Source organism: Colletotrichum aenigma (assembly GCF_013390185.1).
Source record: "Colletotrichum aenigma strain Cg56 chromosome Unknown KSG_Cg56_contig04, whole genome shotgun sequence".
NCBI lineage: Eukaryota > Fungi > Ascomycota > Sordariomycetes > Glomerellales > Glomerellaceae > Colletotrichum > Colletotrichum aenigma.
Window position 1 is genome coordinate 1,838,689 of NW_023500910.1, and position 534,609 is coordinate 2,373,297.

General features: G+C 53.1%; 147 protein-coding genes across 147 annotated transcripts, besides 3 other annotated features; 61 read left to right on the plus strand and 86 right to left on the minus strand.

Annotated features, from left to right (window-relative positions):
• Positions 1-226: 226 nt before the first annotated feature.
• Positions 227-3,309, minus strand: Man1b1-1 (Endoplasmic reticulum mannosyl-oligosaccharide 1,2-alpha-mannosidase; the record flags this gene model as incomplete). The annotated part of the gene is made up of 3 exons (XM_037321621.1): positions 227-521; positions 583-1,550; positions 1,600-3,309. 3 exons carry the CDS (start codon positions 3,307-3,309, stop codon positions 227-229), a joined length of 2,973 nt encoding a protein of 990 aa, XP_037180152.1.
• A 3,326-nt stretch (positions 3,310-6,635) lies between these two features.
• On the plus strand, positions 6,636-8,854 carry CGCA056_v006371 (uncharacterized protein; the record flags this gene model as incomplete). Its single annotated transcript, XM_037321622.1, has 4 exons — positions 6,636-6,823; positions 6,908-7,199; positions 7,254-7,952; positions 8,537-8,854. 4 exons carry the CDS (start codon positions 6,636-6,638, stop codon positions 8,852-8,854), a joined length of 1,497 nt encoding a protein of 498 aa, XP_037180151.1.
• A 2,346-nt stretch (positions 8,855-11,200) lies between these two features.
• mkh1 (MAP kinase kinase kinase mkh1) lies at positions 11,201-16,585 on the minus strand (the record flags this gene model as incomplete). The annotated part of the gene is made up of 3 exons (XM_037321623.1): positions 11,201-11,324; positions 11,376-15,133; positions 15,185-16,585. 3 exons carry the CDS (start codon positions 16,583-16,585, stop codon positions 11,201-11,203), a joined length of 5,283 nt encoding a protein of 1,760 aa, XP_037180150.1.
• Positions 16,586-21,471: 4,886 nt separating this feature from the next.
• CGCA056_v006373 (uncharacterized protein) lies at positions 21,472-23,337 on the plus strand (the record flags this gene model as incomplete). Its single annotated transcript, XM_037321624.1, has 3 exons — positions 21,472-21,474; positions 22,009-22,821; positions 22,879-23,337. 3 exons carry the CDS (start codon positions 21,472-21,474, stop codon positions 23,335-23,337), a joined length of 1,275 nt encoding a protein of 424 aa, XP_037180149.1.
• Positions 23,338-23,868: 531 nt separating this feature from the next.
• On the minus strand, positions 23,869-25,692 carry CGCA056_v006374 (uncharacterized protein; the record flags this gene model as incomplete). Its single annotated transcript, XM_037321625.1, has 3 exons — positions 23,869-23,871; positions 23,915-24,500; positions 24,548-25,692. The coding sequence occupies 3 exons, from the start codon at positions 25,690-25,692 to the stop codon at positions 23,869-23,871; spliced, it is 1,734 nt and encodes a 577-aa protein (XP_037180148.1).
• A 595-nt stretch (positions 25,693-26,287) lies between these two features.
• On the minus strand, positions 26,288-27,598 carry CGCA056_v006375 (uncharacterized protein; the record flags this gene model as incomplete). Its single annotated transcript, XM_037321626.1, has 1 exon — positions 26,288-27,598. The coding sequence occupies one exon, from the start codon at positions 27,596-27,598 to the stop codon at positions 26,288-26,290; it is 1,311 nt and encodes a 436-aa protein (XP_037180147.1).
• Positions 27,599-28,162: 564 nt separating this feature from the next.
• Positions 28,163-29,509, minus strand: CGCA056_v006376 (uncharacterized protein; the record flags this gene model as incomplete). Its single annotated transcript, XM_037321627.1, has 1 exon — positions 28,163-29,509. One exon carries the CDS (start codon positions 29,507-29,509, stop codon positions 28,163-28,165), a length of 1,347 nt encoding a protein of 448 aa, XP_037180146.1.
• A 3,625-nt stretch (positions 29,510-33,134) lies between these two features.
• On the plus strand, positions 33,135-34,155 carry CGCA056_v006377 (Protein NIF3-like protein; the record flags this gene model as incomplete). The annotated part of the gene is made up of 3 exons (XM_037321628.1): positions 33,135-33,202; positions 33,256-33,431; positions 33,482-34,155. 3 exons carry the CDS (start codon positions 33,135-33,137, stop codon positions 34,153-34,155), a joined length of 918 nt encoding a protein of 305 aa, XP_037180145.1.
• Positions 34,156-34,418: 263 nt separating this feature from the next.
• CGCA056_v006378 (Vacuolar protein sorting-associated protein 51-like protein) lies at positions 34,419-35,427 on the minus strand (the record flags this gene model as incomplete). Its single annotated transcript, XM_037321629.1, has 2 exons — positions 34,419-34,826; positions 34,915-35,427. 2 exons carry the CDS (start codon positions 35,425-35,427, stop codon positions 34,419-34,421), a joined length of 921 nt encoding a protein of 306 aa, XP_037180154.1.
• A 451-nt stretch (positions 35,428-35,878) lies between these two features.
• rmi1 (RecQ-mediated genome instability protein 1) lies at positions 35,879-36,607 on the plus strand (the record flags this gene model as incomplete). Its single annotated transcript, XM_037321630.1, has 1 exon — positions 35,879-36,607. One exon carries the CDS (start codon positions 35,879-35,881, stop codon positions 36,605-36,607), a length of 729 nt encoding a protein of 242 aa, XP_037180153.1.
• Positions 36,608-36,815: 208 nt separating this feature from the next.
• Positions 36,816-41,112, minus strand: ski3 (Superkiller protein 3; the record flags this gene model as incomplete). The annotated part of the gene is made up of 2 exons (XM_037321631.1): positions 36,816-40,932; positions 40,994-41,112. The coding sequence occupies 2 exons, from the start codon at positions 41,110-41,112 to the stop codon at positions 36,816-36,818; spliced, it is 4,236 nt and encodes a 1,411-aa protein (XP_037179211.1).
• A 469-nt stretch (positions 41,113-41,581) lies between these two features.
• psmD10 (26S proteasome non-ATPase regulatory subunit 10) lies at positions 41,582-43,974 on the minus strand (the record flags this gene model as incomplete). Its single annotated transcript, XM_037321632.1, has 2 exons — positions 41,582-43,487; positions 43,547-43,974. The coding sequence occupies 2 exons, from the start codon at positions 43,972-43,974 to the stop codon at positions 41,582-41,584; spliced, it is 2,334 nt and encodes a 777-aa protein (XP_037179212.1).
• A 1,881-nt stretch (positions 43,975-45,855) lies between these two features.
• PLT2-1 (putative polyol transporter 2) lies at positions 45,856-48,061 on the plus strand (the record flags this gene model as incomplete). The annotated part of the gene is made up of 4 exons (XM_037321633.1): positions 45,856-45,982; positions 46,038-46,316; positions 46,379-46,708; positions 46,764-48,061. The coding sequence occupies 4 exons, from the start codon at positions 45,856-45,858 to the stop codon at positions 48,059-48,061; spliced, it is 2,034 nt and encodes a 677-aa protein (XP_037179209.1).
• Positions 48,062-49,110: 1,049 nt separating this feature from the next.
• On the plus strand, positions 49,111-51,503 carry CGCA056_v006383 (putative glycosyl hydrolase; the record flags this gene model as incomplete). The annotated part of the gene is made up of 3 exons (XM_037321634.1): positions 49,111-49,494; positions 49,551-50,801; positions 50,853-51,503. 3 exons carry the CDS (start codon positions 49,111-49,113, stop codon positions 51,501-51,503), a joined length of 2,286 nt encoding a protein of 761 aa, XP_037179210.1.
• A 1,104-nt stretch (positions 51,504-52,607) lies between these two features.
• On the minus strand, positions 52,608-53,999 carry CGCA056_v006384 (uncharacterized protein; the record flags this gene model as incomplete). The annotated part of the gene is made up of 1 exon (XM_037321635.1): positions 52,608-53,999. One exon carries the CDS (start codon positions 53,997-53,999, stop codon positions 52,608-52,610), a length of 1,392 nt encoding a protein of 463 aa, XP_037179215.1.
• Positions 54,000-58,241: 4,242 nt separating this feature from the next.
• On the minus strand, positions 58,242-58,821 carry CGCA056_v006385 (uncharacterized protein; the record flags this gene model as incomplete). The annotated part of the gene is made up of 3 exons (XM_037321636.1): positions 58,242-58,400; positions 58,456-58,523; positions 58,632-58,821. 3 exons carry the CDS (start codon positions 58,819-58,821, stop codon positions 58,242-58,244), a joined length of 417 nt encoding a protein of 138 aa, XP_037179216.1.
• Positions 58,822-59,697: 876 nt separating this feature from the next.
• Positions 59,698-61,084, plus strand: CGCA056_v006386 (26S proteasome regulatory subunit 6B-like protein; the record flags this gene model as incomplete). Its single annotated transcript, XM_037321637.1, has 3 exons — positions 59,698-59,894; positions 59,951-60,049; positions 60,115-61,084. 3 exons carry the CDS (start codon positions 59,698-59,700, stop codon positions 61,082-61,084), a joined length of 1,266 nt encoding a protein of 421 aa, XP_037179213.1.
• A 1,555-nt stretch (positions 61,085-62,639) lies between these two features.
• On the minus strand, positions 62,640-64,124 carry CGCA056_v006387 (uncharacterized protein; the record flags this gene model as incomplete). Its single annotated transcript, XM_037321638.1, has 1 exon — positions 62,640-64,124. One exon carries the CDS (start codon positions 64,122-64,124, stop codon positions 62,640-62,642), a length of 1,485 nt encoding a protein of 494 aa, XP_037179214.1.
• Positions 64,125-74,267: 10,143 nt separating this feature from the next.
• PTPRO (Receptor-type tyrosine-protein phosphatase O) lies at positions 74,268-75,842 on the minus strand (the record flags this gene model as incomplete). Its single annotated transcript, XM_037321639.1, has 1 exon — positions 74,268-75,842. One exon carries the CDS (start codon positions 75,840-75,842, stop codon positions 74,268-74,270), a length of 1,575 nt encoding a protein of 524 aa, XP_037179207.1.
• Positions 75,843-79,869: 4,027 nt separating this feature from the next.
• On the minus strand, positions 79,870-81,726 carry CGCA056_v006389 (Protein FMP25; the record flags this gene model as incomplete). The annotated part of the gene is made up of 1 exon (XM_037321640.1): positions 79,870-81,726. The coding sequence occupies one exon, from the start codon at positions 81,724-81,726 to the stop codon at positions 79,870-79,872; it is 1,857 nt and encodes a 618-aa protein (XP_037179208.1).
• Positions 81,727-82,210: 484 nt separating this feature from the next.
• Positions 82,211-84,718, plus strand: Cog3 (Conserved oligomeric Golgi complex subunit 3; the record flags this gene model as incomplete). The annotated part of the gene is made up of 5 exons (XM_037321641.1): positions 82,211-82,321; positions 82,388-82,689; positions 82,738-83,077; positions 83,129-84,067; positions 84,122-84,718. 5 exons carry the CDS (start codon positions 82,211-82,213, stop codon positions 84,716-84,718), a joined length of 2,289 nt encoding a protein of 762 aa, XP_037180082.1.
• Positions 84,719-85,314: 596 nt separating this feature from the next.
• Positions 85,315-86,455, plus strand: CGCA056_v006391 (putative mitochondrial carrier; the record flags this gene model as incomplete). Its single annotated transcript, XM_037321642.1, has 2 exons — positions 85,315-85,420; positions 85,647-86,455. The coding sequence occupies 2 exons, from the start codon at positions 85,315-85,317 to the stop codon at positions 86,453-86,455; spliced, it is 915 nt and encodes a 304-aa protein (XP_037180081.1).
• Positions 86,456-88,429: 1,974 nt separating this feature from the next.
• CGCA056_v006392 (uncharacterized protein) lies at positions 88,430-89,104 on the minus strand (the record flags this gene model as incomplete). The annotated part of the gene is made up of 1 exon (XM_037321643.1): positions 88,430-89,104. The coding sequence occupies one exon, from the start codon at positions 89,102-89,104 to the stop codon at positions 88,430-88,432; it is 675 nt and encodes a 224-aa protein (XP_037180084.1).
• Positions 89,105-90,232: 1,128 nt separating this feature from the next.
• Positions 90,233-90,907, plus strand: CGCA056_v006393 (Protochlorophyllide reductase A; the record flags this gene model as incomplete). The annotated part of the gene is made up of 1 exon (XM_037321644.1): positions 90,233-90,907. The coding sequence occupies one exon, from the start codon at positions 90,233-90,235 to the stop codon at positions 90,905-90,907; it is 675 nt and encodes a 224-aa protein (XP_037180083.1).
• Positions 90,908-100,904: 9,997 nt separating this feature from the next.
• FRQ (Frequency clock protein) lies at positions 100,905-102,797 on the plus strand (the record flags this gene model as incomplete). The annotated part of the gene is made up of 1 exon (XM_037321645.1): positions 100,905-102,797. One exon carries the CDS (start codon positions 100,905-100,907, stop codon positions 102,795-102,797), a length of 1,893 nt encoding a protein of 630 aa, XP_037180078.1.
• A 3,489-nt stretch (positions 102,798-106,286) lies between these two features.
• On the plus strand, positions 106,287-106,994 carry URA6-1 (Uridylate kinase; the record flags this gene model as incomplete). Its single annotated transcript, XM_037321646.1, has 1 exon — positions 106,287-106,994. One exon carries the CDS (start codon positions 106,287-106,289, stop codon positions 106,992-106,994), a length of 708 nt encoding a protein of 235 aa, XP_037180077.1.
• Positions 106,995-107,258: 264 nt separating this feature from the next.
• Positions 107,259-109,633, minus strand: CAN1-0 (Arginine permease CAN1; the record flags this gene model as incomplete). The annotated part of the gene is made up of 10 exons (XM_037321647.1): positions 107,259-107,396; positions 107,448-107,661; positions 107,710-107,798; positions 107,858-108,518; positions 108,572-108,632; positions 108,683-108,712; positions 108,773-108,863; positions 108,912-109,065; positions 109,131-109,369; positions 109,427-109,633. 10 exons carry the CDS (start codon positions 109,631-109,633, stop codon positions 107,259-107,261), a joined length of 1,884 nt encoding a protein of 627 aa, XP_037180080.1.
• A 1,729-nt stretch (positions 109,634-111,362) lies between these two features.
• CGCA056_v006397 (uncharacterized protein) lies at positions 111,363-112,930 on the plus strand (the record flags this gene model as incomplete). The annotated part of the gene is made up of 5 exons (XM_037321648.1): positions 111,363-111,544; positions 111,595-111,782; positions 111,841-112,130; positions 112,198-112,620; positions 112,676-112,930. 5 exons carry the CDS (start codon positions 111,363-111,365, stop codon positions 112,928-112,930), a joined length of 1,338 nt encoding a protein of 445 aa, XP_037180079.1.
• Positions 112,931-113,061: 131 nt separating this feature from the next.
• On the minus strand, positions 113,062-113,617 carry CGCA056_v006398 (uncharacterized protein; the record flags this gene model as incomplete). The annotated part of the gene is made up of 3 exons (XM_037321649.1): positions 113,062-113,066; positions 113,152-113,410; positions 113,483-113,617. 3 exons carry the CDS (start codon positions 113,615-113,617, stop codon positions 113,062-113,064), a joined length of 399 nt encoding a protein of 132 aa, XP_037180076.1.
• A 784-nt stretch (positions 113,618-114,401) lies between these two features.
• cdk-9 (putative cyclin-dependent kinase 9) lies at positions 114,402-116,078 on the minus strand (the record flags this gene model as incomplete). Its single annotated transcript, XM_037321650.1, has 1 exon — positions 114,402-116,078. One exon carries the CDS (start codon positions 116,076-116,078, stop codon positions 114,402-114,404), a length of 1,677 nt encoding a protein of 558 aa, XP_037180075.1.
• A 1,225-nt stretch (positions 116,079-117,303) lies between these two features.
• apdF-16 (Aspyridones efflux protein apdF) lies at positions 117,304-118,712 on the plus strand (the record flags this gene model as incomplete). The annotated part of the gene is made up of 2 exons (XM_037321651.1): positions 117,304-118,137; positions 118,206-118,712. 2 exons carry the CDS (start codon positions 117,304-117,306, stop codon positions 118,710-118,712), a joined length of 1,341 nt encoding a protein of 446 aa, XP_037179688.1.
• A 123-nt stretch (positions 118,713-118,835) lies between these two features.
• Positions 118,836-119,487, minus strand: swnN-0 (Oxidoreductase swnN; the record flags this gene model as incomplete). The annotated part of the gene is made up of 2 exons (XM_037321652.1): positions 118,836-119,086; positions 119,148-119,487. 2 exons carry the CDS (start codon positions 119,485-119,487, stop codon positions 118,836-118,838), a joined length of 591 nt encoding a protein of 196 aa, XP_037178944.1.
• Positions 119,488-120,879: 1,392 nt separating this feature from the next.
• CGCA056_v006402 (uncharacterized protein) lies at positions 120,880-121,944 on the minus strand (the record flags this gene model as incomplete). The annotated part of the gene is made up of 1 exon (XM_037321653.1): positions 120,880-121,944. The coding sequence occupies one exon, from the start codon at positions 121,942-121,944 to the stop codon at positions 120,880-120,882; it is 1,065 nt and encodes a 354-aa protein (XP_037178946.1).
• Positions 121,945-123,844: 1,900 nt separating this feature from the next.
• CGCA056_v006403 (uncharacterized protein) lies at positions 123,845-124,708 on the minus strand (the record flags this gene model as incomplete). Its single annotated transcript, XM_037321654.1, has 3 exons — positions 123,845-124,039; positions 124,108-124,497; positions 124,556-124,708. 3 exons carry the CDS (start codon positions 124,706-124,708, stop codon positions 123,845-123,847), a joined length of 738 nt encoding a protein of 245 aa, XP_037179689.1.
• Positions 124,709-129,633: 4,925 nt separating this feature from the next.
• On the plus strand, positions 129,634-130,350 carry CGCA056_v006404 (uncharacterized protein; the record flags this gene model as incomplete). Its single annotated transcript, XM_037321655.1, has 5 exons — positions 129,634-129,661; positions 129,755-129,851; positions 129,905-130,040; positions 130,103-130,177; positions 130,243-130,350. 5 exons carry the CDS (start codon positions 129,634-129,636, stop codon positions 130,348-130,350), a joined length of 444 nt encoding a protein of 147 aa, XP_037178942.1.
• Positions 130,351-130,506: 156 nt separating this feature from the next.
• On the minus strand, positions 130,507-132,873 carry CGCA056_v006405 (uncharacterized protein; the record flags this gene model as incomplete). Its single annotated transcript, XM_037321656.1, has 1 exon — positions 130,507-132,873. One exon carries the CDS (start codon positions 132,871-132,873, stop codon positions 130,507-130,509), a length of 2,367 nt encoding a protein of 788 aa, XP_037178941.1.
• Positions 132,874-133,711: 838 nt separating this feature from the next.
• On the minus strand, positions 133,712-134,782 carry EPHX2-2 (Bifunctional epoxide hydrolase 2; the record flags this gene model as incomplete). Its single annotated transcript, XM_037321657.1, has 1 exon — positions 133,712-134,782. One exon carries the CDS (start codon positions 134,780-134,782, stop codon positions 133,712-133,714), a length of 1,071 nt encoding a protein of 356 aa, XP_037178943.1.
• Positions 134,783-135,692: 910 nt separating this feature from the next.
• CGCA056_v006407 (Secondary metabolism regulator LAE1) lies at positions 135,693-136,965 on the minus strand (the record flags this gene model as incomplete). Its single annotated transcript, XM_037321658.1, has 7 exons — positions 135,693-135,738; positions 135,798-136,217; positions 136,271-136,408; positions 136,467-136,504; positions 136,557-136,594; positions 136,650-136,779; positions 136,846-136,965. The coding sequence occupies 7 exons, from the start codon at positions 136,963-136,965 to the stop codon at positions 135,693-135,695; spliced, it is 930 nt and encodes a 309-aa protein (XP_037180341.1).
• A 1,494-nt stretch (positions 136,966-138,459) lies between these two features.
• CGCA056_v006408 (Secondary metabolism regulator LAE1) lies at positions 138,460-140,029 on the minus strand (the record flags this gene model as incomplete). Its single annotated transcript, XM_037321659.1, has 9 exons — positions 138,460-138,496; positions 138,558-138,980; positions 139,083-139,220; positions 139,274-139,311; positions 139,364-139,401; positions 139,468-139,620; positions 139,689-139,774; positions 139,832-139,863; positions 139,931-140,029. 9 exons carry the CDS (start codon positions 140,027-140,029, stop codon positions 138,460-138,462), a joined length of 1,044 nt encoding a protein of 347 aa, XP_037180041.1.
• An 834-nt stretch (positions 140,030-140,863) lies between these two features.
• CGCA056_v006409 (uncharacterized protein) lies at positions 140,864-143,018 on the plus strand (the record flags this gene model as incomplete). Its single annotated transcript, XM_037321660.1, has 2 exons — positions 140,864-141,308; positions 141,370-143,018. The coding sequence occupies 2 exons, from the start codon at positions 140,864-140,866 to the stop codon at positions 143,016-143,018; spliced, it is 2,094 nt and encodes a 697-aa protein (XP_037180040.1).
• Positions 143,019-143,545: 527 nt separating this feature from the next.
• On the plus strand, positions 143,546-145,837 carry phoD-2 (Alkaline phosphatase D; the record flags this gene model as incomplete). The annotated part of the gene is made up of 6 exons (XM_037321661.1): positions 143,546-143,989; positions 144,043-144,079; positions 144,130-144,255; positions 144,309-144,480; positions 144,539-144,768; positions 144,816-145,837. The coding sequence occupies 6 exons, from the start codon at positions 143,546-143,548 to the stop codon at positions 145,835-145,837; spliced, it is 2,031 nt and encodes a 676-aa protein (XP_037179798.1).
• Positions 145,838-148,610: 2,773 nt separating this feature from the next.
• Positions 148,611-150,572, minus strand: ipgm-1 (2,3-bisphosphoglycerate-independent phosphoglycerate mutase; the record flags this gene model as incomplete). The annotated part of the gene is made up of 3 exons (XM_037321662.1): positions 148,611-149,801; positions 149,873-150,181; positions 150,264-150,572. The coding sequence occupies 3 exons, from the start codon at positions 150,570-150,572 to the stop codon at positions 148,611-148,613; spliced, it is 1,809 nt and encodes a 602-aa protein (XP_037179799.1).
• Positions 150,573-151,318: 746 nt separating this feature from the next.
• On the plus strand, positions 151,319-151,759 carry CGCA056_v006412 (uncharacterized protein; the record flags this gene model as incomplete). The annotated part of the gene is made up of 1 exon (XM_037321663.1): positions 151,319-151,759. One exon carries the CDS (start codon positions 151,319-151,321, stop codon positions 151,757-151,759), a length of 441 nt encoding a protein of 146 aa, XP_037179796.1.
• Positions 151,760-152,022: 263 nt separating this feature from the next.
• Positions 152,023-153,386, minus strand: Tbcc (Tubulin-specific chaperone C; the record flags this gene model as incomplete). The annotated part of the gene is made up of 4 exons (XM_037321664.1): positions 152,023-152,223; positions 152,277-152,972; positions 153,065-153,192; positions 153,275-153,386. The coding sequence occupies 4 exons, from the start codon at positions 153,384-153,386 to the stop codon at positions 152,023-152,025; spliced, it is 1,137 nt and encodes a 378-aa protein (XP_037179797.1).
• A 1,857-nt stretch (positions 153,387-155,243) lies between these two features.
• CGCA056_v006414 (uncharacterized protein) lies at positions 155,244-155,948 on the minus strand (the record flags this gene model as incomplete). The annotated part of the gene is made up of 1 exon (XM_037321665.1): positions 155,244-155,948. The coding sequence occupies one exon, from the start codon at positions 155,946-155,948 to the stop codon at positions 155,244-155,246; it is 705 nt and encodes a 234-aa protein (XP_037179314.1).
• A 2,267-nt stretch (positions 155,949-158,215) lies between these two features.
• Positions 158,216-158,859, minus strand: CGCA056_v006415 (uncharacterized protein; the record flags this gene model as incomplete). The annotated part of the gene is made up of 3 exons (XM_037321666.1): positions 158,216-158,336; positions 158,390-158,504; positions 158,634-158,859. 3 exons carry the CDS (start codon positions 158,857-158,859, stop codon positions 158,216-158,218), a joined length of 462 nt encoding a protein of 153 aa, XP_037179316.1.
• Positions 158,860-165,164: 6,305 nt separating this feature from the next.
• CGCA056_v006416 (uncharacterized protein) lies at positions 165,165-166,697 on the minus strand (the record flags this gene model as incomplete). The annotated part of the gene is made up of 1 exon (XM_037321667.1): positions 165,165-166,697. One exon carries the CDS (start codon positions 166,695-166,697, stop codon positions 165,165-165,167), a length of 1,533 nt encoding a protein of 510 aa, XP_037179303.1.
• A 2,858-nt stretch (positions 166,698-169,555) lies between these two features.
• Nlrc3 lies at positions 169,556-171,643 on the plus strand (the record flags this gene model as incomplete). The annotated part of the gene is made up of 1 exon (XM_037321668.1): positions 169,556-171,643. The coding sequence occupies one exon, from the start codon at positions 169,556-169,558 to the stop codon at positions 171,641-171,643; it is 2,088 nt and encodes a 695-aa protein (XP_037179802.1).
• An 882-nt stretch (positions 171,644-172,525) lies between these two features.
• On the plus strand, positions 172,526-174,756 carry mof (Males-absent on the first protein; the record flags this gene model as incomplete). Its single annotated transcript, XM_037321669.1, has 2 exons — positions 172,526-173,884; positions 173,947-174,756. 2 exons carry the CDS (start codon positions 172,526-172,528, stop codon positions 174,754-174,756), a joined length of 2,169 nt encoding a protein of 722 aa, XP_037179851.1.
• An 826-nt stretch (positions 174,757-175,582) lies between these two features.
• Positions 175,583-176,791, plus strand: tdiB-1 (Indole prenyltransferase tdiB; the record flags this gene model as incomplete). The annotated part of the gene is made up of 1 exon (XM_037321670.1): positions 175,583-176,791. The coding sequence occupies one exon, from the start codon at positions 175,583-175,585 to the stop codon at positions 176,789-176,791; it is 1,209 nt and encodes a 402-aa protein (XP_037179164.1).
• Positions 176,792-185,967: 9,176 nt separating this feature from the next.
• On the minus strand, positions 185,968-186,689 carry CGCA056_v006420 (ATP synthase subunit 9; the record flags this gene model as incomplete). Its single annotated transcript, XM_037321671.1, has 3 exons — positions 185,968-185,973; positions 186,033-186,346; positions 186,584-186,689. The coding sequence occupies 3 exons, from the start codon at positions 186,687-186,689 to the stop codon at positions 185,968-185,970; spliced, it is 426 nt and encodes a 141-aa protein (XP_037179996.1).
• A 5,595-nt stretch (positions 186,690-192,284) lies between these two features.
• On the minus strand, positions 192,285-194,105 carry CGCA056_v006421 (Heterokaryon incompatibility protein 6, OR allele; the record flags this gene model as incomplete). The annotated part of the gene is made up of 1 exon (XM_037321672.1): positions 192,285-194,105. One exon carries the CDS (start codon positions 194,103-194,105, stop codon positions 192,285-192,287), a length of 1,821 nt encoding a protein of 606 aa, XP_037179995.1.
• A 1,097-nt stretch (positions 194,106-195,202) lies between these two features.
• Positions 195,203-195,722, minus strand: CGCA056_v006422 (uncharacterized protein; the record flags this gene model as incomplete). The annotated part of the gene is made up of 2 exons (XM_037321673.1): positions 195,203-195,320; positions 195,406-195,722. 2 exons carry the CDS (start codon positions 195,720-195,722, stop codon positions 195,203-195,205), a joined length of 435 nt encoding a protein of 144 aa, XP_037179994.1.
• A 1,554-nt stretch (positions 195,723-197,276) lies between these two features.
• On the minus strand, positions 197,277-198,530 carry hprA (Glycerate dehydrogenase; the record flags this gene model as incomplete). Its single annotated transcript, XM_037321674.1, has 3 exons — positions 197,277-198,005; positions 198,058-198,187; positions 198,274-198,530. The coding sequence occupies 3 exons, from the start codon at positions 198,528-198,530 to the stop codon at positions 197,277-197,279; spliced, it is 1,116 nt and encodes a 371-aa protein (XP_037179993.1).
• Positions 198,531-199,413: 883 nt separating this feature from the next.
• On the minus strand, positions 199,414-202,303 carry rrp6 (Exosome complex exonuclease rrp6; the record flags this gene model as incomplete). The annotated part of the gene is made up of 4 exons (XM_037321675.1): positions 199,414-200,944; positions 200,993-201,183; positions 201,230-201,889; positions 201,944-202,303. The coding sequence occupies 4 exons, from the start codon at positions 202,301-202,303 to the stop codon at positions 199,414-199,416; spliced, it is 2,742 nt and encodes a 913-aa protein (XP_037180000.1).
• Positions 202,304-204,757: 2,454 nt separating this feature from the next.
• Positions 204,758-205,189, plus strand: CGCA056_v006425 (uncharacterized protein; the record flags this gene model as incomplete). Its single annotated transcript, XM_037321676.1, has 3 exons — positions 204,758-204,877; positions 204,939-205,031; positions 205,124-205,189. 3 exons carry the CDS (start codon positions 204,758-204,760, stop codon positions 205,187-205,189), a joined length of 279 nt encoding a protein of 92 aa, XP_037179999.1.
• A 33-nt stretch (positions 205,190-205,222) lies between these two features.
• On the plus strand, positions 205,223-207,536 carry gpi1 (N-acetylglucosaminyl-phosphatidylinositol biosynthetic protein gpi1; the record flags this gene model as incomplete). Its single annotated transcript, XM_037321677.1, has 4 exons — positions 205,223-206,528; positions 206,574-207,035; positions 207,087-207,175; positions 207,228-207,536. 4 exons carry the CDS (start codon positions 205,223-205,225, stop codon positions 207,534-207,536), a joined length of 2,166 nt encoding a protein of 721 aa, XP_037179998.1.
• Positions 207,537-207,715: 179 nt separating this feature from the next.
• On the minus strand, positions 207,716-207,994 carry CGCA056_v006427 (uncharacterized protein; the record flags this gene model as incomplete). Its single annotated transcript, XM_037321678.1, has 1 exon — positions 207,716-207,994. The coding sequence occupies one exon, from the start codon at positions 207,992-207,994 to the stop codon at positions 207,716-207,718; it is 279 nt and encodes a 92-aa protein (XP_037179997.1).
• A 3,405-nt stretch (positions 207,995-211,399) lies between these two features.
• Positions 211,400-212,626, minus strand: CGCA056_v006428 (uncharacterized protein; the record flags this gene model as incomplete). Its single annotated transcript, XM_037321679.1, has 5 exons — positions 211,400-211,547; positions 211,594-211,756; positions 211,807-211,882; positions 211,932-212,449; positions 212,623-212,626. The coding sequence occupies 5 exons, from the start codon at positions 212,624-212,626 to the stop codon at positions 211,400-211,402; spliced, it is 909 nt and encodes a 302-aa protein (XP_037180002.1).
• Positions 212,627-213,050: 424 nt separating this feature from the next.
• On the plus strand, positions 213,051-213,980 carry Nmral1-1 (NmrA-like family domain-containing protein 1; the record flags this gene model as incomplete). The annotated part of the gene is made up of 1 exon (XM_037321680.1): positions 213,051-213,980. One exon carries the CDS (start codon positions 213,051-213,053, stop codon positions 213,978-213,980), a length of 930 nt encoding a protein of 309 aa, XP_037180001.1.
• A 1,671-nt stretch (positions 213,981-215,651) lies between these two features.
• Positions 215,652-216,847, plus strand: ALD2-4 (Aldehyde reductase 2; the record flags this gene model as incomplete). The annotated part of the gene is made up of 4 exons (XM_037321681.1): positions 215,652-215,904; positions 215,957-216,319; positions 216,371-216,496; positions 216,549-216,847. The coding sequence occupies 4 exons, from the start codon at positions 215,652-215,654 to the stop codon at positions 216,845-216,847; spliced, it is 1,041 nt and encodes a 346-aa protein (XP_037179090.1).
• A 713-nt stretch (positions 216,848-217,560) lies between these two features.
• CGCA056_v006431 (uncharacterized protein) lies at positions 217,561-217,884 on the minus strand (the record flags this gene model as incomplete). The annotated part of the gene is made up of 1 exon (XM_037321682.1): positions 217,561-217,884. One exon carries the CDS (start codon positions 217,882-217,884, stop codon positions 217,561-217,563), a length of 324 nt encoding a protein of 107 aa, XP_037179091.1.
• Positions 217,885-218,994: 1,110 nt separating this feature from the next.
• On the minus strand, positions 218,995-223,371 carry atnG-7 (ABC transporter atnG; the record flags this gene model as incomplete). The annotated part of the gene is made up of 11 exons (XM_037321683.1): positions 218,995-219,142; positions 219,200-219,592; positions 219,648-219,725; positions 219,782-220,418; positions 220,481-220,545; positions 220,613-220,660; positions 220,723-220,794; positions 220,853-220,979; positions 221,039-222,289; positions 222,345-222,892; positions 222,974-223,371. The coding sequence occupies 11 exons, from the start codon at positions 223,369-223,371 to the stop codon at positions 218,995-218,997; spliced, it is 3,765 nt and encodes a 1,254-aa protein (XP_037179092.1).
• A 1,163-nt stretch (positions 223,372-224,534) lies between these two features.
• On the minus strand, positions 224,535-225,829 carry CGCA056_v006433 (uncharacterized protein; the record flags this gene model as incomplete). Its single annotated transcript, XM_037321684.1, has 2 exons — positions 224,535-225,350; positions 225,404-225,829. The coding sequence occupies 2 exons, from the start codon at positions 225,827-225,829 to the stop codon at positions 224,535-224,537; spliced, it is 1,242 nt and encodes a 413-aa protein (XP_037179093.1).
• Positions 225,830-227,738: 1,909 nt separating this feature from the next.
• On the minus strand, positions 227,739-228,027 carry CGCA056_v006434 (uncharacterized protein; the record flags this gene model as incomplete). Its single annotated transcript, XM_037321685.1, has 2 exons — positions 227,739-227,784; positions 227,849-228,027. 2 exons carry the CDS (start codon positions 228,025-228,027, stop codon positions 227,739-227,741), a joined length of 225 nt encoding a protein of 74 aa, XP_037179094.1.
• Positions 228,028-231,480: 3,453 nt separating this feature from the next.
• Positions 231,481-233,231, plus strand: CGCA056_v006435 (uncharacterized protein; the record flags this gene model as incomplete). The annotated part of the gene is made up of 6 exons (XM_037321686.1): positions 231,481-231,626; positions 231,673-231,889; positions 232,315-232,616; positions 232,688-232,854; positions 232,905-233,053; positions 233,106-233,231. The coding sequence occupies 6 exons, from the start codon at positions 231,481-231,483 to the stop codon at positions 233,229-233,231; spliced, it is 1,107 nt and encodes a 368-aa protein (XP_037179095.1).
• Positions 233,232-233,483: 252 nt separating this feature from the next.
• CGCA056_v006436 (Vegetative incompatibility protein HET-E-1) lies at positions 233,484-235,313 on the minus strand (the record flags this gene model as incomplete). Its single annotated transcript, XM_037321687.1, has 1 exon — positions 233,484-235,313. One exon carries the CDS (start codon positions 235,311-235,313, stop codon positions 233,484-233,486), a length of 1,830 nt encoding a protein of 609 aa, XP_037179096.1.
• A 782-nt stretch (positions 235,314-236,095) lies between these two features.
• CGCA056_v006437 (uncharacterized protein) lies at positions 236,096-236,786 on the plus strand (the record flags this gene model as incomplete). The annotated part of the gene is made up of 3 exons (XM_037321688.1): positions 236,096-236,241; positions 236,310-236,492; positions 236,561-236,786. 3 exons carry the CDS (start codon positions 236,096-236,098, stop codon positions 236,784-236,786), a joined length of 555 nt encoding a protein of 184 aa, XP_037179097.1.
• A 954-nt stretch (positions 236,787-237,740) lies between these two features.
• Positions 237,741-238,434, plus strand: CGCA056_v006438 (uncharacterized protein; the record flags this gene model as incomplete). The annotated part of the gene is made up of 3 exons (XM_037321689.1): positions 237,741-237,901; positions 237,956-238,138; positions 238,191-238,434. The coding sequence occupies 3 exons, from the start codon at positions 237,741-237,743 to the stop codon at positions 238,432-238,434; spliced, it is 588 nt and encodes a 195-aa protein (XP_037179098.1).
• Positions 238,435-242,297: 3,863 nt separating this feature from the next.
• On the minus strand, positions 242,298-243,557 carry CGCA056_v006439 (uncharacterized protein; the record flags this gene model as incomplete). The annotated part of the gene is made up of 1 exon (XM_037321690.1): positions 242,298-243,557. The coding sequence occupies one exon, from the start codon at positions 243,555-243,557 to the stop codon at positions 242,298-242,300; it is 1,260 nt and encodes a 419-aa protein (XP_037179099.1).
• Positions 243,558-248,803: 5,246 nt separating this feature from the next.
• On the plus strand, positions 248,804-251,143 carry TAF12 (Transcription initiation factor TFIID subunit 12; the record flags this gene model as incomplete). Its single annotated transcript, XM_037321691.1, has 2 exons — positions 248,804-250,837; positions 250,889-251,143. The coding sequence occupies 2 exons, from the start codon at positions 248,804-248,806 to the stop codon at positions 251,141-251,143; spliced, it is 2,289 nt and encodes a 762-aa protein (XP_037179915.1).
• Positions 251,144-251,173: 30 nt separating this feature from the next.
• CGCA056_v006441 (uncharacterized protein) lies at positions 251,174-251,602 on the plus strand (the record flags this gene model as incomplete). Its single annotated transcript, XM_037321692.1, has 1 exon — positions 251,174-251,602. One exon carries the CDS (start codon positions 251,174-251,176, stop codon positions 251,600-251,602), a length of 429 nt encoding a protein of 142 aa, XP_037179914.1.
• Positions 251,603-252,962: 1,360 nt separating this feature from the next.
• Positions 252,963-254,818, plus strand: rpn3 (putative 26S proteasome regulatory subunit rpn3; the record flags this gene model as incomplete). The annotated part of the gene is made up of 3 exons (XM_037321693.1): positions 252,963-253,215; positions 253,294-254,621; positions 254,675-254,818. 3 exons carry the CDS (start codon positions 252,963-252,965, stop codon positions 254,816-254,818), a joined length of 1,725 nt encoding a protein of 574 aa, XP_037179916.1.
• A 3,505-nt stretch (positions 254,819-258,323) lies between these two features.
• Positions 258,324-258,410: a sequence feature (Short protein (CGCA056_v006443, KAF5522272.1) was converted to a misc_feature.).
• A 1,255-nt stretch (positions 258,411-259,665) lies between these two features.
• CGCA056_v006444 (Secondary metabolism regulator LAE1) lies at positions 259,666-260,974 on the minus strand (the record flags this gene model as incomplete). The annotated part of the gene is made up of 7 exons (XM_037321694.1): positions 259,666-259,673; positions 259,730-259,767; positions 259,826-260,245; positions 260,296-260,433; positions 260,480-260,672; positions 260,731-260,772; positions 260,830-260,974. 7 exons carry the CDS (start codon positions 260,972-260,974, stop codon positions 259,666-259,668), a joined length of 984 nt encoding a protein of 327 aa, XP_037179918.1.
• Positions 260,975-261,840: 866 nt separating this feature from the next.
• On the minus strand, positions 261,841-263,485 carry CGCA056_v006445 (Secondary metabolism regulator LAE1; the record flags this gene model as incomplete). Its single annotated transcript, XM_037321695.1, has 9 exons — positions 261,841-261,898; positions 261,959-262,375; positions 262,425-262,562; positions 262,624-262,661; positions 262,722-262,876; positions 262,942-262,983; positions 263,137-263,230; positions 263,292-263,318; positions 263,372-263,485. The coding sequence occupies 9 exons, from the start codon at positions 263,483-263,485 to the stop codon at positions 261,841-261,843; spliced, it is 1,083 nt and encodes a 360-aa protein (XP_037179917.1).
• Positions 263,486-264,335: 850 nt separating this feature from the next.
• On the minus strand, positions 264,336-265,238 carry tdiE-14 (putative methyltransferase tdiE; the record flags this gene model as incomplete). Its single annotated transcript, XM_037321696.1, has 5 exons — positions 264,336-264,384; positions 264,438-264,857; positions 264,925-265,062; positions 265,116-265,153; positions 265,206-265,238. 5 exons carry the CDS (start codon positions 265,236-265,238, stop codon positions 264,336-264,338), a joined length of 678 nt encoding a protein of 225 aa, XP_037179920.1.
• A 109-nt stretch (positions 265,239-265,347) lies between these two features.
• On the minus strand, positions 265,348-265,827 carry laeA-10 (Secondary metabolism regulator laeA; the record flags this gene model as incomplete). Its single annotated transcript, XM_037321697.1, has 5 exons — positions 265,348-265,352; positions 265,414-265,455; positions 265,515-265,608; positions 265,664-265,690; positions 265,750-265,827. 5 exons carry the CDS (start codon positions 265,825-265,827, stop codon positions 265,348-265,350), a joined length of 246 nt encoding a protein of 81 aa, XP_037179919.1.
• Positions 265,828-266,779: 952 nt separating this feature from the next.
• DIP5-0 (Dicarboxylic amino acid permease) lies at positions 266,780-268,574 on the minus strand (the record flags this gene model as incomplete). Its single annotated transcript, XM_037321698.1, has 3 exons — positions 266,780-267,219; positions 267,269-268,326; positions 268,390-268,574. 3 exons carry the CDS (start codon positions 268,572-268,574, stop codon positions 266,780-266,782), a joined length of 1,683 nt encoding a protein of 560 aa, XP_037179913.1.
• A 685-nt stretch (positions 268,575-269,259) lies between these two features.
• PUT3-8 (Proline utilization trans-activator) lies at positions 269,260-271,893 on the minus strand (the record flags this gene model as incomplete). Its single annotated transcript, XM_037321699.1, has 9 exons — positions 269,260-269,747; positions 269,804-269,981; positions 270,034-270,206; positions 270,259-270,532; positions 270,584-270,596; positions 270,657-271,131; positions 271,182-271,385; positions 271,437-271,561; positions 271,802-271,893. 9 exons carry the CDS (start codon positions 271,891-271,893, stop codon positions 269,260-269,262), a joined length of 2,022 nt encoding a protein of 673 aa, XP_037179912.1.
• Positions 271,894-272,836: 943 nt separating this feature from the next.
• yoaJ-1 (Expansin-YoaJ) lies at positions 272,837-273,610 on the minus strand (the record flags this gene model as incomplete). The annotated part of the gene is made up of 3 exons (XM_037321700.1): positions 272,837-273,080; positions 273,141-273,316; positions 273,368-273,610. The coding sequence occupies 3 exons, from the start codon at positions 273,608-273,610 to the stop codon at positions 272,837-272,839; spliced, it is 663 nt and encodes a 220-aa protein (XP_037179056.1).
• A 2,156-nt stretch (positions 273,611-275,766) lies between these two features.
• On the minus strand, positions 275,767-276,899 carry CGCA056_v006451 (uncharacterized protein; the record flags this gene model as incomplete). The annotated part of the gene is made up of 6 exons (XM_037321701.1): positions 275,767-275,774; positions 275,849-276,016; positions 276,075-276,184; positions 276,242-276,444; positions 276,521-276,759; positions 276,854-276,899. The coding sequence occupies 6 exons, from the start codon at positions 276,897-276,899 to the stop codon at positions 275,767-275,769; spliced, it is 774 nt and encodes a 257-aa protein (XP_037179057.1).
• A 2,700-nt stretch (positions 276,900-279,599) lies between these two features.
• CGCA056_v006452 (Aspartate aminotransferase) lies at positions 279,600-280,794 on the minus strand (the record flags this gene model as incomplete). The annotated part of the gene is made up of 5 exons (XM_037321702.1): positions 279,600-279,606; positions 279,673-280,313; positions 280,388-280,477; positions 280,529-280,567; positions 280,642-280,794. 5 exons carry the CDS (start codon positions 280,792-280,794, stop codon positions 279,600-279,602), a joined length of 930 nt encoding a protein of 309 aa, XP_037179054.1.
• A 399-nt stretch (positions 280,795-281,193) lies between these two features.
• Positions 281,194-282,099, plus strand: hpcH-3 (4-hydroxy-2-oxo-heptane-1,7-dioate aldolase; the record flags this gene model as incomplete). The annotated part of the gene is made up of 3 exons (XM_037321703.1): positions 281,194-281,253; positions 281,302-281,554; positions 281,612-282,099. The coding sequence occupies 3 exons, from the start codon at positions 281,194-281,196 to the stop codon at positions 282,097-282,099; spliced, it is 801 nt and encodes a 266-aa protein (XP_037179055.1).
• Positions 282,100-283,775: 1,676 nt separating this feature from the next.
• On the minus strand, positions 283,776-284,708 carry CGCA056_v006454 (Secondary metabolism regulator LAE1; the record flags this gene model as incomplete). The annotated part of the gene is made up of 6 exons (XM_037321704.1): positions 283,776-283,917; positions 283,969-284,006; positions 284,062-284,216; positions 284,271-284,312; positions 284,376-284,496; positions 284,547-284,708. The coding sequence occupies 6 exons, from the start codon at positions 284,706-284,708 to the stop codon at positions 283,776-283,778; spliced, it is 660 nt and encodes a 219-aa protein (XP_037179052.1).
• Positions 284,709-286,143: 1,435 nt separating this feature from the next.
• Positions 286,144-287,667, minus strand: hudA (UbiD-like decarboxylase; the record flags this gene model as incomplete). Its single annotated transcript, XM_037321705.1, has 1 exon — positions 286,144-287,667. The coding sequence occupies one exon, from the start codon at positions 287,665-287,667 to the stop codon at positions 286,144-286,146; it is 1,524 nt and encodes a 507-aa protein (XP_037179053.1).
• A 1,115-nt stretch (positions 287,668-288,782) lies between these two features.
• CGCA056_v006456 (Flavin prenyltransferase PAD1) lies at positions 288,783-289,400 on the plus strand (the record flags this gene model as incomplete). Its single annotated transcript, XM_037321706.1, has 1 exon — positions 288,783-289,400. One exon carries the CDS (start codon positions 288,783-288,785, stop codon positions 289,398-289,400), a length of 618 nt encoding a protein of 205 aa, XP_037179050.1.
• A 260-nt stretch (positions 289,401-289,660) lies between these two features.
• Positions 289,661-290,002, minus strand: CGCA056_v006457 (uncharacterized protein; the record flags this gene model as incomplete). Its single annotated transcript, XM_037321707.1, has 2 exons — positions 289,661-289,746; positions 289,828-290,002. 2 exons carry the CDS (start codon positions 290,000-290,002, stop codon positions 289,661-289,663), a joined length of 261 nt encoding a protein of 86 aa, XP_037179051.1.
• A 282-nt stretch (positions 290,003-290,284) lies between these two features.
• On the minus strand, positions 290,285-291,744 carry asaE-10 (MFS transporter asaE; the record flags this gene model as incomplete). The annotated part of the gene is made up of 3 exons (XM_037321708.1): positions 290,285-291,192; positions 291,406-291,636; positions 291,693-291,744. 3 exons carry the CDS (start codon positions 291,742-291,744, stop codon positions 290,285-290,287), a joined length of 1,191 nt encoding a protein of 396 aa, XP_037179058.1.
• A 933-nt stretch (positions 291,745-292,677) lies between these two features.
• On the plus strand, positions 292,678-293,791 carry kanJ-1 (Kanamycin B dioxygenase; the record flags this gene model as incomplete). Its single annotated transcript, XM_037321709.1, has 4 exons — positions 292,678-292,879; positions 292,960-293,050; positions 293,110-293,551; positions 293,615-293,791. 4 exons carry the CDS (start codon positions 292,678-292,680, stop codon positions 293,789-293,791), a joined length of 912 nt encoding a protein of 303 aa, XP_037179059.1.
• Positions 293,792-297,774: 3,983 nt separating this feature from the next.
• nlhH-3 (Carboxylesterase NlhH) lies at positions 297,775-298,815 on the minus strand (the record flags this gene model as incomplete). Its single annotated transcript, XM_037321710.1, has 1 exon — positions 297,775-298,815. One exon carries the CDS (start codon positions 298,813-298,815, stop codon positions 297,775-297,777), a length of 1,041 nt encoding a protein of 346 aa, XP_037179846.1.
• Positions 298,816-305,220: 6,405 nt separating this feature from the next.
• On the minus strand, positions 305,221-305,612 carry CGCA056_v006461 (uncharacterized protein; the record flags this gene model as incomplete). The annotated part of the gene is made up of 2 exons (XM_037321711.1): positions 305,221-305,397; positions 305,541-305,612. 2 exons carry the CDS (start codon positions 305,610-305,612, stop codon positions 305,221-305,223), a joined length of 249 nt encoding a protein of 82 aa, XP_037179845.1.
• A 2,421-nt stretch (positions 305,613-308,033) lies between these two features.
• On the plus strand, positions 308,034-309,364 carry CGCA056_v006462 (uncharacterized protein; the record flags this gene model as incomplete). The annotated part of the gene is made up of 2 exons (XM_037321712.1): positions 308,034-308,102; positions 308,303-309,364. 2 exons carry the CDS (start codon positions 308,034-308,036, stop codon positions 309,362-309,364), a joined length of 1,131 nt encoding a protein of 376 aa, XP_037179844.1.
• Positions 309,365-313,357: 3,993 nt separating this feature from the next.
• On the minus strand, positions 313,358-314,443 carry CGCA056_v006463 (uncharacterized protein; the record flags this gene model as incomplete). Its single annotated transcript, XM_037321713.1, has 1 exon — positions 313,358-314,443. The coding sequence occupies one exon, from the start codon at positions 314,441-314,443 to the stop codon at positions 313,358-313,360; it is 1,086 nt and encodes a 361-aa protein (XP_037179843.1).
• Positions 314,444-316,674: 2,231 nt separating this feature from the next.
• On the minus strand, positions 316,675-318,837 carry NOP9 (Nucleolar protein 9; the record flags this gene model as incomplete). The annotated part of the gene is made up of 1 exon (XM_037321714.1): positions 316,675-318,837. One exon carries the CDS (start codon positions 318,835-318,837, stop codon positions 316,675-316,677), a length of 2,163 nt encoding a protein of 720 aa, XP_037179842.1.
• Positions 318,838-319,340: 503 nt separating this feature from the next.
• Positions 319,341-321,029, minus strand: dtxS4 (L-aspartate decarboxylase dtxS4; the record flags this gene model as incomplete). The annotated part of the gene is made up of 4 exons (XM_037321715.1): positions 319,341-320,468; positions 320,516-320,560; positions 320,606-320,896; positions 320,964-321,029. 4 exons carry the CDS (start codon positions 321,027-321,029, stop codon positions 319,341-319,343), a joined length of 1,530 nt encoding a protein of 509 aa, XP_037179841.1.
• Positions 321,030-326,048: 5,019 nt separating this feature from the next.
• rap-1 (Ras-related protein Rap-1) lies at positions 326,049-326,846 on the plus strand (the record flags this gene model as incomplete). Its single annotated transcript, XM_037321716.1, has 1 exon — positions 326,049-326,846. One exon carries the CDS (start codon positions 326,049-326,051, stop codon positions 326,844-326,846), a length of 798 nt encoding a protein of 265 aa, XP_037179840.1.
• A 735-nt stretch (positions 326,847-327,581) lies between these two features.
• Positions 327,582-330,087, minus strand: CGCA056_v006467 (putative phosphoketolase; the record flags this gene model as incomplete). Its single annotated transcript, XM_037321717.1, has 2 exons — positions 327,582-328,522; positions 328,572-330,087. The coding sequence occupies 2 exons, from the start codon at positions 330,085-330,087 to the stop codon at positions 327,582-327,584; spliced, it is 2,457 nt and encodes an 818-aa protein (XP_037179839.1).
• A 4,291-nt stretch (positions 330,088-334,378) lies between these two features.
• On the plus strand, positions 334,379-334,574 carry CGCA056_v006468 (uncharacterized protein; the record flags this gene model as incomplete). Its single annotated transcript, XM_037321718.1, has 2 exons — positions 334,379-334,389; positions 334,457-334,574. The coding sequence occupies 2 exons, from the start codon at positions 334,379-334,381 to the stop codon at positions 334,572-334,574; spliced, it is 129 nt and encodes a 42-aa protein (XP_037179838.1).
• Positions 334,575-337,879: 3,305 nt separating this feature from the next.
• On the minus strand, positions 337,880-341,643 carry UBP2 (Ubiquitin carboxyl-terminal hydrolase 2; the record flags this gene model as incomplete). Its single annotated transcript, XM_037321719.1, has 4 exons — positions 337,880-339,501; positions 339,553-339,952; positions 340,011-341,467; positions 341,559-341,643. The coding sequence occupies 4 exons, from the start codon at positions 341,641-341,643 to the stop codon at positions 337,880-337,882; spliced, it is 3,564 nt and encodes a 1,187-aa protein (XP_037179837.1).
• Positions 341,644-343,285: 1,642 nt separating this feature from the next.
• Positions 343,286-344,080, plus strand: CGCA056_v006470 (NADH-ubiquinone oxidoreductase 21.3 kDa subunit; the record flags this gene model as incomplete). Its single annotated transcript, XM_037321720.1, has 4 exons — positions 343,286-343,466; positions 343,547-343,666; positions 343,738-343,935; positions 343,986-344,080. The coding sequence occupies 4 exons, from the start codon at positions 343,286-343,288 to the stop codon at positions 344,078-344,080; spliced, it is 594 nt and encodes a 197-aa protein (XP_037178991.1).
• Positions 344,081-346,698: 2,618 nt separating this feature from the next.
• msh-2 (DNA mismatch repair protein msh-2) lies at positions 346,699-349,568 on the minus strand (the record flags this gene model as incomplete). The annotated part of the gene is made up of 3 exons (XM_037321721.1): positions 346,699-349,314; positions 349,361-349,492; positions 349,545-349,568. The coding sequence occupies 3 exons, from the start codon at positions 349,566-349,568 to the stop codon at positions 346,699-346,701; spliced, it is 2,772 nt and encodes a 923-aa protein (XP_037178992.1).
• A 696-nt stretch (positions 349,569-350,264) lies between these two features.
• On the plus strand, positions 350,265-351,578 carry TRM10 (tRNA (guanine(9)-N1)-methyltransferase; the record flags this gene model as incomplete). Its single annotated transcript, XM_037321722.1, has 1 exon — positions 350,265-351,578. One exon carries the CDS (start codon positions 350,265-350,267, stop codon positions 351,576-351,578), a length of 1,314 nt encoding a protein of 437 aa, XP_037178993.1.
• Positions 351,579-351,693: 115 nt separating this feature from the next.
• Positions 351,694-353,363, minus strand: pri1 (DNA primase small subunit; the record flags this gene model as incomplete). The annotated part of the gene is made up of 4 exons (XM_037321723.1): positions 351,694-352,312; positions 352,366-352,812; positions 352,865-353,059; positions 353,110-353,363. 4 exons carry the CDS (start codon positions 353,361-353,363, stop codon positions 351,694-351,696), a joined length of 1,515 nt encoding a protein of 504 aa, XP_037178994.1.
• A 271-nt stretch (positions 353,364-353,634) lies between these two features.
• Positions 353,635-354,771, plus strand: HSD7 (11-beta-hydroxysteroid dehydrogenase-like 4B; the record flags this gene model as incomplete). Its single annotated transcript, XM_037321724.1, has 3 exons — positions 353,635-353,671; positions 353,778-354,289; positions 354,349-354,771. The coding sequence occupies 3 exons, from the start codon at positions 353,635-353,637 to the stop codon at positions 354,769-354,771; spliced, it is 972 nt and encodes a 323-aa protein (XP_037178987.1).
• Positions 354,772-355,187: 416 nt separating this feature from the next.
• Positions 355,188-355,847, minus strand: CGCA056_v006475 (uncharacterized protein; the record flags this gene model as incomplete). The annotated part of the gene is made up of 1 exon (XM_037321725.1): positions 355,188-355,847. One exon carries the CDS (start codon positions 355,845-355,847, stop codon positions 355,188-355,190), a length of 660 nt encoding a protein of 219 aa, XP_037178988.1.
• A 2,402-nt stretch (positions 355,848-358,249) lies between these two features.
• Positions 358,250-360,083, plus strand: vrtE (Cytochrome P450 monooxygenase vrtE; the record flags this gene model as incomplete). The annotated part of the gene is made up of 5 exons (XM_037321726.1): positions 358,250-358,430; positions 358,503-358,675; positions 358,736-358,979; positions 359,034-359,393; positions 359,452-360,083. The coding sequence occupies 5 exons, from the start codon at positions 358,250-358,252 to the stop codon at positions 360,081-360,083; spliced, it is 1,590 nt and encodes a 529-aa protein (XP_037178989.1).
• Positions 360,084-360,221: 138 nt separating this feature from the next.
• pgxC-1 (putative exopolygalacturonase C) lies at positions 360,222-361,636 on the minus strand (the record flags this gene model as incomplete). Its single annotated transcript, XM_037321727.1, has 3 exons — positions 360,222-360,443; positions 360,496-361,206; positions 361,274-361,636. 3 exons carry the CDS (start codon positions 361,634-361,636, stop codon positions 360,222-360,224), a joined length of 1,296 nt encoding a protein of 431 aa, XP_037178990.1.
• A 1,680-nt stretch (positions 361,637-363,316) lies between these two features.
• CGCA056_v006478 (Uncharacterized protein) lies at positions 363,317-365,171 on the plus strand (the record flags this gene model as incomplete). Its single annotated transcript, XM_037321728.1, has 2 exons — positions 363,317-363,470; positions 363,541-365,171. 2 exons carry the CDS (start codon positions 363,317-363,319, stop codon positions 365,169-365,171), a joined length of 1,785 nt encoding a protein of 594 aa, XP_037178985.1.
• A 511-nt stretch (positions 365,172-365,682) lies between these two features.
• On the minus strand, positions 365,683-367,999 carry tif225 (putative translation initiation factor eIF-2B subunit epsilon; the record flags this gene model as incomplete). The annotated part of the gene is made up of 3 exons (XM_037321729.1): positions 365,683-367,695; positions 367,759-367,815; positions 367,904-367,999. 3 exons carry the CDS (start codon positions 367,997-367,999, stop codon positions 365,683-365,685), a joined length of 2,166 nt encoding a protein of 721 aa, XP_037178986.1.
• Positions 368,000-368,584: 585 nt separating this feature from the next.
• MPPED1 (Metallophosphoesterase domain-containing protein 1) lies at positions 368,585-369,451 on the plus strand (the record flags this gene model as incomplete). Its single annotated transcript, XM_037321730.1, has 1 exon — positions 368,585-369,451. The coding sequence occupies one exon, from the start codon at positions 368,585-368,587 to the stop codon at positions 369,449-369,451; it is 867 nt and encodes a 288-aa protein (XP_037180306.1).
• A 341-nt stretch (positions 369,452-369,792) lies between these two features.
• On the minus strand, positions 369,793-370,180 carry CGCA056_v006481 (uncharacterized protein; the record flags this gene model as incomplete). The annotated part of the gene is made up of 3 exons (XM_037321731.1): positions 369,793-369,798; positions 369,853-369,991; positions 370,050-370,180. The coding sequence occupies 3 exons, from the start codon at positions 370,178-370,180 to the stop codon at positions 369,793-369,795; spliced, it is 276 nt and encodes a 91-aa protein (XP_037180305.1).
• A 304-nt stretch (positions 370,181-370,484) lies between these two features.
• On the plus strand, positions 370,485-371,421 carry CGCA056_v006482 (uncharacterized protein; the record flags this gene model as incomplete). Its single annotated transcript, XM_037321732.1, has 2 exons — positions 370,485-370,714; positions 370,785-371,421. 2 exons carry the CDS (start codon positions 370,485-370,487, stop codon positions 371,419-371,421), a joined length of 867 nt encoding a protein of 288 aa, XP_037180308.1.
• Positions 371,422-379,144: 7,723 nt separating this feature from the next.
• Positions 379,145-381,288, plus strand: SKN7 (Transcription factor SKN7; the record flags this gene model as incomplete). The annotated part of the gene is made up of 7 exons (XM_037321733.1): positions 379,145-379,201; positions 379,269-379,285; positions 379,343-379,415; positions 379,472-379,612; positions 379,663-380,529; positions 380,597-380,795; positions 380,846-381,288. The coding sequence occupies 7 exons, from the start codon at positions 379,145-379,147 to the stop codon at positions 381,286-381,288; spliced, it is 1,797 nt and encodes a 598-aa protein (XP_037180307.1).
• Positions 381,289-381,471: 183 nt separating this feature from the next.
• Positions 381,472-381,517: a sequence feature (Short protein (CGCA056_v006484, KAF5521766.1) was converted to a misc_feature.).
• A 65-nt stretch (positions 381,518-381,582) lies between these two features.
• Positions 381,583-381,602: a sequence feature (Short protein (CGCA056_v006484, KAF5521766.1) was converted to a misc_feature.).
• Positions 381,603-388,912: 7,310 nt separating this feature from the next.
• On the plus strand, positions 388,913-389,704 carry CGCA056_v006485 (uncharacterized protein; the record flags this gene model as incomplete). Its single annotated transcript, XM_037321734.1, has 1 exon — positions 388,913-389,704. One exon carries the CDS (start codon positions 388,913-388,915, stop codon positions 389,702-389,704), a length of 792 nt encoding a protein of 263 aa, XP_037179410.1.
• A 2,245-nt stretch (positions 389,705-391,949) lies between these two features.
• On the minus strand, positions 391,950-392,380 carry CGCA056_v006486 (UPF0235 protein C15orf40-like protein; the record flags this gene model as incomplete). The annotated part of the gene is made up of 2 exons (XM_037321735.1): positions 391,950-392,096; positions 392,177-392,380. The coding sequence occupies 2 exons, from the start codon at positions 392,378-392,380 to the stop codon at positions 391,950-391,952; spliced, it is 351 nt and encodes a 116-aa protein (XP_037180304.1).
• Positions 392,381-392,879: 499 nt separating this feature from the next.
• Positions 392,880-394,260, minus strand: efe (2-oxoglutarate-dependent ethylene/succinate-forming enzyme; the record flags this gene model as incomplete). Its single annotated transcript, XM_037321736.1, has 3 exons — positions 392,880-393,367; positions 393,424-393,530; positions 393,593-394,260. The coding sequence occupies 3 exons, from the start codon at positions 394,258-394,260 to the stop codon at positions 392,880-392,882; spliced, it is 1,263 nt and encodes a 420-aa protein (XP_037180303.1).
• Positions 394,261-403,063: 8,803 nt separating this feature from the next.
• On the plus strand, positions 403,064-404,604 carry CTS2-1 (Sporulation-specific chitinase 2; the record flags this gene model as incomplete). Its single annotated transcript, XM_037321737.1, has 5 exons — positions 403,064-403,167; positions 403,227-403,519; positions 403,581-403,810; positions 403,859-404,235; positions 404,289-404,604. 5 exons carry the CDS (start codon positions 403,064-403,066, stop codon positions 404,602-404,604), a joined length of 1,320 nt encoding a protein of 439 aa, XP_037179413.1.
• Positions 404,605-405,260: 656 nt separating this feature from the next.
• Positions 405,261-406,382, minus strand: vpl1-1 (Versatile peroxidase VPL1; the record flags this gene model as incomplete). The annotated part of the gene is made up of 2 exons (XM_037321738.1): positions 405,261-405,356; positions 405,417-406,382. The coding sequence occupies 2 exons, from the start codon at positions 406,380-406,382 to the stop codon at positions 405,261-405,263; spliced, it is 1,062 nt and encodes a 353-aa protein (XP_037179412.1).
• A 4,403-nt stretch (positions 406,383-410,785) lies between these two features.
• CGCA056_v006490 (Altered inheritance of mitochondria protein 6-like protein) lies at positions 410,786-412,166 on the plus strand (the record flags this gene model as incomplete). The annotated part of the gene is made up of 2 exons (XM_037321739.1): positions 410,786-411,018; positions 411,086-412,166. 2 exons carry the CDS (start codon positions 410,786-410,788, stop codon positions 412,164-412,166), a joined length of 1,314 nt encoding a protein of 437 aa, XP_037179600.1.
• Positions 412,167-412,675: 509 nt separating this feature from the next.
• On the plus strand, positions 412,676-413,256 carry CGCA056_v006491 (uncharacterized protein; the record flags this gene model as incomplete). The annotated part of the gene is made up of 2 exons (XM_037321740.1): positions 412,676-413,114; positions 413,168-413,256. 2 exons carry the CDS (start codon positions 412,676-412,678, stop codon positions 413,254-413,256), a joined length of 528 nt encoding a protein of 175 aa, XP_037179692.1.
• A 297-nt stretch (positions 413,257-413,553) lies between these two features.
• Positions 413,554-415,516, minus strand: mrr1-3 (Citrinin biosynthesis cluster MFS transporter mrr1; the record flags this gene model as incomplete). Its single annotated transcript, XM_037321741.1, has 3 exons — positions 413,554-414,337; positions 414,394-414,807; positions 414,867-415,516. The coding sequence occupies 3 exons, from the start codon at positions 415,514-415,516 to the stop codon at positions 413,554-413,556; spliced, it is 1,848 nt and encodes a 615-aa protein (XP_037179598.1).
• A 2,812-nt stretch (positions 415,517-418,328) lies between these two features.
• TNA1-1 (High-affinity nicotinic acid transporter) lies at positions 418,329-419,989 on the plus strand (the record flags this gene model as incomplete). The annotated part of the gene is made up of 5 exons (XM_037321742.1): positions 418,329-418,450; positions 418,502-418,900; positions 418,955-419,043; positions 419,127-419,609; positions 419,661-419,989. The coding sequence occupies 5 exons, from the start codon at positions 418,329-418,331 to the stop codon at positions 419,987-419,989; spliced, it is 1,422 nt and encodes a 473-aa protein (XP_037179599.1).
• A 270-nt stretch (positions 419,990-420,259) lies between these two features.
• Positions 420,260-421,495, plus strand: CGCA056_v006494 (uncharacterized protein; the record flags this gene model as incomplete). Its single annotated transcript, XM_037321743.1, has 1 exon — positions 420,260-421,495. The coding sequence occupies one exon, from the start codon at positions 420,260-420,262 to the stop codon at positions 421,493-421,495; it is 1,236 nt and encodes a 411-aa protein (XP_037179703.1).
• Positions 421,496-424,352: 2,857 nt separating this feature from the next.
• On the plus strand, positions 424,353-425,330 carry CGCA056_v006495 (uncharacterized protein; the record flags this gene model as incomplete). Its single annotated transcript, XM_037321744.1, has 1 exon — positions 424,353-425,330. The coding sequence occupies one exon, from the start codon at positions 424,353-424,355 to the stop codon at positions 425,328-425,330; it is 978 nt and encodes a 325-aa protein (XP_037179602.1).
• A 2,069-nt stretch (positions 425,331-427,399) lies between these two features.
• CGCA056_v006496 (uncharacterized protein) lies at positions 427,400-428,302 on the plus strand (the record flags this gene model as incomplete). Its single annotated transcript, XM_037321745.1, has 1 exon — positions 427,400-428,302. The coding sequence occupies one exon, from the start codon at positions 427,400-427,402 to the stop codon at positions 428,300-428,302; it is 903 nt and encodes a 300-aa protein (XP_037179601.1).
• A 479-nt stretch (positions 428,303-428,781) lies between these two features.
• Positions 428,782-429,102, minus strand: CGCA056_v006497 (uncharacterized protein; the record flags this gene model as incomplete). The annotated part of the gene is made up of 2 exons (XM_037321746.1): positions 428,782-428,847; positions 428,923-429,102. 2 exons carry the CDS (start codon positions 429,100-429,102, stop codon positions 428,782-428,784), a joined length of 246 nt encoding a protein of 81 aa, XP_037179227.1.
• A 1,254-nt stretch (positions 429,103-430,356) lies between these two features.
• Positions 430,357-431,280, minus strand: CGCA056_v006498 (uncharacterized protein; the record flags this gene model as incomplete). Its single annotated transcript, XM_037321747.1, has 1 exon — positions 430,357-431,280. The coding sequence occupies one exon, from the start codon at positions 431,278-431,280 to the stop codon at positions 430,357-430,359; it is 924 nt and encodes a 307-aa protein (XP_037179408.1).
• An 850-nt stretch (positions 431,281-432,130) lies between these two features.
• CGCA056_v006499 (uncharacterized protein) lies at positions 432,131-432,973 on the minus strand (the record flags this gene model as incomplete). The annotated part of the gene is made up of 1 exon (XM_037321748.1): positions 432,131-432,973. One exon carries the CDS (start codon positions 432,971-432,973, stop codon positions 432,131-432,133), a length of 843 nt encoding a protein of 280 aa, XP_037179409.1.
• A 588-nt stretch (positions 432,974-433,561) lies between these two features.
• Positions 433,562-434,401, plus strand: CGCA056_v006500 (uncharacterized protein; the record flags this gene model as incomplete). Its single annotated transcript, XM_037321749.1, has 1 exon — positions 433,562-434,401. The coding sequence occupies one exon, from the start codon at positions 433,562-433,564 to the stop codon at positions 434,399-434,401; it is 840 nt and encodes a 279-aa protein (XP_037180383.1).
• Positions 434,402-434,779: 378 nt separating this feature from the next.
• CGCA056_v006501 (uncharacterized protein) lies at positions 434,780-435,604 on the minus strand (the record flags this gene model as incomplete). The annotated part of the gene is made up of 1 exon (XM_037321750.1): positions 434,780-435,604. The coding sequence occupies one exon, from the start codon at positions 435,602-435,604 to the stop codon at positions 434,780-434,782; it is 825 nt and encodes a 274-aa protein (XP_037180384.1).
• A 1,999-nt stretch (positions 435,605-437,603) lies between these two features.
• CGCA056_v006502 (uncharacterized protein) lies at positions 437,604-438,350 on the plus strand (the record flags this gene model as incomplete). Its single annotated transcript, XM_037321751.1, has 1 exon — positions 437,604-438,350. The coding sequence occupies one exon, from the start codon at positions 437,604-437,606 to the stop codon at positions 438,348-438,350; it is 747 nt and encodes a 248-aa protein (XP_037180385.1).
• A 597-nt stretch (positions 438,351-438,947) lies between these two features.
• CGCA056_v006503 (uncharacterized protein) lies at positions 438,948-439,989 on the minus strand (the record flags this gene model as incomplete). The annotated part of the gene is made up of 2 exons (XM_037321752.1): positions 438,948-439,794; positions 439,922-439,989. 2 exons carry the CDS (start codon positions 439,987-439,989, stop codon positions 438,948-438,950), a joined length of 915 nt encoding a protein of 304 aa, XP_037180386.1.
• Positions 439,990-440,405: 416 nt separating this feature from the next.
• Positions 440,406-441,263, plus strand: CGCA056_v006504 (uncharacterized protein; the record flags this gene model as incomplete). The annotated part of the gene is made up of 1 exon (XM_037321753.1): positions 440,406-441,263. One exon carries the CDS (start codon positions 440,406-440,408, stop codon positions 441,261-441,263), a length of 858 nt encoding a protein of 285 aa, XP_037180379.1.
• Positions 441,264-442,524: 1,261 nt separating this feature from the next.
• Positions 442,525-443,301, plus strand: CGCA056_v006505 (uncharacterized protein; the record flags this gene model as incomplete). The annotated part of the gene is made up of 1 exon (XM_037321754.1): positions 442,525-443,301. One exon carries the CDS (start codon positions 442,525-442,527, stop codon positions 443,299-443,301), a length of 777 nt encoding a protein of 258 aa, XP_037180380.1.
• Positions 443,302-444,358: 1,057 nt separating this feature from the next.
• Positions 444,359-445,261, minus strand: CGCA056_v006506 (uncharacterized protein; the record flags this gene model as incomplete). The annotated part of the gene is made up of 1 exon (XM_037321755.1): positions 444,359-445,261. The coding sequence occupies one exon, from the start codon at positions 445,259-445,261 to the stop codon at positions 444,359-444,361; it is 903 nt and encodes a 300-aa protein (XP_037180381.1).
• A 4,689-nt stretch (positions 445,262-449,950) lies between these two features.
• Positions 449,951-450,265, minus strand: CGCA056_v006507 (uncharacterized protein; the record flags this gene model as incomplete). Its single annotated transcript, XM_037321756.1, has 2 exons — positions 449,951-450,158; positions 450,231-450,265. 2 exons carry the CDS (start codon positions 450,263-450,265, stop codon positions 449,951-449,953), a joined length of 243 nt encoding a protein of 80 aa, XP_037180382.1.
• A 2,496-nt stretch (positions 450,266-452,761) lies between these two features.
• Positions 452,762-455,567, minus strand: CGCA056_v006508 (Grainyhead-like protein 2-like protein; the record flags this gene model as incomplete). The annotated part of the gene is made up of 3 exons (XM_037321757.1): positions 452,762-454,976; positions 455,238-455,402; positions 455,554-455,567. The coding sequence occupies 3 exons, from the start codon at positions 455,565-455,567 to the stop codon at positions 452,762-452,764; spliced, it is 2,394 nt and encodes a 797-aa protein (XP_037180496.1).
• A 7,956-nt stretch (positions 455,568-463,523) lies between these two features.
• On the minus strand, positions 463,524-463,721 carry CGCA056_v006509 (uncharacterized protein; the record flags this gene model as incomplete). The annotated part of the gene is made up of 2 exons (XM_037321758.1): positions 463,524-463,607; positions 463,686-463,721. 2 exons carry the CDS (start codon positions 463,719-463,721, stop codon positions 463,524-463,526), a joined length of 120 nt encoding a protein of 39 aa, XP_037180497.1.
• Positions 463,722-472,134: 8,413 nt separating this feature from the next.
• On the plus strand, positions 472,135-473,887 carry obp1 (Oxysterol-binding protein-like protein 1; the record flags this gene model as incomplete). Its single annotated transcript, XM_037321759.1, has 4 exons — positions 472,135-472,220; positions 472,471-472,717; positions 472,796-473,470; positions 473,531-473,887. 4 exons carry the CDS (start codon positions 472,135-472,137, stop codon positions 473,885-473,887), a joined length of 1,365 nt encoding a protein of 454 aa, XP_037179504.1.
• Positions 473,888-478,494: 4,607 nt separating this feature from the next.
• PRB1 (Pathogenesis-related protein 1) lies at positions 478,495-479,265 on the minus strand (the record flags this gene model as incomplete). The annotated part of the gene is made up of 2 exons (XM_037321760.1): positions 478,495-478,516; positions 478,574-479,265. 2 exons carry the CDS (start codon positions 479,263-479,265, stop codon positions 478,495-478,497), a joined length of 714 nt encoding a protein of 237 aa, XP_037179503.1.
• Positions 479,266-487,347: 8,082 nt separating this feature from the next.
• On the minus strand, positions 487,348-488,488 carry radE-2 (Efflux pump radE; the record flags this gene model as incomplete). Its single annotated transcript, XM_037321761.1, has 3 exons — positions 487,348-487,410; positions 487,460-488,200; positions 488,267-488,488. 3 exons carry the CDS (start codon positions 488,486-488,488, stop codon positions 487,348-487,350), a joined length of 1,026 nt encoding a protein of 341 aa, XP_037179502.1.
• A 427-nt stretch (positions 488,489-488,915) lies between these two features.
• Positions 488,916-489,020, minus strand: CGCA056_v006513 (uncharacterized protein; the record flags this gene model as incomplete). The annotated part of the gene is made up of 1 exon (XM_037321762.1): positions 488,916-489,020. The coding sequence occupies one exon, from the start codon at positions 489,018-489,020 to the stop codon at positions 488,916-488,918; it is 105 nt and encodes a 34-aa protein (XP_037179501.1).
• Positions 489,021-492,517: 3,497 nt separating this feature from the next.
• ATR14 (Cytochrome P450 monooxygenase ATR14) lies at positions 492,518-493,000 on the plus strand (the record flags this gene model as incomplete). The annotated part of the gene is made up of 3 exons (XM_037321763.1): positions 492,518-492,703; positions 492,755-492,824; positions 492,891-493,000. The coding sequence occupies 3 exons, from the start codon at positions 492,518-492,520 to the stop codon at positions 492,998-493,000; spliced, it is 366 nt and encodes a 121-aa protein (XP_037179500.1).
• Positions 493,001-493,078: 78 nt separating this feature from the next.
• CGCA056_v006515 (uncharacterized protein) lies at positions 493,079-493,408 on the plus strand (the record flags this gene model as incomplete). Its single annotated transcript, XM_037321764.1, has 2 exons — positions 493,079-493,233; positions 493,285-493,408. 2 exons carry the CDS (start codon positions 493,079-493,081, stop codon positions 493,406-493,408), a joined length of 279 nt encoding a protein of 92 aa, XP_037179499.1.
• A 54-nt stretch (positions 493,409-493,462) lies between these two features.
• On the plus strand, positions 493,463-494,266 carry aclL-4 (Cytochrome P450 monooxygenase aclL; the record flags this gene model as incomplete). Its single annotated transcript, XM_037321765.1, has 3 exons — positions 493,463-493,581; positions 493,660-494,022; positions 494,095-494,266. The coding sequence occupies 3 exons, from the start codon at positions 493,463-493,465 to the stop codon at positions 494,264-494,266; spliced, it is 654 nt and encodes a 217-aa protein (XP_037179780.1).
• Positions 494,267-495,347: 1,081 nt separating this feature from the next.
• Positions 495,348-502,110, minus strand: KTXA-3 (Killer toxin subunits alpha/beta; the record flags this gene model as incomplete). The annotated part of the gene is made up of 19 exons (XM_037321766.1): positions 495,348-495,742; positions 496,649-496,737; positions 496,841-497,075; positions 497,204-497,288; positions 497,366-497,661; positions 497,714-498,374; positions 498,422-498,476; positions 498,525-498,554; positions 498,607-498,692; positions 498,747-499,307; positions 499,369-499,784; positions 499,839-499,887; positions 499,948-500,464; positions 500,514-500,610; positions 500,662-500,827; positions 500,884-501,170; positions 501,280-501,285; positions 501,340-501,981; positions 502,050-502,110. 19 exons carry the CDS (start codon positions 502,108-502,110, stop codon positions 495,348-495,350), a joined length of 4,734 nt encoding a protein of 1,577 aa, XP_037179778.1.
• A 3,338-nt stretch (positions 502,111-505,448) lies between these two features.
• CGCA056_v006518 (uncharacterized protein) lies at positions 505,449-507,101 on the minus strand (the record flags this gene model as incomplete). Its single annotated transcript, XM_037321767.1, has 1 exon — positions 505,449-507,101. The coding sequence occupies one exon, from the start codon at positions 507,099-507,101 to the stop codon at positions 505,449-505,451; it is 1,653 nt and encodes a 550-aa protein (XP_037179795.1).
• Positions 507,102-534,609: the final 27,508 nt, after the last annotated feature.

Below are 534,609 nucleotides of genomic sequence, written 5' to 3' on the forward strand. Positions count from 1 at the left end.
TCGACCAATACAACAAAAAACCCCGCAATTAGCACGCCCAAAACGCCATGTTTACCCAATTGCCTTGTCCCGCCGTGATATCTCATGCTTGACTGTTCCTCTCCCCCCCTCTTTCTTCTCTCTTCTCTCTCTACCATCTCTCTCTCTGTTTTTAAACGTAATCGTCTCCTTCTCGCTCCGCCATGCACGCAACGCAGCAACGCTTGCTGATGCACCAACGTGACATCTACACAGGCCTCTTGAACGGATGCGCCTCCGTGTTGAGGACGTAGTCGTCGAGGCTGATGAGGTCGGGTTCCGAGTACAGCAGGTAAAAGTACTTTAGCGTCTCGGCGACCCAGAAGCTCTCCATCTCGTCGACGGGCTCCGGGGAGCTGGAGAGGATGTTATCGACCGCGCTGGCGCCGTGCTCGGTGCGCGTCGCCTTGATGATGGCCTGCCACATGTTCCAACCCTTCTCCTGCCAGATCGGGTCGCCGGTGATGCGGTACATGTACCACACCGATTCGATGGCTTCGGGTCTGAGTGAAGTGTGAGTAAGCAGAGCAATGACAGAGTGAACGTGGTTTGGGGGAGACTTACCGGAGGATGTAGCGTCTAGAGTTGATGTTTACGAAGCCAGGCGGGATCTTCTCCTCGTCGAGCATAATCTTGACGTATTCCTTGTGGGACTTGGGCTTGGGGTCGGGGATTTCCTCCTCATATACGGGAATCGTGCCAACGATGCCTCCGCTGACGGGAGCATCGTTCGAGACGGTGCCCGAATCCGACGCGTCGCTGTTGATGTTGAGCTTGTCCTTGAGCGAGTTGCTGGCCTTCTCTTCGGACGTGCCCTTGCGGGGATCCTCTGAGGCGGGGGGAGCTCTCTTCTTCAAGAGGTGCTCATCCACGTTGGACGGCGACTTGTTGAGGCCGGGCTCGGGGGCGGGCCACTCGGTCTTCTTGACATCGTTGACCTTCTTCGGCTGGTCCTTGGGGACCTTGACATCGGCGAGGGGGTCAATCTTCTTCTCCTCCACAGGCGGGGGCGTGGCCTTATCGACAGAGAGTCTGTCAACCGCGGCTGCTCTCCTAAGCTCCTCGTTCTTCTTCTCCTTCTGTCGCTCCTCCCATTCCTTCACCTGCGCGTCGCGCCAGGCGGCGGAGGGGTCAAGGTGCTCCCACCAGAGAGTCTCGTTCCAAGGGCAGCTCTCGAGAGACGCGCAAGGGACGACGGAGGCACCCTCGGGCATGATACCGGAAGGCATGGATTCGTACGCCCAGACGCAGCCATCAGTCAGCTTCTTGGCGATTTCCAGGTCCTCGGGTCTGTCAAAGATCTTGCTTCCCAAACCGAACATGCCACCAATGAAGCAGGTAAGGTGGGTGACCTCATACTCGACTCGGGCGTCGTACTCGGGATCACCAGCCGTGGAGACCTTCGCGGAGAAGAGAATATCTCTCTCCTTGGGGACCATGGGCCTGTAGAGCAGCCACTTCTTGACGGCTGCAACTGTCTTCTCGTGCATAGTCTTGTACTTGGGCTCAAGGCCGCCAAGCATGAGATATTCCTACGAAATTAGCTCGAACTCTGGGGAAGCGCTCTGATGGAAAACCCACTTTGGGGAAGTATTCATAGGTCGAGTCCTGGCTTCCACCCATGCTGTACTGCTCGTATCCCCAACCGCCAGGGGCGAGTCCCTGAGGAATGCACTCCCATTCGGATTTCTCCTCGGGAGATGTGGGAGATGGTCTACGACCGCTGTTTCCGGGATACAAAGGCTGCTCATTCACAATTGGCTTTGGGAAAGCCTCCTCCTTGTCGACATTGGCGTTCTTCACCACAGACTCACCATCCTCAGTGACTCCTACAGCCCGCTTCGAGAGGCCTGTCTCACGAGGTGCCACGGGCTCGTCGCGCTTCTCGTCCACGGCAGGCTTGTGGCCTTCGGGCTCTTTCATGTGCGCAGCAACGGCCGCGGCACTGGCAGCCGCAGCCGCAGCCTGCTCCTCCTGGTAGCGAATGGCCTCCGCGGTCCTGTTGCAGCCTGAAGCGTCGAGTTGCTCGGGGAAGATGCCGTTCAAGGTGGTGCCGCGGTTCTGGAGATCCTCGAAAGCGTCGGTGATGCGCGCAATCGCATCGTAGTACTTGTTCTCTCCGGTCAACTGAGCGAGGCGCGTGAACTCCATAGTCATGGAACCCAGCTCAGCGACGCCGACGTTGCCAGCGCGGTGCGGCTGGGAGGCGTACTGGGGCTGCCAGTTATAGTATAGAATGGGCATGCGGTTGGGGGTATCGAAGACGCCCATCAGGATCTCGGCAAGCTCAACGGCCTTGTCCAGCAAAACATCGTAACCACCCTTCTTTCCTCCGCTCACGTCGTACGCCGCAAGCAACCCGCCCAGGTATCTTATAATGGTTTCGAAAACGGGAATATCGCGGCGCGTGGGGCTGAAGGTGAAGTCAATATCCTTGACGGCCTTGGCAGCCTCGTTGAACTCCTCCTTCATGCCCATAATCCAGAGGGTATCGAGACCGTCCACAAGCGTAGCAGCCCAGCCACAGAAGGGGTCACGGTAGCGAGCGCTGACGGGGGAGAGCTCGTCGTGCATCCAGGCGTACTTGCGGTACCCGCCCCAAGAACGAACCATCTCAGCCTTGATCTGCGCCAGGCGTCTCTCGCGCTTCTCCTTGACGGCAGTCGTCTCGGGCTCGAACTTGTACTGGATCCTGGGGATGTCCTTGGGCTTGCCGGTGGGGAGGGGAATGATCTTGTCGGTGGGAACGGGAAAGTGCTCCTTGACCTTGTGCCAATGGATCTGGGAGGTCGTCGTGGAGGCGCTGGACTCGGCGTTGTCGGCGTTGGGTCGGCCGGGAGGCTTCTTGGCGTGGAACTCGTCCTCGACGGGGATCTTGGCGGCTTTCGTGACCTCGGGCTCGTTGTCGGGGTTGTAGACGGGCATCGTGGGCGTGTTTGCGGACTTTGTGGGAATGCCCTTCTTGGGGGTTTCGGTCTTAAGCTGGGGGATCTTGACGACGGTCTGCTTGGCCGTCTGCCGCATGGGGTTCTGCTCGGGCTCATCCTCCTCCTGATCGTGAGGGTGTTCGCTGTCCGGGGGCGGGTTGTTGTTCAGAGGCTTGTTGGCGGGGGGTTCGTTGACGGGAGGCTGCTTCGCGGGCTCGGTCTTGCCCTTGGCAGGTTCATTGGGCTTGATGCTGCCGGTGTAGCTTGTCGCATCCCATTCAGGGTTCTTGAAGACTTGATACAGCATAAAAGCCATGACAAAGGCCACCAAGAGCACATAACGGCTCCTCCTGCGGGGCATCATGATTGCTTGCTTGCTCGCCGGGGCGAGTCTCTGGGGCGCAAACTTGGGGGAGTCGGGTGTAAGATCGGTCGCGTGCTACACTGCAGGTAGCGGTTCGACCGTCGATCGTGGACCCAGGGGTCCAGGGAAAAGAAGAGCGGCAAGGATGGCAGTGAGTTAACGCAGTGTCATTTCTCGGTATTTGGGTGATGGTCGGATTCGAAAGGGCCCTTGAGCAGGCGGGAAGAGTGATTCAGTGTAAGGAATGGAAGAAGGGAAGGAAGGAAAGCAATTGGAGTGTGATTGAGGCAAGGCAAGACGAGGAGCAGGAAGAAAAGATACGTGGAGAATTGGATGGGATGCACGACAGTTGAGGTAAGGTGCCTAGGTAGGTCAGCAAGCAGGTAGGTGGCATGTACAGATTGGCTTTCGGCTCCATTTAGGGGGGCACACGGAGCTGCCAGGATGGCCAAGATGAACTTAAGTGTTCTAGTGCAGCGCCTCTGAGGGGAACGCGCTACGGATACAGAGCACCTGCAGGGCCTAAGCCTTTAGGTAATATGGAGGTGGGATGTGGGTGTGTGGATGGCACAGATACAACGTTCAGCAGCGCCGACAACGTGGCACAGAAAGTATTTCGACATCAGACCAGCACTGCGCAGTTATGTACATACGCAGTAGGGCGAACAGGCCGCCCGCCACCTGTGCGCCGTGGGAGGTGGAAGCTGCCCGAGAGCAGCAGTCAGCGCACATGAGGCGAGAGAAGAGCAGACGGGCCGGGAGAGGCAAAAAAAAAAAAAAAAAAAAAAAAAAAAAAAAAAAAGGCACGACAGTTTACAGACGCCAAGACGCGAGATCTGAGCTTTCCCCGTGTCGGATTGAAGCATCTGGCTCCAGCAGGTCAGGGGTTCAAGACGTCTTTTCCCAGTGGTGCTGTGCAGAGGCCCGCACTCGTACACTGGTATCCGCCCTGTATGTATCCAACCTTTGCACGGCCGGGTTCTCCTTAACGATAGCTGTCACGGATTCGAGATTGCCCGTATGGATGTCTGAAGATCCTCTCTATCAAAGACGTTTCAACCCGTCTAGCCAACTCTGTCAACTTCTCATTGGTGCAAAGTTTCGCCCTCAGCCGCAGATACGCCCGCCACTTGTCTTGAAGTCAAATCATTCTCAGAGTGCAAGCCAGGTAGGGAGAGAAATTACAAGACACTTTTTTTTTTTTTTTTTTTTTCCCCTCTTGTGCAAAAATGTCTCTGTCCTTTCCCCCTTGCTTGCTCAACCGATTGCTACCCCAGACACACATGGGCAACTTACTGAACAGTACAGAGTAACACGCAAAGAATGGCGCATGGCAATTGGCTCCCGTGGCGGGTCACACCTTAAGTGATGAAAGGCCACGGCGGCCCTCCCAGCTCGCAGCCAATCCGATGGCAGGGGACCGGCGCACCTTAACAGCGGGGCGGAACGGATCCATATGGACCTTATTTTTCCAGGGAGTCGGTGGCCAGCTGCTCCTCCAAAAGTCGTATCCCAAGATGGATGATCCTCGCAGTAGATTGCACCAACCTTTGGGTACGAGGACACTGGAGTCCGAGGATGATTTTGGGCAAACTATTCGTCTCGACTATCCAATACTCTTAATAGGTAGGTACACAAAAGAGACAGAGGCGTGCCCATCAAGTCACCCGACCTCCTTTACTACTGTCTGTGAGTAGGTACCTAAGGAAGCCAAGCCGGATCCCCGCCGTCTCTTTAACCGTGCTATTGTCTTGGCACGAACAGCTGCCAGAGCTTCTGCTTCCGGCAACCCATTCAGCCCTCTCTCTGTCTCCTCTCAGGCTCTCTCTCTGAGACTCTCCACATCGAACCCCCTTGCGCCCCTTGGCAATCAAACGACGGACAGCCGAACAACAACCGGTCGTCAATCGCTTCTCCTCGGGCCAGAAAGAAAGCCTGTGCGACGATCGCAGTCTTGTAAGCGCCAGCCTCTGTTGACGTGCAGTGCAGTGACACGAGCAGCCGCAGCAAACACGCTGACCGACCGGCCTGCCGTGACACGGGGGGGCCCGCTGTTCAGAAACGCCGTCTTCAAGCCGAAACACTCGAGCCTCAAGACATGACTTCAGCGCTCCTGCACCGCATGAGGCGCGATTGACTGGAAAAGAAAGAGACGAGCCGATAAGCAGGTGCTGGACAGGTCTCCGCGGCATGCAGAGAGAAAGGGAAAACACGAGACGAAAAGGAAAAGAAAAGAAGGTTTCGGGTTCCTGTCTTTCATCACCGCCCCGAGCAGCAACATTTGCCGAGCATCTCCAGGGTCCCGCCCCGTCTCCACGAGATCTGCCTTATGAAGATGCGAAAAAAAAGAGACAGTCCGAGAAGTTTAAAGATTCCGTCATTCCGTTGCGCAGGTGCATTTTTTTCGTAGTCAGCACCGCCCGGAATGCAGAGGGCCCTGCATCATACCGCATTAAGAGACAGGTCGGTCGGCTGCCGGGCCTCCGATGCCACCCTCCCCAAATATGCGGGCGGAGCGCTGCAAGAATGGCGGAATAATTCCAACAACGGCAGGAACGTTATTTGGACTTTGGGGAGGGTGGTGTTCCCAGCCGGATATTTACCACACTGCGACGTGAATATGCTTAATTGATCAGATATAGCACGAAGTCCTCGGTTCGACGGTCCTCGGCGGCGATAGATCTCAACTCACGAGACAGCTCCTTCCCAGCTGCGACCTCCTGCGAGGCACCACATTATTGTGTTACGTTGTTTGAGAGCTTCTGTGAACGGTGTCATGGCTCCACCTGATTGAGGTTATCGTGAAACTCAAAGACAATGGGGGCTTCTAGACAGTAGATACCAAAATGGTTCATGGCAAGAGAAGGTCGCTAGGGTTGTGCAAGAGTGATGGCAGGTAGCGATGACATGAAAATGTACTTGAATGAGTCTCCTTAGGTATTCCATAGATGGGCAACTCTTCAGACTTTTGGAGATAAGCCTCGTCACGAACCCTGAGGGCTTTTCTAAAACGAGCACGGCATTTACATTCTGCTTCTACCTTGATGATTATCAAAAAAGAGTTCTACTAGTCGGGCAGTGTCCACATACGCGTGTTTCCTCTCACAACGACTATCGTCGTCGTCGTCGTCGTTATTATTACCACTACCCCTGATGCTTTCTCTACTGCTGTCGTCCTTGTAGAAGTATTGGGTGTGCTACGGTACTGCCGGGTAGCTAAATGACACTGCTTGGCTAGCAAAGCTCCTAAGCAAAGCCTTTCATTGAAATAACGCTTCTCAACTCCTGCTCGATTACCAGCGACTTAGCAACAATCAGTAGCCAATATGTACGACGACGAGTGGAACCGACTAACCCCCGAAGAACAGCACGAAAGGCGCAAGGAGCACGGAACATGGCCCGCCAGATTCCTCAAAGCCCTCCGGTTCAAATTACACAAGAAGCAGTCCCCGGAGCAGAGAATGGGTGCCACCGGCGAGCTCACCCGCCGCCGCCGTATCCAGCTTCACTTCCTGTAACTGTACTTTTCTCCGGCCATGGTCGCGAGGATACGACCGCACTTTCAACACTTTGCCGAGTACCAGCTGTCACTCTCTAGATATGTCCGGTACCGTTGTAAAGACATGCTGCCCCGTGAGTTTTGGAACTTGCCGGCCAACTCGCCGAGCAGAATGACGAAAGCCCGGCTTCTGCTTGTCATCAGCCTGGTCTTCCATCCGGATGTCAGCGCTCAGATTGCTTCCAACATTGAAGAATTCGATGAAATTGCAGGTATCGAGTGTACGGACGCGTTCATTGGCGAGACTAAGTTGCGGGATTGGTTGAAGTACCTGCTTGACTACACCCTGTCAGGGTTGGCTGGCGCAGGTTGTCCCTTTCTCAGATATGATGTAGGCTCCGGATAACGGCGCATCTTTGTTGCAAATGCTGGCGATTAATAATAGAAAGCAGCGTGGTCTAGTACTGACGATGAGGGCAATCCTAAGAACCTACACCCGGGACCTAATCCGGGCTTTCTCGAGTTTATCAGGCCAATCGATATTGAGCAGATAAACTTGAAAGGCAAAAACGTTCTTGAGGCATGGAGGAGTCATCCAGTCACACGATCTCTGAGCCGCCTCAAAGACGGGCAGGATGAGTTGCGACACGACCCGGCTAACTTGGGGCAAACATGGACGCCCGCAACACCAGGCACCAACTGCGTATACACCAGTACAAACGAGCATTTCCTACGCGAGACATTCCACCGACCTTTCATTCCCTTGAACAGAGAAATCGAAGAAAACCAGATGACGCCCAGATTCGTCGGCGGTGCTGTCACCAGATTCTGCCCTCTCCGAGAGTACCTCTGGACAGCTTTCCGAACGCACATGATATCTCTAAAACCACCAGTAGAAGAGCTCCCGCACCTCAGAGCCTCGTGGACCGCCCGAGATCGAAAACTCTACCGAGGGGTGCTGCTGACCCAGTACAACAGCATTCAGCCTGCGCCGGCGGAGCTGTCCCACTACTTTGTCCCCGAGGGCCAGGAGACAACCTGGGGGGACTTGTCGCTTAACCATTGGGTCGTAAATGCAAAGGCTTGGGATCATTATAACCAGATACACGGCCAAGGCCATCGCGAGTGGCCTCATGTGGTTCATGTAAAAGCATATCCTTCGCCATCACCCACAACACATCAAACTTGCACAAACATGTGGCGAACTGCTTGGAAAGATGGGTCTAACTCAGAGCACAGTCGTGACCAAAAGGCAATAATGTACTTGAGTTCGCAGTACAAAGCCACGTTTGCCGTTTCTGTTGAGAGGACAAAAACTGGTCCCCGAGCCAGCTGAAACCACGCGAGCTTACCAGGTTTCAGTGAAATAGTCGCAGGTGGGAATGAGATACAATTCAACGTGATACCGCAAAACGCAGTTCGGACATCAAACTACAACAGAGGCCCTAGAGCATGTCAGAGCATGTCTGCCGTTTGACTCAAACAAACTGCTTCGGCATGGCACGCTTCAACGACAGGTAAGTGTCTCGCGAGAATGACCCCAAACTATCGAAAATGGTATCAGTCCGTTCCATTTCCACAAGTTTAGAGCTAGAGCACCTGTGTATGCGGGGGTGTTCCAGCGGCATCGCTGTTGTTCATCTAGGCCGTCGGCCTTGGCCCTAGGACAATACGAAGCATCAGCAATGCTGGAACATATCTCGAACGGCCAAAAGGATTGCACTTAAGTTCCAAACAGTCCAAAAGCGCTTAGCCCGCGTCGTCATTACGGTCAAGATTGTGCCTGCTGCGAAGCAGGCCTCCTCTTCGAGAGGGGAGTCATCGATCAAGAAACCGCCCTATGAAGACGACGAAGACGACGATGGCGACCAACCCAGGGGCACCAAGAAGAATAAGTTCAAGACGCTGCGAGGCCTCAAGCAGGATGCTTCAGAATCCGAAATTCGACTTCGGCAAGAGGCCCAAGGCATGGTCCAACCAATCCACGGACTAATGACTTCGCTGCGGCTTTCCATACACAACTCGAGGGTATTCGGTCAGGTGTAAGAGTGTCTGTTCTTCTAATGAATGATACAAATAATCACCAAGGAACAGCCAAAGATAACGGAGGTCTTACCAACCAAGACCTCGCCCTATTGGCCGCGCACCTAAAGCCCCCTCCCCTGGCTCCATGGAGCCTGAGAGGGGATGGACTGCACGAGATCATGTAAGCTATCATACGCAAACGTGAGACCGAACCCCCGAATAACAGTGATGGATACAAACTACCTCCTGGCTAGTACCTTGAACAGCACGGGCAATTTTGCCCATGCCTTGAACGCAAAACCCGGCGCTGTCGATGATACCAAGCTCAAGGAGAGGCAACCTACACCAAATAAAAAAAGGACCTCCTGCTTCAAAGAGCACCGCTTCAAACCTCCTTTCTTCATTCTCCTCAAGGTATTGCCCCCATATCCCAGGGTATTCAGACTACAGCGCTCACAACCCGACCGGAAACCTCCAGAAAAGTTACAAGGCCCAAGTAGACCAGGCTGAAAGCACCGTAGCTCGCATATCTGTTCATAAACACACACAGGTGGAGAAAGGAATCATAGATTGGCTGTTGTGAAGCGTTCTTCGCCGGTTATCAAGTCGCGCCCCCTTTATATAGACACGTTCGCTCATCACTTCACACAATATCTATCCCCTGTTAGTTGGTTCCTTTCTCCAAGAGTATACAAAGCTATTCAAATTGCTGAAGTAATAAGATATTTCAATGCAAATGTCTATTTTCAGAGCCATGTCTTCCAAACAGCATTCGAGCGTTCTGATAGGTGAAGATGAACCATAGCGTGGAGTTTCCATTCACAAGTACGAACTAACCAGCTCCCAGACATCAAGAAAACAACCCCATTCCAGCCCGTCGCTTTCCTCCCTTTCTCTCTTCGTATTCTGCTACTTATCCACGTCCTTAAACCACCCGGAGCAATTCCGTATCGCTCAGGTATCTCGCACCTTGACATGAGCTTAGCTCGGTGGCTCAATCCAAGACAAAGCCTTGCACCAGCTCTTCATAGACATGCGATTCGTCTCTGTGCTGCTTGGAGGATGTACACCCCGCAAGGTCCTTAACTAGCCGGTCCGTAAATGCCATCAAGTAATCGCCCGTCCCGATCATCAATCCGTTTTCTCGGAGAAATCCCATCTATTACCAGTGACTTCCACCCCATCCATGTAAATTCACGCCTAAATCTCAATGGAAGACCCAACAAGAATTAAAGTATCGATAATAAGCGTGGTGGACTGTAATCTTCAACCTAAGCCTGACAAGTAACTTGGCAATAGCCATAACAAAAACCCAATCTACAACTTCCATATCCATGATACGCCCCACCCACCGCCCTCCCGTCCTTGCTTTCCTAGGTACGTTTATTTGACACCCTCTCTAAGCGCATTCAACAAAAAGTGGTAGGAAAGGTTGACATTTACCTGAGTAGCTATGAGCTTCTCAAGAATCTCAACCAACTTACACTACCACGCATGCAACCCAAACCCCTGACCGCAGGTCCTCAACTCCGAACCTTTTAACATCAGATTAACCAAGGAGCCCACTCCGAACGATATAAAAGCCCACACCATCTCCTTCTGCTCCCGAGAAACTTCAGCAAATCAGCTGGTTGTGGTCCATTTGTTCCTGTTCACCTAAATAATCCCACAAACCAGACACAAAATCGCCCTCTTCATAAAGACAGTCCATCAACCCCTGACGTCCCGACAACCCTTTCATCGTCCATCATTTCTCGCCAAGTATACCGTCCGAATCGCAGATCAACCACTGCAGACGAAACCCCCACTCACCCGCAACAAGAGAGCATGGAATCATGATGCGGACCTACGAGATCGCCCACCTAGACATTCGGAAGAAGAATACCGGCAGTTCTCGTGATTAACCCCCAGAAAGAATTGGTCAATTCCACCTTTTCATCACTCCTGCTTGGTAGAGAAGTCCATGTGGCGGACAGACTCAAGTGGCTTACGCGAGACATACATTCACAACACCATCACAAGGCACCTAATATGCGCCAACCAACTCCATCAATATATTACCCGCCTCGATATATACCTCCCTCCTTCCCCTTGCCTCGGCGCACATCCACCAACCTCTCCATCCCAAATACAACCAAGCAAAGCCCCAAAAAGCGCTCCGCAAAAACAACAAAAATCCCCAAGACCCTTCCCATGCGCCATCGCTGCAACAACGAGCGTCCAGTGTTTTGCATACAACGAGAACAAATGTTTCACCGCTACCTCGTGGCCCAAGCCACGTCTCCCCCTTCTTTTCAATGTCTCTTCTCCTCCTCTTACTTGTTTTCACCATTGGGTACTGAGTTCCCCTCGCGCTCTCCCCGTCAACTAGACATCTTTGCCGCGAATCTTGGTGTACAGTCCAGTATCGAAAAAGTTGTAGTTCGGATCCAGCTCGCAGAAGGGGTGCTGCGAGAGCAGCACGTCTGCGGTAGGCCGCTCCAGCGGGTTTCTATCGTTTGTTAGTCTGGCACGCCGACAGAAGAAGTCGCAAAACACTTACACAGTGAAACAGTCCAGCATAAAAGCAATCGCCAGCGGACTGATAGTTTCACGGACCTCATCTGGGATAGGCGGCGTCTCTCCGTTTGCAATCTTGTAGATGGCGCCAACGGCTTCCTCCTTGGACCAAGGTCGTCGACCGGCAAACATCTCCAGCACAACGCATCCCAAACTCCAGATATCGACCTTGGCGCTGTATCCCTTGCCCTCGGAGCGAATGACCTCAGGCGCCATCCAGAACACGGATCCCTGCATCGAGTTGGACTTGTCATTGCCGTAGATGTTGTCTGTCTTCTTGGAGATACCAAAGTCGGAGATCTTGCAGGTGCCATCGAGATCCAACAAGATGTTGTCGGCCTTGAGATCGCGATGCAAGATACCCTCTCTGTGGAGGTATGCAAGACCAGACAGCATCTGCCTGGTAAGCGACGAGACTACCGATTCCTCAAACTTGCCGTGCTTCCGCAGGCAGGATCCGATACTGCCACCGGAAATATACTCGAGGAAGATGCTGATAGATGTCTCCTTACGCTCGCAACCAAGGTACTGGACGATGTTGACGTGGTCGAGATGCTGCATCGTCTCGATTTCCTGGTCAAGGGCAGCCACCAACTCCCGCATCTTCGCCTTGTCGCCCTGCGCCGCCTTTGGGTTGACCTCGACTTCCTTGACGGCCAAGAACTCTCCAGTCGTAGCATTCATACCGAGGTAGACGCGACCGTAGGTACCCTTGCCGATAAGCTGACCCTTGAACCAACGGAACGTAGTCTGGCGCTTGGGCAATGTATCCTGGGGAATCTGGGGCATGACCATGCTGCCTCGTTGATCGGGCCGGATCTGCACAATGTTGGCGTTAAACATCTTTGTGCTCTTCCTCCTCATCAATGCCGATGTGTTCTGGCCATTTTGGCCCTGTTGCGTTGTTGTGGTAGTAAACCGCTTGTTGGCCTCGTGAGCACCACGAGCAACTTCACGGATGGACTTCATACGGCCGAGACCTCCAGAACGTCTCACGCTGCGTTGAGCGACTGAGGCCACAGAAGCTGGACGCTCAAGTGCCTTGAGAGTAGACTCATCCGAGCCCAGGGTATCGCTCTCGTTGTAGAATGACCGATTTGCCTGGCCCATAGCCACGCGCAAGCTTGGTGGAGGAGACTGCGGAAGCGCCGAGGGTCCAGGGGCAGCTTCCTTCTCCTCGGACTCGGCAATAGGAGACGGGGGCGAGGCATCCGCTCCTCCCTCTTCGAGTACCGGCTGGTCGAGATCCAAGTTCGGGAAGAAGTCGTCGAGGTTGTTGATAAGGGCGTCGGTGGTGGGACGGTTGGCCCAGACGTCCTTCTCCACAAACGACTTTCTTCGGCTAAGCTTGCTGTCTTCCGACTCCCATCCCTCTGAACCAGGTGTGTTGGGCGTCCTGCGTGAGCTCTTGCCGCTGCGAGCACTCATGAGAGCCTCGTCTTCTTCACCCTCCTTGCTCGAGCCGCCGAACGACTTGGGCGAGTTGAATGATACGGAAACCTTCTTCTTCGACTTGGCAGTGTTCACCGTCAGGGTCGGTCGTTTGTCGTTGGCCTCATCAGGCGAATCATCGCCATCGAAGATGCGCGTAATCTTGGTAGGCTTCTTTTGCTGGCTTGTCAGAGGAACGGCAAACAAGCCATCATCAGAATCGTCACCAGAGTCGTCATCACGCTGTGCAGGAGGCTTGTCAAAGCTGACTTCCGTATCGAGGAAATCAAAGTCTGGCCCATGTGATTTGCGGCGAGGGGGCTGGGGTTGTTCAGTCGGGGGGATTTGGGGCGGGTTGAGGGAACTGGGGCTTATTTCACGCGAATGTACCCGGTGTGCTGTTGATTTGATTTTAGCGACCGTACCATTTTGAGACCTCTTCCTTGACAGCGGAGTCCCGCCGGGAGAGTAGTCAGGCACGACGAAGGGCAGATTTCCACGGCTCCATGTGAGAGAGCCAGGTGAGCCAGACGCCGTGCGAGGACTACCTTGATCCGAGCAGGACTTGCCAAAGTCAACCGACGACATTGCTCCCTTACCTCGATCTGAGTAATCGCCGCTCATGTTAGAGTGCGACGACACTCGCTTGGGCGACTTGGACCTGCGGTTGTTCGAGTGGCCAACCGCTCCAAGGCCTCTGCCCATGCCCACGAGGGCTGCACCAATGCCACCGACAGGCTGGCTGTTTGTCTTCTTCTTTTTGTCCGGGTTTTGTCCGGGAAGCTCCATATCCTCAAACAAGGTGGATGGTCGTCGCGGTGCCGACGAAATGCTGCCGTCGGATGACCGCATGGCGTGTCCAGTCTTTCTGCTTAAAGAGTTTGCCTTGAGAAGAGTAGCAGAAGGGTCGCTTGGCGGTGCTGGTGGCTTCCGCACAGGGAACAGTACTTCCGGCTTCTTGTCCTCATATGGCGATTGCCGGGGCTGATCAAAGTCGACTGTGCGTCCGTGAATTCCGTATGGGGTGGACACGCCTTCCGGCGCGTTTCTTCCGTCCTTCATGGCTGCTTGTCTTCTCTTCTCGAGGTATTCGCGCTGCTTGCGTTCCATCTCGGCGCGGTATTCACTTGCTTCCTGTGCGAGCATCTTTTCATCGACTCTCTCACCGGTCAGTGTGTTTTGCCTTGATGTCGGCGGCGACGAGCTGGATCTCGTCCTCGATAAACCGTTCAAACGGTTGTACGCCTCCTCGTCGAGGGACGTGTGTGCCGGAGCGCCATTAGCCTGGCCCGAGCCTTGGGGCACGTAACCGGAAGGACGGATGAAGAACTTCAAAGACCCTGTAGCGTCAGCTCTGACCTTGCGTTGTGTCGTCAACTTTTGATCGTCGAGCGGCTGGTCGTGGTCAAATTTGCCAAGCTCGGTCAAATATATTTGAGAATTCAAAGCATCCATCAAACCAAGGCTACTGCAAACAATCTGTCGAAGATCTGTTGCCGATTCGGCTTCCGTAATGTCGCACATGCGGTAGTTGTAACCATCCATGGTAGCCAACACATACGTTCTGCCGGGGCCAGAACGTCTCGACTTGTCCTTCTCATGCAGGAGATCCAGCGATGTCTCACTGTTGTTGCCGAATCGAGAGCCGAATGAGTGAGACTTGAAGTTGAGAGCTGGTGATGTCGGTGACTCCACATCATCGGGGCTGGGAAAAGCACCGTCTTCCCTTTGCTTCTTCTTCCTGGATAAGAAGCTGAGAAAGCTCTTTCCGTCCTTTGCAGATGATGGGGGTTCGGTGCCAGCCGAGCGATCACCATTGGACTCCTGAGGCGATGGGCGCCCGCCATCCTGACCCAGTCGCCGACTCTCTGCATTACTGCGAGTGGCCTGGATCATGTCCGCGATGTTCATACCGCTGCGCAACATCTGGCTAGCCTCGGGAGGAATTCCGGAACCATAGATGGCAGCGTTAGAGGACAGGGAGTCGGTGCTGTTCCGTGACCGATGCCCAAATTTGGCTGAGTGTGGCGATGCTGAAAGGTTGCCTGCCGACGAGGGAAAGAGGGATGCGCTCTGCGGGTTTGGACTCCCATTGGGGCTGTCGGTTCGTAGAGGCGGCGGGCGGAAGCTGTCGCCGGGCTCGCTGGCGTTCGGGCTGTGACGCCGACTGCCGTCGATGTCGATTTGCTTCAGGATGTTCCTGTGGTTAGAGTCTGAGCTCATTGTGCTGTTGAGCGTGGGCATAGTAGTAGACCTGGTCTGCGAGAACCGTCGTCCGCCAAAACCAGGACCAGGAGCCTTGATCGGCGTCTGCCGGTCATCAGTCTTCGAGAGTTCACTCGGACGAACGATCATACTCACGTTGGGAGAGTCTGCGCCATCGGTCCCTGCGCTGGGCAGGTTGTTGCCGTGGTTCACAGACTCTTTCCTCCCGTGCGAAGATACTTTCGATGGGTCAGCCGGCAGACCCTTGACGATGTTGCGAATGAGCCGTCGCATTCTCTTTCCTTCCTCTCGCTCTCGTGGCTGGTCCCATCCCGTCCCGCTGTTGGTGCACTCGACTGCCAGTCTCGGGTACACCTGTTGGTGCATCATGCCAAAGTTCCCTCGTCCTCCTAGGCCGCTCCCGAGCTCGAGGAAGTGGGTTCCGTGGATGTTGAGGCCCTTGAACGTCTCCTGCCAGTCCTTTGAGAATTGATTGGATGCGAGAAACAGCAGCACCTTGTCCAGCGGCCACTGCGCAGCCAAATCCGGGTGAATACTCCAGGTGGTGGCGTTAGACTGTTGCGACAGCCCTCGAGTGTGCATAGCCTGGGCGTACATTCTGTCTCGTCCCGTAATGTCGTCCTGGGGTGTTGTCATGGTTGTGTCAGCGCTGGTCTGGCTGTTCGTGGGCCACGAGCTTTGCGACGTTGCAGAGAAGGTGGATGTCTCGTCAAAGCCGCCCAGGCCTGGTATTCCAACTCCTTCGCCATAGGTATCGCCTTGCGGTATGTAGGTCGCAGACATGCCGCTGCCATGGTCATTCGGGGGAGGCGGGGGCGGGATCGATAGTGTCGTGCCGGTCGCAACCTGGGCATGCAGCTTCGGATTGTAGGCCTGGTGTTGTCCTGGCGGGGGAGGGGGCACGTTGAAGCCGTTGCGGCCGTCGTACATTCGTCCAAAGGCGCCATGCCACGGCGCCTGGCCTGCCATCGCACTCCCCGGGGGCGGACCGGGAGGCGGCGGGAGCATCATGCCACCGCCGCCTGTGGCACCGGGAGCAGAGGGAAAGCGCGGCGGGGGAGGAGGTATGGACATCATGTTGCTCATCTGGCCCTGGACGGGTGGTGACATGGGCGGCGGCGGAGGAGGGACCTGGAAGGGCCTGGAGGAGTCGGCGGCGGAGACATGTCGTTGGTTGTTTTGATACATGGCTTGTGGTTTCGGAGGCGGGCCAGCTCGGGTAGCTGGCCTCGCGGCGTCGGGACCGAGGAGGAGAGGAGTGGTCGGGAGGCTCGTGGGGATTGAGCTCGCGGTGGCGGCTCTTGGGCGAGCACCGCCGGGGGAGAGGAAGCTGGAGTTGGAAGCCTTCGTGTGCAGGGAGGGCGGCGGGAGTTTGGGGGTGGAAGGCTGGTAGTTGGAGGGCAGGTTCGTGAAGACGAGGCCGTCGAGGTTGTGAACCTCGTCTCTGGATCGTGGGACGCTGGGAAAGGGACTCGAATTGCGGTCGTGGGTATCAGATCTGGTCGCAGAGCGCTGGCGCGAGCTACCACTACTCATGGTATGCCCAGGTAGGTACAGTGCCAATGTCGTGGTTCCAGTTCGGGTTACCAGCAGCAGATAGCGTTGCCGTTGGCAGGGCCAGTCCCGTCGTGGTAAGGTGTTGATGGATGGGTTGGGATGGGATGGGTACGCGGCACATGGCAGGGGTGGTGTGGGCTGCTGCAGTGGGCGGCGGTGGGCCTCAGACCGTGGTCATGTCGGTCGGGTTCAATCGACTCGTCCTTGTCGGCTGTGTCGTTTGCGGTCGCTTGTTCTTCGTCGGGCTGTCGTCGCGGGGGTATTGTTGTTGGTGGTGTGGTTGGTGTTTGGAGCAAATGCGGTTTTGGGGCGAGTAAGTAAACCAGCGACGGGATGGAGACTTTTTTTGGAGGGGAAACGCAGGAGGGGTGGGCAGCCAGTGGTATGCGCTCCAAGGTAAAGGTAAGGTCGCAGCCTGTCGGTCGGGTCGCCTTGTCTGTGTTCTGTCTCTGTTTCTTGTCTCTGAGAGCGAGGTGAGACGGGTTCCGCAGAGGACGAGAGACAGCAGTAGCGCGCTTAGAGCGATCGGGCCAAGGTGGTGTGGTGTGGTCTGGTATGGTCGTCTGGAGACTGGAGTGGGAGGTTGGGACTTGCGTCTAACAGGATACCTAACCAACGCACGGCACCTTAGCAGACGGGAGAGCCAGAGAGCGTACGCAGGTCTATCTGTCGAATCATGAGCGAGGTATCAGGTATCAAGCATCGTCTCAATTGCCCAGATGCAGCTTTAGCGGGGCGGATGTGTGCCGTGCAGGCGTCCCGGCCAATCAAGACAATGTGACAAGACGTGCAGGTCCTTCCAACTCGCTGATTACCTACTTGCCTACCTCCATACATAGGTACATACATAGTGCTCAGTACCTATTCAATAAACAAAACTGTTCTGATAGCACATCATCGATGCGACCGGGTACGAGAAGGCGAGGAGTCGATCGACAATTCAATTGTCGTGGAGTGCCTAAGTGATGTTGCACCTGTGCGAGCCACTCGTACAATCAATTCTACGTCTCGCAGAATCGAACGCCGACAGGAATTCAGTGTCACCACCCACTTCATTCTGAATAAAACCCCCAATCATCCTTCTCAAGCCACCTGCCTGCCTTCGCCGTTGCTGCGCCTGGCCCGCCCCGGTCGCTGCGACTCTTTGTCATTGAACCCGGCTTCGGCCGCGCCTCTCTCGGCGGTGGTTAGCCACCTCGGCGCCTCGTCTCTATGCCTTGCCATTTCCTGTCCTCTGTCTCTCCAACACATTTGGCTGCCATCCCAATTCGACCACATCCAGTCCAGCCTCAACTTTTAGTTCAACGCACCAACACAAGACGGAAGACACAGTATTCTTACCCAACGGGCCAGACCCGACCGCAATGCTCTCTCTGCGACCCGAGGCAGGACCCCGTCTGGTTTATTTCGCCTTGCATGGGGTCGGCTCAGGCGCGTCCCACCATACGCTCCTTGCCGCACACTAACACGAGCAACTCATCAAAGCCTGAATCCGCACTCACTCTGCGCAACCCATGGGCCTTCATTTAATTCCGCGTCCAAAAGAGACTTTATCGGTTTGGGAAAACCTCCTGACCTGAAGAGTTTTCCCTCACGCAGAGATGTTGACAGTTGTTCTCTTTCGAGTCTTGCTCCGTCGATAAGATATGGTCAGGAAGTTGACTCGTCGAGACTCCAGAGGCTAGACCGACAGATAGGGGTCAATCCCCATCTCAAAAGAAGAGAGCATGTTCGGATTGACAACTCAATTGTCTGAACGTGGCCTAGCGAGGGGGAAGAAAACTCTTTCAACTCAAGTCCTTCCTGCAAGAGACCCTTATCCGTACAGCGGCGCTAAACCCCAACCACCTCGCCCAACTCAAAAGGCACCAAATCGTGCCTGGGCCAAGACAAGCGGGGGAAACGCATCTCGCAGAATGCACCGCGAAAAATGCAAGCAGCCGCCCGTGCCTCGTCCTGATTCGCCAGAATCCGCATTTCCAGCAAATGGAAGCACACAATCAGCCCAGCTCAGCTCACACCGCTCTCGGTCTAGCGGTATCCCGCTTTGCTGCATCTCGCCCTCTCGATAGCCGAAGATCCCCCCAAGAATGCCCAAGTGTCCTGGGCTTCTTTCAACGGGCACTCGGTCTGTCTCGCCAATGCGCAGTAGCGTGTGGAGATCCCATTTTCAGCCTCAATCATCCTTTAACGTCGTCGTCAACATGGCCGTCGTTGTTGTGAGAACCGTGTAATTCGCATGGAGTCAAATACTTACCTACCTTAGGTATGCATACCTAGGTACGCGAGTACTGCACGTACCTATATCACGCTCAAATATACCAGGAGCAGCCTGTCACACCGGCAAACGGCGCCGCCAAACGACGTCATCCCCCACCGCTGAAACCCCCGTCCTCAAGCCGCCCATCCTTGATTCAAACGACTTGTGTGTACATCGTCGACCACATTTCCCAAACCCGCTCTTCTGTGACAGCTTCAGAGTACAGATGCAATGCCTACAATCCACACTGGGAAATCCGATCACCATGCGGATAACTTCCCCAGCAACCAACACTCGCCCGTTCACACAAAAACAACGTCGAAACTGAAAACAGTCCAATGTGGCCGTGCATGAACCACCCCTCCCGTCCCACGCACGTCACAACATGAGAAAACTCTAAATGCGCGCCGGCCGCCTCTCCCTCCGCACCGCATAACCAAGCAAGGCCACCGTTGTCATGGGCTGCACGCGGCTGCACCCTCGGCCCGGAGCTGTAAATTGCATGAACATCGGACGGGAGAGGTCGGCCGACGAGATGCCTAACCTCGAGAGACTGCTGTTGTCTCGTGCCTGGCAGGGACCAGGCTTCGAGCGTGGTTGTTTCGACGCCAAGACTATGACAATGAACAACTCCGTCCCCTTGTAGAAGCCGGGCAATGGATCTTCAGAAAGCCACATGGGGAAAGGTAACTTGAGACCCGTATGTATTGTCAATTCCTGTTGTACCTGGATCGTTTGTTTAGCTTTGATCATTTTGTCCGAACGAGCGGCGCACTCCGGCCCCGCAGCTTCGGAGACGGCGGCCAAGACCGGCCCTGTCAGTACGTAGGTAGGTACCTCGTCATGCGTCTCTGTCTCTGCCCTCACTCACCGTCTCCGCCCCCGGAGTAGTATTCGACACTGTCCATCTCGAATAAATCTTCGCCTCCAGAGTCTTTTGAAGAACCTCCTCATTATTCGGGGTGATGGTCGTTCATCAGGTTGATCGACTCTGCGAGTCTCCGAAGACGCCTTCCCAGTTTCACCGACTGCTTGTTCGGCATCACTGGCTCCTCGACCGGTCCTTGTCGTCTGCGTCGATGTCAGATTTAGGGTTTCTCAGGCCCAGCGCCAGCATCAGCGCATCAGTTTCCGCCGCGGCTTCCGTCTCTGCAGCAACGACCTTTTCTTTGGTCTTCTTCTTATCATCCCGAATCCGGTTGAGTGTCTCCCCGACGGAGTACTTTCCTTCCTCACGGGGACCCCACACCTTCAACATCCAAACCTCAAACTCGACTTCGTTCCTGCACAGAAACCGGCCATTCTCGTCCTTGACCAGATCACCGTTCGAATCCCTCGCATACTCCAGCTCCATCTCCTCGTCTTCGCTTTGGGCTTTGTGACAGAAAGACGACGGCCACCATCCAATCCAGTGGGTAAACCAGTCCGTGTCGAAGAGCTCGGAAGGATGTGTCGGGCTGGGAAGCTTCTGAAACTCGGTGATGGGGTGCCTTGGGTTAGTCTTGCCGGTTTTTGTCATGCACCAGACATGAGTGTGGGTGTAATCCAGGATCACGAGGCGCGGTTGGACCAGGTCATATTGGCCATGGCGCATGGTGATAAGGGCTTGGTCTGGGTCGACATCGCCAAATTCCATCCCCTGGTGCAACCAGTGTATTCCCTCTTCAACCAGTTGCCTCACAATTTCCTGCCTGGTCTCTTTGTGCAGCGAAAGCGAGATGCATTGGCCGTTTGTATTCTGATGGAAGACTTGAGTCGTATTGCGAGGAATCAGATCACGAGTCTCAGGATGGCGTCGACACAGTGATTCGACGGACAGACCATCGACGTACTCCATAAGGATAACCGAAGCACATCTATACACCCTTTGCTTTTTCCCTTCGAGGCCGAGGTCGAATACTGCCACATAGGAGCCGTAGAACTCCGGCGTGGTGTGCGGGAAACCGGTGAAGTTCTTGGCGTACAGGTGTCGATAGGCGCCATTCTCCCGACTGAGGGCTTTCTCGGCCGTCTTGTCTGCGCTGCAACCGGGAAAAGGTGGGAAGAAAACAGCGTCAAAGGACTTGCAAACGATCAATTCTGGCTAAATGCCGCCCTTACGGGGGCCGTGGACGCTAGAGTCGTGGCTGCGGAGATGCTGCAGTGTCTTGCAGACGGTAATCTGAGCCCTTTTTTTTTTTTTTACCGGCTGATAGCGGTCTGACGATCTCGAGGACAACATCGGGAGTTGGCGGCAAGTTGGTCGGGTCGAAGCCCCGAACCCAGCCAGGAGGAAGGTCAGCTGGGAGTGGATTTGGAATATAACCCTTGACGCCATAAGGATCGACCGGTTTATAGGAATAGAGGTTCAGACGCTGCGTCGGGTAGTAACGGGCGACTTCCAGTTCGATGCTGGACTTGAATTTCTCGGACATACTGGGCTACCGATGTCGGCGGTCCACGAGGAGTCTGAGGGCAGGTTGGCGATTTCGCAAGACGGGCTGGTTGTGGGATTAGACCGATGATGTCAGGAAGGAGTTGATAGCGATCGAATTCCCCCTCGATAGCTAGTTGAGTAGGGATTGGGAAGGGGTTTGGAAGGGGAAGGGGGGCGGACAGAACCGCGATGGTCTCTTGCTGCTTCTGAAAAAAATCCTCAAATTTAGTAATGGAAAGTGGTGAGATCAAACAGAGTCAAGGGAAGAGTAAGCGAGTTGGGTTTTGACGTACCTAAGCGGCCGCTCAAGGTTCGAGGTATGTGATCCAAAAGTCACAGAACCTTTGAGGAAAGATTCATGTACCTTGCGTAAAGGTTTCCAGGCTGAGCAACCTAGACAACGCTGTGCCCATGGTCGAAATCAGACTTTCCGCTCAATAGATTTTCTCTGTTTTCTCTTCGGCACTCCAGGTACTCCCAAACCGTAAAAACCGCTCTTGCGCAGCCGCATCTCTCCAATCTCTCTTCAAAATCCATGCAGCTCTCTCCAAAACCTTTCTAGGCATCCTGTGTTCTTCATCTTACCATCCTCTTTTCGCCTCCCAAACCACAATCGACCACGCAGCATAGCACTTCATCATGGAGGGGTTTCTTGAGCTTGCAACCTGGGATAAGCCTGAGGAGATGTAACCTGTTGGCAAAAAGCTGACCCTATTTCCATACGAGCCGGTACGCCCATATGGCACCCCCGCATACCATTCACCTCGAGGCGTGCGCAACTTCGACGCCAAGGCCGACATCGCCAAGACTCAAGCCAAGGTTCAAATCGAGGAAGTCATACGCGTTGGTCCCGATCGAGAGTCTCAAATCTTCAGCTGCAAGATACTGGAGGCACCGGTCGAAGAACGCCCAGCCTTCTACCAGTCACCTCTCAGCCTGATCCCCAAGAACAAGAACTCCCAAGCCCGCCGACCGCCCCTGACGAGGAAGCTCGTCGCCAAGGTCTACGACAGCACATGGCTTCCTAGCTGCTTTGTTAGCCCTAGCCCTGATACAGGTTACTTCAGCCGTGAGCATGCAGCCTACGCATACTATCGCTGGAATAAGAAGACGGGCTACCCGCATACTATGCCACAGTTCTACGGTGGCTGGGTGGCGAAAGTCAAGTATGGTACGAATATGACGGGTGAACCACAATTCAAGTACGTTGGTCTTATCCTTATTGAGTACATCGACGGCCGCTCTATTGAGGACCTGTGTTTTCGCGAAGATATCGAAGAAGGATATATTGGCGAGCTCTGCCCTTACGAATTTTCTTTTGGCATATCTGGCGAGGGCAACCAGATGAGGCGTGTTACCTTTGACGAGAAGAATCGACAGCTTGTTATCCAGATAATGCTCCACGGTATTTGCCAAGGTTTCCAGCTCGGGGTCGAGCATCACAATCTTTCCCCGGAGAATGTATTCGTCACGTTAAGGAACGGTACGCAGGACTTGGAAGAATTACGAGTCGTGTTTCTTGATCACGAAGATACTCAGGTATGGTTCGAGACAAAATATTCGGAACTCCCCGGGAATTTAAGCTACTGTTTACAGAAGCTCCCTTTTCCAACCCACCCTCGGGAAAGATGCAGCGTCAAGGGTTTGACGGAATTTCAAGGCTGGTGGCCTCCATCTGGACACGGTCGTCCTGCAGACGAGGTAGAAAAAGAGTTTAAGCAGTGGCTTCTAAGTGAAGAGGTCTTTGGTCCCCTGGATGAGGCGACGGACAAGAAAGACTTGGACAAGCCAGACGAGATGCGGCCGTACGCCAACAAAAGGTATTCTACCTTTGACACGTTGGACTTGATTGGGGAGAGACAGGACGCAATGCTAGACGTCATAATTCCTCAATTTCTCACCCTTCTACGCAAGCTTGAAGACAAAGATTCTTTGGGGCAGGATATGGAGAGGGCCATTCAGAGGGCATTGGAGAAGGTCACCTTGCATAACACCGTCACAGGCTCCCGCCACCCACCTTCCCACCACAAACTTCGGCGAATACGTCTCGATTAGGATTTTTCTGATTCTTGTATCGCATGGATATGCATAAAGGCTACTCGATAATAAACATCTACTGTTCGATGCATGGTATGATCTCACACGGGTGTAAGCCGGGATACAACTCTCACCCCAAACGTACCTGCATCCACTATTGTCACTTGCACTGAATCCTCCCGCCTCAGCCCTTCTCACACCTTATCCCAAGACGCACCGTCTCCTGCCAACACCACTCATAGTTTCATGCTGGCCGTCTTTGAGAATCATCGCCTCGCAGACTCAAACATGCATGGTGGACCTTTGAGTTTGGCTATCAAGTCTTTAATCAACTCAAGGAGCAACCCACCTTCGTCCTCCTGAGCGGACACTTTGCATTTTCCATGTGTTTTGCTTCAAAACCTTGCAAACTCGCTTTCTAGCAAAAGACTGGTCTTCTATTCTCTTTGAGTGGACCACGATGATGCTGCGGTGGGCGACGCAGGGGATCACGATGTCAATGAATGGAGTATCACGCTTCTCTATGCTGATCAAGTGTCACACTTCCCTTTACTGGTCTTTCTTCTTCGGCCTCCCGATGTCGTCGAGCCCGTACCACTTCCAGGGTGTCTCGAACCTGCTCAACGTCTGGAACGTCGTGTGAGCTCCCGGCCTCTTCAGCCCGCAGATTTCTCAGAGCGTCCTTGACGTCGCGAAGCTCTTGCGCTTTTTGAAATGCCACAGCCTCTCTAACCTCTCTATCCTCATGAGCCCCGAAGAACTGGGGGAAGTAGTCGATCTCATCCTCGTTGTCATTGTCGTCCTCGTCATAGTCATCATCATCGTCGTCGCCGGCGTCGTCGTCGTCGTTGTTATTATCATCGGCGGTGGCGTCGTCCGTGACATCAATGGCAACATCCTCGATCTGTCCACCCTTCTGCTCCTGCCTCTCTTTCTCCTCGTACCACGCAGCGTGCGCATATTTGAACGCTCTCTTGGACGCAGTAACCACTGCATCCATCGCCAGCTCCATCGACGTCTCCTTCACAGCGGCCCACTTTGCTGCCTCCTCGGCCTCCTTCGCGGGGTCCCTCAACCAGTCCCGTAACGCCTTCTCCACCGTGAATGCCTCCTTCGCCGCTGCCTCCCTCGCCCTCTCCTCCGCCTCTTGTATCAGGTACCAAGTCTTGTAGACGGAGTATCTCCCTCCTCAAACGGGCCGAAAGTCTCCACGAGCCATTCATCATACTCGACCTCGCACTTATGGCGGAGCCGACCGTTGTCGTCCCTGATGCGAATCCCTTCGGAGTCCCGGGCCCACTCGGCCTCTCTCGCCTCATCATCGTTCTTCGTCTCGTAGCAGTACGACGAAGGCCAAAATCCGATGGTACTGTGTAGCTCCTCGAAGTCAAAAATCTGCATAGGGTGGACGGGCTTCGGGAGCTTTTGTAGGTCGTAGAGACGATGTCTGTGGACAGTTTTGCCGACACGCGTCATACACCATACATCGCTCATGGTATAGTCTGAAACAACCGCTCGGGGCACCTCCAGGTCGTGTTGGCCACATTTGATGGTAATCATGATCTGGCGGGCCTCAATGGCCCCGAACTCCAGGCCCACGTGCAACATCTTGACCAAGCCATCGAGCACTTGTCTCATGATCTCCTTTCTGTTCTGCTTGTGAAGTTCAAGGGTGACCGGACTACCGTTGGCATCGTAGTGAAAGATGGGGAGCAGGTTGCGGGGGATGAGCTCATGCGTGGTGTCATGACGGGTGCATAGGTTCTCCATTGAGAAGCCTTCGACATGCTCCATGAGAATGACCGGAACGCACCTGTAGGCTTGATGCTTGTCCTCAAGTCCAAGGTCGATGAGGTTATCGTCTTCAAATCCAAGTTCAAACACTGCGACATATGTACCATAGAACTCGGGCGTTGGGTGAGGGAAGCCGGTCATGTTGTTTGAGTAGAGGTATCGATAGGCCCCAGCCTCTCTGCTGAGCGCCGCCTCCGCTGCCTTGTCCACACCACGACCCCCCAGGATTGGGTAGAAAGAGGGGTCAAACGCCTTGCAGACAACGAGGTCGGGCCACTGCTGACCCTCGCGAGGACCCTGGACATTGGGGTCATGGTGGTTCTCGAGACTCATCACAATCCTGCATGCGGTGATCTGATTGCACTTCTTGTTGCCACAGGACAGGCTCTCGAAGACTTCTAGGATAAGATCCGAAGTGGGAGGTAGATTGGTCGGATCAAAGCCTCGGACCCAACCAGGTGTGAGGTCATCCGGCAAGTTATTCGGCAAGTACTTTGTGGTTCCGTGGGGATCAACGGGGTTGTACGAATACAGGTTCAGCCGGCGGCCTGCCCTGTAGCGCCGAAACTTCTGAGACATGGTGAGTGCTGAGTACTGGGAGCTGGAAGTGGTGGTGTGCTGATGATGGAGGATTGTTGGTGATAAACTGTGTTGGTTGTGAGTGATGGCAGAGAGGTGTGACTTATCGAAGCCTGAGAAGCACGCGCATGAGCATGGCTAGTGTATGGAGTCGTCCTGTGGTCATGTGTGATGAAAGAAGTCAAATGGAGAAAATACCTTGCACGGCGACACCTTTCAAGGTTACCCACGGAGCGTGTTTTTGGAACCTGCTTGATTTTGAGCCACACGCGACTGAGTCCAGTGCTCGCTTTTCGATGGTGTTCGCAATAGGACCATCGTCGGCAGTGTTTTATTGCACAAGTCCTAAAGCCTCCTGGTGACCAGAACACAAGGCGGCATGTTGGGAGCCGCTTCGATGAACGTGGTTTCTACGACCCGCCGCCTGACTCTGATTCTCGATGACTTGGCTTGCGATTTTCGGAAGTGGGGAGCTCTTCAAACTCAGATTTTGCAGTCTTATTATGGTTTCCTCCAGGATGGACTCTTCGGTAGGAGTTTCCTTCACGTCTGAGACCTTGGAAGTCGTTGCCGCTGGGTCCTTGAAGGAACTGTCCTATCGTCCCTTTTGCATGTCCTCGGGGTTTTGTTGTTGCTCCGCAAGTTTTCTTTTCTCTTGTCGCTGTCGAAGAAGATCCTCTTTGACCGCATCAAGCGACTTGAAGAGCGAATATTTGCCATACGGGTATGGCCATTCAGCGCCGTCCTCCAAACCCTTCTCGACTTCCGCGGCCTCGACGAGCGGACCGAACACCTCTTCGCTAACAATCCAATCTTCGTACTCCTTCTTGCTGTCGAAAGTAGCTGGTTCATTGCCGTACCAGCCGTCCGGTGGCGACGGAAACCAGCCGACAAAGTCGTCAACAGCCCTGAAGCCGAATCGAAGCCGTGGGTGCGGCGGGTATGCCAGGTGTTCAAGAAGCTGTTTGAGCTCTAACGGCCCTTGTGCCTCCGTAGTCTTGGACCAGACCTGCGCTAGCATATGCCCAAGAAGGACAGCTCTTGGCTTTTCCAGGTCGAAATCCCCATCACGCATCGTGAGATAGATGTTCTTCGGTTCAAACATCTCGTGTTTGACGCCGACGTGAAGATGGCACACGATTCCGTGTAGAGCCTGCTTTAATATGTCTTGGCAAACTTCTTTCTCTAGTTCGAGACGAACCTGGCCCTCTTCCGCATCATCGGAATCGTGAAAGAAGACACAACCCTCGAAAGGGAGAAGCTGACCATATTCGTCCCTATGACAGAGAGCCTCGATTGAATGGCCGATTACATGCTCCCTCAGAACAACACCAACGAAGCGTTCAGTCACAGGGCCAGTAGATCTCTGTCGGGCTTGGATACGTGCAACCCAGCAGCCATAATACTGAGGCGCAAAGTGGGGATGACCTGTTAAGCCCTTGGTGAAGAGATGTCCGAGAGCTGCATCTGCGCAACTCAGATTTCCGTCAGCTTGCTCGTCATTGTCGTAGGGAGCACCTGTGCCACCAGGGTAAAATTCTGGATCGAAGATCTCTGCAACAATTTGCACCTTGACAGGCTTGCCGTCATTGGTCAACTGAGTGAGTTCTTCCGGTGATCGTTGATGCTTGGGGGCTTCGACCAGATTGCAGGCAAGGATTTGGGCAAGATGATTGTCACCGCCGTGAATCATCTCGTCAATCTCGATGACTGCGGCTTCCTCGGCTCTGTTGTTTAGAGTTGTTGGGTCAAAGTCTCTCATCCAACCTGGATGGAGGTCGCGGGGCAACGGATTGCGCGTGTACTGTGAGCGTCCGTGGGGTTCTGCGGGCTTGTACGGCCATAGTTCTAGTTTTGTTCCCGGATGATACTGCTTGGTGGGTGATATGTATCGGAATGTCGACATTTTGTTGTAATCATGCTCCGGAGGTTCTGCAAAGAAATCTGGATTGAGAACTACTTTTCGACTCTGGTACAGGTTGAGCTGGTTGATGGCTGCTGGTCGAGAAACGCAGGGTGAGATGAGGGTAGGGATGAAGGTGAGGGGGGTTGGGTCAGTTTGAGACGCAGTAGACACGGCGCACAAGATGAAGAGAAAATTAGGAGCCGCAGAGGTGGGCTTGGGATAGTTATGGGTGCCCTTGCTGGGATTCACAAATGGTCGATCTGGAGGAATTCAATATTCCCTCTGGATATCCAATGTCAGCATCAGGACGTAGAAAAGGGAGTCATGATTTGGGCATGCTTCTTGCAGGATTGGTATCGATCTTTAGACCAACCATGTTTGCTGTATTAGATCGACTGCTTTTCCTGTGTCTTTAACCTACCTTACCGTCGTTACCGTTACTGCTATCGTCGTCGTCGTCGTCGTCATCGCCGCTCACATCGTCTTCGATAAGGGCAATGAAGCACACAGGAAATAAAGCCGCGCAGACACAGGGAAGTTAGGCGGTCTCTTAATTTCTTTCCACTATTTGTAACCTTTCGTCTGCGCAGCGGACAAATTGATATCGGCAAGAGCCTGCACATTTGCGTCCCTATCCTTCTTGAGCTCCTCCTCCTCCTCTAGCTTCCTGCGTCTCTCCTCTCGTTCCTCCAGGAGTTTTGGCTTAATTGGGTCGAGCGTCTTGAATAGAGAGTACTTCTTGTACGGATGCAGCCATTCAACGCCCTCACCCAGCTCGGCCTCCATATCCGCAGCCTCAACAAGTGGCCCGAAAGCCTCGTCACTCACAAGCCACTCATTGAATTCAGCTTCGTTATCGAAGTCATCTGGCTCGTCGCCCTCCCAGCCCACTTCAGTGGAGGGCCACCATCCTATGAAGTTATCAAGTGCTGTGACGCTAAACCGCTGGAAAGGATGAGGTGGATGGGGAAGATGCTCAAGTAACTGCACGGGACCCTTGCGGCCCTTGGCCATTTTTGTCTTTGACCATACCTGTGTGTTCGTGAAGCCAAGCAGCACAGCCCTTGGCCAATCCAAACCCACCTTTCCGTTGCGCAAAGTGATGAATACCTTGCGCGGCTCGAAGACATTATGCTGAACGCCGATATGCATGTGTTCGACGAGACCATTGAGGGCCTGTTTCATGACTTCTTGGCACAGCTCCTTGGAAATTTCCAAGGTGTGGAATCCATCGTCAACATCTTCGGGCATGTGAAAAACGACGTCGCCATCAGGAGGAACAAGTTCGTCGTATTCATCGCGGTCGCAAATATGCTCAATCGAGTGGCCATTGATGTACTCCTCGAGGACAAGGCCGACGTATCTGAAAGCGTTCTTGTCGTTCGTATCAACACGGGTCGCCCAACAGCCGTAATTTTGGGGAACGACATGTGGGTGTCCGATCTTGTTCTTCGAGAAGAAATGCTTGAGTGCGGCGTCGGTGCGGCTGAGGTTGCCATCGGCCTGTTCTGCGTTGCTGTAAAATGTGTACTCGTCGCTGGGGTAGAACTCGGTGTCGTAGAGCAAGCCGACTACCTGCGTGCCATCTCCGGGAAGCCTGGCAGCATCGCCCCGATACGAAACTGGCGGTTGAATGACGTCGAATAGAATGACCTGAACCGTGTTGTTGTCGCCTCCGGAAATGACCTTGCTGACTTGAAGCACGGCTTGCTTGTCGACATCTTCCTTGCGTGTGCTGCGAGTCATCTCGAGATCGAAATCTCGAAGGTAATCAGGGGGAAGATCATCCGGTAGAGGATTCCGGGTGTACTCAGACAGGCCGTGGGGCTGCACTGGCTCATACTGCCACAGAGTCAACCGCGTCCCGGTCTTGTACTGCTCGGCCGCCGTGATGTGTGCAGATTCGGTCATCTTGTAGTTGACAGAGATTGCGTTGATGATTGAAGCAAGTTGGGCCGTCGCACGTGTCGAGGACGCTTGTAGAAGTGATGGCAAGCTTGGCAAGAACAAGACGTACGACAATGAATGCCAGCTTGGGAAAAGGAAGAGTTGCACTCGCCGGAGCAGGAAGAGATGGGGTAAAAATCTTCGGGAGGAAAAGGCGAGCGTGATGGGAAGGATCAACCACCTTGGGCATCTCTCCTTCCCCAAACCCCTGCCTGCCTCATGCTTCTGCAGACACACAACAGGCAAGTACCCACCGACCGCACCGCTACACCTGCAAGGTTCCTAGTGGCAGAAAACGGACATGGACTTATTGCTAGTCAATTTCGAAGCTAAACAAGCGGCCTCAAAATGGTGTACACGTCGCTCGGCTCTGGTCTGTAATAAGATTTCTCCCAAGGCTCCAACCAAATGATCCAGTCGACAACTTCTTCCCGAAGACTCGCATTTTCGACTAGCTGGCCGTTTCTGAATGTGTTGATGATGTTCTGCAGCGAGTTCGGGGTACTGCAGCGTGGGTGGAGGTTCCAGACCTTGCCAGTATCGAATGGTCGCCAGATTCCTGGGATCCCGCACGAACGTACCACGTTGGATGGATATCCTCCGAGTCGTCTCTGTTTCTTTGACCACGCTTTCTGCTTGCCGATGTGGGACATCTTGCTTCCGGATGTTTTCATAAGGTCTTCAAGCTCCGATTGTCCCTCTTGGTCTCTCAAGATGGCATTGATTCTGAATGTCTCAGCTTGAGCTTCTCTGGTCTTCTGCTCCTTTGCCTGTTGCAACGCCGCCCGCTTTTCCTGGATGAGCTGCTCGAACATTGCCGAGTTGGAGTAGACGGTGGTGGACTGTATTTCGCCAAACCCTTCCTCACTCACAAGCCATCGCTTGAACTCCGCGAGATGAGAATCCCAAATGGGGTCATCCGATAACCAGCCACAGAAGTCGGGGAGGACATCGGCGCTGTTGAACTCGGGCCACTCCCAAACACCGAAATGCTGCGCAGGATGAGGTGGTCGTGGGAGCTCTTGAACGACGTTCTTGCGGCGATAGGGAACAGTCCCCCGTTTCTTATGGCTCCAAACTGGACTGAGACTGTAATCGAGCATGACGACGCGCATCTCCTCTAGATCCTTCCCATTGGAGCGCAAGGTGATCAAGACATTCCGGCGCGGAATATCAATGCGGTCCACGCCCGCATGAATGTGTCGACTGATTCCATCGAGCAACTGCTTCATCACTTGCACGCGGTTGTCCCGGTGCAATTCAACCGTAGCAATGCTTGAATCTGACCGATGAAGTGCGACCGGCCCAGTCGGCGGTACCAGGTAATTATTATCCATGCGGGTACCACAAAGCTGTGAGATTGACAGACCCTCAATGTTACTCAGTAAGAATAACACCGACGCATCTGTAAATTTCAAATCCATTGTCATCCCGGCCGATGATGAACTTCGTGGCCCAGCTGCCATAATATTCAGGTGCAAGATGCGGGTGACCGGTTAACTTCTTTCTGAACAAGTGCTTCAGCGCCGCGTCCTCTTGACTAAAGATTCCATCAAAATCCTCATCGCTGATGCCCGGGATGAACATAGCATCGAAGAACTTTGCTGCAAGCCGCAGGCGGCGTCCCTTGCCGTTAAGTTCGATGTTGGCCAGAGACGCGTGAGACCTTCTGCGCCTCGGCGCATGCACGACTTCGCACTCGTGTATCTGGGAAATTCTTCCCTCGCCGAAACGGATGGGTCCGATAATCTCAATCTGGGCAGCGGTCTTGGTCGAAGTCTGAACCGTCGGGTCGAAGCCGCGAAGCCAACCAGACGGCAGGTCCTTTGGTAGGGGGTTGCTGAAGTACCTCGAATTTCTGTGAGGACGTCCGGGAGAATATCGATACAGGTTTATGATGCTTCGCGGGTCATAACGGCGACGTTCTATGTGCTGGACGGAGCTGAATGCTTCAGAAGCAGGAGCGCGGGACGGTTCAGGAAACGGTCTGACATCGCCGTTGCCGGGCTCCATATTGTCGCATGGAGCGCCGAGGGTCTCTCCGCAAGTCGGGCTTGATGTAATTGTTCGATGTGCGGAGACTCGAGCTCGGTGAATTATTCACTGAGGTGTCGACGATCCAAAGTACGTGAGGGTGATGCTGGAAACAGAAATCTTGAGCAATTCTGATTTCAGAAGAGACTAGTAAGCTCAGAGCGAATGTGTCACTTTCAGTCTCACAGACAAGTCATTTCCGATAGAAAAGAAGGGTTGCAGAGACTGATACTCATCAAGGTTGCCCACACATGGAATTGGAGGCTCAAACACATGAATAGGCCAACCTTGCCGTGGCATAAGTAGTTATTTTGAAAGGAACTAGCAAGTTGGGAGTCGCATTGTACTCTGAGAGAAGGCTTCGATTGTCTTCGCTTTGAAGACGTTGTGAAAGGCATGAATAGTCAATACGCCCCCTTCAACTCAACTCAACAGATGGCAGAGACGACAGCGACAGGGACGACAACGACAACGACAGGGACGACAACGACAGGGACGACAACAGCGGAAACGTATTGAGGAAGAAGCATCCCCTTTACTTCCTGGGCTATGGTTGTGTAATTTGGAAAAAAATAGTTTTGAATGGAGCAGTTCACCGTCAGTGGACTGTTTGTTTCCCCTTGGTCACACCAAATTTGCATAATGGAGAAACATGGCTATTCTCTGGCCGCTCCTTCTCAACCCACTTGGCGCGAAGAAAAAGCTGGTCAGTCTTTCGCTACGAAAGCGAATAGGCAGGCAGGCACCTGAGCTGTAAGAGCGTCAAAAATTCCAAATTGCCGAAGAAAAGCAAAATGATATATTCCGAAACCGAGAATCGAACTCGGGGCTATGCCTAACCTCGCATCAAGGATGAGAGGGCATCATGTTGGCCACTACACCATATCGGATGGATTCGTAATTGTTGAGGTAGGAAAACGGCAAAGCTCTCCATCAAGGAAGACGCCAAGGTGGGGCTTCTCTCTTCATTAACCAGGTTGGCAGGACAAGCACAAATTTCGCGCTAGATGATGCCTCGAGGTCGAACAACCACTTCAGACATCTCAAATGGTTGAAACTCGATGATAAAATGAGAGCAAGTCGATGAAGGTGATGAGCAGTGATGCAGGATATGAGATTGAAGAGCTGGCACGAGTGACGTGGAGGTGGATTGCAGTTCTCCGGGGCTTACGTCAGAGCTCCAATGACTAATCGCTGCTCGGTATCGATATGCATGTAACAGGGGCACAAACAACCTCTGAATTCGGCTTGGACGTCTCGTAGAAACAGCTTCATACGACCGCCACGACTTCGAAAAACTGTCAGGAACGTCAATTTCGTCTATTGGAAGAGTGTGTCCAGATACCCATATGCTTCTCATCACACTATGCTCACTAGCCTTGGCAGCACCATCCCTCACATGAGTACTAAGCTTCCAAGGGCATCAGCGCATATAAGTCGACGAGTTTGCGGGGCAACGTTCACACCTCGAATTCGTCTCCCTTCAACAACACACGTCCCTCGAGTTCACTTCACAACAAGTATCCGCCTGCGACAAGCACAAGACGTTCTCAAAATGACCGCCAGCAACAAGTACTCCTCCCCCAGCTTCACCAGCCTGGTCGTGGATGCTATGAGAAAGCAGTAAGACCCCGCACCCCCCTCATTCATACATCTCACACTCACAACCGCCACAGCTACCCCGAAGAGCTCGCAGACAGACGCTGGGATAACATTGGTCTTCTCCTCGGTAACATCGAGACTCCGGCTTCCCGCCAGCCCAAATCCCCCGTCGTCCTCCTCACAAACGACCTCACCTACGCCGTCGCGGAGGAAGCAATCCAGAAGAACGCCAGCGTCATCGTCAGCTACCGTACGTCTCACCACCCTGCCATCTACCACTAAATCTAACCATCCTCCCAGACCCCTTCATCTTCTCTGGCCTCAAGTCAATCACCACAAACGACCCGCAACAAGCAACCCTCCTCCTGCTCGCGGCCCACGGAATCGCAGTCTACTGCCCGCACACCGCCGTCGACGCCGCCCCCAACGGCCTCAACACCTGGCTCGGCGACATCGTCTCCGGCGGCCCCGCCAACTACTCCACCACCGCCGCGCCCTCCGAGCGCACCGTCGTCACTCCGCTCTCCTCCGCCCCCGCCGGCTTCGAGGGCTCCGGCTACGGCCTGCTCTGCACCTTCCGCCAGCCCGAGTCCCTCGCGGCCATCATCCGCCGCGTGGCCGAGCGCGTCGGCATGCGCCGCGTCATGGTCGCGAGCCCGGACCCGAAGCGGGTGACGACGGCACGCGTCGACGCCGTCGCCGTGTGTGCCGGCAGCGGATGGGACGTCGTCAAGGGCGCGCGCGCGGACGTCATCGTCACGGGAGAGATGAGCCACCACAACGCGCTCAAGGCCGTGCAGGAAGGCAAGACGGTCGTGACGGTGTTCCACAGCAACTCGGAGAGGGGATACCTGACGGAGGTGATGAAACCCCTGCTGGAGAGCGAGTTGAAGGGTAAGGAGGCGGGTGTGCAGGTGTTTGTGAGCGAGGCGGACCGGGATCCGTTTGACATTATTGACATTTCGGAGTTGTAAGAGGCGGGTTCAGGGATTCACATAAAGGAGAAGCAGGTCTAGAAAAAAGAGAAGAGATTATGAATTTTTGCGGGGAAACGATTCCTATAGCAATGCAAAGATATTCTACCACCGGATATGTGTGATGTGAGATGTGCAAAATCCCCTGCTGTATCGTCTAATTCTTCCGATTTAGTCTATATCAAGTATTTCAGCCCAGTAAGCAGTCAACTAACGCCACAACACCCTCGCTATGCCTTTAAACAACCGCACCTCGGCCTCCCTCAAGACCTTCCACTGTCCTTCGAAGTCCTCACGCTGCTCTCCCCTGTGCCCCTCAACGCCGCATCGCCCTCTTCAAGACACTCCACCACGTCCGTCCCACCGACGCCCTTCTCTTTCCAAACCTCGAGCAACCGCCTCGGCATTTCCCATAGGCTCCTCGCCTCCTCAACCTTGCCATCCTTCACCAGCTTCCGCAACTTCTCAGGCGTCCCCAGCACCTCCTTCGCAAGCTGCCTCGTCCTCCGCCGCCTCGCCGCGGCCTCCTCGTCGAAGCGCTCCTGCGACCCGGGCGGCGCCACCGTCTTGCGCAGCGCCTCACGGATCGAGCTCGCCTGGGCATATATCCCCGCAATAGCCGGGTCAAGTGTCGACGCCATGGGGTTCAGGGGGTCCATGTTCGCGCGCATCTAGAAGCTCAGCGTCAGAAAAAGACCACATCTTCAGTAGTTCACGGTACTCCAACGAGGAGCGGAGGAGAGGATAGAGCATGCTCACCTTTCGAATCGTCTCCGTGGCAGATATCAGCTTCGAGTAGTTGTCGTACACTAGCGCCTTCTTCTCCGCATCCAGCGCCCGGATCTCGCCCAGCACGCGCGTGTACACCCTCAGCAGGTCGTCCAGCGTGTTCTCCGCCAGCGCCTTGCGCACGTACGCCTCGGCGTCGAAGCTCGCGTTGTCGAGCTCGCTGGGCGGGACCTCGCTGTGTTCCGCGATACCGCCGCCGCGCTCCGAAGAGACGTCGTCTGCGTCGGTGACTTCGAGGGACGGGGTGGTCGTCCCCTTTTTCAGGTTGTAGTACTCGCGGAGGGCGGCGCGGTTGGCGCGTTTGGAGGGCGCTGCCGCGGTGCCGGGAGCGCCGAAGGTTGCTGAGGAGGACGGATTCGGGGAGGATGTCGCGGAGCGCGGGGCGTCGAGGGAGGGGCGGGTTGAGGATGTTGGGGTGTGTGGCTGCGCGGAGACGCGGCGGGTGAGGGCGGGCGGTTCGCGGGGGGAGGCGATTGAGGCCATTTTTGGTGCCGTTTTCTTTTTTTAGATTCGACTTTTGAGAGGTTGTTGGCGCATAAAGGAAGGACGGAGCCGATTGAGGCTGTGGTGATGTGATACGTAGGGATGCTGCTGTGAAGCTCGTGGTTAACGGTTGCGGCGCGAGGCTGCGTTGAAGGATGACGGGGATGCTGGCGATAGGTCGACAGAGCTCGTGTGGGGTAGCGGCCCCTTGGACTTCAGCTGTTCAGCGAGGCTGCGCTAGCGTGCACCTGCAGTGGCTCTAATTTTGGAGATCTATAGTGGGGCCGGGCCCGGGAAGTTGGGGGTACCTTAAGTGCTTGCCGGGCAGCTTTTTACCCCACTGAAGCTATTCTCAAGTTCTGTTCTGCCCACCAAGAACCTCTCTTCCTACACTGCAGACCCAACAACATCAAAATGTGAAATTTCCTACGAAAACAACGAGCAGGAAAAAATGGACGCAACCACACAAATCCGCAACGCGCTCCACTCCCAATCCTTCCCGACGCCCTCCGTCCCCTGGACCACGACCCTGACCTCACGCGTCCCGACCCCGCCGCTGCCCTCCCTAATCGCGACCGCCAAAGCGCGCCTCCTCGCCTCGGACCTCACGACGCCCAACCTGCTCGACCCCTCCTCGTCAGCGACCTTCCCGCCCGCGGCGACGGACCCGCAGACGCCGGAGACGACGCTGCCCCGCGACGTCCCCTGCCAGGTCCTCGACGTCGAGAACCTGGCCCTCTCGCGCTGGGAGCAAGTCGAGGAGCTTGAGGCCGTGGCGCGCGGCGAGATGACCACCGGCCGGCGCGTGGTGCGACTGGCTGCGGCCGAGGAGCAGGCCGAGTACGATAATGTCGACGAGGGTGCTCCGGGGCGGACGCAGGCGGCGGCGGCGGCGCCGCAGCAGAGGAAGAATGCGACGCACAGGCTTGTGCTGCAGGATTGCAAGGGGCAGAAGGTGTATGCGATGGAGCTGAGGCGGGTGGAGAGGATTGGGGTCGGTGTTACGAATGTCGGGGAGAAGGTCATGCTCAAGGCTGGGACGGTGGTGGCGAGGGGCACGGTGCTGCTTGAGCCGGAGAAGTGTGTGATGTTGGGAGGAAAGGTTGACGCATGGCAGAAGGCGTGGATGGAGGGGCGGATTGCGAGGTTGAAGGAGGCTGTCGGGGCTGATCGGCCGTAGAGGGAAAGAATGTGATGCATTAGTTGGAGTTCGGGTATACCCATTTGACTAGAGACACGGCATTTGCTTTGAACTTTTTTCGTTTTATTCGCCCGTCTGGATCTATTTGATGGACACGTCCTTCCCTATCATGAGAAACTTCATCTAGCCCTATTTGCCCATGACTTAATATCTAGCCTTCAGACAGATTCGGCCACGCTCGCCACATCTAGTTCCCGGAAACCGCCTCACGCAAAGAGTTCCAGCCGGCCACCGTCCACGGCGCCAAGAAAATGGCCGTCTGGGCATGCGCAGCAACACCCGTGCCGGCGTATGCCTTGGCCAGGTCCTCCGCCTCGAGCGTTCCCCGAGGCGGGACCCCCTTCTTGGCCACCGTCAACGCCATCTCGGCCGGGTACTCCTCGCCGCCAAATTCCGCCAGGTTCGACCACCCGTGCGGCAGATGTGGGTACAGCATGATGTCCGTCTGGATCTGGGTCAATACATCCTCATCGGTGCTGTTCTCGCCGAGCTTCGCCACGGCGCCGAGCACCTCGCCGATTTGGGACTGCTCTGCATCCGCAATCTTATCGCTCGTGCGGAGGCCCTCGAGCTCGGCGACGACGGCCTCGACGGACTCTCCGTCGTTGTCGAGTACCGCAATGACGCCGAGAAGGAGAACGGCTTGGACATGGTCGGGTTGTTTCTCAATCACTTCGAAAAGGGAGTTGCGAGCCTTCTCGCGGGACTCTTCTGAGCCGTTAGCCCAGAGCACCTGAGCAAGGAGGCAGACGGCATCGGCATTGCCATCGGATTCCTCCAAGGCCGACTCGAAGCAGAGAAGCGCCTCGTCGATGTCTTTGCTGTAGTATTGCGCCAGGCCGACGGTCAGGTGAGCCGATAGACGTGCCTTCTTGCGCTCCTCCTTTGTCAGCTCGTTGTCAGACTCGTCGCTGCTTAGCTGAAGCGCCATTTCACCGCACTCAACGGCTTGCTCGTACGAGCCGGAAGCCAAGTACGATCTGGCCAGGTCGGTCTTGGCGAGAGCGAATTGTGCGAGAGCTTGAGGCGACTCCGTAACCTCGAAGTCCGCTTCCAGGATGCCGCAGATCTTCTCAAGAATCTCGACGGCCTTGACGTTGTCGTGAGTGCGCTCTAAGAACATAGTCGACAGGTGTCCATAAGCCAAGTCCTGGGGCTTCAAGTTGTTGAGTTGGCCAAGCGCGAAGATGGGCTGGATGAGCGACGAGATGTTGGCGGACGTCGTGGTCAGGATGTAGTCAAACACGGAGACGGAGAACTGGCGCCTCGTAAGGACAGATGACGACTCCGCGATTTCCATGGCATGTGTAAATAGACCCCTCGCCTCTTTCGTCTTCCCGTAGAGCAGCGCAACGAAGCCCTGGCCGAGCCAAGCATGCGCGTAATCGGGATCTGTCGACTGCGCGCGGTTGAAGGCCTCGTTGGCAAGTTGCATGTCGTTCTGCAGCAGGGCCAATGTGCCCAGGTTCGTCCACGCCGCAGGGCTTCGCTCGTTGAGGTGCAGGCTTCTGACGAAAGAATGCTGGGACACCGCCGGGCTGATTTCGCTCGTCACAACACCCAGCGAGTTCCAGAAGTCAGAATTTCCTGCCTCGAGCTCGATGGCCCGCTTGAAGCACTTCATAGCGGTCTTGAGATACACACTAGACTTCTTGCGAATGCTTGATGGAAGACAGATGTGAGCTCGGTGCTCCGCCCAGCCTAGGTTGTAGTATGCGACGGCCTGCGCGTGCAAATCGTTGGCCGAGACATGGATTGCTCGCTTGTGGCAGAGGATCGTAGCGTGGATGCATCTCGTCAGGTCGACGCCTAGTCTCTCATCTTCAGAGAATAGACCCTTGGCAGAAATGACACCAGTGCCAACATTGTCTACATCGGCAAACATTTCATAGGCCTTCTTGTCGCCGCTGTCGATGAGAGCCATGATCGACTCGGCAGGGAATTCAATAGCCTTGCTTTGCACCGCAGAAAAGACGGAGCATGCGTCGGCAAGCGACTTCCAAAAGTTGAATGTCTCGACAACGGTCGCATCTGCCTTAGATGCAAAAGCAATAGTGTCCTTGGCAAGTTGAATTGACTTGCCAAAGAGGCCCTTCTCAACACAGTCAAGCGCGTTGTCAACCATGGTCTGCATAAGTGCGATGGCGACGCCATCTTCATTCGGCCGGCCATTGTTAACCTCCTGGTAGAGTGCAATGGCTTCGTCAAACTCGGCCAGTTCACGCTTGACGTTAGCAAGCATGTACTTGGTGAACCAAGTGTCGCCAAGAACTTCCTTGGAAGCAGTTTCTTCCAGCTTCTGCGCATTAAGAATAGCCTTAGTCGCGGCAATGTAGCGACCTGATGAGTAGTAACTTTCTCCTAAGCCCACCCATGAATGGTAGTCCTCCGGCGATATCCTCAGGGCTGACTGGAATGACACGATTGATTTGTGGAAATCCTGCTTGTTCAGCTCCGCAACACCAAGTGCTGCAAACGGCCAGCTGATGCCCTTCCTCTTCGAACCTGGCGGTGGCTTCACCTTGCCAGAGTCGACCACCCGCTGAGCGACCAACTCGACTCTGTCCCAATCACCTTCGTCAGCAAATGATTGAGCCAGGCGCTTAGCTGCCTCGACTTCTGAAGATGAAAGCTCGACAGCCTTTTGGAAGCACCGTCTAGCCCTCTTCTTGTCTTTGGCGTAGTCGGCATAGTAGATGCCGAGGCTTGTGTATGATGGTGCGAAGTTGAGGTTGTTTTTGAGAGAATCCAGGAAGTATGCGTAAGCACCTGTGCGACTCTTGCGAGCGGCCTTTGAAGAATCTAGGTTCCACAGACAGGACCCCAGGCGGTACTGTGTCTGTGCAAGAAGATCCTTCGACGGAGGCGTCATCTCCTCGATCAATGGGAGGGAGGCCTCCAGTTCCAGCTTGGCCTTCTCGTAGTCACCCTTGAGCGCCTGTACCCAGGCAGATTCAGTCTTGACACGGAGATTGCTAGGATCTCTCTTCAGCGCGCGCCCAAAGAAATCGATGGCATCATCAAAGTCCTCCTCTTCCTCGTAAATGAGACCGACACCGATCAGCGCCGGGGTAGATGATGGATCGTGTGTGAGAACCTCTTCAAACAGTCTCTTTGCTTCGCCGTGGTTTCTGGGAGACTGATAGAATACCAGAGCTGTGCCCAAGTACAGCGAGAAAGAATCGCTCGTGTTCTGGAATGTCATACCGGTCTTTGTCCTCTCCGACTTCAGGAGATCCATGGACTTTCTCATCTGTTCCACGGTGCTCTCGTATTCTTCTAGATGCTGGTAGTACTCTCCCATCAAACGATGAGCGAACAACGAGTCTGACGTCGTGATACCGTCCGTCATCATCAGGATTCTATCCTGTTCTGTTAGCGGCACCATGGACACACCGCCACCCTCGTCGTCTTCACTCTCGGTCTCCTCTGCCTCGAGTGCGGCGGGCGTCGGTTTGGGGAACGGAGAGATGCTGCTGGTCAAAAAGCCAGTGATGACCTTGTACAGGTCGGTCTCAGGGAAGAATGTGCAATAGTCCCTCAGCATATTGACGTCCCACTCCTTGATCTCCTTGGCGTCCTTCCAGTTGATGGCAATCTCCCATGCGAGCCTGTAAGGGTGCTTGATAATGACCATGTCCAGGGCCAGCTTCAGAACGGCTTGAAGAGCGAAGCCCTTTTCGGGGCCAAGCGGCGCAACCAGCAGGCGGTCGTAACACCACTGGAGGAGCTTCTCCTCATACCTCCGCCGGAGCTCGTCATCGTTTGTCCAGTTAATGAGCTGTTGGTAAATGTACTCGATCTTGCTCTGAGCAATGACTTCGCGCTTCACCTCGAGCGTGACCTCGTTCAAGCGCGCCCCTATCCTCGTCCTGCGCTCGCCGATGAGCGTGTTGATGCGCTTCTTCTCGTCGGTCTCAATGATCTGCGCCATGGTCTCGTAGGTCTTGGCGGGGTGCGGCACTCGGCCCTCAAGTGCAGGGTAGATGGGGCTTCCTGGGAGGATGACACTCAAGGCGTCGATGTACTGGGCAGTGTCGCCCTGTGATCTGGCAAAGTCGACAAACTTGTCGATGACATCCTGGCACTTGTACATGTCCTCGGCATCACGGTAGATTTCTGCCAAGCTCACCGCAGCCTGGTGGTGGGCCTCTATGCGCTTGCGGTCCTGTTTCTCGTAGAGCTTGATGAGGCCCTGCCACGCCGCGGGCTCTTTGGGCTTCTGAGCAGCGGCAGTCTTGTATGCCTTCTCAGCCTCATCGACGCGGTTTTTCTTGTCAAGAGCAAAAGCCAGCAAGATATTTCTGCGAATTGAATCAGCAGGCTTGCAAGGAAAAGTGTTGATCGAGGAGAGAAGATACGTACGCCTGATAGTGCTTGGGCTCGCGCTCGAGGAACTCAGTCGCCTTCTGAATGGCGTCGTCCCATTTTTGCTGTTTGACAGAGTCGCCAATGGCCTTCACGGCAGCCTTGGAGCTCGACATGGTGGCTGGCGACTGAGGGTATGAATCATGAAAGTGAGGTCTTCTTCCGATGGCGGGGCATCACCAGTGACCAGGGTGGTGAGAGCTCGTAGGAGGTACTGTTTGTGAGATGACAAGTCCAGGTGCAATGTGTGGTGAGCGCTACAAAGTGCAAGCCCCACCACAGCAGCTACGGCGCCTCCCTTATTACATCATGCCCCGCTTCGAGCATTTGTGACGACCCGATAAGATAAGACGCCCGCTAAGCTCCACATCGCGACCCGTCTAAGGTAAGGTACCTTAGGTACCTCGCCATAGACCTTAGTTTATCGCTGCTTGCTGTCAACGACACTTCGAAGATGGGAAAACACTGATTTAATCGACGGAAGCTAAAAGATCAACTCGATTCATTTTTCGCTCGCATACAAGGGTATCTATAAGTGCACAAATCATCGCATCCGCCACAATCACCTTTTCCAATCCCGTGCACCTACTCCCCCTCTGGGACCGAATCGACGCCAGAGTTGTTCGAGTCCGTCTTGGTCAGAAACCTCATCAGTCCCCGTCTCTGCCCCAGCGGACCATGAATAGCCTCGCTCGACGTGGAGGACCTCGTGAAGACGGTCGACGAAGAGGCATCGCTGGACTTGCGCGTCGGCATTTGTGCATGCTGCTGCAGAAGTCGCTTGATCTCCGACCCTGCCAACCCAGAATTGTTCGCGGCCTGGAAGGCGTTCCTCCCGTTCGCATCCGTGAGATACGGGTTCGCACCATGGGTCAGTAGCATCTCTATCACGGTGATCTTTCGGGCGCTTCTGGTCGCCACTACTTGGATTGCTGCAATCAACGGGGTGCAGATGTTGGGGCTCTCCGTGCCGGATGATGCAGACCCCCTCCTTGCCTGTTGGCAGATGTTTGGATCTGCCCCTCGAGTCAGGAGGACCTTCACCATTCCCTTATTACCCATCTCGCACGCCATGTACAGGGCCGTCTTTCCCGAGTTGTCGATGAGGTTCAGCAGGCCGGGCGTGTTGTCGAGGAGGAGCTGGGCAACGTTAACGCCGCCGGACTCGCTCTGGCACTTGTGAAGAGGGCTCTGTCCCGCGCTATCCCTGACATCGGCTCGAGCATTGTGCTTCAGAAGTAAGCCGACACTTTCGCGGTTTCTTGTCGAGGCGGCAAGCAGCAGCGGCGTTGGTAGACCGACGTTACCCCCGTTCTCCAGGCTGGTGACGTGTCCCATCATCAATTTCAAGATCTCGACGTTCTCGTCTTGGATCGCCTTGTGCAAAGGCGATGTGCTCGTCAAAAAATCGCAAGCATCAAAGTGGAAACCAGTCGGTGCGTCAATGTCGAATCCGTTCTTGCTACACCAAGCGTACACCAGCGACAGCTCTCCCATGGCCGACGGGCGTCGAGGACCGGGTGTTGTGTCTGAAGCGGGGGGCGAGGCTGGTCGACTGGTAAGCGGGATGACATCTGTGTCGACCCAGTTCTTTACCCCACGAGCTTCATCATAAGCCTCAGCAAGTTGCAAGGCCTTGATGTATAGGTTGGCAGTGTCCAACACCAAATCAACCGGCATTGGGGCTTGATTCTTTCTCCCCTCAAGAGCGCGGCTTAGGAACGTCTTTGCCTGCCTCAAGTTCCCCAGCTTGATGTAGAGGCTCCCGAGATCATGGTAAAGCCTGCTCCTACGCTCGTCATCTCGCTCGTTCTCGGGTTGCTTGACTTCCTCCTGCAGCAGTTTTTGGAGAATCACCTTTGCCTCGGCGGTCTCGTCCTCGGTCTCACAGTACAGCAGGATCTCGGCGAGGCGCTCCTTCATAGCCGCTTGTTCCGAAAACTTGAACGCGTCGTCGTATCCCGGTTTGCTGAGCTGCTCGCGGAGTTCGATGCCCCTTTTCTGGTACAGCGACGCCCGAAGAAAGATGCCGCATTTCACCAGCTGATTCACGATATCCTGGTTGGCCTCGTACTGATGCTTTAGGATTTCCTTGCTTGGACCGTCCTTACGCTCGGGTTCCGGGTCCCAGTCATCTGACTCGACATCGCTGAGAGACTCCCTTGAGCCAAGGTCCTTTGCAGTCGGCAGTTTGGTGAAGGAACCGCTGAAAGAATGCAGAGATGGGTCCCGGCCGATGTCGTGGCCAACATCGTGGAGCGTCACTGCCGCTGCGACCTCGTCTGCTGACATGCGCCAGGCTTGGATCTCCTTCGTCACCGACAGAGAATCCTCTACCCGGGTTCCATCGTCATCGTCCCATTCCATCGATGGTCGCCGATGGACGCTGGTCAACTTCGAAACGAGGTTGGCGGAACGAATGGCATCGGTCAGCTTTCTGATCTCAATGTGGACTTGGTCCTGCGACTTTTGCTGGTTCCAGACGGAGCCGCTGGTTACTGTTAGCAATGACATGGTCGGAGAACTCGGGGGGACTTCTGATCTACTTACAGAGACAGAGTTATCAGACTCAGTTGAAGAACCTGGGTATACGACGTGATGTGCGACACGAGATCTCGAATGACACTCTGCTTCAGCGTCGCGGTGAAACTGGCGCGCGCCCTCGCGATGGGGCCGGAGTTCTGGGCTAGCTCTGGCAGCGCCGATCTCAACCTCTCAAGCGCTCCGCTGCACGACTTCAAGATCCGGTAAATATCTTGGTGGTGTTCCCTTTCGAAAGGAAGCTGTGTCGGGTGTTGGTCCAGGATCCGGGCGACGTTCCGTAGCGCTGCATACAAATTTCGGATCGTCTCGTGGAAGTCGCGAATGCTGGAGTCAATCATTTTCGTCTCCTCCACGAACTTTGCGGTCCCCTCGACGATCTTGCCGGCCACGCCGACAAGCGTCATGGTGAAGGCCGAAATGCTGATGGGGTCCATCGTGTCTGTCTGCCTTCAAGCCTTGTGTTGAATATCGAGCTGTTGGTTGACGGATCAGTCGTTCGGGACGCAGCCGCGCCCCAGTGTCTCGCGGGAATCAGTTGACGCTGGCCTCGAGCGTTTGTTTAGGCACATGTTATGCAGCTTGTGAGAAAGTTCAAGTCTGACGTGGGGAACACGAGACGGGCCAAACGATGATGTGTCAGGACTTGCAGTCGATAACAGCGATGAAGGAGTTTTATTCCAGACCCTCCCCATCGATGCCGGACCCCCTGTCCTCCCCCGCGATCGACAGGTTATGACCCGTGTCTAGCCACCCCCCGAGACACACACACGGTGCACTCTTCCTTGGGAATAGGGGGGGCATGGCCACATCAGCGGCCATCACGAGCGCACAGCAGGCAACCGCTGCGGTGTGTAACAGTTGGTCGCCTTGGGATTTCCTCACCGAGTACAATGAAAACACCCACGCGAGCCCTGGCACTGGCCAGCTAACTGTCGGTGGCTCAGTTTCGAGTCCGAGATGCAATACTTCGAATCCGTTTGTCTGAGCTTCCTTTCTCGGGCACCATCCCATCTCCAGTCGGTGGGCATCCCCGCGGGGTATTTCATTGGAGACCGGGGTTAGCGCCGCCGTCTTTGCAGGGGGGTTGAAGTCTAACCTCCAGTTCATCCCGTCAATCCGTCCCCGACTCTGCCAAGTGGAAAGTTGGAGTCGGGGCCGCACCCGCGTGGCGCAGCGGAGACACGGGACGATTTGAGCACTCGGTTGGGTCTTGAATGTTTGCTCATCATGACAACAGCAGGCGTGTGTGATCTGCAGCCCTGCAAGACAACGACACATGCGAGCTGGACATGGCCATTGGCTCGCGGGGGCAAGCCACCCGCAAGTGCTGCCTGTTCGTGGTGCATTAGCCGTCTGGCTGACCTTTTTCTTCTTGCATCCATCGGTGTAGGAAATAACCACGGGAAGCCTTCCATCTCGAGAAAAGAGAGGCGTTTGTTTGTGCCCGAAACGAGGCTCCGATATGTATGAGCCATCTCGCTTGACATGGGAGAGACCTCCCACACCACGTCCGGTCAGGAACCCAGAGCCTTGTCTCCCCCAAATCCATTCTCGGTGTGGAGAGAAGTGGACGTGCCACTTCCCAGCGCAATGGAAAGCAATGTCACGGCATGGGCAGCTGAAGTCAGACATGCAGCTCTCGCACCCGAAAGAGGGTTCTTGGAGGGTGTGACAAGGGAGATTGGAAAGGATCGGCTTCGCCACCTATGGCGGCCCAGCCAGCCCTACATAGGAATTGCCAGGACTTTTTTTTAGGCAACCAGGACTCCAACCTCTCTCCCCGCTTCTTCCTCCCTTACGGTGCTCACTACTCCGCATGAGGAGTATGCGAGTTCATCGGTACTTGTCTTGTCGTTGGCCGAGCCCGGAAGGATTCTCTTGGGTGACGGCCTCATGCATGGTGCGCGCGACACATTGGAAGCGCGGTTCTTTCTGCTGCTGCACAGCCCGCCCACACACGGGGGAAGAGGAAAACGTTGGCCAAGCCAGGGTCTCATTTTCACTTTCCTAGACGCGGAAGTGTACTTTGCGTTCCCATTGGACTTTTCCCTCGCTCCCGCGGGGCGGCGGGATGTGCTGGGGGTCTTGGATTCTAGGACTATGGTTCGTGCCATTTTGCGAAGCCTTGTATGGCACGATGGGCGGGAGGGCCTTAAAATGATTGAACGTCCCGGTTCGCCCTTCAATTATGATCAGGGATTGGTGTTTGGCCTTCTGGGACACTTCAGCCCTACGTTTGAGGTCTTCTTTCCCACATGGTTCCTCTCTGAAGGAGATTCGCCGCACGCGAGCAGGGAAGTAGCCTGATCATCAAGATGGAATTGACATCGATGGACACGCTGGGGCACGCCGAGTCGTACTCGGGCCGTGAACGGCCGACGGCGCAAGCCCAGGCGAGGCGACGACAGATTAACGATCGTGCAGTGATTGAGAACCCACTTGGTCAGTTTGGATGCTGTCTCTTGGCCGTAATTGCGTGCTGACTGTGAGGGAAAAGCCCACTACACGGATGAACAGCTTGAAGCAGACGTAAAGTCGTTCGCTGAACGGCTGACGGTCGACACGACTGCCTTGCTTCGGGCTGCTCGCGTGGCCAAGGATATCAAGTTGTACGATGAAGTCGCGCGAAACACCTTCCCGGGCGCAGGCAAAGATCTGCCGGTCCAGTTGACGGTGGAGGAGAAACGTGCGCTGAGGCGAGAGCGTGATGTCCCGTTCAGCGAGAGGGGCATGTGGACTATCATCATCACCGTCTCTCTTGCGGCATTTCTCCAAGGTAAGACTGCTTTTTGGCAATCCCGCGATCATGAACCGGAGTGTAGGCTTATTGTATCGCAGGCCATGTTCAAGCATCTCTAAACGGCGCATCTCTATACGCCAACGAGTTCGGTCTGAACATGACACAACCTCTGGAGTCGAACGATGAGATTGTGAGCGGAAACAGATTCGACGTCCGGCCAGATGATTGGAAGCTAGGGGCTGCCAACTCGTCACCATTCCTATTCGCCGCAGTACTCGGCTGTCCGTTGGCACTGCCCGTAAATCACTATCTGGGTCGTAAAGGTGGAATGATTGTCGCCGCTATTTTGATATTTGCGAGCTCACTGGGTTCTGCATTTGCTCATACCTGGCAGGAGCTGTTTGCTATCCGTCTCGTCAACGGTATTGGTAAGTTCCCCGTTTGCTTCCGAGACACCTGCACTGGGGCTAATGGTTTTTCAAGGCATGGGACTGAAGGCAGTCAGTACCCCGATCCTCGCCAGTGAAACTGCCGTCGGTTTCTGGCGAGGTACGTCCATCCTCGCCTGGCAGCTGTGGGTGGCAGCAGGCAGCATGATCGGGCTCGCATTCAACCTGATATTCGATGTATCCGATAACAAGAGGCTCACGTTTCAACTCATGGTCGCCGCCCCTCTCGTACCTGCACTCGCACTCCTTCTCCTGGTCATTTTCTTCTGTGACGAGAGCCCGCGTTACCTGATGCGCGTGTCGAGTCCCCGCTACAACCCGCAACGGGCATACCAGATTCTCAGGAAGTTAAGGAATACGGAGTTGCAGGCCCTCCGAGACATTTACCTCGTGCACAAGTCAATCGAGCAAGAGGAAATGTCGAGCAAGACCGCCGAGCCGGGCATGATCCCTGGTTTTATCACGACCATGGCTGGCTTCTTACGCCAGTACAAGCAGCTTTTCCTCGAGAGACGCCTGCGGAACGCGCTGATCAGCAGCTCGACGGTCTCGCTAGCCCAGCAGCTGTGCGGTATCAACGTATTGGCCTTCTACAGCGGCACGCTGTTCAGCCGCGCCGGTCAGGACGACCGGGCTGCCATGTACTTCAGTCTCGGGTACGGGGCCGTGAACTTCGTCTTTGGGCTCCCCGCCATCCGGACGATCGACACTCTCGGACGCAGAAAGTGGCTCTTGCTCACGCTGCCAATAATGGCACTATTCATGCTCCTCGCGGGCGTGGCGTTCAACATCAAGGACGACACTGCTCAGATCGGCGTCGTGGCTCTCTTCCTCCTCCTCTTCGCGGCGGCTTACTCGCCTGGCCTCGGCCCGATCCCGTTCACCTACGCGTCGGAAAGTTTCCCCCTCTCACACCGCGAAGCCGGCGCTGCGTTCGCCATCGCGGTCAACCTCGGCTTTGCGGGCCTCTTGTCCATCTTCTTCCCGAGCATCAACTCAGGGCTGGACGATGACGGTGCGCTTTACCTGTTTGCGGGGCTCAATATAGTTGCGTTGGTTCTGGTGTTTCTGCTGTTGGAGGAGACCAAGCGACGAAGCCTTGAGGACTTGGACTTGGTGTTTGCGGTATCGAAGCACAAATTCATGCGGCACCAGGTCGCCGAGTACCTGCCGTGGTTCATCAAGCATTACTTCCTCAGGAGGCATGACATCAAGCCGAGCTTGTACACCGATCTGATATGGGGCTCTCCTGAGCCGAGTCCTGGGGGAGGGACGTTCGGGGTTGGGCAGAGGTATAGCAGTGATAGCGACAGAAGCAGTATTCATGCTTGAGATGGGAGCAGATAGTTTGACTGAATGTAAACAATTATTCACTGTAACCGTCTAATGTCCGGAATGGCCGGTGATTATGCGGCGATTTGAGTTTATCCTCCGGACCCAGAGTTCGTCCGCACTGCAATTGCGATTAAGCTTACGACGATGCTGTTTCACTGAGCAACGCCCCCCCGAGGATTAAGCGGCGCATTGAGGAAAGCGACTCAGCGGGTAATCTTCTAGGTAAACTTGTGGTTCACTCCACCAGGTTTCGGTGGCGTGGTGTCTCGTCACCGACTCACCGCTCCACGTCCATTGCGAAGTCCAAGCTCGACGGCGACGTGCTCCTAGCCCCGGGGCGAACGGCCGCTGTCTCCGCGATTTTGGCGGCGTCGACCCGGAGTTCAAGCGGGATTCGACGCTACGGGCCCCGCCATACCCGCTGAAAGCCTTGGGTGCCGACGCTAATTGGCTCCAGGGTCGGTTCTGGAACACGAAAACGAGCGAGTGTGGCCGGTGCAAGTCACGCTGGCCTTCTTCAGACAGTTGATGAGGTGTTGGAGCAGGTGTCGTGGCTGGCCGCGGTTGCTTTGTTAATGATTTCTAGAATTCGTGTTTATAAAAACTGTATTACTGTCCCAAACTCCAAGTTTTCATGACTGAAATATTTTATCTTGTTCCGTTACTCATCGATTAACGGTTACTTTCTTGGTCAAGAGCACTGGGTGCCAACGTCGTCAGAAGACCCTTCCCGTCCAAATTAGCGCTTGGCGGTCGCTAAAGCGTCGCACTGGCGTGATAAGGCACCCTGTCGCGGTCCACTAATCACGGCCCCCCCATCAGGACGTCATCGAACCGTCCCAATTTCAATCTCGGACCTTTAGCATCCCGTCCGCCGCGGCTCTGGACTCGACCTCGCACCTATCGTCCCTCGTGCTCTCCTATCTGGACCTCTTTTTCTGCCAAGCAGCAGACCGCACAAGCTCTCGACACCGCATTACCCGGGCGCTGTCAAGAGCCGATTATCACACTGCCCAACGAAACCATTTCGAAGAAAGCCCGTCGTCATGTCTTCGTTGCGATTGACCATCGAGGACGGTCAGTTCCGGGACGGCTACGGCAGACAGGTCGTCCTCCGGGGTCTCAACGTCGCCGCCGACGCCAAGCTGCCCAGCGAGCCAGACCAGCCCTCGCACATCGGCGAGGACTTCTTCGACGGCGACAACGTCAAGTTCCACAACAGGCCCTTCCCCAAGGAGGAGGCGCACGAGCACTTCTCCAGGATAAAGCGATACGGCTACAACACCATCCGTTATGTCTTCACATGGGAGGCCATCGAGGCCGCCGGCCCCGGACGCTACGACGAGGAATGGATCCAGCACACGATTGAGATTCTGAGGATAGCCAAAGAGTACGGTTTCTATGTCTTTATGGATCCCCACCAGGACGTGGTATGTCTCCTCTGCTCCCCGGCTACCCGCTCCCGCCGCATACTGACATCTTGAAGTGGTCCAGGTTCTGTGGAGGCTCCGGCGCGCCCATGTGGACGATCTACGCTTGCGGCCTCAACCCCCAAAGTTTCGCAGCGACCGAAGCGGCCATCGTACATAACACCTACCCGAAGCCAGACGAGTTCCCCAAGATGATCTGGTCGACGAACTACTGGCGCCTGGCCGCCGCCACTATTTTCACCATGTACTTTGGCGGCAGGGACTTTGCACCCAAGTGCATTATCAACGGTATCAACATTCAAGACTTCTTGCAGGGCCACTTTGTCGCTGCCTGTGCGCACCTCGCCAAGCGTATACACGAGGCCGGCGATCTCGAGAACGAGGTGGTCGTGGGTTGGGAGAGCATGAACGAACCTGGGTGTGGCCTGGTGGGCTACGCCGACGTCAGCGTCATTCCCAGCGCACAGAAACTGAAAAAGGGCTCGTGTCCGACCATTTGGCAGACTATTTTGACGGGCTCTGGTCGTGCCTGCGAAGTGGAAACTTGGGACATGGGTGGCATGGGCCCGTACAAGGTCGGCCGCTCGCTGATCGACCCCCACGGCGAGATTGCGTGGCTACCCGCGGACTACGACGACTCGAGGTACGGATGGAAGCGTGACGAGGGGTGGAAGTTGGGAGAGTGCATCTGGGCCCAGCATGGTATCTGGGACCCCAAGACGGACACACTACTCAAGAAGGATTACTTTGCGAAAAACCCGAACACCGGAAAGACGATCGACCACCCGGAGTTTACTAACACCTATTTCATGCACTCTTATCGTCTCTACAGAGACGCTATCCGCCCTATTCACAAGAACTGCATCATGCTAATGCAGTATCCTACACTGGAGTTGCCGCCACAGATCAAGGGCACCGAGGACGACGACCCGTTGATGGGCTTCGCGCCACATTGGTACGACGGTATTACCCTGATGACGAAGCGATGGAACAGAGTTTGGAACGTTGACGTCGTGGGCGTGCTACGCGGGAGGTACTGGCACGAGGCGCTATCGGTCAAGGTCGGAGAGACTGCTATTCGCAACTGCTTCAAGGACCAGCTAGCATCGCTGCGCCAGGAGGGAATTGACCGCATGGGCAAGCATCCTTGTGTTATGACTGAGTTCGGCATTCCTTACGATATGGGTGACAAAAAGGCATACAAGACGGGAGATTATACGGATCAATCACTAGCTTTGGACGCGAACTACTTTGGAGCCGAAGGGTCGGGCATGGAGGGCCACTGTTTGTGGGTCTACGTTGCAAAGGTACGCAGTTCACCTTTTTGACCCTGACGGCTCAACTAACTCTCATCCCAGAACACACATCAACACGGCGATTTATGGAACGGTGAAGACCTGTCAGTATTCTCATTAGACGACAAGACGCTGCCCATGTCGCCCCTCCCCCGAAGCCCGGACCCCAGACAGTCGGCAGACAACCCCCGTACCTCCATCAGCAGAGACGTGCCAGACGAGACAAAGGTCACTCCCGATAACCTCCAGAGGACAATCACAAACCCGTCCATCTCGACAGAGCCAACCAAAGACCCTACCATCACCAACGCGCCAGGCCTCCGCGCCGCCGAAGCCTTCGTCCGCCCCAGCCCCGTCGTGGTCTCAGGCGACGTGCTGCAGTACGGCTTCGACCTGCGCAGCTGCACCTTCAACCTCAAACTCAAGGCCGCCGCGCCACCCTCAGACCCCGCCCCGACGGTCGTCTTCCTCCCCGAGTTCCACTTCCCGCAAGACAACTGCCAAGTCGAGGTGTCGTCCGGCAAGTGGGCCATCAGCATGGACGACGACGAGGGCCCGCTCGTGCAGAAGCTGAAATGGTGGCACGGCGACGGCGAGCAGACGCTCAAAGTCAGCGGTCTGGTGAGACAGCACAACGTCGCGGAGGGGTCCGAGGAGGATATGGGCTACCTCGAGCAGTGCCAGAAGAACTACGCCAACTGCAGCGTGATGTAAACGAGATTCAAGACTGGGGGTTAGCAGGCATGTTTTAATGGGAAAGAGGGGGACTGCGGCTTTTTGTTTTTCTGTTGCATTATGACTTATCAGACGGCGCACCCACAACACCGACGTGTGCCGAGCTGGGTCCTCGAGGGGCTAACTACTCAACAATGCCTACATCTAATCCAACTTCCGTGACCACTGAAAACAATCTGTGTGTGTATGTGTCATCCATTACTAACATCTTCCGTCTCTGATCTCTCCTTTTGTTTGTACCTGTCCAAATCCATGTGCCAAACAGTATCTTCCTCTGAAACCTCCCCGGCTATGAGACGGCAGGGGAATAGACGTGGTCTAAATGAACTGTTAGTAATCAAAACCACGACCACAATAGATCCAACATCCATACCGACCAAAACGATGTATGCGCGTGCCTCGCTAGTTTGCCTCGGCGTTCAACGTCTTCTCGCCCAGGGAGGCGGAAGTTCATCCTCGGAACTTGTCTCATCGTCAGATGGTGGTAACTTGGGCGAGTTTTCCTGGCCCGCGGGCTGTGCGGATGAGGACACGGTACTCATCTGGCTTGGAGAAGCGAATCTCTGCCTAAGGGGCAGGGACGGGCTGGCGGGGGCCGGTCCACGTAGGAGGTGCATCTCTGAATACAAGGGGGACTGAGGAGCGCGTGAGGAGGTCGGGCGGTTCGTCACCGGAGCCAGAGACGAGCCTGAGGGGTCCGGGCGTTTCGTAATCGAAGCCAGCTGGGCCTGAGGGGAGCCTGAAGAGGTCGGGCGGCTAGTCGGGTCTGAAGGAGAAATACTGGCATCCATAGACAAGGGTCGATGCTGACGCCGGGTTGCTGGAGATCCTCCTGAACCTGGACAGTCCACGGCAGGTATGGGACGTTCAACTTGTTGCTCCTCAAGTCGAGAGAGATGGTCGAGGGGTTCCCGATCCATGTGTCTGCTATACACACGAGTCGGGGGGGGGACGATTCTCAATGCCGGCCGGCGTAGCACAACGAGTGGTGCTGGCACGGGACGGGTTGTGGTGGGAGGAATCGGCGCGAATGATAAAGGTCGATACCTGACGCTTGCGGGCTTTGGCTTCCTGACGCTTGCGCTATTTGGTTTCCCGACGCTCGCGGACTTTCCTTCGGAGCCACAGTTTGTGAATGCCCTCCGCGATGGCCTTCTCTCTCTCCTCCTGACGACCGTCCGAACTTACATCTCCGTTTTCGCGCACAAATCGAATGATGTTGGAAGCAGCGCCGGTCTGCACATCCTTCTCTATCTTCTCGATAAGGTCCAAGGTCGCGAAGGTAGAGTATTGCTTGTAGTCGCGTTTCCACGGCTTCCCCTGCCTGAACAAGGGCTCCAAGACGCTCTTCGCTTCAACGTGAGGCCCAAAAACATTCTCTTTGCACAGCCACTCGTCGAACTTCTCCTCGTTGAAACCCGGATGCTGGCGCTGAGTTGGAGGCCACCAGCCTTCGAGTGTGTCCAGAGCTTCGATGCTGCACCTCTCGATAGGGTGAGGAGGATAAGGAAGCTTCTGGAGACAGTGAGTGTCGCCTTCGGCTTCGGCGTACTTGGTCAGAGACCAGACTTCGGTGTAGCTATGGTCGAGAAGGACAACTCGAGGCTCCTCCAAGGTAACAAGGCCGTTTCGCATAGTAACGAAGAGGTTCCACGGCTCGCATTCAGTATGCTGCACACCTAAGTGCATGCCGACCACAACGCCGTGAAGCATCTCCTTCACGACATACTGTCGCTTCTCCACGTCGAACGTAACGTTTAACCAGGAGCCGTCGTGGTTAGGAAAGCCCACAGGCAGGGTACCGGGGTAGAGAGCGCTGCAATAGTCGCCGTCGCGGTCACGCAGACACAGATTCTCAACAGAATAGCCGTGGATGTATTCGATGAGAATGAGACCGACGTATCTGAACTTCGGCTGGTTGTTTTCATCGCTCCCGCTATGAATCTTGATGACCCAGCTGCCATAGAACTGCGGCATGATGTGTGGATACCCGGTTTTGCTGTTCCGACGATAGTAAGCATAGACAGCGTGCTCGCGACAGTGGTTTCCGTCAGCCTCCTCATCGTTGCCCCAGGGGCCTCCAAAGTCGCTTTCATAGTAGTCATAGTCGAAAACCTCGGCTGCAAGTTGCCCGGGCAGAACCTCTCCGTTCTCGTCTCTCGAGGGTGGAAGTGGCTTCTGGAGGGCAGCGGGCCGTTCTTCCTCTGGAGCCTTGATGACCGAGCAGCGGAAGATTTGGGATGTTCGATTGACACCTCGACGGATGATTTCCTGGATCTCGATCTCGACCTGGGTCTTTGTGAAGTCGCCCTTGGTGTTGAAGTCACGAATATGACCATATGGAAGGTCCCGAGGAAGAGGGTTCCGATGGTACTCTCCCGAACCATGCGGGCGGGTGGGCTCGTACGGATACAGGGTCATTGATTTACCCTCCCAGTATACCTTATCAGGCTTGGACCAGGTTGAAGTAAACATGGTGAGCGATGAGGTGCGATGGTTGGTTCCGCGGAAGTGTGATGAGATGAACGTGAGAGTGGAGGCAGGAGAGGCGATGGGTGTGGTTTGAAGGTCAAAGTACACCCGAGCCTCAGGAAGCCGAGGAGCGCAATGGTATCATTAAGACTGAGAAGAGATGTTTATCAGGGTGGTCTGTGGAAAGGGATAGAAAAGACCGGCAAGACCTTGGGAAGCTGCCCATTTGATGTGGTGGTGGAAGCGAGGTGGCAGGCGCGAGGACATGGCCACACACATCCAGACTCTTCGTGCAACCTGGCGTAAGGTGGGTAGGTAGGTTACACATAAAGGTGCTTGCCAGGATAGATCCATGGGGTAAGTAGGTTGATCGGATTGGATTGGCAGCCATCTAATAGCTTGCCAGTCGACGAACACCGCAAAGTCAATACCTACCCAATGCGCCATGGCCACTGTTTTTCACTCGCGTTTCGACTTGCCAAAGCCAACCACAGGCCATTCACTTTATGCTGACTGCCTGCAGGAAGGCAGACAAGACTGCTAGCTATCTCAATAGAAACCGCCTACTTTTCCTGTGTCTAGGCGGCTTCATTTCCTTTGCACTTGGTGACTTTTATGAGGACATGGAGGAGGAACGACGACGAGGATGAGAGATGACGACGGCGACGAGGGACGACGACGACGAGGGACGACGAGGAGGGATGATAGCGATGGACGACGACAACGACGATAAAGTAACAATAATATTATTAATAATAGTAACTAGTAACAATAGTAGAGAGCGTATAGGAAAAGTAGTCGCTCTAGTATAGGAAAATAGGGCATCTAATTGAGTAAAATTGATTCAACCAGGCATTATTTAGATAGAAGACACATCGCTCTGAACAAGCAATAGACGTAGGACTCTCTGGTCCATCATCTAAAGTTTTGATGAGGCCGAAAAGTGCCTTGCGTTACTGTGGGACGTGGTAACAATATCGGAACATGCTGGGGCATACCAGACACAGCAAAAAGCAAGCAGACGTGCTGTAGACATTGCAGCTTACGATGTTGAACTCGATTCACTTTCCCAGCATGCTCCTGCTTAAGCGCACTATGCCCCTCGACGTAGCAAACACTGCTCCCCTGTCTTTAGACCATCAAACAGACAATGGAAATACGACAGGCGGATGAGGTATCCACCTTTCAACGGCATCAGGAGCAGACCTCCCGTATACATCCGTATCATGTAGTGAAGACAGAGAACCCATATCAAAGTGCCTAGAACATGACAAGAGAATTACTTGTACGAAGACGTGAGTGGAAAATTGCCGGGCTAGGCAATCGTAGCTGCACAAGACAACGTGCAGCACGGAGCAACAGCTTAGCTTGTCCTGCCTTATTCAGGGCCACCTTTAGTTCAACTAATCCCCATCGCAAGATGTCAGCTCAGGAAAAGGACTTTGATAAAGTGCCCCTCGCACGGGCAGGATTGCGCCACCTCGTCAGGAAGGAAACTCCTTTGGATTTCGTTGCAGGCACGGGATAAGGGTACGCGGGGCAGGAACCACAACAAAGATAAGAGAGAGAGGGGGTGAGGGATACTAGAGGCGGCGACAAAGATGAGCAGAGTTAGGAGTGAGGGCTGAAGACGAGTGGTATCGAGGTGGTGGTGCGGGTGGTACAGTCTGTTTCAGTAATCATGAAAAATGGTGTTGTTTCGTTTATCGAGAATCAGACATTGTCCAGATTGCCTTTTCACCCTTCGTAAAAGTGAAATGTGATGCCACGGAGAACATCGCCACATCATTGTTTTAGGTATGCCCCCGGTAGAACATATCAAGTACAAACGAGAGGAGGAGACAAGACAAGAGAGGGCAGAGGGGATGGGTTTAGGAAGGTGCCGTAGAGTTGGCGGCAAAGTCCTCTCGTGTTGTCGTAAAATTGTAACTTCCACTTGCATCGGCGACCGAATATCAATTGGGTCCGCCATCGTAGGAGATGCAATGCCGCAAAGAGCGTTGCGATGGGTACGATCCCATGCCATGAGGGCGTACCGGCTCGGCGCGGAACCAGCATCAGCTCTTTACCGACAGAGCACGCGGCGGAGGACGAGACGGAGGTGGTGCTGGAAAAAGAGGAAGCGGGATCTGCGTCAGACACGATCATAATAACGACGAAGACGGCGACGAGGGTAAGGTAGAATGAGCATAAATCTACATGAGAAGTTGTCGCTCACACAGGGAGAATAGGGTAGGTAGGGTAGTCTCTTTACCCCACCCTTGCCAAGGTAACATGCGGAACCCATTATGTGCAGAGAGAATAACAAACCAGATCCCATTGTAAATGCTCCAAACCAAGTTGGATTGATTGATGGGTCGGAGGTGCAGCTGCCCAGTGGCCTTCAAGGCTATGAACGCAGGGGTTGTTTTGGTGATCAACAAGAGGAGTGAAGAACGACCAAAGCTGGGATACGATGCATAATGGGGGCTGATGACAGTTGAAGAGCAACAAATGGGCGAAAGTAAACATGACAACACATCGCGCTGAACAGCCCAACATTTGCATAATCAAGGAGTGTTGTATTGTTGTTGCTGTTGTTGTTGGCCCCATTACCCGAACACTGGCGTCAAACCCCCAATTTCCCGGCCGGCAACTGACAACCACGGTTCAATTCACCTGTCGTCGCCGTTGTCGTCGTCGTCGCCAGATCCGCCAGGGATGATGCCTCTCGGCGCTATGACATCCAAGAACCAGGACGGACCTGCATGGGGTGAGACCACAGCGTCGAATCACACAAGCGGGGGGATCAGGCCCAGCTCCACAAGGTGCAGTCCGTCCCGGCGGCCGTGAGGTAGGCGCGGGGCGGACGAAGGACCGTACATACAGCGGCTATCTCCAAGACACACAATGCGGGCTCTCGGTGTGCGGAACGAACTGTCGTCGTCGAGAGCCTTGGTGTGTGCAAAGAAAAGCTGGGGTCCGCAGCGGTGTTGAGCGGGTGGTTGGGGGCGCTAACTACGGCGCTGTGCTGCATGCTGCACCCAGCGGTAAGAAGGTACCATTTTCGGCTCGACGGGTCGGAGGGTCGGAGGGGTACCTAGTGCAGTGTGTGGTCTGGGACGTGGACTGGGACAAACTGAAGGTGGACCCTCTTTCTCAGCTCGACGCCATCTGGGACGGACATGGCGTTCCATCTACCGTACGGACTGTGCTAGTGCAGTAACAGGGCCGCCAGAGGGGACCGGTCGAGTCAGCCCGTTCGAAGGGATGCCCGTTTCATCACAGCTTTTTTTTTTTTTTTTTTTTTGGCAGTTGATCTCGACTCGACCTGGATGCACTTTTTTTTTTGGGGGGGGGGGGTTTCCTACTGTGCTGCAAAGGGCACGTTTGTGCATGCGGAAAGGGAAGGGTGCGAAAGCGTCACACCAACACACCCGGCAAGTCAGGCTGCGTACTTTGTATGTACAACTCGGAGGGGATCGGCAGCGACTGACCTCCGACGGAACCCGTGGGACCCCTTGTGCAGCCGATTCGTGCCACCTTTGCCTCCCGAACTCTCGTAATCCGGGAGGAAGGGATCATGCTTGATGGCCCGGTCTGCGTCCTATCTCATCGCAGGAGCACAAGTCCCGGATTGTGGGGCACAGTGGTGACGGAACCTAATGCCATGAATAGTGTCCTGGTGACTCTATTGTGACTATGTAAAGTTGGTGGGAATCAAGTAAAACAGGCCCGAGGAAACCGCAGTAAGCAAACGAGGAAAAAAGGGTACACGACCGAATGAGAGAAGAGGGTATGTGCTGTGAAAACCGAACGAAACGAACGCCGCAATCCAATCGAGAAAAAGAGTCCAAGATAAAGGCGGCAACAAACAAATAAGAAAGATTGCTCTCAATGAAACCCGTCTCGCCGCAGTATTCCCAACTCCTCCGATGACCCCCCTTAGCCCAGGTAGCATTGGAAAGGAAGAAAGGAAAGGGGGGAAAAGATGCGTGCCCCTCGTCCCTTCAGACCGACGGGTAAGAAATGCGAGATGTGCTGTTACTCCCACCCAGGCTCATGTCCTTGTGTTCGTCCCCAAGCCCCGACATGGCCTTATCCGCTGCCAAAGTGCGTAAATAATTGTCGAAAGGGTGTTAGGTCGTATCCGGACGCCGTAGTATAGAAACAAAAGGGGTTTCTTGTGAGAATTCATCGGTCTAAAAACACTCTGGACGTTGTTGTTCGTGTGGTCTCGTCATGGTGGACCCCGCAGGAGCACCGTTATTGGGGGAACATGTTGTTGATCTCCTCGTCGCTCAGAACAATCTCGTGTACCGGCTCCCGTCGGTTTTCGAGGGGGACGTAGTCGCAGTCGACGTAGGAAGGCAGGAAGATTTCCGGGTTCCATGCGAAGCCTTGGCTGGAGGAGAGGTAGGAGATCTGCGGAGTCATGTTAGTCGGTGCCCACATGTCCCAAAGGGCGGAGTGGTGTTACCAGGCGGGGAGTGCCGTTGGGCTCGCCAATATTGATGACGGTGCTTTCTTGCTTCGACAACGCCGTGCCTGGTTCTCGAAGTCAGTAAAGGTTCACGGGTGTAGTCCAGCCGCCCGGAGCAGAGCAAGCCGGCATGGCCCGGGCCTCGGAGCCCAACTCGTGGTGGGATGACATACTGAGCAGGCTGGGCCGACGCTGGTGGATCGACTTCTGCGCGGAAGCGGAAGGCGGGGAAGACGTCCGCGGGGAGCTGGAGTAGGTTGAAGAGGAAGAGCTGGTTGCACCCCGGCCTTGGGAGGACTGGTGGTGGTGGTGACCGTAGATGGCCGACGACGGGGTCATCGGGATCGCAATCGACGACGACATGGTGGTCGGGCGTTGAGGTATTGGAGGGGGAGAGTAGAGGACGCCAACGTGAGACGATAAACCCCAAGAATGATTGGAAGCGGTCTAAACGATAGAGAGACGAAAAGAAGCACACCGGACGGCTCGTTGGTGGAGGAAAACCAGCTTGTTTCGGCTGGGGAGTCGAGAAGTTGAAGAAGGCAAGGAGAATTAAAGGTACAAGACCGAAGAGAAGTGTGCCTGTGACTGCGTAGAGTGACTGATACAGTGTACAGTGCTAGGTTGACTGCTGGGACGAGGCAGGCCTAACGAGGCATCCGGTGAATCACGCCCACATCATCCCATACAGTTGACCTTGGGGTCTGATAAGAGATAGGTGCCGGCACTGGAGGGACTGCTAAGACGGGGTATGAGCTGCCGCGGGGACCTGCTAACAGTGGATAGCGGGAGAGACCCTCACATCATCATGGCAGGGATGCTGGCAGTCGCTCCCCACTGTACATGGGGGGAAGGCGGCCCCCACTCGCACCAATCGGAGGCCGTCGCTGCCTACAAGCTGGGTAACGTGCAGGCACTTCGCCCTGCTCCATGCCGTCCTCTCGACCAATCACCTGCTGGTGGGACTTTGAGGTCACGTGTCAGAGACCAAGCTTCGACGAGATTCCTGACTAAGCCGGGCTGAAAGGCTGCTGGCTGCATGCGTATCCATTGACGCCTACAAGCCAAGCTACCTAGAGCAAGCAAGCAGCACCACACCCAAGCTCTGTGAACAACAACTCTCCCATCACCAGCAGCACCTCGCCATCCTCAAGACCTCACTTTCGACACGCTCCGTCAAGGCATTCGAGTCTGCTCCTTCTCAAACCAACGCTCGTGAAACCCCTCCTCCCCGACAAAATGGGTGACGTTTTGGTGGAAAACCCGGCCAACCACTTCGTTTCTCAGAAGAAGACGGCGCCCTCAACAATCCCTAGTATTGAGAACTTCGAGGGCATCTCTTCGGAAGGAGGCGACGACTATGCCACACTCAAGAAGCTGCAGAGGCAACTGGAGTACATCCAGCTCCAGGAGGAATACATCAAGGATGAGCAAAGGTTCGAATTGCCGCTTCGTCACCACAGCTCGCCGGTTTGCTGACACGCCGCCACAGGAGTCTGAAGCGTGAGCTCGTCCGAGCTCAGGAGGAGATCAAGCGTATCCAAAGTGTGCCCCTCGTCATTGGGCAGTTTATGGAGGCTATCGACCAGAAGTAAGTTGACCCCGCGGCACAACTCAGCGCCGTCGAAGCTGCAGACACCTAACGACCGCCAACAGCACCGGAATCGTCCAATCATCGACCGGTTCGAACTACGTCGTCCGCATCCTCTCTACCCTCGACCGCGAGAAGCTCAAGCCCTCCTCCTCCGTCGCCCTCCACCGCCACTCCAATGCCCTCGTCGATATCCTCCCTCCCGAAGCCGACTCCTCCATTGCCATGCTGGGCGCGGACGAGAAGCCTGACGTGACATATGCCGATGTTGGTGGCCTGGATATGCAGAAGCAGGAGATTCGCGAGGCGGTTGAGCTGCCTCTGACGCACTTCGACCTGTACAAGCAGATCGGTATCGACCCCCCTCGTGGTGTCCTGCTGTACGGTCCTCCCGGAACCGGAAAGACCATGTTGGTCAAGGCCGTCGCCAACTCCACAACTGCCAACTTCATCCGTGTCGTCGGTTCAGAATTCGTGCAGAAGTACCTTGGTGAGGGTCCTCGTATGGTTCGTGACGTCTTCCGCATGGCTCGCGAGAACGCCCCGGCCATCATCTTCATCGACGAGATCGACGCCATTGCGACGAAGCGTTTCGACGCGCAGACCGGTGCCGATCGTGAGGTCCAGCGTATTCTCCTCGAATTGCTCAACCAGATGGACGGTTTCGACCAGACCGCCAACGTCAAGGTCATCATGGCCACCAACCGTGCCGACACCCTCGACCCCGCCCTGCTGCGTCCCGGTCGCCTCGACAGAAAGATCGAATTCCCCAGTCTCCGTGATCGCCGCGAGCGCCGACTCATCTTCTCCACCATTGCCAGCAAGATGTCTCTGGCCCCCGAGGTCGACCTCGACTCCTTGATCGTGCGCAACGACCCTCTGAGCGGTGCCGTTATCGCCGCCATCATGCAGGAGGCCGGTCTCCGCGCCGTGAGGAAGAACCGTTACAACATCATCCAGAGCGACTTGGAGGATGCCTACTCAAGCCAGGTCAAGGGCACGAGCGACGAGAACAAGTTCGATTTCTACAAATAAACGACGAGCTACGAACGGAAGGGCACGGACAAGTCGAAGGCGGAGGAGGGAGGGGTCGAAATACTCGCTGCAAGGTTGGCGATGTAATGGGACGGACATGGCCGGAAGGCAGCGGGCAGGGATAGACTTCCTTATTATCAACGGCTTCGGGGGAGCGAAGCCCGGCGTCGCGTTGTACAATATTCTTGATAAACAAGCTTCGTTGGTACCTGCTAGCCACGCGACGGTGTTGCCGAGTGATTACATACGTGACATGCCATTCATATCCTGGTCGAGCCCTCTCAAGTAAATCCGCATTTGAAGATGCAATACAATCCCATGACCAGGAATTTCCGACCGAGAAAGTAGCACCATCAATCCTTGACGTCCAAAAGTGTCGAGAATTGGGTTCACAAGCCGAGAATCAACCGCTTCTCAAAACCTGGCGTCGACGTCCCGGCCGAGTCCGGAACAAGCCGAGTTCGACCCTGGGTAAAGGCCTGAAACTCGGTTTCTTCCGATGGTTCAAGGTCCAAGTTCCCCCGATTCTTCTCTCTTTCATCAGTTGTCAAGTTTTTGGGGGGTGATCAAACAGGAGGGCGCTCGACGAAATTCCACCCTCCGAATTCCGTTACCATGCCGTTGGATCGGTCTCAAAGTGTTCTTCACATGTGCATTAGTGACAAAATGTTGCCAAAAAGTTCCAAGGGCACAATCATGTAATGTAATCTCCAAGTATTGTTTGCTCAGCACGAAAACGTTTTTTTCATTTTCAGGATCCGATCCCAGTGTCTAAAAGAAGAAGAAGAAAGAAGCTACTTTTTTTCTTTTCCCTGCCATCATCCGGTTGTCGTTTCCGCCGTTTCCCCTGATTTTGATTTTTTCCTCTCCTTTTTGTTTTCCGTACCGTGGCTCAAAGGCCGTGTTTGTGTATCTTGTCTCTCTGTGTCTTTTGTCTAACAACAAATAAAGACAACGCTGCCATGAAAGAAAAAAAACAAGCAAGAAAGGAAGCCGTGAATCGTAACGTGGATCCCTGTCGTCAATAAAAACCTGCCGCCGCCGCCCGTAATCTATCAAAAATGGAACCCTTCCCTGCCTGCTTTGACTCGTCGCAAAACGCTTCAAGAAGCTTCAACATGTAAAACAGACTCCACAGATGCTAAACCGTCGCTGATGCAAAAGCCGTGATGCAATACGGGGATGGGATGCGTCAACGCTGAGATGCCGCAATTCCTCATCGCCAAAGGTGGTTGGTTGTGTGGTTGGGTATATCCTTCTTCCCCGTGCAAAGTCTCTGTCTCTCCTCCTCCCCCGACTCCTCCTGTCCGTTCCGAGCAGTGGGCAGAGTGATTAGGTATTATCATTACCCATTACTGCTTTTCGTGTAATAGTACCCACGACCTGTTGCGTAGATGCAAAGGCCTTCTCTGGGATTTGCCTGTGTATGGACAGGTGAACGTGGCGGCATCTCTCTGCCTGGGTATCTCTTCTTCGATCGTCTCTCGGGTCCCTGAGATCATGGCTTGAGCCATGTCTGGTTTCGTAACGTATATTGCTGCCACTGTAGAGGCAACTAGGAGCTGAGGATAACGCCAAGCTCCAGCATCATCTTCACGAACTTGGCGTGCAGCTCGATAAAGAAGTCCGGCATGCCAACAAGCTCTGCCAGGCCTCTCGCTTTGAGGGAAACACCGCCGGGCCCGCCGCCCATGCGTCTGGTGAAGCCGCCACCTCCAGTCAGAAAGCTGCTGCCACCGCGGTCGGGTCCCTCCCTCTCGTGGATATTCATCATGGGATACGGGTTGTGGTGCTGAAGACCTCCAATGGGGCTGGACTCGGCTATCCTCTCGGCCTCCGCCTCAGCAAGCTTCTGGATCCATTCTGCCAGGCCTGCGAAAGCGGTTGCCATGAAGCCGAACGTCTTCATGGCGAGCCGCTCCTTATGCGTGCTGAGAGCCAGAAATGCGTAGACGCGCTTGTGACCGCGGGCATGCATGTCGGAAATGCGGAAGATGTACGCCGTCGTGTAGCCGTTGACTGGGTCACCAAAGAAGATTGGCCCGCCAGACGCGGCAGCTCCGGCACTTTGCGTGGTTACGAAGGGCGTGGAGCTCGACTGTGGCGAGGCGCTCGGCGTCGGGTTCGCGGGAGAACGGGGGAGGGTCTCGAGGGAGAGTGTCCGCAGGCAGGAGGATCGCACGATCGAGAATGACGTTGGTATTAACGGCTCATGGGTGGAGGTGTAGTCGAGGTAGTGGGTGTGACTGGCATGCCTTCCCGAAGACATGCTGGATCTTGTCGTTGTCGAACCAGTGGCTCTTCGGTGCATTCGCTCGGGACGTCCCTCACTGTCGGTGTCGCTGGCAGAGGACCCTTGTGAAGTCGGTGGCGACGCCTGGCCGTAGACTCTGGCGTACGGCGCGCGAGTGCGCAGTGTCGGGCCGCGCTCTGCTTTTAAATCATTCTTGTCCTTGCCACCTTGCCGCTGCGGTAGCGTGAGCGCGCAGTTTTCGCAAGGGCCGGCGCGCTTGGTAACGTTGTCGTCGTAGGTTCTGCGGAAACTCGAGTCTCGTCGCGGCTGCTGTTGCTCCGATATCCGGCGGGGGCTTTCGGGTGGGGTTTCGATGGCGGAGGGCGACAGAGGCGAGGCCGGGGAGGCGTTGGCGGATGCGCGCAGCAAGGCGGCGCGCTGGGTCTGGGCCTCGATTTCCGAGGCGGGTAATGACGAGCCGCGGGGGGCATTGAGGTGCATCTTGCGCAGAGCATCTGACATGGCGACGGTCTGGTTCAGCGAGGCGGCCGACGTTGGCGCGCTTGTCTGGGGTCGGATCTGGTCCTGATCGGCGTAGTTGGCGGCGCCGTCATCGAAGCATGTGGTGCACGGAACGGGCAGGCCCTCGGTGACCATTAGCGGGGTCGGGCCATGTTGGTCACAGTAGTGAGCGAGGCATAGCTGGATGCCGGTCATTAGCGACAACGAGTTCGGTTGTGGTTGATGCATCGTTTCAGCGTGTTCGCGAGGTGAAGCGAGTGTGTCCTCGAACGACGGGACACGCATCGTGAGGGATGCAGCGGCCTCGTGTTATGAAAATAGGGAGAAAGACGCTGCTAGCCAGAAAAGTCTGGCGGCTCGAAAGAGAGAGAGGGCAAGAAGGGGGAGCTCAAAGGACGAGGGCAGCCATGGTGAAGATGCTCGGAGCTATGAGGTTGTAGGCGCAGCTTATACAAGATTTAGTTCGGAGTAGGTACGGGGAAAGAGCACGATGCTGGGAGGGCGAGTGCGAGTCGTGGCATGCGACCGTGGGTAGAGTGATATGTGTAAGAGACAAGGTTCGACGAGAAGGCGGCAGGAGGCCATGGCGGCGCAGTCTCCCTTTCTTATGGGAAACTCTGAAAGGGGTCTGGGTGTGAAGGAGAAAAATGTGGGAGGACGAGAGGATGAGATGGGAAACACAAGAAAGTTGCGTCTGCGTAAGGCAAGAACAGAACCGCAGCCCAAGGGGGTGGGCTAATTAGGGGACGGGCATTTCGAACATGGGAGGGCATAGACAAGGACACCGGACAGGACAGGCATGGGAGCAGAGCAGAGCAGATAGGACGACTTCGATGAGGAAGTTGGGCAAGGTGAGGCCGGTTGCAACAGGCCGGGCCCCGGTCGTGGGGTGGGAGGGGGGATGGCTTCCTGATTGCCGGTGTCTCGTGTCTGGCTCTTGTCTGAGTGTCTGGGAGGACGGGGAAGACGGAGAGGATGGGGATGTGCACTGATATGCGGGAAGCGGTGAGGCGGTGAGCGAGCGGCTCTCGTCGTGTCTGCCACTTACACGACGGACGGGAGGCTTTGGTGACGGCCGGGGACAGCAGTGCTGCAATCGAGATTGGCTGCACGAGGCAAAGTAACTTGGAAGCTTGCAACTTTGCAGCCCGAGATGAGATGCAACGGCAGCGTGACGGCAGCAGGGCCAAGCAGAAGCAGGCCAGGCGCAATGCGGCGCGGTGCGGGTGCGGGTGCAGTGACAGCAGAGACAGCGACAGTGACAGACAAGACAACATAAGACAAGACAGACGGTTGAGGGAGGAATAAGCAAAGGTAGGTAGGTAGTAAACGGAAAACAAACATAATACTCACAATGAATGCCATGACGTATCACCCTCCCCAGCCGAATCCGGGTGTTGCTGGTGTTTGTTTCGCCAATGACGAGAAGAGCGCAATCAAGCCAGACACCTGAAGGGGGGGAAGAGAAAAGAAAGACTGGCTGTCTGTCTGTTTCTGGTGGTAGACAGCTGCAAGGGTGTGTTTGCGCCTGCAAGTTGTTTTTCTGCGACTCGGATTTGCGGGACGACAGCCCAAAGACGACGGAGGCGAAGTCGAAAAGGCGAAGGTCAGGTCGGAGGTGAGAAAACAAAATAGAAAAAAAAAGAGATTAAAGTGGTGATGGGTGAAGTGTATGGATGCGATGGCAATAATAAGAGCTCTCCTCCTTTCCGTCTCCGAGTGTGTGTGTGTGTGTGCGGTTTTTGGTGTGCGGGTGCGCGTGTGAGTGACGGCGAGAGTGGTAATTTGCGAGCGAGAAGGGTAAAAGAGTAAGAGAGTATCGGCAAGTTCGAGTAAGTGGGCGTGGACGAATAAGTGGGTGTGGTGCGGATGCAGTGCAGCAGTGCAGCAGCAGCAGCAGCAGCAGCAGCAACCAAGTCAAGTGCGATGCGAGGCCGCGGACGACGAACGAAGACGAGGACGAGGATGAGGATGATGATGGGTAGGGTAGGCAAGGCAAGGTAATGGGTGAGTGATGATGAGTGACGGCGGACGAGCGAGTTGGCTGCCGCGAACGCTAAGAAACCGCAGGCCGCACTAAGCAGCAACGATGGGCGGGGATCCCGGAAGGTGCAGGTTCGTGTCGTATGAGGAGCGTGGGAAGTCCCGGCCGCATGCGACGAGGCGATTCGATTCGATGCTGATGGACCGGCCGGCTTGGGATGGGATGGCTGGTCTGGTTGGTTGGCGGGTGAAGCTCGTAACTCGATGTGGTAAGAAGCAGCAACACTCACTTACTATCTGCGCCGGTGAAAAGAGTAGCACCAACGGCGGGAGGATCGAGTCGTCCAGTCTTCCTGTTGGTGTGTCTTGTCTTGTCTTGGAGAAGCAGGCCGACTCTCTCGGTTGCTTCTAGCACGGCAGGTTGACAGCGACAATGACACGGCCGCTAGTAATGACTCGACGCTGAGTGGCTGACTTGCAGAAAGTGATGAGGCCGCGAGAACCTCAACGGGCTCTCAGGAAAAGGAAACAGAGGGGTATCAGCGGTACGTGGTCGAAGGTTTGACCAAGGCAAGTGTAAGCTCGGCGGGGTTGGTCGGGGAAATACGCCCATAACACCTTTTTTATTTTTTATTTTCTCGGTCTGCTTTTCCCCTCTCTCAAATCTGGCCAGTACGTAGCCAGGAATTATCGTCGCCTCTCGAAAGCCAGGTCCGCCTTGAGTTGGAGTTTGAAAACACTGGGACTTGGAGACAAAGAACACCACCAGGGTGGTTCAACGGGATTGGGCGCGCAACTGGGGTCGCTGAGACCTGGGACGGGGATATGGAGTCCAAAGTCTGGGACTCGGGAATGGGAACAAGAGGGCAACAAATGGGAAAACACCAAGAATGAGTGATTACTGGCCGGATGGGGGCCGGGCTGTTGACTCGCTCTAGAACCGGCGACCCACCCCTGGCCGAATGAAGAAGACTGAAGGAAAGGACCACGTCCATGTCCCGTCCACGTCTGCAACCCACGACATTTCGTGGAGCTCACGATTTTCCTCCCAAAAGCCCCCCCTCTCGTGTCTTTTTTCGGCTTCGTCGTCGCGTGCCTGTGGGGGCCGCTTTTGAGCCGACGCCAGTCAAGTGCAGCGGTTTGATGGAGACGACGATATTTTGTATGTAATCGTAAACAGCTTCCTCTGTAGCGGCGCCACGGCACTAGCATCGAAAAAAGAGGCTCGCAGCGCAACGGAGCGGAGCAGGGCGTACGTAGCAGCGCCGATGCGAGTGGTCACTTCGTATGCCAATGGAGCATCCAGGCTCAAGAGTCAAACGGCACAGTATTGGAGGCTTGCAGACGGCCACAAAAGCTACTTCCTGCATAGGACCGCAATCAAAAAGCTTCTCAATTGCAAATACCATGGCGAAAACAATAATAAGCTGGCAGGACAAGGTTTCCAGGTCAGCAATGGACAGAAACACTACCGGTGTTAGATGGGACGGATCATGGAGCCGCGGTGGAGGGTTCGGAGGGCCGGTGGGTTCTGGCAGTGGGAGTGGGAGTGGGAGGGGGGGCGGTTCGAGGGGCCAAGTGGCGGAATCAATCTGCATTGGTGAATCGAACGTTGTTCGAGATTGAGTTGGAGGTGTCGATAATCATTTCAATAAAATAAAAATGGCCACGGCCGTCACTCCCCTCCGTAAAAGATGCCGCCGCCGTTGTTCTCCGTGGTACTCCGCTGGCGCTGCAGTCACTCGCTCCCAGAGTCCCAGTTGATGCAGGACCATGGAGGTGAAAAGAAAAGGGCCAGGATGCGGCATCTCGAGTTCCAAGCTGTTCCGAATAACGGCCCATGGTTGCGGTGCAGCTTTCCTTTTTTTTTTTTTTTTTTTTTTTTTTTTTTTTTTTAAAAAAAAAAAAAATCTTCTGTTTGTTGCCCGACTGACATGAGAACAAGGGTTTCCTCCTGCTCCTTCTCCCCTCCGACGCAACCGTCCCCCTGATCGGAAGAGCCAGTGACGAGAAAAAAAAAAGAGAAGTGGCCCCCTCCCCCCCTGTCGGAGGCAGGTGCAAGCAGAGACCCAGTTGGACGGCAAGTGCAGACACAGACAGGCCCCCGTTGGACAGTCAGGGGTGTGACGAGGAGAAAGGAAGGAACGGGGGCTTGGGTTGGCTGGGCCGTCCACACCTTCCAGAAGACTTCGAATTCCTCTAGTGGGGGCCAAGAACAGCGGTGCGGTGCCAGGAACAGAGGGGACCGGACAGCACGGTCCAGAGCGCGCACAGGGCAGGCAGGCACGGCAGGGCAGAAAACACCACGAATGCCAAAACCAATACCGAAGGTGCAGCTCGAGGTCGAGGTCGAGGTCGGGTGCAGGTACGGATACTTGGGAGTCCCACCCAAAGTCGGTATGCCCCTTCCGCTTTTCTCGACCGAGACGACGGGAACGGGTACTTTCCCACCACTTCTAGCGTAGGGAATACCTTCTCGCTGCCCGGGCCAAGGTGCCTTGGGGAGGGCTTGGCAAAACGTGAGCGGCATGTGAGGTATCGCTAATCGGCCCAGCATGAAAGGGGCTCGAAAGGAATGGATGGATCTCTTTTACCCGTACATTTGGCGGTGTCGAGTTGTCTACGTGGCCTAGGCTTCTTTCTATTCGTTCTGTTCGTGCCGTTGGTCAGTTATGCTGCTGCTATTCCAGGTTCAGGTGCATACGTAGACCCAACTCGACTCGCCTCGCATCGCCTCGACTCGGTCGGTCTATGTCGTGGACGGGACTGAATCAAGGCCCAGACCCAAACATCGTGAATAGCACGTGCATCGCGCTCCGTATGCTTGGCCAGAACGCAGCGAGTTCCCCTGACTGCATCTTAGCGCTGGCCTCGTGATGCCAGGTCTCATCTCAACACGCACCGCTCCTTCCCTCTCGAGTTCGTGCGTCGTCTGGGGTTGATTTTTGCGCGAGTGTCACTTGGGGAAGGAGGGGATGAGGTAATGCGGGGCTCTGCTCTTGCAGCCCACGCCTCAATGTTCCACGTCCCTTCCTCCCTTTACTTGCCTTTAGTACAGGCAGGCAGGAGAGCAGGCGCTCCCTTCGCAGCAGCTGATTCCTAACTGCAAGAAAAGCCCCCATGGCTGTGCTTGCCATTGGCCGCCTCTGCTTCGCTTCCACCGGTGCAGCTGCAGACGAGGCGAGGCGAGGCAGTGAGAGGGTGCATCTGCAGTGCAGTGCAGTGCGGCAGGGTCCCAAACGTCCGGCCACCGCCCGCGCTTTCCACGTCGGAGCGGAAAGCCAACTTCCTAATTACCAAATACCTTACCTACTAATGGAACTAACTCTTGGCCTGGCTGTCACTTTTCAAGAAAACCACATTTCCTCCCGTTGTCTAAGGTAATGTAGAGACCCTGAACTTGCAAACTTAGTCCGAGACAGCGACAGCCCTGCTTCGCCTTGCTGCAACATCGGAAACAGTACCGGCGGCAATATGTGTTAGCGCACCTTTCTTGACTCGCCGGCAGCAAAAGGACATGAGATCTTACGTATCAAAACACCAGACGAAAGAGGGACGAGAGCCTCCAACGGGGGCCGGTGCCTGCCTCAAACTCAATCCCTTCACTTTCTCTGCCTCTGTCCTTTTTTTTCTGCCTCGTCATCCTACCTCAAACCACGGGATGGCACCCAGAGCATGTGATTGTGTTGCTCGGTAGCCCGGATGGCTGGTTGACTGAGACCACTTCACATGGACCAACCTGGACCCGAGCTCGGGATGTCTACTATGCAGTACCTACGGAGCGACAGAAACATCGTCGCCTTCGGCATGGCAACGACACCGAGAGTAACGAAACAGGCAAAAGACAGATGGTTCTGTTGAAATTGCCCGCGACCGGACGTGTTCAACTGGGACCAGTTTCCTTCGCTTCCAGTATCCCTCCGCCCAAGGACCCGACTAATACTCCGGGCGGGTCTACCTGCCTGCCTCCCAACCACACAACATCATCGTTATTCTCATCATCGCCTCAGCCTGTCTTCTACACACCTCGCATCTCGCACCGACCTCTGACCACTTCCTGCTGCAAGCTTTCCACTTATCTCCGCCAGGTTCGAGCCTCAAATTTCACCCATGCGATAATGGTGCTTAGCAGCGCACACCGACCACTCCGCAATGGAGGCGGTCGGCGTCATGAGGCTGCGCCCAGACCTACCAGCGCCGTGCGCAGCTGTCAGTTCCTTGGAATTGCCTTTCCCCGGATCCAACTCCCTTCGCTGCCGGACAAGTCACATCTCGATGGCTTATCTCCCCTTCATGCTTTGTGCACTCCGCAAATCAAATTTCCGCAGCTATGACAACGATCTCCAACTCAACCTCATCCCAAGTCCAGTGCTTGACCCCCTACCTGCAATGAAGGAAGGCCTCACTTCTCTCCCTATGTCGTCTCACCGCCAGACTCGACATCAACGCCAGCAGTCCGAGACACCTCAAGGCTCCAACCCATCCATCCTCCCGGACTTGCGGTCTCTTCCCGTCTGAAGCCCGCCAGCAACCCTGCCGGATGGAGCCTCGCTCTCCTCCTATCCCAATCCAGCCTCGCTTCTCTTCTCAACTGCCGCCCGTTGGGCCAACTCATCTCTCACCCACACCACTTCTCAGCGCATCCACACACACACAAACAGACACACCAGGTTTGTGCTGTCATGTCGCACCCCAAAGCTTGCGCCGACCTTGGAGGTCGCTACTATTTTCTGGGGAAACCGCCTTGCTTTCTAGCGGTCGTTGTAAGAACTGACTCAACCCATGCGACACGAGAGATGCGCTTGTCCCGACTGAGCTCAAGCTCAATGAACCGTCGCTCGGGGAGGGCGTCATCTGGGATCCGGACGTCAGGAAAAGCCACAAAAGAGACTTTTGACAGGCATCGTCATTTACCAGGTCTCGCTGCATTGTGTACACCGCGCGCTCGGGATTACAACACCGCCCAAGAGGAAGCAGAGGCCTTTCGCGCCCGTTTGGCTCTCCGCAAGCTTGATGTTGGCCACACGCAATAATATCCAGGTACACCGGCATTTGCACTCGAACAAGTAAGTGCCACAGCATTTCAACCCCAGCAGCACAAGGCGCCACTTCGCATGGCAATGTCCGTGCTCCGGGATGCAGAGAGCGAAAGGTCAAGCTCGGCGGCGGGTGCCTCCAAATGAAAAGACTCCCTTAGGCTCTCACCGCAACCCTGCAGCCCTCGATGCGCCTCTACCATGTGTCAAGCCCACGCTTCGGTCAGCCAGCCGGCCGCTTGCTGCCAGTCATGATGGGCAGCGGAAAGAAACGCACAGACACGTCGGATACCACTCACACCATTTCGATGCATGCGAATCAACGTCAACTTACACCTGGGAGTCGCATCCACTACATCATCAAGCCCGGCACACCAACCTAAACAGCCGAGGGGAAACTCTGAAGCGGCAGAGCTTCGTCGACTGGCCGCCCGCCATCACCCAACGCGCGTGATGGCTAAATTGAGGGCGCCTGAAAGAAACCTCCGCTGCGCCTTAGAACCCCAACTCCAAACAACCACGCGCCGCACCCTGCCGTGCTGAGTCCGGGGTTGTCGACGGACCCCTCATTTGCCGGTTCATCTCGTCTCGTTCCCCAGCCTGTGGTGCTGAGTTGCGCTGCACCTCGCTTCAGCAACCCGACTTGCTCCGTGCTCTGCTGCCGTGTAACGACGGCACAAGATGTCACTGCAGTAGGCGTTCGCATCCTCGCAGCCTTCGCACACCACTCGAGGCGCTCTCGAGAAGATACCACGTACGTCTGCTGGTTGCACAAGCGTCATTCGAGTCACAGAGTAATCCGCGAAGTTTTGAACGACAGGTCGCACGGCTAACGACAGCATACCGCATTTCCCGAGAACGGCGGTAATAATGGAACCGTCGACCTCTCGAGCACGTCAAAGTCCGGGGAAAGCGGCCATTGACATGCCACTCCACACGAAGCCACGGGGACGGCAACTTGGAAACGGCACTTTGTTAATCGCCGGACTCGAAAGCGATGGGCAAAAACGGGGCCCGAGAATACCAAGACCAGCCGGCCCCAATTAGCCGCGCCGGTCCGAACTGCCTCCATCAGAATCGTCACATCAGATCATCCAAGACCCCTTCATCTCATCTTTTCCCCTTTCGCCCATCATACCGAACTAGAGATTTTCGCAAGTTGATAACCTTCGCTCCAGAGGTTTGGGTTGGAAATGTGGATTTTGCATTTTGCTTGAACGACGGACGGCCTCGGTCTCGGTTGGTGACCTTCCTCGGTGCATTCTACCGACGGATCCTTCAGGGGCATGGACTGGACTGGAAGGCACACTGGGCAATCACCATTGAACCAGGGACCTTTCCTGTAGTGGCCATGTGTTGTTCGTGGCCTTTGATTTATCCGCTAAACTTCAAGGATCTTCAGGTCTTCCCGCGCATCTTTACCGTTTCTCCGACTCTGTTGATCGAGTAGACGCGTACATCTTCTCATCTTGAAGCTTCCGCAAGAGGTTGCCCGATCTTACCGCCCGCGATCTGTCAGATGCAAGCCCTCGCAACATAGCCAATGACGCATCCTGCATCCTGGCCGTCTCGTCACCGTCACATGGTCAATAGGTACACATGCAAGGCAATCCGGAGTTTGATCGGAGAACTCATCTTTCTCACATCACAAGTCGCAGATGACAGAAAAGCGCGGATGTCTCATTCGACGGGCAAATCGAGGGACAGGCCCGTACCTCCCTCCCTCCCTCCCGAACCCCGGCTTACCACACGTGTGTGTACACCTCCACAAACCCCCGGTCAGCAATCTCACACCGAGTTGCGGGAGGCCCCGGGACCGGTCAAGAAGACGACTGCTGTTTCGTGCGTACTTGCCCCCATGTGACAATGACATTCCTCCTTCGCCGAGAGATGGCCCGGTGAGGTCGACAACATGCTCCCTCTCCCGAGGATGGATGCCGACCCTGGACGTTACCGGCTGAGGTGTCGTGCTGAATCGGACCGAGTCCGGTATCGCAGAACGCTCGTCACATCGCACGTCGAACGTTCAACCTCGGACCAACGGCCCCAAACCATGCTGCAATGCCGGCTCGTCAAAAGGACTGCGCATAGATTGACCGCAACTCTATGCATTGTCCAGATATCGACCTCCTCGTCCAGGAATTAGCGAGAGAGGCATGGGAGATTTGGACGTGCGCGTCCCTCGCAAGGTTGCGTGCGCCGTCACATCTCACCTTTCGGCAGCTTCCCTAAACCTTCGAGCCCAATTTTCTTCTTCCCCTTCTGAGATCTGGACCCGCGATGTACAACCGCCCAATCATTGCGTCCCCAAATTGTTCTTCAACAACTGATTGACAACCTGACGTGCTGAAGAAACGATACGTCATATTCTGCAATCATTTAGCCTTTGCGCCGGCGCCGGACTGATCCGCAATGTTGCGCTTATCAGGCGTTGAGGCTTTTTTATATGCCTGTCCCGCGGGCCTCAAACTTTTCTGCTTTTTTTTTTTTTTTTTTTTTTTTTTTTTTTTTTGCTATTGCCCTGGCGTGTGTTCTGGGACTACCCCCTGGAGGACACCGGACATTCGAGTGAATTTTCGGTGTTTTTGCCTCTGGTTTACACGATATAAATCGCGCGTGGCCGTCGGGTGTATCTGACTCTGTGTGCCGGACCTCGGACCTCGCTCCGAGACTAGGAACATATTTAGGGCGGGAAAGCTTCACAGCCCAGAAGGAATAGGGAACACCGAAAAAAGTCCAAACCCCAAAGCCCAAAAGTCAGCCCTATGGCTTGGACCCCCGTGGAATCCGCGGGCTGTCACATGAACCTCATTACTGCCTATCCTTTCCGTTGTAGGGGTTGTTTGCTATGAGGGATGGATGGCCACAAGATCAAGTCATGACATATAAATGAAAGCCTTCGTATAACACTTTGACGATGCCGCACATGAGTCACTTGCAAGACCAAGACACAGTTCTGAATGGTCAAAAAGACACTGGGGATAGGGTATCTGAAAACATATATTGGGTGCGCGCCGTCGCTCTGCGCGGCTTGCAATCCTCCCACTAAAACCTCTGTCTCCCGCCTCAAAATGTGTTTGTCCTGTTTCCAACATAGCCATGTTACGCGGGTATCAAAAAAGAGTCCAGCGTCCTGGTATCGTATTCCTACACGCCCTGTCGAGTGTGTATGTGTGTGTTCCGTTCATGCTCATGCTACTTCCCGCCCCTTGAGAAACGCCGCCGGTGATGCTTTCTTCTGCTGCTGCTGGTCGCTTTCCTGTGATTAAATAAAAAAAGAGAGGGAGAGAGAGATGGCTCGCATCTCCCATGCTGCCGCCGCTCTTGTGATTAGGTATGGTGTTCATTCGTCGTCGTCGTCGTCGTCTTCTGGTTCTCCCCTTCTCCTGGCCGTGACTTCAACCGGGCGTCAATCCATAGACGACAGGGACGACCGCTCGTCGACCTCGAGCCTCTTAGCCGCGGGCTCGCTGTCGCCGTCGCTGCTGTCCTCCACGTCGTACTTTTCCTGCCACAGCTTGCGCAGCACCTGGTACAGGAACAGGTACTGCGCCTCGGCCTGCACCATGCTCCGCCTCTGCTCGCGCAGCGCGTCGACGGTCGCGTAGATGAGGTCTTCGCCCGCACCGCCGGCCCCTGCGTCGTAGTCCAGCAGCGCGCCCTCGTCGAGCTCGCGCATCAGGTGCTCCAGCGTGATGAAGGTGCCGGTGCGGCCGACGCCGGCGCTACAGTGGATGATGCGCGGCTGCGTGTCCGGGGCGGGCGCGGCGGTGTTGTACTCGCGCGAGAGGCGCATGAGGGTGAAGAAGCTGCCGAGGTCGTCGACGGCGGGGACGCCGAAGTCGGGCCACTTGGTGTAGAGCATGTGCCAGACTATCCTGTCCTCGTCCTCGTCGCCGACGCGCAGCCGCAGCTTGCGCACCTCGATGGCGCCGTTCTCGAGCGTTTCGAGGGAGTCGAAGGAGAGCGTCGCGGTCCAGCCGTCGTTCCAGCCGTCCGTCTCGTTGAGGACCCAGCCGCCGCCGTCGGCCTCCTCGTCCATGGGCAGGTAGGGGAAGCACTTTGCCTGGTTGTTCTCGAACATGCTCGTGAGCTGGACGATGACGACGGGGGAGGAGAGCTGCTCGGCGACCATGCGCCAGACGAAGTCGAGGGACGCCTGGGTCGGGCCCTGCATCGCGATGTAGCGCAGCGGCTCGAGGTCCTTGTTCGAGGGAGACGTCAGGGTGATGGTGGAGGCGTTGACATAGTCGAGCTCGTCCTCGGGGACGCGCAGCTTTATGCGGTTGTGGTTCCAGGGCTTGATGTTGAAGTAGCGGTCCTGGACGCCGCGGCTCAGGTCGGTCTGCTTGAAGGAGCCCCATTTCGAGTTCTCGTCGGCGTCGGGGGCCATGCCGGCGGCGAGGCGGTTGCGTTCCTGCCAGACAAGCTCCTGGAACTTGTTCTCCAGGTCTGTGGGCAGCCGCGACATGTCATGGTCAGCGCCTAGTCCTCGTTTTCTGGAGGGCTTCCAACGAGAAGGGCTCCGCGAGGGGCTCCTACCTGGTGTGGAGAGATCCAGGAAGGCCGGGATCTTTGGCTTGGGGGTCGAGCTCGCCCGGCTCTCCCTGTCCGACGACGCCCTGGCGGCCGCATCGTCCCTGCCCTCCTTGTTTTTTGTGGACGCCGGGGAGGAGGTGATGCCGTCGTGGGAGACGATGGCGGGCGGAGGCGAGGAGGGTAGGGAGGCGGGCGGCGGGGAGCGGACGCGCTTGCCGGAGCTGCGCAGGTGCAAGCCGCGGAAGGCAGACTTGCGCAGGCCGGGCTTCGGGGACTGTCGGCCGCTGCTGGTGACGGTGACGGTCGTGGAGGGGTAGATTTGCTGGGGCGAGGGGTGCTCCTGCTCGACGATGCCGCTGCCGTTGCGGGACAGCGGGGGTTTGACGTCGGTGGTGGAAATGGTTGGGATCTTTGGTTTCCTGCGGAATTTCGGGAGGTGGTCCATCTTGTTCGCGCGGGGTGGTTGTGGTAAGGCTGAGGATGTCACGGTGGGTGCGCGGGGTGCGCTGAGGAGGCGTGAAGCTGTTGCGACGACGGTGGGGTTTCGGTGGCTCGTCGGGTGGGAGTCGGAGGATGACCGCGAAAGCGATGAAGCTGACGGAGGGAGCGACAAAGAAGTTGGCGAGATGGTGCGAAGCACCGCCCGGCGTGAAGGGTTGCTTAAGTAGGCCGTAATGTCGTCAGAGTTTTTGGGGGCCGTGGTGGTGGTGGCAGTCGGCGGCCTGCAGGAAGCTCCTTTCTTTTTTTTTTTTGGATATAGCGTGGCGGCCCGGCGAGACGGAGAGCTGCAGCGAGGGCCAAAGTTGGGGTAGAGCGAGTCGGGCGCTTGGTGCGGCGTAGCTTAACCGTGAAGCGGGCTCGGAGTTTTGTTGGTTTGTCGGCTTCCCTTGGTATGGCGAGGGGTGCTTGTTGCCTTTTGCGAAGGCGGAAGGGAGAAGAAGATGTTTGCGCCCCGGAGGGATGAGGCAGAGAAAGAGAGGATCAACGGAGAAAAAATATGTGTCGCCGTTGGCCAGGAGGCAGACAGGCAGGCAGTGTGATGTGTGTGAATCACAAGTTCAACGACAGGACAGGCGCGCGCGAGAGGGCGGACTCGACAGATGACGAGTGGCAGGGCACTAGCTGCGTTCCTGGCGATCGGGATGAGATACGCGCATGGATAGGCCCTCGGTGGTGCTCGCTGCTGCAGAGTCGGGGGGCGTGGACGTGGGCGTGGACGTGCGGTGCAGTGGACGAGAGGGCGTGCTGCGTCCTAGTTCGTGCGTCACGAGTCGGGTTTCTTTTTTGGTTTGTGTCACTCGGGAGGCACGTGCCGTCGGCCAGGAAGGGAGTCGGGTGGTGGGATGATGGGGGAAAGGTCGTTTGATATTAGGGGAGAGCAGAGGGAGACGAGTATTGGTTTTTCTTTCTTTGGAGGAAAGGAGAGAAGGAGGGAAAAGAGAGAGAGCGAGGAAACCCTGACAGTGGAAGAGAAGAGAGACAGCGTGTGAGCGGAGGCAGCAGAAGAAGAAAGCTGTGAAAAAAAAAAAAAACCGACAGCTTGAAGAGGGTTGGTTGGCCTTGCTTCGGAAGCGGAAATTGCCACGATTAGGACGACAATACGGAGTAGAAATTTGATTATAATAATCAAAAAAAGGCGGGTATCGCAAGCTCTCTCTTTTCGGTAAAAGCTTCCCGTCCTTTTTCCCCACGAACGGGAACGTGGGCAGGCAGGGCGAGCAACGTGGAGCCTGGCTGAGCAGTGGGAGGAGCTGTGAGGTTGACGGAGGGAGAGAGACTGAAGGAGAGGGTGAGGTCCAGAGGGAAGAGTAAGGAGAGCGGCGCAAGGGGAGGCTTCCGGATGTGTGGGCGGGTGTTATCGAGACATGATCGAAGTAGGTAGTAGGAGTTAAGGGGGAGAAGACGTGAGATGATGCCAGCAGCGAGAGAGTCCAGACGTTCAGCAGGTTGGTTGGGAAGTTCCCTGGATCCTGCTTCGTTGCACGTTCTGTTTCCGGCCGAGGGGCGGACTTTGGCGATTGGGCGAGACGGCCTGGACCCGATGGGATTCGATACAATCTAGCCGTCCCTTTGGCCCTGTTCCTGCAATCTGCAAATGCGACTTTACTTTGGCCAGGGGGCTCTATTTCTCTTCCCGGCTTCCGGGCAGCTCGTCAAACCCAGGCCAGGGCAGCATTTACTCGCAGTGTTTGCCTGTCTCTCTCTCTCTGCTGCCCTGTCCAGGTGTCTTTTTTGCCTTCCGCCCGCAGCGGCTGACAGGGGCCTTCAAGGCAGTGCACGGAGGTTTTGCTGGGTTTCTAGGGGGTTAGCACCGTAGCACCTGCTTGGGGGAGGGGGGGCTAATGGCGAGGTGGGGGTATTTTTGCTTCTGGGCGACACCAGTGACCATGGCGCCAGGGGGGGCCCAGGGCGTTGCAGCCCCACTGGCCTCCTCCGCCTTGCCGCCGCGTCCCGAGGAGCTGGAAGCCCACTTCCACGGGCTGATTGGGCTTCCATGCCTCACTCACTCCTCCCCGATGCTGTGCTGCTGGTGCTGGCGTTGGTGCTGGCTGCTGCAGGGCATCGCAGGGCAGGCAGGTTGGCACCTCAGTTAAACCACCTCCCTGCAGCTCACCGTACAGCGGGAACCGTATCCCGAAACGGGGGGACTGCCCGCCCATTTTCACTCCCGCACGGCATAATCCCCGCCGTCTCATTGGCCGTTTCCACTAACTTTTCGGAAAACTTCCAGCTGAACTGCGAGGTGCGCAACCTTCACCACAAGCCAAGATTGAGAGATTGATATCTGGCCGCTCGTATCTCGGCATCTTCCCTCTCCCCAATAATTCTACCTTCAGACTTTTTTCTGCGGAAGAAAGTCAAAGAAGTTTAAGTGAACATCCTATTCAACGTCTCTCCTCTCGAGTGCGACTGTCGGACAGGCTCGGTCCAGCGCTGCCGAGTGGGTTACCTCTTCGAGGAGGCTGTGGACGAAAATCAATGCCCATCGTAGGTTCTCTCTCGCTTCTCCCCCACGGGCACGACCAAAAGTCCCCCATTCGTCCGCAACCTCGTTCGTCTGTTTTGGCGGAACCGCCAGGTTCGACGAAACTTGCCGATCGCGCGAGCGCCACACTCCTATTTCAAGATTGGTGGCGGACGGGACGGGCCCGCCGTCGCCGCCGCCTTCTGTGACCTGTCACGGCCGAGTGTTCTGTCGAAGAAAGTAAACGGAAACTGCAAAAGCCCTTTTTGGCTGTCTTCCACTCACACGGATTTGTTCTCCATGGAACAGATCATCCGCAGTATTGCGTGCGTGTTTGTTTGCCTGCAGGTCATTCGGCCATTCGCCGCGTGTGCGTGTGTGTGTGTGTGCTAAGTTTAGATACCTTGCTGTAGATGATTACCCAACACGAGCGGAATGGGAAAGGCTTGGCAAGCCTACTTACTGGAGAGGGCGGAAAGCAAACATGATGGAAGGTGACTCGTCCGCAATGTCGATGTGTTGGCCTCACATCATCAGAGACAACTTTCTCGCAACAACACGCACACACGGGCAGATCCGTCAACACGAGACCGAGATACTACCTACCTTACACATTCATCGGTACTAATTTCCCTCTTTCCCCCGTTCCAGATGACAAGCTTCTGGAATAACTCTATCGGCTGCACAAGGCATCCAAACTAGCTAAGGTCTGTTACTACCAAGCCGGCCCGCCAAGCCCGGAAAGCCACGCCATTCGCTAACGTATCGTCGTCTTCGGCAAGTCGTTGCGTTAGGCGTACGACTCGAGATGCGATCGTTCCATGTAACATACATCACGTAATGCTTGCGACTCTCTCTCTCTCTCTCTCTCTCTGTGTCTGTCGGTCGTCACAAGTTGCCTACGTTGCTACTGATACCATCGTACAGCCCTTTTTTTTACCCAGACTTTCGCCGAGAAAGCCTTTTCGGAACGAAGCGACTTTGACCGCACACCACCCCTTTCCTTCGAAAACGACGCCAAGCACAGACCAGACTTCAGATGATTCACGTTCTGCAGCATCTCGCGGACGATCTACAAAGCCCCCCACCACCACTACCATCCCACACACAAGGATACACCAGGATTCTCGAGCGAGTAAGTGAAAAGAAGGTGAGTTGAAATTTGGCCAAGCGAAAAAAGGGGCAGGCCTATTGAGGCTGATGATCCCCTTTGATAATATCTCCGACTTGTCGACGACGTCCAGCCTGCTTTACACTACCTCCGCGTCGAGTATCCCTGCCAGAAACGCCCTCCCCCCATAGCTCGTCGACCTCAGGCCTTATAGCGCTCATGTTCTTGGTCTGCGTGTAAAATTACATGGTTATATCCTTACAGTGTTCCTTCCCAGCTCCTTTAGTCGCACAGCTCCTTCTTCCCAACATCGCAGTGACGTGCCCCCCTAAGTGGTGAAACGTGTAACAGTCGGTCCGCGTTGACGTTGCTGTCGCAGAAAGGCACAAAGGCCACTTACACGCCCGAGTACACAGCCGTCACGAACCGCCCACACTCCACCCGCTGCTCCAAGCTCACCTTCCTGCCCTTGCCGTCCTCGCCCAGGCGCACCGTCTGCCGGGGCGTCAGCTGGAACCGGTGCGTCTCGCCGCCGCGGCCCATGAGCGCGTCGCCCGCGCCGCCGTCCAGCGCGCCGATGTAGCCCGGCGCGTTGAGGTTGTTGCGCTTGCCCGTGCCGAGCTGGTAGTGCTCGTTGCCGCCCCAGAAGAGCACGTCGGCGCCCCAGTTGGTGTCGTTCTCGGAGCCGCGCGCCCCGGCGCCCACGCGCGTGACGTTGTCCATCGTCGCCGACACGTGCGTGCTGCCGACCGAGATGTCGTGCAGCCGGATCGGGCACATGCGGTTCGCCTGCTCGTCGAACTCGAAGAGCGAGGAGAGCGCCTTGACCTTGGCCGGGCCCGGCGTGACGTGCGTCCACTTGCCCGTGCCGAGGGAGCCGTACACGCCCTGGCCGCAGGCCCAGAGGTCGGCTGCGATGCGGGGCATGCGGCGCGCCGGGGCGAGGTCGCCGGTGGTGGCGGCGGTCTGGATGCCGCCTGATTCCGCGGCGTCGACGGTGAAGAAGGTGTTCATGCCGCCGGCGGCGACGGAGGTGATCTTGGGGATCAGGCCGCTGTTGGCGTAGAGCTTGGCGGTGGGCAGGAGGGAGGGCACGTCGATCCTCTGGTAGATGGCCTCTGCGGGCAGTCCGAGCTGGCCGTAGGTGTTGTCGCCAAAGGTGAAGAGCTTGCCGTCCTTGTCCAGGGCCGCGGAGTGGAGGTCGCCGGCGGCGATCTTGGCGATCTTGAACCCGGAGAGCCCGGTGATTTCGTGCGCCTGGTCGTAGGGGCCGGCGGGGCGGGATGTCCAGCTGAGGCCGGGGATGCCCATCTGGCCGTTGGACGGGAACTCGGAGGTGCTGGCGGCGGCGGAGAAGACACGTCCCTTGGACGTCAGTAGCAGGCAGTGCTGCAGACCGCTCTTGACGTCGATGACCTTTTCACCGCGGCTGAGCGACTTTGGCGTCAGGATTCTGAAGTTGACGGTCTCGGGGCCGCTGGAACTCCAGAAGGGGATCCAGGACGACGACTTTGACTGAGGCTCCAACTTGGCGCCGGACTCTTGGTCATTGCGGGCCGCCGGGAGTGAGTATACCGATCCGTTTGATGAGAGAGCGATGATGCGGTCGCTGGAAACTGTAATCTTGGAAATGTCCTTGCCCTTGAGCGTCTCGACAGGTGACGGGTCCGTCTTTGAAAAGCCCAATCCCCACTGCACAATGTCGCCCTTTTCCGTCACGGCAGCGCCGAAATCCTGCGTCAGCTTGAGATCCCTCAACAGCTTCCCGTCAAAGTAAGGAATCCTCCGCGGGAGCTTGACGACGCTCTCCTTGGCCTTGGGGTCGATGACCTTGCCCACGTTGGAGCCCCAGGCATAGACGCCGGGGTTCTCCCAGCTTTTCTTAACCTGCAAGTGCTGAGAGCTGATGAGGTCGCGGTTCTCCTCCTTGGACCCGGACTGAGACTGCTTCCTCGACTTCTCAAACTCGATCTCTGCTTGCTGGTACTTTGGCTTGCGGGCGTCGGCGTCCTTGCTCTCGCCACTGAGCAGCTGCTTGATGGGGCCGTTCATCGAGTCGTCCAGGTAGTAGAGACCACCACCGACTCCCGCCGTGAGAGCCAATGGGACGAGCTTCCCGAGTAGAGACTTCTGGCCCGGACGGCGAGGGCCTCCGCTGGCATGGCGACGCCATTGCTGGCGTGCGGCGGCGGAAGAGCATCTCTGCGCTGTAAGAGACGCGCGGGCGTGGGTGACGGTTCTGCAAGCCTTCATCGTGAGGCTCCCAGGATGAATCAGATTAAAAGATGGTGTAAGTAAGGGATCGGATTGTATCGCAATAGGTGCATTGAGACAGCCAGAGGAACACCGCAGAGTGAGGTGCGGCCGGGAGGTCGCTGACAGGTCGTGAGGTCATCCACGAAAACTAAAAGTTCGATTCGCCAGCACTAAATCTAGACCTTGGACCCCTGGCAGCCCGTGCAGGGACCGTGCGCCCCGCAGCGGATGGAACATGCGGGCCCCACCACGAAAAGCCATCGCAGCTGGGGCCAATGATTTTCCGCCCAGTTTATGGCAGGGACCTCCACTACGGGCACCTGAAGCTGAGGTGAGGTGAGCTGGCAGCAGCACCACACCGAACCGGACAGCTGTGCTGCAAAAGGTGGGAACGTCAACCGGCGCCAGACCGGACACGGACAGCTTGCCCCGATCACCACCCCCGAAGCTTCCCTCCACCGTCCCGAGCAGCCAGTCCACCATGTACGACGACTCCTGGTACAGCTTCGTGCCCGACGTGGCCAAGAAGGCTGCCTCTGCCGCGCAAGGGTCTGGCCACCGTCGCAAGGAGTCGCTCCTGCAGCAGCCCAACGTAAGCCCGCGATGCTTCCACCCCACCTCGCTCTGGACAGCTTTCTAACAGTAGCTTGGGTCGCAGGGCATCGCACAAGCGTCAGATACCCCCGAAGCTCTTGACGAGATCTTTGAAGAGATCGAAGACACAAACAAGCCCCCGGAGGCCACGGTTCTGCGCCGCGCCAAGTCGTATTCCGACTTCTACCATGTCGTTCGAGCTCAATTGGCCAAAGACGAGCAGAAGAAGAGGAGGAAGCGGAGGAAGGACAAGAATTGGGATGCCCTGGACGTCGCGGCGCAGGTCAATGACCCCAGTCTGAGTCGCAGGCCAGTGCTGGACCACTGTGACGAGCAGCTTCTCGAAGCCAGCCAGCAGGAATACTTGTGCGTTCGGCATCCTCACTCTTTGGGAAGGTCGTTAACAGAGAACAGGCTGTACAAAGACCAATTGACGCTGACCGAACGACACCTCGATGCTCTCATTGACGACACGAACGCTGCCCTAAAGCTGCTAACGACGCTCTCCAATTCGTTCCAGTCTGTGGAAGCCCAGACTTCGTCGTTCCAGTCCCAATGCGAGGAACTGCTGTCTGAGCAGCAGAGACTCGAGAAGCTTGCGGACGAGGTCGGCACCGATATCCACTTCTATCTGTATCTCGACAACGTCACAAGACGCCTCAACGCGCCTGGTGCGGGCCGTTTGGTAGATGACGACTCCTTTGGCGAGGTCCTGAGGAACTTGGATTCCTGCATAAACTTCATGTCTAAACATGTACGATCCCCTCGTGTCTCATCTACCACTGTGTCTAACCTTAGATATCAGACAACCTACCGTGATGCTGAATCTTACCTTGCGCGCTACGAGTCTCTGCTCACCAAGGCGCTGCATCTGCTCGAGGTCGGCTTCACGAACCGACTTGACAGCATCTCATCCGAGATCGCAGGTCAAATCGCAGCGACAAAGTCGGAAGCGACGCGGCATGCGATCGCCTACGGCCGCTTCCAAGACATGATTCTCGACTCGTACTCGTTGATCCCGAACATCCACAAAGTCGTCAACAGCGTGTACGACGAATACGGTCTTCCCATCGCTGGTGTCGCCAAGGAGATATACTCCAATACCGTCAGCAACCTCTTCCAGTCATATCTCGCCGTTCGCGATCGCGACTTGAAGCCCATGATGCAGCACGACGTGGACGAGTTTAAGAAGGAGATCAAGGACCTGTCTGTGGAGACAGCGTCGAGAAACTACATCAAGCAAACGTTCGAACGCGCCTTCAACGAGTCTAACCTATTTGCCAAAATCTTTGGCCTGGATCTCCAATGGAGCTCAGAACTCGAGTCTGCCTACATGGTTCTCAAGTCAAACAACAGGTCACTCGTTAACCCGGCCAACATCGTGCACCTGGCTACAAACCTGCAATCCGCCCTGCAATCCGCTGACCTTGACACGATCTGCAGTGTCGTCGGCTGGTTGACGAATGAGTACCTGGTTCTCGACTACGATGAAGAGGAGTCTCCTTTTGCTCGTCAGTGCCGAGAACTCAGTGCTAGGCTGTTGACGGAGCACCTGTGGGTCTTCACAGACAACTCTTTCGAGGCGGAGATTACCAAGACTGTTACCAAGGCCGTGGTGAAAGACGACGCACTCACGATCGGGCCCGTTATTAATGGCCTGTCTACGTCCAACGCGTACCCCACGGTGAAACAGGCATTGACGCTGCTGTCCATGTATGATCAAGCCATGCCGAAAGAACGAAGCGTAAGTCATACCGTCCCGATCCACTCGAACCACACAGACTAACACCGTCAACAGCAAAAGAACAGCCAAGTCGTCTTCAAAATTGTCCGCGAAACGATTCAAATTCTGCAACGCGCCGAAGCACGCATCAAGTCCATCAAAGCTGGCACCGACGCCGACCTGTTCATGGTCAAGAACCTCCTCATCATCAAGAACGAACTTGTGTCTCTCGAGATTGGTGACATCCGCAGCGACGCCGCCGCCATGCAGCACTTTGGCCATATTTGGGACCACCTAAGCCCTCAGAACTGGGTCGGTCTTGTCAGCAACATCATCAGCATCGGCTCGCTCTGGTCGCGCGGTGGCACGCAGCAGCCGTCGGTCACGGCGAAGACGTTGACGGTGGAGGATATGAGCGAGCAGCTTGACGAGCTGCTGAGGCAATCGATCGTCGCTTTCACTCAGCGTTGGGGCAAGCTGATGAATGATGCGAGAGAAAGAAAGGTGGGGGTGAAGCCCATTGGCAAGGTCGAGAAGGAGCTGGACGAGGTGCTGCAAAGGGCATTCAGTAACCAACCTGAGGTCATTGGGAAGCTCAAGGAGGCTATCCAGATTAATGCCCAGGCGCAGGAGGCGGCGAACGGGGAGAAGAAGGGCATCAGGCGGTACTAGATATTGGACATTTCAGCGGAAGCCAAACAGCATCGCGATTAATATTCCGACTATACTGGTGCATAGCTTAGCATGATATCAACGATACTTGTTTCTTATTGTTATATGTCTTTCACAGATGGCCCGCCTGTCTGAATTCGATGATAATCTGAATTGATAGATAGGAAGTTATTACACACGATCACATCTGACAACAAAATTTCAGTATACGTTGCGTCGACGAAACTCACTCTATTGTGCTCGCAACTGTCGGGAACGCAGCTGAGTCATCAAGTTGAGGACCACAATGAGCCAAACGGTAGCACGCCATTCGCGCCTTGGATGCATGCCCCACACCAGCTCTCTGGGGAACCGGCAGCTGATAAATAAATCTCACCTAAACCTGAAGCTACTCAAGCTCAGGGTCCTTCAACCAACAACCACCATTTCGCCTCTCGGTCAATTGAAGCCGCCGTGCTCTCGCTGCAGTTCTGCCAGCTAGTCTCGCATCCAGTCGCGAACACAAGACTTTTCATTAAGTCTCTGTCGCAAAAAGAGCCGAGGGAGGCCCCGATAAGCGATTGGGCGCGGGGTTAGATCCAGACCGAGAACACACAATGGCGGACGCGGCAGTCGACCCCGAGATCGCTGGCGGCGGAGCGCTGCAGACGGCCAAGGATCTCTTTGCCGGTGCAGCTGGTGGTATTGCGCAGGTCCTCCTGGGTGAGTTGCTCTGTATTAGGCTCATTTTGTGTCTTATCGTCGAGGCAATCCAAACGGAGAGAGCATGAGTTTGTGTTTCCCGAGTTGAAGCTTCGGCACGGGGCCGACTTCGGAAGAACATCCGAACTCTACGACATCTCACTCCCACCACCGATATTCTCATGATATCTCATCTCAATGAGCCCAATTGATCGGTACAATGAATTGGCATACTAACCGTACTCAGGCCAGCCCTTTGATATTGTCAAGGTCCGCCTCCAGACCTCCACAACCGCAACAACAGCCGTCGACGCCGCCACCCAGATCTACAAGAACGAAGGGCCCCTCGCCTTCTACAAGGGCACCCTCACGCCGCTCCTCGGCATCGGCGCCTGCGTCTCCATCCAGTTCGGTGCCTTCCACCAGGCGCGCCGCTACTTCGAGGCCGCCAACTCCGCCAAGGTCGGCAGTCCCGCGCTCTCGTACGGCCAGTACTACGCCGCGGGCGCCTTCGCGGGCGTCGCCAACTCGGTCATCTCGGGCCCTATCGAGCACGTACGCATCCGCCTGCAGACGCAGCCGCACGGCGCGGCGCGGCTGTACTCTGGCCCGCTCGACTGCGTGCGCAAGCTGTCGGCGCACGGCGGCGTGCTCAAGGGCCTGTACCGCGGCGAGGCGGTGACGATCTGGCGCGAGGCGCAGGCGTACGGCGTGTGGTTCCTCGCGTTCGAGTGGATGATGAACGCGGACGCGGCGCGTAACAAGGTCGACCGCAAGGAGATCCCCAGCTACAAGGTCGCGTGGTACGGAGGCCTCGCCGGCGAGGCGCTGTGGCTCGGCAGCTACCCGTTCGACGTCGTCAAGAGCAAGATGCAGACGGACGGCTTCGGCGCCGAGCAGAGGTACAAGACGATGCGCGACTGCTTCGCGCAGACGTACCGCGGCGAGGGGCTGAGGGGGTTCTGGAGGGGTATCGTGCCGACTCTGCTGAGGGCCATGCCTGTGAGCGCTGGTACCTTTGCGGTTGTCGAGATGACCATGAGAGCTATCAACTAGAGGGCCTGAGATGTGGGTTGTGTTCGGATGATAAGGTTTTGGAAAAGGCGGGCGACTGTCTAGGCGGAGCATATATCTGACAGGATCTTGGGTAGAGCAATATAGAGGATCTTCTGGATTACTGGCAACCTAACTTGAAACTTTCTCTGTCTGGTTAAGACGTCGGGATGACACGAACTGAAAGCTTCTCAATGTCTCATGGAGCCCGTCTTACTGTCGAAGCGCATCCAAGCCTCCAAGGAGTAACAAGGGAAACCATCGGTCAGAGAGCGGCGATGAAGCTTGGCTGAGTCATAGACAGCCCCGAATGGGATCATTTGTGCAGTTCCACGCCAAAGTCGATATGGAGCTGGTATAAATTGGGTCTACAGCTCATGTTATAGACGTTATTGGCAAGAATGGAACACGGGTGTATTTTCTGTAATGCGCAGACACTTTTTCTACAAGGTTACCGTGTCGTCGTAATCAGGGCAATCGAAAACCGAAAGCAAGTTGTGATAGTGGTAGCATGCGATGCAGGAGACTATTCCCCATTGTCCGCCAACTTCTTGACTTGATACACTTCGAATACTGGAGTTGCTGATACCAAAGGGGGCTTCAGAGAGCCTTTGCTTCGTGAAAAGGATTCGCGCTGGTGGCTGCCGCACCCACAGGGGAATGTGCACACAGCACTCCGGAATCAACCAGCGAATTCTCCAAGCGTATGACGCCCTAAATTTCCGCGTTGACTGTTACATTACGAATCATGTCCATTCAATTTATGCTGTACTGACTATCCGAAACACGTGTATTCTGCTCAGAAGAGGCAGCGGTGGGATTATAAAACTGAGCCCCATTTGTACACAACTTGCCAGCAAACCAATGGGCAAAGACTCCCGAGACCACTGGCATCTTGTCAGCAGAGGTGATTCTACCTTAGGACAAGAGGCCTTGGAGAGTCCCAAATACTCGCATTTATGTCTTTCAACTCTCAACTAAGCTTCCGACGCCTGTCATCCCTAGTTGTGCTGTATCCAGGCGTGAATCATTGAGACCTGGTGAGCAGAGATGTTGCCGTGGGAGGGAGTTCACACTTATAGTCAGATGGCAAATTTCATATGACAAAGTCTTAGTTGACAGATACCTTGTACACTGAGAGGTGACAACAAAAAAATGTTTCGTTCCGTCTGTTGGCTGAAAGTCTCGCGCCACATCCTGGGGAAATATAACTACTCACAAGACCGAGAACTCATGAAACCCCATGGTGGAACAGCTTACGAACGATTTGGCATCATCGGATCCAGGAAAATGTCTTAGAACAACCCTGATGCCGTAATTTATTGCTTTGCTTTAAAAGTCGAATAAGAGCCAATGGCAGAATGTGTGTTGTCATTACAGAGAGACAGAGAGAGAGAGATTTGCTACCTACGTGATAAGGCAGGCTTGTCAGACCTTTTGCTGAAACGATTGTTGGCTGAGTACTCTATGCGCAGTTCCCCGGATCCGTCCCGTGGGCCTGCTGCTCCTGCTGTATTCTGAACTTCGCCTGGCTAGGACAGACAGCAATGATTTCGTATAGGAGAGAAGTTTTAGGACTCTTGTCAGACTTTCTCGGCAAGAAGTGCATGAGAACAACATCCAGTTTTGACGGATTAATGCGTGTGGCGACATTCATGATTCACTTGCTTGTTCTTTCTAATCAGCCCTCCAGGCGTTTGAGGTGCAGCAGCAAAGCGTGATGTGTGAAACTATTCTCTGTCGTCCATCAATTCCATGAGATGGCTCCGCTGCCTACCTTGCCTCTGTATCCGCTAAAAAGCGCAAAGTCGCCATCGCCAACGTCGACAATGCCCCCGAGACGCCTTCCAAGAAGCCGAACAACGCGGCCGATATGTTCAACAGCCCCACCGCGTCTAACGCTTCTCAAGGCTCCAACACCCTTCAGACCGCGGTCCAGGGAAATTGACTGGCCAAATAGCGCTGTGACATTCGAAATTACTTAGTCCGTCCTCGCCGTTCTCTCCAGAACTTAGTTGCCTCTAGAACTTCAGGGCAGCCCTGCACCAGCCAACCCCATTTTCCTAAAAATGCAGTACTTATCTCCCAGCCCTTGACATCCCAAGCCTCTCCCCAGACAGCAAAAGGCGCCACCGCATCATCTGCATCCTCGACTCTCATCATATCGCCACATAACTCTTCCTTATTGATTATACCCGCTTCGATTCCTCGAAGAATATTATCTCTCATGACAGGAATTGGGAAAAGATCGATCCAGGGATGGTGCTGAATAGTTGTTTGCAGCGCAGTTGGGCGAAGCCCATCTGGCACGGATAACAACAAGGTGGCGGCGTCTTGGGGTCTCGGACCCTGTAAGTTGAATGGAGAAATGCATTCATCGTGATACATCTTCTCGAACGGAAAGTTCAGTTTCAGGGCGTTGATAGCCAACGCGTTGATGACATTGAGACGCGCGAGTATGGGTAGGTTACTGGGCCTCGGTCCGTTGATGCTACAGTTTACGATGACTGATCGCACAAACTCAGCTGCCTTCTCGTGGGATTTAGGACAGTGTAAGAGGATGTAGTTGAGTGGCCAATCGTGGCGGGCATTGCGCACATTAGAATGGCCACGCTTTGAGTCGTAGTCTCGTTCAGTGCGGCCATCAGACATTGTCCTGTCTTTGGCTATAAGCCAAGACTCGGGAATGTCGTTTGAGGCAGCGGCCGCACACCGCTCCAGATGTCTCTTTTTCCCTGCTCCTTATCAACATCTGGGCGTGGAAGGGGGACATGGTATAGGCGAAGACTAACGATGCGCCCTCTGATTCGAGCGATTTTGTCGCCTCCTTCTCTCAGTAGAACTGGCCACTACCGTCCAATTTTCTTTCCACTCACCCCCAGCTTCAGACAGATGAGCCATTGTCGCAGCAACCCTGGCGAAATGGTACTTCAACCGCAATGTAAAAGAGTCGAGAGTACTTGTAGCAAGTAGTGAAGGAGAAAAGAGAACGGGAGAGGGCCGCATAGAGAATATCAAACAGTAAGTATTCGTGATAGAGTTGCCATAACATCCGCACACGGGCGATACGGGGAGACGTGCCAAGCCGGGAAGCCGAAAATATTCCACTATGGTATACGGATAGTTCGCAAGTCCGTGCTGCAGGTTGATGACACCCCTGCTAGTCCGAACCCTCATCATATCTCGGAAGAGCTCCACTGTGTGGCATGGCACGTTGGGCTTACGCAAAATAGAGATCTGTTTCGGTACATTACTCACTCCTAGGCATCTCAAGAGCTTCTGCAACATGCTTGCTCCGCCGAGGCAAGACGTAGTCCGTAGTTGGGTGGGAAGACATCATGGTCAAGTATCTCCGTAATGTGGGATCCTGCTAGCGAGAGGACCACCGTCGTTTCCGACTTGGATAGTACGTAGAGCGTCTGAATATAAATTCCTCAAGCGTCCTTCACAGACCATCATGGCTCTCTATCATCAACACCCCTCAATCTCTTCGACAGTATGACGGAAACCAAGCGAACTGTCCTCATCACCGGGGGCACTTCTGGCCTTGGGTACCATGCCGCAACCAGCCTTGCCCGCCAACTCCCAGACGGCACCATCATAATTGCATCTCGAAGCGATTCGAACTCGTCAGCCGCTTCCATAAGGCAACTCACAGGGCACAAAGACGTTCATTTCCTCCCGCTCGACTTGGGCAATCTGCAGAGCATCAGATCCTTTGCCATCGCTCTCTCCGAGAGAGGCACGCCGCCAATCTCCATCTTATTGTTGAACGCCGCGATGCAGTTTCCCGGTGGTATCAAGTACACAAGTGACGGCTTGGAAGCAACATTTGGCAACCATGTTGGACACGCGGCCTTGTTCCACCTTCTCCGACCGTTTCTTGCAGAAGATGCCCGGGTCGTCGTAACGAGCAGCGCAACGCACGACCCAGCGCAAAAGACGGGTGTGCCCGATGCAGACTACACTTTTGCAGAAGAACTGGCACATCCAACTGGCGAGGCAGCCAAAAACAGCGGAATGCAGCGGTATGCAACAAGCAAGCTGTGCAACGTCCTGTGGTCGTACGCCTTGCATCGCCGGTTTGCTGGCACTCCGGGCAAGCAATGGACTGTCGTTGTGTTTGATCCAGGTATGATGCCTGGTACAGGCTTGGCGCGTGAAGCAGGACCTGTGTTCAGATTTTTCTGGCGCAGAGTGCTCCCCACACTCGTCCCATTGCTGCGTCGAGTCCTGTCTTTCAGTGTTTGGATGGCCCAGGAATCGGGGTCGAATTTGGCTTGGGTTGCATCAGAGACATCTACCAGCGGTGTGTATTATGATGCTAGAACCGAGATTAAGTCGAGTGTCAGCAGCTATGAGGTAAAGCAGGAGGATCTTTGGAAGTGGACAAGCGAGTATATTGCGAATATTTTGAACGAGGAGCAGGAGCTTGTAACGGACGAACTGTGCTAAACTATATATGTTGAGGAAGCCTCGAGGTTATAACCTATATGTAAGGATAATAGTTAGGCCTCTGGCCATTCACAGTGATTTTCACCTGCTTAGTGCAACATACCTGCTAAGTCCGCGCCTCCTGACAATACACACAACCTTCGGTCATATAACTGTATCCCACCAGCCCATTCAGCCAGAGCGCGCGTTCAAGTTTATGCGGTGGTATTCAGAGGGTTTGCTCACCAGTAGGAACGTATAGGGTTTCTAAAAGGACGACATTGCCCGGAAGCCCTGAGCTCTTGCCAGCCTAGGATAGATATAGTGTAGTGCTAGTAGAACGAAACACCGGTCACGAGTGCGAACGGACAATGTCGAGACAATGGCTGTGACTCTCCCCAACGGCCGTTCAAGGAGCCCATCCCGCACATTACCACGAAAGCTCCGGCACGCCTCCAAAGTGGCACGCATATATATTTAGCAACGGAAGTTGCCTTTGCAACACCTTGAGACCCAAGGCAGCAAATTCTTCCGGTCTGATCCAAGAGCACCAATTGGCTGTGTACTTCGAGCAACATAATGGCGGAGTCAAATTGCAATAACGCCAGGCAGACCGCGGACTCCCCAAAACATGTTTAAGATGTGGTTCAGTGTCACCGGCATCCTTAGGGTATACAAACACATAATCTGCAAGGATGATAGAGATAAAAGACGATCGCAGCCTCGAATTCCAACTCTTCTGGGAGACAGGTCTCTGACGAGGGTTCGGAGGTCTGCTGGACGAGCGAAGCGACGTGTTTGCCGCTGGGCTTCGAAGGACCACACCGCAACAATATAACGCGTCATTGTCCTGTCTTCCAGGGTATACACCTTGCTTTGAAGTGACATTATATACCTTCGGATTCCTCCGGATTTCCGTCAGACTGACGAACGCCCAGCTTTGAACGACACCCCTCGAGGTCCCGCTATGCATGCCTGTCAAAGTTTCATCAGACTATAACCTCAGTTTCGGGCTATATTATAGCCCGGCAGCCAGTCTGATGTTCATGAACACACGCAAAGATGTATGACGCCGTGGACGTTTTCAGTTGAGTAAGATATTGCTATCGAGTGCCAAGGCAGGGCCCCGTGGTGGCATCCCCTTTAACCAAGTCAAATTCTTGCGGTGTATTACTGTCTTACGTCCGTCCCCCTCGGCGTATTCAAGCTGAAGAAACCGACTACAACGACATGGCGAGCCCCCGGCAAGTCCCACGGTCACCCACTCTTCGCCAACCGGGACCTTGAATGACAACAACAACAAACACTTGTCGCACAAGGAGCCTCCTACTGAAGAAGATTCCAACTAAGAATCGATTGGTGTAACATTAATCGAATGCGAGAACACCCCCTTTACGCAACTGAGGGACCGGAGGACCCGTCAGTCCGCGACGCGGCTGAGTGAAACGCAGGCTTCTGGAGTTGAATGCCCAAACGTCAAGAGGCATGGGCATGATTGGAGACTGGGATATAAGAACCGCAAAATTGGCGATAGCTTGTGAGCAATGCCGCAGCCAGGGACTGTGTGGTGACTTCCGGATTCGGAACCCAGAGTGACACAACTCTCAAGACCATTTACCAAGTTTACTAACTATGCATTCATCGACAATCCCTCAGCGGCGTATGCCACCCGCATTCTCAGAATATTCCTTAAAATACACTTACGACGGCGACAGCGTGGAAGTGTATAGCACACTGATTGTACAACCTAACGGCTCTTCGTATACCTCAACCTGAAGGGCCCCAAGGGAGGTGTGTAACGGCGAATCTCACGGATCTCCATTCCTACAGGAGGGGCTAGAGCCCTGAAGATTTGCCCGATAACAGGAAGAGGTTCCCGAGAGGTACGGCTAAACAGTCCAAGGGTGGCCAGGCCCCAACGCCATCGGCTGAGCCTTCTTCTGATCGCAGTCGCACAAGGCACAGGATCACGACATAACTGGGAACTTCCACACGTGTCGGACGACATGCCTCACGACGTATGCATACTGACAAACGTCGCAACAACAAAAATGTCTCCAGAACACCAAAAAGAGACGGCTCAACGCCGTGAGATTGTGACAAGAGAGGGATTCGAACCCTCGCCTATTTCTAGACTAGCACCTGAAGCTAGCGCCTTAGACCGCTCGGCCATCTTGCCAAATGTTGTGGATGCCGAGTTGTGCGGACGTTCACGATCATTTGCCCTAGGTGGGGCGGGCGCGTGGTTGCACGGAGAGAGGTCCCGGGTGGGCCACGAAGTTGCAAAGGGTGGGTGCCATCTCTCAGCCCCTTGGATCTCGAAGATGGAAACTTTCAGGGTCTTCTTTGCGATCCACTCGCGGATGGGAAACAGAACAAAGGCATAGGAAAACAATGGGAAAAACGGGGGTAGGTAACAAGGGCTTTATGATGTTCCCGCAATGAAGCCGCGATGTTACACTGCCACCCGGCAGGCAACGCACGCCGGTCGAAAGTCTCCGGCCGCCCGCCCCATCGGTTTCCCCAGCCTCGGAGCTGTCTGTCCGCTTCCCACGCGTGCGCCAGGGGCTGACATCTTGGATCTCTCCGTGGCTGCCGATCAGGAACAGGAACGAGGAAGCTGTTCGGATGGAGAAAACAAGCAGGAGCTCAGGCAGTTTGCCACGTCGATCCTGCTCTATCAAACCAACGAACTTTGTTGGACTCACAACGTCTCTGGGAGTCGCAGAAATCTCCACCAGCGCTCGTTGGACAGGGATAAGTGCGCCCAGCGGTGTGGGCTGACGTTGGCGTACGACCGTTCCATTCGTGGCCGCTCGGGAAGGACCCTGACGGAGACCAGTGGACGTGTACCGGGCTCCTGTGGCCAATAAGGGGGTGCGGCCTGGACATGGCGCCGATAGCCCCTTCAGGGTTTTGGGCGGAGGGGAGAAACCTGCTATCGGAGTTTGCGAAGGCGAGTGCGAGCAGAAGATTCCCCCAATAGCCGACAGACTTCACCTGTGCAGCTCCAGAGATCGGCTCAGTCTCTTGTCAAGCTCGCCAGGGTTGTCTGACTGGCGTGCCGAATCGGCGGGCTTCCTGTTCGTCCATCACCCTCCACAAACTCCCTGACACTTCTGCAATAATACGGAAGCTTGTCGGCGCGAAACATGTTTGTAATCTTTGGGGGGTACTGCGTAAACGCACCTTGATGTCGGTGTGGTGGGATGGGGTGGGTGGCACACCGAGACTGCTCTGGACTTTTCGACAACCACTCAGGGGGTCGCGTAGGGAGCGGCGGGATTCGGGCACCACCTCGTTGCTGCCCGCAATCACAGATCCGCGGGAGCCCCGCAGATCAATGAGATCGGATAACGATCAGTCGCTAACCAGTTAACGAGATGTAACGGGAGGAATAAGCTTGTAAGCTTGTTCAGAGGAATCGCCCGGCATCCAGAGCTGTTGTTGCAGGGGCCTGGCGCTGCTGTCAGGCAGGGCGGCTGCTGCGGGTGGGCGAACAGTCAGCCAGCGGAACCCCTGACAGAGAGGCAACTTGCCATAGCCGCCGTAGTCAGTCCCAGCCCGCGACTCTTTGTCAGAAGGCAGACGAGCTGCCAGGGCCCATGAGTAACACCCTCACGTGGCCACGGAAGAGCTGCTGCGCGTGGCCAATCCAAGCGAGGACACCCAACGGCACTAGGGACGATGTGTGGCCGCGCGGAAGGAACACAAGGCAAGGCAGCACCGTGCCGCAGGAGATCTGCCCTTGTTCGTCCCTCTCGTCGCGTACCTGATGGCGTGCAGAATCGAAGTCACACTCCCCTCCATGTTGTGCGTGCCCGAGGCTCTGGATGGACTTTCTCCACATCGTTGGCCAGATGGCAAATGGAACGGTAGGACCAGACGTCTGGGGTGAAGGCGAGGTGGTAGGGGGCCAATTTCCCAGATCCGCATGGTTTTGAGATGCGGAAACGCGGCCGCGGCGATGGGAATCTGCTGAATTGCGCCGAACAGTCTGGATCGCGAATTTGTCACAACGGGTGGGCTAAGAGTGGTTGAGACGGCGATCGAGGCCAGCCGGGTATGGCGATGGACCACCGGGCGACGTGGATGCGGCGTCGCGAGCTGCACGAAGGGTCCCCCTATGCTCCCGATCCACGCTAACGCTGCGGCTCGTAGAGATCGAGGGGCGGAACCTTAATGAGAAGGTCAGAGGAGCCTCTGGCTGATTGGCTGATACCCGCTTAGCGCTGTTTCTCACACAGACATGGTCTAACACCCGGCTCCGGTGTTGAAAACCCGGGCGGAGTTGAGGGTCTGCCTGGGCCGTTCATTCTTTCTCTTCGGCAGCGTGCGGCCTTCCAACCGTGCCGCACATCTCCATCGCCGGCGATATCCACCCCGATGCTCCGAGTCGATGCGACCCGCACCTGAGGCATTTCAACGACCTGTCTCCGGGTACGGGTGCGGCGGTTGAAGAGACCCCTATTTCGTCATAATCGACCCTCAAGCCGAGACTTGGCCGAGTGTCGCAGAAGGACCTGGAATGTGACCAAGCTGCTGCACGTCTGCCTTGATTTTCGTCATAATCGTGCCTCGTAGAAATTGGTCGAATTTTCTTTCTGCCCGAGAGGACCCTGAAAAAAGAAAAAAAAAAAAAAAACCCAAAAAACCGCGGGGGATGACCAGGGGTTGTGCCTGAGTGACATATGCTAAAGTACCAAGGTACGTACTGGAAGAGGAGAAAGATGGTTGGAAAGGCTAGTACTGCGTGCTCTGGTCAGGCCAGTGAATGGCGTGGTGCAGTGGCAACGAATTGTGTCGCGCGCCATGACAGAGAGCCCCCTCCATTCTCGACGTATTGGCGCACTGCGTAGTCAGACGGTGACGTGCCATGGTGCAAGGGCTGGCCTGTCGATCAAGCTGCAATGATGGAAGAGGAGGACTGTGCAGCCAATCATCGGATCCGGAGGGGTGGCTGTTGATCACGGACGTCCCTCCGGAGGCGTTGACTGGTCGAGCGAAACGTCTCTGGGCCTGGCGGGAACAGCAGTGAAGAAGACTCTAGGGTCCTGGGGGTGCGCTGAGAAAGAACAGCGACATGAAGGTTGGCAGATCCCATGACAATTGATTGGCACTGCGACGACCCTTTCTGGAGGCTGCATCGGAGTCGCGGTGTAGAGTAGGATAATAAGCAGGGTGGCAGGCTGATGGTGGGAACACGTGCGTTCGTGGGCGTCGATGCCGATGTCGATAATCAGCAGATAAGAGAATCTGGCCCGGGCGGATTTTCTTCTGCGATTTGGCTGGTCGTAGACGGATGGTTGGGAGCGACGAGAGGGAGGGCGAGGGCGAGGGCGAGGGCGGCAGGCTCGTTGTCCTTGAGGAAAAGGCATCGGCGATGAGAGGCGGCATGAAATGAGACCGGGCGGGCTACGTGTGCGTGTGCGTGCTCAGCCGATAGTTATTTCAATAACAGCGAGGAAGGCCAACTAATGCTGTAAGTCGGAGCGGCGGCCGGGTGACCGAAGCCTCGATGACACGGCAAAAGCGAGATCGTGGGCTCACGGAATTGCGGACTGGCCCCTGAGGAGACGGGGCACCGTGTGGCCCGTGTCATTGGTGGAGGGCCGGGGATTGGCTGCAGCGACAGGCCCGGACTCGGGGATTCTCCGTTGACGAATGCACGGCCGGCTGACCTGACCTGACCTTCAGTGGGAACGGAACCTACTGCTTGCTAGGTACGGATACAAAGCTGCCTGTCGAGCCATGCCCTGCCATGCAACCCAGGACGCCGTGTCTGCCGCTGCGTCGCTGCGTGACAGGGCCGGTACCTAGGCTGCGGACGTGATTTAGGGCAGAAGAAGAAAGCATTGAGCAGGTTTTCCAAGTGCCGAAGTTCAGTCAGAGTTTGCCCAGATCATCGGGCTGGCTGGCCTGTCTTGCGAGTCGGTAGTGTACAGATGCAACGATACAGCCTGCCTGGGCTGATAGCATCCGCCCAGCGGCGTCCTGGTGCTGGACCACACTGTGACTGACTGCGCTGCACTGGTCTCGGCTGCACAGTTGCAGTGGGATTAGCGTGACGTAAGCGAGCACTAGTCATTGGGGTAGTCCTGGCCAAGAGTGAACGGTTTCGATGGCCCGCCAGTCTGTTGCACTCTGTCTTGGTTGCGGTAGGAATGTCCTACGCGGTAGCCGTCGAACTCATTCCACTATGCCGTCGACTGAGGTGTTCCAGGTGTCGCCTGTCGCCGGTACTCACGACGGGTCGGGTTGAGCGTCGGAGAGCTGTGGGTGTGGTGGTGTGGTGCTGTGCCCGGCGAGGGTGGTCTGGCGTGCATACGAGGAAACAAGCACAGCCTTAACCGCCGGGAACAAGTGAACTTCTTTTGGACTGCGCTGCGATGAAGCAGCGATCGGCTCCTGAATTCTTCAATCGCAGGCTGCGGTGATTGGACAAGCGGTCCTGAAGCCACTCAGAGTTCGGGGTCTGTTCGTGGGGCACATGGCTCTGGTGACGGATTGCTTCAGCTGGACGACTGATCCCTACGGCGGATTTCCTTGGACAAGGTGACAAGGCTGGGTAAGCTGAGCAACGACAACGGCGAAGGATGGTCAAGCCAGGGAAGCCGGCTTGGGGTCCACGCGGGCGACAGCAAACCTTGACCAACTTTCAAGGCCTGTAGAGTACATTCTGCGTAGAAGGACCTTGGGAACGGTAATAGCCGCGACGGAGGCTTCTACTGTTGTTGAAAAGTTGGCAGTTGCCACCGCAATCAGTCAGGTACACGTGACGTCCGCAGGCGCTCTTTCCTCGGTCGGGAGCTTCAGTGGACAAAGCTAGACGAGACCTACTGGAAAGGACTGGACACTACAACAGGTGGAAGGCATGAAAGAGGGCCTGGTGCTTCTTCTTCCATTCCATGCATCCATTCCATTTCTTCCACCTCGCTTGGTCGTTGCTGCTGGCTGCTTGCCGCTGATGCCCTGGAACGTACTCCGTGTCCGTGGTCCGCCCAGCGGATAGAGCAGCAACCAGACGGTGGACCAGACCAAGTGAACTAGAAAACAAAACACACGCCCCCTTCCTCGTTGCGCCACGCCCTCCTCAGTCGCCCCACCTTCCTCTTCGATTGACTCCGATCCCAAGACCCCTGCTTTTCCCTGGAGATCAGACCAAAGAGCATTCGAGCTGGTATGGGGCCGCACCTGCCACCTGCGCGTGGGGAACTGGCTAGACCTCTCGAAACGTTTCGCAACCTTGAACTCGACCTCGCTCACCTCTGCCAATTGCTCCCGTCTCCTGCCTTGCAGCAGCACGGCATCTCGACACTGAGCGAGCCAGCCAGCCCATCGCCAGCCCAAGAGGTAGGTGGTGGTGGTGCAGCTTGCTTGCTTGGTAGGGCATGGGCTGAGATCCCATTGCCGTGGTCCCCATCTTCGCAAGCCCTTGCTGGCCCTGGGCTGCCTATGCTCTGCAGTCTACACCCCTCCCCTACCCGGGACTAAACAAATCTAGGGTACTGGTGCTGCGTGGATGGATGGATGGATAGATTGCCAGGAAGGTAAGAGGTAGGGTAAGTGGTAACTCGTGAATAGCCCCCAACTCAAGGGTGTGCCGTTCGTGCCTCCTGCCGTCGCCCTCCCCAAGCTCCTGTTCCTTGTCTTTGACCCGACGTAGATTGGCCTTGTATTGTCCGATTTTGTTGTTCGCCGGAGAGGGGCGTGGGGTCCAAGTACCAACTTCTTCTCAAGATCACTTCCAGCTATACTCCTGCCCTCTCTCACCACTCTTGCCTCTCGCCATCAATATCTCCGACATTCAGCACTCAAGAAGCCCGAATTTGCAACAGCCTCATCTTCATATCCGTGTCGCTGTCAGGGACTGACCAACGACTACTTCGACGCATCCAGCTGCTTCCGCTTGTCGACCCGGCACCCACACGTCCACCACGCGACAATCACCGGTCCACTCGCCGGGAACCCGAACAATATTGCTTCGCTGTCACGAGAAAACGATCCAAACGGGCCAAACCTCTGAAGGTCCTTGTTTGAGCAGTGTATCTCGACTCAGCATCCGGATCTGTGTCCATCGCCTGTGGGAAAACCATCTGCAGTGACCTTTGCATGGCTCGAGAGACCAGGAAGCGACCCATCGCCACTTCTGAGTGATTCTTGGCTTCCCACACGGACGCGGAGACGAATTCTTTCGCACCGAACCCCACCGACATACCCACACGGCGCCTCGCAACTTGTCGACATCTTCGTTTTCCCGCGACCCTGGATTATTTATTCTAGTCCCTGACACCCACCAAAGGGCAAAAGCAAAGGCCAGTGGCCTCTGCGGCCTTATTAACGCCGACGACTGACTGATCGCTGTCGCGCCCACACCTGGCTGTCGGTTGCACGACATCGCCCGCGACAGTGAGATTTCGCCTGCGCCAGCAGCAGCTCGGTCAATTAACGCGGCTCAGCACTGGGACTTTTTAATAGTTTTAGCGGTCGTCTGAGGCGCAGGCTGTTGCCAATATTGTAGGTGTTACCCTCTCACAGTGTCGACTTCTGACGAAGGTTGTCGTCATACCTCGCTCTGAGCTTTCGATCGATCGATCGATGCTTCAGCCAATCACAGTCCACCATCACCCTCGACATATACAGCCTTCCACCTCGACAATACCAAACCGCCGTATTTACTTTGAATTTCTCAATACTGACAAACCGTCAATTCAACAGAAGCAACCGCTACCCTTACGACTATCTACACCTTTCTTCCACTTGGACAAGTGGAACCCACCGACACGACGGCTACCACTACGACAACCAACTCACCACCAAACCCATGCCGCAAACGTAGCGCGACTCATAGTACTTACAACAACCGAATACCACAACAGGCTATAGACCGACGACTCTATGCCGCCATCATGCCCGACGTTAAGCACATTTCAGGGGCTCAGCCCCCGACGTCGCCCAAAGGCCACCCGCTTCCGCGCCGCTCGTCACCCGAGAATTCAGTAACCCTCCAGCACCATCGCCTGGCTCGTCAGGCGAGCGAGACAGCAGCATCTTCGCGCGCCGCAGCCGCAGCCAGCTCTGGATCTTCTGCTTCGCCTCGGCGACAATCGTCGGGTGAATCACACAACACTGGACCTAGCGACCCGAAGAGATGGTTTGACCAGAACAATGAGAATCCCACCGCCGAATACTCCATCGCCATGGATGGTAAGTCATATGGGTTGAGAAGTGAGTATCTAAAGTCTATTATCTGACACGACCTGATTCAGTTGATCCTCCTTTCTTTCAGAAGGAGAGCGATTCCTCTAATGAAGACGTGGCGAAGGCACCCGGCAGTTATCCTCAACACCTGCTTAAGCCTCCTGTCACCGGTACCCTCAAGCCAAGTGCTACACATAGCAGCAGCGCCGACGACTATCGAAGCGTTATCGACGACTTGACTATTGAGATCAAGAAACTCAGGGATGAATTGAAGCGACACAAGCAGAGAGGCCCTGAAATGATGAAGAGGGACAAGCTGTTCGAGATTAAGGTTCACGGGCTGCCTAAGCGAAAGAAGAGAGAACTCGAGAGCACCCTCCGCGAGTTTGCGGCTGGTTTGGAGAGCAACACACCGAGCGCTGAGGCATCCTCAGCCCGCCAGAAGTCCAGACACACCACCCGGCTAGATTCCGGATCCGGATCTATGTCGAAACATGCATCGTCATCTTCCGGTTCCCAATCCCGGCCAGTTGACTCTGCCTACGCTTCCATGTCGACGGGCGCCCACTCATCCGGCACATCTCTTGCGCGGCCATCAATCAGCTCCAGGGCACGATCATCGGAGCAGAAGGTGCAGAATTACTTGAAGGACATACCCGAGGGATTGTATCCGCGACACATGGTTATGACGGATAAGGATAAGAAGAAGCTCATTGTGCGACGATTGGAGCAAATTTTCACGGGACGGATTACCGGTAGGAACTTCACCCGCCATCAGCCGAAGTCTGCGGCGAATATTGCCCAAATGGCGCCCATTATGGTAGAGCCTGCTACTGGTCATACAACTACCAATCATGGTCCGGCCAACGTCTTCACGGCTTTGAACGAGCCCTCTCGAGAAGCTCGCATTCTCGCGTCCGAGGAGAAGAAGGGTCAGCCCAAGGATAACACTTCAGCAACGAACTCGAACGACCAACCGGACTCCGGAGGTAACTCGGCCGTCACGCAGAATAGCACATCGCCGCCCGATGCTCCGCCCCCGGAGCAGCGACCCACCCGGCCGCGGGATTTGGATCCCGACCGGCTACAGAATCCAACTGAAAACATGGACTACATCCGGCATCTGGGCCTCGCACCTCCTCACTTGACGGGCCTCGCAACTTACGATGACGTCTCTCCTGACGCGGATGGCTGGGTTTACCTCAACCTGCTGTGCAATATGGCCCAGCTTCACATGCTCAACGTCGCTCCCGACTACATTCGCACCGCCGTCTCCGAGAGGAGCACAAAATTTCAGCTGTCGCCAGATGGCCGTAAGATCCGCTGGCGTGGAGGTATGGAGGGAACCAAGTTTAGCAGTGATAGTTCTGGAGACACGTCTCAGATGAGTCGCTCGGACGAATCCGAAGAGGCCGAGGCGGATGGCCAGCGGAAGAAGCGCAAAGTCACACAACAATCCAAGAGCGGTCACCTGTCCACTTCGTCGGGGAAGCATACGTCAGACTCCAAACTGGGTCACCAGATTTCTTCGGCCGACAGTTTCCACTACAAGCCTATGTTCCTGCATCAATCATCCTCTGCCGAGCAGACATCTCTGGATGACACCGGATCTTCATTCGGTGCCGGCGGTGAGGATAGCAACAACGGCGAATCGCGATGGGGAAACAGCGGATCTGGTTCAACCCGTCGAAAGAGGAAGCGTCTGGATGGAGCCATTATCTACTACAGCGGAGCGCCTTTCTGCACTGATTTGTCTGGAGATCCCGGCGATTCGTCTCCTTCATCTTACATTACTTCGACTGGTCAAGAGCAGCAGCAATCTACCGGTACCGGATTCCTCAGACCTGATGCGCCTCATCGCACCGACTCAGGCTCAGCACTTCCGTATCGACCACTCAGCGACGGAAGAAAAGTTCCTAGCGTTGCCGTAGGGACTGAGGAGACCGATTCTGACATTGATGTGGAACTCGAAGCCGAATTCCCTTGGTCGGATGCTCCTCAAAATACTCCGCAAATCATACTGGAAGCATGTGGACTCAGCGGCGTAATTCCCGATGACCATTTCACCGTCATTGCAACAACCAGGCGCGCGAAGAAAGATCCTGCTACGACTTCGTGCAAGCTACGGCCAGAGGATGTCCCGGATCTGGTGCATCGAATCACATCGCCCTTCAACTCGTCGTCCACCCAGGTATTGGGTCAGCCGCAAACCACGACGGCCTCGCCCCGCAGCAACATTCAGTACACAGCAAGAACCGTCAAGAAGTTGAACCCTGCGCCACTGCCTCCTCCGGGAATGTACTTCGCTTTTGATAGTGACTCGGATGAATCGGAATCATCCGACTTGGACACTGATCTGGACCCTGAGCCCAGGCCTTCGATCGGCACCCGTGCACTCCCGCATGTGTTCGAGAACACCTACCCTGAAGATGAAGAGATGACCAGCGGAGACGAGGAGGGAGAGGAGCCGGATGATGGGGATGAGCCGAGTGAAGAAGCAGGAGACGACAGCAGTGAGGAGATTAAGATTCCCACTCAACCAAGAGACGCTCGCCGCACCAGCAGCAGCAGTGCTGTGGCTGCCGCTGGTACTGTGCGAGGTCGAAGCAAAAGTTTGAGTGCTGAGCTCCCAGCTGCAACGGGCAGTTCTGTTGCCACAGCTGGCGGGGCTGAGAGCGGCTACAGCAGTGGTCGCGAGGAGAGTGGCTGAGAAGGGTGATTGACATCGGAGGAATATGATCTGGAGAAACATTCACCATTTATGGCTCAAACATCTTTGTTTAACTGTGGGGCATTGCGAGGAGTTACACCGGGCGAAAGCGTTCAATACGATACAAAGTTGCACAACACCTGTCGCATTTGTTTTTTCGCAGTTTGGATAGTTGCACGGAGGATGACTATCGCAAGCCTGCAGAAGACGAAAATATTCATCGCGAAAAGTGCTAGGGGTTGGCTATAGATGAGGAGTTTCGAGAGCGTTACTTACAACAACAACTGATACCCCTTTCAACAATTTGCCTGGGTTGCTCTGGATTGCTTGACGAGCTGAATTTGAACTTGTAATGTTGCAGATGTTGCTGAGCAGGTGTTCCGTCATCACGGCTAATTGATAATGCAAGCCTATGCGGCGGTAATAGTGAACTAGTAACGACGATGTGGGATGCATCGGATGCTTTTCTGTTTAAAAGGCCCATCCCGGCTCCCATAGACCACCAAACGCAGACAACCAGCAAAATCACATGAATGCCATCACGTGAGAGAGTCGTTGAAGGGTTAAGCAGAAGGATTGGCATTTAAGATTCACAACTCTGGGGGGCTGGTGGTGCTTGATGGTGTGGAAGATGCGGGAGTCTGGGGCTTCTATCGTCGTCGTCGTCGTCTTTGGTAGTGTATTTCGAATAGTTTACGGGCACTTTTCTGTGGATGGCGGTTCTTTAAGCACGGATGGCTTTTGAATCGGGGGATTGGTGGTGGCTGATGGCATTCCGAGGTCATTAGGCGAGAAGTGGTCCCTTGAAATTGGGGGGCACTGATGAATGGAACTATGCTGTCACTCTACCCGACATTTGTTCTGGCATGTTCAGTTGAATGGGATTGAGGTGTTGTGTTTTGCATACCATAGAGGTTTGGCAGGCGGCGGTTGTGGTATAAAAAGGGGCGATGCCATCCTGAACAGGGGTTAGTCCTTTGGCATTGTAATTACCGGGACCTTCTCCACAGTTCCGTTTTCACAGTTGGTCGGACGGACTGCATACTAATCTTGGATGCGAGTGATCTCTTCGTTTCTGGCCAGTGGCGTTTTTCAACGCGGTGTTCATGCTGAGAAGAGTTGCAGTGGATGGCTTACCAACACCAATATCTGGATATTACTTCTGTTGGGTGCTGTTGTCGTCGTATTGCCAGATGACGTTGAGGTATATTAGGGTTGCCTGGTCCTGGGTGACTCAAGGAAAGGTTTAGGAGGCATCAGACTAAGGTGGGTTGGTGGTCCGCAGCGCTGGTGACCATTAATCGAGGTTTTCAAAGGAAACTTCCATTACATAGACAAAGCGAATAAAACTATTTCCTGTGAAGTGCTTAATACTAACAAACCTGGTCTTGGAATATACATATACTCTGTGTTGCCGGCGCTGTGGGTAGTTTTGCGTGGCGAGAACTAGCAACTTGAGGGTCCATCTGCTTCTAGGACCAGTTTGCTGTCTGCAGTTGGTATAAAAGCATCTTTTGGTAGACAAACTAAGAGCCACCAAGGAAAATGAACAGCGCAACTCGTACTCCAATTCAAGTTAACCCTGGTATGATGTTCTCTGGCGGTGTTGGCTTCAGAACATGTGTGACGTGTCGCGACGAGGGGTTTCGCTTCTAGGCACTCCGCTGCTTCCCACTATTGTAGTAATGGTATTCGCAGCGTAATCTGCCCCTCTGATGATCAGGAATGTGTTACGATATGGTTGGTGAGAGCGCCGGGTGTCTTTACGAGAGACGAGTGTGCGGTGTTGCCGCTCAGAGTTCCCGCCGCATCCGCTCACCAACCCACGCATCCAAGCACGCTGAAATGCTGGTTCTGCGACAAAATTGTCTTTGGCGAGAAATTTCAAAGGCTTGACTGCCCGCTGAATTTACATCCATTTAAATCATAGCCTCTACCTAGAGCGCCGTGTCTCGGGGCGTATTTAATCACTCCTTCCCACGCGTAGATGCGATTTCAGCGGCAATGAACAGGCGCTACGTTCTTACTGAGCTTGCGGTTGGAACCCTCGCTTTCAAACTTTGAGATAATTTCCTTCCGCCACGGTTATGGTAGTCTCGAATTAATGAAGATTCTGGCATTTGATAGCGAACAACAAGGGCGTAGTCTGTTGTAGAAGTGAGTGTATACTCTCGCGACAGAAGAAACGATAGACGTCTGAGGTAATACAATGGGTCGTGGTTCGGTATCCATCGTTCTTCCTGTCCTCTCGACCACTAAACCCGGCGGGGACACTACCTTAAAACGCAACGAGTACTGCAGCATTTATAAAGGCACAGACCGGAGAAACTCCGAACATTGTTGGTTCGGTTTAGTCTGGTTGAAATGAAAGGGCACATGTTTATATGAGGCTTGTGTGAAACTTGTTTTTAATATAGAGTGTCTTTGAGAATCCATGAAAGTCAAGACATGATGAGGCGACGAGCTTTCTACTTAAGAGCTTTGGTCAACTTAGATTTTAACAACAGGTTTCTCCCGAAAGACATTCGTCACAATTCGGGCACATCGTTTGCATTTGGGTTGGAACTTGGACACAGGTATCGAACTTCAATCATCAATGTCGGAGGATATCTATATATTAACAGGCTAAAGCGAGTGTTTGTTCCGTTCGAATTGACATGAGACTGCCCTCCTGCGCTGGAATCTCCAGAGTATTCGCGTTCATACGGAGGGACAGCTGGCAAGACCTCGGGTCTAGCTGAACTCAGGCGCGTAAGAAATTGAATCATCTGGGCTCTAGGCTTAACTCATATCACCCAAACAAGATGAGACGCACACCAAACAACTTCGGATGACCGTACTGATTTCAAGACCATTCAAACAATGGCTGCGGTCGCAAAAACGACTCGGATGAATCAATTCCATACAACAATGAAATCATTGTCACCAACTCGACCAAGTCTCACATGCACATCAAATGCACGCAAGGTGTGGCTATAGCCGTAGAACGTGAGGTCCAACAGCTTCGACCTTCACGACCACCTCGGTAAAAGAAAAAAGTGTCGTTCTGTCACATATCTCGTGTGATATTAGATGGATAAGGGCGACAAAACTTCGGTACGATTCCACCATAGTTGTTATTTGATTTCATTGACTCTTCTGTAACAGACGTGATCGCATGGACCAGCACTTTGAACCCAACATTGCATTGTCGCAATAAGACGTACATAGATCAATGAGAAGGAGGCCGTATGACAGGACTAGAATTCTATGTCATATCAAATATGATAACTGTGATAGCTGTGCTAGTTGCGATAGATTGGACTTGAATCTTCTCGACGAAGGCGTAAGCTGCATATAAAACCATGGAAATTCGTTCTGACTTGAAGGGCCTTGTACATGACATTACAACACTCAAATCACATAACCTTCCTCTATTTACAACAGAACAGCAAACCGGGCTCCAGACCACTATCTTCAACTTTTAGAACCTACACGTCAGCAAGCAAAATGATTTCCCAAACTCTCGCGAAATTCCTGCCGTACTTGAGCTTCATGGTCGGTGCCTCCCTGTGGTCCAAATCCGGACGCAAGCCCACCGACGACGCACTCATCATCTTCATAATCGGTGCGCCCGGCGCAGGAAAAGGCACGCAGAGCACTTTCCTGGTCAAGCGCTTCGGCCTACAACACCTCTCGTACGGAGATCTGATGCGCGGTCTGCGTAAGAGCGGGGATCCGGGAGCATGCGGGCTGAAGACCAAGCCCAACACCGGAAATCCCAGCGTCCCCGACGATATGGGCGCCTGGTTGTTGTGGCGGGAGATTCGGAACGGAGGACTCGAAGGTAAGGAGTTCTGGCTCGTGGACGGCTTCCCTCGACGACCCGAGCAGATTGAGGAATGGCTTCATTTACTGCCACCCGCGGTCTTGACGGTATACCTGAAGTGTCCTCAGGATATCTCTAAACAGCGTGTAGCATCCCGGGGCGAGGAGGCTGGGCCGGAGGCGAGACCGGAGGATCTGGATCCTGAGACGGCGATGCGCCGGATTGATGAGTTCCATAACAATGTGGATTTCGTGGTGGCCAAGCTTAAAGAGAAGGGCATGACGGTCTTTGAGGTGGACACGAATCGTAGTCCAGAGGATGTCCAGAAAGAGCTGGAGAAGACCATGAAACCTTTGATCAAGTCGATTTCGTCGATTCAACGGTCTTAATCAGAGTCGTGGAGGGAAGTTAGCCATCTACACGTAAATTGAGAGCTTTAGACGTAGGAGTTGAAGAAGACATGGTAATATCCCATAATACAGCTTCGGCTGTCCTGCTCTTTTTTTAAAGTTGGTAAAGTTTCGATCCAGCCTGCTACCTTCTGCAGCTAGTACCATTTCTATACTAGGAAACTCTATGATTACAGAAACCACTAGGAACTCGTATTTCTTATCACAGTTGAGTCTCTTTCTAGATCTTCGAAACGCCTAGTTTCAAGTTGACCCCGCTCGCAGCTCATGCAGATGCCTGATTATTTTGATCACTCTCTCCCTGTCCGAAAGATCTTCAAAAGACCACTTGGCGCCTCTGAACAGCTTCAGACATGCCCATAAAGCCAAGAAGACGAAGATCTGCAGTCAGAGTTAGCGACAGAGAACCTCACGAGGTGGTTATCTCCTCACAGCGAGATACGCCGACAAGAACGGCAAGATGTTGAAACTTTTCCAAAGTGCTGCGCCATTCGAGACTAGTAAAAGAAATAGACAACTGATCAGGGCCATGTAGGCTAGAAATGGCTGTCCATGACTTCGATAGGGGTAGTCGCTTCTTTCGTAGTTCCAGCGCTGGACTTGGGCAATCTTTCGGCTCTCAAGGGCATGGCGATGTCTGTCAATGCTATAAAAGATTAGACAAGCATCTCCGTGTCAGAAAGAGTCTACATACCAATGGTAGTATCGAATGAAAGCCAGACATTGGCACGCCCAAACAATCACAACACCAGCAGAGCCCATCTGGGCCAGGATCTCTATGAACTACATCGGCGAGTTAGTTGACCGCTTTCATTAGATTTCCACATATAAAGGGCACGAACCATGCCGATAGGGGTGTTTGTGTCAGTGCCTCCTGAGATCTGGAGGAAAGGCACCCACCAGAACGAGATCGCCGAGAAGACCATCGCCCTCAATGGCACCTTGCGTCTGTTCGTCCTACCGAACCAGGCCAGTGTTCTCAATACCCAAGGTTGCCCGGCACCTCCATCCAAGCGACTTGTTAAGCCAAATAAGCTTCTTGAGGCCACGTAAAGGTTCGTGTTAGCGCACGTCAGGGCTGTGAAAACCAAGAAGAAGTTGAAGACATGGTCCAGAATCTGGGCGTTGGACCGGCCCGCGATGACCACAAAGGCGGAAGATGTCGCGTTTTTGTGGTGGGATCTGTCCTCATCAGAGTACCATCTACAGGAAGTGGTGTTCTTGACCCAGCTAAGATGCGGAAGGGCGCAGTCATCGGGCCTAATGTTCAAGGAGACGAGCATGCCACTGAGTGTATATGCTACGCCCACAAGCACTGAAATAAAGATCGCGGAGAACTTGACAGTGCGTCCGATGAGAGTTTCGGCATTTGATGGCCGGGATTCAGCAGCTAAATCTTCTTGGGACGGGCGATGACGAGGTTCTGGCCACTTCGCTTCCAGGGCTGACGCTGCGACTATCTCGACGCCAACATAGGCAAACGCTGCGATTGATAGAGACATGCTGGTAAGTCTAGTTAGCGGGAAGTTCAGAGAAAACTTCGATGGCAAGCCTACAGAAGAGCAACGCCCCAATGTGGTGCTGCGTCGGCATCATACTGGAAGGGATCCTTGAAAACTGGAGTTTTGATTAGACGTATGACCATAGCGTATGATAGACAAACTGACTAGGTACGGCCTCTCCGCCTGACGCAGAACCTGTTGGGGAGGTCATGAGTTAGTGCTGTTGAGTCGATCAATGCCGGAAATGAGATGTACCTTCTCCAGTGATAGCAATGAGAGCCACCACGATGACGATCAGAAAGGCGATCTTGATGCCTCCTGTGACCACTTCAACAAGCCCATATATCTAAAATGATGTGAGACGAGCATGACAAAACGATCAGTCACTACTTACTTTAATGCCGAATGCGTTTACAAACACCATCATGATGGGAATCAGAACATAGACAATTCCTACTGATAGACCTTGGTTGGACTGGTCTATCCAAAAGTTCATCAACGCAGAGCTGGTTGCAATGAGCGCAGAGAAGCTGACAGCGTACGTAAACCTCATGCGGGTTAGTATCATCAAAGTCAATCTTGAGGCGATCTTAGGTTGGATGGAGTCGCTTACCAATATGCAACACCAACAGCGATCCCAAGCTCGTGATCCACAAAGGTGCCAACGTAGACAGACAGCGCACCTGGTACAGGCCAGATGCATAAAAGCTCCGTGACGCACTGCATGACAGCCCAAGCTAGGAGACCAACGAGGACGAAAGAGAACAGGACAGCGAGAGGGCCGCCAATTTCGAGAATCTGACCACTTCTCCAGTAGAGGCCTGTTCCCAATGTTCCATTAATGGTGATCATCTCGATAAATGTTAGCAAACTACAACTAGATACGAGATGAACAACATTGTCACTTACGAACAGGTGTATCCCTTTCAACTTTCTCTTGACAGTGCGGTCCGGCTCCGGCTTCACCAGAACCTCAATCGGGGGTCGCTCGGTAAAGCCCTGGTTCCCATCGGAAGTTTCGGACGGCCCATAGTCACTAGCTTTTTGATGGATAAGAACGTTGGAGGAACTATCGGGAATTGCGCTCGGGGACAGAGGTGATACAACCGGCCCCATTTCCGTGGAACCGCGAGGTATCCAGTCCGGTATCCAGTCCGAAGTGGGGGTGGCCCCGTTCGGGTCCGTCGTCATCGGCATCACAGCAAATGAGAACTATAACTTTACATGTAATCGCAAAACGCCTGGTTTATTGCAACACAAATGGGATGAAAAAAGAAGACATGCGAATCAAAATCCAGCGTGGCCGAAATTCTCAGATGTTTTGACAACCTTTGGCGTTCTAGGAGGTAACCGTGAATTCGCAGCCTGTCGCTGCCTTCCCGCCGGGCGCAGGGCAAGCATCCATCAGCCAAACATGTCTTAGGTGTTTTTTCTTTCTACTTCTAGGACATTACAGAGGGCTGGAACATCAGCCACAGTTAGGCTTCCGCCCAGAGATCATCTTGGAAGGGTTGAGGCTGGGGCTGCGACCGCCTTATCTTGGGCGGTCTCGACCTCGGCCTGCTAAGAACTGACCTCATACATCTTCAATGAGCCCTAAACTCGTATTCTACAAGGGAACATTCCAGAATGAGGCTGCCAACTGTGTGTCTTATCCATCGTCACCTGCCTTCTCACCTTCCTTATCGGGTTACCTCCGGCGTGCTACATGATATGACGGCACATGTTTGGCTCCCGCCGCATTCCCGAGCACTCTCTCAGCACTGATGCACCATAAAATGGAGAACAATAACCCGAAATTGGAAGGCAAAACAGCCTGGATATCTTCTCGACCAGGAGTCTGATGGGTCTGAAGTGTTCTGGGCAAACATCTTATTGCGGCCGAAGAGGCGGAAAATGCTTGCCTGCAGGTGCCAGGAGGTGTGTTCAGCTCGGAGTCGAACCACCTGTTATTCGCCAAGGTCTGGTGTCACACACTCAATCTGCTGTCACAGGACTGGTTCGCGAACCGCGGAAGCAATCCTAGATACAGTCAGAGTAGCAGCCTGGGCCTTCGGTGACGTGTCGTTTGTCAGCGGCTTGCTACTGAACAAAAGTGTGCTCTTCTCCTGCCACTGCATTGCTACCAACAGCGACTGGCGACTTATTTGTATCGGCTGATTCTCTAGAATCGTGATTATCTCTGTGCACCACACTTCCCAAACACCCAATAGCCGAGGCGCATTTCAACATGGGCCAGGTTGAGCAAAACGTTGCTAATCGGTATCTCAAGAAGGCCAGCCTGCAGAGACTCCTTGAGAGGCTCTTCCCGGGGCAGACTGAGTTCAATATTGAAGTATGCCTTGCCGCCAAGCCCCTCCCTTACCCCCTTCTGGACCCCTGTCAGCTGAACCATAGCCTGCAGATGAGGGATGACGTATGGCACTTCAAGGCACCAAAAGAGGTCGATAGCGTATGTCAAACACGCCCATGGCTCAAAAGTATAAGATGAAATGGAATTTCACTGACTAGTGTCACCTGTAGGCTGAGATTGAGTAAAGAAATAGCCCGAGGTGGACTCGCGTGGTTCGACGATTGCTAATGAAAATTTTTGCAACCAGTGCCATCCGCGATCACTGAGGTGATTGAATCGAGAGGGCCTCCGGTCGGCCGTGCCGATCTAGCGGTGGCAGGGCATGTAAGCGCTGGAACATAGGTTGGGCGCATTACTTTCGGGGTACATAGACAGCCTGCTGAGGTCGGGAAGTACATATGGGCACCTACGTGTGCAGAGGATCACAGGACTGTATTTTCTGTTAGTTTTCCGTCGTAGAATTCTCAGTTACTGCCTAGCATTGCATCAATAATGACATCGCTACAACAATGTTTTGTCGACGAAGTCATCGAGCCGGTCAAACTGATTGAAGTCCCATCTTCCTCAGATGAGAATGATAAGAGCGACCTGAATATCCATGAGTTTTTGGACCCGCAGAGCCTGAGCTCATACATGGAAAATGGCCGAAACAGAGACTTCACCTATCGCTTCATGTACGCGATCGAGCTTCACCACCTTGTCAACTCACTCACATTGTTCCTAGATCGGTATGCCAACGCAACTCATGGAGACCGTTGCAGATCACAAGGTCGATGATGGAGCTACTCATAGACAGGTTCGAGTTAGGCGACTTGCTCTGGGAGTTGGCATCATGCTTTTACGTCCGCAACATGGACGTCGAAGAGGTCTTTTGCATGCCTTTCACGGAGCGAAGAACTGGGCCGATCGTCGGTAAGTCGAATTCAGAGACACGAAGAAGCCACATTATTAACACACAGCTTTCCACCAGAGGCTGCATACACCATTCGATACCCAGAATTTAAGTCGGAGGGCAACAAGTGGGTCATTAGACAGACCGGCGTCTACCATCGTACCAACTTCAAGACAAGCCAAAGCCTCTGCATATTGCTCAACCCAATGCCCGGTGCGAACGCAGACCAAAAGGCTCAAGACTGGCTGTTCGAAAATTCCAGAGATACCAAATTTGATCCCGTGTGGCTACACAGGGTTCTCCATGAAACCTACTTGCCGTCGTGGAGGTCTTACATCGCTTACTACGAGCGGCAGTTCTTACCCATGGTCAGAACCTCACAAAAAAAAAAAAAAAAAAGTGTCCTTGTCGAAGAAATATGCTGACTGAAATTAGGCGCTTACAGCATTCGCAACTTTCATAGAGGAGCCGTCAACTCAAAAGTCTAGTCACCTTACGACACTGGCCAGCCTAGAGAACCGCTTCCTTCAGATACCCGCTATCCTTGCCTCGTCAGAAGATGTTCTCAAAGAGCTGTCTGAGCTGTGCAAGTTCGGGCGAAACGACAAGACCCAAGGTGCGGCGAGCCTATCGTCTGTAGACTTTGAGAACTTCCGGCGCCAATGTGGTGCTTTCTCTCGAACGGCTTCCTACCTACATCAACGAGCCCAGACGACAGCCCAACTCCTCGCCAACACGTTGTCTTTCCGAGAACAGTTGGACACAAGAAAGCAGAACGAGAACATGCTAAACCTCAATAAGTCGGTGGTCTTTATTACTACTCTGACCTTGCTGTATCTACCGCCATCGTTCATCGCTGTAAGCCTTACTCCTAACTCCTATTACCAGTGGAACCATTTCCTAACGTCTATAGACCTTCTTTGGTATGAACTTCTTCGACCTGGACGACGAGAACAACAGGATTGTTAGCACATCGATGATCTGGATATACGTCGTTGCTTCGGTTATACTTACTGCTGCTACATTCATCATTTACCACATGCTCCTGGAGGGAGGTCCCTTTGGCAAGCGGAAGATGGTCTTGCCAAAAGCGGGAGAATGGAACCAGCTGAAGATATGGGTTCGGAAGAGAAGCACCTTTGCCGAAAAGAACGCCCTCGCTGTTTGATAGTCACCTTTTCTAGGAAGAGCGAAATGTTGATGAGGGCTGTAGGCCGGAAAGGATGATCTTGTGTATCGCATAACGGTTCCCCTCAACAAGCGAAGCCACCAAAACGTGACGATTGGCCTCCACGTCGACTAGCCTGACCGTGAACTCATCGTAGTCAGAAAGCCCGGGTAGTTGCACCAGTTCCTTTACGCCAACCGGATCTTTGGTGTTCGGCATACTGATCTCCAGTAGGATAATTCTGTGGCTCGCTCTCTTAGTTCCAAAAGCGAGGAGCTTGTCGTCCTTCTTGTTCACCATGATCTTCAGAATGCGATATTTGTCAATGATCTTGTGCAGCTGGCTTGGCCTGTTTCTGCCCAGACCATTGGGGAAATCAAGCTTGTACAGATGTCTTTCTCGGGAGACGACTACACAAGATATTTCGCTGCGAAGTTCGGAGAGGGCCGTGAATAGAGGAGCTGTGTTGCTGTCGAGCCCCTATGATTGTGTGATCAGCAACCTCCAGTATTAAGTAATAGAGCAAATTTGCCGCGTTGATTGAGTACTCACTTGCGGTATTAGATCGACTCTATCAATACTCTTAGTCTTGAAAGAGAAGTGGACGATGGACACTTTGTGTATGTCGTGCTTTGTTAGCTCGGGCCGTACCACCATGTATCCATCGGTTTGATTGCGGAGTGACATGCTGATGATATCTTCAGCCGGCCAGCTTAGTTTTAATGGCGGTTGAAAGTTCAGAGGCGTGTTGGTCCTGTTTGAATCCAAACCCGAACTTTCGGGTTCTACTTTCTGTCTTAACAAGAGTCAGTCATGGATGGCGTTCAGTAGAAGGAACCGCTCACCCAGAATCTACCAGATCTAAGATCCGTGCTTGAAACAGAGAACCCGGAAGCCTATCATTCTCCATGTTCTGAAATGTACAAATGATAACTTGATGATCTGCCGAAATAGCCAAGTTGTTGACTTCGGGATACGGCAGCGACACATGATAACATGTGTTCAAATCTGCATTGACAGACTCTCCTGCTTCGAGATCAAATATGTAACACTTGTAATAGGGTATTAGGATCATTTCTCTGCTTGAAAGAAATACATAGTCCATATAGTGACTTACATTAAATGTGCCGCCGGTAGTCGTGGCAATCAGGTACCTCTCAGTCAACGCTACCGCTTTCCAAAAGAAAGCGGACCCTTCAAGGGAAAATTTCCCCGCTGGCTTCAAAGTTTCCTCGCTCTCAGGTGGAGCAGAAAGAGAAGTAAAAAGTCTGAGTCTGTAATCACTCCAATAAACGAGCATAGTCCCATTCGGTGAGATCTTGCAGCTTTTCAATGTGTCGTCGGCATCCTGAGCTAGGCGCCACTGCTGAGTTGAACGATCGCCTGTAGGTTTCGCCTCTGGTGATTTGCTCCGGATTCTGAGGACGCATCAGCTGATCAACACTGATTATTGCAGAAAGGTTTGAATGTTTTACCTCTGGATTATTGAAAGTTTCCTGGGTTTCTTGGGCTCTTCAGCAACTGGAGAGCTTTCAAGATGACGATATGCATCCATCGCTTCTTTCAGAGCGTTCTCGACGTCTTTTGCCGTACACCTCTTATCCGGGTCTAGATTGAGAGCTTTGTGCTCAAGGAAGCTGAGGAGTGTATTAACCAACTTTTTCTCTCTAGAGCTTCGGGTGCCGGCGTTGTTGGCGAGCTGGTGGTGCCAGTCTAGGACTGCATGGTGGAGAGCAAATTTCCCAAACGACTTTTCCCAGAAGAAACCATCGAAACCATCGTCCGAACCTTTGCGATCTTTCAACCGTTCAATTGTGTACTGATTGACGCTGTCTGCACCGCCCTCAAGATAAGCAAAAAGAACGCTCAGTACGCAGCCAAGGGACCAGACATCGCTCTTGGTGTTCATAACTTTTCCAGTGAGGAAGGATTCTCGAGGTAAGTATGTCCCTTGTCCTCGCCTGTTTCGCGTTCCTGATGGAGCATCCTCATGCAGTTGCGGCCTTGGTCTGAACCATACGCTAAAGTCTCGCTCTTCGGGTTCAGCATGATTTCTCCGCCGGACTTTGACTCGTGACATGCCAAAATCGCTCAGCTTCCAGATTTGTCGATGCTCTCGATCTGCGGCTGGAAACACGAGAATATTACTAGGTTTTAAGTCCATGTGATAGCACACAACATCTTCGAGATCCGAGGTCTGTAATTCATGGTGGAGAAAGTTGAGGCCCGTAGCAAGCCCCATGGCGGAGCGAATCAGACTTGCCCTGACCTTTGGTGTCTTGATGGAAGTTGATATGTCTTTTTTCATGTAGGCGCCAAGGTCGCATATTGCCAGCGGCATGAACAGACTGTAGGTCGGGGGATGATCGGCTCCTAGGGGCGATTCGACTCGTAGAGAGCCAAGATTCTCCAGAATATTCTCACAGGTCTTTGAGGCGCTGAGAATCATCTTCATAACGTTGCCCTCATCTTGAGAACTCATGTCGCTGGGCGACTGAACGATGTAGTCCTTACGCGCCACACTTCGTGGCTTATTTGAAATCTCATCGGTATGGTGATCCTCAATATGACCTCGGGCGATCTTGACCATGTAGACCTTCCCGAATGATCCTGAACCTAGCAGCTTTTCCTCCAAGTAGGGAAGTCGCTGGGTCTCGGAGTCGTGAACGATGACTTCTTCTCTTTGACTGAGCACAACGGTGCAAAATATTGCTTGTGAACCAAAGAAGACATCTGCATCGTTTGAATCGCACCCCAAGAAGAATTCTCGTAGACTGTCGCGATCCGCTGGGAGAGAAGTAGCATCTTTGATATGCGGCTGCGATTGCTTGACAGACCAAATGTCTGCAGCAGCAAGCTTGGCCGTGAAAACTCTGGCAGCATCAATACTGCAACCGGCAAAAGCAATGATAGCTATAAAACTATGTAGGCGTCTTTTTTGAATATTCTGAATGAACTTATCTTCTGAGATTGAGAACTGGTCGTCGTTGATGCTTTGGAAAAACAGTCGAAGGTAGTGAGATTCCAGCACATTGGCTGCTGTATCCCGAGTGGCGAATCGAAACTTGTCCGAGTTCTTCCTCTCCAGATTGTCCAAGAGGCGGCGACGAATGTCGCGGCATAAGTCAGTGTACTCCTGGGAACTCATCGTTCGCGCGGGGATACCCAAGCCGTCGGAACGGCTTGCACATGGCCCCAGGCGATGATCGCACAAAGAGAATGGCGTGCTGGTTCGGAGTGAGATGGGAATGGTTCGCAGAAGTAAGCGTGAATGGGGTTCCTGAGACAGAAATGGACTGTTGGGGCGCAGTAGCCCGGCCCAATAGCAGCAGGGGTAAATCGTGATTGATTGGGTACGGGGCAGCGCCCGACAGGCCTCACTTTAGAGACATCTGCAGGCCGTTGATAGTTGCAGAGCAAGGCAGACATTGCTGCTGCGCCTCTGAGAGCCTTCCCAACCATCTGCCTGCTGTTGCATCGCGATCGACTGTTTGCTAAGACTGGAGCATGCTGCATCTAGGCCCTTCGAACCCTTGGCGGAGTGATCTTGGAATATTGAGTCTGGGAACCCCCCGGCCTCCAAGAGAGATTACTATGTCAGCAGGCCTAGCCCGCTGACATCTCCCAGGCCTTGGACGGCATTTTGCACATTCCGTGCAGTGGAGCACTCCACCGAGACGTCACCGGCCCCGTGCCCGTGTCCGACAAAGTGGGACCATGGCAGAATCGGCATCGGAGCGGCGCCGGTGAGCTTATGGCGGGTTCTGTTTTCCAGATTAAAACAAGATCTGGTCGGAGTCCCAAGAAGCAGAAGACGACAATGTAATAACAGACGTCCAATTTGTCTGTAAATCCTAAAGCAAGGGACTGCATCTAGCCGTCGGCGATCTGTGCTGCATGATATATGGGTTGACAATTGAATTGAAGGCTGCGTGCGTGAGCTCGTGCGATAGTAATTGAACTCGATGATGCTCACCGCGAGTTTTGGGGTCAATTGAGACAGGGGGCGGAAGACCGGCACCTCTCCCATTCATTTGTTGAACAAGCCAAGCTCTGGAAGATAGACTCTCGGATAAGCAACTCCTGCAATCGTTGGTTTGGTTTCTGTCCTGCGTGCGGCTTGTTTCCGAGTCAAGGATGGGGTTACATTCCCCTTTTGTTCTGCGATTTCAAGGGGATCGGTGCATGGTTTACATGAGTCACTTTCGCTTGATTGCCCAGTCATCGACGATATGAGAGATAAGGCGCGCCCATCGTTTGACATCGGACACTGCACGGAATCCTTTTCTGTGTTGTCATACAGCAAAGGTTGATTACTCCTACTTTCAATTGACGTTTATAACCGTGTTATGACTCACCAAACAACGCCGACAATGCCATTGAGCCCAGAGATCCAACGGTCAAGCTCCTCTGAGCAGCCGGTGGGATATCCTCGGCACGAGACTGCCGATCCCGAGAAGAAGACCGCGCTGAACGACCTACGAGACGATGAATCATTGCAATCTCCCCCAGAAATATTGACATTTCCTGATGGAGGCGCACGAGCTTGGTTGCAAGTCGTCGCTTGCAACATAACAAACCAAATTTCGTGGGGTTACCCCTCTTCATACGGCGCCTATCAAGCCTACTACACAACAACGCTGGGCCTGCCGTCAGCCCAAGTCTCTTGGGTAGGCTCGGTCCAAATATTCCTGGCTTTCGGGATCTGTGCTTTTTCGGGTCGATTGGTCGATGCTGGCTACGGAAGACATGCTGTCATCGGGGGCTCTTTCATGGCCGTGACGGGTACGCTTTTGACCAGCTTCTGCACCAAGTACTGGCAGATCTTCCTAGCACAAGGGTTGTACACCGGTATCGGCATGGGTATCATGTTCATGCCAGGAATTGCCATTGTGGGGTCGTACTTCAAGCAACGAAGAACATTAGCGCTGTCGATTGCGAATGTGGGCACTGGACTTGGATCGGTCACGTTTCCGACGCTTCTTAACTACACGATCCCTCACGTCGGATTCCCATGGGCGGTCCGATGCCAAGCGCTCATGATGCTGGTCCTCGCCGTCATCGCATGCACACTTCTCAAGCCTCGCCTTCCGCCGAGAAAGTCAGGACCAATCCTGGAATTGGAGGCATTCAAGGAAAGAACCTACTCCTTCTTTGCTGCGGGCTCTTTCTTCTTCTTCCTTGCACTTTACTTCAGCTTCTTCTACGTAAGTAAACCATGTCTACAAATGTCGATCTCTTGGAGATTAGGATCAGGTCAATTAACAGCCACCAGATCAACACCTTTGCTCAGGTCGCTATCGGACTGTCATATACGGACTCGGTGGCACTTCTTCTCATTCTCAATGCTTCTGGAATTCCCAGTCGTGCTCTGGCTGGCATCCTAGCAGGATACGTGGGCGCGATCAACACATTCATTTTCAGCAACGGTCTCGTGGGTGTGATGTACTTCGCGTGGATCGGAGTTCGTAACAGACCTAGTTTGTATGCTTTGTCTGTCATATTCGGAATCGCGAATGGCTTCGCACAAGGAATCTTCACCTCAGCGCTGGCGAGCTTGACGGAGGACCCCCAGAAAATGGGAGTCCGCTTCGGTATGGTGGCGACAATCGTCGGTGTGGCATCCTTTGCAGGCCCACCCATCGCTGGAGCGATCGTTGACGGAACCGGAAAGTACGTTTGGGCGCAGATTTGGGCTGGAGTGGTCACTTTTTTGGCATGTCTCTTCCTGGCTGCTGCTAGGATAGCTGCTGTTGGATCCGCATGGACGGCGAAGGTGTGAAAGCAGTGCGGGACCAAACATGGAGATTGCCATACAAACATGTTTCTATGAGATAGAGTTCAATACTTAATCTGTACTACTCCTTAAAGGACTACTGGAAGCGTTCGGGGGTTAGTTATAGCCTTAGTTCTTAGCCCAAGCCTTCGCAAGAAGCTCTTCAACTGTCGTCAGGCGCAGCTCAGGAAACATGTCGTTCAAGCGGCCCTCCTTAGGCAAGGCACAAACACCGCTGAAAACCATGAGACTGAATGCATCTGTCATCTGCTTCAAAAGCGCCACGGGGATACCGCTTGAATCATCGGTTATCGACACCAAAGTTGCATCCCCGCTCTTGAGCTTCTCTACATCGTCATAGATCACCTCGAACTTGGCGTCTGGGCTTGCGTCAGTCTGGCGATCTCAAAGCTCGCGCTATTTTACAGGCCCATTACTCACTATGATACTTTTCGAGAAGGGCTATTATCTCGTTGAAAGTAGCGTCTGTGCCGCTGATTGAGGCAGTCTTTGGCCAATTAGGTTCATCAAAAAGGCGAACAATAAAGCGGGCGAGGTCGATGGTGTATGTCATGCTCATGACATCGTTTCCTGTTCCCGGAACAACTGCCTTTTTGAGAGACATGTCGATGCCAGGGCTGAATGGCATCATGTAGGAATGGACGTTGGGCATGGCCCAGTAGTCCATGAACAATCCTGCATAGATGCGAATGTACTCCAGACCTGACTTCTCGATGGCGATCGTATTTGCAAGACGGTATTGCTCGCCAAAAAGACTCATTGAGATTACTACTTCAATTAGTTCCAGGTATCTCGACAAGACTTTCTAAGTGGCCTTACTTCTTATCAACAGGCGTGAAATACTCGCTGGGAACAAAGCGTTGAGTCGTCTTCGACTAATCAGCAGCCGCGATGAGGTTGATCTGAGCGTTGCTAGATTTCTCAGACTCCGGGTTCAGGGCGGAAATAACGGTGTCGATGTTGTGTTCTTCAAGGACTTTGACGAGAGCGTCGACATTTTCATAGTCTACCTCGAGAAAGGAAGGAGCACCCGGGAGGGCGGGGGATGGAGACTTGAAAGACATCATATCAGCTTGTATCCAGTGAATGTGGCAGATGAAAAGGCTGGTGTAATAGCCCCTATGAGTAGTATCAATCATCACAATGGGTGTAGTTACCTTGCGCCCCAGCACGAAGAACTGGCGCTTTTCGCTGAGTTGCAACTGCTCCACGATGGCTCTGCCAACTCCACCCGTGCCTCCAGCGACAGCAATATGGTCATTTTGGAACGAAGCTTAGATGGATAGAAAACACGGAAGTGGTGGCTACAGGACGGCAATTGTTGTGAATTACCAACTCTGCTTTCCAGTGGCTTCTAGTCGTAGGTAAACCATTTTTGTTTATATAACTTTCTGTGGTTGCTGGTAGCGGCTTTGAATCGACATGCAAGTCTGGATAGATCTTTCATCTCAACAATTCCGTGGAGCCGAGCGGAGCCTTGGGCCTCTCCGCACTTCATTCATCGGCGTTGGGAACGCGCGGAATCCGAACCCGAAGGCCCGTGACTAGCTCCCGAGATTTTCGACCGCCGGCCGGTCTCCGCACCGGGGTGATTGAGAACCCCGATGAATCAAGTATGACAACACAAGTTGCAAAGACTCATAGTCTGAATCGGGCTACTGCGGATGTGGTTGGTCCAGAACTCACTAGCTGGAACTCATCCTTGCCCGGATCTAATCCAAGTGTCAGCTTGCAGGACCCCAAACCGGCACCTTTCTTTTAACTCCGGCAATTCGATGACACTGGGTCTGTTCCCTTGTGTTCAGGTGACTGGAATGGCCGCACAGATCCGCAATGCCAAGAGCCCCATGCAGGCGTCGTATTCACTCAAGTTGCTGTTGGTTGCGTCTTTGCAACTCCATGTTAAATAAGTGGATGCTCAAACGGCAAGCCGGACAAATCGATAAAGAAACGAGCCAGGAAACGTGTGAAAATGGAGGAAGCAATTCGTATCTATTTAGTGTGCCAACCATCTATGTGCAAACGCCTTGCTATGCTACGTCCCCTGAGACCCGTCACCCCATCGCTGCTTAATGCTATGAACCAGCCCGAACACAAGGAGAAGAAATCAAAAAACGCCATGATATGCAATCTTCAAGTCCCCTTATAAGACTTAAGAAGTGTAGCCCGCAGCGGCGTCAGCAGCAGTAGCCTCGGCAAGCTTAGCAGTGCCGACGGAGACGGTGGGGATCCAACCCTGGGGGTTGACATCGGTACCGGTGGTGGCAATCTCCTCGCCAGTGGCGTTGACACCGATGGTGATGTAGCCGACCAGGCCATCCTCAATGCTGTCACCGAGAAGAGAGACGCTGATGAAGGGATTGTAGCCGTCCTCGCTGGCGCTGGACAGGACAGAGTCCTCGTCGTTGGTGGTGCGGTTCAGGGTCTCGAGGTGAGAAGAGTAGGGGCTGACAGCGTAGACTTGGGAAAGCAGGTCCTCCTCGAAGAAGAGCTGGCCGACGTGCTGAATGGCGCTCTGGCTGTAGGAAATACCGCTGGATGCGTTGGCCTGGACGGCGACGTGGATGTGGGTGGAACGGGAGACGTAGTAGCCGGGGAACTTGGTCAGGAACTCGATCATGCCGTTGGAGTCGGAGACCTGGACGCCGCGGAGGAAAGTCTCGTCGTCGGTGGTGCCGTCGGAGCGCTTCTCCCAGCCATCGAGGAGCTCCGAGGTGTCCGGGTCAATGCCGGTGAAGGAGGCATAGGATCCAGTGGCGTTGCAGTGCCAGATGGAAGCGGAGGCACCCTCCAAAGGCTCACAGGTGTTGATGTCCATGACGCCAATGTCGAAGTAGAAGTCGATGCCAGGCTGGGACTCGCGGAGGTCGTGGCGGTTCATCTCGCCGTCAACGCCGTAGGGGCCGAAGATGGTCTCAGGGGCCAAGAGGCAGGTGTTGTTCTGGATGGAGGTGTACTGGAGAGTGTTGCGCTTGGACATGCCATGGCTGCTGGGGACGATGTCGCCGTTGGCGACGCGGCGCTCGTAGAGACGCTGAGAGCGCTTGGCGATGATCTCGGCCTTGCGCTTCTCAATGGCGGCGGCACACTTGTTGGTAGAGCGACCAGCCAGGGCGGCCTCGCGTCTGATGTTCTCCTTGGTCAACTTCTCGGGGTGAGCGAAGACCTCGGTGGCCGCCAGGGAGAGGGCAGTAAGAGCGAAGGCAGTGAACTTCATTGTTGCGGTTGGCTGGAAAAGAAAAACCTCAGATGAAGTTGTTGAGACGGTTACTGGAGGAAGTGGTAAAAGTAAGAGTGGTTAAGAAGTGATTGGTAGAGGTAGTGAGTGAGTGAGCGAGTTGTGAATGTGAGTGTGATGAGGATGATGAGTTGAATGATTACTTTGTCGCGGAGAACCCTCCTTTACTTATACAAAATCCCTTCATCTTGAAGTCGTCATGGTCTATGAGCCTCGTTGCTAGCCTCTACAGTCCAGCCTCTCTGCCTTACGCCTCCTATCGCATGACGCCTAATCACGACCGTCCCCTGTACCGTCGGTGTTGTCCCGAGTGTTGTGGGTATTACTGCGGACGGTTAACTGGGGTGACGATTCGTAATTGATCAACGTCCCATTGGCCGACCAGCTGTATTCTCGACCTGTAGAGGCTCTCCGTGTGACCCAGAATAGAGTGTGGTAATAGCTTAGCATGAAATTCTACGGGCAGAATGGTAAGGGGCCGGTATAAGCCATCCGGAAGGTGGGAGGCCAAGCCGTCGGGAGGTGGGGTTCGGACCCGCTCCGCGGGACTCAACCCACCGGGGGCCGGGCCCATTCCCTACCGGAGCCGAAAATTTGGACGTCGGCGACCACGAAAAGTCTTCATCGCCATCATCCCACTGACGCGTTTCCCGGTCTTACGTGACTTCGAGGCGGAATTGGCGATCCTCCTTACTCTATCCAAAATAGACGCGCCCCTCATGCACCAAGCTTTTATATGAAAGGGGGGGCCTTATGGGACGAACTTTTCACAGCCAACAGGTGTAAACGTCTGATTTTTTTTTTTGCGTCTGATGGCGTACACTGTAAGGATCTGTTTGAAGCCCCGGCATCTTGCAAGCCCAATGGGTTCTCTGGGGTCATCGATGTGAATGGCACCTTGGCATAACGGCATTTCCGTCTGTGCTACCATAGGGCTGGTAGACAGACCCAAGAGCCCCTTCGACAATGATACGTTGATTTTTGTGATGTTGGAATCCTCCTGGAATGGAGTTGCGTAGATTGTAGCGTTGTCTTTTTGAGTCCAAGTAGGCAAGTTTCCAGAAAGGGGGTGCGGATGCTTGGCATCATGGCATAACAGCCGCATAGTCGCACAATTTTTCTCAGTCGGCCTCCAATTATTACAATTCCTCCGATGAACCCTCTGTCGACCGCTTCGAGGTATTCTATCCAGCTCCAGGGTTTGGTGATGCGTGTTGAACGATGCGTCGTCATAACATCCGGTGGGATGGACAGGCTGAGTAGCGTACGTAACTGTCACTAGGACCAACGACCACACAATCCCCAAATTGCCCTACGACGGAAGAAAAAAGCGTGGAAAGTGGCGGAGTAAGTGATAACGTCCAATTGCATTTCACTACATCAAGGTGACAGGATAGCTGCAGAGAACGGAAGCACCGTGATTGGCGGGTAGGTTCCTCCCACACCGGGTTCACCCTTGTGAGCAATCAAACCGAGGAGCACCGTTGTATTCGTACGTCTCCATCTCTGAGACGGAACACTCCGGCGATACATATAGGTCGAGGATAATGCGAAAGCCCAGTGCCAAGTTTAGAATGAGTCTAGAGCCCGGAAGCTGGCTGACTGCACTCAGAATTAAGTGAAACCTTGGGTTGAATAAGTGCCGATCGCAAACCAAAGCCTTGACAAAATCCAAGAGGCCCCCTCAAATCATGGTCAACCACACGAACACCAATAACTTTCTTTGAAGAAAAAAGAAAGTGAATTAGCAGAGCCGGACTAACTATCTACTACTAGAAGAAAAAGGTGTCTTCTGATGACAGGCGGCCATCCGATTAGCTGCCCACCAGGGGCCTTGAGCCAACAGAATCTCGAGATCAGTCCAAAGAAATCTGGTCGCTTAAGCCTCGAAGTCAGCCTCGCGCTTGGCGGCAGGAGCGGCGCCAGCAGCGCCAGCGGGAGGGATCTGGATGGCCACAATGCCGCCGAAGGGGCCGGCGCCGTTGTTGTTGGCGATCTTGACCAAGCAAACGTTCTGCATGTTGCCGGACGTACCCGTGCACTGGGTGCCGTCGGGGACGGAGAAGGCCATGGGCTGTGTAGAGTGAGACGTTAGCCGCTGAGCTTTGCCACATTGCGTGGAGACATGCAGGTGTTACTTACAAAGTCCTTGTTGACGTTGGCAGCACGCTTGTAGATGGCACGCTCAAACAGGTCACGGGCGTTCTTCCGGCCGGGGACCTGGCCGTTGGGCCTGATGTTTCCCCTGTTGCCGGGAACGTCCTGGGTGGTGGTGAGTTTGACGCCGTTGGAGAAGGAGCCGGTGCCGGTGGGATCGAGGACAGCTTCGATAGGGCCAGCACCGTCGGTGGTGACGACGTGGAAGGTTCCGGAGATGCTGCCGCCGGTGGAAGAGACCTGCGGAAGGGTGCCGCCGGACATGGCGTTGGCGGCATCGATGTCGGCAACCTGAACCCTGCCATTGCCGGTGGTGCGGCCGAGACCGTCGGTCATGATGTTCCTGCTCTTGAAGACAGTGGTGTCGACTTCAGTCTGTAATGCACTGATTAGACGCGCTTCTCGAAGTGACTGGTGTTGTGAAGAGACTAACCTTCCTGTTGGGGCCGGTGAGAGGGACAACACCGCCCTGGTTGGCCAGAGCAGTGCCGTTGCCGCCGAGGTTGCCGGTCAGGACGACAGGCTTGCCGTGGGCAGCGACCAAAGGGGCGGCAGCGAGGGCGAAGATGAGGGTCTTGGAAACCATCTTGATTGATCGAACGTTGGACGTTGAAAAAAGGATTTTTAGTTAATTAAAGATGGCGGGAATGCGATTAGACTGGTTTGAGAAAAATTGGAAGCGACGGAATGTCTGACGCACGAATCAATCGGCGAGATAGAAGATGAGAAGTTAGTAGAAGAGAAGAAAGAAGAAGACACTGCTGAAGAATAGAGAGCAACATGAGCTGAAAGGCGGACGATCTCGAGATCTTTATACTCGAGCTTCAAAGTGATGTCTACGGTCTTTACTGTTGGGGAGAAATGTTTGTATGCCAAGAGTCGCGCCCCAAGAGCTCACAGCTCCGCGGCTAGATATGCCGACCCATGAACCCTTCCCTTACCCTTCGTCCTCAATTCAGACAGTTCGGCGAGCCCTCTGAACCACACCTATCCCAACAGGATCAAGGACGAAAGCGACAGGTGCCCCCCATCGTATCTGAGGCACGTGAAACGTCGCGAGATCGTCAACGTCGCTAGCCCTGCGGCTGATGGTTGTGGGGGGAGGGGGGGGGGGGGGGGGTGCGCAGGGAGAGGCGATTGGTGTGAGTGAGCACATGTGTAGATCCATCTTAATATCGACAAGGCTCTCTTTCGGGCGACATCCGTGGCATTCAACGGCGCTGCAATGCCAGCGCGCTAAAGAGACTCAGGCAAAACCTGCCGTTGAAGGGGCCTACCTTACCGCAGATCCTTCAGCTGGGGGGACACACGCAGCGCATGCAGGCCAAACACACCCTATCTGCATGTCTTTAGAAGCCTGACGTGCCAACGGACGAATCACAGCTCTTTCCGATGTAGAATGAGGGAATGTCGAAGGCATGATGTTAAGATTCTCAATTGTCATATTTGACCCATGTCTTGTGCTCTTCCTTCCTTAGGCAAGTTAAAAGAAGTCTTAACTATGTTGCTGGAGTTGTTCAGAGTGACTATTACTGACAACTCCGCCCCGCGCGTGTGAACCTTGTCATTGATTTCATCTGAGGGGGGTTATATTAATTGGCGCCGAACTCGCATCAGCCGAAAAAGCTACAAGCCCCTCTCCAAAATCTCCTCGGTTTCTGAGCCGCGGCGCTCTGACCAAAACATTTCCCCGAGGAACTGTCTGCCACCGGCACTAGCATTGCTCGATGCGTGGTCTATTGCCGCTCTGGCTACCGTTCTCCACCATCGAAAAGGACGATCTTGAAACGTCTGCTGGGCCACGTTGGGAAATGGGAAACCATAGTCGGGGAGCGCGGGCTGCTAACCCCGGACGCACATTGTTTCACTTGCCAAGAGCACTGTCACCTTGGCGGGGCTCTTTCGACGACAACTTGCGGCTCAATTGGCCGTCAGATCTGGCACATTTCGCAGAGATGAGATGAAGCTGAAGGTCGCTGGGAGACGCAGAGAGACACAGAGAGAGGAGGGAAGACGAGATGCAACGCATGACGGCCAGAGGTATTGGACGACACTGACACGCGCATGTCACCTGTCGCCTGTCACCTGTCATCCATCATGCTTGAACCTGCTGCTCGCTGTATCTACCTCTGTCTGGCGTGTGGGCACTGCATGCCTTTGCTTTCGCCTTTTTCGCGCTGAACTCGCTGAGCCCGCGGGCTCCCTGCCCCCCCGTTCCCCTCGTCGCACCCCCCTTCGTCGGCGGTCGCCCACCCCAGTCTTCCCTCGCCTGTGTCTGAATAGATGCTAGGTCTGAACTGTTTGACCGAATGAACTCTGGCTGTGATGAGACTTTGCACAGACCAGATGACGCCGGCGGGAGCTGTCAAACTCGGGTGCTTTTGCCGTTGGCGTTCTCTTGGTAAGTCGCCAAGACACTTGACTTGCCAAGACACGCGGCGACGAACACATCGCTTCGTGCCGAGAGCTGGCTATAAGGCTGGAATAGGCAGCGCAAAGGAAAATTGCCAAAAGCTTGGTTGGGTGCTGCTGGTGAGGTACTGATCTTCTACAGCATTAGGAGATTTTCCCGTGTCTAGGTTGATCGACGCCGATCTGCCAACCTACCCAGAGAAACAACCCCTTCGCTCCTTTTTCGGTTGTACTGCCGAATCCAATGATTTTCCCACCTTGCAAATCCGGAGACGAGACAGCGAGGGAAGAAGAAAAAAATGGGCAACTTGAAGCATGCGGAAACCAGGCTAGCGCAGGTCGCATCCTCACTGGCGGTAAGCCGGCGTCACCCCTGTCGGTCCAGGGGCCCGACTCGAGGACATCAAGGATGCACGAGGTTTGTCAGAAAACCTCCCCCATCCACTTTCGTGTCTCAAAGCAGCCATACATCATGGGTTGAGGCCAGAGACCCAGTCGACCAGCAGCCCAACACCATGACGCCTCAAACGACAACGTCAGATCTCCCTGCCCACACGTGTGTCCCATAATATCCCTCGAATCAACGACATCACCGCCGTCTCCACCGCGATCCAAAACAGCAAAACTACCCTCTGCCAGAGGTCTGTAGACTCTGAGAACGAATCGCGCACCGTTTGTCGGGGGCTTCCAGAAAGCCATCGCTTACCAACCTGGCTTCCATATGGATGGGGGGATGGCCAGCCATGAAGGTCGCCATCGTTTGTCCCATGCCCCCTATCCATACTGAAATGCCCTGTTTCACATCGTCTGAAAAGTGGCACTCGCGATGGAATCAACCTGCCCCCCTTTCGAGGTGCGTGAAAGTCCGAACCGTTGACATTGACATTGCCAAGTCAGGATGATTACCCAGCTCCTGGCCCAAAGTCCAAAGTTGATGATCCCTACTTGGTCTCTCCCGCGGTCTCATGCGAAAATGCCGCATCAGAAGGGCCGCTTACAGAGACGAATCTGAGAGGACCTCCTGTGCGTGTCCCACACCACACTCTTGATGCTTCACTGCCACCACAATACAAGCTCATGGCCAACAAACAGATCGACAAAACTTACAGCATAATTCGTAGTCATCGACCGCCAAGCCGCGTCAAAGGTGCCGACCCGTCTCACTCGGCGGGGCTGGATGTTCAACTGCAACCCATCTGTTCCACGCCGGAGAAGGAGGAGATGCGCTTTTCAACATTGCCCACACCGAGACTCACTGCAGGAATGCAAGATCTCCGCTGGCTGCTAGGCTCGCTCCTGCCCTTTCTTCGTACGCAATGATGATCTCGTCTGGATCACACTGTTGTTTTGGTTCAACTATCATGAGGCCTGATTTTGTTTCGGTCATGGATACCATACTCTCTATTCTGCCAATCATCAGAGGTAGAGACTATACGCCCAAAAACATCACGCCGATCAAATGGCAATGGTGATCGATGCACAAGCAGAAAGTGTAATTCCTGTTTGACCTTCCTGCTCTGAGCAACATATGCTGTTCGCGAAGATAACCGTGTCATGCTGGCGAGCCTCAACTGTACTATCGAGAAGCTGAGTTAAGCTACATAATCTGCATTTTTGGGAATGCACAAGTGAAGATGAACGTCGAATTTCCTGCTCTACTTGAGACTACGCTTTGCATGCATGCAGACCTTTTGCAATAGACATACTGAGTAGAGTTATTTGCATGTCTAAATACGAGAACGTCGCACTTCAGATGACCCCGTGTATATATAAAGCAGAAAACTGGTGAAACAGGGGGTGATTGACCCCTGTGCTGCAGCATTCGTATTGAGTGCGACCCAACAGGCCTGTTAAAACCCTTCGTTCACTTTCATAGCCACTGGTATTTTTTGAGCCTAAGGCGGTATGCATCGACAGGTTTTGGCCGCCAATGAAATCAAGTTCTTTGGCCAACAGTGAAACTCGACGCTCTGTGGCGGTTTCTCCTCCGGAGAACCCCCAATGGGCTCGAAAGACACCCTTCTCTTCCCCCTTTGATTTGATTATGAGTAGCAAAGTTGAGAAAGATGACCACTGTGAATTCGAGGCAAATCGTGAGTTGGTGACCGCGGAATTGCGCAGCAGTAGTAGATGAAATGAAGCAACGATGGCGCATTCATTGTATTAAATACTAGACTGGCCGCTAGAGAGACGCATTTCTCAGTGCGCTTCGTCGGGCCTGCGTGAAACCATCAAGTGTCTGTCTACTTTCCTTACGATTGTCGGTAAGTACACTCGCCGGAAGACGGCGCGGTACAAAGATCACGGCCCCGACCCGTCCGGGCTTGCGCTAGCTCGGCACTGGCCGGTTCGGTCCGTCAACCGTCGCAAGCTCGGCGCAGTTCCCTCCACGCGGGCCTGGGCCCGACACGGCGTTTCTCGGCGTTCGGATCTGGAGAAGCTAGCTTCATGCAGGGGTCCAGCGGCAGTTATCATGCATCGCCCGCCTGCTGATCCAAAAGATAGCGAATGTTCATCTGTGGACATCAAGAAATTGCTTCCAACTACCCAACTATCGGAATTCGAAAAGAATGTTAGTTTGACGCACTTGAAAGTGATCATTGAAAGCTGTCTAGCTTGATGCTGAGGTCCAAATACCGCCAAGCCTAGGCACGACGCTAATGGAAGTTGCCAAGCCTGTGACAACCGCATGGACTCAGATCGGATGGCCAGGATGATGGTCACCGCCTCTCAAGAAAATCCACGATTATCATGTTAGGCGAATGGTGAAATTTAGAAGTCTGTTGAGTCTGATGAATTTACTAGGTAGCTTGAAGTGTATCAATAATGTCATTGGTAAGGGAAGACTTGCCCCGCTCGCCAGGCCCCACTACCCCGGCTCGCACGACATCAGATAGGCGGCGGATGATCTACCCGTACCTCAACCGGGACGGAGACACCGCCGGGTCGGCTCCCGATATCATCAACGGCAAACCCAACAACCCGAGAATGCTCCGAGTTGTCTCTCGGAACTGCAACCGACGACGACTATAAGTCGTGGTATAAGTAAGTAATTCTTAATCGGGACCAAGCAAGTTTATCGTGCGTTTAGTCAATTCTATGGAAGTTTTTGAGAGAATCATCAAAAGTAAGACCCCTCTTGTATCCGGCGTCTGCTTTTGGGCAGCAGAAGCATGCCACCAGGTCGTATGCATGTTTGCTTACTGTACGTTCATTAAAGTGTCGAGCCTCGTTCCTCTTACAATCATCAAGGGCGCGGGCCACGAGTTCATCCCCCTCCCCGAGGGCGAGAACGCCACCGTTGCCGACTTCCACTCGTATGCTGCTTCCAACCCACTAGCTCACATGACCAAGTCTGACATCCGAATAGGATCCGCACAAAGACCACTGACTCTCCCGCCCACTTCACGTCGGGCTTCTACAAGATCATCGCCGGTCCTTCCCGCCCCGCCCACTACACTTTTGAGGAGACCAAGTACGTTCTCAGCGGTCAGATCGATATCTTGGTAAGTCCCATCTCAATGAGCATACCATGAGACCTTGACACTAACAAGCACGTTCTTGATAGGACGAGGCAACTGGAATCACTCACCACCTTGTCCCCGGTGACTTCGCCTTCTTCCACGTCGGATCCAAAGTCCAGGTTCGTATCCTCTTCTTCCTTCATTATTATAGGTTAGATGGCTTACTTGCGTGTCTGCGTCTTAGTTCTCGACCAAGTCCGAGGGTCTGGCGTTCTACGCGGTAACTCGACCAGTACGAGTTCCCCACCCGAACCTGCAGGGCAGAGAGGAAGACGTCAAGTCCAAGCTGTAAAATAATTGGAAACAGGAAACTCTTACAAATGAGTCATGAAATTCACTTATGAACATTAATCCTGCAAATACTTGCCGTGCATGAGAACATCTAGTCACGTCACTTTCAACAACAAGGTGTACGTCGAAACCAGAAATACACATTATCATCTAAACATTATCTTCCCGCCGGCCTTCCGCGGAAATCATTACTTCCCAAGTTGCCAGACACCAGCCCCGAGTTCGCAGCCTCCGGGTCATGCCGTTTCGTACCCAGATCCAAGAAACCAGGGTCCGTTCCGCCGTGGAACCGCACCCACATCCGTCCCGACTCCTGCTGGATCCGGTCCAGCTCCGGCGCCGCGCGTCCATTTTCCCGGAAGAACGACATATTCCTCGCCAATCTCCCGCCGTCTCTCGGCTGGCCCGGTTCGCTCGTAGCGCTGGGGCCGATTCCTCCGCCAGCGGCCTGCGGACCCATTTTATCATGCAGACCGAAGAAGAGCAGCGGGAGCACGTTGCCCTTCCACACCGGCTGCTCCGGGTCGGTGTAGTTCTTGATGATGACCCAGCCAAGGAGGAAGGCGCAGCAGGCCACGAGGACGGCGGGTAGGGCGATGTACTTGCTGTCAAAGTAGGTGCACGTGCTGCTTGCCCATACTTCGCCAAGTGCCTGGGCGCCCCGGTTCTTGAGGGCGTCAACGCCTCGGTGAATATCCGGACCAAGACCCGTCATGCGGAACTTGTTGGTGACGGCCCATGCAAAGCTGTCCATGGCGCTCGTCAGACTGGCTACCGTTGCATTCTTCTCGGCCCACAACGGTGTCAGCCACCACGAGTCGTAGCAGTTGAGATGGCCGCTCTGCATGTTGTCGTATCTACAAGTGGCGCTGAAGAGGTCGACGCTGAGGAAACTTGATAACGCCGAAAAGAATGTGCCGTCCATCTTGTACAGACAGGCGTTAGGTACCAGGCGGATGTCATTGTCGGCGATAGTATAGTTCGTCCAGGTGCGTCCCGGGACGTCGAGGGCGTCGCTCTGGTTATTGAAGTCGTACCAGGTGCCGTCGTCAAGCACGCATGGGCTCCGGCGGGCTGTGTAGTTACCATATCCCGAGTAATAGTACGAGCCCTGAGATCCAAGCTCGGCCTTATTGGGCACCGCCGTCGTGGTGCGGACGAGCTTCTCTGTCAGAGTGTTGTTCTCGTACTGGGCGAAATACTCCTTCATGCAAGGATAAAGAACGCACGAGGCGGCGATGTAGTCTCCGAGATCACCATAGGAGTTCATATTTGTTTCGGTGACGCGATGCGGGCACTCGAGCTTGGGTATCCCCGTCGAGTTGTCCGACGTGCAAGGCGAGCTCGAGATCATGAGCATGCTGAAGTTCGCAAGCGAGACAGCCGACGCCGCCGCGAAATCCTCAGTAAAGAGACTGGTGTACGCGCTGAGGTTGCTGTACCCCATCCACATGTAATTACCAGACATGATGTTGATGAAAGCGCCTTGATCAGGCAGCGTGATGTTGCTCACGTTGTTGGGCCCGCTGACGAAGCTCGTCGTGTCGATGCACTTGCTGCACATGCCAATGCTCGCGTGCGTGACGCCTGTGCCGTAGTCCGGCCATGTGCAGTTGCCACTGGGGCAGCTGACTTGGACGTTACTGTACTGGCTGTTTGGGTCTGTGATGCCCTGGATCATGGTACTCTTCATGTCCACCTCGATCTCATATGAGCCCGCACCCACTCGGTAGTAAGCTGATGATCCGGGGACATAGTTAGCAGCCGGAATGGAAGAGTTGATATGGTCCTGTAACATGGGACAGGTGCTCGTTCGGACGGCTTGCTGTGTGACGGGGCCGACGGACAGACTGGCGATGGTTACCAACGCGGCCCCAATGGCAAGCAGGCCAGCAGATGTAAATCCCATGTTCCATATCAACACCGCCAAGAGTTTAATGGAGCCGAGGATAGACCGACTGGCCGCATCAAAGTCCTGGAGGTGGTGAAGTGGGCGCGTCTGCTCAGTGAACCAAGTCCACTTGATCTGGCCGATGATCTCCGCAACAGCGGCGACGATGGCCGCCCGGAGAAAGGTCGACAGAAAGGCGATGGCGGAGTTGAGGTTGATGTCGAACGGCCATTCTGGCATGTAGCGGCCATCGTAGTACGCGAGGAGGGCGATGATGGCAACGAGAAGACCCACCGCGACAAACACCGTGAGGAGCTCGAGGGCCCAGTAGCTAAGCACATGGCGAGTATGGCTTGGCCTCGGACTCGGACTGACTGAAGGTTGGCGTGGAAATGGCGGGCCAGCTGCGGGCGGCGGATGCAACGACGTGGGGGGCTGTTTCTTGGCTTCATCCTCGCCGTGGAAGGGCCACTGAGGAGGCTGCTTGTCGTCCTCTACCTCCTGGAAAGGCCACATATGTTCTGGCACGGCATTTTGTGCGGAGCCGTTCGCGGGCGCGTGTTGTTGTGGTTGTTGATGAAAGGTCGGCGAGGGCCGGTCTTCGAGCTCCCAGGCCTTTTGCGACGATGCCATGCTCAAACAGGTGCTTTCCGCCCAGAATTGTTGCGGTTAAGGTTGAAGCATGGAAATACTAAACCGAGGTGCTCTGAGCACATTCAGCCTTAAGCAAGAAGGACAACAGGTGCCCTTCATTGTTGGGATGGGCGGGCGCCCCTAAAGAGACGGAAAATATTCAAGCTTGTCACGAAGGTTGATCAAAAAGAACCGAAATTAGAGGCTCCATGGAAGCAGACCTACCCCGGCCATCAGGATGATTAACCTTAGACGCACAAACAACAACCTCACCTCCGAATCATCGACGACCACGCGTCAATTCTCGGATAAAAACATGGAAAATATGTCAAATTCAATTGAGTCGTCGGCACTGAAATGGTCCAATCCATTTGTGCAAAGCTCTCTTTTCTGCCCATGCTGCCTCATCCTCATTCAGGTCGTCCGTTAGGATGATCGGCCATCGTCCAGTTCCCCGGGCGCCCCGACGCATGGATAGGTCCAGCCTTAAACTCCACGAAGAGTTCGTGATCCAATGAGAAGCATCATGTCGATTGTTTCATATCCAGCAGTATCCACACAAGCAACAAGCGAGTTGGTCGGACCAGGGACCTGACTCGAGAAATTCTCCCATGACGATAGCTAACTGACGATCCATTTCGATCACCGCCTTACCCAAATAGCGATGCGCTTTCGCGGTGGCAAATTATCGTGTTCATAAACGTGCGCCGGCACATCTATCCGTTCGGACAACCATGGTCACAGGTGGCCGAAAGAGTATGGCAAACGCGTAGGCTAGAACTGCACTGAATTCATGTCGTCGTTTCTGGGTAAGATCATAAAGCTGCAGACTATCCTCTCACTTGCGCGACACGAACGGCGTCTTCCAGTAGCCGGGGAAGTGCGTGGGCAGCTTCTGAGCAATCCACCTCACGAGTGCCGCGTTGGTCTCCTCCGGCTTCTCCATCGCAACCCAGTGCCCCGCCTCGATGCTCACCTCGGTGAGGTCATCGCACAATTCCCGCATGGGCTCACTCAATCTCGAAATGGAAGTATCGCAGACGCTGTCCCATCGTGCCTCCACAAAGAGGACGGGGTACGACAGCCGACCCCCGTTCGGTGCCTTTAGGGTGTACGCCTTGTTGGCCGGGTGGTTGCGGTAGTAATCATTCGGGCCCTCGAAGCCGTTCTTCTCAAACTCTGCGACCATGCGATCAAACGCCGGCTTGTCGTCCTTGAACAGCGTCGACTCGAAGGGCGTGTCTGGCGCCTCTGGGAGGCCGCCGAACCAGCCCCCGGTCTTCCGAAGTGACGCGGTGAAAGCGGGCTTGCCGTAGGTCTGCGGACTTCCGCCTCGGTAGAGCAGCTTGACGGTGTTGGTGACGTTGGCCGCTAGCTGGCTGGCACTTGCTTCGGGCTGCTCGGTGTGGAAGGCCTGGTAGTCCCATTGAGCGAGCGGGTACTGATCCTCGGGGTACAGCTCGCGGTTGGAAAGGGCGACGAGACCCTCCAGGCCATTCGCGAGGACTTGGTACGGGACCGTCATGCAGCACACGCCGACGCACTTCTCCGGGTGCTGCGCGGCGAAGCCCCAGACGAGGCCGGCACCCCAGTCGTGTCCGATCCACACCGCCTTGTCACGGCCGAGGTGGGCGAGCAGGGCCAGCATGTCCGATACATGGTGCTCCAACGCGTAGGCGGAGGTTTCCTTGGGCACGCTGGATCGGCCGTAGCCGCGGGTGTCGGGCGCGATCGTGCGGAAGCCGAGCGCGGCGAGAGCGAGGAGCTGAGGCTTCCACGACTCGCCGTTGGCGGGCCAGCCGTGGATGAAGATGACCAGCGGACCCTGAGATGGGCCAGCAGACCAGTAGAAGGTGGTCTTGTCGCCGCTGTGGGTGAAGGTGTTCTCGGTGAGCGTTGTCGAGGCCATGGCGGGGTATGTCTGTTGGACCTCGGTGAAGATTGAGATCAGATGAAGATGGTGGACTTGATACTTTGCACAGGACCCAAGGACAATATTTATAATGATGGGTCGCGGTGAGGGGAATCCTGTTACACATACCCACTTCTCCCCTTTAGGCTCGCCGTATGTCGATTTCGTGTCGCCAATGCAAGTTTCTTACTCAGATGAACGCAAGTCCCTTATTCCACACCGTAACATCCCGTGCGAAAAGTGGAGTCATGCTCACATCTACGGATCTTGGCTTCAGTGTCAACTCTCTACTAGCGTTACCAAGAACCGAGGCAAATCTTATGGACTACAGATTGGAGAAAAATGTTTCACCCGCTAGCTACGGGAGATGGGCCAATTGTGATATCAAGCTGACCGATACGATGACCAACAGGCATCGGCGCCGTGGAGTTGAGCTGCTTATGAACATCTGATATCAGGCCATCCCATCCAATGAAAAGCAAGATGTTGCTGCATGAGACTTAGTAGTTCTCACCGGCGGGATGTCGCATTACAAATGGAAGCGGTCGCAATATCAGGTCTTGGCGGCAGATGCGGGTTTTGATCCAGGGAATCAGAACTCAGAAACTCTGCTGGAGACCCGGGTTCTCGGGGACTTGTCATGCCCGTCACTGGTCCAGTTGTCAACTTCGCGCAAGCTGGAAGCGGAAAAGGTTCCCACCAAGCCAAAGCACTTGAAGCTTCCGTTGATGTCTGGTTTCACACCACAATTCTCTCAAATATCCTCACGGAAATGTGCCATAACTTTGCAACTAAGCTCTGCTAGAGTGTAAAAAAAAGAAAAAAACAAATTGACAGGAGAACTTTGTCTGCGGTAAGGAATCGCCAGACCTCATACCTAAATTACTGGTTCCGACGAAAGACTGCATTACTCATTATCTTTGGTCTCGGGCTTTTGTGCGTAGACTACATGACTACGAGGTATAGTTCATCAGCAAACCAGTCGCACCAACTCTGTTGACGATATACTCACAGGTTGTAGTAGGCATGGAATGCCGGAGCCTTGAGCTCTTTGCGGACCAACATCAACAAGACTTGAACCTCTTCCTTTGTCCACCCGAGAACACTGCAGAACATTCGCAGTGTAAAACCCTCCAAGCCATCGAGGAGCATGATCATATTGGTCATTCCTACGTCCTTATAGTAGGGATCCTTTGGCCAAGGACCAATGGGCAACTTGAACACCTGATGTTTGATGTTAGTAAACCCAGCTTCTTCAGCCCAGCCCTCCAGTTTGGGACCCGGGCAAGGTTCTCGTCCAATTGATTTGAAGCCATCAAGGAAGTCCTTGGTCCACTTCGAAGTGTGATGATCGTCAGTCAGCGAGCCGTCGTCTGATCTGTACAAGAGATCGTAGTCTTGAAATTCTACCCATCCGCCAGGGTTTGTGTTTCTATAGTCCCGGTTTCTCAGCGTCCTGTCTGAATGCCTGTTCATGTAACTCACTCGTAGATTCTCGACATGAGCTTCGGCCAATCCGAGATAGATGCTGCCATGTACCGACAGAAGGTGAAGTCAAACTTCTCGTTGTGGACCCATTCGCTTTCCACGTCATCGACCTCAAATTTGACATTGGGCGGCACCCTATGGCATTGTCAGTCAAGAACACGGGAGATCACATCTCTCTGAGCGGTATCATTACCATTCGGGCTGGATAGCGCTCAAGTCATTGCCGATGACCTTCTCAACCTATTAGTTCAACCCGGAAAAACAGGTGACTTGTCAGATGTACCTCTGCGTTGGGGAACAAATCCGATGCCTCGATGGCCCCTGTTGTTTTCGTCAGACTTGATAGGTACGCGCGAATGTTACACGTCTCACGTACAGATACCTGTACCGGTTCCAATGTCAAGAATGCGATGGGTCTTCTCTTTCGGAACAGGGGCCAGGAAAAGCTTTTTTCCCAAGGTTTTGAGCACCAGCATATGATTGAAGTCAAGTCGGTCCATTTCGCTCTGTGCGTACACCGCAGGTTCTCATTAGCAAGTTAGAGGGGCGTGGTTCAACAGTCTCAAATATACCTCATCGTTGGGAGCAAAGTAGGCTCTCATCACGTCAGCATTCGGTATTGACAGCAGCAGCAGAGTCCGCAACTTCGCGTCACTTACAGCCAGCCCGGAAAGCATGATAACGTCGGCCATTCTCGGTCGGGTAATCAAGTACGCTTTCAGACAGAGATGCCGAATAGGTAGAACTAAGTCATCAGGATACTAGCTTGATATCAGACACTGAAGGCTCTCTCACATTCGGCTATCAATTGTTGAAGCAGTATCGGATTGCTGTACCACACGTCAACAAAGTCCATCATCACAAAGAGAAAGGTTAAAGGGTTCACGCACATGCTCCGCCTCATCTACATCAAGGGCGCCAGGCACGAGATTTCCCACGGCTTCCGGTGAATTTCCTGAAGCAGGTGATGCTGTCTGGGATTTCGGCGCCAAGTTTGGCCCGGTAGTGTACTTCTGCGCCTCTGCCATGCTGCCACTTTGGATTTCGTAAGAAGCGATCGTCACGGGAAAGAATGCTGTTTGCAAGCTTGATGAGAACGTGTGATTGAAGAAGAGGGGTAGTCTCGGAATTGCCGCTGTCGAAAACGGACAGACATTTGTACTTGCCGCATCACTGCTTTTGCTTGCGACTTCCAACATCTCGGCGCCCCAATTTTCTGTGCGAGGCAGCATGGGTGGTATGCAGCGAACGTTCCATTCTAGTGCCCCTGGAAACCTCTCAGCTAATCAAAAGTCTGCGAACATTCTCATGATGGGGCTGCCGTGCTTTTGCATCCAACATCTGTCGGTTCGACCCCAATCAGATTCAACCGCTTCGGATCCCCGGACCATTTGCATATGCAACCTGTGATCACCCAAATGCATCTTCCTCTTTCAGAGACAATAACAGTTCACCTGGATCCTCGCCGTATCTTTGCATACGCACGGAAAGGAATACACCCGAAGCAGTATATGGATTTGTGGATTCAGTCCATGTGCCGCGATTCAAATGCCTCAATGGTTCCACGAAGACATTCAGATGCAAGTTGTATCCATAGATGTGAATGCAAACATTCTAAATCTCCCCGAATATTTCAGCCTGAATTAAAAGCTTGCTACGGACTGAAGTCTTTCTACATTTGTTTCCCCCAAAGCTCAATCGGTTGCTTGCATCCCCCCCGGGCATTCGTTACTATGCTCCAGGACATTCTTGGGAAGAAATCTGGCCAGACCCAAAATTGAATAGCCTCGACCGTCTGCCTCGAATGAAGTGATCGGCCAGTGAGCCGAAATGATGCTGCTCAAGCTCAGATTCTTGCTTTCCCAGCTGACGATGCGCAGGTTTATGAACATTTCATAGATATTTACATGTATTTTGCTGTTTAAAGCTGACTCTTCTTCCTTTTGCGCGGCGACGGGACTATGACATCCCCCAACTTGTCAAACATGGGAATCTACCGTAATTGACAGGTAGTTGATGCCGGAAACCACACGTGAGCGATGGAGCGAAAAGCATTTGATACACCTTGGGAGTGAGAGAACCATCCTTTCCCCTTGAGTGGCTTTGTATTCTCACGTAACAATCCAAAAAGCTACCCTATTTGTAATGCATATATCGCATGCTGTACACGTTGCCCTCAAACACTATTATTCCACAGAGGGCTTCTGTGCATATACAATGTGACTAAAGCAGTGGTTAGAAAATATCCAAAAACATAATGCATTCGAATGGATGCATGACTTACATGTCGAACTGACAGTGAAAGGCGTTGCTCTTCAATTCCCTGCGCACATCTGACAATTGGTCCAAGACCTGTTGCTTCGTGCGCCCAAGAACGCCACAGAACATTCTGAGCGAGAAACCCTCAAGCCCGTCCAATGTCTGAATAAGGTTCAACATTCCCAGATCTTTGTAGGCCTTATCCTTGGGCCAGGGTCCCACTGGCGCCTTGAACTTCCGATGGGTGACGTTGGTAAAATTGCCCTGCTGTCGAATCCATCCCTCGAGCTGCGGGCCAGGAGCCGGATCGAGCTGCATGCTTCTCAGAGTCGTCACAAAGGTTTTACTCCAGTCTCTCGTGGCGTGTTGCTCAGTAAGAGTTCCGTCATCTGAGTAGAGTTCAATGTCCATGTCCTGGAACTCTGCCCACCCCCCAGGGTTGAGATTCCTTTCAAACGTCAGAAACAAGATACATCTTCACGGGGAAACCTGTGATATTGGAGGCGACCAGAAAACAACTGATGGGGTCAATGAAACAGTCGAAACATACTCGTAGACACTCTGCACCAACTTCGGCCAGTCTTTGATTGCAGCGGCCATATAGCGGCAGATGATGAAGTCAAATTTCTGATTGCCTACCCATGGACTTTCAACGTCGTCAATCTCAAAAGTGACGTTGGGCGGAATCCTTTCTCGACGGTGAGCTGCAGACAGGACGAATGTTTGGGTAGGTTCACATACCAAGTGGGCTGGATCGCGCTCAAATCATTCCCAATGACCTATTCCGTTGAGCATCGCCTTCTGCGCCGAAGGATGATTTGAATTGCTCACCTCAGCGTCTTCGAAGAGAATTCCCAGTGCAACGGCCACTTTGGGCGTAATGGTCAATACAGTTCATGTAGCAGCTTGATGTGGCTATGGAAGATGATTCTTACATTTGCCGGTACCGCTTCCGATGTCAAGAATCCGATGAACCTTGGGCCGTTCCAGAGGGGCTAGGAACAGACGGTTTCCCATGAGTCTGACAATCAGCTCATGGGTCATATCGAGGCGCTCTGATTCCGAATCATCATTGGGAAGAGGATATGCTAAGCCAGTGTGAGACAACGTGCGTGAGGTATCATGCGGTTGAGCTGCAGTCCAGCAGGAAACTAACCTCCCGGCCGAAAAGCATGATATCGGCGACCATACTCTTCGGGATAGTTCAGAACGCTAGGCGCCAACGAGGCAGTGTACTCCGAACTGGTTTGTTCGCAGGTCAGTTCATGATCCAGACATAGGAAATCGACGACTCATTACATTTGCTCATCGACGGAGGCTACGTCATCGGTCTTCAGTAGAATTAGTTGAGTTGCACAATAAACTTCGGCGCACAAAGCCGCTGGGATTTACACTGACCACAAGATCCTCGTCAAGCTCGAGAGGCGGCTCCTTATCATCGAAATCTAGGGGCGTAGGTCTACCCCCAGAGAGGACAGATCGAGTATTCGCAGCCATTTTGAGTGCAGAATACAGATAGCAACAGACCAGCGGCGATGGTTTGCCTCCTGAAAATGTGCGCAGACAGAGAATGACGGTGCGTACCAATATTCGCAGGCCTCATGAAGGGGAGAGAGAAGACACGCACCCGCTGAATTGTCAGATGATGAAAGGTGGAGGTGTTGCTTGGCCTGTTGGACGCGCGCGCAATCGGCTCCATCCATATGCAAGAACATGGAGACTGCAGGGATACAAATCCCTTAGAAGATGCATTATCAAGGTCTTAGTCAGAATTCCCAGTCTCTTTTTTGGTACGCACGTCACAAGGTTGTGGCAGAGAAAGTGCTGGATTGATGCATTGAGATATTGCCATCTGGGCATTCTGAATGCGCTATGCCATCTCCATAACTCCAAGAGTCCGGTTGCCTGAGCCATAAAAATCAATCTCGCTGAAGCATGATACTTGAGCTATGTTACGGGAATAGCAATGATGGGACTCCTAGTCGTCCTCGTAAAAACGATGCATTTCATCAAATGGTCAGCCTGCAATTTGTGGGTTACTATTGGCCAACATCGGGTGATAGACATACGCAAGTTCGCCGACGTTGGGTGAGAGAAAATCTCAAGATAATGTGAAGCTGTACCACTCTAGAATGAAGAGAAGACAGTGTGGCGTTCCGTGCCGCCAATCAAAGACAATCACACGCATCGCCAATCAGCTCGCTGGTAAGGTAGTTGGTTCCCATTGGCCTTGAACCGATTAACCCCGCACCGAATCTGTTCATCATGTCTTAAGTCTCTTCCGCTCATATTATCTACATCCTAGACAGCAAGAGGCTGAAGCTCTTCGTCATGCTCTGTGAAATTTGCATCGACGCACTTCATGACAGAAAGGGGTGGGTCAGTAGCGACCAGGCCGAATCCGAACCGACGATCTTACTAGCTCATCACGAGTCTATCGCCAGCCTCGAGGCATCCGCTCTGGAAGCCTGTGAGATATGCCACCCGTTCTGGTCGCAGATAGATGAGGATGAGAGGTCCAAGCTGAGAGACTTTGGTACACAATGGGCTAAACGCCAAGGCACTGGAGCGAAACTGAGAGTAAACGGCGAGAAGCTCGAGACCTTTGACGGATTGGTAACAATTTGTGCTATAATTAATCTCGGTGCGGAAGATGGCATGAAGGCCGCAGGCATGGACATTTTGCTGTCTATATCTCTTGAGTCAGACTTCCGTGATGAATGTCCGTTGAGGAGAAAGGATGTGACTGGGACATACATCGTCCAAAAAGGACCTGGTGAGTTATCTGATGCGAGCAGAACTTGAGTGTGGTGTCTTATGCGAATTGCGAGTCGTAGGCAAAAACTTGGGAAAGAAGACATCGTTTCTGTCCAACACCACTGCGTCTGAGGAGTCTTGGGCGAAAGCCACCACCTGGATCGAGACGTGCTGCTCAAACCACCAAGCGTGCAACGTCGAAGCTGCCACTGAGGCGTGGTACCCTACCCGACTGTTGGACTTGTCTGCCCCGGACCTAGACTTCGACACACTTCGTTTGATCGTTACATCCGATGAGGCGTTGGAGTGTAAGCAACGGTACACGACTTTGAGTCACTGCTGGGGCTCGGCGCAGTTCGTTCAGCTCAAGAAGTCCACTTACGGACAGTTTCGGAAAAGGATTCAGCTGTCCGATTTCCCCAAGACATTCCGCGAGGCCGTTGAAGTTACTCGGTGTCTCGGGATACGTTACCTCTGGATCGACTCTCTCTGCATTTTCCAAGACCGAGATGATCTCTCTGACTGGCTCGTCGAAGCAGCACTGATGCACAAGGTCTACTCCCACTCCTACTGCAACATCTCCGCTGCCGGTTCCCAAGATAGCTCCAAGGGATTGTTCTTCAAACGAGATTCACGATTGAGTCTTACTGCAGATGTGACAATCTGCGCCGAGGGGCTTGGCATTGGTGAAGATTATGTGGACTGTACCATCATTGACTTGGAATTCTGGAGCCACGCAATTGGCCAGTGTCCTCTCAATAAACGAGGTTGGGTCTTGCAAGAGCGCCTACTGTCCCCTCGTGTTCTCCATTTCGGCCGAGATCAGCTGTACTGGGAGTGCAGAGACCATGCAGCAGCAGAGTGTTATCCGGAAGGACTGCCCGAAACACTGCGCAATGGCGTTCCTGCGAAGTTCAAGAGACTAAACCTGGCAGTGCCCAGTTCCGGCGCTGATCCACAAGAAGCCGTTGATCCGTTCGCATGTCACCGAATCTGGAACTCGATCGTACGGTCATACTCCGATACTCATCTTACCAAGGCTTCCGACAAGCTGATCGCCTTGTCCGGAATCGCGAAGGACTTTCAAACAAAGATCAATGATACATACGTTGTGGGCATGTGGCATAGCACATTAGAATGTAGCCTACTCTGGCACGTAAGTCGCCAAAGCCAAATCGACGGCTCGCCGTCTGTGCGGCCTGAGCTGTATCGTGCGCCGACCTTCTCGTGGGCCTCGATAGATGGAAGGATAAACACCGCTGGTCCAAGTAAAGAAAACCTTCTCATCGAGGTTTTTGACCTCCACCTCGATCATGTTTCGCAAGACACGACCGGCCTTGTTACAGGAGGATATCTCGATCTCAAATGCCAGCCGGGATCTTTCCAAATGATGGTCAACTACATTGGGGAACTTCAGCAACTCTTCTTGAAAGTGGGTGGCACTATCGTTAAATCCAAGCACAAGAAAGATTGGGACAACGGTGTGTTGGTGCATTTGGATGTCGGCCAGAGGAGTTTCGACAACGAGAACACGGCCGGGTCTTTGTACTACGTGCCCTCACAGGAGCAGACTACAGCTGACGATCCCTTGTCGTATCTGCTGCTAGTAGCTGTGGACGAGACTCAGACCACGTTCCGTAGGATAGGAATCGCGGTGACGGCCGAGGCCGAAGAGATTGGTCTGCTGAGTACAGTCGATAAGGAAATCCGAACGATCCGGATTATCTGAAGCTCTATCTCAGAGACGGAAAAGCTGAAATGAATTGGGCGACTTGATAATCTCTTGATTCAAGCACCATAATCTGGTCAATATGGTAGAATGGGGCATGACATCTCATCATTAACATCTGTTCCGCGTCCTTTTCACCTTAGGTCCCACCAGGGAAATAGGAGTCAATAATACGCCCTACTGCGTCTACACGCCCTATCAAACACCGTTCGGGCGCTTGATTCGTGTCCTTTCGCCGCTTAAAAACCAATGATAGAGTTCGCAAAACATCAATTGAGTTCCGGTTAACTGGCTACTGTACCTTCATCTCCCCCACCCTACTGGTGGGATACCGACGAAAGTTTCTTACAAGCGCTTGGGCGTAGGCTCAAACAAATAACCTCATGCGTCCAATGAAAAACTATGCGTTTACAGTGGGTTGAACTGCACACCTGTCGCGGCCGATTCTGGCGACAATTATTGTTGTAGTCGCCGTTTATTTCAAGACATTTCTGAGCCCGGCGTCTTTCTCGATTGTCGTCGCTCCAATGCTGTTTCTCAAAGCCTTTTGCGGCGCAAGTCTAATCGCAGCGACCGCCGCTACCTACGCCGGCAACCTCAACTACGGTTCACCATCTCTGCATCATCCGTTCCTCGGGATATCTATCCGGAAGGTGGCAGGTCGATCTGAAGGCAGCACACCATGGACACCGGAGCAGCTCAACTTCACTCACGGCGTGGCTTCCGGCGACCCGTACGATGACAGCGTAATCCTCTGGACCCGTGTCGCCCCGACGATGGACAACGACCATAGCAACGTCACGGTTGAGGGAACAGCCCCTGTCTTCGCTCACGACAATGATGTGTTTGTCAAAGCGAGTAAGTCGCCGATCTGCGTCGATTGGAAAATTGGAACGTCGGAGACTATGGACGGGCACGTCGTCAGATCGGGTACCGCTTATACAAGTTCGGATGTAGACTTCACAGTCAAGGTTTGTTGACAGAGCCTGTTCTGAGCCTTGGCGCTTGTAGCTAAGTGGTGTAGGTGGAAGCCAAAGGGCTGAAGGCTTTTAGAACGTACTGTTCGTGCATTAGTCTCCCTACTTAGTGGACATGACCTGACTGGAGCCAGATTACCAGTTCAACGTATGCAACTCCGAAACCAAGTCGCCCATTGGTAGAACCCGGACCCTTCCAGAAGCCAACTCCAGAGTCAAGCGTCCTGTCAAGCTAGCTGTCTACAGTTGCGCAAATTACCGTGAGTATTGTCGCATACTTGCAGGCTTATTATACTAACACAAGCCGTGACAGCTTTCGGCTTCTTCAACGCCTACGGAAATCCAGAGCGAAAAGATTCTGTGGACTATGTAATCCATCTCGGCGACTACATCTATGAGTACGGCAACGGAGAGTACCCCGTCGGCGGTCTGGGTTGGGGCGGCTCAATCGGAAGAGTCCCGAAACCCAACCGCTCTTGTCTTACGTGTGTGATTCCGAACCTCAAGCTTCGGTCGCTCTAGTACTAAGTAGAGATGCGTTAGACTCTATGATTATCGTAGGCGCCTCGCCCAGTACCGGAGCGATCCCGACCTCCGCGCCAGCCACCAGAAGTTCCCTTGGATAACAGTCTGGGACGACCACGAAGTGATGGACAATCCGTACCGAGACGGTTCAGCTGCGATGAACAACACCGAACAGTCCTTCATCAAAGATGACGGCATCTCCGTCGACGCGCGGAAGATGAACGCCGTGCGTGCGTACTTTGAATGGAGTAAGTCCATCCCACGTCGTCTCTTCCTCTATCTAACATTTTCAAAGTGCCCCTAAGGCAGGTCGACATGGATGACAACCTCCGCATCTGGCGCAACTTCCAATTCGGCGACCTCTTCAACCTCATCATGCTCGACACCAGGAACTACGACCGCTCCATCACCGACTTATATTGGAACACAGGGTACATCCACGAAATCAGCGACGACACCAGCCGCTCGCTCATGGGGTCGCGTCAGGAGAACTGGTTCTATCGCCAGCTCAAAGATACACCAACCCTCTGGAGGATCGTGGGTAACCAGATAGTGTTCAGCAGGATGAACCAGAGCATCTCCAACGGGCCCAAGAATCCCTTCAACTACGACCAGTGGGACGGCTACGTCGCGAACAGGAACCGGACGTTGAAGACGCTGTATGATGATAAGATCGACAATACAGTCTTCCTGGCGGGTGATAGTCATGCATCGTGGGTCAGCGATCTCGTGTGGTTAGGTGAAAAGGATTACGGCCCTGAAACTGGTGCAGGGGCTATCGGCGTCGAGTTCGCCGGCACAGCGGTCTCGTCCCCCTCATCAGCAGGTCAGAACATCACGCAAGAGAAGGCTCTCAATAGGAGCTCGTGGATGACGGCGGCCAACCCGGAACTGCAGTGGCAGGAGTACTTCTATCGGGGATACTTCGAGCTCAGCGTGGGCTACGACGCGATGAATGCTACGTTTTTCGGTCTTCCAACGTACGCCACGAGGAACGGGTATGAGATTGCGCTGGCAAACTTCACTGTCAAGGCTGGAGAGAACAAGTTGCAGCGTCCGGTTGGGGGAGGTAGCGTCGAGTTCGGGAGCTTGAAGGGCGGAGTGACGAAGCAGACTAACATCACCCATGACACCGGCACTGGAAGCTGGTTTGTGTTTGGGGATGAGGTGCCCAGTGCTATGGACTTACTACAAGGTGCAACGAGTAGCTTCCAGAGCGGAAGAGCGGTGCATGTTGCGGCATATACTCTTTCCACAAAATGGTTGTTTGTGGTGGTTCTTGTCACTTTGGCTCTGCCATCTCTGTATTACTTATAACTGCCATACGTTCTTGACATTCAAACACAAGTGCTGTGAGACAAACCCGAGTGATTCGAACTCCACGATTGTTAAAATTGCCTGGTAATATGCGTGTGTATTGAGTCTGACTCCAGAAACGCGCACCAGACCGTGGTCGACATAAGATCGGTGTCAAATTCGTCGACGTCGCGACCCATCACGCAATAAACACCGGCACCTCGCTTCCATACAAGTCGCTCTTCGGGATTTGCACGTCCATCGGCTGGAAGTCGTGAAGCATCAGCCAGCAAATCGACCGAAATACCAGCGTGCACCATATATCTTCCGCCCTGGATGCGACCTGCATTTCCCTATCTGGAGACATGGTCTTCCGCACTTCAGCGACGACCTTGTGACGAACAAGATCAAAGTAGAGCCTTATGAGGGTGTGCTGTCTGATCTCTGGTGGCGCCGAGCGCACATCCCTCCAGAGAAAAGCTTCCTCCTCAGCCGCGAGAGGGTCAACGGCTTCGTCTTCGTACTTGGAGGCATCGCCGCCGTCCCAGTCGCCGCCTGGCTGTGTACCGGTAGCAGCCATGTGCTCGTTGAGGCCGGAAAGAACCCCCTGGATATGAACGGAAAGAACCAGCAGCACGAGGTCTCGGCGCGGCTCGTCTGAGTCCGCCGCCTTTCCTGCCGCGGGACGCGTCTGGTCGCCGAAACCGGGCGTCTTTGCCTTGATGATGCCGTACAGCTTCTCAATGACGTAGTGCAACCGGTCGAGAACGGCGACGGTCGACGACGGGGCTTTCTCGGAACGCGCCGGCGTCGACAGCTCCCGCAAATCGCTCGAGTACTGCGCCAACCTGCGCTGAACGACGCTTGAACTGCCGCCGGCGGACAACGACCCGATCTGCGAGGCAAAGGCGTCCAGCATCAAGGGTAGCGAAAACGCCCTGGTGTCCCATCTGTACGGCGTCGGGTTCGGCAGCCTCTTGAAACCGCTGTTCTGGATGTGGAAGCTCTGCGCCAGCATGCCCGTCACCTCGAAAACCACTGTCGTTCATTGTCAGCGATGCTCGGGTCAGCATTTCCCAAGTACGCAACCCCCATCGTCGGTGAACATCCTCGCGGCCGCGGCGTCTCATCCCAAAGCGACCAACGACCCTGCGACTTCGGCCTTGCTCGAAAAGTTCGGCAAGGGAAATCCCGCCGAACTGAGGCGGCACTCATCGTTAGCCGCGGCGTGGAAAATCGTGGGAACGAATCCGAAGCAAAGCTCCCTCAACCCGGCCACGGGCGCGACGCGGTTCTCTTCAAACCGGCTTCTCCCGTGGACCTGGAACGTAAACACCGTCCCCACGTCGGCGACCTCCGACCCGGCGATCGCGTAACCGTTGCCTTGCGCGCGGTAGCAGCCGCGGGTGCGGTCGATATCGGTCCAGTACATCCCGAGCCAGGCGGCCAGCGCGACCATGTGCCCCCACGTCGTGCTGGCCGCCGGCCTCTTGAAGTGCGAAGGCAGTGTACTCCACGTCCCGGGCTTCCGCTGCAGGGCCACGGCGAGGGTCGGCCCGCCGTGCGCCCCGTCGACGCGGGTTTCCGGGAGAATCTGCCGCTTCGCAACCTCTTTTCTGTCCCACGCTCGTCGGTATGGCATAGACTCGTCCAGGACAGGCTGGAATTCGAACGAGGTGGAGGATGGGCGTTGTTTGGCAGCGTTCAGGGGCGATTCTGGAGCCGGGCACACGCGATCGTGACTTTGCGTGACGGTTGAGCGGCAGGCTAGATCATGCGACAGACTATCTGGCAAAGCTTGGCCGCAGTGAGGCAAAAGCTTTGGCCCGATGCTTCCCAAGACACCGAACGAGTCTTCCAGTCTCTCCAGCCTGCGAAACATGTCCGCATTCTGTAAAAGGGTCACGACCCTGTTCGAGAGCGCATCCTGAGCCTTTGCAGCCTCACGATCAGAGTCACTGGCATCGTCAGTTCAGTAGCTTACGAATAGTTTCACGTTGAGTACCCGCCATTGAAGGATAGCGATCGAGCTTTCCAGCTCAGAAAATATAAGAACCCCGTTGGTGAACACAGCGACCCCAAGCGCAGGCGTATAAACGCGAATTGTGTTGAAATCGAGACGTTTTGTAACATATATACCCAAGGATACAGGTACATGAAATGGCAACCTGCTCGGCAGTCGAGAGTGAACGGTAGGATTCTCCCTGCATGGCGTAGCTTGAACTCCTCGTCCAACGCGAGACGGCGAGCAGCCGACTGAGACAACGCTGCCTACCATGGCCACTTGAGGGCCACAACCAGCAGCAGAATCGCACGTCGTCATCCGGAAACTAGGACGTCCCCCGAATGTTACAGCGTCAACTTCGAGTGGCTCACTTTTGCTGCGCCTCCCCCCAACCGAATCCTTCGCGTTGTAAAGTGCGTCAACAGCGACTTCCTTCGGATAACCGGTTACTACAAGAGAGGCAAAACATTGATATCAGAAGCCATTGCTGCGGAATACCTACAATGGGTTAATGACATAGAGACCTGGATTGCGATGAATAGTCCCAAGCTTTGACAAACGTGCTGGACCAATGCCGACTCACAAGTAACGTCCCTTTTGATCGATTAGCCAGGGAATTCACCTGGGGGATGAGATTGTCATCAAAGCGTGCTCTCATTCTCTATAGGTCTATTACTCGTCATAACCTAGGTGTTCAACTCACGCCACACGCTCAACTTTTCCCATAAACCCGCTCCCCTAAAACAGCACCCACAACTCCGCACCCTATTCACAACCAAACACGCAAGTTTATGCCTTGGTCAGCAAGTTCGCGCCAGTCATCTCCTCGGGCTGGGGCAGGCCCATGGCGGCGAGGACGGTAGGAGCGACGTCACCCAGGACACCGCCCTCCTTCTTGAGGCTCCAACCCTCGGGGGCGTTGGCCATGATGAAGGGAACCTTGTTGGTGGTGTGCGACGTCTTGGGCTTGCCGTCGGCGAACTTCATCTCCTCAGCGTTGCCGTGGTCGGCGGTGATGAAGAGGATGTAGCCCTCCTTCTTGCAGGCCTCGTAGATCTTGCCAATGGCCTTGTCGGTGGCCTCGACACCGACGATGGCGGCCTCGTACACGCCCGTGTGGCCGACCATGTCGGGGGGCGCGAAGTTGTTCATGACGAAAGGGAACTTCTGCTCGCCGAGACGCTTGGCGACCTGGTTGGCGACTCCGTCGGCGGACATCTCGGGGGCCTTGTCGTAGGTGGCGACGGACTTGTTAGAGGGCACGAGATCCTGCTTCTCGTCACGGGTCTCGAGGGCGAAGACCTTCTCGACACCACCGTTGAAGAAGAAGGTGACGTGGGCGTACTTCTCCGTCTCAGCGATGTGGACCTGCTCAACCTGCTGCTTGCCGAGCCACTCGGCGAGAACGTTGCCCATGCGCTGGGGCTCGAAAGCGATCTCGAAGGGGTAGTCGGTCTTGTACTGGGTCATGGTGACCAACTTGTTGATCTTGGGGTAGGGGAAGTCGGGGAGGACGGAGCGGTCGACGTCACCGAGGAGCTGGGTGATCTGGCGGACACGGTCGGAGCGGTAGTTGAAGAAGAAGACGGTGTCGTCGTCCTTGATGCGGCCTTCCTGGCCACCGACGATGATGGGAGTCAGGAACTCGTCCTTGTCCTTGTCACCGCCGCGGGCGTAGCGCTCCTTGACGGTCGCGACGGGGTCGGTGCTCTCCTCGCCCTCGCCGAGGATCATGCCCTTGAGGGCGAGCTCGACACGCTCCCATCTCTTGTCGCGGTCCATGGCGTAGTAGCGGCCAACAACGGTGGCGATCTTGCCGATGCCAATCTCCTTAGCGGTCTTGACAAGCTCCTCCATGTAGCCGGCGCCGGACTTGGGGTCGGTGTCGCGGCCGTCACCGAAGAAGTGGATGTAGACCTCGGGGACGCCATACTGCTTGGCGGCCTTGAGGAGGTTGTAGAGGTGCTCCTGCTTGGAGTGCTGTTTGGGAATTCAGGCGTCAGTACACTGTTATAGTGAGTGGGGTGATGTTGCTGTTCGGTGCGACTTACAACACCGCCGTGAGAGACGAGACCGCACAGGTGCAGTCTGCCGTTGCCGTTCTTGGCGCTCTCGAAGGTCTTCTTGATAACAGCGTTGTCGGGGAGCTCGCCGTTCTTGATGGTCTGGTCGATGCGGACGACGTCCTGCCAGACGACACGGCCGGCGCCAATGTTCAAGTGTCCGACCTCAGAGTTGCCCATCAGACCCTCGGGCAGACCGACGGCGAGGGAGGAGGCGTCGAGCTCGCAGTAGCCGGTGCTGCTCTTGGCGAAGTCGTCCATGACGGGGGTGTTTGCGTTGGTGATGGCGTCGCCATCCTTGGGGGAGTCGGCGCCGGGAACACCCCAGCCATCAATCACGACTGTAGGAGCGCAAGATCCACAAGATTAGCCAGCCGACCTCGAGGTACAGGACGATGTAGGCGAGGGTGAGGACGTAGTCGGGGGAATTGTGCTTGGGCTTGGGCTTGACAAGATTTGAGGGCTTGGGAGGAGGAGGGGGAGGTGCCTCTCCAGATTTCTGGTAGGCTTGGTTCTGGACTTGTCGACCAGCTTCGAGGCTCACACCACTGCCACCACCACCATCAACACCACCAACAACGCGACTGCCATCACCAGCACCACCGCGGGGTCGCAAGGAGGGGCACGGAGGGTTGGGAGGGAGATCTTTTGACGTACTCAGGCAGGCCTTCTGGTCGGTCTTGGCCATGGTGTATATGTATTCTATGCTTCGATGTCTTTACAGGATGGGTATGTAGGAGGAAAGGAAACAGAAAAGGTGCAGAGGGTTGCGTGATTTTTTATTTTTTTTTCTCGGCCGCGGTGGTGGTGAGGTTGAGGAGACAAGACTTGATTGAATCGGCCCAGCCAATGCACCTTGCACACAGTCAGTCGGGACCTGCCTGCCCAGCAGCTCCGGTCGGTCCAGTGTCTGCTGTTCTGTTTTATCGGTGTCAGTGTTTGGTGGGGGTTTATGTCATAGTATCGCCGATAATAGACCCGTGTCGGTGTGACTGTTATTGGCACTGTTCAAACATCCTTATCCAACAAAAACCACACAGTGCTGTCTCTGCCATAAACGGTGTGGGCTGATGGAAGCTGCCCCTCTGTTGACTTTCAACAATTTTTAGCTGCCAATCGGCGACGCGCTAAAACGCCCGTGGTAGCTCCCGCACCGCAACTGTCTCGGCGGAGCTTGCCCCTGCCACTCTCGACACTTTGCCCAGCCCGGAACTGCTCCCTCCTGCAACCGCGACTGCACCTGCACCTTCACCTGCAATTGACTTTGACGCCTCGTCAACCTCGACCAACGACACCACGGCAATTACGCACACGCCCCGAGGCTGAAGCTCCGACTCTCCTCCTACCTACCTCCACCAGCAAACAATCATAACCTCAACCTACCAACCTCCTACCTCCACACGCGCCTGCCTCCCGGGCACCCAAACCATCAAGATGCCTCCCCACCCGCTCGAGCTTCCGTCAACTCTCTCCCCCGACGCTCTCGACACCCTCACCGAGCTCACGGGCATCCTCACCCGCCTGCGCACCGCCATCCAGACCTCCGGCGCCGCGGGCGGCATCACGGGCGCGACCCCGGCCGCCTCCGGCCCCGGCGCGACGCCAAACACCCTCGGCGCCAGCCCGAACACGCCGCTCTCCCTCAAGGACGTGCCCGCCCAGACCGACGCCCTGAAGCACAAGCTGCAGCGCGCCCGCGTGCAGATGCGCGCGCTGCCCGACATGGAGCGTACCACCGCCGAGCAGGAGGACGAGATCAAGGAGCTCGAAGAGCGCATCAAGATGCAGCGGGAGGTGCTGGACCGGCTGAGGGAAGCGGGCGTCAAGTTTGGACACGATGAGGGCGGGGGCGGTGATAAGATGGAGACGGAGTAATCGATGGACATTGGTTGATGGCAGGAGGATTGGGGACGGCACAGGCACGACGCTTGAGCAGCTTCAAAACAGCGACGAGGCAGGATGCTGTGGCAGGGATTACGTTTGATTTTTTTTACCAGATTGCTCATATGATACCCGAAATGCGACTTGGACGATACTTGGACAATGGACAGAAGACGCTGTTCCTTGCGCCCGTGCAAAACCTCGCCCGCCAAACTCCTGTCCAAACCAAACCGATCGACTAGGAATATGCGAACAGCTCAATGCCTCGGCATACCAACAGCCTTTAGTATATCATGCAAATCCTTGCCTTTCTCTCCCGGCACCGTCTTCGTCCAAATCTCCTCAGCCAGTCGCTCTTCCTCCGGCAACACGCTCCAGTTCGGGCTCGGCTCCGACTTGAGCCACTTGAAGTCGTCAACCTGATCCCACTGGTTCTTGACCGGGTCTTCAGGGGTATCCTACAAAAACGTCAGCATGTCCCCTTCAACTCTCCTGAGCCCGCGAAACTCACAAAAGCCGCCGGCAGCGGTGCAAACCGCATATTCTCGCAATCCTCAATAATCGGATGACTCGAGCAGTGCAGATAGATATCCACGTTCCTGCACTCATGAATCCGCACCTGCCGCGCCGACACCACCACGATACTGTCCTTCACCCCGGTAATGTGCGCCGGCCCCGCCACGTTGCCCGCCACGACCAGACTGCCCTCGACATCCCGCAGCGCCAGGTTCGCAAACGACGTCGTGCCGGACAGCGCGAGCGACATGTCGACGATGCACCCGCGCAGGTCCGTCAGCCGGCCCGACGAGGTCGCCCGCGACGCCGACGACGGCAGGATGATGTGCAGCCCGTCCTGCCCGTAGATGGCGATATCCTTGGCAGTGGAGAAGCTCGGCTTGCGGACCTTGGTGGTGCTCGGGCGCGCCATCTCCTCGTTGTAGTTCTTGTGCGGGAAGGACGGCAGCTCGCCGAGGCCGTCGTCAGTCTCGGCGGCGGCGGCGCGTGACTCGGGGGCCATGACGGGCCCGCCGCGAGAGGCGGGGAGGGGATCGGCGAGGCTTGCGCCGACGACGAGGCGGGGGTCGTTCTTGGGCGCGGAGACGTCGCTGGTTGCGGCGGCCTTGCCGCGGGACTTGAATTGGAAGCGGGAGCGGGGGGCGAGTTTGGTGGTCGTTTCATTTAGCTTGTCCGTGAGAGCTTTGACGGCCTGGGAGGGTGTTAGAGTCTAGCTAAGGTCATGGTGCTGGATGGAAGTGGAGGACTAGCCTGGGCGTAGGACCGCTGGTCATACGAAGGCACGTAATCCGAGGCGTCGGCGACCTCGTGGGAGAGGGCGGATATGCCGGCGAGAATGTGGTCAATGGCATCCTGCCTCTCGCCGCCTACCTGGGAGACGGATCCGAGGCCGTCGATCTGGTCTTGCAAGCCTGTTACGTGTGGAGTCAGCTATGAAATCCCAGGGTAGATCAATGGCAGCATCGTCAGAACTCAGTGACATGACAAACGCACCGGCGACTTCATCCTGGAAATGGCGGTAGAACTTCTCCTTGGGGTCGATCTGCATCCTGGTTACTGGCAATCCTCCTCCGTAAGCGACAGGCTGAATCACTTCAGGCGCCATTGTATTTGACTGTGTCTCTTCTCAATAGACAAGGAATTATATTGCAATTATCTTGCTTTATGGACCTTTCTCTTATATACGGCCGAGAAGCACACAAACAAGGAAGCTTCTGAGCTCGTGTTTCAAGAATGAGGAAGAGGGGTGTGTGTGACAGATAACAAAGGGACGAAATCTTGCCGACGTTACCTGGGGTAAATAAAAGGTAAAATCGAGGCACGCGCGGGGGAGGTTCGCTTTCGACAACGGTCTGTGGGCTGGGGTGAGGATATCCCGGGGAAGTGGCGTGTTGGCGATCTTTCTTGGGTAGCTAGCCCGAGCTTCGGTTCGCTTTTGTGTCTTGAAAAACACGCGACTCTTTTTGGGTGTGACGTCGCTGCGTAGCGTAGGCAAATGGCGGGCGAGCAGTCCTGATGCTGTGTGAGGTCGGCCGTGTGCTGTGCTGCATGCAAAGGTCCGGAAGGATAGCAGCAGCTCGACGGGGAGAAAAGCAGCTCACCTGTCTCTCGGAGTGGGATGATGCGCTGCTGCAGGGTGAGGTGAGGAGGTGATGGGATCAATGCCTGCTGAACTCTCCCCCTCCATCAATGGAACCAACCCTGGCCTGTCGCAGACAGAGCTTGGAGGCGGCGAGCTGTGGTTCCAGCCGGCGGGGCTCGCCTGTCGCTGGGGCAGGGGTTCCTGGGCGCAGATTGGCGGCTCAGTCGGGTTTTCTTCAGTGGGGCGACCTTGGACTGCACCAGCGATTCCACATCTTCTTCTCTTCAACTCCAAACCTCGCTAATACTTAGCACCTACACTGACGTGCAGACGAGCCGTCGACACCACCAGCCGACGGATCGATGACCCGGTGCTGCAAGGATAGCAGCCACCACCACCACCACATCGTCTACGCTGCAGCAAACACGATGATGAGGGGCGGGGAAGACGAAGTGTCAGTGTGGAAGCGCTGACGGCACAGACCGCAGGCGCCATGCCTTCCCCGCAGTGCATCGGCGGCCTGTGTGTGCCAATTGGACCCTGGATCGGCCGTCTTCTGGTGTGTGTGTGTGTGAGCGAGAGGGCCGTCTGACGTCGTTCGCATGGAGACTTCATGTGCCGGACCGCCTGCGGGAGTTGGGATGAAGTAATGGGTGGTGGATAAAGTGTGGGGAATTCATGTGTCTTCCACGATATTGCGATGTTGCGCAGTGACGACCGTGGGTATGACGTTCTCTCTGACGACAGCTGAAGCCTCAGAATCCATCGTGACATTTCACCTGATGAATAGGTAGGCATGGAGACATACTTGGCGGCAATGGATTTGAGTTTTGGGGTGCGGAGAAGCCGTTTCTCGTGGTTCGTTTTTCGGCTTCTCATTTGGGAAAGACGTCTTTTATTTTAGGAAAGGTGTCATGCGACGGCGGCAACCTATTAGGAAGGAGCAGGGTTGGAAGTGCCAGAAGCTCTCTGAAGATGAAGAAACACTCACGGGTCAAAATCAACATCACAAACACAGATTACAAGATGCTAATGTGCAAACAGAAAATGACGGGGTATATTGGAGTCATTAGGTCATTATCATATTCTCATAAGATGTCCTGGACTCGATCCGATCCAAGACATCACATCACCCACGAACCTAGTGAAGCATCCCGCACCCCACCAACACGACCAAGCCAGCCTCACCAAACGCAGCACTCATGCAGCCCCGCGACATACTTCGAGGCCATGTAGTACTCCATGTCGAGGCGATCGAGCCTCTTCCACTCCTCCGCGAGCAGGCACTCGCCTCTCGCCATCCACTTGGCAGTAGGCCATGGGTCAACGTGCCCGCTCTGCATCTCGAGCCGGATCTTCTCAAGCACCTTCTGCCACTTCTCAATGGTGTCCCGCGACTTGGAGATCTCTGCGGCGATGTGCTCGCGGCGATGTGCTCGCGGCGATGTGCTCGCGGCGATGTGCTCGCGGCGATGTGCTCGCGGCGATGTGCTCGCGGCTGTTGGCCTCTCGAGGACGCAGTCGCTGAGACGCCTCAAGCTGGCGCAGGCCCGTGACGCGCCTCTTCCCCGCCAGGATCTTGAGCATGTTGTCCGAGTGATCCTCGTCGCAAAGCGAGCCCACGAGCCAGGCGTCGCTCATGTGGATCTCCGGGCTGGCGCAGGGGACATCGGACATGATGTCGGCCATGGCGTCGGAGACAATGTCCATGTCCATGTCGAACATGGTGCTGGAGACGTCGCTGGAGACGTCGCTCATGCTGACGTCGGGCGAGTTGTAGGAGGCATCGTCAATGTCCATGACGACGCCGGCGTTGGGGACGTCGTTGTTGTATCCCTGGGCCGGGGCGCACATGCCGGCCACGTAGTAGTTAGCACCGTTGGAGGGGTTACTCCCATCGGTGAATTGGCATGCCACGGCATTGTGGCTTTGTTGAATAGGAGAGGTTACGCCCTCCCAATTCCAATTGGCGACTGCCTGGAACGGGTCGGGAGCGGCGGCGGCGACGGCGGCAGTCCTCACCTTCTCCTGCTGCTTCTGGACGTACTTGGCCCTGATAGCGTTAAGACTCTTGAGGGCTGCCATTGTGTACGTAAGTTGCCTTGTGAGTAGTTGTGATAAGGAGTAGAATGAATGTGTAGGTAAGAGGCCTGTTGGAATCTATTCGTAGGATAGATGTGGTGGCAGGCGGCCTGCAATATGGGTATAGCTGTGAAGAAGTTTGTTTGCAGTGGATCGTCAAGTTAGTATATGCACTACTGGAATCTGTGTGAATTGCCAATTGTGATATCCTAAGATGGGATGGGGAGGTCGGAAGATGCAGAACACATCAGAGGAAAGTTGCTCTGCTTTGAAGCAGTCCCTGGATCACACCCCAATCATCCGGAGAAACGTCCTCGTTGTGAAAGGTCAACCTTTGAGGCTATCCTTCCTAATTGGATTTTGGACAGAGACATCTCCGAAGGGAGGAGTTTGGTTGATACGATGGGTTTGAGGACCTTGTGTGGTCGATTCCTCCAGGTAGTCAGATGAACCTGTGGTGATTCTACCTTGGTCGAGTCTGATATTTCGAGCCATTCCATGCACGTGACGCAGTGAGAGAGATAGATACCAGAAACCTTTGCGGCTCGGTAAGAATCTGCTTCCGTCGACCTTGACTGATACTCATCACACACGCCCTTCACAAAGGTGTCGACCACACAGGTCAAGTTCGAACAACACAGCTCGGTCACTTCCCGATGTGGCGACCCTGCTTTCGCGCTGGTTCTCATGGACAGTGACCAAACTTTTCAGGTTTCCGAGCTAAAAATTTCTGTACAATGGGCTGAGGTATGTTGGCAAACAATGTTGACACTGGTTTCTCCTAGCTTCCACCCAAGCTCTATCATCTCATAGCTTTCTCCGAAGTTGAAGACATCCGAATGCTTGGATCCCTTCGACCTTGACGGAAATTATCTCGTTCCATGAAATCTTGTCACGAACGCCAGAGCTGTAGGTAATTTCAACCGCACTGTACTTTGGGAGGCGTTTGCGGGCTCGGCGGTTCACGGCAGTATTGGTGTCAAAAAAAGGGGATTGGAGGTTACTGGTTGAATGCCGTGATAGGTCTAAGACCGAAATGAACCGATGCTACAACGAGGCACCTCCTTGGGTATTGCCGCCGCTTCTATCTAGAGCACGTAGGTAGATTTGAGAGCATCTGCGCAGGTGGTTTTCCTCAGCCACCCGGATGATCTGTGAGTCAACCCAAACTCAACCCAAGGGCAACTACGGGCACCTCGATGTTTCAAGACTATGAGTCAACTACATGGCACCGTAGGTATCCTTCATATGTTTGAACTAATGACTGGTTATTCAACAAACACGAAAAGGCCCTGTAGCTCAGTTTGGTCAGAGCATCGTCCTGATATCACGTCAGATACGGCGAAGGTCGCCAGTTCAAGCCTGGTCAGGACCATCATCCTCTTTCTCCTCTCTTTTACTTTTTTTTTTCTTTTTCTTTTCGTTTTTTCTCGTGCTCATGCTTCCTTCATCCCTTCCATCAATACGCCGATCTACCATTCCAGATTGAATGATGTTTTAATTGTTCTTTTCATATTATGACGTCATAACGTGGTCTTTCTGGGTTAGGACGCGTACTTACCGACGGCAAGGCTGATTTCAAGTCAGCACATCGTTGTGTTCAGCGATGCATACGCGCCTCTTAAGCCACAAACAGCGGCAAAGATGGACGAATAACAGGCAATATTGATTGCGCAGTGTCTCGCAGAGCATGATCGTGATGAACCTGGATTTGCATGAGGCGAACCGTGTAGCCATCACAGAAAACGATCACCAGAATGTTCAGACTGGGTGTTTGGCTGTTGAAAGCACACTCTATTGCGATTGTTGTCATGTATACCGCTGCTCATCGTTCAGGGGGCATATAGAAGCATTGGTCTCTCTACATAAGTTGAGTTGTGGTGACCTGAAAACAGCCCCCAGCCCCGCAACATTCAGACTGATTATGTCCTGAGCCTCTCCCAGAAGTCGTCACACAATCGGAAACTCAAACAATGGTGGGTGGCAATTGTGTGGTAGCTTGGCGACCGATAGCCTAATAGATGGATAGCCCTGCTCCGTGTATTCGTATTGCGATGAAATGAATGAACACGGGAAGAGGACCTCAGCAGTCGACGGGTTCACGGAAACAAACGTTTGTTCAACGGCGGTGACTGGATTTCATAGGCGTTGAGGATCCCATCACCACACTATGGTCGAAACCGAAGAGTAGAACATAGGCATTGTATGTATTGGAACTTTTGACAGGATATATCAGTTGACGCCTAAAAACGCTACATCGCTAAGACTTTCTACGAGGAAGTACACTTGACACCCTTGACGCCATCAACCGTGGTCTCTTCACACTTGATCGCCGTCGTGGAGGTGAAGGTCATGGTCACGGTGCCGTTGGTCGAAGCTTCGTAGTTCACGCTAGCTTCCTGTTAGCTATTACAAGTGATATTCTCGTTGCGACACAGGCTTACCTGGAGTTGAACTTGATAGGGTTGATGCCAATGCCAAGACCAATGTTCATGGTGTCCTTGGTAATGGTGAATCCGCCGCCGAGGCCGAAAGAATCCGAGCCGGATTGAAGGCCGCCTGACAAGCAATCTGTTTAGTATCATGCTCTAGAGGCTTTCCGGGAAGAAGTTCTGCGTCCTCCGGTTTCTTTCCCGAGCCCATCATCCGAGCCCGGGTCGCTCCGTCCCAGCCTGACCACTGACTTACCTCCAAAGGACTGGCCCTCGGCCCAGTTGATGCCACAGCCGACTCCAATACCTCCGAAGGGGGACAAAGTTCCCGCGGCGCTGACGGCGCCGGTTCCGGAAGTGGCCGTGACGTTCTTGGTCAGCGCCGTAATGTCAACAGCAGGCGTCGTGTTCTGGCGCGGCGAAAGGATGCCGGCGGACGCGAGGCCAGCGAAGGCGAAGAGCTTGACGAATGAGTTAACCATGTTGACTTCCTTCTTTGTAAGACGTTGCTATCGGACGGAATTCTGGATCTTAGTCGAATTGATCGGCGGATCGACGTTGGCGCGTGGGAACGAGTGACTGTGGTGAGTGAAACTTGCGATGAACGCATCTACCACCGCGCGCGTCACGCATGGGCGGGTTCGTCGGGCAGTTATATCTCACCGCGCAGCACCCACCACCGGGAAAGGGGGAGCAGCGTTGCCCCAACCTTTCATGACGAGTGTCGTGCGGTCCACCCGTCGAATGTCAATTTTTGGGGCTGATGTGACTGCGGGCTGCCCGGGGACTTGTCTCAAGAGCGGGCGCGCAATCTATTCAGAAAGTCTATTTTGAAACCCCGGTCCTGGGCAGTTGCATGCAAGTGCCGAGTGAGCCCCTATTTCCGGCGGACTGGTTCTCGGGAGAGGCTAGACTGCCCTATGAGGTTGTGGTAATAGCATTGTTTTAAAGGCTGCGGATCCTAGAATCGAGGTTGATGTAGAAAGGATTAGTTCTGGTCTTGGTGGTGTTCGTTTGAGAAGGTTCGACACTGACGCGAAAATACAAGGCCAGATGTCGGCGAGTCATGAGATGGGTGAAGTTCAGTCCAGGTAGACTATTCTTACTATTACTAAGGTTTTTGAATGAAAGACGTCCGAAGAGGAAAATTAATGAACAACGCACAAAAAGGCATTATATTTCTTGTCCAGAAAGACGCTTGGCGAGCACGGGTTGCGGTGACCGTCTGCATGCCATTTGCCTCTTCCACTTCCAGTCTCACTATCCCCTCAGCTACTTACCAGGCCTCAAAAGTTCCTCACGTGTCTTGATGATAGATGAAATGAATTGGAATTTTGCTCACTTTCTTCCTCCTGCTGTTGACTAAAGTGGCGAGGTAATTGTACCTCTCAGCACAAAGCCTGATGAAACGTCTTTCTTTACACAGCGCGAGTTCTTCTCATCCGACTTTTGCAGAGATCAACCGCCAGCGCGAAGGTCTTTTTGGTTTGCGAGAGATACAAAACCTTATGACATTTTCGTGTCTTCATGGCTTTCTCAGAAGCACCAATCTAGAAAGGAAGTATGTCACTCCGCTCTCGATCGATCGAAAGTATCCAAAGTAAGACTTCTAATCGATTCAAGATCGACTCGAATTACTGACAGCGCAGCGGACTTACGAACTATGCGAAGAGATGCCAGCTTCGAAACAATCAACCTAGTTAGAGTCTACGAAAATCAGTGCTCATGATTGAAGTCTGGGCCATATACCACAGGCGGTTCTCCTACACGAATTCCGCCTATGGAATGCGCAATGATGTCGTGAAAATGAAGGTAACGTAGGCACCACCGCCTTCTTCTCGTATCATCAGCGTAGAGGAGTGCAGTACGCATCTGTGCCCCAAGCACACTTGCATGCTGACCACCATTTTGGTAGTGGCTCGCCTTGGTCAGGCCATAACTGCACCTCCTCCAATTCTTCTCAGTGGCGATGCAACCACACTATGGTTGCCTCGTTTTAATATGATACTTTCATTTAGGTATAAAGATGCCTGAGTTGCCTGTGCATGCTTTCGCATGGACCAACTGCACTTTTGGACCCAATTTTGCAATACTCTTGATGAAAACACCATGAAGCTCGTTAACTGCAAACTCCTTCAGATCGAGGAATTCTATGGCACATCAATCCCCAAGTCATACGCCATCTTATCGCACAGATGGGAGCTCGAAGAAGTTACCTATCAAGACCTCCAAACCCCAGGCCTAGGCATGACGAAGGCCGGCTGGGCCAAGATCAACGACTTCTGCCGGATCGCACTCGACAATGGATACGAATATGGCTGGGTCGATACTTGCTGCATTGACAAGCGAAACCTCACGGAGCTGACTGAGGCCATCAACTCCATGTTCAAATGGTACGCCAATTCGTCAGTGTGCTACGCATATTTGTCCGATATTCTGTCCGGACAGCCTCTTGAAAGCTCGCTCTGGTTCACACGCGGATGGACGTTACAAGAATTGATCGCCCCTTCCAGGATGATGTTCTTCGATAAAAAGTGGGAGTTCATCGGAACGCGCGATTCTCTTGGCGATGCTATTCAACTACGTTCTCGCGTTGACAAAGAGATGCTTGAAGACACCGCGTTACCTCGAAACATAAGCAATATGCTGTCGATAATTCCCGTAGCGCGCAGAATGTCCTGGGCTTCGGAACGCACTACGACGCGTGAGGAAGACCGCGCTTACAGCCTCCTCGGAATTTTCGGTGTCAATATGCCGATGCTGTACGGCGAAGGCAGCCGTGCTTTCATGCGTCTTCAGGAAGAAATTGCAAAGGAGACCAACGACTTATCATTGTTTGCGTGGACTCGACAAGAGAATTCCTGCGCCAACCCGGCAAACCCATCCGAAGGGACCACCGGAGCGGAGTTACCCGAAGAAGAGGGCTCTAAGCCTTGTGGAATCCTCGCTACGTCGCCTGATGAGTTCCGGCTTTCGAGCGATCTTGTGCTAAAAAGAGATATCATGTATAATCCCGAGGTACGTCGTCACCGAGCTGTCTACGGTCTACCAACTCCCTAATTTGACGAACTAACATTTCCTCAAGTTTACAATCACCAACAAGGAATTGAAGATAACGATTCAGGCCACCACTTCAAAAGATAACATCTGGCGCATCTCTTTAGGTTGCAGGAGATCCGACGATAGCCCTGAAGATACTATCGGGATCTTACTAAAAGAGCTCGGTGGCGGCGAATTCGTCAGGTGGGATGCTCACCACCATATTCAATGGCAAGGCGATCATCAAGGACAAGAAACTACTTTTTACATCAAAAGATTTGCTGACGGAGTTCGTTCCAATCCGGTGAGAAATTGCACATTTCAGCTCCATGCAAACAGCAAGATGAGATTCGATAATGCAACACCGAAGGGCAACTGGAGTTCCCAAATGAACAAGTTCATTACAGAAGGTCTAGACGTCTTCGAAGGGGTTGTCTTTTGCCACCATCACGGCATCTACGATTCTTGGCAGATCAGCCCGTGGGTCGTTGTCTGCGGATTTGATCCTAGAAGTAAACAAACGTGGGCCTGTGTAGGCTCCGCCAAGGGACCAAATCAAGACCTTTTCGAAGCTGCGAAATCTGGAGATATGCACCAGGCAGGAAATATCGGGCGCGCTAGGTCCAAAATGTACGATAGCACATTGGCTTCAATAGGCAAGATGGGGAGTTATGGGAAAGCTCGAATGCGGACGGCACGCCGGTCGGATGGCGGCGAGGGCCTCGACATCTTTCTCGAAATCACAGGCATATTCGGAGTCCGTTTCCCGTAAGATACGTTAGGAGCTCTGTATGATCTACCTTACCAAGGACACAACTGCTCTATCAACGACACACTTTCTTTTCGAACGTACTTCGGCCAGCAGCTCGCGGTACTACGTAAACACTACAATATCTTTCTTCTGGCGGTCATCTTCTGTTTCTTCCATCGTCTCTCAAAGATTGATCTCTTATTCATGATGCTCACTTGTCCATGTTCTCATCCTTGAAATGCAAAGAGCATGGCTTCCCCTGGCCTCCATTCTGGCTCGCCTTATTCTTGAGATTAAGCCTTCGTAAGCGAATGAGTGAACCTGAACAAGGGATGAAGACTTCATCGTTTGCCGAGGATGATTAATGTACACGACCACCGAGTCGATCTTGGGAATATTTCAATGCGTCATGTGTTACTGCGACTTATGCAGATATATTGAGCTGCCTTCGACAGCTCAAACCATGGTCTTCAACCAAATCCATCCACCATGTTACAACGTACTCATGAAGCGAGACGTGTGATCTAAGGATCTATTTCAAGCAGTCCATAGTTGTTGGGCTCAAGACTGATCCGCAGGGCTTACCTGTCTTCATCCCTCCGCAACGCTACCTTTCCTGAAGTATCCCTCATGCATACGCTGGGAAAGATCAAGCAGACATCTTCTGAGATTAGGCCGCACAGAAATTGCTTGCTCTAGAGGTTTCAGATCAAGAGTCCTTCTAGCTCAGTCAATTCCAGACCATCAAGCTACAAGAATGATTCCACTGCAATCGTATCCTTCGCTTACTGAAATATCGTATAAGCCATTGTTTTCGAATAAATACTTCGTAACACAATCTGAAGCCCCCTACTTTCCCATTTCAGGCCATTCGAGCGTCGTGCAGACGATGACACGCCTATGCCCATGCCCGTTTGTCTATATATATAGTCGTCCAGCGTGCTTCTGGCAAGACACCAACCAGAATCGGGGGGTACTAGGTAATTTACGATTCGGAAGATGGCCTGCATCAACCCGCGAAGAAATTAATTCACCCCGATCAAGAATCAAAGCCACCAGCACAAGAAGCTCAATGTTCATAATTAGCTACTATCCCCCATCGTCCGTTGACTTCGCCCAGTCAATACAATCCGAATGAACTACCAACGCACTTCAGAAAACGACGTCTTTGGTTCGCGCTGCTAGCCACAACTTACAGCACGAAAAACCAAGTATTGATCCTTTGATTCTATGCTGTAGGCGAGAAAACCTCATACAACATTGTTTGTGCTGTCGAGGTTTCAGTCATCCACTCTTCTTAATATTTATACAAATCCCACAATGCGGCAGGTTAGTCACCTTCATTCTCAGTTCTCCCACACCCAAACATCCACATATGTAGCCTATTTAAATCGCCAAAATTCTTGCGCAAGTCAAAGATGCAGCCAACAATGGATGTACAACTCTTGCTAGCTGAAGTCGTGCGCAAATCATATTCACAAAACGTGATTGGCTACGTCTTTGCCTTGGATTTGCAAGTACGACTTCAACCACTGCTCGTCGAACACTTGCCATTGGCCTTTCCCAGCATCCTGCCTCGGAGATTTCCCTCGCATATTCGTAGACGATTCATTACAATGTCGTTTGGTGTCTTCTCGGGCTCTTCCATCCACAAGGGGTCACAGAGTCGCCACCACCCAACGTTCATTCTCAGCGAGCATGGTCCAGGTTGAAGTGAAAGCTCGCGATCGAGACCAGACCACTTGTAATCGTGCCATCGATCTCCAGACCCTCAATCACTTAGGAACACCAATAAATACTCTCCACCTCGCACAGGAACCAGGTCAGAAACCACGTCACTCCTCGACGCCGTGCCTTCATCACTGTTCAACACACACCCATCTAGCTGCACCAAAATCGCATCCAGCACGCCACCCACGTCTGCTTTAAAAGGAACCCCAAGTTCACATGGGCCAGAAACCTCCTAAACAGCAATCGTGCTCGTACTAATTCTTTGGCGTATCACACGACGCTGATTGCTTCTGTGGCTTCCAACGAGTCGCAGCAACTCGACGCGGCTCCGTCATCACGCCGAATGCTCAACCTCGGACCATTGTCATCCACATCCCCTACCTCTTTCGGTTCCTGCGTCCAGAATAATCACCCGAACATACCCTGGTCAAGTAGTCCGAGGGTACCAGGCCATGGTCCCAAGGACCCCGACAGCGATGAAGCATATGCGAGCCTCCAATGACGGACCACATCCAGTACTCTACCAATGGCCGCAGCCGATTCTGGTCATAAATCATACTCACACAACACCTTTCGGCCTTAAATACCCCCCGGCTCGAAACAAAAACGACCAGTCCGATCCTGCACGTCTAACTCCGAGCAACGCGCGTGCATCTCGCTCTACGTGAAACATCACGGCCAACAAACCAGACCCCGGACGCGGACGCCAAAGTGTCAGCCAGCACGCCGATAAGAGTCTACTCTCAAAGAGTGTTTACACAGCCCGGGCCTGCAGCAGGTCCGAGACCAAGTTACATCGAATACGAAATGCCTAGTGAAGCATGTTGTCATGATACATCAAAGTCCCTTTCTCATCCAGTGAATCGCCCAGCGAGACGCCGTTTTTGTCATGCACGTGTACATGAAGACCCTCCCCCCTAATCTTAATGCGCAGTACGGGGTAAGTCTGTGTTCAGACCCCGAAATCATGTCCTTTCATATCCCGTATCCTTTCTCATATCCCGTTGTCTCATAAACCGTTCACCATGTCTTCAAGAGAGAAAAAACAAGTAAAGCCAATGTCCGTCTAGATGTTTACCCCTGGACGCCCGCAGCATCATTGCCCTTCTCAGCGTACAAGCCGAGCAAGCCCCCCTGTCTACGCATCCCCGTTGCCAATGCAAAGTCCCCGAAAAAAAGAAAGGACACTCGAGAATAAGAAGAAAAAAATAAGAATGGCCAATGGGTGTGTCGCACCACACCGGATACGGATCACATGAGGATCCTTCACAGCACGATGGGATTGTGGGGGTTGGTCCCTTGGTCGGCCGTAAGCTCCAAGAACTTTGAGCACGGCGGAAGTCTCACACGCGATTGATGCGAGCTGGCAGGCCACGAGCGAATCGAGTCGTAAAAGACGAGTCGCGCGGGTGTTGATGCAGCGGCGAGACGTCGCAGGTTTTGCCGGCAGGGGTTGGACTTAAGCAGCGCGATGCGGGGCGGAGAAAGACTCAATCTCCGGACAGGCTCGGAGTTCTGGCGCCTGCGCCGGATGGGGCCGGCTGAAAATGACAGCGGCGACTTGCCCCGCTCCCGCATAAACTGAATGCGTGCGGGCGGGTGAGGATCCGTCGGTGTGCAGGGCGGCGGGGAGGCGGACGACACAGAGTTATGGTCTCCTACTGCCTCACGGTTGTCGGTCTCCGAAAGACGCAAAGAGACGGTGCGGCACTCGAGTGATTGGCTGTTCTGAAAGTGTCCCCGCGATCCGAGAGGCTCGTCCATATCTCTTCTGAACTGGGACGTAGCTGCTCTTGTCTGCATGCGCCGCCTTCGCCCACACTCGGAGTTGAGCGAGTTCATGAGCTTTTGAAGCACTGCCCATGGAAAAATGACGGTACCAGCCTCCCAGGCTCTGCCAGCGGAGAGCTCTGCGGCAAAAAAGCTTGTCCACGCGCGCGCGTTGGAGCAAGGGTGGCCGAGGACCATGCTCTCCGGGGTGTTGCGCATGCGAAGCATCAAGTCGGCCCGCTCCCGTCTTGAGAAAGGGACAAAGGGTTGAGATGGTGCGTTGACCATGTGTTGAAGAAGGGACAGGGCCTCGGATGCCTTGAAAAACTCGGCATACTGGCCGCCTAAGGGAAGGTATGTCTGGCGATAGCACGTAATAGAAGGTTCCATCCGGTTTGGGGAACCGCCGGACGTCAAGCAGAGAGTGACGGCTCTGTTGTCTCGCGTAAGATTGACAGTGTAGTTGTGATGCGGAGAGGCGGGTTCTTGAGAAGAGGCTCGGTGAAGGTTCTCTTCAGCCTGCGGCATCAGGGCAGCATGCGAGTGCCGCTTGTAGTCGCAGTCTGCCGTTTCCGAGCCGGCTCGATCGGAGCGAAAGCTCTGCAGGTTGCATCCGTCGGAGTACGACCGGAGGTGGGCAGGGCCGTGCCGTGCCGGCGTCAAAGGCTGCACATGCGGGTCAGACGTGAAGGACGGATCGAATTTGGTTGGCGGTGTCTCGGGTCCGAAAGACGACGTCCTTGTCCTCACCTCCGATGGCGTATCGTGGCGAAGTTCAGGCGTGCGGTCTGCGGACAGCTGGGTAATGTCTGGGGAGTATCCAGTCTCGTCAGGCGTGCCGTGTGTTGACTTGGCGTATCCCGTTGGAGGGCGGAAACCGAAGTACGAGTTGAGTTTACTGACTGTGTGGGCCGTTGATTCGTCTATGTCCCATGGAGATGCTGGAGAGCGAGCCACAGTGGGCCACTTGGCGAGGGAAACTTGTCCCTCGATATTCCTTCGCGGCATAGAGCGGTACATGGAGGACATGCTGAAGGACAAAAACAAAAACGTAAACAAGAAGAGTTTCGGAAGCAGAGAACCCGTGAGAAAAGAGCCAACATGGGCCGCACACTTGCCGGCGGACTGGTCATATATACGGAAAATGCTCTCCATCGAAGACCAGCCAAACGATCGGTCCAAAGGGGGAGCGGTCAGCCAACTGGAGCACCCCGAGACATGGTGTCTTGTGTCCTCCCCGCAGCAGCCAATCCCTCAGCAGCCAACATACCAAGGGCCTTATTTTTCTTCTTCTTTCGCATCCAACGCACGACACTTTGGAGGAGGAGTTGGTAGGGCTATCCTCGTCGATGGTATGCGCTGAGGTAAATGGCCCCCGCCTGACCGGGCACTTGGGAGACACAACACCATCTCGTGTGTTAGTGTGCGCAAGTGTCTTCCGCAGCCTCGATGGCCCTTGTCGCCTCCCTGCATGCCTCCCGAGAGATCGACCTTGTGCTTATGCAAAAAGCAAGGTGACGACCAATCAAGGAGCCCGGCAACCACTCCCGCGTGCTGCTGGCCGGTTCAGAGCCTCGTGTCAACCGGCCGAAATTGTGGCATTGCCGATTGACTGCATGCGTCGCTGCCCGAGGGAGGATGACGGCAAAAGCAAAGTTGGTCTCGAGGGCCTGTGAGTGGCCGGGTGTTGGCCCTCCTCCAGGCCCTTCACACCCCCATTAGCGGGCTGCAGGCGCGGAACTGCACGATATATCATATTTGGACCATGCGTGGCGGCACGAAACAAGCCAAGTCCATCCGAACAGGGAGAGCGGGGCAACAAGACCAAGATGCGATGATGCGTTGGGTGCATATGACGGCTGCGTTGTTCGTCTGACATTCGCCTGGAGATTTGTTCGCTTGCGCTGAATTCTCGGTTAGGGAGTCCCGAAAAGCGAGGAATGGAGTCTCGGGAGTCTGACGTTTGAAAAAATGAAAAAAGCGTCGGCGGCGGGATCCGTAGTCTGCTCACCGCTGGATGAGAGACGGGAACATGGCGTGAGCGTCTGGAAAGAAGCAAGGCGAGGAAAAGCAAAGATGGTCGTCCGAGCGCCAGGGTATGAGACCCTCAGAGACAGGACGAGACAATGGCATCGCGCGAATCAGAGATGTGCTAAATTAATAACCGCAGGGAGCGTGGTATATAGCAGTGGCCGTCTCTGCAGGCCAGTCACATTGGAGCTTTGAGTGTTTGGCGACGTGACGGGCGGCGTTTGTTGACGCGGTGGAGGGCGGGCTGCCATGTGTTACACAGATTGATTGCGGTGGATTCCTGGAAGCCGCGGTCAGCCGTGACAGAGTCAGACAGGTTGCCAAAGGGTGTTAAATGGCGACGAGACAGGAAATACAACGACAGGGGACGGGAGCAGGAGTGATAGGTTGCAGCGGAACAGCGGAGGGCAGCGGCCGGAGACGGGGACGGAGGGACGCAAAGTGCCGGCTGCGACAAGACGCAGTGCAACGCAAGGCGCGAAGAAGAAGCGACAGAGACAGGAGGGATGGTACGGATACTGCGTGGCAGAGGTGATGGCAGATGTGATGCGACCTGGAGGACCGTGGTTGTTTGCTTTTGAGTGAGTTGCGTTGCAGCTGAAAAGCTCCGAGATGATGTTTTGGTGTGGGAGGGCGAGAAGCAAGACCTGGGAATACTCCGTAGTGCGAGGGTGGGTGGTACGGTGGGAAGAGACCTGACGGGACCCGAGAGCTGTGAGTGTGTGTGGAGGACGCGGCAAGCGACGTGATGGAGGTGGTGGTGAGGCGGTCCAGGGGCAGCGTCGTGGTGCATGTGTTGGTGTGCCTGTCTGTCCCGTCGCTTGTCGTGTGTGCAGTGTGCAGCGTGATGGGAGGTGGAAGTGGAAGAAAAGAGTGGTTCACCTCGTGTGGCTGAATTGGCAGCAAGGTCGCAGCGTTTGCGAGAGCCCCGCCACAAATGTTTCTCTCGTACGGTTACAGAAGGCGCTAGCCACTTGCACCTGCAGCGTAACACTTGGACACCTTCCAGGAAGGACCAGGTGCATTCCTCCCATGAGGCACCTGCCCGTGAAGTCGCACTTTCCACTTTCCTCTCTCCAACTGGACCTCATGGTGGTTTCCCATCAGTTCATGGCAGGTGGGGGCCGGTGAGCAAAAGTCCCCGATGAACTCCACTTGCATTCGACCTACACTAGGTACACTGTACCTGCTGCTGCTGTTGCTGTTGCTGTTGCTGTTGCTGTCGTTGTCGTTGTTGCCGCTGCCAATGCTGACAGCTGTGACGGTGGGTTGCAACCACCTTCGCACCTTCCATCCGATGTCATTGGATCTTGCCCAAGGTTATGACTGGTCTCTTGTCAAAAAGTGGTCAACTGCGCCCTTGACATTGACATGAACGACATCGACGACATGAGCGACGGGGCCCTTTGCCCCCTGATGGAAGCCATGCGCCTTCCTCATTGGACAATCGAGCGGCTGCCTGGAAGTCAATCCTTGGTGTACCTGCCTAAGCCTTGCGAACCAACATCAGCCCAGAGAAACGCCTTGCCTGTGCGGAGAAGCACGTCGAGCATAACAGAACCTCCATCGTTTGACTCATTGCCGGCCAGACGTATGAGTATTACTCTCTGCACTTTGGCGAAATCATCGAACCAGCTTATAAGACTATCGACTCGCCTCGAGTGATCAACACCAACACCATTGGCATCGGCATAAACATAAGCATAAGCATAAGCATTGGCAAGGTCATCAGCTAATACTACAAATCCATTATCAAAAAAAGCACATTGAATCATCCACATTACACGCAACGTCGCAAAGAACATCGGAACCCGAGACTTCGCACCAGAACCCGAAGGACAGCAAAGACGACAATAATGGCCGCCGCTGCTACTGTCCAACTGACAACGCCGTCCATCATCGGTGCCAATCAGCCCTATGGCATGTCACCAGCCACCAGCATGGGTGACACGGACAATATCACCGTCGCCGACATGGAAGAGGCAATCCGGCTCGCTCCCCTCTGCCGCGAGGCATTAAACCTGCTAGACGCAGAGATGCCCCGCTTCAACCACTCATATGCCTTCACCGCAGACGAGATTCTGGCCCTTCCTCTTGACACAGTTCGCATCCCCGACGAGTTGCACGGCTTGCCCCGCCGGAAATCTACGCGATCTTCCCTCGCATCTGCCATTGCGACTCTGCTGTATCCCGCCACCCACGAGAAAGCTCTGGCTTCCGTGATCCGGTACGACGCTGCTCGTGTGAGACTGCGCGCGTGGGTCGCACTGCAGCGGAAGTACGACATATTTGCCGCCACCAAACGGAACGGCCACAGCTTCCGCGGCTTGACTGGCGGAGCGGCTCCCGGTGTGCATGCCCCATTCTGGTCATCCCGGATCCTTGCTCAGGGCCCGTGGGACCCGTCAAAACTTCCCGTCTCGACCGCTGGCCCTAGGGCCATTCCGATGCCCGTCGCCGTTGCTGACGCCGCCGACCTGGCACCCTTCTTCGACCACCTCGAGCTCGGCGGCACCCACGAGCTCGACGAAAACTCTGCTGGAGCTGACCTCGATAATGGCAAGGGAGAGCCATACTACGGCGTCAAGGGCGCCGAGTTCCGCAAAGGAGTCGTCTACGAGGATGGTCGCATGGACCTCTGCAAAATGGTTGTTGGCCCAGACCACATCGGCAGCCTGATGGACAGCTTACGGCCGAACCCCTTCGTCCGACATTTCCTGCTGGGGAACAACATCATTGGCCCGGTTGGCGCTCAGGAGATTGCCCGCTTCATCAAAGACTTGCCTGATCGCATGGACACTTGGTATCTCGCTGGCAATTGCATCGACGCCCCCAGCTTCAAGATCCTCGTCGATGCCATGGTCACGTCCGACGCCGTCACAAACATTTGGCTGAAACGCAACCCGCTGGGCGCTGCGGCCGCTGCAGATGTCTATCGACTCATCACCCAGACGAAAAACCTTCGCACGCTGGACCTTGACCAAACGGAACTCGGGGATGCCGGTCTCGCAGAGTTGTTCACTCGTCTGGCCATGTACTCCGATCCCTCCGGCCGTAAGCTGCCCCTGCGACATCTTTACTTGAACGGCACCGGTATGTCGACAACGGCTGCCGCAAGGCTTGCATCTTTCTTGGCCTCTCCAGCCTGCGGTGTCACCTCGCTTTACCTGTCCTGCAACCCACTCGGCGACGCAGGCGTGCAAGCACTGGCCGAGGGCGTTCGTCAGGCTCCTCAACTGACTCGCTTGTCACTTCAATCAACCGGTCTGCACACGGCGGGTGCCATTGCCATCTGCAATGTCGTCGCATCGCATCCTAGGATTCGCTTCCTTGACGTTGGTCAGGCATATGCGACCTTGGACCTCGGCCAAGCTTGGAACTACATCGAGGACGCTGTCGCACCCTCCATCATTGAGCTCTTGTCGACGAACCAGGTCATCGAATACCTGAACCTCGGCCATTGCCCGATCACACCGCCGGTCCTACGGGAGATCGATGCGGCTGTCTTGAAGTCTTTGCTGCTGTACTACGATGCCGAGTCTATCCTGCCAGACACGACGATCAAGGAGCCTAGATTCAATCCGTCAGCCGATCGGACAATGCCCAACCTGCACTCTTTGGGGGCACTTACCAAGGATCAAAAAGCCGTCGAGAAGGCAGTCGATGACCATCTCGAGGCCAATGTGAAAGCCAAGTATGGCAGCGATATGACTTACTCCCGCTTCATGGATGAGGAGAGGCGGTGGATCGTGAACGATAAAGCCGATGTGCGGAAAATTGACTCGGTGTACCGCAATCGCGATGCCGGTTACGCGCGCCGGCGGCTCAAGGCATTGGTGAAGGACTGGGACGAGAACGACGACACTCTGGACCGAGTGATGAACGCGCAGGGTCCATTTTGCACCCGTTGGAAAAATTCAATGGGGACCGTGGATGCTGCATAGCAAAAAGCCATTAGCGAGATGGTTGAGGAGAAGTTGTGATGCAGTCGGGCGACATGGGCCCGCCTCGGAAGCAAGGTCGCATTGACGGAATGACCTTGCGCACGGATGACGCTCGAATCATAGGTTGCGAAAAATGCCCTTCCTCCACCAACAACTCAATTGGTTCAGGTCTATTAGTCTAGTTGGTTAGGACGTCGGATTCTGATCGCATCAGTCTCTTCCGTAGGCCCAGGTTCGAATCCTGGATGGACCTAATACTTTTGCTGTTGGCGGTGTTTGAGCTCAGCGTGGCTCTTTTTTAGAAGTGAATTGACTTTTACTCTTCAAAGTCAGTTTTGACGGCTCGTGGAATGCATGTAACGAGGGCTTCGGAGAATTGCCTATCGGCGAGGAGGCTTGTAAGCAGACGAAACCCTGCACCTGACTTACATAAGCGCCAACGTCATCGCTTGGGACACGACCCTGAGAGACATCCGTCAACAATCAACAGATCGCCCAGAGAAGCACCAATCGCGCGTCGCAGGTCGTTCCAATTCCAGCGCCGGCCGCCTGTGACTCGATCGCATTCCAATTACCCAGTGAAACCACATTCTCAACCATCATTCCCTTTCTCACATTCTTCACACTGCGAGACCTGTCTCTGGCCATCGCCCACGCGCGTGCTCCGATACCACACCCACGTCGGGTCCCGAATACGCCGTTTCTCCATCACTCGCACCCCTGCAAGGTCACTCCCGCGCCCACGATACCGCAAAGTCTAATTGATCAACCACCCGGAATTTTTACCCATCTCACTCCATTACCGGGCCGATCGCTTTTTTTTATTGTGCCAAAAAAGAAACGAGGAAAAAAAAAAAAGGGTAAAGCACGCATGCCCCGAGCATGGCGCCGCTGAAGCGCAAGCGACCCCACGAAGACCCGGATCCTCCGCCCCCCACCTCCTCCACCACGACCACCGCAGCCGCCGCTCCCACTCCGACCGCTGCCGCCGTCGCCGGCGCAGCCGACTCGACGCGTCGCGCAACGCGTCAAACTCCGATCCTACCCCCTCCGATCCCGACCTCGCAGTCCCAGGCCGCCGCCGCCGAGGACAAACGCCGTCGCTCCTCAGCCTCGACGAACCCCAGGCCGCAGCTGCACAAGATCTCCGAGACGCCCATCCCGATCCCGGTGCCGCCCTCATCATCGTCGTCGACAGCGCAGTCTGCAGGCCAGAATCCTCCAGCTGCTGCAGCTGCCGCCGCCGCCGCACCCGAACCCCGCGCGAGCCGACGAAAAAGCGGCACGGCCGCTGATACCACCGCCGCGATGGGCGCCGCCGTCAAGGAGGCTAAGGAGAACGTCCGGCCAGTGACGCTCGTCGCGCCCAAGATCACGTACCAGGCCTCGCAGCCCACGCCGCACCGCACGGGGGGCAGCCTCGTGCGGCCCAGCCCGCCTACGAGCCAGCCGCCGATAACATCGCACTTTCGTCCCGTGGCCAGGCAGCCGTACCAGCATGGCATACCAGTGACGGTAACTCATGTTCCTGTGCCGGTGCCGCCGACTTCGACGCCGAAGCAGCAACAGCAGCAACAGCAGCAACAGCAGCAGCAGCAGCAGCAGCAAGCGCCGCCGCCGGAAAAGCATACGCCGGCCCCTCCGAAGCCTACACCTTCGAAACCACAACCGCAGACGCACACGCAAACGCATACGAAACCGCAAACGCAAACTACGCAGGCACAAACATCCACGCCCCGGGCGGTGGACAAATCCGCCCCCCGGACGGACCGCAACATCGACAAGGTCATCCTTGGCAACATCTGCTTCCGCGCGTGGTATCCCTCTTACTACGGCAAAGAGGTCCTCGGCGACGCCTCCGTCAGCGGCAAGTCCGGCGCCGCCACCGCCGGCACGACATCAGGGAAAAACCCGCCGGCCGCAGGAGCGGGGGACGGCGCGAAGAACCAGCACCGCAAGGGCGCCGACGCGCCCATCCTCGATAGGCTGTACGTGTGCCCCGTCTGCTTCAAGTACTCCAAGGAGCTCGTCGCGTGGTGGGGCCACGTGCGGATGTGCGAGCGGGCGGGGGCGGTGCCCGGCCGCAAGGTGTACACGCATCCGCGCGGGCGGCGGCTGGTGCGCAAGGAGATGCCGCGGCAGGGCGGGAAGAAGGGGAACGTGGCGGCGAGGTTTACGGAGGAGGTTGTCACGGACGAGGGGGAGTGGAGTGTGTGGGAGGTTGATGGGGAACAGGATGTTGTGAGTTCTATCCTTTTCGTTCCCCCTTACTGGAATGCCATGCTAACTTTGCTGGGAAACAGCTCTTTTGCCAGAACCTATCGCTATTCGCAAAGTTGTTCCTCGATAACAAGTCCGTCTTCTTTGACGTGCGCGGCTTCAACTACTTCCTACTCGTCTACACACCCTCTCCTCCTCCCAAACCCGACCCAGCCGCCGCCGCGGACCAGCAACAACAGCAACCCCCGCGCCCGCACATTGTCGGCTTTTTCTCCAAAGAGAAAATGTCATGGGACAACAACAACCTGGCCTGCATCCTCGTCTTCCCGCCGTGGCAGCGCAAAGGGCTCGGCGCGCTGCTGATGGGCGTCTCGTACGAGATCTCGCGGCGCGAGGGCGTGCTCGGCGGGCCGGAGAAGCCCATCTCGGAGCTCGGCCGGAAGGGGTACAAGCGCTTCTGGGGCGGGGAGATAGCCCGGTGGCTGCTCGGCTGCGGGACGAACGAGACCAACAACGGAGAAGTGGAGAGGGAGCTGCTGGTCGATGTCGAGGACTGCTGCAAGGCGACGTGGATTGCGCTGGAGGACTGCCTGGTCACGCTTAGGGAGATGGGGGTCGTTGTGGAGGGGGGCACGGGGCCGGGGAAGCCGCCTGCGAAGCGGAAGAGGCAGGGGCCGGACGGGGAGGAGGGCGAGGACGAGGATGTGGAGATGGAGGATGCCGGGGAGGAGGAGGCGGAGAAGCCTGATGTTCCGAGGGTGAGGGTTGACAAGGAGGCTGTCTGGGCGTGGGTGCAGGCGAATAAGATTAGTCTTGAAAAGGTATGCGATCCGGACGGGTTCGTGGAGGGGTATGCGATTAAGGAGGTTGAGGAGGATGACGATGAGGAGTAAAAGTTGGGTGGTGCTCTCTTGTTAGGTTTGGCGCTGTTATTTGAGTTATGATATCCCCGTGATTGCCGTCACCCGAGTTCTAAGGCCGTATTCGCATTCAGTAGCTGAGGGGTAATGATACTGCGTTACGGGGAATGGGGAACAACGCAAAAGCTGTCGCGGTCCAAATAACTGCGTGCAAATGCGTCGAGGTTTTGCGAGAGCTTCAGCTCTAAGGATGGCGACGATGACATCCAGCCTTCTCAATGTATCATCCATCTGAATCTGTTCTCTACGGATGGCCTCATCGTGAGGTTTGAGCCTTCAAATTGGTAACGTATGAGCGTCAACATTTGGGACCTAGCCCTGTCGGGGTTTGTCCGTACTGCATGAAATGTGTATTTCAGAGTTCCAGTCCAGACCTGTCAGGCCGGCTTGTTCGGATGGGACGAAGAACGGTAAGATGCTATTGTGTAGTTCCAGTTTCACATGTAGAGAAAAATAACCTTGTTCTTGTTGACTGGTTCGGCTTGTGCGCGCACCTGCACTCGGACCCGTAGCTAATTTCTAATCGCTCTGGAGAGAACTTTGCTTCTAAAGAGTTAAATTCATCTAAAAAGCCGTTTGGTCTCTGAAGTCTTTTTGTCATGGCCTACCTGAAGAGGCAACTGACTGCGAGCTTCGGCTGTGCCGGCATTTGACCCCCAAGCAACCGTCTAAAAAGGCCATGACCTCAGGTGAAGATATTAAATGTCCAATGAGTCAAGGCCACAACGGGAATTAAGCACCGAACGCACGAATGCCAAATATTCAGTAGGACTTCATTACGGACACCAACACCCTCAACATGACTGAAATCCACCACTCTACCGCTGTTCCAGGCGCCAATGGCACCACAAGGAACATCTCCAACGTCTACAGTAGAGTCGATCACTCCTCGACAAACAAAGGCCATTCTGAAGCAAAACCCCTCGTCTCCTCCTGGCTTCCCACCTTCCACGACACCCTCTCCCCGCTCATGCGCTGGACAGGCCACTACCCAGCCAAGCTGCAAGACTACTATCTCAACTTCGCGCGCGACTCCGTAGTCCCCCGCCTCAACCCGCCTCGCCCGGCCGACTGGCCCAAATACATCGGCACGCACGACCATGCGCCATACGAAATCAGCATCGCCTTTGCACCTCGCAAAAAGGCCAAAGTGCGGTTTTCGGTGCAGCCGCTGGTGGACAGCCCTCAGGATGATGACCCCCTCGGCCAGAACGAGCTGCGCAAGAAGCTCGATGATATGGCGATTGCATGCCACGCGGACCGGAAGCGCCAGGACGCATTTCTCGATGCAGTCTTCCTCACTGATGAGGAACAGGCCGGTCTGATTGAGAAGAGCGGCGCGGCGGGTGCGCTGCCGCAGCAAAACGTTTTTTGCGCGTTTGATCTCGAGCCCGCCGACGAGAACGGAAGCCCGACGATTCACATGAAGACGTATCTTTTCCCGCAGCTCAAAGCTCTCGCAACAGGCCGGGATCTCATGGACATCACAGAGTCAGTCCTGATACGTCTTGCTGACGGCGACAAGGCGCTGCTGGATGCCTGGGACATGCTCAAGACGTTCCTCACCACCGACGGCAAGGATAACCTCATCCACTTCTTCGCAATCGACGCCGTGGCGCCGCATATGAAGCCTCGCTTCAAGGTCTACACCCACACGCACGTTAACTCGCTCGCCTCAGCCCAGCACGTCATGACGATGGGCGGCCGCCTCCCTACCCCCAAGTTTCTGAACATTGTCTGGCCCCTGCTCATGGATATGGAAGACGTCCCCCTGGCTGAGAGGGACGGGCTGCAGAAGCCACTCGCCGAGCCGGATAGCAAGTACTGCGGGCTCAATCCCACCTTCGAGCTGGTGCCGGGCAGTGCGGTCCCGCAAGTGAAGATGTACGTGCCTATTTGGCAGTACGCGCGCGATGAGCCTGGGGTTGTGAGGCGGTACCAGCGCTTGCTGGAGACTCAGGGGCTGGGGGACTATGATATGGAAGCTGCTGTTCAATGCACATTGTGAGTATCCTCCCTGCTGCGGAAGGCACCTTCCAGAGGCTTAGATCCTCGTTGATAATAACTAACCGATCCACAAAACAGAGGTGACAAGAGAGACACAGGCATGCATAACATGGCATCAATTGTGCCTACTGGGGATGGAGACAGTGTTGCTTTTACGGCCTACCTTGGACCACGGTTTTGGGAGTAGGGTCTAACGGTCGACTGCCTGAGATTTAGTTATCTTGACAGTGCGACGCAGCCGTGAATGTTTTCAATGAATATAACCTTATGTAAATATAGTTATGTGTGTGCAAATGTGTGAAGTTGCCAACGAGAGATTTGGCCCCAAAAAGATCCTGTTCTACATTCGCAAGATAATTTGTTCCTATACAAGATTCTTACATGATTCAAGCCTTGAGTTGATCATGCATCAACGCAGACATCTCGTCTTGTCCGTCCTGTGCGTTCTTCGTCGTCTTATAAGTTTTCTGGCGTACTCATCAGAGGTCATTTACAGCTCAAAGTCGCAGTCAGCCCTGAAAGTCTCCTCCTCAACCTCACTTGTCTTAACTGAGACTCGTTGATGTGACTGCTCTCGCGCAAAACATTGCATTGGACGTGCTAGAGTGATTAGGGCAAAGGAGCTATTGAATGATATAGGTAGAGGACAGAGGTTTAGTCTTCCGCAGCTTCTGACTCATTACTACTGCCGCCTAGAGTGAGTGTACTGTGTAGTAAAAGGTTACATTCAATATCACTCGCTATCGTCCAAAAACTTCAAAAAGGCACTTGCAATCCCAAATGCGCAATGTTACTACTGCAAATTTGCATGCTTCTCCTTCCTATCTGACACAGGCTGAGGGATGTTCCCAAGAGCGGTGAGCTATGCTTCGTTCGCGCTGGGGAAGGTCAGCATACTTGTAATACTCACACGGTTTCTGATTGCGGACTTAGACATTACATGCGAAGAACAGTTAGCTGCCAGCGAGTCAACTTGAAGCAATATCATGTGTGAGAGAGTTCTTACGTGCAAGAACCAACACTTTGGAGCCGCAGGGATTTGATGCGTCAGGGCTGGGACGTCCAGTTCTCAATGATGCACGTCTGTTCTGAAGCTATCTAAAATAGGGCAGAAACTCATAAATATCCATGGATGAGCCGATCAATCTAAACTTTTCTTTCTACTGAGACGCGGAGGCTCTTTTAGAAACGGGACTGGACTATGCCGGGCACTCTGTCAGAAGCCTCGCCCATCTCAACGTTTGGTATCGAAGTAACCTTGTGCTTAGAGTGTCATTCATGTTCTTGATAATGAGTATGATTGGAGGGATGAGGTGGGGCAAGCGGCGTCAATGGCTGAAGGAATATGCAGGTAAGATGGTACGACCGTGGCAGCGCAGCCTGATTTTAGGAGCGCAAAGAACAAGATAAAACCCCGCACTCTTCTTGAGTAGTTTCCATTATTCTTGCTTCCAGACCTTTCAAGAGAAACTTCCTAAACCGTCTCTGTCATGTCGACTTACTACAGCGATGAAGAGGAGTTCCAGCCCCCTCCACGTAGGGTGACGATGCCCTTGGGTGACCTCAAGACACGGCCGTCGGCAATCCGCTTTTCGCGTCCTGTAAGCCCAGTCCTTTTTTCGAAGTCTTGGACGATGATAAAAGCTTCGATTACTGAGATTTTGCTGCCTTAGTACCCTGCTTCACCTGCATTCGTCCGCCGGGCAACCTCCCAACGGCAATCTGAGATGAACAAAGATGGAGCGAATGCAGCACCTCCTCAGCCCTTATATCTAGCTCCACGCGGATCTACGAATGATCGATTGAGATTGTATACCGAACATGAAGATGCTACAGAGAGCGATACGGAAGGGAATGATCTTTATCGTGCAGCTGATCATCGGCCTGGACCAGTCCGTTATGTCGACGCACGCTCCAGATCCCGCGATTACTACCACTCAACGGCCCGCGATCCTCCTCCTCCTCCAGCTTCCTACTACTCTGATGATGACTATTTGCATATTCATGTTACCCGGAATTCTTATTTTGACCGCTACCAATCATCCGACGACGATGATGATGAAAGTTATTACAACTACACACCATCATACATTTCGGCCTCCGGCGCTGCGGTTCAGAAAAGGGAGTCTTCCATCGGCTCAGCCACACCACCTCTGACACTACCTTCAGCTTCCGGATCAAAGGTAAAGATGATGCATGTATACGTATCTCAGTACACAGGGGATGCGTGCCTGGAAGGGCGTTATACATCAAACCTCACGTTACTTTACGAACCCAAGCAGCTCCAATATACTCTATTCAGGTGGGGGTACGTAGTCAGCGAAGAATTCTCTGCTTCCTTCCGTTTTTAGAATTCAGCTGAGCTATTGAAAAGACATTTAGAGCAACGCACCATGAGCTTCAAGGACTTCTCCGTGAGTCAACACAGTAGCATTCTATTCACTGACAGATACGCTGCACTCGTGAGCTGACAGGGAAACACCTAGGATGAGGTACTCAATATTCCCAGCCTAACGACGTCTGAGAAAAATGGCCTCGCAAAACTTTTACGGGACGTTAAGCGTAGGAGTTGCAAAACCAAGAAGACTGCTGCCGGGACACATCAGTACATCACACCTGGGACGATGGTGCGACCATTGGAGTCCGATGATCTGAACAAGTCACTCACGTCGCCTACCCGTTCTTTGCGTTGGATCAACATACCTTTTTTTCATTTAAAGAAGTATTCTTCTGAGATTCAATGTCCCACCTCTGCCCCAGCCGTCACACTCATGCAAGCCAACTTTTCACAACACCCGAGGGCAAGAGACATGCAGCAGGTAGTACGGGAACAAGGCGCTCCGGCGGATCACTGCTTCCATATTTCCCAGTTGTGGCCATTGTTGTGAATAGTTGTGAGTTTCTTATTGTTACCCCTATCGTCCGTACAGGGAATGGCGTTGGATTGCATGCAATACAGAATGCAGTTTCTCACATCTTGCACAGCTTTAGTCGTGTCTTGTAGCACCCTGTCGGAGAAAGTACTCTGCAAGGACATTATCGAGACGACGGATGCCCTTTTCAAACAACCCTCGAGCGACAATGACAAGGCACGTATCTTGGTATCGTATTATGGCAGTGTTCTTTGGGCGATTCCGCTTCGAGAGTGCCAAACATGGTTTGTAAGTCGCGTGTTTTGCATCATATTCGACAGGTTCAACACTGACACTGTGGAAGGCATTCATGGTTCACTTTTGGGAGTTCTGGCCAAAGAACATCAGGTTTTACAGGCACAGGAATCTTTTGACTGCGGATGATTGGCCAAATGTCGTTCGGTTGGTGCGAAGCTCGAGCAGCAAGGTCGTTATTGAAGCTGTCCTGAAGTAAAAGCCCGATCATTGAGATGCCCAATCATTGAGATATTTTAGTCTGACTGTTTCGATGTAGGTCATTACCAAGTGCCCCGACCACAGGTGTGTTGACGTCTGTTGACACAGAGAAACCCTCTGAGGCGACACAGGTGGATGAGACAACCCTGAACGACCCTACAGCGTCTGTGGCATCAAGAACAGACCAGAACACTTTCATAAACTCTATAGCACCGCCTCAGGAGTCAGGTGCCTTTAGCGTCTTCACGTGGTTGATTCCTGATCGAGGGGTTTCCAGAACCACGGCCGCGCAAACCGAGCTGGAACACCTGGACAAACTTCTCCGCCAATGTACGCGAAATAAGGACAAGCAACCTTACATTGAATGCACTGAAGCGACGCAGGATGAACTACAATCCACACTACTGAATCTTTCACAGATCAAGTCGATTGGTCAGGAGGGTGATCGTCCAACCCTACCAGAAGCGCTAGAAGACAGGATCGATATCTTCAATGCCGGGCTCATAATTTGCAAATTCATTTTGCCCGCACAGTTTTCTAGCCCTCTCCTAGGGAAATTCTGGGGAGCCTTGAAAGTTTTGATCGATGTAAGCGCTCTCTCATCTGTTCCCTTTCTACCCGCCAATACCTCGAGCTAATCTGGGTACGTTCCATCTCACAGTGCCCATGGCCCACTGAACATAGTCCCCCCATCCCAAAATTGACGGCACGGCAATCAATGATCAATCGCAATATTCCCCGCATACGACGGGAGTTTAGAGACCTCAGTCGCGAAATCCAGCTTTTTCAGCAAATCATGTCACACGCGCAAGCATCTGACAGGGCTCGTTTTGAAGTTCCTCCACAGCTACTTCAAGCGTGGATCTACGTCATCCTTGCCACAATTCAAGGTGCCCTGGATTACGACACTCATCGATCCCATATCAACAATGCTGCTAGCCTACTAGAGGACGGAATGCGGTCAATCTTGAAGACCTTTTCACCCTCGTCTCTGCTGGAATGGTCAACCCTACTACCAACCGAACTTCTGTCACAAATTAGCTTGAAGCTCATCAATGACGTGACAAAAGACCACTTGGACTTGATCACCGTCTACTCAGATTACATTCAGAACCTCGTAAGTCATGAATGGAGAGTTTGCCGAGCTTGGGAGGTCACTGATTGAACATGAACCAATAGACAAATCAGGTAGAAACAAAACCGGCGGTGTCTCATCAGGAAACCATCCAACGGCTTTCAACGGAGATCAATGTTGCTATCGATGTTTTGAAGCAGCAAAGGAACATCTTCCAAGAAATACAGGAGCATGCCACGCCGGGCTATCAGCACCACCCCCGAGAACGGTCTTTTAACCCATCCGCCGCTCAGCCGTCTTACCTGGTTCCTGAACGAACCATGATCTCGGCAAGGACAAGGACAAGGACAAGAACAAGGACAAGGACACGGAGCCGGAGCCCGGGTCATGGTGTTCATGAGCGCTCGCACACACGACGGCGCACACAATTAAATGCCCGAGACAGAATAGACCGTTATGGACAGCCCGATAATTACGATGTAGGGGATCACTCCGAAGACGAGAGCCCGAGAGACCAAGGCTATGGCACTAGATTATCCTCGACAGATCCCGGAGGTTTCCGAGCGCTTCTGGCCTGGCAGTGTGAAAACGTCATACTTCAGCGACTCGACGACTTTATGCACTTTAAAGATCAGACACGTGACCTTAGATTGGAGGTAGGCGAGTTTCATATAAGATTGCGTTGACTTCCATCCTGACGACTGATTAAATTGTATAGAACGAGTACAAAACCCAGACGAAAAAGGACACACAAGAACAAGCAATTTACGCTTTTACTATAGTGACGATCATATTTTTGCCCCTGAGCACCGTTGCTGGTATCTTTGGCATGAACACGACCGACATTCGCGACATCGAGTACAGGCAGTGGTTATACTGGGCAACGGCAATCCCGGTGACGGCCTCTGTAATTTTAGGCGGATTGTGGTGGATGGGCGAGCTGGGGAATGCCACTTTGTGGATTCTCAACCTACGACGGTCCTCGGGAAATTCTGGGCGCTTTGCGAGAAGAAATGAGTATCTCGAAGACGAGCCACTCATCTGGAATCCCGCACGTATGAATCCAAGAACACGGAGGCGGTAGATGTATAAAGCCTCGATGATCCACTCGGGCAGAGTGACTCTCCCTGGCATCGGGCTAGGTTTCCTATCGATTCAATACCTATCATGTTCTCGAGGGCATCTACAGAGGATCGAATTCTTTCTCATAAGCTTTTGTCTGTCGTTTTCGAAGTATCGCTGCGTCTCGACCATTTTTCTTGCCTTCTTTCAAAACCTGAGGAGCTCTCAGCTGAAGTAAACGTATAAATTGCTCTGTGATGATTCGAAAGAGTATGCAAGACGAGTAACAAAAGAAACTTGGGTTCAACGGTAGCATGCAGTCCTTCTTCAATCGGAACTGGGCATGTCGTTGTGTGTGGTTGATGAGATTGGTGTCCCATGTAATCGAAACAATATGCCCGCAAGCACAACAGCGCAGAGCCCAGAAAAACAGTGAAATGAACGAGGACTGAGGGTAAAACTTTCTTCATCTGACATGCACATGGCTAAGACCAAACTCATCATAAACTGTGAAGTAGGAATTGGTCAGATGAGGACCCACCGAAGTGCAAAAAGATGTCATTGTCTCCGTGTTCATTGTCGGTGGTGCACATTACAAAAGCGAGGTATAAGCTTTCTTGTGCTGGATTTGGGCCGCTCTTGACACACAGAAGCTAACAGCAATGCTAGTATTAAAAAGAAAGTATGCTCTGGGGCTGAAGCACTAGTGAAGGAAAAGTGAGCCAGCACCCTGCCAGCTCAACAGACGAAGCAAGTCCTTATCAGATGTCGTTATCTGAGTATTTGAGATAGCCTTCAAGCTTGACCTGGCCAAGCCACGTCAAGCGGAGCCGGGGGGTTATGAAGCACAAAAGACGGAGGATAGGAAGACAGGGGGAGGCAGCAGACCATACTATGTAGAATCTCCCATGACATCAGGCCCATCTCCTTAAACTTGTCACGAGAACCACACAGTCACCATTCCGAGTCATCTCGTGCTTCAATAGCTTGCTTTCTACGACATGCCCTTCCCCGGCAAAGCATCCACAATCACCTCACGAACTTGCGGGACTCTCTCCTTCCCCATGGGGGGCGGGGGCAAGCTTCAAAGTCTGGTGCCCCGTCTCTCCAGATTTTGAGGACGACAACCCTTCTCATAACGGTTTGCTGCGTGCCAACAAAGCCTCTTTACACCCAGTCAGGGCCGGTTACTGAGGCCCCCGGAAACGGCAGAAAGACGCGGCCGATGACTGTTACCCAACTCCTGACATCATCTCATTTCCGTCATACCTTGGCCCTCCTCCCCAGTGCCATCGTGACCAAACACCCGTCCCTCGCCATACCTAGCTCCGGAGCACTCATCCCGCTTCTGACTCGCGCCCCATAGGCCCCCTCCCTCCCTTGCAAAAGCCCATGAAAACGGTCTCTGGGGGTTATCTATCATATCAAACGCGATCCAAACCTCCCTCGAATCTCGCGATGTCTCTCCCAAAACCTCATAAACCCATCTCATATATCACACCACAACCCCCAAGAGCCGTCGTCAAAACAAAGACCCCCAAATTCTTCACGTTCAGAACAGGCATCGAAAAGTGGATCCCCATCATCTGCTGTACAGAAGCGAGCGACCGTTACACCGGCCCAAGCCCTCGGCTCTCGGTTGCGCTTCTCCTCACCAAAAAAAGAATTGGAGTAAACAGCGCAGACGAGCCACGCGCAGGGAAAAAAACAGCCCAGGTCTCAAAAAAATCGAACGACGTCTGCGTGAGGGGAAAGCTGTCAATTACCGTTCCCTTGGGACTATATCACATCTCCAATTCCCCAGCCCCCCCGGCTCTGAATTAAGTAATCCTCCCAACTACATCTCATTATTTCAACGACACATCGTGAGGCCCATTCGGTGCACTGCGCCGCAGCACAACACGCGCACTACGTAAAAACGGTGAGATGGACCCGACACACACGCAAACGGTGCCGCGGATGGGTACGTAGACCCGATTCCGACAAATGTCGTGATGGGAATTGTGTGGAGCACCCCTGGGTCGGGACCCGCTGGTCAGTTGGCCACCTTTTCCCAAGCGGCCCCGAGGACGACGATGATTGCGGATCCTACGATAAGAGCAGGATTTTTTGGCGTCTTTCACGAAACGGTACGGCGGGGTCGGTCGCTGGATCGTGGGACTGGGGCGAGGGGCAGGAGGGGGAGAGGGTTCTTTGGCGTCGGAGGAAAACAACAAGTACGTTCAATCAACGGGCGGGCGGCCGAGCTTGCTGTCGCTCGCTCTCTCAGCGATGGCCGTCATCGAGATCGGGCCAAAGGTTCGATCTTATCGCCATGGACGGGATTTCACATGTCTATCTTTCCCTCTTCTCAAAATTCCCAAAGTTGGGAGCATGGAAAAAAAGAGTTGAAGCATAAGTTCAATCTCAGAAAGCATGCTCCCTCAGTTTTCCTTGGAGTTTCAATTGAGTTTTCTTCATTGTTTGAAGGGGCGGACCAGCGGGCAAGCTGGGCGATGAGGCAATTTTTAGCGTTCGGACGCACGAGCACGACTCGGGGGTAAGGCCCCCCCTTCAGACTTGAGATCGCGAGAGATAAGGACATACGGTCCAATGGGCGGGCGGAGCCTCGGAGACCGAGCTTTATTTTTCGATTCTGGGTTCACTTCGACTGCACAGTGTGTGCTTGTGCTGCGGAGGGCCTGGCATGTCGGGAGCTCGAGTGAGATCGTCCTCTGGCGGTAGTGAGTGAGGGGGTGGGTGAGAGCGACACGTTCGCAGGAGGAGGATCGTGAAGGGCCGCCCCGTCGTTCATCAGCCAGGCCCCCAGGATTCAAAAGATGTTGGTTTGGTTCATGGGGGCAGCGGGAAGGGCACGAACGCAAAATCTAAACGGACGGGAGCAGCAGTCGAAAGGGACTGGAACCAGACCAAGCTTGTGCTTGCCTTGTGCGCGCTCCCCATGGGGTGTGATGCTTCCCTTGTCATCCGCTCACGCGTGGTGCCTGTGTGTGCCTGGCCCTCAGTAGCTTCCCTCCCGGCGAAGGAAGCTCTCACACGCCCCCTTCCCTTCGTCCCAATTCTCACCTCACATTGGCCAATTCACCTTGGGATCTCGAGCTGATCGAGGGGAGCTCCTTCTCCAGAGTGGAGATACCGTGGCCTTGAGATCTAGTGAGATATTCATGTCGAAAGCTCTCTCGAACGGGTAAAACGCCTCGGGCAAGTGCTCAGGCGAGATTTATGAAATGTTCAGCGTTTCCAAGTTCACAGCACATCACATTTCATCAATCGAGACAGATCGCAAGTGTTTTGACGTTGTAGTATTTTTACAGAAAAAATTTGTATCGGGGCCAGGAGCCACGGGGGATACGTGGGAAAATCCCAGGTGCAAGAGAAAAGTGTGGTACAAGCAAGACTTTTTCGCTGGATGAGTAGTGCGTTGCCCCAAGGCCTTCCTTTGCCAAACGGAATCTCCATCTATACAACACAACAGAGTGTGCGGTCTATGACCTCTATCTTCTAGGATGCCCACCATGCTGTCTAAGTTTTCCCGTCTATTACTCTCTCATCATACAGTTGGGGGTCAACCGTAGATGAAAAGGCGACCTGTCCCAGGGGAGTCTTGGGATAGACAGCTTGTCCAAAGCTGGCATCCTTCTCTCCCCAGCTCGCCAGTGCGAATAAAATCGCTTACGTCTGTGGGGTGAGTTAGCATCAATGACGAGTGATGGAATTGAGATGGAGTGATGACGTACGAACTTGGCCATGAGGGCAACCATGAGGTCGAAAAGACCGATGGCCTCGACGAAAGCGAAACCCAGAATGGCGTAGGAGAAGAGCTGGCCACGGAGGGCGGGGTTGCGGGCAACACCGTTGAGGAGGGCGGCGAAGACCAGACCGATACCGATACCAGCACCAGTCAGACCGATGGCGGCGGAACCCATACCCAGGTTCTTGGAGACCTCGACCATGGCCTGGGCGATCTCAGAGGAGTAGGCGCGCTTGGCCTGGACCTGGGTGAAAGCCTTCTGGGCGGTCTGCTTGCGGGCGACCTGGAGGGGGCTGAAGCCTGAAAATTTCGAGTCGGGTCAGAAACGGTGATCGGTGAGGAGTTTTTTTTCTGTGTCTCATGGTGTCGGGGGGACGGGAAGGAAGATCGATATCGACATCGAATTGGTGCCGGCGAGGCCAATTGGTCTCATCATCGGCGGGGTATGTGGAAGTTGTGGTCGTCGATGCCTTCTTTTCCTCCTCTTGCTTTCCTTCCCTCCTCGGATTCACCTCGAACGTGTCTTCAAAAACTTACCAGAGATGGTGCGCTTGGGCATGGCAGAGACACGCACCGCAGGGCGGGCGGCCTTGGTGGCCATCTGAGTGGCGAGTCTGGAGGCGAGGACGCGAGTGGAGGCCATTGTGACTGATGGAGGGGAGAGGTGGTGGTGATGGACTGGAAGGAAGAAGATAGGAAAACAAGAGACAGATTGGGGATGGAGAGGTAAGGTGGAAGGAGGAAAGGAGGAGAGAGAAAAAGCTTCGGAGACGGGAAAAGCTCTGCTCAGGTGATGGGCAAGCTCGGTAGAGCGAGAGGGCAGGGGCCCGGGCAACGGGACGGCGGAAGTTGATCCAGATGGCTCGGCCGTTGGGCCAAGGTCGGTTCCTCAGGTTCCACGGGTTGCTACTGTGTGAGGTGAAAGACGGTAGCAAAGAAGCCTGAGGTTGATACGGTGACTGGCAGTGCGGCAATACTGTAGCCATCCACCAGCATCCAACCATCGGATCAAACAGGAGAGACATTGGTGAATCCAGTCGCTCGGTGGGCCCGGCGCCGGGATGGATTTCGCAATGTGCGAGGCGTCCCAATCAGGTTAAGACTTTGACTACCTGTTGACATATCGTGGACCTCCCATCCACACAACGGACCCAACACACACGCCCTCGCACCGATCTCGGGCATTGTCGGGAGGCTGGGCGGCGAAGGGCATCCTTGATAGCGAGACGGCGCTGCAAAATGGTTGACCTTGGGCATAGCACTGCTGCGCAGGCGCCTCAGGCTTTGCTGCGCTGCTTAGAGGGATGAAAGGGCGAAAAGTCCCCTTGACCGGGAGCACGAATCATGAGAAGTGGGTTGGGTTGTGTCAAGGCTGCGAATCCGCAAGGTTGGGTCCGTTACGGCCGGCTAAGGTAGTGGGAATGGCAATGGATATCGAGTTTGGTTCCGTTGCGGAGATGCTATGCTGTTGGTTGGGCACACGATGGATTATTTTCACTGGAATTATCCAGCCGGTGCTGATGCTGGCTGATGAACGGATCGAAGGTGAACGATATCGATGACGGTGGATGTTGGGGGCTGCCAGCGCCTGCCAAATCCGATAGACGGGCATCCCACGGCGAGAAAATTTTCTCAAAAACCATTCCCTCAGGCACAGCGCGCTAGAGAAGAAGTCAGCTTTGATATCAAACCGGCCATGGCTTGTGGTGACCCCCACTCAACACCCTCAAAGGCCCCCACTTTGCGGCGGTCGGGTCCAATCAGCCGCAGGCCAGCACTCACACGTGGGTGGACCCGACAAAATAGCTCAAGCAAAAGCGACCCTAAGACGCCAGAAGAAAGTGGGCACGATGACCCAGCTTGGATCCGGTTCCAGAGATAAAAAGGGACGCGGTGAGACGGATCGCGGGTTGGTGGCCGTGGCGAGCGATGGTCCTCCGTTCTGTTTTCCCTCTTCACTTCTTCGCGCTGTCCCTCCCTCCCGTCCACCCTGTGTCGCCATTCTTTCCAACCGCCGCTTATCAGACTTTTCGCCGGGCCGCACCACGGGCGAGATGGGATGAAGTCAATCGAAGCACGCCGGGCGCATAGACCTAGCGCTGTCAGGGACGCTTGTCGGCGACTGCACCCGAACACTCACACCCCCTTCCAGACGTCGCCCCCTACCGCATAAACAGTAGACCAGTGTTACGTGAGATCCCGGCAGAAATCCAGAAACCTGGCTGGCGTGCGCTGGCAGAGAGGCAACAGTGAGGTGCTGGCAGCTGCCGGCTCGGAAAAACTGCCAATGGGAGATGCCATCGCTCCATTAAGCCGACGTCCGAGGCTCCAGTGTCTGAGATGGCCGAGATGGGTGCGACGCCGTCCAGCGTGGCCGTATTGCAGGGTCCACAAAAGCGCTATCTGCGAGATTGATTCAGCGTCAAACGCAAATCTAGCGTTGTGTCAATCCCAGTGCTTGGTACCACCAACGCAATGCAGCCCTTTCACAGGCTTGGCCTGCAGAACGTACACACCTCATCACTGCCGTCCGTAATGTGCCGGGTCAGTCCTGTCTCGGAGGTCCAGGTACCATTACGGTTCGAGGTACCTGAAATGCCCGGCGGAAGAAAATTTTGCGGCCAAGCCGTTCAATGCCAATGGGCCACTGATGGCTGCTCGTAACGCTGACAGCAGTGCCACGGGTACGCTGACGGTCGCTGAAGAAGAAATGCCGGCACAACGTTGGCGCTCCTGGGTGGGCGATCGCCGTTGTCTCTCTGTCCTCTGTCTCTCGGTGCGTGCCTGAGGCGTAAGAGCCTCAAAAAAATGACGCATTACTGGCGGACGTCTGCATCAGCCACTAGAATGCACCGCCAATCGTGTTGAGACCTGGACGCCAGCGGTTGAGTCGGAGCTTGCTTGTGCTTCCGAGTCGGTGTCTGACTTCTGCATTCTGATCGTATCTTAAATTGGGTGCAGCTGGTGTCGCAAGAGAAAAGCAACTGTGCTTGCTGACGCTATCGAGCCAATTGAACGGGAGATTCGACGACACCTGTTCAAGCCACAGTGGTCAGAATGTCAGACGGAATTGATTGAGGTGCCCATTGTGACGGTTGGGATGACGAGAACGACGGATGCCAGTCCGTCCGAGCTTATTGCGAAATTTTCTTCCCTTTGTTCGACCTTAGGTCCGAGCTCCTTGTCCCTTCCTTCCGTTGTGGTTGGGTTGGTTGGTTCCTTCCCGGCGGCGTCCCTTCCATTCCCGTCTCGACGAAAAAAAATCAGGGCCAGGCACGTTCAGCCTTGCAACCCAGGCAGGCGCCGCCAGACGGGACGTCGTTGCCTTAGGCTCGAGCTTAATTCCGGTGTGGCTGCATCGTCAACCGAAACACCCGATGACGCCCAGCCTTTTTGGACCTGCGCCAACGGGCAGGAACGGGACTGTGAGACGCCACGCCCAGATGGTGCATTCGCCAATTCGAATCCCAGCGTCCTTCCGGAATGATAAATGAGTCTCAACCAACGGGAATAGCAACCTTGCAAGCATCCAGGAAGCTGCAGGCCACCCTGTCAGAAAAGTTTTCTATTCCCAGGAAGATTTCAATTGGGAAAGCGTCCAGCAATCAACAATTGGAGAATATCTGCGAAATGTCATCTCCGTTGCCGCTGTTTGCAACCATTCGTAACTCTGCATGGCCCAAGCTCCTTTCCCTTTTCAGCTTCGTCTCTTACTCCCTTCCATCTTCTGGCGTCTTTTGCCTCCAAGACCTCCCGTTTGGTTGCATTATGTTCTTTCTTTCATGGGTGAGAGGACTTGAATGAAACTTGGCATCTCGAGCATGGTATGCCAAGAGAAGTTTTAGGGACTTATCTTGCAGACACAAACTCGAACCTACCCAGCTCAGGGTCGCGTGCCATCTCATGGTCTAACAGCCCGCGCAAGTAAATTCGAGTACAATCTCCCTTGCGATGTTCCGAACAGCAAACTGCGTATTTACTAAACCACCCCGTGGTCTCCCTGCCTTCGGTAGTCTTGTGAGTCCATTTTCTGAGGCCAAATCTAGAATCAGGCACCAACGCAGAAACGAAGCCTGGCTCGGTGAATTGAAACCCATCATCGCGTGGCTCTGGAACAAGATGGATCAAGTCTCTGAACCATCCATCAACGTCCAAGGTACCCTCAACACTCCAAGGGGTGCTGACCGAGTCCGGTGTTCCGGCCGTTTCATCGCTCCCAGGGGTGCGAGCCAAATCGGGTTCGTCATCCTTTCCAATATCCATCTCCTGTGCTTTTACGCTGTAATTCAGATGTATGTAATGACCATGGAAGCGTCTGGAACCTTTGAGCTCCATATCTGAACGTGAGAGAAAGCCAAGATAAGCTTCGCCTTTTACGTTCCAGGGATCACACACAAAGATTGAACTATTGTTCTGAACCCGGTGGCGTAGCACGCTATCAGCTGTTCCCAAGAGAAATGCAGGAAACTTGATTGCTTGGGTATCTCTGTCGCACACGGTAACAGGTAGCCTAGCTGTCAGCGGCTTCACTGGTGTTTCTTTGTAATTCAGCGAGCTTTTTCTAAGCGCAGAGTCTAACCGCTGTAGGTCGTCATATGACCAATTGGGTACCCATTGTGGCTCCTGGCATTCAGAAGGTGGTCTCTGTCGAAGAAGGCGAGTTCTACTGAGTAACGCCGGTAGGCCAAACTTTTGTGCAATCCAAAGTGCGATTGAAGTGTAAACCTCAGCTGTTGTCTTCGTATAATCAGCCACAAGTCCGTCGCTTTCGGGGCAAATCAACAAGCCTAAGAGAGCGAAGATTTTGTCTCGTGGATCTGATGCCTGGCTACCGCGAGTTCTCTCTAGCAGCCTAAGCAGCTCGCTGGGGTCTCTGTATGTCGGTGCGCGGAAGTCCAGAACAGGTGGCAGTCGATCCAGGCCGGGAAGCATCAGTTGGTAGACTGGCTGTTTTTGCCATTCCAACAGTCCTATACGACCCAATCTTATGATCCCCATCAATGACAATGGCATCGAATGTTTTCCACAGATCAACACAGCTCGCCTCGCTAAAGCAACTTCCTGGATCACCCAGACTCTAGAGAAGTATCGTCGGTTGAGAAGCCTACCAAGCACTTTCCGCAGTTGTCGAAGCAGATTGTGGTCCCTAACTACCAGAAACTTTTCCTCGGTGGAAAGAAACGAGAGGAGTTCATCCTCTTCTGGACTTGGTTCGCCAATATAAATGAGCACGTGGTCCGCACGAGTGTAAATCTGCTGCATTAAGCGTACTTGGTGGCCCCTCTCTTGGAAGTCCTCTTGATTAATACAAATAGCATCGATCCAGAGGTTCTTTGGACCAGATCGACTTCTGGCACGCCTCAAAGCTGCTTCGCAGTTCGGCGTCACTGGGAATCTCAGAGAGTTCAGCACAATGGACTTGTTTCGGTCCATACTTCCGTCTTCCCCTGCCCAGGCATAGGATATAGCATCGTATTCGACGAAGCTTGATGTGGTCGTCAACTGGAGACTTCCACGGACCGGATCGTCGTATCCACCGGGTTCCAAGGTGAGTAATCGAATATCTGTGGTGTTTTTGAAGGCCTGATAGATGCTGCAATAAATGTTCTTATTGTCGACCAACGACGCATTCGGTTCATGCTGGACGGAGCCGCAACTCAGGCAACTTGAAATGCCGCTGCTAGTGAACGCATCTAGCCTTTGGCAGGACAAGTCATGCCACTCGGACATGATCGACAGTTTTATAGATTCGGCGTGCTTTGGTGGGTCAAAGTTGTATGTGTTTAGTTTGGGTGTTGCGGCCCTTTTGCCGTCGGAATATCGAGGCTCGAGGCGGGGTCATGCGGGTGAGCTGGATGCCTAGCCAGGCTGATTGGAGGGCTTTTTAGCAAACCCTCCAATCGCAGTCCAACGAGTAATCTAGCTGTGTCACGGCCGATTCCAAGATGTTTAGGCAGGACCAACAGCTTGATTAGGCGCCAGCAGTCAGCACGCCACTTGTGCGCTGAAATATACCGTAAGTTTCCAAAACAACAGGTCGGGCACACGTGACTCTTGTCCGTCCTGGATTGCAATATAAGTCTTTCAGTTCCATCTCAAAATGCAGCTGAGATTATAAAGCCAAAACTATCTAAGTCGCTAATTCAATTACCAATGCCTTTGACTTTGAAATTTGTGGTCAAGGAAGCATCAAAGCATCCGGCGAGGATCCTCCAGCATTAATACACCTCATTATTTCCTACTTAGCACACACAAACGAAAACTCTCCCGTTTTCCAAACGCCATTCTGAGAAGCCCCATCCATGTACAAGAGTCCTCGCAGTTTCTCGGCCCCATCCGAACCATCGGCCGCGCAGATAACTGCGTACTTACTGAACCTACCCTTCGTCGTCCTTCCGTTCACGTTCTCGTGGAGCCATGTGAGTGACTTCCCGTCAGCAAAAACGGACACAGTTCCTGGATGGGTGAACTGGAACTTTCCATATTCATCCGGCTCCGGAAGGAGATAAATGCTGGACTGGTTCCATCGCGCGTAAGCACCCAGCGTCTTGAAAGTGACTGGAAATCCATTCTCGCACTGGGAGTATGCCTCGCTCGCCAGACCCGGAAATTCCCTGTCCTTTCTCAAAAAGACGAATGAGTACGTCTCGGTAGCTCTCCTTCCATCAACATAGTCGCCAAATATCGTAAACAACCATGGCGGGGGAGGACGATGCACATCCCTCGCTCGACCTATGACGTTTTCTGAGAACCACTGATAGGACTCTTCGTCATACTTCATAACTTCGTCAATAATGCGCCCGAGCCTGAACGCGGGAAATCGAATCGCGCTGGAGTCTCTCTGTGACGCCGTAATTGGCAACCCTGCCATCTTGGACACTGAGCGATACTCTCTCCTGAGTCGGGGAATCAACGAGTCCCGGCTCTGAAATGTGTCCTCCGTCCAGTTGGGTATCCATGCTGAATCCAACGCGACTGCCTCGCTCACAGGCGCACGCCGTACAACATCCACAGTCCTCGCAAGCAGAGCCGGCAGGCCGAACCTCTGGGCGATCCACAAAGCAGTCGACGTAAAGACCTCTTTGGGGGATTTGGTGTAGTCTGCGGAGAACCCTTCACTCTCAGGACAAGTGATCAGCCCAAAGACTGCAAAGACCTTATCGCGTGGGTCCGCTGCCCGACTGTTACGGGCTAAATCCAGCAGGCGGAGGAGGTCGCCGGTAGTCCTGAAGGCTGGCGCCTTGAACTGAATTGCTGGAGGCCACGCTTGCAACCCTGGTATGCTCCCGTCCTCTGCCGCCAAGGCTGATAAAAGACCACGGGCGGCTAAGTTGTTGACGTGAACCAAAGACCATGACAACGTGTGGCTTCCGCAAATGAGAGTTGCCTGTCTTGCAAGTGCAACTTCTTGGATAATCCACGCCCGCGAAAAGTACCGGCGACTGAGCAGCCTCGCCAAAGCTCCCTGGATCTCTTCTCGCTTGCCAGGCGTGGTGTTATGCTGAGCCCAGGTGAGATGTTTGAACAAGGCCGGTATATCACTAGTTGCCTCTCCCGCATAGATAATGACTTCTCGCGCGCGCGAGTAAATCTGTGGCATCAAGCTGACCTGCCTTCCTCGTTCGTGAAGGTCATCTTGGTTGACGCAGATAGCGTCAATCCACACTATCCTTGGTTCCCATTCTTGCCGAACCCGCCTTAGCACGGCCTCGCAGTTTGGAGTGACTGGGAAATCTTCCGAAGCGATAGAGACCCGGCCCGACTTGTCAATGATATCGTCGTCGCCTGCCCAGGTGTAAGAGATGGCATCGTACTCCTCATAACCCCGAGTCGTCGTCGTGACAGCAAGGCTGCAACGGACTGCATCGCCAAAAGACCCAGGCCAGACGGTGAGCAAGCGGATCTCGTCCTCTGCCAGGGGCTGGTAGAATATGTTTTCGCTGTCGACCCTATGGCATTCCTCAAGTGAGAATGGATCGAGTTCCAGAGAGCTTTTCAAGTCGTTGTCAGGATCGATGTCGAGCTCCGCCCAGAACTCGTCCCAATCCCCATCATCCATGATGGATCATGGAATTAGTTTGTCGGCAGTTCATTCACTAGATCGACACGATTATGTCGAATCATGCAGAAAAACGAATCAGGCTATCACGGGCGGGGTAATGCGGCGGAACTGTGTTGCACATTCGTGCTGATTGGGAATGGGTAGTAGTGCTGCTCCACACGTGCATGACATTGCCTCTTTTTAACTGGACGCAACATCATCTGTATGTTACATTCGTTCCCTGAGAGCAAATCCAGTAAGCTGCGCATTCCCGAGACTGAAGTCTGATGAGCAATATTAGCTTCATCGTGATTTCGTCCAAGTTCACATATGCAAGTTTGGGTTGGTATCAATAGCGTCATGCAAGTTCCGGGACCTACCTCATGATATCTCTTCCGGCAATGGCATCGTGTACGCGTAGCCTTTGTATCCTCCTGTTTGGCTTTGAAATCAGTCACTACGTCGTCAGTCTGCGAGTCTCTTGTCTCCAGCTGATTTTCCATTGCCTGATGGATTCCCACGTGACCGAAACCGCGGAAGCAGACAGAACCAAGAAGCAACCTGCAGCCAAACGTTATACCCATCGTTAGGGCTAGCTCTTGCAGTTGGCAACCACGATGGGCAGCCATATGTCGTGTGAGTTCCGGCATTCTTCGGCACCTGGTCGTCGAGATGTGTGTTGAAAATCCCGTCTCTCTCAAGCGTCGGTTGCCGAACTGAGCCTCGTCGTGGCGGATGACAGTCACAAGGGCAGCCGGCAAATTGCGCGCGATAGTTGCAGCAGGACTGCCCATGGTGGATGTGGTTTCTTTCGTTCAGCTATGTTCTAAACGTTCCTGGAGTGTGCTTTATTTACTTTTGGCATCTTGTTTGGGCCATTTCCTTGTGGCCAACTCCTTTGGTTTACCTCTCCTCCGGCACAACTTCACCACTACATATCAACAGCATGCACGCGAGAGACCATGATTGATATCCATCAAATGTAATTTGGTTTTATACAATGTTTCTATATGTACACGAACATATGTGTAACCCCTGAATCAGAGGACAGGCGACTCGTTCATCACGCCAGGCTAATCCTCCCCATCACCTGCAGAATCCTCTCGCAGATTCACTTAAACGCAGCTGTCGCTGCCAGGAACAAAGGTTCCATCAGAGTTCTCGCAGCCGCACTCGCCGGTGTTGGGGTCCTTGATGCATCCAGCGCCCTCGCCGGAAGAAGTTCCGTTACCGCTGTTACAAACCCTTCGTCAGCAATCACGCGTCTCTAACACAGTTTCCTTCATGTGCAACTCATGCGTTGAATGCAAAAACTCACCTCCAGAAGAAGGTCCAGCAGTCCTCATCCCTCGTCATCTGCGAGCTCGTGGGCGGGGTGCAGGTGTACGCGGAGCAGGTGCCGTAGGGGGCGCCGTTGTTGCCGTCGTACTGGTGGTCCGTCTCGAAGACGGCGAAGGTCTGCGTCTTGGAGGTGCGCGTGTTGTGCGAGCACTCGGCGGCCTGGATGGCCTTGGACACCTTGGTCGCGCTGCAGCTGTAGACGCTCGGGCAGGCGCCCTTGGTGTTGGAGGTGGCCGGGTCGAGGGTCGCGGCCACGAGGGCGGGAGCGGCGAGGAGGAAGTAGGCGAACTGCATTTTGATTGTTGGTTTGGTTGGATTGAAGCGAATGTCTTGTCAAAAGAGTGTGTTGTGTCTGTGCGGTCCGGCCTGTGGATTGTTGAAGTGGTGATGATGGTAATAGCAAGAGGCACATATTGGATCGAAGGAACTTTGACTTTTATATCATCTCCCCCCGTCCCATGGATCGTCTGCCCGTTCCCTCCATTGCCGCCAAACAGCTCCTTGGTTCCGAAGCTGCGTAGCGTCGACATGTAAATTAGCTCCCAGGACCCGCCGCGTTTCGAACAGATTTCCATCGGGCCATTACGAGCAATCGGGTCGCGGCTCCGGCATGTCCATCCCGCCCGGCCGGGAGACACCCCTGCCCTCCCACCGCGGTCCGGACCAAATTTACGTAGTTTGTTGTGTTTTCGTCCGCTTTGCCTGTTTATATTATGTTTTAACACGAGGTTGGCAATTGCTTGAATTTTTTTCTCCTGAGTTTTCTGGAAACATTGCTCCCCCACAGTCTTCGACTTCTCTTGGTGGAGCCAACAGCAGTGTCTCGACCAAAAGCTGTGTGACGCGCCACTCCATCCAAGTTAATAAAACAAAACCAAACAACGCTCATCTCCCGAGACAACACCACCACCACCACCAGCACTCATCCTCGAATAATTGCGGTTGTTTCTTCTAGACCACCACGGTAGTTTGAAAGAAGCACAAATGTCTCGGAAAACCTGTCACTTCCCGCCTTCACGTAAGGGTCAGTCGTGCGCCTCCCCCCAAACCCATTGTGGTTCATCCCAATTCCCCACACCACGTCGCCAGCCCTGCTCAGGGGGGATTGTTGCAGCCGCAGCGGGAGATTAAAGGCGATCAGTGGGGTTTCCCGCTCCCTCAATCAACAGTGCAGCTGGGGTTCAGCCACTGCCGGCAGGTTGAGTGGTTGCTGACGACGCGCTGCAGCTTTCAATTCGAAGGTGCAAGTCTGGATGAGGGCTATTTGTCTACGCTGGAAATGGTGGCTGAGGGAAGAAGAAAGTAGCTGGCGGCTGCGGGAACGGGTAATGGCAGGTAATGTTTCTATTCTTGAGCTTCCGAAGCTTTTGAGTTCCCCTTTTCTTCCCTTTTCTTGACATTCAGGGAAAATTGTCTGGAGCTTGCGAGAAGTATGAGTTGTAACGTTGCAGGACTTTCCCCCTCTGTCCATCGAGCTACGCGCTGTCCAAGCTCCTGAAAGATTCGTGTCGTGCAGTTGCATTCAATCGCGGACGATGTTGAGGGCGGCATGGCAAGGCAAAAACAAGCTAGCCCAGCTCACCGGTCGCCCTATCTTGGCATCGCAGCTGAACGGGCACACCACCGGGCAACGACCAGACCTAGGCCAATCGAATCAAGCAATGGCATCGGACATTTTCATGTCGCAAGGTGCGGGGTGTCGCACGCAGCGGAGCATTTCTCAGTAGCCTTCCTCTAGGATTCTCGGTGAGCCAAGACGCCCGTCTCGGTGATGAAGCTGCAACCCATCCCGCCGGCTCTCTCTACATCCTCTTAGACCCAGTCCATCTCCCTCCTCTATCGCCACCTCTACCTCATATCAAGAACCACATTCGGCCCCTTCTCCCCTCTCACAAACGCCCTCAAATTCTCCCCCACGACCCTCCTGATATTCACACGCGTCTGGTCCGCACACCACGCCAGATGCGGACTCAGCGTCAGATTCACCCCTCTCGCCTCCTCCCCAAGCAACACGCTATCCTCCCCGCTACCCGCCGGCTCGACCTCGTACACGTCCGTCGCGGCGCCGTACAGCCGCCCCTCCTTCAGCGCCTCCAGGAGCGCCCTCTCGTCCACCGTCCCGCCGCGGCCCACGTTGACGATGATCGCGTCCGGCTTCATCAACGTCAGCTCCGCCGCCCCGATGAGGTTCTTCGTCTCCGGCGTGAGCGGGACGACCATGAAGAGCGTCGTCGCGCGGCGGAGGACCTCCTCAAAGGGCGTCCTTTGCTGGGCGATATCGCCGTTGGTGGTGTTGGAGCCGTTCGTGGTAGCGGGGGTGGAAGAAGGCGAGTCCTTGCGCGCCGCCACGAGGACCTGCATCCCCAGCGCCCTGCACATCCCCGCGATGCGCTGCCCGATCGGCCCGTACCCGACCATGCCGACGACCTCGTTGCCGCACGTGTGCGGCGGGCGGCCCTCGGCGTCGAGGAGGAGCGAGGACATGCTGCCCTTTGTGCGCCACGGGTTCGCGTGCGCGGGGGAGTGGTCCATCATCGTGTTGTGCAGCGTCACGAGGCGGCGGCGGGTTGAGAAGTACTGTTTAAGTCAGCATTGGTGTCTTGATGATGAGAAAAGTGTGACGACTTACGAAGCCAAGCGCGTGCTCGGATACGGCTTCGACCGTCGCCTGCGGTGAGTACATGACCGTGACGCCGCGCCGCTTGCATTCTTCCAGGTCAATGTGATTTGTGCCCGTTGTTTCCGTGATGATGCATTTCCTGTGATGAACCAGTCAGCCTCACCCATCTCGTCCACCATGTTTCTAATCTCCTCGTCGAAAAAATTGCGGGAGAAGAACACTCACAAATAAGGCGCCTCCCCCAAGGTCTCCTTGCTAATCGGCACCGTCGTTGTGATCAGAATGCTCGCCGGCCACACCCGCGCCGCAGCGACCTGCGGCTCCGACGGGCGCGTGTACTCGTACCCGATGACCTCGTGCGTCAGTTCACCCGTGTCGACCTCCGGCAGCGCCACGTGGATCGTCTCGAGCTTGACGACGACGTGGTGCGTCGCCGAGGGCAGGCTCGCGGGGCGTTTTATCTCTGTTGCGGGGTCGGACATGGTGTTGCCCCCGTTTCGACTCCTCGTCGTCGTTTGGGATTCTTGAGATTGGCTAAAAGCCAGACGAAAAAGATTGAGCTGTTGGGAGTGTATGGCTCTAATGAGGAGTTGGGTTGACAATCTAGATGTGATGAAGTTGACGCAAGGAAGTTGGTGAGCTCTGGGAGCTTGGGCGCACAAGGTGGTGGGGGCGGGCCGTTATGCAAGATGGAGGTTACCACTTTCCCTGTCTGAAGATCAAGAAAGAAAGTCCTCCATAAAAAGAGGCATCCAATTGAGAAAGACAAAACATTGACTATATACCGCGACATGAGGGGAAAATGCCATGTAGGGTCCTCAACCCGACACCACAATATGTCTCCCGCTCCCTATCACACACGCTAGGCCCCGCGGATCCGACAACCGGCGGGCGGGGGGCACCAAGATCGGCCCTCCGCGCATGCAACCCGTCCACCGCAGGGCGCGGGCGGCACTTGATTCCTGACATCTTGACATTTCGCACGTCACGCCAGCAAGCACGCCTGCGGGAAGGATCCCAATCCCGGGGTCATTAGCGGCATCGATACGAAGACATCCGTTTACCCTATCTCGAAACGCCCGATCCGATCTTGACATCCCGCCCTTTTGTTGGTCTCGGCTGCGGCAGGGCGTCTGCGGGGAGGGAGGGAATTCCGCACCCCGCGGAAAACTTGCGATAAGACAATGTACCGTCCTGAAGATTTTACAATTTTGGGTTCCAAGCCACCCACAGGTATCAACTTTTTGATTTTGGCATCTCGAGGCATACCTGCCCGAGAGCAATGCTAATAATAATTTCTGCACTACCCCCCCCCCCCCCCCCCCCCCCCATTTGCAAATCCAAGCAACCACCATTACCCACCCCTCACCTCTTGAAGGTCGCGCTCTTTTCACCCCTCGGAGGCGGCGCCTTGCGGGCCCCCTTCGGCGCATCGTCTCCCGTCTTGGCGTACGGGTCGAACGCCGGCTTCGCGGCTTTCTTGACACCTCCCCCGTTCCGCTTCGCGTGAAGCACCGAAGCAGCCTGTCCGTAGTCGAAAGCCTCCTCCTCCTCGTCCTCATCACCCTCGCCTTCGCTCTTGCTCTTGGCGGCCTTCTTCGCAGCCTTCTTCGCCAGCTTCTCTGCCTCCTTCTGCTTCTTCCGCTCTGCCTTCTCCTGCTTCCGCGCCTTTGCCGCGGCCTTCTTCTCGGCCTTGGCCTTTCGGTTCGCGAGCGCGGTGACGTAGTTGTCCAGCTTCTGCTTCTTCTCCGAAGCGATGCCCTGCGCCTCCTCAAGCTGCACCGGGTATGCCCGATCCTCCGCGACGTCTTTCGTAAGGCGCTCGACCTCGGCTTGGGCACGCTGGTAATCCTCGGTGTATCTCGCAACCTTGTCGGCCCTCTTCTGCTCGACCTTCGCCTTGCGGTCACCCTCTGTAGTCTTGCCCCTCTTGCCGCTGGGCGTACCGTCTGCCCGCTCCAGCACGATGTCGACAGAGCTCTCTTCCGATCCAGATTCGTCGTCACTGCCATCTGACTCCTCTTGCGCCGGGGCCCTGCGCTTCGTGCCGGCCTTCAGGGTGAACTCCTCCTCGACCGGAGGCGCCTCAGGCTGGGCAGCAGCCTTGGCTTCGGCCTCGACTCCTCCCTCCATGGCGACATCCTCTTGAGCGGTCGCCTCAATTGTTGCTACGTTCTGCACGAACTTTTGCCAGGGCAGCATGACGAAGTCTCCGAGACCGTTAGCCGCAGACGGCGTCGCCTCCCACGCCGAACTCAAAGCCATGCTGCCGAAAAGCTGGGACTGAGCCAGTTGGCCCGGCTCCGCGGCAACATCAGCTGCATCATCCACCGCGGTCTCGACCAATAGCTTGACTGGGCGAGAAGGCAAATCCGACCGGAAGAAATGGTACAGGCTCGGCTCCTCCACACCGCGCTCCCTCGCTTCTTGGTACCGTGCCCAGATATCGCTAACATTTCGTCGGGCAATGTAGGAACTGGGGGGGATGAGGGCGTGCAGAGCCTTCGCATCAGGCGGCATGCGCTTGGCGATGTCGCCAATGATCGCGTTGGGGAGCACGTATGCGGTGCTTTCGTCTTCTCTCCGCGCCACCTCATCTCTCCAGGCCCAAACAGCCCTGTAGACGGCAAACTGCTGGCCTGAGAAGGGCGCTGGGTGCTTGAGCAAGAGGCCGTACCAGCCCTTGGGACCCTTTCCAGAGACCGGGTCAAAGTGTTCACCCTCGTATCGAGACAGAGATTGGCTCTTGGACTTCTGGAGAACAGTCTCGATGTAATCGGTTCCAGGGTTACCGCGGTCAGATTTCATCACCAACTCATTGCGGACCTTATCATAGACGTAAAGGAGGTAATGTGTGTCAGAGCGGGCGTAGTAAAGCATTTCCGGGGACAATGGGCTGTCGAGTGTTAGTGATGTGTGCGTCAACCCCTTAGACTCTACTAACCGCATGCGCCAGTCGGCCATTTGATATCTCTTATCAGCATCAAAGTTGGCAAACTTGCTCAACAGGAATGCTAAGCTCTTTTGGGGGTAGTGGAGGGCTTCGCAAGCATAGAATGTGTCGAAGAGGCCGTTCACATACAGCCCGAGGTCGCGCTGCAGCCAAATAATGTCCATGTAGGAGCCGTGGAAAACCTAGTCTCGTTAGCGCTGTGCATAGGCGAGTTGGAGGCAAGCCTACTTTGACGATGCTTGGATCGGCAAACACCTTGTTGAGAACCTGGAGCTGCTGTCTCCAAGGCTTCAGGGTATCGACAACCCAGTCTTTCTCGCGCGTGCTGATCTGCATCAGTGATGTGAGTCCTACATATGTCCTGAAGTCGTGATGTTCCAAGTCGACAGCGATCTCCTTGGCCTTCTTGAGCTCCTCCAACATCTCCAGCACGCCCTCGAAGGTATCGACCCATGTCGCCTCGGTTTTGTCGACGGGTTGCCAGGGAATCGGTTCGGCTTGTTGATAGACGCGGTCGGGGTATTTCGCTTCGAGGATCTCGGCTTCGTACGGGTGCTTGTACCTAATCTCTCCGTTACTACTCTGGATTGAACCTCTTGTCTTGTGGCGCTTGTTTATGCGAGATCTATTCTGCTTGGAGTGTGTGGATTCGTCCATGTGAAGTAAAGGCAAGAAAATGGTGTAGTCGTACGTAACAAAGCCGTCCGTCTCGTTGGATACCAAACTTTGCTCAAGCGGTACCTTGGCGTGGGGCTTCTCGGTGAGAATGGGCTTCCATGTCGCATTGTTGTCGACAGGGGGATCGAAGTTGAGCTGGGGTTTCGAGATGTTGGCATTGCGGATGACCTTATCAGTTCCGGTAGTCTTTGCCTTCTTCGCTTGGGAAGCCTGCGCAAGTCTTTAGCAATCGAAATTCTCCTTTCTCCGTCTTGATGCACTCACATCTGCGGTAGGCGCATCCTTCCTCTTGATAGCTCCCGTGTACTCGTCGATCGAGGTGTCGGCCTTCTCCAGCACCGAGTCCACTACGTCCACAACGCTCCGCCAGCGCATATCAATGTCGTCGGCATCTTCGAGGTTGGGCGCATTGAGGCCGCAGACGCTGGCGGCCGACTTGAGGAGGGTCGTGGAAAGCTCGAGGAGGCGCTCGGTTTTGGCGTCGAGGTCGTCGCCCACGCCAGGGTTCACGGCGCGCTGGAAAGCAAGGTCCTCGGCGGCGATGCGGTTCACCGAGCGGGTGGTGGCCACAAGCGCGGACTGCACCTTCTCCTGGAGAGACTTGAAGTCCTGGGGGGAGGTCATGGTGTCGGCGCGACGCTTGAGGTGTCGTGAGCGTTGGTCGCGGCTTTGGCTGCGAAGTTTGACGATCAAAAATTATGCCAATTGGGAGAGGTCCTTTGCCGATAAGATAGCATGCCCCACTCATCCGTCTTATCGATATCTGGGGATGAGGTAAGCAACGATTCAGCTGTCACTGACGTAGAAATGCATAGTTGTGTATGGTCAGCAGGAAGAGCCGGAGAATCAAGGTTCTTGAAATGATTGTGGCTATGAGAAATAGACAAAATACATGTATTTTACTTCATTGAGTAAATTTTGGCCTCAATCAAAGAGATGCGGCGGATAGGAAGTCGAGGGTAAGGTGCTGACATTCAGCCGAGCCTCAGACTTACAGCGGATGCAGCCGCTGTGACGCAGTTGAGTGCCTAAGGAAAAGCCGTGACGATTTTGCCTCGATTTCTCGCCGCCCTCCCTCAACTTCATCTCACGTTCTCCGTGACATCCGTAACACAACATCCACCATGTCTGCCTCGTTAGCACCCGAATGCAATGAAGTCAAGGAGTGAGTCGCCGGGTGAAATATTTGTAGAGCTCAAACTGACAACGGTCACAGACGCTACGACACATGCTTCCTGAAATGGTACAGCGAAAGTCAGTCTTGTTCCCATACCCCCCTCCCCTATGGCTGTTTGTGAGTTATATCTGACGTAGGTGTAGAGTACCTGAGGGGCACCGGCACGGACAACAATGAGTGCGCTGACTTGTTCAAGAACTACCAAAAGTGCCTGACGGTGAGTAGCATCTGTTGTTGCGTGTGGTGGTCTAGGCCAGGATGAGCTGAGTGGGCAACTTCGCAGGTGGCGTTGAAGGAACGCGGAATAGACAAGCTTCTGGACGAGGCACGGGAGGACAGCAAAGAGAGCGACGCGACGTACTTGGGCCGCAAATGTGAGTTATCCCAATTCCTACGTGATGGGAGGCCAATCTGACCACTCATGCAGGACGTGATCCAACTAGCAACATATCTCGCGGTCGGTTTGGCGTTTTCCAGGGTTGTATTTGTTGGGCACAAGGTGGCAGTGTAGGAACCGTAATTTCAAAATATGCCCCGTTCTTCCCCATGACGCGTCCAACCGCCGTGTCTCTCTGCATTTCATCATTCGTGAGCCGCCCAAGACTAAGTTATCCCTGGACAGATAACCTTAGCGTAAGCTTGAACTCCCCGAGATAATCCCCTGTGTGGACGGGGAAGCTTTAAACAGAGAAGAAAGTATGATGGCAGTGCATTTCGCAAGTGGCATCATCGTTATGCTGTTCCAAAGGTACACTGCAATGTACTTGGCAGCACTGCCAACGGCAAAGATTGAGATCAGCCAGGGTCTCCATCAACTTGATGCATGCTGTGAGGAGATCTGAAAATATTGAAACTGATGATCCGTCATATCAACCAACGAAAGCACCGCAGTCGGGAAGCGTCTTGTAGACTCCGAGGGCCCACGTGGTTGCACAATTTTCTTCCATTCTCGTCGCTCAACTGCGAGTCCGTCTCTGGGAGGAAAGAAACATTGTTCCCAGTCCCGGATTGCGTCAAATGTCAAAGCAGGGGCCAGAATTCGGCCAATCCAGAAGCAGCTCAGGGCGGGTTGTTCCAGGTTCCAGACCGCCCACACCCCAGTCAAGACAATGTGAAGCTTGCAACTGGCCCCCAATCCAGTGAATCCACTGAGGTTTGTGCCGTGTCCCCTTAGCGGCCCCCTGTGTCTATCGCCGTCACAGGCTTCTGCGGGAGTGTCAAGGAGGGGGAAGGAAGAAAAAAAAAAAAAAAAAGGCCACACACACCGCGCAGCAAACCGTGTCCAGTTCGGTGGGTCGCCCTCTGCTCGCCCAATACCGAGCGGCAGCGCAGCGCTTTAGCAGGTTCGACCCGCTAACGACAGCATTCGCTAGCGGCAGGACATCGCTGCAAAGACCGGGGGAACAGAAGGAAACAGGCGGTCCGCTGTCGCCAATAATTACATTGCCAATTCCCGTCCCGGGCCACACCACCCAGGCCCAATCCCCGATTTGCGAGCCTCCTCTCCACGCGCGAAGCTTGTCCCTTGCCCACCTCCCGACCCCGTCTCCGACATCCAAGGACCAACCCCCCCGTCCGCTCCAATTGTCCAGTCCCTCTCCTTCCCCAGACAACGCGCGATAAACACGGCTGTCCTGTACCACCAGCCTATCTCGAGTCGAGTCTTCCTCTGGTCACGTCGTCATATCTCGTCTTCGAAAGGCCTGGAAACCCCTCCAAGCTCGAATCCAGCTCGCGATCTCGCCCCCCTCGACCTTCGAAAGCTCCCCCTTCTTGGCTCCCCCGCAATCGCAAGCCCGCAGCCGCAAGACCGCCTCGAGTCCCTCCTCCGAACCCCAAGCGCACCGCAATCAGCTTGGCGACAAGCCTCGGCATGCACCACCCAAGGGAATAGCGATTCTATGCACCCCCTCTCCGTCCTCAGCCTTGGGATCTTCGTAGCAGGCTACATCACCGCCCGATGGGATCTGGTCACTCGCCTCTATGAGCTTGCCATCTTTGCTTGGAACTACGGAGTCGTGGTAGGGACCTCCCTGCGCCCTTCCCAACCTCATACTCCTCTGACCAGCTCTCTCTCGATAGACCCGCGCTGCCAAAGGCTTTGCGCTCCTGACCTTTGTATTCCTCCTCGTCTTCATTCCCGTGGAACGCTTGGCCACGAGGGAGTCGAACCTGGTACGACGAATTCCCCCGATACTCGCCCCTGAGACATGTGTGGTTGCGCCGGCGCAAAGAAGCTTCCAGCTGACAACAACCTCACCCTTTAGCATCCCAGATCCCCCGGAGCTGGCGTCTCGGCCAGGGAACAGTTGCGACGGCGAGGGTCCTTCTAAGTGTCGCCTCCCGCTGCTGCGTGCGTGGTTGACATGCCAGAGAATGATGGATTAATGAGGATATTCTGGCCGACGGACATCCAGCGCTCCGACCTGCCTGGCGTTGTCGTGGGATGGAGGAACTCGAGCCTAGACGTCTTCGTCGTAGCCATCCTTGACGATGTTGATGTCAGCACGCTCCAACACCTTGACCGACGAAATGGACACCAATTGACGAAGCAACAGGCCGGTCATGTCGAATTCGCCCTAAAGGCGGGAACCCTCTTTCGAAACTCCCCGCACCCTGTCAACAGCATCTACGAGCGATGCGGCCACGGAGCTATGCATGTCTTGGGCCTCACCAACCCGAGTGATGCGGTGGTCCTGGACCCATCCTTATTTGTTGCGACGACCCCAGCCAACGCGAAGGCACCTCGAATCACTTGCGCCAGAGCTCTAAGCATACAGATCATCCTCTACGACCGACCGCGCCCCAGCCGCATGCAATACATCTCGTTGAACCCCATCTCCCTTGCGCTGGGCAACAAGGAGGCACCGAGCCTACCCCCGACAGAACACATGGCGGAGGAGGAGAAACACGAGTTGAAGAAGAAGGAGCAAAAGAGGAAGTTGGTGGAAAAGCTTAAGCAACACACCATTGTCAAGCGGTCCCCGTCACCGAAGGAGAGAGCTCTGCCGAAAATCGTGAACCAGATCAACTGGTCCTGGGAGCTCGAACAGCTGTTGCAGAAGAACATTTCTCGAATCGGCACCAGGCCTAAGCGGACTCTGAGTGTCTCGGAACGAGTGGTGGAACAAGCGACAACGATGCGCAACTTTGTGTGGGATCTCTTCATCTTCTACCTCCTCCCGCTGATACAATGGGGCTTCGTCTACATGCTCATGGGCCACAGAGCGGTTGCCGAGTTTCTGCTTCAGATCTTGGAGTTCAGGTTGAAGGACAACTACTTGGCGTTGAAGGATATCTCGGCGACGGCGCAGCAGGTGGAAATTCGGTTGCAGCAATTCTGCTACTGGCCAATGCAGTACACGACGCTGCGACAGCGCAAAAACGACTGGGAAAGCGTCACGACAAGCCACCCGGACTACATAAGGTTCTACAACAGCCTGTGGCTCGTCGCCAACGACGTCATCATCGGCATCGCTCTGGGGTCTTACATTATCGATAATGCGGAATGGGTTGCCAATGCCATCAGCGAGCTCCTCAGCAAGTACACGGTTCAAGCGCTTCAACGCAGCATCTCGTGGTTGATGGGATGGCCTGCCGGATTGAAGCTGAACAGCGAGCTGGCTATGTTCCTCGGTGACCTCTTCCTTTGGGTCATTGACTATTGGTCCAGTGGGTTTCCCCGTATCAGATGAAAGCTCTGTACTAACGTCTCAGACTGCATCGTCACCCTCCAACCAGTGCTTCCCCACATCATCTGGTTCATCGGCTTCTCAAGCTTCGCCGGCGCCAGCATGCCCATCGCCATGTTTTCCGACCTCCTTTCCGCCCTAACCGTCCACATCTACTCGTTCTACCTCGCATCCGCCCGCATCTACCACTGGCAACTGACGATACTCATCTCGCTCTTTCACCTCTTCCGCGGCAAGAAGCACAATGTCCTCCGTAACCGTATCGACTCGTGCGACTACGACCTGGACCAGCTGCTTGTCGGCACCATCCTCTTCACCCTGCTCTTCTTCCTCCTGCCAACGGTGGTTGTGTTCTACCTGAACTTCGCCATCGCCCGCATGGTCATCATCTCCCTCAAAGCCGTCTTTGATACGCTTCTTTCTTGTTTAAACCACTTTCCCCTTTTCGCGCTGATGTTACGGGTCAAAGACCCTCGACGACTTCCAGGTGAGACCTAAACTGCATCTAACTGAGAAGCCATCCGACTAACATGAACAGGCGGCATTCGTTTTGAACTTCGAGATACCCATGATTATAGACTTAATAATACTTCCAACGAACCACCCACGTCCGTCATCTACCTCAAGGTAAGCAACCCCTGCCCACCCTCACAAATGCGCTCGCTAACAGATTACGCAGTCCATTCCCCTCACCTTCCGCGCAATGTTCCACCAGTACTTCCAAATGGGCAACCGCATCCGCAAGCACTACCTGTCCCCGCAGGTGCTACTCTGCCTCCTGACAGGCCGCTTTGTGCCCCCGCTCAACCGCAAGAACCTGTACAGCCTGCAGTACAGCATGCTGCCCGCGCGCAGGGCCGGCATCCGCCAGATGTGGGACGCCATCACGACCGTGCAGCCCTCGAGGAAGCCCGTCCCGTTCGCGATGAACGGGCGGCGGTACCCCTCGGGGCTCGGCGGCGGTGGCAGGACGAGGTATCATCATTAGATATGAATTACATGTGAACTTTCTCCAAACTCTGCCTTTTCCCTTTTTTGAGCTTCTATCCGTGTGAACGTGCATGGTGCCTAGTCTACTAATAATCCTCACACCGCCGAATCTCCGTCAACCCGCCACTAACCCACGAGTCCTCCGCGAACCCAAACATGTAACTCAGCCTCAAATCATCATCCACCCCGGTCTCCTGGTCCGCATGGCCAAGACACTCCCCGCCGACCCCTGGATCCCGCGTCGCAACCTCCGCCCGCAGACCCTCCGGCTCGGTGACGGTGTACGGGTGCCCGTTCCAGAGACCGAAGAGCAGGCCGTTGCAGGTCGCCACGCGGGCCTGCTCGGCGCGCAGGGTGATGGACTCGGGGCCGTAGAGGGCGGTGAAGACGTCGCTGATGGCGGCGAGGGCGGGTAGGCCTGGGCCCGGGAGAGTGGTTGTGGTGGAGGCGGTGCATGTCCAGTAGGATGGGACGGAGCGGATGGTCGGGGCGGAGTGGGTGGTGAGGGAGGGTGGGAGGAGGAGGTTTATGAGGGGGAGTTTCTGGGGGTGTTAGATGGGTGAGGTGAGGTAGGCGGAGGGGGGGGCTTACCATGGCTTGACGAGGTGGTGATTTACGAAGTTGGTTTGGTGGGTTCTGGTTGATTGGAAGTTAGGTTTCTATGGGGAAGAAGCAGGGTGCTGGCTTGGAGCAGGTTTTTCTACTGAGACGGTGAGTTTCTCGAAAGATTTGATTCAGGGGCTGGGCGCACAAAGGTGAGATCTCGGGGGATACAGACGGGTGGTACGTTGTGCGGACAACGGTCGAGTGTCAAGCGGTTTCAGTCTTGAGTGCCCTCGATGGTGATGAGATGGCTGCATACGGATGAGATTGAGAACAGAGTACGCGAGGGGTGAGCAACTTGGAAGCATGGAGTGGAGGGAATCTACATTTATGATCTAACTAGAATCTGAGTAGGTATGTGACTTGGGTAGGAGGGCTTGATGGCCTGGTATACGTGGTAGTCAGTGACATTGGGTGTAGCTCATTGCGTGTGGCCCATTGTGTTGGCTTGATTGAATTTGTATGTGGTAAAGTTTGACTCGATGCGGTCAGGCATGGCGGCGATGTCTGTTGTGCGCGATTTGGCTGACTACGTGATGTTCTGGTCGAGTGGTAGGGCATATTTTGTGTCATTCGGCTGAGCATTGTGGTACCAGGTGGTGCAGTAGCATGCTGACGGCGAGGAAGCCTGGCAAGAGCTTCGTGGGCTGTGTCAAATGCTTGATTTGCGGAGCATGAGAGGCGGAAGAGTGATGAATTTGGGTGCTCCTGAGCCAGAACGGTATTTGACCTGATTGAGAACTCTCGACGGGGTGATGTAAGGTACTGCTTTTGGCATACGGCACACACAGACTTTGTGATGTTTGGGACCCGTGAGGTCGACAACATGCTGCAGGTTTTGACTTCAGTTTGAAAAGTTGCAGTTCTTCCGTTGATGTCTGAGGAGAGTACACATAGTTTGCTGAAAGCCTTGGTACTGTATGACAAGTCTTTGTTTTGAAGAGGCTGTCTAAGAGAAAGTAGATGTTCGACTTCTTCGGCAATAGTTCAAAGGTTTGTGGCTTGAGATACAACGTTGCTATGATGACCGAAGCCTGTCAGCCATGTGTGAAGCAAAGATGTTTGTTTATCTTCCTTCTACTTAGGAAGTGAGTCCACCTATAAACTATGGGCGACGATGGACGACGATGACGGACGACGATGACGGACGACGATGACGGACGGCAATAGCGACAAAGGCAAGGACGATAGCGAAGACGCTCATTGATGAGAGCAAGACAGATGCTCATGTTAATGTAACTCGTTCTCAAATGCACTATAAACACTAGGGAAGAAAGAGCCAACCTTGATAGGAAGCTGAGCACTAGGCAGAAATCATATCGCGTCAAATCCACTTTCTGGCTATTGCAATGCTATGTTTTAGTTAGACTCCCCGGTCTTTTGTCGCTGTGATCATTCTCATTGGTGACGGAAAGGACCTTCCACTTCTTATTGTTGTTGGTGGTTTTGGAAATGGGAACGTCTCCGCCCTCGGCACACCCTTCGCTGGATGAGTTGAACCGGCCCGCGAAGTCATCAACTGAAGACACTCTATATTTTCAGGTGAAACGTCGGACATTTTGTCGTACGAGTGAACCGCAACGGCGGGAGAAGGAGCATAATGATGGCGCTGCCTGGACATTAACGAAAGTGTCCCCAAGTGTCATTCGCCGATGTAGGTGAGGACCTTGAGAGCAAACAAAGGGATAGGTAGGCGTCCTCAAGGATTTCGTACTGCCCCATCTCATATCCAATCGATCTTCAGATCGACTTCAACTTTTAATTTGACGTGTCTGTCCTTTTGCGGCGTATTTTCATAAGATCATGGAGCCAGAGTCCGATGATTTGATCTCTTTTTGTTCGGGCCCGGAAAGCTCCTTGGAAACGGACGTAAACAGCTGTCCGACTGAATCCGAAAAAGATGGCCCGACTTCGTTCGGAGAAGGGGTCATGGAACCCCTGCCGATACTTCACGAACTGAAAGATCCAAAGTTAGAAACCGACGAAAAGCAATTGGAACCTACAGCAGATTCTGAAACCAACGCAATCGACAGCTCAAGTCCGTTCATAGAAGGGAAGCCGTTACCTCCTCTTCATGAATGGGAAGATCTGGAGCTCGAGAAACTGAGCCAACTCTGTCTACCTACCGAGATGGGACAGCCGCAAGGTTTGGCGAACGGATTCTAGTGCCATTCGCCCTGAACGATTCGAGTACACAGCAATGCTGGGAAGACCACCAAGCCAGGCATGGAAGCGAGCCATGCAACAGCTTCATTCTGGATTCTGCCATGGCAGACAACTCGAGGAAACAATGCCATTCAGTCAGCCTTCCATAAGAAAACCATTCTTTGGTGCCGTATCCATTATAATCTATGACATTCAGTTGCAGAAAGGAAGCCAAGGAGACACTCATCCGAATGTGGAGCTACAAGGCCAGTATCACTCGAAAATGAGCACTTGGAGGGACTTGATGTGCTTAGTCGGAAAGTCAAACATAGACTTCGATCGTACCGCCCGCTCTATATTTCAGCATATGCTCCTCGTGGACTACGGCATGGCAGCCCACCCTGTGCGGGTAGAAAGGTTCTTCGATGACCAGGGGCGCCCTACAGGAGATGCATGGAAGCGTAACTGGCCCATTTGGCATACAATTTGTGCCGTGGTCAGTGAAATTGCCCAAAGCTGTGCCCAAGTAGAACCTGACAAGTTCATCATCCGGAGCGCCAGCAATTGGTTTTGGAGGTTGTCATTTGTCTCGCCTGCGAGGAGCTATATGGGAGCTCGTTCACACTATGAGTACGACCTTGCGCTAATGTTGCATCACTGCCACACTCGCCGTACATACCTCCAGCCTCAAGAATACTGGAAAGGTCAAACCGGATATCAAGGAATACTGCAGGAGCTCATTGAAGACGTGCCACGGGTCGGCACCGAAAGATTGATGAGGAAGCTTTCCGTTGATTTCAACGAGAATTTTGACAAGTTCGTTGCTGACCCCGCCAAGGGCATTGCAGCGAGATATGGGATCGAATTAGTCGCGCCAAAGACAAGAGGGTTAGGGACACCATTGATCGAGTTGTATTACAGGAATGGCGTGCTAAAGAAGGAGGAGAAGGAGGAGTACCCATGCAGTGTTCAGTGAGCTGAGCGATTCGGACCAACATACAAGTAATCTGGAAAATGGAGACTATTCTTAGCGTTGAATGCCTAAGCTCAAGATTCCAGTTCGTCTGCTTCTACCATGTAGGTCATCAACCAAGTGTCTTTCTTTGTCAGTTCCTACGCGGAAAACACTCCAGAAAGCTCCTCCAGCTTGTTTGCCTTCATGAAATCCTCCCACGCGACAGGACTGACATTTGGATACTCTTCATTCTGAATATCGGGTCCAACGAACGTCCGACCATTGACCCAGTAGTACATGTAGAACCTGATAATGGTTAGTGACTGTCATTACATGCGACTGGATGACCTACAAAGACATGTACTTCAAAATGTCGGACGGATTCTCCGCCTGGGCGCGGTGCATGGTGGACTTGAGATCGTCAATCGAGCCCAAGCGTTCCATATGCGGCTTAATACCGTAGACCCTTTCAAAAGAGGCCGCAATTTCTTTGATGATCTTTCTGTCTCCCAAGACTGAAAGTTACTAGAAAAAGCCCATATTAAAAGGGGACAGCTTGACTTACACCTTTGCACACCAACAGCGGAAGGATCGGTCGCGACCGCCGCCGTATACTCAGCGGCATTCTCGTAAGAGGTACCCTGCCAACCGCTCAGTGCCCTCACCCCAGTACTAGAACGTGTGCGTTACAGGGTCGATGACCGAGAAGAAGGGGCTCATGATGGCGTCAATGAAGCCCCCGATGAGAATGTGAACGCCCTTGACGGACTTCTTGGTTTCAAGGTACGCCTTCACGGGCTTCATGGGGTTCTTGGGGAAGAGCTCGCCGAGCTCGAGCTTGGTATAGTCCAGAGCCCAGTCGCTGGCGATGTACCTAGAAACTCCCTCAGACTCGCATGCATCGATGAGCATTTTCTGCCCCTCGACCATGAGCCTATCGTCACCAAGGTATGCGCAGATGACAACGTCGGAGCCCTTGACGAAGTTTCGGATCTTTTCCTCGTCGTAGGCTTCACCTTGGAAGAGTTCAACTTGTGGGGAAGATGCCAAGGGCGCGATGACCTTCTTGGGGTCACGGCAGTAGCCTCGGAGGGTAACATCGGGGTTTTGGATGAGTTTGGAAGCAAGCAGGCGGCGACGGTGAAAGTCATTTTGATGGGGTGATAAGTTGTTGGAGAAGTGATGATCGAAGAAGTTGTTTAATGAAACTAATGTCTTTGTCAGGAAGATGCTATTTGGTCTCTAAATATCTTTCTCTGATAAATGATAATCACTTGATCTCTCAAGTTGAACTAGCCCTCCACGAGACGCCGCATGTGTCATCAGTTGGTCCGTCAGAGCTCCGAAAAGCACCCGTTCGCACCAGGTCAATACCAATTACCCATCTATCTGATGACGCAGCGTCAAGGATCCTGCACTGAAACGGGACAACAAGACTACCGAAAATAGCGAGAGGTTGTGGGCAGATTGACCGGGCCGACGCCGGGTGGATCTCCCGCCGTCAGGAGCACCGGCCTCCGACCATGTCCGATGTGATTGCTGCCGTAATCACAAGTAGCCCGACCCGGTGTGGTAGACCATCCGACTTTGTCATCTCAGAGATTTTAATGGAAAAGTGTACTGAATCGTGCAAATGCTTTGAAGGGCTTTTCAGTGGATAATAAGTTATGAAATTTGTAGCAAGTGATCATTATTTGAAGGAACGGCCGTCCAAATTGTGCGACTTCTTCCATCTTCATCAAAATCCAACCATTTTCTCATCTTCCATTCACGTCTTCTAAATCTGTTCGGTACCATTGAACTGAAGACATGTCACGCGCACTTCTCATCACCGGCGCTACCGGCAAACAAGGCGGCGCCGTCATCAACGCCCTCCTTGCTCGCCAGCCGTCGGACTTTCTTCTCCTCGCAGTAACACGAAACGCCCAATCCGCCTCAGCCAAGAGTCTGGCCGCAAAATCCAAGAATATCAAACTCGTTGAAGGCGACCTCGACGCGACACCCGCACTCTTCGCCTCCGCCAAAGCCGCTGCCGGGGCTGTTCCTCTGTGGGGTGTTTTTTCCGTGCAAGCTCTTCAGACGAACAGCAAGAATGCAGACCACGAGACCAGGCAGGGGAAGGCTCTTGTAGATGAGTCGATCAAGGCCGGCGTGCAGCACTTTGTTTACAGCAGTGTGGAACGTGGCGGCGACGAGAGGTCATGGAGCAATCCCACTCCGGTACCGCATTTCATCACAAAACATCAGATTGAACATCATCTGCGCGACTCCACGGCGAACGGAAAAAGTCCCATGGGATGGACGATCATCCGCCCAGTAATTTTCATGGACAACCTTCTGCCGGGCTTCTTCGGCAAAGTCTTCTTCACCATGCTACGCGACACCATGAAGGATAAGCCTCTGCAGTGGATCGCGACGAAGGATATCGGCTTCTTCGCGGCGAAAGCTTTCCATCAGCCGGCTACGTGGAACAAGAAAGCTTTTGGAATCGCGGGAGACGAGTTGACCTACGCGCAGCTGAGCCAGACCTTCGAGAAGGTCACGGGCGCTCGCACTGGGACGACTTTCGGACTGCTTGGCAAGGCGCTGAAGCATGGAGTTTCGGAGATCGGTGTGATGGTGGATTGGTTCAAGAACGATGGCTACAAAGCTAAAATGGCGGAAGCTAAAAAGGTTCATCCCGGTGTGACTAGCATGGAAGATTGGCTGAGGGACAGTGCTTTTGTCAAGAAGCCATAGATGTGCGCGACTGAGACGGTGGCTTGTGAAAAGGGAACATCGGTTGCGAATAGTAATGTGTATCAGTAATAGACGGGCTGATTTTGATCGTCATCTCTTTTCTTGTTTGGTTTTGAAGGTACAGCAACCCGTACCCACGCGAATTTGACTGACGCTGATGTCTGCTCGATTCCGAGGTAGCTTGCCAGTTTCGTTTTGCCGAGAAGCTTGGCTGTTTTCAAGCCAAGACCCGTTTCTCCAAATCCCTTTTTTCAGAGTTCATTCCCGAATTCTTGTTGAGTTTGGTGACTGATTACTTTTGCTCTAAAAGACTCAACGAGCTCTCTGGTGGTAGGTTCATTGTAATCTGTCAATCTTGGACTGTCGTCTTCTAAAGTAAAATGGACACATACTTGGCATTTTAACAACCGTCGATGTGCCAATTATCGACGACTCTTATGCAGAGCTGCCGTCCCTTCAGTTCGTCCCAAGACTCGGTGTTAGTCAAGGATTCCTGGTGCTATGACACATCTGGGACCAGCTCACATGTCAATCAAGTCTCAGGAACCCGCGCCTAGACCGAGATAAGGCACATGGTTCCGCATCGAGACACTTCGGACTCCCAAGAGTCGAGCTGAAATGCAGCATGCCTTGTCTTGATCCAGATCCCGCCCGAGCTCATACCCCAGCCCTGCAAGAAGAGGGTCACGATTTCTTGTGTATGCGTCTTGGATCTCCGACAACCGCTACTGTCCAATTAGACTCAAACAACCACTTTTTCTGTCAACCAGGATTGGATGATCAACCTGAAGCCAATTTTGGATCTGCGCCACAGGTGCAAAATGTCGTGATTTCGACCCCGTTCCCCTCTCTGGAGGTTTGAAAGCCCATGGCACAGCAGCCAGGCGCTCCAATGGCGGCCTCCTTCTTGCGAGCGCTCAGACGCGAGCGAAGAGAGATTATCGTAACTGGCCAAGTGAAATGATCTGCCCAGGGGTTCATCACAGCGTCGTCATTCCTATCGATCGTCTTGCTGCGTTTCGCGTTTCTCATCCTGGCTAGCTTCCCGTCTTGGTGTCTCGACTTTCCCGGCCAACTGCCCAATTCGTGCACGGTCTAGGACCTGCGATTTCTAATTATTAATTCTTCCCCGATTTTTCGTTGCTACCGACGATCTGGATCGCGTGCATGGACAATTGTCAGGAAAACACCGCGGCTTATTGTGCCTGTTGGCAGGGTTTGACACGATGTCAGAATTCAAAGGTCGCCCACAGCCCCCCATCTTGGGGATTTTCAGGAGTCCCACTTGGCACTCAACGACAGCGGTTTCTGGGCGAGTTGCGTTTCAAGCCACTTGACAAATGTCACAAAAGTGTCAAAGACGAAACCCCCCCTCCACCCAAAATAAATAAAAATTTCTCGTGGCGGGGTAAAACGAAAAGAAACGAAAAGTAATCGCTTTGCAATGAATTTTCGAATTGAGGCGTTTTTTAACTGACATGCCACTGTTTCATTGCAGTTTCCTCTTGCCGTCTTCCCCGGGATGGCTCATGACACCCTAGACGGTCTTGACAGCCATGATCGACTTAAGATCTACAGCAACCGAGCAGCTTTCCTGCACCTCGAGACCTTTGACGTCTTCCACCGCGTCCTATCCGGCCCACACGATCACCAACCACCAATAACGTCAACATGCAGTCGGAAGGGAGCTTTGGCATTCCAGAGGGCTCTACCGTTCTTGTGACGGGTGTGAATGGCTTCATCGGTTCCCATGTCTGCAGTCAACTGCTGCAGCTTGGTTTCGATGTCCGCGGGACCGTCAGAGATCCGACAAAGTACGCTTGGGTCGAGGACTTGATGGAGAGGGACAACCCGAAAGGTTGCTTCACGCTGGCCTCTCTGCCGGACCTGGAGGACGGGGGGGCCTTTGATTCTCTTGTTGATGGTTGGTTTTTGGAGTAGAAGAGTCTGGTTTCTTTTTAATGACTTGTGCATAGGCGTTTCGGCTGTCATCCACGTGGCCTCGCCAGTGTCTTTGAGTCCCGACCCAGAGAGCGTCATTCCGAGCAGCATCAACGGCGCCATGAATGCCCTCAAAGCAGCCAACAGATCGCCAACTGTCAAGAGATTCGTCTTGACAAGCTCGTCGGTTGCAGCGGCTCTACCCAAGCCTGGTCAGAAAGGCGAAGAGGTGACAACAACAAGCTGGAACATTGAGTCAGTTGCGGTTGCGTGGGGGAAGCCTCATCCGCATCAAGCATGGCACGTGTATGCGGCAAGCAAGATTGAAGCGGAGAGGGCTGTCTGGAAATTCTACAACCAAGACAAAAGCTGCCGTCCAGACTTGGTCGTCAACACAGGTAGTTTCTCTGCCAGTCTTGTTAGCAAGTAGTTTGCTGATGATTTGAAAGTGCTCCCTAGCTGCAACTTCGGCAGGAGCCTCGACGTTATCAACCAAGGCCACCCTTCAACATCATCGTTCGTCGAAAGTCTGTGGTACGGAATTAACATGGACCAACTGGCGTGTAGTCCACCACGTACGTTCTATTTCGTATCGTCATCTGGCGACTTAGCTAATGACGAATCTAGAGCACTTTGTTGATGTTGAAGACACCGCGAGGCTTCATGTTGCCTGCGCTGTGTTGCCAGAGGTCCAAGGCGAACGAGTGTTTGCGTGGGCCGAGCCTTTCAACTTCGATGCCGTGCTTGACATTTTGCGCAGCGAGTTTTCCAACAAACATTTCGTGGAGAACTTCCACAACTACCGCGATCTCTCTACCGCAGAGAAAGCAAAGTCGCGAGCAGCCCAGTTATTGCGACGAATGGGGAGAGACGGTTTCACTTCATTGGAGGAGAGTGTTTTACTAAATGTTGATGATCTGCCTTGAGTTGCAGATCAATCTTTTGAATCATAGGAAGGACAGGATTCTGGTGTTTCGGGGAAGACACAACACAACCACAGGAGCAAGCCATGGAACTTGCACCCGAAGGAACGACACTTTCATTCATCCATACATATTCACCAACTACTTTACTTGGGATATGACATCTCCCAGCTTCAAGCATGAGTTGGCCATAGCGCCAAGCTGGCATGCAGGGTGCGGATGCAACCCGCCATTGAGGTTGAGGACCATGGCCAACTCTCCACTCCTTAGCCAAAGGCCAAGGCTTAAGGCCGCAATATACGTCATTTGAACAATGCAGGAAGGGTGCTACTGAATGCCATCTGATTTGCTGAAAGTTACTATGCATTTGCAGTCATTGATTGCGTCTGGTGGTCATGGATGCTTGCTAGCTTGCTAGCTTGCTATGGATGTAGTGACTCCCCGCAATTCAAGGTCGAGAACTCCCCAGATCCACACGTTTGCCATTACAGGCACCATCGCAGGAGTTCGAGAAAGCCTATTTCAAGGCCATCTATAAAGTCCCGCGCGTGATGGCTTACTGCAGTCGCGACAAGCACCACACCTGCTGGAAAGGAACCCGTGTGTCCGCCTACCACCAAGCTCTTGCCATTGAAACTAGCCCGATTGTAGCTCCACTGGATGTTTTGTCAGACGTTTGTAATGCAAAAAAAAGAAAGCTGGTAAAGTCGTACTATTTACTGAGACCACACCTGCAGGCCGAGGGTAGGGTTGTCGGTGGAGAGGCGGGACGTGGAGCAACTGTCGCCAGCGCCAAGAGGGACGCAGACGGATCCGTACACGCAGAACAAAAGCCACTTGTTGGAGGTGTTATTGACGGAAAGAGTCGTGTCGGTCATGGTCATGGAGCCATAGGAAGGAGAAGTCGCAGTGTACGTGCTGCCGCTCTGGGAGAAGCTGACGCTGTCGACGGTACCACAGCCGGGACATCCGCCATCGCGGACGCACTCAGCGGCGAAGGCGGCAGTGATGAGAGGGGTGAGGAAGGCGGCGAACTTCATTTTGAGAGCGAACGACTTGACGAATGTTGAGCTGCGGCTATTGGCAAGAATTGCAAGTAGTGGCCATAGGATCGAACGGAGATTCTTCTGAGGGTTTATACGTTCACACACCGGCCTCCCACCAGGTAGCATCGCGTTCTACGGACACTCAATCTTACGATGCCATCTATTGCCGCTCTCGTTTTCGTGATATTGCATACCTTGCGCCACTGTTGTGCATGAGAGTACATCACCGGTTGCCATCGGAATGCACGATCAACGCTCTCTATCTGAGTTCATCTCGGCTCGTAGGTTCCGAAGAGGCAGTTGAGCTTCCCGCGCGCTACCGTACGGTAGTATAGATGCGACACTATCCCCGCATACGGTCGCCATATTTAGTCAGGCCACTGACTCGATTTAGAAGTCTATGCCGATGGAACCCCAGCCCGGGGATTTGTAAAGTGTTTTAAACAAGGTCGCGATCGGCAAACGTAGCTTTCTAAAGAGCGATCAAACCGGTTTGTATACCTCGGTAGGGCCGGAATGGCTCAATTGACGTTGTAAGGTGGAACGGTTCATCTGTTGTTGCTTCTTGGCTAAGATGCCCCTCAACCGAGCTCTCACCAAGCTTATTCCCGACTGAAGTTGGCTGGACCGGGCATCTCTAGCGGGGAAGCCGAGTCGCAGCCGCAAGACAGACAAGTGCAAACGATCTCCATGCTGATCATCCCACAGCAAGGAAAGCCAAGACTTCTGTAATGCTGCTTAGAGGAAATTGTTTCCAGGGGCAACCGAAACGGTACCTCGGGAGCGAAATAGTTCCGAGTTAATTGCAAGCAACGTCAGGGGTAAGACCTTAGCCGACCAGACTTCAGTCAGGTCTGGTTTATCAATCACCCTAAAAGGCAGTTGTCTAAAGACACATGAAGGCGGGAAATGGATACGAATTATTACAATACTACTGTAGGCACTGACCGTCTTGGGGTATGTAATGATGATCTTTCATTGCTTAGGACTCCTGCTTGACTAGGACAATCATGCAGATATCTCTGGTATGATGACGTGGCTACTGTATGAGATCACCTTCCCACCGAGTGAAAGTGTTGGCTTGCCAACCGTGCTCCGAATACCTCACCACGCCATCTTCCCCTCGTCGACCCTCAGAACTTTGTCGAACATGTCCAGCCCCTCAGTGTGATGCGTCACAATAATCATTGTACTACTAGGATGGGTGCCGAGAATGTTATGGACCATGGCCTTATGCGTCATAGCATCCATGCTATTCAAAGTTGATGTTAATCACGGGCCTTGGAGAGGGACAGGACAGAACACCCACCCACTTGTAGGCTCGTCCATGACGTAGAGAGCGCTTCTTCTCAGCAACGCCCTTGCAATACCAAGGCGCTGTTGCCAACCAAACGAAGAGAATCTAGAAGATTCCCATGATTGATCGATGTCAACCATGGCTTCGGGTTGGCCACCGTCAGAAAAACCGACTGACACAAGTCTAATCATATCCACAACATCAGAGGGAGAGTGGTTGTCGCCCGGGTCCAGATTTTCCTTGACGCTAGCCTGTCCGTTGTAGAATGAGAATTGAGGTGCTCCGACAAGTCTCTGGCGAAGCAATTGAGGTGAAACCGTATCTAAGTCGACACCGTCTATGTGGACAGAGCCGCCGGTCTTTGTTATCAGTCCAAACAGAAGTTGAGCCAAAGAGCTTTTCCCGCTTCAAAGAGTCAGTCAATCCTTCCAGGTGAAATGAAAACGTTCTCGAAGCTTACCTCCCGGTTCTTCCCACTACGGCAATCTTTTCGCCGGCTTGGATATGAATTGATGCATTGGTGAAAACCGTATGATCACTGGAAAGATGTGATTATCGTGGGCTTCCTGTGAGTGATCGAGTCGGGAGACTTACCCGTACGCCGCCGAAACATCACGAAGCACTACCTCACCTCTAGAAGGCCAGTCGCCTGGTAGCTCTTCAACAAGCGGTGTAGCAGCGTTCACCGCTCGAAAGTTCTCGCTAGGGGTAGTCGCAATAAACTCCCTGATGCGTCGAACGACGCCCAATTGTGCTTCCAGAAGAGTCAACCAATTCATGAGCATTTTCAAGTCAGATCCCAGTGTAATTGTGTTCACCAGAGCAACGCCAGCCCAGCCAACGTTGACCTTAGACTTTAGCCCAACCAGCAGGGCTGCCAGCGTTCCAGCCACCCCACCTCCAAGAAGTCCAATGACAAGAAAAAGCCAAGATTGGAGGGATCGAAAGAGGTATGCTGACTTGCTGGCCTGATAGACCTGATTGACGAGAGTGCTGGATGCGCTGTCCTGTAAATTGAAGGCTCGAATGGTTGCACGTCCGTCACAGCTTGCTCGCAAAGTTCCGATTACAGGAGCTTGTGAAGCAATTTGTAGAGTTCGAAGTTGTGAAGAGGTGGCTAGGTAGCTGCGCTGGATGAAGTAGAGGACAAAAAGAGAGACTGCAAGGCTGATCAGAGTGTAGACAGAACCTGCAGCAAGTACCCCCATGGATGCTAGAACGGCGGCGATGGCTTTCAAAAAGGAGCACCATTATTAGTCAAAGTCCTTGAACAGTTAATGCGGTAGAGCTCACCCCATGTTGAGTTGAGAACAGCCAGAGGAAGGGCGAGGTCAAGGACGTTGACGTCGTTTGTGAACCTGAACGTCCCGTCAGCCGATGGAGCCGATGAAGAGGGGACTGCGCAAATTGTTGATTGTAACTGACCTGTTGAGAGTTTCTGCGCCATTCGTTCCGAGAAAGCCGGCGGAAGAGCTGCAGAACTGTGATATTAGGACCACATATGGACAACAGAGAGCCATGTTAAGACTGCTGACCTGACCAAGACATCGAGCATATCCCTATGGATTGAGACTGCAGACTGTGGTATCATGCGGAGGAAGAACACACTAAAAAACAAAGCTCGGTTAACTGCCGGTCTTGGAAAGACTCCTTGGACGAACTTACCCGCAGGCCACAAGGATACCGATGAACCCTGAACCAACAATGAGAGAATACATCCCAATGTAGAAGCCAGGGGGGCTCGAATAGTCGCCAGCTTGATATTTCCCTGTCCAATACGACAGAAAGAATGCTATCGCACAACAGCTCAACACGTTAGCCATGGGAAACCCGAGGAAACCAGGAACGTACGACTGGCTTTGTTTATGCCGGAAACAACACATGTTGCTGTTACGGAGACCGCAAGATTCCATACTCCGAACGACTTCATGTAATTCCCGAAGTCACGCATCAAGAACTGTTGTTTTTTGACTCGAGGCGACTGAGCGGCATCTGTAGCCGTTGGCGTGGTTTCTGTGGCGAGAGCTTTTGCCTTTTCGGTTTCCGGTAATAGACACATTTCTTCCACGTCCGCCTGCCGTCGAGAATTGGCCAATGAGTCGGCATTATCTTCGACAGTGGAGGGTCCCTCCAAGTCTATGATTGAAGGATGTTGGTCAGGTTCAATGGCTTCAGTCCGTTGAAGCATTCCTTCCACGATCGAGAGTGTTTCATGTGCGAAACTTGATGGTACCATTGTCGTTTCCAGAGGCATAGCAGCCAGGACAGCCATTTTCTGTCTTCTTTCGGTGAAAAAACCCCGCGGGCCAAATAGAGCTGTACTGATCTCTCTGGCAGTCTTGGCATCAAGCCCTGTGAAGACGTCATCGAGAACCAAAAGATCTGCTTCGTTATATAACGCTCGTGCGAGGGCCAACCGTTTCCTCTGGCCTCCACTGAGAGAGGTCCCTGCGCTGTCGACAACGATGGTCTCGTCACCGCTTGACCACCGAGAGATATCGGGCCCCAGGCAGCAGCAGCTGAGGACAGCTGAGTAAAGCGTGCCGTCGAAGGGGCGCTGTAAGATGATGTTTTGGCGAACAGTACGGCCGGCCAGGAAGTATGGAGACTGGTCGCAGAATGCAATCTTTTTTGTGCCCAACTGTATCGTGCCTGCAGAGATGCGAACCTCTCCCACAAGAGACTTCAAGATGGTCGACTTGCCGCAGCCTGAGCTGCCCGTGACTACAGTCATTGTTCCCTTTTTAATGGTGAGGGAGGCGTCATTAATGATTGCTTCAGTGCCCCACGCTAAAGATGCCTCGGAAAATCTTGCTAAGATAGATGCTTCCTTTTCGAAGTGAATGAGCCCGTTGGCAGCTGTAGCGTCGTTATGCCTTTCAGCCAACCTGACTTTGGGCTTCACATAGGCTATTATGCGACCCCAGCTGACGACACCTTCGTACAATGCCGGAAGCATCTGGATGAACGTCGGAAATGATCCGAGCATGATAGAAATAACCGACAGAGCTGTGAATAGAGTCGAGTAGTCCAAATTTGTGCCGTTGATGGCTGCGTAGACGCCAAAAGTTACTAGAAGTGAGAGACCGTTCACAGAGTCCGCTAGTACGGGTTAAGTCAGGGATGCCTGAAGCCTAGAGAAAAAGCATGAACTCACAGGCAAACACCACTCCGATCAGGAATTTTCGGTACAGAGACATTGTCTCTATTTCGATCTGGCGATTTTCAAGCACTTCCTTCTCAGCAATGGCCTGCATACCAGCCATGCGAATGCTCCGCGTCTTTTCTATGAGCTGGCCCACCGAACGTATCCGACGCTCGGTGGCCTCAAGAGCGTAGCGTTGACTTTTCGTCAATTTGTTACCGAGAGCTATCGGGACGCTGACACTCACGAGGGCCAATAGCAGAGGTCCGAGGAAGACCAAGGCGACGGCATTGTACAAGAGATATGCCCCAACCGCTACAATGATGGTACTTGTGATAACATCGGGGATTACTTTGAGAACAAAGACGGCTTGAGTCACGTCCACATTTGCCAGGACAGTAACTTTTGCGCTCTCGGAGTCGGTGGAGATGGTCGTCCGCGATGTTGCTGGCTCTAGAGATCTGAGGTGAATGCGGTAGGTGAGGTAAGCCCGAATGCGGAATGATATTTGGTCGACAATATGAGTACTCTGTGCAACGAGGATGTTAAGAAGAGTGAAGCTTGTAGTTCAAGTTAGTTGTCAATTCAACACTTTTGGTGAACCCAGAACTGGGAATCGCATTGAAATCTAGGCAACTTACTCGATGAACAGAGCGACAACCAGCCATGAGCCGACAGATATATGACTTTCAGTCTGTAGAAAGGCTACTAAAGCGCCAATTATGATCGGTTGACAAAGTGTAGTCGCAGCTGTCAACGCAGCTAATATCACGGCCAACACGAACAAGAGGTAGGTTCGAAGGGAAGTGTCTCGAGCCATTTGCCTCATAAAAGAACAGTCCTCGTCCTTCTTCGGATGTGCATCGGGCGATGGGAAGAAGGCCGAGGTTTGGTGGGTTTCGATGCGTTCTAGGTCGCTTTGCAAATTATCTCCTCTTTTCCCGGCCGAGAGAAGCGGACCGAGCCATCCCAGAAACATTAGGCTGGCAAAGTTGACTTCCGTCTCTCTTGATGGGAAAAGAGCACAGCCGTTCGCCATCGTGTCTGACTGAGGGGAAGCGCCACTCAAACACGATATCACGAACCCAGAGACGGCATAAAGGACTGTAGCTGTCGTTTGAATAGCCACTATGGCCGTAGATATTGGCGCGAACCCATGGTCAGTTAGGACAGTCCATAGTGTTGCGAGTCTGAAACTGTCTAGAATGGCGAACCCAAGGAGAAGAAGTTCTAGTAAGTGTGATCGTTTTCGACTATTGGTGTAAAGTATGAGAATCATCAGCGCGCAGGTAATCTCTGTGACATGGCTTGGTAGGGTGGTTGCGGTGCGGATGGTTTCCAGGTTCGTTCCAGAGATGGAGTAAAGGATGAGTGAAGCTACGTGAGCGGTGAATGTCAGGATCAATGGGATCTGTGAATCAATCAGAAAGATTTAATATCCCGATCATGTATTCGATGAAACAAACCAGGCGCTCCAGTGCGATGGACCGATATGGCGTCCAAGTAAACCCCTTACATGGCGGGGAGCCTTCAGCGACATTTACGGCGAATTTGGCCAACAGGGCTAGGATAGCTAAGGCGCGGGGGAGGATGCATAGTATGGCATTACAGAAGTCCAAAGATAAGAACACGGCACCCGTGGGCGTTGAAGATATGGGCCAAGCCATATTGTTGGGAGGATGATGAGTCGCTCCAGAATGACCTGTTCGGCTTCCATCGTGGAATTCGAGGATCTCATCTCCAACGATCCGGAGGATACCACTTTATTCCAGGACTTATCTGAGGTGGCTGGCAGGGGCTGCTCGTCGAGGGTAATTGGTTAGCCGATTACTGCCATGTTGGGACTTTTGCACGGCAGCGCCAATCAGCGCGCCATAGATGTTGTTGGCTAGTGCTGTGCTTGTCAAGGGCAATATGGAGCGTTGTAACGTCGCGGCAACATCATTACGGGGGAGCGAAAAGAGACACAGTAAACACAACGAAATGTTTTGCGAGCACACAGAAGTGTGAGATGTTCACAAACCTGGAATTAGTGGAGATGGGACACAATAAACGTTCCACGCCGACACTTGCTTCATTCCAAGTAACAGACATGACGCATTGTCTTCGGCCTCTTAGTCTAACTGCCTTCAAATCTAGGATTTTATGTTGCTGTCCTCTAGGACGAACCGAGAGAGCTACTCTGTAGCCGTGATGCTGTCTTTATTTCGAAGACTCAATCCAGTCGGGAACCGACTTCTTGAGGAACGTCATGAACTTCCAGAAACCAACAGCATCTTCGACGTTGCCAGCGGGATCCACCACTCGCTCCGGGAAAGCTATGCCAGCCCCAAAAAGCCCGGGAATATAAGTGCGACCCTGAGCACTGGCCTCGACAGGCTGAGCAGAGAATCTTCCGTTAGAAGCATCATGATAAACGGACAACGGTTGCGTCTCAGCACCAGCCTTTTCAACGACGCCCAGGTCTGGTAGAGGGTTTCGTTGAAAGCCGATAGCTTGAATAAGGTGGGTGCAACTAGGAAGCTCAGACGCATACACGGCCTGCTCTTCCTCCGGTGGCGTCAAAACCTTGGTAATGAACTTCTTGACAGAGCTTTTTCCGAATAGTCGCTCCTCAAGATTGTTACGAGCCCACAGCGCAGCTTGGCCCTTGAGACCGGTGTTGTCGTACAAGATCCATCCATCCTTGTACTCGGCGTAGCGCAACTCGTTGTGGCGGGTGAACCACTTGATACGGAGGTTCGGGTGTGACGTCGTCGCAAGGTTGTACAGATTCATGAGAACCAGAACAGCTGAATGAGAGGAACCAACGACAGCCACTGTGGCATCAGAGGGTATCCTCCAACCTAAAGATGACGGCCTCAAAGCCGCATCCAGGTGCACCGTCACGAGATTCTCCGGCAATGCCCCCGTCATCAGCTGGGGCTGTGAAATCGGACTGGAACCAGTGCACAGCACAAGTTTCGACGTCTGTGCGTATCCCTTGCCATCCAGAGCAACTGTCCATTGTCTTGTTTGCTACAAAAATAGGTGAGTGAGATTCATTTAGATTTTGAGTAAGTGGGTCGCACCTTGTTCAGAATGGCGGATGTGACTTTGGCTCGGCGCTGCTCTACGTTCTGGAAATGACGAGGAATGCCTTTGGAGAGCATCAAACAGAGGTCTGCCGCATACTTGAGCTCACAACCTTGGTCCTGTTGCAGCTGCTGAAGTGCAGTGAACGCGTTGGGTTCCTCTGCGGCCTCCAAAATCTGGCGAAAGGGCGCCACAGCCTTCGCATAGTCGACAAATAGGCCTGCTTTTGTGTTGCTGGGAACCTGGCGATAGGAAGTCCCAACCCGACCAGCCTGAAAAAGGCGATCGACCCAAAGCTGGCGGTGCTGCGGCCGATGCTCAAGCAGGTTGCCAATGGCAGCGAGTCCACCTGGCCCGCCGCCGACGACTACCGAGTCGACAAGGCGGGCTTCGGATATCGATCTGGCTGCGATTGAGGCCATGGTCGAGTCGCAGGGTATGTTGAAGTGAAGAGAGGAAAATTGCAGGCGACGATGCCAAACTAGGTTAAATGAGAACTGTGCACGTTGTCCAATAATCGGTGTACAGTGGGTACCTAATTCCAGGAGCTACTTCACGCTAAGCACGGTGCAACTAACACAGTGCTTACTGCACCTTTTTTGCCGTCAAGTGGTCCGTTATCTGGTGATTGAGACCCTGCCCGATAACTGTCTCTCAAGTTGATCCTTGCGAGTAGCTGACTCATCAACTCAGCGGAGTCTACGAGTTGCTTTGCAATTTGTTGATGAGCAGGTTAAAGTGTTTGAGCTTGAACTGAGAGCACTATATTTAATCTCTACCTGCGGCTCACTCTCATCGCTGACTTGAAGGTGGCAATTTCTTGCACTCGAGACTCAAGGCCACCACCAACACCAGCGCTCTAAGCTGTCGCGCTAAGTTTTAGTCCCCTGGAACGCGCTGTCGCGAGATTAACTAATTCTCGTTGTGTCCTTCTCATTGCTGTCTTCATCGCAATAGTGAGGCTGTCGTGAGTTTCACGGCTTCTCATCCCGCGCGTCTGGAATTTAAGCCAAGGAATGTTTCCATGGCCGTACATTTGGATTTGCGGCTCCTTGGTCGTCAAGACGTTGGTGTGATTGCCACGTTTTTGTTGCTTTAGCCCGTGTGGGTATGTCCCCAAATAGCAACATTCGTTGCTTGAAGTAGCCGGGTTGGCAAGCCGAATTCAAGTCAAGCAACAACGAGTACAAACACTTCCTCATAGGGTGTTTGATCTTCCATTTCTTTTCATTATCTGCAAGAGTTACGTCTGTTGCCCCACGAGCAGATCTCTATCAACCGGGAAAACGCAGAACAGAGAGCGCATTGTCGTGCTCAGACTAATGAAGTATTCGTAGCCTCTTTCGACTACTTTCTTTGGGTCCCGTAAAAGCATGCTGAGGATGTTGTATGGGTGTCGAGGACATTCAGAGACACATGTGCGGTCGTGTGTCCGTGGGCTCCCACTATCTAGAGAAGAGCCATCCTACAACCCGGTCGGAGCACGTCCCAATGATTTCACTCCGCCTATAACCATAGAAGAAATTGCGATGCTACCAACGTAGGTCTTTCAGTACTTGACCAGTTCTGCAAATATACGTATCACCACAAGTAAATGTTATTTGGTCGCTTGCTAGACGACACACATTATTCTCTTTTTAAAACACAGACAAAGCTGCATTTTACCTTTGCACAAAATACAGCTCAAGATCCAAGTCACTTCCGCTGGCCGAGGGCTTAGTAGCCGTCTCTTTTTGCACCAGATGAGCAGTTTCTCAGAGCCTCGCCCGTAGCAATTCTTCACTTGGATCTTTTCAACATACTCAGTTACCTAGATTCTGCAGTATTTTGGCGGCGTTGTAAGATGTTGCCCATTTGCTCTGAGAGATGAAAGAATCAGATAATATAAGCGAAGGGATGAATCAAAGAAAGATGACGCTGTAGGGTTGTGGAAGTGTTTCACATGTGTATAATCTGCTCATCAATTACATACGCTACTTGGGTGATCATACCCAGTTGCTTTCGCAGGTGGACCTGAGTATTCAAAGTCCCCTACATCTTCTTGCGGAGGTGGCCAGGAAAAGTCACGACGATTTGGGCATGGAAAGTAGCGGTGAAGATTGTCATGTCATATGCAAGGCATAAACGGAGGTTTTCGCGTTTGCTGAGTCGCACGTAGCCATTTTCATTGAGATACAGAAAACTTTCGTCAATTGTGAAGTGTATTGTACAGGTTGAGTCATTCATTCATCAACGCTCTGGTCTTGTCATGTCCCATGCAATCTCAGGGACTTCAACGCCGCTTGTGAATCAGTCTATCCCAGGTTTTGATCATGTCTTTATCACTCTCATCTATACACCGGCGCATGAGGTGTACTGCTGCACGGCCACCGAAGTGCTGGAAATTTTGTTAGACTTCCAGTCCGCTTTATTAAGATTGCGGGGGGATATGTGAGACTTACCAAGCAGTGATACATGCGGCATCTTTGGCGCAACCATTGATGCAAGCAACCTGATCAGCAGCTGCTTTCGTTTCGCAGGCAGCAATGTCTCCGCCCTTGCCAGCGTCTGGCTTGGCATCTACGGGCATGGCAGCGGCGTAGGAAGCAGCGAAGATGGCGAGAACGGCGGAAAAACGCATTTTGATGTTTTGGTATTGTGGTATTGGTCTTGTCGAGGTTGAGTAAACGGAACGTTGATTGGTTCTTGGTGGACTGTAGAGTATTCGTGATTATGGATGTGTTTGATGATGTTATCGATGATGATGATTTCGAAAAGGGAAATCGTGGGGTTTAAGAGGATCATTATATACACTTTCTCACGACTGTATCTGCACCCTCTTCAACGTATGATTCCATTCTGTTCTGCGAATACGATTACGTTTTGCTCCATGGCTGCCGTACAGCCCGGCACGCCTGCGCAGAGGCCATGATGCCCCGAATGACGGGGCATCCGCTGTCAATCCCGGAGACGTCAGTGGATGACGTCTGTTGATACCCTGTATTTCTCGCAATAGCCTTCCACTTTGGGTTTGCAAAAGAGGAGACTGAGAACCCTATTGTAGAAGGTCCGTAGGGTCCGCGATGAAAGGGAGCCCTGTCAACGTGGGTGGCATAATCTTGGTGGACAGGTGCCGCTGCTTCCACCAACAAGAAGTTGGGACGAAGAGACGGTTTCTTGGTAAGATACAGGGTCTTCAGCGCTAACCAAGCCTCGCTTCGATCGAAGGCCAGTGACGTGCCGGCAGTTGTTACTTTAGACGAGACGTCAAATGGGCGATCGGCGACGGGGATGGGCCTCCAAAAAGTCGGGGCTTTTTGAGGGACCGCACCACCACAATGCCTCGGACCGCTTCCGCGATATCGTGAAGGACATGTGAAGTAGGCCAACCCCGCCCGGACCATTACATCAGTGCGTCTGCCCAACTGGTATTCTCCGGCTTCCTAGAAGGTTCGACCATTACTCGATCTGGTAATGCGATCGTGGTGACTGGCAGGAACTCAGCCTAGATGGGACTGCCCGAGATCCTTGCTTAGATGCTATGAGTAGTGGCGCAACGGGGTTGCATACGGCCGCATCTCGTCTCCACTTGTCCGCCTTACTTTGTGACTCTGCTGCGTGGATATCCGGGAATCTGGTAGCGTCGATACACACAACTGCCCGATCATGAGTGTTCGGATGGTGAAGTCACACCGAGGGATCGCGGCGGACGCGTTATATCATCAACATCATCAGTTGCTTCGGCAACTCACAAGACTCCACGACGATCATATGGGTGCCCGATCTGCGTCATTGCCGCGGTCGATGGGAAGTTCGTCCGCCCGAACCCACTCCGGCCCCGTCGGCATGACGCCCCGACGTCTCAACCACGGGGCCCCGCGACGATGCTATTGAGCCTCGGAAGCCTCGGTGGGAACGTGACGTCTGATTCCCCCAACCTCCGATAGATGAGTAGAGACTTTTCACGGCGCCGAGTGGTTGAACGGGGCTATGCCAACCAGTTGGGACTGGTGACTAAACATGACCTAGGTTTTGGCTTACTGAGCTGAAATGCATGTTCAAGGTCTTGAAGGCTAGCATTCCCGGCCGATCCCATTTCTGTACACGCGATTCCCGACGGGAGGAATTGGAGGTAACCAATGGATGGCTGAGCATTCGCCTGCGGTCATAAGCTTAACAAAATATCCTCGGCCGATAGGGTCTAGATCGAAGACCCCGCATTACTCATGAGAACCTTGTATTCCTGCGAACATGATGGCATGTCGATTGGGATGGAAACCGGCGTGTGATGTCAGAATAATTCTCGCCTGACCCCCATATCACACCATCATTGGTCCGGAAGGATGTGCCTTCAAAGTCAACGGTCAATAGCCTCACGGACAAAATCGGGTGCTCTCAACACCATGTTCGTTCTCGTTCTTTCTGGCGATGCTAGACCATTCGCGAATGTGCGCTAATTCATCAGATGTTGCATCGTGGCATGCAAGGCACAGATTCGCTGTTTAGACTACAATTGGAATCGGGTAGCGGCAGATAGAAATCGCTAAATTAATTAAGCATAGCAGTGCCTGCGCAAGAAGCCCCAAAAGAAGGATAACCTTAAGTCGTCGGGCGAGCATTGTGGAGCCATTGTCGGGACTTGATTGCAATGCTTGTTGCATCAATCAAGATGACGATAAGCGCGGCTTGTTCGCAACAACATAGCCTCGTCGTGATGCTCTGACCCTGATTTCAATCCATCGCTAACCAACAGTGGCAAGAGATTTCAACAAAAATCGAGCAATGGCCAGCTGCCGGCATTTCCAAGCGGAGCCCCTGGGCTCACGAAACAGGCTGCGGTTGCATTGAGTTGACGTGGTTCCTCACAGGTCTAAGCCGAGGCCTTCCTGCCGTCGAAGCGTCTCCTTTCGGATCCAAGTCCAATATTTACCACACGTGATTATTTCGTCCAATGATCATCCTGCCGTTCCGGAGTTCCGAGTGTCGCTGATGAAGTCGGAGCTCCGTCACTGCCGTATAAGCCATCCTTTAAAACGCATCGGGCGCACTTCGCTCGAAACGGAGCATTTAGGACACGTCCATTGAGGAGAAGAAACGATCGAGACTCTATCCAATGTTGCAGACTCGTTACGATGATTTACTGCCTTTCCGAAAATGAGACGTTTCTGGTTGCCGGGATTATAGATGGAGACATGGGAAGAAACCAAATGAGCCAATCTACTCCCAAATTACAACAAAATCCAACTTGGTAAGTTGAACTGGCACCACCGACAGCAGTTTTCTTCACGATGCCGGGTCGTGGGGGAGTCGGCCGATAATTACGGGGCTTTCGGTCTCGCATTCCGGCGCGATTGGCCCGAGCTTCGGTCGGTGTGGGGCTTTAACGCGAAAAGTCCGGCTCGCACTTCATCGGAGGCCGGCTTACGCATGCGGCGAATGAGATTCAAATACAGCGTAGTAGGCATAGGCCTTTACGTAGAACATAATCTAGCGCATTACTCGTGTGTGTAAATAATTTGAATCATGTAATTATTCTTTTGATGATCAGGAGATTCCAGCCATGAAGAAGCGATGTTTGCGGGAACCTTTTTGACATGCATCACTGACGGGGCGCCATCTCGAGCATGGAGCCGCAAAGCAGTAGCCAGGCCGGAAAGTCGACATCTAGAGGAGCTGACGATAGCGCGTCTGCGAATTTATTCTCGTGCCACCAATGTCGATCACGAAAGCTGAAATGCGATCGGGTACGGCCCCGCTGCGGCCGATGCATCAGGCTTGGAGACACTTGCGATTATCCTCAGTCCAGACGGGCAAATGTGGGCAGACGCAAAAGGGTTCATGAGTTGGAAACAAAACTAGGTCAGTCATCCCATTTGCGATGGTTCGTCGACATGAGACAGAGGAACGAACTCCTACGCGATCCTTTTTCAGCCAATGAGAAGCCTTCGACGGCTTGTGTGCCAATGCCTAACACCTTGCAGATCAACTTGAACAGCTCGCGAGAGCTGTCGAAAAGGCTCCCTTAACCGAAGGAAGCCACGAGCAACAAACCTTCCAACAGGAGCAACCATTTCAATCGGTACATGATGAGTTCATGTTTGGCACTACTGAGCCATACACATCACAGTCATCAAGTGAAACCCCGGGCCAACACCCGTCCCAACCAGACGACTCCTTCACGGATCTAGTGTCAGTCGGGCTATTTGAGCAACAACCGCCGCCGGAACTGATCGTTTTCCTGTGAGTAACTGTTCCAAATTTCACCGAATCGACTGACAAGTGATAGAACAAATGTTTACTTCGACAAGTGGTATTTTGCAGCACCAATGTTCCAGCGAGCTCGTTACTCAATGTCTTTACATTTGCCGCCTCACATGCGCCCACCCATGTGTCTTCAATACATCGTCATGGCCCTTGGTGCCGACATCACCAAGACGCATCGCAAGCTAGCCATTCAATTTTACCAACGAGCCAGAGCTTACATGCAAGCCGACGAAATGAGAGTACGTCCTGATTCCTGCCTAACGTCCAAAGATAAGCCCGCTGAAAGCCACAGGGAGACGGACAGCACTTCACGTCGGTGGCGCATGCACAGGCATGGAGCTTGATCGCGAATTTTGAAGCTCAGCAACTCTTCTTTGCGCAGTCTTCAATGAGCCTTTGCAGAGCAATCAGAATTGCCCAAATGCTTGGCTTGCATCGTGTGGATGGGCAAAGCGTCGATGCGATACCCTTACTCTCACCGCCACGAGACTGGGTAGAAGCAGAAGAGCGACGGAGGACGTGGTGGGTAATATACTGCTCTGATAGACTGGTATGCGGCAGCACAGGCTGGCCGGCGATGATCAATGAGCATGGTGTAAGTCTTTCTAAATACCCAGTCTAGCTTACAATGCCTCTCTTAACTCATTTACTGATATTCCGAAAGATCCACACTCGCCTTCCTGCTTCCGACAAAGCCTTTGAAGCAGGCCTAGAAGAACTCACGAGCCCTACTACAAGCATTCTGCACCAAGAAGGGCAAAACTTTTCTTCATTTGCTGGAAGAGTTCTTGCTTCCTCGTTGTTCTATCAAGCATTCCAACAGTCGTCCCAGAACATTCCAGATGAAGAGGCACAGGACGTCAAAACTAGTCTGCACTGGAAGCGCCATCGCGAAATCGACAACGACCTCGCTTCTCTCCTCAATTGTCTTCCAGATGATCTCAAACTACCCAAAACTACCCAACAGTATACGTTGTCAGAATGCGACCTTCGTCAATATCATCATTCACACACACTTCGATTATTCTTCTTCGCAGAGCAGCTCTGTCAACAATCGAAAGGGTTGGGACACCCCACCACATGATTCGCCAATGCCGGATCAGGCTTGTCGCCGCGGCCGAGGAGATTCTGAACATTTTGAGGATGATGCCAGATGTCAACGACATGCTGAAAAACCCGACGCTGACCTTTTCCATGTACACATGTACATGGCGTCATTGGTATTTCTAGATCAACCAACATCGACAGAGCCAGACTACCAGCGACAAGACAATCTCGATTTCACACCTCGACTCATGATTCTAGCCGCAAAGACGTGGGGCAATCCAGTGACGAGGTCCATGGCCATTCAGTTAGCCGTAGACATGAGGCAAAGAGGCCTTGATTCAGCAGCAGTGGAGAAGGTTAGACACCGTTCAATTTATGCTCACAGATTTGGTTCTAATCCGTTCGTAGGCTAGCGAGCTGCCCCTGGAGAGAAGCACGGTACCGATCCTTGCCAAAGGCGACAATGACTCGTCTAACTTTCTGTTCCAACTCAACAACTTTGAGAACTCCCCGGAACCTACTGCGGACACTTGAAAGTTGCAAGGACAGTCAGATACAGAGCTTTGCCAGAGATCAGACCAAAGCACAACTACAAGGCCAAATATACCCTGCTTATTTCATATTTCTCCGGAAGTCTGTACCAACGAGAATAATTATTGTTGATGGAATCATCATGAAAACTGAGATGTTCTGATGTAACCAATCACAGACCCTCCGTTATTTCCTGGCTGTTTTGGACATTTGTAGTGTCTGAATAAAACGCAGCTGCTTCCAAAGCACCCACTTTCAAGATACCCGTGCTGTAAATCTCTTCCAAGCGGAAACTTTCTTGTTTCTCGATCCAGTCATTTCTGATGCTTCAACGGCTTCGATTCGGTTCTGACGGCCGACTGCAGCCTGATATTGGCCAATGACAGTGTCCACTGTCTGATAAGGGTCCCATGGTCGGTTGATGGGCTCAACAAGAATGTCTGCCATCAAGAACTTGCAGGCGTCCGCTACTATGGGCTCGATGGATACTCGCACCCGTTGGAATTGCAGCTCGACATCGTTGCCCGCTTGAGATGGCTTGAAGACTTTTTGAAGCGATTCAAAGTCCATCACTTCTTCCTCACTCAATCCTTTCTCCGTTGATCCGACAAGTTCTCCCCGAGGAGGCAGTTCCTGTGCATGGAAGCCAGCCTTCCCACTGTCGGCCGACCCGAACATGATCAAGAGCCTAGAACCTTCGAATTGGGAGATTGAGAAAACCACTGCACCCGCAAGCTGACCCCCAGCCTTCGGACTTCGAAATGCAATGGTCTGTCCGTTGGCAGTCCGAAGCCAATCAGACCCGCGCGTCCTGCTAGACATGAGGGCCTTGGGTTTGTCCTTTTTGTGCTCTTCCGAGGTGATGACTTCGGTTAAGGTATAGTCTGTGGTCGATGGACCACATCGTAGTTGTAAGACGTGTTGAGGAAAGACGCCCTCCGAGCTGATAATGCCATTGAAATTCTGCCGGACGAAGATTGTCTGCCGTTTTCCCCGTTCCTGAACCAGGCGGTCGCCTCGTTCCTGGACTTTGGCGAACTGATTTGCCCTTACTCTGGCGAACTGCTGGTCGCTGTGTGAGATGCGTTTTAGGTAGATCGCCAGGAAGCTTGAATCTTCAAAGTCTGGAGGAGCCGGGCAGTCTAACGCAGCAGCGAACAGCTCCTCGCCTCTGAGAGTCAAAGGCAGGTCAATACGCAAGCCGCGATTGGTCATGCTATATGGCGGCCGAGGCTCCCAATCCTGGTATGGTACGATGGAGTTGGAGTACTCGAAGTTCAGGGGCGACTTGGCCAAGAGACCATGGTAAGTCTCAGTTGATGCCGAGAGATCTACCCATGCGAACAGCGATTGATCGTCGGACTGTTTCATGATCTCTTCTTGCAGGCGCAAAAACGCCTTGTCGCCCTCGCCATAGAGCATTGGCATGTTGACCCCGAAAAGACCCATCAAACAATACGCGACATCCTCTGGCCTTGTGGTTATGCGTTGGGATGCCCAGGACATTGTTTTGGCTATACTCGCGGATTCAATCGGCTTGGTACCTTTGAGGATGTCTTCTTCAATGCCGGTGATTACCGAAAGCGGCCGACTCAGCGTCAGCTTTTCGCCGATCTTGACCCAGTCGCCGGAGAAGAAAATTAGATCATCGGGGGCTAGGAGTTCTTGCAGCGTCCACCCTCGCGTAAACCATCGACATCCAGCGAATTCGCCGTCCGTTTTCGAAGTGTCAACCGTAGCCGAGACACCCGAAAGATATGCGTAGCACACTTCGGCCTTGTCATACCAGTCGAACATGGAATTGATGGCCTCAGAAAGCTCTGCGCTGGAGCTTTTGTCGATGCAGCAAGAATCAATCCAGACGTACTCAAACCTATCGGCAATTGTTTGGTGACAGCTATAGCGAATCTTCTCAAACGATTCTTTCCTCGCAGCTGTATGGTTTCTGATGTCGGCATAAACAACTTCATCAGACCCCCAAGTATGCGAAAGGATGGCATAGCGTGGGATTTTATCGGGAGTGAAGTCAATCAACTCAATGAGTGATCCTTCGGTGTTGATTGATGAAGCTTTGATTAATCGCATCTTGCTGCTACATCGACGTGGTCTTTTTGGGGATTCCGAAGTCCCGATTGACGGAGCGAATCGAATCTAGACTTGAATCGGGAGGACATGTTGTTTTTAAGATGGGTTGTTTTTCTATCGTCATATTCATATTCAGGGCCCAACGATGATTCACATACCATCTGGTGATGTAGGTCTCTAGCAGTCCTACGTCGACGGGCTGTGCTGACGTGGATTGCCAGAGGATCCAGAGGTTACAATAAGGCTGGGCAATCACAGAGACGCATTCCAACCCCTGCTGCATCAATACAGAGGGAGGAAGAGGCGAAGCACACCTAAGCTATTACTACCCGAGCTTCGGACAAATAGCGACCAACCACCTGCCCATGCATGCCAAATGATGGGGCATTTCCTGATTGTGGCAGTTCTAATCTCGGCCACACTCACCCCCAGTAGTAACCCCTTCTCGTGTCTGAGACCTGCCTGTAAGGCTGTGCCGCAAGGCATTTCGCAGTGCAATGCAAATCATTCCTTTCTATCCGTAGGGGCCAATGATAGCCCGCCCGAATGACTTCTTGATGGTACAGTTCTGCCTAAAGTGATGCGCGTAAATCTTAAGGTGCCCCATTCAGCTTTTGTGGGTGTGTAACAATGAGACTAACATCTCTCGCACTTGTATTTATTCTGTTCTCGTCCCGACTGGTTTTCCGTTCATCTATACACGGGCAATTCTTCTTTCGTTCTTGTTGAATATAGTATTGAATAACCCATAGCAAGCCATAACTCGCCAGCAAGAAGTCGCTATGTCACAACCTCACACGTTCGATTCATCCTACACCGGGGTACAGCATCCTGCGGTAGCTCACGACAGGGAGTCAGTAGCGACCACGATGCAGGGTACAGGTCCGGCCCCAGCCAAGGAAATGCCGACTAGCCTGATCAACACCGAGTAAGCATCTTCTTTTTCTGTATCTCAGGCGACGATGGAAACCCAGGATGTGTACTGACCTTCGCTAGCGAGCCGACATCCACCCCATGGGCAGGTCAAAAGCACGATGGACCGACCATCGAGGCCCTCCCCCCTCCCCCAACCGTAACACCACTACATGCCCTCGGTGACACTCCGCAACCGATCGATTGTCCGTTTTGTAAGAAGAGAACACAGACTACTATCACTAAAGAGGGTACCTCGATGCAAATGTAAGTGCTAATCTATATTCACTGATCGTGAGACCTCACGGGAATTCGGGACTGACAAGACATATCAGGGTTGCCGGTGTCCTCTGCTGCCTCCTCTGCGTCTGCCTTACCTGCGTACCCTGTATCGCTGGGTGGTGTGAGGACGTTCACTATGCCTGCTCCAGCTGCCACAAAAGGGTTGCAACCCGGCCGTATAATGGCACGATTCAGACGTTCGGTCCACAATCCTACGCCCCAATGCCGTCTCAGTACGCTTCAACAGCACCACCTGTGGCTGAGAAACAAGCACAGTAGCCGGGGATAGTCACGAAGGGGCTTGGGATGTCTCCTCTGATATGGGTAAACATTATTGGAGTAATACGGCGAACGCTAACGATACCACCGAGAAAGCAATCTGGACTTCTGCTGTTGATTTGTATTTAGTATAGGGATAGTACTAACAATAAATGCTGTCAGCTCTTGTGACGTACTATTTTTCAGTCCTCCGCGGTTGTTTCCTCCGTTTTGCCAACCGGAGAATGCTGTCTATCCACAGAGGTCTCCCAGTGACCACTCACATATTTCTCAGTCACGGCCATGCGGCAGTCAGCAAGACGTGCCCACAGGCGATAACCTGCCGTAACTAACTGAAGTATAAACGAAAGAAAGAATACTGTCTGCTCCAGAGCCGAAGCTGCAACCTAGTCTCCATAATAAACCGCAATAAACATGACGAGATGCCACCAGGAGTCAGTACCCAGGCCATTTAGGCCAATGAAGGATCGGAAGGATGCAGCTGGGCCATTGCCGTCTCATCGTCTAATCACGGACTCCTCAAGGGACAATCACCAACACAATAATAGGATACCCGGGACTCAATTCTAATCCTTGTTGTAGCTAAGCCAAAAGGACCTTTGCTGCAAGGTACAAAACGCCCCAAATGTAAGCTGCGCGCAGGGGTACTCATAAGCTCGTGTGGATTATGTTGGCCAAGGCGGCCTAACGCCAATTTGGCAAACCCAGTTTGCCCTGGATGCCACAGTTCTGCCTGGATTGTGGGCTCAGCTACTCGCCAAGGGGGCACAGCAAAGCTGTTTGCGGTGAGGAATACGATACATAAGGCGCATGATGAGTCGATTTCGTGTCCCCAAATACTCATTCGAATTCAAATGTTTTGACTCATCTTCAAGTGCGTACTTATAATTGCGATCCTTGGACAATTGGAAAAAGACCCGATCCTTCGAAACGAAACCACAATTCAACAACACGATGTCACAACCACAGCCAGCTACAGTCGAGGCACCTGCTGCGCCTGCCGCAATCGTTCAACAGCCAGCGCCGGCCCATGATAGGAGTCTAATCGTCGCCACAACAGCAAATGCCAGCCCGGTGCCAGCTACAGAGCTACCCGCAGATGTTCACAACGTAGGGTGAGGCTCGCGTTTGCGATAGATGGCCCACGACATTTACTTACACGACGTTAGACCAACCACGAGACCGCCGCCCGTAGAGCAACAGAAGGGAGCCGGCCAGAAACCAGTGCCGCCAATGATTCAGGGTGTCACACCACTGCACATGCTCGGCGACAAGCCGCAACCGGTTGACTGCCCGTTTTGTATGAGAAGGACGATGACCATCGTGGATACAGAAGGCACTAGCATGCAGATGTAAGTCGTTCGATCTCACGGTCCAGGAACTGACTTACTGACCAGATTCTAGGCTCGCTGGCGCCCTGTGCTGCCTCCTCTGCGTCTGTCTTATGTGCGTGCCTTGTATTGCAGGTTGGTGTGAAGACACCCACTACTCTTGCGGCAACTGCCACAAAAGGGTTGCCACGAGACCTTACGATGGCCCGATTCAGGTGTTTGGGCCACACGGCCAGATGATTCCTATGGTTCCTTCTCAGTATGAGCCTATGGCGCCGCCTGTTGCTGAGCAACAAAGCCCTCCGGTGTACAAGTAACTGGTTTACCCGGGCGCCTAGTGCACGTCTGGGACGAGAAGCAAGTGTTTGATGAGAAGTTTTCGTATACTCCGTCCGTGCCAATTATAATTAATTTATGATACCATAATCTATATTCCCGTTGCTGCTTTTTCTTAAAGCTGAAGATGATCGATGAAATCAAGCACGTTATATTTCACTCAGGTAGGAAAGACGAGATCTAGAGCGGGGGTAAGGGGCGGTGAGGTTAAGGATGTCTCAACCTTTTGATCAAGCATATTCCAAGGATACGCCAAACCAGTCATCGTTGAAGCCAAAAGTTCCAACGTAAGTCCCTTGGAAGGACAGACTTAGGCGCCGAAATTTCAGCGCTGCAACTGGCTGAGTTGCCTCCATATCCTTTCCTTCCTTCTCAACTCAAGGTTCCAACTCAGCTTTCAGCCACATCACAATTTGAGCGCTCCAGCTTTCCTGCGTTTTGTGAAGATTGGCCACATCGAGGACTTGCCAATTGCGCGGCGCCTCTTGGCATACAAACTGGACATGTCGAATTTCGTACTGTACAGTCCCGTTTCATGTCTTGAACAGTCATTCCGATAGAAGTATACCCACACAAAACGCAGCACTTTCCCAACTCAAGGTAGTCATTTGGCCACAGGCTTCCACTTGTCGCTACGCACAGCCACTGTGTCAGACATCATGTCGCGGTTGTTGCCTCCGCTCCCGGATTTGCAGCCGACTGCTTTGCTGCGACAGCGACTGTTACCCTTCCCGCAGTCACAACAACCCTCAGTTCTGCTGTGACGACGACGGTCACTCTTCCAGCATTCACGACGGTCCTCAGCTCCCTAGTCACACTCACCCTCACTTCCCCGGTGACGGTCAGCGGCTCCTGTCCCGCAGTTCCGCCCATCACAATCCAACTAACAGTGCGACAGCTACCTCCACCTGTCCTGTTGTGATTCCAACGAACCCCAGCGTCTCGTGCAACTCCATCACACGACGCCGCTCATACTTCATCTACTACTCAGGCACCGGCGTGTTGCCTAGGAATAGAAACTCATATTTTAGTGTGAGATTCTTCCGCGGCGATTTGGGCCCTCGTTCAGCTCTCCAGGAATGCGCTGCTGCCATGGAGTGTGCCTCTTATAATTCCTTTTAGTTTGCAGTATTCATTCAATCGACGGTCTGATCACTGGTGTAGACGTCCTTTTTGAAAAGAATACTCCATGGAACCAACCTCGGACTAAGACCAAAGACAGAAACAGTGTTGTATGCTGAAAGGCGCTTGATGGATGATCCTAGAGTACCTGAATCCTTAGAATCGGATCTTTAACCGCCTAGAGTTCTGCCGACATCAAGAGAAGGTCTGCTGGTAGAACCTAATTTGTGTTCTTCAACATATCCTGCCCCGGGAGTCACGTATTATATCTTTTCTTTTTTGGCATATCCCACAGAGCTTGGACGCCTCCTGGCCCACGCACAAGCATCGTCAGCTGTTCCCAACATTAGCAAGAAACACTGGGCTACTACGTAGGAAGTATACATTGATTCATTTGCCGATCAGAGGAACTTTCAGACGCCAAGATTGATGGTGCAGGGTGCCATCTTTGGGTATCAGATTGTCAACACTCTCACCCGATTTTCCGTCTAGAATCCCATCATACGTCAGCCATGACGCCCCTTTCTGGACGTTCACATTTCAAAACCAAGCCTCTCAGCAGCCTTCGTGGTCGTCTTCCTCCAGCTATTAGAAATGCATAGGCACGTAACAACCACCCAAAGGCAATAATAAATGCTACACCATATACAACCCATGTTGTAGATAAATTAGACCGCAAGCTTCACGGAGAGAGATTCCAAAAAGGTCTAGATAAACTGGAAATATTGTGGCCTGTCTCTCCTATGCTTCTGTGATGAGAAGAAGACTCAAATACTGTCAAGAATGATACCGTAGCCAGCCTCAGGACCAGATGCAGAGTTTAAGAGGCCCGCCCTCGCGTTGTTTCCAAATCATGACAAAAAGTCTGTAGTCCATATCACCAGATGATTTCCAGGATGGAATGAAACAAGGATTCATGCTCTCAAACGTGACAGGGTCGTTCTGTAGACATGACCGAGGGTAACCAAGACACACGTCAGATTCAGTCTCTGTCCTCTTTCGTAGATCAGGTTTGAGGCATGGAAGACTCGAATACCACACGGATATATCAAAAAGCCAAGATAGATGCAAGAATCCCGTCGTCAACTTCAACTGGCTTGCGTGCGCGGCACGGCTTCGTAGATCTGGCCTGTGTTCGCAACGAATCTTTTAGACAGAAAACCAATAAGAAGCTTCGAAAGACAAAATTCTTTCTGGTTTATCAAGATCGATTTAGTGGCTATAGTGAAAGACTTTATACTGCCAGTTCATCCAGCGGTCCCCGGAACCCGAGCCACTCCCGCTACATGCATTCCTGCAAGACACCAGCTTAACGTTGTCGAGACCACCTCACGCCAAGTTAAAACACAAACAACAAGACAACACACCGCATCACCCAAGGGTCCAAGTTCTAGACCTCCTCCCCCTATACACGTCACCAAACAAGCCCCCAAACCCCCAATCCCACGTTGTCCCTTCCCCATATCCCGCCTCCCCGACCGCCTCCTCCCGTGGCCCCCCGAGCCCGCAGCCCCACACGTCCCCGGCCCGCCAGCACCAGACCGCCGTTTCCGCACCACGGCCCCAGAACCCGAATCTCCCTCCTCTTCCGCCAGCTCCGAATGGCCCTCACCCGCCCACTCCCATCATCCACAATCGTCAGCAATGTAGACAATCTCACGTACACGCTACACACCTACAGAATCTTACGGTGTCTTAGTTTCGTAGCATAGTACGATTTGAGAGCCTGCTCCAGCATTCGTCAACAAACACGTGCTGACAGTGGCCCCCCCCCCCCCCATCCCCAACTCGCCCGGCCCCCGAAAGAAGCCCCTCTCGCCTGCATCCCGTGGTCTCGAATCATTACACAGCCAGACAGACATCCAGTAGAATCACCTCCCGTCACCGAGAATTCACAAAGCCAATCAGATACCAGCCTGTCCAATGTCCGTTCTCCCCCTCCCGTGCCCTCCCAAGCCGGATGGTTCTCGCCGTTCCGCGAAGGTCCAGGTGTGAGTGGAAATCGCCTTAGCAGAGCCCAGATAGACACTGCACAACACACGCTTACTCACACACACGCACAAACGCATGTTCCCTTCCCTTCGCCATCCATCCCGCTACGCTACGCTGATCCGCTGCACGTCATCGACCACTCACCCCGTCCGTCCCTCCCACCATAAAACACACCGCCTAGATAACGCCGCCATTTTTTCGCCTCCACCCACCTCCCCCGCGCGCCCGGTCTAGACACCACCGGACTTCGGGAAACGTTTCGATAGCTTCAGGTGGCTGAGCTGGACGTTGGACTCGGCAGTCGTCCTCACAAGGCTACGGCGGGTGGGGAGGGTCAAGACATGTGGTAAAATTTTCATGGGCATTCATTTCATCAGAACCATGAGGCTCTTCTACGTATACCGTTTCTATCATGAAAAAAACATCCTTCATACAGAACATGCTATTCCGCGCTGTTGTGTGGCCTTCCGATGCAAAAACGTCTGAGTATCGTGAAAGGTATCGATAAATTTTGGTGCCAGAGCAAGAGAAACATCGGAGAAAGATAAAAACAATGTCATTGAGACCTTGCGTCATTCCGTCATCATCGTCGTTGTTGTTCGTCATTCTATCCCCGCATGTTCATTGTAGGTATATCATTGTTTGCGTCGGTCTGATAGCGTCCGACTGAATGTGATGCACCGTTTTGGGTGCTAAACGTATATATTTCGCGTGCCAAAACGAATATTGTTCACGGGCTGCGAGGGCTGGTTGGGCTGGGAGACTCATACTCAATGATCTCAATGGAATAATACGGCAATTCCCTCGCGAGTGTCTCGTGATCGCAAAAAAAGATTCCCTCCACCTCGCTGTCCGGCTCGTCGAGTTCGTCGATGCGCGGGGGCGGGGGGTCTTGGAATTGCAAGATGAAGCTCCGGCGAACTGATTGATCACCCACACGGCGTCGTAGTCTCCTTGCGCTGGAGCCTACGGCGTCGGGGTCGAGAGGCATATCCTCGTGATCAGATTCGCTGCGTTCCGATATGGTCCGCTTGCCAATGCTTGACCCGTGAGTTCGGCGCCTGAGCATTCGCAATGTGCGCTGCACACGAATGAATTCTTCATGTGCCTCGTCTGCATCCAGATCCTCGGATTCTGAGTCCGAGCTGGGAAAGTTGAGGTGGTCAAATTCTCGTGCCAACCGGGAAGTCGGGTCGGGCTTCGGAGCGGCAACCGGAGCGCGGGAGCGGGAGCGGGCGGACGCTGGAGAGGAGTAGCCCGAAGGCGCCATGATTCCGTCGCGATCTTGGTCCATGGGATCGAAGTCAGACATTTCTTCGACGGAGAAATTCGCCTTCACGTGCAGCGCTGGGGCTGCGACTGATGCAGCAGCAGCGACGGCGGCGGGGGCCGGGCGGGGAATCGGGGGCGCTTCTGGGGCGTGAGGCAGCATTTCCGAGTCAGAGTCTGAAGATTCCGAATCCTCTTCGGTCTCTTCATCGTCTCCGTCTTCGTCTTCTGCGTCTTCCTCATCGTCCGACTCCTCTTCGGAACTGCTGTCGACAGCCATACTCTGGTGCATTGGCGGGCGCGAAGGTGCTCGTATTGGTGCCCGCATTGGAGCTGACATGAGAGCTGGAGGAGGAGGAGCCATCATGGGCACGTCCTCGTCTTCATCGTCTGCGTCATCATCGCTATCGTCTTCACTTTCTTCGTCGTCGCTATCATCCTCTTCATCCTCAGATTTTGCCCGAGGTGCTTGTGGAAGTTCGCTCTCATCAGAGTCGGATTCGGATTCGGATTCTTCGTCGGAATCTTCAGATGACGTGCGAGGTGATAGCTGTGCAAAGCGATTGGAAGGAGTAAAGCTGAATTGATGGCCGTTGCCTGTGGGCTGAATACCGGACGGTGGCAAATGGCGAGCGGCGTACTTGTGTTGAAGCATCGCCGGCGCGGCGGAGGTAGGAGAATGGGGCGGTGAGTTCGGGCCCCCGAGAGGACCCAGCATCATGCTGGGCGTTGATGGCCGTGTCCTGCGGGATGGCATATCGTTGACGCAGCCTGACCAAATGCAATTGAGGTTATTTGACGAGCGGGTCGCGATGTTGAGGGTTTGAGGACCGTTGTGAGAGATCGCCGTCCCGGCAGTCTTTTTTTCTTCTGGGTGTTGATCTCACGGATCGGGGCCTCTAGTTGGGGACTGGGCCTTTTTTTGGTCGTGGGTGTGGGGAAGAAGGGAATTGGCGGGGGAAATGGGATGGATCAGATCAGCTTCCCGCTAGCGATGGCCGGTAGATGGAGGTGCGGTTGATGTGGTGTGGATGTGCGGTGAGTAGATGTGGTGAGAGTGACAGTGAGCAAGTTGTAACAAGTCAAGGCGTCAACACCCAAAGTAGAAACCTCCGACAAGGAGAAGAGGATATTCGTTGGTCGCTATAGGTTGTCATGATAGATCTCGGGGGAAATTCGAGAAGAGGGAGCAGGGCGCTGCTGGATGTCCGGATTGCGCCTGGAGAGCACGGGATGCGCCTTTGTGGAATGGGTGCAAAGTGCCAATGGCGGACGAACGATTGGCGGCGCCGAAGATGGTCCCTCGAATCCCAGTCCCACGTCTCAGTCCTGGTCGCTGGCCCCCGCGAGAGACAGAGGCAGAGAAACGGAGAGGAATGTTTCGGGGAACAAGGTGCGGGATCCCGGCTGTGGGGACAACGAAAATCGTGCGGGCGGTGACGATAGGACGGCCTTCGTCCTGGGCGACAAGGGCTGGTCCTTGTTCAGAAGGTTGCAGCAGAGCAGCGCGAAATGGCTGACGAGAGAGGAGAGAAGCAGCAGTGCTATGTGCACGCGAGCAAAAGCAATGGTATGGTCAAGGCGAGCTCCGATGATGGCCTTGAACAAGGTAATTGGATGAAACTAGTTGGGGAAAGTGTCGAAGACAAGCGTGGGGGACCTGGGTAAAGCAAGAGCTCTGGAATTTGTCGGATGTGAGTTGTTATGTCGGAGGGTGGGATGAATACCGCAAGAAGCAGTACTAGATGACAAGAAGGAATCCAAGATAGCAACTCAGTGCCGAGTAATGGGCGCCTCGCGGGATGCAAGATTCCCGAAACCTGAGGGTCTGCTTGTAGCTGCTGAGTTGGCGCCTCAAGCGGAATGAGAGCCAGCAGACGGACCGCCGAAGGGGATCGTTCTATAATTCCTGGGTCTCAGCCGTGAATGGCGATGGATATGGACGTCCGAGCTACCGGGGTGTGAGAAGGAGTCTCACGGCGTTCGATGTCTCCTCGATGGCTGAATCGATTCGGAGAGGGGTGCTGGTTGTTCCGTGATAGGCCGGGCGGCTTCGATGGCGCAACCAGGCCGTCCGGTCTTATAGGTATAGCTGATATAATCCGTGTTTTCTCACGGATTGCCCCTTTATGCTGTCTGTCGTTCAGTCTTCGACTGACCAAGCAAAGGGGACGAGACACGGAATCGCAAGTGTAATAGCAGATGGCGACGGTCCGGGGGAGGTAGACATGTGTCAACGACGAAGGAGAATGGGAAAAAGAGAGGAGGATTCCTCGAGGGCGTGGGACAGAGGAGGATTAAGAATTAAAAAAGAATCATCGCACATGTGCGCTCACTGCAGCCGTACCATGTCCATGCCATGCCATGCAGCAAGAAGTCGGAGGATCCAGTGGCCAGCCAGCCAGCCGGCGGTGGGCAGATGAGCCTCTCTCTTGGTTTGGTGGGTGCTGGTCATAGTCCTTCTGCTGCTGGGTCTGTTGGCGCCTCTGGTGGTCCCCCATATTTGGCTGCAGATGGTACGTATCGCAAAATGCCTGTAACGGGCCTTTCGTCTCTCGCCGGTCTTCCTATCAGAAGCAAAAAGAAATGGGAAAAAAGTTCTCGTTGCAAAAGTGTTGTGCGTGACCGGCGGTTGGGGTTGGACGTGGGCGTGGGCGTGGCCGGTGGTGGTCCCTCTCTTGCGCAGTCTCGCGGGGCGGCGCAACGCAAGTTCGAGCCTTTGGGCAGCAATGCTCCAGGACTCCCTGGTCTACCCGTCAAGCCGTGTGTATCCCGCAATTGAGAGAAAATTGGCATGTGTGTGGGCGTCACGGCGTATGGTGTGCCCTCACGCATTTGCGTATGCCGCAGCGGCGGGTTCTTGCGAGTTTGCTAGGCTTGCATGCTGGGGGCCCAGACTGGATGACTGGTTGGTCGGCTGGACTGGGCTGGATTGGGGGAGACGGACTGCGGGAAGACATCCAATCGAGTCTCGAGAGTGAGAGGGCGAGGACCGGGACGGAGTGGAGGGAGGGGTAACTGGAGGGGCGAGAGGTGTGGAGGGGAAGAGTAGATCGTTGTACTGGTGGCCGGATCGCCGAACCATTGGCGATTTCTTGTTACTTTTTTTCCGGCTTGACAACTTGACAATGTCTTTGGTTCGAGGCTCCTTCGAATTGTCGAGTCTGAGGCTTTCCGTTGTCCGCCTCTGGCCCTATCGACGCCACACATTAACGGCCGGCATCATGGTCATTGGCCTTATCGGGACGCAGCTACTGTTAGTGCGTCGCCTGCTGCAGTGTATTCCCATGTCGTGGGATGTATCCGTAGCAGCAGTGGCATTGTGGCGGGCAGCGGGCCCCAACCCTCGAAGCCCAAGAAGACATGTGTCCAATGCTCATCTTGACGACTCGTGTCCTTGGCAGCTTGCTCGGTCAACGTCTGGAAGAGACGTGCTGAGCGAATTCATCGGTGAGGCTACCTGCTTCCCGCAGTCTCCAGCGACAGGGAATGCGGCGTCACAGGATTTAGCCACAAGCGGGACGTGATGGGCATTGGACCGACGGTATGGAGACGAGCGAAACAAACGACTGGGAAAAACAGATCAGATACAGACAGGTTGGAAAAAGGGTAGGCTGGGTAGCAGCACTTGTGCCCAATGAACGAGGGTTCGAGTCGGGGACGGAGGGTCGACTGCGATGGCGCTCTTCCCAATCGTCGTGCAGGTTTTTCGGTCGTGTTGCAGCTGGGACTCGCAGCACTTGCAGCAGCTAATACAATGCACCACCACCAGCATCAGTGAGAGGGACGGAAAAAAAAAATCAGAGGTGAGGGGTGAGGTGGCCGAGTGGGATTCGTATGGAGAGGTAGAGGGAGCCTTGCAGAGAGAAAGAGGAAAAAGAACATGAAGGCGGTCAGGAGGAATACACGCAGAATTCTGGCGTCCGAGTGGAAGGAAGGAAGGAGCGCCGCAACATCTGGGGGGCGGTTTCTAGAAGGTGTCTCGGTCTGTCTCGACTTCCCTTTCTGGTGCAGACGGGAAGACTGAGGGCAGCCGCAACGGCAAGAGCAACGGCAACGGCAACGGCAACGGCCCCTTCGCGTCGGGCCTCGACGTGGTGTAACTTGAGCTGACGGCAATTCACTACGCCACGTTTACGCTTGCACTCGCCTTCCTTTCCAGTGTCTCGTTTCCCAAGTCTCCATCCATTGGAGCCAGGTCATCTTTCCATGTTTGGATAATCATCACGTCGGAGGATGTGTGAAGGTAGGCACTCCCGTCGCTATGATTAATGGCGACTGACCCCTGTCACCCAACGCTGACGGCCCCTCTTCTTAGCCTTTTCCATTCCTTGCTGAGGAAGAAGATCCCTTACCCAACCCAACCTAGCCCATCGCCCTGGCCTGAACAACATCGTCAAACCATGAATACGTATCCGTACTACGTAGTTCAGTTGACTGACGGATGACACTCGGACGACGGGATAAGAACCGCGAACGGGGACGACAGCTCTCGGTCCGTCCCTCGGCGAATAGACTGGTGGATTGGGCCGCCATGAAGACTCTCCGTCCGTCCATCCGTCCATCTTACTCTGCTGGCGGCGGCTGCTGCTGCTGCCCATCCCTCTCGTTGCCGCGACGAATTTTTCCACGATGCATATCGTCTTCCTTCGTTCCGCCGCCTGCGTTAGGGCATAGTACCCCCATTCTCTAGTCTCACCGCGCTGGCACCCCCTGCACTGGCCTCATGCGGCCATCGTTGGGTTGCGCAATTGCGCATGGCGAGTTCGCGCCAGAGTGGATGGTCTTGGGGATCCATCCATCTGCAGGTCCGGCGGGCCTCCCGCAGGACGACCAGCGCAGACGTGTTTCCGGTCTCTCCACGCCCTATTTAGCAGTCGTGGGTTTGGGACTGGGGCCGACACCTTCGAGAAGCCTGCTTCTTATGGAAAGACAAGGAATGCGAAGGATGGTTTGCGGCTCTTACTCAATGAAATCCTCCATGGTTTCTAGCCAAGGTACTGGCGGAGCTGGAAAAGGTAGCTCCCGAAACCATGCTTGAAGCCAAACAGATCTCACTTGACAGATTGCGCATCAGTCCATCATGGATACCCTGTCCGGTAAGGAATGCAGAGAAAAGCAGCTTTTCACAACCCTGATTGAAGTTTCTCGAGCCCTGGTGATATTTTCATGGTCAAATCTGGGCATGATCATATCAACTAAGGTGCCTAGCCACGTATTCTGAGCACCATTTGGCTTTTGCAACGATCAAGTCGATGTAAGCGACCCAGTGTACTGAAAAACAAGTGCATGCAAGCTGCAGTGGTTCTCGGCGATGTGTCATTGCAGAAACTAGTATGTTGAAAACAGTCTGAACAGATAGAAAGGTTGGCCATTATATCGTCGCATCCGATGACTCGGCCGAAACATTGATCCGCTGGACATTGTGACAGGACCTAACCTATGGATTAAGGGCCCCGTGTCCATCACACTGGACGGCATATCCAAGCCCCTCAAAGCACTGTCTCCCCAAGTGGAGAAAAGGGACGACAAAACATGTAGCAATCCAAGACCTTCCAGCTGCATTTCATGCTAGTGACAAAGTTGACCTCCAAAGAACCATGCTGAAGTGATGACTGGGTTCAAGCTTTCGGTGTTAGCAAGCTGGCACCGGCCGGCAAGACAGCGGAGCCTGGAAAGAAGCGCGCTCTGACCAATCACAGGGGTCCGGACCGCTCCACGCGGAACTTTCCAGCTTCGCGTCTGTCGCCTTGTCGCAACTTCAACCGCAGAGTTCACGCCAATTCTTACTTACCCCTTCAGCTTCGCGCTCCGCATGTTATCAAATTTTATTCCCCGCTTGAACCACGATAACCCATCTCTGGTTAGATCATTATAGAGCCGTATTTAAGAAAATTCCGAACTTGTAGCCTTCAATCCCGATAGAAACCTACCCAACCTCCTCCAAACCGATCCCACGATATCGCGATGAACAATCAAGGCCAGGCGGGCCAGCAAGGCGCTGCGGCCGGTCAAGCCGGACCCGGAGCCCAGCGACAGGCTCCAATGTATCGTCCCGAGATGATGCGAAACCTCCCGATCCTCAACGATGAAGAGAAAGCAAAGTACGAGCGCGGCCTTCGTCAGCTTTGGAACCATTTCGAGAACCACCCCGAAGACTCGGCCCAGCATCAAGATGCCAAGAAGAAAATCCAGGACTTCACCAAGATGCTTCTGAATAAGCTTCAGCAGCGTAGGTTGCAAGTCCAACAACAGCAGCAAGCCCAGCAGGCTGCGCAGCAACAGCAACCACAGCAAGCCGGCCAGCAATCTCAGCAGACCCAGGCTGCTCAGGCGCCCACGCCCCAGCAACAACCCCAACAGGCACAGCCGCAAGCTCAGCAGCAGACCGCGAGCCAGAATGCAGGCGGCGTGACTGTCAAGACAGAGCCAAAGACCGAAGGCACACCGTCGGCAACCGCAGAGCCGGCACATGCCCCTACACCAGCGCCCGCTCCCGCCGCCGCACCGACTCCCGCCGCTGCCCAACAGCCGCAGTCGACCCCTTCCCAATTCCCGGAGCACATTCTGGCGCACATCCGCCAGATGACGTTCAACCCGCCGATGACGATCTCCGAGAAGGGCGCCGAGGCGGCGCAGCGATGGTCGAACGACTTCAAGGCCAAGTACCTGAGAGCGTTGATGCAGATGGACAATAACGGAAACCAGATGAAGCGCATCGACACCATCATCAAGGAGAGGCAGGACAGGGGATCGCCGTACAGCGCGGAAGAGCTGAAGCAGATTCAGATCCGCCGAGAGCATGCTCACAAGATGTACCAGGAGGCGCACAAGTTTGTCGACGGTTTTCGTAAGAGTCAAGAAAACATCAACAAGCAGCGCGCTGCCCTCGCTGGTCAGGCTGCTGCTGGTGCCCAAGGAGCCGCTCGGCCACCGCAACAGCAGCAGCAAGCTCAGCAACAGGCCCAGCAGCAGCAGCCGCAGCCCAGTCCGGCGGTGGCTACCGCGCAGACTCCGGCGACCCAGGCAGGTGCGCAGGCCAGCCCGGTGCCTGCCCAGGCGGGTACCCCTTCGATGCAAACCCAAAACACGGCGGTGAATGCAGCTATCGAGGCTGCGAAAAATCAGCAAATGGCAGCTGCCGCCGCCGGACGTGCAACTCCCCAAAACCAGCAGGCGCAACAGGCACACCAGGCCCAGCAACAACAGCAGGCGCAACACCAGGCGGCTCAGCAGCAAGCGCAACAACAGCAGCAGCAGCAGCAGCACCAGGCACCTGCCCAAGCTCAAGCACCCACCCCGTCGGCTCCCACTCCGACTACTCAACCCGCGCAACCTCAACAACCTACCACTGTCGCACCGCAACAACACCAGCAGCAGCAAGCCATGGCTCCCCAAGGTCAGCAACAGCCTCACCCTCCTCCCGTCAATACGGCCATCGCTTCCGTATCTGCTGGAGGCGGGCTTCCCTCGGCAGGCACTCCCACCCAGAACCGTGTCGCGACTCCCCAGTCTGCCGCTCCTCTGGCGAACGGCCAAGCTCTCTCGCACTCTGCTGCCGTCTCGCGCGCAAACCAGCGTGTGAACTCACAGGTTGCGATTCCTATCCAGCAACAGCCTAACAACACCCCCGGATCTGCCGGCGCACAGGGAGTCATCATGGGTGCCAACAACCAGCATGCCCATCCGACTCAGCCCACGCAGACGCTGCAGTCCAAGCTCCCGATCCCGAAGCAGCTTCCCGAAAAGGCGACTGCCGTCCCGCAGCCTGTCGCAATGAGTGGTGGTGCTGGAGCAGGCCGCCCTACCTATACCGGAGGTAGTGGCATTGCCGGTGGTGTCATGGGCCAGCCCGCGATGGCCAAGATTCCAGCCTACCAGCATGAGGCCGAAGGCGACCACGTTCTCAGCAAGAAGAAGCTCGATGAGCTCGTCCGCCAGGTTTGTGGCGGAACCGGCGAGAGTCAGGACAACAACATGCTGATGCCCGAAGTTGAAGAGGTACGTTTTCGACCAACAAATTATGAGCTTACAATTCTGACATGATTCCAGAGCGTCTTGACCATGGCTGACAGTTTCGTCGACAACGTCCTCGAGACCGCCTGCCGTAACGCTAAGGAGCGCGGATCCAAGGTTCTCGAGATTCGCGATATCCAGCTCGTGCTTGAGCGCACCTACAACATCCGTGTGCCCGGCTACTCATCCGACGAATTGCGCGCTGTTCGCAAGTTCCAGCCTTCCACGGCCTGGATCACCAAGATGAGCGCCATCCAAGCGGCAAAGGTTACCTCCGGTAAGGGCGAGTAGGACCAGCCTTCCCAGGAACCAAAGTCAGCGATGAAGGACAACAAGAAGAAAAAGAAGCGCAACCCTAACATGTGTGGTGTGGCCAAGAGTGTCCGATTCTTCGAAGACGAAGAGGGAGATTGCAGTGATGGAGCTTCGTCTCGCGGAAGCTCCCCAGCCAAGGGTTCATCCAAGACCGGCTCCGGCTCCAAGGGCTCCAAGAGCATGGCAACCAAGTCTCCCTCGAAGAACGGCACTCCTACCAAGGCCTCTTCGAAGAGCGGTACCCCGGTCAAGGCCAAGTCGCAAAAGTCTCCTTCTCCTACCAAAAAGGCTCCACTCAAGAGCCAGCCTCAAAGCCAGACTCGGCAGCAGATCAGTGGCCCGGAGCTGATTCAGTACCCTGTCACGAAGGACGGCCAGAATGGCTCTTTTACCCAGCCTCACGACAACCTCTCGATGGAAATCAGCTGGAAGTAGTAGGCCAAGGATCCCATTTCGTACATCGTTTGCGCACTTGGAATTATCATGGTTTTCATGGCACGGATTGGAGGACATGATGAGGCGTTTCGGGAAATACAGGTGGTCCTTTGGCGACAATTCAACGTCGTGGTTGCTACGAGGCACCTTTTTCAGTGTAGGCTATACCCAAAATTGATCACAGATTAGGACGCATCCCATCAAAGTGAATCAAGCTTGACTGGGATAAGTATATGCACGCCCTATTCTGCATCAACGTCCAGCAACGTAGATGCCATGAGTAAGCTGGATCACGACATCCTCCAGCTGGTACCAAGCGGCTGCGTGGACGTCGCCGGGCCGCCCAGACGTCCGCAAAGGAGAGAATAGCAATAGTCCGGGTTCGGTCGGAGATCACAAACAGACATGCAGGTGGCGCCGCATTTCGTACATGTGGTCTCTCATCTTTGGACGAAGGCAGAGAATGCCGCATTATTCGTCTAGAAGGACGAATCTGGGTTCAATATGCGATAGCCCTTGGGTGTTCATGCTGGGAACGTTGGGCCAATGCTCAACACGAAGGCGATCGAATTGTTAGCGCAGTCATAAGATGGGGAGCTCAGTCGTATGCTGAGTAATAATAATTGCAGTCGGTCGTTGTCGAGGTTGAGTTGTGCAAAGACGGGCTTGTGAATAATTACATAATTCCAGCTGAAAGCTGCACAAGTGGCACGAAAGCCAAAGGGCAGGCACAGGCAGGCAGCATCGACAACGTCACTCGCGCCTGGGACCCGTGTGGCCTTTACTTCCCTTTCGGTTTTGGGGATGGTGCTCCACGCTCCCAGCAGGCCCGGCAATCTCACTCGCTTAGCTAAGGTACACGAGGGGTACAACCAAGTGCGCCGGATTCGCACCTAAGCTAGCGTGACTCACGTGTACACATCCCACCCCAACAGAGTACCGTGACCTCTGCTAGGTGTCGTCGCCCCAAGGGCCTGAGTGCAGCAGCAGCAGCAGCAGCAGCAGCAGTAGCCCAAGCCTCAGGTATTCAATCTTTGAGCTCTCCTCCATCGAACCTTCTTGCATCACGAGGCAAACGGCCAAACAACAACCACCCATTCCCATCAGCGAACGCCGACTCCAACAGAGCTCCGGCCTCCAACTGCGTACACTCCTCACCTCCAACCTCTGTCACCTGACTTTCTCGCCCGATCCTTCCGGTACGAGACACCTGACGGGGCTCCGTATCTACGCAAAACAACACCCACCTCGCTCCCTCTTCCCCGGGCGCGACATCACGACCGACAACCGACCGCTGCCACCCCAGACGGCACCCGGAACACTTCCACATACACATCTACAGCTGGCCCACTGAGCAGATATGCCGGGCAAAACACCCTCGCGCAACGGGAAGGAGCCCCTCGAGAACGGCGTCCAGAACAACAAGAAGGACGAGGCAAAGAACAAGAGCAAGAAGGCCGCCAAGGACGGCGACGAGGAGATGACTGTGGTTGTTCCCCCTTCGAAGAAGGCCGCTGCTCCTGCTGGTGACGTTGATGGTGACGTTGAGATGGGTGATGAGGGCAAGGATGAGGCAGAGGTCACGGTTGACCCTGTGGTGCAGGCTGTAGCAGGTACGCAATGCATCACATTCGAATACCTGCGGTGCACTGCCGTCTGAAGCTCCTTACTGACGAAATGACCATGAACAGACATCAAGAGCAACTTTGCTCTGCTAGATCGCGCCGTCGTTCTCTTCGATGCCAGATTCACCCTCCGAGCTCTGCGGTCAATCTCGACCATCCGCAAGCGCCTGACCCCCGACATCATTGCCCAGGCCATCGTCGAGACCTTCCCCGCGACCGTCGCCTCCGGAAACGTTGCCAAGCAGCTTCTGATTGCCATCGGCCGCGAGAACGTGCCCCTGGGTCGTTCTAGCGGTCCCGAGATGGAAGTCGACAGCGAGCCCGCGAAGACGGCCAAGAACGGCCAGAAGAAGGAGGCAAAGGAGATCATCCCGGAGATTGACATCTTCCTCGGCATTCTGATCCAGGTCCACCTCTACGACTCAAAGCAGTTCCAGCTGGGAGCCGACTTCTCCAAGCAGCTCACCGACCGCATCCACAACCTCAACCGCCGCACATTAGACTCTCTCTCCGCCAAGGTCTACTTCTACTACTCAATGTTCTGCGAGAACCTTGCACCTCAGCCCTCGTCTCCCCAGTCCCCGATCGTTGCCATCAGGCCAACCCTGCTCGCTGCTCTGCGTACTGCTGTCCTCCGCAAGGACATTGACACGCAAGCTTCGGTTATCGTGTTGCTGCTTCGCAGCTACTTGCTGACGTCCCACATCGCGCAAGCCGATCTTCTCGTCTCCCACACCCAGTTCCCCGAGAACGCTGCCAACAACCAGGTTGCCCGTTTCCTGTACTACCTCGGACGCATCCGCGCTATCCAGCTCAGATACACGGAGGCACACGAGCACCTTACGGCCGCGACCCGTAAGGCCCCCTCAAGCGCCGCCGCCGTCGGCTTCTCCCAGACTGCGACCAAGCTGCTGCTTGTCGTCGAGCTGCTGATGGGTGACATCCCCGAGCGCTCCACCTTCCGCCAGCCTACCCTCGAGCTGGCTCTGCACCCCTACTTCCTCCTTGTTCAGGCCGTCCGCGTTGGCAAGGTGCAGAACTTCGAGACGATCATCGCCGACCACGCCGATACCTTCCGCCGCGACGGCACCTACAGCCTGATCCTCCGTCTCCGCCAGAACGTCATCAAGACCGGTATCCGCATGATGTCTCTGTCATACTCTCGCATCTCCCTGCGCGACATCTGCATTCGTCTCGATCTCGGCAGCGAGGAGTCAGCCGAGTACATTGTCGCCAAGGCCATCCGCGACGGTGTCATTGAGGCCACCCTGGACCGCGAGCACGGATACATGAAGAGCAAGGAGGTCGGCGATGTCTACGCTACGCGGGAGCCTGGTGAAGCCTTCCACGACAGAATTCGCGCGTGCTTGGCTCTGCACGACGAGAGCGTCAAGGTATGCTGATTACCTTCTGTTTTTCTGACAGTTTACTAACGCAATCTCTTCAGGCTATGCGATTCCCCATGAACCAGCACCGCCTCGAGCTCAAGAACGCCCAAGAAGCACGCGAACGCGAACGTGAGATGGCGAAGGAGATACAGGAGGGCGACCTGGATGAGGACGACCTCGGTGGCGACTTCGAGGGCATGTAACAACTCTATCTTCTACTGCGTTGTTGTCTTATCAATTCTTTTGCCGATGCTTACCTGCCCGGCCCATTTCCCTACCTTGTCGCTACAACCTTCAACAAAGTGGCATGGCGAATGGAGATACCGCAGAACAGGTTCTTGGTTCAGTAATCAAAGGATGGCGGCGCTGGGGACGGTGTGTGCCTTACCGCAAACGACTCGAGGGCGGTGATCATAGACTTTTTTTCCCTTGATTTTTCTCTGTGATTGCGGGCATGCGTGCAGGCAATGGTGGCGGTGGTGGTTGGTGGGGTCCCCGATGAGGGGTCTGGCGATGGACGTGTACGTGTTTGAGCGGGGTCGCCTGCGGCTTCGCTGTGTACTAGATAACGCAAGACATGTGGTTGCCGTTCATTTTGATGTTCTGGCGGTGGCTGTGATGTCTGTGATCCCTAAAAAAGCGTGAGCTGATGGCCTGTCCGTGAAGAGTCTAATATTTAGTTCCCCTTATGCCTATCACGCCGCAAGTTGGAAGACTCACTAATTGTCGGGCGTATAAATTGATTCCGGGCATGCAACTGGAGGGTGAAACGACCAAACAAACGAATGGGCGTGTCGCAGATGTCGCGGCAAAAGCGTTTGGACACACTCGCGTAAGCCTAGGAGGAACGTCTCACGTATGCTCTTCTGGTGAAGGGCCTATGTCATTTCGCAGCTCTTAAGGTTTGTTCCAGTGATTGATAGAAATACTGCTAGAAATACTCCAGAAGTAGCACTCAGAGATGGGGAAGACAGGCCCAAGGTCGGTGAGGCTTTGATGCCGTGGGAGCGGGTGGGTTCGTTGCCTCGCTGGCTGGGGACATGGGCGGTGTCGTATTCGTTTCCATTTAATCTGATAGGTACGAGAGCAATTTCAATTTTTGTCTGGGCTAGGAGATGGGTGTTTCCTGCGTTAGAATCATTTTATAGTTGGCGCTGGCGAGATGTTCTCAGCTGGGGTGTAGTGGGTGATGAAGTATATACAGCCCGGTTGTGTGACTCTTCAGTTCTGTCCAGCAGCAGGCAATCCGAGCGCGTCACGCCAATTGCAGGAACGGCCTTGGAACCGGACCGGAACCTTTGTTCGGTCTTCGTCTTTGGTGCTATCCTAGCACAGGCCGGCGTGATGCGTCAATTGAGAAGTTCCGGGAGTATACGTATCGAATACTTGCGAGGGAGTGTTGAGTAGAGATGAGGACCAAAGTCGATACAGCTTTGGCAGTCCCTGGATCGGAGAGATGGCGGTATGGGTAGCAGTGAAGTTGAAGAGCCTGGGTTTCATCGCTTTGCTTTGAGAGCATATTCCCTTGTTTTGAATTGTGCCGCAACAGATAAGCACAAATCTTTTAAATGGCCTTGAGGAATCAGATGATGAATTCTTGATGATTTTGAATAGTTGGCACTTTACAGGTTGTTGCAGTCCCTGAAAGGTCACCATCTTACCATGACTTCTTTCGGAAGGACCCCCAGTCTGTGCGCTGGCAGAACGTCTTTTGGGGTGAGAACACATGAGACAGTCTTTCAACTATGACGTAGCATTGAAAGGTATGTATAATCAATCAAGGGCTGGACATGATTCTACTATGTGAATTGTGTGTGTCGTGTAGCAATGGATACCACAAGACCGCAACGAAATACGCCTCCCAGGGTTTGACTCCGAAGTCTGACAAGACTCCACATCGTATTAAGAATACTCGCAACATGACAGTGGAAGTGAGGGATGTCGGTATGAACAAACGAGGAGCTTTTGCAATTTGCATAGATACCGGTTAAGTCAAAGCACCCACTTTTCGACCACCCCTGCATTTCGACCACCCATAAAATGCCGCCCAGCCACCCCATTAACTACTATACCCAATTTTCAAACTACCACAACATTTTCAATCCTTCATCAATTTCCATCATTCTTTCAGAATATCTTTTTTATTATACAATGAAACAGTATACCGAAAATGAGGTTATCCAGGCGCTTAACGACATCAAAAATGGTATATCTACTCGCACTGCCTCCAAGCGATGGGGTGTGCCACGATCAACGCTTATAAGCCGTACCAAAGGCCACCAACCAAGGCAAGAAGCATTTCAAGACCTCCAGAGGCTCTCTGCTGGCCAGGAGGCCAGCCTGGCCACTTGGGTGACTGCCCAGGCAGACCTTGGGCTGCCACCAACCCATCAACAACTGAAGGACTTCGCCCATCGCATCCTCCAAGCTATGGGGGACACCCAACCTCTTGGCAAGAGGTGGGTAGATGGCTTTATAAGAAGAAACCCATCTATCAAGGTCCAGAGAAGTCGATCTATTGATTTGAGGCGTGTTAATGGGGCATCTACTGAGGTTATCAGGGACTGGTTCAAATATCTCGCCATACCTCACATCCAGGCCATCAAACCAGCCAACAGATATAATATGGATGAGACTGGTATCCTTGAGGGTAAAGGGGATAATGGGCTAGTGCTAGGCAGTGCTGCGACTAAGTCAGTAAGGAAGAAGCAGCCTGGTTCGCGAGCCTGGGTATCTATTATTGAGTGTATATCAGCTGGGGGCGCTGCTATCCATCCCTTGGTTATATATAAGGGCAAGACAGTTTAACAGCAGTGGTTTCCTCTAGAACTTGGCCCATATGATGGATGGGAGTTCATATCAACAGAGAATGGGTGGACTACTGATGCTACTGCTGTTGAATGGTTAGAAAGGGTCTTTATCCCCCAAACCAAGTCCTCTAGCCCTAACCAAGCTAGACTCCTTATCCTAGATGGCCATGGGAGCCATACGACGACAGATTTTATGTGGTTATGCTATACCAATAACATCTATCTGTTATTCTTGCCTCCACATACCTCCTATGTCCTCCAGCCACTTGACCAGTCAGTCTTCAGCCCTGTCAAGGCAGCATATAGGAAAGAGCTGGGATATCTTAGTCAGTGGATCGACTCTACTGTTATAGGCAAAAGGAACTTCATTTCCTGCTATCAAAAGGCTCGCCTAGCTGGGCTGACTGCAGGCAATATCAAGAGTGGCTGGAAATACACTGGGTTATGGCCTGTTGCTATTGCAAAGCCGCTTATGAATGGGCTGCTGGTTCAGAAGGCAACATCATCAACAACAACACCATCAACACCACTCAACAAGGTTGCCAGAGATAAACATATAGCCCAGGATGCCCATGGTATAGAGGGCTGGGCGTCAGCCTCATCTGCTGTGAAGTGGTCTACGCCAAGGAAGGTGAAGGACCTAGGGGACCAACTACATATATTCAGCCAACTAGAACAAACATCGCCACACAACGCCAGCTCTTCAGGAAGGTAAAAAAAGGCTTCCAAGAGCATTCCTTTGCCCTAGCCACCGCCCAGCAAAAGATAGAGCTTCTAGAGGCCAAGGTTGCCAACACTGCTAGCAGGAAGAGGAAGGCTGTTCAGTTGGACCCAAATACGAAGTTTGCGACAATCAAAGAGATACGGCAAGCCCAGATTGAGGCTGGCGAAGCTGAAAATGATTCAGATGAATCCAGCGCATCTGAATTACCCAGTGAGGCCGAAAGTTGCATTATTGTGGCTTCAAGAGGTAGTTGATAATTAATTGAATAAAGTGGTGGTGGTTGCGATGGCGTCAATTCATGGCGGTCGAAAAGCAGGGGTGGTCGAAAAGTGGGTGCTTTGACTTATTGAAGGAAGAAGAATGAAAGACAAAGACTTGTTAACATCAGCCATTGCCCGAAGATGCTCCAACTCGACCGACTACAAATCGATTTGCATTGCTAAGTCAAACGTCAGTCTGCACATTTTCAAGGGTAGTTTGTATATGCTCATGTCCTCGCGTAGCTTGTTGCCAATGCTGATGGTCCAGGACGGCGAGATACTGAGCAGCTGATACCTTTAACTCCATGTCGGTGTACTACCGTTTTTGCCGGCCAAGATATTGCTGTACGCACTTATAAATATCCGTCTCATGGTGCTAGTCTTTCTCCTGTCCATGCACGAAAATCATCGTCCATGTATGTGTGTTACTACTGCTCCGAATTGAGCTTTGGGGGTTGGCCCACGGCTTGGGCGGTGTCGGACTTCATTTAGTTGGTCCTCTTTCAATACGTGCCAACGAGCTCATGCTTAATACATTGCATGGCTCTCGTATACTCACACAACGGGAACGAGGTACAATGGCGAGCAACGTGAGTGTTTCGTGTGATGGCTACCAGCCAGGTAGGCTGGGCAGTGGACAGCGGAACATCTGTTGCAGTAGACACCATAATCTCGGGCTGCATAACCCTGGTCCAACCAACGAACGGATTGCTTGAAAATCTCATGAGATGCAGCGGAAACCAGTTTATATACCGGGCCGTATCCGGAAATAGGCTGTTTGGCGGTAAGAGGGACTACAATATTGAGGTGTCGTCAATCAGCATTTCACCTAGGACGAGCGCCGCATCCTTTGATGTCTCGACTCTTCCAAAATAACTTCAAATAAATGGTTGAACCAGTTTAACATTTCTTTCTGGAAGAGGACAATGAAAAGCATTGGGCTCCTGGAGCTTGCGTTCTGACTCTGTTTGTGCTACCTGTATTTCCACATACTTCGGATATTCTACTAAGTGATCCGACGTAGCGAGGTGTACAAATACCCTGAGAACGCCCTGAGCAATACTCCTTTGGCAGCGATGATAAGGAAGGATAGCTGCGAAGTAAGTAAGATGTTAGGAGGACTGCGATGCCTGTGAGCCAACGATGCCCTTGTTAGTGATATGTCTTCGAAGACATAGGGTATATTATCTACGTTGGTGACTCTTCTTGACCTACCCCAAGTTGAAACATAGGAACACATTGTGGGACGCAGCAAGTCATACCACTCAGTCAGCGCCCAACCTCCATGATCGCTTTTGACGAATGCCTTTCATGTCATACGAACCCTGTCCTCCCGCTTCTTTCCGAAGATAGACCAGCTTGATGACTTTTGTTAGAAATTTCATTTCGCTGTGGTTTGAGACATGCTGAACTTACATCGAGTAGTATGCGTGAATACTCCGATCATCTTGTTCCTGACGATTCTGTGCCACCAGATCCTCCACCTCCTCCCTGGTCCAGCCAAGGACTCTGGTCAGTGGCGCCATGCAGATGGCCTCCCAGCCTTCATGAAGATTCTCATTCATCCAGACACCCAATTCCTTGTGGCGTCTTTCTTTCGGCCAACTGTTGGTAGGCCATTTGTATTGCTGTAAGATAATGTCGACGAACCCAACATCGGCTAGCACGGATTTGAGCTCCTTGATGTCTTGATATGGACGGCCAATGATCCGCAGAGCCTCCTGGATTAAGTGGCTTGCTTTCAGGAGTGTATGGTTTGGCTTCAATGTTCCGTCGTCTGAGAGTGCCATCAAGTCGATCTCGTTGAGTTCTAAATAGCCACCGGGACTAAGATTGCTACGTTCTGGTTAGCATGAATGATTGCACGACTAGAAGTCCAGACTGACTCGTAGCACTCCTGAATATATTCCCTCCAGTTGCTAACCGAGGAGTTCATCATCCTGCTGTGAACGTAGTCAAAAGGCCTGGAAAAAGTCCATTGTTCCTCTAAATCGGCGATCTCAAACTTGACATTGGAGGGTGCACTATCAGAATTGGTATCAACAGTATCACAATCTGCGAGTGACTCACTATTCCGGAAAGGCCACAGATAAGTCGATGCCGCGAACTTCAGCCTCGGGGTGCTCATCGGCGAAATCGATAGCCCAAATTCCTGTACCCGTGCCAACATCAAGGACACGACCAACCTTTGCTCCAGGATTATTCGGAGGTGCATTCCCTAGCTTATCGTTGAAGGTGAGCAGAAACATGGTATGCTGCAAATCTAGAGTGCAGGTCAGATGTCATTGATAGCAGCTGTACTTTGCTTTGATGCTCCATACCGAGTCTTTCGTTTTCGCGGTCATCGTTGGGCAAGTTGTATTCTAAGCGAAGTTCCGATCAGCACTGTCCGTATCTCGTAATCGAATAAAAACTCTCACTGCCGTCTTTGTACCGATGATAGGTTCTGCCATTCTCAATTCTGTAATCGAGGATGGAGGCGGTCACACTTCCGGTGGGTGAAACTAGACTTCGCTGGACAGGAAACCTCTTGCTTAGCACGTTGCTCAACAAGAGAAGCACCATTGATCCTCACGTCGTCGATTGATAATGCGCTATCTCTCTACGACGATTTAGTTATCAAGTCGTACGAATCATCAGTGGTAAGCTCAATACCTCATCATCAGCGTCAATCGTGACTGCATGGTCGATAATATTATGTGGAACGGCTGGGTGCGTTCCGCTCGTATCCGTAGCAGGGTATTCGGAACTCGACATGTTGGAAGATGAGAGTTGTCGTCATCAAAATTGAGAAACTCAATGCCAGTGCCTCTGTGAGTGCGGAACCCGTTGCGCGCGGTGGCCGCACCCAATCAAGCCGGAGAGACTGAACTGAGATTTATGACATTTTGCTGACAATATATTACCCCTCTTTTCTCTTAATCAATATGTGATTTACGTGCAGCTGAACGAGGCCTTGTGCATGTATGTCGCCGCAATTGTTGGGACCTCCACGCGTGGTGGCGAATGGTGACTGTGATACGCTGGGCACCTCATGCGGGCGGGGGTCCTGTTGGAACATGGATGTTTGCAACGAAGGAAGCATGATCAATATGTGGCAAGGGCACTGAGCCCACCGACATGTCTGCCAAGTTTGCTCACGCACCCCAGAGAATGAAAATCGACCTATTGTTGGTTCACCGTAATTTCCATTCCTGGGCTTGCCGCGTGCGGCGTGCAACACCAGGGCTGAAAGGAGGCTACTCGTAGCAAAGATCGCGAAAAACCTCTTGATAATGGTTGTTATGGGTCTACGATATGTAAATTATAGCATGCCTATACCACTAGAACTACACGCATGTGACAGTGCTCGTAGAGGTCGGCCTGGTGAATGACATGCAAATTGGTGATCTTTTGTTACATAGACCAGCTGATTCATGTGCATGAAAGTATCAGGCCTGGCTTTCGGTTTCTCTGGTCTTCAGAGGCTTCCGTCCGTAGATCGACCAACTTAGCAGCGTCAGAAATGGTGTACATTATGGCAGCGCAATAGGAATGGGGGTGACTTACATGGAAAAGTAAGCATGGATGCTTCGGTCGTTGAAGTCCCGTCGATTTTCGGACATCAACACAATGACTTCCTCTCTGGTCCAGTCCAGCCCTCGAGTCAGCGGCGCCATGCAGATTGCCTCCCAGCCGCGGAGATTCTCATTCGTCCACTGTCCGAGCACCTTGTATCTCGGGTCTTTCGGCCAGTCGTTTGTGGGCCACTTGAACCGCTGCATCACAACGTCTTCGAAGCCAACCTCCATCAAAATAGGCTTGAGATCTCGAATATCTTGGTATCTGCGTCCGAGATTCTCCGTTGCCTCTTGCAGCAACCTGGCCGTCTTTGAGATCGAGTGCTCAGGGGTGAGGCTACCGTCATCCGATAGACAGAGAATGTCCACCTCATTAAGTTCTAAGTAGCCACCAGGGGTCAAATTGCTGAGGGAAGAGTTAGCAGGGAACAGTATACTATGCGGGAAATATCTACTCATAGCATTTTTGAATATACTCCTTCCAGTCGCTAATGGATGAGTTCATCATTCGACTGTGGATGTATTCGAAGGGATGTGAGTAGATCCAGGTATCCTCGAGGTCATCAATTTCGAACTTCACATTTGGAGGGGTGCTGCACGCCAGAGTCAGTTGCCCTGCATTTCTGCGGCTGCTTCTGTGGGCTGGACACGTACAATTCTGGCTGCACCGCTGATAAATCGATGCCTCGAACCTTATTTGAAAGACAATATGTCAGTAAGTTGGAGATTCCGTGCTGAAAAGGGCGATTTACCTCTGCTTCAGGGTGTTCGTCCCCAAAGTCCATGCACCAGATGCCGGTACCTGTCCCGACATCGAGGACCCTTCCAACCTTGGCCCCCGGCTGGTTCGGTGGCGCCGTGCCGAGTTTGCCATCAAATGTTTGAACGAACATGTTGTGTTGCAGATCTGATGATTTGATTAGTATGCTATATGCAGAGACCCTGCTCAACAGAATTGATGGAAATATTTACCAAGACGGTCTTGCTCTCTTTCGTCATTGGGCATGTGATACTCTGAGCAATGACTAGTTAGCACTTCATATAATCAATAATACCATGCGTCAGCAGAATGATGGACGAGATGTCCGCCGGGAAACACAATATGTCAGGAAGAATTGACGATTCAAAAGCAGAAAAGGCATCGGAACTCGAAAATTTGGCACATACTTCCATCCTTGTAGCGATGGTAGGTCCGTCCATTCTCTACTCGATAGTCAAATATGGAGCTAGTCACACTGGCCGTGGACGATGAGATGCTTTGCTAAACATGGTCGGTCAGTTGAGTTGTCTGCATAAGAGAATGACCAAACCTCGTTTCTTACAGTCTCACCATCGGTTTCGGGGTCAGCCTACGTGTGTTCAGCAATCAGTCGTGTTTGAAGTGATGCGATGATGGTCTTACAGCTTCGTCGGCCGCAATAGTGACCTCATGATCAGTGATCGTGTTTGGTTGATCGGTAGGCTGAGCATTTGGTGACGCTCCTCGTGGAGCATCAGCCGCAGGACTGGAGGGCATAGCGGACGGACGTGAGCTGGATTGTTAGTGGTTTGACAGATTGGTAAAGTTCAAACACTCGAAAAGACGTCGCTCCAAGCCTTCCCGCAGACTTGAATGGTGTACAGAGACATAAGTACTGAGTGAGAACGGGGACTTAACATGTCAATCGTTCACCCCCTCTTCTTGGCTGATCCGTTCTGCATGTTTGCGACAGTCGAAAAGGTGGTCAAGGGTGCAGGGCATCTGCAAGAGTGGTTCGCTCCTCGTAACGAAGCGAATGACCAAGATATGACATGCAAGCATTGACAGGGTTTCATGTCACTGCATGCAGGTCTGGTCACCTTTCTGTCGAGTTTGCTTGGTTATGGAAATCTCCTAAACCGCGACGAGTAAATGCTCTTCTTCGGCAAGGTGGGCCCAATTACAGGATATTTGCCCAATCAAGAGAAAGCTCAAGACGTAACAAGCCAACCAACAACCTGACCTTTGTGGACGTCCAGCCGGGCTGGGCCAGTTCGCCTCCACGATGCCAAGATGGACATACGGACACACTGTCCAGACTGTTCTCTGTGTCAAAACGATAGCCTGCGCTTATGGATTGGATCTACAGAAGTCAAGATGCCCAAAGTTTCAGAAAAGGAATGGAGGGATTGGCAAAATCACATAGCGCACGAAAAACCTGACAGTGGAGGCCAGGCTCTCTCAGGCCTTACTTCTAATGTATTGCATGTTGCTGTTGTATCATAGACCAGGTACTGTTCTTGAGGCTACGGGACTAATTACGTGATAAGCACCTACCATGACATCTATGAATCACCAAGAACTCGTGAACACGTAGAGCAGAAGGCTTCTCCTTTCCATTGGTGACCTAGGCGTCATCATCCGTCTTGAAAGGCTTTCTACCATAGATGGTCCAGCTAAGAAACGCCAGTCAGCAATCAGTCTCGAAAGATTTGCAGGTGAAACTTACATCGAATGATACGCATGGATACTGCGGTCATTGAATTCCTTGCGGTTCTGGGCCATGAGAACTTGAACTTCCTCCTTAGTCCAGCCAAGAGCCCTCGTTAGCGGTGCCATGCAAATAGCTTCCCAGCCCTCCAAGAGGTTTTCGTTGTGCCAATAGCCCAGTTCTTTGAATTTCTTGTCTTTTGGCCAAGGATTCGTTGGCCACTTGAAATGTTGCATAGTCACGTACTCAAAACCTGCTTCCATCAAGATGGGCTTCAGGGTTGGGATATACGTATACTTGCGGCCAGCCTTCGCTGTAGCCTCAATCAGGAGTTCGCCAGTTCTGACAGCCGTATGTTCAGGCTTGACAGTCCCATCGTCAGAAATGACTGTAACAACAGGCTCGATGAGCTCAAAGTATCCGCCAGGATTCAAGTTGCTGTTAGCTTTGTTAGTGTTTGATCGTAAAAGGACCTGAACTGGTGCCGAAGACGGCTAGCACTGACTCGTAGCACTTCTTGAAGTATTCACTCCAATCAGCAATTGGCCTATTCATCATTCGACTATGAATACAATCAAACGGGCGCGAGTAGTTCCACGGCTCTTCAAGATCGTCTATCTCAAACTTCACATTCGGAGGTGTACTAGGCTTGTTAGTTGTCAACTCAACTACAACTGAAGAAGGTAGCAATCTCACAACTCTGGCTGCACAGCAGATAGGTCAAACCCGCGGACCTAATAGCAGTGAGAACCCCTCATGCCTGCTATAACAACAGATGAGACTAACCTCAGCCTCCGGGTGTTCATCGCCGAAATCCATGGCCTAAATACCACTTCCAGTGCCGACGTCGAGGACTCTACCCACTTTGGCCCCAGGTTCGTTTGGTGGTGCAGTTGCCAGCCGACCCTCAAATGTGTGCAAGAAGAGATTATGCTGCAGATCTAGCCTAAGTTAGAAAAGGAAGTTCAAGTGCAAGGAGGTGTGGAATGCTCACCCAGTCTTTCGACTTCTTTGTCATCGTTAGGCATCATATACTCTGCGGAATTCATCAGTTGAACTGTTAGTGCAATACATCGGTCGGCAGCTTGAACGTACTGCCCTCTTTATATCCGTGATAGGTTCGTCCGTTCTCCAGTCGGTACTCCAATATCGAACTGGTCACACTGGTGCTTGAGGAAGCTACGCTGTGCTAATTGAGGTCATTGAGTTGTCTTCACAGCAAATGCCGCTTTGATGCTATTCACAGGAGCGTATTCCGACGCAGAGTCGTCCTGTTGGGTCTGTTAGCGAGTCGCAGGATGGAGAAAGTATTTGGATGAAACGGCCGTACGTAATCTTCGGCCGCAATGGCAACTTCATGGTCAATGGCAGTGTTGGGCTGCGCCGTCACTTGCTCAGGGGCAATCATGTTGGGCGCAGCAAAAGGTTTTCCCAATCTTCCTCGAGAATTTGGTCCTTCGTGCAAAATGAGTGTTCCTTTCGGAGTTTGAAAAGCCACGGAGAAAACTTGTTGATAGGTTTCGTGGGACAAGAGCGTTTATCTTCTTTCTCATCCAGCCCCTCTTCTTGGCTTTGCGCCCACTGTGCATGCTCTGCATGTTTGCAACGACCTGCAGTTTACTGGATCCTTCTTTAACGGCCATGCCTTCTCCATGAGGAAGACTCCCCTGGTATGGGAGCGAATGAGACTGTGACAGCCTGACCGAGACAAGGGCCTCGTAAGATGGCAGGCATATGTGGCACTGTTTCCGTTTGTAAGTGGCAGGTCTTGCGTTGGGACTACCTGCTAAACCGTGATCAGCAAATGCCTTTCGGGCACGAGGTTCCAGCCGCAGGTCCATGGTCCAATCGCTAAACCACCGGGGAACCGGCAGGCAAGGCGGCTGCATGGGGTGAACAAGCATCAGAGGGGAAACGACCCAGATACTGTGGGCACGGCGACCCAGTCCACTTCGGAGTAGAGTCCGACTCCGCCGGAGCCAAGGCTGAGGCGAGTGCCGGCTTCCTGCGTCGCAACACAATCATTCCGCCAATTCTAGCATTCGTTCTTTGAACCAGTCGTAATCGTCACAGAGAAGCGCCATGAAGCTATATTTCATTGGGATTTCTTTGCCTCTGCGTACGTAGAGGGCCGTGAGTTTCTTTAAAATGCTGGAGCAGGCTCTACGGGCCATTTCACCTATGGAGATTTTCAGGCGTACACTGTCTCATCATCTTCCCAATCCCTACAGTACTGGACCAACATAGGTCACACACACATGCTGCGGGGAGGTGGATATTGATAAGGTCGCATCTGACATGTTTGCGATGGTCATTTGTCAATCTAAATTACAATGTGACACTTCGTTCGGAAATTTATCTCAAAACAACCAGGCAAAGGCTTTGCGGTAGATCTTGGCAAAAACGCCCCTCTTCCCCGACGTCGCCTCCTTCTCTTTCCTCACTGCCTCAACTGCTGCCCTTTCTTCTGCGACTGTTTCTTCCGGTACCCCAGTTACCAGATCCGCAGCTTCGGCTTGAACACGGTGCGACTTTTTGACAATCTTGTAGCCGAAGATGCAAATAAGATAGACGGGGATACCAATGTACTGCACGATGAAACTCTTATAATCGAATGTGCCAACAAATACCTCGATGCCTTTCGTGAGGGTGAGGACGATCAAAAAGCCGAGAGCGATGTACGACCCCCACGTACCGAAAGGGGCACGGTATGGGATGTAGGCGGGGTCGATTTGTTGGGCCTCGCGGGCCCGACAGAAGAAGATATGGGAGATTAGGGTAGAAATCCAGGTGAGAAGCCCTAGCTTAGTTAGTATGCTTGCAGTCAATCAGCGTGTTGCAGTGCTCACCAAATACCGTGACGATGCTGGTAAGGTTGTTGAACACCGTCGCAGCGCTGGAGCTGACAGACATGTATGCAAAGCCACAGAACGCGCCGCAAAGAGCCAGAGATACGAAAGGAACTCCAGCCTTCGTCGTGCGAGTGAATATTCGAGGTGCCTTCCCATCGATTGCAATGCCATACAGCGTCCGAGACGAGATGTAGATGTCGGAGTTGGCAGCTGAGAAGACAAAGACCACCAAGCAGCCATTAATGACATGGTCAAGGCCTTTGATCTTTGCGATCTTGATGGCCACGACAAACGGAGACGCAGCGGCACTAGTCTTCGCACCCGCAGCAAAAGCAAGGTCCTGGCTATTATAGGGAACAACGAGTCCCAGCAAAAAGACCGAGATCACATAGAAGAAGACGATGCGGAGGAAGGTAAGGCGAATGGCTTTCGGCATGCTCAGTCGCGGATTCTTGGCCTCGCCAACGGTGACACCCACGAGCTCGGTACCAGAGAAGGCGTACACAGCTGCGACCATCGCGCTCCATACACCAAGCAACCGGCCCTTGTCACCATCGACCTTGTATTCCGCAAATGCTCCCGGATTGGACCAGTACCTGAACCCAGGGCGATCACCGGTCGGGCCGCCACCAACTGTAAGAACGAAGAGCAGGAGAATGACACCAACCATTATCAGCACCTTCAAGGAAGACAACCAAAATTCGAACTCGCCGAAAGCCTTAACGCTGATACTGTTGATAGCGAGGATGAGGACGAGGGCGATGGTAATGAAGACGGCCGGGCTAACGCGGTCGCCAACCCAGAACTTCATGATGAGAGCGAATGCGGAGAGTTGGTTCGGAGTTGCGAGGAGGTACTTGAAGAAGTAGGAGTAACCGGTGGCGAAGCCCAGCGCAGGGTCGACGAAGCGGGTTGCATAACCACCGAAACCATGGGATAGCGGCATATAAGAGATGATCTCGCCGAGCGCCGCCATGACGAGGAATACTATGCAACCGACGATGGAATAGTCTATGAGTATTCCAGCAGGGCCTGCCTTGACGAGAGCAGAGCCACTGGGTAAGTGTTATCAAGAGTCGGAAATCTCTAGCTGACAAGAGGTACAGGATGAGACTCACGTTCCAATAAGTAAACCTGTTCCAAGCGCGCCGCCCAAGGCAATCATGGTAACATGACGAGTCTCAAGACGTTTGTGTAGGTCATGGCCTGGTTGGTTTGCCGGATCCTGCACCTCGCCAACCTTTGCGCTTTGTTGGCGAGACAGGCCTTCCATGGCTGCGGGCTCCAGTTTCTCTTCGCCCATGATTCGATTTTGTCGCCAATTTTCAAGTAAAAACAGTACCGGGTTGATGGAAGGTGGGAAGACTGAGGCTGGTGGCTTCTCGTGCAATTGAGTTGTACTTTAGGACGAAGGCTGGGACGCAGCTCTAGCCTTTGGGGCCCTATAGGCTGAACCATTGAATTGGGACATCAGGAGTTATACTAAAGACACAGACCTTCGTGGCTTCTCTTAGCTAGTCTTTGACATTCCAACCTTGGTCATTATCTCAACCCCGTGGGTCCGGGGTAATAGTTCGGTAGTGGGTCCCGAAGCTTGGGGAACGCGGCGAGAGCCCTCGGGTCGCCGTCCCGCGCTTGCGCTTGTGCCAGATAACCCGCTGACTCGGACAAGCCCCTATCTGAAGCTGATCTGATACTAGTCGTGGATGTACTGCTTGAGTTGATAACGGGATGTCTTCTGACACGAAATGGTAAGGTCGCGTCGAAAGTGCCCCAAACTAGAAAGAAGTTACTGCTCATGGACTACACCACAAGTTGCGTCCTCTTGAAACCTCCATGATATCTCCGCAAAGTCCAGTTGTTCTACCCTTGTCTTAGAAGCTTGCTTGCTATTTAATAATGGCGCATTCGTCATTTGACATCGGCTATTGTTCCGTTGAGCTAACAGATTTCGGGATGAATCATCCGATGGCATGTTTGAGTGCCTATCATAGAAGGCCCACGCCGAAGTCGAAGTCTTGCGTAATCGTATCTGTCCATAGCCAGCTTCCCGCAAGCTGATCGTCGCCAAACGTAGACGTGTTCGGTTCCCAGTCTAACAGTCCCGCAATGGACAACATCTGCTCGGATGCCAGGCCATTGGCCGTGCTGCCGGTGGGTGGACCACGGTCCTGGAGAAGCCCATCATCCGAACCTCCGCGCGAGTTCATCATCAAATGTCCGTCGTTTCTTTCGGATGCTGCTACCGGCCTTTCAACCCGCGACTGTGTCAAACGAAGTATCTCTTGCAGCTTTTCTAGCTCCTCTCTCCGGAATCTAGCAACAACGTTGCCACGAGCAATCATCGTGTCCAGGATTTCGAAGGCATCCTTCAAATGGTTGCCCTCTCGGTCGGGAAGGCCTGGAATGGAAGTCATGAGCGTGAGTACAAACGTAGATGAGAAAGTCTGTTCCAGGTCGAATGGCAAAAATGTTTCTGCAGATATTTAGTCTACTGACAGAAAGACTGGTGATAAATCGAAGTTCACTTACCGAGAAGATGCTGAGTTTTCAACGTTGACAGTATGCGAAGAGACTTGGTCGCTGAATCGGAAGATGTCTTTAGAAGCGCCTTGATCGGACTTGCCAGATTTCGTTGGGAATGATCCTTTCTTGCCAGAACATCTTGTAGTAGACACATTAAAAGAGGTCGTGTTGCGAGGACCACACACTATGGATGTGAGATGAATTGAAATAGATACTGGACGGTGATGACGAAATACCTGATGGTAACACAGGTTGAGGGTCGCGGAGACTCGCGAGGCAGGCTCCGAGTTGTTTAATTTAAACTCAAATCCTGCTGTTAGTTGTGGAGCGAGTCTCGCCATGTCTCTGAGAACTTCTTGGACATTTTTCAGAAATGAAGGGTCGAGCTTGCCGTCGACCCCATAGACGGCTATGAGATTTTCAGTTCCGCTCAAGCTGAATGTCTGCGGAAGAGGCCTCACTGTTTAAAACCTTGGCATGGAGCTTCGAAAGAACCACATGAAGACTCAAAGCCTTATACTTCTGTACAACCGGGTCTGACCGAGGTAGGTGAACAGTGATATCGCTGTCCTGAATCGAGTTCGGGGCGCCCATCAACGATGACAGCTTTCGATCCAAAATGTAAACTGTCCACCAAATGCACCGCAACCTGTTGGCCTCTGTCTCGGTCAGGAGCCCTGGAAGAGGCTCACGATGCAGTCCCTGTGTCATGGCGATACGAAAAGCCTGGCCTATCTGCCTATGTCATGAGCAAGGACACCCGTCAGATAGAGATGCTTGACTTACATAGGTGTAAGCACTGTTGCGATGATCAACAGACTGCAAATATAGAGCGAGACAGCATAGTATCTCCACGGACAATACCGGGTCTTGATAGAGACCGTGGGCATCGGGCAGAAGTTCAAGGGCTCTGGTGACAAGACTGCTGCCTGGAGGACTTTGATCTGGCGTTCCTGGCACGAGTAAAGCTTTGCCGAAAGCCATGATGAGAAGAAACTGGATGTACCATAATCGATCATCTGCCTTGGGCTCTGTGTTGGGACCTTTCCTATAAAAGTCATATAACCCATGCATGAAAGAGTCTTCGTCAAATAGATGGTACGTCTGGCCAAGGTGAAACTTGACAGTATTGGTGAGATAGAGGGCGTAATCGAGAGACGGAATGTCGACTGTAGGACGCGGAAGAACTTCTCGGGAGGATGGCCAGTCTAGCTTGAACGCTTGCGCGTCAACATTCAATGGAAGCTCTGGTGACTCATGTTGGCCAAGATACCCCTGGATCATGCTCAGAACCTGTCGGCTGTACGCCCAAGTTGATGAAGGGCCAAGCCATCCTGAAGCAAGTTAGTTAGTTGTTTCCATAAAGTGTGTTCCATAAACTCACGCCTTCTCCCGTTTGAATCTGTTAAGAACCTAGATGGACCACTTGCAAGGGGATTTCGCATAACAGGAAAGCCTCCATGACGCCGCTCATCGAGGTCGCCACCGCCCACAACAGTCGTGCCATCATCCACCACGAACACATCTTGCGTCAATGCTCGATCATATGTCCCAAAATCTCCCGCTGGAGTAGGGCTTTGTTGTGCATCTAACATGCCTCAGTAGCTTCAAGTAACATAGAACTAGTGGCCATACTCACCACGACGTCCGTCTTCGTCCACAAGAGAAGTTGATCGATTTACCCGAGATCGCTTAGTCGTTGGCGAGGCCTGAAGATTATCATCGATGCCATACCCGGACTTGCGTTTGAGTTCATTTAGAAACCTTCGATTCCGGTTAGAGGGGATCACGGGCAGGGGACGGTAGCCGCCGACCTCTCAGATACCACCACTTTTCTGTCTTCCCTATCGAAAACGCACTCGGTTGCGCGACGGATGCAGTTTGTGCAAGGCTCCGAGCCCGAGCACTTGACCTTTCTTTCACGACACCTTAGGCAGCTTGATAACTTCAGCCTAAGATTCCAAGGAGCGTGCGCGTTGCACGAGATCCAGCAAGGGGACTTACGCGTTGCTTGACCGTTTGCCCCGCGCACTTGCGTTTCCATGATCGGCTTCGTTCTCCGCCGAATTGATGGGACTTATCCCTCCGCCGGTCATGATGACAACTTCAGCGGCGATACCATGAATCTCTAGTCATACAGGTGTTCACAAGGTAAAGCGCGGCTATCAACTGGCAGCATGATGCATCACAAGCAGTGAATGGGGTCGGTGGGATTGCGACCGTGTCACCGTGTGCGCTATCAGAAACTGATCATCCGCTAAATGTTAACGAGCCACACCTGTCGTGGCTCGCCCCAGTTCGATTTTGCATCTGAACTAGCGCACCCTTGTACTCAGAGGACAAGTCTAAAGTCATGTTCTACCGATACCGCTGTTCAGTGCACATAGCCTAGTATTGAAATCCGCACGTCGTCCTCCTGCATTCAACTTTGAACAGGTCATCTCAAGTATCTTTCAGACGTAGTCAGTCATGTGTAAGTTACTTCGTGGCTCTCAGAGGCAGTACCAAACGGTATCAACTATCAGTTGATGATGGGGCGCCCAATGATTACAGGGCTTAGGCCTGTCGGGCGGCTCGGTCTGCTGCGCCGAAAAAGGAGCCAGGCTTTTCGCAACCTCGGCCCCTCATCCCGCACGCCTGGGTTCGGGGCTCCGCGGTACGGGTTTGCTTTCCGAATTAGAGCTAGTTGGGAACACTTCGGACTGACAACAGTCCTCAAATTCCGGCTCTCGGCTTCAATTGATACGTACATTCATGCCCGCTTGCGAGACGACTGGTCTGCTCTCGTATTGATAGGTAGCTTGAGTTGAGACTTTGTACGAAGTCCTGGTCTTGCAGCATGTGAGGGCCTAACGTATTGCAACGCAACGTGATCTTAGAGGGGATAGCACATGGAAGCGTGCTTAGTATTTGTGTCAACTCATTATGTACGAGGAAGATAAAATTATGTACAGACTAGATGCATGTCCACTTTGGGCTTATTGGATTGTCACCAGAACCGATGCGCAGACCTGTGGTGACAAGTGCGAGTCTTGCCGCTCAGCAATTGCCAGAAGCCTTGAACTGCGCCTTCTCAGTGGTGCCTACGTTGTTGATCACAACTTGCTTCCCGTTGCTACAAGTGACACGGACGCTGACAGTGTCAACGTTGAAGCCATCACCACTGCTTTTCTGCCAGTAGTTGTAGTCTTGGCGAACGGTACTCTGCCAGGTTTTGCCGCCGTCGGCACTGACTTCGAACTTGGTGACGGGATAGTTGTGGTTCATGACTTGCATGGAGAACCTGCATCGGGTGTGAGGTTTAATTGAGAGATGGGCAGAAAGATAATAAAGAGGAACGTACCACCACTTAGAAGTGCCCTCCTTATTGCGGACAACTATGGGCGTGGTGATCCCGCACGGGACTTGTTCCCACTGCACTTTAATCTCACCCTTGTTGGGATCGTCAAGCTTGGCAAACGCATCGGGGAAGAGATCAAGCTGCCCGGCTCCACAGCCTTGAGGGCACTTGTCGACGACCTACATCCCTGTCAGTTGAATTCATCGAATGACCGCATTTGGTGAACCCACCATCACCTTGATGATAGTTCCCTTGGGACCCTTGACGTTAAGGCAAGTGCCGCAGTTGCCGTTGTAGTTGGTGTATGATAGAGCGGTACCAAGCACGCTGGAGGGCAGTGTGTAGCCAGAGAATAGGCAGTTTCCTCCATTCAAGTTTCCACCGTACCAAGTAGCAACGGCACTGGTTGCAGCTGCGTTCGTTCCCTGGATCATGACGGCAAGGGCCGCACCGACAGAAAGAACACTGTGCATTTTGGTATAAGTTGTGTGTGAAAGGATGATCCTGTTGGATGATTCTGGAGAATGAGATGGACAGCGAAGGAAACAGCTTCCCGTACATGTAGTCCAGCAGCCAGGTGCTTTTTGTACGGAAATTTGGGTATTAGGGTCTTGCTTGTGATGATAATAAGAAACCCAAATCGGAAGGTCAATAAGGATTAAGGGTCACAAGGGATGCGAGGGTGAAGGCTGGCCACGGGCGATGATCCCATAGGAGGAGACATGTTCAAATCCCTCAATCTATCCGCCTTACCCCCTCGGCATGTTTGGGTGTCGTCTTCTAAGAGGTCGAGAGTCTAGTGTCAATCAGAAACCCGCTACTCCCACTCGGTATCCCTCCTGACAACCTTGGTGAGACTCCATGTCGCAAATCTGCAGTCTAATTTGCCGGAGTTAAGCCAAGAACGCGGAGTCAGCGGAACAGTCGATATTGGAATGCCCCAGGTGGTGATGTGATATCGTGTTGCAGGCGGTCTTTTCGCTCGAGAACTGACGCTAGCCACGGCCCGTTATCGTCGGCTTCGGCTCCTTACCTAATTTATGGTGACATGGCTCTAAGGCTACATTCAGTAATGCCCGCGCGCCTGTCGTACGGTTCGTGGCAGGGCTACGATTTCTCCTTGGTGGGAAGAGGGCTGGTTTTGAATGGAATTCATTTAAAGTTTTACAGTTACACTAACGCGGTTGAAACTAAACCAAAAACGCGCGAATTCACCGTGAATCCAGACCATAGTGGATTGAGGGCATGAGTCGTGGTTTAGTGGAAACATCCGTATTCAGACCATGAGAATCCAGCCTGGTTGTTCGCTGAATGTCCACTTTTGTTACCACCTGGACGGGCCTTGAGGTCGGTAACACGGATTTGGGAGCTAGCGTGAAATGCCACCCCTCTTGTTTTGCCATGCTGGGCTGAGAAACATGGATGACAGGTTGACAGGCCCTGACATCGGCATTACTGCATATTGTCAGGCTGGGTAAAACGCTCCGTATTGATGGTCGGTATGCTTACACGCATCCTCCTAGATGTCTCGGTGCCCGAGCATGTCTTGAACCCGTCGCCGGACTGTCCGAGATAGATTAAAGCTGGGAACCCATGACCCTGGCTTTCGGAAGGCTGATTTCACCAAATTCTGTCCCGGTGAATATGGCTCCTTGACCGCGATGAGATTCCACTGTTACTGGTTGCAGTTGTGCACGGAATCTATCGTATGAAATACTTGAGGTATAGTACTTCTTTATTGAACTTACCGCCTTGTCATGATTTACTACATCAGATCTGAGATGCCCTGGAGATATCGTGATCAATCTTGGGTCTTTGGATGATATCTCAAACGAAGGTCATAAATTTCGCACTGATTACACTTTCACAATACTTCACCAAGAAACGACCCATGTGTGACTCACTCAAACTCACAAAATGTGCCTCGATTGGCCATTATCAATTGGGAATCTGGAGGGAAACCTTGGCATGATGATTAATAAGCCGTAGCCGGGACAGATTGAGAGACTCTGTCTCGGTTCGATAGTGGGAATCAGGTGACATTAGGGCTTCTGGTATTGACTGATGTCATTCGAGAATACTTGTCTCGTATCTGAGAAATGAAAAAGAAAATCCTTCCAACCCATGTTAGACCAGGTCTCAACAGGCGTGATGTGAAAACCGTCCCGCTATGATGCATCTATGAAAGTTCGTCATGAGTAATTCGTTCACACATATCCTATGTACATGTGCGCAGCTTCTTTGACTGCGCCTTGGTTCTATGTGGATTTTCATATCGGCGGTGATGAAGCGGCCAAAGACATGGTACAGTCGGACGGACCATCGATCCAAAATTCATGTACTTTTAATGTCTAACAACTGCCGCCGATGAGTTGTTTGAGCTATACTTCGACTCCAGACTTTTGTGATCGGGTCGATGAGCTCGGAGCAACGTCGTCTAGATCTTGCTCTTCAATTGTTGGCAACGTCATGATATCGAACCCAGTCATTCCGGACGCTCTCATTGGTGTTTTGACTGTTGACTTGTAATTATAACCGTTAGACTTATCGGAGTAGCCAGCTCTGCGGCTGGATCGGAAGTACGGTCTGAGAGACGGTAGGCTTGCAACGAGTAAACCGATGTTGACATCTAATTCGCTCCACAGTTCTGCGAGGAAATGATGTGAGCAGGTGGCTAACATGAAACCATCTGTGAAGGGCTGGTGACATACCAACCAGGCCAAAAGGCAAGTAGTCCACAGAAGCTGTTTGAATAGTGATGAATCTCACCAAGGAGAAAGTCATGTTGATGATGCCGAGCCCGAACGTGCAGTAAACGCCAATCTTGAGCGCTTTTCTGATCTTCAGGTCGGGAATGATCAGCCATGGAATGGAGAAGACTGCCCAAAGTTCGCGTTAGCGCACAAGCCGAGGAAAGGTTTGATCAATAGAGCGTACCGAGAATATCCCCGAAGAAGTGTAATGCCCATCCGACTTGGAAAACGATTGCCGGAGAAGAAGCCGAGCACATTACATTTTCTGTTCCGACTACCCTATCCTCAACAGCCCTAGGACGAAAGTCAGTACTGTCGAACTGAACAGATATGGGAGGACAAGTGACTCACCAGTTCTTGCTGAGAGGTAAGCAGATTGTGAAAAGCAACAATATGCTAGTCAAGTATGCCAGCCCTGTGTAGACAATGACGACCCACAGCAACATTCTGCGCCAATACATGAAGACAGGGAAAAGTTGGACGTAGACGGCAAGGAGCGCCCCCTTGCACAGGTAAAATGTCGTGAAGAACGGTATGCTGCTCGCCCAAAATAACTAACGAACGAAAACATATTAGTGTTGGTCATAGGCCCAATTGATGATTGAGTTACTTGGGGTAAAGGCTCCTTACCCTCATAACTTTGATCACATCCTCATCACTGCCATTATAACCATCTAAGGTGATTTTGATGTTTTGCTTCAAAGCCCCCATGACCGTAAACTGGATGTCGAATGAGGCTGTAGCTACCGCGGAGCACCAGGCAAGGCATAGAAAGTAGTCGCTCGGCATAAGCTTCCTCCCTTGTATGTTGATCCGGAGATGAAGGGACGCAGCAATAACTGCCCCCGCGGTGAGAATGGTCACCCATCCTGTGGTCTATTCGTGTGCCATACTTGTCAGCCAGGGATATCGTTTGGCGGGTTTTCGGTCTCTTCGAGGATTCGGGGTGGGGATTTGACGTACTATAATCGTTACCGCCTTCGGGGTCGGGAAGTGAGCCATCATCCATCGTCACATCTTCACATCACGTTTTACCAGAGCGTTCCTTGATCAGAGATCGGGTGCCTGTAATTATAAAAGGAAGCACTGAGCGGAAAGCTGAGTCCTGCAAGTGACTAGTGCAAGACATACTGACTCCTAGCGCCGCATTAACATTCTGCTAGGCACGCTTTCGTAACGTGAGTTGCTGCTATCACTACGTACGATGCCGGATCCATCATCCGGATTCGGATGGGGCACGCCCAACTTCATCCTTATCGTGCGCATCGGATTTCCGCGACGAGCACTTTCGTGAAAGGGACTACTTTGACAGACGAACGTGCCTGGAAAATCGCAAGACAATCTGGAGATGAATCGCTGAAACATAAACTTTCATATTGTTTACAGATTGGTGCATTGAAATATTCCCGAGCACGTTTGTCATCTGCCAGGGGTTTCTTATGAAAGACGGCGAGAAATCTGGAGTTGGATGTCTCGGAGGCCATCGGCACGCTGTTTCCCCTTCAACTCAGGGCCATGTCTCAGATGGTTCTGATCACGACACGATTCAATTTGGCAGTACGAGCTGGCATCCCTTGGTTATTCACTGCCGCCGAAAGCATACAATCTGCCTTTCGTCATGTTCTACCCGTCGAATGCTGCATCGTCAGCCGGCCGTGAGACCCGCGAGGCCAATTCAACGGCCAAAGGATTGAATAAATTGGACTTTATCCTCGAATGTTTAAAGCCACGAGCCGTACTAAAGCACAACGAGGCAGTTATGCTTACTGGTGGTGAGCCAAAGTCCGTGGTCTATGTGGTCGCTCTCCCCGTCTCGTGCGTAATCGCGTTGCCTTTTCCGCGCCGATCTGGCCAGCCGGGTGCGCGGCACTGGCACCGTCTTATGTGATCGTTAGCCACATCGGTCTGTGGTAAGAGCCGCCATTCCCGACAATGTATTGGCGATGAACATGAGCACACTAGGCCCTCTAGGGCCCTGCATCGGCCTGGCTCGGTTGAAGCCAAGGGCAAACGCTAGACCCGGGGAGCACGTGGGATACGTCGCTGAAGTTGGTCTGTCGCCCTTTTTGCAACGGGAACTAAGTTTTCGGCAAGATGCAAGGGACTCCAAAGGTCCACAAAAGCGATCTAGAACCACAGGGTCGCGAGTTTTACGAAAAGTACGGACGTAGTGAGACCTTTCGCGCCATGGACAGCCAAGACTCGCTGACATACCAAACGATTCGAGCCAAGCATCTACCATGGAATCAATTTCGAACATAAAATCATGCACACTGATGCCAAGTGCGTTATGAAATAGCCGCAAGGTGGCAATTCGCTATTTAGTCAATTGGCCTTTTGAACAAGCTGACAGGCCAAATACCAAAAAGACTTCGGAGATGCTTACTAGTACTTCACGTTACTGAACGGAACTAATATTTCTCTCCATAATATGATCATTCTATTTGTTACAACTACAAGCACGCCTGGAAAAGACTTCATCTCGCCGTTTTATGCTCGGCCGGCGCCCTCTTCCGGACCGGGGCCGAGTCGGCCCCACTCACACCAAAGGTTACGAAAGCGGGCGGAACGGACTCGGTCGACGCGAGTGGCTTGGAAGCGTGGCGGGGCTAGGCAACCAAAATCACTCTCATCTCACCTGTGTTCACACCCTGACGCCCAAGGTAACCCGCGCATGCCGCGGAAGCCAGTGGCTTTGTCCCCCGATGAAAACGTTTGCCCTTACCCGAGTCTACCTCTTTGCGATCTTGACGGTCAGCCAATCACCAACAGTAAACATGCAACCGCTCATAGCGTATCCGCCTTCAGGGGCCAATACTTGGATCTTCGGCGAGACTCGCCGTCGGACCGGCGAAGGCATGCCTTTGAGACGCACCGACGGCCTGCCCAACGACTGGCATCAAGCCGAAGATCGTATGCACCATCTTCGCTACAAATCATGAGATCAGTAGCAATGAAAGAGCCTGCTCTGGTCACAGAAATGGTTCAAAAATACCCTAGCTGGTCAAGACCAACTAGGAGTGGTCAGTGGTGAAAGGGCCACCATCAGCAAAAACACAATCTCAGCCGAAGCTTCAGTGATCTGTGTACACTCCTGCACTGGGATGGGGAAAAGAAGAAGAGAGAGGACTGGAATGCAGGGGGGAGTGCAGGTATTTATACCCGTTTCGAGTTGCAAATTGGCAAGTTAGGCAGCAGGAATATTTGGCCTCAGTGTGGCTGCCTCCCAGTCGCCTGAACTTTCCCGACAGAATGTGAAATTAATACCGCCAAGGTGCCTTCTGTGGAGTTCTACCAATATTTCTGACTCAAGGTAGAGTCCAAATTGTTCAAAGCTTCTCCTGTACGGTCTGCCTGATGACTTCGTCAATAGCTTTGGCAGCACGACGCACATTATCCTCACTCAAACCGGCCACATTGATGCGCCCAGAACCCGGAAGGTGTACGTGGTATTTGGTAACCAACGTCTTGCATTGATCTGGCGACAGCGCTAGGCATCTAGCAGTCCTCGTTAGTTGATCGTTTGTTTGGCCGAGTCGGTGCTACTTACGAGAATAATCCCTTTTCCTGGGTAAGATGCGACCAATCGCCTGGTGTCTGGCTGCGATGAGATTGGATTCTATAAAATTGGACTTCTTTGATTCACTCACTTTCAGGAAGTTTGTCAGTTCACTATATAGTGCTTGCCGATTTCGCTTCAATCTCTCTCTCATACCCTGAAGTTCCAGGGTCCTGACACGTCAGTAAGTTTCGCCTTGAGTGATTAGCCGAGCGTTGCTCACCAAACATTTCGTAACTCGCAGTTGCTCAACACAATCTTTACCAGGCGACTGCCGTAGGCTGGAGAAGAAGAATATGTGTACCGAATCAAACTTCGAAGACGATCCTTGACGTTCGCAGCTACCTCGGTGGAATCTGCCACTACGTGAAGAGCTCCGCATCGTTCTCCATAAAGCGCAAAGTTCTTTGAGAATGACTGACAAACGAGCATCTCCAAGCCAGCTTCGACAAAGATTCGTACACCAGCCGCATCCTCGTCAAACCCATCGCCAAGTCCCTGGTATGCGGTGTCGAAGAAAGGCAGCTGACCATGAGACTTCATCTCAGTGGCCAACTCCTGCCATTGTTGGACACTAAGATCGACGCCAGAGGGGTTGTGGCAACAGCCCTGCAGAATAAACACGCTACCTTGAGGCGCCGTCCGCACTGCTTCCAAAAGAGCGTCGAAGTTCACCGCGTGCTTGGATGAGTCAAGATACGGATAGCTCACAGTCTCCATGTCAACATTGTGAAATATGTCGAAATGGTTTCCCCAAGTCGGCGTGCTGATGTATACCTTTCTGTTTGGAGACATGGCTTTCGAAATCAGCAGTGCGCCAAGGGCATTCGCACCGGTACCTGAGATGGTTTGGACCGATGAAATCTACCAGGCCATCAGCGACTCCACTTCCCAGAAGTATGCTTTACTGCGGAGGGGCCTCGCCGAAATGGAAATACCTTGCCAGAAGCTAGTGCTCCGCATCTGTCTCCGAACATCACCGAAGCAGCAAATTTGAGAAATTCAGGGTCGCCCATTGTTGGCCCATACTAAAATGTTCTTAGACATGATAGTCGCTCAGAATGTTACAGGACACATACATCATGTCCCAGATTCTGTCGGTCAAGCTCTTTCTTGGCCTAGCCCCAAATTCGTCAGCCTTTTGTCCCTTTTTGCCAGTGCAAGCAATCGAGGGAGTAATTTGACAACCTACCAACTTCACAACCTCCAGCTCTTGATACAAGCCAGACTCATTTCTGTATATTCCGACTCCTAGATCAACTTTCTCTGAGCTGTGATCGTTGTCCGAGTCCCTTTTGAGATCAAACATGGGGTCCGGAGGACCGGATTTGATGTGCTCGAACATTGTAGCAGAAGCGATTCGTTTCGAGGAGTAAGATTGTTGTGTGAACGATGACGAAGACCCATCAACTCTCCAAAATTGTCTTCAAATTATTACTCAAAGGTGTGTGATAAGATCCTCTTTCAATGAGACCGGCGGGCGGTAACCGTGGCCGAGATAACAATTGTGCCAACATCCCGGCGCCCCACACCCAACTTACACGGGCTCGGCAAGGGCTGCCGAAACGTGCAGGACGGCGGGAACGGCTGCCGAGAGTAGTGAACGTAAGCTGACGTTTCCATCTACCCCTCAAAATGGCAGCACGAGGATTGGTTATTTATGCAATGACGGCGATCAAGTTATTGGAACACAGGACATCAATCGGTTGTGGTTGAGTCGTAATCAAAGTCTTCTTATTTCGCCATGGCGTCCCTCTTCACCAACAGCTTGGCCCGTCTCAGCGGAGCCAGCAAGCTATGCACGGTCAGTCGATATTTACGTGGGAGCATTTCGGCGGCTAACGTTTCATAGGCGATGGGAATCAGGCTGGTGACCAATACCCAAGTCGTCCATTTGGCGGCAAACGGAGGCTTTGACGCTCTCTTCATTGACTTGGAGCACTCAACACTTTCCATCCAGGATGCAAGCCAGCACTGTATAGTTGGCTTACAACTGGGCATCACACCCTTTGTCAGAGTCCCTTACCAATGTGGGAATGGTTTCATTCAGAAAGTCTTGGATGGCGGGGCGATGGGTGTTATCTTTCCTCATGTTCATGGTCGAGGTAAGACTGCGTCGAATGATGCCCAGCTTCAGCGAAGATTCTCACAATCCATACAAGACGATGCTAAGGCGGCGGTCTCGATATGTAAGTATCCGCCTCAAGGCAAGAGGTCGATCACTGGACAGCTCCCGCTCTTCTCTCTCAAGGCAACGCCCCAAGACACCATCATTTCCGAAACAAATAGAAACGGGTCTAGCGTCTTCTTGATGATTGAAACCAAGGAGAGCATAGATAACATTGAAGAGATCGCATCAGTTGACGGCGCGGATGTGCTTCTAGTTGGGTCTAATGACCTGGCAATAGAGCTAGGAGCGCCAGGACAATTTAGGAGTAAGGAATTTCGGGCGGCTATGGAGACAATCAGTCAAGCTTGCAAGAAGCACGGGAAGATCATGGGTTTAGCCGGCATATACGATGATCACGAGCTTCATGACTGGGCAATCAACCAACTTGGTGTACGGTTCTTGCTTGGGGGACAGGACTCGGCTATCCTGGCGAGAGGAGCAAAAGAGACCATGGCAGCGATTTCAAAGGTGCCTCAATAAGGTCTCGTATTGGGAACACAATATGGCGGAAGCAGGCCTTTGGATTTCCAGTGGGCATGGGTTTTCTCGTTATTCATGCATGATGCATGCCGCATCCCTTCTACGTATTCAAAAGCTAAGGCGTGCGTTTGAATTCGCCTATGACGGCTAGCCCATGGGATCGGCGGTCGCAGTCAGACAGGGATTACATCATCGACTCCAACTCGGTCGCGAGATACTTTTACTTCCCCCACAGTCAACAATTCGCGAATGGTTGTTTCGTCAATCATCAATACTACATGTGTTGTATCGTATCAAAGGTCCATCAACTCGTTCATCATGTCGTCTGTAATTCTTAGCGTCCCGCGCATTGTTCTTACAATCGAGTATTTCATCGGTGGCTGGCCCAGGATCAGTTCCTGGCCATTCAAATCCCTCCATGAAAGAATTTACCGAAAATCTCAGATCACAGCGCCGCATCTTCATCCAGTGTATCCCTTTACAGATCCTCGGACCACTAAGCTCCACATGCAATACATCGGGGTATTGATGGTCATGGAAGGTTTCTTGTTGGCTTTTCCATGGACACGAGCGTCTGTCGTCACTCTCTTCCTCGGCTGTTTTCTGACAAGCTCCGGTTACTGGAGCCAGATGAGGTCAGGCATGCCATATTGGCTTCCTGTTACAAACTTTCTATTAGCCTGGGTCGTTTGGGGCTTGGAAAATGGAACTGCGACTCAGCATTGAGGGGCTCTACCTCCAGCTGCAACACGCTATCAACCAGCAGGTTCTGTTCAACGATTTGGCGCATTACTTCACACAGTATTCAAGAACGATTCTCCTCAACTTCACCAGCATCAACGCAGCTTGTCGATGACGATACTCTGACTGCTGGCTATACCAATTACTCTTATAATCATGGGCGACCCAAGCAACAATAGGAGATTGTTTCCACAACTGGCAATATATCGCATTTCATACCAAGATACCCAAGTAGGAGGAGCTACATCATCTAATTCAGAAGCATAGTAAACCGCAAAACATTCAGTTTCTCAACATGATGCTACTGAGTCCAGAGCCAGATGGGTATCAATACTCAGGCGCTAGAAAGCTCTGCTTCAGTGGGCTTCCTTCCATAGACAGACCAGCTGTACCGACATCAGTGCCCGTATCCAGCAATTCGTCGTAGATTGTAAAAACTCACATTGAGAAATAAGCATGAATATGCTTGTTTCGAAATTCCGCGCGACATTGTGCCATAAAGACAATGACTTCCTCCCTAGTCCAGCCATGTGCCCTTGTGAGCATTGCAAGACAAACACCTTCCCATCCAGTGGCTAAGTTTTCACTCATCCATTCGGCAAGCTCCTTGTACCTAGGGTCTGCTGGCCATGGATTGGTTGGCCACTTGAACTGGAGCAGCTGCACGTCCACAAAGCCTGCATTTCTCAAAGTAGTTTTCAAGCCACTCATGTACTTGAAAGGCCGACCGAATTGCTCAGCAGCCGACTTGAGAAGTCTAACTGATTCGCAAATGCTGGAATCCTCCATTAAGGTTCCGTCATCAGAAACAGGGGCAATGTCACATTCGTTCAATTCCAGCCAGCCACCAGGATTGAGATTGCTGTTCGATAAGTCAGCTTTCAAAAACCTTGCAATACACTGCCGCATTCCGATCTGTCGGGCTATCATTGCTCTTACTCATAGGCCTGCTTGACGTAGGCGTCCCAGTCGCAGATGTTAGAGTTCATCATTCGACTGTGAATGTAGTCAAAAGGCTTGGTATACGTCCAAGACTCTTCGATATCATCAATCTCGAACTTCACGTTCGGGGCGACACTTTTCAGGTGTTAATGAAACGTTACAGGTATAGGGCGGTGGCATACGCACAACTCGGGCATGGTTGGGGATAGATCAACACCAAGAATCTGACGTTTCGGTCATCAGCATTAAGGCTCGCAATTGTAACTGACTCATACGCACGTCTGCCTCCGGGTGTTCGTCCCCAACTTCCAAGCACCATATACCAGTGCCGCAGCCGAGATCTAGTACTCTACCGATATCGACGTCTTGTTCTAGCAGTGGACAGTTCGCCAGCCTTCCATTGAAGGTCAGTCTGAATAAATGATGCTGCAAATCTGGACTGTCGGTTAGTTACTGAGGAGGTTTTAAAAAGCAGCTGGAGACCGTACCCAGGCGATCATTCTCAGTCTCGTCGTTTGGGAGCTTGTACTCTGACATAATTTTGTCAGCACTGTGTTCCGTCCCAATTTGATGGAGACAGGAATTTTGATTACTTCCGTCTTTGTACTTATGATAAGTCCTCCCGTTCTCGAAGCGATGGTCAAAAATCGAACTGTTCAAGCTCTGACTAGAAGATGCAAGACTCCTCAAGTCCCCGTCATCATTCTCGATGCCCTGTAGATATTTAGTAGTGAACAATCACACAGAAGCCTCGCCAACAATACCTCATCTGCTAAAAGCACAACTTGACGATCTGCCACGTTTTGAGCATTTTCGTCGGGAGCTTCATTTTCGGTAGCATCGGCAGGAGCTTGGTGCTCGGCGTCATCGGCAGGAGCTCGATTCTCGGCAGCATCGCTGCGAGGAGCTTCAACAACTGCTGACATATTGATATTGCGATGATGGTCTGCAGATGGGTCTCATAGAAGTTTGAAGTACAAGAAGGAATGGTTCAGTTAGATTGATCATAGGTCGGAGGGAAAACAGAGTTATCTGCGAAAAGAGATTGAGCATGATACCCCTCTTCTTGATTGAAGAAATGTGTATGCTGCAGTCCCCGGCATCGCGCTCCGCTCTGACAGAAGCGGAAGCCTACCCCTGGCATCCGGAGAATGCAGGTGAGATATGACTGCTCATCATGCGACATGCAAGGCTATCTGGCCAGTTATCATCAACGATCACTCTGCATAAACAGTTGGCTAACCCATAACGAGTCAATCCGTTCGAAAAGAAGAAGTGGTTTTATGTATACCCTTGAAGAAACGTTCGCAAATTCTCTTGAGAATCCATACGAGCGCATTAGTTTTCTCAATAATATGCGCTGATTATGTCGCTCACTCGAAGACTCCGCAGCAGCAGAGCCAACAGCATTACCCCAAGGACAAGATCCACCGATAACTCGCTAACCCCTGACAGCTAGTCTGATGACATCAACGGAGTATTCGTAAGACACGAGGTCTAATCAAGAAATGCTGAAAGATACATGTTAAAGTCCTTCATGTCGCACTCCAAGGAAACATGATGCTGAACCTTGAAGGTCGATATTAGTGATGAAAGATAAGTCCTATAGCTGAGACTGTTGACCAGAGACTGCAAGAAAATAAATTGTAATCCCTGATTGGTCATCCCAATCAAATTCAGCCTGGGCAATACAAAAGTCACCTTCCGGGGCTTCTGTCAAGTAATGTTTCAGGACGCCGGCTAATCGGATTGGCTTCTTGGAACCCCCAGCACCGGTAAGATTTGGATGATTGAGGTCGCGCTATAACTTGGTCATAAACGTGATCAAATTGACACGATCTGATCTTCCAACCACCTCCTCGGTCTCCCTTTCTCCAATCAGCGAGATGCGACCAAGAAAGGGACCAATGTAATAGTCATTCACAGCGCAACATGCTGACCGAATCCTTGATGGTAAAAAACAAACCCAATGGACCTGGCCGAGTACTTATTCGTAATTAAACAGACACCGAAAAATTCGCGCCGGATATGCCATGGCTTTACCCCGTGAATCAGGCTAGGGAAGGGGCATGTGGGGGAAACGTGATCTTTTGGAGCCCCTCGTCTACTTGAGTCCTTGCACCTGCAGCATGCTGCATTTTCCCTTTTCAGAAGCTGTGGAATAGCAGCACAAAAAAGGCAGTGTGATTATGCTGCACAATTTTCCCCGCGTAAACCCGGGCAAGGATATAGCCCCGTTTCTCCGTTTCACGAAAACGGCCATGTGCAACTAATTTGACTGGACATGGGTATCATACCTATCTGTTACGGTAGCCATACCATGAGGACTGCTTATTTCATCTCTATCACTGCAATGGCAAGCTAAAATCCATACTCAGCCCATTGGCCATCGACCGTATCCTGAATCGCCCTCGAATATGAACCTCGGAAAGAGCCATGCTTCCAGCTCAGATTCGAGTCTGTAAATTCTGCTGGAAACATGCAGCAACGCACAACCTTGACATGGTTCTTTCTGTCTTTGAATCCATGGGTGACATATGGAATAAGAGGAATGTTGCCACATGCGTTGAAAAAGAATTCGTTGATCTCCGGTTGGCATCTAGTTGCCTCAGCCCAAATAAGCTCATTGAGATTGGCGGGGTCAATGTCTTCTCCAACCAGGTAGATCTTAGGAATGTAGAAACCAGGTTTGGTTGAGAAGACAGTGTGGCCAACCTTCTCACAGAAATCTTTCACATTGGTCTGAAGCGCGCACAACTTGGACCAGTTGACCTGGAGGACAAACCAAAGGCAGTGAGACTCAAAAGGACTCCACACCATTTCAATTGGCAGCTCGGCGGCTTCGCAAATATTCAGAACCTCAGCCGCCTGGGTAAGAGCCCAGACTGTCTCGCTCTCCTCAGTCGCCCTCTCCGCGACACAAATGGGGAGAATAGGATCATCTCGGTAAGTGATGGCATCGATGTTGAATACTGGACAAGGCTTCCCTGATCCAGGGAACACGTGCCCATGGTACTCGACGAAAGGTCCTTCGTCAGCGGTCTCAGTCCTTGAAACGACGCCTTCGAGAACGATCTCCGCATCGCGAGGAACCCAGATGTTATTGGTCTCGGACTTCACGACATCCACAGGCTGGCCAAGGAGAGCCCCTACGAAACCACTCTCATTCACACCCTTGGGCATGGGCATTCCGCCGACCATGATGGCAGCAGGTGGTACACCAAAGCAGAGAGAAAAGGGCATATCTTCGCCTCTGTCTTGCCACATTTTTCGAATGACACCGATATCTTGCGCTGACATGGTGGGGCCGACCAAAGACCGTTTGCCATTGACCATGCCGCGGGTGATTAACCAGTTGACCCACGAGCCATCGGGACTCTGAACGATATACATGCCGAATGTTTGCAAGTATTTACCGCCATCGTCTTCGTGGAAGAGGGGGACGGGAAGTTTTTCCAGGTCGATTTCATCTCCGAAGATCTTGTGCTCTTTGACAGGACCAGTCTCGAACTCCCTTGGAGCGATCGGTTGACGCTTCTTTGCGCGGTTGATGGCGTAGATGATGTCCCGGCCGCTGGATTCGGACGGAAGTCCCAACGACTTTGCTGTGCGAATGAACCTCTTTCCCGGCAAACTGCTGGCACCCACAGGTGCTCCCAAGACCCGAAAGAGACCGTTCTGCTGGCGTCCTTTGATGTTTTCGAAAAGAGGCGTTTTGTCTTCAGTTTCGTAGACCTTCCGTACGATAGCTGCTAGTTCAAGACGAGGGTCGACTTCCTTGGAGATAGACAACAGATCGCCCTCCTCAGCCAGCTCCTTGACGTACTGGCGAAAGTTGGCAGCAGCAAGGCCACACGATTGTGAAGGATGGGATGGCAGTGCCATGATGATATTCTGTCTCCAACTTAAGGCGACCGAGACAAGGTGATAATAGGCAAAGAATTTGGACAAACTGATGGCTTGAGTCGCTGATCAAGTTTTGACCTCGTTATGACGGCCAGATACCTAGGCTCAGCTTGCTTTTGGCTTAAGGCTTTATCTCTTGTAGCTTACGTTGTGACACGATTCAGCACCGAGGTCCGTCGGGTAGTTTGTGGCGATGAGGGGTCGTCTTGCTTGCACTGGAGTCGGACCAGGCCTAAAAGTTGCTACTTCACTGGCGCCCCCCATCATTCCGATCAAAGAGGGTCTTATGGATCTTGCTCACAGGTGTCATGACCGTGAAATCTTGCTTTGGGCCGCAAAGAGCCTCTGGCACCGTGAGCGAATTTCTTGATCTTAAGATCTTGATGCAGTGATGTGTCAGGAAACGGGCCGCATCTGGGTCTCCGAAATGGCCTCCCGTGGGGGTTTCCGGAATTATCGGTATGTTCCTTATGAATCGCGCTTTCGTGACGCGGCAAGGCTGTTTTAAAGACTCGGGACAGCTCCCGTAGTTCAAGTCGGATGCCCAGCCGAAGTGTCGTGGTCCAGACCCAGAGCCTCTCAAGTTACGTTATGGTCATACAAAAGGAGGAAAGCCTCAAACGTTCCTTGGTTTATATCCGCGAATATTTCCCAAAATCCCCCACTAAAGAAACTAAAAGTTGACTTCACACACAATCTCCTTGTTGCCAGAAATATTTCCGGATCCTGGAGGGGCGAGCTTTGGCTTTAGTGCCTTGCTATTACGTCCAAGGTCCCTCTTTGCTTGGGGCAGACCCATGTTTTGAGCCTCACCGTTGATGAGCCCTCGTGACTTTGAGACTTGCGTCTATTAGATCGAGCGAGGTATGCCGCGATGGGTCATATACGTCACATTCCGGTTACTGTGCTTTCGGGATATCCTCATCTTGTTGAAGTATCTTGTCCTGAGCCATCCGACTCTTGTTTGACCGTTACATTGACGCTTCCTCTTGAAATTCCAGACAAATTCATAAAACGCAAACTGCTCAAGAAAAGCCACCACTCTCCACCCAACGGCCTTTTTGCTTCGAAATAGACCTCCTTAGACGGCAAAAATGACTGAAGAAAGCAGTCGAAACAACGCAACTCCGCCTCAACCCAGGCGCAAAAGAATGATTGTTGCTCTCACCGGTGCTACTGGCTCTATCCTCGGCATCAAAACCTTGATCGCATTGCGTCGCCTCAACATCGAGACGCACCTCATTATCAGCAAGTGGGCAGACAGCACCCTCAAGTACGAAACGAGCTACACAGCCATCAATGTTCGTGCTCTAGCGGACCACGTTTACAACAACCACGACATGGCCGCCCTAATTGCAAGTGGGTCCTATCGCGTTGACGGCATGGTCGTCGTGCCATGTAGCATGAAGACGCTCGCCGCGATTAATTCGGGTCTATGCGATACGCTCATTGCGCGAGCTGCGGATGTTATCATCAAAGAACGCCGGAAGCTAGTACTTGCGGCTCGCGAATGTCCCCTGAGCGGCATACACCTTCAGAACATGCTCTCTCTCACCCAAAACGGCGTCATCATATTTCCTCCAGTCCCGGCCTTCTACCATAGACCGGCAACAATAGACGAAGTTGTGGATCACAGTGTGGGACGGATGTTGGACTTGTTCGACTTTGACACCCAGGACTTTGATCGATGGGATGGATTTCAAAAGGACTAATCAACCGATAACGTGTGATATCTTTTATCTTTCCAAATAATGTTGCATTAAATACACTCCAGCATCGAGTCCACCGTTTTTAGAATAATGTCGAACGGCCACATAGGAATGTCGAGGAGAACCTGCCGAGAACCGGGTTACGTGAGTCGCATGCGATGAAAACATATTTCGGTGTCCCCGAAACACCCCTTGGTATCGATGAATGCAATCGCTTCGTTCATAGTCCCATGGCTCACTGGCTTTCGGTGACGCATTCATATCTACCCAAGCAGACCGCCGCCAATGGCGTTTAAATGAACGCAGTCGTCCAATCTACTCATGGCGTTATGCTGAAGACACCATCCCACTATCAAAATAATTAGCACATTTATCACGTTGAGTTCGTAGAAAACTTTGTAGATGTGGAATTGGGACGGAGCAGACATACTGCAATTTTTATATATTGAAAGGTCGAGAAGATTCCAGGACTTTGTGAAGCACCTGTCATCACATTCGTACCAGCATCCCTCCTTGATCTCCTTGGGCCTCTTGGAGTGTCGGTCTGCTTGAGCCAGGGATGCCAGAGCGGCAACGGCAACTGAAAAAAGGGCTGCTGGACGCATGGTTGTAGTGCTGACCGAAGACGATTTATTGCTAGTCGCGGAGCTGGAAGCGAGAAAAAAAAAGGGTTTTTGAAGGTTTTGGCCGCAAGTAGACTTCGAAATCTTTGAGCAGGCTAGCCTTATTTATATCTAAGGTAATCCGACGCAAAAGGCAAGAGCCATTATTGAACCACCTGAAATATAACCGTGGATCTTTGCGCCAACGAGGTGGCCAGAGAAGCCGGCGACAGTTGCAGATGTTTTCCTGTTTGTTGATTTAATTTCAAGTGAAGAAGTTATATATCAATAAAGTACTGTGAAGGCCCAGCCACCGGCGACGCCTCTCGCAATAATGAAGGCCACCAGCGCGAGTACGTACAGGCCACCTGCGAAGACGATCACCCCATAGTATGCACCGTCACACCATTGCAGGATAGCTCCCGCAAATGGCACGCCGACCAATGCGGCGATGCTCGAGATGGAGAATGCAGTTCCACTCCTTTTGCCGTAGTCCTTCGTTTCGCACACTCTACCGATGCACACAGGAGTCAAGCTAATAGCAGCTCCCGACCAGAACCCAAAAAGAATAGCAAATGCCGTGGTCGCGGCCTCTCCTCCCTGTGCGGTCATCCAAAGAGCGAAGATGAAAGTTGAGCATACGAGAGCCGTCACGCACATAACGTTGAAAGGTCCAAAGCGGTCAGCGACGTAACCCGGCAGGGCACGCCCCGGTATGGCACCAGCGTTGAGAAGCGCGTTAAAAAGTAACGACTTTTGCAGACCCATACCCTCGTGAACAGCGTAAGAACATATGTAGGTGTAGGGTATGAAAACGGCAAATTCAATCAGGAAAACGGCCAGTGTTGTCAAGGCGAACTTTGCGTCTCGCAGCGCCGTGATGTCTACAGCAGCTCCGGCTTTCTTATTCGGCGGTAGCCTCTTCTTGAGAAGCATACAAGCCAACACGGATACTGCGAGACAGATGAAACCGACCGTCCTCAATGCCCAGGCAAATCCCACGCGTGGCGCAAGATAAAGAATAATGAGCGGAAATATAACGCCCCCAACACCTCCGGCGGTGCAAGCAATACCGGTTGCGAGGGCTCGTCGCTCGGAGAACCAGTGGCCAATGGCGGAAATGCTCGGGTTAAAGAGGAGTGAAGCAGACATGCCACCGAGAACGCCAAAGGTAAGAAAGAATTGGTAGAACACTGGGAAAGGTCAGACATGATCAGGCAGGGCGTTGGATAAAGTTCACCTTTGCATAAACTCATCAGCATAATGGCAGCCACAATACCGATGCATCCCGGTATAACGAGATATCGCACATCATGGGCATCGAAAATAGGGCCTGGTCACAACACCAAATGAGTCAAACAAGCAAGACTGCCGATGGGGGGGGGGGGGGGGGGGGGTGAACATACCAACCTGAGCACCACAGAAGTACAGGAAAAATGCATAGGTGCTGAATACCCAACCAATCGTTGACTCCGGTAGCCCTTGTAATTCATACTCCGTGACCCAGGCCTGGAGAACAGCCAAAGTGTTGAGAAGCCCCATCGATGGGATCATAGCGCACCATGCACCAGCAACGACCAGCCAGGCATCTTTACCGCCCTCGGGGCATTTCTCAAGTTCTTCCGTGGCAATCATCTCTGCCGGTCGAGGCTTTAGTGTTTTGGAAACCTAGTTGATCTTTCGCACGACTCACCTTGGACGGCCGCCTCCGGAGATGGAGAGCCTGCATAGTTTTCTTCGAACATGCCGGGCAAGTTCAGCCTCAATGACCAGCTTCTTCCTCCTGGGTTGTGGACAGTGCTGCTGAGAACGAGTTTATCAATGACAACAAGACTTCTATGAACCTGAGGCTCGTGTCACTTCAGCGACTAGAGAACTGCATTGTCTTAAGTTCGACCAATCGTACTTCTGAATTTTCGACCGGGTAGCCCACTTTCATGTCGATTGTGTCCTGGGAGAGGTTGGCGAGCCCTCGGGCGTGTTTGACGGTGCGGATGTGGGGTTGATAGGCGTCGGGAGAACGAAAGCCGGATGGCGTGGTCTCCACCGCGCCGCCGTTGTTTGCAGTGCTTACAAATGAGAGGGTCGGTGTTGGGCGTCGTTGACAGCAGCAGCATTCGCTTTCAGTGCCAATTATGTGATAAGCTAAGCCAAGATCCAATATTGTAGGTCTCGAGTAGCTGATTTAATTTTATCCCAGTCGAGGGCCAGGTTATGGTTCGAAAACAACAAGGGGGGTATGGCTCATTGTCGGTGAAGCTCGGTGAAGCACCAAGGCGCTGATGCTAGTCAGGGCACGGGGAATTGACCATTATCATTAGGAGCTTTTTTCTTGTTTTAAAAGACTGGCCTCACTACCATCGGAAGTGCCCGAGAGTCAATATGGGGCTTATCTCAGGTCGCACGTCACGTCATTCGCGGAGTAATCTGCGGAGGAAACACAAGTGGGGGGTGGGAAACGGCAGTGTTATCTGATCCCCTCACGACATTGCAACCTCAGGGCAGTTCCGGACTTCTTCTGACCCGATAGTGTATCAAGCGATTATCCCATCACTCAACTCAGCTTTCTCGTATGTCGAAGGAGGCTTATTTAACCGCCACAGGAAGGTTCTCGCGTTTACCATTGAAAAATGACTGCTGTTAGTGACGTGGAAAACGATGGAGTGAAAGTCATCACGATGTCCGAGGCTGAACGTGCCAGTGGGTACTACAGACCTCAGACTCTTGAAAAGGCACTTGAAGCGATGTATCAGGATGGCTTTGTGGTGCTTCGTGGAGTGATTGGTGTTGACTTCATCGACAAGCTGAATGAGAAGATGTGCGAGGACGCGGAAAGGAAGATCGCTGATCCCACTCAACTATACAACCATGGGATCAAGTGTACGGTGATGCGTTCCCCATTTGACTTCGATCAGCCTATGGTCTTGAAAGTCGACATAAGCTGATAACATGACGCTTAGCAAATTTCCTTCAGCGACCCCCAGTCGATGACTCGGAGTTCCTCAGCAAGCAGCTTTACTTCAACAGCTTCTTGCTCCAGATTGTGAAAGCGTTCGTCTCTCGAGCATCTCTTTGAGTTTTTCAAGACCTAACTTACACGGTACTTCCAGGTATCTGGGCGGCAGGCCTATCTGGAACTGGCTTACTGCCAACACCGCACTGTCCGGTACCAAAGGTCTTCGCCAACGAGCGCACAAAGACTCGTATGCTCATCCTCTTTATCCATACTATGTCATCGCGAATGTGCCGCTCGTGGATTTCAGTCCCGAAAATGGATCAACGGAGTTCTGGCTCGGCTCCCATCAAAACACGACCCCATCTGATCAGATCACCTCCAAGGATCCTGTTGCCGAGGGGTACAATCGTGGCCGGCCCGGCGAACCTCTACCACCCATCTCAGAAGAGGCCAAAGCAGCACGCATGAAGATCCGTCCACCTATTCAGCCGAGGTGTTCTCGTGGGGACATCATGATTCGGGATTTGAGACTTTGGCACGCCGGGATGCCAAATGAAAGCGATCATCATCGAATCATGTTAGGTCTCGGATACCAAGTAAGCCTTTGAGTCGTTTCATACCTAGGTATCGGTTAATGTAGACGATCTGACATTCCTCAGAGCCCTTACTTCCCCAACTATGACCAGACCATGCATCTACCTGAGACGCAAAGATCTTTCTTGTTGAACCATCCTAGTGACTTAATAGATGTTCGAGCGCAGTTCTGGAAGCCGGATGAGTTGGACAAGACCAAAGCTGACGAGGATTTTGAACTCCGAGCAGAATACCTCAAGTAATTTGTGGAAAGCACCTTGACCAGGTCCAAGCGGCCATTCTGATACTCAACTATTGAGTCTTTGAACATGAACACTGCCTTCTATCAAGGTGGAAGCTTCTTCACGGAAGCTTCCATCATCACACATAGAATTCAATAGTAATTGGCAATATATCGAAACAGTTATAGTGCAGATATTGACTTTACGCCGCAAAAGTATCGCTTGTACGTACTTAGTAGTACTTCATCATGGTACTCAACCCTTCTGTCAATTATCACTCCAATGAGAACTACTAATGAATGTATTGTCAATAGTTCCTGCAGTTTGGGCCAAGCTGTCGGCTTTCGAGCGCGCGCAAAAAGTCCAAATTCATATTCAATCCATAGAAGCCCGGCCCTCGTACCCATTTGCCCATTCAAGCTTATCCCGTCAAGCGGTCCGCAGTTCCAGCTCGCAGCTCGCTGCAAATGAGTCGCGCCTCCAGCATCTTTTTCGCATCGTTATTCTATGATCTTCGAAGTAAATGACTGTCAAAAGCCCACGATGAATGTCTTTCCGCCCAAAAATGGCCCGTCGACAGCACCATACATCCAGCACGAATTCCACAGCGAGCCCCCGAAGAAGCGATCATTCGGCATTCATCTCAACAAATTCCTGCAATCTGGGAGTGATCCCGACCGCATACAGCTGGGATCGAGACCGTTAAATGTCCGCTTCTGGCTCACTGTTGCCGCGAGCCTGATCGTCGGCTACTTTGCAGTGGAAGTCTGGTTTTTCTGGATGTTTCGTGTGATTGGAATGCGTTGGAGCGACGTCACATTCTTGGACTTGTCGCTTGTTGCCGTCGCTGTAGCGGGAGCTTTTCTGGTCACATTCCTGGCTCTATCGTCAATCAGAAACCCTGGAGGAAAGGCAGCAAAGAGCCATCATGTCTGTTGATTGCGGGACCGGATCAAGTGTTGGAGGAGCACGATAGGAGCGGCTGGGCCGGTCCATCATTCAACGATGATGCTCGGAAGATATTTGGGGGACTATCTGGCTTGTCTTCGTGTATTAAACTGCAGCTGAGGTGCCGGCAATCAGTCAACATCGTTCACAGCGAATGTCCAGGGACGTTTTCGAAATTGGGAAGTGCAGTTTATCTGGGGGCAAGGGAACACCCAAGCCCGGTTGAGGTCTACTCGTAGGGTCCGTAGTGCAGACTTTGCTTCATGGTGATCTATTCCGCCTCATACTTTGCTCATACCATCAAGATAGCGCCGGTGAAAGGCAACAGACATCAGCCTACCCCATCCAAACTTCTTGGGCAATAAGAACATAGATGCATTTTCACTGGCGCAGATGATAAAAGACCACGGACTACCTAATCTGAGGCTCGATTTTATTGTTCTTCTTCTAGGACACCTTGGCTAATACTTGCGAGGCATTTAAATGAATAAAGAGATTGCTCTGATTCCTGCATCCAGTCGACCGGAAGGTCCCCATCAAAAGATAGAAAGAGTCTCCTGCGTTCCTAACCTGTGTCTCCCCTCGACATTCTTCGTGCAACATATCCTATAAAGCGCTAATCTCTTGTGCGCAAAGGCATCCATGCGGACAGCTCACAACGCGAGACAGACTTCCAAATGGGCCTTGCACGCCTTCAGGCCCTTGAGGAAAGAAGTGATTCATGATTCGATCATCTTAGCAGCGGGAGAAACCAGCACATGGATAATCCCACCATCGTCTCCCATTATTGCTCCGGATGAGAGGTTCTGCATACCCCAAAGACAGAAGCCACGACAGCTTGTTCTTGACATATGTCTTCGCCTCGGACGCTTTCTTCATGGAATCAAACTAAAGCTTCAATGCGCCATGCAGACACCTCTTTCAACAACGATTGAACAGGAGAGATCCACAGTCAACGCATTCTGTGAGGCTATGTTGGTCTCAAACAGCGACCACGACCTTTTGTAAGAAACCGTTCAAACTAGCGGTTAGACAGACGTTACTGCATACCCGCTCACTGAACAATCCCAAGGGACCACTCCGATTTGCGGAATTCGATATATGAATTTAGTGTTATCTCGGCGCTTCTTCTTCCCCTCACACGCCCAATGCCGTCTACTGTCACGGGTGTTGGTGTAGCTCCTCTCGCCGGATTCCTCCCCTTTCCAGTGATGACCCAAATCCTTGCCTTGCCCCGAGGCCTTTGTGTACAAGGTATCTAATACAGACATTGCGGCGACAAAGTCTTGCTATTACCTTCCTCGAATAAGCGCAGGATCCGAGTGACGCCCAAAGAAGGAATGCGTTTCGTTAAGCTTCCGATTTCCGTTGCCTTTGCATGGATTCTGTATGTAAAAAATGCTTAGAGTGAGTGCACTCATAGAAGTACCAAAGCGAGCGTTGCGACAGCTTTCGCAGCGCTCACAACTGCGTGCTAAAAAGGCAACCTTCTTTTCGCGCATTTATATCGCATCAAGTGCTTATGGTGGCCCCGATATCCAACTTCTGAAAGTATAAAAGCGGAACGCTGGACGTGAAAATGAGCCATCAAAGAGAAGAAGCACCCAATATTTTCGGTCTCTGGGTCTCCGGTTCTTGCAATGATTGAAGAGTTCAGCGCATTGAACTCCCCAAGCTAATTCCTACTCGGCAGAGCTTGCCATGATAATCTTTAACCTGCAGCAAAAGAAACTAAAATTGATTTTCATAATCAAGCCGTCCGTCGTCGTCGTGAAATACGCAGAATACTCCGAGACTCATGGAGCCAGAGAATGGTGTCGCACTGCTGTGAGCATGATCACCAGAGGGCACCTCGAGACCTCCGAAGAAGACACAACGGAGTACCACTACCGTTATCTTTCAAGACTCATGGACACCAAGCTTGTGCATTGTGGCCTTCAAAAGCTCATCCAGTAGCACACCATATACCTCGCAATTTCCCCTACTTCAGTCGAGCACGTGGCCAAAGAAACACCGAGTCTGCTCACCACGAAAGGGGACGAAGCACATAAATACGCAAGCAATGCGTGATACAACTCTGTTCCAACCAAAATGACATATGCGTCGCACACCTGACCCAACGGGGGATGATCATATCTGCCTCACGTCCGGCACACAACATCACCCGCCTTCAAAAGCAGCACCAGCTACATCGACTCGGCGCCCCTGTCTAGCCTTGCTATCTGTTCTCGGTATACCTAAACAATACTCTAGAAACGAGCACCAAAGGGACCCATGAGACTCCAGCGGAGAGCATGGAACGATAGCCGCACGCGCGATTTGCTGTACAGACATCCGCCATCATGATAGTTCGTAAAACAACGAACGACGTACAACGGTGGATGCATTTTTGGTGGTCTCCTCCAAGTCAGAAAAGCAGCTCCTCTTATAGACAAGAGCTTACCATTGACCACAGCATCTCAAGGACGCCAACCCCTTCGCCTCGGGACGCAAATCCTACAGCCATATACAGCCTATTTAATGAGCTTGCTGGCGTCGTTCATTAAAGCCTCCAGCAAATGTTCCCGTAATCCGCCCAGGTTCTCACGGTTGGGGAGGCGTTTCCCAGCAATGCCACGGCAATCACTCCGCTCGGTCTCAAATGGAGTATCACATCCAGATACGGATACCCGCCAAGCAGCTTCAGCCCAAGCTCCAACCCTCATCATCAGCACCCATCCCCGTCTTCCTTGATATATACACAAACCGCATGAACACCCCGGACTGAGACCAGTAAGTTTCGAACATCTAAGAGGACGGGTAAAACCCGGAGGCTGAGAACTATACATGAACTCCAAGGAGGCTGTTGCGTCTAGCCTTGGAGTTGACATTTGCGCGGCTACCAGAACCACTCAGCCCTCGCAAGTACCCCTTTTATCACAACGTAGCTATCAGTAGATGGACCATATCTCACAAGCACGCTGGCCCATGTGCGCAATCTCTGGTTTATACTCATCTTGGTCGAGTCTCCCCTGCAATACTTCGCTATGAGCAACTACGATCTCACGTCTATCACGCTAAAGCCTCTTGATGGCTTCATTCCTCGCCTCCAAAGCCCTCTCAACCCACCGGATCCCCGGCGCACTCTCAAACCCATGCGGCAGTCCCGGCCACATGTGGAACTCAACCTCCACATCCGCCTTGCTCAGCTTGGCCGCGTATTCAATACACTCATCCCTAAATAAATCGAGCTGGCCAACGTCGATGTACGTAGGCGGCAGCCCCCTCAAATCCTCAACCCGCGCCCGACCAGGCGCTGCGTACAGCGACACCTTCGCCGCCGGATCTCCAGCCTTGGCACCGAGTACGGCACCCCAAGCAAGCCGGTTATCGTTCGTGTTCCACGCGAGAAACTTGTAGTGTCCCGCGGTCTCGGGAACGTTGGTCCGGTCGTCGAGCATCGGGTACACTAGAATCTGCTTCCTCAACCCCGGACTCAGCCCACGATCACGCGCAATCAGCGCCACCCCCGCTGCGATGCCAGCTCCTGCAGAGTCACCCATGATGACAATGTTGGCAGGGTCGATGTTCCATTCTCCCGCGTGACCCGAGAGGTGCCTTAGCCCAAAGTACACGTCCTCCGCGCCCAGCCCTTCCGGGAATTCGGGCGCGAGGCGGTAGTCGACCGCAAAGAACGGCAGCCCGATCATCTCGACAAACCGCTTGACCTGCGGCGCAAAGATGTCGACGTCGCACGTCACGAAGCCGCCCCCGTGCACGTACACGACGGCACCCTGCGGCTCCGGCGCGTCTGCCATCTCCTGCGTTGCGAAGCGAACCAAGTCGATATTCAGCCCGTCGTGGGACTCGAATGGCATCCTGGTCTCGAGGACGTTCTCCGGCCACGGCTGGGCTTTGAGGACGCTGCGCAATGTAGGCTCGGACCAGGCGCGGAGCTCATGGACGTCTTTGAAGGGTGCTGGGCCTTCGCCGCCGGCATCCCTGGCGGAGACGACGGCCAGATACTCCGGGTCGAAGCGGAGGGCGTTGTTTGTTGCTGCGGTGGTCATGGTAGTTGAAGTCGCTCGAGGTTGTGGTTGCATGTGGGGTTCTGCCATCGTGAATGCGATGCGAATCGTGGCCTTTTATCAGCGACATCCGCCGATGCCATGGGTTCTGGATGACCTGCCCGTATTCCCGAAATTTGACGCCAACGAATCATCTTCCTCCACTTGCAACGGCGATGGGCTCAGCACTTGCTACCGTCAACTTCTACAACGGGAAGGAGAGGTTTGTAAGCCAACATTGTTCCCCCAAAACAACGACGCGACAGGATTGAGAAGCCAAGCAAGCAACACATTCCGCCAACAAGGGCGACCGAGAACGGATGTGAGCGGGCACTCGTGATGCCCTACTCAAGTTTAAACGTGGTTTGTAATCGCGGATGGCGAAGACGGACGAGCGCTTCTTCGCTCTTTTCCTCACGGTGACGTGGCCCAGGTTCAGGGGTAAGATCCTTCGTTGAAGCATATCCGAGATCCTTCAATACCCTTCGTCTAACACCCATCATCGGGTTCGGGGCGTTACGATAGTCGCGAGGCGGAAGGCGGAAGTCCTTCGGAATTGACGACGACAAGCAAAGGCGAGGAGACGCAACAAAGACTGCCAGAGACAGCGCTTGCTTGCCCTTTCTCGTGAACCCAGCTGACTGGTACCATCGTGGCTGCGCCGGGACGGAGACATGGCCGGCACTCGCCCAGCGTTTGCTCCCGAGCCCGCAATAGCTCACTGGTCTCTTGGCTTGTTGTGCTGCTCTGCCCTCTCGGCCAGCTTACACTCCCGACGCGACGGGGTCCTGCAGCGACTGGCGAAAAGCAGGATAGCTGCCCACCGACGTGCGGGAGAGAAGTAGCGCCCAATGTCCAGACTGATCGCAGAATGACGTATGCAGCGCGTCAAAGCGACCGCCGAGCTTGGCAGAATGTCGCGCAGCTTGTCCAGCGCATCGACCGTCGAAAATCGTCATCCCGGTAGCGCCCGGTTACATCAGCAGCCATTGCTTCTGCGTCTCGATCGAAAACTCCAAACGAAACGACAATCGGCGACTTTCACGATGTCGAGGAGGCATCGAACGGATCGCTTCGCTGGGCATCGTCCATGCGAGCGGTTGCTACACTTGTAGCGGTCCCAACGACGATGCCGGTAATGGCGCCAACGCTCGAAAAAGCCACCACCCGCCCAGAAGGCTGGCCGGAGAAATCTCATCTCATCTCAACTGGCGGTGGGCGTGGATGCAAGTCCCACAACCCACGATCCACAACTGCGCATCGAGGTATCGTCTACGATCGGCTTCCGCATCTTGGAGCACTCAGTGTCTATCCTCAAGTGGAAAAGAGAAAACAACATCTGCTGCGAGATGCACCGTCTGGTTTTGCTTCTCGTGAAATGAGGGCTAGCTGCAATAGTGACAATAAGGTGAGTTTCTGTCACGCGGGCGGGAGGGTAAGGTAGGCTCCATCGTCCGGAGCTCAAACGTCGATCGACGCTTAGAGGTTCATCCGGATGGTGCAGGGCAGGGCTGACGGGGAATTGATTAAAAGGAACTGCGTCGCACCCGATCCAGAGGACGGTGGACGGGTGCGATCCAGCACGTTGGAATCGGCGCTGCAAATGTTCCGATGGCACGTTGGCTGGTCCGATCCGGCCAACAAAGGAACCAGCTCGCAGGGCCGGGGGGCCATGTCAGCGATGCGGGCTGCCCTGAAAACTTGAGGGGATCGTGAACTTCGGCCCCGTCCGATCGACAAACATGTCCTGTGAATCGGAAACCAGGACCACAAAGCTCTCGACAAAGCCCTTAATCGCGGGAAGTCTACACGGCCAGGGGCAGAATGTCTACACCCGCCGCGATCTAACCGTGCGTTGGATGACCACGCTGGCTGGCGGTGTGGAAGGCTCCGCTCCGATGCTTTCGGAATCGTCGGTAAAGCTGGCGGGGAAACCCCTTCTGAAGATGTTTCAATATGAGGTTGTTTTATTCGCGAAGTCGATGGAAATTCTTGGTTCCCGAGGATCCTGCAGGTGAGTCAGTGGTTGCCGGTAAGCCTAAAATTGGGAGCACAGATGGCATGCGTTCCACCCATTTTGACATTGCAGTGAGCGTGACTGGAAAGCGCAAATGGTATCGTGAAGAACTATGCAGTGTCCGGGGTCTCAGCCGATCCAGATGCGAGAGAACCGAACCCAGGAACGGCGCCAATTTGTGCAACGGTCCGATCAAATGGTGAACAGTGACGGCCTGGCGGTGCCGGAGAAGCAGCCGGAGAAGTACCTCCAACGATGCCCGGTCTGCTTGGCTCCGAGAATGCTTCACACATGGCAAGTACCACCGCCGGTAACAACATTCAATCTGATTCAGGACCAGCAAGCGGAAAGGGTTAAATGGCATGATGTCTGGCGCCAGATCCCCTACTCACGGAAGGAGGGAGGCTGATTTCAGCGGGCGGCGGCTAGGAATTGAGCAGGCTTGCGGGATGTTAGGTCCCCTCCTGCTGGCCTGGAATGGCCCAGGAATGCGAGTGTTTCAGTGGCCCAAAGGACTTGGCTGGAGAGGAATTGAGTGAAAGCTGGCATCGTCCATTTCAACCATCATCGAGATTCCGCAGCGCGCATCGACTGATGGGTCAGCATGGTTAGTCCCTTCGCGTACTAGCGACTGTGCCAGTCTGTCGGTTAAGGCTCTTTTGCAGTAGTTGAGCATACTAGCGTCGTCTCTCTCCTGTAGCCAAGAAAGGAAGCTCTGTGGCTCTCCAAATAGTTCGCGGCCAGTAATCGCGATCAGCATTGCCTGTTGTCCGTGGTCGCCGAGTTCAGACGGACTTTGAGAAATCGATGCGAAGATGCGCGAACGCGCTTGCACACGGTTCAACTAGAGACCGCGAGACCTGAGCAGAGAATGCACAGGTCTTAGAACAGGGTGTTCAACGGGGGGGGGGCCGCGCCGCTCATTCTCGGAGCACATTCCACGGTCTCAGAAACGGTGTCTTGCGGTGTCACTGGTCTGGACCATGCCTCGCGAGTCTGCTGTAATGAGGGACCCCGGGGTGAAATAAGGGTCCCATGTGCATATTGTCGCATAAGAGAGCCTAGCAACTGCTACAGCTTTCAAGGGTCCTCGTTCTCCTGGTAGTGCAGTGCGAGAGCAACCTCTGGTCGTCTGCAAAACTCGATTGCAAGTGGGGACTTGACGCATGTATGCTCATGGAGGACAAGAATTCCCGCGCAGTACATGCCGGGAGGCTGCCATTCCCAACCGTCTAGCTTGACTAGACCCGCAAGACTTTACGTCAAGGCTCAGGAACGTGGCGTCAACTGCCCGCCGAGAATCGTCCAGAGACCCCAAGGTGTGGTCCAGATCTATGTCCATCTGCCGGTGACTGGAACAAGACCCTTTTGTCGTGACCGTCGCGAGATTTGACTCTGTCCAGAAGATGCCACAAGCGGGGCTTATCGAATGGCAGCCACCGGTCTCGCCGCTCGTCGTTTCCTGCTGACTCACGGGGAGGATAGGTGGGGGCGTGTCGCATTTGGAATCAACATGAGATCGGGATCCGGGGTAAGGGGCGAGTACGCAATTGGTCTGGGGCCTGGGGCGTCAAAGGCCGGGACGGGCAGCGTACCTGTCCCGTGCGATTAGCTGTCTCGTTCTGTGCTGTCGACTCATGTGTAAAAGAGGCGCAAGAAACCCAATAGATGGCGGAGAAGAACTGAGGAGCAACCAATCTATTGTTTGATGAAATCGGCGACATGTGTCGGCCCAACGTCATAATCCTGTAGGTGTGCTTTACAGCTGAAGCAACTGCGAGCCAGCACGGGTGTTGCACACAGAGGCCGGAACTTCAAGCAACGCGGGAATGTCGCAGACGTGCAGTTGGGGAAACGCAAAATGCCATGGTTCGAATAATGGGAATTTGCGGGACCCGGCGCGTGTGTGCCCGCTCGGTTATCTTGCGTCTTGTGTGTTTCCTGCCTGTGGTTGATGGAGGGGAGAGATCGCTCTACATTGGGCCAGTGTCTCTGACCCTGCAGAGACGGGACGGACTTGGAGTGTCTCTTGATTTGCCACATGAAGTTGAGAGTAATAATACCCAAAAGAACGACTATTCTGACCTGTTTTCTGGTTGGCCCTCGCGTTCGGAGAATGTTCCAGCCAGCTAAGGAATTCTGATTAGCTCAGCTCAACGGTAGATAATCTGCGGCTTGGGAGCATTCGGCGCCGCATTCACGTCAAAGTGATGGTACGCAATTTGGAAAACTCCCTCTGACGACGAAAAGATGTCATACCTCGTGGCCGGCTGCGTACCGGGTAGACGAGCTTCCCGCGGTCCCGCTTATGGCTTGTGGCTGGCCGCTAGCTCTTGCAAGTTGCCGTGGTGCACCCCTTGATTCTCATCAACTTGTGCGCCAACGTTGGGGATTTCTGGTACTTGTTTATCTAATCCGATCTTCAGGTGTGGCTGAACATTGGAGTTCAAGATATTGATGCGACTGGGGGCTCTCCATCCCCACTGGGGTGAGTTTAAAGAGCGCAGGTGTGGGGACGGAGTGCTTGGGCTGCGCAAGAAAGCCCTTTGATTGGACATGATGAAGTTCGTCCCTACAACGGGGTACGCTTAAGAACTGTTGTACTTCGAGGTATCTGTTTCACGCTCCAGCAAGTTGGCAAGCTAGGTTGGGGCGGACTCTTTGCTCCGTCCTAACGTCGAGAGATGCCAATTATTAATGTTCGTTTGGCGACAATCAAGGGGCCAGTAGTGCGAGCAGAGCGTACCCGAAACGACAGTTCTTGTGGCCATTACCGCTCTTTAGAGCTGCTGATCGATCTTGATGTGACATCAAATCCCAGAGACTCGGGAGCATTGCAAGGACCATTTCAGACAGACGGCTCAACTGAAGGCATTGCCCGGTCGACGATATTGCCATTCGTAGAACCGGATGGTTGAGATGGAGGAGGCGAAACGTTGGTTGAAAAGGCCAGCGTCTCTGTTGCAGGCGTTGCGCCCAAAGACGCCTCAACCTTTCGACGGCAATGCAGCGTAGGATAATACTGATGAGAAAGCAAGCTTCGTCCCCCTCATTAGTTCCCCCTCTCTTTCAGCGAGGTAACAGCTGTTCGTTGCATGGCCTGTGTCAACTGCCTCTGGTAATTCGCAGTCCGTGCCCATTTCAAGTAATCGTGAGACTGGGGAGCCCTGGAAGCTGTCACGTCTGGTTGGACGCATGTACTGCATTCAGTACGCACCTTGCTTGCTTCCCATTCCATTAGCCGTTTGGCGATTCTCCTGTAGAATGTGCTTGTGAGCTGGTCTATGCATATTCACAAGCAGCCTTGCCAAAGTATGCATCTTCGAAATGGCTTTTTGTGCCTTAGCCTTTGCCATGTGTTGAGCGCTATGCCAGTCAGAGGTGTTGCTGGCGACACTTGAAGTGATTTGCTAGTCTGAGCCCAGGCTTTCGAAAACATCCGTCCTGTTTGCGCATTCGTTGTCTGTCTTTTGGGTTGCGCTGATAGCTAGCCGGTCGAGCATGCCACGGTCGTGTCGGATTTAACGCGATATCAGGTGCCACGTTCCCCGGCTTTTCTGGGAACAGCCATCCCGTCCAGGTTGGCGTACCCCGGCGACGCTTTTTCCCTGAAAGGTGGCAGTCGCGAAACGCGAAGCCTCTATGGAGGTCGCGGCGCAGTTGGCCGAGCCTTAGCTTCAATAGCTTGTGGGCATTTTCCCGATCAGCAGCGAGGTCATGATCCTTGAGCGAGCCCGGAAAATTGGGCCTTTGAATGGTTCGAGCGGGCGGCCGGGTGATACCTCGTAGCCCACCTCCTACTTGCAGAGACGGACGGTTCCTCGCTGTGCAGTAAAGCGCGGTTGGGTGCAACTAGGCGTGGCAGGGCAGTAGGCTTGATTCCACGGTAAAGGACCATTCGTGGGTATCGATGTACCCAATCTTATCAGAACGGTGGGTTTTTTTTTTTTTTTTTTTTTTTTTTTTTGCTTCGCCAGATGCTGGAATATTCCACCGAAGATGGCATGCGGCAACCCAATCGCCAGCAAGCTAGGGACCCTGGCAGTCGATGTCGGACCCTGAGGATCGATATCTGGGCCCCGGTTGGCCGAGTCCACTCCTGGTAGCCGAGGAGCGGACGCGGAGGGATTAGAACACCGAGCAGTAGAGCAGTCGGACAAACGATTCGAGGTGTCCTGCCACCAGGGGCTGCGCCGAGTGCTCTGGTTCGGTCATCGGGGTTTGGAAATCACCAAGTCCTCGAATGGACGCTAGATGCCGGGAAAGCAAGCAGACAATCCGTTCGGCGAGAGGGGGGCAACGGTATCAAGAGTATTCAACAGAAAGGTTGGCTGTGAGGGTGTGGTCGAGTATTGGGCGACATCCGCGACGCAAGCGCAAGACCTTGGTGGTCCATCAGATACAATGTACGGGATTGGTAGGAACGGGGGAATCCGATTTCAGAGCGCCCGTGGCTTGTGGTCGAGGGCATCTGGCGCGACAGAGTTCTGGAGCTGCGAAAGCATGTCGGCGTGTTGGAGAAATGATGGCACACGTACGCAGTATGTACTGACCATGCAGCCAAGGTTGTGCTTTGTATCCGTACGCCGTAGGGAGTTTGTCAGGGCCAAGCGGCGCTGTGGTGCCTGTGTCAGTTTCTGTGCTTCTGTATGGTCAGCCGGAGTAAACTCCAGGGAAGCGAGGTGGGATGAGAAGTAAGTACCGGGGGGGTTGATATTGCATGGGTGCTTGGCCATTTGCGGGAGGTGCAACAGCTCACCTCAGTCCCCAAGGGGACCCAAGGGGAGAGCAAGAAGGGCGGTGTCGACCCATGAATGTCTCTCTTGCGCATGGGAACGGAGCGGAGGCAGGGACGGCAAATCTGTGCGAATACGGCGCCTTCTTGTTTTGTCTCATGGTCGTGCATGTTTGTTTGCGGAGAAGTGGGAAAAGTTGAGCGAGAATCAATTGCCTGGTGCACGTTAGCAGATAGGTAGGTAGGTAGGCAGGCACGGCTGTATGTACCTGACATGTCGACATTGTCTACCTTACCAGGCAGTGTCGTTCGATCGTGGCAGCCGGGCAACCTTGTCCAAAGGGATTTGAGGAGTGTCGAGGAGGTCTAAAGAAGAATAGCCGCAAGCTTGCCAGGTGGGGGACTGTCTTGCCATAGGTACTTACATACTAATTAAGAATCAAGGCACAGAGGCATCTTGGGAGATTTGTTCGCAGCTCAAGCTTTTGGAGCTCGAAGCTATCTTGGCTGCTTACTTTTGGGAGGGACAGCAAAGTTGCAGCTGCCAGCAAGCATGAGGTTCGGGCTGAGGCAATGGACAACTCTGGACCAGCCACGGCGACATGCAGGCAGCTCAGGGAAACAGCTTTCATGCAGATGCAGGAGCAATAGCAAATGCGGACGAAATTGGGTGAGGGAGAGTTGAATGGCACACAGGTGGCAGAGAGCTTCCGCCATTGGGTTATCGTCAGGCCTGCTCTCTGCTGTCTGGCTTTTTGCTTGCTTTCTCTGCCCCCTTGTGGGCGACGAGATGGTGTTGGGCGGGAAGGAAAAGAAAGGATGGAGATAGCTTGAAGGTGTGCCTTGCTGCTGCTGCTGCTGCTGCTGATACTTGCATACTGGATGAAGTGTTGCTTCCATTCTCATGACATCCGGTCTGTACGAACATGACCTCTACCTTCAAAGTACTACCCCTACTTCCTGCGTTGCTTGCCTCTGCTTTGCGTGGGCAGGTACGAATTCGCAGTGTTCCTCTCCTCTCCCTCCTTCCTCTGGCTGCACAATATTTACGTATGAATTGCATTTTTGGAAAGAAAGAATGGAGGACTGGAGGGAGCAGGGAGCTCCTACTAGGATTGGGCCTGCAGGAGCACACCCGGGGCTCCCTCCCGCCCTGTCGGTTGCGCGGGTGGGGCCTGAGGTCAAGCGCAAGCCCGAGCTTGGATCGCCCCACTCGGTCTGTGCCCCACCCCACGTCCTTCCACGTCCACGTCCAGCCGTGGACTGTGGACAGCGGTGGTGCCTTCTGTGTGCGTGTGCACCTTCTTTTCTGCCCACCACCAGCCGTGCTCCGGTGCCCCTTCCTTCCTGCCCTTTCTGTTGCCCAACATTGAGCAAGTATGGAAGTCACTCTTGAGGCGAAGCCACGCAGCTGCCCTCCAGCAACCCCTGCCCGTCGTGCCGCCAAAACGACCCGGCACTAGTCCGAAAACGGTAGGGTACGAGAAAGATGAGGGGGAGAGGGCTGGCAGGTTCACGGTGTTCCCCCCTCCCGCGCACCCAAACCACCCAAACCAAACCCTCTCCCAGTCTCGATTCACCAGTGACCCGGCCGATACCTCGGCAGGGCGTGGCTTTAACACAGCGACCCTCTGTCATCGAGATCGATCAACAGAGCGTAACCCGATCAAACGCTCCCAGATCGTCTAGCGATCGAAACCAGGCGAGTGACACTTGCCCTTTCCGCTACCACATGCCTGTCCGCCACTGCAGCAGCGCAGCACTGCTGCCGCTCCAGAGTCCGTTGTCCAGCAGCCAGCCCTCCATCGCTTTCCCGTACTACCTACGCAGTACACTGCCCGCCCGTGGACCACCTCAATGTACGCGGGCAATGTACCGCCCCCCCTCAGCGCCCTTTGGAGCCTATCCTGGACTTCCTGGGGCCCTGTCTCTCGCTGCTTCTCGCTCCAGTAACCCGGCAGCCAGCAAAAGCAACCAGCCAAACACCGCACCGCACCGCACCACATTCGCGCTTTCCCACCTGCTTCCGCATGGAACATGGGTCCAATTTGCTCTCTCTGTTTTCTTGCTTGAGGAGGGGAGGGGGGGGACTTGCCATAAGGTACTTTTTGTGCTGTCCCATCGTTCTAGACCGATCCCCGAGGAGCACGAACCCTGGGTTTGTATAAGACTTGGAGGCGGCCCAGTGGCACTTTTTACCTTCCTGTCCTTTCCCAACCTTTTTGGTACACCATTCCCGAAGCTCTTTCACCACCGTGAAGCTGTCACGACTCACGCGAGCACCAATATATCGACGACGAATAAGCCATCGACGCAACACTGCCTGAGAATCAGGCGGTTTTGGCTTCACAGGTTCTAGCCTTTGAAGCACATTGGCCGCCTTCCACCCCTACGAACGCCTCACGTTTACTTATCGAACTTTGCTCTCGCCCGAGTGACTTCGCACCGAAGTCCGGATACACCCATCCCAATTTACATATCATACGTCGATCCCCAACGTCGACAACGTCAGCAAACATGCCCAAGCGATCGTTGGACGCCAGCAACATTTCGCCCAGCATGGCTATGGACAGGGGTCAGAAGAAGGTACGACTCTTGCAGGAGCCAGTTCTGGTGCTTGGCTGCCATTCCCTTTTTCTATTTTTTCGTCTCGTATCCTGCCCACTCGTCAATCCTGTCCCGAGATCCCATGCAGCCCGCTTGAATGCGTCAGCCACCCTCACATGACGGCTTCACATCACAAGGTTTCCCCTTTCCCTGACTTTGGCTGACTATGAGCGTCACAGACTGAGCGTTCTCATGAGGAGAATCAGGAGAGGGCGTACATTGCTGCCTCCCGGCGAGCTGACCGGAGCATTGAGGCTCGCGTACAGTCTGCCAAGATGGCCAGCGAGATTCACAAGAAGCGTACCGGCAAGGGCTTCAAGATTTCTGAGGCTATCGTCCAGGCCGAGGAGATGTACGAGGAAGAGGAAGACGATATGCCGAGATCGTACCGCATGCTGGCAGCCCACCTTCAGACCGGTTCACCCGAGTTTGACTACCGAGTGAACGCCTTCCTCGCGAACCGTGTGGCGATGGCTAGCATGGTCGCTGGTCTCCGTAACCAGGAGTGGGCCGACAACCCGATCAACAAGATGTTCGCTGAGCAATTCCCAAACGCCACCAAGCAGGCTCAAGCACTGTCCCACAACTTGACCAATTCCATGTACTATCAGCCCGTCGCTCCCAGCAATGCCCGTCACCAGAAAGCCCAATCCGAGGCTGCTGGGACGAGCCCAATGTCGCCGACCTTCAGCACGGTGAACTTTCAGCAAGGAACGCAGCAACGAGAGAGAACACAGTCTGCAGCCTCCCCGATGGACATGTCTACACCAGTTGCCCGTGACCCTGCCACTTCGCCACCAGCACTGTCTCCATCCTCCGAGGCTGCTATTGCCACCCCGTCGACACGATCCGCGTCCACCTTCCCGTCCCCAATGACGAGCCTGGATGCCAGCTTGTTCCCGCCAGAGTCCTCGTTCACGTCTGAGTTGCCCATGGATGCGAAGATGATGGTACCGAACTTTGACATGAACGATCCCATGTCACAGATGTTTATGGGAAACCCCTATCAACAGCAGGCGTGGTATCCAGACATGGCCGATCTGAAACACGATCCGACGATGGATGACCCGACCTTGTCATCACACGAGTATTTCAACGGTCATTTGAACCCGTACACCCAACGATTTGACGACGGGCAAAGCGAGTGTAACACACCGGGGCCGAGCGCTGCCGAGAACTGGGAGTCTTTCCTTGATTTTGGCGATCATAACGACAGTGGTACCGTCGACTCGTCCTTGTAATGGATATGCACGGGTACAGCACCGTCCCGTGGCTTTAGGATTGTAATGTGGAGGAAATGAATCTGGACACGAAATGATGAAGTGACCTACTGGTTCATGAGCAAAGACTTTTTAGAGTTAGCATTGCATGGTTGGTCACAAATGGATACCCGGGGTGGACGTTGGCTTATTTCACGAATCACGCGGGAGTTTGGGTTTTACCGGGATACCTCTTGCCCACGTCTTGATGGGCTTTTGCAATTTCTTTTTTTACAGTTACATGTCCTTTATATGGACTCCAGGGGATTATGCCCCTTTTTCATTCAACGATGGGAAGCCTTCGGAGGAAGCATCAAACACGCCGGAGCAAGGCCAATGTTTGGTTGCAGAAGGACGGAAGAGTATACCTGCCGTCGGTACATGCTGAGGTGGGAAGTTGGTCGAAATCTCGAGTCGCAATATGAATGGACATGGAGGAATGGAGTGGGATAAAAAAAAAAAAGGAAAGAATCAAGTTTGAAGAAAAGCGTCGTTGGCAAGGCCTCACCACATGGCGATTGTAGCGCGGAAGCGCGGAAGCACGGTGCTGGAACATGCTCGTAGTGGCGAGGTCGCTTTGAAGTCGAGACTGCAGAAAAGAAAGCACGAAAATAAGAGAAAACACTGATTCATCACCAATATGTGTTTCGTTAACTGTGTCTGTTGATTTGTTTGCTGGCTCTGAAGAACACGCGGCGGGTATCTGCGGCTTGCCCCGTTGTTCATGTGGCAAATTCGGCGCCCGCCGTCCAAGCCACCGACCCGAGAGTATCGGTTTTTTGACTCGCCTGTGGAAAAGCATACTCTTTGACGACGGGCGTTTGAGTTGATACTGTTGGGTCGACGCCGCATTTCAGTGGCGCAGCACGCAAGTTCCTGATACCTTGCGCTGCGGTGCCCGCGACCAAGCCTTCATGTACGGACACAAGAACCAATGCATGGGCGTCGATTTAGAGTCGCAGTAGGGGGGAGTTGCCTTTGGGAATAAACGGGTAGGGATGAAGAAGGCGGATGAGGGACTCTGGGGTGTTGTTTGGCGAGCCTCGTGATATTGATGCGCCACCGTTGACGAGGGCGTGTTCTGGGCGGTCTTCTCATGCCGCTACTTATGTATCAGAACGTGGCTCGACAGGAAAACTGGATTTGTAGTTCCGTTCACCCTGGGGTTTGAGCTTCTTTTATGTTTCCTTCGGTGGTGTGAAGGTAGGCGATGGTTGTCTGTGGCGTTGAGGTTTGTCGTGTGGCTGCTTCGGTGTCGTGGAGGCGGCGAGGTGCCTCTGGGTTGTGTGCGTGGTTGAATCGTGGTCGCTTCTTGGATAATGTATATAATGCCGCCTTCTTAATTTGGAGGGGATGGATCGAAGACACGCCAACACGCCGAATTCTAGCTCGACGCGTAGTTTTGTTTGTGTTATCTCGATTCTCGTGGTGGTTGGAATGCATGGGCGCCTTGAGAGTAGTCGGCCGCCAGTGACGAATATTTCCTGCTGTCAGAACTCTTGCCGTGTTGACATATAGGGACGGAGCAGCTCAGGACGACAGAGAGGGAGACTGGCGCAGTCTTCACGATGTCCTCGTAAAAAGGTTGTGCCGCTTCTGTGCCTCGGAATTCTCAAGACGAGTGGGTCGAGTTATTCATCATCAACAGCTCGGAAGGCTGCCATCATTACAATTGTCTCCTGGTTCTGTACAGGTTTGGTGCTTTGCGAGGTTTTATACTTATCTTTTACGTGCGTGTTCACGCTTGGCGACGGTGGGTGCGTGAGTGTTGATGGGGATATAAAATGTATTGAGGTGGTGACTGGGAAGCAAAAGAGCCACAGGAAAATGTCCCGCTGCTAACGTAACGTTTCTATTTCCAGTGGCTGGTCATGCCTTTTCTCCGCATTTTGCCTTGACTTTGAGACCATCCATATCAGTTGAGTGCCTGCGTTGTTACTACTCAGGGTTCATGACTTGCTACCAGAGCTTCCAGATAAGTCGAATAAGGCGACGACGCTGAAGAAGGGCAGCGGCGATGTCTTTGAGCTGATAGCTTGCAAACGTTTCGCGCGCAACGTTTTCGTGTAAGATGCAATTTCATGATGGGATATCACCGAATGCCTCGCTGGTTTGGGGGAACGGCGAAATTTGGCGAAATTTGGCGTTGCCGCTCCTGCAACCCGTTCCGTAGCCCTTTTTATGTCCTATGCCTGTTGCTTGTGCTGTGTGGCATCATAAAAGTCACAGCAAATGAGTATTGGGACCATGGAAAGCGAGCAACAAATGACACATTCTTCTGATCCCGACTTTTAGTCACTATGAGGATTAGAGCACTCTCGTCGGGTGGTAATCCGGGAATGTTACGAAAGTTAACCGGTCGTCAAGAACATAGGCATCGTAGCCTGTTGGGTGTATTACCTCAAGACAGCGGCGAAGAAGGACCGCAGCATCTGCATAGGGGGTTTTGATCACGAGAGGGATCGAGACCGGCTTTCTTGTCCTTCAAACAATTGCGTCACATCTTAACTCCGCGAGCTATGCTTTCACCGGGAGAGCAAACAGAGAGGAACGAATTCGGGTCACTTGGTCAATGATCATTGTCATCCACGTTTAAGTAGATGAATCACATCCGCCAGCAGATAATTTGATATGGTGAAATCGCCATCGTAGACCAGCATGTTTTGTCATAAGGGGGGTATTCCCAGCGCGTCTGTGATACGCAAGCTAAGTATTGTTCGGTTGCATTGTCTGTTCTATGCCAAAAGATTGGACAGATGTTGATATCAGCGTAGGCGGCTTTTACGAATCATTTTATCATGACAGCCTTGTTGATGAAGAGAAGTCCATTACAAGTTCGGAACGAATAAGCAATGGACGGAAACGAAGGAGAACAGTGGTAGATCAGCAGCGTCGACACATGGCTGGCCAACTTTGGCCTCTCTGAAGTCCTACAGGATATCTCGCCATTCACCATTCTGGTGTGGGTTTACCTCGAGTCGTTCTGCGTTCAGTGTCAGAGATATCTACCTACCCACGCTTTTAAAGCCCCTTTCCCGCCCATAGGCCCTCGTCAAGCGGCGACAGAGAATTTAGCGGCACGTGTAACGCCACACACAATCCAAGTTTAAAGTTCATCGTAATCGCAGCGGTATCTGGCTGTTGTCTAAGCCAAACACACGCAGAGCCGTTGCTTTCCGAGGGACGCGACCCCGCTCGGTGACCCCGCGCCCGGAAACACGGACTTCGGGCCCACTTTCTCGGCGCCGGGCGGACTGAAGTTTGCGACTTCCTCGGTGAGGTCTTGTTCGTTGAGCTACCTACGGTGAAAATGCGTATTTGAACACTTCAACCATTTCGCCGTTTTGATTCGGCCAATGTCGTTGCGGCGTGGGTTACAATCAGCTCAGCAAGCTGAAATGATTCCAAGGATGTGTGACTGTCTTGCGCGACCGTCAACTGAAAAGTGCATACACACTAAGGGCCATTTGAATGTCATTTCTGCCTTTCATATCTGTCTATTTCTGTGTATTGCACATGCCAAGGATGCTCATAGTTACACAACGATCAAGATGCAAGGTAACCATGCCTTGGAAATGAGTACTCCTTGCGTGGGGATGGAAGCTTGGTACCTGGACCAGTGTTCGGTCGTGGACTCTGCCTTCCGTCATTGGAGAAGGAAAGTTCGTTGTTTGCCCCTATGAGATGGATTAAATGAGCATGTGTGGTGGCTCGCATGCCTAGGCATCTCGCTGTTGAAGGCCTCGGCAGCTGATCGTTGTCTAAGGTAGAGTATTTAGATCGAGCCTTGGTCCCAAAGCATAGCTTTTGCACAATGTTTTGGGACAGTGTTATCCTGGGCGTCCTCAACGTGTGGGAGACATGATACTGGTTGCTTTGACGCTGTTTGCTATGGCAGCCACATGGATACGATTGATAAGCGACTTCGCCGTTACAGCTACTGATAGCATAACCTTGAAAAACACCGAACTACTATCAGGAAAGGCTGACGGCGCAATCCTGGGCCCTCAATCCCACCCGCCAGTTTGTCAGAGTTCCTTCTGTGGGCTTGAGACGATCAGGGAGTGTTTCTCTGAAGGTGATGAAGCCAGTGCGGTGAAAAACGTGTCCCTCCTGGACCTCACCGGTAATCACCAATGTGTCTCCTGCGCCATGCAGATGGCCATTAATCACAAGCGCCTGGTTCCACGTGTGCTTGTTCTCTATCCCGGCAGAAGCAATCTCCACCCCAAATATGGTCACGCTCTTATCCAGTTTCATCTTCCACCGTCCATCTTCTTCTCTCCGAATCCAGCACTCCACTACCCTCACACTCAGTAAGCCACTCTCGTCTACCTTGACGTGCTCACTGAGCGGCCTGGCCGTGCTGGCCGTGTCCCCTAGTGTCCATTGGCCGTCATCCCCTCTCTGAGCCTTCGGGAGCCAGCAGGCGCCCGGCTTTTGACTGGGAGGCATGGCCGTGATAGATGCCAAGACGGAAGTCGTTTTAAACACCCTTGTGGCAGCCTCCTCGAAGCCTATGCCATACTCTACTGCTACTGCCTCTCCTGGCTGTAGCATTCCCAAGACCCCGTACACCAGGTCTTCCTCCACAACACACTTCCTGGCTCCCATGTCCTTCCAGAACTCTACCAGCGACGCCTTCCCTTCGCCGTACTTTTCCATAGCTCTAGCGGCACTGCTGAACGGGTGATTACCCACCCTTGCCCGAGCCTCTCCATCACCAACGGAAAGAATGCGCCCATTCTTGTTTCGGGACACTGCCACTCTGCCTGCGATTGCCTCTGGACGTCTCACCATCAACATCAACAAGAGACTGTATTCTTGCTGGCTTATGGCGCCGTCTTTGCCCACTAGCAGCAAATTCTTCGAGAGGGCTGCCTCTTGGTACGTCCACACGCGTGACTTCCACACACTCTGATCCACCGCTTGTAAAGTAGCTTGCCACATGTCCATGACGTGCGGCATGTCTCTCTTCCCTCGCCCGAAGCAAGTTTCCGAGATGTCGGCCTCCTTCAAGAGTGCAATGCAGACCGCGGCTCCTTCATAATACTCCGCCATCTTAGGAATTTCGGCTTGCTTGTCTTCGATAGAGTCTTGCTTGACACACAGCTGGTCTATCCATATGGCAGTGATTCTAGTTCCCTGAAGAATCCCACGGCACTTGTCGACGACCTGTGCTGGATCGTCCCATTGCGTCCACGCATAGGATACAATGGCGTATCGCTGTCGAGTCTTGGGTTCTTTCACTTCTCCACTGAGTAAGTCAAGCAGTCGCGTGGGCTGTCCCAAAGTATATGCTCCTTTAAGCACATACTCAGCGTCTTCTGACAGCCGCGGGCTGCTCGTGAGTCCTGCTCCCACGTCTGTATGTTATCCTGACTGCTGCTTAGAGATATTGATCGCCTTTGGCCGAGCGCTGCCGGGTTTTTTCTTGCCCATCTTGAAGCATCGAGCTTGCCAGGTAAAGAAACCCAACACAATTCAATCAAGTATTGGTATTGGTACCGTGTAGACCTTCATGATCTGCAGGCCTACCACCGCCGTGAAATGGATTACTTCGTGTACTGCGGGGTAGGAGCGATGAGGCTTTTGTGTGCAGGTTGATCAAGACTTTCTGGAGAGATCCTAGTGCAACTGATGACGAGACGGGCAAAGAAACGATTGCAATGGAGACTTGCACCCCAAGTGGCTCGGGCTTTCAACAAAAACAACCATTAATAAGAGAAGAAGGGAGGAAGCGAAGTGCTTACCCATCCCACTCCTGCCGATGATGTGGCGCCAGTCACGTGGACTTCTATGACCGCTCGCCAATGGTGAAGGGGGTTGCTGCATGGTTGATTGGCTGTTGGTGGGGTCTGGGAGGGCACGTTCGAAGCTCCAGATTGCTAAAAGTCCAGCAAGAGTTGCGTTGTTCAAACCTCTCAAGGAACTATTCTCGAAGATCAATCCTGTGTCTTTCCCAGCTTCACAGTCGCAAACCTCACTACGACATCGGTAGGGCCAGCTGATTACGACATTCACCCAAGATATCAACGCTTGTGCGTTTGTCTCCAAGTGTTGTTGTCTCGCAAGTATGAGGCTTTGTTGAAGCCACCAGTCTTTCACACGCCGCTACTTAAGATTTTGATTTTCCACTGTCGAAGACATGAGATGACAAGCACGTTCACGACGACAATATGAAGTCCTGAAACCAAGGTTAGGGGGGCATCCCGATTTTGAGGAGATATGTGAGGGTGCTGACAAGCCGTTATTTGTATCAAAGATGGTCTGCAGATTGACCTCTTGGGCAGGCAGTTGAGGAGCTTTATGTGCACAGAGATTGAAGATAATGGATGTATTTTCCCAAGTAATCCAGCCAGGGATGGATAAGTAGGTTCACAGCTACACAGAAACGTCCAAGCTTACACAGCGTGACGACTTAACTTCAATTTAACACCTAGGCTATCCAAGTACAGAGGCCAAATCGGGACATCTAACACACCAGTGATCTTTGACATGGATAGATAGCGATTGAAGTTACCACTGTAGCTTGGAGAGACGCTCTTGGGAAACAGTATGGCGATAGCGTTCGATATTGTGCGTGGGTGAGTTATGAACAACTACATATTGCCGAAAATAGAATGAAGGCGGTTTCACGATATACCACTCTTGGAGAAACCATAAGCTATCCGTTATACATGGCTTTCAAGCAAGTATTTTGCCAGCTTTGTTTGACATGCGCAAACACAAGCACAGTCGATCGGCCTCGATGTCAATTTCTCTCTCCAAGCCAAGGCGTCATTGTCGAAACGTAGGTCAGCAATAGGCCTTGAAGACGTCATGGCTGTTCGAGTTCAAAGCTGACCCCTCTGTGAAATACGAGCCCCGGTCGTCAGAATGAAACGAGATAGCCGTGACACCAACAAGAATGGTGCGCTTCTGTGGATGAATAAGTGTAAGATCACCTGAGAGGACGAGGACGATGTAGGTCCTGGGTTGACTGCCTCAACCCACGCACGCAGAATCTGAGGTTGGTCAGCTTGACTTTTGAGATGCCAAAGGATCATTCGACATCGCAAAAAAAAGAATTTCATTCGTTGTCCATTTTATAGGCAATCTTGAACGCAAGCAGAGGTGTCTCAAGGAGCTCTTATATTACAAGGCCTAGAAGAGCTTGGCTGGACTGAGTGTTTGAGTTACATCATTGTGAATGTAGCCAAATTCATTATAAACCAAGTCTAATGCCAACAGACTTAAAGGTAGATTTGAACACATATTATTTGTTTTGGACGCCGGGTATCATACATTGGCTAACTTTCTTCCCCGTTCTCCTCCACCAGTTCCTTCTTCTCCTTGGGCTGGGGTTTACCCGCTTGTGCCCTCTTCTGCTCCAAGTTCCTCCTCTGCCACGGCTTCAGCTTCACCTCCTCCCCTTCACCCTCGGCTCCCTTCGCCCACTTGACCCAATCAGACCGTCTCGTCTTCCACATGTCACCCTTCCACGTCCTCCAGGCACTGCGACCAAACCACGACTCACGCAGCGTCCGCTCGTGTTCCGCCAACGAGGCCATAATGGTCTGCTTCACGTGGAGCGGAACCGAACGGTCCTTGCCTTGGGAGGGAATATCGACGATGGCGTTGACGACGTTGTGGCCGGTCTGAGACTGAGCGAGGTCGCCGACATGGGGTGCGAGGGCACCGACAAGGGCCTTGTGGAAGAACTCGTTCTGGGGTGCGGCGGGACTGGCAAGGGCGGTTGTGAGGACGCCCATCTTCGGCATGGATTGTGTCGCGAGTTGGTAAAGTAGATCGGAGGGGAGGGCCATGAGCGACTTTTGAGCGACCTTGGAGGGCTGACCCGGGGTCTTGAACATCGTTGAGGCGAGGTGGGCGCCGTGCGCGGCGATGGCGGTCTTGTTCTGCGGCGCTTGGGATTGCTGAAACTTCTGCTCCTCCTCTTCGGGCTCTTCCTCGACAAGATGGCACAGCTTCGGAATTAGGTCCTTGGGGTTACCACCCAGAGCGTCCGTGAGAGCCTTGGTGAGGGCGGCCTTCTCCTCGTAAGCCTGGCGGGCCTCGCAACGCTCGAAGAGAGTCTTGAGCACGTTGTAGCGGTGTTTCGTGACCAGGGTTGGCACGATGGGCAAAATCTTCTTAGCGGCTTCAATAAGGTCGTCCTTGCTGAATCGGTTGAGAGCGCGGAGGGCGGGGTAGGATGCGATGTCGTTGCGGACGTAGGTTGCGATGCGCTCGCCAAAGAAGTTGTGGGAGAGGGCCTTGAAGATCTTGCCCGGGCAGTGGGTGATGAGGGTCTCGAGAAGACGGGAGCCAATCTGGTCGTACACCATGCTGTTGACGAAGTCTGCAGCTTCGGAGGTGGTGTCGCTGAGAGACTTGGGGGCATCCGGGAGCAGTCTGTAGAGAAGCGAGTCTTGGTTTGATGCGGACGACTTATCGTTCTTGTGGTTGAGAGAGATGTCGAGTTCGAGGAGAAGCTGGAGCAGGGGGTTGCCCGTCGGGTGCTTCGCGAGAACGCGCAGAGATGTGAAGTCCATACCAGATACGGCGTCCTGGATGATCTTCTTGGTGGCCATGGTGAAGGACTCCGGGACAGCCCTCAGCTGGGTGTTGAGATCCTGTGTGTTGGCATTGGCGCCGTGAACGGTGATGTGCTCCTTCTTCTTGCTCTTCAACAAGGACTTGGTTGCCGCATCTTCCAGCGGACGACCAGAGAGCACGACCAGGAGCACTCTGAGGGTGTGGGATCCAAATCGGTCGGTGAGCAGAAAGCCCATGTGTTGCTCAAACTCGTCCAAGGTCATGAGGAAGAGATTCTCCATTGTGCTCTCTTCCACAGGCTCCTCGCCATCTTGCATCTCCGTATCTTCCTCGCTCTTCTCCTCAGGGACAACGCCTCCCAGCTCTTGTGTAACGACGGGTGCAGACTGCAGGAACAGCGTCTCGCAGCAATGGCTCGCAAATCTGTGCTGGACAAGAGACAAAAAGTGCGTCGCAAATGCATTGAAGATTTGCTTCTTCTGCTTGGTGTTCGACAGAAGAATCAACCGCTCCATCAGACGCGACAGCGATTGACTGCTAGCCAGCTTGAGCTCCTTGCCCTGTGCCTCCTTGTAGACGCTCTGGAGGAAGATGTCGCGATCCTCGGGGGAGGGGAACTGGTTCAATTCGAGCATCTCGTCGGCGCGGCGGAAGTACTCCTGCTCTTCGTCGGCGAGCATACCAAAGAATTCCCTCTCCGGGCCATTGCTGGGGAACGACTGTTGCTGCTCGCCCGCATCGTCGTAGGCTTGCTGCTCCCCTTCTTCGCCATGTTCTTGCGACTCGTCCTCGGTACGTCTGCGCTTCGATTGCCGCTCCTCGTCCTTGGCATCGTAGTTGGCTTCGTGTGTCTCTCTCCTCTTCTTCTTTCGCTCGTCGCGAATAGCTTGACGTTTCGTTCTCGGCTTAGGCATTTTGACGGAGGCTGAGCGGTGCAATTGCCAATCGGGTTGCTGAGGAACAGAGCGAGAGTGGACTGTCGCATACAGTGTTGGAGAGCAAGCCGAAAAAAAATTTGGTCCCAGTTTACTATCTTATCGTTTATCTTATCGCACCCCACTAACCCCTGCACCATCATTCTCAGCTGCATGGCCCCTGCCTCCAGTGTAAGTTCCTGGCATCGACAACGTGATAATTCTCTCCCTTTGCTTACCGTCTTCACTTTTTCAAAGCACTTCGACTTTATATTGAAGCTCCTTAGCTGATTATACATTGCGTTTGTCGAATTTCGGACGCATGTTACTTAGCCGAGCCAGTCAAGATGCACTGTACGGCCCATGTCGGAAGACGAGAACTCAACAACTGCCGGCCAACGACTCTTTTTGTGTCTATCTCTATATTTCTACCTAACTTTTGATGCCCAGTCCATCTTTTTATTTTCGTCCAAATCGTTTCAGATCTATGCACTCATCACGCGCTACACCACGACCTCCTTGCCAACCTCCTCCAAGGCCTTGACCAGACCATCCACAGTCCCCTGCAGCGTCTGGCAGTTGACGACCACACGGAAGAAACTGCCCTTCTCTCCAGGGGCATAATCGATCATGAAGCCACGCTCGATGAGCTTGTGAACAACTTGGCTGGTGCGTTTGGTGTTCGTCTTCGGGTCTTCCGCAAGCTGACCGTTCGGTGCATAGTAAAAGCAGACCTGCAGACACGGCGGCGGGTTGCTGGACACCAGGACGAAGTTCTCGCTCTTTTCAACCAGAGTAGCCAGACGCTCGGCCAGCGAGAATGCATGGTCGATCTGCTTCTCAAATCCGCCGGCGCCATAGTAGATCCAGGCCAGAGCCAGCTTCAGACTGTCGCCCCTGCGGCCGCACTGCAGGGTCAAGTCGGCAAGGTCCCAGACGTCACCATCTTCGTCCACATTGTGGAAAAGGTATCCAGCAGGCAAAGTGTTGGCCTTGTGGAACACCTTCTCGTCTGGCGTCAGGAGGAACGAGCACGTTACCGGCACGTTCATCATCTTGTGCGGGTTCACCGTCAGAGAGTCGGCCAGATGAGCGCCTTGTAACTTGGACTTTTGCTTTTGGGAGAAGATGACAGATCCTCCCCAGCTGGCATCGATGTGGAACCACAGTCCGAACTCTTTGCAGATGGCGGATATCTCCTCGAACGGGTCATAAGAGCCCATCACCGTCGTTCCAGCCGTGGAGTTGACGTACAGAGGGGTCTTGCCCTCAGACTTGGCACGAACGATCTGCTCCCGCAGAGCACTGGGGATCATGCGGCCATCGGAGTCAATAGGCACCGCCCAGACGCTTGACGCCCCAAGACCGCATGCCAACGCACTCTTCTCAACGGAGTAGTGGCCGTGAGCACTCGTGAAGATGACAAAATCATACGAACCGTTGCCAGTCTTCTTTGTCTCGGGGTACAGAGCACTGCGAGCTACTACCAGGGAAGTGAGGTTGGACGCGCTGCCTCCTTGGCATGTGACTCCTCCAGCCCTAGGGCCGGTGAACCCAAATAAGTTCGCGAACTTTCGAGCGGTAATCTTTTCGATGATGCTCAAGGCGGGCGAAACTTGGTAAACGTGGAGCTAACATTGGTCAGAGGATGTTTGGTTGCAAAAGACGGATGACTCACGTTGGTGTTCAGTACCGACAAGAGAAGATCGGAAACAAGCCCAACCTAAGCATGTTAGCGAAGCTCCTGCACTCATGCGAGCGGACTGACAGGAGTGTTGCTGGCATACAGCTTATCCATGAAGCCTTGGTCCCAGGTGTTGACGCTGTACCTCAGGATCTTCTGCACCACATCAAGCAAGCCCTCTTTCCCGAGTCCATCGCCTTCGGGAAGGGATAGCTTCAGCTTCTCGACCAACGCCTCGGGCTTCAGAGTGTCGACGAGAACATTGCTTGGAACTCCGTCGATGTTTACTGATGTGTTGCCTCCGGCCTTCTGTGGCGCGGCTTCATCTGCAGCTCTGATGTACGGGACAATCAATCCCTTGACTGCATCAAGCAGCTACACGGGGCAATCGTCAGCCGGGCCATCTTCCATGAGGAACGTACTGCTTGAGTCGAGCACTTACATCGTCGACTTCATCAGCTCGACGCAGTTGCTGCGGGGCAGCGTGGTTACCGTTGATCCCATTCATGATGGTTGTCAGGACCGGATGAAACTGGCAAAAAATCTGTCGCGGAGTCAATCCCGATGAAAATATTCGAGTCAAAGTTTTTTCAAATAGATGAAAACTTCCAGACGCGAGTCAACATCAACAGAACGAATCCAACCTTGAGAAACTTTCACTACTGGAGTATCCTGCCAGGAGGAGCAACGGGAAAGAAATTCTTCAACGGCCGGTGCTCTGCCCGATGACGGCACATCGGCGCGATTTGTCGCGACTGCGGCCGGGGTTAGCCGCCGCCGCGGCCGCGGGGACGGATTTCATAATCATAGGCGATTTTTCGTCATTTGACGGCGCAGTGGTTCGGCCAATCCGCTTCTCATCAGCTGCATGAAGATCATGGTTCGACATCCTCATCAGTTCGGCATGTTCTCATTCCTTTGGACACTCCGAGAAAGATTTTCGGCGTTGCGCAAACACAGGGGACAACCCCCCCAACCGCCAACACGGCCCCAGACCAGTGTGACCCGGACCCGACAGCCGCTAACTCAGGCAGCGGCACTTCTAAGACACACGGCCGGGCCTGGCCGTGTCCGGCTGTCCCGCCCGCGCTGTCCCTTGGCTTCTCATCTAGGCCTGTTTCACAGTGACGCCGGTTACTTCGCTAGCAGTCATGTTGCGGGAGAGATTGGACCGATTTCGCTGGAAGCAGGTTGTTTTCTGCCTCATTAAGACAGTATGCTTTGGCCCAAGATCAGTTTATCATATTCTGTCACCCACCGAGTATATCATTCAACACCAGGTTTTTGTCACCAATATACGCAGCAAGCGACATATAACCATCGCCTGAGTCCAGCTCAGAATAGAACGACACGTCCTTGTTGATGGGCTTTGTTTGCAGCCCTCAATGACACGTTTGCAGGCCTGGGGAAGCTGAGGGGCTGAAAAGGGCGATGTACCTGGCCTCGGAGCCTAGCTCTCACCGCAACGTTCTCTCACCCCTGAATCGAAGTTTTCTCCTTGTCTCGACAATCTCATTGAATCTCGTTGATCTGCTCGCCCGCAGATGACCGCGAAAACTCTGCCCGTCAGTCGTCAACATGGCACTCACTTCCTGCATCTATCATGGCAGCGCATGGCAGATCCCGACGAAGCGAATCTGCTAGACTCACAGCCCGTCCGTGCGCGTCTATTCGAAGGCCGAGCGGTGGACTCGCCATCTCCCGGCCGTGATTAAACCGGAGACGGCTCCGCATGGCAAATCACCGCCGGCATTTGCCTGCTTCTCGAAGGGGTGGCGCCCGGTGCGGCGATGGAGCATGAACCTGCAATTGACAGACGACATGGGTTTTAGATATCACGGGGAATGTTTCACGGATTGCCACGAGCTGGAGACCCTTGGAGTAGGGACGAAGTGCCGGGCATAAGTGTGATCAATGCAGGTGGCGTGGCATCTGACAAAGGCTTGAAACAGGCACATCGTCATGGAGTGTGCTAAACACGCTGTTGATGTGCAACCGAGGGCAACTGGACTGTGAGCAAACATCGTCGACGGACCTGATGCATGCACGCAGCAGGGCTGCATCTAAGCTGCGCGACGGGGCCCTGAGGACTTGCGTGCAGCCGCCTTCCTGCGGATGCGCGTGCCTGACTGCCGCGACTCGGTGCAATCCGTCGCGCAAGCAGACCAAGGAGGAAGCTAGCGGGCCGACTTCGAGCTGTACCATTGACGCGGTGGCGTACAGGGACTGCCGTCGACAAACCGACACACGATTTCGCATGACTGGGTGTGCTGCAATTTGCATCCTGGTGGCACACGTGGTACACGGCACGGGAGTTCAGGAACCAGGCACAGAAGATACCAGAAGAGGAGAGGGAATCGTCTCGAAATGGGCAAACACGCATGTCCATCTGCCATGGAGCCGGGGAATCGAGGCCAAGACGATGCGACAGCAAAAGCGTCATCAAGTTTCCGTCATACCGGAACTCGCAGGTTTCCTTTGCCTCCTGGGCCTACGCCACTTTGGGGGGAAGGTCGGTGGTGGTGTTCGTCTGCCTGCATGCAGCCCTGCAGCATCGATTCGTCGGAGCTTGTTGCATTTTTGTGGTGGGATGGCGAGACATCGGCCGAGGGGACGAGATATGCTTGTTCTGCGTGAATGACAGATTCTGGGGAGGGGCGAACGCTGGGCATCCATGACCAGGCTCAAAACTCCAAGCAACTTTATTTGCGAAAAATCGCACGATAGCGACGTTGCTGTAAGGCATCAATGGCCAACCAGCGCCATGCCTAAGAAGGATCGCAAGGTTTCAGCGAGCTATACGCCTCGGGAGAAAATCATCAACGGTTTTGTTTGTTTCCCCTCGTACGGTGCCTGGTTCCTGGGCTTTGAGGGACGATCACCTGCCGCGTTCAGGGACGGGCCACCAACGACTCCAAGCAGCAAACGGGCAGGCTGGGGAGAGCGGTTTGCATAGGGCCTTGGGCCAGCGAGCGAATGAACTAGGAGCAGCGTGGCGGTTTTTGGGCCGAAAAAATAAAGGTGGCTGCGAGTGATAATATAGTTGAGCTAACAATGATCCATCCACATAGGACTGCACGTAAGCGACAAGGTTTCTCTCGACTTTGCAACCATTCATCCGAGTTGTTGAGTTTGAGAAAGGGGGGCTGGGATTGAGAGGATCGAAAGTCTGCAACTAGAAGTGCAAAAAAAGGGGATGAAGATGTCTCTGTTGCTTCTTGCTTTCTCTTCCTTCACCGACAGAGTTCACCCCCAGTCCCTGGAGGCTTTCTTTTTGCTGCAGATATTGAATTGCACATAGATCCACTACCCACGCCTCATTTCTCGATATCGGGCGGTCAAAACAGGTAGGAGGCTCTGGGCTCTGACTCTGCTGCGCTCTCAGATCCATACCCCAACACATGTAATCAACTGAATCGGTCCCAATCTCATTAAACCCCCAGTCTGCACCACTTTGCGCACCGACACGATCCCGGCCGAGCGCACGCAGCAACACCCTGCAGTCTCGGGACGACATCTCCAGAAACAGCAAAGAAGCCATCTCCCCCCCCCATTCTGCCTGGTGGAAACATTGGAAGCACAGGAGCGAGGAAGAAAAAAAATTGATGAGTCGAATTATTGCCAGACGAGTATACGAAAGTTTGTACACGGGAAGAAAGGGGCAAAGAACAGCACAGGGCATTGCAAATTTGCATGTCTGCTTGTGCATCCACCGAGGATTTTCATACATGAAGTCGCCCCTTCGTCATATCTGTTGATGAACATTCATTCAAACAGCGATCCCGACATCTTGCACAGCGATCAGTCACAACCACACATAAACAGCGCGGGGCCGTGTCGACATCTGCATCTGTCCGCAACTCAACACTCACTACCTGCAACGCTACCAAGCTTTATCAGTACTTGGACACAAACCCCAGCCAAGCCAGTCCATCTCGTCGGAACTGCAGCAGAAAGGACCGCCGAAGCAAGCAAGAAGCTCCCTTCCTGAAGCTTCGCCCCTCCCTCCACAAACGGTCCCCTCCCAGCGCCGAGACAGAGCCGCGCAGCAGTCCGAGTCGCAGCCAAACACAAGCAGGAGCTGGGGATACTTGGATTGACCGGCTTCATCCCGACAACAGAACGGGGTGCTTTCTTGCGCTCGAGCATCCAACACACGGACGAAGGACCTGCAAAAAGGGCAGCTTCTGCGCATTTGTTTGGTCCAGCATTTCTTTTGCACCTGCACCTGCACCTGCACCCTCCTTGCCTCTGTCGTGTTGTTCTTATTTTTACCTTGCTCCTCGTCTTCCTGCGTTGACGTGTGCGCCTGCCTTTCTCGACCGGGAAGCGCAGTATTGACCCTTTTCTTTTCATTGCTTTTTTGCCTTCCCGCCCCCAAACTTCGGACAATCCATCACTCAAGTGCGCCGCATCGAACCGAAGAGCAACGCAACGCAACGCAACACGCAACCTACCAAAATAGAAGGAGCCGGTCCGCAGTCAGCACCACCGACCGACATACGGGATCAAAAAGCAAGCGCATCCCCCCTCCTTCCCTGCGCCGGCCTGCCTTAGCCCACGTCCACCTGCCTGCCTACTAGCAATCGCCCGCCGTCTTGCGCAACCAACAGCACCCTTCGTCATACCTCAGATTCCCGCAATCTGCCCGCACCTGCATCTCACAGGCTGGCGACATACCTTCCCTGGAGGCACTCCCACCTTTATCACACCTACCACCACCACCACCACCACCACCACCGCAACGACAACTCTCACCTGTCGACCGCATTGCGCGGCATCAACCTCACCAACCGACAAACCTGAACGTCCCATTTCGTGACGAAAAGCAAGCAGATCGACGCCCGCACGAACGCTGCCCGCATCATCACAATCGTCGTATCCAGTGCAATACGGACAACCCCCAACTCCCGGCGCCAAACCACAACCACCCACCAAGCATCGCGAACGACACCCCCCGATAGCATCACAGCTAGACGCCACACAGACGCACACCCAGATATTTGTTTCCCTTCCCCCACCGCAACGCCAACGCAAAGGAAACTCACCCCTCCAAACAAACGAAGCCCAATTCGTCCAGCATCCAAACGCCGCGCTGATTTTCTTCCACTCCCTTCTCACGCTTCCTAGCTGAAAGAAGCAAGGAAAACGGTCGAACCGCTCGCGCGCGCGGTCTGAGAGCCGAAACGAAGCTAAGACTACCATAGCCCGGCCGTCCGATTTACCTAGCCCGCCCTCGAAAAAAGACACCAAGCTCTTTTTCTTGTCTAATACCTGGCGTCTGCCGCGTCTTGCTTCCCCAAACCTTTTTCAGTCTTTCTCGCGAAAGCTTGATTTCTTGGGGCTCCTTTGTCTCGCAACGTGCAGCCCTGCGACACCAGCGACACCTCCAAACACACAAAGAAAGACCCGCTGCGATCGACGCATCGAACTGTCGCAAACCTGCTACACGCGCCCGAACAAGTAACGACAAACCCTTTAATTTTTGCCGGGAACCCTCTTTCCCCGGAAATCCACATTCTCCAAAATGTCAATCTCTCAACAACCCCCGATACCAATCTCGATCACAATCTGCGGCGATGGCGGTTGTGGAAAGTCCTCCATAACCCTCCGCCTCGTGCGCTCCCAATGGACCTCCGAATACGACCCCACGATCGAGGACTCGTACTCCATCACCCGCAAGATCGACGGCCAAAACTACCACCTCTCCCTCACAGATACCGCCGGCCAAGAGGAGTACCGCGGCATGTGGGCGTCTTCCAACCTCGGCGCCGACGCCTTCCTGCTCGTCTACGATATCACGGCCCGCGACTCTCTCGACGCTCTGCAGTACTTCAACGACCTCATCGACATGGAGGCCGAGACCCGCCTCGACAACGCCGACCGCGCCAAGCGCGCGGGCATCTCCCCCTCGTCGTACCGCGACACCGTCACCGCGGCGCCAGGCGCTAAGACCGTCCCGCCCGTCAAGATCGTTGCCGGAAACAAGTGCGATTTGCAAGAGTCCCGCGCGGTGCCTGCCGCTGTCGGACTGGACTGGGCCAGAAGGAGGGGCTGCGGGTTCATGGAGACGAGCGCCCGGCTCGAGGTCAACATTGAGGAGACGTTTGCGCTGATCGTCCGGAGGGTCGTCGAGGCGAGGCGGATGGCCGAGACGGGCGTCCACGAGAACATGGAGATGGACCGCCGGGGCATGACGAAGCCGCTGAGCCCCCTGCCCGCGGGCAGCGAGAACGAGAAGCGCGGCCCGGGCGTACGGGGCCCGAACTTGGAGGGTGGCAAGATCAAGGGACCGTCGATATGGAGGAAGTTGAGATGTTGGTGAGCGCCGCGCGGTCGTCGGTGGTCTCGGGCCGACGAGCATGGTGGTTGGAGCGCTGCATTTTCAGGTAGAGGAACGATTATCACGATACGCCCACGTTGTACGAAAAAGGGGGGACGGGTGGCAACTTCTTTTGAGATTCCTTGCGTTCGAGCTGTTCTTTTTTGCGGGGTAACGGAGGTTCGTCTCTTCAGATGAACGCAACGCATGCGAACGTGCGTCTGGCATGCAGCTTTGCAGCCATGTTCCCCGTCTGTGCTTGAGTTGCGAGAGAGAGTTTGTACAGGCATCAAGGCGTCTGGAGTCGTTTTTCTTTTCGCCCCCCTCTCGAGCGCGCGAGCGCGCTCTAACGCTGCATTCAGAAACCTTTCCCTTTTTCTTGTTCACTCATAGCATTTCTTGTAATCGTGGCTTTGCTTAGATACCAGGTGTGTTTTTGGTCCCGTTAGTTTTGGGCTGTACGAAGACAAGATATCACTTTTTACAAGAGTTGGTGCCACTGTGCTGGCCACATGCTGCTGTTCATGGTATATGCATTGAAAGTGTGCGCAAGGTTGTTATCTAACAGAACTGTATGAATTTGTTTAGAGCACGTACACCACCAACCGCGTCGACCTTCGATCCAGAGCCTCAATTGAACCCGTCCCAACGCCAAAATCATGAAAACCCGCGTGAATCATCTCTCTCATCTACTCTATACGTGCGTGCTTGTCCTTCCGAGTCTATTTACCGACCAGTCTAGTTGGCGATTCTAGAGACAGTCTTCTCCCACAGGCCGTTGTGAGACCACTGCCAGTTCTTGAGGAACGGGGGGTCCATGCCCGTCTCGAAGGCCTCGTTGCGAGCGGCGATCTGCTGGTTGCGCAGCGTCTCGCGGGCGGCGGAGCCTCGGTTGTGCAGATGGGGCATGCGGTCGATGGCGTCCATGGCGAGGGAGAAGCGGTCCGTCTGGTTGCGGATGGCGAGCTCGAGGGGCGTGTCGATGTTGCCCTTCTCCTTGTAGCCGCGGACGTGCATGTTGATGGATCCGGGGCGCTTGTAGGTGAGGCGGTGGACGAGCCAGGGGTAGGAGTGGAAGTTGAAGATGACGGGCTTGTCGTCGGTGAAGAGCGAGACCCACTCGGCGTTGGTGAGGCCGTGGGGATGGTCCTCGTGGGAGATGAGCTTGAAGAGGTCGACGCAGTTGACGCAGCGGATCTTGAGCTCTGGGAAGTGCTGGAGGAGCAGATCGATGGCGGCGAGGGACTCGTGGGTCGAGATGTCTCCGCAAGAGGCCATGACAAGATCGGGTTCTTCGCCTTGGTCGGTGGAGAAATGGGGCCAGATTCCGATGCCCTTGGTGCAGTGCTCGACGGCCTTCTCCATGGAAAGATATTGCAAATGCTCCTGCTTGTCGGCAACGATGACGTTCACATAGTTGGATGAGGCGAGACAGTGGTCCATGGTGGACAGGAGGCAGTTGCCGTCGGGAGGAAGGTAGATGCGAACGACCTCGGGGCTCTTGTTGGCAACGACGTCGAGGAAACCTGGATCCTGGTGGGTGAAGCCGTTGTGGTCCTGGCGCCAAACGACGGCGGTCAGAAGGATGTTGAGGGAGGCGATCTTGTTACGCCATTCGACCTCGAGAGCCTTCTCGATCCACTTGCAGTGCTGGTTGACCATGGAATCGATGACGTGAACTGGAAGAGTCAGTACATTGTTGTTGAATTCTATGGGGCAGAGACTTACTGAATGGCTCGTAGCTGTTGAGCAGACCGTGACGGCCAGTCAAGATGTATCCCTCAAGCCAACCCTCGCAGGTGTGCTCGGAAAGCATCTCCATGACACGACCCTCAGGAGCAAGATTGCCGCCGTTGGCATCTTCCTCAAAGTACTCACCCATCCAGACCTTCTGGCCAGCCTCATAGACCTTTCCAAGCTTGTTGGACTCGGTCTCGTCAGGGCCGAAGAGACGGAAGCTGGTCTGGTTGAGAGCGATGACGTCCTTAAGGTAAGTGGCCATGTTGTTCATGCTAGCCGCGTTGGTAGCACCGGCCTTGTCGACCTTGATGGAGTAGTTCTTGAAGTCGGGAAGCTTCAGCGGCTTCCTGAGAACTCCTCCGTTGGCAACAGGGTTAGCGCTCATACGGCGCTGGCCCGTGGGGCAGAGGGCCTTGAGCTCGTCGGAGATCTTGCCGTCCTTGAAGATGCGCTCAGGCTCGTAGCTGCGCATCCACTTCTCCAAAATCTGGAGGTGCTCAGGATTGGAAGCGACGTTGGGGATAGGAACCTGATGGGCTCTCCAGTAACCCTCCATGTAGTTGTTGTCAATCTTGCGGGGACCGGTCCAGCCCTTGGGGCTGCGGAGCACGATCAAGGGCCACTTGGGGCGGAAGGCCTTGCCGGAATCGCGGGCCTGCTTCTGGTACTTGCGAATCTCGAGAACGCAGTGCTCCAGAGTGGCGGCCATGGCCTGGTGCATGGTGTTGACATCGTCACCCTCGACGAAGTATGGCTGCCAGCCGTAGCCGAGGAACAGGTTTTCGAGCTCCTTGTGTGAAATTCTGGCCAGGATGGTGGGGTTGTTGATCTTGTAGCCATTGAGATGCAGAACGGGGAGAACAGCACCGTCGACAATGGGGTTGAGGAACTTTGTGCTGTGCCAAGCAGTGGCCAGGGGACCGGTCTCAGCCTCACCATCGCCGACCATGGTCAGAGCGATGAGGCCGGGGTGATCGTAGACGGCGCCAAAGGCGTGGGAAACGGAGTAGCCGAGCTCTCCACCCTCGTGGATGGAGCCTGGGGTCTCCGGGGTGGCATGAGAGCCAATGCCGCCGGGGAATGAGAAGGACTTGAAGAACTTCTGCATGCCCTCCTCGTCCTCCGACTTTTCGGGGTAGACCTCGGAGTATACACCCTCGAGGTAGGACTGGGAGAGAACGGCCGGAGCGCCGTGGCCGGGGCCAGAGATGAAGATGGAATCGAGATCGTACTTCTTGATGAGGCGGTTGAAGTGCATCCAGGTGAAGATTTGGCCCGGAGCAGAACCGAAGTGGCCGAGTAACCTCAGCTTCAAGTGCTCAATCTTGAGGGGCTCCTTAAGGAGAGGGTTCTCCTTTAGGTAGATCATACCCAGAGACAGGTACAAGCTAGCCTTCCAGAAGTCATTGTACTTCTCAATCTCCTCCTGAGAAAGAGGCTCGCCCTTGACGGTTGACCGGGCTGGGCCATACGGGCTGATGGACTCGACCTCCGTGTCTGTCATTGTGGAGGTGGTGTGTGTGTAAGTGATGGTGTAGAAGAGTGTATGTTCAGGCCAAGATGCCTTAGAGGTGGTGGATTGGAAAAGAGGCAAGAAGAAGGACGTGGCTTGAGAGGGCTTGGTCTTTATACCTCTTGATCAAAGGTCAAGATGCCGGAGGAGAGACAAGGACGTGGACGAGTTGCGGCCGCTTTGCCCAGAAGCCGTTGGCGGGTTGGCAGCTCAGCCCAGGTTTGGAACTGATGCTTACACTCATGGTGCTGATCTCGGGTGGGAAGCAGGCGGCAAGCAGCGCAACGCAGGTCCGGGAGCTATCAGCCGATGTTGACGGACCTGACCAGGGTGGCAGGCGAAGGTTGCAGACGTTGGAGACAGGAGAGGCGAGCAAGGGGTTTACGAAAGTACGGGACAGGTACGTAGCCATCGAGACGGGCATTCGAGCGTTTCTGGAACGTGTCGTTGGGCCTGGAGAGAGTCCAACGGGTTGGCAACGTGGGGGGTGGTCCATGGACGTGGTGACATGGCCCATTGCAATCCTGGAGTCGTGGATGGAAGTGGTGCCGGTGGTGCTGGAGGTGGTAGCATTTTCTGGGCACTCCGGAAAGTGCCTATGACAGGCCGGGGCCGGGGTTTCTGGAGAGGTGACTAGGCGCAAATGCAGGTGAGCTGAGGAATTTTTGGGTTTTCGGTGCATATCTTTGGCTGTTGAAGGTTGATCTCTGGGTGGTTCTGCGTGGGGAGGCAGAGGGAAAAAAGGTGGTCTGATTTTCTGAAAGCGACTCGACTGCGGCCACGGCGCCCACCGACATGTAGCCGACGTCACCTTACGCCCCACGCAGCTGACTTTTGCTTCTTGACCGCGTCATTGCACTTGTCCTTCTTGCCTATTCGTTTTCTCTAGATGGAAAAGTACGGTTTTGATAGACTCTCTGCCGTGTTGCGTGCATCGGGGGCAGTCTGTCGTGGTCGGATGAAGCGGGTGTTGTGTTGGGGTGAGGTTGAGGTGGTACATGGCCGTTACGGCGACGCTAGGGCCTTTACGGTGCTGGACGGTGAGCGGTGGACGGTGAGCGCGCCGGGCAAGGTGAGAGCGAGGAGACGGCCAGGTGAGACGGTCCGGGCAACTGCTCGTCCGGACCGGCTGGGCTGCCCATGGATACGTAAAAGTCTCAACTGCGAGAGGGAAAGAGCTGGGCAGTGAGACATGGCTGGAAGAGGCAAGAACTCAAGGAAGGTGCACCTACCTCAGGCAGTGACGGGTGAGGCATCGGGCCTTCCTCAAGATCCGTGACGGGGCCGGACCTTCCTGTGACACCAGCGAGTTCCTTCTATGTCTTCTGTGAGGCCATTGCTATCCTCATGCACGCACATCATCTTCTCGGGAGGCTCTGTTCGAGCGGCCGGGCTCACCGTCTCGTAGCTGCTTCGTTACACCAACAACCAGCCAAGGCCAATCCCAACCCTGCCGCACCCAGACACTAGGAAATGGCCTTTCCCTTTCGACACCCTAACCTCCATCGTCTTCGCCGAATGGTCTCACTACCTAATCGTCGGGAATGAGATGGTCAGCTTCCAGGACTACGGGAAATCGCCAGATACGATTCCGCCCTTGGCGTGGCATTGAAGCAGATGGCCTCGGCAAAATGTCTCCCTACCATCACGGCACTGTGGCCTCGTCCTGCCGAGAAAACAGCAGAATTCTCTTCCCTCGCCGCACGCAGAGCCTCCGTTGCCTCGCGCCTTCCAGAGCCAAGACCTGCCGTTTTGCCATCTCGGTCCGTTTATCCAACCCGTGGTCTGCTGCTGCGTTCCCCCAGCAGATACCAGACTACAGCAGGCCACTGATTCAGTGTCGGGCATCATCCACCACCAACAAGCATCGCCATCCGCAATACTGCCATCAATGATAGCAGAGCGGAGCTGGAAATGGCAAGATGAATGTCAAAACAAGGTCCTTGTCCGTCCTCGAGCAAGGATGGCAGACCAGGGCATCGATCAGCCAACGGTCGACCAACCCATCTCGTTCTCGATGTCAACCAAGCAAAGACAAGGCACGCGGCAATGTCCCGCCCGCTCCAAAGAGGTGTCTTGGCCATGCCCCGAAAGCTATGCCAAATGGGCCAAAACCACGCCGGTCTGCCTCAGTCGTGTACCTGCTGGCGGCCGGCCTGTTGCGGACGACAGACAACAGCACCAGCGGAAGCCGGCCGGCTCCTCGCCCAAATTCAAAAGCAGCTGATTCCAAAGGCAGTCTGGATCGTGTGCCTGCACGCAGATCATGGCACAGCTGCCTCCACTCGTCTGCCCTAAACCTGGCAGCCTGCAGTGGCGCCCCTGCTCACCCTGACAGCTTTCCACAGACCCCGCCGAGTGTCAATCCTGCAGACATCACCCCACCATGCATTTTACGAGCGGAAGCTAGGACCCCAGCCCCGACGCGACGGAGAGCTTGGAGCTTGGAGCCAGTCAAAGCTAGTGGCCTGAATCGAGACTCAAAAATCGTACTTTACGGAAGTTCTGCAAGTCTCCCTTTTCCCTCCCTCACCGTCGTTCCTATGCCCACGGCTCTTTCGTCCATTCCTCTCCTGGCGTCGGCGACAAGACTATCATGATCCTTGGAACAACCGTGGCGAATGAATGCAGAAAACCGCAACGCTCGGCAAGCCAGTCATTGTGTAAGACATCGCCCACAGAGGGGTAACGGCCTTGGCGAAACAGTCCAAAACGACAGGAAGCTCTCCAGGCGAGGAGGACGCTGCGTTCGGCTTGCTGTCTGACCACGGTTGCCCGTTGAAGGATTGGACGAGATTGGGGCCTCCCAACTAGGCCTTCTTGCCGCTCGAAACAGCTGCATGAGAGCAGGAAAGCGTACAGGTCACAAATGATAAAATAAAAAGATTGAGGCCGCTTGGAAGGAATCCATCTTGCCAATACAAGCAACGGGCAGGATGTGGTGCGGTTGCATCACGCCGCAGGGCTGCTGGATAAGGGTCCACGAGGGACAATGAGAGCAACAACAATCAGAGAAGGCCTTCGACGACTGCAATTTTTCGGCTGCCATCTTCGAGGCCTCCTCATAGCATTGCTTTACGACCTCCCATGGCACGGATGTGGATTCTGGACTGTCATCCGAATCATTCATCGCCCATTGTGCACTAAGCTGTCTGATCCCGTTGGCATTTTCGTCCAAGTCAACGGCTGACAACATCCGGTCCCCCGCAGATGTTGCGAAAACCGGTCATTTCACGCATTCCGCATTCTCGGAGCACAAGAGGTTCCGGTTCGCTCGGGTCTGTCGGACGAAGGACCTTCTCCAGAAGCCTTTCGGCGGTGGAGTTTCAGAATTCGATGTTCTGAGGAATGCATTCTGGGCAGCTGTGCCGCAAGCATTTCGCATGCGGGTCGCCAAGTGCGGGCCCGAAGCGGCCAGGGGTTCCCAGAGCTCGTGGTGGGGTTGGCGGGGGATCAGCCGTCAGCAAGCGGGAGCTAACGATTCCAAGCCAGCGTTCAGGGGACTGGTGCTTCGGAGGTTGGACGCCGTCGCTCAGTTGTTCGGCCGAACTGGAGGCCACCGACAAGCAAGCGAGTTGCGACATACACTTGCCTGCCGAAACTGCGAAACAACCGAGCAATAGCCTCAAACGAATGGTAGGCGCGGGAAACCGCAGCAAATCGTGAACTTGAACTCTGCAGCGCTGAGCAATCCGGAGCTTTCGCTTCTTACCCCGCCAATACCAACAACGGTGATCCTAGGCGGCTGAAGCCTCTCGGTGACCTAAGCATGGTCACTTCCACGGCTACATACCTACAGACAAACAAACTTCTATGGTTTGGTCCCGAACTGACAGATCAATAGCTTCCTTCCATTCGAGATTGCTACCCCTGGAACCGTGTCCCACCATCCGCGTGCCTCATCCGCACACTTCATCCGACAAACACCTGAGCCACACATTCTCAACCTTCGTGAACTATCACACTAAGGAACTATCAAACACCATCCATTTATCCGGAGGCACAATGCCGCGTGACAAGCAGCGAGCACCCTCATGAGCCGTCCGAGCCATGGCTGTGCTCCATTTAGATTGGTCCCCAAAATCGTCGCACTCCCGCATCATGGTGGCCTGACGTCACGCCCCCGCCGATCAATGTTCTCCTCTACCGATCTCCAGCTATTCGATGCTATCTGATGGACATATAAGCTTTCCCATGCCACTGCCCCCTTTCCTCCAGACGACGGACGACAGAACTTTCTCCCGCTCTTGCCTCCTGCGGCTATCACATCAGCGATCATCATATGAAAATCAGGTATGGCCCTCACGACGGACAGTGAGAAATGACAGCTCAGCGCTGATATGATATGATGTTGCCACAGACCCAAATACAACATGGCATCCTACCCAAGCCACAAGCCTCAGACCCCGCAACCTCCCCCGCCCATCCCCATCAACGACGGGGACGACGACCAGGGTGGTGCGACGAGAGACTACTGAAGAACGAAGAATGAGAAATTGCACAATAAACGGACACATCTGTACAATATTTGGAAGGATTACGGGGGATTTCATGTCGCATATGGTGGAAACGCACACGTACAAGCGGTGTCTCGAGGGCGCGTCCCAAGCAGACTTGACATCAGCGCCAAGGAGTGATGATTTATTTCGCCCAGATACATACCATTTAACCCAAACTGCTGTATTTGAATGTGACTGTTGTTTCTCAGCAGACAGCCAGCGCACTAAAGCTGAGCCGTTCCCCTCCAGAGCCATTCTGACTCGTCTCGTCTCCTCTCGTCGTGGGCGCCCCCAAACCCCGCACACCCTATCGTCCCAGAAACCCGGACTGACATACGCCTCATCCCGAGATCAGACCATGACCTCGACCGGCTGAAATCCTACGTGCTTGGATGTGACGATCACATGTAGCGCAGTTCCTTCTGCCCTGCGACCAAGGCCCCCGCAGCCTGATCTCGCAGGTTGACTTGTCTTCGGCACCAAAGCATGGGCGCAGAGTTGTTTCGATCTTGCAGTGAGAGGCCAGCTGAATCTCGCAGATGACAGCCCGTTGCTTGATCTTGCAGTCTAGCCTAGCACTCAACTTGATCTCGCAGGTGTCTTGGCCTGAATCTTGCACCGGAAAGTAGTGCCGAAGACGGTGTTACTAAGTAACCCTCGGTGATCTGATACCTGGTCCTTGGGTTTGGGGGCTAGATCTGTGGACGCACTTCGGCAATGAGGCCGGCAAGTAATTCCGACAGAGAGGAGGAGGGGGGAATGGAGGTTATTTTTGGAGTTGGTCTCGTGGTGTGATATTTGATGTTGGGGCGGTTTGGTTGTTACTAAGTCATCCACATCTCTGGGGGTGTTCGTGCTAGGGACAGCATCCATTCACAGTATGTTTCATGTTTATAGCTCTTCGTTGCTCGCTACATTCGAAATGATCCATCCTGAATTGGCCTGACGAGATGAAGTTCCAGGCCAGAAAGACGGGAGGGAAAGGGTATAAAAGTCCTGCTTCAACATACCCATGATTGCTCTTTACAATGGGTATGCAGTACGTGCCGGATAATGTTTTACTCTCTGTATTGAATCTAAATCCCTGGGTGCTGTTTTGTAGTTGCCATACCAAGTATGGGTATATTTATGTTGTCGTAGCCAACGGTTGCCGTTTCCACTCATCATCCAGTGATTATTTCACAGACGTATTCGTCGTCCGTATTCCCGCATGGGTGCCCGCTCCTACACAGCGAAGTCTTGAAGTGCGGGTCTATTTTCCATGCTCCCCATGTTAATGGTTGCAGAAGACCTGGTCGCATACGGCAGAGGTTCTTCTCATTTGTTTGCGGCTGCCAACTCTGAAGTACAGGGCCGCTGCTTTATTTCTACCGCAAGCCTGCTGGTGTCAGGGAGATCTACCTGAATATTTGAGTCGATCTTGAGGAAAGTCTTGCGTAGTTGAGGAGTGCAGTGAGACTGCCGGGGCTTGCTTCAAATCAAGGCGTTCTAAAGTGCGACTTGAAAGAGCTCATCATTTGTAAGACTGTTTCGATTTGCTTTAAAGGACAATATTTGATCACTTTGGCTAACCCTGTCGTCATCTGTGTATTGAACAAGCAATAAGCAGTAAACCACACGAACAAGTGCCTATTCTGCATGATCCAGGCTTCAGATGTCGAAGCGCTGATATTCAACGTTCTTCTTACACCGACCATAGTCCTCTTCATGTCCACGAATTGATTTGGATAGATTACCTAAGTTGTCACAGAGTCGATGTCTTGGCCCTAGTGCGGCATGTTTTATACTACGGACATCTTGGTAAATGAGGTGGCCCTGAAAAGATCATTTTCCTGATGAAACCTTTAAATATAATCAGCTATCAGGCCGTACGGCAACAATTCTATCACATTTGCAGATTGCTTAATTATCAGCCAATAATAAATACATCGCCTATTTCCAGCGTCCGCACCTCTCGGGGTCAAAAAGCTTGTTAAAGTAGCCCGAAGCAAAAGAACATGCCCCCTCACGGGATTGAACCGTGGACCTTCTCATAGTTCGCAACGATACGAGTGAGACGCTCTACCACTGAGCCAAAGGGGCGTGTTGAAGATGCTGGTTGGACGGGAAAGGCGTGAGACATCTCCACAGTGGCTGGCGACGACGATGGTGTGGATATCAAAGTTGGCGCCGTGTGTGGATAGAGGGCTCGGGGCGCGGAGCAAGCGGGTACGGAGCGGGGGTCTGGGGCTGGAAGCTCACAACGCTGCGAACGAAGCCAGGCGACGGAGACGTCGGAGATTCGTCGTCGTCGTCTATCGATATCGTCGTCTATCGATATCGTCGTCTATCGTCGTCTATCGTCGTCTTCGTCTATCGTCATTATCCTTATTATCACTCCTGTCGTTCTCGCTATCACTACGGGTCATAGGGGGTACTGCCCGGATAGCCATCTAACACTGCCCGGGTTGCAAAACTCTCCTCATCAATCGGACGAACCTGCAAGGACCTCATCATCAGACATTGGACACAACACGACGAGCGTAAGCGCACAATGCGGTGATGCTGTCTAATCTCTGGGTATTGAGCTGCAAATGCTATGCTGCGAGCAGTAATCATGCTGCTACCAATTCTTTCGCCATCCATGCTTGGTGAAGTAAGCAAGACCACTAAGTAAACCCAAATAATGAACTGACGCCCGTAAACCTTCGTCATAATGCATCTAGCTATGGAATTGACGTTTGAGACCAGACACTAACGTCTCAATCCATACCCAGTACTCTCGCCGCTCATGTACGTCTTCGCTTTCTTCTGTTTCGAAGCGCCGGGTTCAGGTGCTTCTCTTTTATTCCTCAACGCCGTAAACCTCGAATCGTGATCTAGAGTCGGGTTCTTCTTTTGACGCTGACACGTGGTTTTGAAGAACTTGCCGCGTTCTCATCTGTGCAGTCCGCTTGCCTTTTTCTAGAACGAGTGACGGACCGAGTAACTCGTCTCTTAATCAAGGTGGAATCGCTGTAGCGCCTTTCGCGTTTGAGGGATGGCTTGTGAGATTCAGCATTGCGTGTACGGCGACGCGAGTAACTGCTCATCCCCTTACCTGTCTCATCACCGTCCCTCTCCTTGGCGTCTGTCATTGGCGTTCCCTGTCGTTGGCATCCCCTGTCGTTGGCTGGCGTCTCTGTCGTTGACGTTCCCTGTCGTTGGCGTCCCCTGTCGTTGGCGTCCCTGTCAAAGGCGGCGTCGGTCACAACACCATTATCCTCAGCTGCGACAGAGCTGTCCTCTGCAACACAGACGCCCCACTAGGTTCGACCGGTCTCCGAGGGCAGGACATGTACATCAATCAGATCGATGTCGCCATCTGCGTCCAAGTTGCGCTTCGGAACTTTGACCAAGTCGAGCTTCTTGTCATCGACGTAGCACAGGTAGTATGGATCGCCGTTACTGTTGAGAAGCTCCAGAACCTTCTCGGTGCTAGCGTTCTCTGTAACCGTACGATCGTTGTACTTGCGCCAGATGTTGTCTTCAAAGTCGTGAATCCATACCCAGTAGTGCCCCGCATTCAGCTGTCCGCTGTGACAAATGACCGCTTGCAAACGATATAACTGCTTTCGCGTTTGGAAAAGTGCATCATGTTCAGTCGAGCGCGCCTTCATTTCTTCTTCACGCATGCTCTTTATTTTCTGGCGAGCTTCCGCCAAAGCTCCAACCGGGGCGTCAACTTTCTCAAGCATTGAGTCTGGGGGTGAGGCGTAGGCTGGGAATACGAGTTCCTCCCCAGCAAAACTGAGCGATGTTGTAGGTTCGTCGGTCAAGACCGACTTTTCGTCTTCTGGCTTGTCGACGCGAACGAAGCCGTCGATGAACTTATCCATAAGCTCTGGGTTATCGGCAGAAGTCTTTGCGTTGTTGCTCAGTTGGTCGAGACGCTCCTGGATGACCCATCCTTTTTGCTTGAGTTTGAGGGCATCCGGGTCTCCAGCCGCATCCATGTGTTTGTCCAAGCAGAGCGTTTCGGATACTTGGACAGGGTTCATATTCTTCCGGCCGTCGTTTTTCGTCCTCTGAATGAGTACATGCAAGATCGGCGGAAGCCTCTTGATGGAGGTGAATCGCATGATGTCATGTCCGTCGGTAGTAGCGACCCGCTGGACGTTGAAGTTCCGATCAAGGCCTTGCTCAATAGTGCTGGGTCCTCCCTCCGCAGGGTACGCTGTTATCGCACGTTCCAAGATGGACTCTGCGGTAAACTTTTCTTGATTGGGCATCTTTGTGTGGTTGGCCAGTTCGACGTAGAACGTGTTCATGATTGGCTCCCACTGGATTTCGTTGGAGTCGGTCTCGGTGGGTTTGATTGCTGCTTGCAGACGGTTGATGATGCTACCCATGACTTCTTCGACGTCTTGCTGGTCGGTGCCAGAAGAACGCTTCTGGGTTTCGAGGGCTTTGAGAACTCTTTCCTCGACCGAAGGTGCGGGTGCATCAACCATCTGCACATCCTTTTCATCCGAGTCGCTTGGAGGTACAGGGTGCTCAGAGATGAAATTTACGTCCATGTTGTCCTCATGTACGGCATTCTTATCTTGGTCGGCGTCCAGACTGACCAGCGTCTGTGAGCTCACACTGCTTGCAGAGCCTGAGACAGGGTCTACAGTGATGTTGACCATGTTTGCGTCTGGTAAGGGCCCGACGTGTTCCACGGTCTTTGCGGGAGGTACTGGAGCAGGACGTGCCGGGAGTGGCGGGGGCAAAGGGAACTGTGCGCCCATAACCTCTTGCGTCTTCGGACCCTCCTCCGCGTTCGACTGCTTCTTGATCTCAATCGTGGGTAGGAGCACTGCGTTGGCAAGACGTTGCGACGGACGGATAGCTGTTTCTTTGGTTTTGTCGAGATCCTCCAACAGCTTGCTAAGTTCTTCGACGACTGAGGAAAATTAGCATGGGACTCGGGGATAATCGTTAGCTGATAGCTCACATATTCTTGCAATTACCGCTTCAGCCTGCTCGACCGGGAGTTTGTTTCCTCCAATTCGTCTCATCGTGACCTCGGACTCATCTTGACCAAGCTGGTAGTCTGCGTATTGAGCAAGCAGCGTCCTGAGAGGCACAACCGTTCTCAGGTATTGTAAAATACTGTTGAGATAGCATGTGTTACCAATGTTTTCAAGCCCAGCAGGCAGGTCAAGACGAGGCTTGGTCTCTTCAGACGCTGTGGCCAACCCAGAGGTCGAGTTGATTTTCGCTGAGCTTCCCGCATCACTTCTCCAGCTAAGAACTGTCTGGTGCAGCATGTCGCTCTTTCTATCATTGGCAATGGCCTCCAAAGCGTTCAGCGCCTGGTCGATGACTGGCTTGTTCCCGGCATTGTTAGTGACCTAGGAAAGAGATGTTAGTCGCAGTAGCACGGCGGGGCTCTCGTCTCGTTCAACACACCTTAACCTCACTCATGGCGCGAATACTATCATCTGGCCACTCCTTTTCTGTCTCAAGAATTCGATAAGCTGTGGAAATGTCCATCGGCCCAGTGGTCTGGAGGAGAATCCTGTCGCTGGATCTATGGCGCCCGATGACTTGCATCATCTCTCGCGCGAAATCGGCTTGGGAGGGAGAGTGCTCAATCTTCCTATTGTATGCAGAAATAACCTCGTCATCAGACGCAGTGTACTGCAGGCTGAAGAACGAGTATGCCTGTTGCTGGAGCTCATCCACTGCTCCATTATTCCCACTAGGCGTCCTCTCCACCAGCGTGAGCTCCTGCACTGCCTGTGTTTGAAACTCATCGTCAGCATGTTCCTGGGCAATGTCGCGAAGTGCCGCCACGTAGTCTGCTCGACGTTGCTCGCATAAGACAGACTGCCGTTTGTAGGCGTAGACGATGAGGGCCCTGTCGAAGTCTGGCAACACGCCGAGTATTCGATGAGCCTCGAGAGCTGTCGAAGTGGTTTTGTTCCGTGGATAGTCAAAGCATTGCAACTCCTTTGAAAGACGGTTTCCAGCAGCAGCTCGTGATTCACCTGTCCTTCCACTGCGAACGATCAGGCTCTCTGTTTCAGCCTGCATGTCCTCGATGAACGCCCGAAGAGTGCTAATCTTTGTTGGTGTGCCGGGCGTACCAGGCTCCAACTTGGGTGGGATAAAGTAAGGCTCCGGGACCTCGTCCTTTTCGAGCGTCTCCTCCGAAAACCGAATCGCCCTGAAAATAACATAACATTCTTCTCCGAACACGACATGGAACCGCTTGTTACGTTGCGAAATATTGCGGGGATTCGGTTTGTCTAGTAAATCTCGCAGGTATGTGTTAAGAGTGGAGGGCGCGCTAGTACACCAGTCGTCTCTGGCGTCTGCGAAGCGGTCCGGGGACTCCTTCCGAGCATTTGCCAAGTTGTCGAGAATTCGTTGCTGATCGGTCAGGAGCTGGACCCATTCCCGCTTCAGACGAGGACGCGATATCTCGGCTGTAACCTGGAATGTACAACGAGGGGCCGAGCACGCAAAGTGCTCTACGGCAATGAGAGACTCTTTGATCAGAGGGTGGTACTCGGAGGTGTAGTCCTGGTGCTGAGATGGCTGTCGGACATTGACCAGATGATGCAGGTAAAAGTCTGTGTCTTCTAGGGGAAAGTGGAGGGGTGCGGGCTGGCAGAGTTGAACCAGTTGGTCAGGGTCCCAAGCTCTCCTGATGAGGAAATGGAAGTCGCATGTAGTGCAGACGCAGGAGAGAACACCAGGATTCGCGGCGTCGGCGGTACTCTGGTTGCCAACAAGCACGAGTGTGTGGGATGCATCCTTGCGGCTGCAACGGGCATTCGGATCCCATTGGATATTAGTGAATGAGCCGACGTCGAGCTCAGAGTTGAGAATGTCATGAACCCATCTGGGGGCGAGACGGCCTGCCGGGCGGTTAGTCCAACTGAAGCCTATCCAATTTCTCGGATGTCATAGAGAACACCGACAACCCGAGAGGCGCACCAACAGACATACCCGACTTGCCAACCATCCCCTCCTTGACCTGTGGCGCGCGGCCCTCCCAGTGCTGCGTCATGGGCGGCGAATCTGGGGGAGACATGATGGCGTAGCTGTCTGTCGCGACCATATTGCCGTCAGGACAGCTCCGAGCGTCTTTGTAACTCTGTTATAGTGGCCTAATCCCGTTGTCCGTAACGATGGTCTCGGTCGTGTCGGATTTTCTTTAGATGTGCTCGCCTTGATCGGTTCGTTCGTTCGTGGAGGAGGGGTTGATCACAGCGGGTCACTACGCACCAGGTGAGGTCAGTACCCAGAAACAGCGAGCGACCATTGGCAGGCGCGCGATGCGAGAGTGAGAAAACATACATGACTCAACAGTGCCCTGTTCTGTTGATATGTGTCGTGTTGTCGTGTGTGGTGACAGGTCGTCGCCGGCTAGGTACAAACGAAGCGGTTGTCCGTTTGCTGTCGAGAAGCGGGCGACAGCAGCGGCGACACGAGGTGGACGCTGCTTTCTGGGGCACCGCAAGGGACAGACAGATGGAGGTCGTAAAGGCGGGTATCTAAATGCAAGGACAAACACCAAATGCCCTGATAGAAGTTGATGTCGAAAGCTGTCCCATCGGCACCATTACGACAGCTTTCATGCACTGCGTCAAGGACAGGGAATGGCAGGCCTTAAGCTACCAATGCGCCGGCTTCTAGAAGGCGGTACCTTCCTCCAATGACCTGGTGAGGCAAAGGTGGGCAGTGGCGGGGGACCGAGACGTGGACAGGCTGACGCAGGGCAGCTGGCAGCCTCGCACAGCACACTGGGCGCCGGGGCAGTTTTAGAGCGGCCCGTGGGCACACTAGCGCTGGTGCAGCTGGGTGCTTAGGTAGGTAGGTAGCAGAGGTAGTTTGGAGCTCGGCATCTGTTAATGCTTTCCTATTGAGGCAGGGCCAACCTTGTTCCCCTCTCCCCCAGGCCACCTATTTTTCCTATGCTAGAGCGACTACTCTTCCTATATGCCCGCTGTTATCGTTGCTGCTCTCGTTGCTGCTCTCGTTGCTGCTCTCGTTGCTGCTATCGTTGCTACTGTTGTTGCTATTATCGCTGTCTACTTATCGTCGTCGTCCTTATAAAAGTCACCTAGTACACAGGAAATGTAGTCGCCCATACACAGGAAAACTAGCCGATCTTCTCTCCCCAACTGGGTGGGAGGATCTTTAGGTGCGCCGCGATGTTCCGTGTGGTTAGAATCACATGGAATGCAAGGATGTGGCATCAGAGGGGAGACGAGAGATTACCACGTGATACAACACGTGACAGAAGCTTATTTCCTCTGACTGAGCTGAATATGTGCCTGGCTTAGTCACCCAAGCCCGAGCTGAGCCAACGAACCAAGCTATTGACAATCTTTAGAAGAAGACAGCTGCATTGCCTGCCAAATGCTTAAACACATCGCGAAAGAAAAAAAAACTAGAACGTACAAGTACTTGGGACGTATACGGAAGCAATTGATGCCTTGCGCCTCCTGCCGACTTTCACCGAGCTTGGCTGTTCTCTATTTGCTCTTAAAGTTGACCATCCCCTGCTGTATGATTGGCTCCTCACCGAACCAGACCACGTGACTGTCCCGCCGGAAGCTCCACATCGTCCGTGGAGCTTCAACCCGACCTCAAACTTCCGCAACATCCCTCACCAATCCTTCGTTTCTTCCAATTGAACCTCTGGCCCGCGGAGTGCCCCCGAATCCACCATGGCCGGCGACCACGACGACACGTACCATCCCAAGGATGCCATCAAGACCGCCATCAAGTCCAGCGTCGCTCTTGGCGGTGCCGGTTTCTTCTTGGCCGCCATCACCAACGCTCTTCAGAAGCAGAATGTCGGCGCGATGTCCGTCTTCACCCGCAGCGGAGGCATCATTGCCGTCATGAGTACGTCAAACGAACATACGAGGGTTGCGAGGGGGTGTCTAAATGGGAACGTGTGTGGGCTGACGGAGACACTCGAACAGCTCTCGGCGGCGGCGCGTACGGCTTCACCCAGACTGCCATGGCCAACCTGAGGGAAAAGGACGATGCGTGGAACAGCGCAACCGCCGGTTTCTTCGCCGGTTCTATCCTTGGATTGACGAGTACGGACACCTGCCCCAGGCGCTTGACGCTGCATTTGGATTATGGTAATCATACTTACGCTGCACCACAGCCAAGAGAATGCCCATCGTGCTCGGCCTCGGCGCCGGCTTCGCCGCCTGGCAGGGAGTCTTCGCCCTCACCGGAGGACGCCTCTGGATCAACCGGGCCGACAGACCAGACGAGGAGGAGTTTGACAGCAAGATGGCCATGCGCGCGGCTAGGCGACGCCCGATCGAGGAGACGATTGCAGAGATTGGCGAGGGCAGAGGTGCGCAACCCAACACCCCGTCCATCCGCCCAGAGACTGACACGATACAGGAATCCGCCCACCCGGTTACGAGGAGCGCAGACGCGAAAGGCTCAAGGAGAAGTACGGAGTCGAGATCAACCCCGTCAAGGCGACAGTCGAGTAAAGAAGAAAAAAACCTACCCCACCGTTACCACCACAACAACGAAACCACCAAACCCGCCAAAGCGAGGCATGCTTTTTTTTCTTCCCCGTTTGTACATACACAGGCCCGCGAGAGAAAAACTGTGGGCACGAGAAGAGGAGTCTCATCGGCTAGAGGAATGGAAACTGTATTATTTGTTCCAATGCTCTCTCTGAGCTTTTCGCTGCGCGTAGCCTCTCCGCGTGATGTGTGCCTGTCTCTAACGACGCACCCGCCCCATCGCGTCATAACAAATGGTACGTTACTAACAGCACTGCTTTTGCCGCTCCGTCGTATGATGATACTCTAGCTTCAGAGGCTGTTTATGAATTTTTTTATGATTCGAAACATCACCGTTCTATCATTTGTCTGATTTACCTTGTGGTTACCTATTTCAGTCGGTCTTTACGTCTCTTGGCGGTTGCTAACTACGCCAAGCCAGGTCTCCCGCGAAGCCAAATGCCATGGTGTGCACGCAGGTGCTTGTCTCCCATCACGATGTGAGCCTCCCCCACTGCACCACTGCTTCCCCTCTCTCCATGATGATACAGTAGCTTCAGAGGCTGTTTATGATCAAATATGATTCGACCCATCACCGTTCTATCATTTGTCTGATTTGGATTTCTCACCCCGGCCATGACTGCAACTCTTTGCCTCCATCTGTAGCTAACAGCATCGGCCCAGACCTTCCCCAACCGGGCAATCGTAGCCCCCGGCAAGTTCTGTCGACATCACCGTAATGTAAGCCAGCCTTCGCCTCCTATATTGCTCCCTTCCATGATGATACATTAGCTTCAGAGGCTGTTTATGAAAATCTTTTATGATTCGACCTTTCACCGTTCTATCATTTGTCTGATCCCAATAACGAACCACACTCTTCTCTGCCAACTCGGCTTAGTACATTTGCTAACTGTTGGTTCCAAGACTCTCAAGTTGACATATGTCTCGATACCCACGTCACCCGATAGCCTCGCCATTAATGGTACGTAATTCCTCTTCAATACCGTGCCGCCTTGCCCACCCTCAACATGATGAATCCTAGCTTTCAGAGGCTGTTTATGAAATCTTTTCATGATTCGACCCATCACCGTTCTATCATTTTTCTGACCCCGTCCCTCTTCAAAACGCTTGACATACCATCCCGTGGGAAGCAATGACTGACCACCCAACAGACCCTTGATCTCTTCACCGACCACGTCCCCGTGTGATCCTCACTCCAGTAGATGTAAGTTTCCTCATGCCTATTAGGCGTCTTCACCCTCCTCCATTTCATGATGAGACTCAGCTTCAGAGGCTGTTTATGAACCCCATGATTCAAACATCACCGTTCTATCTTTTTGTCTGACAATTACCCCTTGCACACCATCGTCACATATCCGTTCGAATGCCGCCAGCAGCTAACCATGTTGCCAGGTCTCTCTTGCGCCCTGGCCATTCTCGTCGCGTCGCCAGCGTGGCGTGTTCTAGTTGTACTCGTAAGTCAAGTCCACGATCTCCTCCCTACCGCTCCTTCATGATGAGACTCAGCTTCAGAGGCTGTTTATGATTACATCAACATGATTCGAATCATCACCGTTCTATCACTTTCTGATACCCTACCAACTCCCCAAATTACTTGCGCAATGGTTTTGTTGGACATCGTCCGACTAATTCTTGGGCCAAGACTTCTTCACCTCTTACCGCCGATGACTGTCTCGTCTCGTTCTCTCCTCGGACCTGCATGACAAGCAAGCATCGTTACGCCTACTCATGACGGTACGTTCTCTCCATCCTCGTCTCGCCCCCATCTTCATGATGATACTCAGCTTCAGAGGCTGTTTATGACAACACATGATTCGACCAATCACCGTTCTATCTTTACATCTGACACCATTCCTCGCATTCCCGTTCTCACACCTGAAATACTTATCACACCTCGGTTCACTAACACCCTACTTCTGAACCCAGGTGCACCGCTCCTCACTGAATAGAATCGACAAGAAAAAAGAAAAGAAAAAAAGACCCACGCAAAACCGAAGAAAAAAAACCGCCCTTGCGCTGCCGCGGGTCAGCGTCGAACCAAGCGCGCCTGGAGGGATACCAGAGCTCCCCTGTCGAACCAGGTATTATGTTGTGCTGGTGTTTTTACCACTCGGCCATCCGGGGGGATGACCGTGCCGTATGTGAACTGGTTGACGGCTGCTGCCCTCGACGGAGGCTAAGTATCTTTGTCTGTTGCCTAGAGTATGTTTAAGGTGGAACGAGACAAAACGGGAAGGAACCCAAGGGTTGGCACTGCCTTTTTGGGAGGGTTCGGTGAGCTGTGAAAGTTTCCCGGGTTCAGCTGCAATCAAGGGACCTGAGCTGGGCCAACGGCTCCGTAAGGCACATATGCAAATACGTTATAGCTTTCTAGCCTAGCTTTCCACAATCGAAAGCTACTTGGAACGCCAATTGATTGAATCTTACATCTTCTTGGTGCAGCCATGTCTACACATGGCTCTACGTAGCTCTTCCGTAGGCCGTAAACCAGCCAGTATCATTACACTTCCTATAATTCCCCTGAACGCCGAGCAACCCAAAGCAAAATCATGTCCGCCTTATTGATCCGAATTCAACCTTTACAAGGTCTTGACGGACTGGAAGAAGGGGTTCGCAAGCAGTTTCTCGTCCGCCATGACCAACCCCTTCAGCTTGGACACCATCTCCTCCTTGCTCATCGACCCCGCGGCAACCTCCTCCTTCCACTTGAGCAGGATCTCCTTGAGCATCGCGCTGCCCTCCTCCATGTCCGTCTTGCTGTACTTCAGCCCGAGGTCCTCGTGCTTCGAAGTGAAGTCTTCGAGCTCGTCGGCCTTGCGCTTCGCCATGCGCACGACCTTGTCGGGGAAGCGGACCAGCTCAGCAACGTGGATACCGAAGCTCTGATCGCAGACGCCGTCTTCCACCTTGTACAAGAGCGTGACCTCACGCTTGGTGTTTTCACCTCCCTCGGTGCCGCCGCTGATGTGTGCTGCAACGTGAAGGTTGTGGACTTGTGGGTGCTCGTCGGCCAGCGCCGTCAGCTCGTGGAAATGCGTCGCGAACATGGCGAAGCATCCAATCTCCTTGACGATGTGCTCTGAAATGGCCCACGCGAGGCCGAAGCCATCGTATGTCGATGTACCACGTCCCAACTCATCAATGATGATGAGAGACTCGGCTGTTGCCGACTTGAGAATGTTTGCCGTCTCCAACATCTCAGCCATGAAGGTTGAGACACCCTTCAGCTGTGAATCGCTGGCTCCCACACGCGCGAGGATAGAGTCGAAGATAGTCAGTTCGGCTTCGGAGCAGGGCACGAAGCACCCGATCTGCGCCATAAGTGCAATGACACCGATCTGGCGGATGTAGGTTGACTTTCCGCCCATATTGGGACCAGTGATAATGAGGAAGGAGGACTTGTCTCTGGTTAATGAGACATCGTTGGTGATGAACTGGACATCGTCCTGCATCTCCAGGCAGGGGTGACGGGCTTCCTTGAGGATGGTCTGGCCCTGTCCACGGGCGTGGATCGTGGGACGGACGTACTCGGATGGCGCGTGGACGGAGCAGTGTGCAAAAGAGACAATCACATCAAGATTGGCAAGCACGCCGGCAAGCTTCTCCAGAACAGGACAGTAAGACGCCGCAACACCCACAACCTCATTCACGAGACTGCTCTGGGTGCGGTTGTAGTTCTGGGAAAGCTGATCGAACTCGCGACGGAGGCTCTGGAGGGTCTTGGTGGTGAAGTAGACTCCGTTCTTCTGGGTTGAGCATTCCTGGTAACCGGACTTGTTGCGGATCGCTCCGGCTTCTTGTCTAGTAAGACGCATACAGTAGCCGTGGACTTTGTGGTTCTCGAGGAAGATCTTCTTGCCGACCTCTTGCTTCAGGTCGCGGGCCGAGTCGGAGAATTCCTGGTCGATATCGCGCTTAAGCTTGTCGAGCTTCTTTCTGATGATGCGAAGGCTTTCATCGAACTCGGGCTTGATGATGTACTCATGGTTATCCAACGCGTCCAAGTCGACCGTTGTCTCAACCATCTCTGCAAGCTTCACGAGACTATCGGAGAGCTCGCGAAGAGGGATTGTGTAGGCTTCGTCGAGAGGGTCCTTGTACTGCTCGTCCATGACGCCCTCGAAAGTGCCCAGGAAACCAGGGAGGCGAATGACAACCTGGTATGCGCGGACTACGTCCTCGAGGTTCGCCTTGCCTCTCTGGAAACGCTTGGCCAGGCGGTACAGATCGGGAACGGAACGAAGGTGCTCCTCTTGCATGGTCTGTCTCAGCTCCGTGTCGTTCACAAACGCCTCGACCAGTTGCTGGCGCTTGGTAATCTCCTCTTTGCTCATGAGCGGCTGCTTCAGCCACTGAGACAGCAGTCTGCTACCGACAGGAGTCTTGCAGTGGTTCAACAAGCCGTACAAGCTCATCGTCTTGGCACCATCACGGGCACCGGGCATCAGGTTCAGAGCCTTCAAAGCCGCCGCATCCAGCTTCATATACTGAGAGAGGTCGTGCTGGTAAAGCTGATACTGCCCAAAGTTGGAAGGGTCATGGAGCACGCCGAGATACTTGATAAGTGCCGCGGCGGAGCCCATCGCCAGCTTGAGGTCCGTCTGAGGGAGCAGGGTAGTAGCCCGCTCGTCCTTGAGAAGACGCGCCAAGTCCTGCTCAATATCCTTGGTGCCGAACTCGCCGCCTGATCTTTCTGAGATGGCTACGCCACAGTTCATGATGATTTGCTTGAGCTTCGTCAGATCCGGGTCCTTGGCCTTGTCGGCCTTGTCTGTCTGGATCAGGCACTCCCTGACACCTAGCTGGATGAGGAGAGCCTCGAAGTTGGAGAACAGGTCGTTGTCGAGGAACTCGCTGACGCCCAGCTCTCGCACACTCGCGTCTGCAAAACAGACACCCACGCTCCTTGCCTCAGATGCTTTCGTAGAGATCTTGACGGCTAGAATCATGGGTGCGTTCTCGATCTGTCCGCCCAAGTCCTCCTCGACGTCCTGCAGGTTGCCGGGCGACGCCTGCTTGACGACCTTCCAGTTCATGCGGCCGCCAGTGCTCTCCCATATCTCTATCCTCTTTCCAAGCTTGAAAAGAGCTTCTCGAAGAAATTGTCGGAATACCGTGACCGTCATTGTCACGGAGGCAAGTCCGGTCTTGTCATCTCGGCCGAGTGTCCTCACGACGGACGTGGTCTTGTATACCTGCACAAAGTCAGTACTGCAGGCGGCTTGCTACGGTCCAACATACTGTGCGGGCAATGAAGTTGGCATCTTCGCCGTGTGCGGTGTACCAATCACCTCGGTCGAAAATGCGGACGGTGTCTTCGTGGACGGTTGGGAGGGACTTGAAGAAGCGGATGAAGCCGTGCTCGTCGTCGACCTGGTGACATATTAGCCAATTGAACGGGGAAATATGCAATTGTAGTACAAACCTTCAATTCAGGCCTGGAAGACATCTTGGTATATAGTAGAACGCTCAAAAAAAACAAGTGAGAATGAGAAGAACGTTGTGGGTGAAATGAGTGTAACCGGCGAGTATCACCCTCACGAGTGCAGCTTGCTTTAGGTACCTTACGCGGGTGTTAAAGTGGCTTCCCGGGAGCGCGTCTTCGATTGCCATTTCGCGTCGCGACCGCGCTAGTCCTCCTTTGGCTAGGAATGTCTGACCGCCTCGGTATTTCTGCCGCAGCTGGGAATCCTGAGCGGTACCTGTCTAGTCCCATTCTGGTTACCTAAGCGTTGAAAGCTCTCTACTGGGGCTGATTTCGAGATTCGAGAATTGTTCATGACTATTCAACGTTCTAACGGTGCAGGCAGATCGACCTCAATAGCTGCGTTCAATTCCAGCTCCAGCACATTTCATCGTCTTGAATTCAGGCTCTTTCGTATCCACTTCGCACAAGAAACGTCGAACGAGCCCATTAGCGTGCATGCTCTCCGGAATGCTGCACCTAAGAGCACGAACTCAGTGTCTCCGTGCAGCACCGTCGTCCGCCCCGCCATTCCCCACAAACGGCTTAGCGTCTCTCTCCAAAGGTGCAGCTGCGCATCGGCTCCAGGTCAACCATCGCAAACCATCGCCAAAATTTCCAAAAAGTCCCCCACTTCGCACCCCAAACTTTGCACCCGTCACCAGCCTCACAACCACAAGGATGGCTTCCACGGCTGCAGACCCTGTCGCCCAGCCGGCCGTAGACCTCGAGATGACCGAAAGCAACCAAGAAACCACATCCGCCGTCCCTGCGACCGCCAATGGCAACAACGGTGCCGCAGCATCAAGTAGCGGGGCACCCGAATCCGAAGCTCAACCCGCCTCCAAAACCGCCGCTGAGAACGACAACGACGCCTCCCCCGCCGTCGCTGAAGAAGAACCCAAACTCTCCAAGAACCAACTCCGCAAACTGAAACGCAAACAAGCATTTGAGGAAGGCCGCGAGGACCGCAAGCGCAAGCGCAAAGAAAAGCGCCACGACCGCCAGGCTGCCCGCCGCGACCAGATCGCCGCCATCGTTGCGGACGCCGAGGCCAAGGGCCTCGACCGGTCGCAGATCGTCATCCCCCCGAAGCGCAAGACCCCCAAGGTCCCCGCCGTCCAGACGCCCGTCACCCTCATCCTCGACTGCGACTTTGAGAGCTACATGCTCGACAAGGAGCTCGTCAGCCTTGCGAGCCAGATTACGCGCTGCTACTCCGATAACCGCCAGGCGCGCTACCGTGTGCACCTGTACGTCAGCTCGTACGGTGGCAAGCTCAAAGAGCGGTTCGACACGACCCTGGGCGGGCAGCATAACGGCTGGAAGGGCGTGAAGCTCGTCGAGAGCAACTTCGTGGAGGCTGCGAAGGATGCGGATGAGTTGATGGCTGGTCAGAAGGGCGGGGAGGTGATTGAGGTGCTCAAGGGCGAGGGCAAGGAGAAGCCTGCTGTTATGAGGGATGTGTACGACAATGCGCCGACCCCCGATCACGAGCCGGAACCGGTGGACGAGTTGAAGAACATCGTCTATCTCTCTGCCGATTCCCCGAATACGATCGATCGCCTTGAGCCTGGTGTAAGCTACGTTATCGGCGGACTCGTCGACCGCAACCGCGAGAAGGGTCTCTGCCACCGCCGCGCGAGGGAGCTGGGGATCAAGACAGCAAAACTGCCTATTGGGAAGTACATGAACATCTCCAGTAGAAGGGTGCTTGCTACGAATCATGTGGTGGAGATCATGCTCAAGTGGCTGGAGACCGGCGACTGGGCCGAGGCGTTCTTGAGCGTTATCCCCAAGCGCAAGGAGGCGCATCTCAAGGGCGAGGGTGGCAGCGCGAGCGGGACACCGACGGCAGAGGTCGAGGACAGCAGGTTCGAGGAGGAAGACGACGAAGACGTGGATGAGCAGCAGACCATCACGGAGAATGTTGCGGTGCCCGAGCCAGCAGAGGCAAAGGGCGAGGAGGCCAAGACGGCCGAGAGTGCATCATAGCCTGCATATGACAGGTGATAATTAGATCCAAATAATACCCCAGTTGCTGTGCCAAGACAAGAACACCGACCCCGGTACCGAGTTGTCCATCATACAAGTCATGTCGAATTTACGCTCAGAATTCCATCGAGTCGTCTTCCCTCTCCCTCTTGACCTTGCTGTCCCTTTCGTCCTTCATCAACCCAATCACAAAGGACCGGAATTGCTCCACGTACGGCTTCAAGCTCGTCTTCTCCCAGTCCTGCACACTCTTTTGCGCCCCGTCACCCTCCTCCTCGCCCTTCCACGCATCGATCTCCGCCAATAAGCCTTGCACCGTTGGCACGCTAAGGGGGTCGAAATCCTCGAGGTTCTTCGTGTCGATGGGTACACACACCCTGCCGGTGCCGGGGTGCACGACGAACGGCGACTTGAGCAAATGGTTCAGCTTCTTGCTGACCTCGATATCGAGGCGTGGGTACGTGTACTCGAGGAGTATGTCCTGCTTTGCGTCCAGAAGCCCCCTCGCGTCAAACTTCTTGCCAGCGCTCGTCTTAGCGACGGCGTCGATGTCGGCCCACTTGTTGATGGAAGACCGGCCGGGGGAGGCGTCCCACTTCTTGCGGAGGTTGTCGATGAGCGTCTTGTCCGGAAGGAGCTGTAGCAGGCGCTCTGCGCGTTCGTTAGAGGCCCAGGGGTCCTGGTTTTCGAGGACGTCTTCTTGGAAGTGTGGCATAAGCGTGTCCAAGCTTCGTCTGCAGCACCAGGTTAGTGCTTCGCCCTGGAACAAAGAGTGAGGGATGCTTACTGGACATGGGGATGTAATGGCCGCCACAGGTTGACCTTCTTTCCACTTTGCGCTCCACCTTTGATGACCTCGAGATACCCTGCGATCGACCGCCTCATCTGGTCGCCCATCGTTCTGGCCTTCTTGTCGCAAACCCACGCGTGAGCACCTCTTCGTCCGGAGTAAACCCACATGATGTGCTTGAAACCAAAGTCGTCCCGCAGGGCAACGTCAACCACCTTAATCGCCATAGTGATGAACTGCCAGCACTTGATGCAAATGTTGGCCTTGTCGCAGCACGTTCTGATGTCGTCGTAATCCGTCAAATCAATATCGAAGCAGAGTTCCTTGGCGAGGGGCTTGAAGGCGCTGGCGTTGCGGAGGGTCTTGCGGTCGCGAGGGTTGGTGCTGTAGACGGGGCCGATTTCGAAACGGGAGGGCATGAGGCGGAGGACGTCTTTGCGGAGGCTGCAGCACGTTAGGGTGGGTTCTTCAGCATTGCAATTAAGCCCACGCTTACAGGTCATGTGTCGCAAAAGATTGGTATCGTAGGTATGCGTCGTTTTGCAGTGTGAAGGCGAACTCTCTGTGGCCAAAGTCGTTCGTCGGGGAGGGGCTGTGGTTGAGCCACTGGAAGAGGTATCGCCAGGGGAACAAGCGCTGGTAGAAACTGCGCATGATTTCGGGGTCGGAAGCCTTCATGTGTGCGATATCTCTGCCTCGCGTGTCAGGATGGAGCCAAGAAGTTTTGACTGCAGGACTCACGTTGGAGAGGGGGGCGCAAGGATCTCAGGAGAGCTCTCGGGAGTTTCTTGCGGTTTTGAACTGGGAAACTCGTCGTCTGAGTCCGCATCGTCGAACAGGTCCTCCAACTTGATATCCTTCTTTTGCTCGGGAGCAAAGGCCTCGGGGGCAGCAACCGCGGGAGCAGCAACCGCGGGAGCATCAGCCTCAGCCATGGCAACGTCGCCGTCAGTCGCCTGGCTGTCGGCGTTGGGCGGGACAGGAGAGTCGGCCATTGTCTCGTCGGGAACCGCTGTGGGAGAATTGGCTTCTGGCGATACAGAATGAGGCATATCTGAGTTTGGGGTTGTGTGTTTGTGTGTCTGGCGACTCGCTCGAAAATGCAACCGTCAATCGCCGCCGGTGGTGGGTTGCCGGGATGCCTTGAGTGCGGGCGGGTTGGATAATTCAAAGTCGCGTCTCAGACGCGTTGTTCGCGTTAATTGTTCATGGACCCCTGTCCCATGCTTAGTCATCTCCTGCACGTCCTTGCAGGGAGCTGGCGTCATGGGCAAGGGCATGGGCCGAGGCATCCCAGTTGAAGGTACGTCCAACATCTGCTTTCCCTACCTACCTTGATGTTGAATCCGTATTCCATCCTTTGAGTCGCTTCAGAACCCAAGGTTTTGATTGATATTGACTAATATTAGCAATGGGATACCCCGTCCTTCGCATGGCGCTCACCGCGCTCGCGGTTCTTCTCGCCCAGCGCCAATTAGCAGCACAAGCACGCAGAAGAGACAAGCGCCTCTCACACTCGGATGAGCGTGTGCTCATCATCGGAGCTTCGAGCGGCGTCGGTCGCGCCGTAGCAAAGCAGTATGCCGCCCGCGGAGCACGGATCTGCGTTGTCGCTCGCCGCGCAGACGAGATCACCACCTTGGCCAAGGAGTGCGGGGACAAGTGCATATGGCAAGTCGCAGACTTCAGCGATGTTGAGGACCTTGTCAGTCTAAGAACCCGGCTTGAGAAGGAATGGCAGGGCCTGGATACGCTACACATTTGCGCGGGAGTATCGGCTTTGCAACCCGTCATGGCCCTCACCGGTGTCAAGTCCGCGGAGGACGATGCCGAGGCCGTTGGGATTCAAGCGGCAGTCAATATCGCGGGGCGTGCTATCAAAGGCAACTTTGATGGGCCTCTGGCTTCCGCGCTGACATTTGTAAGAGTCCAAGGAGCCACGCCCGGTTTTGCTTGGCTATATGACTGACAAACTCGCAGATTCCCATGTTGACGAGAACGTCAAAATCTCCCTCGATACTCCTTGTCTCATCAGTTGCCGCCGTCATCCCCGCGCCGACAAGAGCTCTCTATGCCGCAACCAAGGCTTCTTCTCTCCTGCTGTTCCAGTCATTGGCCATCGAGCATCCGAAGATCGCCTTCACTTTCATCCTGCCCGCCACCATTGAAGGAAACTTCCGAGCGTCCGCAGTGGATTCGGGCCCCGTGAGGGAAGAAGACCCCAACAAGCACGGGTTGAAAATCGACTACGTCGCTGAAAGATGTATCGACTCGATCGACCGTGGTGTGACGGGCAACGTAGTGCTCCCGAAGATGCCGTATGCTATCGCGCAGTATCTGTACCTTCTCTGGCCTTCTTTCATCGAGGGTCGGGCTCGTAAGAAGTACAACTTTGAGGCGTAGGAAGCGGACTGGTTTCTGAATCAACCAGTGCTACAGGCGAATTCTTCCTGTACACTCGGATGTCATGCCATGGGCAGGCCCATGACTCGATGATCGTAATGTCAAATATTCCATACGTTTCCGTACTTGGCAGCATGGATGTCAGCAGCAGACCATCATCCCAACTAGTGCACTGTCGTCAAGCTGACTGCGAAGAACAGCCCAGTCGTTCGCTGCTCGGCATTCGTTCACTCAAGTAATTGAAACCAGATACAAGTTACTGCTTCATTGTTCGTGCATCACTACCCTGGCCAATCCAACAAATATTATCCAACAGTAGCACACGCCCTATGGCGTCCTATGACGCATTCACATCCTTTCAGCCTTACGACCCCTTCGGCGTCCAACCATTATGTAACACAGGCATCTCCTGTCGCTCAGATCTGCGCTCTCAAAAACCGGCCGATGATGGGCGGAATAGGGTTCCCTTCTGTCTTCTTGAGCTTGACATCTGCAACGAAGTCTGGAAGATACCCGCCAAACATGATGTCAATGTCGCTATCTCGCCTCCAAGCACAGAAACGTCCATATTCCACCATGAGTTCTGGGAGCAAACGGAACGTCGCGCATCGATATGCTAGCTCGACATGTCGCTCCACAGGGCGGTCACGTTGGAACAGCGCTTCTCCCTTGCAGTACGATGCGAGCGTGTCGTGAAACAGCCATGCCATGTTGTAACTGTCCGCGAAGAGCATCAGTTGGACAAGCTTCAATTGGTAGAGCTCGGCCTCGACACGAAGTATCGACATGCCGAACACCGGGATTTTCTCCACATTCTGTAGATGAGGCTGAACACATTCGCGCCAATATCTGACTGTTTGACTTCTTCCCTCGGCATTGTCGGCTGTCGGTGCGGTCGCTGCTGCGCTTTTCTGACTCATCTGCAGCTCATAGTTGCCGTAATCCCGAAGTCTTATCTCCTCGGCAGATGTGCTTATGCTCCAAGGCATCGTTTGGAACTTCTCGGGAGAAACGGCCGCTGGGGTCACATTTCCCACACGAACGCTGTCATTTTTGACACATGTGTGCGACAGCATTGTGATAGGGTGACGTGCGGCTGGGGCGCAGTGCTTTTGGAGCAGTCTTCGAGGGATGAAAGGGACTTTGCCTGTGTAAAGGAATTGTGTCATGAGACCGACGACATCAGGATGGTCCATTAGTCGGAGCTTCTTAGCCCCGTGACCATTCTTTTGGCGCTGGAGCGTCTCTCGAAAGCAGGCGCAATCCGGGTTGGCAAGTAGGATGTTCGCATGAATCGAGATTTTTCTTCCCTGAGGGCCGACGATGAAATCGACCATTGTACTGCCAAAGTAGCTTTGAAATCTTAGTAACTTAACAGTAAGTGTGACGATGCGGGTGGGACATACTCAAAGACGGCTAGCCTTGGCCCTTCTGCAGGCGTAGTCTCGACCGTGGATGCAGGAGGTATGACAGGTAAAGGCCTTGGGCGTAAGGTGGCTGCGATTGCTTCCATTCTGGAAACATCATTGCGGAGGCTGTGGCCGCCTGTGGCGGTATTGTTCATTGTCACATCTCCCACAGATGTGTCGTTCACAATTGCCAGTTCTCGCGGCAGCTGGCTACTGATATCCTTCATCGTCTCGTCTTCAGCTCTTCCTGCCATCTTGTGTTTCTCGGAACCAGAGCCTTGAGTGCCAGTTCGGAATGCTATTGGGGGATCTTGCAGCTGTTAGCTTTTATCAGTGCAAGGATAGAAAAAGAAGTAACTTACTCCTCTTAGGTTTGTTCGTCGTTGTTCACGGTGGCAGTCAGCGGCAAACTATTGACTGTGAATCGATTGTTTCCGATGTGAACAATCGAAGTGAGTGTTGTGCGCGGGAAGAAAAAGGATACGGGCAGAATCTGACGAGGTGAGGTAAAGTAAGGTGAATTCTCACTTTGCTCCTGCCCCCTTTTTATGTGACCCTGCGTCGCACCTTCCTCAAATTATTTTCCAGTTCAGTATGTAAGTATTCTCTTTCGCATGCATCAGACTCATACATTGCTTCCAATCACTTGCACAAATAACCTTTTGCTATTTCGATCACTATCTGTCGGTCTTTGAGATGAGTTTACGTACCTAAGCTATCTTCTGCAAATTTTGAACTGAGGATTGAGATTACGCAGCGTCATCCTGTAGTTGCTGTAGTAGATTTAGAAATCTGTTTACCCACCTCCCTGAAAGTTCACTTTGAAGACAAAACATATATTTGCTGTTGAGGAAGCATCTCGAACTGTTTCCTTCGTAATCTTAACCAGTGAGTCGACATGTTGGTCGGATTATGACTTCTCTTTCTGTTGAAGGTGAAAACCTCGGACTAGGTAATCCACTATATCTGGTCTGCAAATTTATTCACGATCTCGCCTTTTGTCACCCAATACACACGTAACCCTTGGAAACTTTGATATATCAATTTGAGAGGCTCTACGGTCATTACCGTGATGTTGACGCCAGATGAGTTTCCGTCCCTAAGTTGCGAGCCATCACGAACAGAAAATCCACAGGCACCAACAATACGTACAGAATATGTGCATCGCCTTCCGCATCTTATGCAGCGACGTTGGAAAGGCAGCCGAACTGGCCAACCGGATCGCATCCAATTACCTACACTCGTCATATAATCATGTCCACCGGTCAGCCAAACCCCTGGCTAGGTCCAGTCCGAGCATGCGCCCAGTATGTAGTCACGGAGGTGGAGCACGAAAAAGGAGCTTTTACCCGTTTGGCTCTTTGCATACAAATTTCGGTTCGATATTGCATCTGTCGTCTAGATAAAGTAGAGATCATCTTGGGAAGACCCAGCTTGCCGCTCGGGTGGCTCAAACAACATGTCATTATTGACATGTGCAGGGGCTTGGCAGTACGACGTTGTCTTCGTGACGGGCGATGGGGAGCATGCGACAGCCTGACTCCACGGAAACGCATGTGAAATCAATAACTGGGGTATCTCAGCAACTTGAAGTCAGATCTTACACCGCAGACTCAATGTGTTGATCGTAATAGGCAGATGGTCCATATCGTTGCAATTTCGATGCGAAGCAGCGTTGTCAACAGTCATCCCAAGAATAACATCACCGATTGCAGGTATTGCTGATGCAGAGGCATCGTGCCATCACAGCATCATGCAGATCCCCGCTCGCCCACCAACAAGGATCCCCGCATCTCCTCTATCTTCACCTGTAGGCTGCAGACGACGTGGGCCATATCGCAGCGTTGCGACTGCAACCAACTCCTGCTGTGCGACCAGAGATTCATAGGGCGATGGCTCTTCTCCATATCTGCGGCTTTGCCCCGCCTCCAGAGCCTGATTTTGCAAGGAATGATAAGAGATGATTGATGCCCGTTCTCAAGTTGGCGTTTGGCGTATTCGCTCACCTTCTTTTCTCTAAAAGTCATTGTGTAAACTCAAGTTTTGTTGTACAACGAGGTCTGGTCGCCATGGACACAGTCCTTTTCCCTGCCAATGGGATTATCCCTCCCTGGCAAAATCTCCTGGGCGAAGCGCAGAGCCACAAGACGAGCATTGTTCTTCTAACTCCAGCTCTGAGCTGCTTTGTGTGGTTCCTTGTCTCGTGGTCAACATCTCCCTTGAAGAAGTACCCCGGGCCATTTCTTGCAGGTAAGATACAGACCTCGACATCATGTTCCGTCCACCAGTGGAAAGGAAGTTAAGACTTACATTTCCCCTTAGGATGGACCAACCTGTGGCGTTTGTGGCATACGTACAACGCCAACTACGCGCCAACGATGAAGAAGCTCCATGATAAATATGGCCCGATCGTACGCCTAGGTCCCAACCTACTAGATATCGACATTCCCGAGTTGATCAAAATTTTGTATGGCACGGATGGAAAATGGTCTAAGGTAACATACCTGGCCTGTCAGAGGCTTTCTACTGAGGGGGCTGTGCTAAGGATCAACCAGTCCGACTTGTACAAGAACAGCAGCTCCATCATCAACGGAAAGATCACATATCACATGTTCTCAGAGACGAACAATGTCGAGCACGCGCGGATGAAGAGGCCTGTGGTGCGGCATTACTCCGTGCCCAGCGTCCTCGCCATGGAGCCGCATATGGACAGGTGCATCGACGAGTTCTGCGACCACCTGCAAAAGCGCTTCGTAAACACCGGTGAAGCTTGCGTTTTTGGCGACTGGCTGGCTTTCTGTAAGACCTCTCAAGATTACATCCCCTTGTGTGTTCCAAGGCTTACTTTTCTAGTCGCATGGGACTTTCTTGGTGCCGTCACGTTCAGCAAGAAGTTCGGGTACATGGACGAGGGCCGCGACTTCGATGGCACGCTTGCGGTGGGAGACCAGTCCATTGACTATCTCGGCCTTTGCGGGCAGATGCCTTGGATGGACTACTGGCTGGACAAGAACCCCGTCTACCCCCTCGGGCCTCCAAACCTATCGAATGTCACAAGAATCGCCGTGGAGCATTTGACCGCCCGGCTCAAGGGCGAGGACAAGAAGTTTGTTCCCGAAAAGCCCGACTTCCTGCAGTACTTTGTCGACTCGAAGGGCACCCATCCCGATATCGTGGATGAGGGAACAATCATCGGATACCTCCTCCTGAACCGTAAGCAGACATTTTGAACGTATATCCGAGCTACTTTGTTGACGTATCCTACAAACAGTCATCGCTGGAGCCGACACTACGGCAATCACAATGCGTGCCCTTTTCTACTACTGCCTCAAGAACCCTCGCATATGGAAACGCCTTGAGGAAGAAGTCGTCATAAGCATCCCCGCCGACAAGCCCGCCCCTCACGTCGCCGCCCGAGCCCTGCCCTACCTCGAAGCCGTCTGCCGCGAGACGCTGCGCTTCCATCCTGCCGTCTCCATGACCATGGAGCGCATCGTCCCGCAAACCGGCCTTGCCCTCCCAGACGGCTCCGTCGTGCCCGGCGGCTCGCTCATCGGCATGAACCCCTACATCGTCGGTCGCAACAAGGACGTCTACGGAGCTGATGCGGACGAGTACCGCCCCGAACGGTGGCTGCAACAGGACGAGGAGGACGATGAGGCGTATAAGCTACGCATGAGACAGTGGAACGCGACGGACATTGTGTTTGGCGGCGGGTCGCGCATCTGCTTGGGCAGGAATCTGAGTCTGATGGAGATTTACAAGGTTGTCCCGTCACTGATTGCGAGGTTTGAGATTGAGTTGGTGGACCCGAATGAGAAGTGGTGGACGAGCTCGCGGTGGTTTTACAGGACTCAGGGGGTGGTTTGCAAGTTGAAGAAGAGGGCGCCGAGCACTGCTTGAGCAGACAGTATGGACTTTGAGTCGGCTTGGACATCAAAGGCAGGTGGTCGAACTTGCGAGCAGGGGTTTTGTATCACAGTGGAACCACGGATGTGCTCAAAGTGTGATTCAATTATCCGCTGCTATACACAGCATTATTCAAATTGTAGGAGCAAACGTGCCATTCTTGCAGTCGAAGCCCAGCTGGGGGTTTAGATCAGGCATCGCATTCATGCAGATGAGCTTGGACTCGCTCTTGCTCTGCGGGTGAACCTTGATGTCTCTCGTCTGGAAGTTCTTGCACGACTTCTCGGTGTTGCATTCAATGATGACGGCTTCAGTGTGGGTGAGATTGGCGAGGCCAACATTGTACCAGCAAGGCTGCGAATTGTCAGCAAGACCTCAGGGGATGAGCAGAGTGGTCGGGACTTACGTCGGAAGTGCAGGATCCATCGCCAGGGCTATATGTGTTAATGTTGCCCGAGAAGTGCTCCCAAGTGAAGTCCTCCATCATGACAGACGAGTTGTTGGGCCTGTCGCCGCCAGCACTGGCCTGGTTGAAGTATGTCTGGGTGACAAAGATGGGGAAGGTCACGTTGTCGACGCGGATGTTGCTCCAGGTAATGTTCTTGGCCAGACCCTGTCCACCGATCCAGCTCTTAAAGCGAGCAGCGTACAACCCGCCCTTGACGGTGACGTCCTCGAATCGGATGTTCTGCACGTCGGCAACGGACGCGACCTTGGATCCGAGGGAGCCAACGCTCATGCCGTGCGTCTCGAAGCCGATGGTCGCGTGCTTGAAGACGACGTTGTTCGCGCCGTCGTTGATCGCAATGGCGTCGTCGCCGTTGAAGATGTTGCTGTTGATGATGGTCACGTCCTTGGCGCCGACGTCGAAGCCGTCGGTGTTGAAGGGGAACGCGCTGCTCGAGGAGCGGGCGTCGATGACGGTGTCGGAGATGGTGATGTTCTTGCCCTTGATGGAGAAGTTCCAGCCGATGGGCTTGAGGGACTTCATGTGCTTCATGACGCCGTTCTGGACGTTGAACTGCATGAGATGAGGGCGGTTGGGGGTGCCCGCCTGACCGGGCTGGTTGAGATCCCACCAGGCCTGTCCGTGCGACTTGATCCATCCGGCATGAGGCTATTCATAGTTCGGTCAGCGCGTGTTCGTGGGCAGTAAGTTCGAAGGCAAAAAAGAAGAGACGCACATCAGATGAGCCGATCCATTGCACGTTGGAACCGCCGATTTGGAACCACGTGAGGGTGCCGCCCTTCGCCTCGACAAGAGACTGCATAGCCGGAATGTCTTGAGATAAGGTCAGGTTTCCCTGCACCTTGATGATGACATTGTTCAGCTTCGCGACCAGGGGTTCGTAGACCTTGTACTCGGCGCCGGCAGGGAAGATGATCTCGGAGTTGTTGGCGCACTTGGTGAAGGCCTCAGCAATGGCAGGCGAGTCCGACGCGTTACCCTTTGAGGGGACGATCGTACATCTGTTGGCCCAGGAGGGAGCTGCAGCTGCAGGGGCCGCGAGGCATACAGCCAGCGACAACAGATGACCGTACAGCATTGTGGCGAACCAAGACTTCCGAGGATCAAGAAGCGATGAACGTGGACGTTGGCAGACACCATCAATCACACGGGGGACCGGGAGCCAAGGCGGGTGTTATAAACGCCACAAAGCTTCGGTCGATTCATGCTCCATCTTTCGGATTTGAGGGGTCGCGAACGTTGCATCTTGGACCGAAGCCTATCTGGTTTTAGCAATTTGAGTTGGGCCAGGATGACATGGGTTGCGCGGAAATGAGCCAGGTAGCACATAAGCAGCAAGGTCGAGATATGGCAAGGAGGAGGCTCTCAGTAGTGAGGGGTGGGGCCGTTGAAACCAAGGAGAGAAAACGAACGCGAGATCGGACGACCTGCTTCAATGGAGGGGGATGGTTGATGGAAATTGTTTCTCCGTTTGGAGCTGGCCTTGCAACTGATCGACCAGGCGTGCGTTCGTTGGCTCCCCCGCGCGCAGAATTGCGCTGGACTAGGATCTGGGGTCGGATGACCGGCACCTTGCGGCTCTTGTCAGGGGAAATAGGAACTTTGGTAGTCAATTATTTCACATTGAGAACCAGGAAATACTTGCATGGATGGAGAGAAGACCACGTTGGAGGACCAATGGTTCGGGAATAACATCTATGGAAGGGGGCGGGATACCGCTTGATTAGTCCGGCTATCCATCGTGGAACATCTGGAGAATATGTCCGTCTTGGCACTGGTTTGGTCTATCATAAATCCCGGTGAACTTTGCTGTTATCTCGAGAAGTCGAGCGGGCGTATTTGAATTGGTTTGCAGCTGTGTATCCTTCACTTACTCCTGCAACCTGAGCCACCCGCTCACAGACCGTTGGAAACTCCGGTCGCTCCAACGCTAAGCTGAGTCAAGCCGATCTGAGTCCGGTATCTGGCGTTGTCTCTCTCGGCGTCAGCGCCACACGCGAAGCTGCCTCTCATGTTCAAATCGTTGAATATCCAGATAATGCGCCTTGTTGTCGTTGAATCTGTGCCAGCATGGGAGGAGGCAGATGCGCGAGGGCGACTCCTTGAGGTTCTGGTCCGAGGCCGCATACCAGACGAATCGGGAGCCCAATCAATGAAACGAACACACAAATATGCAACCTTGAACAAGCCAAGTCAACATCCAAAGGCATCCTGCATGGTTTTGGCGGATGTGCAGGCAGCTGGTGGTGATGCTGTCCGTCGGCGGCGGGCTTGAGCTGGACCGACAGAGACCGAACAAAAAGAAAAGACCCAGATCCAAAATCCAGTTACTTTTGGCGACCCCCGAACCAGACTCAATCCGCTAGGCCCCACCAGTCTGAGTGGATCGGTCCTTCGAGGGTCGCAAAAAACATGCAAAAGTTTTCTCGCCGCACCAAAAGTGTGAAGCTCCGGGAACTCACGATCTTACGTAATGATTACTTACATAATCTGGATCACTGGTCGGCGCCTGCCAACGCCGCTGGGACGCCTTCATGACGGCAAGAGCCCCACACAGAGCCAAAGAGAACCTCCTACTGGCACAAGCCCGCGGTCGCACCCACCGCAAAGCTCCACGCTCGAGTCTCGTCCACCCCCCGGTCACTTTGTGGGCGACGCGCGCGACGCCTCGACTCGCCTCGCCTCGATAATTCCACCTTGCTGGCCCACGAAGTTGTTCAACTTCATGTTGACAGCTTCCCGACTTTCCCGCCGAGTCATGACGTCCGCATACGCCAATGGCTCCGCCAAGGCGGCCTACTCTTCCTCCTCCGCGACGACTACTGCTCTGAGCAGATGGAGCATTGCGGGCAAGCAGCTGCCGGCCGTTGACAAGATCAAGGCCCTGCACATTTACGATTTCGACAACACTCGTCAGTGCTCCCTACCTGTGTGTTACCCATTTGCGCCGCTGATGCTAACCCAACCCCCCCCCTTCTGTAGTCTTCAAAACCCCCCTTCCGAACAATGCAGTATGGAGCGGACCTACCATCGGCGTACTTTCCTCGCAAGATATGATCTGCAACGGCGGCTGGTGGCACGATTCCCGAATCCTCGCAGCGACCGGCGAAGGCGTCGAGGCCGAAGAGAAAAAAGCCTGGGAAGGATGGTGGAACGAGACGATTGTCGACCTGGTCAGGCTGAGCATCAAGCAGAAGGACGCTCTGTGCGTACTGCTGACGGGTCGCTCTGAGCGTGGTTTCGGCGACCTCATCAAGAAGATGATCCAGAGCAAGGGCCTCGACTTCGACATGGTGGGCCTCAAGCCCGCCGTCAGCCCGACGAACCAGGCTTTCAGCAGCACGATGCACTTCAAGCAGCTGTTCCTGACGGCGGTCATGGAGACTTACAAGAACGCCGACGAGATCCGGATCTACGAGGACCGCCCGAAGCACGTCAAGGGTTTCAGAGACTTCATGGCGGACTACAACCGCAGACAGACCATCAACGCTACACGCACCCGCGGACCGATCACAGCCGAGGTGGTGCAAGTGGCCGACCTGTCTACGACGCTGGACCCTGTCATTGAAGTTGCAGAAGTACAGCACATGATCGACCTCCACAACGCGGAGATCGCCAAGCAGCCCATCGATGTACGTCCCCAGAGGCTTCAGATCAAGAAGACAGTCTTCTTCACAGGCTACATGATCAAAAAGGAGGATACTGCACGGCTGGTGAAGCTCGCTCAGATCCCGTCTGGCATGCCTGATCAGGAACTGAAGCATCATGCTAACAATATCCTCATTTGCCCACGCCCGTGCCCAGCGAGCATCTTGGAGAAGGTTGGTGGCATGGGTGCCAAAGTGACCTGGCAAGTTAGCGGTCTGGGATGCTACGAGAACAGCATTTGGGCAGCCAGTCTCCGACCCGTCCCTTTTCAGACAAAGTTCCATACTGACAACCCGATTCCCTTGGTCGTACTCGCACTTCGCAAGGGCGCCCGTCCCGTCGACGCTGGTAAAATAGACAACTGGCTACCCGTCCCTCAGGACAAAGCGTTGGTATTCGAGACCACTATTGGCGAGAAGATGATTCTTCGCATTGAGCCCGAGGACCCCCACGAGGATGAGTACGAGTCCCTCTTCGCCAACAAGTCTTCTAAGAGAAAGCACGATGGAGGGGACTACTCCCGTGACCACCGACGTGCTCCGTACAACGGCCGCAACGAACGCCGAGACTTCCACTCTGGACGTGGCCGGGGCAGTGGCGGCGGCTTCCGTGGTGGTAGGGGTGGTGGCAGAGGTCGCGCTAAGGGCGGACGTGGACGCGGAATGCATGGCTACCGCTCTCTGGACGACGTCGATCGTAATCAGCAAGGCGGCTACAGCCAGCCGGTCGACTACGATGACTCCAACTACCCCTCACTTCCTGCGGCACCGGCACAGCAACAGGGTGGTTTCTACGGCCAACAGCCGCAGTACCAGGCTCCCTACAACGCTGCATGGTCCACGGGACCTCCACCAAATGCGCCAACTGGGCCAGCCCCAACGGGACCACAGGGACGTCCCATGGGAGGCGGCGGTGGCCCTAATTACGGCGGTGGCGGCGGGAGCGACTTACAGAACTACTACTAGAAGAAGAGGAGGTAGATCGCTCTGTCGCTTTCGCATGAAGCGGGCATCACTGGAGTTTCGTCGGTCGGGACGGCTTTCGGACATATGGATCGATTCAAACAACTGTCGTATATGATGGGTTGCGGCCGCCGAGGCCAACACCTTTTTTTTTTGGTCGGACAAACACAAAAACGGGGAGACGAAAAGGACATTGTTATGTGGGAATTTGCATGTTTATGCAGGACTAGCTTGGCGTCTGGCGGCTATGCTTTGAGATGATACCTTTAATTGCAATGGAGCAAGTCATTCTGAGACCATCAACCGACCTGTGCTGTTCACCGTGACATTTGACTTCCTCACGATACCTTGAACTTTTACTCTATTTTGCTATTTTGGATCTGCTCTATCGGCAGCTGGACAACGCGCTCGACATGTCTATGACGGCTGCTTTTCAGGCTGCTGTTCAGGCCCCGTTCGCGCTTGAAGCCGATGCGCGACTGCCTCTCCTCTTCCTCTTGGGGGGACACAAGACCTACTCGTCGTCCTCGTCAGAGTCCTCCTCGGCATCCTCGAACCACTCAATCAGCGCCTTGCACTTCTCCTTGAGCGTGCCCATGCCCTCGCCCTCCTCCGCCCTCGCGTCCTCCCACCACGCCATGATGCCCTCCTCCTCCAGCACGTCCAGGCTGTACAGCTTCTGGAGCGTGGCGGCGAGCAGGACGCCGGCGCGCGTCTGCTCGAGATTGCGCGCGCCGAGGAGCGCGCGTTGCAGCGCGAGGACGAACTCGACCTGCTCCTTCTCGTTGTCGCCCTCGTCGCCGGCGACGCCGACCTCCATGACGAACTTGGCGGCGCCGCTCTTGGAGGCGAACGCCTTGTCGGCGGCCTTGGCGGGCTCGAGGCCGCCGTGTTCGGGCTCGAGGAGCTCGGCGGCGCGGCGGCCGAAGGCGACGGCGACGGCTTTGCGCATGGAGACGTCCGAGGCGTCGTTGGCGAGGCGGAGACCCATGAACTCGAGCTTGGCGGAGTCGAAGTCGCCCGAGTCGGCGCGGAGGGCGTCGAGGAGGCCGTGGATTGCGTCGTGGTGGAAGCCGGACTTGCCTGCGGAGTCGTCTGAGACGAAGGAGTCGGTGCGGGCGCGGTCGGCGAAGGGGGTGAAGCCCTCGTCGTCGGATTCTTCGATTTCGGAGGAGAGGGTGGAGACGGAGGAGGTGGAGAGGTTGAGGTGGGCGAGGTTGTAGATGAGGGAGCGTTGGAGGATTGAGGGGTCCTCATCGTCTGCATCTTCGGCTTCGGGGTCAACGTAGCGCGCACCCTTGCCGGAAGCGCCGACGAGCGATGTGTCTGGGTCGACCGGAGAGCCGTTGTATGTGGTGACCGCGAGGACGGCGTTCTCGGGGATTTTGGTGTTTTCGCTAATTGTAACGCCGTATGAGATGAGACAGCCGGCGTCGACTGAAGCACCCTTGCCTATAACGCTGGAGTCGGCGAGAATGGATCTCGTCACTACCGCACCATCCTCGATACTGGCGTCGTCCCAGATAAAGCTGTTCTCGATGCGGACGTTCTTTCCGATCCTGCACCGCCTGCCAATAATGCTGTCGGTCACTCTGCTCCCCGCGCCTACACTCGTGCCCTGGCCAAGGATGGATCTGGCGAGTGAGCTGTCCGGCGCCAAGACTGTACCGTCCTCGATTGAGACCGCGCCAGCCGTCATCTTATACGTCTGTCCAGGGATCACATTGCAATCGGGAACAAAGGGAAACGTCCAACGGCCGAGGACGTCTCTGCTGATCGACTCGTACATTTGCAGATTGTTTGCGCGCGCGGCGTATCCGTCCTCCAGCACCTCAGCGTAGATGGCCTTTCCGTTCAGCTCCCAGTCCTTGAGCACGCCGTGCAGGAAGTTTCGCCTGGGAAGCTCGTAGTCGAAACTCTCAGACCATAAAGCCAGCACTTCGGGGGTGCAGATGTCGATTCCGGCATCGATCAGGTCCCCGCGGATCTCGAAATCGGTGGAAAGCTCGTCGACAACTGCAGGGTCCAGAGACATGTAGTGGTCGCTCTGGAGGGGGTTCGTCTCGTCGTAGTGTAGGCATCGTTTCGTCTTGGAGTCCATCACGAAGACGGGGTTTACCGCGTTCGGCTTTGTCCTGTGCTCCTCGGCGCCGCCTGACCTGAGCACCACGGTCATGATGTTCGTCGCAGAGACCTCCTTGCGCGCCTTGTGTGACTTGAGAGCAGCGTCGAGAGAGATGTTCGAGACGACATCGCCGTGTACCAAGATGAAGTCGCCATCCATAATGCCTCGGCCATCGAGGTCGCGGAGGAAGTCGCCCACGGATCGGGCATCGGAGACGCGGATGAACTGCAGGCTGGTGAAGGGTGTGCGGATCGACAGTGGCGACCAGCGGGAGGTGTTGATGTAGTTCTCAATCTGCTCAGAGTGGGAGCCGCAGTAGATGTAGACCTCCTGGACGCCGTTCATGGCGAGGAACTCCAGGGTGTACTCGATGAGGGGCGTGTTCGCGAGAGGGAGGAGACACTACCCCGCGGGCGAGGGGTTAGCCGGCGTCGCATGGGCTCGACAATCGTACAGACGACTTACTCTTGGCTTCTCGACCGAAAAAGGAGCAAACCGGTCCTGGAACGAGTCGGCGATCACCTGCAATGGCGCGCGGCGTGGTTAGCGACCCTGAAGACTCACCCGGGCTTCTGCCCCACCATATGACGCTTGCGGGCTGCGAACTTACCACGGCCTGCAAGACGTCCTCCCGCTTGCCCTCGGCGGCCTTGCCGGACTTCTTGCCCTTGCCGGCGCCGGATGCTTTTCCCTTTTGCTGCGACATGATCTGTTGAAGTGGATCGCGGGGGGTTCGGCGCTTTTCAGGGAGAGAGGGAGGGGGGGAATCTGCTCTGTCGCGAGTGAGTCAAAGCAATCCCACAGCTTGGGTGTTGGAAATTTAAGGTGAGTCAACTGCTCCGATGCGGGGTGGGCCGTGCGCTAACCCTCTCTCGGTGTGCCTCGGTCAGTGTATCTCACCGAAATGTCACTGGCAACTTCATCAGATGAATGCGATTGCGACAAGCCAGATTCGAGACGAATGATTTGGGTTTATTTGAATATTATTCATCTCAACCTACCGCACGCTTAGTTCGGACCAAATTGACAAGAAATGTGACGCAATGTAGGCGACCCTCCAACCCTTGCGGTTTTCTTCTTAACTTGATGCAAGCCACAACTTATAAGAGGCAAGAAGAGAAGGGTCTTAGGTTCCGCGTTCTTTCGCAACGGCTTTTTTTCTCAGATACAACTTCTTTGTATTTCAAATTGTTTGATCTGCAACTCGAGACACTCATCTTCAAGGCTCATCATCCAGCATTCGATTCGTGGCACACAAGCAGCATCCGATTCCAGCTACAAATCCTTCAATATGTCTCCCTCCACCATTCGCTTCCTCGTTCTTTCCGACACTCACCATACAGGTTTCCCAGATCCAGCGACGCTTCCAAAAGCAGATGTCACTCTCCATTGCGGGGATCTAACCATGAGAGGCGGGCTTTCAGAGTATAAACCCACTGTCGAGCGACTTTCAGCATGCAACGCCGAGCTCAAGCTCGTCATCCCCGGAAACCACGACTTGACTCTCGATCAACACTGGTGGACGCGCCACTGCCAGGAAGAGGACGCAGACCCCGACGACCATAACAAAGCCCGAGCCATGTTCGATTTCAAGACGACCGGCATTCGGCTGCTCGACGAAGGAAATTGCACCTTTACGTTGCGAGATGGACGATCTTTCACAATGTACGCGTCGCCATACATACCATATTTCTGCGACTGGGCTTTCGCGTATGGCTCACAGGAGGATCGCTTCGGCCCCAATGCTGTCAACCCAATCCCAAAGGGCGTCGATGTCGTTGTCACACATGGTCCGCCTCGGGTGCCACACGACGACTGTTTTCTCGATCAGATCCAGGAAGGCAAGTTCATCGGTTGCTCCAAGCTATGGACTGCCATTCGACGCACTCGACCGCGCCTTCATTGCTTCGGACACGTACACGAGGGTTACGGGGCGAAGGCTGTGAGATGGAGGAGCAAAGAGACAGCTGTGAATTGGGCCACCGAGGCCAAACCACCATTTGATCTTTCGAACGCTGCCAAAGGAGAAAGCGGTGCTCTGGTTGTTAGCAGCGAGGGCGAGACGCTGCTTGTCAACGCTGCTATCATGGATAACCAGTATGATGCCAGAAACCAACCCCTGATAGTTGACTTGGAATCGTCACGAGCTTCACTTTGAAGGGCAAACGTAGAAGCGGAGCCAGGGGTCGAAAGTATAAATAGTCATTGCCAGACCAGCAGGGTGGTGATGGTCAAGTATGTAGTCTAATAGCCTCGCGAGATTTTGAAAATACTACTGCAAATTTTCTTCCAGGAAGAGCCTACTATAACAAACAAGCCGTTCAAGTAGTGCTATACAGGCATTCTGCTTTCCGAATAGGTCCAAGTGGCCATCAAAGTGGAAATAACCGGATAGACGAGGAGCAATAAAAGAGGCGGCAATGAAAAGACGTCAGAAGGACAATGGCGAAGTCATCTCCCGTTCAATCTCGAGGTGCCGCGCAAGGGGAAGCTGACGGCTCAAGACTATTCCCTCCTTGGATATGCCAGAAACGCAGAGGTACCCAGTCGTTCCCGTACGTGCTCAACGACTTCGACATCCTCAGGTGGATGGATCTTCTCGTATCTGGCCAGATTGTCAGGGAGCAACAACTGCTTGTGGACGGTGGATTTGGTCTTGTTGGGGCCGGCGTAGGTAGTCATGACTTTGGAAAACATCCTTGGTGTTATGTCAGTTCCGCTGAAAGAAAATATTTGGTGATGGGGAACAAGCACACCGGGTCTCTTTGAGAAAAGGACCCATGGTCTTCGTCGACGAGTCTACCTTGTTTCGATCTACCTTGATTTGTTCAACAGACTGGTCAAGATCTGATGCTTTGCGCTTGAGCGAGACTTCAGGAGAAGCCATGATGACTCTTGACGTTGCGGCGCTGCATTATCCTTGTAGGTGGGTGAAGAATCAGGCGGAGGTTTGAAGGAAGAAGTTCTCGTTTGGGTCCAGCCGTCTGAGTATAGCGGTCTTAGGCAGGCGGCTTCTGTTTTCCATTGCCGAGGAAGGTGGCCGTTTGCTTTGAGGCTCCTTCCTGTCTTCCCACCCATGCTCCTTCCCGATGAACGCTCACCACCTTTCATGAAACCCTGCCATACCCAACCCACTTCTTCTCCTCTTCTCCTCACCTTTTCTTCAACTCATCACCAAAATCGTCGCCAAGATGAGGCCTGAAAAGCGACCTGCGCCGGACGGCGATGACAATACCGATGATGGCAAAAACATTGGCAACGTCGGTATCTTCGGCAGCAGCAAATTCGGTCCGTTCAACGTCACCGAATCCCCCGCTCCCAAGAAAGCCAAGCCGGTCGTCAAAAGCAAGAAGACTCCAGTGGTCCTGATGCCAGTCCATTCGTTCCATCCACGACGCCCAGAGGACTGCGTGAACCCTGCGTGGGAATCGGCAGGTGAGACTTGACTTCGCTGCCTGTCTTGAGAGCTGCCTGACATTTTCTACGTACAGATTGAGCAAGAGCATCGTCGCTATCCGCGCGGGACCCGACAGAGAGACCTTCTTTGTCCATCCACACTTGCTCATGGGATGCAGCGAGTTCCGCAGACAGCTAGGCACGGTGGCCAACGGTGTCACAGAGATCGATCTCCCAGACGAGGACTCCGACATCATCAGCTTGATGATATTTTGGTGCTATGAAGGTAAATTGCCTTCTCTGAAGTTCTCTCAACAGCAGGAACCTGCTTTGGGGGGTGCAGATGCCACCAACAAAGATACCCCAACTCAGCCATCACGAGGACCCATGACCACTGAGAGAAACGTAAGCGTTACCACGGTCGGAGACAAACTCGAAGCTCCCAAGTTATTCGTTCCTGATGTCTTCTCATGGAACGCCTATCTTGGCGGGACGGGTTCCAGTCCACGCAAACCGTTCCGGCCTGAGTTTTATCAACTCAAAATACTCAAGTTGGCCATCATGGCAAGCAAGAAGGACTGGCCCGAGCTCTTCCGGAGTGCAATGAGAATTTACTGCAAGGGCGAGTTGCAGTTCAACCGGACTTGCCCCGCTGTCTGGCACATCGACGCAGTTTGTACCTTCAACGCCCCGAGAGAGGTGAGCGGGCTCATGATGGACTACGCCAGATGAATTTTTGACAGGCACGGCACGCTCTTCACCTTCGCCAACAATACAACCATGTTTGGGTTGACCTTCGGCAGTAAACCAAACCCGTCTGTGTCGAAGTTCATGGCCGAGCTTCGCACAGTGGAGAAATACAGCAAGGTTCCCAGCGAGAACCCGCTTCGCCAATACGCGCCCCCAGCTGAGGATGTTGGCAACAATGATGATAGCAGCAAGGAAGGAAGTGGGCAGGTCTGAGTACAAGGAACATGGAGCCGCCAACTTCTAGATGAGCACATGGAAGCATGCAATGCTAAGCAAAGGTTCTGAACAAGACTGAGCAACGTTGAAAGAACGTTCTTAATGCCCTTACCACACATGTGAGGAGAGTTGCGCAAAGCTGAAGGACTATACTATCAGCTACGCACGCGAGGAATGGGTAAAAGCCAACTGAAAAAGTGTATCGATAACATCGGAAGCAGACAGAACCAAGATTACTGATCAGGACAAATATTTTACCAAACATGAACCCTCTCCAGCCCGATTTCATGGTTTGGGAAGACCAGCACCGGAGCAATCCAACCCCAGACTGCGTTCCATGGCCAAGACTTTTGATCGAAAGGGAGATAAGATTCGAGCGATTCTTGGGGTTCAAAACACGCAAAACACACGCCCTCGCCCATTCACTTGAGGCAGGCGGAAAACACGGGGCAGGACGAGGGGAAGGGAGGAGAGACAATAAGCAACGCGGAGCCGGGCGTTCGACTCATATGTGGTGGACCACTCTGTCCAAGACAAGACCAAGTGACAGAGTTTGTTATCCAACAACGTCAAGAAGGCCTATTATACTATTCAGGAAAAGCATGTCTCGGGGTCTGAACGCTCCCCCTCTCGCGCAGAATGTTGGACCAAGGCGGCACGCGAGCCTTCTGCCCACTGCGCAACGCTTTCCCCAGTCTCCCTAGCATAGATACAATAGGGCCCGGCAATGTGGCCTGATCCGTGAGCAAGTTCCGAGCCCTTGGGTCCAGCTGGATTGCAGCCTTGACTGAGACGTTTTGCAAGCCACGAAGATTACTACAATGCGCGAAAGACTCGGGTTGGCGGGGGATATTGGGGTGGCAGATATATCTGAGTCGCTTCACAGGTTAAGGATATCACGAGGTTGTTCTCCATAGGCGGCAAGTGCCGTCAAGCATGTGCCATTGTCGACTGTTGTCTTGTGTGCCATACTACTCTTGGTCTGCATTGTGAAGCGTCATTCCATGCGAGATATCGCGCTCGTCTACGATGAGAAAATCCCGGCGGCTGAGGTCTGAGTATTGAGCGCAAGGCAATCTCGATGAGACCCACTGGATCTCGAAGAACTGCGGACCTGATGCCATGTGAAGGGTCTCAATCTGACCCCACCTGAATTGGGGTTTCCTAGCACTGATCTGTCCGGCGACCGTTCCCGCCAGCAGTGAGCGTTTGGCGCCGCATCCCCAACGGTGTCGTGAAGTTCGATATCGAGGTCGAGACCCTTGGGTCTAGACGCTGCCGCGAAGCGCGGTTGAACTTGAACTGCAGCGGTCTGCAGCGTTCTCGGACGGGGGTCCAGTTCGGATCCGGCGGGCTTTTTTGGCGAGGGTTGTTTTCGGAAACGCCAATGTCGATCCCCTGCTCATTTTACGGGATCCTTCCCATGTTCCGTCTCCAACAAATGGGACGCGCGCAAAGGGGAAAGGGAAAAAAAAGAGGCGCTACACATGAGGCCGCCGGAAAATACCCGACGGCGCTGCACACAGTTCGGTTCAACACGGTCGCCATCGAAATGGCGCGCGGACGAGGAAGACGTGCGCATTCATTCCTCAGACAAGATCTGATGGTTCTGGTCCCTGAATGCGCGATGTCACGAACTGGCGGTCCTCCAGAGACGAAATAACCAATGTCCAGCGGCCAAATGAAAATGATTGCTCCGTCACCCTCCTGAACGCTCCGTTCAGTTTCGCGCCAATTGGGATCACCCCCCGGCAGCTGTGACGGATGGGAACGGGGACCCCCCGTCAGTTACTCACCTGACGCTGCGAAAAATCTTGACCGTCCCGCCTCATCATTTCTCTGCGTCTCCCATCGGTGCGGGAGATCTATCCTGGTCCTGGGCGCCAAGGCTCACGGTGTGGATGGTGTGACCGTGCAGAACTGTCCAGCGTCCCCTCAATTGCGTCATACTGGAGCCAACTTTGATGGGACAGGCCGGCTTGGAGGGTTGTATTCCTCAGATGCTAACTTCAGCCTCCATCAGCATGTGTCCCATGTTTCGCTCGGACATCCATGATGGCTTCAAGCCCAGACGGGGAGGAAACAAGAAGCTTCAGCTGGCAGGCAGGCTCTGGTCTTGTCTTGTCTTGTCTGGTCTGGTCTGTACATGGGCAAAAATAGCGAGAAAGCTAGCAGGCCAACAGCTTAAACTGGCAGCAACTGCGTCACTCTCCAGCATGCTTTGACGACATCCCAGCGGTCTTTTTAGGAGCGTTGAGCCCTTGGCGTCGCCGTCGCTCCGTCCAACTTCTTGGTTTGCCGATCTTGGCGCCGGATGGTATGCTGTCCGTTTCGGAATTCGCCTGGAGACTGCTCTCGCGGGCGACTGGTGCTAGGACGTGCCGCGGATGGGTCCTTATTCTGCTGGTCCCCTCCGCTGAACCCCTCAAAATCAACCGGCCGACGCTTTTTTCCCCTCTTTGAGTCCCTTGCATTGGTCGAGCTCCAACTAAGGGGGATTCATCGCGTGTGTCCTTCCAACTGGGTCAGCGCAACGCTGTATAGCGTAGCGTAGCCATAGCCGTCTGAACTATTGGAGGCAGCTAAGCTTGACTCTGTGCTCGGTTCAAACCGACACAAATGTACCAAGGAACTGGGTTTTGGATGACATCTGTGCCGCAAGTTTCGAGTCAGGACTCGAGAACGAATTACGTCGCACGCGTTGGCGAACACGCGGCGGTCCTCCACCAAAATTTAAATGGCTTCTGCGAACATGCGCGTTAAAGCTTACCCCGGATGGTAGATTGGGATCAGCAAATCTGCGACCGAAGATGAGCAAACTGCGTCGCATTGTCAGCGAGATTAGGGGACATAAGGCCCAAGCTCCGAACTGTAACTGCTGTTGAGTCTTGCGATTCAGCCGCTGCCGTTCATAATTCGCAGAAATGCGACTAGATTACGACAGAAGCCCTGATGCGAGGAAAGCACAGTAGAACGGCGATGCGGATAATTTGCGACTTCCTTATCATCGGGACCGATGAATGCACGCCGGCTTCAGGTGGAAGGATGCCCCCCAGCCCGGAAGGAGGCAGCGCCACAGCGTGGCACCGCTTGTCCTGTCAGCCCGTGTCGCCCGTCAGATTTTGGCCGCACGGCACACTCAGAGACCATTTTGGGACGTCTTGGAAGATCCATTTAATCAAGGCTGGCCAATCTGGAGGCAGCCATCGCGGATCGTTGCCACATTGATGGCCCTGGATGGTTGGGCGGAGGATAGGCCACTCGCCGTCAGGTTGCCAAATCCACATCCATCCACATTGCTGTCCACTCGGCGGCCATGTTGACCGCACAGTACGAAGGGTCCATGTCTTTTTGCTAGGCCGAGGGTCTCTCGGCTGGACATTTTCGTCTTTGACCGCCAATACACGGCTCTCTGCGGAACGTGGGGATGCGACAATATCAGATCCAAGAAGCGCAAAGCTACGACTGTCTTGTTCGAGGAGGCCTGCTGGGCTGAGGGAAATCACATTGGAATGCGGCGACGGAAACAACCAGTGTTCAAAAAAATTTGAGCCCGTCGAGCTCGGGCAACAGACCGAGGCGTTCATAGGTCAGGAGGCAAGGGGTTCTGCTTTTTTGGATGGCGGCGCGACCAAGACACTCAGTGCTTTGGTGAACAGCCATCGAGCAGCACGGCATGCGGGAGGTTTGCCTGTTGGAATTTCTTCTGGGGCGTCGTAGGCGTCGTCTGGGTTCCGCCGCCGTCGGCGCTGGCTCCGAGTCCCCTATGTCTCGGGCTCCCTGGTTGTCTCGCGTGCGCTACTCATCTGGATCGCCTTGTGGAGTCCGTACCGGACTCAGGTTGTAGTGGTCGAGGTGGACGAGACGTTATACTGTAGTCATTACTGTGGCCGATGGCCAAGTCCAGGGTCCAGCACGGAGCCGTCCGGGATATAGACGATGTTGAGAGAGAGTATGTTTTCCCCTGACGAGCAGATCAGCTTGATAGTAAGGTTATTCTATGGCTTGCAGGGTGTTGAGCCAAACCTTGAGCTACCGGCCGACGTTGGGAAACTCTTGAATTGCATTGTCCTACGTAAGAACGCATAGAACGCAGTACCTTACATCAGGATGGGACGAAAAGCAATAGCCGGAGCCGTGTTGCGGTCTGCGGGCTGCGGACACGGGCTGGGAAGTCGTCGCCGTCTAATCGTCGGCAAGGTCTGCTCAACTCGGCCAAGCGGGCGACCGCCTCATTCATCACTGCTCAACTCGCGTCTGGCCTGATGCCGGAGCATGCACGTAGCGCGGTGCAGTCAGGTCGGAGACTAGTCGGAACCACGAACCGGGGATGTCCTGACAGAAGTGCAACACGATACGGTGAAAACACCCCATAGTGAGATGGATATGGGTTCCTTGAGGTTTGTCTGAGGTTCTGGATAGGTAACATCAGAAGTTGCCTCGAGCTCGCTGTCGGTAACGAAGGTGTCAACGCAAATGGAAGGCAGAAGTCGTCGGTCGCAGGCCGACATTGTCAATCATGAGCAAGGTTTCTGGCGTCTGTGGTGTCTGGCAAGTCAAGTCTGGGAAGGAGCTCTGCAAGATGCCCCCGGGCCTGCCTGACGTCTGTGGTCAAATGGGTGCGGGCGGCGAGGAAGGGAACAGGGACGGGAAGGCGTTCCTGAGTGGCGGACAAGGTGGCCGAGGTACTTCCGAAAAGTAGCACAAAGTACAGTATGAGGTCATTGTTTCCGACACGGATCAGCAGTGGGCACCTGCAGCCGGCAGCAACTGGAGACGTCCCAGCTGTGGAGAAGGCTGCAGCTCGGTTTCGACGAATGGGAGGATGAAAGCACGAGGGCTGATCCACGCTGCGGGTGCCGTCTGTCCCCATCGCAGCTTGACCACTTCCAGTGCAACCTGGGCACCTGGCTTGTCCACCGCGGTGTCAAATGGGATTGGGATAGGGATAGGGACAGGCACAGGCACAGGGCTGGCTGAAGGCAGGGCCTCTCTCTCCAGTCTCCCTGATGGCGACCGGGACGCTGGACGGCAAACTGGAGAAGCCTGAGGCGAAGGTGACAGCGAACGCCGAGTCTAGCCAGCAGTTCGGGCTCCAGTGGGTTTTTGATAGTCGTGAGAGTCGTGGTGTCTACCTTAGTACGTGTTGCACAGAGGGCCACTTAGTAAAAGCACCTGAGCAGTGATTGTGCAATGGGCAGTAGGACAAGTTGTGCTGCACATCTGACGGGTCTTGATTGTCATAATATGTATAGAGGTATCCCGTACACAAATCACAAATCAAGTCAACCACGTTCGCCCGTTCATTAGAGCAAGTGCAGGTGCACCCCGCCTGCCCCACGACACACACCCACCCAGGGCACGCAGCACCACGCCTGGCAGCTCCAGTGGCAGTGGCACCCGCCGCCCGCCGCCCGCACCGCACCCGCTTCCGCACCACGCAGCAGCAATCTGAGGAACCGAGGATTCCTTACCTACCTACCTAGGTACCTTCCCTTGCCTCGTCCGCCCTGCCATCTGCACTTGCACTGCACCTCACACACTGCAGCACAGCACCCAGCACCTAGCACCCAGCACCCAGCACGACAGCCTGCCCTGCTTGCCTTGCCCCCCCGCGGAAGTCTGAACCTCACTCAATCGGCGAGGCAGAAACCTCCCGCCCTCCAGCGCCCGAGAGAGTGGGAGGAAGCGAACCTACCTGAGGTACCTTACCTTGCCTGGCGACTCGGCCGTCACGTCTCCCCCAGGGCCCCAGTCCCGGTCGCCCCCATTTTCATCAATCTAAGAAATCCCATTCCATCTCCCGTTTTGGAGCCCCCAATACGCTACAGGCGCGAACCAGGAACAGGCATCGGGGCAAATTCGCATCTCGCAGACTGTTCCACGGGCACTCAAAGGCTGCAGCACTGCAAATTCCAACATACGAATTCCCATCCCTCCCTCCACCGTGTTTCCCTTCTCGTCCAGCCGACCCGACGGCTCCTAACTCCCTCCTCATCCTCCTCACTCATTACTCAGTATCTGTGTGTGACCTGCCAGGCTGCGATAGACAAGACACCTATCCAGCGGCACTTCTCCCGATAGCCTTCGGCTCTCGCTTTCCGCCCACTGTTTTCCAATTCGCGATTCTCATCGTTGTCGTATTGCATTTGCGCCTCGCATCCGCCCACAGTCCCCAGCATCCATCTCCGACAACACTCACCTGTGCCCTGCATCACGCGAATCGCCAGGGTTGAATTCTTCCCTGCTGCCTCGCATTCGTTCTGCTTTCTGAGCCTGAGCAGTAGCAGCACCCAAGAACCGGGCAGGCAAAGGCGATAACATCGACGACGACGCCAGCGGCTGCGGCTGCGGCAGTACGAGCGCGAACGGCAACACCAGCGCCAGCATCAGCACCAACACCACCACCACCCAATGGGAACCGGTACCAGTTCACGCGCCGCCGCCCAGCGCTAGATCAAAGTACAAAGTACCCCATCACCAAGCAGAACCAGCAAAGCAACATCCATCCACCATCATCCACACAGAACGCAGCAAGCACACAGCACAGCACAGCACAGCACAGCACCGCACCGTCACACAACTCACACGCACACCTCATCCCCCGTCTCCTCTCCTCCTCTCCTCCTCTCTCGTCCAACAGCAGGCCGCCAAATCCAATTCAACCCCATTCCCTGTCGGGCCACCCAAGTCACTCAAGTCTCCCAAGTCACCCACACCCCTCCCCCCTTGACCCCCGTCCGTCCCCGTACCTCCCTCTCCCTCGGCGGCCGGGTCCAGTCTGTACGAACCAGGACCAGCTCAGCACCGCTCCAGCAGCACCACCACCAGCCAGCCCAGAGAGCGAACTTGCACCTGCACCAATCCAGCAATCCCAGCACCAGGTCTAGTAAGCCTGCTCCACGTCGGGTCAGCCATCCATCTCTGTTCTGTGTGCCCTGCGCCAGTTCCCAGTTTCTAAGATCTTGTCTCTTGACCTCCACGAAACCTCACCTTTCGCCCAATTGAGCCTTCAACTCCTTCTACACTCGAGCCCGCCGTCCCTTCACTCGGTTCTAGCGCTCTGCATCGATCGGCCCAATTCCACGATTTACCGGCTGCATGTTTTTCTCACGGCCTCTACTGTCTTAGATCCCTTACTATCCTCTAGCTTCCATTCCCGCCAGAGACCGCAACCGGATACGACCGCATTGCTGCCAAAGCTTCGGTGGAGATTGCCCTGCCCTCTCGCCAGCTTCGATTCCAAATCCCTGGACCCTTCTGGACTCGACACCCTCTGACGATTGTACCTTTCTTTTCGACTGAACGACCAAGAATTCCTATCAAGCGGACCGTTGCTCCGTCTTGCAACTTCGAGAACCAAGTCTAGGCCTTCGAGATCGACCGGTCCTCCTAAAACTCCAAATCTTCCATCGTCACCCGTCCCCAAGCACCGGAGACAGACACACATCCTCTCGACGACTGCTTCCCCCCTCCCTCGGCGCCCATCATGCCCGAACCTGACAGCGTTGCCGCCCAAGGCGGCGGCAGCAACTCCAGCGATTTTGTGAGTCCATGGCCTGACTTCGTCTCTGATTTGAGTGCGATCCACCAAGCTAACTTCCTGCGCGCAGGTTCGCAAACTCTACAAGTTCGGCTACCCCTTCGACGCGCACCAATATTGACCCGTGGTTGACATGTGTAACAGAATGTTGGAAGATCCGGCCTATTCGAATATTGTGAGATGGGGAAACGAAGGCGACACATTTGTCATTCTGGAGGTGCGCGACAGTCGTACGCAGGGATGGAGGGCAACAATAGGCTAACCTTCTTGTAGACCGACAAGTTCACCAACGACATCTTGCCGAAACATTTCAAGCACAGCAACTTCTCTAGCTTTGTCCGACAGCTGAACAAGTACGACTTCCATAAGCTGCGGCGCAACGACGAGAACAACGAGTCGCCATACGGCAAGCAGGTAGGGAGCACGACACATCACGCGGTCCTTGAAGCTAAGCTCATTTCCAGGCCTGGGAATTCAAACACTCGGCCTTCCGGGCTGACAGGAAAGATAACCTAGACAATATCAGACGAAAGGCTCCCGCACAAAGAAAAACACAGCAGACGGAGGACCAGTTCACAACTAACCAATCCATCAACCTGCTCCAGGAGACCCTGTTCGCGCAACAGCAGCAGGTGCAGGCGCTACAAGAACAGGTCATCGAGATACAACGCACCAACAAGACCCTTATCGCTGATGTCTCCGCCATGCACAAGATAATTGATGCTCAGAGGCAGGCGCAACATGAGCTGCTCAATTACATGGGGCATGCTGATGACAGGATGAGAGGCGCCCGTTACCAAAACCCGCATATGAATGGCGGCGCTGTCGACGAGCATGCCCCCGAGTTGCGACGAGCAAGAGAACTTCTCTCCAGTGTGCAGACGAACCCTGCAATAAACCAAGAGCTTGAAAGACTCAACGGCATGTACGCGCAGAGCTCTCCGCCAGACTCCGCCTCTGGCCTCATGTTCCAGGCTGGCTCTACCGGCATGCCGCCCATGATGGCCGCCGAGCACCTGAACATGCGTCATCTTGTCTATCCTGTGGGCGAGAATGTAGGCATCGATCCGCTGTCCCAAGACCACTTCAACAATATCCCTTACACTCTGAACTCCTTGCCAATGAATGAGTTCCAGAACCCGGTTGTCAAGCCTGAGCCCGGCCCGGCCACACCAGCTCCAGCCGCCGTCGCACCCCCGCGCCCGCCTTCGAACGACAAGGGACTTTGGGGACGCAAGAAGCCGAGGGTGTACCTCGTCGAAGACGACCGGACGTGTTCGAGAATCGGTTCCAAGTTTTTGACGCAGATGGAGTGTATCGTCGAGATTGCTGTACGTTGAGATTGCATATGCTCTGCTCCGTAGAGGTATGAAGTGCTAGCAGCTGACAGTCGCCTAGGAAAACGGCATCGACGCCGTCAACAAGTGTAAGGAGGTGCCATCCGGACACTATGATCTCATCTTCATGGATATCGTCATGCCTCAGATGGACGGTGTGTCTGCGACGCAGCTGATCCGTGAGGTGCACCCTGATGTCCCTGTCGTCGCCATGACCTCCAATATTCGCCCTGAAGACATTAGCCACTATTTCAATTGGAGTAAGTTTTCTTGACAGAACGTATTGGAGCAAGCATTGACGTTTTCACAGGCCTGAATGATGTTCTGGCGAAACCCTTCACCAAAGATGGCATGTTGCGAATCCTCCGCAAGCATGTGGCACACCTTCTCAAGGATGCGCCTCAGGACGATCTCGCTGTTGGGCACGGGGCTGCTCAGCTGCACGCCGCCAACATGAGCGTGCCTGCAATGAACCCCGGTGTTAAGTTCGACTCGACTCCTAGTCAATCGCCAGCGACAACTACTTCGTGGCACTCGCCTGGTCAAATTCACCAGCCATCACCCAACGTCACCAACATTGAGACTGGTTACCCACTAGGCAACACGGCGCAAATGGTGATAACTCCAACATCTGCGCAACGCCCAAACTTCCAAAACATGCCTCCAGGCATGCAGCATCGAGTACCAGACCACATGGATGATCGCCCAGAAAAGAGGCAAAGGCTGTACGGTCCACAAGGCGGATATGCCTAACATACCACAACTGTTTAAACATCAAACTGCGTTCCCCCCAAGTTCGCGCCAGCACAATCGCACCGTTTGTGTTGTCGCTGATTGGGGTCGGACGGCTTGACCCATTTCCACTACACATGGGACTCTGACTGTGTCGAGGAGACAGTCGACAGGTCGAGGTTCTCGGAGGTTCTTTCCAGATTACTATACCCAAAGGGTCGGCAGTAGTGCAGAGCGACAAAGCGATGAACTGTAAGAGGAGGAAGTAAAGTTGGCGCATGATCCAAAAGTTCGTCGACATGGATGGCGACTGACGATGTCCACCGACAGGGCATGTCGCCGGTCGACTCTAGCATAGATGATGACCAGATATCATGGCCAATGAGGCACAGAAGCCTTTGCGGCCAACAGACTCCGTGATCGGCGTTGGGGGAAAGTTTTGGGTTCGCGGTTCAGAACCTGTAAGGGATGTGTACGGCGAATTTGGAAAACCATATGCTGCCATCTAGGAAGAGAATCAACTCCTGGTCACGAATATATATATACCTACCTTCGCTGCGTATGAAAACTTGCTCGTTAGATGACCCGATGTGGACCACAGCAGGATGCGATGCTTATGATGTGGACGTACGGGATGGTCAGCGGGACGCCCGGACGTAGGTTCGCCAGTGATTCCCTGCCCTGCCGGCCAGCTTTCCGGCATTGATAAAGGCGCAGCAGAGTGAGGAGTCAGAGGTGCACCACCTGCCAGCTGAGTATCCGTAGGTACCCTTCTGAGCTTTCGTAAGCCTCTCCAGTGTTCTTTCTAGCCCTCCACCCGGCATGCGTCTGCAAGGCCCGGGGTTGTCATACAGATCTCGGGTGACCCAGGACCCTGAACCCTTGCGGGTAGAGGCGCAGTTGCAGGACAACGCGCAGCGCCGCAGCATAGCAAAACCGTACGGGTGGTGAGTGAGTGCCAATGGACAGCGGCTTGGAAGGGAAAGGGGCCTGGATGGGTCCGTAATGTTTGGTGTGTGTAGCGTTGAGGCCTGGGACCCCCCGCACTCAAGAGCGGTCGATTGAGGTCTGGACCACAACAGTGTGGCGCCCGGTGGTCTGATGTGGCCGGGGTCCCTGCCAAGGCAGTCCGGAAGGGCCTAGAACTCTGGGATTCACCTCAACGGTACCACGCGCGTGAGTTTGTCGTTTTCTGATTTCCCTCGGGGATTTTCGTCCGAAGGGGCCTTCTGTGCTGCGCCCCGCGGGAAGGAGAAATTTGGTCCCACCGAGGATGCTCGTTTGCTACCATTCGGAAGTCGGGGCGAGCAGCAACGTGTTTCTGAGGGCGGAATTTTCGTAGGGCTACCGTTTTGTACCGCGAGTAAGGTTCCATCGATGGGTTTCGCGCATGGAAGGTGTGGAGTTTTTGAGTTGAGACGTGAGAAATCTGTTGATGTCATGGAACAGATCTCACGTCTGTGCAAAGCAGGCAGACTCGTCCGGGGGAAAAGATGGGAGAGAGGAAGGCCAGAAGGGTGTTCGTCTGCGTCCATCTGATGTGGGAGGTCTGCAGAGTTTAAGGCAACGTCGGCCAGAATTGGGACGAGGAAAGCCAGGGCGCATGGGCCAGGCTGCTCTAGCCAAACGTCCTTGCAGCACAAGCGGCCCTTTTTGAGGGCTACGATGGGCTGGACTCTTGGAGTTTGGTAGTCTGGGCGGGAATAAGGCGACGGTGGTAGGTAACGTCAGGTGGTTACTGCGTAAGAGGTTGGCGGGTGGTGGTCTTGGCATGTTGTGTTAGTGATGGATGCTGGATGCATATGGGGGCTGATGGGACGAGATGGGACTTACATATCAAGACAGGCCTCGCCATTCGGGTCTAGTCCCAGTGACTGTGGCCAGCGGAGATGAAGGAGGGCAGCAGTCAGGAGTTTGTGACCGCTCGCGACTGGTTCCTCTGAAGTGAGGTTTTTTGGCGGCAGCGGACAGGATCGACTTGTCGGGCAAGATGCTGGCACGAGGCAGTTCGAAGTTCAGGGAAGTCGTTCAGCAAGATACCATCCCGGATCATGCCGCTGGTGTTGTAGACACCGCATTGAAAGTCGAGGGGGATGCGGCACATAGGCACTGTTCTTGTGTCCAGGCCCTGCTTCTGCCAGGGTCTGCGACTCGACGTAGGGGACTTGTCGCTGGGTACTCAGAAAGGTTCGACGGAGATGACCCTATCGACGTGTCGTGCGTGCCTGATAGACAATTAAGCGCTCGGAAGAAGCCATGTTGGCTAGCGACGGGCGAGGCTCTTCGATAACACCACCGACGTAGTGTGCATGCCTGCTGTGGAGAAGGTCTGGTCCATTGAGATCCTTGTCGCCCAAATTCCGGAGCCCAGGGGGGTCATCTGCTGATGCAAAGCTCTGGATGGTCATCCAACGATCGAGAATGGAAGCTCACCTTTGCGAGGGAGACGGAAGTGGCACAGTTGTTGTTCATCGTGGAAGAGGAGCGGCTGTGTCGTCGTCGTAAATGAGGGCAATGAACAGTTCGGAACCGACGGACCTGGTGGGTGTGATTGCATCGGAGGCAAATGAGGAAAGTCGAGATGAGTCTGTGGAAAGAGAAGTGGTCTGCTCTTTTGCACTCTAGACCGTTGGCTAAGAGGTCCTGCCTAAAGGGTGAAAGATGACTGGCTGGTGCTGGCCGTGGACCGGGTCTAGATTCGGATCGTTGGGGAGGCCTTGATGCGAGATGGTCGCAACTACCCGTGTCGGCAAGTCACACTGCACCTGGCAAAGAAGGAAGGGAAAATGGGGATTGAAATACCCATTTCCCTCGTTGAGTGCCTCTTTCTTTCTTCATGCATCCCAAACAAGCGATCCGACGTTGGGAAGGCTTCTCCAAAAGCGAACACGTATGCGTGTCGGCATGGGCAATTGACCGAAATAACGTGAAGAAGGATGGGATCCTCGGGGGCGAAGATCTCGATCTGGAAGTCCGGTCTACATTCTTCGGATGATGTGATGATTGATTAGGATGGGAAAGCTTGGGACGGGCGAAGACACCACGAGGGACGAAAGTGTTTCTTTTTGCACTTCCAGGGTGTGCCAGAGATATTCGGAAGCGAGGAAGGGCGCAATGAAGGGTCTCGGCCCGAGACCTCCCCCCTCATTCATTCAATTCCCATGTTTGCTCAGTACTTGCTATTTGCTTTGCCATCCATTATCTTTCTTCCCGTGATGGAGGGGGAGTGGCTATCAGCCCATTGTCCTGTCCCTTGCCTCATCCCGTCTTCCATATCATACCACGCCTGCGAGCTGAATGTCTTCACCGGCCCCTACCTGCCTTAGTCCCCTCATCCCGCGCGGAGTCCCAGCATCCTGAAAAGATGTGACCGAAACGACGATCACTCATGTCTCGACACATGGCTAGCTGAACGGGGCTCCCGAAGTGTAAGGCCAGCCGAGAGGGAAATCTGCCCAACTTTGTCCAGTCTACCTATGCCTGTTGGGCCCCCAATGAGCGGTTTGTATCCACCATCCACGTGAGCTATGGGTATTCCCGATGTAAAAACGACCTCTGTGGATGGGGAAAAAAGAAAGGAGGATGCGGTAGACAGGAGAAGACGTGCTTTGGGGTGGGATGGATGGCATTGCCGGCAATGGTACGGATAGGTTTTGACGGTTTGCGAGACACGGGCGACGGTGTTTGCTTTTTTCGCCCTTTTTGGTCACATAGGTCTGGAACGTTCGTGTCACATCGTGAGAGATGCAGTGATGGGGTTTGTGCTATCTTGGCTACATGTTTGCTTCCGGTTTTCTTGGTGATTCCCGGTAAGGGGGGGACTGAGGCGTTGAGGTATTGAAGAATTGCGTGATGTTTGTGGCCAGGTTACGCGTACGTCTCACTGAATCGGTCTCGAATTCTCCTTCTCCTGGGTCGGTGAGATTTTGGTGTTCATCCGGGTGATCGGCTTCGTGAGAGCCTTCAGAAGAGTCACAGGTATCGCCGTCCTGAACATGCACACCAAGTTCTCCAAGTGAGTCTCAGACGTCATCAGGCGACGCCTTTTCCAAGACTCGGCAATAAATCATGCATTTCTTGCCCCCCTTTTCACACCTCTCAGCCCGAGCATGCCATTTTGAAAAGCGCCTTCGACCGTTACGTGGTTTGGTAGTCATGCGATGGCGTCAAATCTTCCAGCGTTGGAAAGACATTTTGAGGGGCATGTTTTTGGGACACGGAAGCCCAATGAAGAAAACCCGACACTCTCCCTTCCAGTAGTGATTGGGTCGGACTTCGTATAACGGGACAAGTCCCGCCAGATTTCCCCGTTGCTGTGCGTGCGGCTGAAGACTTTCGAAGGGGGGCTGGCTACTGTGAGTCAACGGTCCTCGCGTCTGGCTGAGAGTGAAGGGCTAGTGCAGTGGTAGGAAAATAAGACGTTTTACTCCGCGATCTTGGCAGTAGATAGGGGCAATGGAGTTAAGCATAATCCTACTGGGGAAAATCTCATGACTATAGTTTGATAATGGTCTACGCGACATCGACGAACCTTTTCTTGGGGGGGTTGATGTCGGCTCCGGTCATATGATGAAGGTTTTCCTCGTCCATGCTCGGGACTGTAGCGGGATTTCAATCAATCATGCTCAATCGTTCTGCCAATCCTCAGGTTCTAAAATGACGTACACACTTTTGAGGAATCACGCCATTCTACACCCAGCCAGTAATTGAAGAGATATCCGGCACATAATTTACATTGGCTACAAAGTTTTGGAATTCTTCGCACCTAAGGTTGAAGCACCTTTTGATGTTATTACTTATTGGGTGTCAAATGGATGCACGGTACGCGCGCGCTCAGGTTGGGGGAAGTGAAGCCCAAAACGTCCTGTCCCGTCTAGCAATCGTACGACACGGAGCCTACTGTTTCGTTTTCTGAGGACGTTGGATGTTGGATTGCAAAGCACTACATCAAGTGTGCACACAGATGTTGGTCTACATGTTCCTGTGCGTGTACCTTGGATGTACTCTAAACACTTTAATACCTTTTCATCACCTATTGATGAACTTGCACCCTGGACCGTTATATTGGACCATGACAGATAATATAACTCCATTATACAAGAACGTTGCGTTTGACTGCACTCAGAAAGCACCGCGAAGCTCATGAAAAGCAGCCTCAACTGGATTACAACCGAGGCCTGGCACTCGTTGCAATTAGAAGGATATCAAAAGCTGCATCAATGCCACAGTGGGTCAAAATATGATCATTTTACGCAGTAGTGGTCTCTATTCTCAGGCCTAATGAAAGCTGTCATGAAGTCATTTTATACCTCCCCACCACTCTACGTTTCCACCATCCTTCGAATCCCCGGCGTGGTTATCAAGACTCCAACATGAGGTGTAACTACTCGTGGAGAATGGGAACCGCTTAAACAGAGAAAGGCTTATAAGCATGTGCATTCACCCGGAAGATCGTCATGACTGGGAAGACTCGAGATCGCTTACATGGCGAAGCACTCTCCAACCATGTCCGGCGCACCTCACATGAACTTGTTTAGCCATCCCTAATCCACATAATCGTCGGAGATGATTGACCAAAGAATCACCAGGACTCTGCCGCATCGCCTTGTAAAGTTCTTCTGGCTTCTTTAAAACATCACTTTATCTCGAATCCTGCAGTATTCCGCATTCACGTACACCGTAGTCACTGCCACTTGACGAGACGTGAACACATCGTCCTTGAGAATGGGCTCGTCGCTCTGAGAACAGATGTGGCTGCCCGGCCAATCTTCGTGTACTTGAATATCCAGCTGCATTTGTACTTCTGCTGCATTTGCCATGCATCTCGTCCGCTGGGTGTGTTGGGCATCCTTTTTTCCCCCGTCGGCTGCCCGACCCCTTGCGTCGATCCTCGCTGCCCATCGCACGGGAAGAAAATCGTGAGATGCCTAACACTCTCCCCTTTCCTCGCAATTGTCCGTCATCTCCGTCACACAAAAAGTCTTGCATTGCTTTTAATTATGTTCAGTGACTTGCTTGTAGACTGAACTTTGCCTTGGGCTTAGTCCACGAGACATACTTGCGTCTGATGAAGTTCTTCCAGGCTCATTCGAGTAGCCATACCTTCATTTTACTTGCTCCCCTATTACCTACTAATTGAAGAATGAGGCCAATCTGAATGCTCCCAAGTCCTACTGGCTGTCATCGGATGATAAAGCATCGTCCACTGTGAAAGACCCTATCAGATACACATGTATGAGATCGGATATGGGATTTGAGCCCTGAAGACATTGTCAATCTGTCACTGACCTTCAGTAGTAGGTCACGATGAAGTCTTATGAGACAGTGTGGCATGAAATTCATTCCTATAACCTCTGCAGCGCCACATTCCCCAACTTCAAGCCACCAGTATGGCTTCTGTTCTGGCCAACGCCAAGTCTCAAATAACACCACACAAAGTTTGCCCAACCTCGTGTTTGGTTGAGAGCGTTCTTCTCATATTATAATTCATGCCCAATTGACTGGTCCAGGCAACGCCAGCCACTCCCTGAGCCCAGATCTACTTCGTCTGTTGCTGGCAGGGAGTTTCAATACAGGAATCTACTGGCATTTTACCACAAGCTGTAAACATTCCTCTTACAATCTAAGCGGCTGATTAAGGGCCCGAAATGTCACTGCCGTCGCCTTGGGGCCTGGCTGAACGAGTCAAATGTATGGTACTACCTGGAAGGGAGTCACCGCCGCTTCTGAGATATTGTGGCAGGTAGATAGCTGGCACGTGCGACGGGCAAAAGAAATGATACGAGGCCTAGCCAGCCATCTCGGGGCCTCTCTACGCGCACTCCTCCGACATAACCTTTCACTTGGTTCCGTTGCGCCCTTCGAATAATAAGAAGGATTCGAGCGCGATTGCTTGCCGCCTACCGCATTCCCGGCATCGTCCGCGAAGTGCTCTTCAAGATACTCAAGAACTGGTTCTTTAGACATACTATCTTGATGTCTGCGAAGATTGAGGGCGGTAAGTTTTCAGCCACCCTTGAGCCACCACGCTGCTGTCACCGACCGATGGGAAGGTGGCGCCACAAACCTCGCCAAGCCAAAGGCGCAGGCTATGCCACACGTGGATTTGGTTCCAAGAAGTCGGTAATTGGCTTCGGTAAGCGTGGGTCAAGGTAGGAATCGCCAGAAAGAAAATCTAACGCCTTCTGAGTTGGCTTTATTTGGTGAACCGCTTGCGGCATTTTTGGCCACGCACAGTCAATAAGCTGACATTGTTTGCAAGTGCCGACCTGAAGAAAGAGCACCATCCAGACCCGTTCTTGGCATGTAAGACAGGCAGACTTCTAGGTAGCAGACGGCAATTGCTGGTAGGTGTTCAACTCCGAGCATCAAGCTTTTTCATGGACGGAACTAGGTAGAAAGGCGAGCTTTCCATGGCTACCACACGAGTATTAAAATCTCACGTTGTCTTCGCTTCAACGTTCGTTTTCTTGGCACTTCAATCCATAACTCTGACACCAAAAGTCATCACGGGCAAAACCAGCACATCCTCAAGATCTTTGCCAGAATGACGCTTTCTCGCACCTCACTAGTCACTTTAGTGACTGTGATGACCTTGGCTCGATACTGCGAAGCCGGAATGCAAGTTATGCTGCCAATCATCAATATGGCCAACGTCCCAGTCACCGTCGACATGGATTTGGGGTCTAATTGCCTCCAAGATCCTAGCGATTACTCAACAGACGACCTCATCTCCTACTACGCTGCCTACAGAACGACAAGCCTCACCGACTCCTTTGGCTCTGACTTTAGCACCTACCAAGACTATTTAGACTACTACAAAAAGGTTACGCAAATCGGCGACATCGGGTCGGCTTTGGCGAATATGGATGGACAACATACCCTTGACGCCTACAACCCTGATGAGAGCCTGAGCCCAAGCTTTCTCACATTCCAAACTGAGATTGACGGTGGCCTCTTTGACGGCTGCATCGGGTCGCACTCCTCCAAGATGTTCAGCCTGGACGTCGATGGCACCAGTTACCAGATCACGCTGGAAGACCCGCCAGCATCGCAATGGACCATCACCCAGGACTCGCCCGGTGACCCAAACCGCATCGTCATCGGATCAGGCGGCCGCGCGAACCCGCTTTTGACGGTCCTCTACGCAGTGTTGGGAGTTGAAGTTCTTGCTCTCGCTGGTGCCGTCCTCGGATCTGCCCTTGGAGGTCTGGCTCCCGCCGCTGTGGAGGGAACCATCGCCGAGATGGGAACTTCCGAAATGACCCAGATCATTGAGGACAAGCTGGCCAGTGACCCGTGGGTCATGCAGTGGATGGAAAAGACGATTTTCGGAGAAACAGAGGCAGCAGCCAAGAAGCGCGCGTCCCCCATTGCTCGACGTGGCGTTGGTGCGGGAGGTATTCTCCAGGAGTGGACGGCTGCGTATGACACGTGAAATTACGATGATAGGGATGCTTGTGTAATGAGCAAAGACGTAATCGGCGAGTTGGACTGTCTCGTAGTTGGAACTTCGATTGTCATTCAGGCTGATGGCCAGCCCATGGCTATGCCTCTTCCACCTCTTGGGTCGGCTTGGTAGACTCTGAAGCAGATGAAAAGGTTGTTCAGCGCTGGATACTATTTTCATGCAATCTCCGATACCACATAATCCACCAACTAAAAGTGTGAAAGATATCGCATTATTAATTTATCACAAGGTTTTAAAAAGCTGATTGAACAGAATGTCAATAGGCTCCGAACCTATGCTTGGATACATTCTGTATAACGATGCTTAGAAGATAGTACAAAGTGATGCAGCTTTGTGGAACATGTACACACGTTGCCGCTGACTACCATGTCAATGAAGGAGGCAAAGAAGTTGGTGAGCTAAGACAAAGTCTCTCCGTCTGCTTTGAGGACACTTTCAGAAAAGCTTTCAACTGAATACTTTGCGTGAAACGAAGTTGAAAATCCAAGCTCTGCTATCTTCGAACCATATAGTAAGACCTCAGACTATGACCTCGTGAATTTTGGGATATCCAACCAGGTGCTGTCTGAGCAATCTCCAAGGTACCTTGATAATAGCTTGGAGGAGAAAAAGGTATATTTCTAGCTGAAAGCATAGTCTAACGAAAGTATGAGTGTGGACATTGAGGTACCAAACAACGGAGATAGCGATACAATTATGTATACCCAGCTACTTGGCTTGAACAGTCTCAGCACAGGATTTTGACGACCATCTGTGCAACCTGCCGATCACGATACAGTTTTCATACACGCCTTAAATCAATCAACCATTCGAAGTCTAGATGCCTCGCAAGAGTCGCAATAAGAGGTCAGGACCAAAGCGTCTTGGACAAAAAGCGGACAACCACGACCTCGAGCCGGTGTCCCAACATCTTGGACAGGAGGCAAGCAAGAGTGAGCTCCGCTCTGATGATGCGGTGGTCGCACCACATCTCCCAAATGAGTTGAAGTGGGAAATCATTGGCTTTGCCATTGAACAGGCCAAGGCTTCCGCTAAGCCAGCTTCCTGGACACTGGAAATAACACGCCGCAAGTATGTGGGCGACACGCCCGCACAATTCTTGATCGACACTTGGTCGGAGTGGGAGGCAAGGAAAACAGCGAAAGATCGTTTCAGACATTTTCTAAACCTCCTACATATAAACAAATACTGTCGCCAGCTAACGGAAAAGGCTCTCCGCCCTTTTAAGCTTCCATGCCGAGACATACCAAATTCATTCACCTGGGTCTTCCCACGTATTGACACCTTCTTCTTACACCCGGGACACTATAAGGATGCGGTTTGGACTACGCTTTACGCACCGAACGCCGAGTGTTCGAGGCTCTGGGCCCATGTCGAGAAAGTCATATTTTCTGCGGAATATCCCGATGAACGGATAGATATAAATCATACACAGTTCCTCGCGCTGGCCCGGTTACCGAACTTAAAGTCGTTACACCTAGACTATGCATCTCTCAAACACGAAATCAAAGTACGGCACGAAAACGTCAAAAACGAACCGAACTATGTCCTGCTCGACTGTAGAAATGGGACTTATTGGGGAATTTATTGCATACCTCGAACAATGGATTTCTTCGACGATCTTAAAAACAAAGGGGTACGGATAACAGTAAGTTTCAAAAGCCAACATCTGAACGCAGGGTTCGCCCACATCAAACCGCATGACTGACCCGTACATATAGCTGTCGAATTAGAGATTTCACGGCTAGAAGTTTCCTTCGTGATTCATCGTAAATGTCTCTGTCAGAGTCATACGGCTACCCGCAGGCGGTAAACTGCTGTGTGAAATTATGAAAAAGTCTAAAGGGAAATGGGAAGGTGTCACGGTAGTGCAAGCGTGACTGGGAGACAGCCGTCTTACAGGCGATAGGCCCCGAAGCCCCGAGATGGTCTTAGAATGTGACCAGGCAGGAATTGAAAAGGTTGACATCTAAATGTAAACTCCAAGTGGAAGAAAGGCTGGACATTCTGTGACGAGGACAACGAAAATTTAGCAACTATTCCAACCGGAGAACACGAATTTCAATATTGGGAACCAATGATCTGGGAAATGTGCGTGCCACCATTGAAAGACGCTATATCTATGTTGGGATTGACATCTATGTTGGGATTATCGTTCGCCGTCTGGGTATCTGTCTTCATCTCATCGTTTCGTTTTCTCTGTCCATTTGTCTCAGTCATCCTCAGCAGCCAGGGCAAGTCTCTCTCGGATCATCGTAGTGAATCCATCGCCATCCTTCACGTTGCTAACGGCGACCGTCTTGTCTCTTGACTTGAGCCCCTGAGTGATGGTCAGGTCAGACTTTGGAAGTCCTAGGACCTGGATTATGTTAGCACAATCTCATCAAAAAGTCATATTTATAGTAATCATTGGAAAACAAGCCCGGATAATCTGCTTACTTCACTAAGCAGCTTCAGAACTGCCTTGTTCGCTTCGCCTTCTCGGGCCTGCGCTGAGACGCACAGCTCGACGGTCGCGTCGGTCACGGCCGTGACGCCCTCGCGAACTCGAGACGCACCCGGCTTAACGTGGCATTGTAGGTAGAGGGTTCCAAGGGGAGATTTCTTGGTTCCTGCGACGAATCGAATTGCTGTGCTCGCCATGGCGTGAGGTGATTTGACGACCCGAACTAGGTAAAGTTTGAGTGAGGTGTTGTGGGTCAGGTTGTGGGGAAGTTGGTGGGTTTGGATGACGAATCCTAAACTCAGGCCTCCGAAGAACGCTATTGGCGCCTGTACTTGCAAGCGAGCACCGTCAGAACTTTGAATGCATCTTGCTGCCCACTGACGAATGTGACCCAGTTTCAGGTGCAAATAAATTAAACCGCCAACAGAGGGGGATAAGACAGTGATAGTTGACATAACTTTGCCGATCAATAAGCTTAACCCCAACTTCAAGTGTTGCTCTGCAACCTCTCACTACCTGACTTACTGCGTCATATTACGTCGAAGGGAATCAGAGACTTCATGTGTCTTATTCTCTATGTAGTAGTGAAATGTCTGTGTTCATGATTCAATCTGGTATTTCCATCGCCGCTAGACATTTGATTCGACTTTTCCAACCTGTTTTCGCTAGTCGCTAGTAGTAAAAGAAATTCAGTGTTTACAAAGAAGCTTGCTGTTGGGACTGGCGCCCGACGCTGGGGATGTAAGTCTCCTTCTTGGGAGGAAGGGTGCGCAGCTCCTTATCCTGGAGCTTGGCGAGGCGGTTCTCAGCCATCATTCTCTTGGTGGTGATTCTCTCAGGGTAGTTCCTGAGGAACATGTTTGTGAAGTGGGTGCCGTAGTGGATGCCCTCCTTGGGAGACTGACCGACGTCGTAGCCGGGAAGGGGCTTGGCGACGGCCTGGAAGCTGGGCTCGTGGAAGTAGGCGAAGGCGAAGCGATCACGAGTGTTCAGGCCGACCTTGTGGGGGGTGGAGGGCAGATAGGAGTTCGTGATGTACTGCATGATGTCGCCAGGGAAGACGGTGAAGACGTTGGGGACGGGAGGGACGTAGTGCCACTTCTCATCGTCTTCCTTCATGCCGGCCGCACTCTTCTCCCAGTTGGCGTAGTGCTCACCATCATAGGGAGGGCGGATGAAGAGGCCTGCAAGTCATGTTAGAATGTCGTGGCGAGATATACATCGGGTTGTATAAACTTACCACCAACGTCGTCCTGGGCGGCAATAACGAGCAGACCGTAGTCAGTGTGGGAACCAATACCACGGCCCTCCTTGCCCTTGCCGTTGGTGTTGTGCGTGGGAGGGAATCTGTGACCGAGTCAGCAAATGTTCTTGGAGTAAAGTGGTACCCATCGTGGGGTGTGGCTCACCTAAGGATACGCATGTGGTGCCATCCGTCGGCAGTCAGGTTGGTCAAAGATCCGGCGGGGACGTTGAGACCAAGCTCCGTAAGCTGGAGAAGCTTCTCTCCACTTTCACCAAGGTACTCCATGTAAGTGGTCATGGGCTGCTTCATCTCGTAGTCAGGCCAAGGGGCCGGGCCGTGGCAGGGCCACTTTGCGCGGACACGGGGCTCAGCAAGATCCAGGTCCTTCGTCACGGTGAAGATCTCAGAATAGTCGGCAATGCCATCCGTGATCTCCTCACCGGAGGCGATGTAGCCGGCATAGCTCTGAGAGTCGACACAAGCAGCCTTCTCGGCGGGAGGCTTGGCGAAGAAAGCTTTGCTGGAAGCAGTGGCCTCGTTGAAGATGGCTTGCTGCTTGTCGTTCATGGAGACTTGAAGGATACCGTCACGGCGCCAGGCATCGACGAGGGCCTTTCCCATGGCAATATCACCTTTGCTGCCGGTGACGCGTTCTGGGAGGGTGAATGTCTCGAGCTGGGCAACTGTCGCCTTGTGGCCTGGTGGCATCGTGGCGGCCATCTTTGCGAGGTTGTTGTCTTGAACTGTTGCCAAGGGCCGGGACTGAGTAAGGGCAGCCGGCTTCCGCGCCCCGCGGGCCAGCTTGCTGAGGGTCTTTGAGATGGCTGACATCTTGGATGGTGGTGGTCCTCAGGTATCTTCGTATGCTCTGTGGGATAAGGTAATTCTATGAATGAAGTGCTTGGTGTGTGATGCTCGACTCGGGCTACTCCTTCCCTCTCTGGTCACCAAGGTCTTTATACCCGGGGGGAGAAGTCCCAGGGCTGGCCGTGATGACCGCCAAGCGGCCTTGGGGTTACAATTCACATGCTGTAGACGCAGTGTTACTGTCTCAGGGCCTTCGGATACAGCTTTAACTTTTCTCGGAATTGACGAGGTATCTTCATTTCTTATACTCAAAGTTAAATCTCTCACGATGTATGGCTTGAAGAGGCGATGTTTTGGGTCTTGCCGAGATTTCAAGCGTGTAAAGACGGGCATTGTGTGCTGTACCAGGTAAAGCAGCCGACGTAGAGAGTCCTTTTAGACGACGATGCTTGGCTAGGTCAGGGTCAGGGGCTCAACGTGTTGTCGACGTGCGGGAGTGGAACCTAGTCGATGGAGTTGAGCAAAGGCCCACTGCGTTGTTGCAACCGACCTTCCTCATGATTCGAGTCAAGAGGACTACAATTGCACAATAGCCCTTGCTGCAGTCTTGCAGGAGAGTGTCCCTGCCACGGACGGACACTTGTCGGTCAATTCAACACAAATCATCCCACCGGTACATAAGCGAATGCAAAGACGACGCTTGATGTAGACGGACATTGAAGTTGCCAGTTTGCCGTCAGCTAAGGTAAAAGAGGTCTTGGCAATATCAAATACAGTCCTTCTCATTTTGAAGTCGAGCTAGTGATGTTGAGCCACAGTCATATCAACGACTCAGGGGACGAATCAAGAGTCAACAAGCAAGAACAGCAAGTGCTCAAAGCTCCAGATGCATTAAGCCGCAAGTCTTGGGAATGACTTGTCTTGGAAAGCTGGGCAGAATGTGGCAAGTGCGTCCATGTTGACAACTTGCGGCGTGCCGAGATTCTGGACCCCTGGAGCACATTTCGCGGCGTCTTAGTCTGCAGTGATACTGTTGAGGTTACCAAATAGGGGGTCCACTAGTATTTAGACTTTGATACCTAATCGCTTCTAAGGGGCGCGCCCCGGTCGATACGAAAGTGTAATAAACAACTCACGACTGGGGTTGGGCAGACAAAAGCCCCAGCTCTGAGGTTTCGCGGTTGGTACCAGAGAGCCGGGTTATTAATACTGTTTACCGTCGCCAACGGCGGAAATGCTGACATTCCTTAGCTGCGAGTCATTATTCGCAACTTCAGCGAGGATGGGATGTCTGCCCAAGCTCAGACCTGGGTTCTCGAGTTCTCGAATCCAAGATGCCGCTGCCACTGACGTCCGGCAGTCTTCCCCGGACAACACCTGACTCATTGCTCGTGGGGGCCCAGAATGCGAGCCGGTTACAAAGTAATGATTCGTGAGATCCATCTTTTCACGATCCACTGCGCCGGCCCCGATGTTAGACTTGCCCCTTTAGGAAGCAAATGCGGTGGCTGCGCACGCACATTCGCATCACCAATTTGAAATGTGGCCTTTGAAATATCCGTCGTGCGTATGGGATTGTTGAGCTGAAAATTTCCCCATGGGCCACACCAATCACTAGGGACACGTCATTTGTAAAGAGCCCTTTTACCCCAGCTCTGATGTAGATGAAAGGCGAGTATTACTTCTGCTTAGGCAGAAGAAGTTCAATTGTTTCCTATGAATGTTTCCCAGCTATAGAGAATGATTGGTCACGGAAATCTGTCGAACTGCTGTACTGCCGTTGAGGTTCCAACGTGGGCAGGGGCGATGCTGGCAAACTTTAAAAGAGCCGGACACTTTTCCAGAGAACATCATTGGATCCAGCATCGAGATGGCAGGCATCAGCTTCGGACGGCATTTTCGTTTCAGATCTGACCGAGAATTTTCTTATTCGCATACGTATATTTTTCCGTTGAGTAGAAAAACTAGCAGCCAACAAGAACGACTTAGACACTCTCACCGTGATGAGGAGTCGTAATTGGGAAAGATAAATACTATGCTTGAAGTGATCTTACCCTATGAAAAACAAAACCTCACAGGTTGATGGTCATTATCCAGGATTCCTGAGCTCACCGGCATCAAATTGAAAAGGACTGCCGCACGTGGAGTACCGACGGACCCCTACTCGTTGGAAAAGGTAGAATGTACGGACTGCGGCCAGAATGTACCCGGTCACCGGCCGATCCGGGCCTCCAGAACATATGGAGACCCGCGAGCCGCGAAACTAGGCACCCCTACCACCAAAACCGGCACGTCATTTACCGCAATTTCCAATACGACGGATTCTGCAATGTTCGCCCCGTCTCACGGTCTCGGTTTCTCTTGAGGAGCCTTCACAATAACCACGATATTTGATAAAGCCGTCGACTTTTTTGCTTCGTTAATTTCCCTCATTTTGCGGCCAGGACACAAAACGTGTGGTAAGATCAGAGACGGCTAGAACCGAACCAAATCGCCGTCAAGATGAGACGGATCTCGCACCATGGGAGCAACACCTAGGGACTCCCGGGTCCAGCAGGTTTCGGAGTAGGTTTCCGTGGGAGCACTGATTCGTTGCCGCTGATGACAGCAAGTCAGGTTTTACATAATTGTTCATAGAAGGCAACTAGAACCTCTGTCACGCAAAAGTGTAGGCACTCGACCGAAAAGCGTCCGCCGGTCAACCGCCGAGACGAGAGTCAAGAAACGCTTTCGTATCGTCGGCCAATGAGCGTAGTATGCAACGCAACTCCGTTGCAAGAATGCAACCTTTAGACTTGCAACATCGAATGTTGCCATTGTGGATTATGGCTGACCACCTGGCAAGCACATCATGTCTCACCCTCAATTCGTTTGGTAGTGCTCGGCGCGGGTCGAAGATATCGCATGATTGCGGGAGCATCTGGTTTCACAAAGGACCACCGCGGGTGCCCAAGCTTACCGCCTCCTGACTGACAATGCGGATGTTTTGATGGGGTTACGGGTATGAGATTCGACTCCATCGAGTGGAGGATTACCCCAGGATATCTGGATGGACGAGCGATCGACCGTGAGCCTCTCAAGATACATTACTCGAGAATTTCGAGATGCTGGAAGTTGATGTATTGCTCAAAATTTGTAGAAAGAACTACGCCTCATTGAATCGTGAGGTTAGTAACAAGATTATAGGAGGGACTCGACATGGCCTCAGACGAATCAGGACCGGGCATAGTCTTCCCAAAAGGGTTTCGATACCCGAGACATATCTTATAGTGGTAACAGATTTGGCCAAGGGTTCAAACATCACAGTCTTACGTACACTAGTTGCGATATCAAGGTTCGCCGGAGGGTTCCGATGCACGGCAGGCGCGTCACCCTGAGTCGAGAGATTCAGAAAGCAAACGCTCACTGCAGGAGACTGTCACAAGCCGAAGACCACGTTACAGTCTCGTCAGCGGTGAGCGGTGAGCGGTGAGCGGTGAGGAGGTAGGTTTGACATCGAATGAGCCCCTGAGCTGGCAAACGGCGGCTAATTCGCAGATGCACATTTGGACTTCCACCTATCGCGTTGTTGCTCATCTTTGTCATCATATCAGAGCTTGTGATACCGAAATCGAGGGTCAATCTGTCTCCTGACTCAGGAGGACGGGGGTACAGGAGCCCAAGCATAGCCACAAGTAGTGGAGTAGACAGAAAGTATATTTTAACGCTCTAGGACTCGGATTCCACGGATCGCTTAAGAAGAGGCATTTCTTGACCGGAGCGGGTAGAATGCGAGACACGCAGTCCATACTTATGCGCATGGAGGTAGACTGCGACTACTTGATGACCTCGGATCCAGGCGACTCTTTCCCACGAATCCATAAGCCAGTTGCAACATTGAATTCCCGATTTCTCGGACCGACGATTCTACGAATGAAACCTTGGTGGGTCTTGCGAATCCTACAGCAGCTAGACTCCCAGTCAAAACGATGAGCAAGAGCTCTTGCAAGTTGGAATTATGTTGCCTACGTAACTGCCGTGGTCGCCGAGCTGAGCGCTTGTCGCGAATATTTTCTAGGGAAAAAGTCAAACTTCAGCTCTATCTTGATCGCTTCACTATCTTGCTGTACAAAAAGCAAAATCTGATTGTACAATCGAAGTCCTTGCTCATATTTGTCGTGTGCAGCCACTACAAGAGCATCTAATCTACTCTTGTCAGTCATAAGGTGCATAAGGCGCTTGAGATAAGGCGCTTGAGAACGACGCATACATCAAAGTGAGTCTCAGCCATGGTGTTCTTGTGCTAGTAACTGCGTATTTGAATGACTGGCTTAAGCTGAGCATCTTGAAAGACTACATGATACACTAGCCTTCATAGTTTAGATGCTACAACTTTCCGTGCCGAGATACGGCTAAACCAGTGCGTCGGATTCATTCATAGCCAAGGTTCCCTGCTGTTAGATTATTCAACCGTCTCCGAGAACACATAGATCAATTTGTGCCATTCTCATCGTGACTGCCGTAAAATTCTCTAGCTTAAATTTCTATGGCAAAAAAAAAAAAAAAAGTGAGTGGGTATTCGTATGTTATCATGGTGTCCTAGCAACTACTGAGCTCCGGCAAATGTGCGGTCTTATTCGGTTCTGTCGTAGCGACGAGCTTCCATGTTTGCATTGAGCGACAACTAACGAATGACGCATGGGTTGCAAATATTCTGCTCCATGAGATGTCATAGCCACGGGCCGTCCGCGTATCGAGAGATGCCCGAGCTCTCGATCTTGCCGTCGAATAAGACGAATTCGTGATTCATGGTATTTTGAAGATGGAGGGGTGCCAAGCCTCGAGAAACTCTGCAAACTAGGCCTGTGCTTTACCCAGACTCGCGCGCTGCCCAAATTTCCACGTGCAACTCACGTTGCCAGGACGAGCTTCTTGAGAGACTTTCTGCCGTCCAGATTCCCGGCCACGTGCCTCCGGGCAAGCTGGCACATAGTTTTTCTGCTTGCAGGCCATGAAGCACACACACTCTAGGCGCCAGAAGTTTCCAGACAAACTCAACGTGCAGATGAAGAGCTTCGATTGGCGGATAGCATAGTCTACCCGTTGGTGTGGTGTGCTGCTCTCGCTCCTCATTGCATGGCCGGCGCCGGTATTGACGGTGAATCCGGCCCCGGGCTGCCCCACACTCGGCCGCATGGTAGATCGGGTAAGTTCTGGAACGCGAGGTATTCGGATGACAGGAAATCGTAGGTTTTAGCCAAAACATTACATTCCAAGAAGTTTGGACTGGCTGAACTTACTGCAAGTAAACGGTCGGCGGCCTGCTCGAATCAGACCAAATCTTGCAGGTGTTGTAAGAACGGATTTCATTATTCAACGTTTGGGTGATTACGCCCGCTCACATTACCTAATAATTGGTCTGAGAGGAAGCGCTTTCCCAATGATTCGCGCGCGCTCTGAGGTATGATACCTAAAGCCAGCTCCGAGTTTCACCTCAGAAACATATCAAGAAAAGACTGCATTGACACTACAAAAACCCAAGGGAGCTTTTGCTGAAGCCAATAACGCACTGCCTTTCATACACGCCATCCTCATAAGTCGTGGTTGATGTTTCGCCTCGTAATAGTTGCCTGCCGAGCATAGATTCCATCAACAACAAAGCTGAGGGCACCAGATAACGTGACAGGAGTTGCTAGCGAAACTTGTCCTATTGTATCTCTTGTCAAGACAAGAATATTGAAAGGTACTCTCGATGCGGCGAGTAACTTGCGGGCAGTATACTCACAATATTTCTGCCGATATTGCCTGCCTATTTGCAACACGGCACGTTATGCTTATTATGTTTCGTAGCCACTTAAATTGATGGCGTCTGTTTGATATCCAATGACTCCTGGAGTCTATGCTGTTAATGAAGTCATAAATGCGCAATCTTGTGTGATGTATGCCGTGTCGCCGATTTCGAGTTTGCGCTGCGTGTTTTCTGTTGTGTTCGTGTGTCTGAATTCTGTTCCTCGCAACCCCCGACCATCGCCATCGTCTCTCCTTCGAGGGCCGCAATCCAATCCTCCAGCCTCTCTTCAATGAACCATTCGAAGTTCCACAGCTCCTCAAAAGGTGAACCTTTGTGACCATACTGCAGGTGAATTTGCGCCCACAACTTCTTTTTTTCCATCGGGCGTAGTCAGAATGGCTTTAACATCTTCGACTCGGTAAGTCTCATCGTCGAAACTCTTGAGATTTCTTCTCTGTGACTTCGTCATGGACTGTACGACGTAGCCATTAATCGATGCACCGTGTTTCTTGACGGGCGCAGAACAGTCGCAGTTATTCAATTTGTGGAGGGCGAAGCATTCGACTCTGGCTGGTTGGATGAGCTGCCCAATTTCGTCGACAAGAGTCGCATCGCCAGTCAGAACCCAGGCCAGCAGAGGTTTGGCACAGAGGGGCCCGTAAATAAAGACCGCCTGCGACGATGTCTCCATGATTTCTTCGTTACGGAATTAGATGCCTGAGTTCTTTATTGCGTAGGCTGTTCGAGATCTTTGGCTTGTTCGCGTCGATTGTCGCAGAGTGAGGTAAGGGCGTTGAGAGGATCGCCTATTGCCCTTCAGTTAGTAAGACCGCAGGCGACGTGATTTTTCCAGATCAAGGTTGCCGTTCAGACCGAATCGAATCTACCTCCGAAAACTTATACACATATGTGGCAAAGGTCACTTGCAAAGCTTTGTAACAAGTCCAAACCAGACGGGACGCAAAGCTCCCTGAGGCCACACAGGTGTAGCACATCCATGTACCATCACCAGAATTCGCTCTACTCAAAGCCCAAACTATCACCATGAAAAGCGATAAGCATTTGGGCAGATGAAAAGTGAAATGCTCGAGGCCGACCGATCAAAAGGCTTGACCATGTTAGTGTGAATACGGCACATTATAAACAACAAATAGTCTTCTCCTTGTTTCTCGTTTCCAAAGATTAGGGCAAACGAAGCATAAACAAGCCATAAAAGGATTCGTAGGATTCGACAATGATAATTAGAATACGCTGATCACATCGATATGTCAAATGCGACACAGGGTTGCTTAGTACCTTGGATAATCCAAATTATTTCTTTACTCCCAGCATTCTCGGACGCTTTACTTGGAATGTGGCTACACTTTTCGGCGTTGGGCGTTACTAGGAGATTATCAAACCAACTCAACGTTGGACTGCATGGATTTATGAGAACGAAAGCGAAAACATCGCGCAGCGCCTCGTCCACAAGAATGCCACCACCCAAGGACTCACAGTGTAGTATAAAAACTAAGAAATGGAAGATTGACACACGATAGCATGAGATATACTTCCTTATGTGCAAGCTGGAGCGGATGCGCTCTTCAGTTTCGACTCAGACTAACTACTGCTATCATTGATTACTGTCCCTTTGAATGTGTTTAAACGCATCAGTTGTTGAGCCTGCCTCCAACGAGCAACCGCCCTTCAGGCGCGAATGGCTAGATTCATGCATACTCGACTGACCTAGAACTTCGGCGCTGAAACATTGACCAAAGCACGCCCTTGGCCAGGTCTACAGAGAGTATGGAAGTTCAGCGAGTCTTCGCACATTGTCGTTAAGATAGCCAGCCATGGCACTCCATGGAGAGTCAGGGTAGTCGGCCGAGACTCATGGATAGCCAATTGTCCATCAGGATGTTTGCAGAGTCTCTAACATTGGAATCACCAGTGGCTTGCATTGTGCGGCCTGATGCTTCTTACGATTATTCCTGATCTGTTGGTGTGCTGGTGTACAGGAAACATGTAAATGTGGCATGGCAACAGAGCGCAGGACATTGACGAGCGTTGCGGGCTGCGAAGGTATTTCAGTCTCTCTCTATGAACGCCGTCTTTGTCCCCGCCATCATGGGCGCAGACGTGCAAGTTTCGCATGACTATTATCGAGGGCAGCCGAGAGCGAATACCTCGCAAGGGCTCGTAACAAGGCCTTTGATGGACTAATGTGGTTCTATGGAGCGTTCCGGATGGAGCTCAGAGGGGAAGTTGAAGTAATAATAGCCCCTGAAATACCTATGGGAAATGGGAAAACTTATCGCTTGCATTGCAAATGAGCGGGTGATCCCCTTACGACTGAGCCAAACGAAATCAATCAATCAACCCGTCTACCTGAGACGGAAGCACCGGGAGGGCTCGTGCTTGACAGGTCAAGCTTTTTGTTTGGAAAATCATCTTGGCTTCGCTGCGTAATGGTTCCCTAGACATGAATCAGTCAGCGTTATTTAGGAAAGGTTCATCCTGGCGAGTCAGCCAACCGCAACGCAAACCGAGCCTGCAGCAATTTCCGACTTAAGGGGAAACACCATTTTATACTTTTTCTATATTGAATCCCCACACTCAGCGGCCATGCTCAACTCACCAGCTACAGACATTGATTGATGCGATCTTCGCCTTGGCCGCTGACCTGGCAAAGCCTGGTGCCGCACTGCCGCGTGTCTAACCCCAATGATCCACTGCTTGGCTCTCCGGCCAATCTCCTTGGCGATTCCCAGTGATTGCGATGGGCTGACGGGAAACCCAACTTCAATCCTTCCCAAGGTGCCGGATTGTGGGCAAGGGGGGCGAAACTCACGCGGCCCCGCCGCCGAGTGCCATCACATCGTCAAGACAAGAATAGGCACTCTGTTATTGAGGTCGCTGCAGCCTTAAGATGCGACCATCCCGCTCCCGTCCCGTTGGTTCGATCTTGGTCCTCAGCGTCTTCAACGCATCTCTGTCTCTCGTTCACTATACTAATCAGACCGTCTCAATCTCTGTTTGAGCTACCACATTCTTTTGATACATAATCTCACTCTAATAATGTTGTTCAAGTCCGTTGGCCTGGCCTCTTTGGCCGCTCTGGTCGCTGACGCTGCTTGCGCCAGCGCCACGAGCTCTCCTCGTTATGTCATGTACTTCGACCAGTAAGGCTCACCGTCAATACGGCCGGCTGTAAGAACAATGTGCTAACAAGCCCTCAAAGGTACCACACCTCTGGCATTCCCGACAAGTCTGTCACATCTGGCATCACCCACGTCGTCACTGCTTTCGCCAACTCTTCTCTTTTCGCATCCGAGCCCGCCGGCGAGTACAAGCCCTTCAAGAATCTGACCGACATCCGTCCTCTCTTCGACAACGGCACCAAGGTGTGCATGGCTATCGGTGGCTGGGGTGATACCGATGGTTTCAGCCTGGGCGCCTCTACGAACGAGAGCCGCAACAAGTACGCCAAGAATGTTGCCGCTGCTGCCGTCAACCTTGGATACGACTGTGTTGGTGAGTTGGCTGTTTTTTCTTTCGTAGACGTCTAGTTGAACATAACTAACAATTAACATAGATGTCGATTGGGAGTACCCTGGTGGCAACGGCGCCGATTACAAGCAGAAGCCCAATGGCAACAAGACGGCTGAGATCAACACCTTCCCTCTGCTCCTGTCTGCCATCAAGACTCAGCTCAAGCACCACAAGATGGAGCTCTCCGTCACTGCCCCCGGTCTCAAGCGCGACATGATTGCTTTCACCGCCAAGACCATCCCTAAGATCAACGCTGCTGTCGACCACTTCACCGTGAGTAACCAGCACGACTTGAGGGAAGATTCATGCTAACAACATCAGGTCATGACGTATGACTTGATGAACCGCCGTGACAACACTACCCGCCACCACACCGATGTCAAGGGCTCTCTTGAGTCCGTCGACACCTACATCTCTCTTGGCATTGACGCTGCCAAGGTCAACCTTGGTTTCGCCCTGTATGCCAAGTGGTTTACCACCGCCACTGGCGCCAACTGCACTTCTCCCATCGGCTGCCCTACCGTCCTGCTCGAGGCCGCTGACGGAACTGACACCGGCAACTCTGGTGCCGTCACCTTTGAGACTGCCAACTTCCAGGAGGCTCCCACCAATCTGACCACGTCTACCGACTCTTCTTGCGGCGCCGGTACCTTCTTCAAGTGCCCCACCGGCAGCTGCTGCAGCCAGTACGGCTTCTGGTAAGTCAAATCACCTATATTCATGGGAGGAATCTCGACTAACATCATGGCAGCGGTACTACTGCTGCCCACTGCGGTAACGGCTGCCAGTCCGACTACGGTATCTGCAACGGCACCTCCACCCTCAGCTCTTTCAAGACCGCCATGGCCAACGGCTACACCGACGAAGTCAACGGCGGCCAGTGGTACTGGGATCCCGCCGGACCGTTCTTCTGGACTTGGGACACCCCTGCTCTTGTCACCCGCAAGTTCAACGACATCGTCAAGGCCCGCGGCCTTGGTGGCGTTGCTGCTTGGAGTTTGGGCGAGGACTCCTACGACTTCAGCCTCCTCAAGGCCATCCAAGCCGGCGTCAGGGCTATGGTATAGAGAGTACGTTAGCAGCATTTAGTGTAGACTGTTCATAGCGTTCTGTGCTCGAGCGATCTTGACCTCATTTGAGAGTTTCATCCATTGGACTGATCTTAATTATACCACATTTTCGATCAGCCACATGACTTTTGTCCCTGACGCAACTTGCAACAAAGTGACACGTCTATGTTCTGTACGACGTTGACATGAGGGCTTCGCTCAACTGCAGGTCAGTTGGTTAGTCATGAATCACTTTCTGTCTTTTTAAAGCAAGAAGCAAGGTGACGTACACGATGTGGTGATGACCGATCAGACTGATTGCAGGAGGAAGTAACATCAGACGCATACAGCTCCAGTCATGTTTGGACTGCACAACACAACGCACATGGAGCTTACGCAATGCGCACTGGTCGCATGCACGCCGAACATCCGATACATGGCGCGCACTGCAGCGTATTCAGATGTCTGGAGGACTTCCCACAACCCACGACTTTCACTACGGACACATGTTGTGCCAGAGCTCGAGAATTGTGGATTGAAATACTTGTTTCTTGAACTATCAAAGTTTTAAAGAATTAATTACTAGTCCTGTCAGATCCAAAATTCAACATAACTCCAACCATCTATTTATTCATGTCATTCAGCCATATCGTCAGAGCCTATCAGCTGTTCCCTTACTTGGGGACAGGAAGAGACTTGGTGCAGTCGGTGAGTTCGTTGATGTTGTCAACACCGAGGAGACTAAGACGCAAGTACTCTCTTGAGAACGCCTACCAAATGTTAGAACTTATGTCACATTACTGAGACAATATCTGAAGAAAAGAACATACCACGTTCCAGGCGGGCTGGCTGTCAGCGAAAGCCTTGAAAGCCGGTCCACTGCGAGAGTCCTGGGAAAGGACCTTGTCGCTGTTGAAGGTGAAGACATTAGAGGGGGCACCGGCCAAAGTCTGCGAGTAGAAGAGGGTATCCCAGACGGCAGGGGTGGTATCCTGAGGAGCTCCGGCGCGGGCAGGGTCAACGGTCTTCTGGGTGGAAGCGGTGTGGGCGCCGACGAGGGCTGCAAGACCGGGCGGGGAGATGGTCTTGTTTGCGAAGATGGCAATGAGCTTGTCGACCGGGTCGTTGACGTCCGGCAGCAGACCGTCGGGGCAAGCCGTGGAAGAATCCTTGCGGCCGATCAGGGTCTTGACTCTGGGCCCCTTGGGGCACATGACGGTGCCGCTGTTGGCGGCGAACTGGATCAAGTCCGCCATACCAATGCCATACTGCTTGTACTTGTTGAACCAAGTCTGGGTCTGAGTGACCGCATCCTGCAGACCGTCATTGAGGGCGCGCTTGATCTCGGCAGGGGCGAGAACAATGGAGCCGTCAGCACCACCGCCAGGACCGGTAGCGATACTCCAGCCGGAGGCATCGTGGAAGCCGAGGCGAACCGCGGCGCGGGCGGGTTGGGTACACCCACTTCCGTCTGCGAACTTGGTGGCGAGCTCGTCTCCAATGTGCTTCCAGACGCAGCACTTGTCGGCGGCGCATTCCTTGCTGCCGAGAGCAGGAACTGATCCCTGGTACTGATCGGTCGACTGTCCAGAGGCGGAGGTAGTGAGAATATTCTTGATATCCTTGCCCGTTTGGCTAAGAGATGAGTCGGGGAGGCTCGCAAGGTCGCCCAAGGGCTGGTCGCTGATGGAACCAGCTCTAGCATGGAGCTCATCCATGAAACCCGGGGCAGACCAGCCGGGGTAAGCGGAAGAGGTGGCCGCAAAGGCGGCCAGGAGCATAGCTGCGTGATGCATGATGAATATTAGAACTGACGGCTCTGAAAAGAAACGAGAGAAAAACGAAAGTAAGTGACTGAATCCAGCGAGTGACTTGGTGTTGCTTGATGAGGAAACAGAAGCCTTGGCAGAGGTGAGGACCTCCAGTACATATACCTCGAAGACCTCAGCAATGGCCGAGGAGAATGTTCGACACAGTTCCGGCTTGCCACCACATCACGTTGAGCTCGGTCCCGACAAGAACATTCTCAGTCGTTGGTCTGTAAGACATCATGTAGCACGGCCGTGATCTTTCAGTCCGAGGGCCCGCCAGCCACAACCCGCAGAACAATATTCTGGCAGATGAGATCCTCTGAACGTGCGAATATTAGCGCATGTGTCAGGTTGTAGTCGGGCTGCGGGCAATGCACTTGCCCGAATAGCCATCCTGTGTGGCGTTGTCAGCGTCTCTATCCGATAAGTTTCTCCTGCTTTCAAACCCCAATCCAGTACCCCTGCTCCTGCAGGTGCCGGACCTAGGAGAAATCGCCTCAAACTTTCTAAGGTCCAGCGGTTCTTGCCATATTTGGATCTTGCGCCAATGGTAGAGATCGCCGAGCTGTTCATAGCGCCATGCAGGGGTGCAGTCGTTGGTACGTGGGCTGTCATCTCAAATTGCATCTACCTTCAACGGTACAACCGTTCTATTGGCGGGGAGAACAGTTTCTCGTTTACTATACTAGCGTATAAGGCACGTTATTCTTGTGATCAGCGGCGATCACTGCTGAAAGTAAAGATCGGGATCTTTCAGCTGGCAAGCTGGTGTATGCTTACTTCCCCGGCACTAGGACTGGCCATGTTGAAACCAGGCATCAGTTCGCTCGACTTCAAAGGATCTATGGTTCAACCAGTCTTACTGCTGAAAGTTTCCGCGAGTCATAATGGTCCGATATTGTTAAGGTGCATCGTGACCATGTGTTGGTGGTTCGCAATGAGACGACCTGATCCTCCCACTCATCCGTCCGGAATTATCTGAACAGTGCATTCATCTCATAGACCGGAAAGCACTTCGTTCGGGTTTAAGGACGGTTGTACGGCAAGCAGTGGTAATCGTGCTCGAAACCTCGCAATACCTCGCAATCGCTCACTCTCCCCTCGACGCTGACGTGTTCCACCGGACGTGCCCAGAGACTCGGACCTCCGACCTGACCCGTTCCATCAACGTCACCCAACCACAGCGCGAGCTTTGGAAATTGCGACACGCAATTGGAAGAAACCCGTCGCGGCCAGAATATGGAAAAGAAAAGTCCACAGGCGGGAGCTAATGCACGGGTCGGCCTTCGCCACCATTGCGGTTGTTGCACCATCAATCCAACCTGCCGGGATGCCGAGACGAGGGCAACATAGCGGCGGCAACTTAACCGGAGATAGTAAAATCACAGTGCCGGTCAACGCTCTCTGAAAGGTGCCGATCTGCCTCGGGTCTAGCGCCACAATAAGCCCGGACCGATGTAGCGTCTTTGGTTCCTCCGGCAGCACCAGAGGCTTCCTCCGGGAGACGGCATTGGGGTAGTCGGCGGCTAACCGGCTTCTAAGGACTTCGAGACAGTCATTGTATTGGTAAACGAAGTACGGGTTTTAAGAACTTCACGGCGATCACAACGAAGTGAAACTTTGAAACAAAGAGGGGAGAATAAAGACCTCGAATAAGGTTGTTTTCTTGTGGGGATTCTCAGACATGGTTAATTATTACTGTTACTGTTTGGCATCGGAGATCTTCGAGACAGAAGGGGATAACACAGCCACGAGTGTGGCTCAGTCGGAGTTTGGTCCGGTGGTACGCGTCACCTCCCTCAATGGCACTTATTGGTCAGCCCAATTCTGTGTCAGGTACATAAACAGACCAGAGTCCATTGTGTTTTTCTCTTTTGGACACACCTTTTGCAAACAGATATCTCTAAGATTTCGCAACTTGCTCACCTTCGATTTGATTTCTCATTTCTCTGGGATTTCTCCCTGAATTAGTGTACGACGCGGCCTACTGACTATATTGAGACGCTAGCTTAAAGCACCTTGCAGAATCCATATTGGCATGGTGGTTTGAGGCGTATTCAGCTCCTGGGGAAAGCTCACTACAACAAGCGCATCTGACGCGTCACGGCACCGGGCACCGTTTGTTCAGGGTAACCACATGGCATATTTGTCTAGGCCATCATTTTCAGCCGCAAGTAAAATTCTCATCTGGCACTAGTGGCTTCACGGAAGATAAGAATAACACAAATGCCATTCAGTAATCTGAAAGATGTCCTAGTTCAAAGTGCTTTGCATAACGTAATCCAGACTGCAGCCGAGTTATTCTCCTAACTCTCCTTCTCACGCTCTCAGTCGAATATCAAGGAATAACGTTGAGCTACGTGAAGAAACCTAAGACCACATGGCTTGCTTAAACAAGATTAATAGGGGGGCAGCTCGCCGTCTCTACATCACGATTCACCCTGAAGGCTTGGTGCATTTCTCTGAGGCCTGCATCATTCCCTGGCCATATGTTGTGGCCCTTAAGAAGGATTTAACACTCGCTTGTATTATCAAATCTGTGACGCCCAGTGGATCAGACCGTGATAACGACTGACCTTCCGAGTTATGCGCATACATCGCTCTTTCATTTACGCGGAGTGTACGATAACTCGTATCGCAGTACCCTTTGATTACAACTGACTCACACGACTCCATGTCAGGAAAAGATCAATCTACTGTGATATATTAACATTGCCCGCGGAGCCTCGAAACAACATGTTGTCATCATGCTTCATACTAGGCCTTAAGTTCTGTGGTGAGTGCCGGAAATTTGTACACAAAGTCTAATTCATTGCTGACCCATCCATAACACCAAGGCCTTTTGACTTACATGAGGATCTACCAGCCTACTAGGCTATTGACCACCTGCTTGGAGGCCATTTGAGAAGACCTCCAAGGACAAGTAGGCGCGTATGGGCTCGCCGCATTCTTGCGTTCCACATACTCAGCCTTTCCCAACCAACTTGAACCACACTCGTCGTCAATATGATTTTTCGTCTCATCGCCACCCTGTTTATCACATTCTACGCCTCGGCAACGAGTGCGGCCCCTGTCGAAGATGTGCCCAGCTTGACGATTGAAGCTCGCGGGCCCGCATGCCACTCTGGCTTCATCCAGTCTGGCCATGTTTCTTTGGACCTTTGCGTGCTCGATGCCCAGCCTACATGCGGCAACGGGCAATACCTATCTGAGCAAAACAACTGGCTTTGGACGTATCACAGATCCGAAAAGAAGTGTTGGGCGGATGTACGTTTAAGATTGCCGTTTGAAGGAGCTTCGTGACTGACAAACATCTCATAGTATCAATGTTGCATCAAGGCGCTCTCTTCATATACCCCCATAGGTGGCCATAGAGGTTTCTCTGTGAGCCATCCTGGCCCTCGAATATTTCCCCGTGATAGTCATACGGCAGTCAACAAGGTGCACCTCCAGGCGGCAAACTGCGAAGAAAAAGGTAGAAGGGAAGAAAGAAATATGCATCAAGAGTTAGGTGTAAGATCGTTTGAGGTGGTTTGATGTTATTTATCTTGCGGATACACATGGCAGCGTAGTAAAACATTCAATACTTAGGGCTATGGTAATGGGACGTAGCATAGTCGAGCAAAGGTTGCACCGTTTTTCCCGAGGCACAGACACTTAGAGTATCCTGAAGCCTTCAAAGATCGGGTATCATGGTCGAGCCGTGGATGGTTGATATGGAGTTATTGATGTAAACCTTTATCGGGCCCCCGGCTTTCTCTAGCCTAAGCCATCCAGGCCCTCATATGTTTCCCAGTCAGAGTCACGAAGCAGTCGAAAAGGTGTGCCAGCACGCGGTAAGCTGCTTTTCGAAAGTATGAAAAACGTTAGAAGGACGATCGTGTCCTCGGCTGCCTGCAGATTATCGCTTGTCAACGCAAGTTATTCGACCACGCCGTTTGGGCTATGCAAAACTAGTACTACATCAAAGCGTCCCAGTTCAGCTTATCAATTTCATTTCGAACATCTCTTTGGAGCATCTCACAGTGAACACTGGAGAAACCTTTGTCTTTGATCTCGATCAATGGCATTGTCCAGCCCGGCCAGCTTCAAAGCCGGGATTCGGTAACAAACCACGCACAACCAGCACGGCAGACATCCAAGGCGCTGTCTGATACGATTGTATTGTATTCAGCTTCTTGACAAAAACAAAAGACACAGAACATATGACTTGGTCGCCAGTGTGGTACAACTCCACTGGTGTTGCACCAGGCAAAGTGGCCACCTCTCTCTGTGATTCAGACACACAAAGGAAGCATTTCGACCCCAAGACACTTAAGTGATGCAAGTCTATGATGTTTCCAAGGATTTCCTACGGCAGACTTCCAAATCAAATCGCCATACCAAACATGTTTTCACGTCCCCGACGATACCGCAACTCCAACGTTGAGCTCGCCCACATTCGCACAGGGGAGCCCTACCAGCCTCGTCCAAATGTTTATGCTCCCCAACGTTCAGAATACAGGCTCATCTGCAACGGGACTTCCCAGCGGAAGCGGTCCTGCTGGACAACAAAACCTAGATTGCGCACATACGTCACATTTTGGGCAGTCGGCTGTTACGGTAGCTGCGCGCTAATAATGTAAGTTCCCCCTTCCTCAATTGTACAGTCGTACCCTCTCACCAGGATCATGCTGACCTCATAATAGTGGTATTCTTTTCTATTGTCTCATTCTTCGACCACCCAGAGAAACATCCTTGCAATCGTTCCAAGAAATCTTCTTCAAAGCCCCCGAGGACTCGGGATATGGCCCGAAAGATTATGTTTCTACATGGCTCAACAACGCCACGTTCCACGCGACTCCTGCTCACTGTCACTCTCACAATGACTACTGGCGCCCCGTACCTCTGTTTTCAGCGTTATCCGTAGGGTGCATCGGCATCGAGGCTGATGTATGGCTCAAAGATGGCGATCTTTTAGTCGGTCATGATACACCATCGCTTTCCCCAACCCGGACTCTGAAGTCTCTGTATCTCGACCCGCTGGAAGAAATTCTTGACGCTCAAAACCGTAAGGTCACCGAGAGGAACGCCACAAAACGCGGCGTCTTTTCTCTCCAAGACGATGCCCAAATCATCCTCCTCATCGACGTCAAGACCGATGCGAAGGAAACGTGGCCCGTCGTGCTCCGCCAGCTCGAGCCGCTCCGCGAGAAGCAGTATCTCACAAGCCACAACTCCTCGGCGTCAAGCGACGCCAAAACCCATCTGGCCGCACCTTTGATCGTGGTCGGCACTGGGAATCTAGACATGGCAACCCTCGTCGCTAATCACACAGACGCTACAACCACATACCACGAATACCACGACACCTTCCTCGACGCACCTCTCAACGACCTCCCCACCACCAAAACAAACTACAACACCACCAACTCTGTCTACGCCAGCGCATCCTTCAAACAAGCCATCGGATCCGTCCGCCTCGGCTTCAGCCGCACCCAGCGCGAAAAGCTCCGCAGCCAGGTCCAGGCGGCGAAGAGCCTCGGCCTGCAGCCGCGGTACTGGGACATTCCGGACTGGCCGCTCAAGTACCGCGATTACATCTGGACCGAGCTGAGGGCGGAGGGCGTCGAGATTTTGAGTGTGGATAACGTGAAACATGTCACAGGCGGCGTGTGGTACGGGGCCTACTTCGCTGACGCGGTTGCCATGACTGTGATTTCTCCGGCTACGTTCTTGGTCATGTCGGTTGTGTTTTGGAGGGCTGTTTGGTACTGGAGGTATATGTAGGCATGTGAACGGGGATCAAATGGTTTAGAAATGGCGGCGTTTTGTGGCTCTGGGTATGGTGTTCTTGTTTCCTGTATTCCAATGTTTGCCTTTTGGGCCTATCTGTTTCAACCTGTGCAACAAAAAACCGACGATGGTGTTCAGACTTTACGTCAATGGGGTCACCTACGCAGACTCGGAGGTCGTTATTTGTCTTGATCAGTGTAATACGCAGAAAGGATTTACACGAATGTACCCCTACGTTCTTCGGGGGCGTTGCATGTTGTACGGGCTGGGTCTGATGGACGATGAACCAGGGCCGGACAGTCATCCTGGCCACTTCCTTTGTCCATCGAAGGAATATTTCGATCCGCTTTTACGAGCATATGTTACACGTCTGCCAAGTAAACATAATCTAAAATGCGTGATTCGTCTTTCATAAAGACAGAAGTCGCCTTTACAATCCGCGACAACCATCTTCAATCCAGGACTACCATCCCCCGCCCTCCTCCAACATCTCACTCCCAACCATGTTCCCGGCATCCTACCTATTCCTCATCACCCTCCTCGCAACCCTCACGACCGCCCTCCTCCCCATCCTCGCCACCCCCGACCCCCTCATAAAACACATCGCCAACACAAACCCCCCAGCCTGGCTGAGCCCGCAAGCCTGCCATGCCCGCTCCAACTTCCCATCCGCTCCCTCCATCAACGCGACCGACCTCCACGAGGACGCAAAGCGCTTCTGCGCCCGCGCCGCCGAGCTCGTGCCCGTAATGCGTCCCAAACAAGTCCTGCGCGGGAACGGTCTCGGCGTCTATAGCGAGCAGCATTTCCAGCTGGAGTTCCTGCATCCGTGCCCGCACCGCAATGTAAAGACGCAAGACCCGCAAGATCCGATGGGCGATGGGATACTGGTCGAAGGGCAGAGCTGGTGTGTGGAGTTGCTGAGTGAGAACTGGAACCGGTGTAAGTTGGACCCTTGGGAGGCTCGTGAAAGGGCGCGGACTGACGTCTGCCAGACAAAACCAAGAGGTATGCGGGTGTGGGGGGGATGAGGATTGCTGGGTGCGTGCTGTACACGACGGGGCCGGGGCACGTGGGCCGGTAATCGTAAAGACGCAAGATGGACTCGCTTCGGCAAGCTCAAGGCCAGTGAGGATTGGGTTCTCTTCATTGTGCATGATGGTTCAGGCTGCCCGAGCCATATGATTGGTATTAGTGTACGGAAATGGTATTACTTTTAGATGGTGGCTCTATGTGCAACCGCTGGATCCTCCAAGTCTATATATATCGTGAGCCCGTAGGTCTCCAGTCCAAACGCCAATAAATGCCGCGCTTTTCCCTCTCATGATAGTCACACATACTCGTCCCATCATGATACACCTCCCCTTTTACCCTTCTGCCCTTAAGCCTTCCCACTACCAGTCTCCTGCTCAAAGTCTCTCGCTTGCGTCTGCTCCTCCAACACGCCCGTGGTCTTCTCCCCGTCAGCCGCCTCCGCCGCCTCCCTCTCCTTCTTCCTCGCAAGCCTCGCCAGCGCCTTGGCCCGCTTACTTTCGTTCTTCTCCTGGTCCTCGCGCATCTGCTTGATGACCGGACTCTTCGCGCGGATCCGCTCGCCGTAGCGCCAGAAGATGATCGGGATCGGGATCAGCGCGAGCTCGAGCAGGCCGCACAGCGTGCCGGCCCACTGCGGCGTCAGCGCGCGGTACATGCTCGAGCCCGCGAGGGGCAGCGTGCCGCCGAACATGCTGCGCATGACGGCGTTGCCGGCGAGCGCGCTGGCGGCGTAGATGCCGTACGCGCCGGCGAGGTAGTTGCTGCCGTAGATGAAGGAGATGGTGTTGCCGGCGCCGAAGGGGATGCCGAAGGCGATAGGGACGGCCCAGTGGATCGTCTTGGGCAGGCAGGTCCAGGAGAAGACGAGCTGGCCGATGGGGGTGAGGATGGCGCCGATGGTCATGACGCGCGCGGTGGCCTCGGGCGGGACGCGGCCGGTGACGGGGTCCTTGGGGTGCGCGTTGATGATGCGCCGGAAGAGGGGCTCGCTGAGGATCGCGGCGATGGTACCGACGCCGATGCCGAGGAAGGCGAGGCCCGAGGTGCCGGGGCCCCAGCCGCGGTGCTGGGAGAAGACGATCGGGTAGGCGACGAAGCAGAGGTACAGGATGCCGTAGATGAGGGAGATCCTTGGGTGGAAAAGTTAGCGTTACTACGTGTGAGTACTTGGGTTGGTGGGTTTTACCAAATGTTGAAGAACCACAGGATGGGCTCGGTGAAGCTGAGGACAAAGGGGCGGCTGAGGTTGAGCTTGATGAGGTGTAGCTTGGAGACCTTCTCGTCGTAGCGGCACCACCAGCGCGGATCATCGGTCTCCTTGCGGATGCGGGCGGCCTTGCGCTGGAGGATGGTCGGGGCGTAGGTCTCCTTGAGGGTGAACATGAGGCAGATGGCGAAGCCGGCGATGATGAGGACGACCCAGTTGGTCCAGCGCCAGCCGAGGTACTGGAAGACGAAGCCGCCGATGAGGGGCCCGGTGACGGGGCCGTTCAGGGGCGCGATGCTGTAGAAGGACATGGCGAGGGCGCGGTACTCCTCGTCGGCGATGTCGACGACGGTTCCGGGGCTGTTGGCGATCAGGGCGGCACCAAAGAGGGCGCTGTTATATCGGGTCAGATGTCATCAGAGTGAAGTGTGCTGGAAAGGGGAGTGACATACCCAAAGAAGCGGACGACGATGAGTGTCGTTAGCGACTTGGCCAGACCGCACGGGATGATGAGCAGCGCCGAGATGATGAAGCATACGACGTAGACGTATTGTCGGCCGTACAGCTCACTCATCGGGGCGACGATAAGACTACCGGCTGCGAGACCGAGGAGGTAGGTCGTGACACCCAGTGTCGCGATGACCTGGGACGACTCATACTCGATAACAAGACCCGGGATAGACGCCGTGTAACTTGTGCTGTAGAGGACAATGACCCAGGTGGAGAAGGACACGACGAAGATGGTCCAGGCACGGTACCACAGCGGCCAGTTCTTAGGGTTCTCGGGGTCGCCGGGCTCGAAGGTGACCTCGAAGTCGGGCGGGCGCGAGGCGGTGCTGCCGATGCTGGTGCCGGTGCGGGTGTAGGTGATGGGCTCCCGGGCGGCGTGCTCGACCTCGGTCTCGAGGTCCGGGGTGAGAGCGTGGGAGAGCGGCTCGAGGGGGTCGGTATCGGTGGAGGAGGTGGACAGGGCGCGGCTCCGGTGGCTGTGCCGAGACTGGACGGTCTTGAGAGGGCGGAGCTGCGGCGAGTCTTGGCCGGAGCTGGTCGTTGTCGCGGTCTCGGCCGCGTGGGACCCCTTTTCCGGATCGGGGGCGGACATTGTGTGTGGTGGAACTTTACGGTGCGGCCCGGATGTAGATGCTGATTTGGTAGGCGAGGTTTCTCAAGCTCAGTGTGTTGCTCTCATGAATTGAGCCGAACGCGACGCGCTCGTGCTGCCCGAGGTTGGATGTGACGAGAACGGATGACGGAGGCGGCGCCGGGCCTCGGGAGACGAGTTTTGAACGTCGCAACCAGCTTACAACACTCGACTGGAATGGCCAATGATGCGCCTTTATCTGCGAATGACCGCGGAACAAGCGCGTGAATTACAATGTGGAACTGAAGAAGAGCGATGAGTCAACAATCAGTGACCTTTTGGTAAGAAGTATGCATTCCCCGGCCGCGAGAAAACGAGAGACGAGGGAAGGAAGAAGATTGAACAGAACCAACAAAATTTTGGGCAAAGCGGCCCGTCAAACGTTTGTTGCAACTTGCTGGTCAGACAGACAAGGTAGACGGCCCCTCTCCGTGGAGCCCAAGGGGTGCAGGACTTTGCAGGAGTGCAGATGGATGGTGGGTGGTGGTGGGCAGCCCGCATCCGATCCACCGGGGCGAAGGGTGCGATGGGGCGCGATGTGGGTAATCAAGGCACGCAATCGGAGGCGTGGGTGGGCATTCTGGAAAAAAGACGTGGGCGATCCCGCCCTTTCTGCGGCCTGTCGATGGGACTTTGGACTGTTTCTGTGTGCGTCCCCTTGGGGATAAACGGCGGGGACTAGGGGTCGTGTCGGTCGTTTGGGGCCAAGATAGCCGGTGTTGGAAGGCCGGCCGAAGCAGAACCATGTTGAGGACCCGATTTGTGGTCTATACATAGTATTCGTACGGTATATGGATGATACCTTCATTGTCCGACATCAGGGAATGTAATGGCGCGTCGTCGAGAAGAGTGAACCGAGACATCCAGGTCCATGCAGCAAAGGCGCCTGTATTCGACGCCATTCTCCGCATCATGAGTGTCTCACTCCATTTGGCTGATTGCTGCTGTGAAACGAGACGGCAAAGTGACAAATTCCGGTTCGTTATCAGAGGAGCCAATCTTTTCCTCGAGATGAATAGGAGGAGTGGATACTCAGCCGAGGTCCGCTTTTGGACCCCACCTCCCTTCTCCAGTCGTGGCCAAGTCTCCCCGTGGGAATAAGCGGCAAGCGGGCAGGCCCAGGCCAAGCCGGGAACACAAGAGTCATGACCTGGGCCGGCTCCAACAGCAGGGCAGCTAGCAACACTCCGGTGAGGGAGCTGCATCGCAAGTGCTGAGGACATGGTTGTGCGCTGGCGGACGACGTTGGAAGATGCTGTTCCTCCCTTATGAGAAAGAAGCATCCGGCCGTCAATCGTCTAATGACATGAAAGCATATCGAGGGATACCACATTGAAAGTTCTGCGGATTGGGCCCTCCGCATGGGATGTGGAACCTGTCATGGCAGCCACCAGGCGTCCCTGTCCAGAGTCTCGACCACAAACTGTGTGGTCGCAAATTATTTCCGGAGCAGGACGGCGCTTGTCTTTGGCAATTCGGGCTCCATCCGAGACTTCTCTCTTCTCTTTCGGCGGGGCGCTGCCCGCGGGAAGGCTGCCTGCAGCGGGCAAACACGCTTGTGAAGGTTCCCTCTTGTTCCCATCGCCCTTGGCAAGCCACGCCGACGGCAGTTGCGGTAGAGAGTCGAGAAGCAAGCAGGTCATTCGTCTGGGGAGATGCAGTCACTGTGCGTGCGCCCTGACCGTTCAATTGACAGTGTTCGGCCGATGATGAGTCGCCGAGTCTGATGTGCATGGAAGGATGAACCTGGCAAGGTGCACAGGGACAGAGGAAAAAAAGAAGGAATAAAAAAAAAATTCAGAGGCGATAAGCCAAATCGACGTCGGTGGCCCGAGCTTTGGCCAGCCGTTCCTAATCCGGTTCTGGATGGAAGTAACAAAACCAAAGCACAGGGCTTCCCGGGTAAAATGGGTCGTCGGAAGTGTCATCTCCGCTCTCGGCTCCGATCAACGGAGATGGATCCCTCCACAGTGTTTTCCCACGCTCTCGCTCACGCGCCGTCTCACATCAGCTTTCGGCGAAACCACACCTCCCGTCATCCCGAAGCCGAAGGAGGGGCAGGAGTGAGTGAGCATATCGATCAGGCGATTGACGGCTGAAACAGCCATGCAGGTGATTGTGAAGATGCCTCGCATGTGCAGCAGTTCATCTCTCATCAGCTTAGTAATTCCATTCGGTACGTTCAATCATTGTGGTGTTTCTTTTGCCATCGTCCGTGACCCGCGACGCACCGGTCAGCGATTATCAGCGGCGGGGTGAATCCATATCTCAAACCACGCTCGGAACCGCGGAAATCGTCGGAATGCCACTTCCTATCTGCAAATTAGTCAACCAACGTCGTCATCCTACCAGAGAAAAAAAACATAGGCCACGCCAAGCCGGTCGGCGTTACAGGGGAATTTGGAGCTCCATCTGAAAACCTTATCCGGTGAGCCGCACAGCAACATCCACGTCCCTTGGCTCCCTTTTGGCACCCGGCCCACTTCCCCGCGACGGTTCTGCCCTCCGTCTTTGCAGAATCCGGGGTTTGGGGTTCGATGGCATTCCAGATCCATCATGGTATCCAATGAGACGCCTCGACGAGACGTTGGGGCGCGGAGCGGATCTTGCTAGACGACGGCTCGGTTGATGTTGCCCGTACCCTAGATCCTGCTGCAACGATGCCATGTGTACATTTACCCGGCAGATCGAGAATAAGTAGGCCCCTCGGACCCGGGCCCCTGGGTTCGGGATCAGGGCTCGACTCGGTCCATGTTGGCTAAAGTTGATCGACATGGCATCGCTGGAGAAGCCACATGTTGACGAGGCGGATGTTGTGGATGAGAAAGATCGCAAACATGTTTTCGTTGAGGGTGACATCTCGCTGGAGCAGAGAACGGCTGAAGCCCGCGTTCGGTAAGATTCTCAATAACGATTATCGCCCTGGTCCTAGCTGAGAAGGTGTAGACGCAAGGTCGACTGGCGGCTAATTCCCATCCTGGGCATCCTCTACTCCATCGCCGGCCTAGACCGCGTGAATCTCTCCAACGCACGTGTCGCCGGCATGAACCAAGATCTCAGATTCGACATTGGAGATCGCTACTCCATCGCCCTGCTCGTCTTCTTCGTCACGTACTTCCTTTTCGAGCTGCCCACCACCCTGGCGCTAAGACCCATCGGCCCGAAGATACTTCTCAATGGTCTGGTCTTTAGTTGGGGCATAGTGATGCTTGGCATGGGGTTCGCCCATGACTGGAGAGTGATTGTGGCTTGTCGGATGCTCATCGGGATTTTCGAGGCCGGGTTTCTGCCATGCTGCATGTATCTTTTGAGCAGCTGGTATCAACGATACGAAGTTCAGCAGAGGTGAGTGATCCTCATGCCAGACATACTTTCATCACCACTGACCTCTGAGACCAGAATGGCGCTCTGGTATATGATCAACCTCTTCATCTCCGCCTTTGGCAACATCCTCGCCTACGCCATCATCAAGCTGGACGGAGCTCACGGTATCGCAGGATGGCGTTGGATCTTCATGCAAGTCAACACGCCACCCGCCTCCCAACCCAACTAACCTCTCTCAGCATCGAAGGCGCCCTGACAGTAGGCTTTTCCTTCATCGGATACATCTTCACCCTGCCCTTCCCAGACCAGCTCCTCGCATCCGGAAAACGAACCGCCTTCACCCAGCAGGAGATCGAATCCATCCTCGACCGCGTGGAGCGCGACCGAGGCGACGCGGAGCCCGATCCCTTAACCTGGCAAAAGTTCACGAAGCTCGTCATACGCTGGGAGCTGTGGGTGTACGGCTTCATGTTCCTTTGCTGTTCCGCGCCCATCTACGCCTTCGCCTACTTCATCCAGATCATCCTTACCACACTGGGCTACTCCACCGCCGTGGTCTTCCTCCTCTGCGCCCCGCCGTATCTCTTTAGCATCATCTGGACGCTCCTCGTCGCCTACATCGCGGATAAAACGCGGTTGAGGATGCCGTGGATGGTTCTCAACGCGGCCATCACGCTGACGGGACTCCTCCTGACGGCGTATCACTCAAACAATGGTGTGAGATACTTTGGTAAGACCGTCGAGGATGCCAATACCCGCCGCACGCATTAATTCTTTCCAGGTGTCTTCCTAGGCGTGTCCGGCTGCAACGGCAACCTCCCGACCATCATCGCCTTCCAATCCAATAACGTCCGCTCCAATAGCCGGCGCTCGGTAGCCAGCGGCGTGCAGATGCTCTTCGCCGCCATCGGAGGCATCTACGCCTCGTGCACCTTCATGCAGCAGGAGTACCCGACGTACCGGACTGGCGTGTGGTGCGCGGTCGCGACGCAGTTCTTGTTGATCTTGTTGGTGGCGTTGATGTGGTGGTATTTTAGGCGACAGAACAGGAAGGCCGACGTGCAGCGGGTTCCCATCCAGGATGATCCGGCGTTTAGGTATACTTTCTAAGGTAGTCTGGCTCAATGCCGTCGGAAGTTGATTTCATCGCTCGCTTGTGCTTTCCCCATTCTTCTGAGACTGCAACGGTTGGTTTGTTGCTGGCCAGGTAGGACAAGGGCTGCATCTGCCAAGCCAAACTTCCCGAACGTCAATGTCCATTACCCCTCAATAATATCTACCCTTTGCCTCCGTCGAGCAAGCTGCCGACCTTTATCTTTCCAATTCCTCTCTTTCTCACGCGAAGAACGGTCAATCTTCTCCCATCACCATCACCTCACCATGGAGATCATCCTGCCAATTCGGAAACCTCGCGAGAACATTATCCCTTGGCCGCCCCCAGAACCATCTCTGCGGCCCGCCCTCTCTGGTAGACCAGGCCCAGAAACGATTCCCAATGATATTTTCATCCTTATTATTCAGCACACGATAGACGACATCATTGCTTTCCTCGAAACAAGAGGCCAGGCAGTCTGCTGCATCGAGGTCGCCAAAAACGCTGCTCCCGAGCCAGGTTACGTACGCCTCGAAGCCCCTGGGACAGACTGCGATCATGGTGAACCGGGACGCCTCGAATTTTCTCTCTGCAACGTGGCGACGCAACAGAAGCGATACAGACTCCTTCGTATTCCTCTGGGCATCAATCACGCAACTCGCAAGATGGTACACCGAATATTCATTCCGTTCGAGTTCCAGACTACAGCATTGCCGCCCACGGAAACAGACTGCAAACGTCACTTTGATGATGCAGTTCCCTGTCTGATCTGTCCCCATATGGACAAGTTTTACATTCCCTGGGGGGGCTCTACAGTGGAGGCTGTTAGGGGCGCATTCTGCGATCTGCTCCTTGCGCTGCAGAACCCGCGGCCCGCCGACACGATGCTTCTCAGCTGCGTCCAGAACATCACGCTGAGACATATACATTATTTCAACAAGGAATATGGCCCACTCATCGAAGTATTGGCGGCGTTTCCGAGACTTCGCAGCATCCAGGTCATCCTCACGGCCGAGGATCCTAGATCTATAGCACCGTACTCGCCCTCAAGTCGCACCTTTGAGCCACTTCCCGAAAGTCACTCACATGACAAGCTCGAGCACATCAAGTGCGAGACCCCCCTCGATCCCGACGGGCTGAGTTACTGGAGCAAGACTCAGGGGCACGATTTCTATGAGCTTTCTCGGGTGCTCGGAGAAAAGATTGTCAAGATCTGGCTTGCGACCTCTCTACGAGCGGAGCCGTGGGCCGAATTGGTGGCATCCCCGGACGGCCCGCGCCTGGCTTACAAGACGAACCCGTGCATCTGCAAGACGTGGGCGCCGCATCACATGGCGTTCAGATACTTCTTCCACTACAGCTATGATCTTCGTTCTCCTCAATGCGGCTTTTTTCAGAAAGGGTTTCATCCGCTCGGCCCTGGTGGGAAACCTGTAGCAAAAGGTGGTCGTCGCGGTACATTCCTTGTGCCGAAGACTAAGACCAGTATCCGGGAGCGAAGCTTAAAGCCAAGAGGTCAGTAGACGACCACAGCAGCCAATTGCAATGCCGAGGAAGCCCCAAAGGATCAGTGGACTGATCATTTACGTCTCAGACACAATGCCTTACATCCCCTGGGACATGACCATTCATATCTTCGGGCTTCTCATCGACGAGGTGTTGTCCTCCCTTTCATCCCACGAGCCTATTCGTCTGAAGCTCCGCTCGCGCGGCTTCCCCTTCTTGGACCCGTCACCATGTAGCGATCGCCTTTCCGTCAGATTTTACACGCGGCGAAGGGAACTACCTCGCAATGCCCTGGCGCAGATGAAACGGTACCGAGCTTTGCGGATCCCCTTGAGCGTCTGCCGGGAGACTAGAAAACTCCTTCATCGAAGAGTACTTCAAGCCCACGTCGTAATCTATGCAGCCACTTACAATAAGATTTTGTGGTACTACAGTGGATACCCTGAGTTCCTTAGGGATGTCCCGTTTCTGATATTTCCAGAGGTAGACAAATTCGAGATTGGGAGCGAACATGATTGGAAACCCGAAACCAACTTCATGCATGCATGCATTGAAGCATGCCTCACCACAAGACAGGCGCGTTATGGACTGGGCGTGGTTCGCTCACCGCCGCAGGAAGGGATCTTTCACCGATGAAGAAGCTGCACAATGGGACAGACGCGAAGCCATCTGGAAGGAAATTGAGGAGTCAAGGCGAAATGAAATCCTGTCAAAATTTCCCGTTGTTCTACCCAGTGGGGAAAGGACATTCGAGTTTCTGAATATGTAGCATTCAGCTTCGCAGTCTTCATGTTGAGGATCCCATGTGACCCCTTCAATATGATGTCGACTGGCTTTTTTTTCACTGCCTTCTCGCCATCAACAATAGTCTCGTCAAGCAGTCCCAGAAGCTTGCTGAATTCCAACCCATAGACCTCCTTCTAAGAGGCCAAGTCAGAAAAGATGTTTTCGTCGAAGGCCTGGAGGCTTCCGTGCGAATGCTGGGCTATTTGGCCTGTCATGTCTCGATGGACAGCACCGATTGCGACATCAATTTCTTCGAAGAAAGACAGGCGTGAAAGTATGTAAATGATCATGGCATGTCTCCGTTGGAAGACGCCGAAATCGAAGCCAGTGAAAGTGCGCATGATCTTCACCGGTGAAAGCCGCAGAGAGTGTCGAACATGTATCGAACAATACTTTTACTCAACGGGCATCTCGAGAACGTTGTGGGTGAAGCGACATCTGGCTGGAACTTCAAAATCCTGAAAATGAACCAGATGCAATTCCGAAAGTGGCACATGTCGAGTGGTGGCAAGAAAATATCCGCCGGGCCATCTGTCTTGAGAGGTAATTGAAGAACAGAATTAGGCGGGCCGCGGAATGCTTCGAAAATGCGCAGGTGCTCGTCATTATCCTTTGGGGCAGAGCGTTTTGGAGGATTGAAAGGTGAAACTAGACGTCACGGTGTCTTTATTACCTGGTTTCGCTGCCTGCGTCTTGCATCGGCAACACTGTGATTCTGGTGCCTTTTGGGAGGTAGCTTGAAGAGACATGTGAGCATTCGCCTACATCTAGTCGCTGTCGTCGCTGTCGCTATCGTCGTCGTCGTTATCGTCGTCATCGTCGTCGTGGTGTTCATGGTCGTCATGATCGTCGTCAGAGTCGTTGGTGTCTCCATGATGGCGGTGATGGTCACTGTCCCACTCCAATTGGCGTTGCGCCGCGTACTGCATAGAAGTCTGATGCCAAAAGAGGTTCCAAGGCCACCAGTCGTCTTCGTCCCAGTCGTCTCCGAAGCAAGCCCACCAAAAACACACGGCTTGGTGATTTCGCTTGAAGTCGAAAGTGCGGCGATCTGTAACGTATCGACGGTCAGCCCTGAGCTTGGAAATTGGCCGCGCAGTTTACCTTCGAAATTTTATTGCACAATAAGCCGCTGCAAAGTTTGCGACAGCAAGACCACTCTTTTCCAATAATTGGTGGTGGTGGAAAAGACGAGAAGCGTCCAGCATGGGATGGCACAACAGAAGAGGAAGGAAGGACTTTCCCAACTCCTCCTTCTCGCGAGGAAACTGCGAGCCCCCCAAAAGGAGCTCCTTGCCGCGGTTGCCTTCCATGCAGCTACCCGTCACCGCCGCATTCAACGCACCATCTCATTTATCTCGAGCAACTTGAGAGGCAACAAAGAGGCTGCAGCATTGCGGTTGCACAAGCAAGGGCTGGACCTGGCTTGGCCTGTCCAATGCGGCATCTTGTGGAACATGAAATATTAAGGCCATTCCGAGGCTGCCCGCCTTCGACCCAGCGCGAAATACGGACGACATGCAAAGCAAAGAACACATCGATGCGAGATCCAGCTTCGCGATCTAACTTTCGATGAATACCGATAATTCCAGGCACCAGACAGACTCGAAGATGTCGGTCGCAACGCATTATTCTACGAGCCAACAGGTCTTACCTCGATGACTGGATTGCTATCCGAACAGCATGTGCCTACGCCGCTGGGTTGACATCGCAACATCCTTGACTACTTCATCCACGAACATTACACCTCCACCAGAAACGAACTGAGCGACGTTGATGGAATGGAGGCCCAAAACGTTCTCGGAGGTATCACCGGCATAGGTATTCTCAAGTTCCCCGCGCTGACTGTTTGCATTTGTCGTCAGGCTTCACATCGCTGAATGCGGATTTTGAATCTATGTCTCAGTCCACCACTGGAAGGATCGTCATTCACTTCACGTATCATTTCTCTGCCTCTCGGCCCGCGCATGATTGGAAAGTGCTTTTTCACATCCGAGATATCAATGCAAAAGGTTAAACCACTTGCCTTCCCGCACTTTGCCCTCGATCGCTGTTCCTCATCCTCCTGCAGTGCCGCGCCCACACATAATGGACTACTACGACTCCGATCAGTCAAGCAATTCAAGCATCGCCTGGGATGCGTCGCCTAAGACAGCACCTCAGCCGACCATCCGCCGGTCATCGATGACTGAGTCTTTGCCGCCGGAAATTGTCCTCGCCATCCTACAAGCCCTCGTCACCCAAGCCGTGGAGATAGCCGACGAGATGGCAATGGTTCTCACGTACTCCGACGCGAGACACGACTCCAAGCTTGATATTCTGATTCACACCCGCTTCGCCTGGCAGCACGATTCCACCCAGATGAGACGCTTCCGCAGCATTCGCGCGCCCTTGCAGATCAACCACCATACTAGACGACTTATCCACGAGCATTTTGTCCCCTTTCCCATGCGAACTGCCAGGCCCCGATCGAGACACATGGGCTGGGTCTGTCCAAAGTTAGATCTTTTTTACCTCAATACCGACGCCGACGAAGAACAGGGTAATCTCAAGCGTGCGATCGAGAGCCCAACGCCACTCGACGCCCAGCTCGTCAAGAGCATCGAGGTAGTCCACGATTTTCCGCCCTACTTTTTCGGCGAGGGCTGGGTCCCAGAACTCGAGACAGTTTACGCCCTGCCAAATCTGCGCGAGATAAATCTCAATATCGGATACACCGGTGATGAGTTCGAGCCAGTACCGGTCCCGAAAAAGCTGCATTCCCATGCCAACTTGCTTCCAATTGACGCAGATCTCTTCCCAGAGCTGGCTCTGTACTTCAACGACGACGAACCGAACGAGAATTTTGCAATATGGGCGGAGAAAGCTCGTGCAAGGGGCATCAAAATCTTTTGCATCGACCCGCGATTCTTTTGGTTCTGGAAGACGATCGAGTTGATTCAAACTCCTGCCGGCACAAGAATGAAGTTTGTTCATCCCGAATGTCGATGCTATAAGAGATCGCCGTGTGGGTTGGACGACTCGGGTAACTCAAGTTTATCTTCCGGGTGGTATGATTCATCGTGACCGATGTCAGACATATCCATGGATGCCATCGTGACCGATGTCAGCGACTCCCATTCGTCCGTGTAGCGCTTAAGTCCTTACTTGCATCTGTCACGCCCCCATCACCCCTATCCTGTTTTTCTTTAGTGTTTGTCCACATGTAAGAAAGCCTGTTCTTTGGGGTAGGTAGTCGCGTCGGCACCGTCTTTGTCCACTTTTATCCGCCGACAATGGCGTCTGATCAGCCCAGCCTCCCGACATTATTCTGCCTTGTCGGGATATTTCTGTCTGTCGCCGAGGTCAATTTGACTTGATGCATCAACGACGCGCAAATCCCTGGCCATCATATTATCGCGACTCACCGCACCTCGACACCGTCGTAAGTACGCACGGAAGCCTCCAGACTATTCTTGCACAGTTGACTGACTCAAACGCAGAACTTTTTCGCGATCGCCTCTCTTTTCCCCGCGGCGCAAAACACTTGGTTTCTTCAATCCCTACACAGATAAGGTGGACACAATCAGCTTCGCGACGAGCACATCCTATCGCCTGCGATGGCGGCCTGTCCAGTCGCGCCTTCGCTTCCATTCGAGGTCTTCCTCAACGTCGTCGACATTCTCATCCTCGAAGCCGAAGTCACCGCGGAGCCAATGGATTTGTGTTTCTACCTATCGTCGCGTTCTGAACCCGAGTCACGGCTTGACGTACAAGTCACCGATTTGTTCTCAAATCCGAGATGGACGCTACGGAATAGGAAGAGAAGATTTGAACAACTATGTCTTGTGCTACAGGTGAACAGCAAGACTCGTGGCATGGCTCTACGCAAGTTTCCGCGCATGACCCTTTGGGATTCGTACAGCAAAAAGGCGTCTCCGTTATGGGTACATCCAAAAACGGATCTTTTCAATCCGATATTTTGCACCATGCCGAGCGATTGCATTCAATTCAGACAGGCCCTGCAGTACCCATTAGCCCAGGACCGGGTCTTAGTCCAATCCCTCGTCAACATTCAAGGCTTTCCGCGAGACTTTCTGATGGAAGAATACGAAGCCGACGTCGATTCAATATTGGCACTCCCCAACATCAGAGAGATAACGTTGAACTCCGAAGTTGTCATCACAAGTGCGAGCTATCGGTATCCCGAAATCGACCACCCCCATCCCAGTAACGAGCTCATACCGCTGAGCGGGTACTTCTTCCCGACGATAGGGAGGTGGACGGGTTGGCATCGCCAGGCACTAGAATACTTCTGTTGGCGAGCGGAAGAGAGGGGCATCAAAGTGTTTGTCGGCATGGGAGGTAGCGCGGAGAGGAGGAAGCTGGAATTGGTGCCTACTGCGGATGGATTGCGAAGCAGACTAATCAATCCTATTTGCACGTGCGACATATGATTGGGAGACCGGAAGAAACATGGAGACGTACGGACTCCAGCATGGACATTGGTCTATCGAGGGCACCTGGGGCTGGGGCATGAACATATGGGCAAGTGTAATAATCAAGACGCATTTTGCATCCCAGGCAGCACAACAACTTAGACAGACATGAAGTCCATATCACATATGGCATGTGGGCTCTTTTTTTAATTAAGGCCTTTGAATAAGGATGTGGTGCGCGCATATTATTTCTTTTACGCCATGATGTGAGGTGTCAAACGGAGGTGTGTTTGCTTGACTTGTGCGGCCCTGGGCAAATCCGTTTGTTCAGAGATGAAGGTGAAAACTGATCTCAATGGGAAGGCTCATGAGACTGGGCCTCTGGTTCCTTCCCTTTGAACTTGCACAAGCTGCTCTTTTTCGCCAGCGAGAAAATTTCTCCACCTCTCAAGTTAACAAGCGCAAATACTTCTCAACGCGCACAGCCAAAAACCGGCCAAGCGTCTTCCTCGCTTCAGCAACACCAGCTCCATAGCTCCTCGAGGAAGCTTGTTCGGTCTGACAGGTGAGTTTATTATCACATCTCATCGATCCGGTCTCTTGATCAGATCTTTCGTTGAAAATCTATTGTCGCGTGTTTCTTCTAACTCAGTCGCTCTAGACAATTCTTCTCCAACCTACCTCCAACTCGGGCCAACGCCATTGACACCCGCCAGAATGCCTGTCCTCAGCAAGCCCGTCGAAAACGGTCGGGGCCCCGTCCCCTACGAAGTCTTCCTTCTCGTCGTGGACACCCTCATCGCCAAGGCCGAAGCCTGCCAGGAGTCCCTCTTCTTTTGGATGTACTACCAGCATCGCGTCCCCTCCAAGCTCGCCTTCATCCCCTCTCAAGACGAAGACGAGGCCAGAAACCAGCCGCTTTATCCATTGAAGACCCGCTTCCGCTCCATCATGCTCGCCTCCCAGGTCAACACCAAGACGCGCGCCCTCGTGCACAAAAACTTCGTTCGCGTCCCGCTCGCCTTGCCTTACAATGACACGCTCGCCCCCGTGGAGGCCTGGGTCGTCCCCCACCTCGACAAGGTCATGGTGATGCCCTTGATCACCCGGCTGGTGGAGCCTGAGAATATCGCCGGCTTCGTCCAAGCCATCTCCAAGCCCACGCCTGCGGGCTACGCCATGCTCCAGCACGTGCAGCACCTCCACCTTCCCAGCCTGGCGTGCTTGAACAAGAGCTACCACAACATCATGGCGCACTTTGCCAAGCTGCCTAACCTTCGAGACGTCTTCGTCAGCATCGGCCGGTACAACAAGAAGCACTTCGAGGACGCTTACCTCGACAGCGGCCTATTCATGGTCAACCAGGACACGTTTCCCGACCTCCAGGACCTGTGGACTACCGGCACGGCCTACTCCCTGCACAAGACGTGGCGCCCCTACGAGAAGAGAGGCATCAAGCTCTACGGAGCCGGGAATGCGGATTTTGAGAAGGTGATGGAGTTGATTCCTAAGGAAGGCGACTTTACGGCTATTCTCTACCCCCCGGGCAAGCCTCGCCCGGCTCAGGATGAGTCCATTGCGGAGGAGGCGTTGGAGATGATTCAGTCGCTCGCGCTTTGAACCACAGGAGGGGATAGCTGAGGACAATGGGCTTTCACCGGGAAGAACAGATCATGTGATGCTCGCATCTGGGGGAAAAGACTCGGACTGGTTGTGCCATTCTTGGCATCTATCTGAATAGACGATGAACGCAGTCATAGGAATTTGAGATCATCTTCGGTATCACGATTCAGGGTTGAGACATGCAGTTGACAATGACTCACGTGAGTAAAGTTGTACGGACATGCGATGAACCTCCTGCGGCAAAAGGATAGGACGGACGAAGCTTCTTGTCAGTGCCCTCCCAGAATGACAGGTCCCGACACTCGCAGAACACGCCTGTGCAACCGAAAGAAATCAATTCTCAGCTGCTACAATGTTCGCTCACTGGATATATATATGTATAACATTCATGCTGATCCTCCCAACATGTCGATGCTTAATTCGAAAGTAGAGACCTCTGATGTCCAACACCTAGGCCAAATTTGACCTGACGCCTCCTAGTAGCAGCTGATGCCAAAATTGCCATCCTTGCAAGTGCCGGTGCGCTTGCGCTCGCCTCCAGGCTACATCCCCGGCCAGACATGTCAGCGACGAGAACCTCTTTCACCCAGAAAACTGAAGGCCGGTGTTCAACTTACGTTGTCGATGCAGGTCACCTGGCAAGTCGCCCCAAGGTTGCCTTGGCCGCACTCGGGCACGGTGTTGCAGTCAGACTCGACACTCTGGCGGGGTGCGAGAGGCTGGACGCGAGCCGGCATCTGAGCTGCGGCCTGGCCGATGGCAAGGGCGGCGATCGTGACGAAAACGAAGGAGCGCATATTGTTGTTGAATCGTGTGTGTTTGTGGTTTTCTTTTTTGGACGTTTGAAGAGAGTTTTGCGGCAGAATCAATAAAAGAGAGTTGTTCGGGGGGTATGTAGAAGGGCGTGGGCTAGGGTGCGGTGTCCTCGTGGGAAGAAATGTCGCCGACTTTTGTATTGAGTCGCTTCTTGCCATATGCCTTACATAGCACCTCCACTTCCCGCAAGGATAGATTGTTGTGGACCTCACCGGTGGGATCAATCAATCTGTTGCGATGATTCTATTGCATAGCATGCCGCGAGGCCTGTCGTTGAGGAATTTAGAGTTTGAGCATGAGACTGCGTGGTCAAACTCGATGCTATTATTTTTAACCCCTGCCCGAGTCATGAAGAGCACCAGAGCTATTGAGATCGCCCTCGTCGCCTGACTCCGGCACTCTCGGCAACGCAAGAGAACCTCGGAGTGCCAAGCGGTCGGTGTCATGCTCGGCTTGGCCGAATTTATCGTGTGTGATGCTCGGTGCAGCGGGAGGCGGAGCTTTCCACAGTATTTACTGATCCGATCCGGACGGGAGCGTGGGCATCGACTACACTACCACGCGATGCCAAGACCGTGGTTCATGTCTGAAACTATTGGTAGGTGAGAATGCAACCCTCGGGAAAGTTGCTGAGTTGAATGTGACTTGGTTGCGTTCCTTAACTTTGTTCTATGTCACTGCAATATGTCTGTGTCTCTGCCCCTTACTGCAAACCTGTTGTTTTGTCATTTATATCTGTCGGTTGTCTCGGTCTAGCCCCAGGTTTCGCAATCAAGTTCTTCCCTGCTCTATTCTCCGAATTTCCCTGGCTCTGACTTTGTTTGCAACTCTAATTTCTCGGCTTGGCCCTGGACTCGGCCACCATGCTGCTTCCCTCGAGTGTGGGCCGTCTCGGACAGCGGCAATAGTTCGCGTTGACATTTCATGAGCGTGACTAGGCTCCTTTATGTGAATTTGTTCTATGTTTCTATTCTCCTTCCTTGTCCAGTAACGAAACTTTAATATCTTTTTTTTCCCTCTGTCATTGGACCTGCTCTCCGGTTTGGTCCTCTCCGGCTCTGTTTGCGCTTTCTATCTCTGAGACCAGAAAGTGGCCTCGAGCTGATTCTCCGACCTTCTCTGATTCTCTGTAACATTGATCTACCTCATTTCTCTCCGGGCCTGTCTCTAGGTCTGCTCCCTCCGTGCGGCTTCTCTAGCCCTGGTTCTCTCTGGCCTTGTGTGTGTCTGAGAATCTAGCAGCCCAGCTGCGCCGACCTCGTCTTGGACGCCAGCTTTCTTCTCTCCGATGTGGGCGTTCTCGGGCAGCAAGAACAGTTGGGACTGACATATTGGACCATAGTACCATCCTCCGAGGGGAAGATCTCCATGATACACTTTTTGGGAGAATGTTTGGATAATCCGATCAGTCCGTAAAGCTTGATGCCCTTCTCCTGAAATCTACGCCAGATGGAGCAAAAGTTCCGACCCTTGGGCATCGTGTCCCAATACTGCAAGTCGGAGAACAACTGGTAATCCAGGGCGAGAGAGCGACGTCCACCGTGGAGAGTTTCGATATCTTCTAGGTTCTTTCTGACGGGGCCGATGAGGGCCATGATGTGTCTAAGATTGGGAAGGGCGAGCAGAGCCTCGTTTCCCTCGTACTTGTCAGCGCGGAGGCTGCAGATCGATGAAATGTATATGCTTTGGATCAGGTCGAGAGTGGCGTGTGACTTCGGGATGGGTGGGTGATACGCCGGATAGAAGCAGCCCCCTCTGAAGTAAGAATCGGGCCGGACTACAGCATGGTGTGGGACGAAGGCGTCGACTTCTGGCAAGATGAGAGCGCTGACGGGCAGGATGTGGCCGAGAGCACCGCTCGAGACAAGACGGCGACACATAGGTACCGGTCGAAAGGTCTGGTAAACCATCTTGCGGCTCCTTTGGTTGATCTGCGAGGGCAGTCGAGGATCTCGGTGTCTTTCTTTCATCGCAGCCACAAAGGGGCCCCCTCGGTGGAGATCGCCCACAACAAGCTTGCAGGGCAAATCATGTCGATAATAGGTCCATGCAATCTCGCCGTACTGTTCTGCCTCGATACCGGCGATGAGGAACTCCACTATACTGAGGAACACCTCATACGGAAGGACGGAGGACGACGACTTTGACTGGGGAACCATGGTGGGTGAGATTTCGCAGGGCTGCAGCGAAGGGCAGTAAAAGCGGTAGGTAACGACGACGACGAACGACGACGACGACAATTCTGATGGCGATGGCGGCGATGATGTGAGCAGAAAGCCTTGTTCAGATCTGTCGGTGCAAAGAAGCGAGAAATTTCAAATGACAGATGAAGGCATCTGAAATTCCCTAAGCAGGTCAGGCAGGTTTTCAGAAGGAGGGGAGACGGAGACGGCGAACAAGAGTGGCAGACGAGGGTGAGAGACGAGGACGAGTGCGACGACACCAAGCGACAGCGACGGCACCCAGAGCCAGGAGCAGGGACAGAGACGAGGACAACAGACGAAGGCAGCAGGCTGATAAACAACGCCTACCGATAACCAGAATATGGTTGACAAACCGGAGATGCAGTCTGAAGGTGGAGAGAAGGTAGGAGGCGCAGGCAAGTAAGGTGGGCTGCTAGAAGGAATGATCCGAAGATATTCACTTCTAGTGGAAATGCTTGACGCTTATCGATTAGATAAACACAGGATGCCGGTCTGACAAAGAAAAGGTTTACGAGATGGGTTTTGTGCGATTTGGAGGAAGGAGCGTCTGGATCCCTCGCGCCTTCAACGCGAGAAGCTAATGCTGAGATTCATATTCACCCAGATGGACATTCTGAGAGTCAGAAAATCCACGCCTGTACATATGGGGATCCATCCGATCCATGTCCATACCAAAGCCAAAAACACCACCTCATTGCCCTATCCTTCCCCTGTGGATGCCCTCGTTGACCCTGGAATCCTAAGTCTTCTCATCTTCAAGTTTAGTGGCACGACTTGGCCGCAACCCCATCGGTCTTCCCCATCTTCAAGGCGCCGTTTGCTGGATGGCCCTGCACTCATCGCAGTCGCAGTTCGGTCGCAGGTATCGAGCATTCATCTTCTTCTTGGCGGGATATAGCTCCAGGAGCATGATGCCGGTGAAACTTGTTTCCGCGTACAGCTTCACACCCTTCTTTTTGAAAGGGGCCCACAAACCTCGAAGTTGGGGGACGTCCCGCATCCACTTGGCGAGCGAGTAAAACCTCTTCTCATCAAGTGGTCTGATTCCATGGTGGACATTTCCGAAGCCTTGTTGAGGATCGATACCGCCAATTTCAACCGAGATCTGCTTCAGGTTGGGAAGGGCGAGAAGTGTGGCCACACGGATGGCGTTTGAAGGTTTGAAATATTCCCAGGCAGGAAGATTGATGCGCTGGATGGCTTCAAGCGCGATGTGTCCCGATGGAGTAGGCAGGAAGATTGCTTGATCGTACCCTTGGTCAAGGTAATCGTATTCGATGTCTCTCAAGTTGAGCGGGATGAAGTCGTCGATTTCAGGAAGAATCCAGGCGTTGATGAAGGGGTAGGGGTCCATCGGAATTCGGCGGAAGGTCTTGTGAACTAGGCCTCGTGTCTTGCGGTTGATCTGGGAAGCCAGACGAATGTCATAAAAGCGTTCTCTCGTGATTTCCTCCGGGCCAATCGAGGCATTAGGAGATAGAGGAGGCGGAAATGGGTTGATTGCGATTTTGGTTGGGGACTCGTACATGTATGTGAGCGAGAACTTGTAAGGATTTGCATGCGCTGCGGCTTCAGAGATGAGCATATCGATGATGCCGAGGAAGATCTCGTATGGAACGCCGCGTTTGCTCGACATCTCGGGTGCCATGGTTGCGATGTTTGGGGATGGTGTTTGACCCTCGATGAGGTTGGGAGAAAGAAAGAATGAACTTTTCAAAACTGTCGCGGAAAAATGGCTTGCTTTTTTTTTTTTCTAATATCATCCGCAATGAGTAATGGGTCTAGGATGCCTGCAGACCGAGTTTTCACCATGATTCCATCCAAGTCCATGGCATCGATGGAGCCGTTACCGGGAAGGTGCATCGCCAACGAAGCAAACAAACTAGACTCCCACAAACAAGAAAAAAAAGAAAGCGATTGCTTTTTAAATCTCAAATCTAATAAATTCCACTCACCTGCCTAGGCACTTCTAAATCGAGACAGCCACAGCAGGGAGCTTCTTTCAAAGAAGTTTCGGTGCCGTCGCTGCTGCGCTTCACCTCTCACATTCACCTGCGCCAACCAAGGCGAGCATCCACAGTACTCGAGAAGTCGAGGCAGCATCTCAAGGCTCCCACCCTCCATCTTGCCTCCGTTTGCCAGTCACCTCTCCACGTTTTTCTCTTGTTTTTCTAAAACCAAAAATCAGATGTTTGCTCTTCCACCTCAACTCAGCAAGAGCGAAATTGCCACAACCATGTCTCTCCAGAAGACAGCCCGCGGCAAAGCCGGTCCAGCTTCCCTACCCTACGATGTCTTTCTCAACATCGTCGACATCCTCATCACCGAGGCCGAGGCCTGCACACTCGTCAAGGTGTGGACCCTCTACTACGATTTCGCCTCCCCTACCAAGCTTGCTGTCTGGGATGAGCTGCCCCGCCTCCGCCAACGCCCCAACTTGCAAAATCGCTTCGACCGCATCCGCCTGCCCTCGCAGATCAACCAGGCCACACGCGCCATGGTTCATCGCAAGTTCATCCGCGCCCCTTCCCACAATCACCAGATGCCCGTCGACGTCTGGATCCGTCCCGAGAACGACGTCTTCATCCCCTGCTTTGCCGCCGATCCGGACTCCTTCCCCATTGAGGAGGAGGAGTACTTCAGACAGGCCATGATGCTTCCGACCCCGCCGGCCGCCGCCCTGATCCAGTCCATCCAGCGCGTTGCCACGCCCTCGTCGTGCTTCTGGTCCGATGACAACGCCTCTAGCGTCGCGGCTCTCTCGACCCTGCCGAATCTGAAGGACGTCATCATGGACGTCAGAAGCTTCCAGCCTCCCTGCCGAGGACGCGACTTGAAGGAGGGTCCTATGCCCATCGACTATGAGATGTTCCCCGCCCTGGCGATCTGGAACGTCACCCATGGGGCTGGGTTCAACGCTGTCTTCCGGCCCTTGAAGAAGAAGGGCGTCCGCGTCTACGGCTTCCGCGGTGAAGTTGAGAGTTTGCTCATCGAGATTGTCGGTACCAAGGATGGCGTCGCCATGAAGCTGCTCCCTAGCGAGTGGTGCCCGGGCAAGTTTATGGTTCAGACCTAGCGTTGAAGAGAGAAGGAAGGGAGGCAGATTTCGACTGTGTCTTCTGGTGGCTTATCGTCGCGCTTGGCTGATTAATGGATGTGGAAGAAGAAAGTGCTTTTGGCCAAATGAGGAGCTCTACACAGCAAGGAGGACGTCAAACACAAGAAACAACATTGTGCAGCGGCTCAACAAAAGAAAAGACCAGTACTATAACCGTGATATGTGCTTCTGATGTCTGTTATGCTCTAATGTCCCAAGTGTGCGATCGAAAATGAAAAGCTAGAAAATGCAATGAAACTCCCCCCTAACCACCGCTCGCTGTTCCGGAACCTACCGGTCTGTAGTCTGTAAAAGCGCCCTATCCACCACTTGAAATTCCAGACCCCCATCCACAGCCTATGATAACCATACTTTGATATCATCGGGGCAGCTGATTATCTCAAAGCTGTTCTCCTTGTTCCGTTGTTCGAATATGTCGTGGCACCGCAGTTGTATGAAGATGCTGACGTTCTTGCTCTTCAATCTTCCCAGGACGTGTGAAAGAGAAGTGTCCAACTCCCTCAAAGAAGGTATTCCACTAACTGACGGGTGCGCATCTTGTATGACCTCCGACAGCGGGACTAGGCTGAGAGGGTTGCCGTCCTCGAGACGACGCTTTCGGGCGTCAGCAAGCCCTTCGAAAGCAGCATTGATGAGGCCGATGGAAGTCACACTCCCCATCAGTCGGAGGCCACGGGAGCCAACTCCAGTTCTCAAGAAGTGGGCGTCGTAGGGTGCGAGAACGATGTTCCGCAAGTTCTGAAGGACATGAAGATTGTGAGGCGTCAGGTGCTGAAAGGTTTCAGCTGGCTGCAGCATGTGTTTGTCGAGGACAAAGACGTCCTTCTCAAGGCAAACCCATTCCTTCTGGTTGTTCTCTGCGAGAGGTAGGTAGGCTTTGCGAGCAGCCCTTCGTATTCTTTGGTTGATTTGGAGGACAGTGCGAATATGAAGGTATCGCTCTTTTGCCAAAGCCACAGAGTCTCCCCGCCCTCTAGAACAGAAGACGCGACGAACAACTTGAAGCGTCTGTGCGTGGCTGTAGAATTCGAAGTGTTGAGGCTGCAGGCTTGATGTGGTAGACGAAATAAGCTCGTCAGCGATTATGAGAATTAGCTCATAAGGGAGTTTTCTGAAGATCGTGGAGATGGACGAGGGAGGGGTTCCTGTGGCAGTGGCCATTGTGAAGGTCGATCTGATGAGAGGTGGGTTGGTGTATGATGACTGAGATGTGCTGTAATGAAAAGAATGTGAGTGAAGATAACAGCGGTGAAAATTTGGCGCGGTGACTGAAAGAGATCGTTCGATAGTGTGATTATCTGGAGCGGCAGGCGCGATGAATGTGAGGTCAGCTTGTGGTGTGGGGGGCTGAAGTTCACAAAGAAGACTTTGGATGGACGAAGAGAGGTCCTTTCATTCGTTTCAGTGTAGGAGGCTCGATTCAGAGATGGGTCTTGTAGCAAAAGTTGTATCGTAGAAACGATAGGAATTTGAGTGTTCGTGGGGCCCAACCTTTGCGCCCTCGCTCAGTGCTCGTTTGAAGTAGAATGTGAAGCAAGATGGTGTAGTTCGAGGAAAGAAGTTTGTGTGCGAATGTGATGTGCCGCAGCTCTATTTATATCCCAGAGGTTGAGATTCTTGGAGAGTCGAGGCAGGAGGCACTTCAGGGGGAAGGAGAGAAGAAGGGCAGAATGGAGAAGGTGCCTTGGAGAAAGGCGACCACGCTAGAGACCAACGACCATGCCTGAGACCGGCGACCATACTAGAGGCCGACAACAGCGCAAGTGACCGACAACGAAGCCAGAGACGACGACGAATGTGACAGAATCTTGTATATTCATGGGTTGTCAGAAATTAGTAGAGGGGACCACTCACCTTCTGCGATTAACTCTCTGCGCACCTTGGTGTTGCCGTTCCGCTGTTTGCGCTGAAGACCCTGCCGGCTACCTCTGGTACCTCCACCGTCCAGGTCACACATGCGGCGAGAAGATATGCATCGTCACCTTATGATTGTCTCTCGGATAGTGTCGTCAAGGGCCACTTCTAGGTTGGTGCCACAAATATCGACGAGCCTGCTCTTTGCCGGCTCCAATCTACCTTAAGATGTGAAAGTTGTTCTGAGTTGCTTCGCAACATTCTTCAAATCGACCATCGAGGCAGGACATAAGTCAATTGATGCTTCCACTTGTTTATGCATGACCCATGCTTCAGTAGGCATTTCAACGAAGAATGAAATTGCATTTTCTTCGCGCAAGTTGCGGCACGCGTCGGCCCCGACCTTGATTGGTTCAGGCTGGAGAGAATGCTGCGGTGCTGTTCATTTTTAGCCGATATCGCGGATTCTGGCATCGCAAAGGAGTTCCCACAGCTCTTGCGGCCGCAAGAGCGCGTCAAGCAATCCTTTTGAAACACAAGACGACGAATAAGAGAAAGGAGTAGCTCCTCTCGTGCCCAAGTCTGGAGAATAACTATGAACTTCAACCGTATTTTATTAGGAAGATCAGTGATTGGAAAGCAGAACACAACGGTACCGCGTCAGATAACTCGCATATGGAACTTACGTTGTAGTAAATCAGGTTTCCTTTTTTTCATCTCTTTCCGTTGGGTCCTTTTTGCCGACATTCACCGTACGGGTGTCGTGGTTCCATCGACGATGCTGTGATTTGATCACTGTCAGGCTAGAATATAAAAGGACTTCCCTTGTTACGCCTTCATGAACCTATCATCTGGCCAGGCATCACCCAAATTCAAACACTGCATAGCTTCAAGCTCGCATCTCATTCAAAGCCAATCCGTCTCGTAGATAAGACCATCCGGAAATCTCAAGCTCAACATGTCGCAGCCACCAGAAAACGACTGCCAAATGGAGACATCAAGAGCTCCACAGAACGATATCCAACCAAACACTATCCCCCCTTACGAAATCTTCCTCCTCATAATCGAAGCCATGGTTGACAATGCCTTGGCTGTGACTACCTCGGCACATTGGTTCCTCGACTGCCACACATGGGAGTCATCCATTTGTTATATTCATCTGTCTCCGATCCCATATTTCATAAGGCATCTAAACAGACATAAAGACCGTTATGCTCTCTTCAGAAGCGCCACCCAAATCAACCGCGACTCCCGCCGGATTGTTGAAAATAGCCTCCCCAGGTTTCCCTTGTGCGGCGTTCGGAGAATGGGCCGCACCGACCCTGGGTACGCCTGGGTATGTCCCAGCATCGACGTGTTCCACCTGCCGACTTTGAGAGACCAGTCTCTGGACTGGGACCCAGTTCAGCCGAGAGACTACATAAATGATGTGGACGGCAGACTGTACAGATTTAACGAAATGTTAGCAACGCGAGAGGTCTATCTCAATCCAAAGCCTGCTGCTGCCGCTCTGCTTCAGCACGTGAGGATCATCAGAATCAATGGCATCAAAAGGATGCTGCATTATTATTGCCCAGAGGAGATCCGCTGCATTGAATCTCTTCCTGCGCTTGAGCTCATCCAAGCCTCTTGCGGGGCTTACGGGGACGGGGACGCCAGGCGCTTTCCGCCACTACCGGAGAACTCAGAGGACCGCCACCGCCACGGGAAACTGATTCCAATCGATGAATCGATGTATCCACACGCGGCGATGGCTGCAGAGCGAGACCCAAGCGGTTTGGACCACTTTTGGGGAAAGCTACTCAAGCGTGGTGTGAGATTTGAGCTGACCGGGGATTCGGATTTGGAAGAAGAGGACATAATAGCTCGCAATGAGCTCGCGCAAACGCCCGAGGGCCTGATGATTCGATTCACCGACCAGGTATGCCGTTGTTACCTGGATCCGGTTGAGACGGAGAGGAAGCGGATGATGGAGGAGATGGGCTTCGGGTCTCAGTGGTATATTTCGTTGCCCAGGGACATGTCAAGCAACGACTACATCCGCTGCCGTTGAGAGAGGGAGTAATATGACTGATTGGCATTTGATAGACGTTCATAGTTTAGTCGAGAATCAATTCGGGAAGTTTAGTGAGTTTGCACCCAGTGCTTCGGCTTGGTCGACGCAATCCGCGAAGGCGAATTCAAGTTGAAGTTTCAAATTACCGTTGTCCATGTTCGTGAACAACCCTTCAAAATTGATATTTCAGAGGTGCATCTTGAAGGTTTATTTCAGGATAATGACTAGCTTACGTCGACCTTGTCCTTCAAGGTCATGACTTGCCCCTTCTGCCAGTCTACCTCTTGTATTCCGCATAATTCGGCGCTTCAGCGAGGAGAGAAACAGCTTAGCACAATATAAAGACGTCTTCGTCTTCCTGTGTTTCATTCTGTTGATCTGATAGCATTCCTTCTTGCCCTTGCATCGCCCTTGTCACACGTCTTGTAGCCTCATTTCGCCTACCCGCGACCTATCCACCAGTCCTGCAACTCCACGTGCATTCCTCCATATCATTCCAATCTCTCCTCATGGAGCTCGCTCGAACAAAGTTAGCTTGGCGAAAAGAGACCAAAACGTCGCGGGCATCGAGGGCGACGGCGTCGGTCATTGTGATCAAGGAAGGCGACGTACATGGACACCATAACGAGTCTCAATCATCTCCAGGACGACACTGGAAACAGTCGGGAATCTGTCAACCATGGTAATCTTGACTCCTTTCTCCCACAGCTTACCGAACACGTGGTTGAGTTGGGCTGAAGAGAAGTGGGGGAAGTGGGGGAACGAGACCGCGCCTTGGTCGATGGGCCAGAGATACTGCAGGTCGGCGCTCGCCATGGTGGGGGGCCAAAAGCAGCTGGTAATCATATGGATCTTCTTGAGGTTCGGCAGAGCCGCCAGCTCCCACTGGGCCTCGAATCTGTTGATCAGGAAATTGAGGTTTCGGACCTTCAACGTCTGAATGTGCTTCACGATCTCCTTCGACTCGGGCGTGAGGTCGGGGGACCAGAAGGCTCCGAGGGCGCGGTTGAACTGATCGGCGGCCAGGCGCGGGTGCGTCAGTCTGAATTTCCAGATGTCGGCGTCGGGGCAGATCCAGATGGGAGGCCACATCTCCTCCTTGACGTCATGGTCGTTGGTGTCGCCCCAGTCGCGCTGGTGGTACATGATAGCACGGGGGAAGGCCTTATCGACCATTATGCGAGTCTTGCGGTTGACCTGGCGAATGTCCTTGAAGATCTGGAAGCGTCTCTTCATGTCTGGCTCGGGACGCTGACGGTGCTTGTCGGTGACAACGTAGAGCGGAGCAGACGAGGCGTCCGCCTTCGGAGCCGTGATTTGCCAAGTCATGGGCTCCTGGCAGGCTTTGGCATAAGCGATATCGACAAGGCTCTCACAGATGAGAAGAGCGACCTCGTAGGGAATCTTGGGGAACTGCTGCTTCTTCTCGCTGGCAGTGATGCTGTGACTTCGTCAGCACTCCTTCCCGGCTGGGATTTTTGAGGACTCTCCAACGCAATCCCGGCGACCAGGAAAGCCACCACTGAATCGACGACTGAAATTAACATGAGAAACCAGAGATCACGTACCTGTCATTGTCATCGCGGAGGCTCATGGCCGCGAAGGCGTTGCCCAACGAAGGCGAGTTTTCGCTCATGTTGGCGATGCTGGTGATGTTGACGAGAACAAGTTTTCGTCGATTGGCTTGGGAGAAAATCTTTTTCCTCCCTCAGGCGGAGAGATTGTGGGATTTGCGGGAGGGCAGGACTCAACACCGGTTGCTTGTTGGACGAGGGCCTCGATGTCTGACATCAAGCGTGAACAAGGGGAGCGGAGCTGTTGAAAGACGCTTCAATATGGAACTATTAATGTGAAAGGAAAGAGTCAGGAAGCTGGTTATAAACGAACCAGGGTCAGCACCCGCCTGCACAGTCTTCTTTGACCTTTGTTCATTCAAGGCAGCGCCCTTGACTGCGGCATTCCCTCTATAAAACACCCAGTCTCCTCCCACTCTGTTGGACACAAATAACACCGGATGCAGTTCAACAGTCAGATTCAACGCCCAGATCCAGTATGGCTGTCGACGTCTCACAGCTAGGGGCAGACGTGGCTACCATGCATCTCAACGGCCTTCCCATTCCTCACCTTCCATACGAGATATTTCTCCAAGTCGTTGAGAGTCTTATCGTTGATGCCATATCAGACGCCACAGAACATCCCCTGAGCCTGAGCATCCAAGAGCCCGATGCTAGGGATGAGATCCACCGAAAGCACAAGATCTTGCTCGGCAAGCATCAGTTTATCCGTCAAGCCGACATATCTCATCGGCTTGACCTCGTCCGCAATTTCCACCAGATTGACCGCAAGACACGTCGCATGGTTGCGTCTGCACTTGTTCAGCTTCCAATCACAACATTTGAGTGCGGCGTGACCTACATATGGATGTGTCCTCGAGTCGATGCATTTCAGATCATTTTCCCCCTATCCTTTCTCCGCTCTCTCCGATACTCTCCCGCCCTTCACTTCATTGAGCATGTTGTTGTGAATCCTGTCGAGGCGTGTTTCACCATGTTCCCTGAAATCATCGAAATCCTCACGGCATTGCCAGCGCTCAAGTCCGTGACGCTCATTTCATACTTTGGTGTCAATACGAACGCCCACATTCCAAGGAATCATCACTGTCAACACGAAAACGTTTCCGTCATCGACGAGAAATCATTGATGAAGTTACCATCAGGTTTTAAACTAAGCGGCCCTTCATGGGCGCCTATCTGGGAACGAAAGGTCGCCTTCTACCTCACCGGCTATTACAAAAACTACTTGTTTCGACGCAACGTTCAGCTGTTTCGTCATCAGGATGGTGCTGGCTTTGGCTCGAAAAGCAGTAGTGACGGAAGTCTGCTGATAAGAAGATTGGATCCTTTTTCTTAGGAACATTAAGACCCCATGTATGTTGGCGACTTAACCGCCGGATCATGCTGCCACACATCACTTCTCTGTACTTAATTGCACGAATTTTCAGCTCCATTCCCCTGAAGTCTCTCATTTACAGGAAGGTTACCTTTCCAGAAGCTTTTTGTTTTGTTATGCAACTGCATCATGTCGAGTCGATGAGCATCGGCCCGTTGAAGACCACCTACTCTCGCAAACCGTTCCTGAACATGTGTGCACACGATTTTCGCTGACGTACAAGTAAACTGCATTATATTATATATGCCAGTTTACTCTGACGAGAGAACCGGGAAAGGCCAAATTGAAAACAGGCTCGAAATGTGAATGGCAGCGGGAGAGACCTTTGACTCCGACTGACGCCTGACGTCCAGTGTCGTTGTCACATCATGTAGACAACGAAAAGGGCGTGATACTGAATCATTGGCTTGGCTCCGACGGTTTGAAGTACCCTGGCTTTGAAAACCCTTTCGACGATAAGGTTTTATCATGATGGATCTTTCTGGCTGTGGATCAGAGAGCCCACGAGTATTCTCAATTCATTGTAGGATACATAGACCTTCGGCCCTGATCTGCTTCTAACGCGGGCCTTGAATCTCTGTCAATTCCAGCCCGGTTTCATGGTATTCAACCTCCAGATGAGTCGTCTTTGATAGCAGGGCACACCAATATGATGTCCAGCTGTGAGCCTCTGAAGCGAACTTATATATCACTGACTCGCCAGAAGCGTTGGAGATAGAGCTTTCAACGGTTGAGTAGTTATCAAGATCGTGTAGGGACATCTATCGATGAACATTGTGCTCTTTGCTATCCGCGTATCCACTGACCCCAGCGGCGACGTAGGTGCAGTGAATTCTGTGTCGCAAGGGGGAAGTATTTACCTGTAGATGGGCAAACTTTTCAAGATACCTGACAACCTACCTTGCTACCCGCTTTTCGTTCAATCTTCGATGCTTCCTTTTCTCACATTTAATTTAATTCACCTATCGCTAGGTCAGCCGACGCCGTCAATTTCACCTTCTACACAGTGAATTGGCAGCCCACGGAACGTACTTCAGACGAACAAAACACATTAAAGAAGTCTCACATCCTCTAACTTTCTTTTTCTCTATTTCAACTTCTACACAATCTGCTTTCTCTCAGGGGGGGGAGAACAAAAAGTCCTTTTTCTTGTCACAACATTTCTTTCTTGCACAATCCCTTTGCCCAACACCCCAGCACAACAGCACACAATACATTAAAGATGGCAGCCAGTCCCACTACCGCGGCGTCTGCTCCCCTCCCCCATTTGCCATATGAGCTTGTCCTGCACATTGCTCAGTATGTCATTGGGGATGTCTACGCCGCCATCACCGGGAACGATTGCACACACGGTGGGGTCAGGTGGAAGTTGGGAGTGCGCCAAAGTTGGAACGGATCTTCGTCGGACAACATCATCTACCCCGAGTCCAAAGAGGACTTGGCGGGGAGGCGGGGAACGCCATTCCGTCCTCTGCGAATGATCTCGCAGGTTGACGTTACCCTGAGGAGGGAGGTGTTCAAACACTTTGCCCCATTCCCAGGGGCTGCCTCACGCTCATCCGGCTCGTTCGAGGATCTGGGATTGGCATGGATTGCCACAGGAGACACCTTTCTGTTTGGAAGGGACTTGACCTTCTGGTGGTCTGTACTCGGCGCACTGGTCGATATGCCTGCATTCGAAACGCAGATATTTGGGACTATTCAGGAGGTCCATCTCGATAGCCTGAAGTCGATCAAGGTCCTAAAAGGGGCAATCGGAGACGACGACGTCAAAAGGTTCTTGCAGCTCTTTCCCAACCTACGGAGAGTTCTCATTGGAATCCCAAAGAGGAGGGATCTCATCTCCGCTGAGTACATCGACGATGATCTGTCTCCCCTTACCAGGGACTCATTTGCCGACCCAACCAAGATCCCCCCATTCTTCGATATCATCTGGACAGCTGGCGTGAAGGCCAACACCTTTTATTCGAGCGACACCGCCATCTTCGATACAGTCTAAGAACATGACAACAACATCAAGCAACGGACAGCAATTGCCGCTAGCAAGCGTTCAAGCCTGGGATTACAATGCAATCAGGTAAATCTTCGTTTCCACACAGATTTGGAGTTCCGCTAACATCACACGCCAGGTCTATAATAACTACAACGATGATAATGACGATAATGACAATGATTTGGGAGTTCTCAGCGCAGATATGAAGGGACAGAATTCACGAAGCAGTGTGCAACGCGCAGACGGCAAGGACTGTGCGACAAGACAACAAAGGTCCTGCGGCGGAAGACAAAGCGCTTTGTGTGCATCATCCCTGACCAGCACTAGGGCTTTATGAGCTACACTTGGCGTTTGGGTTTACTTCAGAACTGCTTGGTAGTTAAGGCCAGTCGCCTGACAGGCCACCTTAATACACAACACCCTGTTGGTACTGCATACCTAGCATGAGAATATCATCAGAACAACGGTAGCCGGTCAACAGAGGTTTTCCAAGGCCGAGAAGATGTCCAAATTCTCGACGTGTCGTCCAGTCGGCCCCAGATGAGGTGTTGGAAACAACTTGGAATTGCAACACCCCGCAGGAGCTGGCTTTGGAAAGAAACTTAACCATTTCTTAAATAGATTCGCCTTTTCTTCCCGGCTATGATCCGAAGGCTGACTACGGCCAAGGTGTGCTCGACTACGTCGAGAGGCCTGGAAAAGAAGTAGTGCCATAGTGGACATCAGTCCAAGTCTGGGGGCTAATGTGACACTAAAAGAAGAGCGAGATCAAACTAGACGTCAAAAACAAGGAAATAAAATGTCACATATTCCGTTTATCCCAATATCTACGAAACTAGGTGCCACATGACCAGAAACTGAGAGGCTCGCCAAATGTTCTGAGGCCTGGAGAAGTACCCCGTAACCTAAGTTGGCACGTTGCGTCTCGATTTCCCGTCGCACCATCATCTAAAGCAAGATGCGCATCTATAAACCTTGAGCACCCATGGCAAGACCAGGTCAGCTCGTTGTGCAGGCAACAGCCGCGTATACCCATGTCCACAAACCAGCTCTCGCACGTCTTTCAGCCTGGGAACAGACAGCGCTCTGAACCTAATAGGTATCTCCTTCTCTCTAACCAATCACGGCGAGTCGCGTCGCAGGCGCACTCGAACTCGGAGTGGGAAAATTTCACCCGAAGGCCCTTCTGCGTGGAAAACACCTCGACATCATTCCTGCCAATATAACCCTCGAGGATGACGCGAGTGCCCCGGTCCAGCGCCTTCTCGATACTCTGCCTACTGGGGGAACCCGCCTGCAAGATTGGGAGGACTTTTTCGTTGGCGGGCAGAAGATTGCCGTGGGAGCAGAGGTTTTCCTCCTCTTCCCACATTGAGACTAATCTATCTCGACGCTCGTAAAAGGTCCGGAGGAGTTTGACGTCAAAAAAGTCGGACAAGATGCGCGCGAATCTGTCAGGCGACAAGATATACGGGATATTCAGCGTCTCGATATGGGGCAGCAACGACGTCCTACACCGCAGATCAGGCGTCCACGGAACCCCGCCCTTTATATAGTAAAAATGGTTATAGTGCATTGAAAACTCGTCGATTCTGGGCAGGGTCAGTATGTGGCAAGACATCTCTTTCCTGAGCTTCTGAAGCACTGCCCAGATTTGAAAACGACGGCCAAAGTTTCGATTGGCGTGCGCTTGTGCGTCTTTGCTGATCAGCGCAATCCTCGTGAAGCATGCAAGTCGGTGTCTCTGCTGTCGCACGAAGTTTGGTTGACATGCCAAACTTGAAATGTATGGAGACTCGGCTGTGAGAATCCAGCATGCACGTTCCATTGAAGCCTCGAAGACCGCAATCAATTCGTCAAGTATGGCGAGGAAAATCTCGTGCGGGACTCGTCGGGGTTGGGAGACTTCGTCGATGCTTGAACGCGTCGTCTTGACGGCTTGGGACGCGCTAGAAGGCGCGGCCATGGCGAGAATTCCTCAGAAGCGTGTGGTGTGATGCGTTGTGATGTGTTTTTGCAACCAGCAAAGGGCACATCCGGTGGACATTGAGAGCTTTTATGGCACATGGCCCGCCACCTTCATGGCGGTCAAACCCAATCACGTTGGTCGACACCTTTGCAAACAGTCATCGCTTCTGACATCAAGCTCTAGCTAAACCTTGAACAAAGCTGACCTGACCTCGAAATCAACAGATAGGACATTAGGGGATGAACCAGAGCAAGCATAAAACGCCTAGAGAAACCACGCCTATGCTGTCTCCGTCACCTTCAAGAGTGGTGCATTCCAAAGTCAAACGTGCCACCCTCAAGCATTATCAAGACGCCCATACCAGTCCAGAAAGCGAGCAGCACTGCTACTCGACGGCGACCGCGGCCTGGGCTTCGCAGAGCTCGCGCCATAGGCCCTGGGTGACTTCTCTAAAGAGACCTGGCATAGGATTTGCTACACATGCCGGAGTAAAGTTGACTGTAGTGTCAACAGGACAAACTCCAAAGACGGAACGTGCTTGGTGATGAACAAGAGTCGATGGACTAGACACGAGAAACTCGCATCACACGCCAGCCACATGAGCAGCTGCCCCTCTTGACCGAAAAGAAACAAGCCACCTACCATTCCACGGACAGACTAGAGCCTCTACGATGCCTCGCAGTCGGCCGACTCTCCCACGCCATCTTGAATGCCTATGTCAAGGATTGCGTCCACTTGGAAGCGTCATCTCGAGCCGGAGACTAGTCGAAGCAACCATTCATCAGAAGCCAGATGTCGTCAATGCGTCGGTAATAGCACAGCATCCAGTACCGCCCTCTTCCACCATCCCAGATGATGTAACTCCATGCTCATGTTGCGTTCATCAATCGAATCGCGCGGTCGACAATCCCTCCGAGCCATCCATCCTTCGCAGCATCACGGCCGACTATCCCCATCCACCAACGCCCATCCATCAAGCACCATCGTCCAGGCATCCATCAAAATGCTCTTCACCAATGTAGAACCGTCGCCAGTCGCTCGCGTCGTGTATCGTAATCATGTGATGTCGCATCCTTTCTCCTCGTCCTCGAATCGATGGTGTCGTGATCCCCTACTCCACCTCCCGCATCGTCCCTCCATCACTTCCATCTCCTTCAAAAGCCTCCTCTTCCATTCATCTGCGTCGCCTCGTCGTCGAAGCCATGTCGAAATTCGGAGCCATCGTCCTCCTCTCTCCTCCCATCCATCCGAAACCCCAACCGCAGCAAAAGGCGTCCGTCAAAAGCCGTCGAAATCGAATCACGCAGTGCAAATGTAGGAGAGAAAGAACAGCAGTCGGGAAGAAACACCTTGGATTAAAACTATCTGCCAAAGAGTCCCATGGCAAACACCTTTCCCCGGTTTCCCTACTCTCAAACGGCGTCAGACAGAAAGCAGTAATGACGTACAGCCGATCACCGCCGATCACCATCGCCTCCTCTCACCTGAAAGGTAACCCCAACCCATCCCTCCGCCTTCGTATAGCCCATCAAAACCAAAAAGCGGCAAAAAGAGGTAAATGAGCTTGGAACGAAATAAAACTTTTGGGAATAATGAAAAGGGCCGAATGCACGCATTGTGTGCACCATGAAAGTTCGCGCGATGAGGGAAAAAAAACATCGGAGAGCTGCAGAACTTTCTGCAGCGACGGAGATGCAGGAAATCCCATGGAAAACCGAAAAGTCCCGTAAAAACCACTCAAAAAAAGCATTTCCCCGCTTCACCTTCGTCGCAAATCTTTACCGTCATCGAACGGGCAGCCACAACAGATGGGAAAATCCCTACCCTTTCGCCCCAACCTTTTGAAACGCTCAACCGCTCCAAACCGCTCGACATCTGTCACTTCCCCAGTAGATCATGGGCCCATGGTGAACCTCGGGCCGTCGATCTTCGCCACCAAAAACGTGCGCACGCGGTTTTCCCAACGGCAGACGGCAGGCAAAGCAGCCAGACAGAGGGGAAAGCAAAATTGCCCATCTCAGCCCTATACAGACTGACACTGCACCGCACGTGTGCCTGAAATGGCTCACCAGTGCCGATCCTGGCCCTGAAATGGCCACATCACCGTCGTAGCCACGGTGAAGGCGGTCGCAGATCATGAAAATCTGGCCTGTCAGCAGTGCTGGTTGGCCAGAATGCCTCAATCTGGCACCGCAAACCACGAGAACATGCTGCTTCTCCTGCAGATCGTGAAATCTTCGCGTGGCGGCATCTTGCCCCCTCGCTTCCTCTTCGACGAGCTAGTGTAAACGCTGCCGTTGCTGCTCTGCAGCGATCTCAGGGTCCTCACCCTTTTGGTGGTGGAGGGGACTCAACGCCCTGAAGAGCTTCTGAGAGGCTCGTGGCTGCGGGTGGTTGCCACATTAGGCCCTCCTGCAGGCGGAAACCTCAAAATGTCGGCAAGATCGCCATCTTGGCTGCTCGATTTGCAAGGGGAATCCCCTCAACTCGCGGGAGATAGGCCGGACGGCAGCAATGGGGTAGGGAACACCACAAACCTGTGCGGCCCTAACCCCTCCTCGCCTCGCGGCGCTCCCTCACTCGACCCCCACGTCCCGGGAGGGCAGAAGAAACAGTAGACACCGCCACTCCTCCTTCTCGCGATGTCCCCTCACAGAGACTTCTCCGTCGGGGTGTGGCAAGCGCCATCAGACTACCGCATCAGGAAAGCGACAGGCCGTCTTCGCGATCGCCATTGGCTCACCGTCAACGTTCCAGCGGGAGCTGCTCCCGCTACTGAGCAGAGAAACCTAGATTCAACTGTGGCTGGAGTGGTGGAGGAGGCGTGTGAGTTGAAGAAGGGCGGGAACCCTCCTCGCCCTGGTGAGCACATCGAAAAAGAACTTGGGAGGAAATAGAAATGAGAGAGACCTCTTCGTAAGTGAAGGATAGATGTGCCGTGGGTATAAACGCAGTTCGTTGACCAGATCACCGTGAGCTGACCACGATCCGGGGCCTCGTCGCCTCTTTATCGTCTTCACCTTGATGAGAAGGCCCGCTCGGTGGCTCGGTCGAGGCGTCTCTCCTCCTCTGATGGGACCCCTCCACCTTGCTTCCCGCCGCCTCGTGGTACCCCTATCCTCGGCGATCCCAGGAGTCTGGATGCGTATAGGGGGGCTCGCCCAATAAGCGCGGCTGTTGCTCGGCTGATAGAAAGTGACTTCTCACTAACGGGACACCAAAATCACCACTCACCCCTGGGCGGCAGATGTCGCTACACGAACTGCACCACACACAGCCGCCAACTGTTTCCTCCTCATTCCTTCGCTGTGGCGAGTGCATGAGGCTGGAGCCAGTCAGACCTCGTACATCTCCCACACCTATCTCGCACCCCTCGCAGACAGCGCAAACAGTCTGCTTCATGTCTGCTCAGCCACAGAAGCCACGCAACTGCCCGGTCGCCTCGGTTGGACGAAGCAGATGTGGCTCGCCCTCAATGCCACATCCAGCAGGTGATCGACGTTTGTGTGGCGTCGAACAGAAGCCGAAATTTTGACTCAACCGCCCGCCAAACTCAATCGATGTAGGCGAAAGGGGCTGACCCTTGGCCAGCTGAGATGTTGGCTGCCAGACGCATCTGACTGGCCCTTTCCCCTGAATGTTGATGCGTGTTTGAGGTTTAGTGTGCAGTGATCAACCCAAATGTCGCTCGGATGGGCGCGCTGTGGCACCGAGTGTGGCTAGTAGCCGCGCAATCATAGCATATCTTGTCTCAACACAGATGAAGAAATACCATCGACCCTTCAATTTTGTGCATAACGCACTGCTGTTTGCACTCCAGACATGAAGAAACGGCCGCGGTATTTCTCCGAGGTCCCTTGGGCTGCTTTCTCAGCCCTGATACCATCGCGTGACCCCGATGTTCTGGACGATCGACACTCGAGTATCCATATCGGGCAGACGTCCAGCCCACTGACGAAGACAAGCGGTCTTGGAGGGACCCGCCTGTCTTCAAGCCCTCGTATCTCGCACCATTCAGAGCCTTCTGCCACACAAGTTCGGCATGTCACTGTGGCGAGTGCTCTCCTCCACACCGTCTCTCCCTCGTTGGGCTCCTCTTTCTCTGGAGGTACTGGTACTTGCCCAGCAGCCCACTGTCGTACCTTGGGCGCACTCCTGCCGCTGCATGATGCATGGCCGCGAGATTTGCGCGTGTATTGCTGCGTTCAGGAACAGGGGCTGGTTGATCATCCTGCAAGATGACGATAAGGACACGGGATCATTGCTGGCTGATGACTTCCTTTCCCGCCCATCGTGACTTCTCAGGAGATTCGTTACTGCGCTTTAGCCAATTTGGACAGACGACGGACAGAAAAGTAGGTAGTAGATCCAGGTATCATCTCCAAACGTTCGGTTCGTCTCGAAGAAACGTAGAGTTGCATCTGACGGGGCTAGGGTAGGCGGGAAACTCCTCGCCGAGGATGGTTATCCCCACATGGCACTTGGCCCCGGTTTCTGCATACGGGTCGGGTCAGTCGGTACAAATGGACCCCAATTTCCCCGCACCGGCCCCTCTCCGCGAAGGCGTCGCGAAACAAAACACCAGTCTGTTTGCACCGCTTGATACACCTGCCTTCGCTGTTGTAAACGCTCAGATGTAGGGTTTGATGTGTCAACTGCAAACAGGCGCCTCGGCATCCCGAATCATCAGGCTGAAATGCTCGTGAACAAGAACCTGTGAGGTCGCCGGAACAAAACGTCCTGCTCCCAACAGAATTCGAACGGGCGAGAGATTGACCTCGTCTTAACCCCCTCAATCTGATGTCGTCTGACGGGGCAGGTTTCGTGCGGCTCAACGCAGTCGGGGCCCGCGAGGTTTCTGCCGATATTGCGCATGAAAAGGATCTTTTGCCGTCTTTTGAAATCGCATAAGCCAGCTAGACGACATTCGACATCAGTGAGTCGCATGGTTTGGCTGGAAACGTACTTGTTCGAATAGTTGGTTGGCCAAACGTCTGACATTCGTTGTGAACAAACAGTAGGTGACTTTGCGGGACATGTAGTGTTCCTTACTGTACACGGCGCGGGCCTTGATACATACACTCCTCCAAAGACGGGACGGCCTACGCCCGACGCGAAGGCGTCATATTGTCCAAGTAGTGACTTTTCCTCGCTGAAGATAGGAAGTATCCCATCAACAACGTTCGATCAGGCCATTTTGGATCTGGGCCTGGCATCAAACTCGGCTAGAATCGAGGGACGTGGCCCACGTTGATGAACTGCCACAGCCGCCACATGTGGCTTACCGATGTGATAGGATGTATGCAGGGACAACGGGGTAATCTCATGTGCTAGAATGACTGCGTGGCTTGTACCCAAAGTCTCTGAGAAACAACCCAAGTACTGGCGCAACGGCTGAGAAACAGAGTTATGAGCCAACGAAGTGACAGCGTCCACGAGTTCTAGACCGTCGAAACGCGCAAGCACTCGCCACAGCGTCTGTGGCTCGTCCAACTTTGTCGGGTAACACCACTGTCGATCGGTGTGGCTTGATGCATTGCATCAGCATCAGTAGATCATTTTCAGACGGTGATGAGGGGTTGGGCGGCCTCGCTGGGTACATTGTACTGCGCCGATCGTACGGACGAGGCGGAAGCCGGCCGATTGTGGTGCTTAGGTACCCGAGTATTTCGGAGAAAGTCTGGAGTCGGATGGACGCCGCGAGGTCTCCGCAATTCGTCAGTCGGTGGCCGCGGAGCTGTCGGGACGAAGAACCAGATGCCACAGCGCTGCCACACCAAATCCCAATGAATGCTCGTTGTAGCACACCACTGCAAGGACCTTTGCCGTGACCCGAAGTGTGCAATCCACCTAAACACCAGGAAGGAGGATGCCATTGTCGTTGGTCCGTCTCCATGGCAATTTGGTCGAATGCTGAATTAAACTTCCCGTGTGTCCCCTACAGTAACGACCACGGAGGATTAAGCTTCGTTTTAACGGCTCCGTTTGAAATTGTCCTCACTGCTCCAGTTGGCTGTGGTCACACCCTCCATCCGTCTGCCCGGCGGTCATGGCTTTTGTGAGTTGCCATGTTGTGTTCACGAGCTCGCAGATAATGCTCAGCCCCGTAGACTGAGGGAATGTCGTCAATTGCTGCAGCAGCCTCCCCGGAAACCTTGCGAACCTCGGGCATGTAAGAGGGTGCGAATACGCCCAAGAGGTCTTGCCGGGCCGGCGCGGCGTCAAGGCGCCAGGACGTTTTTCACTAGGCGCGCCGTAATGCGACCGATCGGACGGACACGTCGTGTGGCTAGTGGGTGACGGCCGCCATACATCGACGATGTCGAGGCTGTCTTCAAGGATGCTCCCGGTAATGCTGGCAGAAGGTTTGGGTCCGTTCCTTTCGCACGAGGCAGTTGTATCCCTTCATCATCCTTCTGGTTCGATTATGATGGAATACGATGATACCGCGATGGCGGAGGAGCAGACCGTCGAAGACGCTAGCGGCTGCGCGTGTTGACAGAGGTTTCAACGCTGACCCAAGTGGCTCCCGCCGTCGAAATGAGCCTTATCCACGCGAGATTAGCCACGGCACATCCGTCTCCCAATCATCGTGCCCGATGCGACAAACGTCGCCTGTGCTGTCCTAGTCAGTAATAAGCGTCGCGCATAAACGCCGTGGAACCGATATGAACCCTAGAGTTAGTGCATCTGTAAATCGGCTCTCTTTCCCATTTTGTAAATCCCATCGTCGTGGCGCCCGATGCCGCGCCCGCGCGGTTGAGAATAATGATATCAAAGTCAATGCCGTAAATTTTCTGTTCTCTAGATTGACTAGAGAATCAGTGGGTATGTTGCTAAGGTACAAGCTGCAGCGCAGGGGAGCTCGTGCTCTATGAATGTGTGCCCTCCAATGCTTGCATTACTTCGTCAACCAGCTTCGGACTTGTGTACGCAACGACAAGCCAAAGTACATGTTGGTCTGCGTTGAACAAAAGAAAGACAGTGGGTTAGGCATCAAATAGTATGGTAAAAGTTGATGCGAGAATCAGAGGAGAAAAACAGCTGAAGGAAGCCGCAGCCTGGGCTGTCGACAACTTGGACTATACCACGGAACCGAGTAGACCGAAACGTTTTCGTGGTCTCGCTCGCCGTGTCCGAGTCTCGTACTTCCAAAACCCCTCTTGAATGTGCCGACGGCCCTTCGAAGGGCGGGATATCTTGTGTTTTGCTGCCATGCCCGTAATGACCCAAATCATAAATCCGCCTGTGTATTTGGTGGTCGGAAGCGTTGAAAAGAAGAAGCGCCCCATCTAGGGACTTGGTATCTCAAAATCAACAACGCCAACTGAGCGATATCCCAACCAGGCGTGTGCGAGTCCCTATGTGCGCTCGTATCGCCCGTGTCCAGTGGCATGCCTGGCGACAAGCAGCCGGAAACAAGTACAAATCCCCGTCTAAGAGTCCGAGTCCGATCGATTTTGTTGCTGAAGAGAAGATGGATCCGATTATGTAACATTAGAAGTTGAGGCGCAATTCAAAGCCTCCTTGCGAAGATGGCTGGTCCATGGTGTCTCCCTCGCTCGGGTCGACAACCATGTCCCACTCTCGCTTTGGTTGGACTTCATCCGCAAGCTCTTTGATCTCGAGCCTCATGTCCTGGCCTTCTCTCAGTTCGGCAATGACATCGTCATCCATTTCGACTTCGAGGCCACGATCCAGGACATGGACAGTGCGGAGGATCTTTGACGGGTCAATGTTCCACTTTGCGGCGACGCGATAGTTGAAATCTTTCAAATTGCGCTGGGCCAAGTAGATCGCCCTGTAGTAGTCTCGCTTCTCCGACTCAGAGGGGCTAGGTCGGATGACGTAAAAGCAGGCGACGGGCTTTGCAACACGCTCGGGAGGGGGTCGGTAAGATGGGTCGACTCCGAGGGCCTCGATCCACCCACTCAAGTTGCCGGCATCATCCGTCTTACTGACCTTTGTAGGCTGGTCTGAGCCCTGTCGCGATGCAGGCTCACCAGATCCTTCGCCGTCAAAACCTGACCATTGTCGGTTGGGCACTGCCGACGCTTGTGATGCAAGAGACAAAGAGCTAGGTGAAGGCGACACCAGAGAAGAGCCTGCAACAGAGCTGCGTCCGCTGCGTGCTTGCCACGCGGGCCCTTCACGAGATTCCACCTTTGTGACTTCGCCGCCCTGCTCTCCGGGCAGAGATACAGGATGGGCATCGGGGTCGTCGAGATCTTCGCCACGGAGATACAATACGCTGACGGGTCTGGTGCTCGTAAACATGTCCTGCAGTGTCTGGAGCTTGTAGTGTAAGTCTTCTTCTAGCGGAGGGCGGGTGCCGCCCGCCGAACTGGTTGAAGACATCGACCACGTCCGCTTGTGCTTCTGCACCTTGCCTGGTCGCTGGTCTGATCCCTTGACCTGCGATGCCGACGATCTCTTGCGCTTGCCAAAGTCCTTCATGCCGCTCTCCGCCTGAGCGATTTGCTGCTTGAGCTTATCAATCGTCTTCTTGACGTGCGCAACATCGTTGGAGAGCTTTCGTTCGGCACCGTGGTCGCGGAATAACTTTACCTTGCAGAAGCAGATCTCGGGGTTGGCGTCTGCCGCTGGCTGGGTAGGATCCGAAGGGAAAGTCTGGGTTTTGGCGCAAAGTCGAACCGGGATACCCTTCACGCCCTTCGAGTGACTGAAGTCGGTGGACAAAAAGTTGAATCTGACGGCAATGTTGCATTCGGGGCCGCCGTTGATACCGGGAGTCCAAACCACGGAAAACCCGTCGAATGATGCAGATTCCAGCTCAATGCGAGTCCTCTTGTCGTCGCCCTCGGTGGGTTGTCCAGCCTCGACATATTCCACAGCCTGCAGCTTCCCGCCTCTCTGGTGGGCCTCGTTCGTGCCTCTTCCCTCCTTCCACAGGGCCCAGCATACCCCAGGCTTCTGTCGCTGCTGCTCATCTTCGAAGGAAATGCGGACAAATGTGCGGAATTTGGTGCCCGGAGCGACGGGGATAGTCGCATTGGTGTCCACAATAGAGAGGGAGTAGGCCTGGCCTTTGTTGAGATAAGTTACCGGAATCTCATCTGCGTGCTTGATCATGGCGGTTGGCGCATTTAGAGTCGCGTGGAATCGAAACTTCTCGGCAGATGGCGGGAGCGCGGCAGCCATGGGCATGCCGCTGAACTGTCGTCCTTGTTGGAAACCAACCATGGGTGAGTTGTGAAACGCGCTGTCGATTGAGGTCATCCTCTCTTCAGACGGATCAGAATTCATAGGCGATCCATCCTGTTCCATCGTCTCGTAGCCGGTATCCTGGTGCACAAAGGTCGACGGTGCGAAGGATTGCTGAGGCGCAGGAGGCTGGATGAAGGGATGGAACTGTTGCTGGAAGTGCTGGGGATGCATCCCTTGGAAACCAGCGAGGTCCATCATGGCAGGTCCGGAGTTCATCGCGCCCTCCGACGTGGGCATCGACAGCGGGGTCCCGAGACCCATACCGAGACCCAGCGTGGGCGTGTGCAAGTCACCAGCTTGAGGGTGGTAGATGGTGTTGGTGCCGCCCGGGGTGGGAGTGTAGTAGCCAGGCGGCGCATTGGCAAAGTTGGTGAAGGAGAACGAGTTGGGATCAAGCAGTGATGGAGTGAACCTCCACGGCTCATTCGTAGCTCTCGGCGTCGGATCTTGGTCCCTGAAAGCTTCATGGCTGAGACTATGGCTTCTGCGACAAGTTAAAAATTAGCAAATACGTCATTTACACACAAAGAAACGCAGTCTTCCCGGTGCGTTCGTTGATGCTCGAATTGAATTTGGAAAGTGGCCGTCGATTGACAACCGGCCAAGTACCCCGCGTTTCCGCCTACTGGACTGATCCCGGGGGATGCGGCCGGCAGGCTGGACAGCAACGGCAACGGCAAGCAAGCCTCGAGGCGGCAAAACACACAAGGTTCGGTGGAAAACTGCTTCGGATGCGGGTGCTGACCTTTCTTGGAACCCAGGGAGTGGGACGCCTGGGATGGGAGCAACGGCGGCGTTGTCGACGGCAGCCTGCGGAACACCAGCCGGTGCGGCGGTTGTGGCAGCTACCTCAGGGAACTGCTTTCTGAAAGTGGCCAGCAGTTCATCGCCAGGCTTCTGGGCGCTTGTTCTGTACAGAGGGCACACGAGTCAGCTAAAGGCCGGGACAGGCGCAAAAAGGTTTCGAGATGGCGCAACAACACGCAGCGTGTGTGCGGGGAGCCGGGTTGTACAGCTATTTTGGTCGTTGCATGAGGGGGACGAGGCACGGCGGAGCTTACCTTTGGCGAAACATCTGGAGAGCAGATATGTGCTGTCAAGCGACAGCAATTCCGTGGTGGTATTCAGCGCGGGTATCGTCCCGAATCTTTCCAATCTCTTCCTGGCGAGCGATCGATTGATACGAATCCTCGCCCTCGTGTAGCTTTTCCCTTAGCTTGCTTTCTTGCGACGCCTCTTTTAGTTTTTAGATTCAGCTGAGCCGGGGTTGGTTGGGCGAGTATGGCTGCTTTTTTTCCTGGTCTTAACGAGCGTTGGTCAGGTGGGGGAAAGCCGGGCTGTGGCGCTTCATAGAGCGGTGGATGAGAAAACGAGCGAATGGGTCGGCGAAAGTGTCGCACGCGGTGAGAGGAGAACTGCAACAGAAGTCGGGGTTTCAAATGATGATGGGCAAGCGACAGAGGCCGCTAGCAAATCGAAAAGCTGCTGGTCGAAGAAAAAGGGCCGCTCCGGTATGACGTCCGTGGGGAGAAAGCGGTATATTAGAGGGAGTTGTGGGTACCTGACATGTACGTATGTGAGGCAATGTGGACAGACCGACAAGGGTTGAAGCGGAGAAAACGATGGCCTAGATGCGCCGTCGACTTCTGCTCCCGATATTGGCCTGTTGGGTCGGAACGTCGGCGAGACTTTTGCTGTTTTGGTGCGTCGAGTCCCTGGGGTCGAGAGCTTTTTGGTCAGGAGACGTAGGTGTGAGGGCGAAGTCGGCGATGAACGGGACTCATATGCGCACGAGATGTGACGGCAGGTTGGGAATCAAGTGGTTCGCCGTTGGTCGTGGGATCTTGGTTCTTGGGTGTAGTTGCCTGGTGGACTGCTGCGCGATGTGAGTTGTGAGCATTCGAGGACAGCGCGTGTAGACGGGCTTGAGAAGCTTCTCAAGTGATGCGACGAGGAGCTGTGCGCGGAACGGAAGGATGAGCTTGTGAGCAAGCGCAGGGCCGAACAGGATGTGGTGAGGTGAGGTCGGTGCAGACAGACGGGTAATTCCAGGCAAGACTTGCAGAGAGAGCCAAAGGGAACGGGATGGAGGAGTGAATGGGATGAGCGGTATCTAATGTATGTATGTGGTGGTGTAGGCACGCATGTCGAGGAAGGTCAGGTAAGGACCGTAAGGCAAGGCAAGGCAAGGTAGGTCGAGGTAGGTATGGATGGTGTGTGCGCGCGGGTTGGAGGAGCGGTGCCCTTGGGCTGGGTATCTGGGTCCGCGGTCTGGGTCCTCCTTGAAGAGAGGAGAAAGGTATGGGTATGGGGCCTTGGGCTATGGCTATGGGTACGGGTATGGGTATGGGTATGGGTATGGATACAGCGGACAACGGACAGGACAGCGGTCATGGGCGGGCGAGGAGCAGAAGGGTGTGGGCGGTTGAGGGCAGGGCGTGGAATATGAAAATGGGGGAGCGATGGGTATGGGTATGGGTATGGATACAGACAAAAAGAGAGGTACGACGGGATGGATGGAGAGAGAGATATGGGGCCAGGGTGAGAGTCTGCGCAATTGAACAGCGTGAAGAGATGGAAGTGAAGGAGACAGACGACGGATGCCGTGGCCGTCGGGTAGAGGTACCTGACTGTATGCCTGGGGTGTGGTGGGAAGACAAGTAGATATGGTACGTACCCTTTTGTGTGTGTGTGTGCGTGTGTTATTATTTTTTTTTTTGTGTTCTGGACTGATGAGGTGTATGCGAGGTGCGGGTGGCAGGCAGCCTGTCTTCAAAGTGATAGAAGGAGCTACCTGAGTAGCAGCTGTGCGGCGTAGCTGGGCCGAGAGACACGTTGGAGGAGACTTGGCCGGTGTGGTGGACGGAATGGCGGACGAATTTGGATTCTTGTTAGGTTGGTTGGAGTTGGAGAGGACGGCCGGTGAGGGAGGGGGGATATGTCTGAGAAATACTCCAAATCCAAAGAGGGGGAAGATATATCAGACAGTGGGAGGGAATATCGAGGCAGGTGAGGGCGGCCAGAGCGAGGTAAAGTAGGCGAGCGAGCGGCGAGTTGACTCGAGTCGAGGATGAGGGTCGAGTAGGGTGTGAAGTAGGCAAGTAAGTAGTACCCGAAGGCAGGACAGAGTATGTAAGGTAAGGTAGGTAAGGTATGGTATGGTAGAAGATGTTGGGATGAGAGGTATGCATGCGTGAGAGCGAGCGAAAGAGACGCAGCAGGCTGGCTGGTGGTCGATGATTGATGTGTGCGAGCAGAGACTGACCGAGATGGTGGTGGTCGTCTTCTTCTTCTTCTTCTTCTTCTGTTGCTGCTAGGTGCTGCTGGTGCTGGAGATGGCCAGGGTCCTTTCTGCTCTGCTGAGAGCCAGGTGGACATTTGCATCTCAAGTCATGCTACTTGTGATTACGACTGGTATGGCTGCAATTTGGAGCTGCAGTACGTACCCTCTCCCATCCCACGCAGCGCAGGCTGTGTGGCTCCCGCGCTCTCTCTCTCTCTCTCTCTTCCATTCTCTGGTTGTCGCTGCAGCGAGCGCCAGTGCAGGGATTGGGCATCTTCTTCGGCGGCATCTCCACTTGCTCATCGTCTCCCTTGTCAAGCCGCCTCCCATCCAGAGGGGGAAAAATTGTTAGTGCGCGACAACAGGCCTTGTACTGCACCCCCCGCTATCTTTCTGCCCCCGGATGGGATGTGTTGACAGGGCCTGTCTGATGCCACCCCTCCCGTGTGCTCTTCGAGAGCAGGAACAATACCGAGTACTTTCCACACACACGCGCGATGTGAGTAACATGTCCGGTACGTATCCTCTCTCTCGTTTTCTCTTGCGTCCAAACGACGGGATGAGGACGTAGTATAGACGACTGGAGTTGGACATGCGAGAAGTGACGCCTGACCGATTCATCCTCCACAACCTCGTAGCTCGACGACTCGATTCGAGTCTCAAGTGCATGCCATGTAGGTGAGGTAGGTTACCGCCTCGGTACATGCCCAGGCGATGCAGATACATTGCCTTCCTCGCCTTTGCAGTTGGAAATGGATTGAAGAGCACACGCACAGGCACACGCACACACACAGTTTGGCTTCCGGGGCCCTGTCGAGCTGCCTTCCTTACTTTGCTGCATAGTACGGATACAGACAGCCATGTTGCCATTCGTTTCTTTCTTCCCTGCATAGTCAGCCGACACTTTTCTCTCAAACTTCAGTAGACTCGGAGAAAGAGCGAGAGTGAGAGTCGGAGAGTGGGGGATGCAGCAGGGGGCGACGTCGCACTACGGCCGCCTTACCCAACTGACGTAGTGCTTTTCGCCTCGGGCCCTTTCACTTGTGCTTACCTCGATATTACAGACCGACGTGACAGCTGGAAACGCTGGAGTCTTGGGCAGAAAAACGAGCGAGCAGAAGAGAAAGGCAGGCAGAAATCTGAAAGACGGTCGGCAGCTGAGTGAGGCTAAGCAAGCTGAAGCTGAAGCGAGAGAGGGAAACTCCGGGAGCTATTCTCTCCCGCGGCACCTAGGTAAGGTCGCGTACGCGTAGGTACTGCTAGGCCAGACCCCTTCCCTTCCACTTGCCTTCCCTTGCCTTCCCCTTCCAGCTGCATTGGCTTCCATCCCTTCTCTCCGCACGATCTTTGGGAAACAAAACGTGGTTGCCGTGACCCCTTCTGACCCCTTCTGGGCCGGCGACCAGTCACAGGAGCTACCATCCCCCAGGACGGGACAGCGTAAGGTAAGACGCAGGGTAAACGGAGACGGGGGGATGGGGACGGAGGCAGGTACGGACGGACAGACACCAACGGTTGGTTGGCTGCTTCCACCCAATGCAAGTACAAGTGCAAGTGCGAGTGCAAGTGCGAGTGTAAATCAGTGCGAGTGTAAATCAGTGCGAGTGCAAATCAGTGCAAATCAGTGCAAGTGCAAACGGAGGGTCCCTTTCTTTCCTCGATGAAGGGCGCCATTCCCGCCGCCGTCTTAGCGCACCAGTCAGCCTGTCCCGTCCCGCCGCTGTCTGTCGTGCCTGCCTCTCTCTGCCTGCCTTCCGGAACGAAAGGTACCTAGAAAGACTTCACACATGGCAGGTGCGATGGAGGCACCTCACCCAAACCTTAACGTGCCCGTTCCTGTCTTCCTGCCTGCCTCTGCCCACCTGCCCGCCTGCCCGCCTTACCTCAGGCATGGAAGGTGGTAGTCCACATTACCATGACCTTGGCTGGCGCTTTCCTCCAGTTTCCCATCAAGACGCCCTGCCCGTTTTGCGCAACGGCCAGCAGCAGCCACCAACCTTCCTTCCGGTGTCCTGCGCAACATCCCGTCGTCCACGATCCGGGACAGTCCTTACTTGATCGACATGACCTGACCCGACCTGAGCTTCTCCCGTCCACGTCCTCCCGCTTGGGGGGTCAATTTCAATCACATCATCTTCCGCACAAGGTCCCTCCCTTCCATCAATTTACCGCCATGCAACCTCTTGTCGCAAAACACACTTTATGCTCGCGTGCACCGACATCACCACTGCCACATGAGAAACGACACAGAGGGGAAATAAAACTGGATTTGTTTTCCCCATCCTCTCTTTGGCACTCTCGTGTACCGTGCTCCCTGGGCCTCGTCGTCATTCCCATCGGCGACCCCTTCGTGGTTTCCCTCTCTTGCACGCCTAGTCTCTCGTGCTCTATTTTTTTCTCTTCTAATTGCTTCCACTCACAGGCTTCATCCCTCTCCCCTTAGACTGCCAATACCACAACAGTCATGGTACGGAGTGGGCGGGTGGATATCGTCTGATTAAGATGCTGTGTCCTGGATCGGTACTTGTGAGATCATCGCATTTCTGACAGCCGGATGCCCCATCCTCCCATGCCAGCGCTGCCCAAGAAAAACCTCGACCTGACGGATACTCCAGCGCTTTGCGGTCTCTATGGCGGCCCAAGCATTGAACAAATTGGATGCTGACGCGCTTGCGTTGTTCAGTTGTCCTGCACAAAACGCCTTCTTATGCGTCCCGGACGCTTAACGCCTGGGATGCGCCCGGGACAAGAGCCTTACTCCGACGCGCCCGCCGGTCTGGCATCCGTCTACTGGCCTGGCCACACGACCTCATCTCATCGCTAGTCACAGCCCACAGCCGCCGGCGCTATAGTTCAATATCTGCTTTCTTTGCTTCTTTCTATCAATCCGTCAAGCCGCCCGAGATAATCCGCCAGCCCCCCCTCGCTCGTCCGATGCTTGGGACGCATTCCACGGGAAGATCTAGCCTCATTGCGCAATACCAATCCGTCGAGCAACCCCCGTCGACTTGGCTCGAATGTGCATGCCAGCTTGACGCCCCTCGCACCTGCAATTGCGTCTCGCGGCTCACTAACCGACGGCATGCGGAACAAAGGAAAAAAAAACCCCCCTTGTGATGATATCAAACTTCAAATATTGTCAATTTCCATGGATGAACACTGCAGCAGCAGAATCCCATCACATACAACGCACACGAGGCGCACCTGTGTCTCCCCCCTCAAAATTTGGGAGACTCAGAAGTTGCTTCTGCCGCCAGATCAACAACGACCTGGCATGAACTTGCAACGGCTTGCAGAAGAAAGCCCATCGTCATCGCCGATGTACCACTACAATGCACATTGCGCGCCAGAATAGGCCCCAATAGACCCCTGGACCCTTTGTCCTTGTGGCTGTGCAATCTCCGTTTCGCCCCCCTCGCCGAAGCGCCTTAGACGAGGTGAAGAGCCGTCGCATCCTAATCGAGGCACGCCGCAAACGGCATGTGCCCGAAGTTAGAGGCTTCTATGTTTGTCCTTTCCCATGACCTACCGAGCAGCCACAGAGCTCATCTGAGCTTGTCAATATCGTCATCTCGAAGAGCGGTCATGCCCGGGGCTTCAACCAACAACGGCACTCGCCATGCCCATCATCGAGTCGATCATCGCATAGCCGGCCAGTTGAGCCGGCGCAAGCAGATGAGAAGCTAGAGTCACTCCACGCCCGCGGCTCGATGCAGCCGACAACTTAGTCGGCGCTGACTCTAGTCTCGGATCGACCATCGCAACACCAACTCCATGGGAGACGCTTTCGCTTGACCCTGGCTATGACTAGCGAAAGCCGATCGTTGCTCAATGCGCCGTAAACTCCAGAGTATCGTTGCTTCCTCGATGCGAGCCACGATTCAAGCACGAGATCAGCAATCCATCCACTACGAGCACTGCGCGTTCCTGTTTCTCGACCGCTTCCCTGACTTAGACCGGCGGCCGAAGTTGAAGAAGGCTGATGTCTCGGCCTCGGCTGGCGGCGGAGTCTGTTCCGGGTACCCAGACTCGGCAGACCTGCACACACCTTCGCCGCAAAGCCGCCGTTGTCCAACAAAATCAACGTTTCAATTCAATTTCTTGCAGGGCGGTTGATTCGACATCAGTGCCCACTGAATACAACAACGGCCGCCGGCCACCCTACCTATTGCAGACTGAGGCCTTTGGCGTCGCCGACCGTTACAATCCGTCTAGTGAACTCTAAACCGGCGCTATCGCAACGTCGCCAACGTCTTTCTGGTCGCCGCGCCGTTAGCACCATTGTAGCCGACATTGGTACCCGCGCGCGGGATGAGGCACGTGGCGTGGCTTCCGCTATGCCATCCGTGTCCATTTAATTTGCTTTCACGACATCACGTCGCGAACCATCTTGAGCCGTCAATCTGCTAGATATCTTGTTGGTCGCCGGCGGTTGTGGCATCACAGGGCAGCCTTCCGTGGCGGCCAAGCGCGATTGCGACGCCACACCGAGGGATCGTCCTTCCGCATAGCGACATTCGTCCACACCTCTTTACTGGCGCCAAAGACAGGCATTCTTCGAATATTCACGGAGCCTTCCATGATCATCGCGGTTGATATTTTAATCTTCGAATGATAGATTGCTTGCAGCAGTGTCACTGCCCCTTCGTGTTGAGTCTCTCAGGAGGCGATATTGTCATCAAAGCACCTTTTGCGTGGTGCTAGCTTGGAGTGACAGCAATCTCCGTACCCCTGATTATCGGGGCGCTTACACGTACATGGCGTTCTAAGAGGACGTCGCTGTGCACCTCCGCCTGGTGGGGAGGATGCAGCAATTGACCAGACACATTTTCCCGCGACTCAATGTCATGGGTTCCGCTGCTCCATTCAAACCGAAGCATGCGCCATCGGATTCATGCCGCCGCCTTTGTCGTGGCGGTCAGGATGCGAGGAGAAAACGGAGGCGTTGACGTCATACCCTCCAGGAGCCGTTTGGCATTCGGAACGATCCACGCAGTCCGGAGCCCCGGCCGCCCGTTCTATGCAAGTTCATCCAGCCTCCGCCTTTGTTCCCATCTATTGGTGCCAGACTTACATATTCGACAGGTGGTCGGGGGTGGGCGCTCTAGGTGACTGGATCTTGCTGCACAACGCTGCTCAAGTGTTTCGAGTTTAGGCTCTCTTGCACCTAAGTATCCCGAAACACCATGCCAGGCATCTCATTGCGGTAGACTTTGTTGCCGTCGATTGCCCGTGCCGGCGCGGCATCTCGAGACACCGTAGACGGAAATGCAACGCTGGCGCGACTAAATCAAAGTCTCGTCGCATCCTCACCAACCGCAGCGCAAGAAACTCTGAAAGCGTACGGATCCTGAGATGGCTCTGAACCTCCTTTCATTTTGCGGAGGTGGAATTCTGCGAGGGTGCCTCAAGGGATCCCGGTAGCCTGGCCCAAATGCAGCGTGTCGACAGATTGGCGCGACTGTCACTGAGGGAAATGGCGTTGTGATCCTTGTTTCATCTAAGCTTATTTACCACAGGAGTCCCTTTTCGCTGGGCATCGAAGTCGAAACGCTTCGGGTCTTTTTTCAAAGACTACTTCTAACTTGACACATGAGAGAAGACCGTCCAGATATATGTTCATCTCTGGCGAATTAGCCGGTGAGGTGAACATCAAGCTCGTCGTTTCGAGTGCGGACCTGATGATCGACTGTCGATGATAGCTTAAGCGATGACCTGGCCCATCTGGCTGCGCTTGGGCGAGCCCCTTCAGCAACCAGCACGTCCCAATAGTTCGGTGGAGGCACTGACTGGGCCCGACGCGAGCCTTGACACTTGCCCTTGCAGAATGGACTGAGTGATCACTGATCAGCGATGATTTTGATACTCAAAAGACAACGACAAGCCACTATCACTGCCAAAACTGCTTACGCTATGGTAACGCCTAAACAGACGGACCCCCATCATCCACGCGCGCCGCGCGCCGCACGACTAATGCTAGTGTCAACGACCTGTCGCGCCTCGCGACAGGTCTCCATTTGGGAATAGTCCTCGAGACCGGCTCATGTCAGACATCGCCCTAGGAGCTGGTACAGGCCACTGGCGGGGGCCGTTTCGCACCGCTGTGATTGTTCCCAAATTTTCAGGACGTGGCGGGGCGTTGAAGAGGAGAAGATCTGACGTCATTTCGACCCAGGAGTACCTCCTTACCCACATTCCAATGTCGAGTCTCGTCAAGAAGCCCAACCACAGGCCACGATAGCGAGAAACAGCTGGCGGGTCAGCAACAGCTAGAGCTATCCCTCGGTGCTGTTTTTCCGCGTCGTTTGGAGGGAGGGCTGAGCTAGGGACCAAACGAGTATCGGTGCAGAATCAAAGAACGTCGGGGAAGGATTCGGCTAAACAGACTGCGACGCCGATCATGTGGTTGAGAATGCTGGAGATTCTGCCCTATGAATAATAGTTCATCCCACTGGTTGTACTGAAGGGGAAACACGAGGCCAATGAGCGCCGCCTTTGGTCATCAACTACAACAATACCCTTAATTGGCAAGTTGTGCCAGCCGTTCGTCCCGTGTTGGCAGCAGTCCAAGTCGGCACGGCACAACAGCTCACAAAAGAATCCTCTGACCGCTCAGATGGACCACTGAAATGGTATCGCCCCCAACAAAACATGAAAGGCAGACAATATGGAGAGAATGCGGCGACACGGCCCCCAATCTCGCAGACATGCCCGGGATCCTTTGTCAACCATGACAAAGTCATTGGTCCTCGTAACCCGCTACGAAGAAATTGATTCCACGGGCGCCAGGGATGACGGCTCGCAAGAAATGTCCCAAACTCTTGGATTCGAGCTAAATCACAGTTGCCAGAGTCGGACACCGCAGGGAAGACCTGACAATGCCGACGCTGTCATGCTAACCTTCATCAGCCTCATGGTGCCTCCGCACAACAAGTCTGGGATCGCATGGATTTGGCTTGACAGGCATCTGGCGCAGACCCAAGAAATCATCAGACATCGGTAGTTGGAAGTCCCAGAGATTCCCAGTTATGCGGTACATTATCAAGCTTGGTGGTGGGACAGGAGCAAGCTGCGGCCGGCGCTTGGGATGGAGTCTCTTGTGGGATCGACCTCGTGATCACCTGCAGCCATGTGCGCTGGCATGGACATGGGGGAACGTCTTCAGGTCGAACGAGAATTCGCCCCTTCAGCGTCGTGCTCATTACCATCGTCAAATGGCAAATGCCTCACTGACGACATGAGTGACCAGTGGGAATGGAACTGTAAGATTTGGACTGTTACTCTGAGGGTTTGGTTTGGTGCCACCGAGATGGAGACTGGCGACCGGAAGGAAAAATTCTGTTGTGGGCGGATCATGCAACATATTGGCGGTCGCCTTGTGAGGATGTAGCCGACTGGAGACGCGGCTCGCGTTGCGCTGCTCTGCTCCGAATTGCTCGTCTCCTCTCGGGGTCATTGGGGAGAAACACAACGGCAACGGGCTCAGGGACCCCCATCTTCCATCTCCAACCGGACCGGGGATGGATGTCCAAGGAGTTGGAGAACGCACCGCCACGGAAGAATGATGTCATTTCATGACCAGCAAACTCTCAACACAGCGGGGGCCCCTTTCACCGAAGTGTCTTTGGAAGAGACTTCGGCTCCACCACCCCACGAAGTCCCGAGCCCTCGCGACCTCACCACGACGCTCTCACACACAAGTTGCTGCGTCTTTACAGCTGCACTATGCACGTCGCTTGATTTGCGCCAACGGCGGCCTACACAAATGGCCGCCAATTCTGCCAACAACTGCCTCTATGAACAGATGAAACACACGCCGACAGAGACGATCCACGGTTCAGAGACCAATAACAACTTTGAACCGGGCAGCTTGCAAGTCTGAAACGCTGCCATCTGATCATGTGTGCCCTTGCGCCGCATCATCCAGAGTGTTGAATCTGCCAAATTTGGGAGAAAGCTGTCAGACGGCCCCCGTTGTGCAGTCCCAATGAGGGGCGTCGGGATGCGGCAGCAACGTCATGATCTCGCTCTCGCTGCAGATGGCCCCATCCAAACACTCTCTTTTTGGTCTGACGATGGGGGTCAAGTCTCGGCGCCTCATGCTTTTCGGAATGCGGCACATGGACGATGTGGCGTCGACTGATGAGAGTCGTTGCCGAGTCTGCGGGTTTGCTTGAGCTCCCGTCCAACAAAGCGCTCGTGGTCGAATTTGTCCACTGCTCATCCGGATAATTCACCGGGTGGATACGATGTGGTGCTGCCAGGCGAGATGGGAGAGTACTTTGGTGGTGGGTATTCAAACTCCAGCTGAAGCTCCCTGGACCTTACCCCGGGATCTCGAGGGCTTCCCAGGATGCCATGTCCAACCCAATTGCCTCCCATTGCCCACAAGCGACGACGCGCCGGACGACGATGCCGACCTCGGGCAGGCGCCACCGCGTCGTCGTCGTCTTCGTCGGTGCAATATGAACCGTGGCAAAGATTACGACTTTCTCACGACGCCCTTCAGCTTGCACTATCGAGCAAGGGCACGGAGCCCGCAACATGCCGTGGCGACCACCGAAAGATCAATCCGTCTCGTGCGATGTTATCGCGAGCCAAAATATTTGCCAAGCTTTGCGAATGTACCCCTCTCGACTGGCTTGTGGGCGGCCGGTCGTCGCACTCTGGCAGACATGTCTCTGATCGCGTCAAGAGCACAGAGGGTCGCCATGCACGTTTGCGGAGCCGAAGGCCGTGTGGCTTCGGAGCATGAGCTTTTGGGGGAAGACAGCGCCACCCCTACACACCCCCATGCCATCCCGCCTAATGGCATGTTCACACACCAATGTCCGCATAAGATTGTGACGACTGATGGTGTGCTTCCCAAGCTGGTGTTATCGATGAGGCCCAGCTTGGGATCTTCTGCGAAGGCTACCCAGGGGTGCCGGACACTAGCTGCGAGCCCTGAAGACCGATCGATACCAACAGTCTGCCAGTCAATCAAGGGTCCCGACATCTGCCGCTTGGGAACGGCCACCGTTCGGCGCAACGGCCGAGCAGACTACACATGCGGCATGCCACCAGTCGACCAACCTAGGCACAATCACGAGGTCTGTTGAGGCGTTCAAAACACAGCAGTGGAGAGCTCTGAAGCGAAAAGTGCAATTCGACGCGAGGTTGCAGCGGTCCAACGACCTATTACACCTGAAATTGCTTACTCTCGTGACACTTCCAGGTCAGCGTAGGATTCCGTGCCTCAGCGACCTGCCGTAATTGCAACTGTAAGTCAAGACTCCACAGCAACGGAGGCGAAGAGGAGCGGCGGCAACCGCCGGAAGAAAGCAGAGGGCTTTGATGACGGAGACTCGATATTATCACGCTTCGTTAAGTCTCAATAAACCTGTCAAAGTTCGCTTCGACGCACTGGCATGAGTCAGTGGGCATAGCTTGAACCGGAAACACCATCTCGATGGGCAAGACAGCCTCAGTCAACAGCTTTCAATGGGATGCATGCCCTGGCCTGTTGCCCTGCAGCTTAATCCCAATCTTACCGTACGATGGCAGTGTGGAAACATAGGAGGCACGCATCTCGGGACTTGAGACCCGCCTCCGGAGGTGTACGCATCTCGGGTGGTGGAGACGCGAGGTTGCCATCAAGCGCGACCGGTGATGAGAAGCTTTCGTCAATATGCATCAGGGCAACCACGGTTGAGTTCACCTGCTTGGGTTGAGGTCCACCTCACGTTGCAGTCGGAGGCCCGGGGCAGAAAGATGCCCTGTGCCGGGACATGGAAGGGACCGTTGTCGTTGACCCCGGGACGTGCCCTCTGCTCGGGTCTAGGAAATGACGACGCTTAGGGTTAACTTTGTAAGCGCGAGCGGTCGACGAGGGTAGCCAGGCGGAGGTTGCAGCACTAACGGCGGCAAAAACTGTGCATACTGCGCAGGTACAGAGTTGGAGCTCACCATCAACACACGGCAACGGCAAGCTTCATCTCAAGACTCACCGGGGGCTACCGGCGGGGGTAGGGAGACAAAGTGAGAAGGAAGCAGCACAAGGTTCCGCTAGATCTCCGCCCAGCCACGGTGCAATTTGCCGGAGGTCGGGTCACTGGGTTTTTGGATCTTTGTCCCTCTCGCAAGCGGGCTTGTTTGCCGTTACTCTCGTGGTGGCCCGGCATTCTCAGTGGCCATCGGAGAGCATCCCGCGTGCGCGCGCCCTGGGAATCACCAGGATCAGGGTTTTGTTGGTGGATTTGCCCTAGGAACACTTAATACCTTTTAAAGGGTCTCCATCGACGCCGCCGGGATGCAGCGATTATTGACGGCCACGGTTGCCCAAGACAGCATGTGTTTTGTCGATCATGAGGTCATTGGCGATGGTAGGGGGGGATGAGAGTTGGGAAGGAGGGCAGAAAAATCTTCGATGGGACTTCCATCTGCGTGGGTCTTGCGGGGGCAGCCCGGGATTCATGTTCGGAGAAGGGGGGGCCGCACGGCGGCGCACGAGCAGATGGCAGATTGGTCCCTGACCGATTACCATAATCAAGGTTGGCGAAGGGGACGGGCGAGCAAGGGTTCGGGGGGGGAGCTTTCGGTTTGATGATGGGCTGTTGGCAATTGAGGAAGGCGGGAAGGGAAAATTTGGCGATGATCATTGCTGGGAGAGGTAGGTTTCTCGATGGTGGGAATCCGTGGATGGAACCCTTGATCGCGGGTCCCCTGGGAAAATCATTGAATATTGATATTTATAGAGGGCTGAGCCACGATTGGGGGGTGAGAAGGGAGACCTGGAGGGGAGGCACTGACGTTATTTGCGTACGATTTTTGCAGATGTCGGACATGGGGAGACGCTGCCACGCTGGCCGCCGGAAGGGAAACGTTGGAACTGACTGGAACAGGAACTTGGGACGCATGGTGAAGGGTGGGAAAAAGGGGGTCGACACGTTGCGGTGGGTGTGATGAACCCCGGTTCCCCGAGACGCATGTCCGACGTACGTCTCGAAGAGGCGGCATTTGGATTGGGCAAGGAGGGCCGTGATGCCATTGCACCGGGCCCTGGGCTCCGTCTACAACGGAGGCTTTGCCACCCGTTGATCGCTCGTGTTCGGCCGGCTGCCCGGGGCCACAGGGGAATGGATGGAGGGGGTCGGGGGGACTTTGGGGCGGCTCTCTCACCAGATGTTTGGGGGTCGCGAGACTGACTCCACGAGTGTCCTCCGTCGAGGAGATTTGAAGATGGCGGTGCTTATTGGGCGGGGGCCCCCGTTGAAGCTTGTCCGGCTCGGTGGCTTGCTTGCTGCATATCTGGTGCGACCTTCTGGCGATGCAACGCTTCAGGTGAACCCGTCAGTTGGAATGCTGGATAACGGTCAGAATGCAGATCTTCCAAGATTCCCATGCGGGAGAGGACCCTGAAGTTGGCAGTTGGTGGTGAGCAATACGAAGAGCCGGGTTCGGTGGGAAAATGCCGAATGCAGGTACTGCATACACCAAGTGGGCATTTCTGATGGCAAGTTGGCTGGCGCAGCCTCAATCAGGACTTGGTTGAAGGCATATTGGCGATATTGGCGATTGATGATTGGGGTCCATGCGAGGTGGAGGAGGTGGTGGTGGTGGTTGGTGGTGGGTTCCTTTTTTTTGGTGAAAGCATTGACTTTTGACGCCGATCCCAGAAGACGCACGAAGGGTAGCATGATGGACGGGGATATCCCCTTTCAGTGCTATTCTTGGTTTGACTCGTTGGATGGATTGATGGATGGAGGGTCCCCTCTGATATGAGGATACTGGAGGTACGAGGCATGGAAAGTATCTCTCACTCTCTGGGCAGAAGAGTTTGATGAGTTTGATGGGACGGGATGCCGTTGCGGCCTTGGAAGGGACCCCGGTAGGACCCTGAATTCTGAGTTGAGGGGGGGTTCCTGAAGATCTGCTCGCAGACGCCCTAGGGCAGATGCAAAAGAGCCGCCGACGCCGTCCCTGTCGAGGTGTGGTGTGTCTCGTGATGGCTTCAGAAGAAGCCCGGCGAGGGAACGGTCACGAGACATGCGGCGGCGGCGGGGTGCGGTCCGAAGGAGGCCGACGGACGACGATGAGAGGGGGAAGGGGGGAACGGGAGGCGAAATGAGTACGTCGCGCATTGCGAGGACGGCGGATACGGCGCAAGGGAATAACTCTTTTTGCTCGTGACACCTTTTTGCTGTCGGTGCACTAGGAGGAAGAAGGATCAGGGTCGGGTTGGGACCGGGCCGGAGTTTCGTCGTGGTGGCTTGGTGCTGGTGTTGAAAGAGGAGAGAGGAGAGAGGTTGCGAGGCTTTTTCTCTCTCTTTCGACAGTACAAAGCGGGGGACGTGTTTGGGCGAAAGGCTGCTTTCCAGGGCACGAGGGGTAAGTCTCTCATTGCGGGTGTTTCTTTGACAGTAACGAAGTCGCTCTTTGTCACTGGGCGTTGGTTTCTTTCTGCAGGCGAGGGGGATTAAGGACTGACTGAAGCCACACACATGCGCATACACATACACATACACACGGACAACTCAAGAGCAACACAGCAAAGAATAGTCACCTGGTCCAGACGAGAGGCGGGGGAGGGAGAAAATCCTACCCACGATGAGATGGGGACATTTCGCGCAGGAGAGGAAGAAAAGAAGGTTGCAGGTGCCGCCGCAGCCTCTCGTTGCTGCCATGTGCGCATCTCACGGAGATTTTGAGTCAAGGTGATTTGAGCTTGTGAAGAGGGTTGGATTAGACATGTGCGCGGATGATTGGCCGATGTCCGGTGTATCGGGCGGCCCAGAGGTCGGGGCCAGGTCGTGGGTTTGCGCTTTGTAGACTTTCAGAGGGCACATGTGTTCGGTCCGGGCCTGTCTGCTGGTCAAGTCTGCTTTGGGGATGAGATGAGGTGCTTGTTCCGGGTAGATGGGTGTTGTCTTGCAAGTGTGTTTGCACACTTTTGTTGGAAAAGGGGGGGGGGAAGGTGAGTTGTTTACTGCGATGAAGGGCTTTGCATCTTGTGATTGATAAGATTTGATTTCTCATCTTCTGATTTAGAGACAGATGCAGATGTCTTTGATAGAGTCGACTGAGTCTCAATCTCGCAACTGACTTGACTTGCGAAAAGTCAGAGGTGCAAGGCCCTCGCGTGGTGGAAACAGCGTGTCGAAGCTCTTATCGTCCCAAAAGTTGGGTGCCACTGAGGGGCTGTCGGTGTTATCAGCGCACCTCAGGCCATCTGAAACCTTATCAGAGACCGTCTTGGACAGTGCCCAGGCCTTATCGGATCGCGCCAAGAATGCGCCGAAAAGGTCGAGAAGGCGCCTTTGCGTGGCTGCTGCGAGCGGCACCGGCGCACGTCACTCGGCTGACAGTGACACTGTACGCCAAAGTATCTCCCACCTCAGGGTAGGTAGGTCCCCTCCCCGCCATCATCACCTTACCTGACCTAGCATTCCTAGGTAGGTGCCTGCCCGTGGACAGCCTTAGCGCCGTCTCCTGTCCCTCAGCAGCTTCCCGCTCCTGGTGTGATGCGCATTGCATTGGGGGAAGCTGCTGTGACTGTGTGCCTTCTGGGCTCTGAGGTGGTCGACTCGGTCCGTAAGGCAAGGTACCTCAAAGTATCTCCTCTGCGTTTGGCCTTGCATCTCATACCTCCTAAGCCATTACGTGTACCTCCATGGCCTGGAACCTTTTTTTTTACGCGCTGCATCTGCATCATCTCTTACAGTGAGTGTACTTACTCTCTGATCTTCTTCCCTTTATCCCACCGCCCTGCTGCCGCCTGCTGCTGGACAAGAGACCATCCACCGCTTTTCCTTTTCATTTCTTTGGTTTTCCGATTCTCTACCTTTCTCCTCCCTCCTCCCGTGGACAGCATATTTCTTCTCCCAGTCGGCCTTGTCCTCGCCTGTCGGATATCCGCGCCGCGCACGAGTCGGACGACTGAAACGAAACGGAACGCTGCCTTGCCTCACCTTTGACCCGGCGTCGAAAGATTTCCATACGCGGTGTCCTCTTCTGTTCCAGAAGGAAAACACACCCTGAAAGCTCCTTGTCGGAAGCCCGCGACGACAGAAATAAGGAAGTGACGAGAAGAAGAAGCAGCAGCAGCAGCAGCGAACAGCTTCTTGCGTGTTCGCCGTCGTCGTCGTCGTCGTCGTCGTCCCCCGTCATCGTTGCCCGCCGCCTTTGTGGTCTCTGAACCCGGCCACTCTAAGCCAAAAGGAATACCCCCCCGCCAGCCGTTCTCGGCCCCCCACCTTATCTCGCAGCAAGCCGCTTTTTTCGAGCCTGGGCATTTTTAGAGAGCCACCAAAGAAACCGAGGAACCGTCGTCATCGTCCGTCATCGCCACAACCCGAAATCCGACAGATCACCAACAACCATGGCTCCCGCAGCTACCCACGATGCTCCCGAGGAGACCCAGAGCGACGGCTCCAAGCTGAAGACCTTCATCGGTATTCTGAAGAAGTGAGTAGCGAAAAACCCCACCCGCAGCTGATGTGGCGGTCTGTCTCTGCGCCTTGCGCCGCACGCAACGAGGAGGAGGGGGCACAAGAGAGCTTCGGTTTCAACAGCATCTGTCGTGGCCACGGGCGGGGTTGCCATGGCGGATGATCGACGCGAGCGGAGGCTTCAGAGTCGCAGAGTCGCATCATCGCCAGAAAGGGAACTTTATTGAGTCCAGAACCTTTGCTAACCGCTTCAACTCCCCATCCAGGTTCATTGGCGTCGCCGACCTGGCTGCCGTCCGCTTCTCCCTCCCCTCCCAACTCCTCGAGCCGACGCCGAATCTCGAATACTGGACATATCTGGATGCGCCTAACGCCTTCGTCGCCATCGGCACCTCTGACGAGCCCCTCGACCGCATGCTCGAGGTCTGCCGCTTCTGGTTCACCAAGGACCTCAAGTACGCAAAGGGCAAGCCCTGCAAACCATACAACTCGTGCCTGGGAGAGTTTTTCAGGGTTAGTGCTGGCCTTTTCTCGCGATAGTTATGCGACACGCAGCTTCCATCACTCGCGATGCTAACAGCTGCCCGGCAGTGTAACTGGGAGACAGAGAACAACGCGCCCAAGATCAACACCACAGCCCTCAAGACCGGAAGCGGAACTACCAGCAGCTCCTCCAGCTTGAAGTCTGCAAAGGGCGACAAGAATGCCTCCGCCGTCTCGCTGTCCGTACCCCCGCTCGGCGCCCAAACGCCGGACAGCAAGCCCGTCCTCGTGTCCTACCTCACCGAGCAGACCTCCCACCACCCGCCCGTGAGCGCCTTCACAATCAGCTGTCCCGAGCGCGGTCTGTCCGCCCGCGGCTTCGACCAGATCACGGCAAAGTTCACCGGCACCAGCATCCGCGTCCTGCCCGGCGAGCACAACCTCGGTATCTTCGTCACGCTCGACAACCGCGATGGCGAGACCTACCGTCTGACCCACCCGGCCGCGCACCTCGGCGGCATCCTGAGAGGCACTCTGACCGTCAGCGTCAGCGAGATGGCGTACATTACGTGTCCGAAGACCAAGCTTAAGACGATCCTGAACTACGTCGAGGCGGGCTGGCTAGGCCGCTCCACGAACCGCGTCGAGGGCATCATCTTCCGTTACGACCCTGAAAACGACGACAAGGTGAACATCAAGGATGTCCCCGAGGCGGACATCGTCGTCCGTCTGGGTGGTCCCTGGCGCGAAAAGGTCATGTTCACATTGGGTCCTAAGCCGATGGTAAGCAAATCCTCTTCCTCTTTCTCTTTCGCCTCTCCGAAAACTAACTTTGTCCCGCAGGATTCGCATCCCCCGGAAGCCCGCTACACCATCATCGACCTGGGCCCCCTCAACGTCGCGCCCAAGGTCATCCCCCCCGCCGAGAAGCAGCTCCCGAACGAGTCGATCCAGCTGTGGTCCGGCGTCACGGAAGCCATCCACGCGAAGCAGTTCTCCAAGGCGACGACGGTCAAGGTCGAGCTCGAGGAGAACCAGCGCGAGAAGGCGCGCGAGCGGGAGCGCACCGGCGAGGTCTTCAAGCCAGTCTTCTTCGAGCAGGCCGTCGGCAACGAGGGCAAGCCGCAGCTGACCGAGAAGGGGCGCGAGGTGCTCGTCAGGGCGCAGAAGGGGGAGTGGGACTTGACTGGCATCGTGTAGGGTTACTGCTCTAGGCAAGCATCATCTAGACAGTATTTGTGTGTGTGTGTGTGTGTGTGTGTTCTCCTTTGACGGGATGCTGTGAGATTTCCCGAGGGGGCGGGGTTCGGCTGGTGCATATCACATGCTTACCATTTGCTTTTTGGGGGTTTCCGTCCGAGGGTCAGGAGAAACCGACTCGTCATCCCCTTTTTATTTATTTTTCATGTTTTAACGGCCGACGGCATGACATTACCAACATTGCACGGGTTGAGGTTGCATTCTTTTTTGGGCTGTGGTTTTTGTTTATTAGATGAGAACAGAAAGGGTGCACAGACAACATATTAGGAGAAAGACAAGGTGGACGAGAGTCTTTTTCAGGAAGACGGTAATCACCACCATTCGCTATTGGTCCGATTCAACTTGGACGGCATGGTTTTTGTGTGTGTGTTTTTGCGTTTTTGAATTGGGATGTCTGTCCGTCGTCGTCAAGCATTTCATACACGCTGCACAGCGCACACAGAGATCCCCGCGGTTCCTGAATTTTATGGCGTCGGGGAATTAGATGGTTTTACTAAGAATTGATAATAATACTCCTTTAACTGAGCTGATTTGGTGTCTTCGGACGTGATGTGCTGTGCTAGGGAATGGGTCATGAAGCGAGTGTGTTTTTGGGCTTTGGAATAGGATGAGATGGCAGGAGTTTGAGATTGTCTGGTGTGTCCAGTCTTTTCCCCACAATCAGGGTCCCATCAAGGGTTTCAATGTGAGGAACGAGATGATAGAGATGGTTCGTTTCTGTGTTTGTAATGAGGAAGTTTCGGCATGAAAGCTTGTCAGATGACGTGCTTTGAATTATCAGAGATGAATGTTGAGAGGGGTGGGTGGGTAAGGTGGTTGGTGGCTGAATGCATTGCATAGATATCGGAATGATAACGCTTTCATCATGAAGGGGGGGCTCGGCATGGTCAAGGTTCGTTGGTCTAGGGGGGGGGGGGGGGGGGGGGGGGGGGGCGATGGGATGGCGTTGGAAGTGTGTCTCTCTGTCGGATAAGTTTCTCGGATAAGGGGGAGATCTGGGGAAACGGCTGCGGAATCGGATGACGGCTTGGGCTGGGTTGGTGGTGTCAAGGTTCTTTCAGGGAGGAGAATTTCTGCCTTTGAGGTTCTTCTGGGTTGGTGGCTACGGAAGGCTTTTGGTGATATTTGGTTCGCAAAGGCTTGAAGTTAGATAGCATGGAACTGCCAGGCCATGTGTCATCACAGTGATTTGATATATTGAACACAAAAATTACTCCAAGATTTTTCTGTCTTTTCCTGCCCTTCAAATCGATGAAAATGTGGCAATGAACAAATTGACGCGGATATAACAGCCCAAGTTTCCCAGTTCACCTCGTTCGAGTTGACTTGCTGAATGTATAAGACTTGATAGCAGGGCCACGGGAAAAACATATGCTTAAATCTTGATCAGGTTCACACTTGGAGCTCCTTCATCTCATCATGCTGCTCAGAGGCCAGCAGTGTCACTCTCACCATGCTTGATCAATCTGACCCCTCAACCCTAAGTCATCACAGCTCACCGTCGGCAAAGACGGAGGGCCCCAGGCTCCCATACGAAATCTATTTGCTCATAGTGGACGCCTTCCTCGACTTTGCCTGTACCGAAATCTCTGCTCAACCGAGCTTCTGGCGTCTGAAGAGCGAACAGCAGTATGGCACCGATAGCTTTGTGTTTCCTCGCCAGATGCATCTCCCGCCGAGATTGGTGTTAACCAGCGACGGCGACCAAATCAAGTCACGCCATCGCCTGCTCCGCGGGATTTCACAAACAGACCTAGCATCGCAGAAGAAGGTCAATCAACGGTTCTCGAAGTTCCCGCACAAAGTCCTTGGGTTCGATCAAGATTGCATTGACTACCCGGGATTCGCACACGTCTGTCCCAGCGTCGACATCTTCAAGCATGAGAATGACCATGAACCTACGTACACTCGAATGGCTAGGCTGCGTTCACTATCCCAGCCCACTCCCGCTAACTCGGAACTGCTGCGGGCTATTGAGCATATCCAGTTCCACGGATGGTGTGGCCGCGACTCTGACCTCTCCAGTTATCTTTCCGCTCTGCCGAACATTCGAACCGTCAACTTCACATGGCAACCGCCACCCGATGGGCCATTTAAGGCCGGCCTCAACTTTCACGCACATAATAATCCCCCTGCGGTACCTGAGACCCACCCTGAGGAGATCGAGATCACAGAATGGTGGAAAGTCCTTCGACGATGCTCATCTGCATGGGAAAAGGGGGTTCGGCTCTTCTACAGTTATCACAAGGCCTGTGTGTGGCCTGGCTACTGGCCGTCGTATGAGCTCCTTTTCGACCCCACTCTGACGGGATTGCCTTTCCGGATCAGAAAATTTGTCGATGGCTGCGAAGACTGCTTGGATGCGTTGCCCCGCTACAGCGTTCGCGAACGTTCTGTGCGTAGGTCACAGCCATCGAGGCTTGGTCTTATTCCTGTCGTGGACGATGCTACTCCTTCAGTCACGTTGGACGATGTCTTGACCGCCATCTGCAGGATGTCACGATAATAATCCCGTTCAAGGCCACGCGAAGACGTCACACTGGGATTTGTTGGGATCAGTAATGAGAGGAAGGGACACTCGCGTATTACATTATCAACACTAGGCAGACAGTGGCATCGCCCGCCAACGCCCTTCCAAATTAACCCTTTTTTTCAGTCATGGGTTTTTGGTGAATTGGATCTCGTAGACTTTTCTTTGTGACAGCGGCGTGAAGAACCTTTGAGAAATTAGGAGAAATCTGCAAGTCGGTATTTGAGACTATTCGAGCACACTGTCGAAGAAATCGGGGGCGCTGCGCACAAATGTGGTGACAGCCAACGCATGCACAAAGTCCATCCCCGGAAGTCACTATTGGGCGTCAAAGCCTGTCTGATGACATGAAGCAAAGATTTTGTACAGCTTATCAACCAGGAACTCTTTAATACTTAGAGACATGAAACAGGCAACCCTGAATGAAAACTCTTTTCCTCCTAGAAGATTCAGGCTTGGCTTAGTAACATGGTCCGCGCCTACGCTCGCCGGACCTAGTGGAAGGTGCGAGCTCACATACCGAATGTCAGACACTTGATGTCGATGCTAACTGCTACATAAATACCTCAACTTTGGTCGATTCGATCTTTGAAAGTTACTCATCCCAACACCTTCTCGGCTGGCTAGTACACCCACCCTCACCATGGCTGATACATCTGCAGCTTTGGGTCCCCATAGCTCAATTTCAGCAAACACAGGGGTTTTCAGGGTTCCGTACGAGATCTATTTGCTCGTAGTCGATGCTTTCCTCGAATATGCTCATGCCGAAATCTCTTCCTGGCCTGCTACATGGGGACTCAACAAGAGGAAATGTTCCCAAAAGACTCTCCCTACTTTCGCCTCCACCTCTGACGGCAGACACATCAGGCTCTACCGCCTCCGCCGTCTCAGCATCATTGCTCATATAGACCGGAAGTCACGCAGCCTGGTCGATCGACGGTTCCCAAAGTTTCACTACCACATTTCAGCCGAGATTCGGTGTCGTCCTTCCGCTGCTTGCGCGCAGTTTGTGCATGTCTGTCCCACGGTGGACATGTTCCATGTGTACTGCTCCGAGTATTCACTGTCCCAGCTTGATTCCCAGAGCTTGGATATGTTTCGAGTAATCGAAAACATTCATTACCATGGCACACTTTGTCCGGGAGTTTTCACCGCTATGCCGAACCTCAAGTCTCTTACTCTCTACATTAAACCACCGGGGCTAGATGAGATGTCCATTTTCCATGAATACGACCATGACGCGATTTTACCAGCTGAGAAAATTGGGTGTATTTTCGACCGGCAGGAGTGGAAATCCATTTGCAGCTATTCGTCGAAGTGGGCGAGAGGAATTAGACTCTTCGTCAAGGGCGGGATACGTAGCTTTCGAGACCGGCCAGTTGGGGAGCTTTTGTTCGACCCACTCGCGAAAGGCCTGCCATTTCGGTTGAGGCTATCTGCCGACGACTGCGAGGAATGGGGTCATGCGTGGCCCATCTAGAACCTAGACTACCTATTATTGAAGGGGGTACGTAGTGAACAGCAACCAAAATTTCGTGGCACTGACTCTCTCTAAGCCACCATCTCACGCGCTGGGTCCTTCTCGACATGATATATGGATCAAATCCCGCCAAATGTTATCCGCAGAAAACATCACGAACAGTAGTTTTTGAACGAGCGGTATGCTGTAAACACACTGATGTACGAATCCATCATCACCAGGCCGAGAAAAATGTGAAGCATCAAAAGGCAGTGTTATTGGTGTCTCATCAGGTCATGGCTTGTATTTTCTCAGGCCTAGATTGCTCTGCCTCATGGCGTGTGTGAAAGTTGTCGACCCATTTCGTACAACCCATCTACAAAAATGCCCAAGAATAGAAGTTATCGTGTAACATGGTTTGTCGAAACTAGTTCGGCCCAGCCCATTTTCAGCTAACCAGAAAGAAGTTCGGTTGCCAAAAGCTTGTTGTGTCTGATCCCGTCATGAACAAAGCCCTTCCAGTGGCGTTTCTCGTGTGTAATGTCGAAGGTGATTGATTTAGTAGGGCTTCTCGCCGATGCTGTTGATGGTGTTAGTCACTTGTTGACGAACTCGAAGAATCATGGGATGAACTCACTAGTTGCCGGGGGGAGAGTAGCGGGCAACGACATAGGTGGCACCAGACGAGTCGGTAGCAGTGGCCATGCCGACCTTGGTGGTGGACTTCCAGACGACCTGGGTGTAGTGACCGAAGCTCATATAGTTGGTGGAGCTGATGGTCTCGCCGTTGTACTCGGACTTCTCGGAGACGAAGGCGTTGACGGCGTTGAGGTTGGGGGAGTCGCCGCCGGACTGCATGTACAGGTTCTCGCCCTGGTCGGAGACCTGGGAGTGGGTGAGGGAACCGACGGAGGTCAGGTGGGTGGCCCACTCCTGGGCGTTGGCGGCGAGGGTCTCGTCCCAGACGAGGTCGGGGGTGCCGACCTCGGCGCGGGCCTTGTTGTGGGCGTCGAGGGCCGCCTGCTGGTCGGAGGTGAGGCTGCCGGAGGAGGCGGCAGTGGTGGCGGCGGCAGCGGGAGCCGAGCTGGTGGTAGCCGGGGCGGCCTCCTCGACGACGGGGGCGGAGGTGGTGGGGACGGGGGTGGGAATCACGGCAGCCGGGGTGGTGGCGACCGGAACGGGGGTGGGCTGGATGGAACCGGAGACGGAGGTCTGGCCCTTGCCCCAGTTTCCGAAGCCGTTCCAGCTCCAGCCGTAGGCCTGGCGCTGGGGTTGCCAAGCAGCGGCGTTGGTGGCCATGGCGGCGACGACGACAGCAGAGAAACGCATCTTGATGGTTGTTTTGGGGGGTTTGTGAAATCACCGGGATTCAGCTGAAGAGCTTGGTTGTGTAATGAACGAACGGAGGATGGATCCTGCCAAAGAGCGTCGATAATAAAACCCGAAGGGTGTTGTAAAGGAATGACAGACGCGATAGGGACAACTGTACCTTGGTGAGGAGAGAGAAAAGACGAATGCAATTGAGGGCGAGATCAGGTCATGATATATACCTCGTCGAGTTTGGCAGGGCGAATCTCGTGAGGTCGGGATATTTTGCCGCTGCGCCATTAAACATGAGACGAGCGGTGATCTCCCGTATGCAAGCCCTCCACCTCAAAATGATTAAGCCGGACGCGGCGTCTCACCATACTGGCTCTCTCTTCCTCTGGAGCCCCGAGAAAGCCTTACGAATCCCTTCCACATACCCCTGGAGCGCTAATCAGAGATGGAGGGGTCATGTAGGGGGGAGAGTTCCTAGCGGCCTCCACATGGGCCAACAACAATAACAAACACGGCAGCTTCTTTTTTTTTTCTTTTTTCGCAAGTGCAAGCGAGAGGAGGGGGGATGGATCAAGGATGGGGGATCAGTCGAGGCGAGGCCCCAGGCAGCCGAGGAGAAGGAAGAGGAAGAGGAGGTCAAATCTTGGTTTGCCATGTCTGTGTGGTAGGATTCCGACCAGTGTCCAGATGAATGGTTCAACTTGACGGGGGCTAAAGCAGGTCCCATGTCTCACCACGGGGGCGAGAGAAGACGGGCAAGGGAATAGCCCTAAATTATGTCACTTTGCGTGGTTTAAGTGTTTAGTCTCGCTGCCGGTAAATGGAAGGGATCCTACGTGGGGCCGTGCAGGGCGGTCCAGGCCCGGGAAACTGACAGGACATCCCGGGGGACGCCCAAGACGCCTTCAACAGAGTCCAGAACAACCGGGGATGAAATATGTTCCGCCCGGGGTTCGTTGGATGAAGCGTTGACAGAATGGTGTTGCTCGCCTATGACCCGGGCCCCGCAATTCATTTCAGTCTCTGACACCCTCTTCCCTTGCCTCTAATTAATCCTGTTACAGAGGCCCTAGAAGCCAACCTCCGAAAGGCTGGCGTCAAGGTTTGTTTGTTATGCTGTCCACAAAGAGTGGGATAAGGCGTCAGCGCCCATGGGCTTGTGCGGCGTGCGGGGTTGCGGCCAATGAAAGCTGCCGTGATGATTCTTCTCGTTGTCGGTTTTCTTTTTCGTTTTACCCCTGAATCAGACATTAAACTACCGGCTTGCGTGGGATCGTGGAGCCTGGGCCCAGGCAGCTAAGGAATGTGGGAACGCACAGCAACAAGGCGCTCTGATGATGAGAAACTGTGTTCGTACCGAGACATGGGCATCTCAGCTTCAGAGAAGAAAGAAAGTGTCGGGCTCAAGTAGAGAGGACAAACTTCCCGAAACCAAAGCTTCTCCTGCAGAGTCCAACACGCAAACACACACACACAACTGCCATTCATCTTGCATCCAGTACTGCCCGTGTCGCCAGCTGAAAGAGCCAGCACGGGCCGCGCGGCCCCGCATTCCCGCGCCATTGAATCCGTGGTGTCGGGATTCTTGGTTGGGCTCGTGTCATGCGTGTGCAACTAAGAAGATGGGCGCCTAGACCAGTCTGTGTGCTTGTGTGGTTCATCTGATCTCTCTTCCTCCTCTCCTCGAGCTTTCGAGACCTTCGCGCGTGGGCCGCACATGTCCAGCACTCTAAATTGCCTTCTGTCGTTAGCCTCACGCTGGTGCTACGCGAGATGGGCCCTCCGATGAAGCTAGCCTCCAGAGCTCCGACCAGCCAGACCTTGGACGTTGAAACTCATATCTCGTCAAGGTGGGCCACCGAAATTGCCTAATTCGGAGGTGATGAATCTCGCGGACTGTTCCGGCAGCAGCAAAGGGCATGCATCAGCATCTTGCATCGTCTGTCCTCTTTTTCACCGCTTCGAAGACCAGCTCTAGAAATCTCCTTCTCGTCAAGCTTAAGGCTTGTCATGGATGACACGATGCTGCTAGCCGTAACACCCGGCTGAGATCAGGCAGCGGCGGGGGGCGGGATCCTCCAACCGAGGTTCCCATAGAAAGACGCTCAAGGGTCACCCCTTTTTGCGGCATGCATGGGGAAGACGGATGAGTAGAGCGGATGTTTGATGAGACTTTTGTGGCGACTCTTACGACATTCTTCAGCGTCACTTGAAGTCGAATCCCGCAACGAGTGGCAATTCCACGTCGTCTCCGCCCCCTTCCACGACGGCCCGAGTCAGGAAACCCCCACAAGTGTTCGCGTCGTGCCCATCGAAATCTTTAACCAACAGCCGTAACTTGGAAACACGAAGAGACCCGGCTAGCCATGTCTTAAGACTTTGTTCCCCCAAAGGTTGTTGATTAAACCATCCAGCTATAGAATGGGACGTCAAACGGCTCAAGTCTGTCGGCCCCAATTCTCTTCATCAACTTGTTGGCGTCGTTGCTCCAAAAGCTTGCGCCAGAATCGGACCTTTTACTTCGTCTCCAGCCACGGAATCCTTTCGGATCGGAAATGTCTGTCAGTTGACTTGGAACCCTCCGATCTTGGCGTCAAGGCGCTGTTGGTTCCCGCGGGAGCGTGCCCGTTTCCACCAAATAGCCCGCGCTATTCCTTCGGGATGGCTTCTCAAACGCCGCGGCGACCTGCAGGATTTGAGATTGGGGGCGCGCAATCAAGACGCAACTTTATGATCAACAAACGTGATAAAACGTCCGCTAAGATTATGGATGTGGTTTGTTCTCTTCTGTTAGCAAAAGAAACTCTTGTCATGAGTGCGCAATGCACACCATCTCGATCCCTGGCCCCTTCTGTTTGCTGTGCTACTTGTGGAGAAGACAGCAGATGACGTTACACCTGTGCATCTTGAAGTTGTCAAAGATGCATGCGGACTATGCTGTGCTGCGAAGGAGGAAATCACCCCGGAGACGCAACCTGTAAGAAAGGTCTCGTGGCAAGTGCAATCCTATACGAGTCTAAGTCAGATGCCCCGGCTTTTGGAGGAATCTCGCTTCGAGCGTTTGCCTTCTCCGACTGCGAGCGCAGTACTCGGTAACATCTCAAGTTCTCAAGATCTGCGCGACGCTGGGCATACCGTTGTATGCGCCTTGCCTCTGCCTCCAGGGCGATTGCTACTCAGCCTGTTATTCCCGCTCACGAAGGAAAGCCATTTGCGCAGTTTCCGCCTTCTTATCTGGCTCTAGGTATCCGGAACCTTAGGTAAATACTGCGTCTCGAAAACCACACTGGTTTTTTCGTAAGGTGAGTAACTACAATTGTCTTATTACATCCGCTTCGAATGCTGACCATAGAGAAATGCAGGCCGCCCTGACCCAGCCCCATCGGAGCAATGTTGCCGCAGACTGAGATCCCTTCCGAACAGGTTTCCGGGTGTTCGCAAGAGAACGCGCCAATCAAGTGTATCGCGATGCTCATTGCAGATCCGGATCGCTCCCGAGAATACCAAAAGTCTAGCTTGCCTAGGTTCGCCGGTGCCAGTAGTTGGGACCTGTGCGCGATCCGCGGCGATCGGGGTGAAGCCGAGATATGAGATTCCGATCGTCGTGACTTCGACGCGCGCCAAAACTTGACCAGAACGTGCTTCTCTTCGACGCATGCAACTTTACGGCAGCAGACCAATAAGGCCACAAGCGAAAGAAATGCATAGTCGTGATAAACCATTTCCAATCTCCCAATTTAGGCGGAAGTTTTCATCGAGAATAATCAACGCAATCTGCATACGGACGTGTCCGCGATAACACTTATCAGCTCATAATGTTTCCAATTGTTCTCGTCCCTGTATCTTATCAACAGTCTGCGGGGGTTTAATACAAGATCCCAACTAACTCCGTATCAAGTCATCCGTCGTTTCTTTGCCTTCTCATCCACCGTCCGACGGCACCCCAACCGCTGAACTGTCCGCTTCACAAGAGGCCATGCTCCAAGACCCGGCCGACCGAGCCTCCCGACGATGGAGTCGATCGACCAACGGATGCGTGACGTGTGTGCGGTCCAAGGTCAAGTGCTCAGAGCACCGGCCCGTATGCCAGCGATGCAGCCGCCTACAGCGGCACTGCGAATGGCGCGAACACCATGTTCCCCTTCGAGAACGAAGGCGAGGATTTGGCTCTCTCAAATCTCGCCTTCAGTACGTGCCTCCCCCAATCCTCCCGTCGCACAGCACTGCGAGCCATGCCGCCCACTTTACACCCGAAAGCGACGAAGATTCTCGCGACGGGGAGAGTAGTCTCTCAGAGACAGCAGTGGAAGCAACCGAATCGATGACCACAACTCATCTAGTTCCAAACCGCACCGCACACATAGCAGAACAAGCGGCCATGACGAATGCGAGTAGGAACGCAGTAGCGCCCACTCTGTCGATACTGAACGCTCGACACATACCCTCCCGATGCTCGATTCTCTTCGGTCCCTTGGAGCAGGATGCCCTCTACTTCTTCGAAAATGTATTCTCAAAGCTTAGTCCCAAGACATTTCTCTGGTCCAAGCTCGCCATAGTGCTTCATCATGCCTACGACGACGCTATAATTATGCACTTGCTGTTGGCTTCTTGTCTTAGTACCGTCGCTCGGGGCCATCCGGATCATCAGGTGTTGCAGGCTGCAGAATCTCATTTCAAAAGGGGCACGATAAGTTTTGTCGACAGAACGCAAGAGCATTCATACAGCCACGCGCAAACCTTTATGGTCTTTTGGTTGCTACAGATGACGTACCGTGCCATTTGGGACGACAGGTCTCGTTCGGCCATGCAGAATCTAAGCACCGCGTTAGTCGACTATGTTCACAGACATCACATTCTCGAACTCTTCAGTTCCAGTAGGGGCCTCTTTGAGAGTCCCAGTGGTAGTGCCTCTTCTGAAGGGGACTTCACCGCAGATTCATCGTCTCTCAATCCGGTAGTAATAGCGAAGAAGAGTCTCTTCGCTAGTCTCCTGCTCTTCACAGCGTACGAGGACCTAGACTCTGAATTTTGTGGTTCCGGAGGACAATTTGCTGAACTGATACTTTCTGGCAATGACACATCACGCTCTCTGTTTGCCTGTTCTCGTAACATTCATGCTGACTTCTTCGGGTCCTCCTATCCATGGGAGGAACTGATGGACGATGTGGAGAGGTCTAGGCCACTGGAACTTCACTTTTTCGCAAACATCTGTCTTAATCGACTAAATCGAGCTCATGCGTGTGGCATTGACGTCGAGGAGCTACAAGAAATAGAAGCTAATCTGCATACGTTACGAGAGGTCAGAATACAGCCTTTCACATGTCCCACTTGGCTTCCCGCAGATTGCATCGGCTGACTTCGAATGCCCTCTTCTGGGCTGCAATAGAATTACTCTGCCATTTTCCAGCTGCCAGAAGCTCCGTATTCAGCCGGGAGAAAGTTGATTGCAACCTCATACAGCATAGTAGCACATTTTAATGCTGTTCTAGTTTGTGTTCTGGTTGCCATGGCTTCTATTGCCACGTCCGAATCACTCCAGCGAGATCTTACCGTCGCTAAAGACAATCTTCGCGTGATTTTCCGGATGATAACACACAGTGCGGATCATTCAGTCATGTGGAGGAATCAGTGGGCAGTGTTCGTAATGGCGAGAGAAACCGACGACGAAATTCATCGAGATTGGCTGCTGCAAAAGCTTGGGAATGGCGCCTACGCGGCGGCATTGAATAATAGCAGTGCGCAAAATTTCAACCTCTCGGCCTCAAGAGATGATTAGTTCTCTTCTTTGGAAATATCGCTCAAAGGAGACGCTTTTCTACCAGCCACGTCATCTTCCCGCACGTCAATTGTCAAGATATTGAGCCCATATGTTTTATCACCCTGCTTCTTGTAAGCGTATTACTTCTGTTTGGCTTAGAATTATTGAGAAAATATCCGCGAACTATGTCAGACGCGCTTTGATCCGTCGTCTTTTACTCATTTTACAAGGCAAGTTTCTAACTTTTTCGATTCTCTGCACCCGACCAAGTCAACTTGAACGTGGCAATCCCAGTCATTGCACTCCTGGAGCTCAAGAGGGTCTCCCGTGTGTATTTTGTTCTACGGCCCACATGTGCTTTCGATCGGGGCGCGGTTATCATTACATGGAGATGGTGGTTCTAGGAGAGAAATACTATGAATCGCGGCTGAGCTTCCGAGTTTGCCCTTGAAAGGGGTATTTGCTCAAGTGCTCTCAACCGGGAGAGCTTCCGGTCTCTAATGAGTCAGCTACCTAGGCGATCCCCACCTTGAGTCATGGTCCCGGGTAAGTGGGAAAGCAGAATAGAATATTTTAGCATTCGGCCTTCGAGTAAGTGTTGTGGTGAGGAATGTAAACATGTCTGCCATTACCGTACAGACGTCAGGCAGCGCTCGTCAGCAGTAGCATCGAAGAGTAAAAGGAGTCTCACGGGCGATTTTATCGTAAAAAATTTGTTACAAATGCTGAAATTTCTGTTCGTGGATGAAGATGAATGAAGCTGTGCTCATGGATGATTGGAGTGTTGTGTTATATTCGGTTGCTGAGTTTGGAAGTTGTTTGCGGGTGGCTATGCTGGCTTTAGGAGGGAGATCATCAAGGTAACGCAGTAATTCATAAATGATGCCGATCAGGAGAAAGAGTGACGATTGGTGAGAGCCTAAGTGAGAGATGGATCGCCTGGCCGGCACAGGTGGGATACTTGTACTACACACCGCTGGTAAAGAGAAACTATCCCGCCGGCTCCTTTAGCGATGAATACTGCGTATGTTACCTTATGCTTTCGGTCTACCCCGAAATAACGAGTTGTACAGACATTTTTTGTCCCCTGGAACCGGCTTGCATGCCTTAAAGGTCGCGCGCTCGCATCAAATGGCAGCACTCTCTTCGAACTTCGTGTCTCTTTATGGAAAAGTTTTCTTCTACTCTTCAACATTTGTAAAATCTTCAAGATGAAGTACGGTCACATCATCATCCTCGCTGTTAGCCTAGTTGCGCCGGCAATGGCAGACTGGTGCAACTACGGCACCAGCAACCCAGCCCCTCAGGGCCAAGACTGTGGCCCAGTAAGAAAACTTCACTGACACGATGCGTTTGAGAGTCATAGCTAATGAGCTCTTTCCTCTAGGGTTACTATTTCTACTGCGTATGATTCCAGATCTCTCTTGGAACGAGTTTAGAGTAACTTGTCTCACTAATGCAAACTTCCAGTGTGGTGACCAACCCTCTGATGATCGCCCAATTTGGCGTGAGGACTGTTCAACTCCTCCCTCTCACGATGGTTGCGGTGCTGGGGCTGTAAGTAAACCCGCAGACGACGCTTTCAAAGATTGATACTAACTACTTTCTTCAGGTGGTTTCATGCGTATGGCAAATCTCCGATCCCCGAAATGATCATTTTCCTCTCGTGCGCTTAACTAACATCCCGGTCTAATTAGTGTTCCTAGAGTGGCGGTGTTGTTACTGTATTCAATGGCATGGTGGGGAGGTTAGAGGTTTTGGGACAAGTCTGCCGAAGAACACATGGCTTGAAAATCCGTAGGCCAAGGGTAGTTACTTTACCGTATGAGCTTTGCTAGTCGGGCAGTGTCATTTGACTATCCAGGCAGTATCCACACACACACATTTATAATCCGTAGCCTGTTTCTAAAGCAACTATATTTCCTAATTTCGCCTTCATTATCGTCAATATTTATTATCGTCGTCTACTGTTTTTATCGTTATCGTTATCATCATTATTATCTTTCGTTATTATCCTTATTATAACTACTATTATTCTCTCTATAATTCCAGATTACAGGGGACACTGCCCGGATAAGAAAATGACAATGCCCGACTAGCAAAACTCTATCGTATTGAAGTTTCCTCTAGTCTTTCAAGATTTACCTTATGAGTACCATCATACCATGGGTCCATCTGCCCATGTTTCATACTAGTGCCCCAGTTCAGTTGTCTTCATTTATTTTCTCAGCACAGCCGAGTGAAGAAGATTCATGGTTGGAGGTGGAAAGATTTGTCTCTTTGTTCTGGCGCTAACATACATCCATGGCTGCCAGCCTCTAAATCTGTCCAACTCAACACCAAGACTCAAAGTCCCAGTTACCAGGAAATTTGAGTTTTCTTTCCCAGTTGTTCTCCTTTGAAATAAATTAGAAAGGCTACAGGAGCGACAACCACCCCGATTACAGCCAAGATGGTGTTGCCTATACCATCACCCAATGCCTGATACATCCTGCCACCACATAACGGAAGTAGGCCACCTCCCAAGCTTCTTAGCACAGTGCTCGCCGCCGTGGCACTCGCTGCGTACTCGGTGAAAGCATCTACCAGGTACGCATTAACAGGAACGAAGATGAGGATTGTACCAAAGCCAATTAGGAGCATGCCGAACAGTGGTGCAATCCAGTGCACGTTACGTTCCAGTGTCCACCCGTACAGGAGCAGTCCGGCCGGAACAAGAAGGCTACCAGGAAGTAGCGGGGGAAGTCTGTATTCCGGCTTCGTGGTTCCGGATTTCGCGGCGCCCCGCTTAACGATCCGATCTGAAATTACGCTCAAGACGATATTTCCAGAAACGTTGCCAATCCCGAATGCCAAGTACGTAAGTCCTACGTTTCTTTCGTCAAACGTATCGTAACGTTCGACAAAGGTTGAGCTCATAGTTGTGAACATGATGTAGATATAGCCGTAATTGATCGCTGCAAGCACTGAAAGAAAGAACACAATTGGCGACAAAAAGAGTAACTTGAAGGGTCGAATGATAGCGCTCGTAAATGTCTTCAGATGAGGTTGCGAGGAGGAATCAAACGCGTTGCCAGGTCCAAGGGCTTCTGTCGCCTTCTTCTGGGTTCGAGCATTGCGCTTCAAAAGTGTTGGGAGGTGAGACTCCCTCAGGAACGCTGCAGTCGCAACGAGAATCGCTGCCATCTACAAACAATTGTCAGTAATTCTCCCCACAAGAATGAAAGCCAATGTCGAGAAACCTAGACTCACCGCTATCGCGAGAAACCAGAAGTTCCATCTCCAGCCCATTGCAGCCGCCAGGTAGCTCCCGACGAGAGGTCCGATGGCCGGGCCTAGTAGGACGGGAAGGTTCCAGAGAGCGAGAGCCTTCCCTCGCTCTTCTGTTTTGAAGATATCAGCTACACTCGCAGGACCAAGGGCCAAAGGGCTTGATCCCACGAGGCCAGTGACGAACCGGAAGATGATCAGCATCGGCAAGTTTACTGACAGCGCGCATGCTACGTTGCTAATGATGAACAACACTGAGTTGACGTGATAAATAATAAGTCTCCCATACATCTCGCTTAGCGGCGCGTGCACGAGGGGCCCAAAGGTCATGCGATGTACAGAAATATTGAGATTATAAGAGAATGCCTGGGTTTCAACCCATTATCCTGCTAGGGATTCTGACTTGTAGCTAAAATATACATGACACACCCTGATGCACAGCCAATAACCATAATTGAGCCCCTTATGGCTGACGCTGTTGGTCTATGCTCATTAGAGAGCCAGATAATCTTCTTCTCCCCTTCCGTAATCCAAGTGCGGTGGGGACTAATACCAAGTCCACGGATTGCTGAAGACGATGACGTCTCTCCACGAGGGTATAGTTCGGCTGTTAAAGACCCTGTAACTACGTCTACAGCGCCGAAATCAGTGAGGAGTCGATTTCTAGAACATATGTCGAATGCGAGATTATGCGTGAAACCCTTGAGCGTCTGCTGGGGCGCGCCTGTGGCTGCATCCCAGAGCTGGACGGTCTTGTCACCCGATGCCGACGCCACTATGTCGCTCAGGTGCGGCCAGATCACCCGCCGCCTTAAGGTGGTATGAGGAGCGCGAGCAAGGTGAGCAGGGTGAGTTAGTACAGGATCTCAACTCACGGGCAACGGCGTGTTAGTGTCTGTTACCAGGAAGATGTTTACAGATAACAGTTGGACGATGTATGCTACATTGGTGGCTTGCGTTAGCTTGTTTCAGGCTACCCATCCATCCATCCATCCATCCATCCATCCATCCATCCATCCATCCATCCATCCATCCACCTATCCATCATGTCTTACTATATAAGACAACTAGGGGAATATTTGAAAACAATTTACCCTTAACTAGTCAAAACAGCAACCATGACGGACCTGGCAGTCCAATGGGCCGGATTACATTGTAGGATAACAGCTACTCCCTACTTTATACTCTCTGCTTTTCATGATGTCCTCGTTTGTTGCGGACGGCTTGTCGATGCTCCGCCTCAATTTTCAGAAACCTTCACTCTCCAGAAGCTAGTCCAGATGGTAGGCCGGAGAGTTCACACGTATACTGGAAATCCTTGTCACAATGAGCCTGAGAAAAAAGACCAGCTATGCACAGTAGAGTTGTTTCACCACATACTCAACTCTATCGCCTCTGGTGTCCTCACTTATAGAGACGCAACTCGGAGCATCATAGATGACCTACGTTCCTGTGTGGTGTTCCTTGGTCTTGAAACCGCCAAGTTTACTATAGGGGACTTCAAATCAGATAGTTGGTTGAGCAGCCTTCGATCTGTTGGCCTTTGGCCGGACGAGGCACTGGTACGTTGCCCAGCAATCCGAAATGGTCAGAGCTGATACCACCATTTAGGCAGAGGTGCCTTGGAGATTGACGACTAATTTGAAGATTACGCAAATTCAAGATCTCTGCGGCTTCATTAGCGATACCTATGAATTATGGGAGCCCATGGAAATGTACTCTCTCCATGATACTCAAGCGGTCGTCGTCTGGTACGCAGTTAGTTTTTCCGTCGACTTGGACGTAGGGAAGTGGGACGGCATGTGCATAGATATAAGTACTCTGACATTGTTTCGGACCTGCTCAATGCACGCGCAGCAACCAGGCCAGCTCATTTTTGCGATTCTGGCAATCTTTTCATATTATCGAATCTCATCATCATCATCATCAGGAGCCACTGGGCCCTCGCAGTTCGGGCCTAAACTGGCCTCTCGTGGGAAAGGGTCCATCATTACGGATGTCAACGATCTCTTGGAGGGCAACATCCCAGCGTCATCGTCGTCGATGTAGATGGCTAGCCAGGAGTAGATGGCGATGTGTAGTTTTACGGGAAAGGGATGAGTGGGATAGTAGGCCTGGACGTATGTGGTTAGTTGTGTGAGTCTGAGTAAATGTCGAACCCTGAGCGACCACTGCTGGAGTCAAAGAGGCAGAAAGAAAACATACACAAGCGAGAGTGAGGCCGACATCGAAGTACCGCTGCGCATATTCAGACTCGTACGGCGCTCCTGAAGTGGCGGCATATTCGAGCATCGCAGCTTCGAGGGCTGGCCGTGTGTTAGGATGCTGAGGGGCTTGGTATTTGAGGTCGCGGACGAGTTTGGAGAAAATGGCGCCCAATTTGGGGTTTGCCGTTCCAAGAGCCCTGCTCTCATTAGAAAGTGCCATTTTTGAAGCTGAGCTTGGACTGTCGTGTTGAACAAATGCGTTCTTACAACTTCAAAAAGCAAACATGATCAGATGTACATTACGAATGGCGTGGTTTTAATAACTATCTTCATCAACACTACGTGACTCATGAGCATTTCTGATTTTAGATCCTTTGATAACACGCCGCGGACCGCGGCCTTTCGCCCGTGCTCGTTACCGGAGGATTTGTTTCATTTTTTCCCAGGAGACTTGAAGTCAGATCACGATGTTACGTAGCCAATTGGCTTACACGGCCCCGCACCAAGTCCGGGTACGCCTTTAGTTGCCTGTATTATCGCTATTGGCTAATTCAGGCGTCTTCATCCATGGATCTGGAGACCTGGTCTTATCTCATGTTTGCCACCTTATGGAGCTGGCCCCCCTGCTAACTGGGTCGTCGCTTACTGCCTTGTTAACTTAGCACGTTGTGTGTTGTGAACCCTTGTACAGAGTATCATGATCCTAAGCTAATGCGTCGTCGCCGTTGGCTAGGTACATGCTTCGACTTCAACATATCAACCGCCCTCGGCCCGAACGGGCCGCAGCTCGCCTCTTTCTTTTTCCGTAACGTTTTCGCTTGGTGCATTATTGCTAGCTGCGCCGCCTTATCTGCATGGCACTGAGGCGGATCTTGGCGCTGTTTCTTGCCTAGGTCGCCTTGTTTCTTGCCTAGTTGCTTACCCCCTTGTCGCTTATTCCCCTGCTGCTCACTGCATCTGATCATCTCTCCACACCCAGGCGGATCTTGTCTCCATTCACTGCAGCTTCTTCGGTCACTGCCATGACTGCGTCGTAAGTCGTCAATCGCTCCGCCAAGTCGTCATTGTCGAATAGCAGTGCAGATGTTATGAGTGAATTCCGTTCGTCCTTATCTTGGTACTCACTTTCCACCTCTCCGGCATGGCCATGCGGCTCTCTTTGCCGATCACTGCAACGTCGCGCTTACATGTCCTCTGTCTCGGGTCCGAAGCCATCGATCCACCTATGTATCGCTCTGCCCGCCGTAAATCGGCGCTTACACGAGAACGAGTTAACTCCGCTGCCGCCAGACAAGCTTTCTGCAGCGGAGGCGGCCGCGCGCGAGGATGACAAGGTTGTCGACAACTACCATTCCGTTCTCGGCTAAGCGATAGTTTCAGTCTTGCCTTGATATGCGCGGTCCAGCCCGGACTCGTGGCCGTCCTTTCGGGTTCGGGATTTCCTTTGAGTTTATGCCGACGTTTTCTTACCGGATTTTATTGAATATGGCAGGAGTTGCCTGTGGGGGCAGTACGAGTCAACAACTCTGCTTAAGACTCTTGTCAGACCTGCATCAAATGTAACGGCAAGCACGGCCAGATTGAGCGGGGAGTTGACCAGGCGAAGCCGGTGAATACGTGTAGGTGTCTTGGAAGGATTCTAGACCGGCGATTTGTCTCAATTCAGCAGTTATTGGTGTTGCTGCCTGGCTATGTGGCGCCTTGCCCAACGTATGTTGCCAAGTGACATATGATATTGCGATACAACGCTGAGGAAAACTTAAAAATCACAGCCCACATAGGAATAGGCCGGCGGTAAAGGACATCGGCGGATGTACAGGAAGGCAGTTTCCAGAACCGCGGTCATGTTGAGGACGTAGCATCCAGGAAGAGGTATCATCCAGTAAGATGGTACGCATTACGATAAACGTGGTAACAGCGATTCAGCTAGTGCTTGGTCAACCGCAATTATAAAGTGACGTCCGTCCTCCTTGGTTGACACTCGAAGCAAACAAAAGGTACCACTCGAACACAACGCTGCGTCACGATGGACATCATGGACATCATGGACATCAAGGACATCAAGGCCATCATCAACCAGGCACCTGTGCCAGGATATGTCCTGCTTCCCGTCGGGGCCTTAGTGCTCTTTGTTGCCTTCAAGGTGGTCTACAACGTATACTTCCATCCCTTGCGCAAGTTCCCTGGCCCTTTGGCAAACAAGCTCAGCATCGTATGTACCATCCTTCTAGGCTCTTTCTGCTCGCATCACTGACATTGGTAGATCCCCTATTTGTGGTCAGTGTTCAAAGGAAAGCAATCCTATGAGCTACTCAGACTCCATAGCAAATATGGTGAGTGCCTGATCATCACCATAGCACAACCACCGCCAGCACTGATGACTGACCGTTGATATCCAGGCCATGTCGTCCGTTACAGACCAAACGAACTCAGCTTCAGCTCAGCCAAGGCGTGGAAAGACATATATGGCCCTCGCTCAGGCTATCAACCCTTCACTAAGGGCCCTTAGTATGACAGTCTAAGCATCTACGCCGCCTAAGATATTCGCTCCATCATCACCAAGCGCGACCCCATTAAGCACGCCGCGATGAGCCGCCTATACGGCGGCGTCTTCTCGCGCGGTTTCCTGAACGAGATGGAGCCTATAATCATCGACTATATTAACCGCTTCGTCAACTACGTCCGCTCTAAGACGGCCGACAGCGGCACTATGGACCTAACCCTCAGCTACAGCTCCATAACGTTCGACATCATCAGCGACCTAGCCTTTAGGTAGGACTTTAGCGCTATCAGTTTGGAGGAGCCCCACAAGTTCATCTGCAAACTTAACGAATCTTTGGGCTTCACTAGTTTTATGGAGGCGGTCAAGCGCTTCCCGCCTCTGGGGCCTATCGGCTGCATCCTCTTCCAGAGCTAAGTCGAGAAGCTTGAAGGCATCGCGCGCAAGGGCGGGGACTTTGCTCTCGATGTTATGAAGAAGTGCGTCGCAGAGCAGGACACCACCACACGCAAGGACTTCCTGACCAAGGTGCTGCAGCAGCACGCCAAGTCCAAGATAGACATCTTGGAGATCCAGCTGGCCGCGCAGTCGTAGGACTTCATCAGCGCAGGCAATAAGACGACGGCGGCCGTGATGACGTCCACTACTTACTACTTGCTGAAGGATAGGGAGCTTCTAGCCTGCGTCACAGCCGAGGTGCGCGCTGCTTTCCGCACCAGTGCTGAGATTACAAATGCGTCCGCCGAGAAACTGGAGCTCCTCTATCGCGTGTGCCTTGAGGGCTTGCGTCTCCCCACGGGAGCGCCGCCCATCTTGCCGCGCTTGGTACCCCGAGGCGGCAACACTGTTGACGGATATTTCCTTCCCGGCGGCACCCCGGTGACCATCGCCCCCATGGTCGCAGGGCTCCACCCCGATAACTTCAAGGACCCAATAGTGTTTAATCCAGATCGGTGGTTAGGCAAGGGAGGGGACATCTTAGAGGCGAGTCAGCCCTTTTCGCTTGGTGCCCGCGGGTGCGGAGGAAAGCCGTAAGTTGCAAAACCCCCCTGAGCTACCCATACAAAGGAAGTCAGACTAACGCCGTGTTATCACAATCTTAGTATCGCGTGGATGGAAGTGCGTGTGACATTAGCCAAGATGCTCTGGACCTTCGACATGGAACTGGAGAACCCCGAGTTGGACTGGATCGGGAAGGATTTCGACAACCTGCCGCAGTACGCTTTGTGGGTCAGGCAAAACTTGCACATCAAGGCCCGAGTGGCTAAGCACTAGGGCCGCCTTCGTTGCAGCTCAGTCGAGGGCGCTGAGAGTCAGTTGTATTCCTGGTCAAGTCCGGCGAGGCGACGGAGCGAAATGAAGTTGGGTTGGTTATTGAATGTTTTGAATATGGGTTGATGTCTAGTTTAGAATGTGGAACCTCGGGTTACTCTGGTCACTACATAGGTAAGGGGTTGAATTCCGAACTTTATGTATGCAGAGGCAGTGCAACGCTAGAAGTGACTGGCTGTACGAAAAGTGACAAACATGTAACTTTATTCAGCCTCATAGATGCGAATCAGTTGTTCGTGTTAACTCAACTTCTTCATAGCAGATTTAGCATCTTGTTGTAGTTAATTGTCTGTAGTTTGGATGAACGTCAAATTTGCTGCTTGTTTCAGACATCTCGAAACCTGGGACGCAGCTCAAGCCCCCAAATGCATCTATCAAGAGTGGCAAGAACACCCCACCCTCTAGATTGTAAGTCTATCACTGCAATCCATCCTTACAGAACTACGGCGGCTGGTTGTACAACGTAATAGCGTCGAAGTCTGGATCTCTACGTTCAGATGAATACATGCCGCGTTGCCGCCACACCTGAACCCGGGGAAACAGAATATGGTGTGATCTGAACACGTATCATACCTCTTTCTTGTCACGCTGCCGCTGATACCGACTGTGAGCCCGATGCTCAAGTGAGGGAAGTTTCGAATCAGGTCTTGACCTATGATTGCCTTCGTGACTGGTCCATGGCTTCAATCAGGCAATGCAACGACGACGACATTATGCTTGCAAACTCGACTACGAGCAGCTTCTCAGGCTTATTATGATCTGGAAAGCTGGCTCATGCGACAGGCTCAGTCTCAACAGCGCATGTGGTGAACAAGTTTTAAAAAGAAAAAGAAAAAGAAAGAAAAGAAAGGCCCATCCTCAACAGACAATAAAGCTTCACGACGTCAATCACGAGCACCCGCTAGAGCCAGTGACCACGGAAATCGTTCCTCCAGCGACCTTCCTCTCCCTCCACAAGCGCAGAATGCGCTTCCCCTCCGGCTCTTGCTTCTCTTCATCCTCAACCTTTTCCTACTTCCCAGATTCAGTACGCCTCCATAACCAACCCCTCCCTCGCGAAGTCCGTCGGGGTCTCCTTTGCCGCCTCCTCCTCGTACCTTCTCTCCCTGCTAGCCTTCTCCTCAGCCTCAAACTGAGCCTGTGCCTCCATGGACTCCTCCAGTACGCGCCAGACTTCCAACCGCTTTCCGGACGCGTTGCGTTCCCAGAGAGACTCTGTTTCAAGAATGGATCTCTTCTTGTGCTCTGCGTCGTCCTGGACTCTCTTCTTCTTCTGCTTCTGGAATGGGCAGTCATGAGGTCCCTTTTCGCACCCTGGTTCGCTGGATAGTCTGCCGCAGCATTGGAAGCGTAGCTTCTTGCCGTCCTGGGGTTCCCATTCCCAGGATCCAGATTCTACAATGGGAAGACCACACTTGGCTAGCGACTGCCAGGTAGGTACTTGTCTTTTCTTGCTGACAAATTCAACTGGGTCTTTCTAAACACTGGCGCCAACGGCGAAATTAATAAGCAATACATGCCTCTCTCCCGCGCCCTTCAGACAACATTCACTTGAGAATGAAGCAATAGATCTATGAACCCGTCTCCGAGGACAACGTTGATCCGTCATCAACTGCACATGCAAATAAGAGCAGGGTCTTCGAGACGCGAAGATAGAAGATGGATATTCATCTCGATCGCGCGATCATCCGTCGCCGTCATATCAAAAACAGCCCTAGTATACATCGACATTCTGCATCTCGTAGATATGGAAGCTTAGTTTACCATGCCAGAAAGAAAGTTGGTCGCATTTCGCTGTGCCGACTACGGCGGCCTCTGGGGCCGCCTTGGCGGTGGCATTGGCGGTGGCCTTGGTACCGCGGGCATGCACGCTGATAGGGGAAAAGATTCCGACTTGCGGAGTTGGGCTGTCGAGGGGCTTCTGAGAGTTGATCTGTACGGGTTCGGACCGTTGAGGGGATAATTCTGTGACCGATGTGTGCGTGGAAGGGCACCTAGGTATGGAGGATATTGTTCGAGAAGTGGAAGGACAGCAAGAGAAGTATTTGGAGCATTGTGTTAGCAATACATCAGAAGCTAAAGGCTTTCAGAAGCAGCTTGACATGGCGTGAAGTGATACCCTCTTTCTCAACCAAAATGTGAGTTTTGTTGGGTGATAGCCCCCCGGTTGTCAAGAGACAAAATCCAGCTATATTTGCTCTGATAAACTATAATATGATGAATCGCATCCCGTAGTGATACGGATAGCCGATGGGGCAATGCGCTGCATTTATGCAATCAACAGACCGTTTTAGACGTTGATCGCAGCCAAATTCTTGCATGTACTAGTGATACGAATCTTGGCCCGGTTTTGAAACTGGTTCGTTGCCCAGTGTGATCTGTAGAACGCGTGGGCATTGTTGCCGGATTGAAGGCTGAGTGAAAGTATTGTCAATATACTTCCGTTCAAAAGTCGAAGGTGGTTTACGAAGAGGATGGAGGATGAGGGCAGATGCACGCGAGGAAGAAAATGCTTACCGGGAGATTGCCTCTCTGTATTGGTCATCGAAAGAAGTCCGCGAGCGTTGCACCATTGACTTCAAGACGGTTTCGATGTACAGTTTCCATTCGTTCTGGAGATTTGGGATGGTGACCGTGTTGCCACTCTGGGCATACCAGTTGTCGAAATGTCCGAGTGCCGTGTGGATATTTTCGTAAGTGCCGCAATACATGGACCAAATCGTCGGGTTGTTCATGTATTCGAAAACCAGGCCTACTAGCGGTCAGGACCTTGGGGAACATCAAACTCAAGGGATGAGGGGAACGAAAACGATTGGAAATCGCACCGCTGGTTGAATCCGTGCGATGGATGCGCGTCCTCGCCCGACATGGAAGACTTACCCAACTCTTTCGTAGCTTGCAACTGGGCGTCCATGCTCATCTTCTTGAACTCTTTTATGTCGGTGCACTGTTTCCCACTGAAAATCTGAAGTCCATAGCGTCAGAGTTGAGATCACGTCTATTGTACAAGGCCTTTTAGTGGCGGAGAAGGGGAGGACTTACCCGGCCTTTCATCATGTTGGGCCTGCTTTTGTAAATGGCCAGGCGGTCCTTGTGAGCTTCGTTACCCAGCTCTGACGTCAACAGATCAATGAAGCCCACTACTTTGCCATTGGAGTCGGTCCATGGCGAAGTAGAAGATTCGTCGAACATGGTCTTTTCAATGATGGCGCAGGGCATCTTGGGGGTAGGGTTGGAAGGAGGGGGCATTTGCCCGGGGATATAACCCTTGTCTAACCACGAGTTGAAAAATTGACTGATGGTCTGCCCTTCGAAGACATGCTCAGCTGCGCGGAGGTCTAGATCAGTTGCCCGCCGCCGCAAAAGGGATGGTAACTCGAGAGAACTCACTGTTGTATGGCGATCTGATGAGCACGCCGTTAACCAACTCGGTGTCCGCCTGGGCCAGCCTGGTTACCGACCAGTCCGAGCATGATGCCGACGAATTTCCCCAGTATTTCGAAATGCTGTCCCACCTGCCGTTCTGTATTCCGTCCCAAGGATTCGCTGCGGGTCTCGGAAAGGCTGGGTACATGAATTGACCCGCTGTCTCCCAGGCTTGTTTGCATATTGTCATGTCTTTGCTCATCATGGTGGCTTCGCCGGCTTTGCGCTTGTCGAGCAGCGCAAAGTCGCCGTTGTTCTCCGGATCCGACGTCGTGTTATCCAGGGCATCTCTTTTGGCATTGGGCACGGTGCCGGGCCAGCTCTCACGTGGTTCGGGCTTGTCGCACTCGGGGCAGGACGGCATGTCCCTGTCCCAGTAGACGACGTTCATGTTCTCGCAACCGCAGCACTTTCCGGAATTCTCGTTTCCGCCGGTGCTGCTGCTACCGCAGCTCAAGCAGTTCGTACACGAGAAAGCCGATTTGCCCGAGAAATCGTCGCCCATGTCCCCAGGAAGGTACTCCGTGGGATCGACGTTGCTGCCAGAATTGTAGTTCCATCCTGGCATCACTCCGGCGGCGGGAGACGCGACGGGATAGCACACCTTGCCGTCACTTGGACCTTGCTATGAGGGGTCAGCATCTGTCAAGCAACCAGTCGAGCAACACATACGCTGTCACTGGCAACCTGCACCAAGCTTGATGTTTCGTCCCATCCAACGCTGCCCCTGTGAAACTGGTGAGCTTTGTACTTCAAAGCGAAGGAACAGACTTACGCATTCTTGACACTTTGGTAGACTCCGGTACTATGGTTCTGTAAGATACAAGGCTCTAGAATGCGATTAGAGGAGAACTTACGCGATTTTGTAATCGGTGCATGCTGTTGAGCCCCCGCTGCCGGGGAAGAAGGTGAACTCTGCCATGGTGCCATAATTCAAAATCATCTACAGTAAGACGTCGTCAGATTGTGGTAAGTTTCTTCAACAATTCAAACTAACCTCTGGAAGATCAACTGTCCAACCGCTGCCGAGGCCGCGTCCCAGGTTTGCAAACTGGATCTTCATACCAAATTTGATGTAGGTTCCGAGAGCAAGTCTTCCACCGTTGCCGGTACTACTGTAAAGGACATTTTCGTCGGGGATGGAAATCTGGTTCTTCAGTCGATCACTATCCCTGATCCTCAACCTGTCTTCTTTGGTTGGGGGAAAATAGGCGTTGAAGTCACCAAAGTCCGACTTGACCCTCGTGCTGAGCTGGCCGTTGAAATAAGGCCCACTGGGACTCATGCTACCGCCTCCAGTCTCGTTGAAAGATGCGATTTGATGGTCGACTGTGTAGTAAGGGGAAAGAGAAATGTAGGCGCCCGAGTCTCCGGCTTCGATGAGGTGAGGCTGGTGGTTGACGGGCTTGTTGCTCGTGAGCGCCGGGTTTCCTTTCTTGGTCTTGTCGAGATCAACTACCCCGACTCCACCGGCAGTGAAGGTCAAGTCCGTACTGCCCTTCACCGTCAGGAAGCCGCTGGCTTGGTCGACCTTGAGAGACCCCTGGTCCATTGTTGCCTGTGTGGCATATCGTCAGTCTTTGCTTCGAATTTGAGGGCGGGCGATGCAAGCGGCCTACAATCATCGAGAACCCGTAGTAAAACCTTGCGTCGAGGGTTCCTTCAACATGCGCAGCAAAGCCCTGGTCAAACTCCTTGCTGTTGACGAGACAGTCGTCGACGGAATCCCAAATCAGAGGAGAACTCAAATCTTCTTTGATCGGGTACGCGTCCTCGTAAATGTCCATCTCCTGCGACTTGGTGAACATCTCCCGCCAGTCAGCCGTCGTCGGGGCATGGTATCTCTTTTGACTACCACTCTGCACACCTGGGGAGTTGACGGCGTAGTTCCAGTATCCTCTGATGTTGGAGTAATCCATTCTGACTCTGGTGTTGCTTGTGTCCCTGCGGGCATTGCTCAGGTTGAAATCGAAAGTTAGAGTGTAGACATCAGACGTGAGACTTCTCCCGGAAAGGCCGACAGGAATACTCTGATCTGCGATCGGCAGATTAGCTCGACTGACGACAAAATGTGTATGAAGCCACCTACCCTCTGATACTTCAATGCTGATAGCGCGCGCCAACGTACCAGCTGCGCACTACCAGAGGAGTCAGCCTAGCTCGCGTCTGCAGCACTCCGACGGGGGAGAAGAACTCACGTTTTCGGGCATCTCGATGATGGTGCCTTCAACTCCGCGTTCCATGAGTTGGAAGCAGCCCTTGATGTCGCTGCTGAAACACGCAACTCTTGCTTGTTGCGGCTTATCATGGGCCTGGTCCCGCTTCTGGACCGGACAATCAAGGAACACGAGAGGCTCCGGTCCATCCTCTCGCTTTTTCAACGAAGCAACTGCGTAAGAGTCACCCGTGACGAGCATAAAGCCGAATCCAGTCTTTGCAGGATCCGTCTCTCCCGAATTCGCGTTGGAACCGAAGTTCACTAGACCATAGCTAGCCGGATCGTCCTCGGAGGGTAGAAGGTCAGCAGGGAACAGCCTGTCCAAGTCGACCATGGTGAATTTGGTGTTGGTTCCGCCAATCTTGTTGGAACTGGAGATGGCCCTGAGGGCGTCAAGATTTCCTGTGTCCAAGTCGATGGCCCAAATCATGACTCCTGCGAGGCCCATACTGTTGGCGTAGTCGATCTTGGCTTGGAACGTGGTCACATCGTCAAAGCTGAGCACGCATCAGCCATCGAGTTCAACTTGTTAGGTGGGTGACTTACGAGATCCAGCTGTTATCCGCGTAAACCAGATACTTTGCCGCGGCAGCCTCATCATGATAAGCAGTAGCCCCGGTGCTTTGGAGGATGTCCATGATCTCTGTTCACGCCGTGGGTTAGCGACGCCTTTCTGTGTGGTTTGCAAGCATACCGCTGTAGGATAGGATGCCGGCTGTGTTGGAACAACGACCAGCAGCCCCAGGGCCCTTGAACGCGCAGCCAGGCTTCCAGCAAGAGGCAGATTCAAGCTCGAAGGATCGGCCGTAAAACCCTAGCCCAAGCACGACGCTTGAGGGTTGGATGTCAACCCGCCAGAACTAAAGAGATTTGGTCAGCTTTGCAAGCCCCAGAGACTTTGATTGTGTCATCTCACCAAGTCTAGTGCGTGGTCAATCTCTGTAAGGTTAGTATGGGCGAGAACTTGATTCCCTATGGGGTTTGAGCTGTCCCACACGCCGTGTAGGTCGTAGGACATGAGGTTGATCCAGTCCACATGGGCCTCCATTCCCTTGAGATCAAAGTGACGAAGATACCAGTATGAGGAAGGAGCAGTGAAAGTCACGATGTAGTCTTTGCCACTTGCGTTGATGGCTTCGCGGAGTTCCTTGAGCAGTGCTGTGTAGTTCTCGCCATCGCCCTCCGAGCCACCGCGGTCGTCGGCTCCCGGGTACTCCCAATCCGTGGAGGCGTTAGTTTCATTGACCCGAATAAGTTATGTCTCCGAAGGGCCCCCAAACGACCGATTGAGACGATACGAATTTGCACTTACCGAAGTCTAAAAGTTTTGTTAGCCATGTTTGCAACAAGCTGTCCAAGGGAGGTTACTTACCGACTCCATCATAGCCATACTCTGATAGGAAACCGATGAGGTTCTTGATGAATGTGGCCCGGTTCTCCGGAGTAGATGCTAGCGTGGGGAAAACCTTCTGCCACGGCCCGGGATCGCTGAAAGTCCAACCGCCAAGGGCAATGACAATTTTGAGACTGGGATTCCTGGCCTTAACATTACCTATAGACTTGTACAAGCCAGGATCGATGCCGTCCATGTTGGTGACCTGGAATGCGTCGTTGATGTATCCGAAGGAAACGAACAGATGAGTCAGGAGGTGCACTGGAATCTCACTGGGGCCCATGGTGCCGCAAGGCTTTTGCATGTTCCATGTTTCCCAGTAGCCAATGACTCTCTGCTGGACATCCGACGAGGAACCGCTAGGCTTGGGTTGTTCGCAGTTGGATTGACAGCCTTCTTTGCAGAAGTCGGTGGTAGTGCCGCAGAAGCCAAATTCGGAACAACAGACGTTCAGAGGGCATGTTTGGCCCGCGGTGGCGGCGAACTCGCCGCACTCGGCCTTGGCGTCGCAGTTGGACTGGCAGCCGTCACCACAGTACGTCGGGCTGTAGCCACACCATCCATCTTCACCGCAGCACGCACCATTGGAGCAAGGCTTGTCTGGACCGCAGGTATAGTCACCTTGGCCGGACGAGGCCAAGGTAGCTGTCAGCGTAGATTGGCGCGGGGAGACGTTACTGTCCGCGGACTTCCTAGAAAGATCACGAGCTGGGTGTCCATGAAGATGTCCATGGAGATGAGATCGGGCATGGCTGTGAGCGTGGACGTGGCCCGAAAAGAGAACAAGGCTGAAAAGAAAGAAGGACAGTAGAGTAGAGAGTGTGAAGCTGCATTTCCGTATGCGTAACATGATGATACAAGAGCCCGATACTGAGGGCGTAAAGAACGACGGGACAAGATTAATTCTCTTGAATGACAGGCACGTCTCGAGATCAAATGGTGAGGGGACCGAAATCATTTACAAGATTGATAATGTCACGTATCCCTGTGTCTCTGTGCTGCGGTGAGGGCAGCTTGGACTCGTCACCTCCTAATCACACAACCCGCACCTATCCTCTTCTCGACCCTGTCGACACGCTGGGTACGGAAACCCCTTCGCGATTCCCCTTGCTCAAAAGTAAGCATACCGGACGTTTCCGCGCCGAAGTACGATGAACCCTGATTATTCGTACAATGGAGACGTGTGTCAGTTGGTAGAGACTCATCTTACCAACTAGAGACATGTCCGTCCCTTGTTCATGCGCAACGCCGCTGGAAGCGCTGAATTTGAACCAACACAAAGTTGCATTGCATGTTGGTGTTGGGCCAAGGGTGTCGTCGAGCCAAGAAGCCGACTACGACCTAGCACCAACACAGATTAACATTGACATGGGTTTGCAGCTCTCAGGCGGGTGTGCCTGGCGCATCGGAAATTGTTAGACCCAGTGCCACTATGTATGTCTGCCTTAGTTGTGGGTCCGAACCCATCAAATCTTGAGTTTCCTCGTAGGCTAAGACGGGTTGGACCAAGCCGTGCTGCGTCGGCCCGTATGCCCTAGTCGTTGATTCCCATGGCGGGGTTCAATGTTATCTCATGCAGGAGATCCCTCTCGCGTTCTCAAAACGTGCGAGGACTCGTTGGCATTCCAGCATTTCAGATGGACAGAGCACACGATCAGCTTTCCGGAAGCATGCCGCGGATCCACTGGGTCGTTGGCATCCGATATCTTCCCGGAGATTAGATGTGTCGGTCTACGGATACAGACCTAATATGGCCAGGACTGGTTCACAGGACCCCGGACGAGGCTGGTCCCGGACAACTTGAGTTTCTCTGCTATATGCACCGCGTCCAACCAAGGAGTGGAAAGGCAGTACGCCTCAACCAGCAGTGTCGTCCTTTTGCCTCCATCTCTTCCATGATGATCTTCATTGTAGGATACATTCAGTTTCTTCTTGCGCTGGCTCTGGCCTCGCCGTCAGACGTAGGACCCCGAGCCGTGACTGGAGGCTGTGAAGCCTATTCAGTTCAGGCCGGCGACACTTGTGCGAGCATTGCGACGAGCACCAATGCCACTTATGCCCAAATAATCTCGTGGAACCCGGATATCACTCTCGAGTGCTCGTAAGTCTCTGCCGTTCCATCTTCCATGGCTCAAGTGCATCGATGTTTTAGACGGAAGCATGTGCTCATCGCCGCTGATGTTAGCAACCTGGCCGAGCTTGAAGGAGATGAGATTTGCGTCAGTAACCCCCTCGGGAACTACGCACTGCCGAGCAATTCGCAGGGAGTCACCACCATAGTGACGACGACGGCGTGAGTCAACTGCACTTTTGGTCAATGTTTCCAAAGCCCGTTGGAAATGCTGACGAGAGGCGTGCCAATCTCAAAGCCCTGCCCCAACGCCGACGCCAGACAACACGAACTCCAACTGCGCAGAATATCACCTTGTAGAAACAGGAGAGGACTGTTCTGCATTCACAACCAAGTTCAGCATCACGCTGAAGGATTTGTGAGATTTGTCCTTCCTGCGCGCCTTTCAAGCTATGGACTGGCAACTGACAAGATTTCTCTCTCCAAGTTTGTTCCTCAACCCTCAAGTCTGGGAAAACTGCACCAATGTTTGGGCCGACTATTATTACTGTGTCAGACCCGTTGGCTACATCTCGACGTACCCCGGGTACTTGCCGCCGACAACCACCAAAGAATTCATCCAAACACCTACTACCGACCTGCCTTACGTCGAAGACCTTTTCGCAGATTACGTCTCGAGCGAGCCCCTGATCGAGATTGCCAATGGCACTCGATTAGACTGCTTTGAGTAAGTCCCGTCTCGTTCGGTTGTGCTGTTGATCGAAAAGCCTGATATGCGTCGTAGATATATCTGGTTGGAAAATATCACGGATAACACCCTGGCCGATTGCTGGGGACTGTCTTGGTCGCGTGATGTGCCCTCACAGGTAAGTTTCTCGAGGCTGGTGTGGCTGGGCTACCTTTTTCACACTTTCGTAAAGAAGCTCCTCTGACAGCGGCGGACAGGACTTCATTTTATGGAATCCGTCTCTTCGTCAAGACCCCGCCGAGTCTGACGGCGCGGTCGCCTCATATGCATACCCATGCACTCTTTCGGCGAGCAGCTCTTATTGCGTTGCTTTGGCGTCCTCCACGGCCGGTAAGTTCTGCAAAAAAGGAATTCACAATCTCGACCCCGCAAGTGAATTGACGTGGCTGATTGGGATTGTCAAAATGCAGCGCCAGTCGAGACGGAAGCGCCTCCAAGCCCTCGTGCCGCGGGAGAAATCGCCAATTGCACGTCATGGTATGTGCCAAAGGACTCCGACACTTGCGAGAGCGTGCTCCGTCGGACACGCTTGACACTTGAGCAATTCCACACCTACAACCCTTCTGTCAAGAGCGACTGCAGCGGGATGGTGATCGGCACCTACTACTGCCGTTCGACGGAGATCTACGGCTGGTCCCCGGGTCTCACGACTTCCACTGAGGACGGATCCTCCGCCACAGCCACCACCGCGACCAGCACGCGGCCTACCGGAACCAGCATTGCGACGCCGACGCCGGTGCAGGACGGCATGGTCTCGAACTGTGGCAAGTTCTACAAGGTCGTCGGTGGCGACGGGTGTTGGGCGATCGCCGACTCGAACGGAATCGCCTTGGATGACTTTTACTCGTGGAATCCTGCGGTGAAGACCGACTGCACCGGGCTGCTGGCAGATGTATTCGTGTGCGTTGGTTTGGCAGCGTCTCCGACGGCGAATCCGACTCCTGCCACGACCACTGCCGCTGCCGGGGTTTCGACACCGACTCCGATCCAGGATGGCATGACCACGACCTGCTCCAAGTTCTACTTTGTTCAGTCAGGGGATGGATGTTGGGCTATCTCGGACGCGAATGGTATCGCGTTGGATGATTTCTATGCGTGGAACCCGGCTGTCAAAACGGACTGTACCGGACTCCAAGCGAACGTCTACGTTTGTATCGCGGTGGCGTAAGCCCTAGCAGACATACGTTATATGATCAGATTGGTTGGTATACTTTGATCTTACGACTAGAAAATGTGACTGCGAGTTCTTGGTATCAACCAAGGTAGTTCTCAATCTTCGCCCCACCCCTTCTGAATGCCCAATCTCATCAACTCTTCTCGTGTGGCGAAAGGGCGCTCGAATCTGGGCTCGAATACGTCCCTCACCGTGCCCACGCCTTCCAAAACCGTACGCATGCGCGGATCATCCGGATAAGGGTTTTCACCGCTGCCGTAAAGAAACTCCATGACCTCTTCATCCACGTGGATTCCTCGTCCGGGCAGTGTAAGCTTCCTATCATCTCGGATGATGACCCGGGGCTTCACGGATCGGCTTCGCCATCCGAGGTCATCGCGGAGACGAGAAAGTACGCTTCTGTATCCGCCACTGTCTTTCGCGAACCACAGAAAGCTGAGCTCCACCGAGCGGAGTGTATCAGGAAGCGCTCCGAGAAGGTCGAGAAGGTCGTTCTCTTTGACCAAGAATCGAGACAGCCCAAAATGTCGTAGGTGCGTCCATGCTTCGACAGGAAAGATGGAGCGTAGTGGTGTGAAGTGGTCGACGGGATTCTCCGGAGGCCAGGGTCGGGAAAAGCTGAGGTTCGTGACTTCATCGGTCTCCAGGGCGAAGGACTCCAAGTCGGCGGTCAGAAGTTGCTTCAAGCGACCGTTGCGAAAGGCAGCATAGTTCTGTTCGGCGTGCATGCCCACCATGATGCTAAGCTTGAGCATCGAGAAACCAGGTCTCCGGACTAGAGCAGCGAGGTTCTTGTACTCTTCAGATGGTTCTTGCGTTGTGAAAATCTCACATGTAAGTCCCGAATTGATCTGGTTGCCATCGATGACAACCTCTGGGACGGTTGCGTACTCTTGCTGGGCGAGAAGATGAGTGACAATACGGAAGCCGCGCCATTTGTCCTTGATGGCTTCATCTTCCCAGCTTTCGCAGGGGATTCTGGCTCCGAGTGGCGGCGTAGGCCAGCTGCGAGGAAGGGGGTAATTGAAGCCGTATGGGAATGCGCGGATCATCGGCGTAGGATACTGAGGGAAGAAGAGGATACCATGAGCGGCAGGCGTGATTGTAACTCTCCGTAGATTAGGAAACCGTTTCTCGGCCAGAGCCCATTGGAAGGCGGCACTGTCAGCCGCCGTAGCGAGAACGTCTTCCTGCTGACGGAGCAAGCTTCGATAGTAGTCATAAGCCACGTCAAGAGGGAGCTGGGCAGCAAGCTGTTGTGCGGTTTCGACGTGCTGCGGCAGCGTTTCGACGTCCCTTCCTCGCCATTTGCGCAGATAGTCTATGTTCTCCCGACATGCTGCAACGAACCACAAGGGAACGCCCTCTGGCACAGGCGTATCCTCGGAATCCGAGTCCTCGGCGTCGTATCCGTATCCACTGCGGTAACCTGATTCCTCCTCCAGGGCACTCATGAAGCGTGCATCGTCCCAGACAATCTCACGAACGTCATGGCGAAAGGTATCATGGTTGGCAATGTTCCTGAAGACTTGGATATTGTGGTTGCTTGCCGAAATAAAAACCCGCTTGAAGCTGAGGTGAGGGGTGACGACTTTGGAAAACCGTCGAGAGGCCAAGCGCAGTTTCTTGAGGTCGGAATTGGGCAGATGCGCGAAGATGGCCCCGGAAAGCTCTGCTGGAAGACCAGCGAGAAATTCCACGATGGAGCCCGGTTCCGCCGGGGTTGAATCTTGGCGAGGAGTTGCCATTGGAGGCTGCGAAGACAAGACAAACGGTGGGGAAGGAGAGAGATGTTTCTGTGTTGGTCGCCGAGAGTGCAGCCATTTTCATGTTTAAATAATACGGGATCCAACGTCTGTACCCTGGTAGGCGCGGTAGCTGCTGCAGGGATCTTTGGTGGGCTCGACAATGACAACGTCCTCCAGCTCTTATCTTATCGATAAGCCCCAAGCTTGGGGAGGGGAGGCTCGTCACGTGGATAGCTCCATGCAGATTACAGAAGGATCTCCGAATCCCGGCCCCGATTTGTCATGCACTCCAGGTCCCGCCACAGGGGACGCCCGGCGAATGAGAAACCCAGATGGTGACTTCAACGACTTTTTTTCTGCTGCTCCATCTGGCGCTGATGCTGGCGCTGGCGCTGCCTCTGCCGAACGCTCCAGAGGGGGCGACTCAGGTTGGAGGGGCGGGCGGTGACACGAGGTTCCGGTGCTTTGGAATCGGAACATGACGCAACGTCTCTTGTATATAACTTCACTTTACAGATACTGCCCTCTCTCATTCTCCAATTACTGTCAATTACGTCCCTTTCAACCAAACAACCGCGTCAATTTCCTGCGAAACAACCAAAACACAACTCCTCGCATCAAACACCCCCGTCGCCATACCCCCCAAAAATCACGACCTGGATCCCAGACCCCGAAACCCCACCGCGCAGCTCCAGCAGCTCCAACGCCGCCCCTCACCACCACCACCCTGCGCACCACTCTCGCCCTCGCCCTCCTCTTCTTCGCAATCTTCCTCTCGTCCACAATGCCCTTCTCCTTCCTCACCCGCTTCACCCGCCCCTTCACAACCACCACAATATCCCTCGCCGCCAACTCCTCCACTGGCGCCGCCCTCCCGCCCGGCGCCCAAAAGGCCACCATCGCCGCCGGCTGCTTCTGGGGCGTCGAGCACCTCTACCGCAAGCACTTCGACTCCAAGGGCCTCATCGACGCCCGCGTCGGCTATATCGGCGGCGACCTCTCCAACCCGACCTACCGCGCCGCCTGCGGCGGCGACACCAGCCACGCTGAGGCCCTGCAGGTCGTCTACAACCCGTCCTAGGTCTCCTACCGCGCCCTCCTCGAGTTCTTCTACCGCATACACGACCCCACCACCGCGAACCGCCAGGGCCCCGACACCAGCCCGCAGTACCGCAGCGCCATCTTCTGGCACGACGAGGAGCAGCGCAAGACCGCTGAGGAGGTCACGAAGCTGGCGAACAAGCAGTGGTACAAGGGCAAGATCGTGACGGAGGTTATCCCTGCGGGACAGTGGTGGGACGCGGAGCAGTATCACCAGCTGTACCTGCACAACAACCCTTCGGGTTACGAGTGCCCGAGTCACTTTTTGAGGACGTTCCCTGATTTGCAGGGGTGACTGGCGAGGGATGAGGGGAAGAGCAGGTTGTAATGATAGAGAGACGGGAGCGATCGTTGGGATTGGGATGGGAATTGGGTCTTTCTTTTAACATATGGATCATGATATCAAGATGGGGATCAGATGGGATGGCATGGCTGGGTTCTGCCGAAGCGGGACTGGCTAGGGATATGATAGCGTTCAACCGCTTTATTAACAATGATTTTCTTACAATGAGCTTTGCTTGAAAGTATGGACTTTCGAGTTTACATCTCTGTGCGGGAAAAAAATGCTCTGTGAGGCAATACTCAAACAATAGTAAGCATCTGTTCTTGTCCAAAGTTGTTAAAAACTGTGTCGCGCCATTCAGCAAACCATGCCGTAGCGTCATCCTTATCCATTGTAGTCATGGGACCTCTAGCAAGCGCATCCGGTACCTTGCGTTGAAACGCTAATTGCACAATGCCTACTCTCGAAAAGGTAGCCGTATCCTTCGATGAATGCTCGACCAGGTTGGTCGCCGTGACTTCTTTGGTTTCTCGGCAGAGAACGAGACCAAGCAAACCCCACCACCTGTTGCCAGCTCCATGTAGAGATAGTGGCTGAACATACTAATGCAGGTGTGAAGTTGCATTTCATTCTGCGCGTGAACTCGCAGTAATCTGAATAGCCTGCTAATAACCGTCCATCTGAGAGCAAAGTGGCAATCGCTTCACAGTGCGTGGTCCATGCTATTCAAGTGGTCCTTTAGTGAGCTAAGACGGTTGCATACCTTGCTGCATCTGAGTTTAGAGCATCGAAACGGTTGTAGGTGAGAGTCGAGCATTTTCCTGATTAAGTTGTTAGGGCTCGATCAAACATTTAATAAAGCTGCCTTACTAGAATTCACCCTTTCTTTTGGTTGCTTAGTGATTGTTACAGTTAAATTCCCGAGGATAGTGGTAAAGACTGTTGCCGTCAGGAGAACACTGATACCTAATGTTGGTTCGGAAGGTCTGAAGAGACAGCTGAGTTTTGCGTGGCTTCTTATATCATGCTGAAAGCTGCATAGGTGTAAAGTAAGCGTAGAACCTGCGATTTATATATAAACTCACTTGTCTTATTATGGACGACTGGACTAGCGCACTTATTTTCATAGTTGCTGCATCAACAACGTCTGCAGCACTATATCCGTCATTTTCATCAGAATGAGGAGTTTGCTATATGCTGTGATATACAGCTTTAAGAGAGTGAAGATCTTAATTGATATCACTAACCACAGCTAAAGTGCTCTGGTTTGCATCTTCTGAGTGGTGACTACCGCTAGATCTAAGGCTTTCAAGTTTATCAGCTGCATGCTACATGCAGAAGAATATTATACCTAGAGGTTGTAAAAGCTCACCTGAGACCTTGTGAACTAGCGAAGGGTGAGCCAGCTGCGCCACTGACCGAAGCGTTGCTTGCTAACTGTATAAAGTCAAGTGCTTCTTCTAATTTCAGGCTGTGTACTAGCACTCTCGACCAAATAGCATCACCCTTGTCGAATGGGATGAAGGCGATAGCCTTATTGACTAGGTCTAGATGTGAAAAACAGAACCTATACCTCCACAACATGCTGGAGCCTCCCAAGAGCCTTATGTATCCTAAGACCTTCTGGGAAGGCTCCTGCCTGACGCCTACTTTATTTAGACGTCTGTTAAAGGTTATAGTGGCTATTAAATAGCTTAGGTTAACAAAATTTAGGTAAACGTCGGCGAAACACAGCTAATTAGTGAGAAACTGGACAGAGCTATCTCGCTTTGTTAGCGAAGATTCTAGCAAAAAGATAAGACATAAACTCACGTGCGACTATGCTGGGTTTCAAAGCTAAATAGCCCAGCATACTCTGTCCAGGAAAGCTCCCAGATGGCTTGTAAGAAAATTTGGTCGCCAGTCGCCTATGCGGCATAGCTTCCGCTGAAGATTCCCAGTTTGCTGGTGAATATGATGTAAAAGAGCTCAGTAGGTTCGGTTGAAAGCCAGCTGAGTCTGCCCACGCAGTATAACTGGTTGTGAGGAGAGCAAGTTATTATAACAATTCAAGAGAAAGACAGGACTTAAGCACGATAAACAGAAGAGCAGAGAAGATACTTAACCTATACGCTACACTGAAGAGCAGTGCTTCTTTTATATTTGAAAACTGTGACGAAAATATGGTTTCTAATCTGGTGCCTCTAAAACCCCAGAACAACAAATCTTTCAGCTGGCTGGGGCTGTACACCCTTTCAACTGCTTTCAGAAAGTTACTCCGACCCCCTTCACCTCGCCGACGGCATCCTATGTCTGCCCGGTCGATATGCTACTATTTTTGATCTAAAGCAGGTATGTCCTCATCCTAGGCATCTTCTGGCCACCGCGCGTTCTATCTGTCTCCGGTTTCCATCAGTGATTATTGTTAGAACAGGGCGAGTTCTCAATAGGTCGGGGGTCCTCAACATGACCTGAACACAGTCATATACATAGTATGCAAAGTCCGCTCTGATGGTGCTGGAAAACTGCCAACTAAACACTCCAGGTTTCAAGCGGCCCTATTCTGGCAAATAACTGAGTAAGGTAAGTATAATATCTATCAGGGTGGAAACTGAAGCCAACCAACAAGATATTGTTAACTATTATTCACTGCTTAGAGGCGTGAGATACTTTTCCTGTTAATAAATGAACCAGTCTGTGGAACGTCTCAATACGCTTTGCTGAGGAGGCGAACAGCAGCTTACTCGCTTGACAGACCAAAATCGAATTGCAAACGTAAGGAGTAAATTTATATCGGTGTAATTTCAATAGTTTTCACTCAGTTTGCTCTTCCTTCCTAGAATAACTGCTTTACCGAGTGCTTATATTGCTGATATCTATTGAAGGTACTACAAGCCGCAAGTGTGTCATATATATAGAACATTTAACAGTATGTGATGGTTCACAGTAATATGACGTATAGGTTGACTTGAAACGCAATATTCCTTTGTAACTTGCACACGAGAAATTTATTACTCTTTGCTCGTCTAAAAGTCAAATAGTTTCGCAGTAGTGCTCTTTGCTGAAAGAAATAAGCGCGGTCGTTTGCATAGATTTAACGATGTTAGCAGCTCTCCTGCAACTTTGATAAGTTCTTAAGCCCTTCAAAGTGCCTAATATACTTGGAATCTATTTATGTAAACTCTTTCCAAATGATGGCCTCCTCAGGGAGTTCTCCGGCGGACCTCCCCTTGTTTACATATCCGCCAGAATCATCTGGGGTTCCCTCCTGCATCATATCTTCATCGCTAATATGCAACCTGCTCTCAAGAACGAAGGCCTGGCGGTCTTCTTTGCCTCTCTGAGTTTCTGCCTCCTTCGGCAGCCCTTCCTTTTTTAGTGAGTGGCTAAATATATCCTTTGGCTTAATATCGTTCTTACGTCGAACCCTTCTCTCAGCCTGCTACACCATCAGCTCGCTTGCAGCTCGTTTGCGAGATGACTTGGCACATAGGCTGAACCCCTGGGCTCCATTATTCTTCGCTGCAGCTTAGACCAAGCTCAGATTCTCCGTTCTCTCAGAGTTTAGCTCTTCGTCGTCCTTACGCATAACCATACCATTATCTTCTTGCTCGCGCTGCTTAGTGGCGAAAGGCCCTTGCACAGCTGTCTTTTTAAGTGCTATCTTATTTTTATCGCAGGCTTCAGAGTGCTGTAGATTAATAAGCAGATGCCTTAGTAGAAGGGGGAAAGGGGGGGCAGGTATTCTCAAAGTGAAGGATTTACTCACTTGTTGCAAATTCTCTATAACCTTCTGGAGCTCATCATTATAACTTTCCAAAGCTGAACTTAAACGCTGCTGAGTGTCCTGTTTAGGTGAGTTGCATTAAAAGAAAGGTTGATTAGACCTGTGCATAATTATGTTATCATATAATTCAGTGCTGCAGCTTTTATGAAATCAGTCCTATATTTTGATTAAACGCAAGCTTAACCTTGTAATGAGAATGCATTTCTTTAACTTCTCAGAAGAAGGTTAGCGTGACTCGCTTTATAGACACATCAGCATCGCAGTTGACTGCGACCGTTTCAGCAAGGCTTAGATATCTCATAAGCATGTCTTCCAGATTCGCAATTTGCGAAGCCGCCCTTGACCTATAAGTTGGTCTATCACAGGCAGTTGGGCCGCCGCGGTGGCTGTGTTTCTTGCATGCTCCTGCGTAAGCTGGGGGGTTAGCCGATTCCTCCACTTTCGCTTATCTACGTTTCCCGCCTCGACAACTGTGGCTGACGCAAATTTTCATGAGAAATAGCGAAGCTAATAGGAAAGCCAGTAGGATCAGAGACACCAGTGAGATCCACAGCAACTACCACACTAAGTCTATGCAACAGAGTTATGCTACCAAGAGCATCATGTGTGATCGCTCTGATCAAAATTTATGTTAACACTATACTTGCAGTTAGTATGGATGCAAGGAAAAGGGGGTTCCCAACAAAGGCAAGGCAGACTTTGCACAGCTTTCGTTCTATAGTTTGCTGATAGGTCTTCGTTTACTTATGAGTAATAAATCTTAATTAAACGAGGGAATATAGTTTATCTATTTCACAGCCACAGATAGCACCTATAATGACAGCTTTAAGCTATAGCGTAGTGACCATTTTGATAAATAACTTAGTAATACCCTTCTGGATTCATTTGTGTCATGATACTCTCACGCCTTAGAAATAGGGGTGGAGCCTCTGCTACTGACTTCCTGGAGGGCAGGCTGTCTGGACTGTTGTAGGCCTTAGCGAGGCGCTCTTAGGAAGGCTGACCCTAATGCAGTCTGCTAAGTTTCTCCTAAATTTAGATCGATTGACTGCGGACGGCCTTTTAATCCACTTGTTGATTTAATGAACTCAATAGGTTCACTTACACTGCAGTAGGCATTATTATATTCCATATCACGCCTGATGTCTAATACATACCTCCTGATATCCCTATAATATATATAGTAAGGACTGTGACTTAGAGACCTTAGCAGTAGCTATTTTACAGTCGTAAGTAGACTGATGACGCCCTAAGAAAATTTCCTTTTGAGATATTCTCCTGGTAACGTTATCTTGAGACATTTGCCTACGTAAGTGAGCAGCGTAACGAATTGCATAGATCCAAGGTTTAAGACGCCTTCACTCGGCTTCAAAAGTTTGGCCACCTCTGCCTTGCGGTAGAGCGAGCTCATAATTCAGCGCCCACCCCAAGGCAATCAATCAAGTTTGAGGCCTATAATTGACTTGATTGACCAGTAAGAGCTTCATAATTGATTGATTAAACTTAATAAGTTTACTTGCCTTAAGGTGGGCGCTAGGTTATATAGCTTATGGGGAGACAGAACTTAGTTTTGCAGCGCTCTGACATGCTCTGATATATAGGTTCACGATGTCTGAAGTAGACAGTATTATAACCTCATCAATACTATGGGCTACTTCCCTGATTTAATGGCACACTTTTTGCTATCCCACTGTTTTGGATAATTCTCAACCTGAGGCTGCCTTTCTGATCTAGTAGAGTCGTTTGGTCCCCCTAACTACAGTGAGGAAAACCGTTTGTTTTTCCCAAGGAGGCGCGTGTTCTGCTCCGCCTTCTGAGGCAGCTGGATGTCGACTTCATCAGACAAACTAGGGGATTTCATATCTGTGTCCGTCTACCAAGGTCGAAATATGCTATTTCTTCTCCATCTCCTTCTGTGGCGGCCCACCTGGCACCAGATGCCAGGCACCGCCTCCAGCCCATATGGGGCCTTCTCCAGCCCACACTGCCTGCAGCCACTTCTTCTATAGACACCAAAAGATCCTCGATTCACCACTCACTCCTGTGGCCTCTATACCTCCATTCCCGTTTCTCATGCCAGGCTCACAGAACAGATGATTGGTATTTAGAAGTCGCCTGCAGATTAATCTAGCTATAAGCGCCAGGCGCGCCTGGCTACAGAGTAGTGTGGCTGATCCCTTACGTAAAGGTGGGATTCAGGCTGGACTTCAGGCCTCAGGCCCAGACCTCTGGCCGACTACCCTCGCACCAGCTGAACGCGCCTTACATGATCAGCGATTACGTAAGCTGCCACCCTCTACGATTGCAGCCGCCGCCTCTAGAGCAATTAACATCTCCTATATATCACCACCACAGACAGTAAATAATCACAATATTTGCTACCCACAGTATGGTACCAGATAGCTGGTCCTGTTAGACTAACACTGATCAGTGGTTAACTTCACAGTTACTACTATGCGATATGTCAATTAACTGCGGATCAACAAGGCTCCAGAAGAGGCGCTCTCGTTAACATTCGTTTGGATCTGTTCTGCCCAGAAACGCTCAATCGATCGACCTATGCTAACGAGGCAGTCGCAACTTTAAAACAGATGCTTTGTATCACCTCAAACTTATCCTCCTACAATCTTCAATAAGGGTGCGTTGACGCTAACGTCGCTAACGCCAGCAGGATCAAGTGACATCTCCCTATATGATTGACAACGGCAGGATCGCAACGACAGCCTTCCACGGCTTCTGATCCCATACTCAACAGAACCAGTCGCAAAGCGATCCAAGAGATAGTCTTTTTCGCTCAGAATCGCTCTCAGCATCTGCTCCCACTTTCTACTCGAAGGGCGTTCATCACATGCCTAACCTCAACGTCAATATACTAACCTGTCAACTTATGATTAACAGCAAGGTTGACTACCTACCTCCTCTCTCTCGATCACCTATCTCTATCGGCCTCCTACCTTCTTGCGAGCAGATTTTTCGCGGCATATAAGCAAATAAGAGATTATCCTGTTTTTGACCACCTTCGACCACCTTCGACCACCTTCTTTGCTAAGTCTACGTTAACAGCAAACAGTCACTTCAAGCCTGCTTAACGACAACTGCCTGAGCATGTGGCGCGCAGCATACCTTGCTATAATAGTTTTCTATTATTCAACCACCAAACGCCAACCGCCAACTACTGGCCACAAGAAAATCTTTCACAGTCTTTTAACCTCGCCAACCCACGCTCCTTCTACAACGCCACCGCGCCGTTTTCTCGTTCCCCAGATTCTACTGCTCGGTCGATAACGTCACCTGTTAAGCCTGCCTACTCTCTAGTCAACTTTCACCCTTAGTACTCTTCTTCTTGCGAGTCACTAACCCTCGCTCCACTATGGAGATCCTTCCCAACCTTGCCCCCTCTTTTGAGCCACACCAAGCCGAGCAAGCACCAGAGCTGTAAGCTGTCTACCAGACGAACAAGCTACGGCAGCTTTAGTTCCTAGTAAAGCTCTTTATGACTGTGGAGTGGTAATCCTCACCTGCTACTTGGCTTGGTCCTTCGCTCTATTAGGAACGTTGAAATCTGGCCCTCCACACCGTCAGCAACGCCAGCAACTTCTCAAATAACCATCCTTGGTTCGCTCGTGAGCTTATTAAACGCCGCTCTCGAACATACTTATAGTTGCCAAAAGGCTCTTCACTATGGCCGACTCCACTAATCCCAACCCTCTGGTACCTTCGCCTCCAGCACCTCCTGTTCCTTTGGGGAGCAACCACCCTATCCCTGTCCTTGCCAGAGTTTACAGCATGGTCGACCACGACTTGTGGGGAAATCTCAGCGATTTACTCAGGAGCAGCTTGCCTCATATTTCTTATATAGTAAGGAGTGCTACTGACTTGATGGCCTCACCAGCTCCAGCCTCTGAGGTCAGGCGTACACCGACTTCGAAGGTGTGCCGGAGTCTGCCTTCACTCGCTGCAACGCCACTGCCACGAAGGACTCCGAGACTTCCTCATTGCTAATGCTGTCTACGTCACTATGGATGGCACCTCTATTGCCTCCAACGTCCACGCAGCTCTTCACCAAGACTTCACAAGTGGACGGATGAGGAGATTAACGACAAGGCCTCCCAGATTGCAGCCTTCAAGAGAGCTATCAAGGACGTTAAATTCCTCAACAACATCAAGGGCGCTGAGCCTGAGCCTGCCCTCCCTCCACCACCAACTCCTCCGCCCACCTATGCCCCTTCCAGCATGGTGCATCCTCCCAGTTCGGCTCCTTTCAGAACACGCCAGTCAACTGCCTTCATCCCTCTGGACGGCCCTAACACCAGCGTCCGCAATAGCAACTCGCTCAACCTGGCTGCGCTCAACCAACCATCCCCTCGTCATCTCGCGAAGTCGTGCAACGACAGCATACGCTTCGGAGGTGACATATACGATATCCTTGACTCGAAGCTTTTCATCTTCAAGGATTGCTGCGTCAAGGCTGGTCTCAGCTAGTTCTAGACCCCAGGTGCCTTCTCTATCATGCTCAAATGCAAGGCGCTCAACTACTAGGAAGCCAGCTCCATGGCGACGATACGCCTACTGATATCGTCAACATGATTGCCAAGGTCAAAGCCCACTTCGACAAGCTCATCACCATCCAGCATGCCCTCTCCATCGTTCACTATTCCTGCGATGCCCTCTGCGATCAAGCCCTCAGTGCTTCCCAAGGTGTGTCTGAGTGCAACTACGCCCTCATAAGCCTTGCCAAGGACTACAAAAGCGTTGCCAACCAACTTCGGTCGTCTCTCAGTATCGTAATGCAAACATAGGCTTATGAGCACTTCATAACCATCTCAGCTCCTGTTAACAATTAATACTGGACGGACCGCTGATACAACAGCTGCGGCTGCAGTTCCCAATTCGGCCCCCGATTCAGCCGTCGCCCGTACGCACCTCGTGGCCACGTCGCCCTCAACCAACACTTCCTCCATCCAGGAAGAAGTGCTACGTTTGCAGTAAGTCAGATTGTCGGTCAATAAAGCACCCTGTCGAAGAGCGCCACAAAGTCCTTCACAAGGACACCTCCATCCCTGCCTTCAAGCACTTCTTAGCCTGGCACGAGGGCGTTAAGGGTATCCATAGCCTCCCTGTTGATGGCCACGACGAGGATACGTTAAACTACTTCAGCACTCTCAACGTTGACGACTCTGAGGCTGAGGATGGCCAGCATGAATAGGATGGCTTGAGTGATGAGATTTAGCAACATCTCACCCCTCACTTCGCCAGCATCACTTTTGATGGCTTCAAAGTTGTTGGCGCGTTAGTTAATAACGCCACCTCAGGGCATCACCAAGCAGGAGCCTCACATTAAGATCAAACCTGCCAAACCTGCCTCACAGTTCTTCCTCGAGGGAAGGTATGGAACGGCGACCTACCAAGGCATCCTCCCTGATACTGATGCCTTCGAATATTCGACAGCAGGCTAACTTCAGGTATTCGCACAGCAACAGATAATGCCAGGCCTCAAAGTTAATGCCACGAGGTTAGCCAACACCATATTTGGCCCTGGCGACCCCATCCGCTTCCTGTGATCTGTCAGAGTCCCCACGCCGCTGGTTCCTATCACCTTCCATGTGTGCCATCCCACTGGGATTGAGCTTCGCCGACTCCATCGCCGTTTCGGCCACCCATTAGTTGCCAGACTTCATCGCGTTCTCAAAAGGGCTGGGCATCAGGTTAACAGGAGCCTTCTCAACCATAGCCAATGTCTGCGAGCACTGTCAACTCCACGCTGGTCAACCTAAGCGGTTCAGATTCACTCTTCGCGACAACCATAAATTTAACCATGAGGTCTTCGTGTGGATCATATATCTCGATAGCAACAGACTGGTACTCCACGTCGTTAATAGTGTCACCAGCTTAACGCAGCCTGTTTCCTCAAAGATCTGTCAGCTCAGCCTCAGCACACTTGGGATGCTCTACGCATATGCTGGATCGACGTCTACCAGGGTCCCTATAACTTCATTCCTACGGACGCCAGCATCAACTTTTCCGCAGCTGTGAATTCAAACGCGTTGCATGCACGCTGGCGATCAGCAAGTTTGAATATTACCATGCCACCCTACGTCGTGCCTACGACATCATCTGTGCTGAGGATCCTTCTATCCCTTGCGAACAGGTCCTGCAGATGACCGTTAAGACAATCAACAACACTGCTGGGCCTAACAGCCTGATTTCAACCTTTGTCGTCTTCTTAGCGCTATCTCCAGGCGTCGATAAGCGCGCCGAACCTATACAGAAAGCTACAGATGAACTTCGTCGTACGCACGCCAAATGCTAAGTCTCTGATGCCCTCGCCCTCGGCAACAGCCTGAGTACGTCGTTAACGCTTGCCCTCCCGATCCAGTCAGACGTTATTATATGACGTGAGAACAAGGGAAGGGCTAGCCTGTACAAGCTTTCCATCGAAGCGGAGAACTGCACACTTAACCTGCCTCGCAGACCTAGGGTCTTCTGTTCGACCTATATCAAACCATTTTTCGACAACTTAGACGAAGATGTCGTCGACATCCTAGCAACCTCAGTGAAAGAAGACCAAGAAGCCGGCCTCGCAAGGGAGAAGAACGCCTGAAGCCACCTCCAGGCGAGCCACACCGAAGCTCTCAGAGACAGATATCCAAAGCGAAGACGGTCGGCGTCAAACCTGCCCTCGTCGTCAATTTCACCCTAGGAGTTAACGTTCACATCGTTGCTGCGTTCTCTGCTGCTCGCAGGGTCTTACTGACCAACAAGGAACATGCCGACCTCAGGCTAGCGACACAGCTCTAGAAGTCAGGCAAGATCACCACGCCTGGCGGCCCTTTCAAGCAATCCGATAAGGTCGCCGTCAAGGGACTTATTAATCAAGACGTCCTTGAGATAGCAATATACAACCCTATCGAACACGCTAACGCTTATATCTCCCAATTGCAAATAGTTGAGATCAAAGGCAAGAACACCGCTAAGCCCCACAAAAAGTCCCGGCTCGTTATCTAAGGTTATATTAACAACAGTAAGGAAGTGATCTAGACTTAGTTGCAGACGATATAACCTGCAACCTAGCAAGTCATCCTTACTATCGCATAGTTATTACTTCTCCCCAGCAAGACTCTCTGGCTTCGCAATAAAACGCAAGCGTACGTCCAGTTAACAACTAAGTTTAATAGGACGCTTCTTGCATCCTTTGCAGTCCAAATTTGCAATTAGTACCCTGAGGGCACCATTATTAGAGTCATTAAGCCGACTTGCAGCATCGCTAAGGCTGGCACCCACTAGTGGACTACGTATAGCTGTTATCACAGAGAAGTTCTCAGATGATTACCTCAAGCTACAACCCTTGTCTTCTGATCTCTTTGATTGTCAACCGTAGGCCGATCGGTATACAGACTGATGACACTTTGGGGTTCACTGATACTAATTCTTTCGGCTTATAAGGGCCAGGCGTTAACCAAGGCCTCGTTTGCAGCAAAATTCAAGCAAAATTCAAGCAACAACTTGCCTTTAACGTTCGACGGCGGCGTCATTAGCATCGATAAGTCGGGTACCATCATCCTCCGCCAGAAGGGCTGAGGCAAGAAGCTTGCCCTCGTCAACGTTAACGCAAGCCTGGACGCCGTCAAGAAGCAGTGCGTCGAGCAACGCGCGCACGCCGCGTATATGGCATCGATCTGCTAGCCTGAGGCATCTACAATCTCTCGACCGCTGCCCAGCACTAGGATCCCTCACCTGACAACATCAAGACGCTCAACGCGCGTCTACGATGGCAGATGGCCTCGCTGACGCGAGGGCTAATGTTTATGCCTGTCGATCTACCGACTGCGAAACTCTTCGTCTTTATCGATGGCTTGTTTGCCAACGACGCCAACTTAACCTCACAACTCAGCTTCGCCATCTTCCTGGCCAGCGACATCCCCTCCAGCGAGAACGAGTTCACAATCAACAGCAACAACGTCCACTTTAGCTCAAAGAAGAGTAAGCAAGTCACCTGAAGCATGCTGGCCTCTAAGATCTACAGCATGGTCGCCAGCGTTGATGCAGCCTACGCTATCTCCACAACCCCCTGAATAATCACTTAATGGCTCGGCCTGCCTCTAATAACCACTATTATCTATACCGACCCATATTCACCATACGAGTGCCTCGTCAAATCGGGAAGTACGAAAGAGAAGCGCTGATGATCAACATTATGCCTCTGCAGCAGCCGTACGAACGCCGCAAGCTATGCAAAATACAGTGGATTAACAGCGATAATAACCTCGCTGACGCTGTCACTAAGATAAGGCCTAACCAGTGCCTCACGCGCTTCCTCAATACGAACTTGGCGACTTATATGGATGGAGGGTTAGGTTACGCGGGCGTGAGCGGCGCCAACCGCCGGCGTCGGCCCAGGATAGGAATAGGCGACAGTTGTGGAGCATCTGTCATAGTATAGTATATAGGCAATTGTCGGGCAAACTGCCGCAAGCGCTAGCAATCGCATCAAACGTTGTTGAACGCCTTCTCATCGAAATATACTATAGTTACTGTTAATCATGCGTACGCTAACCGATGAGAAAAAATTGCTAATGCTGGCAACGCGCGCCCCTATTGCAGCGTTTGTCGAGCTGAGCGCGCCTCGCGTAATTAGCTTAGCGATTACGTAAATTGCCACCCTCTGCGACCCACACTGCGATCGCCTTGGCCGCCTCTAATGCTATTAACCTCCCCTACCTGTTGCTACCACCTATGATATTCACTGCCCTTAGTGCCCTTAGTATCCTACCAGCTAGCTGGTCCTGTGAGACCTACAGGCATTAGGAATTATACAGCCATGAATTTCGTTTGCCTGTACACATATTGACTCTACTCATTGATTGGCTGGCTATAAGCATGATGTCCCGTCGAGTGCGAGTTGACGCCAAGATATAAGCCCGCTTTTCCTCCAATTTCCTTGAAACCAGAATTTTTAACTGGCTAGAAAAAAAAGTTAGTGTTATGTTATACTTATTAGTTGGCGTTCTCCGCACCTTAGCGAATTTAGCGTTAACTTGCACTCGATAGGATATAAGTTCACTTTCATACTAATAGGTTTTCTTGCAGACGGCATCACTTTTAGTATTTCACTCCCTTCTTTCAATATTTGATGAAGATGAAGAAATCAAACCCTAAAACAATATTGATTTGTCCCCTGCTGTGGGCTCAGGTGGACAGGACCCACCCTCACCAGTCTATATAAACTACGTGGAAGCTAGTAAGGTATTCCTAATGTTTTTCTTTGTTACGCACGACATCAGTAGCGCAGTTGTTCTCAGTTCCTATCTCTAAGTGTGGCTGAGGGTGGATGTCAGCGTTCTTTCCGCTCAGACTGGTTTTTAGATCAGGTCTTAACGCAGAGATTGACAGAGATAAATTATTATATTCAGCTGAGGTAATACTTCATTAATTATAGAATCAGCTAGGGTGTCATTATGATCTAAAGGTTGTAGGTCATCAGCTGCTAGGTGTTCGCTCATTTGGAAAATGATAGCGCAGCAAAGGGAGGCTTCGGCGTCATCAGTAAAGCCTGCAGAACTCTGTGTTAATCAACATCTTTGCTGTTAGGAATAAGTTACCTTCCTTTAAACTTTTGCACGCAGTAATCTCTATACCTGTTTTGCATAATAGTGTGGGCTCTTTATACCTCCAGCAATAATTCGCATACCCCTATTTTCATCTTCAACAGTGAGCAGTTGCTTCTCTCATTATCTTTCCACGTCAGCCTGCAGTTTTCTTATAGCTAGGAAATATACCTGTGAAAGTTCTCAATAGTGGCAGAATGTTGATATCATCGCTTCAGTGCAGTGAAAGCGTAAATAAGTTGATCGCTATAGGCATCCTCCAGCCACGCCTAAACAGCTTGCTGATGTTGATAACCGCCTTAAGTCTATCACAGCTGGTTCTCTGCCGCTCTGACATATTAGCATAAAGTTCGTGGCGAAGCTTAATGACTGCGGTTGCCTAAGGGGGCTTTGCTTATACTTCCCATCGTGCAAAATCCTCAAGCTGCAGGAGGACAGTATAAAGACCTCTGTCGATTATTACTTAAGCAGAAACGATTTAGCACTTACCCTCGATCTTAAGGGCACCCTGAGATAAGTACTCTCTGAAGTAATAGAATCCTGGCAGCCGGCGGTGTTGCCTCAGGCGCAGCGATCCAAGCTCTGTCAGTTGTGGATTAAATCGCCTATACGCCTGAATAAGGTCTATGTCTCAAAGGAAAACTCTTTGAGGAAAGCGACTAGTGTCCAAAATGCATAATTGAATATCGTTAAATATCAAATTGTCGCATGTGTTGGCGTGCAAGTGGAATATATACATAAGCGTAAACAGTAATAAGGTAGTCTAAGACACCAGATTATCGCTTAAACCTTCCCACTATCGTAAATGCAAATTGATCATCTCAGCGACATTATGTTTATTCGCCCTGGTGAAAATATCTGTTCTGCATTCTGCAGCTGCAGATTTAGCATCTATAGACTTTGCCCAAGTCTTGCTGGTCATCCTACAGGATTTTAGTGTAAAAACTCAGAATAAGTAGCGAGGTGTATCATGCGGTGTACTGCGAGTGCCCTCAGATAGTTGAAACGTGAGATATTCCTCCTCAATCAGGTTCAGATCCTAGAGCCGACCTGCTAAGCTGTCAATTGCTATATTTCGTGCAGAAGTCCAATAGGTGTCACGTTAAACGTATTATCAATTTATCAATATAATGCGATCAAACCATTAAAGAGGCCTAAGGGGGACTGGAAGTTAAGGTAAGCAAATGCTCTGAGGATTACATTCTGCCCTGCTGTTCAGAATTTACTACTATTAAGCTTCCCTGCACGAAGCGCTTCACCGAGGTTGATCCTTAATCCCAGAGAGCTGTTACCCACCCTTTAAGCAAGGCGTCATCAAGGTTAAACTTTTTGAAGCTTATAACACCTTATTACGCTTTGGCTAATAGATACCAAATCGTTGCAGTCGCAGAGGCATAAAGTCTATCTATAAATAGCCTAAGGATGATAGCCTCAACACTATAAGGTTGAACTCTCTCCTCCTAGGTCTTATAACTTTGAAGGCTGCTCTAAATGTATAAATCAGAAAAACTCTCTTAGTTCTTATCGTTTGAGGTGGCGTTTCCAAATGAAATTTATGTTTGTGCGCTAGGACCTTGAAGATTTATATAGAAAGGTGCTGTTCTAATGGTGACTTATAATATATATAATTGCTGTTAAGAGCGGGTCAGGACAGCTAAGTGTAGCATGAACCTTTCGCATAGGGACACTAGCCAGCATTCCAAAAGGTTGCCAACTGGTTGGAATGTGACTGAGGTTAAGCAGTTTGTACGCTCATGAATGCTTATGTAAAGGATGCATAAAAAAGTGAAGCGTAGCATAAAAGCATTGCATAGAGAGTTAGCATCAGCGTGTGACTAGCGTTTCGCTTCAAGCTTAATCCTTTAGGTCAGATTCAGCACCACAGAGTCATATGAAAGGACACCTTGAACCAAGGTGGGTGGGTGCCACGCAGATTCCACGATAATGAGGATTAGCGTATCAGGTGTGCGAGCATACTTAAGAAAACAGCTGATTGATAGGTAATAGTCATCTGTTTGCCCTGCCTGGAACGTCTGCTGCAGTTAGGGCCAAATGTTACGACCCGTTATGCATGGATAACAGTTGACCGACCCACTTGGGCGTCGGGCGGCTAGGACAGGACATTTGTACTGCAGGATCACGGGAACAACAGGAACTCACTCGGTAACAGAAGAACTATGGTCCAAGTCACGTGATGATAAGATAACGATCATATTGGATCAATATGATCCAACACGACTTGGGGGCCAAACGATCATTCTGGATCAGAATGATCCAGATCGACCTAAGGTACAAAGGAACATGTTCAGAATTAGACTTATATATAATGACCCTGAGCCTGGCTTATGGTCAGACTTCCATAGCTCTTCAGCAATCAACTTAGTATTCATCCTCACGGATACTCTCAGCTTACCTTCACTGCGAATCACTTGTTGAGTCTAAGACTGATCACCTTGGCCTCTGAAGAATCGATCTACTACAGCCTACAAACTACGACCTACGACCACAACCTAGTGTACTGTTAGAACGTATTAATCCCCAGCTTCTGTTAGCAGACCCTACTGTCGGATAGCTGACCGTAACATTTTGATTGCTCCTGTTCAGTAAGTTGACCATTGATTCCTACTAACAGTAACGAACGACAATGTCCTCCCGCGCCTCTGTTAAGTCGCCTACCCTGGGATCCTCGTCCACTTCAGGAGGACGAGCCACCCAAAACCTAGCCCAGGAACTAGGAGACCAGAAGATGAAGGACGACTCAGACAGCGAGGACGACACCGAAGAACTCAAGCGCCAGCTCAACAAGACTAATAGCGACTTCAAGGCAATGCGCGAAATGTTCAACCAGAACGCCGCGGCCCTTAGCGAACTCCAGGAACAAGCCCGCAAGAACCAGGATCTGGAGAAAGAAGTCGCTATCCTCCGAGCTGCCGCCAACGTTATATCCGCCCCAGTCGAAGGATGAGAACGCCTCAAGCTTAACACGCCTTCCACTTTCGACAGGACCCCAGGACAACTCAAAGGACACCTGGTATAGGTTCGAACCTACCAGGCCTTCCACATAAACACCTTCCAGAACGACACCAAACGCGTTATGCACGCAGCCACCTTCCTTTGGGGATAAGCCCTTGCCTGGTTCGAACCCCTTCAACAGGAATAGCTTGACAACCCTGTTGAAAAATACAGCTAAGAAGTCAAGGACATCTTCTTCAGCTTCACAGGCTATGTTAAGGCCCTAGAATCTCTCTTCCTTGACCCTGATAAACGAAGACAGGCCGAGCGAGACCTATCCCACCTACGACAAACCAAGTCAGCTACACTCTACGCCGCAGAGTTTAGGCGATTAGCTGCAAGACTCCATATAACCGACGAAAGCAAAGTTTTTGCCTTTTATCAAGGACTCAAGGATGAGGTCAAAGACGAAATAGCCAAACTGGAGACACCTCCTAGTTTCCTCGCCTACGTCAAACATGCTATTAAGGTTGACAACCGCCTCTATAAACGACGAAAGGAACGAGGAGAGAAACGACAAAACCTGAATTCAGGACGTAAGTACTAATAGCAGCCTCAACAGAAGTTTAACAGCTAGCGGAACGACAACAGACCCTGCAACAACTGGAATAACACCCGCCAGAGCACCGCCTATAGATAACACAGCAGACCTATAGATCTCAGCATGATGACCAAACCTAACAACAAAAAACCTTGGAACCCTAAGTGCTACAACTGCAACAAGCAAGGCTATATCGCTAAAGACTGCAGACAGCCTAAGAAGCTCCCCTGGAGGCCAGTAGCAGAACGACCTCGATAAGTCAACATAATTGCAAAAGCCCTATATGCATCCTAATCGTAGACCAGATGCTACGACGACAACTGCTAAATTCACCTCGAAGACAAAGAAATATCAGGACACTACCTAAGGGATAGCAACCCTGGACGGTCTGGTTATAATATAACCATCCCAGACACTCGCCCTAGGACCCTGGCAATAATGCATTCCAGCAACAACAAAGTGGCTAGAAAACCAGTTGAACAACTTAACGAGATGCTATGAATTCAGCAACTAGAACTAATCACCCCCCGCATAACTAGCCAGCAACTCCACTACGAAGAATAACAAATCAAGAAGGAAATAGAGCTAATCCAGCAAGAAGACGACAGATAAGTATAACTATATCAACAACAAGAATCAGAAGAAGAACCAGAACACTAATACGATCCTCTAATAGAATAATAACTCCTCAGTATGACCAACAACTAGACTTTCAGAGAAGGAGAAAGCTCTTCCTATGACTCAGATAAACCTCGCGACGTTGCCCGACAACGCACTCAGACAGAGATCGCCTATAGGTTCACCCCTAGTGTGGACGACTCCAGCTCTGAAGAGGAACCTGACGACCAGGAAGGAAGAATCAAGCAACTTCTGAGATACTAAGGAATCGATATGCTTCAAGACAAGCAATAACACCACTTCTATAGCACCTCGGCAGCCTAACGAGACCAAGGCTACACCCCTCAGCTACACACGAAAGATCATCCCGCGCTGAGAAGCGACCACCAGCTTCACCGAACCCTCTTCTGGCCCTAGTGCTTCCACGACAAATGCAAGGAACACATGGGAGAAAAACATAACTACTAGTTCTACCCCAGAAGATATGACGACGAACCTATCTATGAGATCTACTTAACCCCCGTTATGATTAGATGGACTATAGCACTATTTAAAGACAACCTTGCAGTCTTCAGACCTAGTCCTCAGTTCCCCATGAGATGTTAACATAACGACAGCATGAAATAGGACGAATGCTAACAAGACGAATACTAAGTCTACTACTAAGAAAAGGCATAAGTCTGGAGAATCATAAAGAACAGACCTAGACCCCCACAGATCAGGATCTGCGAAAACAGCCTCGCAAAAGCATAACGAGAAGGAAAGCAAATCACCTACCTAGGACAACCAGAGCAGTCAAAAAACTAGACCCGCCTACCGACGACGGATCACAACAGGCAACAAACACAAGATCTATTCACCAAATGTCACAAGGACATAAGGGTAATATCGAACTCAAAGTTACCATCAATCAGCAGACAACACTCGCACTGATCGACAGCGGAGCCAAAGCAAACTTCATTGCCCCCTAAGCCATCAATAGGCTAGAAATACGATAGGGAGGAAAAGAACGACCATATCAGTTACACACGGCAGAAGGAGAAGAATTTAAGTACGAAGGAGGTACCATCTATAATGAGACTGCGCCCCTCGAGATGAGCTACCTGAATCGAAAAGAAAGAATCCAATTCGACATTGCCGATCTAGGAACATACGACATAGTGCTAGGACTACCCTGGCTACAAACAAGCAACCCACGGATAGATTGGAGCAAAGGCTAACTCTATTAGGACCACGATGATTCAGTCCCTTAGCAGCCCTGTCAGAAGCAGGCCTCAAACAAATCAATACGACAAGGAACAGCAAAACGATACCTCTGTTACCTCAAGGCAAAAGAAGCCGTATTATAACCACCGACAACGATAGATCTTGAACAGAAGAACGATCCACTTCTGTCTATCCCAGAAGAATACAGAGTTTACGAGAAACTCTTTGCAGCCGAATTAGAAACCGGACTGCCTGAACACACCAGTTTCAACCACGAAATACCCCTCAAAAAAGGGAAGGAACCACGCTTCAACAAAATCTATAGACTCAACCAGATAGAAATAGAAGCCCTAGATAAGTACCTTGAAGAAAACCTTAACAAGGGATATATCAGACCCTTAACGTCACCAGCAGGAAGCCTAATCCTGTTTATACCTAAAAAGAACGGAAAACTACGATTATATATTAACTACTGCATGCTAAACGAAATGACGATTAAGAACTGCTACCCACTACCACTTATCGACAAGATGAGACGACTCCTTCACAGAGCCAACTGGTTCACAGCCCTCAACCTCAAAGGAGCCTATAACCTGATCAGGATGAAGCAAGGAGAAGAATAGAAAACCGCTTTCAGAACCCAAAAAGGATATTTCGAGTACCTCGTCATGCCCTTCAGCCTCACTAACGCCCCTGCAACATTCCAAAATATGATCAACTAAGTCTTACGCAAGTATGTCGATATCTGCGTAGTAGTCTATCTCGACAACATCCTCATCTTCTCATCAACACTTGAGAAACATAAGGAAGACGTACACCACGTCTTATAAGCCCTCTAAGAAGCCAAGCTATTAGTTGAACCTGAGAAAAGCGAATTCCACACACAGAGGGTGGAATACCTCAGCTTCACTATCACCCCTGGAAAAGTCTGTATATCAGAAAACAAAGTCAAAGCTATCAAGGAATGGCTGGTACCTAACAACCTCAAGGAAGTCTAAGGATTTCTAGGTTTCATCAACTTCTACTGCAAATTCATCAAAGACTATGGCAAGATTAACGCAGCTCTCATAAGCCTTAGCCGCAAAGACACACCCTTTATATGGGAAGAACCATAACGAACAGCATTCCAGAAGATTAAGGACCTCATCGCCAGCAAGCCTATCTTAAGCATTCCAGATCCAACAAAACAGTTTGAGGTAGAACCCGACGCATCCAACTATGCGATAGGAGCATAATTATCTTAATGAGATTCAGAAGGACGACTACACCTGTGTGCCTTCTTTTCTCGCAAGCTCCACAGACCTGAACTCAACTATCAGATTCACGATAAGGAACTCATGGCAATCATCAAAGCCTTTAAGGAATAGAGACCTAAGCTCTTAGGAACCATATATAAAGTACTTATATACTTAGACCATAAGAACCTTTCACACTTCACAACTTTAAAAGTGTTGAATAAACAACAGATTAGATGGTTAGAATTCTTATTAGAATTCAACTTTCGAATTATCTATCGCAAAGGATTAGAGAATAGCAGAGCTGATGCTCTCAGCTGACGACTAGACTATAACGTCCTAGTACCTGAAGAAACACAGGTGATTCTCAAAGGAAACAACAACAGAGACCTAATACTAGCAACCAAACTCTTAATAATAGCTGGACGATCTAATACTAGCCTGCCTAGCAAACTAGACGACAAAGCAATTATGGAGTTTTATGCTCGCCCTATATATAGTCACTAAGGAATCATAAAAACCTAGAAACAACTATAATAACAATATAGAGAAAAGGTCACCAGAGAATAAGTGGCAAAAGCAATCAAGGATTATAAGGTCTGCCTCAAAAGCAAACCTGCTTAACATCAACCTTATAGTATGCTATAACCCTTACCTATGCTGCAAACCGCCTGATAATCTATATCCCTCAACTTTATCGTTAAGCTACCAAAGTCGCAAGAGCCTCTTATAGGAACACACTTTAACAGCATTCTTATTATTATGGACTAACTTATGAAGTACGCCTACTTCATCCTATACAAGGAATCAAGTAACGCTGAAGAATATGCCTATATATTTCTCAAATATATTATCGCTAATCACAGAACACCTAAGGAAATTATATCAGACAGAGATAAGATCTTCACTTCTGAATTCTGGAAGTTAATTATATTATAACTCAGCATTAAGCAAGCAATATCCACTATATTTCACCTGCAAACCAACAGATAAACAGAACGAATCAACTAAATCCTCGAAATATATCTCCACGCCTATATTAATTACAACTAAGATAACTAGGTTATATTGCTACTAATAGCCTAGTTCGCCTACAACAGCGCAGTAGGAGAAAGTACCAAGGAATTCCCCTTCTATCTCAATTACAGATTTAAACCAACCGCCTATAGAAACATGCGACCAGGCCTAGCTGCAGTTAAAGCTGTCGCCTTAGTATGATAAATCAAGGATATCTAAGATAACGCACGCAAAGAACTCAAATTCATACGACAAAGAATAATAAAATTCAGCAACAAACGAAGGATTAAGGGATTAACCTTAAAAGAGGGAGATAGCGCCTACCTTATATAGCAAAACATCAAAATAAAACAACTAAGCGACAAACTTAACTATAAAAAACTCAGACCTTTCAAAATCTCATGAGTAATTTCACTAGTTAACTATAAACTTAAACTCCTAGAAACTATGAAGTGTCACCTAGTATTCCACATCTCACTTCTCAAACTAGCACTATATAGATCATAGATAATTAATATTATTATTATAGAAGATAACAAACCAGAGTATAAAGTCGAACGAATTATTAACTATCTCAAAAAACCAGAAGGATATTAATACCTTATTAAATAGAAAGGATATAGATATAAAGATAATATATAGGAACCAGCTAAAAATATTACTAATATAGCAGAAGAACTCATAATCTACTAGCAACAACACTAAGAATGAGAAGCCACACTAGCACCTATTATATTAGTCCAGAAGAATACTGGATATAAATAAATCAGACACCTATATCGCTTCACCAGACTACCTACTGAAGCAGATCGACTGCAATAAGGAAAACTGTTTATTCGCCTAGGAACACCAGAAACAGACTAAGACTCCCCTGATAAGAAGTTTGGAGTACTAGGATTCCAGTCGCCTAGAACAGCATCTAGGTTAACCACGCTGAAACCACCTATCGACTGCACCTCCTGAACCACAGGGGACTCCAAAGAAGGAGCCTCAGAGGACTTATCTTCCTCCGCCACTACTGACGTCTCCTTATAACCTTTCTTGAAAACTATCTGCTTCGCCTTGCGAACATAATCTAATTTAGCAAGAACTTTATTCACTTCAGCCTACGCCTTTTGCAGCGCTTCTATTCTCTTCCAAAATAACTCTTTAGTTTCTTCCTCCTCATCATCTAAACGATAAGATTCCACTATTAATCGTTCTACTATAATAAGTCAGTAAAAACAAAGGAACTATATAAAAACAGACCTATATTAATAAATTGCATTATTAGAAGCATCGCAAGAACAATAAGTGCCACTAACAGCGATATACTCCCTGCACACCAGGGAGCCCAGCAGCATTTTGCAACGCAACCCCTTAGAATAACAATAACAACAAGGCATAACTTCAAATCTGTTTTCAGCAATATTAAGAGAACAATAGTAATAACAAAGCATGGAAATCATAGGATTATTAATAACGCAACTTAATATAGTGTCAGCATTATAGATAAATCAGGAAGCATAATTAATAGATCCCTAACCTAGGACTAACAACCTACTTATATTAGGTCTTAAGGATAACACCTTTAGAGAGGGGACCTGATGTTATAACCTGTTATATATAGATAACAGTTGACCAACCTACTTAGGCGTCAGGCGGCTAGAATAGGATATTTATACTCTGCAGGATCATAGGAACAACAGGGACTCACTCAGAATAGAAGAACTATAGTATAAGTTATATAACGATAAGATAAGACTGAGCAGGTGGTGTGGATCACTAAGCGCTCAGCAGTAATTACTGAGCGCTCACTTATAATCACTAAGCGCTCACTAATACCTAGTTAGGAATCAGTAGCAGGACAAGAGGAACTATTTAGAACTTATATATAGTATAACCCTGAGCCTAGCTTATAGTCAGACTTCTATAGCTCTTCAGCAATCAACTTAGTATTCATCCTCACGGATACTCTCAGCTTACCTTTACTGCAAATCACTTATTAAGTCTAAGACTGATCACCTTAGCCTCTGAAGACCCAATCTACTGCAGCCTACGAACTACGACCTACGACCACAACCCAGTGTACTGTTAGAACGTATCAATCCCCAGCTTCTGTTAGCAGACCCTACTGTCGGATAGCTGACCGTAACAGTGTTGGCTTGGTACTTATGCTACTTCCCAATACCTGGATCCAAACATAACCACAGCCAATATTGGATTATTACGGCTTCTTTTGCGGCCAAAACTGGACTCTTCAAACCGCTTGTAGTAGTTTGCAGTAACAAAATGTCACTTCCATATCTTAAAGACTGATTGTTTATGCTGACAGCGGAAGAGACATTTGCACCAAACCAGTTTGGTGCAAATATGTCTTCTGCTTCACAACACTTATTGATTTGTTTTGCGAACTCCACACAGTCTCAAGAGGCTTTTAAGTTTGCACTATATACACTGGTCAGCTTATTTCGAGACTTCCTATAAGGTGGGTCTCTTTAGTTGATTTGCCCCACACCGCCTCTGACTGAGCATAAAATGACAGATCATCAGTATGGCTAATAGCAGCATAATGAATGTGGGATAAAGTTGGTTGTTTTGCTTAGTGTAATCTGCTGGTCCTGCAGTAGATCTATATAAACGATTGGCGTTTATCCCTTGTAAGGCAATCCTGGTCTGAATATGTTGTTAACTGAGTAATAACTGTAACTAGTGAGTTTCACCTAAGCGAGGGGATCCCTAGTTCTGACAATAAAGTTCATCCATATTACGAAGACGATAGAGTGAGAGCATCAAAGACCCTTATGGAATAACATAGTATATTCTAATGCGAAGCTTGATGCTAGAGACTAGAAGCAATAGTAGTAGATAAAATAGTGGCTTGACTAGCTGGAAGTTGATATATCTAATATAAAAATGTTCGCCCTCCCAGGCCCTTCCTATGTCACGCGATAAATGAAAATAATGAGACCACAAGAGAATGCCTGGTTTTCATCCCACGATCCTGCTAGAGATACTGACTTATGGCTATAATTCTGAGGACACGCCCTGATGCACAGCTAATAAACATAATTGAGCCCCTTATGGCTGACGCTGTTGGTCTATACTTATAAGGGAGCTAGATAATCTTCTTCTCCCCTTCTATAATCCAAACGCAGTTAGGGCTAATACTAAGTCCACATATTGCTGAAGACGACGACGTCTCTCTACGAGGGTATAATTTGGCTGTCAAAGAACCTATAACTACGTCTATAGCGCTGAAATCAGTGAGGAGTCGATTTCTAGAACATAGGTCGAATGCAAGATTATGCGTGAAACCCTCGAGCGTCTGCCAGGGCGCGCCTGTTGTAAGGGTCTAGGACAAGGTCGATGCTATTGGTCTAGCCTACTACTACGAGTACAATAAATCTTCTTGAAGAACAGGAAACAGAACCATATCCTCCCTATTTCCTGGGCATTCTTATAACCTTGCCATTGACCTTGTCGATATTCCTAGAACCTTCTAGCAAATGCGCCATTGGAATTGGTGGGTCCAATGAGTCGTGGCTGAGGGTCTTGCCGAAGGCCGAACACCGGTCCATAGACCGTGACACCTGTAGCCGCATCCCAGAGCCAGACCGTCCCGTCGCCTGAGGCCGACGCCACCACCTGGCCGTCCTGTCGTCTGAGGCCGACGCCACCACCTGGCCGTCCGGCGAGAAGGCCACCGCCCTGACGGCGGACGTATGGCCTTCGAGCGTCTGCCGCAGCGCATCCCAATCAGATTTCACGCCATGAACACGAGGCAGATTTAGTGGGCGTTAGTCCTAATATCTTTCGCGGACTTTGCTTGCAACCGGACAGAACAGTATCAACGCCGCATAGATTTGAAGCGGTGTCTGCTTAATCATAGATCTAAAGCTAGCCACGATATTGCTTGCATCTGTAATAAACTCTCTCAGTTCTGCAGGTGCATTAGGATCCTGCCATGAGAAGTGTTAGCCTAAGTATAGCGCGACAAAACCACTACTTACCTGGCATATCTTTAGAAGTTGCTTAATCGCAGCAACACCATCCTATGCGTTGCCCAGCAGTCCTAGGACTTCTAACTAATAAAGGAGGTGTGTGGTGAGGAACATATAAACTAACATATAAACGTCATTTCCTAAAGACCCTCCGCTTTGTTGTAAGTGGTAAACCTAATAGAGGCATGCGTACTGCAGATCGGCAGGGATATATGTATTCATCACTTCCTTATCGATCTTATCTCTTTGCACGTCTGGCTTTTGAGTATTGCAGATATCCTATCTAAGTCTGCCGTTCATACGCTTTATACGCTGAATGCATTTTGCCGCTAGCATAGCGTGGGTTTTTACAGCATTTACATAATAATTACTCGTCTATATATCCTCAGAGTTAAGCAGAAAGTTGCTGAATGATTTGTGTAGCAATCGTATAGAGTGATGAGGCTTAGGAGGGATGTCCAGCACTACATATAACTCTGGAAGCCACTAGTTCACGTCATCTATATCTATACTGAGAAGAATAGTGAGAGAGACAGCAGGCAGTAGGGTAGCGAGAAGAATAAGAGCCCCTAGGAACTGCAGCTGCAGGCCAGATTCTGCTTCTTCATGCCTAAGGAACACTTGATTAAGAATAGGATCGTAGATTTGGTGCAGCTGGGACTTGCTATTCTTATATTCCTTGAGCTACAGCTTCAGCTGGGTCTTAGGATTGCAGGGCCTCTTTTCGTTATAGACGAACTGATATAGAGTTGCAGCGTAGATAAAGAGGGGTTCAGGGGTTATAGCTAGTTGGACCATGCGATTCAGTTTGTTAACAGTAGGCTATAGGTCTTGCTGCACGTTGCGCCTTGTTTTGATTTCTGCAAATCTTGCCTTCAGAAAGGTTTGGATGTCGGTCTTTATATCTTAAACAAATGCTTAGTGAAGCTTAAGCTTACGAGCAGTCTTGTTTTCAATAAAGGGCTTGAGGGTCTTGCTGATTTTAGGAGTGGACCTGCTTATGAGGAGAACACGCAAGCATATTATGCTCACATCCTGAAGTTTGCCCAGTAATACAATAACTAACGACAGATGCTCAGGACGCTCACATTCATCTAGGGCATCGATGATGATCACCCTGAGCATTTGTCTGGTGCTAGTG